The sequence below is a fragment of the Cupressus sempervirens genome, chromosome 9 (assembly GCF_028749045.1).
Source record: "Cupressus sempervirens isolate cs-2001-9-10 chromosome 9, ASM2874904v1, whole genome shotgun sequence".
NCBI lineage: Eukaryota > Viridiplantae > Streptophyta > Pinopsida > Cupressales > Cupressaceae > Cupressus > Cupressus sempervirens.
In genome coordinates, this window is record NC_143126.1 from 48,857,375 (window position 1) to 49,434,090 (window position 576,716).

Consider the following 576,716-nt stretch of genomic DNA (forward strand, 5'->3'; position numbering starts at 1 on the left):
CTTTCCTACTTCCTAATGCTTCCCCCAAACATGCCAAGAAGATTAATCAAAACCACTAGAGTGGAGTATCACAACCACTTTATTGATTCATTGAAGGATCAAGATATTTGATTCACTTAAATGGTGAATAATATACTCTCCTACCAAACATGAACCCTTATGGGTTTTATATGCCTAATAAAATAAACAACTAGTATATGTTACACATGAGAATGAAATAGGAGACACAAAATCTTTTTTTTTTGCCTAGGAATCCCTACAACAACATTAGTAGCCCTTATTCATTTAACAATTCTCTTTAGCAAGAAGCACACAATAGGTCCCTAAAAAAAACAAGGGTTAGGACATTAAATAGTTAGTCAAATACAAAATTGTTGGAATTCTTTAGAATAACTTTGGGTGGGGGGGGGGGGGGGGGGGGGGGGGGGTGGGGAGGGGGGTGAATCAATTATCCAAGGTCTAGATGTACAAATAAAAATTTTCATAGCTTAGTGAACCTATATCCATAAAACATATTCAACATGCATGCATCCATTAGATTATACAATCACTTAAACTTTAAGGTTACTATCAAATCAACTTTGCAAAAACGTAAGCATGAAACATAGTAGATTCAATAACACATTTGACATAATAGTTTTATATAGATACCCACTTTTGGAAAAACCACCAGTCACATGCTACTCATTCTCACTCTTCTAAAGTGATGCCTTGTGAAAGGCTAGCCCTGTTAAAGGTTACAATGTGCACCATTAAATGTGCCTTGGTTAGAGGATTTCAATCACCTTGTTAGGAGTGAGCCTTGTTAGAGGACTTTAGATCATTCACTTGGAATGTCACCTAGTTAAAGAATTTACAAATAACTAGTAGGTCAACCTTAATCCAAAGGATTTACCCTAGACTGGTATAATGATTAGAAAGTAATAGTAAGGCTTGATCTAATAACAACTTACAATGCACTTTGAAAATTACATATCTCTATTTTAGTACTTCATTCTTTGTGGCTTTCACACACTTCAATTCTGATAGCTTCTTCACCCTTCAAGCATCCATACCCTTAAGCCTTCTTGCTTCTCTTGCCAATAACAATCTCTTTTGTTTGGTCATTGAATGAAGCAATACCTTAGAATCCTTTTATTCTTTAGGTTCTCACAAATGACAACCTTTGCTTCTAACCAACCATCTCTATAAATAGAAAATTAAGATGTTTTTCCGTTCAACCTCTATCATCCATTTTTGGGTTAGGTATAATTAGGTAGGATTCAATGAATCTACTCATCTTTTCATTTTATTCCCTTCTAGAAAATTCTCCTTCAATCCTCTTTGAATTTACCTCAAAATGGTTTATAATGAATTTTGTGACACCAACTCATCATAGTTATCTTCCACATGCTTCACAAAATACAAGAAAACAAAATAGTTAGCTCATATTTGTCAAATCCATGCTAAAGTTCACTAGTGCTCAACATCAACTAAACTTTACTTGGCTTACACTATATCACTTGACATATAATAAAATTTGACTTTTCTCAACTCCTACTAATTTTTTTCTTGGCTTACACTAACATTGCTCGACACCTATTGTCCAGATTGTTAAGCTTACCAGACTCAATTTGTTTTACTTGTTCTTCTGAACTTAACCAATGTATTCATCCTTTGTAATCTTAAGTAGATAATCAATCCACTATAACATCACTATCTTAACCTTTCCTCTAGGTTCTTTTGTTATCTCATTTGATCAAATCCTCCTCATCAATCAAATAAATGATAATACTCAAATCATCTAAGCAATTGTCTTACTAGCAAGTAGCACGTTTGACATCAATGACAAAATAATGATTGAAACACATTCATATACTTGCATCAACCTATTTTCAACAATTTCCATCTTTGAAATTGATGGAAAACTAGTTCAACTAGTTCAACCAACAATGGTACCAAAAAAGAAAATAATTGCTTGTATTGGAATCTCTCCCTCTATCAACAACTTTCATCTTTTGTATAGGTTACAAATTCTATTCTGATCAATAGACTATCAACTCATCCTTATGACTCCCTCTTGATCACTTCTTATGTCTCCCTCAGTAGTATCTCCCTCTTACTAGGTAGACATAATCATTTCTTACTTTGTAGTAGTTAGTAGGTACACTATCTCCCTCTAATTAGATATTCCATGTTCCTTCTATCTCCCTTGGATTTCTCTATCTATATTCTATATATATAGTATTTAAATCAATATCTCCTCTAATATCTCATACTTTGACAATCATTCCAAAGACTTGTCATCTTAATATATAGATATGAACATTTTTAGTTTCTCCCCTAGGCATCTAGCTTGTGATTGATTTGTAGCTCCTACTCTTTGATTACTTTAGGCAGCTCCTAAGATAAGATCCACTGCATCAATGTGTAACATATGTCAATCATCTCATTTGATGTAGGGCACTTTTGATGCTTCTTAAATAGCCTTGGATAGGGGTATAACCCTTAGTTTACTTTTAGATACTCATGAGCATCCTTAAGTAATACTTTTGTGAAGATATCAACTATTTTCTCTTTTGTATTTGCAGACTCCATCTTCACCTCTTTATCTTGAATGAACTCTCTCATGTAATGATACTTGATTGAAATGTGCTTAGTATTTGTGTGTATCACATGATTCTTTGATATATTTATAGCACTTGTAGTATCATAATAAAGTATCATAGGTTCAATGATTTCCTCCTTCATACCTTTGAGTAGCTATTTGATCCATACTATGTTTGTACAATTTACTACGACAACAACATATTCAAATTTAGCAATAGATTGAGATATGTATTTTTGTTTCTTGCTAGTCCATTAACTAGCCTTTTTCCTAAGAAAAATGCTCCTCCACTAGTGATTTTTTGTCATCAATATGTCCAACCCAATCAAGATTAGTGTAGGCTCTCAATTCAAATTTTTCATATTATAGACCATAGTCTTCTATTCCTTTCAAATATCTCATTATTCTCTTAACAACCATCAAATGATTCTCCTTGGGATTAGTAGAGAATCTTGCAACTATCCTAATAGATAATGCAATATTAGGTCTGCTATGTACTACATATTGAAATTTTCCAATCATAGACATGTAAAATGTTTGATTCACCTTAGCTAAATCATCATTCTTTGACAATTTATGTCCTAATGTCATTTTATTTCCACAATCCATTAGTAATATCATGAGAAGATTTTATGGAGCTTGATTGTGTTACAATTTTTTAAGCATCAACATTTCAGATCACACACAGTGATCCATCATTAGGCTGAGGAGTGCAAGAGAATAGAGAAAAAATATAAAGTGTGTGATTCGAAATGTTTTTCTCTATTCTCTTGCACTCCTCATCCTAATGATGGATCACTATGTGTGATCCAAAATATTGATGCTTAAAAAATTGTGACACAATCAAGCCCCAGAAAATCTTCTCATGAAATTTATGTCCTATCACCATAGGTGTGCTTATTGACTTGAAATCTTCCAATCCAAAAGTTTTAAGTATCTCCTTTACATATTTTGATTGAGTGATGTATATACCATATTTCATTTGATGTACTTACAAACTTGCAAAGAACTTGATCTCTCCAAACATAAACATCTCAAATTCTTTTTTCGTTTCATTTGCAAAAGCTTTACATAAAGTATCTTGACCTTCAAATATGATATCATTAAGAAAAAATTCGGATAGTAAAATACCTTTTCCTTTCTTTCTCTTCAAGTATAGATAACTGTTATCATTAGTCCTCTCAAATCCAATCTTCATAAGATAATTGTGAAGCCTTTCATACCATGCTCTTGGTGCTTGCTTTAAACCATATAAAGCTTTGTATAGCCTACATACCATGTTTTTATTGTTAGCATCATTAAATCCTTCTAGCTATTCTATATGAACCTCTTCCTCCAATATGCCATTTAGAAATGTAGATTTAACATCCATTTGATAAACTTTGAAACCTTTGTATGTAGGGTAAGCAAGAAAAGTTCTTACTCCTAATCTTGCAACAAGAGAAAATGTTTCTCCATATTCTATCCCCTCTTCTTGTGCATACCCCTTGAAAACTAATCTTTCCTTATTACTTGTGACTTCACCATTTTCATCTAACTTGTTTCTGTACACCCACTTGGTGCCAATCATATTTTTATCTTCTGGTCTAGGAACTAGAGTACATGTCTTATTTTTCTCAATCTGTTCAATCTCTTTTTTTATAGCTTTACTCTAGTCCACATCTTCTAAGGGATATTTCTATATTATAGGTTCATGCATGCTAAGAAAACATGTATCATTTATCAACTTGTTCCTTGTCATTGGCCTTACATATTTGTCTCCAATAATTTGTGCAACATGGTGATGTCTCTTGACAAACTTTGACAAACTTGGTTGTACTCTATTTTCCTCAATTGATCTCTCAACTTTTGAATCACTATGTACTTATCAATTGTTCAACATCTCTTTCATGTACACTAATCTTAGAATCAGAATGTGCCTCAACTTCATTCTATAACTCAACACCTAATTGTAACTCAATTCATGAATGCAACTTGACATTCATGTAGTATGTGACTCAGTAGTCACTGAAACTTGCTATTGATTTGTAACTTGATTTACAACATCTTCATCAGGAGGCATACCTTCATAAAAGTATACAAATTATTTTTATTACTCTCATTCCTTTATAGGTTCAACCTAATTTACTTTTTTACATTCATCAAATTTCACATTTGCACTTTCCACAACTTTGTTAATGTATGTATTTAAAAACTTATAAGATTTAATTCTCATGGAATATTCAAGGAATATACCTTCTTCACTTTTTTCATCTAGTTTACCATTCCTAAAATCTTTGAGAATATAACACTTGCTTCCAAATACCTTAAAATATTTTACATTGGGTGAGTACCCATACCATAGTTAAAAAGGTGTTGAATGAGTACATTTCTTGACTTGCACATGGTTCAAGGCATATTCTACTATACTTATAGCCTAGCTTTAGTATTTCAAAGAACCAATCTTCTCCATCATGAGTGTCCTAGTATAGTCTATTACAAATCCATTCTTCCTTTCAACAATTCCATTTTGTTGAGGGGTTCTAGGGGCAGATGTTTGTCTCTTAATTCCTCTGTCATTACAAAAAATCTCAAACTCAGTTGATGTACATTCTCCTCCTTTGTTAAATCTCAAAATTTTTAGACTTTTACTTGTTTACTTCTCAACTCTTGCTAAGTACCACTTAAACATTTGGAAAGCATCATATTTTTATTTTAGAAACATAACTATCATCATCTTAGAATAATCATCAACAAATAACATAGTGTGCTTATTACCTTTATAGCTTTGCACATCAATTGGTCCACTCAAGTTAGTATAAACTATCTCCAAAATTTCTTTAGAGGTAGGAATCTTATTCTTAAAGCTTTACTTTGTCATCTTTCCTAACTAACATTGTTTAGTAAGGTTTCTTCAACTTATAAAAACTTCTTACTCTTCTCATGTTACTGATACTAACCAAGTTATCGAAATTAACATGACATAACCTCTTGTGCCATAACCACACATCATCAAATTTTACAACTAGACAAGTAGCATCATCCATATCAAGATGGAATAGATTACCTCTAGTTTGATCACCTTTACCCATTAGTTTTCCATGAGTATCATATATGTTAGCAATCTTGTTCTCAAACTCAACCTTAGAACCTAAACTATTCAGTTGTGACACACTCAACAAAATATAGTTAAGTCCTTCAACATAATAAGTATTGTCACATAAAATCTTTTCTATGAGTTTGATAGAACCTTTTCCTTTTATCAAACAGGGTTCATCATTACCAAACTTTACACTATTTCCATTAGAATAGATCAAGGTAATGAACTTACTTTTATCTCTAGTGATGTGATGTGAACACCCACTGTTAATGATCCATCTATCATTCTTGTTCACAAGAGATGCTAGTGTAGTTGCCTCATCTTCATTAGAATCATCCTTCATTACAATATACACTACTTCATCATCATGATCATCTGATCCATCTTTGGTCTCCTCTTCAACAATGTAGCAAAACTTCTTGCCTTTGTCTTTGTAATCTTTGATGTCTTCATCTCTTCTACTTTTGTACCTATCTTCACCTTTGTAGTTCTTCTTCTTTGGACATCTAGTAGCAATATGACCAACCTCATTGAAATTAAAACACACAATAGGCAACTTTCCTTTGAATTTTCCTTTACCTCTATGAAATCTCCTTGCCAGTAGTGCTTCAACTTGTTCTATATCCTTCTCATTTGTATCACTATCACTAGAAACATATTTTACCTTTTTCTTCTTCTTCTCATTAAGTTCCTTCAATGATAGCTTCGTTTTGAAAGTAGATTCAACATTTTTGGATTTGAAATTATCAAAATTAGATAGCTCAAAGCAGTGAGCCTACCTACTGGACCTTCAAGAGTCAGATTAGAACCTACTATACATCTTAGTTCTTGTATTATAAAAACTCTAATGGCATAGATGGGCAAAAATGTTCTCAAAAAATTTCTTAGTATAGTCTCATCATCTATCTTACTAGTAGCTCCTCTTATAGCATTAACAACATATTTTATCCTAAAGCAATATTGAGAAGCATTCTTAATTTCTTGCATTCTCATATCATCAAACTTACCTCTAAGACTTTTAGATTTGGCTCTTAGAACATTTGTGTCTCCTCCATAAATGTTGTGAAGAACATCCCACATCTTCTTTGCACTATCACAACCCTTGACGTCATCAAACTAAGTATAGCTTAGGGAAGAGGCAATATCCAACATTTCCTAGTTGTGTTCTTTCTTCTTTTTCAAATCTTCAGTAGTTAGGGCTCCAATAGGATTGACATACTCTATGATGATGATAGATTGTGCATGATCTCCAAGACCTCATAGGTTTATCTTCATCAAACTTTTTCATATAGGAAAGTTATCTCTATTAAGATTGGGTACCTCTCTTTTTGACATCTTGATCTTTTTGCTTCTAGTACCTTCAAACTAGTCCCCTTAAGCAGATGGCTCTGATACTAATTGTTGGAATTCTTTAGAATAACTATGGGGGGGTGTGAATTAGTTATCCAAGTTCTAGATGTAGAAATAAAACTTTTCACATCTTAGTGAACCTATATCCATAAACATATTCATCATGCATGTATCCATTAGATTATACAATCACTTAAACTTGTAGGTTAATGTCAAATCAACTTTGTAGAAATGTAATCATGAAACAAAACATATTCAATAATATATTTGACACAATGATTTTATATGGAAAATCCAATTTGGGAAAAAACACCAATAACATGCTACACATTCTCACTCTTTTGAACTGATGTTAAATGTTACAATGCACATTGTTAAATGTGACCTAGTTAGTGGATTTTAATCACCCTATTAGGAGTGAGCCTTGTTAGAGGACTTTAGATCATTCACTTGGAATGTCACCTAGTTAAAGGATTTACAAATGACTATTAGGTCAACTTTAATCCAAAGGATTTACCCTAGACTGACATAATGATTAGAAAGTAATAGTAAAGCTTGATTTGATAACCACTTACAACACACTTTGCAGATTATAGATCTCCATTTTAGTCCTCCATTCTACTTGGATTTCACACACTTCAACTTTGATATCTTGTTCACCCTTTAAGCATCCATACCCTTAAGCCTTCTTGCTTTTCTTTCTAATAGGAGTCTCTTCTATTTGGTCGCTAAATGAAGCAATACCTTAGACTCCTTGTCTTCCTTAGCTTCTCGCACATGACAACCTTTGCTTTTGACCAAGCATCTCTATAAATAGAAAATTAAGATCTTTTTCTATTCAACCTCTATCATCCATTTTAGGTTTGGTTAGGATTAGGTAGGATTCAATGAATCTACCCATCTTTTTATTTTATTCCCTTCTAGAAACTTCTCCTTAAATTCTCTTTGAATTCGCCTCAAAATGGTTTACCATGAATTCTATACCACCAACTCATCATAGTTATCTTCCACACATTTTAGAAAAATCAAGAAAATAAAATAGTCAACTTAGATTCATCAAATCTATGATTTAACATGAATACTAGCACTCGACATCAATATGCTATCACTTGTCTTCCATACTGTTCTTCCACTTGTTATCAACTAGATCACTTAGAAAATACTAAAGTTTACTAGTGCTCGACATCAACTAAACTTGGCTTACATTGTATCACTTGGCATATATTCTGAAATTTGACTTTTCGTGGCTCCAACTAATTTTTTTCTCGACTTACACTAATATTGCTTGGCACCTACTATGCAGATTGTTAAGCTTAGTAGAATCAATTCATTTTACTTGTTCTTCTAAACTTGATCAGTGTACCCAACAATTGCAAGCTTAAGTAAATAACAAATCTATTGTAACATCAGTCTTGACTAATCTTTGCACTCCTTTTTCACACAATAACTCAACCTTTCCTCTAGGTGCTTTTTTCATCTCATTTGATCAAATCCTCCTCATCAATCAAATAAATGATAGTACTCAAATCATATAAGTAGTTGTCTTACTAGTAAGTAGCAGGTTTAACATCAGTGACAAAATAATGATTGAAACACATTCTCATTCTTGTATCAATTTGTTTTCAACAAAAATATCTTGCAAAACCACTATTAGAAGCTATAAGGAAACCATAAAAGATAAGTACAAAAGCTTGGAAATGAAAAGTGCAAACTAAAAACTGAAATGAACAAGTAAAATAGACTAGATGATAGTATTTGCTACACCAATATTGTATGATCCTTCCTAGTATGTATAGGTGATACTTTTATCTAATATGATACTCTATACCAAATAGTACGACATCATGCAACACGATAGTATGACATAGTACAAAATACCAATATAATAGTTAAATTGGTTCTATTTCATATCCCTTTATAGAAAGTATCATATAATCACAAGAAACATATCATATGATATGTATGACTCTAAAATGAAATTTGAACCTACAAATGAAAACAATGACAAAAATAGAGCTAGACAAGGCTATTTGGCCACATGATGGGCACTAAAAATGTACACCAAATATTAGGTACACTTATATAATTCCTTATTCCCAAAGAGTCCCATGGAAAGAGAGACATGTGAGGAAACTTATAACTCTCTATCTATTACATGAAAATGTGCAAAATAGCAGTATGGTGGCTCTCTAATGAACCAAGCTATACAACCCTTTTAAGGTGCACCATAGAATGAGAGATTCAAAGATAAGAGAAATAATGCTAATATCCAAGAATCAAGGATGAATGAAATGCAATACAAGATAAACTAAGATGATATACAAGATGAAATCTAACAATAATGAAGAGTTACAAAGCCTCCTATTTAAACTATGCAAGCTAAGCTATGTAATAAGAGGAAACTAAGATAAGAATGACATGAAGCTATAATTCAAGTAAGCCAAGATGCAAGTGTGAGAATGCAAATGCAAGAATGCTTCAAGCTCTTCAAAGCTTCAAAGTCACTAAGAAAACCTACAACATAATGTTAGTACTAAATCATAAGATGATAGAATGAGGAGAGGGCCTCCATTTAAAGAAAAATGAACAATTGAGATCAAAAAGAAAAAGAGGCCTAATCAAGGGTGGAGAATACATCTTGAGTGATCAATGTGCACAAGAATCTCACCTAAAGAAAAATTAATAGTTGAATTTAAGAGGCAAAAGACATGTTGAGGAAAATTAAATCTCCTTTGAAAAAAACAATTCCTCTCACATAGATAAGTGTGCCCCTCACATGAGAAAAAATTACCTTTTCTTTTATTTTAAAAATAGGAATAATGTTTTTCATGTGCACACTTAGGATTTACTTAAAAGGGAGAAAATTCTTTCAGTTAAATAAAATAATTAGGATAAAGTGGTTAAGCCATAAGTTATAATCAAATAAATAGAAAAGTAATGATTTGATCAAGAATAAGTAATAGATAAATAAAGAAAAAATGCTAGAAAGGGGGCTCATAGTCTAGATGACCATTTTTGGGTGATTAAACCCTTCACTATAGTAAAAAGGTTTACCCTATTGGGTGCTACTATTAACCTTTCTAGGGGATCACCTTATTGGGAGTGATTTTTATAGTGTTAGGAGTAAAACAAAGATCTACTAGGATGTAACACACTAGAAGATTTAGAAGTCCTTCTAGGAGTCCACCATATTTAAGGATTTATAGAAAGAGATTGGTTATATTCCACCTAGTTAAGGGATTTCTTTCATTGTAACTATTAGGAAACAATAAGTTGAATGGTATATAAGTAGCACTACTTTCTTTCCAGATCTACTTTTCTCTATCCACTCTAAAGCTTCTCACTGCTCAATCTCTTCTCAACTCCTTTGTTGGAAATATAATGGGAAAGTGAGATGTCGAGAAGGGGAGGGGTGTGAATCAAGATCTTTAATTTTTTTTACCACTTCAAACATAAACTATATTAAAACTTAATTAACCACACATATCAACCTTAACCTTAACTATGCATCATCACGTAACAACATGTAACATTAGATTTAACATCTAATAACATGAATGTAACACAAATAATTGATGAACAGATAACACAAGATGTAGTAATGCATAAACCCTCTAATGTGAAGGTAAAACTATGGTGGGGATGACACCCACAAAAATATTTATATTGTAGTAGTAAAGTGTGCCTATTAGGGCTACAATTTTGATCACTTTTGATGATCTACCCTATGAAAGGTTTGCTTTGTTAAAAGCTAATAAGATTGTTAAGTCTAGCTTGATTAAAGGATATTTACATCACAATAAAGTGAGCGCTCTGTTAAAGATTTACAATAGGCTTGCTAGGACCACTTTATTATGAGATTCACTTGATATGGTGGTTAGAATGTAATCAGTACCATGATCCTTCAATTTGCACTTGATTAATGGTGACAAATATTCTCTATCAAAACTATAATCACTTCAATGTGACTAATATGCAATATCTCCTCTCTATACTACCTAGTTGACTTAGTCCTTCAACCTTTGATTGACCTTCAACTTCAAAATCCTCTCACTAATTAATTCAATAACACAAAATTCTTTTGTAAACCCTTCTTTTATAGCCATCTAAAGAATCTTCTAGATCTTGATCAATGATTAGGATTCCTACTTTTTGTCACTTAGTCATTCCTATTTTCTAATTGATTGATCATACAACATAGGGATTAGTGGTCCATAATTAAAGGTATAATTATGTCCTTTATTCACTCCTCAAACTTAAAAACATGTTTCTAGCTTGACAAGAATGTTTTACATAGGATTTTTTTGTCATTTTAGACTCAAATACAAAAATTGTGTAACTCAAAATATATGGCTTTTGGTGCTCAACTATGCTTATTTTTCATGGTGTCCCTAGGTATGAACTTGACTTGATCAAAACTAAATTTAGCTTCTAAATTTCTTGACACATGTTGCCTCCATAATCATTTGGCTACCACTAAAATGCTCACCACCTATGAATTGCTTAGTAGCTACTACTACTCATCACATATTGAATATATACACTTTTTTATATTGTAGCTCGACCTGTATGGTGGCTCATTCACAATGATGACCAACCAATACCACTTAGTAAATGACTAAGTGTTTTGCACTAAAAGATAATTTTCCTTCAGTGACAAAAATCTCCCCCTTTGGCATTAGTGGAAAAAATACTCATGCTTATAAAAGATGCACACATAACAAAACTTAAAAACTATAACCCCCCCTTAGGGTGTACTCCATACCTTATCTCAATAACTATATATATTTCCCTATTTCTTAGTATATAGAAATTTGAAAATTTCTCCCTTATGTTTCTCTATACAACCTCATGTTTCTCTATACTATTTCCCCCTTATTTTTGTCATGGTCCCCTCATGGTAACATTAAGCTAGGGACAAGGTGTTGAAGAATATTTTTGAAGTATAGAAATGAGGAAGATTTATGAAACCTATCATGGAACAATTGGTATCAGAGCATTTGATGCTTGTGAAGGAAAATGTTTAAAGGTACTTGAAGCTAAAGATCAAAATATATAGAAAGAAGGTGCCCAAGTTAATCAAGGAGAACTTTCTTGCATAGAAAATTTTGATGAAGATACATCTAGGAGAACTTGGAGATTATGCGTAGGAAACCATCACAACTAAATATGTTGTAGTAACTAGAGCCCTATTTGTTGAACAACTCAAATAGAAGAAAGAACACAATTATGCAATGTTGGAGATTGCATCTACTCTAAGCTATTCAGGTTTTCAAGAAATTAAAACATGTACCACTACTAAAGGAATGTGGGATACCCTAAAAAAGATCTATGGAGGAGACAAGAATTTTCTGAGAGCCAAAGAAAAAAGTCTAAGAGGAAAATTTGATGAAATGAGACTGCAAGAAGTTGAGACTATAGTCTAGTATTGTGCAAGAATAAAAGATGTTATAAATGCAATCAAAGGAGAAAATAGAGTTATTGAAGATGAGAATATGATCAGCAAAGTGTTGAGAACCCTACTACCTATCTATTCTCTCAAAGTCTCTTCTATACAAGAATTGAGGTGTACTCCTGGTAGTGATCTAACCCTTGAAGGATTAGTTGGTAGACTCACTACTTTTGAACTTTAAAATTTTGGTAATTTCAAGTATGAAAATATTGATTCTTCTTTTTAAGCTAAGATGACACTGAAAGAACCTAAAGGAAAGAAAAAGATCAAGCATGTTGCTAGTGATAGTGACACAAATGATGAAGATTTAGAAGAACTAGAAGTACTGTTGGCTAGGAGATTTCACAAAGGAAAAGGAAAATACAAAGGTAAGTTAACAATCATATGTTTTAATTGTAATGAATTTGTTCATATTTCAAAAAGGTGTACTAAGAAGAAAAAAAATAGAAATGAAGACAAATTTAGAGGCATAAAAGATGAGAGTAACAAAGGATATAAAGACAAGTAAGATTGTTACATTGCTAAAGAAGAATCTAATGAAGAATTAAATGATTATGATGATGAAGTTGTGTATGTTTCTATGAAAGATGATTCAAATGAAGATGAGGAAACTACATTAGTATCCTATGCAACCAAAAGTGAAAGATAGATCATTGATAGTGGATGTTTTCATTACATGAATGGCAAAAAAAAGTAAGTTCATTACCCTTGAGCATTATAATAGAAATAGTGTTAGATTTGGTAATGATGCACCCTATCTAGTGAAAGGTAAAGGATCAAGAAGATTGACAAACAAGATCATGTGTGACAATGCTTACTATGTAGAAGGAATTATCTATTGAGTGTGTGATAATTGAATAGTTTAGGATACAAGGTTAAATTTTAACACAAGAAAGCTAAGATCTCTGATGTTGATGGAGAAATCATTGGGAATGGAGATCAAACAAGAGGTAATCTATTTTATCTTAACATGAATGAAGCTACTTGTCTTGTTGTACAATTTGATGATGTGTGGCTATGGAATAAAAGATTATGTCATGTAAATTTTGAGAACTTGGTTAGTATGAGTAAGATGAAAAGAGTCAAAGTTTTTCCAAAACTAAAGAAAGTTGGTAATGTGATTTGAAAACAATGTCAATTAGCCAAGATGACAAAGTCTAGTTTAAGAGTAACACTCATACTTCAAAAGAAATTTTGGAATTAGTTCACAATGATTTATGTGGACCAATTGATGTGAAAAGATACAAAGGTGACAAGTATTTTATTATATTTTTTGATGATTACTCAAGAATGATGAAAGATATGTTTTTGAGAAAAAAACTAGATGCTTTTCAAATGTTTAAGTGGTATTTGGAAAAAGTTGAAACGGAAACTGATAAAAGCTTGAAATGTCTGAGATTTGACAGAGGTGGAGAGTTTACATCAAATAAATTCAATAAATTATGCACCTAAGACTCCTCCAAAAAATGATATATCTAAAAGGAGGAACATATCTATGATGCAAAATAATGTTTCTTTAAAATACTGGAGAGAAGTTGTCAGTACAACTGTCTATACCTTGAACTGAGTACAAGTCAAGAAAGGTAAAAATTTCACACCTTATAAATTATGGTATGAATATTCACCAAAAATATTTTAAGGTATATGGAAGTGAGTGTTACATTTTTAAGGACAACAAAAATGGTAAACTTGATGCAAAAAAGTGAAGAAGATATATTCCTAGGTTATTCCACAAGAAGTAAACCTTATAAGTGATTAAATACTAACACTAACAAAGTTGTAGAAAGTGAAAATGTAAAATTTGATGAATATATAGAAATACATGAAGATGAACAAAAAAAGAAACCTAAGAATTAAAAAACCTTTATGTACTACTATGAAGGCATGTCTACTAATGTTGATGATACTGTAGTTGCTAATCAACAAGAATTAGTGACTGTTGAGTCACATATAATGGATGTTGAGTTGCATTTAGGTGCTAAGTTACAATTAGAAGAAAAGGTACATTATGATGTCAAGATTAGTTTACAAGAGAGGAATGCCAAGTTACCTAAGAGAGAAGTACATAGTGAACTTGAGATTGAACTTCATGAATGACCTATTGTTGAAAGAAGAACAAAGCCAAGATTATCAAAATATGTCAAGAGATATCATCCTACTAAACAAATCATTGGAGAAAAAGAGGTTAGACCAATGAAAAGGAATATATTAAGGAATGGGAAATGTTTGTTAAGCATAAATGAACCTAAATCAGTGAAGGATGCATTAAAGAGAATTAAGACTAGAGTCAAGCTATGAGAGAAGAAATTGATTAGATTGAGAAGAAAAAAACATGGACATTAGTACCCAGACTAGAGGACAAGAATGTTATTGGAACCAAATGGGTGTAAAGAAATAAATTGGATGAGAATGATGAAGTAAAAAGGAATAAGACAAGGTTAGTCTACAAAGGATATGCACAAGAAGAGGGAATTGACTATGGAGAGACATTTTCCCCAGTTGTAAGATTGGAAGTAGTAAGAACTCTGCTTGCATATTCTGCCTATAAAGGAATAAAAGTTTATTAAATGGATGTTAAGTCAAAATTTATGAATTGTATATTAGAAGAGGAGGTTTACATTGAATACGCTAAAGGATTTTTTGATCCAAACAATATGAACATAGTGTGTAGACTACACAACTATCTTGTGAAGATTGGTTTTGAGAAGGCTGATGATGACAATGATTTGTACTTGAAGATAGAAGGAGTTAGAGGAATTTTACTAGCTTAAATATTTGTTGATGATATCATATTTGGAGGACAAAAAGCATTATGCAAGACATTTTCAAATGAAATGATGAAAGAATTTGAGATGTGAATGTTTGGAGAAATAAAGATCTTTGTTGGATTACAAGTTTATTAAATGAAATATTTTATTTACATCACTCAGTCCAAGTATGTAAAAGAAATCTTGAAATTTTTTGGTATGGAAGATTCAAGACCAGTTAGTAATCCCATGGTGACAAGAAATAAACTATCTAAAATTGATGATTTTGTTGAAGTAAATCAAACATTGTACATGTCTATGATTGGAAAATTGTAATATGTAGTTCATAGAAAACCTGATATTACACTAACTATAGGGATTGTTGCAAGATTTTCTGCAAATCCTAAAGAGAATCACTTAATGGCTATTAAAAGGATTATGCGATACTTGAAAGGTATAGAAGACTATGGTCTATACTACAAGAAAAAATGAAAAGTTTGAATTGAGATCCTATATAGATGTTGATTGTGCTTGAAAAATTGATGACATAAAAAGTACAAGTAAAGGATCATTTTTCTTAGGAAAAAGATTGGTTATGGGACCAACAAGAAACAAAATTGTATTTCACAATCTATTGCTAAAGCTTTATATGTGGTTGTTGTAGTGAATTGCACAAATGTGGTGTGGATCAAATAGTTACTCAAATGAATGAAGGAAGAAATCACTTAACCTATGGTCATTTACTGTGACAATACAAGTGCTATAAACATATCTAAGAACCATGTGATGCATACAAAGAAAAAGTACATTGAAATCAAGTATCATTACTTGAGAGAGTTGGTTCAAGACAAAGAAGTGAGATTGGAATATGTGAACACAAAGGAATAGATAGCTGATATATTCACAAAGAATTTACCTAAGGATGCACATGAATATCTTAGAGGTAAACTAGGGGTGATACCCCTATCCAAAGCTACTTAAGAAGCAAGAGTAGTTCCCTACATCAATTGATTTGAATGACATATTTTATGACTTGATGTAGTGGATCTTACTTTAGAACCCACCTAAAGTAAGGAAGGAGATGAAACATAAGATTTATAGTGACATGCAAGGTGACAGAGGGAGAACCTGAATTCCTAATATCTTTGAGAGAAGATGATAAGTCTTTGGAATTATTGTTAAAGAGGGAGAATATATTGAGGGAGTATTAATATATAGAGAGTTGTACCATAAAAGAGAAAGAGATTAGAAAGAAGAAGGACATATTTGAAGAAGAAGAGATATTGTAGCTTATATAAAAGAAGGGAAAATACTGATAGAGGGAAAGATTTCAATACAAGGTATTAAATTTCTTATTGGTATTGTTGTTGGTATTAGTTTTCCATCAATGCCAAAGAGGGAGATTGTTGAAGAAGATTGTTGAAGTATAGAAATGATGAAGATTGATGAAACCTATCATGTAACAATCATTATTATGTCACTAGTGTCAAACTTGCTACTTGTTGGTGAGAAAAATGCTAATTTAGTCTAAATTATATCATTTTATTGATTGGTGAAAAGGATTTGAAAAGAAAGAATAACAAGAGTACCTAGAGAAAGGTTGAGTTGTATGGTATATAAAAGGGGTACTAAGACCAAGTATGAATTTGATGATTTAGTGTATTGTTTATCTACTTAAGGCTATAATGAAAGGATACTTAAGCAAAGACAAGAACAAGACTAAAAAAAGAAATGTGTGTGCCAAGCTTGATCGAGTAAATAGTGGAAGCCAAGCAAGTTAGTGTAGTTGAAATAGAAAGTTAGTTGAAGTCAAGAAAAGTAAGTTTAGTATGTGCCAAGCAAAGAGAAATCTAGTAGGTGTCAAGTGAAGAAAGTTTAGTGTGTACTGAGCACCAGTTAAACTTAGTGTATGCCAAACAACCTAGTGTTGACCAAGCATCAAGAGACAAAGATTTCTAAGAAAATAACATGTTATTGTTAAGTGCTAGTAAAATGAGTTTGATCGAGTATTTGATGAATCTAAGCCAACAAAGTTGGTTTCTTGATTATGTGAAGTGTGTGGAAGATAAGTATGATGAGTTGGTGGCACATAATTCAAGATAAACTATTTTGAGATGAATTTGAAGAGGATTGTAAGGGAAATTTATAGAATGGAAAAAAATGGAGAAGAGGGTAGATTTGATGAATCTAACCCAATCCTAAGATGGATGATTATGGTGAAGCAAAAAAGGATCTAAATTCTCTATATAAGGAGATAACAGGCTAAGAATAAAGTGTCATATTTCAAACTAGAGAGAGAGAGGAACTCTTGTGGTGTTGCTTAATTTCATGGGTGAAGGGATGAATCTATAGTTGGCATACTAAGAAAGAAGGCTCAAGGAGGTGAAGACTTGAAGGGTGAAAAAGCTATTAGAGATGAAGGAAACTAAATGCCAAGCTGAATGGAGGATTGGATTGTTACAAGCTAGAGTTGCTATTGCACCAAAAGATTGACTTGTTAATACTGGATACAACCACTAGACTTATAGAACACAAAAGAATGGTTAAGCCATGTCATGAATCCTAAAGGGGAATGCTAGCAATTAGTATAAAAATTCCCCCCTCAGCATTACCTGAGGATAATCAAACCTATGACAAAGCTTTGATACCACTTGTTACAAGATAGAGTTGTTGTTGCACCAAAATATCAACCTTTTAATGCTTGATACAACCACTAGAATTATAGAATATAGGAGGAAATTAAGCCATTTCATGGATCCCAAAGGGGAAGGCTCGTAGTTAGTCCAACATGGACAAGTGATCTATAATTTACAAGGTGAAATTCTAATGGAATGTTTAAAGTCCTCTAACAAGGTTCACTCCTAACATGGTGATTGAAATCCTTTAATCAAGGTCACATTTAACAATATGCATCGTAACCTTTAAAAGCATTGGCTCCTCATAGAGCTCACTTTAGAAGAATGAAAATTGGTAACATGTTATTGGTGATTTTTCCCAAATTGGGTTTCCACATAAAATCCTTGTGTCAAATTTTGTGAATAATTTTGTGGTATTTCATGTTTACATTTTTGCAAAGTTTATTTGACCTAGGATATTAATATACTATGGTTTGAGATATTGGATGATCAATTCATGTACAAATATTTGTTAGGTACTGAAAAGTTTGATCTATACATTTGGAACTTGGATAACTGATTCATCCCCCTCTTAGTTATTCTAAAGCATTCCAATACAAGGAATATACCAAACTCAATAAAGAATGATTTGTGTGACCTCATAATGAGTGATATTGTATTATCCCAATTTGTCTTGAGTGTCTAAAGAACTTGGAATTAAATCTCCAATCAAACAAGTAAATTCACCATATTGTCAGCAATAGACAAATTTTGATTGCTCTTAATTAGATCTTTGGCAATTGTCAAATGTCTTTCAATTACCTCCAAATGAGGTGTCAAAAAATATTGTACTATTGCAATATCTTCTCTTATTTAATATTACTCTTGGATTAACTCAATCTATTTTCGTTGCAAAATTATTAACTTTGAAAAATGTACTAAACTTGAACTTATGTATAAGGTAAGTGTATTACCACTCTGCTGTAAATCAACATCAATCTTATCCATTTGATCTCTTAGCTTATTTGTAAATTTTGTAACTTGACACAACTTCATAAACAATGTGTTTATATTCAAAACTAACTTGTCCAAAACATTTATAATATTATATAGTTCAACCTATTTGACTGTAATTTCTATTGCAACTTTCTCCATCACCTTGTTCTCAAATTTTCTTGCTGACTACTACATGAATTTTTCCCTTATATCTATATTAGTATTATTTAACTTCTCTACAATTTTTACCAACTTCTCAATGATAGGGGTCTAGTCATTCAAATCTTCTACATCAATAGTTTCAAGAAATATATCTTTAATTTCATGAAGTACCTATTTTTGTTGATGCTCTCTTCTCAATTCTTCTTGCTTGGTTTTTCTAGCTAGTAACTCACCAAGTATTTTAATCTAATCATAAGTTAAATTTTTTGTATCCCAATTAGGAATCATAAATTCTTCATCAAGTGTAACAAGATTTCCCTTTATGGATTGTGGTGATTATTTCACCTTCGTCTTCAATCTCTTACCTTTAGAATATGGTGTGGTGGGGCTTGACACATTTTGAGGTTCTTGTGTTTGAATCTCCAGACTCAACCTTTGTGTCTCTTCCTTAGTCTCTTTTTCTTTCTTAGGCTCCTCATCTCTCTTTTCCTCCTCATGTTTAATCTCCCAAGATCTTTTTAGTTGTAAAAATACATTTTCCTTTTCCTTTCCATCACAAATTTGTAGTTCACTAGTTGAACTTAGTTGTCTTACCTCTTTTTCTCCCTTCTATAGACGTCCTAAGGCATAAGGTCCTTCACTGGTAGTAGATTGATCTACTTTATCATTTAGGCTCTTTTCTTCCTTCTCACCTTCATTATTTACATCAATATTTCCCTTCACTTTGTTGTACCATATTGTGAATAGTTTCAACAAGATTTTTTGTGTCATCATAAATATTTTCTTTGTTGTCCAATTCAATTTGTTCTTGCTCATCTTTTTCTTCCTCGCCTTTCTACTCACCACCAAGAATTAATCCAAATATTTTCTTACATATTATTTTTCTTTCCTCTACAATATTTTCTACTTTTCTTTTCAAAATCATGAAATCTCTCCTCTTTGGAACAAATCGATTATTGCAGACTTTCATAGATTTGGAAATTTGTTTCTTATTCAATTCAAGCATTACTTGGACAAGTGTGCCTTCCCTTATTTTCCTCTCAGTCATTAGTTCAAACTTCCATTTTTCATCTATTCTTCCATATAGCTCATTAGGTATCATATTCACTAGCTCTAATGGAGTATTCTTGAAGTTTTCCATTATGTCAAGTAATGCTTCTTCTACTTTATTCTTATCAACCTTACTCAAATTTTCAAACTTTATAAAATGAAACCCAAATAAGCCTGCACTACCCTGAATATTCTCAGACACCTCATCAATATTTTGGGGTTTCTTATGCATAAAAATCCTAAACTAACTTTTGTCCTCTAATTTAGTTCTTTCTTCATCATCATCATCCTTTGAGATTATAAGCTTTCTCCTTCACTTATTCAGAGGTTTTCTCAACTTAGCCTCATCTATGGTGAATTTTCTCTTTGTTAAGCTCTTTCCTTGTGTAGGTTTTGTAACCCTAATCACTCCCTTCTTTTGTGGATTGACAAATGCAAAAGTAGTTTCCCTTGATCTGTGTCTTATTACTCTTTGTATAGTAGGGTTAGGCTTTGCTTCCTTCTTCTTCCTTTTGTTGCACTGGGGCTTAACTACAACTATCTCTTTTCCTTTTCCTTTGGTTTCCTCTTCTTTATTGTCTTATTCTTCTTCTTCTTTATCATCATCACCATCAATTAAATAAGTCTTTACCTTTGTCTTTAGTTATTTGCAGTGACACCTCTTGCTCAACACCTTCTCCCATAATTCTCTACAAATGCTCTATCACCCCTTTTCTCTTCCTTTTCAACTTACAAAATTTTGTTTCCATCATAATTTTCACTTTTTCACCCTCATATGTGTTGAATATCTTGACATCCTTGGAAATAGGCTCATCTAGTAATGTTGTAATAGTTGTTATGGCTTCATCAATATTGATTTCATATTCATTTCCCATTGGCTTTAGACATACAATCCTTGACATGACTACTTCAATATACATCCCATTTGTATCCAATAGAAAGAAAATGCTGTCATAATATTTATCAACCAATGATTTATGTATCCTTGACCTATTCTTCATCATCTATTTTAATTCTTCAAAATAACGATCCATTATTATCTCAAAGTCGACTCCCAACTGACCAATAAACTCATTAATTTGTTGTGTTACTAGCTTCATCTTACTACAACTGACATCACCAATTGTGGGAAAATATTTTTGTACATAAAAGAATATGCAAACTATTAAGGATCCAAACTTACACATGATGTTCTTGGATTTCCTGACGCTTTCCAAATTCTTAGCCAATTGTGTCAGTTGTAGATCAACAATGTCATAGGTATGAACCTTCTTCACAATCTTCAATGTGGCATCAACAAAAATGTAGGAGACACTATCTAGTTGGCTTGATTAATAGAACTAGTGAGAAATAACCCTCACTACAAAGTCTATCTTGACATCCTTGATGGTTGAAGTTGTCATTTCATGCTTGTTCTACACTGCCAATGTGTTCACTTCAATTACTTCCTTGCTTTGACACCAAATTGTCTTTACTTTATCTATAATAGGGTATCTAATCACTCAGTAAACAATTGGTTTTGTGATGTCAACTAGCCCACCTTCCATCCATAATTTCATCTCAAGTACTCAGCTTAAAAAATCTTTATCCACTCTATTTTGAAAATGCTCTAAAAATCTAAGGCACATGTGAGTCCATCCTTGGAAATATTCTTATTCTCTTCCTTTAATTTTCCATTGACACACAAATTCTCATACACATTCCTTGATTTAAAATCTTCAACTTTACTAATCTGATATGTATAACAAGATATCACATCATGAATGAAGATAACCCTTGGTAGGATATAGGATAGGGCACCAAACACATATCCTTTTATTGTAATATCTAAATATACCTTAAAATTTGATGGATCAAAAACTTATTTTCAGAATAACTATATGTTACTAAACTTTTATACTTCACCTTTCTCTACAAAAGTAAAACTTGATGCCATTTTCACATTTAGGGTTTGATCTTGCAACTCTACTTCACTTGGTATCAACACAACTTCTCCAATATACTCTCAATGTTGATAGTACACTCTTAGATCTTCATAAATTTGATCAACTATGCTTAGGAATCACTAGACCTCTATTATCTTTTGGAAAATTGAATGCAAGATACTCAAAATGATTTAAAAAACTTGTTATAAAGGTTAAAAATTTGATTTAGGGCCTCATAAATATTTTGCACATAGGGTGGGTGTAATACATCTTTCTCAGCCTTCTCTTCAATACTTTGGTAGTCAGACTTCCTTTTATTCCACTCAGCCAATACCATGACCTATTCAATACTAACAATATTTTTTTGACCACTTAAAAACTTCATTCTCCAATACTCATACTCTGCCACTACTACTAACCTTTTTACTTGGCATCCATATAGATTGCTCGATTTAAACTTCAAAGATGTCCTTATGCATCTAATCATATGTTGATTTGGACTTTCATTCATTCAATATTAGGCACTAATGTAGAATTTATCAATTTTAAATACAAGTCCATATATATCCCTTTATTTAGTCTGAGGTGGGGGAATCACTGGATCCATTGGATAGGTGATTACAACTTCATCATTTGAACTGTTACCTTCATCAAATTTCTTCTTCTAGTTTTGATTCATCTAGCTTCTCACTTCTTTAGGATTAACCTTTTCTTTTACATTGTTCTCTGCATTATTGGATGTTAGTGCTTGGTCTATATAGTCTCTACTTAGGTGAATGACCTCCTAATAGTGAAAGCATACTAGACCAAATTTTCTCTAGTTTTCTATCCTTCCTCTTAGATGTATCCTTGCATAATTTTCTGCAATATGTCCATACTTTCCACATAACTAACAAGTAACACAAGTATTATAATTCCAATTTATTGCATTACCTTGACGAGTTGCATTTCCTTGAACTTTAGTTGTTTAACTATGTTTTCTATTAGATGTATAATCTTGTGCCTGATGACCAAACTGTTGACATGTGTAGCTTTAAATCTAGATGTAACTAGTGTCTTACTAGTTTTTGATCTACACTCATATGCTTGGTGTCCATACTTGTTGGAATTAAAAAAATTGCCATCAAATTTAGGCTTAGAATTGGACATACCAATTTTTCTCTTGCAAAGATTTTCCATATGACCTAGTTTTCCATAGTGATAGCATGTAGGCTTCTTGTTCTTTTGTTTTGCAGACACATTCCTTTGTTCTCCATGCTTTGATGACTCTCCTTTCTTGGTAGTTGATATGAACTCATTATAGCCTACTCTAATAGTATCATGAGGTCTTATTTGTTCTTTTAACTATTCATCAAGTTGTCTCATGGCCTCCCTAGATATGCTCATTCTTTTAATGATTTCCTTTTCAACTCTTAACTCTTTTTTAAACTGATTGTTCTCTAAGCTCAAATTTGCAATTTCTTCCACCTTCCTAGCAATATCATGATTAGGAATTAAAAACTTATTAACAATGTCAAATTGAGTATAAGCCAACCTTTGTAATCCATTGATCCTCTCATCATGTCTTGCAACTATTTGTATTTTTTCTTCATCTGCTATTACGTTGTCTTCTTCAACCTTTTTCTTTTGTTCAATAACTTTACATAGTGTCATTGATTGCATTTCATGTTCTCTTTTTAGTTCTCTTATTTATTCATTTATGATGGTGTTATTCTCCAATAGATCTTCCATTGCTATACTGGTTTCATTGGATCTTCCCTTATCAAATATGTCTTCAATTCTTTCTTCCTAATATTTTGTGTCATTTTTCTGAATTGCCACTTCTTTCTTTTCAAGGATTTCTTTAGTTTTTCCTTTGTAGCCTTAACCTATTCATATGAAACATATGAATCAAGCTTTTAATTTTCAATCACCTTTCCCACCTTTTAGGCTTCCATCTCCAAGATCTTTGATTCTCAAGTGTTTAGACTTATTTCTTACAGAATTATGCTTTGATACCAATTGTTGGAAATCTAATGGGAAAGTGAGATGATGAGAGGTAAGGATGAATCAAAATATCTAAAAAAATTATCACTTCAAACATAAACCATATTTAAACTTAATTAACCACACATCTTAACCTTAACCTTAACCATGCATCATCATGTAACACTAGATTTAACATCTATTGACATGAATGTAACAGATAAATAATTGATCAACACATAACACAAGATGTGGTAATGCAAAAACCCTCCAATGTGAAGGTAAAACTACAGTGGGGATGACACCCACATAAATTTCACTAATTTAGAAATAATGTGTGCCTATTAGGGATACAATTTTGATCACTTTTGATGATATACCTGGTGAGGGATTTTCTCTTTTAAAGGATAATAAGACTGTTAAGTCTACCTTGATTAAAGGATTTTTACACCACAAAAAAGTGAGAAATTTGTTGGGATATTTCCAATACTCCTATTAGGACCACTCTATCAAGATATTCACCTAATACACAAGTTAGAATGTAATTAGTGCTATAATCCTTTAGTTTTCTTTTGATTTCTAATGAAAGACCTTCTCCATCCAAACTATAGTCACCTCAATGTGACTGATATACAACATCTTTTCTTTGCACTACTCAGTCACCTTAGTCCTTCAACCTCTAATTCACCTTAAACTTCACAATCCTCTCTCTATAAACTTTTGCAACATAAAATTCTATCTTAAACCCTTCTTTTATAGCCATCTAAAGAAACTACTAGATCTTGATCAATGATTAGGATTCCTACTTTTTTTCTTCTAAGTCATTCCTATTTTCTAATTTGTTGATCATATAACATAGGGATTAATGATCCATAATTACACTTGTAATTACCTCCTTGATTCACTCGTCAAATGTAGAAACATGGTTCTAGCTTAGTAAGAATAATTTACATAGGATCTTATCCCATTTTAGACTAAAATACAAAAATTGTATAACTCAATATATATGGCTTTTGGCACTTGACTATGCTTGTTTTTCATGTGACCCATTGGCATGAACTTTACTTGGCCAAAATTGAATTTACCTTTTGAATTTATTGACACATGTTTCCTCTAGAATCATTTAGCTACCTCTAAAATTCTTAATGAATGTGGATTGCTCAACAAAAACTACTACTCAACACATACTAAATATATACACTTTGTGACATTATAGCTCATTAAGTATGGTGGCTCAGTCATAGTGATGATACACCAACTTTTACTAGTAAATGACTAAGTATTTGCACTGATAGACAATTTTCCTTCAAGGTCAACATCCTTGATCACAACCTCTATAATCATGAAATCTCTTACTATAATTTGTACTCTCCACTTTTTCTCTTCAAATTGCAACATTCAAATACACATTCTTTTTGTTAATATTTTCCATCTATTCAAATTACAAACTTGTTACACTCATACCACTAGTGATTCACATGTCCTTATGTACCCAACACAATTTTTTATCACCACCTTGATTAAGATTAGTTTTTGTTGTACAATTCCCAAGAATAGTCAAAACATGTTTGATTTTATCCAACTTCTTCTAGAATCCTCTCTCTCTGGACTTTCTTTGATCACACAACTATCAACTAATCACTTCTCTAATATATTAAGACATGTCACCATATATTCTACTTTTACCAAACCAATCAATAATCAACAATATGTGATTGGTAGCTTAAGAACATAAGCCATATATTCTACAATCACTTTTTGACATGTAAAACCTTTCTTACTTGTCAAAATTATTCATTGTGATCAAACACTTAGTCTTCACCTATGACTTCTCCTCTTTACCTACATTGCATCTTGATCCCCGCCAAGATATTTAACTTACTATTGCTCCTCCTACATACCGATTATGATACTAAGTCATTTTTTTCTCACTAATTACTTACCTTGCCTCACTAATCAATTTTTATTTATGTAAAGAATGTGTTTCCATAAATGAAAACCAAATTCTTCACTACTCTTTAGTACACCTCTCAACCTAATTAAATCTACCAATGCTCTTATCAATGTCAACAAACCCTAGTTTTGTTCCTCTTGCTACACATGTTCTTATAGATTTTTAAGTGCCAATATTGGAGTAGATAGGTTGGGGTTTCACTATTTTAGGTCTTGGTAGCTGAAAAACATGGATAAAGAGAGTGTTGAAGAGACACTAAAGCAAGATTAAGAGACATAAATACATGTTGGTCCTTCATAGGATAAGGCAAATGAAGAACACCAAGAGCTTGTGTAAGATGTAATTGAGGGTGTAGTAAAAGATCAAGATGAAACTATAAAGGAGTGAAAGATATAAAAGTAAAAGATTCCAAAAGAGCCTAAGGTAAGTGAGACATAATCACCTTCTAAGAAATAGCCTCAAGTCATTGTACATTCAGTGCCAATAACTTCACAAACACATGAGCCATCTATAATTATAGAAATAGAATAACCATAACTACACCACAAAAAACAAAGAGACCAAAGAAGAAGAAGGCTAAGCTTACATCTAGTTTCCTTTGTCAAGGATGGATGACATTATGGAAAAATTGAGTGGAGAAAACTATTCTAAAAATATTGACTTGAAAAGTGGCTATCATTATATTAAAATAAGAGGAGATTAATGAAAGACTTCTTTTAAGACTAATGAAGGTTTGTATGAGTGGTTGATTATGAACCTAGTACTTTTATGAGGCTGATGAATCAAATTCTAAAGAAATTATTGAGAAAATTTGTGATTGTATACCTTGATGACATACTAATATATAGTAAGAGTAAAAAGGAATACCTTGATCATTTTAAACAAGTTTTGCAGAGGTTCAAAGGAGAAAAGTTGTTGATAAGTCTAAAGAAATGTTCTTTTATGAAGGAGAAGCTTGTGTATCTTTGTTTTGTGATTTTTGCTAATGGTTCGAAGATGGATCTTGAGAAGGTAAAAGTTATTCTTGATTGGCCTATATCTGAAAATGTTAGAGAAGTTAGATCATTTAACAGATTAGCAAGTTTCTACAATTTTTATTATCAAAAATATCATTCCAATTTTTAATGCTATGAAAAATACTATGAAAAGTGATAAAAAGGATTTTATATGGAAACATGAATAAAATAGAATATTTGAAATATTGAAGGAAAATTTCACATAGTTACCTTTTTTTCAAGTTGATTGTGATGCTAGTGGTAATGCCATTCACACTATTTTGAGTCAAGAAGATAAGCCTATAGCTTTCTATAGTGAGAAATTGAATGATGTTGAGAGAAAATATTTAATCCATGATAAAGAATTTTATGAAATTATTTAAGCCTTGAAGAAATGGAGACACTATTCGATGCCTACAGAGTTTGTGTTATACACTTATCATAAAGCTTCACCATATTTGGGAAGCTAGAACAAGTTGAATCATAGACATATGAAGTGGGTTGAGTATGTTAGAAATGCTTTAGAATAATAGTGGTGGGGGGGGGGGTGTGAATTAGTTATTCAAGGTCCAAATGTCCACTTAAAACTTTTTCACTAAGTAAACTGAGCCTTTAAAACTAATCTTTCATCCAGGCTTAGACTTTCCTACTTAGCAAGTTACTGTAAATCAACATGCATGCATAACAGATAAAAAGATCAACACATAACATAGTGATTTATGTGGAAACCCAATTTAGGAAAAGCCACCAGTAACATGCTACTCAATTCTCACTCTTCTAAAGCAATGCCTTATGAAAGGCTACAACACACTGTTAAATGTGACCTGGTTAAAGGATTTAACTACCCTGCTAAAAGTAGGCTTGGTTAGAGAACTTTAGAACATTCACTTGGAATGCCACCCTGTTAAAGGATTTACAAATGGTTGTTAAACCAACCTAAGTCCACAGGATTTTTACCCTAACTGATACAATTGCTAGAGAGTAACAATAAAGGGTTTTGACTAGATTACAATTCACAACTTATCTTATAGATTTCAGATATCTATTTAGCTTATAACATTACCTAGCTTTTAGTATCTACAACTCTAATAGCTTGTTCTCCTTTCAAGCTTTGTCTCCTTGAGTCTCAATGCTCAATATACTAGTGCAATCTTCTCTCTGACCACTTATCAAAGCAGAGTCTCTGTGCTCTATTCTTCCTTCTAGATGCCTTCTCCTTGACACCCTTCAACCACTTTGCAATTTGGCACACTAGTAGCTCTTGCTTCTTGGTCTATGACTCCTTAAATAGAAGTCTAGAATTGATTTTCCCACTCAATTGTTCCCTCCTTTAATTTTACTTCAAATGGATTAGGTAGGATTCATTGAATCTATCCCACATCTTGTTCCTTCTAGAAACATCTTGAAGAATCCTCTTGAATTCGCTCAAAAATGGTTTACATAAAATTATGTGCCACTAGATCATCATCCTTATCCTCCAATTGGTTCACAAAATTCAAGACAACAAACTTGTTGGCTTAGATTTGACGAATCTTTGACTTTTCTAATAATGTAGCAGTTTGACACTATTGAAATTCTAGTGCTCGACACATATTATGTTACTCAGAATTAAATACTTTTTACTGATGCTCAATACCTACTGTGATTTACTTGGCATCCACTAAGTTTTTCTCATGCTAGACACTTGTTACTTTTCTTGGCACCTGAACACACTCGGCTCCTTCTATATCACTCAGCACACACTAGATTTTGCATTTGCTCAACACTAACTAAAAATTTACTTAGCTCTAACTAGCTTGCTCGACACTCACTAATGAAATTAGTTAAGCTTTGTAGTCAACCTTGTTGCAACTTATTTCTCCAATGTTTTTAAGTGTGACCAACCTTTGTATCTTTACATATATTATCAATACATCATTTAACCATTGTCTCAACTAGTCCTTGCACTTCATTACAAAACCATAACTCAACCTTTCCCTTAGGTGCTCTTGTTACATCTTGTTGATTAAATCCTCTTTATCAATAAACTAAGTGATAGTACTTGGATTTTATAAGAAATTGTCATTCCTACAAATAATAGTTTTGGCATCAATGACAAAAAAATGATTGAAAACATTCTTTTAATAATAATCTTCCTTCTTTATAAAAATCTCCCTCTTTGATAGTAATCCTTTTTCAATTAGATTTCCAACAGAGTATACATACAACTTTTATTTTGTGTTGAAACATAAGAGTTGAGAGTCTAATAAAGTAGTAGATTCATTGAGAAAAATAATAAGTTTGTTGACATATATGAGATTTTTGAGAATTTGAAGAATTTATATGAAATTGTCCCTAATTCTATAGAACCTTGGAAAGCTTATAAGAACCTTGTAACTAATGAATAGGATAAGTAGGTTGATTATTTCATTAGGAAGACATGTTGTTTAAATAAATTTATTTGTATATACCTAGAGGATCTATGAGGGAGAATATCATTAAAGAGAAATATAGTGGTGTGTTGATAACAATAGATTAATTTTTTATTGTCTTTGATGTTACACAAAATGTCATATCATTACCAATCAGTGTATGCTAAGCTTACTTAGGAATTAAAGATAGTTTCCTATGTCTATCAAGCATTCCAAAGTTTTCTTAGTACAAAAGATAGTGTCTACTGAGTTCACTCAAATGTCAAAGGAAAGTTTGTGAAAGTTGATTGTTAACTCAGCTCACTCGATTAATGAAGGAAATATTGGATGGAACTAGTGTTAAATGAGCTCAATTGGTTACAAAGGAAGTTTTTGAATATGCAGTGTGGATCAAGTTCACTTTGTCAACATAAAAAAATTGTTTCTGAGTTAGTGTCGACTGAGCAAGGTCAGCTAATGAAGGATTTTCTTATTTTGGCATATTGAGTTCAATTGATTTGTCTACTAGTTCTAGCTGACTAAGAAGATGAATATTAATTATTCTAAGTTATATTCAAGATGACTTGACAATATGAAAGATATAAATATAAAGTCAAGTTGAGGATTAAAAAGTGTGAAGGTGGAACATAATTGAAGATTTGATGATGCCAAGAGGAAGCAAATTGGAAGGATAAGTAGAATATCCTTGATGAGATGCAAAGATACATTCAATTAAGAAGGATCAAGTATAAAAGCCAAAATTAAGATCTATAATCAATAATTTAGTTGCAACAAGCATCAGGTCATCTCGCTGTTACTCTCTAACCATTTTAGTAGTCATCTAAATATATTAATGGAGTTGGCTTAACAACTATTTATAAATCTTCTAACAAGGTGGCATTTCTATTGAATTGTCTAAAGACCTCTAACAAGGCCAATCCTAACAAGGTAATTAAATCCTCTAATAGGATCATACCTAATAGTGTGTTTTGTAACCTTTAATTGGGTTTGCTCCTAAAAAGGCTCACTTTAGAATAGTGAAAATTAGTAACTAGTCGCAATTGGTGGTTTTTCCCAAATTGGGTTTCCACATTAAATCTTGGTGTCAAGTGTGTTCATGCTTTTTATTTTATGTGTTTGAAACTAACGTCAAGTAATATTAATCACAGATAATATCATAAATATTTTCATATTTTGCATTTTTTGAGCTATCTTAGTGTCTACCAAGTTACAACATTTTTTCGTGTGCTAACCAAGTTCCATCAGAATTGAGTTTTCACAGAGTTTTTTTTGTACTGACATCTAAGGGTTTTGGGAATTATTTTTGTGGTAACTAATTCACCCCAACCCTCTTAATTACTCCTCTTATATTTCAAACAATTGGTATCAGAGCATTTGGTGCTTGTAGAGAAGGTTTTAAGGACTAAAGCTAAAGATTAGGATGTCTTTCAGAAGAGAGATTTCCAAGTTGAACTGAGACAATTTTTTAGCATGGCAAGGACTTATGAGGTTGCATCTGGAAACTATTAGTCATTTAAGTTGTAAGTATCTTGATAATGAATACAAGACTCCTACTGGAACATTATCAATTGAAGATATTGCTAAAAAGAAAAATCATAAATTCATATGATTGACATTGCTTCTCCTCTTAATTATGTTGAATTTGATGAAGTCAAAAGTTGTACTACAACGTATGATATGTGGATCAAACTAAAAGAGATCTATGAAGGAGATGATAATGTAAGCAGAGATAAAGCTGAAAGTCTCAGAGGATAATTTGATAACTATGTTCCTAGCTGCAAAGGTATTGAATCTTCATTTAAAGCCAAACTTTCACTCAAGAAAAGGGGTAAGAATTAAAAGGCCAATCAATCAAGAAGTGATGATGAAGAAGAAGAAAGTTCATACAGTGATCTTGAAGTTGTTGAAGCCCTACTTACAAGGAAATATTCCAAAGGCAGAGGAAAGTATAAAGGTAAAATTCCTCTAATATGCTTTTCTTGTGAAGAAGTTGGTCACATTGCTACAAGGTGTCCAAATAGAGAAAAGAAGGATGAAAAGAAAAGTAATAAGTACAAAGGCAAGAAAGAATTCAAAAACTACAAGGACTACAAGGAAAAAGGTAAGAAATATTATTTTATGGCTAAAGATTCCAATAACAGTGAAGATAAAATGGTATATATTGCTGTAAAAGATGAATTTGATGATGAAGGAGATAAAATAGCACTTATCTCTCATGTTAGCAAAAATGCTACATGGATTATTAATAGTGGTTGCTCACATCATATGAATAGAGATAAAAAAAAGTTTGAGCACATAGAATATTATTATGGTGGTAGTGTGAGATTTGGAAACAATAAACCTTGTTACATAAAGGAAAAGGATGTATCTCATTAACCAATGAACTTATATGTCACAATTCTTATTGGGTTGAAGGGCTAAAGAAAAATCTACTGTGTGTGGCATAGTTGGATAACATTGGATTCAAGGTAGCATTTATGAATGGAAAGGCCAAGCTATTAGATGGAAAAGGAAATCTGGTTGGATCTAGCAAACAAACAAAAGGTAATCTATTCTATCTAGATCAAATAGAAGTGGTGAATTCATTTCCAATGAATTCAATAAATTTTGCATTGAAAAAGGAATTAAGAGACATGCATTAGCCCCTAGTACACCTCAGCAAAATGGTATAACTAAAAGAAGGAATAGATCCATCATGGATTGTGCAAGAACATTGATGATAGAAAAGAATGTTGCAATTAAATACTAGAAGGAAGCAATCAATATTGTAGTGCATACCTTGAATAGAGTATAGTTAAAGAAAGAATCAAATCAAACTCCTTGTGAACTATGGTATGGCTACAAACCTAATGTACGTTACTTGAAAGTATTTGGCAACAAATGTTATATCTTGAAAGAATCTAGGAAGGGTAAATTTGATGTCAATGGTGATGAAGGCATATTCCCAGGATACTCTTGTAGAAGTAAACCATACAAATATTTGAATTTTTCTACTTATAAAATTATAGAAAGTGCACATGTGAGAATTGATGAGTTTGTAAAAAAGAGTGAAGAAGAAAAAAACAAGATTTTTTGACTACGAACTTGATACTATACCAAATCTATCTAGAAGAAAGGAGGCCTCACCTCCTAAGTCCCAAAAATTTCCAAGAGCTATTGAGTTGCAATTAGTGCAACTCAAGTTTTAGTATAAAGGATCTAAGTTGCACTCAAAAGCTACCAAGCTATTACTAGAGAAAACTAAGTCTAATGGACCCAAGTCACAAATAGTGAGACCCAAGCTTATCATAGAAGATCATGAAGAAATCAGTGAAACAAACTCCAAATCCAAAGCACATGTGATAGCAAGATACATCAGAAGGCATCACACACCTAACTAGATCATTGGAAATAAATCACATGGAACAATGACAAGAAACAATTTGAAAGGTACATGTTTACTTGCTGAATTTGAACCTAGAAATATTAAAGATGCTTTGGATAATGAAAGTCAGATTTGAGCAATGAATAAAGAAATAGAACAAATAGAGAAGAACAAAACTTGGACTCTTGTTCCTAGACCCAAGGATAAAAATCTAATTGTCCCAAAGTGGGTATTAAGACATAAGCTAAATAAAGATGGAGAAGTTTCTAGAAACAAAGCAAGATCAATATGCAAAGGTTATTATCAAGAAGAAGGTATTGATTATGGTGAAACTTTTACTTCTATTGTAATATTAGAATGTATTAGAACTTTACTTGCATTTGCAACACATAGAGGATTTAAAATTTATCAAATGGATATAAAATTTGTATTCTTAAATGGAATTCTTGATGAGGAAGTCTACATAGAACAACTTAAAGGTTTTGTAGATCCTAGAAAAAGAGATATGGTCTACAAATTACATAAAGCATTATATCATCTCAAGTAAGCACCCAAAGCTTGGTATGAAAAACTTCATAACTACTTGATATAGATTAGTTTTCAAAGAATGAATGATAACAATAGTCTATATATCAAAGAAGGACCAAACAAGAAGATTGTGTTGGCAAAAATCTTTGTTGATGATACTTTATTCACAAGAAATGGTGACTTATGTAAGGAATTTTTAGAAGAAATGAGTAAAGAACTTGAGATGTCTATGTTTGGAGAGGTAAAATTCATTCTTGGATTGCAGATCTAGTAGAAGAAAGATGGTATCTACATTACTCAATCTAAATATATCAAGGAGATACTAAAGAAATTTGGAATGGAAGATTCAAGACCAATTGGAACCCCTATGTCTACTAGAGATAAGATTTCCAAAAATGATGATTCCAAAGAGGTAGATCAGACCACATACAAATCAATGATTAGAAAATTGTAGTATGTAGTGCATACAAGGCCTCATATTGCATTAGTAGTCGATATGATAGAAATATTCTCAGCAAATCCCAAAGAAAATCACATAATGGAAATCAAAAGAATCATGAGATATCTTAAAGGTACTAAGACTATGGTTTATGGTACAAAATAGGAGGCAATTTGGATTTAAAAGTATTTACAGATGTTGATTGGGCAGGAAGTATTGATGGAAAAAAGAGCACCAGTGGTGGAGCATTCTTTCTTGATAAAAGACTAGTTTCTTGGACAAACAAGAAACAAAACTATATTTCCTAGTCCACAACAGAGGCAGAATATGTGGTAGCAACAATTAATTGTTATAATATTATATGGTTCAAACAACTATTGGCCAGTATGAAGATAGAGATTAAGGATCCAATGGTCATATATTATGATAACACCAGCGTAATAAATATATCAAAGAATCTAGTGATGCATACCAAAACAAAATAAATTTCTATAAAATATCATTTTTTGAGAGAATTGGTAAAGGATGAAGAAGTAAGATTCAAATATGTGAATACAAAAGAACAAATTGTAGAGATATTCACCAAGCCATTACCTAAGGATAAATTTCTATATCTAAGAGGTAAGCTAGGGGTCATTCCCCTATTTGAAGATCAGAAAAATGAATTTTAGTGATGCATCAACTAGAGCATGTTGAAGATCAATCGGTTGGTGTAGTATTGACAAAGGCATATTGAAAATGAATCAGTACATAAGGTAAATTCATATTCACTAAATATTTTCTTTGGCATGATGATGCAGAGCCCTCTGTATTTACCTTCAAAGAATCTTAGTTGAAGTCAAGGGATTCACCATAGGATGGTACACCCTCAAGGAACCAAGAACATCTCAAAGATTACAACAAAGAACCCTAACATTATACACCAATAAAGAAAACATCTTCATTCACACAATCAGATTTCTATGTATGATTACATTATTTATAAATTTCATTCCTAAACTTTTCTTTCCAAACCCTTTGGAGGAATTGTTAAAAATTAGAAATAATAAAACATATTCAAAGATGATACCCATCCAATAAGACAATTACAAGTTATGGTCTTTGTATCAAGACCCATTTTCTTTGTCACAAACCAGAAGTAAAAATAGTAACCCTATACAAGGCATCAAATATATTTCACAAAAGAAATTTAAATAACACCAAACCAATTCCACAATATCCATTTGTGATTCTAGTTTCCAAATATGTAAGCCATTTATTTTTCCCATTCATAAATCATTGTATACGATCTAATCTTTGTCTGTAACACCATTGAAGGCATTTAAAAACTAGTTTTCACTCAAATCTTCATAAATTTCACAAATCTAAATTCAAATGATTCAAACCAATTGGAAATGAAAGATAGTTCACAAATCTTTGTCTGTAATACCATTGAAGGCATTTAAAAACTAGTTTTGCCTCAAATCTTCATAACTTTCACAAATCTAAATCAAAATGATTCAAACCAATTGGAAATGAAAGATAGTTAACATATCTTTCCAATTAATATTATTAGAGGTCTTAAGTCTACAAAATGAGTCCGTACTTTTATTCAAAGAATCTCAAATCTGCAAATACCCATTTTCACCAAAATGACCATAACTTATTCATTTCTTCATAAATTTGAACCAAAAAAAAAGCATGAGAAGGAGGATTCATAATTCTATCTATCCATTACTATATTACATGGTTTCTAGGTTTTACATGGCTATAAAATTCCTAAAAGCAACACTAAAACTAAAACACCAATCAAAACAACAACAATAGAATGCACCAAAAATGTATCAAAATAATTTCTCTTCTCAAAAATTGATTTGGTTCAACTATACAATTGTATATATATCCATTTTATATTTATAAACCTTCCTAACTACCCCCAAGACCAACCATATAACTTTTTACATCATTTTTGTATTATTAGCAACTTTCTCAATGTTGCATTTTACAACTTTTTATGCAACTTTTACATTTTTCACAAAATGGTTTCATACCCTTTACAACTTGACCCAAATACAATATAAATGAGTCAAATGGATTTAAATATCTTAAATAAGGAATCTTAATTTTCTCATGTTCTTGTACTTTAGGTGCTCCTACACCACATGAGATGTCAAAGAGGGAGAATTTTGCTATCATCTCTCATAGAAATTTTGTAAAGAAAAAGAGAAAGAGATGTCTAAAGGGAGAATGAACCCAGTCTAATATCAAAGATAGAGTTTGCTATTAGAAGAAATTGTTGCAGATAGAATTTTTTTGACAGAGGGAGAAACTAAAGGTAGAAAGAGTTCACGCTAATAGAGGGAGTTCTCATGGATGATAATCAAAATGAAACTAAGGATATATTCCTTACTTTATTCTTGCTCTAAAAAAAAAAATAGTTCATTGCATTATGACATGTTGTGTTGCCATCAATGCCAAAGAGGGAGATTGTTGATAACAATTGATTAGTTGTGTATTGTCTTTTATGTTACACAAAAAGTTATATCATTGACACTTAGTGTATTCTGAGCTCACTCAGGCATTGAAGATAGCTTCCTATGTCTACTGAGCATTCTACAGTTTGTCTAGTTCAAAAGACAATGTCTACCAAGTTCACTCAAGTGTCAAAGAAAAGTTTGCGAAAGTTGAGTGTTAACCAAGCTCACTTAGTTAATGAAGGAAATTTTGGATGGAACTAGTGTTAATTGAGCTCACTTAGTTACCAAAGGAGCTTTGCAAATATGTAGTGTTGACTAAGTTCACTTGGTCAACATAGAAAAATCATTTCTGAGTTAGAGTCTATTGAGTAGGGTTGGATAATGAAGGATTGTCTTGTTTTGGCATATTGAGTTCAATTGATTTGTCTGTTAGTTCTAGCCAACAAAGAAGATAAATATTAATTATTCTAAGTTATATTTAAGCTGACTTGACAATATGAAAGATATAAATATAAGGTCAAGTTGAGGATTAGAAGGTGTGAAGGTGGAACATAATTGAAGATTTGATGATGCCAAGAGGAAGAGAATTGGAAGGATAAGCAGAATATCCTTGATGAGATGCAAAGATACATTTGATCAAGAATGATCAAGTATACAAGCTAGAATTAAGATTTGTAATCAACAATTTAGTTGCATTAGGAATCATGTCATATCATTGTAACTCTCTAACCATTGTAGCAATGATCTAAATCTCTTAATAGAGTTGGATTAATAGCTATTTTGTAAATCCTCTAACAAGGTGGCATTTCTATTGAATTGTCTAAAGACCTCTAACAAGGCCACTCCTAAAAGGGTGATTAAATCCTCTAATAGGGTCACACCTAATAGTTCATTTTGTAACCTTTAATAGGGTTGGATTCTAATAGGGGTCACTTCAGAAGAATGAAAATCAATAACTAGTTACAGTTGGTGGTTTTTCCCAAATTGGGTTTCCATGTTAAATCTTGGTGTTAAGTGTTTTCATGCTATTTCTTTTATGTGTTTACAACTAAGTTAAAGTAATATTAATCACAAATAATATCTTAAAGATTTTCATATTATGCATTTTCTGAGACATCTTAGTGTTTACTAAATTAGAACATTTTTCTGTGTGTTTACCAAGTTCCACCAGAATTGAGTTTTTAAAGAGCTTTTTTCGTACTAACATCTAAGGGATCTGGGAGTTATTTTTGTGGTAACTGATTCATTCATCTCCTCTTAGTTACTCCTCTTATATTTTCAATAGTGGTGGACTTGCAAGATAGTTTGAGATTGATAAGGTAGTAAAGATTATTTTACAAATATATTTTTGGCCACAAATGTATAAGGATGTTTAGAAGATGGTAAGGAGTGGAAAAATATGTCAAGTTGCTAAAGGGATTAGTAAAAATTTTGGTTTGTACACACTTTTTTTCTATTCCTTACAGACCTTGGGAAGATATCAATATAAAATCTGTTCTTGAATTACCTAAAACTCAAAGAGCTAATGATTCTATCTTTGTAGTGGTTGACATATTTTCTAAGACAACACATTTAATACCTTGTAAGAAGACATCATATGCAATAAAAATATTAAAAAAAAATTCAAAGAGATTACAAGACTTCATGAATTTCCTAAGAATATTTTTTTAGAGAGAGATAATAAGTTTATTGGTTATTTTTTGAGGACACTTTGGATGAAGTTGAATAATGATCTTAAGTTTAGCTCTACATTTCATCCAAAGACTAATGGAAAAATTAATGTTGTGAACATAAGTTAGGGTAACCTTTTGAGATTTTTTATTAGAGATTGACCTACTAATTGGGTTTTTATTTTGGCACAAGCTGAATTTGCATATAACAATTATGTGAATATATAGTACTATGAAGACTCCCTTTGAGATTTTGAATGATTCGAGTCCTAGATGAACTAATGCAGTGAGGAAATTGGATGCTAAGGTGACAAGAATGGAGGGTCTATATATGTGAAAACCTAATTTACTAGGAGCATTTGTAAACAAGCAAGCGTTAGTAGCATGTGCATATATAGAGATTGAAATTGAAAGAACTACTAACTAACTTGAGTTTCACTATACTAATGAAATTAATAGAAAAGACTGCCTACACAACCTCAAACAAGATCAATAAGGACACCAAAATGAGTACTTGTTGGCATGCTCAAGATTGAGGGATGTCGATGCGCTCTCCTCAAACACAACTATTGAATCTTGAGATGATGAAAATGTGAATGAATTTATTCTATACGAGTGGGGAATGATTCAAGCTCAAGATTGATGTGCTCTCCTCAAACACAACTATTGAATCCTAAGATGATGAAAATTTGAATGAATCTATTCTATGAGTGAGGAATGATTCAAGAGGAGGCTATGGAATAAGCCATTCTTAAAAGAATTATAGGAAATGGAGGTGGATGCAAAAAATAAATTTAAGAGTGAAATTCTACCATGAATATGAAAAATAATGCAAAGAAGTAAGCAAGTACAAAAGGGTTAGTACTAAAATCTCTAAAATCACTAGAAATCTCTAAGTGTAAACTAGCATGATAACAATGAAATGAGGGAGATAAAAATGTTAGAGACAAGGGCTCTATTTATAGGATTGAGGGAGACCTTGATGAGGTGGCATCTATGTGGCATCCACATAGATTCCACAATGGAGACACATGAGATAAAGGGTAAGCCATGCAAAATTCAAAATAAGCCTTTATGATTTGAGTGGTTCAAGGTGTGCTCACACAACCTTGGGGAAAGGAATGAGGGGACAAGGATGTAAGAGTCCTTTTGGAGAAGTTAATGAAAGGGGGACTCCTAGGAATTGACTTGTTCACATATGTGTGAGTAACCACTTAGGGGCTAAAAGGTGGTTAAAAGGGAGGTTAGGATTAATAAAGTAGATTTAGCAAGTGGTAGGCTTAGAATGATGAGAGTGATGGGTGGTAAGCTGGTTTTTACATGGGATTAGGATTAAGTCAAATAAGATTTTATTTAATAATAGGATTAGAGAATTTAATAAAGTGGAGGCAATTAAATAAATTGGAATTTATTTAAAAGGGGATTTATGGAGTACTATGTATTAAATAAATTTAACACATTAGAGGGGAGTATTTAAATTAAATTTAAATACATTAGGAAAGTGAATCTATTTTATTAAATAAGTAGAGAAACATGAAAAAATATAATTAATTGATAAATAATTAATTATAGTGTCAAGGGAGATATTAAATAAATTAATATAGTGTTTAGGACAATTTTAAGTGTCTACATTCTGCCCCTCTTTGATGTAGTGTTAGGATGACATTTCATCAAAGAAAAGAAAACATAGGTTGCCCATTGAGGACAGAAGTTACAAGAGACATGTCATAGCAACAAAAAGGTAGGAGGGTACCCCCTCGATGAAATTGGGTGAAAAATAAATATATATTTGCCCCATTTTCTCAAAAATAGACACGAGAAGGAAAAGGGAAATAAAAAGGCTTAAAAGATGACCTTGCATGACTTGTTGGTAAGACCAGTATGAAGTAGGGTGAATTGGACAATGATTTAACTAGATAATGAATCTAAATTCATCCTAACTACATGAATTCATGGGATTCAATTATGTTCATATGGGAGAGCACACCCTAGTTTTATATTACAAGAAGAGTTATGCATTAAATTCTATAGTAGAATAGATGGAAAGGTTCCTATACATGGACTAGACTCTTAAAACACAGTGTAGATTTCATAGCTATGATATTACAAATTATAGATTAATATTAGATAGGCCTAGGAACACCCAAAGTCTTTTCAAGGATCTTGGTGGAAAGTGTGCTAACCTATTGCCCCCAATGAACTATGCATAACCATAACTCAAAACTAACATAGATGTGCTAAATAATCATGAAAATAGATCATATCACAAAATAACCCATTTAATTAGGTTAACCCATTCACATGATACCAAGATATTGAAGATTGCAACACACTTGGAGAGGCTTCCATTGATACACAAATATAAAATCAATAAAAATCTTTATGGAAAAGTAGTCCTTTAATCCACAATTCTTTCCATGAACATTATTTTGATTGTGAACATGTTAAGCTATGTAGGAAGGATGCAACCTGTAAGGAAAAAAATGATTGTTTGATTGAATTGTATTGAAATGTTTGTGATTGTTGGCTAGAAATTGTGTGAAAGGAACAAGGTTCTTAAAACATTTGGTCTCAATGTGAATTTGTGTAATTTTTCTTGAAATCACTATTTTGATAAGCTTTGTTTGATGGGTTGAGGCTCAACATCATGAGATTTGATGATTAATAGAAGAATTTGGACAAGATGGCAGATGGAGGAAGAACTTGGTTGGATTAGAAGAATGGTTTTGATAAGGTTGGGTTAGAAAAAATATATTTAGATAGGATGGAAATTGATTTGTATGAAATGATTGGAGGAAAGGAATGTGATTAGATTACATGATAAATGAATTGATTGCATGAATTGGAAGAATTAAAAAATTGATGGAAGGTGGAAAAGATTAGAACCAATGACAAGGGAGAACCAAGGGATGGTAAATGAATGGGAAGGGCATGGAGACTTTTATAGATTGGATGATATAGGGATGATGTGAAAGGTGAAAGAAAATGGGGGACCAAAGGATATGGTATCAAACAATGGGGAGCAGAGGACCATGTTTCAAAGGAGTTAAATGCCCCCTACTAAGGATAGGAAAATGTAAGAAAATATGGTGGGAAAGGATGCATGAAAATAGAGAGATGGTGTATACATGATACATATGGAGGAAATGGGGGTTCATGAATTATTTCCAAAGAATACATGGATATTATTAAAAAAAAAATTGTTTTTTTTGGTTTCTATAGTTTCGATCACAAGAAAAGGTATGAAAGTAGAAGAAATATGAATATAAGATATAAGAGAAATGGTATCAATATGAAACAAAGGAAATGCATGGGATAATCAAGATCAAGGACATATGAAAGGATGATGGGATTATGGATGGAGGATGGATGGAATGAACATGACAAGGACTATGGGATGCAAGATATGTATAGGATGTCAAGATCAAATATGTGAAATGATGGTGGGAGTATGTAGGATAATGGATGGATAATGAGACAGGGATATGGCAAGTGCATATGGATGGATGAAAGCAAAATGATAGTCAAGATCAAAAATGGAAAATGGTGATGAATAGTAGATGGAAGTATGCAAGATGCATAAGGCAGTACAATATGGATTCGGTTTACCCCCAGTGTAGCATGCAAGTAGAAGAGGACAAGTGAATGGATTGATAAGTAGATTTGGAAGACACTGGATATAAAGGGAGGAATCAAGAATCAAGATACATGGATGGTATCCCTTGATATTTAATTCTCTTTCTTTGTTATTTTCAAGTAATTTTTACTATTTTCTCATAGATGTTGGTAGGATGGTGAAAATAAGGATGAAATGGGTTGGGAAATGGAGGTCAAGGACTTGTGAAAAAGTTTGGATTAAGGGGGTGGAGTGTGTGAGACGAAGACATGGTTGATGGATGCTAGGTTGGAAGACTTTTAAATGAGTGGATGAAGGAGGTGGAAAGATTGTCATGGACAAACACCTTGAACGGTGATGGATAGGAGAAAATTTTGGAGGATATGTAGGAGAAAGTTTGAATTTTGGGACAAAGGGACGCAAAATGGATGAAGGAGATGATGGGTTTAGGATGGTGAATTCTGGGACATAAGGACCCAAAATATAGTTAGTAAATGGAAGTTTGAGGATTTATGAATGAAGGAAGCCTTTGGATTAGTAAAATTGGATGCTATTTTGAACTTTTCTTTCAGATTTGTTGCTTGATTAAGTAGCTTTGGAATCCACATGATTTTTTGAAATTTTTATTTTGATCCATTGTGGATTTTGAATTTCTTCTTTCTTTTAGATCAGAGCTTTCTTTTCTTGAACATGTCTTTTAGAGGTGACATTTTGATCCTTGAATTTTTGAAATTTTTTTGGCCATGATACAGGTGTATGGGGATAAATGGTATGGGGAGATTATGGATGAAAATGGTAGAGGGTGAACATTGGAAGAAATTCAAGGATGTGTGTCTTTTTTGATCTTCATGATGGATTTGAGGTAATGAAGTGTAAGACTTGGATATGAAGGATGGATGTATGTAAGGACCCAAAATGGATGGAAACGGAGAAGGTTTTTGGATTTTGGACATAAGGACCTAAAATGGATGGAAATGTGGAAGTAGAGGATTATGGATATAAGGTCCCAAAATGGACTTGGAATATGGATGATGGGAACATTTAGGTTTGGATGGAGGAATTTTGTATTTGGAAGGAGTACCAACATCTTGAGACATTCTTTGTTCATTCGGATACCTATAATTTTTAATACAAGATGTGAGTCCATGTATATGGGGTTCATGAATGGATTAGGCTGGTTTGATGGAATCTATTGGAGGATTTAGATCATGAGGGGAATTATGAGGGATCATAGGATTGTGAGATGGATTGGTGTCATTAAATGCAAATGCATGAATACTTTGATCTTGACTTATAAGATAATTATGTGGTGAAATGATTGGATCATGAGGTGGAGTAGAATCATATAATGGAGTGGAGGGAATGGAACCATGAGATGGAGTGATTTTATATTGATATGGAGGAGTATTAGTGCATTGAGTGTGATGAGGCTAATTATTGCCTCTATTTTATGTTAATTTTAATACTCTATTCTAATACTATCAAGACATTTGTGAACTTATGCTTAGTTGAACTTATGATTAAGTCCAGATAGAACCATTAACCAATGGGTAGATGGTATGTCATTGTTGCCAATATTATACATATAATGTAGTATTTCATATAACCATGGAAATGTGTGTTCTAATATTTGGATTTAATTTGATGATGCTCATTTGCAAATATTTCTACATCATAAACAACTTGTTAGGGAAGAAGTTGGAGGATGGTCAACAATATTCAAGGAGGAATGTTAAGGCCTAGCTACAGATGAAGAACCATAATAGTACCATTAGACACAACTACTACAAAGGAGGATCTATTATTCTAGGAATGCAAGGAAGAATTTTTCCTATATTCCCTCTACATTTACTATTGTGTTGAATTGGTTATCCAGACTTTATTGCTTGTACCATGAGCTATTAAATTCCCTTCTTCTTATCTAGAGAATTTGTAGTCAAATTGTTTTCTCTCTTGTTTTAGAATAAGTGTCAATCGTCTATTTATAGGGATTGGATTGATAGTTTTTTTGGTTAGAGAAAAGTTTATGGAAACACATTGTTGACTATCATGGTGAGTTGTTTTATAGTTTTATGTATTGTTCTTATGTAAAGAGTTTTGGAATATAATGAAGTAATTCTTGGTTTACATTCTATGTTAGTAGATTAGCTGAAGCCAACCAAGGGGGCCCACTTGGGAGGTGGATTAGACTAAGTTAATGTCAATTTACTTCCAACATTTCTAGTATTTTAGGTAGAAGTTATAAGTTTCTTCCTGCAACATCATACTTTATGAATGTTCCTATAGCATTTGCAAGAGTAGTTATAGTGGATGGTTTGAGTTGAAATATAAGTTAATGCAAAGAAAGAATCTATACTAGTGCTATAGGAGAGTAACACACTAACTCTTTACTGAAATGAATGTTGGAAACACATTGTTGACTATCATAGTGAGTTGTTTTACAGTTTTATGTATTGTTCTTATGTAAAGAGTTTTGGAATATAATGAAGTAATTCTTGGTTTACATTCTATGTTAGTAGATTAGCTAAAGCCAACTAAGGGGGCCCACTTTGGAGGTGGATTAGACTAAAGTAGTGTAGATTTACTTCCAACATTTCTATATTTTAGGTAGAAGTTATAAGTTTCTTCCTGCAACATCATATTTTATGAATGTTCCTATAGCATTTGCAAGAGTAGTTGTAGTGGATGGTCTGAGTTGAAATATAAGTTAGTGTATAGTTGTATTTCCAACATTGATTTCAGTAAAGAGTTAGTGTGTTACTCTCTTGTAGCACTAGTATATGTTCTTTCTTTACATTTTACTTTCCTACAACATAAGCATAATGACTCCTTAAGAAACCTAGTGCACATACCATGCTAACCATTTCAAGTATATGTCCTTGAGTTGACAAACTAAATGGACCTCAATGTGTGGGTAGTAATCCTTATATTGAATAAACTATTCCTAAGTAAGGTCTTGGGCATGATTATCACACACCTATTGTGAGGTGGACAATTTTTGGCACCACTGTCGGGGATGGTGTCAAGCTAGGAACATTTTTTTGGGTCATAATTTTTTAGTTAAGTTTTTAGAGATTTGCAGTCCTAAAGTTACTTCACAAGTGTGAAGAATTCAATTACATGCATCAAAGAGGAAGACAATGAGATGAATATGGAAAATTTCTTCCACAAGAGTCTATTAATTTGAAAGACAAAATTGAAGAAGAAGTTGAGTTTCCTTTTGAGGATGTAAGCCCTAATTTTCTTGTAGGATCTTCCTCTAGAGAAGAACCTTTAGACACAAGCTATCTTCATCCTTTTGCTAAACTTTTGGCTAGCCTTCTTAATAGTTCTAGTCCAAATCTACCTATTTTTAACAATCATGTAGCCAACACTCCTTTTTATCAACAACCTCATAATTAGATACCTCTAGTAATGGCACATCCTACTTTTCCATTTCCTCTTCTGAGCCTCATAACTAATATCAATCTCAAAAATATACCTCCAGCTGCTCTTCTAAAGTTTTATGGCCTTGTAACTAAGGATCCTAATACTTTATTTTTTGAGTTTGACATATTCTATCATATATTTGACTATAACACTGATACCCACAAACACAAGTTGTGTCCAACAACACTGAAAGAATTAGCCTTACAATGTTTCATGGGCTTAGGAGCCAATGCAGTAGGTACCTAGGATGAAATGCAAACTTTGTTTCTGGAGAAATACAAATAGTGCTACAAGGGGAATGATCCAAGAGGAGATGACATTTTTAGAATATCACAAAATGAGGATAGAACATTGGAAAAATATGTTTCACATTTCTTGTACACAATGCAAAAGAACCCCCATCATGTACTAGCAGAGGATTCACAAAAACTAGTTTTATTTAGAGGGGTAAATGCTAATTGTCTGAAAGTACTAGACCCGATGGCTGGTGGAAATGTATACCAATGATCTTAGGATGACCTCAAGAAAAATTGTCTTAACTACTCAAGGTCAACTATGAAGAAAGGTAGAGGATATTGGTCCATAATTACTAAAGGGATCAGTCAATGTATTTCAAAGCTCAAGATATCTAATCTACTCTTAGATTTCAAGTAGGACATTATAAATGATGTCACTACACATCTCGACACAATGACTACAAAGAAGAAGCATCCAGAAGCTAAATCATGATTTGCAGAGTACTATTCTCATTGGCATGAACAAAAGCAAGGCTATGCATGTAAACTAGTAGTCAACTTGGAGAATCAACATTTTCCAATAGAGTACATGAAAATAGATGGGAACAATGATCAAGTGTTCTTCATTGCTCAATGTCAACCATGGGCTTCAAGACAAGGTATGCCTTAAGATCCTTTACACTTTTTAAATCCTTACAATAATTAGTGGAAAAAGAAAAACTATTAGAATCCTTCTCAGTACTCCCAACCTTCTTGGCAAAACCAACAAAACAATTAGTGCCCAACCTAGCAAAACAACTAGTAGCCTAACTAGAAAAATAACCAAAGGTAGAATTAGTAGAATCAATGGCCACCATTGCAAGGAAACTAGGAGCAAAATAATCAATGGAGGGTGCCTCCATAATGGCCTAACCATAATCCTAGTAACCCACAAATACTGCCTCCAGTCCAACAACCTGCGATAATTCCACCTCCTGTAGCAAATAATACTAATCTAAGACTACCCAATTGCCTTCTCAATCTTAGCCAAATTTGAACAAGAAGAAACAACAAAAAAATATTTACACTACTGATACTCAACACTGACCTATATATATTTACTAGAGTCATTAGATATCCATTTTGAGATTGGGTACAACCTTGGCTACACAAGAATACCCTATTATCATAGAAGTTGTAGACACTCTTACAACAGCCCTACCATAAGCTACATTACCAAATACCAACCTGCCAACTAACATACCTAGTAGGAGTACTAACCATACCATCATGAACCCTCCCTTTTCACATAGTGTAAATAAAGAGAAATCTATATCCCAAGAGGGAGAGACATTTGACAGTGTTAAGTAGCTAAAAAACATGCACATCCAAATTCCTCTATTCCAAGTTATCAAAGATGTCCCTCTTTATGGAAAGACTATTAAGGAAGCATGACTTAAGAAGCTAGAGTGAAAGAAGATAGACCCTCAAATAGTCCATGTTGTCAAGAAATTAGTAGATATCATGTTAGGGAAGGTAGTGATACCAAAGTATTCAGATCTTGGTAGTCCAATAGTTTATCTGATCATAAATGGACAAGCTGTGAAAAATGCTTTAGTTGAACTAGGAGTAGCAATAAATGTGACAAGATAAAATGCATAGGTTATGAATGGAAGGCTTAAGAACAACACCCACAGTGTTACAACTTGCAGATGGCTCAACTATTACTCTACATGTTCTCATAGAAGATGTGATAGTGACTTTAGATTTATGGGAATACCTTGCTGATTTTCTTATCTTATTAGCCAAAGCAGAACTTGTTGGCTATCCTATCATATTAGGGAGACCCTGATTAGCCACCACTAATGCTAAAATTAGTTTTTGATCAAGAAGTATGACAATTTCAAATGGTCAAACCATAAGGAAGCTAGAGCTATATCCACCTACCCAACCCCAACTAGATTTAGGAGATGAAGAGGAAGAATTGAATTCTATAGCTCAACTTATGATGTTTCATAGAAAAGCCTTTCTAAAAATGCAGGAAGAAGATGATGTAGTATAAAGAATTCTTACCAATGAGTGTATAGTGGCCAAAGATATTGCTGAGAGTTCTACCTTAAAACTATGTACCTATGAAGACCATGTCTACTTAGCAAGCCCTAAGATAATTGACAATTTACTAGCAAGTGAAGTAGCTAGAAGTCTAGTACCAAAAGTGTTAATGGTAGAAATAGAAACTACTGTGGAACTTTTTGTTGGTCATAATCTCCGTGTAAAGAACAAGTTTTCCATATTACAATTAGAATTGTTAACTAAGCTCCTCAATCAGCATGAAAAAGCCTTTACTTTGGATTATAAGGATATGGTAGGATTGAGTCCTAAATTATGCACCCATAGGATATACATCAATGATGGAACCTTACCACTCTATCAGCCTCAAAGGAGAATAAACCCAACACTGTGCAAAATAGTTAAGATTGAGTTACAAAAGTTGTTGGATGCCAGATTCATCTATCTAATCTTTGATAGAAAATGGGTATCACCATTAGTTATTGTACTTAAGAAAGGTGGAAAGTGGTAGATATGTGTAGACTATAGAGAATTAAATAATGTCACAAAGAATGATCACTTTCCTTTACCCATTATTGATAAGGCTTTGGAGACTTTGGTTGGAAAGAAATACTTCTCATTTATAGATGGATATAGTGGATACAATCAGATAAGTATTACTCTAGAAGATCAAGAGAAAACCATATTTACATGTCCTTAGGGTATGTATGCCTATTCTGTATTAACATTTGGCTTATGGAATGCACTTGCTACTTTTCAAAGAGCTATAATCAACATCTTTGTTGACATATCACATGATTACATGGAGATATACATGGATGACTTCACTACATTTAGGGTCACATTTGAGAAAGCTTTGGAGAATTTGGAATCCAATGTAAAGAGCACAACCTATCTCTCAACAGTGAGAAATTCTTTTTGATGATGCAGGAAAGCATCGTATTGGGACATTTTATCTCTAAAGTTGGAATCCAAGTAGACCATGTGAAAGTAGAGGTAATTCTCACACTCCCTACTCCCACAAATAAAAAAGAATTTAGATCTTTCCTAGGACATGCCGATTATTATAGGAGGTTTATTAAAAAATTTAGTCAAATTGCTAGCTCTCTTTATACTTTTTTTACCAAAGAGGCTGAATTTTCTTAGAGAAATGAATGTGATGACTCCTTCCAGGAGCTCAAGTAATTTTTGAAAACTACACCAATACTTATGGGTCTTTATTGGACTTATCCTTTCACATACGTTTGAATGCTTTAGACTATGCCACAGGTGTAGTTCTAGGGCAAAAATCTCAACATCTTGAAAATGCAATCTACTATATTAGTGAGAGCCTTCATGGACCAAAGTTAAACTATATAGTGACTTAAAAAGAACTATTAGTAGTAGTTTATGTTTTGAACAAATTTTGATATTACATAACTAGTTATCCCATATTTGTTCATACTGACCATGCATCAATTAAGTATCTTATGAACAAACTTGCTATTATAGGTAGGTTAGCAAGATGGCTACTTCTTTTGCAGGAATTTCATATCACAATCATTGACAAACCTAGAAAAGAAAATGTAGTAGCTGATTATCTATCAAGAATCCACCACGATGAAGATGATACTACTTTGATAGATAATACATTTCCAAAAGAGCATTTGTTTCATATTATTGTCCAAACCACATGGTATTCTGACATAGCTAACTACATTATAGCTAATAAAGTGCTAACACATTTCTCTTATAAGGAAAAGAGGTTTCTTATAGAGAAAAGCTTCCATTTCTCTTGGATTGATGACATACTATTTTACATTGGACCTGATCAAGTTATGAGGAGACATGTGAGAGAAGATGAGACATATGACATTCTACATGCATGTCATAATGAACCATGTGGAGGATAATTTGTAGCCAAAAGAATAGCATTGAAGATTTTAACAACTGGTTGGTATTGGCCTACACTTCATAAAGATGCAACCAATTATACATGGAAGTGTGACAAATGTCAAAGGATGGGCTGGCCAACAAAAATAGATGAAATGCCTCTCAATTCACAAATAGTGTTGACACCATTTGAAAAATGGGGTATGGACTTCATTGGTCCAATAGATCCTCCATCCAATGGAAATCATATATCCTTGTATGCACTGACTACCTAACAAAATGGGTCAAAGTCAAAGCCATGAAGCATGCCCATGACCATAAAGTTGCCAAATTTCTGTATGAAGAAATCTTTACTCGATATGGCATACCTAGAGAACTTGTTACTGACTAGGGTTCTCAATTCATTTTCAATATAATCATAGAACTCATGATGGAGTATAATAGTAGACACCAAAAATAAGCCCCTATCACCCTCAAACTAATGGAGAAGCAAAAGTTACAAATCAAGAGATAGAAGCCATCTTGACAAAGATAGTTCATTTGCGCCATAGGGATTGGAGCAATAGGCTACTAGAAGCTGTCTGGGCATACCAAACAACATGGAATACCACCATAGGATTCACACCATTTGAAATATTGTGTGGAAAAATAAGAATGCTACCCATTGAGTTGGAACACAAAACTTTAAGAATAGCACTAGAATTAAACATTGATCTTCTTGCATCATAGAGAGAGTGCTTACTGCATCTTAATTCTTTGGATGAAATGGACAAGTTTTTCCTAAAACACATATAAATCATACAAAAGAAAAGGAAAAATGGCATGAATCCCACATTAAGAGTAAGCAATTTCAAATTGGTGACTAGGCATTGCTTTATGATTCCAAATTTAAAGACATACCAAGCAAGCTATAGACATGATGGCTGGGTCCCTATGAAATAAGCAATGTATTTGCAATTGGAGCCTTCCAGTTAACCACAATTGCTTTAGTACACTTAAAGTTATTAGTCAATGGACATTGGCTCAAGTTGTATAATAGCCCCAAACAAAAGAAGACTTCTTGCAACAATTTCAACAACCAATTTCAAAGGCACAACAAGTAACACCTCTTGTAGTAGAAGGTGTTGACCTCCTACCTATAGCTCTTAAATAAGAATTCCTCCAAGCATACCTATAATAAAAACTTTATGTTCACATAAAGTTTAAATTATCCATTCACTTTCTAATTTCTTCTTTTTCAACTCATCTCATTTCTTTCTCTACCATCCACCCATCTTCCATGTCATCATTTTACAATGCTTTCAATAACAAAGTGAGTTCACTAACATATGTTATCATTGCTGACCTTTGACTCTTGCCACCTTTATTTCACACATGCAATAATAAATTTGGTATTTTTATACCTTGTGCCAAGTTTTGTAAGTAAGAACACTTGTCCATGTTTCATAGGGGGGTAGGGAAGGTTACTAATTCCCAATGATATTCCTATTTATTCATTAAAGACCCTCAAATATGTACTCTCTCTTAGTTTGATTAAAATCTAGTTGCCATAGTATGCAAGTGTCAAGTGTTGTACCCTTATTCTTGAATAATTCTTCATTGCCAAACTAAGATGTGACCCAAATTAAATTTTGAGGTAATTCTCACATATCTATGATTTATTCCCATTAAAACCACATTATTATTGCTCATGGCATAAATTCATAGAAAAGAATATAAAATGTGAAAATGGTCCATGGTTTTCAAATATAAAAGAAAGTCTGAATTCACAAAAGGGAAGAAGGTAATTGTGCAAACAAAGAAAAGATTGAAATTAGCTAGCACAAATGGGAGGACAGTTCTAGTGATGAGAATCAATGGAACATAGTGTTTTACTTTCTAATGTAGAAGTAGTGAGAAGATTTAATGCATGCAACTAGCAAGGATATTTCTTGAAACTAATAGAAGTTGATGAAGAAGCAGCTATTAAATTTATATGTACATTTGAGGAAGGTGAAGCAATAGTATGGGGATTTATAGTTGCAGCCACTCCTGTAGCAAAGACATCAAAAAGGGTTAGTAGATAAAAGGCTATGGTGCTTGAAAGAACACCTATGCAAAGAAGCCCTATAATGAAAGGGAAAACTCCTAAAGTGTTTGTAGAAACCTAGTCCACTTCAACTAGACAATCTAATGAAGAATCTCTAGTACAAATCGTCCTCGATGATTTCCCCAATCAACCTGAAATTCCAGACATTCCTCAAAACCCTGATGAGGAATGAAAGGTTGAGATGAATGAAATCCAAAATAATCCCCCATCAAGCCAACAAGATAATCTAGGCTACACAGAAGAAAAAGCCCCAATAATGCATTAGTTAGCCTGTTCAAAAATTGCCCTAGTTCCCCACAAGCAAACATGGTTTGCAAATTTCTTGGAATAGTCATGGAGGGAATAGAGGAAGATTAAATAATTGGGAAGAATAAAGTCACCCAATCACCTTCCAAATGCTTCTTTTTCAGTTATATAATAAATATGTATTGAAAATAGCCCTATGGAAAGAGGAGAAAAAGGAAATGAAGAAGACAATAATAGACCAAGGTGAGGAAATTGCAGACTTAAAAGAGCAATTGACAAAATAGAAGCAAAAGATGGACCATGCCCCCAAATTGGTTGATCACATAATTACTTGTAGGTCACCACCTAGGATCTATGCCATTTGTTTAAAAGAATAATTCCTTTTATTCCAGTTCATGATGATACTCAAAGACATAAATGCAGAATTTAGGTTAGCTTAGGAATTTTATGGTTTGTATCAAACTCTTCCATCCTAGCAACAAAATTTACTTTGTGAATGGTATGTGCACAATTTCATTATCCCCATAGAAACTCAATGGAATCCTTTACCTTACATAGGGAATATACACCTTAGGGCCCTAATGTCCTGGATGCACAATAAATCTAATTATGATAGATAGTTGAACAATTATAGAGATGAGGAAGGAACATAACCCCTTCCATTAAGAGCCAAGAGCAATAAACCAAAAGAAATCCTTAGGGATTGGTTCAGACTAACCTATGGAGACATTCACAAGGAGATAAGAAAGCAAATCTTTGAGGCCAGAAAAAAGGTATATGCTAAAATATGATAACATGCCTTAATTTTCTTTTTAGAGAGCCATGGCTGGTGTTAAAAGAAAATGGGGTAAACTACTTGAGGGAGTCAAAATATTAGAGCTACACATTCCTATCAAATTAGAGGCAACCCTTCACCAAGCTCCAAAATACATACAGTTGGGAAGGTAGACTAGACCAAAGCTTTGATGCCTATTAGCAATGCAACCACTAATGCTCCTTTGGCCCCAGTATGATATCAACTCTGAATGACTTGACAAGTTGTATGAGGACCTTAGAAGGGAATTCTAAGAAAGAACATGAGGATTATATTACACCTTCAGGAGTAAGAGGTGAGGAAGGACTGAATTTGGAGATTTCTGATCAATGCCTAGATGATGCAATACTTGAAGACAAGCATTAAAATTACTAGGGGGCAGATGATGAGGTTAACTATTGCCTCTATTTTAAGTTAATTTTAATACTCTATTCTAATACTACCTATACATTTGTGAAATTATGCTTAGTTGAACTTATGATTAAGTCTAGATAGAACCATTAACCCATGGGTAGATAGTATATCATATTTTGCCAATATTATATATATAATACATTATTTCATATAACCATTGGAATGTGTGTTCTAATATTTGGATTTAATTTGATTATGCTTATTTGCAAATAATTCTACATCATAACTAACTTATTAGGGAAGAACTTGGAGGATGGTTGATAGCATTCAAGGAGGAGCATTAAGTTCTAACTACTGTGGAAGAATCATAATAGTACCATGAGACACAACTGCTAAAAAGGAGGAGCTATTATTCCAGAAATGTAGGAAAGAAGTGTTTCTATATTCACTCTATATTTATGATTGTGTTGAATTGGTTATCTAGACTTTATTGCTTGTATAGTGAGCTATTATATTTCCTTCTTATTTGGAAAATTTGCAGTCAGTTTGTTTTCTTTCCTCTTTTAGAATAAGTATTGATCCTCTATTTATAGGGATTGGATTGATAGTTTTTGTGGTTAGAGAAAAGTTTATGGAAACACGTTATTGAATCTTATAGTGAGTTGTTTTACAGTTTTATGTATTTTTCTTATATAAAGAGTTTTGGAATATAATGAAGTAATTCTTGGTTTACATTCCATATTAGTAGATTAGCAAAAGCTAACCAAGGAGGCCCACTTGGGAGGTGGATTAGACTAGATTAGTGTAGATTTACTTCCAAAATTTTTAGTATTTAAGGTAAAAGTGTAAGGAAACTCAGGTGCAGAAATAACTTCCTACACTAATCTTTTAAGGAAAGTATTGTGTAAATTCTTTTAAATCCTTATAATTTTAGATTCACTTTCAATAGAACAACAATATTGCAATCAACCATGAATACAGAAATAGATAGAGAAATAATAACACATAAACACAAATATATGCTAGTAGAGAAAAATCTTTTGGCAAAGCAACCCCACCCCTCCAAAACCTGCACAATGTATTATCTTCAACATAAAGGTTACAACACACTTGCAGTGCAAGCTCTTTAGAACATGGAAGACTTATCCAGTAGCTACCAACAATACACTACTCACACTCACACACTCCACTATTTATAGCCCTCAAAGTGCTTATATAATGTGCTTTCCATTGTTAGGGCATCTTCCAAAGATAGCTCTTACGTGTCATAGGAATCCATCATAACTATTTTAGTCATGATTTCCTTACACACAATTAAATCTTCCAAAGATAACTCTTACATGTTATAGGAATCCATCATAACTATTTTTAGTTATGATATCCTTATACACAATTAAATATCCCAAAGATAGCTCTTATGCATCATAGGAATCGGTTATAGGAATCTCTCATAATTCAAGGTGTCAACACATGTAAGTGGAGTGGTACATCAACATGCCAACTAGATATGTACACACACTTAATTACATTATTTTCAAAAAATATATTTACAAAAAAAAAAAAAAGGAATTAACCAAGGTTGAGACACCTTATTACTAATATTCTCCCACTTAAATCGAACACCTTGTAAGAGCAACAGGGACCATAAAAAGAACTAATTGTTATAGGCTTAAAGGTCCATAGCCTCCAAAGACCATCTAAACTTCTCTATGTCCATTAGTTTTGTCAATGCATATGCAACATTCTTTATAGTATCTGCCTTCTCAAAATTACCTCTCCATCTTCCACCATATCTCTCACAAAGTGAAACTACAAATCAATGTGCTTCATTCTAGCATGGAAAGTTGGATTCATTGCAAGAAAAATAACACTCTGACTATCGCAAAAAATATTAATCTATCCTGCATCAACACCAATATCAAAACACAATCTCCTAATCCAAATGACTTCCTTACAAGCATGAGTAGCAGCGATGTACTCAGCTTCTATAGTTGACAAAGAAACCATAGGTTGTCGCTTACTCATCCAACTGATGGCACCACCAAACATAATGAACACACAAGCACTGGTGGATCTCCTGCTATCAATATCACCTACCCAATCTAAATCCACAAACCCATGAATGCAAACTAAATGTAGAGTTCCAAAAAAGTTACAATGATAACAAATGGAGTAATTTGATGTACCCCTCAAATATCTAAATACTTTCTTAACTACATCCCAATGTACCCATCTAGGATTAGCCATAGACTAGCTTAGAACTCCCACTACTTGGGCAGTGTCTAGTCTAGTATAGACCATAGGATACATAAGACTACCAATTGAACTAGCATAAGGTACTCTACTCATGTCCTCCACCTCACTAGGAGATTTTGGAAAATCATCTAAAGATAACTTTATTCCCATAGAAACAGGAACACATAATGATCTACAATCTACCATGTTGAACCTTTCCAACACAGACTTCACATACTTACTCTAACTCAACCAAAGTTTTCTGTTAGATTTATCTCTACTGATTTCCATACCCAAGATATACCTTGCTGCCCCAAGATCCTTCATCTCAAACTATGCTGAAAAATAAGATTTTAAATCAAAAATCATACCTTGACCCTTCCCAAATAGCAAAATATCATCAACATATAATGCAACAATAAGAAGGTGATCCTTTTCAAATCTGAAATAAACTTCACATACTTACTCTAAGTCAACCAAAGTTTTCTATTAGAACAATCTCTACCAATTTCCATACCCAAGATGTGCCTTGCTACCCCAAGATCTTTCATCTCAAATTGTGCTGAAAACTAAGATTTAAAATTAGAAATCATACCCTTACCCCTTTTCAAATAGCAACATATCATCAACATATAATGCAACAATAAGAATGTGATCATTTTCAAATCTGAAATAAACACAATGATCTAATTTCAATCTTACGAATCCAATTGACAACACAAAGGCATCAAACTCAAGGTACCACATCCTAGGAGATTGTTTCAAACCATATAGAGACTTCTTTAATCTACAAACCAAAGATTCTTTACCTTTAACAATGTATTGCAAAGGCTTTGACATATAAATCTCTTCCTCCAAATCACCATGAAGGAAAGTTGTCTTCACATCCATCTATTGTAGCTCTAAATCATATGATGCAGCAAGGGATAACATAAATCTAATGGATTTAAACTTTGAAATAGGAGATAATATTTCACCATAATCTATTCCCTCTACCCATGAGTACCCCTTTGCAACCAATCTGGCTTTGTACCTTTTGACACTGCTACCTGCACAGATTTTTTTGTTGAACACCCATTTGCTACCAATAGGTTTTTGTCCTTTAGGAAAAGGTACAAGGTCCCAAGTTTTGTTTTTATCCAATGAAACCATCTCATCATCCATTCCCTTGATCTAAGAACTTGAATCTTCCATATCCAAAGCCTCTTTCAAAGATCTAGGCTCATCAGTGTTAGTAATCAAAGAAAAAGCACAACTAGAATCTAACATAGAATAACCAAACCTTTTTGGCTACTTCCTTACTCTTGTGGATCTCCTTAAGGGTTGAGGTTGAGGTTGTTCTTCCTCTTCTTCTAAATTTTTAGAGCTACTAGAGCTCTCCTCATCATTAGATCCAACATTGTCTTTTTGTTTAGTGTTCTCAAGGGTAGGAGGCATCTAAAAAATATCTTCCTTATTTTCTTTTTCATTTGGTTGTAGCACAATAGGAGAAGATTTTAACTCTCTAAAAATAACATTTCTTCTATAAAACACCTTACTAGTCACAAAATCCCAAATCTTGTATCCTTTCATACCAACACCATATCTGATGAAAATACATTTGATAGCTTTATTTTCCAACTTAGTGGTGCAAGAGCATCTTAGGTTTTCTTGGTGACTACTTTGGAGTTCATGGGAGGAGGCTTAGTAGTTCCTTTGGAGGGTGCTTGGATTCATATTTTGTCAAAGAATTATTGGAGCTTGGTATGGTTTGGGGACTCGACATGGTCTTTGGTTACTTGGTATGGTCTTTGGTTGCTCGGCATGGTCTAGGAGGAGCTGGACCTTGCTTAAAAATTTAGTGCCTATTGCAGGCCATGTAACTAATTTTATATAATGAGTTAGAGGATGAAAATTTTAGGGATTGAAGATGGTCTAGATTAATAACTATGGTTCAAATAAAGAGTTCTAATTCATTTAAACCTAGGAGATATCAAAATTTTACTAAGACATCAATTTTGGGCATTTAATTGCTATTGTTGGCCGACTTGTGGCATTTAATTTAAGTATTTGTATTTAATTTATGTTTTGGTCCAACTTGTGGCTTATACCAATAATTAAGTGTTGTGGGGAAGTCTTTAGTCATTATTCATCCATTGTGGAGAAGAAGAGGAGCTTGAAGAGAAAATTTGGAGAAGAGCTAGTAGCTACGACTAGGGAAACAAGGGGATTGCTTGGTGGACTTGCGAGCACAAGTTGAGATCTTACTTGGAGGTTTCTATGAGAACATGGATCTAGAATAGCTAGTGCTTAGATTGGATCTTGAGGGATCTTGTAGAACTATTACTTTATTTATATTTGGTCATAACTAGGAAGGCTTTATAGCTCAGCACATTGCATGTAATCAGTTATATTTTATGAATATATTATTATAATTTGGTATCAGATTTTGCTTTGTTGTCTCTTGGTGTTGTGTTTCCACTATGTGGTTGTATAGCTAGGGGCTAGGACATCTCCTTTTGGGATACTCCTACCTTGTGCTATGTCAGGTGGTATCATAGTGAAGGTTTTTCTTGAGTGTATAGACAGATCGTTGATGTTGAGGTAGTTTGCACCAGGACTTGGGTGGAGAAGTAGATCTGAGTTGGTCTTGATCTAGTGGTGAATTTTTCTTTCTAGAGTCCTTGATCTCTTGGTTATCAAGTGGTATATTATGGTTTTGACCTAAAATTTTAGAGGGCTAGTAGATGGATTGATGGATGCAAATATGGAAGACTAATCTTGTTGGGGCATGATCGTAGAGATTTTTGTAGATCCATGGTCCTAGACATGTGATGAGGTTTCTAATTGTTCATGTGAGGTGGTAGGTTGCGATCTAACTTGCAAACAATTTGAGGTTTTCACAAGGAGCATGGGAAGGATTTGTTGTAGAGAGTTTATGAAGATCTTGAGAGATGACTCTGAGAGGATTGGACCCTAAGATGATTGAGAATCTTTGTGATGTGGTGGAGAGGAATTTATCTAAGATGTCTTGGTTTGAAGCTAGTTTGGCTGATCAAACTAAGAAGATGGTGGCTCAATTTTAAACTAGTTTAGATGATCAAGATAAGGATAGGATGAGGAAGGAATTCTATAGATTTTTTTGGAGTTGGAGTATACCAATCTGAAAGAGAGTTGTTTGGCCAGTTAGAAGACTTGTTCATCAGAGAAGATGGCATAGCAAGGTTGGGTGAAAGGGGTTGGTTTTGTTGATTAATTTGTGAAGTCTGATGCAAAACTTGCAGAGTAGCTAGAAGTTGTTGCTGAAGATATTCCTAACCTTGTTGATGCTAGGACAAAGGTTGGTTTTCATGATAAGTTGGTTGGATTTGACATGGAAATTGCAGAGCACTTGGTTATGGATGATCTAGTTGCTATTGGTGATGAGTTATGTGTTGCAGAGCATCTTGTTGTGAGAAATGAGCTTGTTAGTGTTGTAATTTTGGCATGTGTTGCTACTAATATGAGGTTTTTTTTTGCTGGTGTAGATTCATTAGTTGTTGATGTGGATAAGGATTTGGTGATGAAGCATTATGTTTGGTTTGTTCCTAGGAGTGAGCATGTTGATTGGTTGGTTGAGATTTTAGTGTTTGACAGAATGATGTGTAGATTGGTTTTCTTGTCCTTTTTGGAGTGGAATCCTTTGGTGAATATGAATATGGTTTTTGATCTTTCTTTGGGCATCAAAGTGTGGAAAACACTTTTCTATTTACTTAGGGAGTCTGATGTAGGAGTATCTTGGGTTTGCTTGGTGACTACTTTGGAGTTCATGGGAGGAGGCTCAATAATTTCTTTGGAGGGTGCTACTCAGTTGAAGGATTGGAGCTTGACATGGTTTTAGAGCTCATCATGGTCTATCAAGCTTAGCATGGTCTGGGGAATTGGCATGGTCTTTGGTTACTTGGCATGGTCTTTTGTTGCTTGGCATGGTCTAAGAGGAGCTTGACCTTGCTTAGGAATTTGGTGCTTGTTGTAGGCCATGTAACTAATTTTCTATAATGAGTTAGAATATGAAAATTTTATGGATCTAAGAAGATCTAGTGTAATAACTCTGGTTTAAATCACGAGTTCTAATTCATTTGGAGCTAGGATATATCATAATTTTACTAAGACATCAATTTTGGGCATTTAATTGCTAATGTTGGTTGACTTGTGGCATTTAATTTATGTATTTGTATTTAATTTGTGTTCTAGGCTGACTTGTGGCTTATATTGGTATAAGTAAGGGTTGTGGAGAATTATTTATCCATGATTCATCCATCATGTAGAAGAGGAGGAGCGTGAAGAGGGAATTTGGAGAAGAGCTAGTAGCTACAGCTAGGGAAACAAGGGGATTGCTTGGTGGGCTTGCAACCACAAGTTGAGATCTTCCTTGGAGGTTTTTATGAGAGTGTGGATCTAGACTAGCAAGTGTTTGGATTAGATCTTGAAGGATCTTTCAGAACTATTACTTTCTTTGTATTTGGCCATAACTGGGAAGGCCTTACAGCCCGACACATTGCATAATTAGTTATATTTTATGAATATATTATTGTAATTTTGTATCAGATCTTGCTTCATTGTCTCTTGGTGTTGTGTTTTTGCTATGTGGTTGTATAGTTGTGGGCTAGGACATCCCCTTTGGGGATACTCCTACCTTGCATTGTGTTACTTAGATGTTTTCTCCTTTCAAATATGTGCATAAGCTTCATAACCAAAAACACAAAGATGTCTAATTGAAGGCTTCTTACCAGACCACACCTCCATGAGTGTCTTATCAACAAGAGGTGATATAGGAAATCTATTAAACAGATAGCAAGTAGTGGCCATAGCTTTAGCCCAATTTTTTTTTCAAGACCAGCTCCACTAAGCATACTCCTAGCCTTCTCCATCAGTGTCCTATTCTTTCTTTCTGCAACTCCATTTTTCTATGGGGTATAAGGAGTTGTCGTATGCCTTTTAATACCTCATTCTTTATAGAACTATTTGAACTCTACTAAGAAAAACTCACCACCATTTCTAGTTCTCACACACTTAATCTTCTTACTAGTTTGATTCTCTATAAGGGCTTTAAATTCCTTGAGCCAACTAAAGACTTGTGTCTTACTTTTAAGGAAATAAATCCATGTCTTTCTATTTTAAGCATCTATGAAAGATACAAAAAATTAAGACTTGGAGATTGAAAGAACTTTTATAAGATCAAATACATCACAATGAATAAGATCCAAAACATTAGAAGATTTGTGAGAACTAGAGTAAAATTGAACAAAATTTTGTTTACCACAGACACAATGTTCACAGAAGTCAAACTTGAGATTACAGTCATTTAACCCCTCAATGAGGTTCTTATTCTTTAGGGTTTTGAGACCCTTCTCACCAGTGTGGCCAAATCTCATATGCCACAACATTGTCTTTTCTATAGGAAGGTTTCCTTCCAATGTGTTTGCACCCTTAGGTACACATGTTGCATTGCCATGGGAACCAATAACCATATTCTTCTTTACTGTTCATTCAAATGGTGGGGATGAAGTGATAGCTACTCTCTTCTTTGAAATAGAAGAACTATTACACTGATAAATGCATGCATCAAGATGAAATAGAGTATGTCTCCTAGTTCCCTTAGCAAGCACCATAGCTCCCCTCACCATCTTACATCTATTTAAAAATATATAAAAAAATTGCACACCTACATCACTCAACATACTTATAGATAATAGATTTTGTGCCAAAACAAGGATGTGCATTACCCCATTGATCCTCTTTACTCATCCATAATGGAATCTAATAGTGACCTGTCTATTGGTGTTTTTCAACTACTGAGAAACACTACTTCAGTACCAAGACAATAATACTCACAAATCTTGGAACTAGCTACTTCCCATTAATAATTATGTATGTATTTTACTTGGATCCAACTTCAACAAAATGAAGATTGGTTTTCTACTCTTTAGGCTCTGTAGAACCAAGGTGGTTATACCTAAGGGATGATTCAAATGAGTGCTATTGTATGAGAATCCCTTTAATTTCATTCTAATTCTCATCTCTTATCTCTGACATATACATAGTTTATACATTCCTTGACATTTTAAGATGATATATATCCCTTATAAGTAGATTTGATAACAATCCTCCTTAGGTTCACAAATATTTCAAAAAATAGTAGCTATCTAAGACTCAAAGATTATATGTAAATGAGTACTGACCATCTTTGAAACTCTTCAACTGGTAAAATAAAAATGATTTTGATTTTTAGCATTTAGGCTTATTTATGATCTCTCTATTTGCAGATTGGATTAACTGGATTAGTTCTTTATCCATTGAGATTCAAAGTATACTTCAATTTATAGATGTAATTTATTGCATTACAACCAATACTATCAGCAATTCTTACTGAAATTCACTCTTATAGACATCCTTCCTATTACCTTACCAACCTTATCAAAATCACTAGAGTATTTACTTAATTCATTGACTTAATAGCAATAATGAATTGAATCAATCTAAATGAATTGCATTCAATTGGACAAGCTTTGCTCACACAACATCGGAATAACTAGGTAATAACAATGGGGACAAAATTCAGCAAGAATAGATATGGAGACAATTCAGATTTGTATTAATCTTCTTTTAAAATTGTATACAATTGTAATAAGACTAAAAATGACTCTAAATAAACATTAGAACCCTGTAACATCAACATATTCCCAAGTGATTATAGAAGAAATACATCATAAGTTTTTCACTAATAATTGGATTGAGCCATATTTAGTATAGACCAAAATTGACAATGAAATCAAACCCTTCTTTAGCCTTGGATTCTCACTGAAATAGAGTGAGATGCAACAAGCTTTAGGCATAGAGAATTAATAGGTGTCCTTTTACAAAAGATATTTAAATTTTGGAAACAATCACAAAAGGATAAAATCTTTGTGTAACAGAAAAGTTCTTACATCAAAATATTCCTTTTAGGTGGACTACTTTTCTGCGATACATGAAAAATTGTGAAATCAATGATTTGTTCCCATGTTATTCTAATTCTTTGGCATACGTGGCTATTAGGCTTGAGAGTGATGTTTCATGTTCTATTACCTACAAGTTCACCTCAAATTAATGGTTCTTGTGGTCTTTATCATGAAGTATTAAAGTAATAGTTACCTCTACATCTTCCTCTACCCCATCATCTTCTGTCATCTATTCTACGGACATAAATTTCTCTTTCCACTCATTGAAAGTAGTGTCATCAAGCCAATCAATGTTTAGGATTTCCCTCGACACTTTTAATACAAAATTTCTAGATGCTTCTATTTCAACGAGATCCGTCCTAATAACAAGTTAAAATAATGGTTCTTGTGGTCTTTATCATGAAGTATTAAAGTAATAGTTACCTCTACATCTTCCTCTACCCCATCATTTTCTGTCATCTATTCTACGGACATAAATTTCTCTTTCCACTCATTGAAAGTAGTGTCATCAAGCCAATCAATGTTTAGGATTTCCCTCGACACTTTTAATACAAAATTTCTAGATGATTCTATTTCAACGAGATCCGTCCTAATAACAAGTTAAAATAATGGTTCTTGTGGTCTTTATCATGAAGTATTAAAGTAATAGTTACCTCTACATCTTCCTCTACCCCATCATCTTCTGTCATCTATTCTACAGACATAAATTTCTCTTTCCACTCATTGAAAGTAGTGTCATCAAGCCAATCAATGTTTAGGATTTCCCTCGACACTTTTAAAACAAAATTTCTAGATGCTTCTATTTCAACGAGATCTGTCCTAATAACAAGTTAAAATAATGGTTCTTGTGGTCTTTATCATGAAGTATTAAAGTAATAGTTACCTCTACATCTTCCTCTACCCCATCATCTTCTGTCATCTATTCTACAGACATAAATTTCTCTTTCCACTCATTGAAAGTAGTGTCATCAAGCCAATCAATGTTTAGGATTTCCCTCGACACTTTTAATACAAAATTTCTAGATGCTTCTATTTCAACAAGATCCGTCCTAATAACAAGTTAAAATAACCATACTTTGACTAGCTCTTCATTGGTCATTGTCCATAGTAGATGCCCCTTTTCATTTAAAACAATATTCATTCTTTGGAAAAATATTTCATCCAATTCCTTTTTCCATTCTTCCTTTTATTTTATTTTATCAACCCTTTTTAGCTATGTACTTAGAGAGGCAAATTGTTATCGTCTTTTGAATAGAAACCTATTTATTATCAAAATCCTCCAACCTATTAAGTAAATAAAAAAATATTTTCTATTTGGTGACATGGTAGCTAGATGACATATATGCACATAATAGTAATGTCATTATTTCTTTCACTCCAATTTTGTATAATGGGCCTCAGTTTATCTCTGTCTCCTTTTATTTCATCCCATATAGCTACAATTCTTGCCAACTAATCATAAAATGTTGGCCACTCAATTCTATCTACCAAATACATAACAGTTTGCCTAAGTTTTTCTTCATATTTGGTTATTCAATTCTATATGCATCTCCCATAATTTATCTCTTTTCTCTTCAAATTCCTCTGTATTATAGAACTTAGGCTTCTGTGCAATGTTTTGTATTTCAACAATAAGATTTGACATAAATGGCTCAACTAGCGGCTAAGGATACATAGTTCCTTGATTTGTTGGATTCTCCCATTTTTCTCTTCCCAAGCTGCTTATCCATTTGAGATATCTAATTTTCTAGTAATTGTACATTTTTCCCCCTTTCCTCATATGCCTTCAATACTTCTTCAAATTTGGAATTGAGTTCTAAGTACCTATCTTGTTCTTTTCCAGACACTATAGCCCCAAACTCTAGTATTTCTTTAGCAATGTTAGTATTTTTGTTGACTACTCACTTCATCAGCCATGTATACTATGAGAGTACTAGTATGTTCTACACTAGAAATTTCTTATATTCTATTCTTATCTCTTTTTTGAATTGACCAAATTACCATGGCTTGATGATCATTACTGAATTTGACTCCTCTATGTACTTGTAATATTTGTTCCTTGAACTTATGCTGCACATTTTTCTCCTTTCTAATTGAATAAAATATCATAGCATTAGCTATGTCCCACTTAGGCAAAATTAGAACTCCTAACTCCCTAACTAATTGCCTCCCAACCTTTGGTGTTAACTGGGAAAAATCATTCAAAATTTAGATTTTACCTCTTCTTCAATATTAGAGTCTAGTTTTCTAGGTTGTTCCACCTTTATTTTCTTACATACCTTTTCAAAATTTCCTATATTTTTTCTCCACAAAAATTGTGCAAAATCCCTAGATTTAACAAAATTCTCATCATCAATGAATTTTTATGAAGCTTGAGCAATAATTGGGTCTATTTCCTTAATTTGATAATAAAAAAATGTGATGTCCAAGGAGGGCATAGGAGGCTCTTGAGGCATGTCTCTTTCCATGTTTACAAAAGTAACAATTACATCCCCTTCCCCAACAATTTGTCTTAGTTGCTCTTAAATATGCTTCATATTTTATGCTAATCAGGGTTTGGCTTTGGGAATACTCTTCTACATGAGAAAAGGATCCTTGTTCCAGTTTCTACCTTTTTGGAGCACTTGTTATAGGTGGGCTCCTTGGCCTTGGCCTTCTATGTGGGGGAGCCTATTATATATTTTGAACTACAATGTATCCTACCCTCTTTTGCAATGTATACTGCCCTAGTGCAACTATCATCCTATTGTTTATTCTTCTCTCCACCTCTACTACTCTATCAGGATAGGCTTTAACATATGTAGCCTTCTTCTAATTCATAGTTTGCATCATTGCAGTAAAATTATTCATTAATACATGCATTTTGGCCCCCCAATTTTTTTTTCCATTAAAGGATTATAATCAAGGTCAAAAGCATTAATGAATTCTAGAACTTTACTAAATACTATCCATTTTTCTTTCCTAACCTCCTATTCTTGTAGGGAGAAAATATTCCTAATAAAATCTTCAGGGAAATATACTTGTTGTGTAATAATTTTGGCTTTTGTTCTCCCCCTCAAAAGATCGTAGAATCCCTCTGGATTAGTATACCTTGCATGGGATTCTACAATATTATATTTATTCAAAAATAAATTGAGATGTCTCCATCACTTCCTTATAAAGACAAAATCATGTGCCAGAGTGAGAATCGAGAAGAAAGTACCTTTATTTTGGCCAATCATGTCTCTTTCTTCAATAGTTTTGATCTGCCAAAGCAATTCTACTATCCCTATCTTCAAAGACACATGGAAAGGTAGAACATGATGTTTTCCAAATAAACCATACAATCTAATCAGTATAGAAATATTATATTGGATTATATTCCCCTAGTTGTGACTGACCAAGAGTCCTCTTGCATGGTCTTTGGGTTTGATCAACTATACAAGTGGCTATGGGATTTTAGGGCTATCCCTTTAAAAATAAATTTGAGCCTAAATGCAAAATATTTGTCAAATATTACATAATTGGAATTCCTGGCCTCCCAAGTTATATCAACACTCCATTCCTTTAGAGAAAAAGGTAACTTCCTTAAAAAGACATATGTGCATGAGCAGGGAGTACCAACAAAAGCGTTTGTTTACTTTTCCTTGTGATATTCCTACCAAACCATTATGAATTTCTTCTGCAAGGAAAGTAACAAAATCCAAAATAGTGCTCATTCCAAATTGCAATGTTTGAGCCATAATAAGAACAATGGAGCCTTGGATGTGTTCCCCTTCATCTATCCCAAATATTTGGTAGAGGGTGAAGTACAAAGCTTGAGCCCTAGGATTGAAGTATTTCCTCATCAATGGCTCTAGGGTATTGGGTGTGACCAAGGGTAGTGCACCAATTTTGGCAAAATGTTATTATAGAGGCCCTACTCTTAGATACACTCTCAATGCATCATACCTTGCTTGAAGGTCATCCATGTCAATAAGCTTATGCACATCATGGTTGGGGTTGAGGTTGAAAACCTCCCTAATCAATTTAGGAGAAACCCTAAAGAGATTGTCACCAACATAGTTCTTCACAAACCTAGTTATATGATCATACTTTTTAGTGAGGTCAGCCAATAGATCACTATCAAAGAAAACCCTAGGGACTACTAATTTTTCAATATCAAATTATCAAACATTGCTCACAGGGGTATCTAGGTTTCTCTCAGCAAACCACATTTTTGTTGGATATAATTGTTAATTGTGTATTGTCTTTGATGTTACACAAATGTCATATTAGCCATCAGATAGAGTCTACCAAGCTCAGATGGTTGGCAACGTAATTTACACTCAGGCATCAAAGGATCTTGTAGCAGAAAGTTAATGTTAACTGAGCTCCCAAGGTTAACAAAGGGAAAGTCAATGTCTATCGAGTTCAATGTCTACCAAGTTCACTCGGTCATCAAAGAGAAAGGTTAGCTTTTACCGAGCTCACTCAGTAAGTGAAGGAAGGTTAGCTTTTACTGAGATCACTCGATAAGCGAAGGAAGGTTAGCTTTTATCGAGCTCACTCAGTAAATGAAGGAAGGTTAGTGTTTATTGAGTTAACTCGATCGCCGAGGAAAGTTGCAAAGTTTGCAATGTTTACCGAGCTTCACTTGGTTAACACTGGGGATACCATTTTGGAGCAATGGTCACCGAGTTGGGTTGGGTAGCAAAGAATTTTATTGTTCTAAAGAATTAAGTTTAATTATCTTGTGGATCCGACTGATTTAATATTTTTTCAGTTGTTGTAACTTGTAATTGAGCCGACTTGACAATCTAAAAGGTATATATGAAAGGTCAAGTTGTGAATTCATAAGATGCAAGAGTGTGGATGCATAAGAGTGTGAATGTATGAATAAGCAGATATATGAGTGAATGTTGAGGAAGGATTAGATATCCTTATGAAGCTACAAAGTTGTGTTCGATCAGTAAGGATCTAGTGAAGAAGAATAGAGATCTGTATCCAACAAAGATAAGTTGCATATATTTCAAATCACTTCATTGTTGCTTTCTAATCATTGTAATAGTGATTCAAAACTTCTTAACAGAGTTGGTTTGACAACCATTTTGTAAATCCTCTAACAAGGTGATAATTTAGTTAAATTTTTTTAAAGACCTCTAACAAGGCCACTTCTAACAGGGTGATTAAATCCTCTAACAGGGTCACACCTAACAGTGTGTTTTGTAACCTTTAACAGGGTTGGATCCTAACAGGGCTCACTTCAGAAGAGTGAAAATTGGCAACTAATTACTTGGTGGTTTTTCCCAAATTGGGTTTCCATGTTAAATCTGGTGTCTATTATGTTCATGATTATTTCTTTATGTATGCATGTTAACCATTTTAAATGCTTAACAAGTTAACAAAACATCTATCTAGTTTCAGCATTTATTTGTGTGGTTACCGAGTGTCAGCAACAACTTTATTTTAAGACATCCAAGGATCTGTGGATTTATTTTTGTGGTAACTGATTCACCCCTCCCCTCTCAGTTACTCCATCTCTATTTCCAACAATTGGTATCAAAGCTTTTGGTTATTTCTAGAAATATTTCAAGGATCTAAGCCAAAGATCAGGATGTCTTACAAGAGGGAAATTCCAAGGCTTAACAGGAATAACTTCTTAGCATGGCAAGGGTTGATGAGACTTCATCTAGCTTCTATTGGAGATACAGGACTAAAACACCTTGATGAAAAATATGCAGAACCAGCTAGTATGCTATCTGTCAATGATATTGTTGAAAAGAAGACTCACAACATTATGATGATAGATATAGCATCTACTCTGAGTTATGAAGAATTCAATGATATCAAGGACTGCAAATCTGCCTTTGAAATGTGGGAAAAATTGAAAGAGATCTATGGAGGAGATGATAATGTTAGAAGAGCCAAAGCAGAAAGTTTGAGAGGACAATTTGATCAAATGAGGATGAGAGAGGATGAAAACATTACAAAATATGTTGAAAGAGTTAAAGCATGTGTCAGTGCAATAAAAGCTTCTAGAGGAGATATCAGTGAAGAGACAGTTATAAGTAAAGTTCTTAGAACTCTGCTTCCCATTTATGCAATCAGAGTTTTTGCAATTCAAGAAAGAAGATGTGAAGAAAATCACAAGATAAATCTAGAGGCTATAGTTAAAAGATTGACTGCATTTGAACTCAAAAACTTTGATAACTATTTTTCAGCTTCCAAGAACATTGAATCAGCATTTGAAGCCAAACTTTCACTCAAGGAGAAAGGTCAAAAGAAATCTCAGTCAGAAAGTGAAGATGAATCAAACCAAAGTTCAGACAGTGATCTTGAAGTAATTGAAGCCCTTCTAGCAAGGAAATATTCTAGAGGTAGAGGAAAATACAAAGGTATAGTACCCCTAATCTATTTTTCATGTGAAGAAGTTGGTAATATTGCTGCTAGGTGTCCAAATAAGCAAAGTAAAGATGAAGAAAAAAATCACAAATGGAATGGCAAGAAAGATTTCAAATCATTCAAGGATAAAGGTAAGAAAACATGTTTTATAGCTAAAGATTCTAATGATTCTAATGATGAAGAAGAAGATTAAATTGTCTACATTGCTGTGAAAGATGAATTTGATAATGATGAGGAAATGGCACTCATTTCTCATATGAGCAAAAATGATACATGGATCATAGATAGTGTTTGTTCTCATCACATGACTGGTGACAAAACTAAGTTTGAATACTTTGAAGACTACGATGGTGGCAGTGTAAGATTTGGTAACAATGAACCTTTTTGTATAAAAGGGAGAGGAAGAATCTCTCTAACCAAGAAACTTATATGTGATAATGCCTATTGGGTAAAAGGACTAAAGCATAATTTGTTAAGTGTGGCACAACTACTTAATAATGGATTCAAAGTAGAATTCATGCATGGTAAAGCAAGATTGCTGGATGGCAAAGGAAAGTTGATTGGATCAGGTACTCAAACTAAAGGTAACTTGTTCTATCTTGAACTAGGTGAATGTTCATGTTTCATTTCTCAAGTTGAAAAAAGTTGGTTATGGCATAAAAGGTAGTGTCATGTAAACTTTGATAATATGGTAAAGATAAGCAAATTCAAGAAAGTAAGAGGCATTCCTAACATAAAGAAACCTAAGGTTGATCTATGCAAAAACTGTTAGATTGGAAAGATGGGAAAGACTAGTTTTAAAAGTTAAACTTATTAGTCTAAAGATATATGAGAAATTGTGCATACTGATTTATGTGGCCCCATTGGAATTGAAAGCTATACTGGAGAAAAGTTCTTCATTCTTTTTGTTGATGATTACTCAAGAATGATGACAATCATGTATCTAATAAACAAATTAGAAGCATTTGAAAAGTTCAAATGGTATTTGGCCAGAGTAGAAAAGGAAACATGGAAAAGGTTAAAATGCTTGAGGTCAGACAGAGGTGGAGAATTCATTTCACATGAGTTTAATAACTTTTGTATTGAAAGAGGAATCAAAAGATAAGTATCAGCCCCTAGAACACCCCAGCAAAATGGAATAGCTGAAAGAAGAAACAAATCCATCATGGATTGTGCAAGAACTTTAATGATTGAAAAGAACATTGCTATAAAATATTGGACGGAAGCTATCAGCACTACAGTTTATACCTTGACCTGAGTATAGCTAAAGAAAGACTCATTCAAAACCCCCTATGAGTTATGGTATGGCTATAAACCTATTGTAAGTTACCTTAAAGTATTTGGAAGTAAATGTTACATTTTGAAAGAATCTAGAAAAGGAAAATTTGATGTGAAAGGTGATGAAGGTATATTCTTTAGATACTCATGTAAAAGTAAGGCATATAGGTGTTTGAACTTATCTACTCACAAAGTCATAGAAAGTGCACATGTGAAAGTTGACAAGTTTGCAGAAAGGATTGAAGAAGAAAGCAAAAGGGAACCAGAAGATTATAAAAGGTTTGTCTTTAGTGAACCTGATACAGTACCAGTTACATTAGAGAATCTAGAATCTTCTACTCTCGAGTCATTTGTAACCAAGTTACAGGAAGTTCAAACTGAGCCACAGCAAACCGAGCAAGTGTCTATTGAGCAAGTGTTTAGCAAGTCTAAAAAACCCAAGCAAATATCTACCAAGCCAAAATAGATAGAACTTGAAGTTGAAATGCAAGAAGATAATAATGAAATCCATTCAAAAGGCAAGGAACCTGTATTAGCTAAGTATGTGAGGAGACATCATTCAACAGATCAGATCATTGGAGATATTTCTGAAGGAACCATGACAAGAAATAAGTTGAAAGGTACTTGTTTACTTGCTAACTTTGAACCTAGAAATGTCAAAGATGCATTGGAAAATGATAGTTGGATTGAGGCTATGAATGAAGAGATAGTGCAGATAGAGAAAAAAAAGACATGGACTCTTATACCCAGACCTAAAGACAAAAATGTGATTGGAACTAAGTGGGTATTCAGAAACAAGTTGGATGAAGATGGTAAGGTATCAAGAAACAAAGCTAGACTAGTATGCAAAGGATATGCTCAAGAAGAAGGAATAGAATATGGAGAAAATTTTTCTCCTATTGTAAGACTGGAAGGAGTCAAAACCTTACTAGCATATGCTGCTCACAAAGGATTCAAATTTTATCAGATGGATGTCAAGTCAGCATTTCTCAATGGCATACTAGATGAAGAGGTTTACATTGAACAACCTAAAGGTTTTGTTGATCCAGATAAGAAGAACATGGTCTGCAAATTACACAAGGCATTGTACGGTCTGAAACAAGCCCCTAGAGCATGGTATGAAAGATTGCATAACTATCTTATTCAGATTGGTTTTCAAAGAACTAATGATAATAGTAGCTTGTATATTAAGGAAGGACCAGATAATAAGATTGTCTTGGCAAAAATATTTGTAGATGATATTGTTTTCATAGGGAATGATGATATGTGCAAAGAATTTTTAGAACAAATGAACAAGGAATTTGAAATGTCTATGTTTAGTGAGATCAAATTTTTTGTTGGTCTTCAAATTCAATAGAATATAAATGGTATCTACATTACTCAATCAAAATACATCAAAGAGATATTGAAAAAGTTTGAAATGGAAGATTGTAAACCAGTCGGGACTCCTATGTGTACCAGATTAAAGCTTACCAAGGAAGATGAATCAAAAGAAGTAGATCAAACAGTGTATAGATCTATGATTGGAAAGTTGTAGTATGTAGTTCATACTAGGCCAGATATTGCCCTTGTAGTTGGTATTGTAGCAATATTTTCAGCAAAATCAAGAGAAAATCACATGATGGCAATCAAAAGAATAATGAGATATTTGAAAGGAACTGAAGAGTATGGTTTATGGTATAAGTTTGGAGGAAATTTGGATTTGAAAGTATTTACTGATGTTGATTGGGTAGGAAACCTTGATGATAGAAAAAGTACAAGTGGAGGTGCATTCTTTCTTGAAAAAAGGTTGGTTTCTTGGATAAGAAAAAAATAGAATTATATATCTCAATCTACAGTAGAGGCAGAGTATGTTGCTACAGAAGTAAACTATTCTAATATTATTTGGTTTAAATAGTTGTTGGAAGGCATGAAGATAGAAATCAAAGAACCAATTGTTATGTTCTGTGATAATACAAGTGCAATCAACATATCTAAGAATCCAGTGATGCATTCCAAAACCAAGCACATTGCGATAAAATATCATTTTGTTAGAGAATTGGTGCAAGATAAGGAGATCAGATTGGAATATGTTCATACAAAGGAACAAATTTCTGACATATTCACTAAACCATTACCTAAGGATGCATTCCTGTATCTAAGAGGTAAGTTAGGGGTCACTCCCTTATCTAAAGTTCACTAAAATAAAGTTTTAGTGATGCATCAACTTATACCAGATTGAAGATCTATCAGTTGATGTAGCATAACCAGAAAATACTACATATGAATAAATATTAAAGGTACACTGAAATTCATTTGAGTTGAGTTGTCTTTGGCATGTGTTGTCAAAGAGGGAGAGTTTTTATTGTCATATCATATCTCTCTAAATTTTTTTCAAAATATAAAGAATTTGTTATGTAATTCCTTCACAGAGGGAGAACACTGTAAGAAGGAGAGTTTTCTATCTTAGAGGGAGAATTATTATGTTGACATGTGGTGTTGCCATATAAGAGAAAGACTTGTTTTCAAATTTCATTTTTGCTATGACATGTTGTGTTGCCATCAATGCCAAAGAGGGAGATTGTTGGATACAATTGTTAATTGTGTATTGTCTTTGATGTTACACAAATGTCATATCAGCCATCAAACAAAGTCTATCGAGCTCAAACGATCGGTAAAGCAATTTACAGTGTCTTTCGAATGTTCCTGTACATTACACAGTAAGTTAGCTCTTACCGAGCTCACTCGAGCATCAAAGGATCTTGTAGAAGAAAGTTAATGTTAACTGAGCTCCCAAGGTTAACAAAGGGAAAGTCAATGTCTATTGAGTTCACTCGGTCATCAAAGAGAAAGGTTAGCTTTTATTGAGCTCACTCGGTAAGCGAAGGAAGGTTAGCTTTTACCGAGCTCACTCGATAAGCGAAGGAAGGTTAGATTTTACCGAGCTCACTCGGTAAATGAAGAAAGGTCAGTGTTTATCGAGTTAACTTGGTCTCCAAAGAAAGTTTCAAAGTTTGCAATGTTTACTGAGCTTTGCTTGGTTAACACTGGGGATACCATTCTTGAGCAATGGTCACCGAGCTGGGTCTGGTAGCAAAGAATTTTATTGTTCTAAAGAATTAAGTTTAATTATCTTGTGGAGCCGACTGATTTAATGTTTTTTTAGTTGTTTTAACTTGTAATTGAGCCAACTTGACAATCTGAAAGGTATATATGAAAGGTCAAGTTGTGAATTCATAAGATGCAAGAGTGTGGATGCATAAGAGTGTGAATGTATGAATAAGCAGATATATGAGTGAATTTTGAGGAAGGATTAGATATCCTTATGAAGCTACAAAGTTGTGTTCGATCAGTAAGGATCTAGTGAAGCAAAATAGAGATCTATATCCAACAAAGATAAGTTGCATATATTTCAGATTGCTTCATTGTTTCTTTCTAATCATTGTAACAGTGATTCAAAATGTCTTAATAGAGTTGGTTTGATAGCCATTTTGTAAATCCTCTAACAAGGTGACAATTTAGTTAAATTGTATTAAAGACCTCTAACAAGGCCACTTCTAACAGGGTGATTAAATCCTCTAATAAGGTCACACCTAACAGTGTGTTTTGTAACCTTTAACAGGGTTGGCTCCTAACAGGGCTCACTTCAGAAGAGTGAAAATTGGTAACTAATTACTTGGTGGTTTTTCCTAAATTGGGTTTCCACGTTAAATCTAGTGTCTCTTGTGTTCATGATTATTTCTTTATGCATGCATGTTAACCATTTTAAATGCTTAACAACTTAACAGAACATCTATCTAGTTTCAGCATTTATTTGTGTGGTTACTGAGTGTCAACAACAGCTTTATTTTAAGACATCCAAGGATCTGTGGATTTATTTTTGTGGTAACTGATTTACCCCTCCCCTCTCAGTTGCTCCATCTCTATTTCCAACAATTTTAAATAGTTCTAACCCTCCCATAGAAACTTGGGCATCTCTTAAATAATTGAATTTATCATAGAAACTCTTAGCAACTATCAACCTAGGGTTCTTTGGAATGAGATCCCTACCTTCTATTATTTTATGTACAAATGGGGAAATTTCCAAAGAAAATCTTCATGGATAGACCTCTTAAGATAGTCAGTATGTCCAGAGAATTCCTTTTGTGGAGGCATTTTTGAAAACTTGAACTTCACACAACACAAATTTATTGATTTTCAAAAGTTGCAGATCACTTACTTGCTGAATTGTAAATCTTTTTATGTAGAATTTTGTTGCAATTTGCTGAAAACCTAGTGGAATTATGTGCCCTAACTCTAAAAAAACCCTTGTGCTCTGGTAAGCTTTCGTGATTATGATTCAATAATGGTAGATTCACAAATTATACCTAGCTATTAAGATCACACGAATGAGTTTTGAGTGACATTAACTTCTATTGGCATTTATTTCTATGTCATGCTCAAATTTGAATCTTATCTATCAATCTCACAACATCAGACGGCTTTGTTTCAAAAAAAAAATTGCTTTACAACTTTAAAAATCTGGCCATGTGTCAAACATGTGCTTCTCCAAATTACTTAAAATTCTTCCATCTTGACAATGTGGGAAAACACTGACCATTAATCTCCCTCTAAATATATGGTTATGAAAAATAAAATATCTTTGCAATAACATCTTTAAAAGTTAAATCCAACTGGCACAATAACTCAACATCTATTTCTAGCCTGTCATAGGTTGACACATCTTTTTTGTAGTTGGTCCCACTTTGCCATGTGTTAGATTAGTGCTTCCCCACATTACTTAAGTTTCCTACAACTTTATAATGCAGACAAGTGCTGACCTTTGATCTTGTTCAGATCAACAATCACAGAAGTTTGTATTGCTATAACATCCAGGAAGCTTTGCCAACCAATAGAAGATCTTTGCATAAAGCAGTACATTCTAACAATTGCCATGCAAGCAGGTTCCTTATTACCTTTTGAAAAGGTGGGTCCATAACATCATCATTTGCCACATGTTAGATAGGCATTTCCTCACTTTATCTAACTATTGATCATCTTCACAATGCTGGTAAGCGCTAACTATTCATCTTTGAAAGATCAACAATAGCACAATCTAAACCTTTTTGATAGTATGAGATAGAAGTAATGGCATTAGCATGGACACGTGTCTCTAAGGCACTTCCCCACTTTTCCTAAAACTTGTGCAACTTCATCAAGCATGAAAGCAATATTCGTTGATCGATCCAAGATCAACAGTGGAGCAAAAGATATTATGGGAGACCATGTAAAAGTGCATAGCCAATGATAATATAACACCTATGGTATGAAAAGGGAAAAAATATTAGCATCTAAAATTCATTTCACAAAGTGTGGCACTGACATCAATGTAGACACATTTCCACAAGGCACTTTCTCGCATTACTTAAAATGTTTGCATCTTGATCAAGCATGGAAGTGCCAACTATGGATCTCCCTTTAGATCTATGGTGGATAGAAAACATGTTAAGGTCTTCTCATAATAATTCACCTATTGTCATCTTTGACAAGTGTCAACACATCACTTGCTCACATTATTTAAACTTCAATCAACTTCATCAAGCAATAAAGCATTGATTTTTGATCTAGCACAGATCAACAATGCAACAAAATTATGAAAAGAATGACCCAAGTTGAAAAGAACAACCAATGAGAAGAAATATGAGTGGAAACTATCAAGATTATGTAGTGTGAACAAGTTCATGCATCACCAAAGCCATGTGCTTCAAAAGCACTTCCCCACTTTGTCTAAACTTCTTGCAACTCCAAAATTTGGGCAAGCATCAACCGTCAATCTTACTTTAGATCGACAGCTAACAAAAATCATCCCTTAAGCATAGGAAACATGACCATGGTCAATACAGGCTTAGAAAATAAAAATAAAGTCATCTTTTATGAAAAAGAAACTTAGGTAAAATGTACTCCTGTGCTGTTTTGACAATACTAACCCTTTTGAAAACTAGGGCACAAAATGAGGGATTTAACTTATCCTTTATGAATTTTAATTAGGGTTTCAATAAAGGGTCCTCAAATCAGCAAAAGGGCCCTATTTTTCTATTTTTGGGGCAGTGCTAAGGCACATACAAAAGATCAAGCCAAGAATGGCTCTATCTGGGGACATTGAATACACTAGATTCAAAAAGAGGGCTCAAATTTTTTGGGATAATCATACCACACAAACAATTTTCCCTTTAAAAATTGACAACTCTGAGAGAGCAACAGCAATAGGGACAAAAATATGCATAGGAAACTATACAAAGATCAAAGGATAAACAAATATATAGAAGACTTAAAAGTACTATTCATGGATAAAAATAAGCATTTCAATAAAAATACTTCTTGAAGAACTGTCCATGAACTAGTAGCTTAAGAATACTTCCTAATAAATCCTTCAAAAAATAAGAATCTTCTCCCCATGAAGCTTCAATTAGATAGGGACCCAACCATATAGGGTCAAATTTTCCATGTTTTCCCTTTTCTTCAATTCTTGCATTTCACATAAGGACCAAATCTTCATATTCAAACTTCGTACTCATTGTTCTTCTATCATATAATGTCTTGACCTATAGTTGCAACTTTTGGTTCTTGAGAAACGCTTCTCTCCTAGTTTCTACTAGTCCTACAAGCTCATCCAATATTTCTTGCATATCATCAGTAACTTCTTCACCATGCAACTAGATGTAAATGTAAAGTCCCACTAGGTTATTTTGAGGCATCCTTGCCTGAATTCCATACACAATACCAAAGGGTATTACACCAATGGCTTTCTTCACAATCACCTTGTTAGTCCATATTGCTCATTGCAGTTTAGAATCTCAAGCCTTTTTATCATCATCTAATGTCCTTTTTATTACCTTCAGTAAGCTCTTATTTGAGGATTTAGCCTATCCATTTCCTTGTGGATGGTAAGGAGAAGATGCTAATATTGTTATCCCATATTTATCACAAAATTTTATGAAATCCTTAGACTTGAAGCACATTTCTTTATCTATAAAAATTTTCTATGGGAAAGAAAATCTTGAAATGATGTTACTGAGAAGAAAATTGTTTACAACCTTACTAGTTGCATTTCTTATTGGAATTGCCTCTACCCACTTTGTGAAATAATCAGTGGCAACCAAAATCCAAGAATAACCAAGTCTAGACTTGGGTGAAATTTCACCTATAAAATCCATTCGCCATTTCTGAAATGGTGCTTGAACTTTAACTAGCTTTAATGGGGTATTCCTTGAAAATTTTAATTTACTTGCAAAAATTTGACAGGCATCACACTTTCTAACCATTACTTGAGCATCTTTAAAAAGGGATGACCACCAAAATCTAGCTCTCATTACCTCATGTGCAATGGTCTTGGCCATATAATGTCCTCCACAAACTATAGTATGCATCTCATTCAATATTTCTCCTAACCTTTCTTGATCAACACATTTTAACAATACTCCCTCAAAGTTCCTCCACCATAGATCATTCTGGACAATAATATATCTGATGGCTTGAAGCTTGATACTTCTTTTTTAATTCTCATTCAAATGGGGAGATGCTTCCATATGTTGTAGATAATGAATGACATTGGTGTACCATTCACAATGATCCATATCACACAAGTTTGAGTTCAAGTCATCTATCATTGTATTAATCTGATTAGCATCCAAGTTAGTTTGAGCCATAAGCTTTGCTAATCGTTCATCTCTTACTAGTTTTGTAATTTGAATTTTAGTGTTGAACTCTTGGATCCTATTGATCCACCTGCATCTCCTACCTAAGACCTCTTATTGAGAAAATATGACTTTTACAGTAGCGCTGGGTACAAATGCAATGACAATGGCACCTATCAAGTAGCATCTAAAAGCCTTAACAAATTTTACCAAAGAATAAGAATTCTTCTCATTTATATCATACTTTAGGTTAGTAGGTTGCAATTATTTATTGAAGAAGGCAATAGGTTCTTCATACCCTTCCTCATTCCTTTATAACAAAACTACAGCTACAGTATGGAAAGATGCAAAAGAAAAAATGTGCATAGGTTTTGTGTAGTGAGGGGTCCTCAGGACTGGAGCATTTTTTATAGCAGTCTTAATGTCCTAAAATTCTTGTGAAGGTTCACCATCTCAGTTAATAGTAGCTCCTTTCTTTAAGTATTTTTTAAATAGGCCTACTAATCTCATAAAAATTTGCAACAAATCTCATTAGGAAGTTTACTTTCCCAAAGAAAGATTGTATCCCTTTTAAATTTTTTGGTTTGAATATCTTATCAATAGCTACCACTCTTTTAGGATCTATTTTCACTCCATCCTTTGATACTATATGTCCCAATAGTTTACCTTCAATTACCCCAAATGTACACTTATTAGGGTTTAATGACACTCCATATTCTAAGGCTTTGATAAAAATCTTCTCCAAATTTCTACAATGGTCTTCAACCCTTTTGGAATAAGCTGTAAGGTCATCTTGGTATACAACCATGAACTTATTGATATACTCATGGAAAGCTACATCCATAGCTCTTTGAAAGGTGGCAATAGAATTAATCAATCCAAATCCAACAGGCATTCTCACATACACATCAGTTCCCCATGGAGTTATAAATGCTATCTTAAACTACTCTTCTTCTTTCACCAGGACTTGGTTATACCCTTAGAACCCATCCATCATTGACATAAGTTTAGAGCTAGTCGCTTGCTACAACATAGCCTCCATGTTTGGTAACTCATAATTATCTTTTAGGGAAGCAATGTTTAGATTTCTAAAATCCACACATAGTCTAATGTCTCCATTCTTCTTCCTAACAGGTACCAGATTTTAGACCCAAGTGGAATGTCTAATAGGTTTAATTATCCCTCCATCCCTTAATTTCACCAATTCTTCTTGTATCTTGGGGACTAGAGTGGGATTGACTGGTCTCTATTTCTGCCTAAAAGTTTTTACATTATCCTTCAATGGTATGATATGTTGAAATAGATCTTCTCTATAAGCCTTTAGGTCATCATACAACCATGCACAAATATGTCTATATTTTCTAAGTAGGTCAATCAAAGACTTTCTAATTTTAGCTAATAAATTCTAACCAATATAAACTTTCATAGGGGCCTCATTAGTTCTAAGGTTTATTTCTTCTAGCTCTTGAGTTTTATAATCTATAGCCCCATGTCTTACCCTATCTTGGTTGTCAAAAATTTTCTCTAAGACAACCAGACCCTTAGGTATTTATTAGTCTTTAGTTGTATGACCTCTTGACCAAAAATTATTTCCTTTCCATCTATAGTTTCAACCAAATCACTACAGTCGAACTCTTGACCATGGTATTTATCTTCATTGAACAAGAAATTTACAATGTCTTTGTCATCTTCAAATACTTGTCAATCTTCAATATTTTCAGGTATTGAAAGCCTATTTTAGACCTCAATCTGTGAAATTCTTGCAAATGATACATCATGCAGTTTAATCGCTACATTTGCTAATAGGTCTACCACTTTATTTTGAGTTTTGTCTCTTCGTAAAATATTGAATGCATCAAAGCACTCTATCTAATCCCAGATAACATTTCTACACTGTTTCAATCTATTATTTTTAGAGGCATATGTTTCCCTTATCTGTGAGATAACCAATTCAGAATCACCTATAGCATGCAAATTTTTAATTTCATGGTGGGTAGCAACTTTCAATCCTAACACTAGAGCTTCATATTCAGCTATAATGTTGGTGCATGAAAAATTTAGGGTGAAGGAGTATCTAAAATTATTCTTTTTAGGAGAAACAAAAACCACCCCTACCCTAGAACCTTCCTTAGAGCTAGCCCAATCAAAATACATGGTCCATAATACTAGTGAATCCATACAACACTCAACTTCATGCTCAATCACAACAAGCAACTTCTCAACCTCTTGGATAGTTAACTTAGCTCTGAATGCATTCACACCTGTGTCTGAGAAACAAGTAGAATCTTTTTCAATTTCTTCCCCCAAAATATGACCAACCCTTGGCTCTCTATCTCTTTAAAAACCTTATCTCCTATGTGAAAATTTGCATAGGTTAGGTCACATCGTAGGCTACTTCCTAGAGTAGCACTACATTTTCTAGAGAGCAACATTCCATAATGTGGAGGAATATCAACTATAAGGACTGGCATAGTCAATTCTACCTCAGGTTATGTAACTAACTTAAATGGTAAAGCATTGATAGTACCTATAACTGGAACTTCTCTAACATCCATACCTCTACATCTTCCTTGCTTAGTGTCTATTTTCAACTCCAGGGCTTCCATTACTTTGAAGGGCATGATAGTGTTAGAGGCTCCTAAATCTATCATGCAATTTTTTAGGGGTTTTCCCTTTATAATTAGACTAAGGAAGAAGGGTTCAATATCTTCTATATATGCTACTGAAGAATCATCCAAGAACATTTGGGGAATTTTAGATATAATACCACTATCCTCTACTCCCAATGGGGTTTCTTGAATGGCATTTTGTTCTATAATATTGTTATTATTTCTTATCCCTCCCAACCATGACAAAGCTTTTCTTTTATGCTCTTCAATTCTAAATAGTTCATATAAAGGTACTTTAGTAGTAATTTGTGACAACATGGATATCATATCAATAGGTTCAGATATAGTGGGTTTCACAAGAATACCTAGAGTTGAAATCTTTTGAACAACATGCATTATTATTTTCTTGACAATATTAGATCCTAATTTCTTTTCTTGCATAATTTATTTTTCTTTCCCATTTGTTTGGAATTGAACCTTCTTCTTGGGTTTCCACTTCTTAGTTTTGATGTCTTTAACTTTAACTATCTCTACATTATCTTTCTTGTCTTCATCTTTCATCTTGTGTGTAACATCCTTTATGAATATACTAGAAGGCTTCCCAACATCATTATTAACTATTCAATTTCTCAAATTGTAATTGCTATGCACTCGGGAAATCATCTTTGCAGTGATCCTATCAATCTCCTCTTTAGAAGACATTCTCAAGTTTATATGACCAACTTTAGAAGATGTAATGCATACCTAATCTTCATCACAACCTTCATCATCTGAGAACACTTTTTGATGATGTAACTAATAGGTAACCCTCTTATTTTTTAGGTCACTTTTAGTTTCTTCCAAATCAAAATCCATACAATCATCACACATGTTGACCATATTACAACTTACATCATTGTGGCTTTTTTCTTCTTCCTCCTCATTTTATGCAATTTGACTTGAAGCAAATGATTGAGCAACTCCACAATAATCTAAAGAGTGGGTTGATTGATATATGATGCACCATGGCAGATCATCATTCATATTAACAAATCTTCTTTGCAAAGGATCTAGTGTACCCTTATCTTTTACATTTTGGGCTTGGTTAGGAATTGGTTTACCATCCTTCCATTGAGTGGTATAAGGAAAATTCTGCATTCTAGGTTGTCTATTGAAAGTGTTGTTGTTCATTGGGGCTTTCTCACCAACATTAGGCTTATGTGTATTGATAGTAATTGGGTTCATCTTTTTTAACAAGTCCAATATTTGACCTATTGTGGGTTCTTCAGGTTTCTTACTTGTAGTAGTTTTATCAACTTCCTTCTTATTATTATTCTTGGGGTTAAACAACTTTGGGTCATCTCTCCTACCAATCTTGCCAAATACTTTCCTATTATTTTCAATATTTACTGCAACCTTATTAGCATCTCTCAAAGTTTGAAGAAAATTTATCCCTCAACTAGTAAGCCATCTTACTATCAAAAGCATTAAAATAGGTTGTAAGACACACATCCTCATTCAATCTCATAACTTGGAATGATTTGTACACCCCCTTTTATAATCTCACATTGAAATCAAATGTAGATTCATTAGGGCTCTTCTTGATGTTATTGAAATCATTTAGCATAAACCCATCATTAATATTATCTCCATATTGTTCTTTAAACAATTTCTCCAAATCACTCCATGAACTAATGTTGTCATCAAGTAATATTCTAAACCAATCCCTTGCATCTTCAATTAGTGAATGAACAAATAACTTCATCACCACATCCTCATGTGCAACTTTAAATTCATTTAGCATATCTATGAAAACTCTTAAGTGCTCTTCACCAGTAACAACAATATTTCTAGAGAACTTGACAAATGTGTCTCTTAAATCAAAAGATATAGGGTCTGGAGAACTAGGAATACCTGCAAATGACATTTGTATTTTTCCATGTAGATGGGCTTCTTCTAAAAACTAGCAACATTTGAGGTGCTTGGTATATTGGCTTGATTAAGAACAACACTCTGAGATTTTTGGGGTTGGACAATAGGGACTTGAGTACTAATGGTGGATGATGAAGCAGAGGTAGATTGAGATATTCCTTGTTTTGAAGTTACTGGTCCACAAGCAGGTACAAAAGTTGCAGCTAGGGTAGACAAGTTTGGCCATGAAACTAATGCAGAATTAGACTTTAAGAACTAGATTTTTCTCCTAGTTTCTACAATTTGGGCTTCATTCTCAACCTTTTCAAGTTCCTTGGCAAGATCTTCTTTCTCTTTCCTAGCCTTTTCCATATCTAAATCTAATTTTGACATAGGAGGGTTTATAGATTTACTTTCTGCTACTTGAGGCTCATTTATTTGGATTCCTACAACCTTACCTTTTCCTTTATCTATCTATTTAACAGTAGGTTCTACTTGGTTATTTTGGAGAGGTTTGTAGGGTTGAACTTGGGAAATAATAGATTATTGTCTTTGGCTTAGAAGCTTTTCTTGTTCTTGAACTTTGGTTCTCAAGCTATCTACACCTCTAAAGACATCAGCATGAAGGATTGAAGTTCTTTCTTCTAACTTCTTGTTTTGTTCTTTTAAGGAAACCATCCTTCTAGGAAAATTATCTCTTTCAATAATGGCATCTAGCATGGCTTGCTCTCTTTCCGTTTCTAGATGGGCATGTTTAGCTTCTTTCTTAGCAACCCATTTCTTCAAAACTCCTATCTCTAATCATACTTCTTTATGATATGTAGAAGTGGCTTCTAAATCAATATGATCATCCAGATTTATAAGATTAGTTTCCATGTATGGGACCACTCTAGGATTAAAAAGATCTTTAAATGAACCCCTGAATCCTAACCTATGATTCATCTAGGCTATTAGATCTAGCCTGTGAGATGCATTCTCTACTAGTGACATATTCTTATCTTGATGAATTCTTTCATTTGGTAATGGGGTACTAAATATTTCTCCTAAGAGTCTTGTGGGTTCTGATTTAGAGCTGAGTGAAGAAGACTCTCTCCTTACCATTGGTTGGTATTGAGAATTAACTGATACACTAGATCTTGGTTTCTAGGTGGGGTTTGGGTCTACCTTTTTCTTTTTTAGGTTTTCCCTACCACCTTGAGGTAAGTCAGTATACATTGGTACATCAAGGTTGTCTCTTGTGTAAGCTCTTGTGTTTTTCCTTTTGTCATCCATATTTACTATTTATCACATAAGTACTAGCTTCAAAACCTTGACTCAGTCGCCACCCTATTCTTAGGGAAATGTAACAATAAAAAAACTCCTTGCTTTAGGGAAAGGACACAAGATAATGTAAACATATATGACACACTGAGGAACCAATCACAAAATTCATAAGACTACAACTCTAGCTTAAAAGATAAGACACTTGAAAGGGCTATATACATTAGTGTACACATGTGGCTTTTGGGTTTCCTTACCTTTTTAAATTCTTGAGGTTTGTCACTAAAAAAAGTCCACCATAACTAAAAAAAATATTGAAGCAATCTGACAATCATGTACACAACATGACTAAAGAAATTGCAGTTCTTCTGACACATGTGTTCAACAACTCCCTAGTAGAGTCACCATTTTGTTGGTTCTTTTCAACTATTGAGCAACACAACCTCAGTACCAAGACAATAATACTCACAAATCTAGGAACTACCTACTTTCTATTAACAATTATGTTTGTATATTACTTGGATCAACCTTCAACAAAACCAAGACTAGTTTTCTACTCTTTAGGCTCTGCAGAACCAACGTGGGTATACCTAAGGAATGATTAAAATGAGTGTTGTTGTATGAGAATCATTTTAGTTTCATTTTGATTCTCATCTCTTATCTCTGGCATATACATAGTTTATCTAGTCTTTGACATTTTAGATGATATATATCCCTTATAAGCAAATTTGGTCACAATCCTCCTTAGGTATACAAATATTTTAGAAAATAGTAGTTATCTAAGAGATGAGATATAAATGAGTGCTGACCATCTTTGAAACTCTTCAACTAGTAAAATAAAAATGATTTTGATTTTTAGCATTTGTGCTTACTCATGATCTCTCTATCTGCAAATTGGATTAACTAGATCAATGCTTTATCCATTGGGATTCAGAGTCTACTTCAATTTATAGATCTAATTAATTGCATTACAGCCAATACTATCAACAATTGTTATTGAAATTTGTTTTTATAGACATCCTTCCTATTACCTTAGCAACCTTATCAAACTCACTAGAGCATTTACTTAATTCATTGAATCAATAGCAATAATGAATTGACATACAATCTAAATGAATTGCATTCAATTGGACAAGCTTTGCTCACACAACATTAGAATAACTAGGTAATAAAAATGGAGACAAAATTAAGAAAGAACATATATGGGGACAATTTAGCTTTGTATTAATCTTCTTTTAAAATTGTATACAATTGTAATAAGACTCAAAATGACTCTAAATAAACATTAGACCCCTGTAACATCAACATATTCCCAAGTAATTGTAGAAGAAATACATCATAAGTTTTGCACTAATAACTAGACCGAGACATATTTAGTATAGACCAAAATTGACATGAAATCGAACCCTTCTCTAGCCTTGTAATCTTGCTTAAATAGAGTGAGATGCAACAAGCTTCAGGCATAGAGAATATATAGGTGTCCTTTTTAAAAAGATATTTATATTTTGCAAACAGTCACAAAAGGACAAAAAATTTTTGTAACAAAAAAGATTTTACATCAAACTATTCTTTTTAGGTGGACTACTTTTCTATTACACATCAAAAATTGTGAAATCAATGATTTTTTCCCATGTTATTTTGATTCTTTGGAGTACATGGCTATTAGGCTTGACAGTGATGTGTCTTGTTCTATTACCTACAAGTTCACCTCAACTCGGGGGTTCTCATGGTCTTCATCATGAACTATTAAAGTAACTATTACCTCTACATCTTCCTCTACCCCATCATCTTTTTCCATCTATTCTACAGACATAAATTTCTCTTTTTACTCATTGAAAGTAGTGTCATCAGGCCAATTAAAGTTTAGGATTTCCCTCTGCACTTTTATTTCAAAATTTCTAGCTACTTCTATTTCAATGAGATCCTCCCTGATAACATTGTAAAATAACAACACTTTGACTAGCTCTTTATTGGTCATTTCCCATAGTAGATGCCCCTTCTCATTTGCAACATTATTCATTCTTTGGCAAAATATTTCATCCAATTCCTTTTTCCATTCTTCCTTTTATTTTATTTTATCGACCCTTTTAAGAGCACTAGGAAAAAGATCAAACTTTTTAGCTATGTACTTGAAGAGGTAAATTGTTATTCTCTTTTGAATAGAAACCCATTTATTATCAAAATCCTCTAGCCTATTAAGTAAATTAAAAATCTTTTCTATTTGGTGACATGTTAGCTAGATGACAGATATGCACATAATAGTAATGTCATTATTTCTTTCTCTCCACTTCTATATAATGGGTCTCAGTTTATCTTCCTCTCATTTTATTTCATCCCATATAGCTACAATTCTTGCCAACTAATCATAAAATGTTGGTCACTCAATTCTATCTACCAAATACATAACAGTTTTCCTAAGTTTTTCTTCATATTGATTAGTCAATTCTATATGCATCTCCTGTAATTTGTCTCTTTCCTCTTCAAATTCCTTTGCAGTATAAAACTTAGTCCTCTATGGGTGTCTAGTATTTCAACAATAGGAGTTGACTTAAATGGCTCAACTGGTGGCTAAGGATACACAATTCTTGGTTTGCTAGATTCTCCCATTTTTCTCTTCTCAAGCTACTTATCCATTTGAGATATCTAATTTTCTAGTAAATGAATATATTTGCCCCTTTTTTCATATGCCTTCAATACTTCTTCAAATTTTACATTGAGTTCTAAGAAGCTATCTTGTTCTTTTCAAGACACTGTAGCCCCAAACTCTAGTATTTCTTTATCCGTGTTAGTGATTTGTTGACTACTCACTTCATCATCCTTATATATTGTGAGAGTACCAGTATGTTTTACACTAGAACTTTCTTGCATTCAAGTCTAATCTCTTTTTTTAGTTGACCAAATTACAAGGGCTTGATGATCATTACTAAATTTGACTCCCCTATATGCTTGTAATATTTCTTCCTCAGTCATAAACTGCACATTTTTCTCCTTTCTAATTGCATAAAAAATCATAGGATTAGCCATGTCCCACTAAGGAAAAATTAGAACTCCTGACTCCCTAACTAATTGCCTCCCAACTTTAGGTGTTAGTTGGGAAAAATCAAATAAAAATTTAGATTTTACCTCTTTCTCAATATTAGAGTTTAGTTTGCTGGGTTGTTCTACCTTTGTTTTCTTACATACCTTTTCAAAATTTCCTATATTGTTTCTCCACAAAAACTATGCAAAATCCCTAGATTTAACAAAATTCTCATCATCAATGAATTTCTATGAAGCTTGAGAAATAGTTGGGTCTATTTCCTTACCTTGATAATCAACAATTGTGAGGTCCAAGGAGAGCATATGAGGCTCTTGAGGCACTCCTATTTCCATGTTTACAGAAGTAACAATTACATCCACTTCCCCACTCATTTTTCTTAGTTTCTTCTTGAGAAGAGGATCGTTGTTGTTTCTGCCTTTTTGGAGCATTTGTTATAGGTGGGTTCTCTAGCATTGGCCTTTTGTGATGGGGAGCCTATTGTATATTCTAAACTACAATGTATCCTACCCTCTTTTGCAATGTATACTACCCTGGTGCAACTATCACCCTACTTTTTATTCTTCTCTCCACCTCTGTTGCTCTATCAGGATAGGCTTTAACATATGTAGCATTCTTCTCATTCATAGTTTGCATCATTGCAGTAAAATTATTCATTAATACATGCATTTTGGGCCCCCAATATGTTTTTTTTCCTTTAAAGGATTATAATCAGGGTCAAAAGAATTAATGAATTCTAGAACTTTATGAAATACTATCCATTTTTCTTTCCTAGCCTTCTATTCCTATAGGGAGAAGATATTCCTAATAATATCTTCAAGGAAATATACTTGTTGTGTAATACTTTTGGCTTTTGCTCTCTCCCTCAAAAGATCATAGAATCCCTTTGGATCAATATACCTTGCATGAGATTCTGCCATATTATATTTATTCAAAAATAAATTGAGATGTCTCCATCCCTTCCTTACAAAGACAAAATCATGTACCAGAGTGACAACCGATAAGAAAGTACCTTTATTTTTACCAATCATGTCTCCTTCTTCAATAGTTCTGATCTACCAAAGCAATTATGTATCCCTATCTTCAAAGGCACATGGAAAGGTAGAACATGAGGTTTTCCAAAAAAACCATAAACTCTAATCACTATAGAAACATTATATGGGATTATATCCCCCAAGTTGTGACTGACCAAGAGTCCTTTTGCATGGTCTTGGGGTCTAATCAACTCTAAAAGTGGTTGTGGGATTCTAGGGCTATCCCCTCTCAAAATTAATATGAGCATAGATGCAAAATATTTTTCAAATCTCACATAACTGGCATTCTTGGCCTCCCAAGTCATATCAACACTCAATAATTGGACTAGTGACTTTTCAAAATAATTTTTTAATTCTAGCTCCATTCCTTTAGAGAAAAAGGTAACTCCCTTAAAAAGACATATTTCCATGAGCAGGGAGTACCAACAAAAGGGTTTGTTTACCTTTCCTTGTGATATTCCTACCATACCATTATGAATTTCTTTTGCAAGGAAAGTATCAAAATCTAGAATAGTGATCATCCCAAATTGCATTGTTTGAGCCATAATAAGAACAATGGAGCCTTGGATGTGTTCTCTTTCATCTATCCCAAATATTTGGTAGAGGTGGAGTAGAAAGCTAGAGCACTAGGATTGAAGTATTTCCTCATTAGTGGCTCTGGGGTATTGGGTGTGACCAAGGGTTGTGTACCAATTCTGACAAAATGTTGTTGTAGAGGCCCTACTCTTAGATACACTCTCTATGCATCATACTTTACTTGAAGGTAATCCAATCCAATAAGCTTATGTACAACATGGTTGGTGTTGAGGTTGAAAACCTCCCTAATCAATTTAGGAGAAACCCTAAAGAGATTGTTACCAGCATAGTTCTTTACAAACCTGGTAATATGATTATACTTTTTATCTAGGTTAGCCAGTAGATCACTATCAAAGAAAACCCTAGGGACTACTAATTTTCCAATATCAAATTCCCAAATTTAAACAGCTCTAACCCTCCCATAGAAACCTAGCATCTCTTAAATAATTGGATTTATCATAGAAACCCTCAGCAACTATCAACCTAGGGTTCTTTGGAATGAGATCCCTACCTTCTATTATTTCATGTACAGATGGGGGAATTTCTCAATAAAATCATCATGGATAGACCTGTTAAGATAGTTAGTCTATCCAGAGAATTCCTTTCGTGGATGTATTTTTGACAACTTTAACTTTGCACAATGTAGATTTCTTGATTTTCAAAAGTTGTAGATCACCTACCCACTAAATTGTGCCTCTTTTTCTATAGAATTTTTCTTCAATTTGCTAAAAACTTGGTGGAATTCTATACCCTAGCTCTAAAAAAAAACCCTAAGCTTTCATGATTGTAATTCAATAATGGTAGATTCACAAATTATACCAAGGTATTAAGATCGTATGAATGAGCTGTGAGTGACATTAACTTCTATTAGTCATTATTTCTGTGTAATGCTCAAATTTGAATCTTATCTATCAATCTCACAACATTAGACAACTCTATTTCAAAAAAGAAAATTGTTTTATGGTTTTAAAAATTTGGCCATGTGTCAAACAGGCACTTCCTCGCACTAGTTAAAATTCTTGCATCTTGACAATGTAGGCAAGTGTCAACCATCAATCTCCCTCTAAATCTATGGTCATGAAAAATAAAACATCTTTACAATAACATCTTTAAAAGTGAAATCCAACTGGCACAATAACTCAACATCTATTTCTTGCCTATCATAGGTTAATGCATCTCCATTGCAGTTGGTCCCACTTTGCCACATTTCAAATTAGCACTTCTCGACATTTCTTAAATTTCTTGCAACTTCATAATGCGGGCAAGCACTGACCTTTGATCTTGGTCAGATGAACACTCATAGAAGTTTGTATTGCTATAACATCCAATTAGCTTTGCCAACCAATAGTAGACCTTTGTGTAAAGTAGTGTATTCTGACAACCACCATGCAAGAAGCTTCCTTATTACCTTCTAAAAAGGTGGGTCCATAACGTCATCATTTTCCACACATCAGATAGGCATTTCCCTACTTTATCTAACTTTTGATCATCTTCACAATGTGGGTAAGCATCAATAGTTGATCTTTGAAAGGTGAATGATGGCACAATATGAACCTTTTTGATAGTATTAGATAGAAGTAATGACATCAACATGGACATGTATTGCTAAGGTGCTTCCCCACTTTGTTTAAAACTCATGCAACTTCATCAAGTAGGAAAACATTGTCCATTGATCGATCCAAGATCAACAGTGGAGTAAAAGATATTATGGGAGACCACGTCAGATTGCATAGCCAATGATAGTATAACACCTATGGTATAGAAAGTGAACAACTATCAACATTGACAATTCATTTCACAAAGTGTGGTGTTGACATCAACATGGACACATGTCCACAAGGTGCTTTCCCACATTACTTAAAACCTTTGCATCTTGATCAAGCAGGGAAGTGCCAACTGTGGATCTCTCTTTAGATATATGGTGGATAGAAAATACATTAAGGTCTGCTCATAATACTTTATCTATCATCATCTTGGACAAGTATCAATACAATGCTTGCCTATATTATTTAAACTTTGATCAACTTCATCAAGTGGTAAAGTGTTGATCATTGATCTAGCACAGATCAACGATGTAGCAAAATTATGAAAAGAATGACCCACATTTAAAAGAACAACCAATGCGAAAATAGATGAGTGGAAGCTGTCAGGATTATGCAACATGAACAGGGTCATGCGTCATCAAAGCTATGTGTCACAAAAACACTTCTCCACTTTGTCTAAACTTCTTGCAACTCCATAATGCACGCAAGTGCTGACCGTAAATCTTACTTTAGATTGACAGCTGACAAAAATCATCCCTTTAAGTGTAGGAAACATGACCATGGTCAATATAGGCTTAGAAAATAAAAATTTTTAAATGCAGAAAATAAAAAATAAAGTCATCTTTTATGAAAAAGAAGCTTAGGGTAAAATATGCTTCCATTCTATTTTCACAATACTAACCCTTTTGAAAACTAGGGTACAAAATGAGGGTTTTAACTTATACTTTATGAATTTTAACTTGGGTTTTGATTAAGGATCATCAAATCAACAAAAGGGCCCTATTTTTTTTATTTTGGGGCAGTGGTAAGGCACACACAAAAGATCAGGCCAATACCATCCTTTTCCAACTATCTTTAGGTGAGAATCATCACCCAAGTACAACTTTCCACCATCAAAAACTTCATACTTTGAGAACCGGCTTTGATGAGAGGTCATGTGGAAAGAAGCACCCAAGTTTATCAACCACAAATGATCAGATGCATGTGCTTCCAAGGATACAATGAAAGCATCACCATCTTCTTGAGATTTTTCTGAACCTGAATCTAAGGCCCTTTGGCTCTTTATAGTCTTATCACAGTTCCAACTTTTTTCCTTGGACTTTCCAGGAGTCTTTGATTTTCCATAGGATTTGGATCTACCCTTTCTAGACTTGGTGTCATTTTTTTTCCTTTTTCATTGGATCTACCATGAATAGCAAGAGCTTCCTTAGCTAAATCTGAAGACTTTCTTTGCATCTCCTCAGATAACAATGAAGACACCACATCATCCATTTTGAAAGTGACTAATGTACTTACAAGAGCCATCACAAGATGGTCCCATGAGTTTGGCAATGAACATAATAGGGTCTTACATCAATCTTCCTCCTCTATCTTGACACCAGATGATGTCAATTGTGCAATAAACAAACTAAAAGCATTTAGATGATCTATAATAGATCCTCCTTCCTTCATTCTTAGAGAATACAACTTCTTCCTTAGGAACAACTTGTTCACTAGAGATTTGGCCTAATACATAGACCCAAGCCATGTCCACAAAATATTTGTAGTCTTTTCATCAAGAACATTTAGGATAACTAAATTAGCTAGACAGAATCTAGTGAGACCCTTAGCTTTTTTATCCTTGAGATCCCAATCTACTTGAGATATTGTTGTGAGTCTCACATCAATTTAAGTTTCCTCCCATAGATCACAATCTTCAAGAAAGTCTTCCATCTTGAATTTCCACAACTCAAAATTACTACCATTAAATTTCTCCACCTTCATTTTTACATTTGATGAACTAGCCATCCCAATCTACAAGTAAGATTCAAAATTCTCTACACAAAACTCCCACTCAACTTGATATTAGCTCAAAAAATGCTACCCAATAACTAGGATCAAAATTTGATCAAGCTCTAATACCACTTGTAAGGAAACTTAGGGGTGGAAACAACTTCCTACACTAATCTCTTAAGGAAAGTATTGTGCAATTTTTCTTAAATCCTTACAATTTTAGATTCACTTTTGGTAGAACAACAATATTGCAATCAACCATGAATATAGAAATAGACAGAGAAATAATAACACATAAACACAAACATATGTCAGTGGGGAAAAATCTTTCGGTAAAACAACCCCACCCCTCCAAAACTTGCACAATGTATTATCTCCAACACAAAGGTTACAACACACTTACAGTGCAAGCTCTTTAGGACATGGAAGACTTATCCAGTAGCTACCAACAATACACTACTCACACTCACACACTCCACTATCTATAGCCCTCAAAGTGCTTATATAATGTGCTTTCCATTGTTAGGGCATCTTCCAAAAATAGGTCTTACGGTTCATAGGAATCTATCATAACCATTTTAGTCATGATTTCCTTACACATAATTAAATCTTTTAAAGATAGCTCTTACGCACCATAGGAATCTATCATAATTATTTTTAGTCATGATCTCCTTACAAACAATTAAATATTCCAAAGATAGCTCTTATGTTTCATAGGAATCTATCATAGGAATCCATCATAATTAAAGATGCTGATACATGCAAGTGGAGTGACCCATCAACATGCCAACTAGACATGTACACTCACACTTAATTGCATTATTTGCAAAAAATACATTTACAAAACAAATAATAAGAATAGGAATTATCCAAGGTTTAGACACCTATTCCTAACAAAAAGTTATAAGTTTCTTCCTACAACATCATACTTTGTAAATGCTACTACAGCATCTACAAGAGTAGTTATAGTCGATGCTCTAAATTGAAATATAAGTTAACATATAGTTGTATTTCTAGCATTCATTTCAATAAATATTTAAGTGTGTTACTCTCCTACAATGCTAGTGTAGGTTCTTTCTTTGCATTTTACTTTCCTTCAACATAAGCATAATGACTCCTTAAGAATCCTAGTGCAAATACCATGCTAACTATTTCAAGTATATATCACTTGGTTGAAAAATAAAATGCACCTCATGTTGGGGGAAGTAATCCTTAGATTGAATAAACTATTCCTAAGTAAGGCATTGGGCATGATTATCACACACCGATTGTGAGGCAAACCAAAGTAGAAGGAACATCTTCATGGAGTGGAGGATAAATGGATGTTAACTATTGAGATGAGGGTGAATTAGTAATGGGTGAAATAGAGGTCATGTATTGATCTTGATTAGGAAGGGGATCATGAGATAGATAAAAAGGGGTAAATGGATTTTGATGAATAAGGGATGGGATGGGGAATTGTTTGGATCTAAAGGAGAGGAGGAATCCATAATGGAATGCTTTAGAATAAGTTCTTGACATGGCATTGGGTTTATAAATTTGGGTGATTGGATCACTTTATTTTTATTTCTGTACTTATGCAAGCTTTCTACCAATGATTTTGGGACAAAGACATACTTATTACAATCTGGGGATGTTAGGATTAAACCTTAGACATAAATAAAACTTACTTGCAAATATAAATAATATTAGAAAATAATAAATCACATAGAAGAGAATACAAGACACCAAGATTTAACATGGTTTACCCAAACCCTAGGCTATGTCCACAAAACAATAAGTCCAATATTTATTACAATCTAGTAATTACAACCTAATTATAATCTGTAATCCCTTATAGCTCAATATCACCCCGTGAAACAAATTTCACATCACACCTTATGGAAAAATCCCTAACCCTAAGACCTTTTATTCAAGTATTTTTTACACTTTATGGTTATAGTTAATTACAATATGTCAGCCCAAAATTACCAATAAAATATTCACAATAAAATAGGCCTGGATAAAATAGGCCCCAAAGAATTATGAAGTATGTATAGTACTTCCCTGATCAATCACCACAAACTCAAAATCTCCCACATGGAGACTAATTAGACTCCATGCTAGACAAAAATCTCCCACTTGGAGACTAGTCCTGTAGAAATACCACTATCACATGGGGCTCCCACTAGGTCAAACCACCCTAGACCCAGTTGTTCTTTTATTCTATTCATTCTAGAAGACCAACCAGTGTTCAAGAGGAATTCAACTTCTCTCTTGTCACTACCTTTATAAACATATCTTCTAGATTGTCATCTATATGTATCTTGTCCATATTTAACTGTCCATCATCCAAAACTAACCAAATAAAATGGTACCACAACTATATGTGTTTTGTCTTTGAATACAGAGCTGATTTCTTCACAAGATAAATGGCACTTTGGCTATCTACAAATAAAAAACTATCCTTCTAAAGGTGTCCCAATTCTTTCAAGAAGAACTAACATTATATCATTTCCTTGGTTGCCTCTATAGTTGCAACATACTTTGCCTCTATAGTGGATAAAGTGTTCACCTTTTGAAACCTAGAAACCTAGCTCACTGCTACCCCACTAGTAGTAAATACATAACCTATAGTACTCCACTTGGTATCAATATCCCTTGCCAAATCTGAGTCAACATATCCCTGTAAATTAGTAGTAGAGCCTCCAAAGTGTAACACTTACTAGATGTTCCTCTCAAATATTACATCAAGCTTCCTACAGCTGAAGTATAAGATACCTTAGACATCTTATCATCCTCTTCTTGTGTCTTTGGGCACATCTCCTTAGTCAACTTCAAATGAATAGGTAAAGGTGTGCTGACAACTTTAGCATTCTCCATAGAGAAACGTTACAACACCTTTGCAATATAATCAACCTGATATAATTTTATTTTCCTATTCTTCCTATCTTTGCAAATCTTCATACCAAGAATTTTTTTTCTTGATCGAAATCCTTCATAGAAAGTGCATGTGCTAACTAGCATTTCAGCTACTTAATATGATCCATGTTATGTAGAATTTGGGAAAATATTCAAATCAAATCCACAAAGCCCAAGAATCCCTGCATGTAGAAAACTTGTCATGGAGAAGAAAAAGACAAGAAGAGGCAAGGGTTTGATCTAAAAAACACACAAATTGTATATTCAGGTGAAGAAGAGATTAAAAAGATAATAATTACAAAGAGATCAATCCTTATAAAAGGAGATTAAAACCTAAATAGGGTAACATAAAGGTGAAAGCTATTTAATAATTATTAAATAGAAAAATCTAAAAAAAACATAAAGAAAAATCTTAAGAAGGGAGAAAAGGTAATTTAATAAATTAAATAAAATTATCCTTTTTCTCTAACACCCCCCCTTAAGATGAGCAACAATGTAGCTACAAACAATGTTGAAAGAGCAAGGAATTAAAATGTTGAAAGAAAAATTGGGTCCCACCAACAAGGTCTGATGAGGTACCCAATCACAACAAAATCTCTATGGAACAAAGAAATAGAGAAAAACCAGTGGGAAAAACTCTACTCCAAAAAGAGATAGCTGAAAAAAAATCTAGTGAAGGATTCCAAAAGCCTCCAACTAGAGGAATGTTCTAGAAAGTAGGAACAAAGAGAGATCATGAAGAAAACCACTGAAGCATGAAGAAGCTGCAAAATTTGTTGAAAAGAAACTACTGATCTAAAGAACCTCCTTTAAAAATGAAAAGAAGAGTGTCTATGTGGTAGATGATCCATCTCACTAAAATGCATAGGTATCTAGCCACTACAATCACCTAGTACACAGGATCAAATACTAAATACATAGCTCACTCCAACTAGTCAAAGAAGAATTAAAAATAATAGAGGAACCCCCACTTAATGAAAACATGGGTGAGGTGATAGGTAACTAATAAAGTGGGCCAAAAATCTCTTGCAAAATAGAAAGAACCAAGAACATCAAGAGTGAGGAAGAGATACAGACACCTATAAAGGCACATGTCACCAACACATCATGGGGCTAATATTGTGGAAGTGACACTCACTTAAAAAAGGAAGAGGGCACTAAATAGAAATCAACTATCCCCCCATGGAACTTTATAATATGGTGCGAGTATAATAAATCACAATGATGAAAAAGATCCCAAAAAAAAAAGAGTAGCACTTTATCTTAGTGTGTTTGCATAAAAATGCTTACAAATGATATCAACAATGATCAAAAAGGGAAAAGAGCTGATACAACAGATAGTTCAACCCAAAAGAAGAGATCCCATGCCATGAAAATAATCCCCATACTTGAAACACCCAAGATATCCACCATAGAGAAAAAGAGCAAAAAATATGATAGAAAGAGTATGGAGTAGAATCTAGAAGAAATTATAGCATTTTTGAAAAGTAGATAGAACTAGCTTTCCAAAAAATATAACTTTTTTGGAAAATAGAGATAGGATGCTCAAGATATGCCTTCTACAGTGAAAAACTAAACAACTAGATTTGACTACCAAAACAAGCAACCAAACTACATCAAAATAAGAAAACAACTACACCAATGTCTCCATCTTGGAGCCAAATTTATAGTAGATTTTTTGGATCAAAAAAATATGTTTGTATGCTCAAGTTATGGAGAAAAAATTGACAGGGCCACTGGAAATGCAAAAAAGTTATTTTTTAATAAAAAATTAAAAACTTAAAAAATAACACCCTGGCACCGCCAATGGAGTAGTGGTCGGGTGGAGGGGTGGGCAGAGGGCCACTTGCCAAAGGTGGAGTGGAGCTAGTGGATGAAGCCGCAGGTAGGTGACTAAAGGGCAAAGCTATAGCGGCAACGCAGACAGAGCCACTGTGAGCCATTGCGGAGCTGTTGGGTATCGCAGCAGCACTGCTAGTAATCTCTTCTCTTCTTCAATTTGTTTCAATTTATCTTCAATATCCTCAATGTGAGGTTAATTCTATTTTGAACCTTTAAATGGATTGTATCATCAATGTTAATGGTAACATTGGTCTGATATATCTACATAGTGTCACTACTTACTGAGACTTTTGAGGTTCTGAGTGTTGGTGAAGATGTTTCCTTAGATTCTATCAACATCTAACGTATTGCTGCTACAGTCTCATTTCTTAACTTGTCTTTCTCACCCACCATAAACAAAAATAGTCTTACTTTATTTCTCAAGTAAGGTGCAAGATTATTCAATAATTTCTTAATTTCTTCTTCATCATCAGTCTTGCAAAGAGTCCTAAGCATAGACTTCCAAAGTTCTAAATCTTCTTCTCTAGCTACGACCTTCTTCTTGATAAGTTTTTCATAGACTTTTTGATTCACCATGCCTTCAATATCGTTGAACTTCAAATTATTAGCTATAATGTATCTCATAGTAGATATATCCATCTAATCTTTCTCAAAATTGTTATACAAATCATAGAATTTGTTTATCTAAACAAAGTTTCCTTCAATAGGAATAGCTGAGTTTATTTTCTCTATCTTTAGCTTCTAGGGTTGCTAAACTTTTCCTTCTGATTTCTTTGAATTTGTTACCTTCTCTGCTTGTTTGACTTCTTGTTGCTTGACCCTTTTAGTCTTTGTGGTCATAGCTTCCACTAATCTTTCAGATTTTCTCTTTGGTTCAATTGGTTGCACATCTGATATTATTGCATATAGAATCTCTATTCTAAGGATGTTTATGCAATAGATACTGACAAAGGTTGCACATTCAGTATACCTTGCTTTATGGTTTGCCTGACTGCCTATGATTCACTTGCAATCATATTGGCCTTAGATAGAGCTTTCTTCATTATAGTTTCCATTTTCTTGTGAGAAGACTTCTCCAAGGATGCTTGATGAGCTGATTGGTAATCTCATCATAGGTTCCAAATCTATATTCAACTTACTCCTTTTTTGATTTCAACAATAAATCAATGTATCCAACCACCATTTCATAATTCAATTCATAACCTAAGGGATCAAGAAATTTTTCTTGAGGTAATATTGCTTGTATATAAGTAAAATCCATATCAACCATAACACAAATGTCTTCCTTAAACCTATCTATAATTGTAGGTACAATTTTGAATCTTTGTCTCATTTCATTCTGAAATGTCTTCATAATTAGGTTTCCACTATCCAATATCTTATCTACAAGATGCCTTCTAGATACATCTATGATTTTCTCCATTGTACACCTATCACTACTTATTATCTTTGTGACTAATAAATATGGAAATCTTTTAAGCACATAAATGAATATGTGATTGATTAATGACTAAAATCTCAACACACCATTCTTAGTCCTTTTAATCTTTTTTAGGTTCTCAAGTAGTTGCATTCTTAGAATTTCACTAAGGTTTACTTTTTCCTTCTCTACACATATTTTGTAGGCTACATAGATGAATGTGGCTGATAATTTGTCAATCTTTAAACTTGCACATATAGAGTAGGCAATAATTCTACTCATGAATCTTACATCATCTTGCTTAATGGTGTTGAGCACCATGGACTTTCCATTATATACTGCTTTGGTATAATTCTCAACTTTCTTCTTAACCATTTTCTCACCTATAGGTACAGTGCCTAATTTCCTAAGACCAATTAAGTCATGAATAAGGTTAGTAGAAATATCAACTACACTATCTTGAATCCATAGTTTCCCATCATGTATCCTACTTAATATGATTTGTGTCTACTCATCTATGCCCAATTCATGGCAGAAATGATATTTGAATAGTTCTAGTTCCTTGAAATGTTCAAATCTAAGTTTGACATTCATATCATGATTGAAAAATAATTCCATATCCTTTTTCATAGATTCACTCCCAATAGATTCAAATTTACTATTAAGATAACTTCCTATATCTTCCAAATATACTACATTGTTCAGAGTAATAGATAATGCTGAGTTAGGGTTTCCTTCTACAAGTTTCATGGAAATAATCTTCAACTTAGGTTTGTCCTCATTCATAATATTTTAAGCTACTGACATATCCCTGATTCTATCAAATATGAAATTTTATCAAATAAATTCTATCAATAAATTATAAACTACCTCTTTCTAGAAATAGGGTTTGCTTCAAATTTGTCCTGACAAGTTACTTCTGAGTGCTCTCTACTTTGGATATATTTACAATGAAGTGGAAATCAAGTATGTACTCCATTTATTCCAACAACTTGAACTTTCATTAATTGCATACTTTGCAAACATGAAAAAGTTATTAATCATGTTTTGAAATCAAATAACTACTCAAGATCTTCTATCTGATCTTCAAATGCTACCCAAGATTTTCCAAAGCTTTCTTCCATCATGACAAAGCTCCATAAAAATTTGCTCCATGAAATTTTCAGTAAAAACATAGTTTTCATCTTCTTCTATAGAATTGACTTTCTCTATAGTAACAATAACTGTTAATTCCTTTATCACTAGTTTAGATAAGCTCCAAATTACAAGCAAGCTTGAGTACCATCTAAACATATCTCAATACACCTTTTCCATACTTTGCTATATCTAATTTAATCTCTAACTGAATTTTTCAAATTCTAGTGTTGTGGACAAGCTTAATTCAACTTAATTAAATCAAACTTGGTAGTTGAATTCGATCTCCCTATTTCACAATCATATAACTTATCTTTTGAGATGTCCAATCCTTTTACAAATGCCTCATTGAGTTCTTCTCAAAGTTCACTGACTACATTTGTTTGTTCCCCATTGTCTTTTTTAGTTTTGGAGTTCCTTTCATGGTTCCTTCTGTCATTTTTGATATTTCTTCCATTATTCCTTCTATTTCTAAAATTTCTCCATTGTTCCTTCTATCTCTAAAGTTTCTATCTATTTTGCAATACTTTGTTATATGTTTGAAGTTGTTGCATAAGTGACATACTAGTGTTTTCCTTCTAGGATTTTGTTGATCATCAAGTGCATGACAATTTTGAGCAATGTGTCCAAAGTTGTTACACTTATAACACATGATTTGTCTTTTGTCCTCATAAGGTCTTCCTTATCTTGATGTTCTTTCATTTGATCTTCTTCTATCTGTAGGGTTAATATTTCCAGAAATTCTAGTATTCCTTCTATCATTATCATATTTAGGTCTCCTACACTCAATCACTTTATAACCCATACCATGACAATTATGGAAATAAAAATATTTAACATGATTAAATGACTTATTTGTACAATCTCTTTTCATATGACCTATTTCATTATATGAAAAACACTTACCTCTAAATTCATACCTAGTTTCCTTATGACATTCTACTTGCTTTGGTTTATCCAATATTTTAACTTCCTTGTCTTGTCCAATTTATTTAGGTTTATCAAAAGATTGACTAGATTCAATATTATCATCAAATTTACCTTTTTCTTTTGGATCTAATATAATCTCAAGTTTCTTTGTGGACATGTTAAATAGATAACCAAGACTAGCATTATCATAAGTAGGTCTCTATATTGACATTGAATCATCAAGCTTTTCTTTGCTAGAATAAAGTTTCTCAAGTTGTTGCTTGCACTGAGTTAATTCACCTTTCATAATAGTATTGTATTTATGAATTTCTTCATGATCTTCTTTCAATGTTTCAAATTAAGATGTCTTCTTTGCCAGACTTGGTAGTCCTTTGGAGATTTCTACCTTTATCTACAGCTTGAGCTTCATGATTGATGTATGAATCTTATTTGAAGTTGTAATGCATATAGGTTTCTAATTGTCAATGCATTGCCCCATATGCATTTGAGGCAGAACCCTATGCCCAAAAAAATGGTGATGAGTACATGTAGTTGTGACCACATTATGTGCACTTCTCTTTGATTGTAAATTGGGTCTACATATGCTCCAATATCGAAGACCAATCCTTAGAACTACCATTGAAACACATTCTTCTAATGTTGGGGTCATTATTAAAAAAAAATCCATAGGATGTTGTGCCTCATGTCTAATCAACTACAATGATCTACCAAGGGGACTCGATCCAAAACATGACTTTACTCTATGAGTTTTAATGGTGTTTAGTTCACCACATCCTTTATCAGGATTCTTCTATGTATGTGAATTAGGGTGATGACTCATATTCTCTGAGGTCCGATTGAGTTGAAGACCATTTGAGCTCTTTCATACATATATATTTATGGGAATGCATCATGCTTATTCCATCATCACTATCACTACTGATTCTTACCAAATAGCCAAAAGACTTATTTACATGTCCATGTAGATTGAGTTTAACTAAAGGTACCAATCAACGAAAACATCATTTCAAACATTTCACATGCACTGTAAAGACTTCCCCATGATGTATTAGATTGGTGAAATCAATCTACATTTTCCTTTTGATCCCATACACTTGTGCATCTGCATAACTGAACCCCCATTCATCCTAGATTCACTAGGTTTGGCTGGACCATGACCAACACTTCCCATTTCATTATGATCCACAGTGGGTTTTAGATAAGTGCTACAATAGGGATTATAGATGTAAGCTTTGACCATGTAATTCCCTATGTGATCATTCATTTTTCTGATGAAACTCAAATCCCTATTACAGAGGATAACTAATTGAGAAACCTGATCAATGGTTATCATATAACCCCAATGGATCATATGGTCTATAGTGTCAAGCTTCGAATCAAATTTCAATCTGAACTTGCATTTGAATATGTAGATGTTGATTCTTCAAACTATCAAAATGGAACTTATATTGGAAACTAGAAGTTTCACTTCAACTTTGACAACTAATGAATTCTTGTTTTGAATCAAATGTGGATTCTAAACTTTGCTTGAACTGAACCTACAAGATGCCTCTTTGAACAACTTTGAACTACTTTGAACCTTAGTTCAAAGAAGTTTGAAACCACAAATTAAATTTTTTTAAACCGTATCCATATTGGGTACCAATAGGGGCTCTAACTACAGGATTGTTTTTTACTACAAAAATAGAGAACTCCAACAATCTCTGGCAAAAGATGAGTGTCTTAACCATTGGGCAATAGAGTTAGCAAGAAGAGAAAAATGAGATCTGCTTGTAGAGAATGCAGAGGGGAGTAGGGTAAAGAAAACTAGAAAAATACCTAAACTACTATCAAGCATAGAGCTTGCACATCATTCAAACAAACACTATGTACACCAAAAATATATTTACAAAATATTTACAAAGGTAGGAAGAGAATGTACCATAAAGCCAGAAAATGAAAAGAATCATGTGAATCCATTTACCAACTGGGAGAAGTAGGAGCCTTTTTATATCAACAAACCATGTCTCAATAGAGCAGCTTGATACCATTTCTTAATGATGACTCTTTCATTGCCATACTTCAAATTGAAAGTGCACATGCATATGCTGATCCAACACTCCTTTCCAAACAGCCATAACTTGTCATAGCACTCCTCTTCACTAAAGAATTGATCTTCAATATCTACAAGGTCAGATTCCACTTCAAGCTAAAAAAATAAAATGCAGAATCCTCAACAAGAGATGATGCACAATACTCAGGAATGCTATCCTCAAGATTCAATTTTTGCACATGGCCCTTAATGTCATGGTCAACTTGTAGCCATAGAGACACCTCATCTAACATGTGATCAACCCTTGTGTATCTATTTTGTTCACTTGAGTCATCATTAAAGGAATGATCCGGCTTGAGTGATGATAGGAATGTGTCTATAGTTTCTTCTTCTTCATCAAAAATTGCATTCTTCAACACATCAGCTGAGTCATCACAAGATTGAAAGTCAACTTCACATTTCTTTTTCTTAACAAGAAATTTAGTGAGAGTGTCTTCATCCAAAGGAATCTTTATCCCATCTTCACAAAAAATTGGATCATCATCAAATGGGCTAACTTGAGAGAGGTCTTCTGGCTAAAGAGATAACAAGAACTCATTAATGATTTCTTCCTCTTGATCAAGGGATGTGCTTCTCCATGTTTCAACATGGCTATCTACAACCTGAGTGATAATTTCAGCATATCTTTCTTCAACCTGACTTTTAGCATGAGAAGAACACTTTTCATTAAAAATTTCACTTTCAAACTGATCAAGTTGATTTTGCATTTTCAAGCATGAGGAATCATTCTCATTATCCATGAAAGTGTATGATTTAGTCTCAGACTGTAGGTTATTCTGAATCTTCTTACAAATAAGACTCTCCAAAGAAAAAAGACTAATATCACTTTCATCTATTTCACTAAAAGTGAAAGATTGATAATTTGGCAGCAAGTTGTCTAATTTTTCATAATTAGAAGATTTTGAAACAAGATGACCATTATTACTCTCAAAATTGAAACTTTCTAAAACTAGAGGAGAGAAATATTTAGAGGCACCATCATCAAAATCAACATTATCATTATATATATATATATATATACTATTGATGTATTGTTTTCAAAGTGAAAGGCTTCTAGAATAGGGCTATTCTCAACATTCACATTCAAAGAGCCAATGCCCTCACAATCTCTCATGATATTTAAAGATTCATCTTCTAAAAAAGAATTATGAGAAAGCATTTCAATGGAATTTTAAGAAAAGAATGATCACCATGATCTTCAACTGGAAAACTTTCTACATGAGGTGAAGAAAGATCTTGAGACAAGATTTCATCATTATTGCTTGCTCTTTCTCCATTGCTATCACATATATTCTCATTTGTTGAAATTGGATCAGCATGAGGCTAGAGTAACTCTAGGTGTACATCTTGGTCATTCATGACAAGGTGATTGAAGTACATGGGTGAAACTAAGATAACCAAAGCTTCATCATCATCCACCTCCAAATGCTTCTTCAACTAAGACACTCTCTCCTCAAGTTCTTGTAAGTCTTTCAACTTGTAAAATCTTGAGCAGAGGCTTTTCCATAATAGCCAAGACAATTCATCATCTTCAAGGCTTATATTATTCTAGATACCCTAAGAAATACTTTCTTTAAATCTTTCCAAAAAGTCATGTAATACTTTATCATCAATTTGATAAAGTTCCAGGAGAGAAGGGTCTAGTCTTGATCTTCTCATGATTTTTGTATCTGGCATGGTCTTTGTATAGAGTTTCCAATCTCCTACATATAGAGATAATCATAAAATTGAGGAAGCAAATGTTAGGCACTTAAATCTTTTCTTCAAGATCCCCAACAAAGTCACCAAAAATCTGTTAGTGAATAGATTGTCCTCCAAGAAAATGCATGCAAATATAACTCTAAATGCCCAAGTAAGAAGACTAGTCAGCACTAATAGTTCAGTTACTTCACTATTGAAAGAGTGTAAGTGCCCTCTAAATTTATTTGGGTATAGCTCCTTGTATGTGATTTACAAAAATTTTGGATATGGATGCTTTTAACTAGAAAGTAAAAAAGGTTTTCAAACATCTACTCGTAAACACAAAGTAGATTTAGAAACTAAGTGACTGCAAAGAAAAGAATAGCAAATAACACAAAGTCTATTTGCTAGATGCTGCATTACAAAGTGGAAATGAAGAATATATCTTCCATCCTCTTGAGAAAATGAAAAATCAAAGCTATTCAAAGATATCTTGAAATGTTAATGTAATCAAAAAATAGTGACATTAGAATATATTTCAAAGAAAACTAAAAACAATAGAAAGATTGTGATTAGTAGAAAGAAATTGCCTCATAATAAAAGTTTTGATGCAATTATCTTTTAGTCTCCCTTCTCCAAAATGTAAAAGATAACAAATATCATCATACACATTTATAGTCCATGTCACTGTCCAAAGAAAATTAAAAGTATCCCTTTGTACTATGTAAAACAAATCAAAATCTATTCTATCTCTAACACACAATTTAGAAATAAAATAAACACCAGCTTTGCCTTCTCATAGCCTCACAAGAAAATGGAACAAATCTAAAAATTTCCTCTTCCTCCTATAGCACATAGTTTGCAATCATCAAAAGAAAGAAAAAATGGAACCCTTTCCCTCTCTTTAGTTGACACATTTATCTTTTCCCTTTCCGATTTCAATTCGGTTTTAGTAACTAATTCTTGGAGGAATGTATTCTACCACCTTTTTTATATCTTTTTCTCCTCATAGCATAATTTCTATCTTCTTTTATAGTAATCAAACATCTCAACTTATTAACTTTATTAAAGATTCCAATTGGTCATTAGGTTATGATGAACTTTATAAAATTCAGTTACTTGACATCATGAGCATTATATCCATTGACATGATGTCAAGTAATTGGCATATCATAACTCATGCTTTTGAGTCTCATATACATTCTGAGAAAGAAATGATCATCATTGGCCCATGTACATGCTCTTTCTATGTTTTCTTTTATGGTCAGACAGATCATATGCTCATATTAACATTTTGCTCATCCTTACTCTATTGAACCAAGCCATGGCCGCACTTGAGCTTACTACTCACTGCTTAATATTATGCTCCCATGTGTAACTATTCTTTAATTGAGACTGTGGGACATCCATTGGAGCATGATATTTATCAATAAACATCTTGTTTTTAATTTTGAATGCCATGGCTCCACATACCTAAGCATAAAATGCATCAAGGCGTTGGCTCTTGGATCTCCAACCAATTATTTCATGGCTTCATCTCAAACCCATGGATAAATTTTATTCAATTATTATAGTTCCTTTCAATATCAACGTGCCACAATAGATGAATGTATTTTCTCTAGGGTCTTCATGTTTTTGCCTTGACCTGTGCCATGTTTCCTATAAAAAACTTCTTATTTTCCCTTTGGTGAACTCATGATAGGCCATGACTAAATATAATTTCAAACTCACCTCCTTATTCATGCATTCACCAATGCATTGGTCTATGGCCTTTACCCTAGAGATTCATGGATTTCAACATTAATATGTGGTTTTGACACCTTCATGGGATTATAAGTCAAATGTTAACATAGTCATCACTTCAAAATGGAAGCTTGGATACTTGACTTGGCAACACTTTGGAGATTTCTACTTTTATCTTCAACTTGAGCTTCATGATTGAGGTATGAATCTTATTTGAAGTTGTGATGCATATAGGTTGCTAATTGTCAATGCACTACCCCATATGCATTTGAGGCAAAACTCCATGCCTAGAAAAATGGTGATGAGTACATATAGTTGCAACCACATTATGTGCACTTCTCTTTGACTATAAATCAGGTCTACATATGCTCCAATATCAAAGACCAATCCTCAAAACTACCATTGAAACACATTCCTTCGATGTTGGGGTCACTATTCAAAAAAATTCCATAGGAAATTGTGCCTTATGTCCAATCAACTACAATGATCTTCCAAGGGGACTCGATCCAACACATGCCCTTACTCTATGAGTTTTGATGGTGTTTGGTTTGTCACGTCCTTTATCAAGATTCTTCTATGTATGTGAATTAGGGTCATGACTCCTATTCTCTGAGGTCTAACTGAAGTGAAGACCATTTGAGCTCTTGCATACATATATATTTATGAGAATGCATCATGCTTATTCCATCATCACTATCACTGCAAATTCTTACCAAATAGCCAAAAGAATTATTTACGTGTCCATGCGTATTGAGTTTAACTAAATGTACCAATCAATGAAAGCATCATTTCAAACATTTCACATGCACTATAAAGACTTCCTCATGATGCATTAGATTGGTGAAATCAATCTACATTTTCCTTTTGATCCTATACACTTGTGCATCTACATAACTAAACCCCCATTCATCCTAGATTCACTAGGTTTGCTTGGACCATGACCAACACTTCTGATTTCATTATGATCCACAGTGGGTTCTAGATAAATGTTGCAATAGATATTACATATGTGAGCTTTGACCATGAAATTCCCTATGTAATCATTCATTTTTCTAATGAAACTCAAACCCCTATTACAGAGGACAACTAATTGAGAAACCTAATCAATGGTTATCATGTGACCTGGGTGGATCATATGGTCTATACTATAAAGCTTCAAATCGATTGTCAATCTGAACCTGCATTTGAATATGTAGATGCTAAGTCTTCAAACCATCAAAATGGAACTCACATTGGAAACTAGAAGCTGTACTACAATTTTGACAACTAATGAATTCTGGTGTTGAAGCAAACGTAGATTCTAAACTTTTCTTGAACTGAACCTATAAGATGCCTCTTTGAACCACTTTCAACTGCTTTGAACCTTACTTCAAAGCAGTTCAAAACCAAAAATTAAAATTTTTAAAACTATATCCATATCAGGTACCAGCAAAACCATATATAATAAAGTAATAAAGTAATGTTGAACAATAACAATAACCATGCATAAAGATTACTCATAACACCATATTTTGTTAACTAGGAAACCTTGGCCAAGGGAAAACCACAGTGGGGATGATACCCACTAGATAATATACTGATATACAAGTTTCTTATTAGAGGATGGACACTATTAGGAGTCAATGAGAAAATTTAGTATAAGGAGTTCATGTTTGCAAAATTTGAATCCTTGTTAGGAGATTTCAACCCTATTAGGAGTCATAGTACATTAGATGCAAGATGAGCCCACTGTCTGAACATGCACTTCTAATTACAAGAAGACCTCACTACCCAAAAAAGTAATCAAACTTCTAGAATATAAGTATTGTAACTTTTTCCTTGACTGGTCTCTAATATTTAGCTTGATCTCAGATCAAAAATCCCTTTCACAAAAGTTCACATTCAATTGCTCAACATGATTTCTCCAAGATAGCACACTTCAATTCCCAAGATGCCCTTTGCATAAATACCATGCCTTTACACAAATTTTTTCTTGTCAGCTAAGACCATAATACAATTTTCTAACTTAGAGTAATCATCTAGGATCTTGGCCCTAATTGGACAAGCAATTAGTAAAATAATTCCTTTCCTTCAATTATCTATCCTATTTTGCTTAAAACACAAATATCACTTTTTTTTGTACAGTCTGTACTAACTTTCGAGGTTATACACATCATCAACAACATGTATACTATCTCCATCTAACTTTGCTAGTAATAATATGACATCAACAACAAGTTATAAATAAAACAATACATTGTTGTATACCAAATTCTATACTTAGACAATTTTCTAAGTACCAAAGCTAAGTATCTTTATTTTTGAGGTTTCCTGTAAGCATGTACACCATGTGTTGCCATAAATGAAAACAATTGCATATCCTCATTATCCAATTGTCAATATGTCCTCTTTAAATGGGGAGGGTATTGAACTCTCAAGAACATTAAACCTACCAACAATCCTATAAGGTTTTGACTAGGGGTGTCCTCAATATATGCAAGATACATGAGGCCCAAATCTGTAGATGAAAGAAAATAATGCCACATAGTCAAGAAGAGATAGTAACCCAAATCTTCACCTTCACTTTCCAAAAGTATAAAGTTCTTTGAGGCTTAGCCAAGAGTGACATGATTTTATTTCCAAGAGAGGCATCTTTTGATTCACCTCCTAATATTTATACTCTACCAAAATGCTAGAGTTGAGGTCATCTGAAGGGGTGATGAAATCTCAAAGAAGGCCTCCTAAAAAGTGTAAAAGAAGGCTACTTATTTCTTGTGCATTCAAGAACACCCAAAGGTGCAGGAGGAATGAATACATAAGTGGTCTCGAGTTTAAAAAACACATGTTCTTTCTTAATGGAGCTTTGGGTTTTGTAACCTATTCTTGAAGACACTCATGTTTATAGCATACAATGTTCTTTCCAACTTGACAATGTCATCAACATAAGAAATCAAGAGTTAATCAAAAAAAAAAAATTATCAACATCAACATAATAAATTTGATAGGGATAGAGAAAATTCCTTTACTGCATTCAAGATTGATTAAGTGTTCATTTTAAGCACCAAATCCAAATGCTCATTGTAATGTTCTTTGATCCTTTAAACATTCAAGATTGTTTATAAACATTTATTCCAATGAAAGCATGCAGCTTTATTAGTCACTCATGATTTTTTTTGAAGAACATTCATTACAATAAAATATTTCCATTCTCTTATCGCATTCAAGATTTTTTTTAACAAAATTCATTCAAATGAAAAGTTTTGATCAATTAATTATGCATTCAAGATTGGATTTGCTTGATTTTAATGTAATTCATTCAAGAGTGTGTTTGATTTATCAAATTAAGTCCAACATGTATTCAAAGACAAGATTTTAAGCTTTCAAGTTCATCCCCAAGAGCCATAAAACTTTGAGGAAAACCTACAAGACACATGGTTAGTTGTTTTTAGAATGCTCCAATCTACAATGCTGCAAACAAACAACTTGATTAGCATAAGCAAAATCTCCAAAATGAATTCCTGACTTTAGTTATTTTTTATATATGTAAATCAACTTAGAATAGCCCATATCCTATGAAACCACTAAAAGTCAACTTAAAATAGAAATAGAAATTATTCTTTTACTAAGAAAAGAAGATGATAGTTGATAGACATAGACATCAATCTATAGAGACATCAGTCTATGGAAATGTCAATATATAGAAATGATAGTTTAATGAAAATGATAGTTCACATCATAGAGATGATGGTTTAGATGGTAGAAACTATTGGAAATATAGGAGTAACTAAAGGGGTGTGAATCATTTACCACTAAAATAAATCCTAGATCCCTTAAATGTCAACAATAAAATTTAGACTGAGAAAATTGATTGTTTTTTTTACTCGGTAAACACACTAAAAATGTTGTAACTCAATACATGCAGAGTCTGAATTACTTTTAGTTGATCTTAAACATTAACAGTGATTAATTTGCAAGCATAAGAGAAATAACATGAGACACATGAGATACCATGATTTAACATGGAAACCCAATATGAGAAAAACCACCAATTTAACTAGTTACTATTTTTCACTCTTCTAAATTAAGCCATTTTAGGAGCCAACCTAGTTAAAGGTTACAAAACACATTGTTAGGTGTGACCTTGTTAGAGGATTTAATCACCCTATTAGGAGTGGCCTTGCAAGAGGTCTTAAAACAATTCAATAAAACTGTCACCTTGTTAGAGGATTTACAGCTAGCTATTAAGCCAACTCTGTTAAAAGATTTTAGATCACTACTACAATGGTTAAAGAATAACAATGAAATGACCTGATTGTGATGCAACTAAATTGCTGATTACAAATCTCTATTCTGCTTCATACTTGATCATTTTTTATTGAATAACACCTTTTCTTGATCCACAAGGATACCTGCTTATCCTTCAAGTTCACTCTCATTCTTTCCTTCTTAATTTAATCAACACACTTGCACACACACTAGAAATCTCAACTTGACCTTTCATTTATACCATCTAGATTTTCAAGTTAGCCCAAATTTAAATTACAATAACCAATAATTAGTACCATAGTCAACTAGAAACAATACTTAAAATAATTAAGCTTCTTATGCCAAAACAAGAAAATCCTTCATTGACTGACCCTACTCGGTAAACACTAGTTCTGAGATGATTTCCTGTGTTAATCAATAGAGGCCTAGTTAACACTATGAACTTGCAAAATCCTTTGGCAACCAACTGAACTCAATGAACACTAACTTTTTCCAACTTTCCTTTGCTAACCATGTGAACTCAATTAACACTATTTCCTACTTGAATTCTTTTTGACGCTCGAGTGAGCTCGGCAGACACTGTCTTCATAGAGTAAACTTTAGGAATGCTTGGTAGACAAGAAAAATTGTCTTGTTGACCAAGTGAGCTTGGTAAACATTGACTGACAACTGATATGACATTTTTGTAACATCAAAGACAACACAAAATTAGATAATTATATCCAAAAGTCTCCCTCTTTGCCATTGATGGCAACATAACATGTCATAGCACAATGAAATTTGAGAAAAAGACTTTCTCTGATAGAAAGTTGCTCCCTCTTATATTTTCACCAAAAGCTTATTCCTCTTTCATGCAGTAATCTCCCTCTATGAAGGAATTACATTAATTCTATGACAACATACTTCTCCTTCAAAAATATATAAACAAATTTCAAAAAGATATGACAATAATCTTCTACCTCTTTGACAACACATGCCAAAGACAACACATACCAAATTAGTATTAATGTACCTTGAGTATTGATTCATATGCAATATTCTCTTTGATTATGTTGCATCAACAGATTGATCTTCAACTTGGTTCCTATTGATGCATCACTAAAACTTTATTTAGTGAGCTTCAGATAAGGGAATGACCCCTAACTTACCTCTTAGATACAAGAATGCATCCTTAGGTAATGGCTTGGTGAATATGTCTACAATCTATTCTTTTGTGTGAACATATTCCAATCCGATTTCTTTGTCTTATACCAATTCTCTGACAAAATGATATTTTATAGCAATGTGCTTGGTTTTGGAATGCATCACTAGGTTCTTTGATATGTTAATTGCACTAGTGTTGTCACAATACATGACAACTAGTCCTTTGATCTCAACCTTCATGCCTTCCAACAACTATTTGAACCAAACAATGTTAGAACAATTCACTACTGTTGCAACATATTTTACTTTTTTTGTAGATTGGGATGTGCAATTTTGCTTCTTGCTTGTCCAAGATACTAACCTTTTACCAAGAATGAATGCTCCACCATTTGTACTTTTTCTTTCATCAAGATTTCCTACCTAATCAACATCAGTGAATACCTTTAGGTCTAAGTTTTCTAAAAGTTTGTACCATAAACCATAGTCTTTAGTATCTTTTAGATATCTCAAAATTCTTTTGATTGCCATCATATGATTTTCTTTAGGTTTAGCTAAGAATCCACTATCCCAACTGCCAAAGCAATATCAGGCCTTGTGTGAACTACATACTATAATTTTTCGATCATTGATTTGTATAAGGTCTGATCTACCTCTTTTGAATCATCATCTTTGGTAAGCTTTAGTCTAGTACACATGGGGGTTCCAACTAGTTTAGAATCTTCCATTCCAAACTTCTTGAGTATCTCTTTGATATACTAAGATTGAGTAATGTCAATACCACTCTTCTTTTATTGTATTGATAATTCAACAAAGAACTTTATCTCACCAAACATGGACATTTCAAATTCTTTGTTTATTTTCTTTGAATTTTTTTTGCATAGATCATCATTCCCTATAAATAGAGTGTCATCCACAAATATCTCTACCAATACAATCTTGTTATCTAGTCCTTCCTTGATATACAAACTACTATTATCATTAGTTCTTTGAAAACTAATTTGTATAAGGTAGTTATGCAACCTTTCGCACCATGCTCTAGGAGCTTATTTCAGACCATGCAGTGCTTTGTGTAAATTACAACCATATCCCTTTTGTTTGGATCAACAAAACCTTCTAGTTTTTCAATGTAGACTTCATCAAGAATGCCATTGAGAAATGTAGATTTAACATCCATTTGACATACTTTGAATCCTCTATGAGTAGCATATGCAAGTAGGGTCCCAATATCTTCTAATCTTGCAATAGGAGAAAAAGTCTTACCATAATCAATTCCTTCTTCTTGAGAGTAGCCTTTACACACCAGCCTTACTTTGTTTCTTGATACTTGTCCATCTTCATTCAACTTATTTCTAAATACCCATTTAGTTCCAATCACATTTTTATCTTTGGGTCTAGGTACAAGGGTCCAAGTTTTGTTCTTCTTTATTTTTCCTATTTCTTTATTCATAGCTTACTTAAACATGTAAACATATACCTTTTAGCTTTTTTTTTTGTCATAGTACCTTCTAATTTATCTCCAATAATCTAATTAGGTGCATGATGCCTTCTAACATACATGGCCAATATAGGTTCTTTGCCTTTTGAATGAATTACATTGTCTTCATTTTGAATTTCAACTTCTGGCTTAGGTCATTCAGACTTAGTAGGAATTGGCTTGGTAGCTTAAGAATGTGACTCAGTTTGAACTTCTTGCAACTTGTTAGCTAAGGAAGAGGTGAAGTCTCCTTATTGATAGATGTGTTTGGTAATGTACCAGGTTCAAAGTAAACAAATGTTCTGTAATCTTCTAGTTCCTTTTTGCTTTCTTCTTCAATCTTTTCTACAAACTCATCAATTCTCACATGTGCACTTTCTATGATTTTATGAGTAGACAATTTCAAACATCTATATGCCTTACTTCTGCAAGAATATCTTAAGAATATACCTTCATCACCTTTCACATCAAACTTGCCTTTTCTAGACTCTTTCAAGATATAACATTTACTTCCAAATACTTTTAGGTAACTTAAATTGGGTTTTTAGCCATACTATAATTCATACAGAGTTTTATATGAGTCCTTCTTCAATTGTACTCACTTCAAAGTATGAACTGCAGTGCTAATGGCTTCCTTCTAGTATTTGATAGCAACATTCTTTTCAATCCTTAAACTCCTTGCACAATCCATGATGGATCTATTTCTTCTTTCAGCTATTCAATTCTTCTTGGGAGTACTAGCTCTAATACCTATCTTTTAATTCCCCTTTCAATGCAAAATTTATTGAATTCATTGAAAATTAATTCACCACCTCTATCTAATCTTAAGCATTTCAATCTTTTCCCTGTTTCCTTTTGTATTCTTGCTAGATACCATTTGAATTTCTCGAATGCTTCTGACTTTTCTCTAAGATACATAATAGTCATCATTTTGGAATAGTCATCAACAAAAAGAATAAATAATTTTTCTCCATTATAGCTTTCTATTCTAATGGGTCCACATAGGTCAGTATGCACAATTTCTAAGACATCTTTAGATTGATAGTTTTTGCTCTTAAAACTAGTCTTTCCCATTTTGCCAATCTAACAATTTTTGCATAAACCAACATCTAGTTTCTTCAAACTCAGAATTCCTCTTACTTTTTTGAATTTTCTTATCTTGACCATATTATCAAAGTTTACATTACATAATATTCTATTCCATAGCCGACTTTCTTCCATTTGAGCAATAAAATATGAACAATCACCAAGATTAAGATAAAAAAGGTTACCTCTTATTTGTTTACCTAATCCAATTAGATTCCCTCTGTCATCTGGCAGTCTTGCCTTGCCATGCATGAATTGTACCTTGAATTCAATGTTGATTAGTTGTGTCACACTCAGAAGATTATGTTTTAGCCCTTCAACCTAATAGGCATTGTCACATACAAGTTCTTTAATTAATGACATTCGACCTTTCCCTTTTATGCAACAAGGTTCATTATTTCCAAACCTTACACTACTTCCATCATAGTGTTCAAAGTGTTCAAATTTTTATTTGTCTCTAGTCATATGATGTGAACATCCATTGTCTATGATCCATGTATCATTTTTTATGATATGATATATAAGTGCCATCTTATCTTCTTCATCATCAAATTCATCTTTCACAGCAATGTATACTATTTCATCTTCACTGTTATTAGAATCTTTAGCCACAAAAAAAATTTTCTTACCTTTGTCCTTGTATGATTTGTGATTTTTGAAATCCTTCTTGCCATTGTACTTGTGACTCTTCTTCTCATCCTTGCTTTCTTTGTTTGGGCATTTGGCAGCAAAATACCTTTGTATTTTCCTCTACTTCTAGAATATTTCTTTGCAAATAAAGCTTCAACAACTTCAAGATCACTATCAAAAATTTCCTCTGATTCCTCTTCACTTTCTAACTAAATGTTCTTTATTTTCTTGCCTTTCTCTTTGAGTCAAAGTTTGTCTTCAAATGCAGATTAAATATTTTTGGAAGCTAGGAAATAATTGTCAAAGTTGTCTAGCTCAAAAGCTATCAATCTTCCTACTAAAGTATCCAAACTTATCTTATGATTGGGTTCACACCTCTTTTCATGAATAGAAAATACTCTAATTACATAGATAGGAAGAAATATTCTAAAAACTTTACATACAATGATTTCATGCTTGATTTCTCTTCTAGAAGCTCTACTGGCACTGACAATAGCTTTGATTCTTTGCACATATTTGGCAACATTTTCATCTTCTCTCATTCTCATCTGATCAAACTGTCCTCTAAGGCATTTTGCTTTGGCTCTCCTTACATTTTCATCACCACCATAGATGTCCTTTAGCTTATTCCACATATCAAAAGTAGTTTTATAATCTTTGATCTCATTAAATTCTTCATAGCTGAGAGCGGATGCAATATCAATCATCATGATGTTATGGTTCTTTTTCTCAGAAATATCTCCAATAGATAATGTACCAGTAAGGGTTGTGTATTATTTATCAAGGTATTTCAAGCCTAAATCACTAATGGTGGCTATATGAAGTCTCATGAGTCCTTGCTTTGGAATCTCTCTCTTGTAAGACATCTTGATCTTTAGCTTAGGTCCTTAAAACCTTTCCTACAAGCACTAAAAACTCTAATACCAATTGTTGGAAATATAAGAGTAACTGAGAGGGGTGTGAATTAGTTAGCACTAAAATAAATCCTAGATCCCTTAGATATCAAAAATAAAATTTAGATTGAGAAAATCGATTGTTGTTGTTACTCAGTATTGTAACTCAGTAAATGTAGACTGTGAATTACTTTTAGCTGATCTTTAACATTAACAATGATTAATTTGTAAGAATAAGAGAAATAACATGAACACATGAGACACCAGGATTTAACATGGAAATCCAATAGGGAAAAACCACCAATGTAACTAGTTACTATTTTTCACTCTTCTAGAGTGAGTCCTATTAGGAGCCAACTCAATTAAAGGTTACAAAACACACTGTTAGGTGTGACCTTGTTAGAGGATTTAATCACCCTATTAGGAGTGGCCTTGAAAGAGGTATCAAAACAATTTAATGGAATTTTCACCTTGTTAGAGAATTTACAACTAGCTGTTAAACCAACTTTGTTAAGAGATTTTAGATCACTGCTACAATGGTTAAATAGTAACAATGAAATGACCTGATTATGATGCAACTAAATTGCTGATTATAGATCTCTATTCTACTTCATACTTGATCCTTTCTGATCAAATAACATCTTTTTTTTTGCTCCACAAGGATACCTTCTTATCCTTCAAGTTTACTATCACTCTTTCCTTCTTAATTCAATCAACACACTTGCATGCACACTAGAAATCTCAACTTGACATTTCATTTATACCATCTAGATTGTCAAGTCAGCCCAAAGTAAAATTATAGTAACCAATAATTATCACCATAGTTGGCTAGAAATAATACTTAAAATAATTAAGCTTCTTATGCAAAAATAACAAAATCCTTCATTGGCCAACCCTGCTCGGTAAACACTAGTTCTAAGAAAATTTTCTGTGTTAACCAACAGAGGCTTTGTTAATACTAAGAACTTGCAAAAATCATTTGTTAACTGAGTGAACTTAGTGAACATTGACTCTATACAACTTTCCTTCACTAACCATGTGAACTTGGTTAACACTATTTCCTACCTGAATTCTTTTTGATGCCAGAGTGAGCTCAGTAGACACTATCTTCGCAGAGTAAACTTCAAGAACACTCGATAGAAAAGGAAAAATATCTTGTTGACAAAGTGATATTGGTAAACACTAACTAACAACTGATATGAAATTTGTGTAACATCAAAGAAAACACCCAATTAGACAATTGTATCCAATAGAAATGAAAATTTAACAAAGACGATGGTGTAGATGGCAGAGACAAGAGTCTATAGGTAGAGATGCCAGTTCAAAGGCAAAGATCACATTCCACATGGTGGAGATTCCAAACTATGGAGACCATAGTTCATCTGTGCAGATGACACTATGCATGAACAAAGACCAAATTCCACAATTTTTTTCAAAATAATGGTATTTTTTAACTTAAAATATGAATGTTTAGAGGGACGTGGGTACCACCAGGCATGCAAAAATGTTTACATGAAAACCTAATTTGTTAGGAACATGGTAAACAAGAAAATACTAGTAGCATGTGCATATATAAACATTGAAATCAAAAGAACTACTAACTAACTTGAGTTCCACTATACTAATGCAACCAACAAAGTAGCTCAACCTCAAAGTAGCTCAACCTTAGAGTATCTCAACAAGGACACCCAAATGAGACCTTTTTGGTCTACTCAAGATTGAGGTATGTGGATGTGCTCTCCTTAAACACAACCATTGAATCTCAAAATGATGAAAATATGAATAAATCTATTCTATATGAGTGAGGAATGCTTCAAGAGGAGGCTATGGAATAAGCCATTCTTAAAAGGAATCTAGGAAATGGAGATGGATGCAAAAAATAAATCTAATATTGCAACTCTACCATGAATATGCAAAATAATGCAAAGAAGTAAACAACTACCAAAGAGTTAGTACTAAAATCTCTAAAATCACTAGAAAGCTCTAAGCATAAAATAACATGAGAACAATGCAATGGAGGAGATAAAAATGCTTGAGAGAAGGGCTCTATTAATAGGATTGAGAGAGACCTTGAGGAGGTGGCATCTATGTGGCATCCACATAGGTACCACAAGGGAGACATATGGGCTAAAGTACAAGCCATGCAAAAGTCGAAATAAGCCTTTATGATTTGGGTGGCTCAAGGTGTGCTCACATGTGTGAGCAACCTTGGGGAAACTAATGGGGGGACAAGGATGTAAGAATCCTTTTCGAGAATTTAATGAAAGGGGGGCTCCTAGGGATTGAGTTGGTCACACATGTGTGAGAAACCACTTAGGGATAAAAGGTGGTTAAAAAGGAATTTAGGATTAATAAAGTGGGTTTAGCAAGTGATAGGCTTAGAAGGATGAGAGTGATGGGTGGTAGGCTAGGTTTTAGGTGGGATTAGGATTAACTCTAATAGGATTTAATTTAATCACAATATTAAATAATTTAATAAAGTGGAAGGAATTAAATAAATTGGAATTTATTTAAAATGGAATTTATTTAAGATGGAATTTATTTAAAATGGAATTATGGAGCACTATGTATTAAATAAATCTAACACACTAGAGGGTAGTATTTAAATTAAATTTAAATATATTACGGAAGTGAACTTATTTAATTGAATAAGTAGAGAGACATGAAAAAATATAATTAATTAATTAATAATTAATTATAGTATAAAGGGAGATATTAAATCAATCAATATAGTCTTTAGGACAATTTTAAGTGTCTACAGCGTCAAGAGAGAACCTTACAACTACCCTTTGTTAAAGTTACACACAAAAACCACCAAATAGAGAAAACACAACATATTATAGAGAAATCAATGTAACAATGAAGAAATAATTTTTATTGAACATGCTAGGCATAGGGCCTACCTAGTTGTATCCATATGAGACTTCATTACAATTAGAGAACTTAAGAGATTAAGCTTATATAGTTAAAGGTTGTATCCATATGAGACTTCATTACAATTAGAGAACTTAAGAGATTAAGCTTATATAATTAAACAAGGTTTTTTTTAGCGGCTAATATTCACAAATTGGCTAATTTTAGAAATATTTGGCTAATGATTTAAGATTTGATATAACCTAAATCACCATACTTTTATAAAATTTAGTTCTAGAATATTTAAAATTTCTCAATAATTTATTTTATTGAAAATTTTAGACTCAAATATTTGCCACAATATTCGATACATGATTAGAGTTGAATCACCTAAATATTATATATTGTTGGAGAAATTAAATTGAACTAACCAATAATTATAATAATTATTAGTTACTTTAAGGATATATCACCAATATTTAGTTTTCACTATAGATATAAAGTATATGTAATGATCCTCATAATATTCCACAAGGTAAAAAAATGTTCAATTTTGATTTGTAATATTCCATGATGTTTAATGAAATTCCTATCATTATTGAGATTCATTAATATTTTATACAGAAAAATTATGATTCAAAAATAATTGCCAATATTAATCATATTTAGAATAAAAAATTAAGAGATTCATCAATAGAAATAATTTTTATTTTTTCAAAATAATGAAAGATTCACCAATATTTTATAACTTTTTTTGGAGGTGGATTTCTTAAAGTTTACCCTATAGTCAAAGCTTGGTAATTTCTTTCTATCTAACTTTAATCTACTTTTTCTAATCTCATATCTCTACTTTTTTAGCCATCAAGAACATAAGTTGACCTGTCAGGCAATTTATTATAAATTATAGGTTCTACTCCAAGGGAGAAACCAAAAACCCATCAAATAAGAAAATTAACTTCCATGGGGACAAGGATAGGTCCACACATGTATTAGAAAAGGAATCCCAAGTGCACAAAAATCCAAGAGGTTGTATGAAATCACACATAAGCTAAACCCATATGTTAGTTGAGCTGCCAAGAATTAGTACACCTCAAAAAAAAGAAGGAATAACTTTAGAAAATGATGGAATTATGTTAAATTCTCTTACACCAAGGATTCATAATAGGTCCACATTAAGTAAATGAATGTGTAAAAAGAGAAACCATGAAAAATAATAACCATTCTTCAATTAAGGAATAGGAATAATGAAAGGAAATCTTTTTGGTGATGAAAGACTTCCAAAGTACCCAAGAATGCTCTTGTATCATGAAGTGTAGAATAGTGTTGAAGCTAATGAATTTGTAGAATTTATGAAGTATTTGCATGAAAAAGTAAAAATTAATCCACATAACAATAATCAAGGATATAAATATAGAGCACATAATGATGTGGGAGCATCCCTGGTTGGCTTGCAATCCTATATGTTGGAGGGATTTAAGCTTGAAAATTTGGACTTGATCACCAAAGGAGTGGTGCTTAGTCATTATTGCACATAGTTTTGGCTATGGAGCTTGACAGACACTGGGAGCTTGACATACTTTATGGAGCTCAATAGACACTGGGAGCTCAACATACTCTATGGAGCTCGACATGCTTTAGGAGCTCAACATGATGCTCGACTTGGTTTTCTCTAACACTCAACTTAGTCTTGGTTCTTGTTGGTTTCAAGTTTTCTATGAGCTGACCTTGGCATTTAATTTATGTAGGGGTATTTAATTTATGTTGTGCTCGACTTGTGGCTCAACATATATTTAATGTGAGGGGTTTAATTTAGTTTGTAATGAACTGGGCCAATTTGTGGCTTAGTTAGGTATAAGTAGGAGGTCTTGTAGAGTCTTTAGGCATTATGAGGATCCATCTTGGAGAAGAGGATGTGAAATTTAAAGAGCTAGTACCTACAACTTGAGGACTAGAGGATTGCTTGGTGGACTTGAGGGTACAAGTGTGAATTCTCCTTAGTGTTCTTATCTAGTTGTGGATCTGGACTAGCTGGGATTGAGATTATAAGTTGGATATTATGGGATCTTATAGAACTGATATTGTAATTATTGTTTGTATTTGGCCCTAACCTAGAAGGCCTTACAACTAGGCATATTCTATGTAATTAATTATTTTATGAATGCATAGTTGTGATTTGGTATTAGATCTTGCTTTATTATTGCATTGTTGTTTTGTTTCCATTGTATGGTTATTTTCTAGGGGCTAGGACATCTCCTTTGGGGATTCCCCTACCTTTCACTAGGTAAAGTGGTATCAAAGTGAAGGTTGTTTCCAAGTGTGTGAACCGATCATCAAAGTTGAGGTAGTTCGCACCAGGATCTTGGATTGGAGAAGGTTGATCTTGTAAAGCTGATTGATCTTCTAGATTTGTGGAATTATTGCTTAGGGTTTTTGAAAATTTTGGAAAATGCCTCCAAGAAGATTAGACCCTAGGGAAATTGATGATCTTAGTGATATTGTAGAAGAAAGGATCTTAGAGAAGATTACAATAGAATTTTGATATGAGATTGCATTGATGAAGAGTGACATGATTACTAAAATTGTGAGTGCTTTAGGTGGTGTAACTAGCTAGCTTGTGGGTAATGATGATGGCTATGAGGAAGTTGCTGAAGACTTTGAAGCTATTGGATCTAGTGGTGAAAACATAATTGATCATGTCAAGAAACCTATTGGAACTAGGGCTGGTGAGTTTCCTAGACCTGGATCTCACCTAAAGATGAAGCACAAGATGGAAGTTTCTAATTTCTTAGGTACTTTGACTCCTGAAGACTTGATTGATAGGGTAGGTGAATTAGAAGACTACTTTGAGCTTGAGGATATTAAGGATCCACTCAAAGTGAGGTTAGTACAAACTAAGCTAAAAGGACATGCTGCTCTTTGGTGGAAAGAACTACAAATAGATAGAGAAGAAGGTGAAATAAAGATCATTAGATGAATGTTGATGGTGACTAAATTGAAGGCTAAGTTCATTCCTACTAATTATGAACTTGATTTGTCTAAAAGGTTGTAGAATCTAAGGGAAAAATATATGGTTGTGAAGGATTATATTGAGGAGTTCTACAAGCCGACTATTCAGTCTGGTCATAGAGAATTATCAAAGGAGAAGGTAGCTTGATACATTAATGGTTTGAGATTCAACATTTAGGATGAGGTTGGTATGCTAAATATTTATTTAGTTGAGGATTCTTATCAGTATTCTTTGAAGGCAGAAGATAAGTTGAGGAGGAAAAGTCAAGATAATTCTAGAGGGAAGGAGAAGTAGGATAACTCAAAAAAGATTAAACTAAGTGCTAAAGGTGAACCAAAGCCTATTGATTAGAAGAGAAGGGTAGGTGGAGGTGGGTTTATTGGTAATTATTACAAATTTGGAAAAGAAGGGCATAGATATTTTGAATTTCCTCATGGTAGGAAAGCTACTATTGTGAATGATATTGTAGTCCAAGACTCAACCTGAGCAAGGAGAGAGTTTTCTAGTTCAATAAGTACTAGCTAGGCAAAGGAAATTGGATTATTGTTAGAGGACTAGTTTATTCAGGACTTGTTGTAAGTTTGATGGTAAAGTTTGAGGGTGCTTGTGGATGGTGGTAGTATTGATAACCTTATTGTTGAGGACATGGTTAAGAAACTTGGTTTGAAATGAGTGAGATACCCTTATCCTTATAGGATTAGCTAGTTGCAAGGTGAGCACTCTTTGGAAGTGATGGATAAATGCCTTATTAATTTCCAGATTGGGTAGTATAACGATCAAGTGTTGTGTGACATTGAAGACATGAACAGTTGTCGCATGTTTCTTAGTAGACCTCGATAGTATGATTTTAGGGATGTGCATGATTGTGTCAAGAATGTTTTTACTATTGAGAAAGGTGGCAAGAAGTATTCCCTAATTCCTTTACAGAATGAGGAGTTCAGAAGGAGGAACCTGAGTATTGGCAGTCAGAGTTGGAATATTCTAAAAAGGCTAGAGATCATTATGGAAAGAAGACCTATAGCACATCAAGGATGGACATGAAGAAATAGAAACAGAACAAGGGACAATGTGTACAAGTTGAAGACTTGGAGGATATGTATGTGAAGAACCATTTTGGGATTTATGTGTTGAATCCCATAAGATGTTCTTCGAGCTATTAAGAACATCTTTTTGAACCTAGGGTGTCTAATGCAAGAGCATCCCTAGTTGGATTACAATCCTAAATGTTGGAGGGAGTTTGGATTGAAGATGTGGACTTGATCACCAAAGAAGTGGCGCTTGGTCGTTATTGGGTATATTTTTGGCTTGGGAACTCAACATACTCTATGGAGCTAAGCATACTCTATGGAGCTTGATAGACACTGTGAGCTTGACATACTCTATGGAGATTGGAAGACACTAGGAGTTCAACATACTCTATGGAGCTTGACGTGCTCTAGAAGCTCAACATGATCTGGGAGCTTGACATGCTCTAGGAGCTCAATAGTGTCAATATTGCTTATGGTTTGGGTAATGCTTGTCTTGGTTTACTCTGGCACTCAACTTGGGCTTCGTTCCTATTGGTACCAAGTTGTTTGTGAGTCGACCTTGGCATTTAAGTTATGTAGGGGTATTTAATTTTTGTTTTACCCAACTTGTGGCTCAACATATATTTAATGTGAGGGATTTTATTTAGTTTTTAATAAACTAGGATGACTTGTGGCTTAGTTGGGTACAAGTAGGGGGTCTTGTAGAGTCTTTAGGAATTATGAGGGTCTGTCTTGGAGGAGAGGATTGAAAATTTGAAGAGCTAGTATTTATGGCTTGGGGACCAAAGGATTGCTTGGTGGACATGAGGGTACATGTGTGAATTCTCCTTGGTGTTCTTATCTAGTTGTGGATCTAGACTAGTTGGGATTAAGATTGTAAGTTGGATTTTGTGAGATCTTGATATACTAATATTGTAATTTCCATTTGTATTTGGCCCTAACCTAGATGGCCTTACAACCAAACATATTGCATATAATTAGTTATTTCATGAATACAGAGTTATGATTTGGAATTAGATCTTGCATTATTGTTGAATTGTTGTTGTATTTCTACTATGTGGTTATTTTCTAGAGGCTAGGACATCTCCTTTGGTGATTCTCTTTATTTTCATTGCATTACATAAAAAGATGAGACATAAGAATTTTGAGGTTAGAGATGAGGTAATGGTAAATTTGAAGATTTTGTTTTCTAGTTTGCACATATAGTAAGATGAAGATGAAGAAGTTTGGACCTTGTAAAACCTTAAAGAAACATTACAATGGTAATTCTTTTGAGGTTAACTTACTTGAGGATATGGATATTTCACACATCTTCCATTATTGTGAATTAGATGAAGAGATAGTTGATAAACCTAATTATCATAAGAAGAAGACAAAAGGGATTGAAAAGATTTTGGATACTAGAAGTAGAAAAAAAGTAGAGGAAAAGATCAAAAGGAATATTTGGTTTAGTGGTGTTGCACTCATAATTCCCCTTCTAATTTTATGTGTCTTAGTTTTGTCAAGTTAAAGTTGAAGTTAAACTATTATTGATCATTTCAAGTTCAAGTTCAAGCTCAAGTTGTGTGGGAGGGATTAAAAGTCAAAAATTCTTTATTCTGAGCATCAGATGGTTGGTCCATCAATGTATCAAGCTGAAGTCGAAGTTGAAATTGATAGATTTAACTTAAAGTTCAACTTTGACTTCCCATTTTATTGACAAGATTTTTACCATGTTTTCTTTGTAGGGATTTTCCTAAAGAATTTAAGCATAGAGTTCTATAAACTATACACTATTGCTGGATTAGATGTTAAAAGCATAATAATAGTGATAGTTGGAAGGCACGTCTCAAGGTAGAAGTCATTATTGGATGGAGTGCAACAACAAACTGATGTCATTCAAGTGTTAGATCATGTATTGATTTGATGGGAGTAATTAACTAAAAAGACTAAAATATCTTGTCAAATAAATCTTTGCATGGGTATATTAATGATTTCACATTACTATATTTGCTCATGATCTTTCTCAAAATTTGCACCTTACTCATTTTCCTACCTAATTTCTTAAAAATTGCTATTCTGGAGTTTGGAGCAATAGGTTAGTACAGATTGAGTAGGAGTAGTTTAGCATACAAAACTAGTGAGTACAAAGAAACCTTGCATTGTTGATCTCTAAGCCTATGTTTCCAATCAGTGATCAAACACTTATTAATTTGCAAGTCATTTACAAGAAAAGATTACAAGATCATCACTATGACTAAGTTATCTATCAAAGGCCAAGTAGAAAATACTTAGACTGGGCATAATAATAATTGTTGAGCATTCACTAGAGACTAAGTAGATGTGCAATCTAAGGAATATACTATGAGTTGAGTAACATAATGATAACTAAGCATATTGTGAAGCTATCAAGTGCTAAGCATACAAACTTGTAGAAGCTGAGAAACATCATATATGACCGAGTGTCAGAGCTCATAGGTGTTGAGAAATACAATTTTGATATGTGAGTTTGTAATGGCACAAAATCATATGTGAATCATTTTGGCTGGAATTTCTATAAGATTTCTTATCTATAGAACTAGATCAGATTTTGATTATGCATTATTAGCAGAAGGTTATGATCCCAAGAAAAATAATTCAACCAATTGAAAAAGGGATAGAAATGAAAAAATATGATGAAGTTTTAACCATTGATAAAAATATAGAAGCTTCACATGAAATATATTTAATGAGGATTCTAACCATAGAATCATAAGGAAGATAGATAGATAGAGAGAGAGAGAGAGAGAGAGAGAGAGAGAGAGAGAGAGAGAGAGAGAGAGAGAGAGAGAGAGAGAGAGAGAGAGAGAGAGAGAGAGAGAGCAAAATATATTTCAAGCTTTTTGAAATGCATAAGGAGTATGCGCATGTGAAGGAGTAATAGTGAAGTTACAGAGATAGATAAAGTCAATAGAGCAATTAGAGAAATGAAGGGATGAACATATTTATTAGATTAGGAGAATCATATCAGACATCTAGGAAAGACAAGACCCAAGATAAACTTATAGAGCATATTGAGGGTTGGGTATCGAATTAATTATTTTGTAACTGAGATAGGGAAAATATCTTAATAGAATTGTCCTAACAGGCCTATGTAAATCTCCTAATAGAGTTTTTTCTTTATTGTAAGTTTCAAGCCCTCTAACAAGGAAAGATCTAATAGTATTTTAGTGTTTAATAGGAAAAACCTCTCACCAGGTAGATCACATCTTATGGTCAAACATTATAACCTTAGTAGGTTAACTTTATTGTTGAAACAATGAAGATTTGTGGGTTTCATCCCCACCCTAGTTTTACCTTCATCTTGAAGTGTTTCTAGGTAACCAAATCACTATGTTATGTGTTTGAATGATATGGATGTGATGAACTTATTTTATGTGAATAGATTTTCCTCCAAGAAAATACATGCAAATTAACTCTAGATGCCCAAATAAGAAGACTAATCAGCACTAACAATTGGGTCACTTCACCATTTAAAGAGTGTAAGTACCCTCTGAATTTATCTGGGTATAGCTCCCCATATATGATTTACAATGAATTAGAATATGGATTCTTTTAACCAAAAAATATGAAAGGATTACAATCATCTACCTATATACACAAAGTAGATGTGAAAAATAAGAAACTGAAAAGAAAAGAATAGCAAAGAATAGTAGATGACCCAAAGTTCAATTGCCCAAATGTTGCATTACAAAGCAAATGAGATCAAAGAAGTATTTTCCATCCTTTTGAGAAAACAAGGAATTAGAGCTTTAGGAGATATCTTAAAGTGATAGCATATTCTAAAAATAGTGACAATGAAATGTATTTCAAAGAAAATTAAAAATAACACAAAGATTGTGATAAATGGAAGGAAAATGCATCATAATCAAAGTTCTAATACAATTATCCTCTAGTCTCCCTTCTCTAAATGTAAAAGACAACAAAGGTCCTCTTATGCATTTACAATAAAAAATCACTATCTAAAAGAAAAACTAAAACTCTTTTCTTGAACATTACATTAACAAATCAAAATTTCTCCCATCTCTAACACATAGTTCAAAAAATAAACTATGCCCTCTCTCTCTCACAAGAAAAGGAACAAATCTGGAAAATTTCCTCCCCTTGTTGTAGCACACAATCTATAGTCTCCTGGAAAGAGTAGAACATGTAACCCCCACCTCTTTGTCTTCTACTGGCCTCTTTATTATCTTCTCATTTCCAATGAAAACTTTTCAAATTCCCTAACTAACTCTTGAAAAACCTTATGACTTCCCCTTTTCCCATGTGTTTATATCATTATAAGCATTTATTTATATCTACATATAGCAGCATATTTTAAGCCCACACTCAAATCATCCCAATTTTGATGTTCTTAATTATGTGTCAAGAATTAGATTTTCACATTCCAAATTACTAATATATATGGGGGTGAAAATCTTTCAAAATAATCTATTTGCCTCTTTGCTACCACCTAGCATACATCTATGCTTTTATTTCTTTAAACGTGGAAACTTCCAGACCTAGTCATCATGAATTTCATCATTCTCTTCTCTCTTGTGAGGAAAAGTTTTTATCTAATTCTCCATTCGAATCTTTTTGGGCTTCATGGGTAGAACAATCTACCTTAAGAGTGGCACCATCCGTATTTGGAAACTCAAATTTTACCTGTTCTACAAAATGGGACATTGGGCATACAGATTATTTGTGTATGTAACTCTCTAGTAGTTATTGGTTTAGTGCGTCAATCTCTATAGCATGCCTCCACTTCAATTTCTCAATGTCTCAACGTAGAGCCTCTGCATCATGTTTACGATGGGAAAGAGCATCTTTAGCAAGCAATATAGCTTCCTTTGCATCTTTTAGCCAAACTACCAACTCTCCTACTGCTTGAACTACATCTAATATATCACTTAATTGAGCTTGCAATCCATTTATCTCCCCTTGCATCATTAGGCATTCTTGTTCTCTATCAAGCTTTAGAGCCCTCAATTCTGCCGACTGAGTTTCAATGAGGGCCAATTCTACGCCTTTTATTCCAGCCATTATAGTAGCTCATTTGGCATCTACTATACCTCTAATCTTATGGTTCTTCCCACATAAAACCATTTATTTTTCTTGCAACTCTGTAGATATTTTAATTGTGAGCTCATGGTCTTAACAAGATACTTTCACTTGCTTTGCCTTATTCAAGGAAGTTTGATCAGTTTGGTCCTAATCAACACTTTTATCTCTTCCTTGCAATATGATGAATCAATATATTTTGTGTCACCAACCTCTCACCATGTATATGTATCGTTCACTTCATATTCATGTAACTAGATATTATACTTCTTTATCGGGTACTTATCACATAAGGCTCATAACTTATTTTCCCTTTAATGTATTGAGACTCTTTATTAGTGATTAGATTGACATTTCTGGTTCAAGTCCTCCCAATCTATTGACTACATCACAAACAAGAGCTTAACAATTTTAAATTTAGCATGAATCATTTATAGTTTGGCATGGCCACAATAAAACATCCATTCCCAAAATCAAAACCAATTCCCCACATCCTTGTTTGCATCAAGCTCAAGTTTGAGTGCTTTTATAAAGACTTCACTACCTTTGACCATGGAGTTTGATTTTTTCTTTGACTGTCACCATCGGAGAAAATCATAAAAGAGCATTCAAATCCTTATGCTATCATGCAACTTATATCATTGATGCATCATGTATTGGGTTGGTGCTGTAAATTATATTGGAGATACAGTGAGATTCATATAATTTTTGAAGAACTCAAGGGAGTTTCTAGCTCGAGTTTCATCATGATTGACAATTGGAAATTCCATATGTATTCATATCATATATATCTTCCTCCATAGGGGCATTCAAATTAGTTCACCCTTTTCTTTCATTTCCTCACCTTGGGTATACATGATGACCTTATGTTACATGCACTTGTTGAACATGTTTTTTTGCCTCCAAATGGTGACAAGTCTATGCTTAGGATGATGTGAAATTCAACATAAATATTCAATATTTTCAACAAAGATAACTCTTTTTGTAGAAACATGTGATGAGGTATAATAAATGTTTCAAATTCACAACTCATTGAATCACCAACCCACACTTTATATTTTCATCTACAAGCTCAAAATCCATATTTTTGAATATTAATTTTATACCAACTTTTCTATCATTCTGAACTTGGATCTTGTGCCAAAACCAAATTTTGACACTTAACTGAAATGGACCTTGGACTTTAAACCTTTTGAACTAAGCTTTCAAATTTGTGACGTGACAGACTGCATCCCTAAACTTAAAAATGAATCACCAAAACCAAGCCACTGAATCATACATGTGAACCTCTTAGAATAGACCTTTAAGACTACATAAACAAATTGAACTATTTTTAACTACTTCAAACTTTAGTTTGAAGTGGTTCAAAACTCTGAACTTGAAGTTTTAAATTCTAGGTCCATATTTGTATCAACGAGTGCTCTAAGTATGGGGCTATTTTTTACTGCAAAAATAGAGAACTCTAGCAATATCTAGTAAAGACAAGTGCTTTATCCATTGGGTGAATAGAGTCATCAAGAATAGAAAATTGGGAGCTACTTGCAGAGAGGTTAGAGGGAAGCAAGGAAAAGAAAACAAGCCAAAACACCTAAACTAAACACAAAGCAGCAGCAAGAAAAACTAAACTACGCACCACAAAAACTTATTTACAAAGTTATAGGCTAGTAGCCCTTATCTGTGAGAATGTATTCATCCACTCATGGAAACCCATTGATTGGTTTAGAGAAATACATGCCTATGTGGAAGAGTGACTAATATGCAAAATGCACCAACATTAGTAGATAGCTTGTGACGATTGCAAAGATGGATTCAACAACCATGTGCTGTAGGAACTCTTTCTCTTTGGGAATACCAACCTCATCATCAAAATAGCATGCCTCCAATTTCACTTGTGTTTGCTATGACATGGTAGAAATGAAATGCTTTACCATATTTTGCAATCCCACATCATCAAGATTCATGGATGTTTTAACTTGTGAAGGCTTTTTATCATTAGATCTTGTCAAAAAAATTGAGGATTGCATAGTTTGACCTACCATATTCTTTGAAAGATCTTCTTGCTTCATCACTACTTTAGGTTGCAAGCATCCCTCTGGTTGTGATATACATTCAAATAAGAAAGATTTAGAGAGAGGAATGTCATACACTTATTTGCTATCTATCAATTTTTGTTCTTGCTAATACACCATATCATGCTAATTAGAATCAATAACAGAAAAGGCATTAGCAACTTCAGGAGTAAAGCCTTCATTTTCAGGAGAAAGGACAATCATTGATAACTCTTTATCTAAATCATATGCAGCAAATCTTTCCCTTAAAATTGGTACATTTAGGCTGGTCATTAGTTTGTCTGATTGAGAAAAACATTCTTCATCATTTTCAATATGTGGGCAGTGAACTCCTAATATCTTTAAAGCATTATCTTCAGCCAAAAAGGATTCTTGGAAATCCTCACCATTAAAAATAACTAGATTATGAAAAAGAGAAACACTGGGAGTGAATTTGATTTTTCCTAGAAGATGTCTCTTCTTTTTAGTTTTCTCATTAGTGTAGTGTTGTTGTCCACAAAGGTATTCTTTCATTGGTGGAGTCTTTGTAGATTTTAGACCACTAAGAATCAAGCTATCCTCTAACTTGATTGCTTCTGTTTGCGTGTCTACCGAATTTGCACTCCAAGAAATTTTAACCAAAACTTGAATTCAACCTCCATAGCAGTAGTAAAGATGCATAACTAATTTCTTTCATTAGGTTGGTGGGCTAGAGGAATTTTACCAACACTTTGGTTAAATCTGTCAATAAACTCCCCTACAGATTCATCCTCTTTCATCTAAATTTGAAAAAGATTTACCAACAATTGATAGAAGTCAATTGTGGGTTGAAATCTCTCAAGGAATCTCTCCTTAAGATCATCCCAAGTTGTGATACATCCATCTTGTAGATTCTGAAACCATTCCATAGCTTTTCCCACAAGGCTTTGAACAAACAATCTAATGAACACATCTTCTTCCTACACACCAAGAATCCCACATGCAATAGTAACTACTTTGATGTGATTAGTTAGATCTTGTATTTTGTCTCCATGAATCTTGGGAAGGTATTCTAATGATCTTTTAAGTAATGTTGAACACTGGGCCAAGGTAAATAGTCTAATTTGAGCCCCCCATGGTTGAGTTGCAACCATAACCATAATACACACTGGAACTCCAAAATCAAAGATTCAACAAGTTTTTAACACAAAGTCACCAATCTCCTACACACAAAGATAATAAATTACATAAGGGGAATGATTAAAAATTTTGATCTTCATTCGAGTCCCCAGAAAATACACACAAATTAACTCTAAATGCCCAAATAAGAAGACTAATCAACACTAATAGTTGAGTCACTTCACCATTGAAAGAGTGTAAGCACCCTCTAAATTTATCTGGGTATAGCTCCCCATATATGATTTACAATAAATTTGAATATGGATGCTTTTAACTAGAAAGCACAAAAGGATTACAAACATCTACCTATATACACAAAGTAGATGTTGAAACTAAGAAATTGAAAAGAAAAGAATAGCAAAGAACAACAGATGCCACTAAGTTCACTTGCCCAAATGCTACATTACAAAGCAAATGAGATCAAAGAAGTGTTTTCCATCCTTTTGAGAAAATGAGGAATCAAAGCTTTAGGAGATATCTTGAAGTGATAGCATAATCAGAAAATAGTGATAATGAAATGTATTTCAAAGAAAATTGAAAATAACACATAGATTGTAATTAGTGGAAGGAAAATGCATCATAATAAAAGTTCTTATACAATTATCCTCTAGTCTCCCTTATCTAAATGTAAAAGACAAAAAAGGTCCTCTTACGCATTTACAATCAAAAATCACTATCTAAAAGAAAAATTGAAACTCTTTTATTTAACATTACATTAACAAATCAAAGTTTCTCCTATCTCTAACACACAGTTTAGAAAATAAACTCTACCCTCTCTCTTACAAGAAATGGAACAAATCTAGAAAATTTCCTCCCCTTGCTATAGCACATAGTCTGCAGTCTTTGGGAAAGAGTAGAACATGGAAACCCCACCTCTTTGTCTTCTGCTGGCCTCTTCATTATCTTCTCGTTTCCCATGAAAAAATTTTAGATTCCCTAACTGAATCTTGAAAAACCTTATGACATCCCCTTTCCCCATGTGTTTATATCATTATAAGCATTGCTTTATATCTCTTTATAGCGCCATATTTTAAGCCCACACTCAAATCATCCCAATTTTGATGTTCTTAATTATGTGTCAATAATTGGATTTTCACATTCCAAATTACTAATATATATGGAGGTGAAGGTCTTTCAAAATAATCTGTGTGCCTCTTTGCTACCACCTAGCATACATCTGTGCTTTTATTTCTTTACACATGGAAACTTACCGACCTAGTCATAATGAATTTCATCATTCTCTTCTCTCTCATGAGGAAAAGTGTTTATCTAATTCTCCATTTGATTCTTTTTGGGCTTTATGGGTGGAACAATCTACCTCAAGAGTGGCATCATCCATATCTGGAAACTCAAATTTTACCTTTTCTACAACTTGGCACATTGGGCATACAGATGATTTGTGTATGTGACTCTCTATTAGTCACTAGTTTAGTGTGATAATCTCTATAGCATGCCTCCACTTTAATTTCTCAATGTCTCAATGTGGAGCCTCTTCATCTTGTTTGCGATGGGAAAGAGCATCTTCAACAAGCCATACAACTTCCTCTGCATCTTTTAGCCAAACTACCAACTCTCTTGCTACTTGAACTACATCTAATATATCACTTAATTGAGGTTGAAATCTATTTATCTCCCCTTTTAGCATTTTTCATTCTTGTTCTATATCAAGCTTTAGAGCCCTCAATTCTGTGAATTGAGTTTCAATGAGGGCCAATTCTGTGCCTTTTATTCCAGCCATTACAATAGCTCGTTTGGCATCTACTACACCTCTAATCTTATGGTGCTTCCCACATAAAACCATATACTTTTCTTGCAACTCTATGGATATTTTAACTATGAGCTCATGGTCTTAACATGATACTTTTATTTACTTTGCCTTATTCAAGGAAGGTCAATCAGTTTGGTCCCAATGAGCACTTTTATCTCTTCCTTGCAATACAATGAATCAACATATTTTGTGCTACCAACCTCTCACCATGTATATGTATCACTCACTTCATATTCATATAACCTGATATTATACTTCTTTATTGGGTACTTATCACATGAGGCTCATAACTTCTTTTCCCTTTCATATATCAAGACTCTTTATCAGTGATTAGATTGACATTTCTAGTTTGGGTCCTCCCAATTTGTTGACTGCATCACAAATAAGAGCTTAACAGTTTTAAATTTAGCATGATTCATTTGTATTTTGGTGTGGCCATAATAAAAAATCCATTCCCAAAATCAAAACCAATTCCCCACATCCTTTCTTGCATCAAGCTTGAGTCTGAGTGCTTTTATAAAGACTTTGTTGCCTTTGACCATGGAGTTTCATTTTTTCTTTGACTGTCACCATCAGAGAAAATCATAAAACAAAATTCAAATACTTATATTTTCATGTAGCTTATATCCTTGATGTATCATGCATCAGGTTGGTGCTATAAATTATATTGGAGATATGGTGAGATTCATATAACTATCAAAGAAATTAATGGAGTTTCCAGCTCAAGTTTCATCATGATTGACAATTGGAAATTTCACATGTATTCATATCATATATATCTTCCTCCATAGGGGCATCCAAATTAATGCACCCTTTTCTTTCATTTCCTCACTTCAGGTATACCTGATGACCTTATGTTGCATGCACTTGTTGAATAGGTTATTTTGCCTCCAAATGCTGACAAGTCTATGCTCAGGATGACATGAAATTCAACATATATATTCAATCTTTTCAACAAATATAACTCTTTTTGTAGAAACATGTGATGAGGTATAATAAATGTTTTGAATTCACAACTCATTGAATCACAAACCCACACTTTATATTTTCATTTGCAAGCTCAAAGTCCATTTTTTTGAATATTAATTTTATACCAACTTGTCTATCATTCTAAACTTGGATCTTGAGCCAAAACTAGATTCTAACGCTTAACTAAAATGGACCTTGGACTTTAAACCTTTTGAACTAAGCTTTCAAATTTGTGACCTGATAGATGACATCCTTGAACTTAAAAATGAATCACTAAAACCAAATATCATCAAGAATTACATAATTGAAATCCAAATCAAGTTGCAACAATTAGAGACAACAAAAGAAGAGTTGAGAAAATCCCTCAAAAGGAGAAGAGAGATAGCTATATAACTTAATGAAACTCAATACACAAAAGTTGATATAGAAGAATTTTTGGACAATGGAAATACTAGTAATAAAGATGAAGCAACAAAAAAATTGCTAGAGAAGAACAATACCATAGTGAGGGAAGCAAAATATCTCAAGACATGATAAGAAATTCAATCATTCACTCCATGTGAAGTTTTTGAACAAAAGAAGAAAGAAATGAAAGATAAGATCATGGCTGAAGAAGACAAAAGATAGATAGCTATTAGACTTGAAGAAATATCATTTAAAGTTCAAAATCTTACCAATACTCAGCTTGATACAATAAACCAAATATTAATTGCAAATTAGGAAGCAAAAAGAAAAGATGTGGAGATCACAAATCTAAATTTACAAAATGAGCAATTGAATAATGAGTTAAGGAATGAAAAGGAACTCATGGAAAGGATAGATAAACTAGATGAAGCAATCAAACATTTTGAAGACATGATGAAGTTTCCAAGAGAAAAAGTCACCTCTAGACTTGGATAAAAGAAATTTTCAACTATTGAAGAAGGAGAAGCATCTAAAAGTGGACAACAAAGGAATGTAAAATCAGAAGGTAAACATACATTTAATTACTGTGTGAAGATTGGACATTTAAATTTTTTTTATAGAAGTAGAAATGGAAAGAAAACTCCTAAATAAAATCCAAGTGGTAATTATTCTAAATGCAAGAAAAAATAACATTAAGCTCATGAATGTAGAACAGAGAACACTAATTCAACTAGAAAGGTATCTAGATTCCAAGATCACTTCTACAATTGTCAAAATTATGGATATAAGGCTTATGAGTGTAGACTTAAGAAGAAATCACATTGGTCACCTTAAAAATAGGCTCATGCAATAAGGAACGTTAATTCCTATCACTAGGATTACAACACATGGTATAGTTGCCACTATTGTGGAGAATATGGACACATTCTAGAGAATTGCATCAAGATACATTTAAGAGGAAATTACAAGAAATGGATAAATGGTGAGATAGTATGTTTTAGTTGTCTCAGACTAGGACACATCAATAAGAACTATAAAATTAGGACAACTACACCAACACCAAACAATGAAGTTGATAAACTAGAAAAGAAGAAGATATGGATAAAAGTTGTAAGAGCTAGAAGTAACATACAAGAAGACACTGTGATCACCCAATCTGATGGATCTAGTGATTACCCCTCATCTAACTAAAAGGAAGAGGTATGTAGGAAACATATACTTAAAAGTTATATTTTACATCAATTCCTAGAATTATAAGTAATTAAAAGATATATCCACATAATGAGAGATGAATTGAGAAATGTTAAAAATGAAAATTCAATAAGTACTGAGCATCAACAGTACAATCTATGTTGACCGAGTCTTACAATATAGATCGACTGATAGACAAAGATTACATATTAACCAAGTGAATAACTTTGATCCAACTAAAGTTAAGGTCGAGCCTAGCTATCATACACTATCTGAGTACAAAGATATTTATTATAGACCTAAATTGAAAAATTGAAGGTATATATCAAATTTGAATGACTATTTTTCATACCTAGTGATCAAGGAGCTAATAAAAAGATTCAAAAGAAATCTCAGTGACCAGAGAAAGGAATCACATCAAGTTATCATCGAATTTGTGAAGAGAAGTATTACTCTTATTTTTGAGTAAGGGATTTTGTGAAAATATTTTATTTGAAAAGCCTAGTCCACAATGGCATTTGGAAGTGAAATGTCAAAGGATAACAATGCACAACTCATAAGGAATGATCACCAACCTCCACCAAATTTTAGAAACATAGTTAATATTGAAACCCCTATTGATGATGTTAGAGCATTGTCATCTATTCCACCTAGTGTCTTGACTCTACAGGACATTAGATCATGTTATCAATGTAAGATTTGAGAAATAGGAGATTTTGAAATTAGGAAAACTTATGACAAGTTATGTGTAGATGGATTTTGGAAAGATGAATTTAAACTCATTGCAGACAAAGGGATGGCTCATACCCTATATTATCCTAAAGTATTCAAGAATGAATGGTTAAATATTTTTCTAAGCTAATTTCACGACATGAAAATATGGATGGAAGGTGGACCAATCAAGATCAAAAAGGAAATCATTAGAAGAGCAACTAGGTATCCTACATTAGATTGACCTAAGAACATAAGTAGTGGCAAACAAAATAAAATTGAAAACCCAACCAAGGTGAAGTGGAATGGTCATGGATTGAATAGTGTGCCATGTATTGTAGTAGATTTGGGATGCTAAATTATAAATAAAGGTCATGCATATGAACTTGTTGAATTGCAGTTACAACAACTAATAGAGAATTTGGAAGTAGTTGAAAAAGCCAAGAACACATTGTGTAAGTTTAGTTCCCTATTAGTTTGTATATTTCTCTATGTACAAAACTATTTTCCCATTGTTGGAAGAGTTACATGGGACAACAATAGGACTACTATAAATCAGTTGAATGACCTAATAAAGAGATTGGGAGATAATTTTGAAGCATTCATGGACTACTATTTTGATGAATTCAAAACCAAAATGATGAACAATATGAGGATTCCAAAATCAGTTGTAGATAAAAATTATGATGAAGTATACTTCATTATGGACACAAATTTTGTGTACACACAAGTAGTAATACCTAGGGTAGCATGGTTAAAGCCTATGGCCTATGAGGTAAATGCTAATGACATATCAACAACTATCACTGTATCATTGGAAGAGGATATAGATGCTAGTGCCAAGTAGTTTGGTACATATGAAATAATTATTTTTGAGATGATTGTTGAAGCTAGCACACTCAAGGTAGAAAAGAAAAAGAAAAGAAACATTTATGAAGTTAGTTAAATAGAACAAGGACAAGGGTTAGGTCAACCCTTAAAGGCCAAGGAAGGAAAAGGAAAAGAGCTTGTAGTTATGAAGCAAAATACCACAAAGAAAAGGAAGGTTGTGATAATTGTGCCAAAGGTAAAGGAAGACCTCTAGAAAGATATGCAAGAAATGGTGACACCACCAAAGCCAAAAGGAAATATTTTCATCACCAAAAGGAGGGAAACACAACCCACTACCAAGCTAATACCAAAAAGTCCATCAAAGAAGAGAACGCAAGTAGGTGAGAAAGAAAAAGAAAAGAGGAAGTTGATAGCTGATAGTTGCGCGTGAGGAGGAAAAAGATGAAATAATAGAGTGTGATAAGAACATCAAACTACAAGTTGCAAAGGGACTCCCTCTAATGAATATAGATAGGTTATGTGATAAACTAATAGAATCAAAAAATATTTTGGCTCTTCAAGACTTACAGTATGATTCTTTGAGCAATGAAGACCAAGATAAACTTGAAGAAGATTTGATTGATATGATGATCAAGTTTACATGTACACCTATGGAAATAGAAACTAGAATTCCTGTAGGATTGTGTAATAGAGTAGATGCAAAATTGAAATGGGAATTGACCATAGAGAAGAAAATAAGAGAAACAACACTAGCACAAGTCATGCCATATTTGGGACATACACATATGTCTATGACCCTTAAATATTCTATTAAGAAATTTATGCTAAGGGATAGGGAATACAATTTTTTAATTTTTTTTCTCTTAAGTTTAAGAAGCCAATATTAAATTCTATAAGGAAGTATATGGAGTACTTAGGCAAACTATAGAGGTGAGTGAAAGCCAAGAACAAGAAGTAGCCAAGCTAGTAGCAGAAATGGAAGAACTTATTAGTGGAATCAAATTTAAGGATACTATTACAATTGAAGATGACACTAGCATCCCTCCAGTTAGTCAAAATGTACTCACATAAGAGGAAATTAAAGGATTGATGAACGACTCAAGAAAACTATGTACAAATCCAAGTTTTTAAAGGTAATCAAATATCCAAAACTTGAAGTTAACAAGATTGATGATGCTAAAGTCACAATAGTTATAGAAGCTACAAGTGCTAAACAACTTGGTAAGGAATTGATTTTATATTTTCCACCAATACCTTTTATTCATTTTTTTTAAAAGGAAGTAAATTTTGAGAAAGTTTCAAGCATAAAGGCGATAGATGAAGGAATTACATAGAAAGAGAAAGAGACTGCTCAAGGTCTCATTCAAATGCTAAGTGAAAAGGTTACAAAACTAATACAAATGACACCTATACAACACATGATATCTACACTAGTGCAACAACTAAAGGGGAGATCAAGTGAGAAAGGGAAGCAATTACAACTATCATTGCTGAGTGATACAACCTCAAGATCTTAGGCTATGACTCATAAAGAAGAGGATGATGATGAGTTAGTAGACCTTAATGAGGTAATTACAATACCTACATATGATTTGAATAATATTACTTTAGATAAAATGCAAGAATTGCAAATATTGTTGATTCGAAAGGCTAAACAAAAAACAATTGAAGAAAGAACAAAAGAGAAGATAAGTATTGCATACTATCAAAGATATTTTCATAGATGCTTTTGGTATTATAGATGTAAATCATTAGCATACAACTTTGGATCAACTAGTATATTTTGTTTACAAAGTTCAGACAGAGGACATATAAACAAATGAGAAATTGTTATAATGGTCTAAAAGGAGAATGGAGCATAAAGTATTGCAAAAAGTCTTTCATGAACATGTATATAGAAAAGTCAAGCATTCTACAACTACTACACAATTGGAAACAATTTTGAAACAAAAAATCTTTATATCTAAAATTGTGTCATACAAATTTACTTACAATAGATGCACAAAGATCATTAGAACTAATTCATACAAGTATGAAAACTAATGTTCATTCATTGAGAAAGAATTCAAGTTAGGGTTCATTCTCATTCAATGAACTTACATTTAGTTAGACAAGACTAGCTAAACTCACAACTAAAGATGTGAAAATATAGACTAAGTCAGCATTAGTTCAACTTCAATTATTGCCACACATAGATATAATTTAGAAGGTTATTTCTATTAGCAAGGAAATTTTTAAGAAAGACACAAATTTTACATATATTGCATGATTCATTGACCTAGCTACCAAGCTAGAGATTCAATTTTTTTAGAAAAGGTATAAGACATATGGAACCAAGGATATGCCAATATTCTAGAAATTCATCAATTTTTTTTTTTTAAAGTTCCAACTCACCCCAATAGCCCCAGTTTCCATTAGTGACAAAAATAAGGGGATAAGATAGGATAAGATAAGTGATAACAAGGAAGAAGAAAGGAAGAAGTAACAAGTAATGGGGAGATAGAGTTATGAAGAAGATATCCATCATTTTGGTCTCAAGAGAGAATACATTTTTGTAAGTATTTTGAAAGAAATGATTTCATGAAAAAGTGTTTTTGTCATTAATGTCAAAGGGGAAGATTTTTAATCTCTAAGCCTATGCTGCCTATAAGTGACCAAACACTTAGTCATTTTCAAGTCATTTACTAGGAAAGATTACAAGGTCATCACTACAACTTAGTTATTTGGTAAAGGTTGAGCAGACAAAATTTAGAGGAAGCAAAATAATGATTGCCGAGAATTTAGTAGAGACCAAGTAGATATGCGAGCTAAGCAATATAGTATGAGCTGAGTAACATAATGGTGCTTAAGCATATTGAAGTTGTGAAGTTCCAAGCATACAAACTTATAGAAGCTAAGAAACAACTTGTTGTGAAGTTCCAAGCTTACAAACTTATAGAAGCTAAGAAATAACATACATGACCAAGTGTCAAAGCACTTAGGTGCTAAGCAATGTAGTTTTTATATATGAGTTTTTAATGGAACAAACTCATATGTGAATCATTTTGGCTGACATTTCTATGAGATTTAATATCTATAGATCCAGATCAGATTTTGATTAAGCATCATTAGCAAAAGATTATGATCCCTAGACAAATAATTTAACAAATAAGGAAAAGGGATAGAAACAAAAAAAAGATGATGAAGTTTTAACTATTGATCAAGATCTAGAAGCTTCACATGAGAGCGAGAGAGAGAGAGAGAGAGAGAGAGAGAGAGAGAGAGAGAGAGAGAGAGAGAGAGAGAGAGAGAGAGAGAGAGAGAGAGAGAGAGAGAGAGATTGTGTTAAAGAGGTTGCAAGCATGTTGAAATGCATAAGGAGTATCTACATGTGAAGGAGTAATAATGAAGTTACGTAGATAGATCTAGTTGAATTAGATCAGAGATCGAGGAAAAAGGAGACCCAAGATCAAATTATAGAGTGCACCAAGGGTCAGGTACTAAATCAATTATTTTGTAATTGAGATAGGTAAAATATCTTAATAGAGTGGTCCTAACATGCCTATGTAAATCTCCTAATAGAGTCCTTACTTTATTTTAAGTATCAAGCCCTCTAACAAGGCAAGACCTTATATTATTTTAGTATTTAATAGGATAAACCTATCACCAAGTAGATCATATCTTATGGTCAAACATTTTAACCTTAACATATAAACTTTATTGTTGCAACAATGACACTTTGTGGGTTTTAGCCCCACAACAGTTTTACCTTCATCTTGAAGTGTTTTTGGGTAACCAAATCATTGTGTTATGTGATGAGTGATTATGGATGTGATTAACTTATTTAATGTTTCAACATTATAGTTTTATGATGAATTGGGAATGATTTAATGAAATTAATTTTGAAGTCAAAAGTTTAAGATCCCAATTCAACCCCCCTCTCAGTATCTTATTTCCCATATATATTCCAACATCCTTGTCAATTTTGAATTATGGTTTCTCTTTCAAAATTTCAAGCCATTGTTTTCAGTGGGTCATTCTTCCTTTTTCAAATTAATATGACCTTATTTTGACCAAAATTCCCAAACCTTGAGAAATCCTATTTTTTGAGCTTCCTACTAGAAATTGGAGATACATTCTAGTAAATGTGAACTTAATAGAGCTAGTAGAGAGAACCAAAAATGCCCAACATGGAGCCATAGCTCAAAAATTGGTCAACAGTGGATTGTTAGAGGCTATAACATTTTCACCTACTATGGGTTGTCCTAAGTTGATAATAGAATATGCAAATAACTATGATCCTCATAGTAGGTGCATAAAGAAGGTTTTAGGTGAAGTCTTGGCAAGAATTGATAGGATAATTATTGTGTCTGCTTTGAAAATCCCTTTCAAGGAGCCTTATGAGCCTTGGAATTTTGAAGAAGAAAAATGACTATATAAAAAGAATATGAAGGATTACAACTCCATGGTGGAGTAAAGTTGGCTCTTGAAGCTAGTCATGGAAGGATCGAGGTTGGCCAAACCACTGATTATTGAGCATTTTATTAAGGAGATCACTGTTATAGTTTTCGTATTGAACAAATTGAAATGGAATGGACATGCTTTCCACTGGGAGGTTTGGATGTATTTCTTCATCTAGAAAGTTGTAGGAGGTGAAAAATTTGTTGATTGGGCTGATTTGATAACATTAGGGGTACATAAAGGGCTTCTAGGTTTAGCTAACTTTGCTCCCTTCTTCATGTCATATTTTCTTATTTACATTATAGCTATTTCAAAAGAGTGGGAAGGTCTTCCTCATGAACCATGGATAGAGGATATGACAATATATCAATACTACATACACTAATAGGCTAGAAAACTCTCTCAAGAGTTTAGGAGGATCAATGATGTAATTTTGGGAAGGCTAGTATTTGAACTCAAGGGAAAGGAAAATTACAGACTTTCATAGGAATCCATGCAAAAAATTGAAACCTATGGTTGTCATTATATCTAGTTTCCTAGGTTTACCTATCTCAAATTTGGTGCTTTTGATGGTGAACCCCTTAAGATACCTCAGTATTGTTTAGACAATATTATTCTATTGGAGATATGCAAGGAATTGATCATTGTTGAAAAAAAGTCTAAGAGCACCAAGAAAATGTTTACGATACTCTTCCCTATAAAATTGGGTCATTATAGATGCCTGAACCTCAAGAACACTATGATGGTAAAGGAAGAAATGTTCAACCTTTGTCTCAAAGCTTATGTCTCCAAGAAAGGTTTTTACTAAATGGGGTTTGCTAAAGAGAATCTCAAGATTGCATCCACTTTCAGGCACATCCCTCATTTAAAAGATTATTAGGCCAACTTCTCCAATGAATTAGAGGTTAGAATGAGATTGTGGTCAAGAATGACCTTAGATCAAGTAAAAACATTCAAAATTGGCCTAGATACTGACAAAGTAAAAGATGATGAAAAAGAAGAGGTGGTGGATCCCTCATATACTGAAAAAATTGAATATTTCCCAATTCCTAAATTAGACTAGAGAAAGAGAGAAGAGGATGACCCATATTCCCAAAGAGTGGATGTGCTTAGAAGAACACAAGAATGGCTAAAGAAGGAGAAAGATCAAGAAACTATCATTCAAACAATAAAAGAAACAGTCAAGTCTACAGAAAATAACTCTCCTCAAAAACTAATTGTTCCTCTGACCATGGTGTAAATAATTATATTGTAGGTGAACAAGAACTTGAAGTTGAACTAGTCATTCCCAAGGTTCAAGTTCAACCTAAGGTGGAAGCTATTAGAAGAATAACCCATTCAAGAACTAGAAAGAAATAGGGATGAAACATCCCTAAAGCAAGAGAAGCCCTAATAGAGTTCAATTCCCATAAAGAAAAACCCAAAATAGAGCAGATTCCTAGTAATAATATTTCAAGCATGGTGAAAAGTCAACAAATCTTAGCTAAGGATAGAAGTGTCCCCATGGATTCCCTTACCCTTATCAATACTTTCACTACATTAGAAAAGATTCCCATAGCACCAAAGTGGCTCAAGACTTTAGTAGTTAATAAGAAAAACATGGTACCATTATCCTTGGCCATTGATAGCTTGGAGAGAAAATGTCTAGGTAAATTATCCAAATCCAAGAAAGTAAAAACTAAATCTAGGCTTGATTTTGATAAAGAAACAACACATCGGTTGGTAGATATTGCCAAACCATCTCAAGATAAAGATGAGGATGAGATAACCGCTTAGAATTATCAAGCATCAAAGGTGGACCTTCGAAAAGGGAGTGGGGTAGTGGATACAAAGATATTTGAAATCTCCAACAAGAAAATTGTCTACTAAGTTTGGAAGGATGTTAAAGACAAGAAAGATATGAATGATAGAGAGTATGGCCTTGTACATGAAAACTATCCTACATCTAAAACTGAAGCCACTCAATAAGATGTCTACCATCATTGATATTAAGTCTCTAGTTGACCAACAATTTTTCAGATAATCTATAAAGGAGGAATTTAGTTGCCAAAACATTGAAAGAATGGATCCAATTTGTCTAGGATGAGATAGTTAAGCAGATAGATCTCCTAAAAAAAGCACAAAAGGAACCTACTAACATGATTAGGAAGATAGAATCAAATGTTGATGTTCATTAGAGAGAAAAGGCTAACTAGGTCAAATATGTTTCATGGATGAATGAGGTGAAGAATACAGCTTACATAATTTCCTTGAAGAATGATCAATGACAAGATTGGACAATAAAACCTTCTATATTATCAAGGATTGTATTAAATGGAGGAGTGAAGCTATCTTATGAGGGATTTTTGAAATCAAAGAGTTACTCAGTGGGACTGATGACAATAATGAAATCATCCTAGGTGACTTAAAATGGTTCCATAAAAAATGAGCTAAGGAGGGAAAGAATTCAATCACTCCAAGTGAAGAAATCATTAGAGAGCTACAAAAGAAGTTCTTGAAGGTGAAAGAAAAGAAGACACCAACAAAGAAAGATTTATCCAACATAGCACATGTGGAAGCCATGTTGATAATTAATCAAAAACATCTAGAAATGCATGAAGCTAAGATTGGTGAACTTTGTAAGGAAAATGAGGTTTGGAAATGGAGGAATGCATATCTTGGTCTACCTCATCAGTTGGTTATCTTTACCTTCACTACTACATATGGGAATTAGAGATCAACCAAACTTGTTACTGCTATGGATAAATCCTAGGGTTTTATGACACCTAGAGCTGTCTAGTTGGCAATGATTGACATATTTTAGTTTCTTTACTTTATCATGCTTTACCAGTTAGCATAGTTAAGTAACTTAAAACCATTAACTCTTAATGGGGTAAGTTTGTATCATGGTTGTCCATCCCTAAACAAGATGTGTGTGTGTGTTTGTGTGTGTGTGTGATAATTGGCTACATAGAAAGGGTGGACTCTAAGTAGATACAAAAAAAACTATTTTTGATTAGTATCTATGCTTTTGAATTCTAAGTAATATTTTTGTGATAAGGATTATAAAATTCTACTAGTTTTATGATTTGAGATTTTTTTGATAGATAGTGTTATCTGTTAAAAGTGTGATTTATTTTCTTGTATAAATGGATTACATGTGAAAGTTCTCTTTAATTATTGTGAATAAAATCTTATTTTGAAGTAAGAGGAAACTGAGGGAAGAAAGTGAAAGTCATAGTTGGATTTCATTTTAATAAATAATCATGTGGATGATTGTTGTTATTAAATTTGAATGGTTTTTTAGAGTTTACATTCTCTTCATATTAATGAATTGAGATTTATAATCTTTTAAGTATTTTTTGATAAAAATACTCATGAGAGGATATTATCTTATAAAGAGAAGTTAATGAATATCCTTCATAAGGTACTTGCACCTAATAATATTGGAAAGTACTATTAAGCAAAGAGTCTCATATTGTTTCCTAATAACTCAAAAATTTGGTGTTAATTTTCTATTTTCTTTTGTAAAGATTAACTCACTTATGTTAGGTAAAAAATGTTCACCAACAATTTTTTATGACATTACTGGGGATATTTGAAGATTGATTGATTGAATACCTTCCCCAAAGTTATCAGATGAGTTGTATGAAGGTTGAAAATGGTTCTTCCTAACCATAACCAATTACCTATTTTACATCCAAATTTAGGTTTTCTAGATACACAAGAATATGTTATTTCTAACCTTAATGCTTGTGCTTGGGTAAATAGAGTAAGAAATCACAAATACCTTTAGGTTCAATAATTCCTAGAGAGAAAAAAAGAAATAGCCGAGAGAATTAGAGGAGTTCTAGAGGCTCAAGAAGAGGCATTTGTGGAGAGATTTGCTGACATAAATAATTAAAGAAACCAACTAGAAAAAATGTTCAATCATCTTGGCAGAGAAAAGGTACACCTAGACTGATAAATTATTAGTGCTAGTGGATAAAGATTTTGAAGACCTAGAGAAGATTGATTTTAAGCTAGATATTTCTTTAGAAAGAAAGAAAACTAAAACCACTAGCTTATCATCATCTCCTACCAAAGGCGGTACCCAATCATCTTCTTTTGAGTCCCTACTCATTCTAGGAACATTAACTCCTTCTACAATTAATATTCTCCCTCTACATATCAAATTACCAAAAATGTCACTCAACCAGCCATTGGAAATTTTTGTAGGCTCTTAGAGATTAGCTAGTAATATGGGAAGATTACCTAAAGGATCTTGAGAATTTTTTCCCTAGATTTAGTGGAGATAACAAGAAATCAGTTGAGGAACATTTGAATTCTTTTAATACAACATGTGGTGGATTGGTAGTCATTATGGAAGATATAGCCTTGAGCTTATTCATCTAGACATTGACTAATTTAGCAACTGATTGGTTCTATTATTTTCCCAATGCATCCATCATGTCTTAGGATACCATGAAAACTAATTTTAAAGATAGGTTTAAATCAACAAATGATGCCAATTCTTTGCTAATGCAACTAAGCCAAATGAAAAAGGAGACACATGTACCCATGCATGAATTCTTTGAAAGGTTCAACAAGTATTTACAACAAATTCCTAATCCTAGTAGACCTAATGAAGAAAACCAAAAGGGTTTCTTTTTGAATGTGATGCCTCTAGACATTGCTTCCCCATTAAAAAGAGCTCACTCTACAACACTCAAAGCTACTCAAAGAGTTTTTATTGAACTAGAGGATGATCTTATAATAACTAGAAAATGGAATAAAGATGTACAATTCTAATTCAAAAGATGATGAATGATATGATAGCTATTAAAACATAACTACCTAATGCCATAGTTCCTTACCAAGATTCCAAGCCAAAAAACTTCTAACGAGGATAAACAATTTAATCTTCCCCCCACTCAGCGAAGACTTCAAATTGAACCACCTTCTAGAAAAATAAATATGTGTGTTTTTCATCTTACCAATGATCATAAAGGGGCCACATGTTTAGAAAATGTTAGGCATGAGAAATTAGAAGCATAAAAAGTAGCTATAGTGAGCACAATTGTTGAAGAGGAGTCTTTTGAAGCACCTGATGACTCTATAATTTACTATCTTAAATATGAATTTTATTCTAATAGAGGTGGAGACATTATTGTAACTTTGGAAGAACCCTCCTATTCATTCTTAACTAGAGGGAAATGAGGAGGAAAAGTTGATTACCATTGTAAAGGAACTATAACATCTCTGCAAGAAAAATATTTCAAAGCAAACATAAGGTAAGGAAATAAATCACCACAATTTCAAGTTCCTCAAGTTCAAATTCTAAAAATTCCTAACCTTGACCGCTTTTGATATTTTGAGTTTTGTAAATCTTCTAGGATTCAAATTTCCCATGTCGAATATCTGAGAATGAGTCCTAAAGAACTTGATAAGATAATAGACTATGTCCATGACCCTTCCTCATAAGTATATACTAAAAAAATTAATAATACATCCTCTTGTGAAGAGACCAAAATAAACAATCAAGAATCTAATAAAGAGAAAATTAAACCCAAAAAAATGAGCCTTATGATACCTCTCAAAGGAAAACCTAAGACTTCTTATGTATCCCTCTTTATCCATGGTTTCAAACTAAGAAATTGTATTATAGATTTAAGAGCCTTAGATAATATAATGCCATCAACTTTAGCTAAGGCCCTTGACCTTCCTTTGACTAAAACATTCAGTAAACACTACTCAATGGATTCCAAGCAAGTACCACTAGTTGTCCAAATCAAAGATGCCCAAGTCTCACTAGCAACCTTTCTTGACAAAAGGATAAAGCTCGCTATTTTGGTAGTTGATATCCCTACTAGTTATGACATGCTAATTCTTACTAGAACCTTCCTCGGGGATTTAGGAGGAGAGATTAAGATGGATTGGTCACAAGAAAATATACCCATAGAGAAGGATAAAATAATCTTGCTACCCAAAAAAAAATCTAAATATACAATTTTTTCCATCAGATAGCCCTAAATCCAAAATCCTCTATCAAGAGATCAGTCTCGCTAACTATTTGATTATGCCTAAAATTGAAGTGATAGGAATCAAATAGGACAATGATGACACCCCTTGGGTCCTAGAATTCTATTCAACTAGATCAAGAGTGGGCATAATATTGAGTTCTCCTTCAAGATAGATTTCTCCATTATTCTTCAAGATTGTATTTTAAAACACAAATAATATGGCCAAGTATGAAGCTTTACTAATAGGATTAGGAGAGGCAAAGAAGGAAGGTATAAAGATGCTTGAGGAAAAAAGGGGATGCTGAATTAATAGTAAAACAAGTCAAAAAAATATTTTTAGTCAAAAGGGATAGATTAAGACATTAGAAAAATTGTGTATGGGATGAGTTGGATTGGTTTGATGCTTTTTCTATTGACTCATTATTGAGGGAATTCAACAATCGGGTAGATATTTTGGTAGTATCAGCATCCTTATTGATTCTACACCCAAAATTTGGAAGTAATAGCTACACCATAGAGATTACACATTGGCCAATTATACTTAATAATAGACATTCATGGCAAGTGTTTAGGGATGACACCCATATCAGTACTTTTTTGTAAAGTTTGGTTAAATTCACTCTCAATTACTTTGAAGGGTCACAAGTGGAATGCAATGAATTCTATCCCAACAACATCAGTGAGTAATCAAAGGATATTTTGCAACTCAAAGGCAATGCCATACCCAAAGGATTGGTTAAATTGAAATTTTTTTTGAAAGGCAAGATAGTTTTACAACTCAAATTATAGCTTCCAATGATATTGAACATATTGATTGTGAAAAGTTCAATATTGGTGATGAAAAAAGTCCAAAGATGGTGAACTTGGAAGTCTATTGTAATGAAGCTAAAAAGACATGTTTCATGAAGTTGATAAAGGAGTACATAGATATTTTTCAATGGTCTTATGAGGATCTAAATTTTTTTAGAGGTGGACAACTTAAACACCACATTCCTTTGAAACCAAGGACTTTGATTTTTAGACAAAAATTGAGAACTTACAATCCAAAGGTGTTAGATGTTATCTTTAGAGAGATCAACAAAATGTTTAAAGCTCATATTATCTTCCCGATACATCATTCCATTTGGGTGGCTAATATTGTGTCTGTGGGAAAGAAGAGTGGGGAGATTAGGATTTGTGTGGACTTTAGAAACCTTAATCAAGTGAGCTTAAAGGAAAACTTTTCCCTAACCATGATGGATCAAATACTCTAGATAGTCCTAGTCTCAAAAATGATGTCTTTTCTTGATGCTTTCTCTAGGTACAAATAGATAGGGGTTATTGCAAAAGATCAACACAAGACAAAATTCATGATACCTTGGGATACTTTCACCTACTGAATGATGCCTTTTAGATTGATAAATGCCAGTGCAACTTTTCAACATGTAATAAATTCAAATTTTGGGCATCTCTTGAATACAACCATTACCATATATCTTGAAAATATGACTTTCTTTTTAGAAGGTAGAAGAAGCATTTAAAAGAGTTGAGAGAAGTGCCATAAAGATGTAGAGAACATGGAGTCTTCTTGAATCCTAAATAGTCCATCTTTTGTGTTACTGAGGCAAAATTATTGGGTCATATAGTCTCAAGAAAAGGGAAATAAATTTTATCAAGAAATTTGTCCTTGATTTTTTTGAAACAACAAAATTGATGGCCAATATTTTGAGTGAAAAACAATTTTTTAAATGGGATGACTTGGTAGTCAAGTCATTTGAAGTTGTTAAGGAAGCATAGCCAAAGTGCCTATCCTAATCCACCTTGATTTCAAGTGAGATTTTGTGATGTACTTCTATCCATATGAACACACCATGTCTATTATTCTTCTTTAGAAGAATGAATAAATTCACACCACTTTCATGAGTGGTCCCCTTAAAAAGCATAAGTTGTGCTATTCTCTTACCGAAAATAAATCTTTCACCATTGTTAAAGTTGTGAAACAATTTGGATATTACATTCTCCATTCACACTTTATGGTTTATGTCCCTTGCAAAACTACCAAATGTATCCTTACAAAGGAGGACGTGGTTGTAAACAATAAAGTATCATGGGTAGCTAAAGTGCAAGAGTTGGAACTTGATATCAAACCTACCAATTTGGTCTGAGGTCAAGGACTTTGTGAGATGATGGCATAAAATAAAGAAGAAGAAAATTATCCTAAATACATGTTTGTAGGTTCAAAATATGAATGCATTTCAAATATTGTGTACTTTTTGACTTATGAAAACTGCCCAGAGCACTTAAAAGGGAAAGACTAGAGAAGCCTACAACTGAGAGAAGCTACGTTTGGGATTATTGATGATATTCTATATAAAAAAGGGTTAGATGGGATGTTCCTTAGGTGTGTTAATGAAGATGAACCAGAAAGGTTGCTCTAAACATTCCATAATGAAGCATGCAATAGGCATTTTTCTTCCATGGTGACCGCTTTCAAAAATTTTAGGAATGGTTACTACTAGCCGAGCATGTTTAGGTCCACTTATAAGTGGGTAAAAAATTATGAAAAAGGTAAATTGCTAATTGATATAACATATTTAGTTTCCCTCTCGTTTAAACAAATAATCATAGAAGAACCTTTTTAACGCTATAGATTAGACTTTATCAGACCCATTAACACAAATTCAAGTACTATTCATACACATATACTTACTACCATAGAATATTTTACAAAGTGGGTGGAGGTAGTGCCAGTAAAAAAAACTACATCATAGTTGGTATGTAAATTCCTAACTGAGAACATCTTGACCCATTTTGGAGTCCTTGTTAAGATAGTGGTAGACTATGCCCAAAATTTCTCATCTTGGGAAATTCATTTTTTCTACTATGATAATGGGATCCACTTGTCATATTTGTTAGATTATTTTTCGCAAGGTAATGGACAAGAAAAGTCCACGAAAAAAACTTGATTAGCATCATGAAAAATCTAGTGGATGAGAAAGGAAGAGATTGGCACAAGAAACTCTATGAATCAATGTGGGTAGATAAAACCTCTCCTAAGAGAGCTATTGGCATGACTCCATTTGAATTGCTCCATGGAGTGGAGGCACATCTATCACTCCCACTATAACTAGCTTCTCTAAAGCTGCAAAAGGTAATTGAAGATGAAGTGTTTATTGACCCTTTGGAAAAATGAATTTTATACCTTCTGAAAATTAAAGAAGAAAGAGGGGATTTAGTAGATCATATTACTTAACACCAAGCTAGATTAAAAAAGGTTTTTGAAAAAAGGGAAAGACCTAGAAAATTCATGGAGGGAGATAAAGTGTTTCTATGGGACAAATGAAGAGACCCCAAAGGAGCTCATGGAAAATTTGAAAGTCTATGGAAAGGACCTTTTGTGATTTCTTAGGAATTGGGGTCTAATGCATTTACATTGAAGTATATCAATGGAGAAAAACTCCTCCTATCCTATAATGGAAAGGACCTAAAATTGTATTAGATTTAAGTCCTTAGCCTTTCATGTTGTACATACACATTTTTTCTTTCTTTTTCCTCTACTTTTCTTTCTTTTTTGTTGTCATTTTGAGCCATCCTTCTTTTAAGTAAGTTCATCTCTAGTCTATGAAACCAATGATCCTAAGTTCATTATTTATCCTTCATACTCTTAGTCCCTAGTCAGAGACATTTGTTGCACTCATAATTCCCCTTCTTATTTTTTGCATCTTGGTTTTGTCAAGTTGAAGTTGAAGTTAAACTATTACTACTCATTTTAAGTTCAAGTTCAAGTTGAAGCTCTGTGGGAGGGCTTAGATGTTAAAACTTCTTTTTTCTAAGACTCTAACAGTTAGTCCATCAATGTATCAAGTTGAAGTCAAAGTTGAATTTGATAGATTCAACTTCAAGTTCAGTTTTGACTTCCCATTTTTATGACAAGATTTTTGATGCAGAGGTATGGGCTAACAACAACTATCCTAGGATATGCTGATCACCAACCTAACATGACAAGAGAAACACCCAACTTCTACACCTTTGCAATAAAACAAGATTTAAAGGATCACTCCTAATCCATGCAACTATGGTTTGATAAGACTTGACTTCTTATCCTAAAATGGTATCTTCATAGATTTTAGATCTATCAGCATGTAAGGGGTTCAACTCATGCACCAAAACCAAGGAATCACTATCCAACAACAGGCTTGGTCCAACTTCTATGATTCAGTCCTAAGAATGCAACAATAGACCTAGTAGCCCTTCCAAAAGAAATTTGTGCCATAAGTACAAAATCCTCCAAAGGACCCTAGGAAAAAATCACCATTCTTATTACCCCTTATTGAGTTTAATCTATTCCAAAAAAGGTAGGTTCTGATGTCACCTTTTGACCTTCTAAAACAACAATGCATAAAAAGCCTAATTGCCCCAATTAGATCATTTTTACAAAGAAAGTACCAAAAATTCAAAGAAATGGACCAAACCAATGCATGGAATGTCTAGTTTAGGACAATAAAAGAGGGATTCCAAAATTTCATCCACTGGCTCAAACCCTAAGGCATGCAAATTAGCAATTTTTATTATGCAGTAGAGTTATCACATGAGGATGCCAACTCATTCTTGCTTATACTATATGACCACCATCTACTTCTACCCTAAAACCTCCAAAATCATAAAGTAAACTTGACAATCTCCTATTCCCCTAAAAATCAAATTTTTCTAAAGGTGGAAATGGGAGATATGGCCATTTTTCTCCAAAACCCTAGGCAGTTAGGGTTTGTAACCAAGTTCAACTAAAAAACCTTATAACTCCCAACTACTAGTGTTTCAAAGGCTTAGAGTAGGCTCATTAGAAAGGTAACTCTTCAAGCTTTGATAAAACCTAATCCTCTAATCCATCAGAGCCTGTATAGTCTATACAATAAGCACAAAACAACATTTTTGAAGGAAAATGGTAGTTTGTATTGATTCAAAAGCTAAGTATTATACTGTATGTCTTCTAGTTGCTTGTAAGGGCTTATGAAGACCTTCCTCAAATTGTTCCAACCAAAATTTAAAGGTTTTGATTAGTGGAGGAAACTTATTACAAACAAAAGTTATTAAAATAAGGTAAATGATGCATTATTGTCATGATTATGCAACTCATTTTGATTTAGTGATTCTAACATAACTTCTAAGAGACTCTAACACTTCCTAAGACCTTTAACATGACCCTAGGAGACTACTAGATCCTTGTGACCTCATGAAACAACTAGTTTATACAAATACCAAAATTTGTTCAAGGGTTCACACAATAGGATCACTATGCAAGAAAGAGCCTAATTAATGAATATGCTAGAATCAAGATTTGAAAAGGTCTAAAAGACCTTAAGACTACTTAATTTTTATGGGGTTCTCCTGCACCAATTTTTTCCTCATTTTCTTTGTAGGGATTTTCCTAAAGACTTTAAGCATGGAATTCAAAAAACTATACACCATGCCACTACTAGATGTTGAAAGTATAATAGCAATGACAGTTGGAAGGCATGTGTCAAGATACAAGTCATTACTAGATGGAGTGCGATGGTAAACTGATGTCATTCAAGTGTGATTTTATGTGCTAATTTGATGCGAGAAATTAACTGAAAAGACCAAAATGTCTTGTTAAATAAATATTCATGCGGGTGTAATAATGATTTCACATTTGTTGAAATACTTTATTATAATTGAGAGGGGGGGTGAATTTGTTATCCAAGGTCTAGATCTATAAATAAAACTTTTCATAGCTTAGTGAACCCATAAAACATTTATACTCATGCATGCATCCATAAGATTATGCAATCACTTAAAAATTGTTAATGGATTTTAATCACCCTATTAGAAGTGAGCCTTGTTAGATGACTTTAGACCATTCACATGGAATGTCACCCAATTAAAGGATTTACAAATGACTATTGGGTCAGCCTTAATCCAAAGGATTTACCCTAGACTAATACAATTGTTAGAGAGTAATAGTAAGGCTTTGATATAATACAACTTACAACTTCATTAGCAAATTACAAATCTCTATTTAGTCCTCAATTTTGCTTGGCCTTCATATTTTGTAGCTTTGATAGCTTGTTCATCCTTCAAGCATTCACACTCTTAAGCCTTATTGCTTAACATGCCATTACAAACTCTTCTCTTAGGTCACTTGATGAAGCAAAACCCTTGAATCTTTGTCTCCCTTAGGTTCTCGCACATGACAACCTTGCTTCATGACTAGCCATTCCTATAAATATGAAATTAAGATCTTTTGCTGCTCATTCTTCATCATCCAATCTAGGGTTTGGATGGATTAGGTAGGATACAATGTATCGACACCATATTTCATATCTCTTCTAGAAACTTCTCCTAGAATCCTCTTTGAAATCACCTAAAAATGGTTCACCTTGAATTCTATGCCACTAGATCATCAACCTTATCTTCTACCTAGTTCACATAACCCATAAAAACAAACTTGTTAGTTTAGATCCATTGAATTCTGTTAGAATTCTTTACAATAATTGAGAGTGGAGGGGGGGGGGGGGTTGTGAATCAGTTATCCAAGGTCCAAATGCCTTAATAATACTTTTTCACAAATTATAGTGAATCCATAAACTTTTCATCCATCCAAGCTTAAATCAAACATCCTAGCAAATTATAGTAAATCAATATGCAAAGATAAAACATGCAAGATCAACACATGACATGGTGATTTATGTGAAACCCAATTTGGGAAAAACCACTAGTAACATGCTACTTAATTCTCACTCTTCTAAAGTGATGCCCTGTTAAAAGCCTGCCCTGTTAAAGGCTTACAACACACTATTAAATGTGACCTTGTTAGAGGATTTCACCATACTGTTAGGAATGGGCCTGATCAAAGGACTTTAGAACATTCACTTGGAATGTCACCCTATTAAAGGATTTACAACATGGCTATTAAACCAACCTAAATCCATAGGATTTAAACTATATGTTACAATTGCTAGAAAGTAACAATAATGGCTTGTTGATCTGATACAACTTACAACATATTTTGCAGATTTCATATCACACTTTAGTTTAGTTCTTTTGCTTGGCTTTGATCACTTCAACTCTGATAGCTTGTCATCTCAAGCTTCACCTCCTTGAGTCTTCTTACTCATTATACCAATGCAACCATATCTGTGGCCATCTGTTGAAGCAAAGTAACTATGCTTTCTTACTCCTTAGAACCTCCTTCAGCACTTTATGCTTTCATGCTTGACCTCCTCCTTTTTTTTTCATGACCTTATGACTCCTTAAATAGAAATCTGGATTGCCTTTGCTTCTTGATTCTCCCTCTCCAATTTTAGGGTTTCAAATGGATTAGGTAGGATACAATGTATCTACCCCATATCTTACTCTTATCTAGAAACTTCATTTAGAGTCTAGTTGTATTCTTAAAAATGTTCTACATGGTGTTCTGTGCCACTAGCTCATCATTCTTATCTTCTATTTAATTTACAAAGTTCAAGATAACAACCTTGTCGGCTTAGATCTGACAAATCTTCAATTTTTGAAATAATGCAGCAACTCAACACTATTGCTTTATAGATGCTTGATACCTCTATGTTACTTGGCACTTGTATTTTCTCGACACTTATTTCTTGCTCAGCACTTGTTTCTACTCAGCACTTGTATCTGCTTGGCACTTGTATCTGCTCCGCACTTATTTCTGCTCGACACTTGTATCTGCTCAGCACTTGTATCTACTCGACACTTGTTGAAGTTTACTTGGCACTTACTAAAGTTGAACTTGCTTGGCTTCAACTAGGAATTTGTTCGACACTTACTAGCTTGCTTGGCTCTCTCTTTCTAATGAACTTAGTTAGGCTTTACAAATGACTTACCTAAAACCTTACATCTTTGATATCTTTCAGTGTGCCCATTCTCTATGTCTTAGAGTATGTCATCAATACACTTTTTCATCAATGGCTTAGCTGATCCTTCTACTTCATTATAACATCATAACTTCAACCTTTCTCTAGGTGTTCTAGTTACATTTTATTGATTACCTCCTCCTTTTCAATCAACCAATGGATAGTATTTGCATCACTAAAGAAATTATCATTCTTGCAAGCAGCAAGTTTGACATCAATGACAAAACAATGATTGAGAACATTCTTTACCAATTCCATTACTTTTTATGTATGATCTCTTCAGTCATTTTCAAAAATCTCCCTCATGACCTTTTCAATCATTTCCAACAATCTCCCTCTTTGGCATTGATGGAAAACCAAACTGATCAATTGATCAACTTAGTTACCACCAAGATTGTATAAATTGTCTGCTACTTTCTTGATTGCTGCATCCTTACTATTGATCTCATATATCTCCCTCTTTCTTATATATCTCCCTCTTGCTTTGTATTGATCAATTTTCTGCATATTTCTCCCTCTTTGACATAAATGCCAAAGATGTAGCATCTTTAATATACACAATATAAGATTTGGCTATGATATCTTCTCCCTCAGTCACCATGCTTGTGACTGATTTGGAGTTTCTACTCCTACTATCATCCTGTGCATCATTCTTCAGATATTTCAATGATTTATTCCTATTGATGCAAGGTAGCTTCCTTGTTATTTTATACTACTTGAGTTAGGGGTATTGCCCCCAACTTTCCTCTAAGATATTCATAAGCATCCTTGGGCAATGGTTTGGTGAAGATATCTATAGTTTGTTCCTTTGTGTGAATGTACTCCAACTTCACTTGTTTGTCTTCTACCAATTCTCTAACATAATAATACTTGATTGCAATATGCTTGGTTTTTGCATGCATTACTGGATTTTTGGATATGTTTATAGCACTTGTGTTATCACAATACAATATCATAGGTTTAGTTACCTCTTCTTTCATTCCTTTTAATAGATGTGTGAGCCATACAATGTTTGTGCAATTAACTACTACTGCCACATATTCTGATTCTACAGTGGATGGGGATGTGCATGTTTGTTTCTTGCTAGTCCAAGTAACTAGCCTTTTACCTAAAAAATAATGCACCTCCACTTGTGCTTTTTCTGTCATCAATGTTGCCTCCCCAATCTGCATCTATACATGCATTGAGCTCAAACTTCTCATTCTTTTTGTAATATAGACCGAAGTTATTAGTTCCTTTGAGATACCTCATTATTCTTTTTACTGTTATGAGATGATTTTCTTTGGGATTAGTAGAGAATCTAGCCACTAGTCCAACTGCTAATGCTATGTCTGGTCTGCTATGTACAACATATTGTAGTTTTCCAATGATGGATATGTACATTTTTTGATTGACTTCAGCTGATACATCATTTTTGGATAGCTAATTTCTTGTTGCCATTGGTGTGCTAACTGGTTTGGACTCCTCCAATCCAAACATTTTAAGTATCTCTTTGATGTATTTTGATTGTGTCACAAATATACCATATTTTAATTGATGTACTTGCAATCCAAAAAAAAATTTCATCTCTCCAAGCATAGACATCTCAAACTCATGTTTCATTTTGTTAGTAAAGCCTTTGCAAAGCACTTCCTTTCCTCCAAAAACTATGTCATCCACAAAGATTTCAGATACAATAATATCCTTACCTTCTTTTGATTTGATATACATGTTGCTATTATCATTAGTTCTTTCAAATCCTATTTGCACTAGATACTTGTGAAGTCTCTCATACTATGCTCTGGGTGCTTGTTTCAGACCATAGAGTGCTTTATGTAATTTACAAACCATATCCCTATTGTTCTCATCAACAAATCCCTCTAGTTGTTCAATATAGACTTCTTCTTCTAGTATACCATTTTAAAAAGTAGACTTTACATCCATTTGATAGACTTTAAAACTTTTATATGTAGCATATGCAAGTAAAGTTCTTACTCCTTCCATTCTAGCAACAGGGGTGAATGTTTCCCCATAGTCTAATCCTTCTTCTTGAGCATAACCCTTGCATACTAGTCTAGATTTGTTTCTAGTAATCTCTCCATTCTCATCTAACTTGTTTCTAAATACCCACTTGGTGCCAATCACATTCTTGTCAACTGGTGTGGGAACCAAACTCTAGGTTTTGTTCTTCTTTATTTGATCAATCTCTTCTTCCATAGCTTTATACCAGTCATCATCTTGTAATGCACCATATACTGTCTTAGGTTTAGATTTGCTGATTAGACATGATTCATGTCTTAGTCTATTCCTTGTCATTGGTCTTGCATCTTTGCCACCAATTATCTATTCAGCAAGGTGATGTCTTTTTACATGTTTGGATAATCTTGGTTCTGTCCTTGCTTCCATGTCTAATCTTTCAAATTCAGGGTCACTATGGACTGAGTTGTCAGATTGTTCCTCATCTCTTTCATATTTACTGACTTCAGGATTAGATTGTGCATTTCCTTCATTCTGTAACTCGGCTTCTGAATGTAACTCGACATTCACTAGTTGTGACTCGGCTGAAACTTAAATTTGTTGTTAAATCCCAATTTGATTGACAACATCCTCATCAAAAAGCATTCCTTCATAAGAATACACAAAGGTTTTGTATTCATTCATTCTCTTTGGTTCTTCAGCTTGGACTTCTATATGCTTATCAAATTTTACATTTGCACTTTTCAAAATTTTGTTAGTGTTAGTATTCAAACACTTGTATGCCTTACTTCTAGTGGAGTAATCAAGGAATATACCTTCATCACTTTTTGCATCAAATTTTCCATTACTAGCATCTTTAAGGATAAAGCATTTGCAACCAAATACTTTGAAATGTTTTACATTAGGTGAGTGATCATACCATAATTCAAAAGGTGTTGTATTAGTACCTTTCTTAACTTGTACTCAGTTCAATGTATGAACAGCTACACTTACAGCTTCTCTCCAGTATTTTAGAGCAACAGTCTTTTCCATCATTAATGTTTTGGCACAGTCAATCACAGATCTATTTCTTCTCTCTGCAATTCCATTTTGTGGGAGAGTTCTAGGAGCTAACGTTTGTCTTTTGATTCCTTTTTCATTACAAAATATCTCAAATTCATTTGATGTAAATTCACCACCTCTGTCTGATCTCAAGCATTTCAAACTTTTGCCTATTTCCTTTTCAACTCTAGCCACATACCACTTAAACATTTAAAAAGCATCAAATTTTTGCTTTAAGAACATAACAGTCATCATCCTAGAATAGTCATCAACAAACAACATTATGTATTTATCTCCTTTATAGTTTTGTACTTCCATTAGACCACATAAGTTAGTATGAACTAACTCAAGTACTTCTTTAGATGTATAGTTTTTGCTTTTGAAACTTGACTTTGTCATCTTTCCTAGCTGAGATTGTTTGCACATGATATTATTAGATTTCTTCAATTTTGGTAAACCTCTGACTTTCTTCATTTTACTAATATTGACCAGATTGTCAAAGTTGACATGACATAGCCTTTTATGCCATAAACATTCATCATCAAATTTTGCAACAAAACAAGAAACATCATCCATATCAAGATAAAACATATTACTTCTTGTTTGATCTCATTTTCCTATCAATTTACCATCAGTACCATAGATTTTTGTAGTTTTGTTTCCAAATTCTACTTTGCATCCTACATTGCCTAACTATGAGACACTCAGCAAATTGTAGTTTAATCCTTCAACATAGTATGCTTTATCACATGAAATTTTTTCTATGAGCTTAATGGAGCCTTTTCCTTTTATTTGGCATGGAGCATCATTACCAAATCTAACACTATTTCCATCATACTGAGTAAAGTTAACAAACTTACTTTTGTCTCCTATCATGTGATGTGAGCATCCACTGTTTATGATCCATCTGTCATTTTCATTCATACATGTTACCAGTGTTGTAGATTCTTCTTCATCAGACTGATCCTTCATGGCTACATAAAAAACTTCATCATCATTATCATCAGAATTCTCTTCAGCAATATAACAGTTCTTGCCTTTGTCATTGTAATCTTTCTTATCATCTTCTCTTCTATATTTGTACTTGTTTCCTTCCTTGTAATCCTTTTTCTATGTACACCTTGCAGCAATATGTCCTACTTCATTGCAATTGAAACAAATGCTAGACATCTTACCTTTGAATTTTTCTTTGCCTTTGTGAAATCTTCTTGCTAGCAATACTTTCAATTGTTCCACGTCTTCCTCATCAATGCTACTGTCACTGGATACATATTTCATTTTTCTTCCTTTCTTTGATTTCACCTATTCAGCATCTTTTAGTGATAGCTTGGCCTTAAAAGTAGACTCAACATTCTCAAGTCTGTAGTTATCAAAGTTGGATAAGTCAAATGCAGTTAGTCTTCCCACTATACCTTCAAAACTTAGATTGTTTTCTAGCACACATCTCAATTCTTGTATTGTTGATACTCTAATAGCATAGATAGGGAGCAAGGTTCTTAAGAACTTACTATTAATAGTATCTTCATCCAATTGACTACTCAAACATCTTATTGAACTTACCATTTCCTTTATTCTAGTGCCACACTGAGCAACATTCTCACTTTCCTCCATTTTCATATCATCAAACTTTCCTCTTAGGCTTTCTCTTTTTTCTCTTTGGACATTCTGATCTCCTCCATAGATGTCTAGCAGGGGTTTCCACATTTTGAATGTGGTGTCACATCCTTTGATATCATCAAATTTAGCATAATTGAGTGCAAAAACAATCTCCAGCATTGTCTGATCGTGTTCCTATTTGTTTTTCAAATCTTCTGCAGTAAGAGTACCAGTTGGATCAACATGTCCAGTAAAAATTTAATTTTAGGCATAATCTCCTATGGATCCAAGATGTAGCTTCATCAAACTTTTCCATGCAAAAAAGTTGTCTTTGTTGAGCTTGGGAACCTCTCTCTTAGGCATTCTGATCTTTTTTGCTTATAGTCCCTTTAAACTAAATCTGCAGTTTGGCTCTGATACTAATTGTTAGAATTCTTTAGACTAACTGAGAGACGGGGGGGGGGGGGTTTGAATTAGTTATCCAAGGTCCAAATTCCCTAATAATACTTTTTCACAAATTATAGTGAATCCATAAACTTTTCATTTCATCTATCCAAGCTTAAATCAATCATCCTAGCAAATTACAGTAAATCAATATGCAGAGATAAAACATGCAAGATCAACACATGACACAGTGATTTACGTGGAAACCCAATTTGGGAAAAACCACCAGTAACATGCTACTTAATTCTCACTCTTCTAAAGTGATGCCCTGTTAAAAGCCTGCCCTATTAAAGGCTTACAAAACACTGTTAAATGTGACCTTGTTAGAGGATTTCACCATACTATTAGGAATGGGCTTGATCAAAGGACTTTAGAACATTCACTTGGAATGTCACCCTATTAAAGGATTTACAACATGGCTATTAAACCAACCTAAATCCATAGGATTTAAACTATCTGTTACAATTGCTAGAAAGTAACAATAATGGCTTGTTAATCTGATACAACTTACAACATATTTTGCAGATTTCAGATCACACTTTAGTTCAGTCCTTTTTCTTGGCTTTGATCACTTTATCTCTGATAGCTTGTCATCTCAAGCTTCACCTCCTTGAGTCTTCTTACTCATCATACCAATGCAACCATATCTGTGGTCATCTATTGAAGTAGAGTAACTGTGCTTTCTTACTCCTTAACACCTCCTTCAGCACTTTATGCTTTCATGCTTGACCTTCTCTTTTTTTTTTTTTTTCATGACCTTATGACTCCTTAAATAGAAATCTGGATTGCCTTTGCCACTCAATTCTCCCTCTCCAATTTTAGGGTTTCAAATGGATTAGGTAGGATACAATGTATCTACTCCATATCTTGCTCTTATCTAGAAACTTCATTTAGAGTTTAGTGGGTATGTGCAGGATCATGGTGTACCAAAAAGTGGCGATGTGAAAAAAAAAGAGTTTGAAGACGCCTAAAAGATCTTCAAAATCCCCTCTGACTTTTTTTTACCTATCCAGGAACCAAACCTGGAAGGTTAAGCCGAGCCTTATCAGATATCCGATTTTAAATCCAATATCCGACTACTAATTAAAATCATATAATAGTATGATATATTATTTAATATTATTATTATTGATATAAAATAATAATAATATTATTATTATTATTTAATATTATTATTATATTATAATCATATAATATTATACCATAACAATAATATTATAATAACATATTATATTATAATAATATAATATAATATTTCATATATTATAATATATAGTAATGTAATATAATATATATATATATATAATATAATATAATAATAAAAAGTAATATCTTATAATATAATATATAATAAAAAAGTATAATATATTACAAATTATAATAATATAGTATAATAATAATATTTTATATTATAATAATATAGTATAATAATAATATTTTATATTATAATATATAGTAAATTAATATAATAAATATAAAATATAATATAAAAATATATAAAATGTAATATATATGTTATATTATATATATTATAATATCGAATATCGGATATCTGATATAATATCGGATATCCGATACCTGTGCATGGATTAAACACAAAATCACAGACCCGTGGCCCTTATTTTCATGCGAATTTGGGCCAGTCAGATCGGATATCAGATAATAAATCGGATATCAAATAGCAAATCGGATATTAGATATCAGGTATGTTCCCCCCCCCCTTTTGACTCATTTTTAACCTAAATTTAATATATTTTAACAAGATTTTGTTTTTTTTAGTTGAATCTAGGGTTTTTTTGACAAAAATGGTTAAAATTTAGATTTTTTTTTAATATATATTACGTTTTGCAATTCAATAGGAATGGCTGATCAAAATGATGACACTGAGGCAGGGAATAATATTCCTCGCAACCCACCACCAAACGATCCAGTATCCCCACAAAACTGTCCACCAAATGATCCTCTACCTCCTCAAAACCCTCCTCGAATTGAGGATTTGATAAATGAAAATCTCACTGAGTTGAAAGGTTTGCATAGAACATACAATAATGTACCTGCACTGGCTCCTATGTTATCCATGTTAAACACCATAGTGGATACTATTGAAACTCTTACAAACCAACAAAATGCCGCTCTTTGTTGGCGTGATGAAATGCACCAGATGTTTGATGATGGTTTGGATTATGATGAGGTCGCGGCCCTCAACATAACCAAAGACGATTTGGAAAGCCTTTTTGCTAACCCAAAAACGGGTATACCATTTGACCCAAAAAAACTAAACTATCGATTAAATGGTGCACAAATGACGCCATACGTGCAAATTTTTGGGACCGTTGGTGGATGGTCTTTGATATCCCTCCACATGGAAATTTAGACATACCATTTTATTTCCTTAAAAAATTATATGCAAAATTTGTGTTGAAACTTAAAGTGAACTATTGGAGCATGAAGCCCAACATGGGCTTAGGACTAGGAGCTCCTCAGGATAGACCCTCTTCCCAGCGGAAGAAACTTGGCACTTTTGTCCTCCCCCCTGATATCTCCCCCCCTCCTCGAGTGCAGCATCCAGATATTATGGCAGAGGCTAGCTCTCAGACCATCAGAGCCATTCATAGGCTGAGTAGCCTAATGATATCTCAGGCTAGGTCAGTCTTGCCTCCTCGTGTTGATGATGTTGGTGCCAGTTCATCATCGACTAGCTCATCACACGTTTGTGTGCCTCACACTTGCATTACATGCAAGAATATTTTCCTGGGTCCCATAGGTGATCTTCCTGAGTATCATTTTGTATTAGACGAGGATACACCAGACGCACGTGCAGAGGCTACAGACCCTGATGCGAGAGAGGAGGGGAATGTAGAGGCATGGACTCCTTCGATGTCGGTACGTGTATACATTTTTTTGTTATGACATATGTGATTTAAAGTTAATTTTTATAATAGAGTAATTTTAATTTTTAAGCCATACTGACTTTTACATGTATGTGATCTTCATTCATGTTTAGTTGATGACCGAGGAGGAGCTCAGATAGATAGATGATGCTACACTCTCGACCATTTCATTTGGCCTTGAGACATCTGCGGTACATTATTTTGTGTTCGCATTTCTTTTTTCTATTTGATATTGTAGCATATATGGTTGCTAATCTTTCTTTTATCTTGCAGATACCACCTGCCCTGGGGGGACAAAGTGTGGGGGCTGAGCCAGCATGCATTGACAAAGGAAAGGTAATTAGAAGTTTTCTAATTGATTAAATATTGATGCATTATTGTAAAATTTTTGTGGTAATCTCATTTAATTACATTATTTATTGTATATAGGGTGTGGCTACTGGCGATGAGCCTGTACAGATTCGGCGTCCTAGATCATCAGGGATTTTCATTCGCACAGAGAGCCCCATTGTATGTATAAGTATCATTTTTTTTTATTTTTTTTAATTGATGCAGAGGAAAGTATGATTGTTGTTCTATACAATTTCTATGATTTTTTCCATACCAATAATGATTCATGTCTTGCATATGTTCATTACAACTTAAATAGGCTTATATGCACCTGTCCAACCGACCAAGTTGGTTACAAAGGTTTATTTAATCAAACAAATACCAAATTACTACTTTCCCTCCAAAACTAATATGACCGTTTGAATTTGAAATTCAAATTTCAAACTATAGTTTTTATGCATTCCCTAACTTTCTAAACTATTCCATTGACTCAAAATTGGTCATATGGATTTATTAAATGCAACTAAGTAAATTTCCAAAAAATTGAAGTTTTTATTATTTTTTGTCCAAACCACCGTACACTCTGATCTCCCCCTTTCAACTGAGATCACATATGACATATATAAAGGTCTACATGACCGTTGGAGCAACCATATAGGCATTCCCAACCATAAAACAAACAAACAACCACTTTTTCCTAATATTGTTTAGACTCTAAATACCCTATTCTAAGGCCTTTTGGTCCCATGGAGTCACTTGGTTTATAACCACACCAAAATGCTTGTGGGCCTTACATGTGCCTTTATTACAAAACATAGACCAACTTGTAAAATATGGACCAAACCTTTATTCCAACTTCCTAATCTACTTGAATCCTCGCTTTCATGGAGTGGCAAGGTGTCTGGCAATAGAGATACTTGTTCCCCCCTACCACATAGGTTAGGTGCCCTGCACCACCTTTCCTCTCTCTCATTCTGAACACTAGTCCACCAAGTGAGTGATGTTCCTCTCAGTCTTGTTGTTGCTACTTTTACCTTCTTATCTGCCTCTATGTCTTCAAGATCAAAGTAGTTCTCAAGGGCCTCTATCCACCCTAGCACTTCTTCACTATCCATTTTACCCTGGTATATTGGAAAATCAATATGGTTCTTCCCACCATTACCTTGTACTGCCTTAATGATTCTCATAAATCTCCTTTCTTCAAGATCATTTGTTGTCTCATGCTCTTTCCTTGCATTACCAACCTCTTCTTCTTCATGGTTCTCTCCATGATTTCTTCCTCTAACCTCTTCTCCTCTAGGTTCTTGCCTTTCCTTTTCTAAGGATTCTATCCTTGCAATAAGCTTCAGCCTCTCTCTTCTCATCTGTCTTTCTTGCCTCACTCTAGATGCTTCAAGTTCTCTCCTCTCTCTTTTCTCTTTTGCCAACTCTTCTCTCAATTCTTCAAGTTCTCTAGCCATTTGATTTTTAGGAGGCATTTTCACAACAAGTTTTCTTCCTTCCCAAGGGCCAACTCACTGATTCTCTTTCTTTCCTCACCAAGAAATCTCTGGACACCACTTATGTACCTTTCAACTCTGGGACACACAAGGAGGAATTAGACACACCAAGGCTTCAACAAAGGGACCAACACACTAAGGATTTTCAAGATTATAGGTCTTGGTCACACTCCTAAACACCCAAACTTCAAAATCCTCCTTAAAATGGCTTAAAAACTAGGGCCTACTTGTTCAAACCCCAAAACTCAATTCTAGAACGTTTTGACTTGTCTAATGACAAGATATGATCATGACAACCTACATGAACCTATCAAATGACACATCTACCATATGAAATCCTAAAATCCTATCTCATGCCCAATTACAACTTTCTTCCACATATGAGTCCAACATTATAACTTTGTATGCTTCCATGAGCCATAATTGGTGCAAGGATTGCCCAATTGACTTCAAGAGATGTTCCATGACCTTTATAATGCCTTGGATCTTCAATGTTCCCCTGATGAGCATGGGATGCTCTTGCATCACTTATCTTCATAAATAAATTCAAAACTAATTTCCGTGATATTAACAACTACTATTTTGTATCTCATAGGAGACTCCTAGTGCACATGAGGTTCGACGGGACAGTTATGTAGATTTGATGATGTGGCCACTCACTCCTGAGGAGGAGCCTACAATAGTAAGTTGTAGTTTGAATTCATGATTAAATATGTTATAAATTTAGCATGCTATGAATTATAATGTTATATTTTAAATTATAGATTCATCTGACAAAGGTATTTGAACATATACAGCCCACAATCACAGAGGTACCAGCATTGCCGAGGGCATACCAGAGGACTCCTGAGCGACGTAGGAGGTCGATGAGAGAGGTATTTATTATGAAATTTTGATAGTATTAATCTCCAATACGGAAAAGATCATTATGCATTTGAGTAATTCAATGTTAGATACGTAGAATCATATAAATTTAGTAGTCTAACTTTGGGTTTTCCTTTTTTGTTTATGTAGGAGGCATCCGATCCACCTAGTGTAGCGAAGAGGCTGCATTTTGATCATCCACCAGCACCCTAGGATAGTATAGTTTTCGTAGGATGCATCATGAGACATTTTGAGATGGCATATGCCACATTGTATATAGAAACATTGATATTATAGACATTCTGATGGCAGGATCAGCCACATTTTGTATATGGATCTATGTATTTTGATATATATTTGTGTAAAATTTTGTCTATGGATACATGTATTTTGATATATATTTTTATCATTTACGCGCACAATGATATACATATTAATTTAGTATCTAGTATTGCTCAATTTATCATGGATCATGTGTCATGCCCTAAATTTTACTAGTAAAAACACAACAATTTTTTTTTTTTTTTAGCTTATGAAGTCGCATAAGAAATTACATATTGTAAAAAAAGGTTATCATTGAATAGGAGTTCAAGACTCATGTGAATAGTGTGAAGGTGTTAACATTTTAGTCACAGGTGGTTTTCAAATAGATTGGATGACAGTCTAGTTCAATTTAGCGTCACGAGTCAAACGAGCAAGTTCAAGATACAACACTCATAAATTAGTGAGGTAATTCATATCCTAACAAGCCTCTGATACTAATATTCTATTAGGGTCTGTCAGTTGTATCATATGGACTAGGTCATGATTCTAGCATGTAAGGGAAGGGGATCAGAATTACTTATTATGCTCATTACCAATGTACACACATTCATTAATCATTACAATATATATTAATGTGACAATTAGTATATTACTATATCCTCATTATCTATCAACATTGCTTCCTCACCAAATTATTGAGTGCACAACAAGATTGTAAGCAATCTACTAAGTTTTAAATTTATACAATCAATGGTATCACAAAACATCTATGGATTGTTATTATCAACTAGTCATTTACAATACCACAAGGAGAAAACTTTCTTTCACATTTTCAAATGATAACAATGATGTCAAAGCAAATCTGTGACTCATACCAATGCTTTCATAACAATATAAACTCCAAATGAAACATGCATATACAAACTTATCAATATTTTCTTCTACATGTGCATTAGGTAACAATGATACAATCTCCTTCCATCACAATGGGGCAACATAAGGGACTTTTCAAAATCATAAGGAACATGGACATTGAAAGATATGGACAATGAGTAGCATGAACATTGTCCAACATGATCGTTGAGAACATGAACAAGCTGGTGAATCCTCCTTCACAAATGAGGGCACAATGTCAATTTTTCTCATCCAACATCAATCTGCAAGATGATCATTCCAAGCCATTTCCATTGCTCCCTTAGACACAAATCTGCATATGCAACACAACAAAATAACAAGGACCATGGGTGCTTTCCACCCAACCATAGGCCTCAAAGAGACCACCCCCGCGCTAGGGAACAAGGCTCAAACTGGGATACACATACAATCTTTCAATGCATAAACATTACATTTCAAACTTGAACAATTTCCCCCCAAGACTATTTCACAATGGCTTCACAAATGGAACCATAAACATAGGGTGAAGGTGTGTTCTAAAATGGAGACTTGCCATACCAAACCATATTTGCAATAAAAAAATTTCATGCCCTCTCGGGGCTATCATAATTCACCAAATTTCATGCCCTCTTGGGGCTATCATAAATGAACCATTTAATGCCCTCTCGGGGCCTCCACATTTCCTCCTCCAAACCCACTACCATCAGCTGTAACTCCTCAAACTTCCTTTCTACACCATACTTTCCTTATCACACCCAGCAAGATATGAAATGTTATGGCATACAATGGAGCCCATACTCCAAGGTTCTCAATACATTTTTTGAACCCAACTTAAGCCCTTCACCCTGGAATTCTCTTCCCTTCCCACAAGGGTGAATGTAAGTCCCAATCCCATAACAATACTCAAGCACAAAACAAGAAAACAAAACCAAGTAGAAATAAAACAAGAAATTTTGGCAAACACCCCACTAGTTTGGCCAAGACCCTCTAATAAAGCCTTCCCACTAACTTATTTTAGCAAAAACACTAAGCCACTCCATCCTTACCAACTTGTCTCCTCTAACGGTTCATCGATAGCCCTCACAAGCTCTGAGTTATGACCCTCGAAGGATCGACCTCAAAATGCACTTAGAGCACCTTGAAGACTTCTCAGTACAGGGTGGCCGCAAATGATGGATGATCTTTGTGGCCAAAAAAAAGGTGTGACTAGGGTTCACCCGCTCATCTAGAGCTAATGGAACTGATGATTCGATGCCAAGATCAGCGGTTTCAAAGTTACGCTGTGGTGCACCTATGAACTGAGGCACACTGCGAGTTTTGGCATCGAGCGAGATCATTGTGCTGAATCCAAACGAAATGTGATCTCTCAAAAATGAGATAGGTTATTTTAGTCTTAGGATCACCGTCCTGTAGCATTTGACAGTTTGTCGATAGCCCTCACGAGCTCTGAGTTATGACCCTCGAAGGATTGATCGCAAAATGCACTTAGAGCACCTTGAAGACTCCTCAGTACAGGGTGGCCGCAAATGATGGATGGTCTTTGTGGCCAGAAAAAGAGTGTGACTAGGGTTTAACCACCCATCCAAAGCTAATGGTACTGACGATTCGATGCCAAGATCAGCGGTTTCAAAGTTACGTTGTGGTGCACCTATGAATTGAGGCACACTGCAAGTTTTGGCATTGAGCGAGATCGCTGTGCTGAATCCAAATGGAATGTGATCTCTCAAAAATGAGATAGGTTATTTTAGGCCTCAAGATCACCGTCTTGTAGCATTTGACAGTTCATTGATAGCCCTCACGATCTCTGAGTTATGACCCTCAAAAGATCGACCTCAAAATGCACTTAGAGCACCTTGGAGACTCCTCGGTACGGGGTGGCCGCAAATGATGGATGGTCTTCATGGCTAGAACAAGGGTGTGACTAGGGTTCACTCGCCCATCCAGAGCTAATGGCACTGATGATTCGATGCCAAGATTAGCGGTTTCAAAGTTACGCTGTGGTGCACCTATGAATTGAGGCACACTGCGAGTTTTGGCATCGAGCGAGATCGTTGTGTTGAATCCAAATGGAATGTGATCTCTCAAAAATGAGATAGGTTATTTTAGGCCTCAGGATCACTGTCTAGTAGCATTTGATAGTTCATCGATAGCCCTCACGAGCTATGAGTTATGACCCTCGAAAGATCGACCTCAAAATGCACTTAGAGCACCTTGGAGACTCCTCAGTACGGGGTGGCCGCAAATGATGGGTGGTCTTCGTAGCCAGAACAAGGGTGTGACTAGGGTTCACCCGCCCATCCGGAGCTAATGGCACTGACGATTCGATGCCAAGATCAGCGGTTTCAAAGTTACGCTATGGTGCACCTATGAACTGAGGCACACTGCGAGTTTTGGCATCGAGCGAGATTGTTGTGCTGAGTCCAAACGGAATGTGATCTCTCAAAAATGAGATAGGTTATTTTAGGCCTCAGGATCACTATCTTGTAGCATTTGACAGTTCATCGATAGCCCTCACGAGCTCTGAGTTATGACCCTCGAAAGATCGACCTCAAAATTCACTTAGAGCACCTTGGAGACTCCTCGGTACGGGGTGGCCGCAAATGATGGATGGTCTTCGTGGCCAGAACAAGGGTGTGACTAGGGTTCACCCACCCATCCGGAGCTAATGGCACTGATGATTTGATGCCAAGATCAACGGTTTCAAAGTTACGCTGTGGTGCACCTATGAACTGAGGCACACTGCGAGTTTTGGCATCGAGCGAGATCGCTGTGCTGAATCCAAATGGAATGTGATCTCTCAAAAATGAGATAGGTTATTTTAGGCCTTAGGATCACCGTCCTGTAGCATTTGACAGTTCATCGAAAGCCATCACGAGCTCTGAGTTATGACCCTCGAAAGATCGACCTCAAAATGCACTTAGAGCACCTTGGAGACTCCTCGGTACGGGGTGGCCACAAATGATGGATGGTCTTCGTGGCCAAAAAAAGGGTGTGACTAGGGTTCACCCACCCATCCAGAGCTAATGGTACTGACAATTCGATGCCAAGATCAACGGTGTCAAAGTTACGCTATGGTGCACCTATGAACTGAGGCACACTGCGATTTTTGGCATCGAGCGAGATCGCTGTGCTGAATCCAAACGGAATGTGATCTCTCAAAAATGAGATAGGTTATTTTAGGCCTCAGGATCATCATCCTATAGCATTTGACAGTTCATCAATAGCCCTCATGAGCTCTGAGTTATGACCCTCGAAAGATCGACCTCCAAATGCACTTAGAGCACCTTGGAGACTCCTCGGTACGGGGTGGCCGCAAATGATGGATGATTGTTTGAAGACTACTCCATGTGTCACTATCTTTCTTGGAAAAAAAATTGCTTTTGAACATCAAGCTTGCAATATTATCAATTATTGTCAAACTTTTTCAACCAAGTCAAAATGTCAAATGCAAATATTTGTTTGCATTTTTTGCTAAGGGGAGTTTCATAAATTGACTTTGATTTTCTATGTCTCTAGTGCTTGAACATACTTAAAATGGCTCTTTGGTCTTAGAGCTATTGGTATTTTCTAACTTCATGGTCTATGATATGCATACTAAGAATTTATTTCACTAAATGGTTTCCTTGATCTATTGACTACACTTAAATTTGTTCACTTGTCATCTCTCTTTCTATATGTTCAATACAAAGAGCTAGAAGAGACAGATAATCTTTCTTACCTTCATCTCTCTAAGCACATGATAGAAATCAATTCTAAACTTGAGAAAAGGTTAGAGGAGAATATTGCATTCTTAAATTAATCTCCCTTAAGACCTTTACATACACACGGGGCATTCTTAAATTAATCTCCATGGAAGAAAATTTCATAAAACTAAAGATTCCATAGTGTTGAAACATAAAATCCAAGATCTCATTTATGATGGGATTGTTGATACCTCTAATGACTCATCCACTCATAGCCTTCATATCCAACTTCATATCATGTCAGTATGCATGTGCTATCTTTCTTATTGGCTTTAATTGCTTATCCTACATGCTATCTTCTTTCATGGATTTTATGGCTTATCCCAAATGTGCTTCATACAACTTTTCAATATGAAAGTCTTTCAAAACATTATACAATATTATGACTCTTTATGCTTTCAAATGCTATGATTGGTTGTAAAATGGAAGAAATCAAGTATTCTAATTGTTCATCCATACTTTATGGATTTTTCTTATTTGATTAGTTTGATAAAAATAGTTTTAATAATCATAATGTCAGCTTTATGTCAAATAAGGAAAAAACCAAATTTGTAATAAGATATCTGCATGCAATTATCTTTCATATAGTTATAAATGCTCTTAAAATTGTCATTATAGCCTTGTATCACATGCAAATATGATTTGGAAGAACTTGTTCAATATCTTCCTCTTATAATTCCTTACAAAGAACCTACCAAAATACAAAAACCATATACAAAAAACTACACATTTTACATCATAATACATCATAAATTTTAGAAATTCTCCCCAATACCACCCCCCTCCAACTCTTCATGATGTACCTACATTCCAATATCATACAAAAATTAGTAACTTATTGTATTAAACAAGATAATCATCAATTCATTAAATCATTATGAAGAAAATAACATAAGAAGTATATATACCTAGTCAAGTATTCCAATAGGGTCCTCTCTCTGTTTTAGGGTCTCCAACAAGGCTTCATGATCAGCATTAGCAATAGTAAAAAGTTCTTTTACTTTTTGTCTTCCTTGATGCTTCAATAACTTTACATTTGTTGCTATAATAAGATGCGAATATATGAGAATTACTTTGTGCTTCTGATAGTCTTCGAATGCAGGAATTCCGTTCCTTCTAAGCATGTATGTCCGCAGCCATGTTCCAGCAACAACCACTGAACCAGTAGGATATGTGAATCCATCATCATCTGTAATCAGTTGTGCAAGTTTTTATTTTCCTCTTACACAACGTGCTAACCAATAATCGGATTTCTCATCATTCCCCTGTGGTGCAACCAATGCAAAGACATGTCCTGGCTGAAGTAGATCTGATAGATGATTATGCTCAAGTGAACTTTCCATGTCATCATTTTTGATAGAGGGTATGATAGACAATGGAGTAAGATATGTGGAGCCCATGTGTCCACCCACTCACTTGACTCACAGTGATCCCAATCACACTGAAAACAAGTACGACAAAAACAAGCTAGTTGTCGTGTCCAAATGGTCCATGTACTAGAATTAGAGCTCCGAAATGAATGCATTTTTTGATGAGTTTGTCACTGTAGCACAATCTGATCTATCACCTATGGACCCTTCCTCAACCAACCAAAAGAATCTGCGTACCACTGAATTAAGAGTCCCCCCCTGTGATAATGCTAAACTACACCAATCAACAATGCTACGAGCAACAAGAAGCTCTGTTGTTGAAATCTTCAGTTGCTCCTTAACTAGAGCTCTCTTCACACATGCCCCTACTCCATCATGTTCCCCTTTTCCATGGCCAGACTCAAGAAAACTCCAAATATGAGGCACCCCTCTCTCTACGTGCATCCTACACAACCAATAAAACATGCGAGCATTCTTGAATTGACCTGTACAGTTATCTGACCAAATGATATGTCTATCCATAGCAATTGCATGCTCGTGTAAGAAATAAAAAAAATTCTCAAAACAATGTTGCACAAACTCGTGAGAGTGAGATCTATCATCACTCATATAAAAATGATACTCTCTAATAATCTTTCGATTATCTTCCGCACTATCAGGGGCATGTCTATATGTTATGTGAACAAAAATTGCAATCTGAATAGAGTTGTAATACTGAGATTGTGTCTCATTTTGAGGTTGCAATGTGTAGTTCTCAGCAAAATCAACAACTGATATAATAGTGCTAATGGGAAAAGTCTCCTTACACGTTCTAAATTGTTGATCCAACCACTGAGACCTGTGACTATGTCTTGCATACTTGTAAAAAAGATTTGCCTTGAAATCTGAAATAAAATTAGCCACATTGATATCTTTTCCAACCAATTCACATCTAGAGCTCTCAGTCCCACTCTTCAATGTGTATTTCACCATTTCATAGACCCTTTTTTTCACTATTGTCTTTCCAAGATCTTGTTCACACCCCTCATGGAAACATGTGTCAAACTTGGATAAGCCACCACATTCTGAACACTTCTCATTTAAGCAAGCATTTTTATAAAAGGAACAACTATCAACTCTACGACATAAGAGTTGATCTAACAAGTCTCTTCATGGTGCATAGAAAACTCAACATGATATTTGCAACAACATGTATTTTTAATTTTGAGTGGCACACAATAAAATGGCTTCAAAGATTCAAAAGCCCTTTGTGATATATGAACACTTGGATGACTCTCTCTAAATTGTTTGAACAACATAGTTTGACTTGCCTCCAAATAGTGTTTAGGATGTGGCGTGCGGTCTCTGATGCCAATTCTCAACTTTAAGACATCTTTAGCATTGGGTGATACTCGTGAGTTAGAGTGCCAAAATTGTATAATTTCTTCCTTCACATCCTCGGATAGCTTCTTATCAAAACGTGGAAGTCTCCCACCAAATGCCCATGTTTCATTTTGAAGAGGATCATCAATTTTCTCTCGTCGACTAAGTGCTCTTCTCAAAGTAGTACGATTTAGATTCAAATCAATACAAGTTTGTCTCATATATCTACCCTTTCTCAAATGATGACTTACCAAAGAGGTTGTAATAACCCTTCGAGCAGCTCTATTATCCTTCTCTCTGCTATTTTTTCCAACGCTATTGAGAGCACTGAAAAGATTCTTCACAATAATGGCATTTCTTTCCAACTTTTTATTGACACGAATTTTCAATTTGGAAAGCATAGGTCTCATCTTTTGTATCTTTAATAAGTGCATGAAAAGCTAGCATTGATCTACCACTGTCTTGTTGCTGAAAAACATCTGATATAGTCTTGAAGCCCATAACCGAATGGTTCTTTCTAATTTTTTTCCTTCCAAACTAGTCATAATCGTTTCATCAATTTCAATTATCCATTTTGGTGTTTTAGAACCTTCATGTCGATTATAATTAGGAGATATGTAAGGTTCTTGTGCATTAAGTTCCTGTGCATTGTCATCTTCGACATGGTCAATTATGTAATTTGGATTATGACTTGGTGGCATTTCTTCTTCAAAAATTTCAATCTCTACATTTTCAATTTCCGCATTATCATTTTCAATAGGTACATTTTCATTCCCCAACTGTACATTTTCATTATCTGACTCTATGATTTCACCTTCTATTAATTCATCGTCAACTTGATTGATATTTAGCATACCTTGTCTTTTTTTTCGGTGTTTCATTTTGTCCTTTTCCCTATATGCTGCAATGTCTTCATTGGATATCTTCCTTTTACGTTTATTCTTTCGACGACTGTTGCTCCCCATTCAGATGACAAATTCGAACACCTAAGGTTATATTTTCGAATTCTTTTCGATTGGTTGGGCCCCAAAACATGACTTTTTACAAATCTCGTGAAAAAAGAGGTAAAAAAGTAATGTTGTCTGGTCTATAGGGACAGTCAAATATTTGAAATTGATGCCAGTATAATCGGATATCCGATAATAGATCGGATATCCGATATAGGAAGAGGACTTTTGGGGGGAAAACTTGCTAAGGTTTCCCTCCTTTGCCACAATAATATTAATATTATGAAAATATTTGGAGGCGAACGACTTTAATTTATAACTAAGTTAATAGTATATTAGTATTAGTATAAAATATCAATAATATTAATATAAAATAGTATTAATATACATATAGTATCAATATTATTATTATACCTATAATAGTATTAATATTATTAAGATAGATATAATAGTGTAAATATATAGTGTTTATTTATATTAAGCTACAATATATAGTATTAATATATATTATTATTATAGCTATAATAGTATTATTATTATTACTATACATATAATAATATTAATATTTAGTGTTTATTTATATTATAATTATTATCCTAAAATAGTATAAATAGTATATCCTAAAATATTATGTTATTATATAGATATATTAATAACATATATATTAATATAATAATATTTATAATATATTAATAAAAATATTACGTTGTTATATATATATTATATTATTATACATATTAATATAATAATATATAATACAAAGAGGTTTGTCATTTAATGGGTCAAAGGGGGTCATAGGTCACCCTATGACCCCCTTTGACCCATATGACCAACTCGACTATGTCCCTAGGGGTCCTAGGACCCCTAGGGACATACGTCATCGTTTAGTGGATCAAAGGGGGTCATAGGTCACCCTATGACCCCCTTTGACTCATATGAACGATTCAAATATGTCCCTAGGAGTCTTAGGACCCCTAGGGACATATGTTGTCGTTTAATGGGTCAAAGGGAGTCATAGGTCACCCTATGAGCCCCTTTGACCCATATCAACGATTGGAATATGTCCCTAGGGTCCTAGGACCCCTAGGGACATATGTCATCGTTTAATGGGTCAAAGAGGATCATAGGTCACCCTATGATCCCATTTGACCCATATTACCCATTCGAATGTCCCTTGGGGTCCGACGACCCCTAGGGACATATGTCATCGTATAATGGGTCAAAGAGGGTCATAGGTCACCTTATGACCCCCTTTGACCCATATTACCCATTCGAATATGTCCCTAGGGGTCCTAGGACCCCTAGAGACATATATCGTCATTTAATGGGTCAAGAGGGTCATAGGTCACCCTATGACCCCATTTGACCCATATGAATGATTCGAATATGTCCCTAGGGGTCCTAGGACCCCAAGAGACATATGTCATCCTTTAATGGGTCAAAGAGGGTCATAGGTTACCCTATAACCCCATTTGACCCATATTACCCATTCGAATATGTCCCTAGGGGTCCTAGGACCCCTAGGGACATATGTCGTCGTTTAATGGGTCAAAGGGGGTCATAGGACACCCTACGACCCCCTTTGACTCATATGAACGATTCAAATATGTCCCTACGGGTCCTAGGACCCCTAGGGACATATGTTGTCGTTTAATGGGTCAAAGGGGGTCATAGGTCACCCTATGACCCCCTTTGACCCATATGAACCGTTCGAATATGTCCCTAGGGTCCTAGGACCCCTAGGGACATATGTCTTCATTTAGTCGGTCAAAAAGGGTCATAGGTCACCCTATGACCCCCTTTGACCCATATTACCCATTCGAATATGTCCTTAGGGGTCCTAGGACCCCTAGGGACATATGTCGTCATTTAATGGGTCAAAGAGGGTCATAGGTCACCCTATGACCCCCTTTGACTCATATGAACGATTCAAATATGTCCCTAGGGGTCCTAGGACCCCTAAGGACATATGTCATCGTTTAATGGGTCAAAGGGGGTCATAGGTCACCCTATGACCCCCTTTGACCCATATTACCCATTCTAATATGTCCCTAGGGGTCCTAGGACGCCTAACAACATATCTCGTCATTTAATGGGTCAGAGAGGGTCATAGGTTACCCTATGACCCCCTTTGACCCATATTACCCATTCGAATATGTCCCTAGGGGTCTTAGGACCCCTAGAGACATATATCATCGTTTAATGGGTCAAAAAGGGTCATAGGTCACCCTATGACCCCCTTTGACCCATATTACCCATTCGAATATGTCCCTAGGGGTCCTAGGACCCCTAGAGACATATATCGTCGTTTAATGGGTCAAGCGGGTCATAGGTCACCCTATGACACCCTTTGACCCATATGTACGATTGGAATATGTCCCTATGGGTCCTAGGACCCCTAGAGACATATGTCATCATTTAAAGGGTCAAAGAGGGTCATAAGTTACCCTATGACCCCATTTGACCTATATTACCCATTCGAATATGTCCCTAGGGGTCCTAGGACCCTTAAGAACATATGTCATCGTTTAATGCATCAAAGGGGGTCATACATCACCCTATGACCCCCTTTGACTCATATGAAAGATTCAAAGATGTCCCTAGGGGTCCTAGGACCCCTAGGGACATATGTTGTCGTTTAATGGGTCAAAGGGGGTCATAGGTCACCCTATGACCCCCTTTGGCCCATATGAACGATTGCAATATGTCCCTAGGGTCCTAAGACCCCTAGGGACATATGTTGTCATTTAATGGGTCAAAGAGGATCATAGGTCACCCTATAACCCCATTTGACCCATATTACCGATTCGAATATGTCCCTTGGGGTCCGAGGACCCCTAGGGACATATGTCATTGTTTAATGGGTCAAAGAGGGTCATAGGTCACCCTATGACCCCCTTTGACCCATATTACCCATTCGAATATGTCCCTAGGGGTCCTAGGACCCCTAGAGACATATGTCGTCGTTTAATAGATCAAAGGGGGTCATAGGTCACCCTGTGACCCCCTTTCACTCATATGAATGATTCGAATATGTCCCTAGGGGTCCTAGGACCCCTAGAGACATATGTCATCATTTAATGGGTCAAAGAGGGTCATAGGTTACCCTATTACCCCATTTGACCCATATTACCCATTCGAATATATCTCTAAGGGGTCCGAGGACCCCTAGGGACATATGTCGTCATTTAATGGGTCAAAGGGGGTCATAGGTCACCCTACGACCCCCTTTGACTCATATGAACGATTCTAATATACCCCTAGGGACATATGTCATCGTTTAATGGGTCAAAGGGGGTCATAGGTCACCCTATGACCCCCTTTGACCAATATGAACCATTCGAATATGTCCCTAGGGTCCTAGGACCCCTAGGGACAGATGTCTTTGTTTAATGGGTCAAAGAGGGTCATAGGTCACCCTATGACCCCCTTTGACCCATATTACCCATTCGAATATGTCCTTAGGGGTCCTAGGACCCCTAGGGACATATGTCGTCATTTAATGGGTCAAAGAGGGTCATAGGTCACCCTATGACTCCCTTTGACCCATATTACCCATTCGAATATGTCCCTAAGGGCCCTAGGACCCCTAGAGACATATATCGTCGTTTAATGGGTCAAGAGGGTCATAGGTCACCCTATGACCCCCTTTGACCTATATGAATGATTCGAATATGTCCCTAGGGGTCATAGGACCCCTAGAGACATATGTCGTCATTTAATAGGTCAAAGAGGGTCATAGGTTACCCTATGACCCCATCTGACCCATATTACCCATTCGAATATGTCCCTAGGGGTCCTAGGACCCATAGGGACATATGTCGTCATTTAATGGGTCAAAGGGGGTCATAGGTCACCCTATGACCCCCTTTGACTCATATGAACGATTCAAATATGTCCTGAGGGGTCCTAGGACCCCTAAGGACATATGTCATCGTTTAATGAGTCAAAGGGGGTCATAGGTCACCCTATTACCCCCTTTGACACATATGAATGATTCGAATATGTCCCTAGGGGTCCTAGGACCCCTAGAGACATATGTTGTCATTTAATGGGTCAAAGAGGGCCATAGGTTACCCTATGACCCCATTCGACTCATATTACCCATTCGAATATGTCCCTAGGGGTCTTAGGACCCCTAGGGACATATGTTGTCGTTTAATGGGTCAAAGGGGGTCATAGGTCACCCTATGACCCTCTTTGACTCATATGAACGATTCAAATATGTCCTTAGGGGTCCTAAGACCCTTAGGGACATATGTCATCGTTTAATGGGTCAAAGGGGTCATAGGTCACCCTATGACCCCCTTTGACACATATGAACCATTCAAATATGTCTCTAGGGTCCTAGGACCCCTCGGGACATATGTCTTCGTTTAATGGGTCAAAGAGGGTCATACGTCACCCTATGACCCCCTTTGAGCCATATTACCCATTCGAATATGTCTCTAGGGGTCCTAGGACCCATAGAGACATATGTTGTCATTTAATGGGTCAAAGGGGGTCATAGGTCATCCTATGACCCCCTTTGACCCATATTACCCATTCAAATATGTCCCTTGGGGTCCGAGGACCCCAAAGGACATATGTCATTGTTTAATGGGTCAAATAGGGTCATAGGTCACCCTATGACCCCCTTTGACCTATATTACCCATTCGAATATGTCCCTAGGGGTCCTAGGACCCCTAGAGACATATATCGTCGTTTAATGGGTCAAGAGGGTCATAGGTCACCCTATGACCCCCTTTGACCCATATGAACAATTCGAATATGTCCCTAGGGGTCCTAGGACCCCTAGAGATATATGTCATCATTTAATGGGTCAAAGAGGATCATAGGTTACCCTATGACCCCATTTGACCCATATTACCTATTCGAATATGTCCCTAGGGGTCCTAGGACCCCTAGGGACATATGTCATCATTTAATGGGTCAAAGGGGGTCATAGGTCACCCTACGACCCCCTTTGACTCATATGAACGATTCAAATATGTCCCTAGGGGTCCTAGGACCCCTAGGGACATATGTCATTGTTTCATGAGTCAAAGGGGGTCATAGGTCACCCTATGACCCCCTTTGACCCATATGAACGATTCGAATATGTCCCTAGGGTCCTAGGACCCCTAGGGACATATGTCATCATTTAATGGGTCAGAGAGGGTCATAGGTCACCCTATGACCCCTTTTGACCCATATTACCCATTCGAATATGTCCCTTGGGGTTCGAGGACCCCTAGGGACATATGTCATCGTTTAATGTGTCGAAGAGGGTCATAGGTCACCTTATGACCCCCTTTGACCCATATTACCCATTCGAATATGTCCCTAGGGGTCCTAGGACCCCTAGAGACATATATCGTCATTTAATGGGTCAAGAGGGTCATAGGTCACCCTATAACCCCCTTTGACCCATATGAACGATTCGAATATGTCCCTAGGGGTCCTAGGACCCCTAGAGACATATGTCGTCATTTAATGGGTCAAAGAGGGTCATAGGTTACCCTATGACCGCATTTGACCCATATTACCCATTCGAATATGTCCCTAGGGGTTCGAGGACCCCTAGGGACATATGTCTTCGTTTAATGGGTCAAAGGGGGTCCTAGGTCACCCTACGACCCCCTTTGACTCATATGAATGATTCAAATATGTCTAGGACCCCTAAGGACATATGTCATCATTTAATGAGTCAAAGGGGGTCATAGGTCACCCTATGACCCCCTTTGACCCATATGAATGATTCAAATATGTCCTTAGGGTCCTAGGACCCCTAGGGACATATGTCGTCGTTTAATGGGTCAAAGAGGGTCATAGGTCACCCTATGACCCCCTTTGACCCATATTACCCATTCGAATATGTCCCTTGGGGTCCGAGGACCCCTAGGGACATATGTTGTCGTTTAATGGGTCAAAGAGGGTCATAGGTCACCCTATGACCCCCTTTGATTCATATTACCCATTCGAATATGTCCCTAGGGGTCCTAGGACCCCTAGAGACATATATCATCGTTTAATGGGTCAAGAGGGTCATAGGTCACCCTATGACCCCTGTTGACCCATATGAATGATTCGAATATGTCCCTAGGGGTCCTAGGACCCCTAGAGACATATGTTGTCATTTAATGGGTCAAAGAGGGTCATAGGTTACCCTATGACCCCATTTGACCCATATTATCCATTCGAATATGTCCCTAGGGGTGCTAGGACCCCTAGGGACATATGTCTTCGTTTAATGGGTCAAAGGGGGTCATAGGTCACCCTACGACCCCCTTTGGCTCATATGAATGATTCAAATATGTCCCTAGGGGTCTGAGGACCCCTAGGGACATATGTCGTCGTTTAATGAGTCAAAGGGGGTCATAGGTCACCCTATCACCCCCTTTGACCCATATGAATGATTCGAATATGTCCCTAGGGTCCTAGGACCCCTAGGGACATATGTCGTTGTTTAATATGTCAAGGAGGGTCATAGGTCACCCTATGACCCCCTTTGACCCATATTAGCCATTCGAATATGTCCCTTGGGGTCCAAGGACCCCTAGGGACATATGTCATCGTTTAATGGGTCAAAGAGGGTCATAGGTCACCCTATGACCCCCTTTTACCCATATTACCCATTCGAATATGTCCCTAGGGGTCCAAGGACCCCTAGAGACATATATCGTTGTTTAATGGGTCAAGAGGGTCATACGTCACCCTATGACCCCCTTTGACCCATATGAATGTTTCGAATATGTCCCTAGGGGTCTTAGGACCCCTAGAGACATATGTCATCATTTAATGGGTCAAAGAGGGTCATAGATTACCCTATGACCCCATTTGACCCATATTACCCATTCAAATATGTCCTTAGGGGTCCTAGGACCCCTAGGGACATATGTCATCGTTTAATGGGTCAAAGGCGGTCATAGGTCACCCTATGACCCCCTTTGACCCATATGAACAATTTGAATATGTCTCTAGGGTCCTAGGACCCCTAGAGACATATGTCGTCGTTTAATATGTCAAAGAGGGTCATAGGGTGACCTATGACCCCCTTTGACCCATATTACCCATTCGAATATGTCTCTTGGGGTCCAAGGACCCCTAAGAACATATGTCATCGTTTAATGGGTCAAAGAGGGTCATAGGTCACCCTATGACCCCATTTGACCCATATTACCCATTCGAATATGTCCCATGGGTCCTAGGACCTCTAGAGACATATATCGTCGTTTAATGGGTTAAGAGGGTCATAGGTCACCCTATGACCCCCTTTGACTCATATGTATGATTCGAATATGTTCCTAGGGGTCCTAGGACCCCTAGGGACATATGTCGTTGTTTAATGGGTCAAAGAGGGTCATAAGGTGACCTATGACCCCCTTTGACCCATATGAACGATTCGAATATGTCCCTAGGGGTCCTCAGACCCCTAGGGACATATGTCATCATTTAATGGGTCAACGAGGGTCATAGGTCACCCTATGACCCTCTTTGACCCATATGAACGATTTGAATATGTCTCTAGGGGTCTGAGGACCCCTAGGGACATATGTCGTCGTTTAATCGGTCAAAGAGGGTCATAGGTTACCCTATGACCCCATTTGACGCATATTAGCCATTCGAATATGTCCCTAAGGATCCTAGGACCCCTAGGGACATATGTCGTCGTTTAATGGGTCAAAGGGGGTCATAGGTCACCCTATGACCCCCTTTGACCCAAAGGAACAATTCGAATATGTCCCTAGGGGTCCAAGGACCCCTAGAGAAATATGTCGTCGTTTAATGAGTCAGAGAGGGTCATAGGTCACCCTATGACCCCCTTTGACCCATATTACCCATTCGAATATGTCCCTAGGGGTCCTAGGACCCCTAGAGACATATATCGTCGTTTAATGGGTCAAAGAGGGTGATAGGTCACCCTGTGACCCCCTTTGACCCATGTGAACGATTGGAATATGTCCCTAGGGGTCCTAGGACCCCTAGGGACATATGTCATCGTTTAATGGGTCAAAGAGGGTCATAGGTCAGCCTAGGACCCCCTTTGACCCATATTACCCATTCGAATATGTCCCTAGAGGTCCTAGGACCCCTAGGGACATATGTCGTCGTTTAATGGTTCAAAGGGGGTCATAGGTGACCCTATGACCCCCTTTGACCCATATGAATGATTCAACTATGTCCCTGGGGGTCCTAGGCCCCCTAGGGACATATGGCATCATTTAATGGGTCACCTATGACCCCCTTTGACTGATATGAACGATTCGACTATGTCCCTAGGGGTCATATGTTATCATTTAATGGGTCAAAGAGGGTCATAGGTCACCCTATGACCCCCTTTGACCCATAATACCCATTCGAATATGTCCCTAGGGGTCTTAGGACCCCTAGAGACATATGTCGTCATTTAATGGGTTAAAGGGGGTCATAGGTCACCCTGTGACCCCCTTTGGCCGATATGAACGATTCGGCTATGTCCTTGGGGGTCCTAGGGACATATGTCGTCATTTAATGTGTCAAAGGGACCCCCTTTGACCCATTAAAGGACGACATATGTCCTTAGGGGTCCTAGGACCCCTAGAGACATATATCGTCATTTAATGGGTCAAAAAGGGTTATAGGTCACCCTATGACCCCCTTTGACTCTTATATATTAATAATATACATTTTAATATAATAATATATATATATATATATATATATATATATACATACATATACATATTACATTATTATATTTATTGAAAATATTACGTTATTATATAAATATATTAATAAAATACATATTAATATAATAATATTTATAATATATATTATATTTAATAAAAATATTACGTTGTTATATAAATATTATATTATTATACATATTAATATAATAATATATAATACGTATTTTATATATATTTATAAATTACGTTATTATATTTAGTAAAAATAATAATAATATATATTATATTTATAGATTGTAATAAGATTAACATAAGATATTATTATATATTACTAGATTATATCTTGTATGTTTACATTACGTTATTATATATATATAATATATTAAAATATGCCTTTACATATTAATATAAGTGAAATAATTTAAAAATAAAAAACTAGAACGTTTAAATCGAATTTCCCTCCAAAATTTGAAGATTTTTAAAATTTGACTACCAGACCATATCGGATATCCGATGTCAAATCGGATATCCGATCAGGCTTGGTATTTACCAAGCCTGCCTGGTCAACTCCAAAAACGTGTTTATAGAGAGTTTTAGTTATACTCAGACTTCGGGTAGTCGTCTGACAATGTTATTTTGATCGAAATTGAATGAAACGAAATGGGTTTTTTAATATTGCTCTCTAGATTCCATCAATATAATTTTTGTCAAATTCTGAGTTCGATAAGTATTTATTAGTTAATTATCAATGAAGATTATTGTAAAGTGCTGATTGACATACTGAATGAAAAATAGCTATAACTTTCAAACGGTATAACATTTTTTAAATCTAAAAGTTGCGTCACATTCTATACTTTGCCTAGTATAAGACAAATAAAATAAAAAAAATTTTGATCAAATTTTCTATTAGTTAGGATGGTCAGACACGGGACTTTTTTTAATCCGAAAAAGTTTTGGTAGAAAATTCATATTTAATTATTTATTTGGAATAAAAATATCAAAAAATATGCGTCACATCCAGGCATGAGTCTAGTTTTCATATCTATAATTATATTAAAAAAATATTATGATTTGATTTTGATTAAGGTGGTCAGACATACACCTACTTTTTATTTTCGCCCTGAAATTTTCTTAGTACTGCATTAAAATTCAAACTTTTGACCAATCAATTATTTTTTTCTCCTGATAAGGCCTAGTATTTTAGAAACTATATTCAATTTTCTACAAATTATTTTCTTACAACTTTTTGATATAAAGTCCATAACCACTTCAAAATTATGTGTCAAGTTGACATAAACCTGATTTGCTAATTTTTCACTGCCACTTAAGGCCATAGTTTGGTACACCATGATCTTGCACATACCCTAGTTGTATTCTCAAAAATGTTCTACATGGTGTTCTGTGCCACCAGCTCATCATTCTTATCTTCTATTTAACTTACAGAGTTCAAGATAACAACCTTGTCGGCTTAGATCTGACGAATCTTCAATTTTTGAAATAATGCAACAACTTGGCACTATTGGTTTACTGATTCTTGGCACCTCTATGTTACTCAACACTTGTATTTTCTCGGCGCTTGTTTCTTTCTCGGCACTTGTTTATGCTCGGCACTTGTATCTGCTCAGCACTTGTTTCTGCTCGGCACTTGTATCTGCTCAGCACTTGTATCTGCTTGACACTTGTATTTGCTCAGCACTTGTTGAAGTTCACTCGGCACTTACTAAAGTTGAACTTGCTCGGCTTCAACTAGGAATCTGTTCGACATTTACTAGCTTGCTCAACTCTCTCTTTCTAATGAACTTAGTTAGGCTTTACAAATGACCTAGCTAAAACCTTACATCTTTGATATGTTTCAATGTGCCCATTCTCTGTGTCTTAGAGCATGTCATCAATACACTTTTTCATCAATGGCTTAGCTAATCTTCTACTTCATTACAACATCATAACTTCAACCTTTCTCTAGGTGTTCTAGTTACATCTTATTGATTGCCTCCTCCTTGTCAATCAACCAATTGATAGTATTTGGGTCACTAAAGCAATTTTCATTCCTACAAGCAACAAGTTTGACATCAATGACAAAACAATGATTGAGCATATTCTTTACCAGTTCCATTACTTTTTATGTATGATCTCTTCAGTAATTTCCAACAATCTCCCTCATGAGCTTTTCAATCATTTCCAATAGAATTCATGATCTTTTAAATAATGCAACAGTTTAGCATCATCAAGCTTCTGATGTTTGACACATACTACATTTCTCAACATCCTCTATGAAATTACTCGGCATGAACTAAAGTTTATTGGTGCTTGGCATCAACTAAAATTTACTTGGCATCCACTATTCTACTTGGCATACACTAGAATGAACTTTTACTTAGCTCCAACTAATTTTCTACTCAGTTTTCTTTGTCTTTGCTCGAAACCTACTATCCACTCAGTTAAGATTGGCAGACAAACTTTGTGTAACTTGATCTTTTAAATTTTCTTAGAGTAACTAGCCTTTGTAACCTTGAGTAGACTATTGATACATCATGTTATCATTATCTTAACTGATTTTTATACTTCATTACATAATCATAACACAACCTTTCCTCTAGGTGCTATTGTTACATCTTTTGATCAAATCGTCTTTATCAATCAAATAAGTGATAGTACTTGAATCTTGTAAGAAATTGTCTTATCAGAAAATAGTAGGTTTGACATTAGTGACAAAAAAATGATTGAAACACATAGTCTTCCTCAACAATCTACCTCAACAATGATCTTTTCAATCTAACCTAACAACATTACTATATATTCTCATGATCTTTCTCAGAATTTGTACCTTAAGTACTCATTTTTGTACCTAGTGTCTTAAAACTTTCTATTTTGGATTTTGGAGGGATATGCTGGTAAGGATTGAGCAAGAGTAATTTAACATGCAAAACTAGTAAGTACAAAGCATCCTTCCTTGTCTATTTCCATTTATGGTTTCTCTTTAAGAATTTCAAGTTGTTCTTTTTAGTGGGTCATTCTTCTTTTTTGAATAAACATGATCGTATTTTTGCAAAAACTCCCAAAACCTAAGAAAGCCTATTTGTTGAGCTCCTTGCCAAAAAATTGAGATAACTGATCTAGTAGAGAGAACCAAAAATGCCCAAACTAGAAGCATAGCTTAGAAACTAGTTAGTAGTGGATTGTTAGAGGCTATGATATTTTTTCCTGCTATGGGTTGTCTTTAGTTAATAATAGAATGTTCAAATCCCTATGACCCTCAGAGAAGGTGCATAAAAAAGGTTCCAAGTGAAGTCTTGGCAAGAATTGACAAGGTAACTATGAGCCTTGGACTTTTGAAGAAGTAGAACAACTATATGAAAAGAATAAGAAGAACTACAGCTCTGAGGTAGAGAAAAGATTTCTCTTAAAGCCAATGATGGGAGGATCGAGGTTGCTTAAACTGCAAACAATTGAGAATTTTATTAAGGAGATCATTGATACAGTTTCTCTTCTTCATGTGATCTTTCTTCATTTACATTCTAGTTGTTTCAAAAGAGTGGGAAAGTCTTCCTTATGAACCATGGATAGAGGACATGATAATATATCAATACTACAAACACGTATAGGCCATAAAGCCCTTTCAAGAATTCAGGAGGATCAATGGTGTATTTTTGGGAAGGCTAGTATTTGAACTTAGGTAAAAGGAAAATTAAAGATTTTTAGAGGAATCCATGCAAACAATTGAAACCTTTGGTTGCTATTAAATCTAGTTTCTCGAGATTACCTATCTCAAAGTTGGTGCTTTTGATGAAGAACCCTCAAGCTACCTCATTATTGTTTAGACAATGTTGTTCTATTGGAGATATGTAGGCAACTAACCATTGTTGAAAATTAGTCTGAGAGCACCAAGAAAATGTTTGCAATACTCTTCCCTATAGAATTGGGCTATGAAAAGGTTGTGGTCAAGGATGACCTTAGATAAAGTAAAAGCCTTCAAAATTGTCCAAGATACTGATAGAGTAAAAGATGATGAAAAAGAAGAGGTAGTGGATCCCTGGTATATTGAAAAAATTGAATGTTTCCCAATTCCTAAATTAGATTGGAGCAAGAGAGAAGAGGATGACCTACATTCTCGAACATCAAATGTTCTTAGAATAAAAATGGAATGGATTAAGAAGAAGAAAAAACAAGAAACTATCATTGAATCATCAAATAAATGTTCAATATCTAAAGAAAATTAGTCTCCTAAAAAAGTAAAAATTTCCTCTAACCATTTTGTAAATGATTCTACTATAGGTGAACAAGAACTTGAAGTTAAGTCGATCAATCCCAAGGTTCAAGTTCAACCTAAGATGGAAGCTATCAGAAGAATAACTCATTCAAACACAAGAAGGAAATAGGGAAGACACAACCCTAAAGGAGAAGAACCCCTAATAGTGTTGGATTCCCTTGAAGCCAAACCTAAATAAGAGAAAATCCCTAGTAACAATAATTCAAGCATGTCAGAAAATCAAAAAATCTCAACTAAAGATGGAAGTGTTTCCATGGATTCCCTTTCCCTTATCAATACTTTCACTACAATAGAAAATAATCCCATAGCACCAAAGCATCTAGAGACTTTAGTAGTCAAGAAGTGAAGGTTACTACCATTATCCCTACCCATTGATGACCTAGTGAGAAAATGTCTAGGTAAATCATCCAAAGCCAAGAAAGAAGAAACTAAATCTAGGCTTGATTTCAATAATGATACGGGGCATTGATTGACAAAGATTGAAAAAGGTTGCTAAACCATATCAAAACAAAGATGACGATGAGATAACCACTCAAAATTATCAAGTATAAAATGTTGATCTTGGAAAAGGGAGCAAGGTAGTAGATATGAAGATATTTAAAGTCTCCAACAATAAAATTGTTGACTGAGTCTAGAAGGATGCTAAAGATAAGAAATATATGAAATAGACAATGAAGAGTATGGCCTAGTACATTATTGCTATCCCACATCCAGAGTGGAAGCCACTCAATGAGATGTATGCCATTATTGATGTCAAGTATCTAGTTAACCAACAATTTTTAGATAATCTATGGAGGAGAAAGGAAGTTGCCAAAAAATTCAAAGGATGGATCTAGTTTGTCCAAGATGAGATAGTTAAGTAGATAATTCTCTTGAATGAAGCATGACAGGAAACTACCAACATGATCAGGAAGATAGAATTGAATGTTGATGTTCATGAAAAAGAAAAGGTTAACTAGGTCAAAGAGGTTTTATGGATAAATGAGGTGCAATAATATGCTTTACTAATTTTCCTTGTAGAACAACCAGTGATAGGTTTGGACAAAAAAACCTTCTATGTGATCAAGGATTGCATCAAATTGAGGAATCAAGCTATCAAAAAAGGGATTTTTGAAATCAAAGATTTTCTTAGTGGGCTTGATGACATTAATGAAATCATCTAGGGTGACCTAAAATGGTTTCATAAAAAATGGGCTAAGGAGGGAAAGAATCCAATCACTCTCAGTGAAGAAATTATCAAAGACCTATATAAGAAATTCCTAGATGTGAAAGAAAAGAAGATGCCAAGAAAATAGGATTTCTCCAACATAACATAGATCGAAGCCATGTTAATAATTAATCAAAAACATTTGGAAATGCATGAAGAAAATATTGGAAAACTTAGTGCGGAAAAGGAGGTCTGGAAATAGAGGATTACATATCTTGGTCTACCTAATTAGTCAATTATCTATGTCTTCACTACTGCATATGAGAACTGGAAATCAGCCAAACTTTTCACTGCTGTCGTGGAGAAATCCTAGGGTCTTATGAAACTTAGAGTGGCCTAGTTGGAAGTGATTTCCATATTTTAGTTTCTTTAATTTATCGTGCTTTAGCAATTAGCATAATTAAGTAACTAAAAACTATTAACATCTGGTATAATAACTGGCTACTTAGAAAAGGTGGAATCTTAGTAGATACAAAACATAACTATTTTTTATCATTGTCTATGCTTTTTTAATTCTAAGTGACATTTTTGTGATAAGGATTATAAAATTATGCTAGTTTTATAATTGGAGCTTTCTCAGATAGATACTATTATCTATTCAAAGTGTGATTTATTTTCTTGTGGAAATGGATTACATGTGAAAGTTCTCTTTGCTTGGTGTGAATAAAATCTTATTTTTATGTAAGAAGAAAATGAGGGAAGAAAGTGAAGGTCATTTTTGGATTTCATTTTAATAAATAATCATGTGGATAATTGTTGTTATTAAATTTCAATGTTTTTCAGACTACACATTCTCTTCATATTGATGAATTGAGTGTTATAACCTTTTAAGTATTTTATGGTCAAAATATTTATGAGAGGATATTCTCTCGTAAAAGAAGTTAATGAATGTCCTTCATAAGGTAGTTGCACCTAATAATATTGGAAATTAATATTAAGGAGAATGTCTCATATTGTTTCATGGGAACTCAAATAGTTGGTGTCAATTTGGTATTTTCCTATGTATAGATTAACTCACTTATGTTAGGTAAAAACTATTCACCAACAAGTGGGAAGTTAAACTTGTTAAAGATAGTTCTTGGATTATAGAGGCTAAGTTGGATCTTAACGATGCTTCTCAAAGCATCATAGCTTATTGATTTAGACATTAGTTCTTTTTTAACCCCAAGTGTCTGATGTAGGAGCATATTATGTACTCTAGCAATCTTACATTGACCAAAAATTATTTCCTTTTATTGTTCCTATTTATTGTTCATAGAATGGCGATTACTGTTTATTTTTCCCCTTTCTACACAACTGGATACTTGATGCGGACCTATTATGGATCCTTTCTCTAACCTCACTATAATCCCTCATATTTTTCAGAGTCACCTAGTGTTTTTGTTCAAAAATTCAATCTTAAACTATCAATTTTGAAACTTTGTTCAATATTTGAATTCCTAAGTTTTGGGGTCTTTGGTCAATTAACTACTCTTTAAAGGTCATTGTGGTCAAGTTCATTTGTGTTATCTAATTCAAGCCTTAATTTAGGTTCTAGTTAGGTAAAATCTCTTGTGTACAAAGCAATTTAACTTTCAAACCCTTGTGATCTTTTTGAACCCATTTGAAGTTTTGAACCACTTTGAACCTTGGTTAAAAATGGTTCAAATTGGTTCAACAATATCTGTCACTCATAACAAGTAGTGGGGGGTTCCATCATCTAACATTTGGCGACATATCTCATCATCAAATAAGTGAAACTTATAATGAATCCCAAAGGTAAAATATTTGATAAGGGGTATGGTAAGGCCAAGTGGACCCAAAATAAATGGTGATTTTCCCTGAACACATCATGCATGGTGATCATGAAATGATGAATTCAGATAAAAAGGTATGTGACATGTGACAAAAATTTTAAAGGAGAGGTTGTCACATATAAAATTCATTATGATGCAATAAGGTTTGTAAAAATTGAAAAGACCATCTTTACATAAACTTACCATGGATTGTCAAATTGAGCGATACTTATTACATACAAATCTTTCTAAATCTATGCCTCAAAATTTTTCATGGCCATCTTAATCATTTATAGGTATTTTCTTGAAAAAGGTAAAACAAAATTATTCAAGTACTTGCAACAAAGGTGGATTTCACGAGGTTTAAGGAGTGTTTTTTTTGGTATTTTTACTATCAGTTCAAGGTAATTTCTACTATGTCACTAAATTTCTTTTTCTCTGCAAGTTTTCTAATATAGAATCTGGGTGTCTATGATCAAAATTGTGTCAGTAAAGTATGAAGTTGTCTCTTCATATTTTTGGTAACAATACTAGCATGAATTGTAAGGGACCTATGCTTACAGATAAAAATTGGGGTTGGGGGGCAGGGGGGTATATGTGGTACACATTCCCAATAGGCTATCCAATTAATTAGATGAACCCAACATGACTAAAATTCTAAACAATGGTTTCTTAGATGCAATCACTTTCCCTTATACTGTAATAAGCCTTGAACTTGTATAGGAGTGTATAAATAATTGTGATTTCAAGGATACATACATTAGGAAGACTGATGGAGAGGTTCTATTTGTAATCATCTAGGAAAATATAATATCTTTTCTTAAGATACTTGATGAATCCTTTGTTAAATTTTCCCCAACTCAACTTCTTGCTAAATTCAAAGAACCTAATAAATGTCATATTGCAATTGCTAGGCATTGGACTAAAATGAATTATAAGGGTGGTTCACAGTTACCTATTGTCTTAAAAAAAGATCATTTGAATCCTTACATACATGACCTAGTGTTTCTATTACATAGGGTTAGAAGTTCACTAGATGTTTACCTCTTGGAAGACTAGATGTTCTATTATAGAAATCATACTTGAAGGCAACCAAAACCTAGATTGGGTAGAGATGATTGCTAGTTCAATGAAGTCACAATTACAATAGCCCAAAACCATTAAGAAGGACTCCTTCATGTCCTCATATGTTATGTATTTCCTAACCTATACACAAGACCTCTCATTCGTGTCTCATGAACATTTTGATGATCACGTTACTATCTATGATTATTGTCCTTTATTGCAAAAGAATCATGTTTTAGCAGACTATAGAAAGGTTTGTGATGATTTATTGGGAGGATTATATTTTGAATTGGTCAGGATGCTTGAATAGATAATGTGAATTGAATCCCAACAACTAGTATAGACCCTTGGTAGTGTGTTTATCCAGTTCCCTAAATTCACTTATATCAGGGTAAGGGTTATTGATGAAGAACCCATGAAACTTCCTTGATTCACTCTAGATTGTTTCATATTGGTTGAATTCCATAGATAGTTGGGTGTTATAAGTAAGAAATTTGTTCCTAAAGATAAGTGGGACAATGTATTTCCTATTAAACTTTGGAAAATCTTTTATGAAAACATAGATAATGTTGTTAATACTGGTTGTGATCTTTGTAATTTTGACTTCAAATTGTATAAGAAGAGAAAAAGTTTTGATAGAAAAGGGTTTACAAGAGTGGCACTAGAGTTAGAAGACCAAATTGTGTTGCTACCCCATATTGAAGGTTACTAGGAAGATTATACATCTAAAAGGAAGTTATTGAAAGAGAATAGTCTAGGTTATTTGTATCCCAAATTGTGTCTTTAGTACAATTAAAGTTCATGGTCCATGCAATAGTCATACTTCCTACCCTCGATTGGTCTAAAGCCAAGGAAGATGGTATAGTTTAAAGGGAAAATGTAGTTATTGAGTGTACCAAAGCATGGTTGAAATTGAAAAGGAAATAGGGGATGGTCCAACTTCAATTAGAAGAGCTAAACTAGAGTGTACAATCTACCCTAATTGATAAAAAAATTGTTTCCATTGATTATAAAGGTAGTAAAAGTCAAAAGGATACATGTAGTATCCCATTAAAATGAATAGAGTAAAAACTCTATAGTTAGTGATTAGGAGGTTCAAGAAACTATGGAGCACTCAGGAAGTGAGTAAATTGACAACCCCAATGAAGGATTGAAGAAAAATTGAACCAACAACATTAGTTCCTAATTGGCTTACTAGTTCAATTAGCAAGAAATGGTGTTGGTGTAAATAAATATTTACTATTTACACTTACTTAAGTTTACTTATGTTAATGCATTATTTTATTATTTATTTATTAGCCACCTAGGAGTATGTGTACTCTTGTGAGTTGTCATGTTGACAACATAGGAGTCTGCATCTCTTTTATGCACATGGTGTCTACAACATAGGAGTTAGCACACTACTTAAGCACATGGTGTCTACAACCTTCTCATTCTTACCCAGTCATCTAGAATGATGGATAAGGCATGTGCTTAGTTGTCATGATGCTTATCTTATCTCCTAGTTATTTCTAGAAACATTCTAGGTGCTTCTTGAGAGGCCTTTATATACAGGCACTCCTAGTGTATTTGAACATCACATTCTAAATAGAGCGATGTATTAGGACATACTCTGATTAATGAATCATATCCATTTTTGATCTACAATTGTGCTTGTGTTTGAGTTCTTAATTCTTGGGTGAATTTTTCCCTTAGGAAAAATCTTACATGGTATCAGAGCTCTTGGAGATTTTCTCATCACATAGCCATTCGAAACCACTTGTTGCTTCAGTACCTCAGCCCAAATCTAGAGTACTATAGAAATTGGGAGCATCTAGAGCCAGATCTAACCTCACCATTGAATTTGAAACACTCATTCAGTGAAAATTGGCTATAAAGTTGCCTACCCTAGGCCAAAGTCGATTGTGAGGCAATTTTTTTTGCAAATTGGCACCTGAAGGACCAATTTACAGCATTGGTATGATCATTTCAGATCTGTACATTTAATTTTCAGATTTGCATTTTTTTCATCAAAATCTCTACTTTTTTTTCAGATTTGCATTATTTTATGATAATTTGTTGGCCGTTGGGCCATAGGAGAGATTTTTTGTAGGTGAAGATTGAAGCTTGCTGATGCAAATCAGATATTTGCATCACATTCAATAGGTCCAAAAACCCCCAAATTAGATTTTGTTTCATTCAAATTAGACATCTAAAGAAAAATCTAGAGCCATTTAATTTTTGGAGGCATGATGACGATTCAAAAAAAATAACAGTAGCAACGATTTTCAAACAACAATATCTCCCTCATACGGACTCCTTTTTGCTAGCAATTTTTTTTTTTTGGGGTAGAATTTCATGATTTACACATTGGTGTAGGTGGTTTGAGATCTTTATTCTTGAATTTTTCTACAACTCACAAATCTCAATTTTTGCCACTTAAAATGTTTAGTATGGGCTCATCTGGACTCCAAATCAGGTTTCATTTTTTTTGTTTGCTTTCCAAATCTACAATCATATTATAGATTATGTAGACAAAAATGCTACTTTCAAAAATAGGCCTTAAATTGGCAAGTGGCTATCAAGTGCCTAAATCATTCATTAGGGGGGTTCCTTGTTTCTTTAGGGGTTCATTGATTGATCTCATGGAGTCTTGTCAAATTTTTGAGTCTAGTATTAGAACACAGTTGACAATAAGGAACTATCATAAATGGAGTACTTTGATAGCTAATCATCTAAGAGAATATTTTAATTTGACATATGTTGTTAACCTTTGTTGCTTTCTATCTAAAAGCATGAGTAAGGAGCCTTTTGCTCCTCTTAGATTGGCACATTTTCCTTATGATATTTGGCTATCTATTTGGGAAGCATATGGAGATCCTTGTGTTCCTCCATCTCTAGAGGACATTCTATATCCAATCACTCCAGTTATGGTCTCTTCAACTCCAGATGAGATCACACCTCTAACTCCTGTTGCTCCTACTGATCCACTTCTAGACACAAATGCTTCAAATTCAGTGCAACAAGATACTTTATGTCTTCCAACTCTACCTTCATGTGATGACTTCCTTCTTACCCTTGTAGGCCTATTTGTGGAGTCTCACACTGAAGATGTGGGAAACATTCTTGATGACATTCATCTTCTTTTTGAGGCAAATTCTTTTGCCACAGTGATAGATTCATGTACTTCAGCACTGCAGGGTACACATGGTCTTCCAAGTGATTTTTTTTTCTAGACATTTCAGCTCTATTCTTGGAGTCACACACAATAGATATGGAAGACTTTTTTGATTATCTACTACTTCTCTTTGTTGAGGATGACTCTATTACAGTTGTTGTGAGGGCCCACTCTGACCCTCAAGTCCATGTTCTACATGATTAATCTTTCTAGATTGGCGTGATTGTGGATTCTTATCTATAGCATCTACAAGAGGTCTCTTTCACATTTGATAAGATTTTTGGTTTCCTAAAGTAGGCTCTACGACACTCCTTATTCGACATGCACTTCTCTTTAGCAGTTTTGGAGGAAGTCATCATCAGCATCAACATAGGGACACTTGAATAGGTTTCAGAGACATCGTTCATCTTAGATTCCTTCTCCATATAGGGGACACATCTCCTTTGTACCCTTACATTTGTTTCTTCCAAAGGGAAGGAACATCATTCAAAGGTCTTGGATGAGCTTCTTCGTTGAAGCATTTCTCACTAATCGGCACACTACCTTTAAGGAGGGGGACTACCTGGTCTCCTTCTTCTCCTTTTGGGGGGGGACTTTTTCCTCTTAGGGGATTTTGTCCTTCTCCATTTTTCTCTTGTATATACTTGATATATGTCATAATGGGGGGTCTTGATTACTCCATCCATCCATGCATCCCCTTTTATCTCTCTTTTTGGGGTAGGGTTTTTCCTATGAGGCTTTCCCTCTTTCCTTGCTTTATGAGAGATTTGCATCTTCATTTTGTACATGGGTACCTAACATGGCCTAGTAGTTGGGACCCATTGTACATTTCATCCTAGTTTTTCTAAGCTTAAGGACATTCCCTTAAATTGTACTTAAGGGGGGTGTTGGTGTAAATAAGTATTTACTATTTACACTTACTTAAGTTTACTTAGGTTAATGCATTATTTTATTATTTATTTATTAGCTACCTAGGAGTATGCGTACTCTTGTGAGTTGTCATGTTGACAACATAGGAGTCTGCACCTCTTTTATGCACATGGTGTCTACAACCTTCTCATTCTTATCCACTCATCTAGAATGATGGATATGGCATGTCCTTAGTTGTCACGATGCTTATTTTATCTCCTATTTCTTTCTAGAGACATTCTAGGTGCTTCCTGAGAGGCCTTTATATACAAGCACTCCTAGTGCATTTGAACATCACATTATAAACAAAGCAATGTATTAGGACATACTTTGATTAATTGATCGTATCCATTTTTGGTCTACAGTTGTGCTTGTGTTTGAGTTCTTAGTTCTTGGGTGAATTTTTCCCTCAGGAAAATTCTTACAAATGGAGCTTGGTACCCATATTGGTGCCCATTTAGGACATGGTTAGTAAGTACAATTCCAAGACTCCTAAGCCAAAGAAGATGAAGAATATAGAAAAACTCTAAGATAACAAGACTCACTATAGAAGTTTCTCTCTACAAACAAAAAGAAGGTTCCACTAATTTGAATGTTGGTGGCTTTCAAGTGACCAAACTTTCTCTTGGGGTCCTAAACTATAGAACCAAAGAGAACATGATATTGTATTCAACTCAATAAATACTAATTCAATCTCAAAAATATTCAAAGGAAAAAAGGGAATTGAAGAAAATAATTAATGCCATGGCATAATACATTGACTCCCTCAATGGGATAGGGGTAGTTCAACTAGTTCAAGTGCTAGAAAGATTTGATCTAAATTCTCTTGAGAGTAAGAAACTATTGAACTAGTTATAAATGGGTAAATTAGTAGCCCTAGTAATGGATGATTAGATTAAAAACATAATTAGAAGTGGGACAAGGTTCATTCAAGAATCCAATGTGGTCTTCAATGATGTTGAAGCCCTACTCAGAGAAGTACCGATGTAGGAACTTGAAGAAGCCAAGTGGACTATCATGGTTACCCATATAATATAGGTAGAACAACACAATTTTGATAAGTTTTAGAAGTTCCTTAGATAATTTACATCTAGTCACCATAGGTGTATCAACTAGCCTTGATTGATCTATCCCAAATGCTTTCAAAATCTCCTTAACATACTTAGACTGAGTCACATAACTACCATCTTTTATTTGATAAACCCAACGAAAAATTTGATCTCACCAAAAATAAACATCTCAAATTCCTTTCTTATGTAATGAGAAAATGATTTTCACAACAAATCATTCTCACAAAAAAAATTAGAAATCAACACCATGTTTTTAGTTTTTCTTTTCAAATATAGATTATTACTTTCACTTGTTCCAACAAATCCATTCTTAATCAAATATGAATGCAACCATTCATACCATGCCCTCAATGCTAATTTTAGTCTATACAATGCTTTGTTCAATTTAAAAACTAGGTACCTTTGATGATGTTCAACAAGTCCCTCAGGTTGTCCTATGTAGACTTCATCTTAAGTATGTCATTTAGAAATCTTGACTTAACATGAATTTGATATGACTTGAATTTCTTGTAAGTATCATAAGCCAAAATTTTTTTGACTCCTTCCAATCTAGAAATAGGGGAAAGTCTCACCATAGTCAATTCCCTAATCTTGGGCATATATGTTGGACACTAATATGGCATTATTCCTCACGGCTTCACCATTTTCATTCAATATCTTTCCAAAAATCCACTCTATTCCAATCACATTCTTATTAGCTAGTCTTGGTACTAGTGTCCATATGTTATTTTTCTCTATTTTATCAATCTCTTTATTTATAGAATTAATCTAGTCTTCATTATCAAGTGCGACTTTCATAGTTATCAGTTCAATCTCAATAATTAAACATGTATTGTCCTTCAGTTTATTTCTTATCATAACTCCAACACTTTTATCTTGAATTTTGTTTTTAGGTAAATGATTCCTTCTCACATGTTTTTCTAGCATAGGTTCTATTCTTTTGTTTATAGCATTATTTTAACTCAGTTGTGTTGGAAATATAAGAGGAGTAACTAAGAGGGGAGGGGTGAATTAGTTACTACAAAAATAAGTCCTAGATCCCTTATATGTCAATACAAAACATAAACTTTGTTGAAACAATTGTTACTCGGTTAACACACAGACACTTAGTTAACACTAGCAATATGCTATAAATTGGCAAGAACTATAATGTCAATTGTTACTCAAAAAATACTAAACATGTAGATCTTAAGATATTATCTGTGATTAACCTTAATTAAAGTAGTTTCATACACATAAAAGAAATAGCATGAACACAAGTGACACCAAGATTTAACATGGAAACCCAATTTGGGAAAAACCTCCAATTGTAACTAGTTACTGATTTTCACTCTTCTAAAATGAGCATTATTAGGAGCCAACCTTGTTAAAAGTTACAAAAAAAATTGTTAGGTGTGACCCTACTAGAGGATTTAATCACCTTTTTAGGAGTGGTCTTGTTATAGGTCTTTGAACACTTCAATCTAGAAATGCCACCTTGTTAGAGGATTTAGAAAATAGTTGCTAAGCCAATTCTATTAAGAAATTTGATACACCACTATAATGGTTAGAGAGTAACAATGATATGACTTGATTGAAGATGCAACTATATTGCTGATTTTAGATCTCAATTTTGGCTCAAACACTTGATCCTTCCTAATTAGATTAATCTTTGCTACCCAACAAGGATATTCTACTTATCCTTCCAATTCACTTCCTCTAAGCATCCTTTTTTTCTTCCACACTCACTTATTTAATCCTCAACTTGACCTTATACTTATATCATTAACATTTTCAAGTCAACTTGAATACAACTTAGAAGAATTAATATTCATCTCCTTGGTTAGCTAGAAACAACACACAAATCCATTAAAATTAATATGCCAAAACAAGAAAATCCTTTGTTAACCCACCTTGATTGGTGGACACTAATACTAGAATGTTTTTCCTATGTTAACCAAGTGAAATTGGTTAACACCACATCTATAGAAACTTCCTTTGGTAAACAAGCAAGCTCGCTTAACACTGGTTCCATTCAAATTTCCTTTGTTACTCGAGTAAGCATGGTTTTAAATACTCAAATTCCATGAACTTCTCCTTGATGCCCAAGTGAACTCAGTAGACACTATCTTCTGAACATGGAAAACACTGGAATGCTTTAAAGACATAGGAAACTATCTTCATCACCCAAGTGAGCTTAGCATACATTGACTAGTAAAGATATGACATTTTGTGTAACATTTAAGACTATACAATTGATCAACAATATCCCTCTTTGGCATTGATGGCAACACAACATCTCATAATCTAATAAAATTTCAAAGAAAAATAAAGTAAGGAAAATATCCTTAGTTTCATTCTGAATCTCATCCATGAGAACTCCCCTTATCAGTGTCAAATCCTCTGAATTTAGTTTTCCCCTTTGTTAGCAAACTTTGATCTCAATATTTTATTCTGATAGTAATCTTTCCCTCCTTGATATTAGACCATGTTCTTCCACTTTGACATCTTCAAACAAAATTTCTATGAAATGTATACCCTCCCTCTTTAGAAAATTTATGTGATATGACACACACAAAATCTCCCTCTTTAACATCTTATGCCAAAGAAAATATTTAGTGAATATCAATGTACCTAATGTACCAATTCATATGCAAGTTTCCCTTTCATTACTACATCAACTTGATTGGTCTTCAACATGCTCTAGTTGATGCATCACTAAACTTCATGTAGTGAGCTTTAGATAGGGGAATGACCCCTAACTTACCTCTTAGATACAAAAACACATCCATAGGTAATGGCTTTGTGAATATGTCTACAATTTGTTCTTTAGAATTCACATATTCCAATCTTACCTATTTTCCTTGCGCCAATTCTCTCAGAAAATGATATTTTATTGCAATGTGCTTAGTCTTGGTATGCATCACATGATTCTTTGATACATTAATTGCACTTGTATTATCAAAGAAGATAACCATTGGATCGTCAATTTCTACTTCATACCTGCTAACAATTGCTAGAACCAAACAATATTGGAGCAATTAATTGCTGCTGTAATATACTTTCCTCTACTATAGATTGATAAATACAAATTTTCTTCTTACTTGTCCAAGACACTAGTCTCTTACCAAGAAAGAACTCTCCACCACTAGTGCTCTTCCTATCATCAACACTTCCTACCCAATCTGCATCAGTGAAAGGTTTCAAATCTAAATTGCCTCCTTTCTTGTACCATAATCCATAGCCTTTAGTACCCTTCATATACCTCATGATTCTCTTTATTTCCATCATATGAATTTCTTTAGGATTAGCTAAAAATATTGCCACCATACCAACTGCAAGAGCAATTAGGCCTAGTATATACAACATACCAAAGTTTTCCAATCATTGATTTGTTCCTTCTTTCTACTATACCATTATACTGAGGTTGACCAAGGGCTGATACTTGTCTTTTGATTCCTCCTTCAATACAAAACTCATTGAATTCATTAGAAATGAATTCACCTCCTCTATCTGATCTTAAACATTTCAGTTTCATTCCTATTTCCTTCTCTACTCTTGCTAGCTACCACTTAAATTTTTGAAAATCTTCAAATTTATCTTTCATATACATTACTTTCATCATTCTAGAATAATTATCAACAAATAAAATAAAGTACTTATCTCCATTGTAGCTCTCAATTCCAAAAGGTCCACAAAGGTCTATATGAACCAACTCCAATACTTCTTTAGAATGATAGTTCTTTCTCTTCAAACTTATCTTGACCATCTTACCAATTTGATAATTTTTGCATAGACCTATATCAGGTTTCCTCAAACTAGGAATGCCTCTTACTCTTTTTCTTTTAATTATCTTGATCAGGTCATCAAATTTTACATGACATAACCTTTTATGCCATAACCAACTTTCTTCTACTTAAGCAATGAAACATGAACTTTCACTAAGATCTAGGTAGAATAATTTACCTTTTATTAGGTTTTTGGACCCAACTAGATTTCCTTTTCCATCTCATAGCTTGGTCTTCCCATTATGAATTCTACCTTGAATCCAATGTTATTCAAATGTGTCACACTCAATATATTATGTTTCAATCCTTTAACCTAATAAACATTATCACATCTGAGTTCATTGGTTAGAGAAATACAACCTTTTTTCTTTTATGCAACATGATTCATTGTTTAAGTTCAACTGCATAGGTGATGAAGTTGCTCTATAATTTTTTAATTTTTTTCTCGCCTGGCCCCCTATGCCTAGCTTCGACTTTAGCTTTAGCTTCAACTTTTGCTTCAGCACTTGGCCTTTTTGACCTCTGTGTCTAGGCCTTCATGGACTCCTATGCACTCTACAATTTTTGAATTTTTTCTCACCTGGCTCCCTATGCCTGGCTTTGGCTTCGGCTTTGACTTCATCTTCTACTTCAGCCCTTGGCATTTGTGGCCTCTACATTTGGACCTTCATGGACTCTTAGCTATGGAGTCATTTTTTGGCTCTACAACTTTTTGATTTTATCTCGCCTAGTTCCTTGCGCCTGGCTTAGGCTTAGGCTTTAGCCCCTGGCTTCGATCCTACCTTTGTGCCTAGATTTGACTTCAGCTCAGCTTCTATTCCTAGATTCAACTTTGGCTCCAACGTGGATCCTGCTCTTTCTCTAGCAACTAGCTTTGGTTTGAGTTTATTCCTATGATTAGCTTTATGGAGGTCCCTTCGGCTTCTAGGGTTTGTTTTCCTAGTGCAGGTGGTTTGCCCATTTCCTATGCTAATGTGGCTGCCTTTGAGGCTGGTCTTGGTGGACTTGTTGATAAGCCATGGCTTCATGATGCCATGCATTTGGGGGCTTCGATTGTGGTATGCAACCCTTTAAAGATTGATTTAAAATCTAATATTATTGATGAGATCTCAAGCTCTATGGCTGACTTCTCAGCCAATGCTATTATCTTTTATTTTAAGGGTTTTTGTCCTTCTTTGTCTGACTTGCATGCATGGATTTCCCATTTTTGGGACCCCATAATTTTAGAGACAACCCATATTTACCCTTTTCCTAGGGGGTTGTTTATTATTAAATTTGAATCTACTATTGATAGAGATGCCATCCTTCGCCATGTTTTCTATTGGGAAGAAAAGTTTCCCTTGATGGCTAAACCTTGGCATAAAGATCTTAACCCATTGATAGAATCTTTTAATATGTTCCCTATCTGGGTTAGGTTGTTGAATCTCCCCATTCACCTTTGGGTAGATTCTATTTTGGCGGAGGTGGGGAGCTCCCTTGGTGCATTCTTCTTGATTGATAAGGCTTCATCCAATGTTTTTCGAACAACATATGCTCACATACTAGTTGAAATTGATGTCTCCAAGGGACTTTCAAAAATGATTTCAGTGGCTTCTACATTAGGATCATGGAATATCCTTCTTGACTATGAGGGTATCCCCTTCTACTATAGGAAGTGTTGCAAGACTGGTCACCTAGCTTCTGGCTACTTTGTTGGTAAATCTAGACCAAAGATACCCCCTTCTTGGTGGAAAGGGGCCTCAGAGGGTCACTACATGATCCACAAGGTCATCTCTATAGGTGACGTTGACTCTCTTCAAGATATTTTGGTGGAGGATTCTTCTATTGTTCCTAGCTCTTCGGTAAAGGATCATCCTTAGGCACCTTTGGTTGCAGCAAATCAGTCTTTGGTTTTTGCTATCCTATCTTCTAGTGATTTGATGGAGGATCCTCCTTTGGCTCCTTCTATGGATGCAGCTATTCTATCTTCTAGTGTCCTAGGGGCAGCCACCTCTCTGGCTCCTTCTTGGGTTGAGGTACCCTCTCTTGTTTATGCTATATCTTCCTCTACTGTAGATTTTCCCCTGGCTTCAAGGGTTTCAGGGTCTGGTTGGGGCATTGATGCTTCTCAGAGCTTGATGGATGTTGGTTTGGTGGGGATTGGAAGGACCTCATTAAAAGGAAATATGGTCATGCCCTCCACTTCTTTTTTATCAGGGTTGGACCTTCCTTTACCTTCTTCTTTGGTTGCAGATTTTCTTATTGCGGCCTCTTCCCTGGTCTCAGGGATTTTTGGTCTTAGCTCTAGTGTTGCTGATTTACAGTGGCAGAAAGGCTACTAGTTTGGTGGAGGATGGATGGATCGTAGTAAAAGGAAAAAAGATCAAGCCGTCCACTGCCTCTTTTGATATGGCATTACATTCTCAAAAGAAGGGATCTAAAGGCAAAGCATGACTTGTCTTTTTGGCCTATCGTACCTTTTTTGTCCCCTGGCTTTTGCCCTGTTATATTTTTTTGTGTATCTCGGATGGGGAATTTTTTCCCTTATCTTCTTTGAGTTTCAGGAGTTTAGTCAAAACTTGTGTTGGTGGTTGTTTTGTTGCCACTTTGGTCACCTTTTGTTTGGTGATCTGTTGTTCTGGCCTTTTGTTTGACCATTGTCCTTTGGCTGGGATTTAATTGCTTATTTTCAACCTTTTGTTTTGTTTCAAATTTGGGTTTTAGGATCCCTGTAAAACTTTTTTATCTAATCAAATACATCATTCATTATTTTCAAATCTTACACTTCCAGCATCATAGTGTTCCATATGTTCAAAATTTGTCTTATCACCAGTCATATGATGAGAACAATCACTATTAATAATTCATGTATCATTTTTGCTAACATGAGAGATAAGTACCATTTTATCTTCTTCATTATTATATTCATCTTTTATAGCAATATAGACCATTTCATCATCATCACTACAATTTGAATCTTTAGCTATGAAACAAGATTTCTTACCTTTGCCCTTGTAAACCTTATAGCTTTTGAAATCCTTATTTCCTTTATACTTGATGCTCCTCTTTTCATGTTTGTCTTCTCTATTTGGACACTTTGCAACAATGTGACCAACTTCTTCACAAGAAAAACATATTAGAGGAATTTGACCTTTGTATTTTCCTTTGGCTTTGGGATACCTCCTTGAAAGAAATGCTTCAATGGCTTTAAGATCACTGTCAAAACTATCTTTCTCTTAACTTTTAGATTGTTTTCCTTTAGATTTTGTAGCTTTCTTCTTTAGTGATAACTTGGCTTCAAATACAGACTCAAGATTGCTATAATTTGGAACATAATTATCATAGTTATCTAGCTCAAATGTTATCAATCTTCCCACTAGAGCATCCAAGGTTATCTTATTATTTGGATCACATCTCATCTCTTGAATAACTAATAATCTTATTGCATAAATAGGAAGAAGGGTTTTGAGTTTCTTTCTTACCACCATCACATCTTCAATTGTCCCTCCAGAGGCTTTGATTGCACTAACACTAGCTTTGATTCTCTCAACATATTTTGCAATGTTTTCATCCTCTCTCATCTTCATCTAATCAAAGTACCCTCTCAAGAATTTTTCCTTAGATCTTCTTACATTATCATCACCTCCATAAATATCCTTTAGCTTTTTCCACATATCATGAGTAGTAGCACACCCTGTGACCTCATCAAATTCAACATAGTGAAGAGTTGATGCAATATCAATCATCATGATATTATGATTCTTCTTTTTATAAATTTCCTCCACAATCATTGTTCTAGTAGGAGTCTTATACTGAGAATTGAAATATTTTAGACCTAAATCATTGATGGTTTCTAGGTGTAGCTTCATACACTCTTTCCATGACTTGAAGTTATCCTTGTTCAACATAGGAATCTCTCTCCTATAAGACATCTTGATCTTTAGCTTAGGTTGTTGAGACCTTTTGTGCAAGCACCAAAAGCTCTAATACCAATTCTTGGATATATAAGAGGAGTAACTAAGATAGGAGGGGTGAATCAATTACCACAAAAATAAATCCTAGATCCCTTAGATGTCAATAGTTTGGATACATTTTTGATAGTGCGAAGAACTCTAGTTTGAGGTTAGCTTCCTTTTTGAACTATAGTTTCTCTTATGGGTGGTGATAATTAAAGGAGTTAGGAGAGATGGAGACACAACTATTCAAAACATGCCGAAGGGGTTGGGGAAAGACCAATAGGGGGAAACCATCTATGAAAGATTTGGTTACCTTTATAATATATGCTTTCAATAGAATAGGGCTCCCTATATCTCTATTTTGGTTGTACCAAAATTGCAACAAGAGATTCATAAGCAAGGGTAGAGGTAGTTGAACAAGGGAACACGGTGAAGCATCGATGGTCATAATGTTAGTGAAGGCTTGCACTCACCCCTACCCCTACTATTATAAGGCTAAGGGCCCCTCCCTAAATAGATTATTGATTAAACTATGCTAAAACTATTATTACTTGGTTAACACATAGGCACTTAGTTAACACTAACAATATGTTGTAACTAAACAAGCACTATAATATCAACTGTTACTCAAAAAATATTGAACATGCATATCTTAAGATATTGTATGCGATTAAACTTATTTAACTTAGTTGCATACACATAAAAGAAATAGCGTAAACACAAGTGACACCAAGATTTAATGTGGAAACCCAGTTTGAGAAAAACCACCAATTTCAAGAAGTTATTGATTTTCATTCTTTTAAAGTGAGCCTTGTTAGGATCCAACCCTATTAAAGGTTACAAAACATACTATTATGTGTGAGCCTATTAGAGGATTTAATCACCTTTTAAGAATGGCCTTGGTAGAAGATTTGGAGAATATCTGTTAAGCCAACTCTATTAAGAGATTTGATACACTAATACAATGGTTAGAGAGTAATAATGATATGATTTGATTGTTGATGCAATTGTATTTCTAATTTTAAATCTCAATTCTAGCTTGAACACTTGATCCTTCCTAATCAGATTAATCTTTGCTGCCCAACAAGGATATTCTACTTATCCTTCCAATTCTCTTTCTCTAAGCATCCTTGTTTTCCTTCCACACACATGCATTAGACCTTATAATTATATCATTAACATTATCAAGTGATCTTGATTACATCTTAGACCAATTAATATTCATCTCCTTATTTAGCTAGAACTAACGAACAAACCCATTGAACTCAATATGCAAAAACAAGAAAATCCTTTGTTAGCTAACCCTGCTTAGTAGACACTAACACTGGAATGATTTTCCTATCTTAACCAAGTGAACTTAGTTAACATTGCATCTTCACAAACTTCCTTTGGTAACTGAATGAGCTTAGTTAACACTAGTTCTATCCAACTTTCATTTTTTACCCAAGTGAGCTTGATTAACACTCAACTTTTGTGGACTTCTCTTCGACACCCAAGTGAACTCAACAGACACTATTTTCTCAGCTTGGCAAACACTGGAATGGTTAGTAGACACAAGAATTTTTCTTCATCACTTGAGTGAGCTCTACATACACTAAATAGTAAAGATATGATATTTTATGTAACATCAAAGACAATGTACAATTGATCAACAAGTTGGGGCTCAACATCCTTCTCATGTTGTTCTATTTGCTTGGGTAATGTAGGCTCATGCTCAATAGCTCTCTATTATTCCTCAGGTACTACACTAGAAAATTATTCGTATAGATAGATAAGTTTTTTTAATCATAAGGTTAATTTTTTTTCTTCATCATTCTTATCTACAAACTCATCAATTCTTACATTTTTAATTTCAATCATTTTGTTATTAGCCTTGTTCAAATATTTATAGGCTTGGGTCTTAGAAGAATAACCAAGAAAAATACCTTGATGACCTTTAGAATCAAGTTTACCATCTCTTTCATCTTTATGAATGTAACAACAACTTCTAAATATCTTGAAATAACTCACATTCAATGTATGGCCATATCATAGTTCATAAGGTGTTTTATTTGTTCCTTTCTTCAGTTGAAGTTGGTTGAGAGTGTAGACAACAATGCTAATGTCTTATCTCTAAAATATTTTTGGAATACCTTTTTCAATTAGTAGTGTTCTTGCATAATCCATAATTGACCTATTCCTTCTTTCAATAATCTCATTATGCCATGGTGTCCTCGGTGCTAACAATTGTCTCTTAATTCCATGCTTATCAAAAAAGTTAGTAAATTCAACATACATAAACTCACCACCTCTATCAAATCTCAAAAGTTTCAATTGTTTACTAATTTCTTTTTCAACTCTATCTTTATACCATTTGAACATATCAAAAACATGTGACTTTAACTCCATAAACATGACAATTATCATCCTATAATAATCATCAACAAACAATATAACATATCTATCACCATTAACTTTCCACTCTCACTGGTCCACATAAATTTGTATGCACTGATTCCAAAATGCCATTAAAAGTATGTGTCCTTGAAAATATTGACTTGGTCATCTTACTGAGATAACATTGTTTGCACATAACATTCTTAGGGTTATGAAAATTCAATAAGCCTCTAACTCTTTTCTTTCTATTGACCTTGACCAAATTCTTAAAATTGACATGACATAGCCTCTTATGTCCCAACCACACATCTTTGAATTTTGCAAATAAACATGTATCAAATTTTGGATCAAGGTAAAATAGATTACCTTTCATTTTCTTCTAGTGCCAATTAGATTCCCATCATCATCATCATAGATCTTGACTTTCCTATTCTAAAATCTTAGCTTGTGACCTATATTATTTAGCTAAGAAACACTCAATAGATTATATTTTAGTCCTTGCACCCAATATGCATCATTACATCTGATTTTATAATTTAACATTAATGAACCACTACTTTTTAAGACATGGAATATTATTTCCTAGTTTAATAGTTCCACCATCATATTCCTCAAGTTTATCAATCTTACTAATCTCTCCAATCATGTGATGTGAACATCCACTATCAATGATCCATGTGTCATTCTTACTAACATGTGAAATAAGAGCTTTTATCATCCTCATACCTTTCCTCATTAGGGTCTTCTTTCACAACAACATACACTGGTTCTAGTCCTTCTTTTTCACCTTTTGTATCTGACTCAGTGTTCTCTTCTTTAATAAATAGCATGATTTATTTCTATTGTCCTTGTAGTCTTTGTTCTTTTTGTATTTGTGATCCTTCTTATCATTTATGCCACTCCTTCTCTTGATAGGACATCTTGCAACAATAAGACCTAATTCATTACATTAAAAACATAGTAAAGGTGATTTACCTTTGAAATTACCTGTACCTCTTGGTAATCTCCTTTCAAAAAATTCTTTAATTTCATCCATATTATCTTCTAATTTTTAATCACTTTCATCCTTACTTCTCTTTTCTTTCTTTCAACTACCAATGGTTAGTGAAGTCTTGAAATAATTCCCAAGTGTAGGCACACTATTATCAAAATTACTTAAATCAAATGTAGTCAAACAACTAACTAAACCATCAAGAATAAGATCATTACCAAACATGGCTTTGACTTTCTAATTTTCAGACACTTTTATAGCATTTTTAGATAATTAGGGGGCGGTAGGGTGTAGGCTGATTCAATTATGTCCAGTTATCCTACATGCCTATTGAACAATTTAGTACCAATTTAACTTTGTAAAAATCAATAACAATAACTCACCGATCACATTAAACATAACAATTCAATATTGTACTCAATTTACTACAAGTTGTTATCTCACTATTCCTCTTATTATTGAGTATCAAAATTATAACTTGGCTTTTCCATAACTATTAACTAGTTGCAACATTAAGTTAATACCATCAAAATTAACTTGCATCATAAAAATTCATAGAACTGACATCGTAATTTAATTTGTAAACCTTTTAAAGGGAGAAGCAACTTGCAATTGACAACCAAAATAATTTTCACTCTTTTGAAGTGAGATCTTCTAGGAGCCAACCTTGTTAAAGGTTTAGATGCACATTTTTAGTGTGACATTGTTAGAGGGTTTTAACATAAAGATCATCTAGAACTTATCACTCCTTAATGCTATCTAAAGAGTGGCATGCTCTTAAGGAATTACAAATATAACTAATTGATGTTACCATATAGGATTTCACAGACTTGTCAGGTCCACCCAACTAAGAGAATTTTTTGCTGCTAAAATGGTAAGAAGATAATAGTTAAATGATCTATAAGATTGATAACTACCTTACTTGATCAAATCTCTATTTTTCTTTGTCATCTTCTTCTTTGTTTGCTGATTGATCTCTATTTGGTTGATTCACTTCTTTACACTTTCACTTAAATCAAATTCTTCTTGATGATCCTTCTACTTTGATCAGTTCACCATGCTTCTTCACTTCTCTTTACTTTGTAAAAATATCCAACTTAGAATTATTAATAAACAATAATATAATAAACAACTCGTCAACAACCAAAACTTGTTCCAACTTCTCCTAAAAATAGTAAACTTTCTACTTCTAGATTCTTTCAAGTTTTTTCTACCTAATTATATTTGTAGATAAAAAATTCATTGTACTTAGTCACTTAGAAAATAGAACTTTCATTGAATTTTGTGCTCATCCTTATCTTGTTTAAATCTCTATCATCAAATCATCATTGTATTTATCTAGTCATTAATCCTGTAACAAAATTTGACTTGCACCTTTGAACTTGTTAAACATTCTTTATTTTTATCATAAATTAGCCTTAGATTCCATATTTCTTAATTTGTTCTTCCAACTCATACTTGATGAATATTACATTTCACTTGGGTAATACATCACTTAGTTAACACATGAATTACTCAGTTAAAACTATAATATCTTGGGCAATACTACACTCCTATCACCTTGTCACTTGGTTTAGCTTGCATAGTTTGGTGAATACATAGACTTCATCATTACAATATAGAATTACATGATTGTAAAAAAATCAAACCAACATTAAATTATCCATGTCCAACTCATTCAAGTGCTCCTTGAATACCATACTTATCAACTTTGTCATCATCACACTTTCTTCAAACCCTCTTCATCAATCAAATGATATGACACTCTAATGAATTAGTATAATGTCTAGCCAACTAGGACTTTGACATTAATTACAACATAACAAATGATTATGACTCTTTCACATACATTAATAGCATTCTTAGTTACATCATTAGTTGGGTTTAATGATCCCCCCCTTTGGCATGGATGGCTAAACTTAAATTAATGATTTTACATTACAAAATATTACATAAGATAATCAAATGTATGCCTTGACAATAATACAACTATTTAACTCCAGGTTATCATTTAGGATCTCTACAAAAAAATTCTTCATTAGGTGTACTCGGCCTATATCATTATTATCGACAATATTCAACATTTATTCCCATTATATATGATCTCTTTCTATTCATTGTTTAAAATTATCTCAATTCTTCTCAATTCTAATTCTCTCCCTTTGGTTATTCTCTCCACCTTTACTTATTCTCTCTCATAGTATATCACTATCCCTTTTCTTAATCATCCTTATTCTCTCCTACTTTTACAAAAATGTCAATGGTAACTATAAGTTAAAATATAAAACTTATAAAAACTTGTAGTTATACCATGTATCTTGCATGTAATATTTACATTAGTTTCATTCTAATTGTATTCAAAACTTTAGAATTTCTGCAAAAGTGTGAACTCTTGTATCAACTCCATAAATATGTTCATATTCATCCATGAATTGATGCAATTTCCAACTCAATTAGTGAATTTTGGATAGGGGAAGTACCTCCAATTTACCTCTTAGATACTCAAAAGTATCTTTAAGAAATGGCTTAGTAAATATGTCTACAATTTTATCCTTAGACTTTTCTTATTCAAGCCTAACTTGTTTATCTTGTACTTGCTCCCTCAAGTAGTGATACTTGATTGATACATGCTTTTTCTTTGCATGCATCACTAGATTGTTTGATATATTTATTGTACTGGTGCTATCACAATAAATAGTATTAGGCTCAGTTATCTCTTCTTGCACTCCTTCCAATAATTTCTTAGTCCAAAAAATATTAAAACAATTAATTGTAGGAGAAACATATTCAACTTCAACAATAGATTGTTAAATGAGACTTTTTTTCTTGTCCAACCATGTTATCAATATTTCTCTTAAAAATAAATCTCTACCACTTATTCTTTTTATATCATCAACATTATCAACCCAATTAGCATCAATATAGACTTCAAGAGTAAAGTCACCATATTGTTTATACCATAATTCATAATTTTTAGTCCCTTTTGTTGACATTAAGTCAATTTTGTTATTAGTGACAACACTTATTCAGATTTTGTATGCTTATCAAGCTCATTTCATAGTCTACAATGTTAGCCATGTAATTCAGTAGCCACCAAGCTTCATGGTTCCTACCCATCATTCTAATGGTTACCAAGTAAATTTAGGTAGTGTGAAGTCCTACAATTCCTATTGAGTAGTTTAGTGGTTACCAAGCTTTGTAGTTTCTACCGAGTCATCAGTTCATGTGAAGCAAATTTAGTGTTAATCGAGTGATGAAATTATTAGTGTTTATCAAGTTTAGGTATGCTAAACATGGAATTTAGTTTCTACCAAGTTACATAGTATTTACTGAGTTGCTAGTGTAGACTGAGTTTTAGACTACTCTAAGATGATTAGTATGGATTGAGCCCACTTCTACCAAATTCATGATGATGCAAAGTAATGAAAATTGACATTGTGTATCAAAACTTCACCAAGTCAATCTTCAAAATCCAAGTGTCTTCATTCGAGCCAACTTTGTAATATTGTTGTTAACTTGAATATTGGCCAACTTTGTAATTTTGTAAATTGGATATATATATATATATATAATTTATTGTATCATATCCAAAACGACATGGATAGATAGACGTGTGTATGCATTAATGAGAAACAAAAGAAAATAATATGTAAAAAGCATGTGAATGTGAATAAGCAGCAAAGTGTATTGTAAGGGCATATCAACAAAGGAGTAGAAGAGTCATATCTATCACATAAAGGTGATCAATACTTCAAAGAACCTCTATCAACAAATCAATTGTAAGTTAGAGATTTACTATTTCATCCTAACAATTGAATCAGCTCCAAAATCCTCTAACAAGGTAGACTTAACAGTCTTTTGTCAAATCTCTTTACCGAGTGCATACTTCATTGCATGTTTGTAAATCCTCTAACAAGGTAGACCTAGCAGTCCTAAATGCTCCTAATAGGCTAGATCATTAGAAGTAATCATTATAAGCCTTAATAGGCTAACTTTATGTTGTAGTATTGAAGTTTTGTGAGTATCATCCCTGCCCCAATCTTACTTTCTATTTGGAAGGTTTCTAGGTCACCAAATTATTATGTTCATGTGTCATGAATGTTTATGTTTTTAGTTTTTCATGCATGCAGTTAGATCTGAGTTAATGAATTAAATGATTATTGGGTTATTGAAATTAAGGTTTGAATTTGATAAAGTTTTTAAGGTTGCTAATTCACCCCTCCCCTCTTAGTAACCTATCATAGTCTTGAATATTTCCAACAATTGGTATTAGAGAATTTTGGTTCTTGGGATAAAGCTTGATAGCTTGAGCAAAGATCAAGGACAATAGAGATTTTTAGATGTGATAAAGCAATTGACAATGAAAAGCTATATCTAGAAATGGCCATTGCACAACTCAAGAAAGCTAAGGAGAAACTTTCCCAATCCATGAAAAGAAGAAAGGAACTGGAAAATCAGATGACTGATCACCAATACATTGAAGAAAAGATTGAAGATCTTTTCCCTTCAATTAGATCAGATGAAGCAAATAATGCAATAAAAGAACTCTTAGAGAACAATGGTTCCCTACAAGAAGAAGTGAGAAAGCTCAAAAAAGAATAAGAAATTTAGTCAATAAGGCTATGTGAAATCTTGGAGCAAAGGAACAAGATGAAAGAAGAAATGGATAAAAGAAACAATGAGATCCAAAACCAATCCCTTCAGCATGAAGATCTTATAGATCAAATCTTCAATGCAAATGAAGAAATCATGAGTCTAAGATCTTAAAATGAAAGAATAAGAAGTGAGCTGAGATCTAAAAAGAAAATTAATGAAAGATTGAAAAATGACCCGAACACTGAAAAGAAAGTCAATGAGAGAATTATGAAATCCCAAGAAGACATGAATCAATTGAATCAAATAAATGAGTAGAATCTCTATAGACAAAAAGGTAAAGTAGGAATTGGATACAAAGAAGAAGGTGAATCCTCCAAACAAGTTGCTCAAAGGAATCAAAGACCTACTTGCAACCACTATGGTAAGATAGGTCATACATCAAAAAAATGTTGGAGTAATGGAAAAGAAAAATTCAATGGTAAATTTTACAAGTTCAATCAGCATGGTCACAAGGCTAATGCAAAGAGAAACCAAAATTTGAAGGAGAATGTCACAAGTGTGAGAAACAAGGTCAGAAGGCATCAAACTGCATAACCAAGTCATTCAATCTAGTAGAGAAAATTGTGAAGGCATTATTTGGTTGAGACTATAAAACCTAATGCAGATTTCATTACTATGGAGAGTATGGACACATTGGCATGAACTATGTCAAACATCACACAAGGAAGAGAGATACCACCATAAGATGTTTCACTTGTATAGAACTTGGTCATCTAGCCAAGAATTGCATGAATATAGGTAAAACTAAAGATTAGAAGAAAGCAAAAGTAGATAACATCAGAAAGGAAATAAGGCAGCAATGGATTCCTAAATCCATCGAGGAAGCTAGTCCAAGCAATGATGGTCATGTCATTGAAGAAGTGGGTGACTCCATCATTTCTAACTAAGTTCTTATGTAAGAACTAGAACTACGTTATCATGGTCACATCTAAATAGTTCCAAAATTGAAAAGGAAGAAAATATCCAAATTAGTATTCAAGATACAAGGGGATCACAAAATATCAGTATCAGTTATCACCAAGTATGTTTGGGTTATGGTCTCTATTGAGCAAGGTTAGGAGTAACTAGTCACACATATTTGGTTACCGAGTTATGAAGTATTAACCAAGAAATCTAAACAGATAGTGGCTGAAAGCCTATTATGCATTATGATGTCATCATAGCTACTTTTCTATCAAGCATTAATGGCAAAATGTTATCAAAAGGTAGGAAACTGAATTCATTTTTCACAAAAATTTTGAAGTGTTACTACAATCAAGAAAATTGCAGAGCGATAAAGCGATTTCGAGTAGCATTTGCAATAAAAAAATTTGAAATTTTTTGTAACCTACCAAGTAACCATGACAACATCAATCAGTAGTAGCAAGGAAAAGAAAGGGTCAGAAATGTTGGTCCGAGGAGTCAAATGGAAACCACCAGATTTCAAACCTGTACCAGCAATTGTGGAAACCCTCGATCAAAATGGAGTGCAATCGCATTTCCCTCCTAAGATATTTCTCATTAATGATATCCAAACTCATTTTAAGTGTGCAATTCAAGAAATTGGAACCCTAGAGATGGATGATGCCTTAGGTGAATTATGTGTGAATGGTGTTCTTAAACCTAAGCATAAGCACTTGGAAGACAAAGGTTTAACCCACATTCCACACCTACCTTGAAGTTTCCAAATCTAATGGATTAGATACATCCTAAGCCGAGTTCACAGTGGTCAGTTATGGCTTGACCAACTAGTTTTGATTACTAAGAAGATGGTTTATCACATGAAAACCAAGCTTGAATATGATTGAGACTATTATTAACTTAAAAGTTCTGCATTGGTAGCATAATTTGTATATTGTACACATCTCAAGCTAGGGAATACTTTTGGAGTATTTTTTAAATTTTTCTCTCCAAAGCCAAAGCTACTAAAACCCTAGGTTAGGTGGAGTTAGAGAAGAAAACCCTAGTCGAGTGGAATGGTAGAGGCATGAAGATTAGTAGTGTAACTAATGCATAATTGAAATTTGGCATCCATGTGATAGCATGCAAGATTTATAGTTTGAGTCATCTCAATAGTGTGTCATGTAAAGAAATAGACTTGGCATTCAATGTTCTGAAAAACAATCTGTCATATGATCTTGCAGACTTATTATTGAAATAGTTCAAAAAAAATATGGAAAGTATAAGGACATCCAAGAACAATCCTTGTAAATTTGGTTCATTGTTGACATGTCTATCTTTCTATGTTCAAAAGTTTTTCCCTTCTAAAGGTATAGTCATGTGGAGAAAAGATGTGTCAATTTTGTACAAAATAATGAGTACATTGCAGAAATGGGTGAGAATTTTGACAGCATAATGGATAATCACTTTGATGTTTTTGAGGAGAAAATGAATAATAGATTTAGGATTCCCAAGAAATTGGTTGAAGATTACAAAGATGATGTTTGTTTCATGGTAGACAATGACAAAGTCTGCATCCAAGCAGTGATTCCAAGAGTTGTATGTGTAAAACCTCTTCCCTATGAGGTGAACATTGATGAAGCAAAAGAGATAATTGAAGCCTTATTAAATGAACTTTTGGATCCAAAGGCACCACACTTTGGAATATTTGATGAGGCCAAAGCAAGAATAGAGCTTGAAATCAAGCTTCCAAAGGTAGTTAAAAAATGTAAGAGGAGAATAGAAAAACTCAAAACTAGCACAAATCTTTTTTTGACTGAGGGAAAAGGAGAAGATGATGATGATGGTGCAAAGGATGAAGATTAGTTAGAGAAGGAAGAAGAGCTAGTGAAGAAGAAAGGCAAGGTGATCATCACCAAGCCATCCAAGCTATCCACTATAGTGTTTACTAAAAGATCTAGGAAGAAGGGTAGTGAATTTGTGTTTAGCAAGCCTCCTCTCACCTTCTAGGAAAGATTTAAAAAAATGGAAGAAGATGTAGGCATAAAAAACTTCAAATCATTGAAGTATGAGACCAGGATAGAGGTTGAGATCAAGAAAATTGAGGAATTGGTGCTAACCAAGATGGCTAAATGGAAGTTTTCCCTTGATCAAATAGCTTCTAATATTTCTAATGATCTATTAGAGATATTGAAGCTAAGATGAGACTCATCCATGCAGATAGCAAGAGATATCTATGAACAAAACTTGAGGCAGTTGTTACTAAGTGTTACAAATGCTAAGGTAAAAGAGTCTATGAAGAAATATGAAGATAGGATGACTCTTAGATTCGATATTTGTTTAATTTTGTTAAAAGATGTAGAGCATGTAGTCAAGAATGCTACAGGCATGTGGAAGAATATATATTTCTTGCAGTAACCAAGTGACTCTCTAGTAGAAGTCAAGGATGATGACAATGATGATGAGGAAGAAGAAACTAATTTTGAAACAATTCAATTTGACAACAAAGGAGTTGAAGAAGAGAAAGAGGAAGAAGCCACTGAGGAAGTTAAAGAAGATGATGAGAAGATTCTATGAAGATAGTTGTAGTAGTCATTGCCTCACTTCCTCATTCTCCAAGAAAATCAATAGCTACATCAAATTTGGAGTCAACTTCAAAAAGTTTGATTGTGACCACAATAGATACATCAAATGTCCAATCACTCTTTGCTCCCTCATAGCTTAGTGTATCACTAATGGAAGTATCTACCACTTCATCTACCAAGCTAAAGCCTCCCTCTTCTTCAGTTCCTAAGTCAGGTTCATTAGCAGTGACTACAACATGTTCTAAAATTTTGTGTTCTTCAATAGTAAGTATAGTTTTAAGTTCTACAATTTTTGATTCTATAGTTTTTTTTTCTACAGCTTTCGATACTTCTGTAAGTATATCAGTTTTGGATTTAGTAAGCATTTTAATCAGTATTCCATCTATCAGTACTATGTCAATTTTTATTGCTAGTCTTGATATCTCTGCTATTGTTTCCATTATGGATTTTAAGGCAATTTGTACAAAAGAAATTGAACTCAAGGATCAACCTTGTAAAATACTTTTGAGTGGAAAAGAGATAGAGGAGGATATTGCTTTAGATGAGAAAATTGAGATTCCAAAGTGGGATTTTGATAATGCCACTGTAGATCAAATGCAAATAGCTAGTTAGCTCCTCCAAAAGAAAGCGAGATAGAATAAATTAAGAGAGGAAAGAGATAGAGAATATCAAATTATTGAGAGTGCTAAAGATATTTTGACTGAGGAAATAGGTGTTGAAGTTGATGCTTCTCAACACATTTTATTTCAATTGGAAGTAGTAGTTCAGAAATTTAATGAGGACTCCAGTGGTCAAGAGAAATTGATTGAAAAAGTAGAGAAGAAATTTGATAACAAAGTGCTTGAGCACATTTCTCAACAACAAATTGCTATTCAAAAACTAGAGCTTTCCTCAATTTTGGCCAATCTTGAAAATTCTTGCACAAATGTAACATCACTTTTTGCAAAATTATGTAATGTTATCAAGTTCACAAAGGAAATAAAGAGAAAACTGACAAAGATCGATGAAGATTTGAAGGCTAGTGCATAGCAATTGCAACTTGAACCTAGTTCAAGCTCTACACATCATATGAAAATTAGATTCTTGTCAGATATGTAGGTAGAATTGTTGAGAGAAGAAGAAAGGATCTAGTCTTCACTGATAGATATTTAGAATATGATCCTTCCCATCATGGACATAATGTAGAAGAACATTATTTACTCAAAAACATTGATCCATGACAACAACTTCTCAATTGTAGATCACATGATAGAACTCTTTGCAGAAGTTCAAATTGCTCTACATATGTGCAAAGTTTTGCAAGAAAATTGGGATAAGACTCTAGCACTCATACTTAAGGTACATTCTAAGTTTCTTTCTTATATTAGTGTCTTTGTGTAAATAAGTTTTGAATAATTCTTTGGCATTATTGTCAAAAAGGGGGAGAAACCATGTGTATATATATTTAAAAAAAGAGTATATTGTATGGGGGAGAATCATGCCAAGAAAAGGAAAGGAAAGTATATACTTACAAAGAAATTTTTTGAAAAATCTCAAAAAAATAGTATTCTAGTACCTAGCTAGTATCACACTGTAATGTATATAAGTTATGGCTAATAAGTGTTTTTGTCACTAATGCCCAAGGGGGAGATTGTTGACATTAAGTCAAGTTTGTTACTAGTGAAAAAACTTATTCAAATTCTATATGCCTATCAAGCTCATTTCATAGTCTACAGTGTTTTCCATGTAATTTAGTAGCCACCAAGCTTTACAGTTCCTACTGAGCATTCCAATGGTTACCAAGTAAATTTAGGCAGTTCATGTGAAGCAAAGGCAACATTAACTGAGTGATAAAATGATTAGTGTTTATTGAGTTAAGGTATGGTAAATGTGGAATTCAGTTTCTACCAAGTTACATAGTATTTATTGAGTTTCCAATGTAGATTGAGTTTTAGAATACTCTGAGATGATTAGTATGGACCAAGCCTTCACTTCTACTAAATGCATGATGATGCTAAGTAATGATATTGGCCATCATGTATCAAAACTTCACAAAGTCAATCTTTAGAACCTAAGTGTCTTCATTTGAGCTGACTTTGTAATATTGGTGTTAACTTGTCTATTGGTCAACTTTATAATTTTGTAAATTGGATTGATATATGTGTGTGTGTGTGTGTGTGTAAGAAATGATAAGATTGAGCAAGGAATGAGAAACAATCCAAGTAAGTTAAGTGTGAAACAATATTACCATAAGATAAGCAAAATCCAAGAGCATACACCAAGATAGTTCAACAATGGAGACAAGGATTTATAAGGGGAAAGCAAAGAAAACCCCTTGTGAGTATTATGAATGAAGGAAAATTCTTAGAGAAGAGAGAGAGAGAGAGTGTTGGAGCAAAATAGCTCAATACTATAACATCAAGTGCTAAGAGTGAAGAAGAAAGAAGGAGGAGCATCTCTTATATAGAGATGAGAAAGGAGTTGCATTTGTAACTGCCATTTCTATGAATGCCACATTCATAATAGGTGTGTGCAAAGTGTCACAATCCTCTTAAGGAGGATAAACTAAATAAAGGAATAAAAAAGAGTTGTCCTTACATGTGGAATAAAGGATAAACAATGACATGTCCTCCACATGTGCACAATAGGACAAACTACATTTAGGGATCCTTGGAATATCAAAATTTATACATCCAAGGAAAGATTAACCTTTCTAACACCCCCCCTTAATCTTTACTTGGGGAGTTTACATCAACGGGTTGTAAACCCAAATTTTTACAATGGAACTAAAATCTCTCTTTAGAAAGTGGTTTGGTTAAAATATCAGCCACTTGATCTTCTCCTTTACAATAAAGAAGAGTAATTTTCTTTTCTTCAACTTGTTCTCGAATGAAGTGATGTTGAAGTGAAATATGTTTGGTTCGTGCATGAAAAACTGGATTCTTTGCCAAGGCAATAGCACTTTGATTGTCACAATGTATAGGGGTAGGTGATTGTTGAGGTAGACCCAAATTGTCAAGAAGTCTTCTAATCCATAAAGCTTCCTTAGCTGCATTGGTACAACCTTTGTATTCAGCTTTAGTTGAGCAAAGGGAAATAGAGTGTTCTTTTTTTCTTTTCCAAGAAATTGTACCTGAACCAACAAAGAAACAATAACCACAAGTGGATTTCCCATCATTGGGATCTCCACCTAGATCGGAATCAATATAGCCATGTAAAATAAATTCAGAATTTGCATCATAAAATAATCCCATATTAATAGTTCCTTTAATGTACCTTAAGATGCATTTAGCAACTTTTAAATGAGTTTGTTGAGGTTTAGACATAAATCAAGAAACTAAGCCAACACTATAAGCAAAATCAGGTCTAGTAAGAGTTAAATAATTTAAACTTCCTACCAACTGTCTATACAAAGTTTCATCAACAAAAGGAGTATTCATATCAGCCAGTAATTTAGTTCCTAGTTCACATGGAATTGAAACATGGTTAGAGTCATTCATCTTAAATTTTTCTAAAAGATCATGAGCATACTTGCTTTGAGAAAGAAAGATACCCTTAGGAGTTTGGAAAATTTGCATACCTAAGAAGTAATGTAAGATACCTAAATCAGTCATTTGAAATTTCTGTTTAAGTTGGAACTTGATATCAGAAATCAAAGCGTCTGAACTAGAAGTGAGAATTAGATCATCTACATAAACAATAAAAATGATAATATCATCGTTAGTATGTTTAATATACAAATTAGGATCATTCTTACTTCTAGCAAAACTTTGAGAAATAAAGAAAGAATTAATTTTAGAATACCATTCTCTAGGTGATTGTTTAAGACCATAAATAGATTTGTTCAATTTGCAAACCAGATTTTCACTACCTTTCTTAACAAATCCAGGAGGTTGAGCCATATAGATTTTTTCATGTAAATCACCATTTAATAAGGCACTTTTAACATCCATTTGATGAATGGGCCAATTCATTTTAGATGCTAAAGCAAGAACTAATTTGATAGTAGGCATTTTAGCAACAAGAGCAAAAGTTTCATTATAGTCTAATCCTTCAATTTGTGAAAAACCTCTAGCAACTAGTCTAGCCTTAAATTTACTAATTTCATTATTAATATTCAATTTTTTTTTGTATAACCATTTACATGAAACTATATTCTTGCCATGAGGTAACTTGACTAAGTCCCAAGTTTAATTAGCAATTAAAGAATCATATTCCTCTTGCATGGCTTTCTGCCAATGAGGTTGAGAGTTAGCTTGATCAAAAGACTTAGGATCATTAGAATTCATAATAGTAGTCATCAAAGCATAATTACAATAATTAATCCTTCTATTTTTAATTCCACCAAATCTAGAAATGTAGTCATCACCTTCATTGATTAAGTTTTGAGCCCATTTAGGTTTACATTTAGTTGCAATAGAAGTATCACTAGAGGAAGAATCATTAGCAATAAAAGCATCATTAGTAGCTACTTGAATATCATGACTTGTAGGAGCTAAAATAATAGGTGGAACTTGAGTTGAAGGGTTAAGAGGAGGAGTAGGGTTAAGAGAAGGAGGTTGGTCCTCCACCAGCACAATTTTAGTGCCACAGAATTCTGCATCATGTGTAGTAGAACAATCATGGGCTCCATTTTCTGCAATACAAACATCTCTAGCAACTTGAACTTTGTTAGTAGTGGAATCATAAACACGATAACCTTTAGTATTTTCATCATACCCAACAAACATATAAGGAGATGACTTAGCATCTAATTTATGCCTTTTCTGTTTAGGAGTATGAACATAAGCAATAGATCCAAAAATCCACAAATGATGTAAATTAGGTTTCCTACCAGACCAAGCCTCTTCTAGAGTAATAACCTTGAGAGCTTTGGTAGGAGTCCTATTAAGAATATAAGTTGCACAAAACATGGCTTCAGCCCAAAATTTATAATGTAGATTCTTAGCATGCAACATGCTTCTAGCCATTTCAACAATGGTCTGATGCTTTCTTTCCACCACACCATTTTGTTGTGGTGTATAAGGAATAGTAAGCTTGTGTTTAATTCCACATGATTTCAAATAAGAATAAAAAGCATTATTCACATATTCCTTTCCATTATCAATTCTAGGAAATTTAAGTTTAAAACCAGATTGCCTCTCAACATATAACTAAAATTCAATGAATATATCAAGAACTTGATCCTTGCTATGCAAAAAATAGATCCAAGTTCATCTAGAAAAATCATCAATAAAGGTAAGTGCATAATGAGAACCTTGGATGGAGTTATTCTCCATGGGGCCCAATAGGTCACTATGGACAAGATGCAACTTATGAGTTGCCCACCATGATTTTCCACTTGGAAATGGCTCCCTATGCATCTTACCACTCATACAACTTGTACAGGCAATCTTAGAAGGAATAATGTGAGGCAAGCCATCAACCATATTGTGCTTTTGCATGAAAGTAATATAATCTGAATTCAAATGGCCAAGTCTTTCATGCCATTATATTGAAATCAATAGAAGTATGTAACGAATATTGTGAAATAGCAATTTCATGGAATTTAAACAAATTGTCATTATCCATTTTAGCATGAGCAATCACTTTTTGAGTTTGAGGATCTATGACATAACATGTATCTTTGTAGAATTCAACTTTATAGTCCTAACATAACTGTGAAACAGAAAGCAAATTAGTTTTCAAATTAGGTACATATAATACATCATGTAATTTACCATTAGGAATAGTTACATCACCTAAACCTTCAACTTTACAAGTCTGATTATTAGCTAACTGAATAGGAATGTTAGCAATATTAAGTTGTAGAGAATCAAAAATTTCTTTATGAGAAGTTACATGTTGTGATGCACCACTGTCAACAATCCATTCTAAAGGTCGACAAAGATTAAAGCTACAAGTAAAAGCATGACGAGAAATAGAACCAGTAAAGTTACCTTTTTTATGATTTGATTTTTGATTATTGTTACTATTGTTCATAGGTTTTTTATCATTTTTCTTTTTAAAACAGTTATTGACAATATGACCATCTTTGCCACAATAAGAACAATGAGGTTTGGAATTGGAATGATTCCTTTGATTATTAGTATTACGATTGTTATTATGATGATTTTTATTATTGTTATATTTCGCATGAAATTTATTGTTGGAATTATTTGAATTAGTATTATATTGTTTGTTGTTATTATTATTATTATTGGAACGAAAATTATTATTTGAATTTCTAGACACAAATGCATGTTTAGTTGATTTAAGGGTACCAAACTGAATTAGCTTAGCTTCTTCCTATCTTAGTAAAGTTTGAAAAATAACATAAGTTAACTGAGAAGTTAAAGTAGGAATAGCAAGCTGTGCATGAATATTAGTTATAAACTGTTGAAACTATCTAGGAAGACACTTTTTAAGAATAAGATGAATTAAACAAATGTCCTCTAATTGAACACCTAAGGCAATAATTTGTCTTTTAAGAGAGTCAAATTTTAACAAAAATTCATCCATACTCTTAAAATCTGCATACTTGAGATCTTCAAGTTGATCCTGCAATTGTATTTTGCGGTATTCATCTCCACTGTCATACTTAGTTTGCAAGATGGACCATGCATCATGAGCTTTACAATAGTGAGCAATTAACACATATAAATCTAGAATAATGGAAATACCAATTAAACCTAAAGCTTCTTCATTTTTAGATTTCCAAGTATCTTTTTCATCTTGGGTAGCCGCTGAACCAGGTTCAAGAGAAGGATCAGTGGCTATTTTGAAGAGGTGTTTAAAATGAAAAATGAATGAGATATGAGTTTTCCAGGAATGATAATTAGAATAACTAAGTTTTATTTTTGGAATTAAGGTTGACATTTTTATGAACAAAAATGTCCCCCCTAATAGAAATATGACTTATACGTTAACTTGAATAAAAAAAAACATGATGATGAAATTGAACAAAAAGTAATAATAATTCAGTAACAAAACGTTAGTACAAGGATAAACCTGAAATAGAATCCTACAGAAGGATGATAATAGCCTAAAAAAGACAATAAATCTAATTTTCTATATTTAGGATGCCTATATTAATGATACCTAATGATATGCCAAATAAAAAACAATGATTGAATGCAACACAATTGCATGCAAGAGGGAAACGAAATTTAAATGCTTCAAATGATAAAAATAGCACCCAAAACATTTAAGATGCAACACTTGGAACAAAGTTTAAAATGAATCTTCAGAAAAAATAATAATGAAAGTGACACGTATCAAAAAACATCACATGCATCAACTTAGGAATGCTAAAAATAAACAATATTCCTCAACAAAGCTAAGAAACTAAAACAACCTAAAAAAAAATCTTACTTTGCCTATGCAGATATGAGGATTAGATCAGAGAGTTGTATTCAAGAATCTAAGCTAAACCATCTTCTGTACTACAGTAATATAGATTCACCTTATGAAGTAATTGATTCAAACCATGAAAGTGTTTCTGCACGGCCAGAATCCGCTAGTGGGCGCCAATCGCCGAGAAAATTTCTTGATGGAAAAAATCGAAGCTGTGAGAGAGGCATGAAAAAATCTGGCGGATGTTGGTGACCCTCGTGACCTGAATATAAACTTGGGTTGCTCTATCCACCAGCGGTACTCTTGACCTCCTATTGTTGTTTCAGAGATCTGAACGAGAGGAGAATAATGGTGTTTGAAGGGAAGAAGATGAGTGTGAAGATGCAGCTGCTCGTTGCCTATGCGAAGTTCGCTACTAGATTGTTTGTCATAATAATAACAGGTAGAGTTATGACTGCACGACTTCGCTGGACTCTTGGAAGATTCACGTCTAGCCCAGGTTTGAATCCCCAACTGTGTCTATGGTGAGAAATGTCTGGTTATCTACCAGAAATGGCTGGGAATTCTTGGAAAAAATCTCATGCAAGAATATCGAGCTAGGGTTTCTATTTAGAGTTTCTTTTAAAAGTAAAAAAAAATGAGATTTTATTTAGAAACAACAATTGATCTAAGGAAAGATACTAAAAAAGACTTAATGAAGGGAGGGAAAGAATGGGAATATATTTTTTTAAAATCTCATAGATTTTCTTTCTAAAAGAGATAAATTTTTAGAATAAAGTTTTAAATTTTAAAAGAGATATATTGTAAATTTCAAAAGAGATAATGATTAAAATATAAGTTAAATTTTAAAAGAACTATAAAGAGGTTTAATGAACCTTTTGTATGAAGGATTAAAAAGTAACACTTAGGGTATTTAAGAATCCCCTACAATAATAATATTAGAGAAATAATTTTTTTTAAAGAAAATGCACAACTTTATAATAAATGAGTAATATGAAGTAATATTTCTTGTTTTAGCGGCTCGCCTTCCAAAACAAGAAAATTTTTTTGAAAATTTTATAGGAAAACCCTTTGGCGGAAAGCCTTCCAAAGAGGGTTAGTAAGCAATGATAAAAAAAAATGATACACTAAAATCTGCACACAAAGGATGTTAGAGTAAGCAGAAAATTGCAACACAAACTTCTTCTCTCAATGACGTCTCCAAATAAGGTGTGCTCCAATGAATGGCAACCTTCACACAAAACTTAAAACAAGGATTAGATAGCCAAGCTCTGATACCATGTAAGAAATGATAAGATTGAGCAAGGAACGAGAAACAATCCAAGTAAGTTAAGTGTGAAACAATGTTACCATAAGATAAGAAAAATCCAAGAGCATACACCAAGATGGTTCAACAATGGAGGCAAGGATTTATAAGGGGAAAGCAAAGAAAATCCCTTGTGAGTATTATGAATGAAGGAAAATTCTTAGAGAAGAGAGAGAGTGTGTGTTGGAGCAAAATAGCTCAATACAATAACATCAAGTGCTAAGAGTGAAGAAGAAAGAAGGAGGAGCATCTCTTATATAGAGATGAGAAAGGAGTTGCATTTGTAACTCCCATTTCTATGAATGCCACATTCATAATAGGTGTGTGCAAAGTGTCACAATCCTCTTAAGGAGGATAAACTAAATAAAGGAATAAAAAAGAGTTGTCCTTACATGTGGAATAAAGGACAAACAATGACATGTCCTCCACATGTGTACAATAGGACAAACTACATTTAGGGATCCTTGGAATATCCCAATTAATACATCCAAGGAAAGATTAACCTTTCTAAATATATATATATATATATATATATATATATATATATAAATTTTTTTGTATCATATCCAAAATGACATGGATAGATAGATGTGTGTATGCATGAATGAGAAACAAAAGAAAAGAATATGTAAAAAGCATGCGAATGTGAATCAGCAACAAAGCATATTGTAAGGCCATATCAGTAAAGGAGCAATAGAGTCATATCTATCACATAAAGGTGATCAGTACTTCAAAGAATCTCTATCAGAAAATTAGTTGTAAGTCAGAGATCTACTATTTCATCCTAATAGGTGAATCAGCTCCAAAATCCTCTAACAAGGTAGACTTAATAGTCTTTTGTCAAATCTCTTTACCAAGTGCATACTTCATTGTATGTTTGTAAATCCTCTAACAAGGTGGACCTAGCAGTCCTAATTGCTCCTAATAGGGTAGATCATCAGAAGTGATCATTGTAAGCCTTAATAGGCCAACTTTATGCTACAGTATTGTAGTTTTATGGGTATCATCCCCACCCCAGTTTTACTTTCTATTTGGAAGGTTTTTGGGTCACCAAATCATTATGTTCATGTGTCATGAATGTTTATGTTTTTAGTTTCTCATGCATGCAGTTAGATCTGAGTTAATGAATTAAATGATTGTTGGGTTATTGCAATTAAGGTTGGAATTTGATAAAGTTTTTAAGGTTACTAATTCAACCCTCCCCTCTCAGTAACCTAGCATAGTCTTGAATATTTCACACACCTATCTGAATATCTTCTTGACTTTCATCATGTGTGTCTCCTTTGGATTAGATGAAAATCTAGCAAAAATTCAAATAAAAAGTCCAATATCCAATCTAATATGCACAACATTTCAGGGTTTACCAATCATTTATTTGTATTGAGTTTCATTTACATTAGTAGTAATATCCTCTTTTCAAAATTTCACTCCAATCATCATGGGTGTACTAAATGGTCTTGACTCATCCATCCTAAATGTTTTCAACATTTCCTTTACATACTTGTGATGAAGGGTGCTTCCCTTAATATCTAAATAAACAATAGAAAAAGAGAACAATACAAGTAGACAAAAAAAAATATAGGCTTCTTATTATAGAGCTATGACTATAATCCATAACTACCCTAGGTAACCTATGATCCTTCCTTATATCAACACTTTTTACCTCTCAGGAAGGTTCTAGACACTAAGCCAACCCTTGAGGCTGACCAAGCTCATATTATATCATTTCACTACACTTTATTATAAAGGAGCAACCCAAGAAAATTTACAAATTATATTTTTAGATGAGTCCACTTCTGGAGACCATAACTAGCAAACCGTTGACCCAATGGGCTATTATAACCCCATTCTAGAATCATCAACTAGCAATATATAATGGTTGGAAATAGAATAATAATCCATCAATGAAGATTTTATCTCATTTCAAAGTCATTTAGGGCTTCATCACTAGACCCAAATTTTGGATAGCCAAAACTCATATCGAAAAGTTGTAATGACCTTGTCACATTTTAGGTAGTTAGAGGAAAACCAAGACAGTAAACCCTATAACATCTTAGGTAGTTAGAGGAAAACCAAGATGGTAAACCTCCTCCTATATTAACCATGATGAATCCTCCATTGGCCTCCCTTTCCATTTGACCATATACTCTTCATATATTTTTTTCCTTGTGCTTCTTCCCTCATGACTATCCAATATATCCTCAATCTCCTATATAGCTGAAGTAGATGCTAGAATGTACTCCACTATACTCCTAGAACTTCATCTCCATCACTTGCCTCATAATATTCTATCAAATCTAAAATGTTATACACTAGTGAAATTTTCAATTTAGTTGGTAGCTCTACTTCATAAGCATTTCCATAATCATGCCTTTTTACTATTTTTCATGGTTGAAACTTCTTCATTTTTAGCCTACTCTATGAACTCACTCAAAATCTCTCATTCCTCAAATGAGCCATAACTTTATCTCCAATATGAAATTTCTTATACCTCCTTTTCACATTTTCCTTATCCTTATACTATGTATTCATCTTTGTAATGTGCTTCCTCACCTCCTCATGGATGTTCTTCAAATGTTCAACAAAACCTTTTGCTTCAATACTACTTATCTATATCCTTTATCCAACTTCCTCAATTTAGAAGTATTTCTAGGATTTTCTCCCATATGCAATACAGAATGGTGATTAAGAAATACTCCTATTTATAGAATTATTATATTAAAATTTTTCCTATGGTAAAATTAGATCCCAACCTTTCTGATTATTTGCAACCAAGCACCTCAACAAATTGCCCAAATTCTGATTCATAACTTCTGGTTGTCCATCAGTCTATGATGGGATGAATCAAACTTCAAATTTGTCTTTAATTTCTTCCACAATGGACACTAGAAATACCAAAAAAAATGGGCATCTTGATTAGAAACTATACTCTTTTCCATATCATGTACTCTCACCACTTCTATGAAAAACAACCCCACCACACCACTTCATTGAAAAGAAATATCACTAGTCTTCTTGCAAGGAATGAATAGTGTCATTTAAAAAAATATATCAACCACCATGCTGACATCTTCCCATGGTTTCTCTGGTACATGTAATGGTTGATATAACCCCATATTTTACTTCACTCCATTTCCCATCTGGCATAATCTACAACTATGCACAAACTTATTGATATCTTTTTGTAATTGTGGCAAGTAATAGTTTCTAGAAACCAAAGCAATGGTTTTGTCACTACCAAAGTGTCTAGCTAATCCTCCACAATACTTCTCCATAATGAGATTCTCTCTCATAGAACTTCTAAGAATGCACAATTGACTTCCCTTGAACAACATACTAACTTGGATTATGAAATCTAGCCACTTTTTCCTATCAAGTGTAATAGGATCTATACATGCTTTAATACTAGCATCATAGTCTACTTGAAACACCTTATTAAAATTTGGAAGTGCTAAAACAAGCTGATTTGTAACATTTTTTTCAATAGATTAAAACTCTTATCTACTCCTACTATCCACTTTAATTCTTTCGTATCTCCTCTCATTGTTTTAGTCAAGGGTCCACATATACTACTAAAACCTCTGATAAACTTTCTATAAAAAATAGATAGTCCATGAAAAGATCTTACCTCTATTGCATTGCTTGGAGTAGGCCATTCAAGGATAGCCTTTACTTTCTTAGGGTCCATTTTCATACCTTCTACTGATACTAAAAATCCTAAGTACACTATCTCCTTCTTCACAAAACTACACTTACCCATAAACTCCTTCAGTACCTCATTCATGAGCTTCATGAAAGTGCTTGATGCATTGGTTAGCCCAAAAGGCATGAATAAACATCTAATACAATCCTTCCCTTATCTTGACAGAAGTCTTCCACTCATCTCCTTCTCTGATGAGAATATGATGGTACCCACTCTTTAGATTTATCTTTTTGAAATATTAAATTTCACTCAAATAATCCATAATATCATCCATCCATGATGATGGAAATCTATACTTGATTGTGATTTTGCTAATAGGTCAAGAATCTATACACATCCTCCATTCTCTATTTTTCTTAGGTGTTAATATTTCTAGTAAAACACATGGACTCAAACTCTCTCAAATCAACCCCTTCTACAATAACTCATGAACTTCTCCCTTCAAATCTTCACTTTTTGCTAGCGTTATTCTATACATTGCCTTATTTGGTAAACTAGCTCCTAGAACAAGTCCCTTTGGTGACTGATCTTCCTCACTGGGGGTAATCTATTAGGTACATTATTTGAGACAATATTAGGAAGCTCTCTCAACAAGTATGAAACTTCTACATGTACCTTATCTACTTCTTCCTTACCATCTTTTGGGAATACAAAAAAATACATATGCTCATTCCTCATACCCTTTATAAACTACTTTTCATCAACAAAACATATTCTAGAAGCACTACATACCTTTTCTTCTTTCTTCTTCAATAGCTTCAAATCATGTTTCTCTCCATCATTTATCAAAGTACAGGTATTTGCATGCCCATCATGTACAAAATGCCTATCAAAATGCCATGGCCTACCCAATAACATATGAAATATGTCCATAGGTATGATATCACAAAGAACTTCACTAGGAACTAGTCATTAACCATGACCTTGTGGTCATCCTACACCTAGTCAATACAGTACATATGAAGGTTTTTCTGCCTCTTGAGATTTAGCTTCATGAAAATCTTTTCTGACACCACATTGTTAGTACTTCCACCATCAATGATCACAACATAACACTTATCTTCACATTCACACCTTGAGCAAAACAAGGTCCTCCTTTGATTAGGTTCATTCTCACCAATCATCAAGACTCTTCTATTAACTAGGACTTCTCCTCTTTTAACATCTTCAAAATGTGAAGATTTGACATCTTCATCAATATGTGCTACTTTGGCATGATTTTCAATTCTTCTATCAGTCCTTCCTTGGCAATGAGAACATTCAAATGATCTATACCCTTCTTCGAGCTATAGTGAAATTGTTTTCCATGGTAGCCTCCTCTTTCAGATCCTTTCCCTCTTCCTCTTCCTCTTCCTCTCTGATCTCTATTGTTTTGATCATGGAAATGATTGATATTATTTCTCCCCTAGTTTTGAGTTCTATTATTGGCCTCATCCTTATTCTTTTGATCATCATTTTTGCCTCCATAATATCATCTACCAAATCTTCCATCATGACTTCTTCCACTATTTTTGTTATTAAACTTCTTATTTAGTTTTTTCTTCAAATCTTAGGGAAAATTGGTATGCCTCTTCAATAGTATTCATTTAGACCAGACTCAATTCCTCATAAATGCTTGGCCTCGACCCATTAAAATAACAAATAACTTTCTCCTTTTCAGCTTCTACATTGGCATGTTATGATGAGAACTCAATAGAACTCTTTAGTATTCTCTTGAACATATCTTCCTGCTTGCTTCAATCCTTGTATTTTCTTAATAGATCAAGCTCATAATACATGGGAATAAATTGTAACTTCAATTCAACTATCATATGGTCCCATCTTGTGATTTTGTGCTTCCCTCTTCTATTTCACTCAAACTATATCTCCTACCACTAGATCTTCACATGACCCTTCAGTTTGGCCTTCAAAAGCTTGACCCTATCTAGATCCTCAATATCTTCATACTTAGTATTCCTCCAACTCATTGATCAAATTGATCAACTCCTTTGGTTAAGATTTATTGAAAGTGTGGGAACCTTAAACTTAGGTATTTTTCCAATCTTGGAGATGGCCCTAAAAATCCTTTCTTCTTCTAGGTTTGAGACTACTTCTTTAACATTTTCTTCTTCTTCTCTTTCATTCTCACTTTCATCTCTTATGACAAGATTTATTCCTCTGCGTATTTGTTCTCCCAATGCTTGCATATGTCTGTGGAGGGCTCTAAAACCCTCATTTGTAACACCAATGAATCTTCTACCATGCTCTCTTTGTGGACACATTTTTTTTTCCACTAAAACCCTAGTGCAAACTATCTCACAATCAATGATGTGTCCACACACTCAGTCCAAACCACATTCCTAGTACAAATTATCTCCCAATCAGTGATCTTTGTACGCAATTAGGAACTCCTACTCTGATACCACTTGATGAAGGGTGCTCCTCTTAATATGAAAACAAACAAATAAAATAGAGAACAACAAAAATTGAGATAAAAAATTATGGGCTTCTTATTATCACCACAAATGTAAAATTATAGATTTAAAATTTACAAACCCACATGGGCACCTTGCTTACAATAGTATACAAGAAAAATCTATAACTATCACCTAGAACTGCCCTAGATAACCTAGAAGACTTCTTTATATAGACATTTTTTAATACCTAAGAAGGTTTTAGACATTATGCATACCCTTCAGGCTAGGGTATTTTTTAGTGGTGAATATTCATAATTTTACTAATTTTAAATTTTTTTTGCTAGTAATTTGGCTAATAATTTAAGATTTAATGCAACCTAAATTGCCACATTATTAAATTTAGTTCTAAAATACTTAAAATCTCTCAAAAATTTATTTTATTAAAAAATTTAAACTCAAAGATTCACCATAATATTTGATACATGATTAGATTTGATTACCTAAATATAATATGTTATCAAAGAAATTAAAATTAATTCACCAATAATTATCATAATTATTAGTTACTTTAGGGATATATTGTTGGAATTATGATATATTTGTCATTAGTCACAACACTTATTCGATTCAGAATGCTTACCGAGCTCATCACCTAGTCTACAGTACACATCGAGCACTCAGTGGTTACCTTATAAAATCCCCAGGTAAGTCATTAGTGGTTACTGAGCATAACAGTGTTCTCCAAGCAGTTAGTGGTTACCGAGCAGAACAGTGTTCTCCAAACAGTTAGTGGTTATCGAGCAGAATAGTGTTCTCCAAGCAGTTAGTGGTTACTGAGCAGAACAGTGTTCTCCAAACAGTTAGTGGTTATCGAGCAGAACAGTGTTCTTTGAGCAGTTAGTGATTACCAAGCAGAACAGTGTTCCCCAAGCAGTTAGTGGTTACTGAGCAGAACAGTGTTCTCTGAGCAATTAGTGGTTACCAAGCAGAACAATGTTCTCCGAGTAGTTAGTGGTTACCAAGCAGAATAGTGTTCTCAGAGTAGTTAGTGGTTACCGAGCAGAACAGTGTTCTTTGAGTAGTTAGTGATTACAAAGTAAACAAGGTAAACAAAGGAATTAGTGATTACCGTGTAAACAAGGTAAATGAAGGAATCAGTATTTACCAAGTGAAGAAGGTTATTAATGGATTCAATTTTTACCGAGTGACACAATATTCATCGAGTCACCAATGGTTACCGAGTTCCAAGCTACTTAGAATGATTAGTATGGACCGTGCCTCTACTCTTACTAAGTGCATGATGATGTCATGTATTGTAGTGGATGCCCAGTGTCAGAAGGTCACCAAGTCAGTTTGTGGAACCTGAGTTTCCACCATCTGGCCGACTCAGTAATATTTGTTCACTTGTGTTTGGCCGACCTTGCCAGTGTAAATATTAGAATGGTATATATCATTTGAAATGATGAAATGTTGAATATAGTTGATTATGATGTGTAGCAATAATTTGAGAAGAAGGAAAGAAAATCACCAGCAGAATAGAGGAATACAACAAGGTCAACATTGATGCAGAAAGGATATATTCATCACATTAGGTGATCAGAGTGCAAAGGATCTTATCAGCAATCACTTGTAATCAGATCCACTGCTTCATCCTAATAGGTGAATTAGTTTGCTAAATCCTTTAACAAGGAAGACTTAATAGTCTTTTATAAATCTCCTAACAGAGTGCATACTTCATTGTATGTTTGTAAATCCTTTAACAAGGTGGATCTAGCAATCCTACTTGCTCCTAACAGGGCAGATCATCAGAAGTGATCATTGTAAGCCTTAACTAGCCAACTTTATACTGCAGTATTGAAATTTTGTGGGTATCATCCCCACCCCAATTTTACTTTCTAATTGGAAGGTTTCTGGGTCACCAAATCTGTGTGTTCATGTGTTACAGATGTTTATCTTTTCATGCATACAGTAGATTAGATGGATGAATGGTAAAAATATTATTATGCAAAAATTGAATTAAAGTTTTAGAGTTACTAATTCACCCCTCCCCTCTCAGTAACCTTGTTAGTCTTGATTATTTCCAACAATTGGTATCAGAGCTTTGTGGTTCTCAAGATAAAAGTTTGACAGCTTGAGCAAAGATCAAGGACAATGGAGATATTCAGACTTGACAAGTCTATTGAGAATGAAAAACTAGATCTGGAAATGGCCATGACTCAACTCAATGAAGCAAAGGAGCATCTTTCTCAATCCCTGAAAAGAAGGAAGGAACTTGCAAGACAAATGAATGATTATCAGTATATTGAAGAAACGATTGAAGACCTTTTACCATCATGCAGTTCAAATGAAGCTAATGAAGCAATCAAGGAACTCCTAGCAAAGAATGGTTCTCTATAGGAAGAAGTAAGAAAGCTCAAAAGAGAACAAGAAGTCCAATCCATCAGGTTATGCGAAGTTTTGGAATAGAGAAACAAGGAAAATGAAGACTTAGAGGTAAGAAATAATCTATCCCTTCAGCATGAAGATCTTATAGGACAACTATCTAATGCAAATTAAGAAATTATGAATCTAAGATCTAAGAATGAAAGTTTGAGAATTGATTTAATCACTGAAAGACAAATCAATGCAAGTTTGCAAAGTGATCTGAGATCTAAAAGACAAATCAATGAAAGGATGATAAAATCTCAAGCAGATATGGATCAATTGAATTTGCAAAATGAGCAGAATCTTCATAGACAAAAAGGTAAAGTAGGCCTTGGATATAATGAAGAAGGTGAATCTTCCAAATAGGGTACCCAAAAGAATCAAAGACCTACTTGCAATCACTATGGAAAGTTAGGTCATACATCTAATAGATGTTGGGGCAATGGTAAAAGAAAATTCAATGGTAAATGCTACAATTGCAATCAACATGGTCACAAAGCAAATGAATGCAAAGTAAAACCAAAGTTTGAGGGAAAAAGTCACAAATGCAAGAAACAAGGTCACAAGGCATCTGAATGTAGATCTAAATCATTCAATCTAGCAGAACAAATTGTCAATGCATTATTTGGTTGGGACTACAATACTTGGTGCAGATGTCACTATTGTGGAGAATATGGACACATTGGAATAAACTGTGCAAGGCATCACCTAAGAAAAAGGGATACTACTATAAGATGTTATACGTGTACCGAACTTGGTCATATATCCAAGAATTGCATGAATATAGGAAGAATTGAAGATGAAAAAAAAGTCAGAGATGACAACATTCGAAAATAGATGAGACAACAATGGATTCCAAAATCTACCGAGCCAGAAAATTCAAATAATGACTATGTCACTCAAGAAGTGGGTGACTCCACCATTTCTAATTAGACTCATCAAGAAGGACTAGGGACTGCATCTTCAAGCAATATCCTAAGCAATTCCAAAATGTAGAAGTGCAAATGACAAAATCAATATTGTTCACTATGATGCATTTTATCGAGCAAGGTTGATTTCAAACTTAACCAAGCCAGGTCAGTAATATGGAAGATTTTGTTTGTATACTGAGTTGCAAGGTTTATCGAGTAAGTCGGTGACTATCTAACAAACCCTAGGTCATCTCAACTACCTTTGTACCCAAACATTAATGGAAAATTTTTCATCAAAAAGGCAGAAATTGATCTCATTTTTTCACCGCAAATTCAGAATATACAGAGCGAAGAGTTTTCGAGAGTGTGAAAGTGAGTTCAAGCGATTTGAAGTGATTTTCCAGCAAAGAATTTTTCTAACATTCACTCACTAAGCAGCAATGGCATCCGCAAGAACTAGCAGCAGCAAGGCAAAAAGAGGCTCTGAAATGCTTGTGAAAGGAGTAGAATGGAAAGCACCTAGTTTCAAGCTCATTCCCGCCATAGCTGAATCGCTCGACCCTCATGGAGCTCAATCAAAAATTTCACCAAAGGTACTTCTTATAAATGAAATTTGTACTCATTTCAAATGCACTGTTCAATAAATAGGGACACTAGATATGGATAATGCCCTAGCCGACTTGTGTGTGGATGGAACCCTCAAACCCGAATTCAAACATCTGGAAACCAAAGGTTTGACCCATATCTCACACCTGCCAAGGAACTTTCAAATGAAATGGATAAGATACATTTTAAGCTGTGTGCATAATGGTCAATTATGGTTAGAGAAACCTGTCCTGATAAGAAAGAAAATGATTCATAGGATCACGGGTTTGCCAATGTTAAGCAAATAAAAACCAAAAAAAACCCTAAGTTGGGATGAACTTTAGAAGTTAACCTTAGCCGAATGGGATGGCAAAGGATTAAAACCTAACAATGTATCTAATGTAGAGTTAAGATTCAGACTCTATTTAATTGCATATAAGATGTATAGTTCCAACAGATTGAACAGCATGCCCTGTGAGGCTGTAGATTTAGCCTATAAGGTTGTGAAGAAAAACATGGAGTTTGACCTAGCAGATGTGCTACTAAAACAACTTAATAAAAACATGGACAGTATAAGAACCTCAAAAACCAACTCTTGTAAATTTGGTTCTTTGTTAGTTTGTTTATTTTTCTATGTATAGAAATTTTTCCCTTCAAAAGGTACAGTTGTATGGAGGAAAGATATTCTAGTTTTGTATCAAATAAATGAGTTTGTAGTAGAGATGGGTGAAAATTTTGATAGTATTATGGATAATTATTTTGAAGACTTCAAGGAAAAAATGAATAAAAAATTCAAAATCCCTCCTAAGCTTGTTGAGGATTACAAAGATGATGTGTGCTTCATGGTTGACTGTGACTTCAGGCAGTCAGACCCTGAGTTGCATGGGTAAAAGCTCTTCCTTATGAGGTAAATATTGATGAAACCAGAGACACCATAGAGGCACTCGTAAATGAGCTAGTAGACCCAAGGCAACCAATTTTTGGAACCTATGAAGAAGCTAAGGCCAGAATTGAGCTTGAAATCAAGCTACTACAGGCCATAAGAAAGGGCAAGAGGAAAATAGAAAAATTGAAAACTTCTACCGGTTCTCTTATGCTCACCGAGGGAAAAGGTGAAGATGAAGAAGGAGAAGAAGAAGAAAGAGGAGAAGAAGAAGAAGGTGAAGAAGAAGGAGAAGAAGAATCTGCAGAGAAATAGCCAAAGAATAAAGGTAAGGTAATCATTACGAAACCCAAGAAGAAGCCTACTGCAGTATTCACCAGAAGAACCAGGAAAGGTAAGCAGGAACCTATACTAGTTAGGCCTGAACCCACATTTGAGCAAAGGCTCAAACAATTGGAGGAAGGAGCTGGCATCAAAAATTTCAAAGCATTGAAATTTGAAACTAGAACTGATGCTGAGAAAATGCAGATTGAGGAACTGGTACTCAGCAAGATGGGTAAATGGAAATATTCCCCAGACTAGATTTCCCCTCAAATCTCAAAAGAACTACTGGAGAGATTGCAACCGAGATGGGAGTTAGCCACCCAAATGGTAAAAGATATTTATGAGCAATCTCTAAGGAATCTCTAACCAAGTCTCACTGGAGCAGAAGTAAAAGCTAAAATGAAAAACCATGAAGGTAAAATGATGATCAGATTCCACACTTGTTTGATTTTGATTAAAGGCATTGAACATGTTGTAAATGATGCTACAAACATGTGGAAAAACATCTATCATCTACATAAGCCTAGTGTAGACCCAATAGTAATCAAAGATGATGATAGCAATAATGATGATGGGCTTGATAGCACTCCATCTGTCACAGTCTCACCAGGAGAGCTACATGCACTGATGGAAGATAAGGAGGAATAAGACAAGGAGTAAGAAGTTGAAGAGGTAGATGACCCTATGAAAATTGCAGCTGTAGTTATTGCATCCCTTCCTCACTCTCCACCTAAAACTATGATATCATCAAGGTTGGATTGAGCTTCGACAGGTTTGGTCACAACTTCATCAGATATATCATCTGCACCTGCCACATCTCAGCTCCAGGTATCATCAATGAAAGTGTCTACCACTTCATCTACCGAGCTGTATACCTCCACTTCATCTACTGAGCTACATGCAACTTCTTCAGTTACTGAGTCATCCACTACAGGAGTCACCACATCAAAAGTATCTATTACTCCTGCAGTATGTACAGTAAGTTTTCCAATTTGCTCTCCAATTTTGTCAACTTCAGCTACATTAGCACCAATTTTTGCACCAGTAAGCTCTTCAATTGTAAATATTCTGGTATGTACATCAATTCTGGGAGGTATATCAATTTTGGATACATTTAACCCCTCTCTTAGTCTTCCTTTAGTTGGTCCTATTCCAGTTTTGACAACCAGTCCAACCTCATCAACCATTGTCTCTGTTATCAAAGAAAAAGATGTTAGTACAATAGAAAAACCAAAGAATCCATTAAAACTTCTACTTACAGGCAAGGAAATTGATGAGGATGTAGACTTGGATACTGAAATTGTCATTCCAAAGATAGATACGGATACTGCTTCAGTTGATGAACTAAGACTACTCAGTCAGCACATTGAACTGAAGGCAAAGCAGAAACAACTAAGGAATGAGAGAGATAGAGAGTTTAAAATTATTGATGAACTGAAAAATATAATTATAGAGGCTATAGGTGTTGATGTTGATACTTCTCAACACATTTTGCTACAATTAGAAGAGGTAGTCAATAAATTCAATGAGGACACCTCTGGTCAATAAAAATTGATGGAGAAGGCAGAAAAGAAATTTGATCATAAGGTGCTTGAGCACATTGCTCAGCACATAGCAATAAAATAGGTTGAATTAACCATAGTTTTGGCCAACATTGAAAATTATTTTAATAATGTAACATCTCTTTTTGCTAAGCTTTGTGATGTTACCGAGTATACCAAGGAGATAAGAGAACAATTGAATAAGATAGATGAGGATTTGAAGGCAAGTGCACAAAACCTGAAGCTTGACCCTAGTTCAACCTCATCTCATCACCTCAAAATCAATTTTTTGTTAGAAAAACAAGCAAAAATGCTAAGAGAAGAGTCAAGGATCCGATCTACATTGTTAGATATTCAGAATATGATCCTTCCCATCATGGACACAATGCAAAAGCACATTGCCCACTCAAAAACATTGATCCATGACAACCATTTCTCCGTTGCAGACCATGTGATTGAACTCTCTGTAGAAGTTCAGATAGCTCTATCCACATACAAAATCTTGCAAGAGAATTGGGACAAGACTTTGCAACTAATTCTTTAGGTACATTCAAAGTTTATCTCACATTTTGGTGTTTCTATGTAAATACATTTTTTTATATTCTTTAGCATTATTGTCAAAAAGGGGGAGAAAGAGATACTCAGAAAGAGTTATTGGTGAGATAAATGTACAAAACAGACAAAGATATACTATTAATAGAAGTCATATAGCTCATGTAAATACCTTATGTATATTGTATGGGGAGTCATATGTAAGGAAGCCATGTATATTCAGTAGAATCAGTTGTCAGTATGTCAGATATTGTATATAAGTTTTGGCTCATAAGTGTTTTTGTCACTAATGCCAAAGGGGGAGATTGTTGGAATTATGATATATTTGTCATTAGTCACAACACTTATTTGATTTTGAATGCTTATCGAGCTCATCACCTAGTCTACAGTTCACACCGAGCACTCAGCGGTTACCTTATAAAATCTGTAGGTAAGCAGTTAGTAGTTACCGAGTAGAATAGTGTTCTCTAAGCAATTAGTGGTTACTGAGCAGAACAGTGTTCTCCAAGTAGTTAGTGGTTACTGAGCAGAACAGTGTTCTCTGAGAAGTTAGTGGTTACTGAGTAGAACAGTGTTCTTCAAGAAGTTAGTGGTTACCAAGCAGAACAATGTTCTCTGAGCAATTAGTGGTTATCGAGCAGAACAGTGTTCTCCGAGCAGTTAGTGGTTATCGAGTAGAACAGTGTTCTCCGAGTAGTTAGTGGCTACCGAGCAAAATAGTGTTCTCTGAGTAGTCAGTGATTACCAAGTAAACAAGGTAAACAAAGGAATTAGTGATTACTGTGTAAACAAGGTAAATGAAGGAATCAGTATTTACCAAGTGAAGAAGGTTATCAATGGATTAAATTTTTACCAAGTGACACAATATTCACTGAGTCACCAATGGTTACCAAGTTCCAAGCTACTTAGAATGATTAGTATGGACCGTGCCTCTAATCTTATCAAGTGCATGATGATGCAGTGTATTGTAGTGGATGCCGAGTGTTAGAAGGTCACCAAGTCAGTTTTTGGAACTCAATTTTTCCACCATCTGGCCGACTCAGTAATATTTGTTCACTTGTGTTTGGCTGACCTTGCTAGTGTAAATATTGGAATGGTATATATCATTTGAAATGATGAAATGTTGAATATAGTTGATTATGATGTGTAGCAATAATTTGAGAAGAAGTAAAGTGAATCACCAGCAGAATAGAGGAATACATCAAGGTCAACATTGATGCAAAAAGGATATATTCATCACATCAGGTGATCAGAGCGCAAAGGATCTTATCAGCAATCAGTTGTAATTAGATCCACTGTTTCATCCTAATAGGTGAATTAGTTTGCTAAATCCTTTAACAAGGTAGACTTAACAGTCTTTTGTAAATCTCCTAATAGAGTGCATACTTCATTGTATGTTTGTAAATCCTTTAACAAGGTGGATCTAGCAATCCTACTTGCTCCTAACAGGGCAGATCATTAGAAGTGATCATTGTAAGCCTTAACTAGCCAACTTTATACTATAGTATTGAAGTTTTGTGGGTATCATCCCCACCCCAATTTTACTTTCTAATTGGAAGGTTTCTGGGTCACCAAATCTATGTGTTCATGTGTTACAGATGTTTATCTTTTCATGCATACAGTAGATTAGATGGATGAATCGTAAAAATATTATTATGCAGAAATTGAATTAAAGTTTTAGAGTTACTGATTCACCCCTCCCCTCTCAGTAACCTTGTTAGTCTTGATTATTTCCAACATATATTACCAATATTTATTTTTCACTATTGATTTAAAATATAATGTAATTGTCCTCATAATTTCCTTGAGATAAAACATGCAAAATTTTGATTTGTAATATTCCATGATGATTAGCAAACTTCCTATTATTTTTGAGATTCACCAATATTTTCTACTCAGAAATTATGATTCCAAAATAATCGCCGATGTAAATAATATTTAAAATAAAAAAATTGAGAGATTTATTGACAAAAATAATTTGATTTTTCAAGATGATGAAAGATTCACCAATAAGTTATATCTTTTTCTGGAGGGGGGTTTCTCTAAGTTTACCCTACTTGAGGCTGACCAACCTCATATTATATCATTTCAATATACTTTATTACAAAGAATCAATTCAAGATAGTTTACAAATTACATTGATAGGTCCACTTTTGTAGACCATAATAGCAAATTGTTGACTCAATGGGCTATTATAACCCCATTCTAGAATCCTCTTCTAGCAATCTACAACAATTGTTAATCACTCAAGCATCTATCACCCAAGGTTTCACCTCTATCTAGAGCCATTTAGGCCTTCATCATTGGACCTGAAGTTTGGATAGCCAAAATTTATACCAAAGATCTACAATGATTGCACCAATACATATGATATGGAAATGAAACTCAACCAACATGCTGATATGTCAAAGATGAACCTTCATATATGAGATTAGGATAATTTGAGGACATAATATCAAATTACCTAACCTAGCAAGCTCCCACAAATAGAAACTTGTACAGAAATATAACTTATTGAAAATAAAAAAGTTGGAAAACTAGAAATAGATATATTTTTGGGTAATGCAAGATTGTCCTTACACCTAGGATGCTCTTGCATCACTTAGACTAAATCACATATATACCATTCTTTGTTGGATGGGCTTAGAAGCCAATAAAAAAATTGATTTCACCAAACATTGAATGTTAGAATTCTTTTAGAATAACTGAGAGGTGGGGGGTGGGGGGTGAATCCGTTATCCAAGGTCCAAATGCCCTAATAATACTTTTTCACAACTTATAATGAATCCATACACTTTTCATCCATCCAAACATAAATCAACCATCTTAGCAAGTTATAGCAAATCAACATGCAGCAATAAAACATGCAAGATCAACACATGAAACAATGATTTACGTGGGAATCCAATTTGGGAAAAACCACCAGTAACATGCTACTTGTTGTTAACTCTTCTAAAGTGATGCCCTGTTAAAAGCCAGCCCTATTAAAGGCTTACAAAACACTATTAAATGTGACCTTGTTAGATGATTTCACCAAACTGTTAGGAATGGGCTTGATCAAAGGACTTTAGAAAATTCACTTGGAATGTCACCCTATTAAAGGATTTACCTCATGGCTATTAAACCAACCTAAGTCCATAGGATTTAAACTAACTGTTAGAATTTCTAGAGAGTAACAATAATGGAATGTTGATCTGGTACAACTTACAACATACTTTGTAGATTTCAGATCTCACTTCAGTTCTATCCTTTTGCTTGGCTTTAATCACTTCAGCTCTGACAGCTTGTCTTCCTCTCAAGCTTCGTCTCCTTGAGTCTTCTTACTCATCATGCCAATGCAATCATATCTAGGGTCTTCTTATCAAAATAGAGTAATTGTGCTCTCTTTCTCCTTAGCACCTCCTTCAACACTTTATGCTTTTATGCTCGACCATCTTCTCTCTTTGCTTCATGAACTTATGACTCCTTAAATAGAAATCTAGTTTGCCTTTGCCGCTCGATTCTCCCTTTCCAACTTTAGGGTTTCAAATTGATTAGGTAGGATACAATGTATCTACCCTATATCTTGCTCTTATCTAGAAACTTTGTCTAGACTCCAGTTGTAATCTCCAAAAATGTTCTACATGGTGTTCTGTGCCACCAGCTCATCATTCTTATCTTCCATTTAATTCACAGATTTCTAGATAACAACCTTGTCAGCTTAGATCTAGCGAATTTTTAAATTTTTGAATAATGCAGCAACTTGACATTATTGGTTTATTGATGCTCGACATCTCTATGTTGCTCAACACTATTGGTTTTTTGATGCTTGGCATCTATTTCTGCTCGGCACTTGATTTTACTCGGCATCTGAAGTTGAACTTGCTCAGCTTCAACTAAGAATCTGTTCGATACCTATAACTAGCTTACTTGGCTCCCTCTTTCTAATGAACTTAGTTGGGCTTTACAAATGACTTAGCTAAAACCTTACATCTTTGATATGTTTCAGTATGCCCTTTCTCTGTGTCTTAGAGTATGTCATCAATACACTATTTCATCAATGACTTAGCTGATCCTTGGACTTCATTACAACAAAATAACTTCAACCTTTGTCTAGGTGTTCTAGTTACATCTTATTGATTGCCTCCTCCTTGTCAATCAACCACTTGATAGTTTTGGGATCAGTAAAGCAATTTTCATTCATGCAAGTAGCAAGTTTGACATCAATGAAAAAACAATGATTGAGAACATTCTTTACCAGTTCCATATGATCATTCCAACAATTTTCCTCATGATCTTTTCAATCATTTCCAACAATCTCCCTCTTTTGCATTGATGGCAAAACCAAACTGATAAATTGATCAACTTAGTTACCACCAAGATTGTATACGTTGTCTACTATTGTCTGCTACTTTTCCTAGCTGCGACATCTTTACTACTGATCTCATATATCTCCCTCTTGCTTTGTATTGATCAGTTTTCTGCATATTTCTCCCTCTTTGACATAAATGCCAAAGATGTAGCATCTTCATCATGCAAAATATAATCTTTGGCTTCTTGATGTCTTCTCCCTCTATCACCATGCTTGTGACTGATTTGTAGTTTTTGCTCCTACTATCATCCTCTACATCATTCTTCTGATATTTCAATGATTTGTTCCTGTTGATGCAGGGCAGCATCCTTGTTGCTTTAAACTGCTTGAGTTAGGGGTATTACCCCCAATTTGCCTCTAAGATATTCATAAGCATCCTTGGGCAATGGTTTGGTGAAGATGTCTACAATTGGTTCCTTTGTGTGAATGTATTCCAATTTCACTTGTTTGTCTTCTACCAATTCTCTGAAATAATGATATTTGATTGCAATATGCTCAGTTTTTGCATGCATTACTAGATTTTTAGATATGTTTATATCACTTGTATTATCACAATACGATATCACAAGTTTTGTTACCTCTTCTTTCATTCCTTTCAATAGATGTGTGAGCTACACAATTTTTGTGCAATTGACTGCAGTTGCCACATACTCTGATTCTGCAGTGGACTAGGATGTGCATGTTTGTTTCTTGCTAGTCCAAGTAACTAGCCTTTTACCTAAAAATAGTGCACCTCCACTTGTTCTTTTTCTTTCATCAATGTTGCCTCCCCAATCTGCATCTATTTATGCATTGAGTTCAAACTTTCCATTCTTTTTGTAGTATAGACCAAAGTTATCAGTTCCTTTAAGATATCTCATTATTCTTTTTACTGCTATGAGATGATTTTCTTTGGGACTAGCAGAGAATCTAGCCACTATTCCTACTGCCAATGCTATGTCTAGCCTACTATGTACAACATATTGTAGTTTTCCAATCATGGATCTGTACATTGTTTGATTGACTTCAGCTGATTCATCAATTTTGGATAGCTTATTTTTTGTTGCCATTGGTGTGCTGACTAGTTTGGACTCCTCCAATCCAAACGTTTTAAGTATCTCTTTGATGTACTTTGATTGAGTCACAAATATATGATGTTTTAGTTGATGTACTTGGAATCCAACAAAAATTTGATCTCTCCAAACATAGACATTTCAAACTCATATTTCATTTTGTCAGCAAAGAACTTCCTTTCCTCCAAACACTATGTCATCCACAAATATTTTAGATACAATAATATCCTTACCTTCTTCTACTTTGATGTACATGTTGTTGTTATAATCTATTCTTTCAAATACTATTTACACTAGATACTTGTGAAGTCTCTCATACCATGCTCTGGGTGCTTGTTTTAGACCATAGAGTGCTTTATGTAGTTTACAAACCATATCCCTATTGTTCTCATCAACAAATCCCTCTGGTTGTTCAATGTAGACTTCTTCTTCTAGTATACCATTTAAAAAAGTAGACTTTACATCCATCTGATAAACTTTGAAATCTTTGTATGCAGCATATGCAAGTAAAGTTCTTACAATTTCCATTCTAGCAATAGGGGCAAATGTTTCCCCATATTCTAGTCCTTCTTCTTGAGCATAACCCTTGCATACTAGTCTAGCTTTGTTTCTAGTACTCTCACCATTCTCATCTAGCTTGTTCTTGAATACCCACTTGGTGCCAATCAAATTTTTGTGAATTGGTCTGGGAACTAAACTCCAGGATTTGTTCTTCTTTATTTGATCAATCTCTTCTACCATAGCTTTCTACCAGTCATCATCTTGTAATGCACCATATACTGTCTTAGGTTTAGATTTTCTAATCAGACATGATTCATGTCTTAGTTTGTTCCTTGTCATTGGTCTTGCATCTTTGTCACCAATAATCTTTTGAGTAGGGTGATGTCTTTTTACATATTTGGATAATCTTGGTTCTTTCCTTGTTTCCATGTTTGATCTTTCTGATTTAGGGTCACTATGTACTAAGTTGTCAGGTTTTTCTTCATCTCTTTCATGTGTACTAACTTTAGAATCAGATTGTGCATTTCCTTCATTCTGCAACTCGGCTTCTGAATGTAACTTGGCATTTACTGGTTGTGACTTGACTGAGACTGAAATTTGTTGTCGAGTTTCAATTTGATTGATAGCATCCTCATCAACAGGCATTCCTTCATAAGAATACACAAAGGTTTTGTATTCATCCATTCTCTTTGGTTCTTCAGCTTTGACTTCTGTATGCTCATCAAAGTTTACATTTGCACTTTCCACAATTTTTTTAGTGTTAGTATTCAAACACTTATATGCCTTACTTCTAGTGGAGTAACCAAGAAATATGCCTTCATCACTCTTTGCATCAAATTTTCCATTTCTAGCATCTTTAAGGATAAAGCATTTACAACCAAATACTTTGAAATTTTTTACATTGGGTGAGTGACCATACCATAATTCAAAAGGTGTTATATTTGTACCTTTCTTGACTTGTACTCGGTTCAGTGTATGAACAGCTACACTTACTGCTTCTCTCCATTATTTTAGAGCAACAGTCTTTTCCATCATTAATGTTCTGGCACAGTCAATCACAGATCTATTTCTTCTTTCAACAATTCCATTCTATGGGGGAGTTCTAAGAGCTGATGCTTGTCTTTTGATTCCTTTGCCATTACAAAATATCTCGAATTCTTTTGATGTGAATTCACCACCTCTGTCTGATCTCAGGCATTTCAAGATTTTTCCTATTTCCGTTTCAACTCTAGCCACATACCATTTAAACATTTGAAAGGCATCATATTTTTTTCTTAAGAACATAATAGTCATCATCTTGGAATAGTCATCAACAAACAACATTATGTATTTATGTTCTTTGTAGCTTTGTACTTCCATTGGACCACATAAGTTAGTATGAACTAACTCAAGTACTTCTTTAGATGTATAGTTTTTGCTTTTGAAACTTGACTTTGTCATCTTTCTTAGTTGACATTGTTTGCACATGATATTATTAGGCTTCTTCAATTTTGGTAAACCTTTGACTTTCTTCATTTTACTAATATTGACTAGATTGTCAAAGTTGACATGACATAGCCTTCTATGCCATAACCATTCATCATCAAATTTTGAAACAAAAAAAGAGACATCATCCATATCAAGTTAAAATAGATTACTTCTTGTTTGATCTCCTTTTCCTATCAGTTTACCATAAGTATCATATATTTTTGCAGTTTTGTTTCCAAATTCTACTTTGCATCGTATATTGCCTAACTGTGAGGCACTCAGTGAATTGTAGTTTAATCCTTCAACATAGTATGCATTATCACATGAAATTTTCTCTTTGAGCTTAATGGAACCTTTTCCTTTGATTTGACATGGAGCATCATTACCAAATCTAACACTATTTCCATCATACTGAGTAAAGTTAACAAACTTACTTTTGTCTCCTATCATGTGATGTGAGCATCCACTGTCTATGATCCATCTATCATTCTTGTTCATACATGTTACCAGTTCTGTAGGCTCTTCTTCATCAGATTGGTCCTTCATGGCTACATAAACAACTTCATCATCATTATCATCAGAATTTTCTTCAACAATATAACACTTCTTGCCTTTGTCTTTGTAATCTCTCTTTTCATCATCTCTTCTGAATTTGTATTTGTTGCCTTCCTTGTAATTCTTTTTTTGTGTACATCTGGCAGCAATATTTCCTACTTCATTGTAATTGAAACAAATGATAGGCATATTACCTTTGAATTTTCCTTTGCCTCTATGAAACCTTCTAGCTAGCAAAGCTTTCAATTGTTCCACATCTTCCTCATCAGTGCTACTATCGCTGGGTACATATTTCATCTTTCTTCCCCTTTTTGATTTTACCTGTTTAGCATCTTTCATTGATAGCTTGGCCTTGAAAGTAGATTCAACATTCTCAAGTTTGTAGTTGTCAAAGTTAGATAACTCAAATGCAGTGAGTCTACCCACTATACCTTCAAAACTTAGATTATTTCCTGGTACACATCTTTGTTCTTCTATTGCTGATACTCTAATAGCATAGATAGGGAGCAAGGTTCTTAAGAACTTACTATTAATAGTATCTTCATCCAATTGACCACTCAAACATCTTATTGCACTTACCACTTCCTTTATTCTTGCGCCATACTGAGCAGCATTCTCATTTTCCTCCATTTTCATATTGTCAAACTTTCCTCTGAGGCTTTCTCTTTTTGCTCTTTGGACATTTTGATCTCCTTCATAGATGTCTGATAGGGCTTTCCACATTTTGAATGCAGTGTCAGATCCTTTGATATCATCAAATTCAGCATAGTTGAGTGTAGAGGCAATTTCTAGCATTGTCTGATTGTGTTCCTATTTATTTTTCAAATCTTATGCAATAAGAGTACCAGTTGGATCAACATGTTCATTAACAATTGAATTTTGGGCATAATCTCCTATGGATCCAAGATGTAGCTTCATCAAACTTTTCCATGCGACAAAGTTGTCTTTGTTGAGCTTGGGGACTTCTCTCTTAGGCATTTTGATCTTTCCTGCTTATAGTCCCTTTAAAATTAATCAGTAGTTTTTCTCTGATATCAATTGTTAGAATTCTTTTAGAATAATTGAGAGGGGGGGGGGGGTGAATCAATTATCCAAGGTCCAAATGCCCTAATAATACTTTTTCACAACTTATAATGAATCCATACACTTTTCATCCATCCAAACTTAAATCAACCATCTTAGCAAGTTATAGCAAATCAACATGTAGCAATAAAACATGCAAGATCAACACATGACTCAATGATTTACGTGGAAACCCAATTTGGGAAAAACCACCAGTAACATGCTGCTTGTTTTTTCACTCTTCTAAAGTGATGTCCTATTAAAAGCTAGCCCTGTTAAAGGCTTACAACACACTATTAAATGTGACCTTGTTAGAGGATTTCACCAAACTGTTAGGAATGGGCTTGATCAAAAGACTTTAGAACATTCACTTGGAATGTCACCCTGTTAAAGGATTTACCTCATGGCTATTAAACTTACCTAAGTCCATAGGATTTAAACTAACTGTTACAATTGCTAGAGAGTAACAATAATGGAATATTGATCTAATACAACTTACAACATACTTTGCAGATTTCAAATCTCACTTCAATTCTATCCTTTTTCTTGGCTTTAATCACTTCAGCTCTGATAGCTTGTCTTCCTCTCAAGCTTCGTCTCCTTGAGTCTTCTTACTCATCATGCCAATGCAATCATATCTGGGGTCTTCTTATCAAAATAGAGTAAATGTGCTCTCTTTCTCCTTAGCACCTCCTTCAGCACTTTATGCTTTTATGCTCGACCACCTTCTTCTCTCTTTGCTTCATAACTTTATGACTCCTTAAATAGAAATTTGGTTTGCCTTTGCCACTCGATTCTCCCTTTCCAACTTTAGGGTTTGAAATGGATTAGGTAGGATACAATGTATCTACCCTATATCTTTCTCTTATCTAGAAACTTCATCTAGACTCTAGTTGTAATCTCCAAAAATGTTCTACATGGTGTTTTGTGCCACCAACTCATCATTCTTATCTTTCATTTAATTCATAGATTTCTAGATAACAACCTTGTCGGCTTAGATCTGGTGAATTTTTTACTTTTAAAATAATGTAGCAACTTGGCATTATTGGTTTACTAATGCTCAATATCTCTGTGTTAATTGGCACTATTGGTTTTCTGATGCTCGGCATTTGTTTCTGCTTGGCACTTGATTTTACTCGGCATCTAAAGTTGAACTTGCTTAGCTTCAACTAGGAATTTGTTCGGCACCTACTAGCTTGCTCATCTCCCTCTTTCTAATGAACTTAGTTGGGTTTTACAAATGACTTAGCTAAAACCTTACATCTTTGATATGTTTCAGTGTGCCCTTTCTCTATCTTAGAGTATGTCATCAATACACTATTTCATCAATGACTTAGCTGATCCTTGGACTTCATTACAACATCATAACTTCAACCTTTGTCTAGGTGTTCTAGTTACATCTTATTGATTGCTTCCTCCTTGTCAATCAACCACTTGATAGTATTTAGATCATTAAAGCAATTGTCATTCCTACAAGTAGCAAGTTTGACATCAATGACAAAACAATGATTGAGAACATTCTTTAACAGATCTATATGATCATTCCAACAATTTTCCTCATGATCTTTTCAATCATTTCCAACATTGACATCTCAATTTCTTTACTTATTTTATTAGAGAATTATTTAAAAAGTCATTTCCATCAAATATAATATCATCCTCAAAAATTTCACAAGCACACACCATATTTTAAGATTCATTCTTCAAATATAGATTATTTTTCTCACTTGTCCTAGAAGATCTAGTTCTAATCAAATAAAAATATAACCTTTCATTCCATGTTGTTGGTGCTTTCTTCAGTTCATATAGTGCCTTGTTCACCTCAAAAACTAAGTTCTTCTCATCAAATCTAACAAATCCTTTTTTTTGTTCTATGTAGACTTCTTCTTCAACCATTCCATTAAAAAATATTGATTTTACATTGATTTGAAATACTTTGTATTTCTTGTAAGTAGCATAGGCCAACAATGTTCTTACACCTTCCAATATTGCCACAAGTGAAAAAGTCTCACCATAGTCAATTCCTTCTTCTTAGGCATAACCTTTGGAAACTAGTCTTTCTTTTTTTCTTGCAACTTCTCCATTTTCATTTAACTTATTTCTAAAATATCCACTTTGTTCCTATCACATTCTTGGCTATAGGTCTTGATACTAATTTCCATGTATTGTTCTTCTCCATCTGATCAATTTCTTCATTCATAACATTTATCCAATCCTCATTTTAAAGTGTAGCCTTAACTATTCTAGGCCCAAAATCAACAATTCAATATGTTATGTCTTTTAACTTAATTATTTTCACTACTCCAATAATTTTATCTCCAATGATATTTTTAGGTGAATGATTCTTTCTCACATATTTGGCTATCTCATGTTCAACTCTTTGATTCTCAACATTTTTCTCACTCAATTGGGGTTCAACTTCCCACCATGGGTTGTACTATTTGCTGCTTGAGTAAAGAATATTGTTACTTAGTAGTTATTTTCTTTAACTTGGTTAATGTATCAAGTACATATTCATTATTGATCTCTAACTCTCAATTTCCTATCAGTGTCCAAACACTTAGTCATTTATAGGAAAGTTGACAGTCATCACTTTGACCAATTCTAGTAAAGACTGACTATATCAAGACTTGTTTATTTTTCATTACATGCCAAGCAATTAAAAAAGTTTCCAAGCACCCTACTTGAGACTGAATGTATATATAAGCTGAGCATACACAGTTGAGACCAAACAAGTTGACAAATAGTTTTTGTTGAGTAAATATAAAGAATCAAGTGTGTAGAAGCCAAGTGACAACAAAAATGTTAGTTAGGACCAAGTGTCAGAACATTCAAATGCTGAGTAAACCATTTTTTTTTACATATGAGTTTATGATTGCACAAAAACTCATGTAAATCATTTTGACCAACTTATATACAATATTTAATGATTGTAAGGACAGTTAGGATGGAGTCTATGAATCATTACAGAAGGTATTGATCCCGAGGAAAGAAAATCAAACAATCAAAAAAATAGAAGAGAAACAATGGTGGAGTAGAGCAGAGAGGAGTAGGGAGGAATTTTTAATAAGATTTCAAGCAGGAATACTCCCAAGTTGGGGTAGGCCAACCAATTTGTGGGTCTTAAGCAGGACAAGGATGAGGGAAGGGGGGTGCAATAGAAGATGGGGACCCATGCACTTTTCAATCTCACCTAGGAGAAAAGATTATCTCTTTTTTCTTTTACTAAGGACATCAGGAGGAGGGGCCCCAGGGGCCAGTGGGAGATGGACTAATCTATTTGGAATCAAACCATTACGTAAATCCTCTTTTCCTAAGATCATTGACAAATATGATAAGGATAAGGAGATTTTGCCTTAGAAGTTCCCACTAAAATTATTGACCATAATATTCTTGTTATGGCTACTACCCTAGTGGGAAAATTTATTGGCCCTAACCAAATATTGATTTGGTAAGGATTTTCACTAGAAACAAATGGGAGTTGAAAGGTTAGGTTGAAGTAATGACAATGGCAAAGGCTTTATGTCTTTTGAGTTTTCCTACCCAGAAGATTACTCTAGGATTATTTGTGTAGGTAACTGGACAATGGAAAAATATACTCTTATACTTCAAAAGTGGACTTCCAACCTTGACCTGAATAATGACTTTCTAACCCAGGTTTCAATTTGAGTTAGGTTTCCAAAGCTTCCCTTAGAGTATTGGCATGAAGATGTGGCTGGTAATATAGTGGTTCTAGGGAAGAATTCCATTAAGGAAACCATAGAGATGGAAACCAATGATGCCTCTTGCTTTCTAGATTATCAAGGTGGGCCTCTCGTGGAGGTGCTAAGACAACCTCTTTCACAAGATTCAAACTTTAGCACAAACAAAGGGGTCTCCCCTTCAATGGTCAATTGATTCCTTGAAAGGGTTTTGATCACCAGTCCTAGTAACCTTTCCCATTTAGAGGCCCTTTTTGATTTCTGCAAGGATACTAATGATGGACCATGGATATCAATCAAGGATAAAAAAAAGAAAAATAGCAAGGACCCTTTGCCAGTCTCACTTATAGCCATGAGGAGCAGGGTGACAATTGACACTAGAAGTAGATCTAGTACCCCAGGGAGGAAGAAAATGAATCAAATAAGAAAGGAAGAAACAAGGAGGAAATATTCTTGATGGGACCCAAAGAATCATACAAGAATCATGTAGCTAAAATAAAACATGAAGATCATTTCCTAGAATATTTGTGGACTCAATGGAATCCACAAATAGAAAATTGTTAGGAATATGATTAGGGATCATAGGCTATATTTGTTTTTAGTTTGGGAAACTAAAATGAAGAAGGAGAAAGTTGAAAATATTTCCTTTAGTAAGGGAATGAGGAACATGGCTATTGAAATAGATGGTGCTTTAGGTGTTCTACTAATAATATGGAAGGAAGCCTTTGAATACAACATCATCTTTAACGAAGGCAATATTTTGCTCAAGCATTTTTTCAATCCTAAGGATTAGGATAGATGGTTTCTTTGGAACCTCTATGCCCACAATACTAAGAATAGTAGAAGAATTTTTTGGAATTTTTTTTTTTAATTTGGTAGCCCAGATGTGTGATTCTAAGGGAATTATTATGGAGGATTTCAATACCCCTCTCTTGGCTTCTGAGAAGATGGGTGGATTACTAACTGATGTGGATAGCAAGCAACACTTGGTCGACTTGATAAGGGACTTGGCCTTTTTGGATGTTCATCTTAGGGGATGTAAATTTACTTGGTCCAATAAGAGAATTGGTTTGGATTGCATCCAGGTGAGATTGGATAGAGCCCTTATTACTTTGGATCAGATGAGTCAATTACATTGCAAGCTCTCATCTCTAGTGCATCTTGGATCAGACCATTCCCCTATCTCTCTTAATCTTGATAGAGATAATAGAAAGAAGGCTTTTACCTTTATATTTGAGAATATTTTGTTGGTGCACCCTAGCCTATTTGACAAAATCAAGGAGTGGTGGGGTATTGAGGTTGATGGAACAACCATGTATAAGGTAGCAAAGAAACTTAGATTCATTAAGTTAGAAATTTGAAAATGGAACAAAATGGACTTTGGCAATATTTTTCATGCTAAAGAAAGAATTTTGGAGGAATTTTCTAAGGTGTAAGAAGAGATCCAAACCTAGGGTTATGATGATATTAAGATGAATTTTGAGAAGGAAATCCTTGCTGATCTTCACAACATAGTGGAGAAAGAGGAAATGTTTTGGTGGTAGTGGTCTAGGATGGTCTGACTAAAGGAAGGGGACAAAAGCTATAGATTCTTCCACCTATCCACTATGAAACAAAAGGTTGCCAAAAAAAATTGTGAGATTAAAAAGGGAAATGACACTATCAGGAAAGATAATGAGACAGTAGAGGATGCTATTAATTACTTCTCTTCTATCCTTACTAAAGACCTTAACATGGAAGAGGAGGACCAGAATGTTATTCTTAACACCATTCCTAGTGTTATTAGTGATGCTCAAATTTGGGCCTTAGTGGCTATCCCAAAGCTTGAAGAAATTAAAGAAGTAGTTTTTACTCTACTAGCTAAGAAGGCCCCTAGCCTTGATGGTTTTCCCACCTTTTTCTTCTAGGTTTATTGGGAAATTATTCAATTTGATCTTTTTAAAGTTGTTCAAGAATTTTTTGGTGCTAGGAACCTATTGAAAGAAATCAATGCTAATTTTTTGGTTTCAATCCCTAAATTCACAAGTATGAATTCTTTCGGCTCTTTCAGACTGATTAGCCTCTATAATTATTTATATAAGATCTTTGTGAAAGTCTTAACTAATAGAGTTATCAAATTACTTCCAGAGATTATTGCACCTCAACAATAAGGTTTTATCCCTAGTAGACAAATTTTGGACTCCAGCATTGAGGTTCATGAAGTGATTCATTCCCTTGAAGTTGGAAAATAGGAGTTTTTTCTACTCAAACATGCTCTATCTAAGGCCTATGATAGGGTGGATTGGGGGATTTTGGACAAAGTTCTTAAAGCTTTTGGTTTCAATGCCAGAGTGAGAAAGATTATCTCTCAATTGGTTTCCACACATTCCTTTGTGGTCATGGTTAATGAGACCCCCTCTAACTTCTAGGGGTCTTCTTCAGGGTGATCCTTCATCCCCTATCCTCTTCATTATTCTGGCTGAAGGTTTGGGAAGGCTCATACATTTCAAAAGGAGAAGAGGATATTTAGTGGGCCTGAAACCTTCTTCTAGTCCCTTGGTTTTCACTCACCAACAATTCGAGGATGATACCATTTTGGGGGTTGAGGTATCAGTGAGAGAAGCTAAAATTGTGAAATGCATCCTCAATACTTATTCTAAGGTCTCTGGGAATCTCATCAACTAGGACTAGAGTTTAGTTTTCTTTTTCAACACCACTTTAGGTAGGCAAAAGAAAATTGTTGGCATTTTGGGCTGAAATATTGGAGCCCTCCCTTCCATTTACTTGGGTCTCATCTTGGGGATTAAACCTCTTGAAATTTTTTGGGACAATCTCATTGAAAAATTCAATAGGAAGCTAGTGGGATGGAAAGGCATCACTCTGTGTCAGGCTGGCAAAGTGTTGCTAATAAATCAACTTTTTAGAACTTATCCACTTATGCTCTTAGACTCTTCTATATTCCTTCTAAGGTGGCTGATCATCTAGAAGCTATTCAAAATAATTTCATGTGCTTAGGCACTAATGAGAACAAGAAATACCCTCTGACAGCTTGGGAGAACATCTGTAGATCAAAGAAGAAAGGGGGACTAGAGATTAGAAAGCTAAAATAATTTAATTATGCTCTACAAGAGAAAAATATTTGGAGACTCTTCAATACCAATGGTGAATGGAGAGATATACTGAAGTTAAAGTATGTTTCTAACCTCAATCTCAAATAGTTCATCAGCAAGGATCTTGACCCTAGGGGCTCTAATATCTAGAATGGCCTTTTGAGGATGAAGAGCTTAGCCTTTGAGAAAGCAAAATGGCAACTAGGTAATGGTGAAGATATTAATTTCTAGCATGATGACTGGCTAAGATATGGTCCTCTTTGGAACATAGATCCTTTTAACATATGGGCTAATTTTTATATTGAAAGATTCGGGAGAAGGGCGAGTGACTATAGGATCCATAATGAGTGGATTGATCTGGCTAAGATGTCCCAAGAGCTCAAGTCATTGATGGACATGGTTAGTCATATTCCTTTGTCCCATAACAAAGATTCCATTATCTAGGGGGAGACTATGAATGACATTTATATAGTGGCCTTTTGCTATGAGACTTTGTAAAACTATGGCTCGACCCTTGTGTGGGCCAAAGCTTGGTACCCGGGGCTCATCCCAAAAAGTAACATTTTCTTTTGGATTATGCTCCAAAATCATATCCTTATGGTGGAAAACCTCATCAAGAGAGGAAATATGATGCCCAATAGATGCATCTTATGCAAATATCACTATGAGAGTGTTGAGCATATTTTTATTCAGTGTCCTTTCATCAGAACTAGTTGGTCTCCTTTCCTATCTTTTTTCAACATGTCCTAGTGCTTCCCATCAAAATTTTTTGGGTTTTTTGAATAATGGCACCTTGGGATGTTAGGGACTAACACCATGGCTTTGTAGAACTAGACCTTACCCCATCTATGCTTGGGGGTTTGGAAAGAGTAGAACAACATAATTTTTTAGGATAATGAAACAAAGGTAGACATTTTTTTCCACAAATGCCTTAATTCCCTAATGAAAAATTACACCAAAATCAAAGGCCCTATCCTCTCTCTCGGTACAAAGGGTGGGGACAATAAGAAGAGGGATGGTTGCAAATGGACTCTTCCACCTGAGGGATGACATAAGGCTAATTTTGATGGGGTGGGAAAAGGAAACCTAGGAAAGGCTAGGGTGGGAGGCATTATTAGAAATTCTTTTGGTAAAAGGATTTTTATAGTTGCTACTCCCCTTGTAATACAAACTAATCATTATGTGGAGGCTATTGTGGCTCACCATACTATTAAAATGGTAAGAGAAATGGGAGTAAAATATCTCTAGCTGGAAGGAGATTCAAAAAATATTATTGATTGCCTAAATGAGAAGAGTAAGCCTACAAGGACACCTACAAATATCATTGATGACTAAATTCAACATCTCAAGACCTTTGAAAAAAACTTGTATGGCACATGAGTACCAAGAAACCAATCAAGTGGTAGACAGGTTGGCTAACTAGGTAATCAAGTACAATGAAGTGGCTAAGTGGATGGATGGAGATAATATCCCTTTAAAAATTAATGATTTGATTGAAAGGTAAAGGATCCTAGGTATATTGGGTGTCATAAAACATCCATTATGATTGTTAATTAGTTACAAGAAGTAGTCAAAAATATAATGTGTAGATTTATTATGATTGTTAGTGATTTATAGGGGATGTGTAGAATTGTGATGTGGAAGTATGATAGTACTCGTACTTCTCACATAAACAATATCTATCAACTTACTTCAAGGATTTATTTCAAGCAAAAAATTCACAAGGTGGAAAAAAGGTCCAAGAATATGAGGAGCGTCAAAGTTTTTCTAGATTTGAAGGGCTTTGATACTGGGTATAGAACTTACATAGAGGAAGATATCATGGTGGGGGAAGACACAAGAGGGAATTAGAGGATGACGCCTAGAAGTGGCATAGATGTTCCAAGGTGTGGAACATTTTGAAAAAAGGCAAAATCATAAATTTCATTGAATGGCTCCATGGTTGGAAACCCTTTGTTACGAACAGTATGGTAAAGTTAAAATTGATGGGGTGGATTTTACGATGATGGACGATGTCAGTTTCGTTGTTACAAGAATTCCCATCATAGGAAAGAAATTCTATAGAGACAGGAAAATATTGGGGCAAGTGGTGATGGAATTCACAAAGGATCAAGAGGAGAAAAAAAGCACTAGTGAAGAAAGGAACTCATTATCTTCCAAGCTCCATCAAGCTACTATGGAGGTTCATGATGTGGGTTGTCATCAAATATATCTCCCTCAACACCAAATTTAACTGCCTTTACACCCACCACTTTGCATTACTCAACCACTTTAGGTATGGGGCAAAAAAATTATTACCTTCTACCTCTACTCTTCTATGAATGAGAACATTAATGATTATCAAAAGAAGAATACTAGAAATTTGACACTCCATGAGGGGCTTTTACTATTAATCTATGAATTCTTTAAGGCTAGCACTATCAGGAAACAAATTAAGAACATGAAGGAGGGCAAGAAGGGTAAAGGGGAATCAAAAGAATCAAAAGAGGACTATTAGCCTTCTGATATAGAGGATAGCCTTGAGATGCATACAAACTTGGAGGGGGGTGATTCCCCATAGCATGGCTATGGTAAAAAAAACATCAAAATGGAAAGGAAGGAGAAAAAATCTCTTCCCAATCCCAAGGAGGGCATTGAAACCTCCTTAGACAGGGACTATAATGAAAGGGCTAAAGGCATGGATACAAGGGAATAAAGTGTAGAAGGTGAGAAGGATCTTAGAGAAGGGGAAGGTATGGAGAGGAAGAGGTGCAAGAGAATCATCAACATCAAAATGCCAAAAAACAAAGAGGAAGAGGTCACAACTTCTTGGGGCAAGAAAATGAAAATCTCTTAGGCCAAGGAGAAATAATTAAGGGATGGAGAGGGAGGGGGTAGAAGGGGACCTCAATCAGGGTGAAAGATAGGAGTAGGAATAGGGTTATTAGGAATTTAGTACCAAAAAATATAGATGCTTGATCATGGGGAAGGATAGGAATGTGGTGTGGAAAATGTTTGACACAACTTCTACTAAAATGGGGATCAATAATGAGTTGATTAGAACTCTAGTCAAAGAGAATGAAGAGGGTAAAATTGAAATGGAAGAGTTGATTGACCCTTCCTTGGTGATTTTTAGCAACACTACTAAGGAAAATCCAGAAATGGATGTCCTCAACAATGCCAAAAATAGTGTAGTGGACAGCTTCCACACCACCAAGTGGATTTTTCATGAAATCCAAGAGCTCAAATATAGTGTAAGAATTTTGGAAAGGGAGAACTATAGCTTGAAGAAGAGGATAATGGAGGAAGAAAAGAGCATAAAAAATAAAGTGGAAGAGGTCAAGGATAGGGTCCAAATGATGGAGAGATCAATGTAGATTATAGTGGAAAAAAGCTATAATATTCTCAAAGACACCAATGAGAATATTAAGTTGGTCATTGACTAGTAGATGGTCAGAGCTAGAAATCAGTGTAGTAGAAATATTGAGAGATTTCTCCTAAGTGCCCTAGCTTTTCTTAGCTTGTCCTACTATTTTGTCTTGACTCCCTTGATTTTTACTAGTTTTATCCTTTAGTGTGGGGAGTTATTTCAGTTGGTTGCTTTTAGTTTCTTTTGATACTTTAAGCATTCTTTTTTGTCCATTATATGTATTGTAAGGGTTTCAGGGCCTAGTTAAAACTTGTTTTCCTTAATAAAAAACAAATGGGATGAATTGTGAACTGTTGATTATGATCCAAAACTTTTGCAGATTATCTATTTAAAGAGGGTTCTAGCCCTAGGATCAAAGATGAAGAGTGTGGAAAAAGGAATGTGTGTTTGTGTAAATGAATGAATGAATAAGAAAGAAAAGGAGTGAACAAATAAAAAAAAGAGCAATGAAGGATAAGTCTTAAAGGAGACCAGACAGAGTGACCTAAGTAGTGAAGGACATATCACAGATATCAAATTAAGAGATCAAATTGAGATAATGGAGATATGAGATCTAAAATTAGCTTTCAAAGAAAACTGAGGGTTAGAACCTAAGATAATTCTAAAATATAAATTTAGAGAAAATATCTTAACCAAGTGATCCTAACAAATCTATTTAAATCCCATAACAGAGTCCTTACTTGATTGTGAGTGTAAAATTCTTTAGCAGGGTAAGACCTAATAGTCTTAAATCTTTTAATATGGTAGCCCCTTTAGTGGTAGATCACATATTATGATCAACATTGTAACCCTAAAAAGTTAATTTTATTGTTGCAACAATGAAAATTTGTGGGTTTCATCCCCACCCTAGTTTTACCTTCACATTGAAGTGTTTTTAGGTTACCAAATCATTTCTATTATGTGTTCAAGTTTTTGTGGATTTTACATTTTGTTTTCATTTTAGCATTAAAATTTAATGCTATATCTAATATATGAGTTGAATTAGGAGTGAAATCAGTAATATGTTTTGCAATTAAAAGTTTCACGTTCAAGATTCAAACCCCCTCTCAATATCTTATTTGTCATTAAATCCTTCCAACAATTGGTATTAGAGCCTAGTTCTCTTGGAAGAAGTCTAACATCTTGAGAGGATTAGATCTTAGAGATGGAGGAATACAAGATGGGATAAATCATTGAAAACTAGATAATTAAAATCTAGATCATAATGCAATACCTTGGAACAAAAGAGGAGTTCAAAAAATCCTTAGAGGAAAGAGATGACCATTCAACAAAAGGAAAAACTATACAAGGAAATTGATATAGAAGGACTACTTGATAGTGGAAAGACTAGTACTTATGATGGAGAAATAGAAAAAGAACTAGAAAAGAATAATACTCTAAATAAAGAAGTAAAAGAACTCAAGAGAGAACATGAAATCCAATCAATAAGACTATGTGAACTAATTGAGACAAAGAAGAAAGCATAAGAAGAAAAAGTCATAGATAAAGAAGAAAAAAGTTAAATGACTATTAGACTTGAAGAAGGATCATTAAAGGTGCAAAAATTCACAAAAAATCAGTTGGATATGATGAATCAGTTAATTATTATAACTCAAGAAACAAATAGAAAGGACACAAAGATCACAAGTTTAAGGTCAGCAAAAAATAGAAAGGACACAAAGTTCACAAGTTTAAGGTCAGAAACAAATAGAAAGGACACAAAGATTACAAGTTTAAGGTCATAGAATGAGAAACAAAGACATGAGTTGAGAATTGATAAGAAATTTCTAGAAAGAATGAATAAACCAAGTGAAGCTATCAAATATTTTGAAGAATTAATGAGATCACCTAGATCACCAAGGGATACATCAAGAATTTCTCATCTATTGAAGAAGGAGAATCATCAAAAAGTAAAGAAAAAACACATTCAAAATCCAAAGGCAAGCCCACATGTCATCATTTTGGAAAACTTGGTGATGCAAGGAGGGATGTGATAATTAGGGCCAAAGGCACACCCAGCTATCTAAGCTGCCTGCAAGAGTAAACACAGTGAAAAACAACAAAAATAACAACAAATAGAGGAGATAGAAGAGCCAAAATGATTTATAGATTCATCAAATCACCAATATATATGCCCAACTATAAGGCCTTCTAGGATACAACCAATATTACAATTAGACTTCAATCCTCAATGATAAATTTTGCATTCTACTTTTCTATTGTTCTTAATAATCCATCTTCTCTCCCCAAAGACTCTTCCAAAGACCCCATTAAATACATGTACAACCACAAGTTGGCCTATTGAAAATAATAACAAATACACCCTTACATTAAATGCCAAAAAAATCCACAAGTTGGCTCTCGGTAAATACCTATCAAAAATTTAAATGCAAAGGTTAGCTCCAACCAGAAACCACACATAGACAACATGGTAAATGAAGGACCAAGAAAAATGTTGTAATGCAGAAACCAAATGAACTCAACAACCCCTCCAAACTCAAAAACCAAATAGAACTCTACAACCAAAATAGCTCAACAAACAAAGGAACTTAGCAACCAAAGGAACTCAATAAGCAAAGGAACTCGAAAACCAAATGACCTAGGAAACCAAAGGAGCTAGAAAACCAATGGAACTTAGCAGTGGAAGGCATTGCAACTCAAAAACAACTAAGAAAGAAGGAAAACATGTAGGCTAGTAATGCAACCCAGGATGCTGCTCCATTACCTAGACATACAACCAACATATGCAAAAGTAAGAATAGTATGCAAAATTATAAACCTAAGATAATTGGTAATTGCTTCAATTGCAAGAAGGTAGGAAACCTAGAAAATGAATACAAATCAAAGAAAATTGATTCACCAACTACATCTAGATTTGAAGGAATTTTTTATAATTTTTAGAAATATAGACATAGAGCTCATTAATGCAGATCTAAGACAAAATCTAACCAGACATCAAAGAAGAAAACACATGTACCTAAGCAAGGTAACTCTCACAATTTGGATTACAATAAATGGTATAATTGTCATTAGTGTGGAGAATATGGAAACATTCCAAAGAATCATATTAAGCCACATTTTAGATGAAATTACAAGAAATGTTTAAATGGAGAACTAGTTTGTTTTAGCTATCACAAACTTGGGAATGTTAGTAGAAATTGTAGAACTAGAGCTCTTGCAAAAAATAATGGAAATGGAAATGGTAGAGGTAAAGGAAAGGTTGAAGAAAATAAAACATGGAAATAAATAGTGGAAGTTGGAAGTAGTGGATCAAGCAAGACTAAGATCACCCAATCCAATGGACCGGGTGATCAAACCACAACTAACTAAGTGAAGAAGGTACATAGGAACTATAAATTAAATGATATATCTTACATCAATTTCTAACACAAAATGTACCAAATTTTATATATACATAAGAAATGATGCATACATAATATATTTGTTGACAAAAAAGTGTAAAAGAATTATTAGCAACATAGAGTACCGAACATCAATAATATAGTCTCTATTGACCAAGCATTATAGTATAGACTGAGATCCAACAATGATTGAGTTAATATATTGACCAAATTATTTGGTATTAAATAAGTAAGGTAATGCTAACCAAGTTGTAATGTGTTGAACTGTCATTTTACATGATGCTAAATGACAAGAATTCTTGCGAATTCCACTCTTGAAAAGTCAACCTTGTGAATCAACTCCAAGGTTCCAGGTTGTCTTAAGACACACTAAAATCCACTCAATTGAAGATAAATGTGTTTTTTCATGAGGAGGCCTTTGCTGGTTCATTCTGACTTTGTATGAAATGAAGAATCTACACACTATTTTGAAATAACACTACAAAAGAACTACATTTTTGTATTTTATGTTTTTTATGAATGTAATCTAACCATGCAACTAGTATGAAATCCTATTCTAACAAGGAGGTTAATAAAGAAAATAATGAGAACTAAAAGCAAATAACTTGAAATTGAAATCCTAATGGACATAAACTATAGAAAACAACACACTGTGAGTTAAGCTTTCAAAGAAGTCAGTAGGTAATCGATGAAAATAGGAGTAGCGCTTCTTAGATTCCACTGATGCAATCGTTGATGGAAAATTTTAATAACCGAATGATGTTTCACTCTGCATCAAATTGCAAGGCCACAAAAAGTGTGCTCATGCGACACAGAGAGTTATGCAGGCACAATTTGGTGATTCCTTCTCGAACTTGGTATGTCAACAAAATTCATAAATCTATAGCAAACACTAGAACTAAAAGATCGCACAACCAAAAATAATAATAAACCTTTGGCTCAATCAAAATCTCATGAATAAAATCCACAAAAAAATGACACATTTAGGCAAGAATAACTACACTCCAAATGCGAGCACCAAAAGCATAATCTTATTGCAAAATAATGGCAGCCCTAATTACATATTACAATAGGGTATTTATAAGAAATCATCTCCTCAATTTATGTTGAGAGTGAGAGATATCTTCATGCAATAAGTTGCTTTTAAATTAATAAAATAAACTAATTATATACAAACTACCTATCTAACTGGTGCTTAGTAGGACTCCATCCATTTTATATTCATTAATTGGATGCATGAGCCTTTACATGTTGAAAAACAAAGAAATTATGAGAGAAAAGCATGTGAAAGCTCTGAGTCAAAGTGGAAGTGTTTGGAGATGCCAAAATTAGAAGCTAATCCTTCACAAGGTGTTAGTCAAAGTTAAACTACCATCAGAATGTGATTTCGATGCATGGAAAGCTCTATTTTTGGAACTAGCAGTTAATTGTCGATGCACCTCTAGAATTGCAAAGTTGCAAAACTATGAACTTGTATACCTATGAAGTTTTGGACCTGTGGACCTGCATAGCTATGAAATTATGGACCTTGACAGGGTCAAAAAAATTCAAGATTTCACTATGTGTCAAAACTGAAATTCTGGCATCTGGGTTTTGTTCTTCTTCATCCCAACAGTATGTTTGGATGTTTGCCCTTGAATTTATCTATAATCTTAGTGATTTTGGCCACATATGACAAATCCAAAGCCTCATATTTGTCCTTGACCTTTCATCTATAATTGTCTACCTCAATTCAAGTATCAGCAAAATCCCCAAGTTCGATATCCAATTCTAACAATGCTTCCTTAGTTTTGAAGGTCTGTCAGATGTCCTCCTCATCATCAACTTCCACAAAAATCTTCTTAAAATTCTCCACTATTGTATCTATAGGTAGAAATCTCTCACATTCCTCATCTTCAAAAATATCCAAATAGGCATCACTATAGTGCCTCTTTGCTTCCAAACTTTGCTCTTGGGCTTGATTGTTGAGTCGATGAATTTCATCATGTAATGTTTCCATTACTTTATTTTTATTCACTATCTTTTCTATCTAGTCATCAATCATATCTAATTCATCTCCCATATATACATCAATCGAAACTTGGTACCTTTTCCCCTTTATGGGTTGTAGAGTTTTTAAATCTTTGCTCCAGGCTAGTACTTCATCAATAATGCTAAAGTTCTCCTTCAAAATCACCATCATTTTATTCACATTTTCTTGAGTAGCATGCAACATCTTCAGGTTTACTATGATAATCATGACTCCTTTCTCTTCAAAAATTTCCCACCATTGCTAGCAGGCTCTCAAAAATGGATCCATATGGACTACTCCCACTTCTCTAAGAATAGTATTGAAGATGTCCTCAAGGTGCTCAGGATCAAGAGGACCAACGACTTTGGCCAAATCTCTCTTTAGGATCTCAACCTGCCTTCGAAGTGCTTGGATTTCCATCTCATCCTCCCCCATGTCCTTCATGATTTCTTTAATTCCCATGGTCAGCATTAATTAAAATGCATCACGTGTGGGTTTTCCCAACATGACATTTTTCCATTCAAAATCCTTAGGACCAAGGCTTTCAATGTCTATATCTCTAGGAGGAACAACTACCTGTGCAAACAACTCCCGGATATTTTGTGTACTTGTAACAAATGCCAATGGTATTGCCTCACATGTCAGGGACTCGGGTTTATTTAAAATTTCTGCAATCACATAAATGTCTTCCTCCAAAGCTCAGAATTAGTGTCTGGAGCTTCTTATCACTTCCTTTTGCAGCCATCTTGGAGTGTGTTCAGCTAGCATCTTCTTATTAAGGACAAAGGAGTATGTTCAGCAACTTCCTTCCCCTTATCACTCCTCCTTAGAGTTGTTTCTGTCTGTGAGGACTCTCCTTCTATTTTCTCAATCTTAGTGGACCCTGTAGCTTTCACCTTAGTGTCTTGGGAAGGCGATTGGGAATATTTAACTATTTTTCTATCCTTAGACACTTCATCAGTTGCCTTTTGTTCTAATTGATCCTCTTGAGATGGTTCCTTTTGAACTTTTTCTTCTGATCCTAGAAGTGGAGGAGTAACTGAACCTTTATTTACTACTATAACTTGTGGTGGAGATGGGGGAGAAAAATTGGGACCTTGTGTGCCTGGTGGTATCTACATCTAGCCTTCCTATTGGGATTGCCATGTAGGAGTATGCCTAATCTTGCCCTTAATTAGCATCATTCCCATAGGCATGAAGTCAAAAATAGACATTTTGATTACATCATCCCCTTCTTCACTTTGCTCATCTACCCATTGTTGCACTTCATCTTTTGAAGAAGAGAATTGTAAGGGTCTTGCCTGAGTGGATGGTGATATGCTCAAGTACTCCTCCTTTCTTCCTCCATGGCTCTAGCTAGCTGGGTTCTTCTTTGTATGGGCACTTCTTGATCCTCTTCATCTGTCTCCTCCTCTTCCTCTTCTTCTTCTTTTAGGATGGTTTTAGGAATAGAAGGAAAGGGCACCATTCTCTTAATCACCCTTTTCCTTTTCTTCATTCGGATCTTCATCCTCTTTTGTTTTGTGGAGGTGAAAGGGGATACTAGTTGTTCTTATGTAGGAGACATAGAAATTTGTTGACTCTCTTCCTCTTCAGATTAGCAATGCACAAAAGGAGGTAGTGGAGGATTATCTTGGACTTGAGTAGCTCCAATATCCTCAGATCCTTACACATCTTCTTATTTTTGGGAAGGTGCTTGGACTTCACCCTTTTCTGCTTGAATTTTTTGCAAGGAAATCCTCTTCCTTTTATTCTTTCTTGTCCTCTCTGGAGGATGATAGTATCCAACTAAGTGGTCAAGTTGGTATACTATCTTTGGCCTGATGGGAGATTGGAGTGCAAAGGTAGGAACTATAACTTTCCTTCCTCTACCTTTCTCAGGGCAGGCTTGAGCATAGAAGACTACAGTGTCAGGTATGGGATAAGGTTGAAAAGGTTTCTTGATCCATTCCTTCATCATTCTAACCACATGTCTTTCCTGATGATTAATATCATCGCCCTCCTCCCTATCAACTTTCGCATTCATAATGGGTCTGTCTCTAATTTTGTCTAAGTTGAACAGGGGGACCAATAGCTCCTTAGAATCTTGTTGCCTTATTTTGTCTAGAATATTGAGATTGAGGGTCTTCTCTACCAGATACAAAGTCATCCTACAATAATCTCATATGTGGATATCATAGTCATTTGTTGCATTCATCCAATGATCTTCAATAGCATCTTCATGATGAAACTCTTTTCCAACCATACTCTCTACTTTCCTGAAATTATCAAAATGTATCCTAGGGGAATTGTACTCCTCAAGGGGATAATTCTCCCATTCCCACTCAAAAGTCAGAATGCCTTGCTTCTGCTTTACCTGGTATGGTCCAATGATGAAAGGCCATGTCCAACAAGGTCTTCTTTGTCTCTTCACCCTTTCATATGCAGATTAAATCTTCTAGGAAATCTCCAATAGCACCAACTTGTCACTCAAATATCTAGGGAGTTTCTTGGGGTTGATAGTGGCACCACCTACCCGTAGGTATGTGAATGTCTTAAACTAAATAAAATAGGCCCTGAGAGTTGTTATCTATGCTTTTTCTTCATTATATAGCCTCTTTCCACAATCTCCTTCAATGAATCAAATGATCGCAAAAATGAATGCATCATTCACGATTCTATATTCCTTGCTTTGAGCAGATAGTTTCTTCTTCACTAGTTGAGGGTCGAGTATGTAAGGCCAAGAATTGGGATCCTACATGTTGCCTTTTTGTACAATCTAGGATAATCTATTTCCCTTGCTACAAGCAAGTATACTATGTAAGACATCATATAAAATTTCATCTTATCCTTCACCATCCTCAATTGCTCACACAAGTTTTCACTTAGTGTGGTGGCCCAGTCTAATGGTATCTTTGATGTTTTGATGGTCTCAATGAAGTTGATCATAAAGGTACTGAGGTGGCCTACTATAGATAAACCCATGATTCTACTCAAAAGGATGATGGAGTAACCAATATCCTCCTTCATATATCCCTGAGTCATATCCACTTTTCATGTTATCCTTCCTTGAGGAGGTCTCTCAATAAGGTAGGATGACTGTATAATATTTTTTTCCTACTTCATATATTCCCTATACCATCTCTCTACTAATTTTTAGGAGAGCCTAATGAATTGATCTACTCTTGAGAGATTTAAGACCCTCTCAATGTTGTCAGGTCAAAGATCAAGGGCCACTTCTCCTATCATACTTTTCACCACTCTCTCTTCAGAAAAAAAATGTTGCACCAATGTCATTACTAGTTCTGCTAATTGCACTAACATGGGATGTGATGTTGCATTCATGAACCCAAAATGTATCAAGGATGAAACTAGATATGATCTTTTGGTTAGTTTATTATAGGTTTTTAGGAATTCCCCTAAGTCATTGTGTCCCAGGTCAGTATCTCAGATCTCAACATAATCATCGTGAAATCTTGATTTGGATGGTACGCCTTGGAACTTCAAGGCTATAGGCTTGGGTGCTACTCTAGATGTGGATGCCATTTGATTATCTACACACAATGAGAAAAATGTTTATTAGTCGAAAGATAAGATGTAAAAACTATTAAACTAAAAAAAAGCATAAGGAAAAGGCCCTTTGGGTATTTTTTGAATATATATATTTTTAAATATATATATATATATATATTTTCAAAATTAAAATAATTTTTTTAAAAAATGTGTGTATAAGGGCACCGTGGAGGAGTGTGCATGGTATGGGTGTGCACGTGTGCGTGCATTGCGCATGTGGCAAAAGGGTCATGGTGCACATCACCATTGGAGGGTGCACAGTGCAAAAAATGGGAGGCATGCAACACCATTTTATGAGGAGTGCGGGCAGAGTTTTTTGGGCATGTGATGGCATGATGTAGAGGTGAACATGCAAGCACACTACGCTAGGTGAGCGAGTGTGATGGTAGTAAGGCATGCACGTGAGACAGGAATGGCGAGCGCACAGTGAAAATAAATGGCATGGGGTGAGTGAGTGTGGTGCTACTGAGGTGTGCACGATGCAGGAAGGGTACGTGATGGCTCTTTAAAAGGGGGTGTACATGTGCATGCAGGAGTGCATGCAGCGCTGTGGTTTTAGAGTGCATGACAAGGTTTATGTGTGGTGTCATAGTCTTTGGGCACACGGTGCAAGAAAAAGAGTATGTGCAGTTTACCTTTGAAAAAGGACTTCCAAAATGTGGTGAGTGAAATGAAAATGAAAAAGAGATGGGGTGGGGGGGTTTTTACAAGCCCTGCACTGGGTGGAGTGTGTGGTGCACCTCGGCATGTGCACCAGTGCATGCCAAGCACTTTGTCCGTGCATGCGCGCAATGTGTGCTTATCATTTTATTTTATTTTCTTTTTTTATTTTTTTAAATTTTTTTCTTTTTTTGACTTTTAAATCTTCTTGCAAATTTTAGACTCCTAACATTTCTAACTATAATCAACTTTCTTCTCCTGAATCTCAAACTATGAGTTTGGGAGTTAGGAAAAGATAGGGAGGTCCCCATTCCTATTGAGGAATGGGGCATGTGTTGTGGGTGCCACAAAAAATAGCCCCCATAAAAGGAATAAATGACCAAGGTATTTCTTCATCAACAAACACTCCTCCAATGTGTGTCAAATGCCAACCAAACTCTGAACATCTCGCGCTTATTTCAAATGACCTCACAATCAAAATTTCAGAACCTAAAATCTTCAAGCTCAGTGTGTGAAATGTGTATTCATTCCCTTTGATGTGTTAGGATGTAAGTTATCAAAGTTTTCTAATAACTTGAAAATAATCTTCCACTCCTGCTAGCTCATTCATTTGAAATCTCCTCGAAGACATTTATCAATCAATTGCTTGACTAGATGAGAGAATTAGTTCGAGGGCTCTTGGTGGAATGTCACATTTTTTTAATTTTTTGGAAATTTGAATAATTTCTCCATGTCATTCAGAATGTTACTTTTGATGAAGCGATAGTTTAAATATAAGATACTCTATTTTGAGAATGTATCTTTACCATTTTAGATCTTTGGAATCCTTTAGTCTTAACACCGTATCTCTATTTTTTTTCAATCTTCTATATCCTGACTATGCTTAGATTTTTTAGTCAGGACATTGGTGTCATTTCTTGGATTCGATCTCCTATGAACATCCCTTGCATTCCTCTTTTAGAACTCTTTTAAAAACTCTCACACCAATCAATGATCTTAGCAACCTTTCGAGTAGACCTTTCTTGTTTAAACCAGTTGAAGTTTGGATCATCTCTCATTATCTTTGACTTTGATTCAACAACACCAAAAAATGATCAAATTTTAAAATTTTCAAAGTGTCGAGAACTTGTTAGTCTAGAGTTCTAATTTCCTGACTGAAAATCCCTTATTTCCACAATAAATGTCCATTGCTCAATTGGTATAAGACACACAATTATCAAAAAATTTTGACAAAGAAATACCTCTTCTTGAAATTAGGACCGAAGAATGGTTAGTAAAATCTTGAGAAAAATCTCAAATACACCTTACCCCCTAGGACTGACACAACTTTGAAAACAATGCACACAACTGAAAGCAAACACACAATTGAAAGCAAACACACTTGTAGAAATGAAAATATAACCTAGACGCAAAAATAAAATCTAACTTATATTTATTTATTTTTTTGGGTATTTTACACTTGAAAATAATGTTTCAAAAATTGCCCATTTATGGGAAAAGGTAGAAATTCCCCCTGTAAGGAACTTAGCCTAAAAGTGTTTTCACTAAGAATTTCCAAAATTGGATACGAGCCCGTCCATAAGTGTTGAAACTTGGTATGGCTACCCGGCTTTTCTTTTTCCTTATTCCATAGTAAAACAAGGTAAAAAATCTTGAAGGATTTTATTGTGGCCCTCTTGTCTAACCACCTCTTGGTGATAGCTTGATGTTTAACCATGTGTTCTAGTGCAGCCATCTACTTCTCGTCCATTTCTAAAAGATTCATCAATTTTATCTATACTTGTCAGCATCTTCCACGTATCCATTCATGAACTTAAAAATAGGAATTCTAAGGTTGAGTAGAAATACTAGTTCTTTTCTGTAGACAAGTAAGTATGGAGAAGTTCCCAAAGCATTTTTTATTCTTATTTGATCTTTCCATAGAGCATATTTAAGTTGTGTATGCCAATCTCTAGGGTTTTCCTCCAACAATCATTTTATAACCATGATCAAGTTCTTGTTTGTAGATTCTACTACCCCGTTTCCCTGCGAGTAGTAATTCAAAGAAAACTTGATAATGACTTGATTTTCAAATGCCCATTAGGTCAAGAATGTTGATGCAAAAGCAGACCCATTATCATATACCAAGGAAAATGGCATCCCAAACCTAGTGAAAATATGTTCCTCCAAGAAGTCAGTCACCACCTTAGTAGTACAATTCCTAAAGGTTTCTGCTTCTATCCATCTTGTACAATAATTAGTGGTTGTGAGAATGAATGTGTGTCTCGTTGACCCTGGTGGGTTGATCAGACCAATAAAATCCAGCCCCCACTTTGCAAAAGGGTGTATCTCAAATACAAGCTGAAAGGGCATCACTGGATTCCTTTCTCTATTGGCACTAGTTTGGAAAATATGGCAAGAGCATACATGCTTGAAAGTGTCTTTAAATATTGAGGGCCAAAAATAGCCCGATCTTAGAATCATGTGAATAGTTGCTTCTGCTGAACCATGTCCTGTACCATACTTGTCGTGAAAATGTTCTAAGACTTCCTTTGCTTCCACACAACCTAAGCATTTGAGATAGATTCCTTCATAATTCCTTTTGTACAACTTCCTATCACGTAGCGTATAGGACTCACATTTCATTTTAAGTCCTCTATGCTATGAGCTATTCATCCAACTAGGATACTAATTTTGTAAAAGGTAATAGATGATGTCTTGGTACCAAACATCTATCACCACTCCCTGATTAATATGAACTTGTGATACAACCATCCTTTTCTGATCATCTTGATTTGTTTCATTTTCAAAATTGAATTCCTTTTCATCTCCATCATGGTTATCAGCTATCATTTTAGACAATCCTTGTCCTCAAAATACTCACATAGGTTGAATCTCTAGATTGAATTCTTGAATTATTGCCATCCACTTGCCTCTCCTTTTACCAAGCTCATTCTACATCAAAAGCATCTTTACTACTGCATTAGGTACTATTGCATACACCTTACTTCTTAGTATGTAGTGACGAAACTTCTTCACTACCTTGATTAATGCAAAGGATTGTTTATCAAGGTTCAAGTATTTCAACTCAACATTTTTGGGAGGACAACTCATGAAGGCAATGGGCCTTTCATCTTCCTTTTCTTTCTTTTGGGGGGATCCTAGCACATGAATGTTCTGAGGAAAAAGAGTATATTTTGAAAGGTAACCCACAATCTGGACTCACTAGTACTAGGGCCATAGAAATGGCCACTTTGATATCCTCAAATAAATTTTTAATTTTAGGAACCCATTCTGTCTTAGCCCCCTTTTTAAGTAAGTCATTGAGGGTATGGACTATTTTTGCAAATCCACTTATGAACTTTCGAACAAAATTGATCTTCCTAAAGAAAGACTTGAGTTCCTTCTAACTATGGGAAGTGATAGCTTCAACATAGATTCAATTCAATCAGGATCAATGGAGGTTCCTTCTTCAGAGCTAATGTGACCCAAGAGCTTTCCTTTAGTGACACCAAATGAACACTTCTTAAGATTGAGAGATATGCCATACTTATGACATCTTTTGAATACTTGTTTCAAATCTACAATTTGAGTGCTTTGATCTTTCAAAAAAATTGTCAAGTCATCCATATAAATGACTATACATTTTTTTATCAATCCTTTACACACTTCATCCATGGCTCATTGAAATGTAGCCCCTGCATTGATCAGCCCAAAAGGAATTCTTCTGTAGGTGAAAGTTCCCCACTTAGTTGTGAATGTTGTCTTTAGTCTGTCTTCTTCATCAACCATTATCTGATTGTATCCTAAGTATCCATCCAAAGGACATCATTTTTGAACTATTTATGATTTGTAGGACCTCATCTAGTGAAGGTAAAGGATAATTGTCCTTTTGAGATGCTAGATTTAGGTTGCAAAAGTCAACACAAAGATGAATTTCTCCAGTCTTCTTCCATACAAGTACCAATTTGGCCACCCATGTGGAATGACGAATAGGGAAAATGAGCTTGGCATCAAGAAGTTTTTGAACTTCTTTAATTATCAATGGTTCAATGATATGATTGACAAGTCTTTGCCTTTGTCAGAAAGGGTTTGCATCTAGTTTCAATAGAATGTCATGTGTCATAATCTTGGCATCATATGTTTTTAGCTCTTCGTAGTTACATGCAATGACATCTTTATATTCTGAGAGTAATTTAAGCATATCTCCTCTTTCTTGTTGAGTGCATGCTTTCCCAACCCTTACCATTTTAGGATCATCTTCAGTGCCCAAATTGTATGAGTCACATTCCTCTATTCATTTTTCTTCACCCATTCTTTTGTTAAGTTTTGATTCATCATGATCAAAGATGCACTCCAACTCAACCATTCCTTTAGGAATAGTGTTGGTTTTTAAATTCAAAATTCCATCCTCATCTTCGATTTCATCATTCTCAAGTTTGTTGTCTATAGTGTCATCAATTTCTGGCCCCTTAAAGTGGCCACTGCTCATGATAAATTTGAGTATATGTTGATCATCCTGAAAGACTTGGAAGTTCATGATATTATCTAAGATGGATGGAATAGCAACCATTTCAACTGGAAATCTTTTCAATTTGGTTTTTTTGACTTGTTGTAATGTGCTTGCTGAAATAGCTAGAGCATCTGCTACCATGTTTTTCCTTCTCAGAATAGACCTCACATTCAAAGATTTGAAATCATCCATTAAATCCCATACTCTTTTTCTATATATGAGTAGCCTCTTATCATTGCAGGAGTATAATGATTTTACATTGTTGTTGTTTTTATTTGTAGGAATGCTTCCATTATTCAGACATGTGTTCCACTATTAGTTCTAACTTTGGAAGCCATTGTTAAATTTTTTTCCCCTGTTATTATTTCATTGTAATTTTGATAGTAATTGTTGTTGTTATGAGGACTAGCATTGTTTCTTTGAAATTTTTATTTTTTCCTTGCGACAACCTTAAGTGAGTTAGCTCGTTGTTCATTGGTGACATAGTCTTTTTCATCTAGCCAAAATTAGAGGCAAAACTATTGTTTGCCTCAGCTGGAGCTACTATCTTTTGTTCAAAGAAAGAAGCTTTCGAGGGTTCATACCCTAGATATGTCAAAGTCAAATTTTGTGGAGCAGACACCTATTGTAGTGGAACCAGATTCATAGATATCAATTGGCTAGGCACCATGAGTGTCTTAGTTGGGTATGTCAGTGTTGTAATGATAGCTTGTGTGGGAAGCATCAGTCCTCCTCCATTGGGATTAGCTTGTTTGGTGAAGGTGATTGCTTCCGTGAAGACTTGATCCAATGTGTCAATATTTGTTGCAGGAAGTCTTCTTAGAAAGTTAGCTGTAAGATGATCCATCACATTGAAATAAATTTGGATAGTAGCTAGTATTGGTATAGTGTATGTCATTTCCAACTTACAGTATGCCATATGAAAACGATGGTTGAAATGTGAAACTGTCTTGGCTAGGTCGTTTTTGATAGATATGAATTGTTGATGTATCATAGCCAGATTGATGAAAGTTTTAAATTGTTCTAAAAACAATTTTTTTAAAGTATCCCAATCTCCAATGCATCCAGGTGGCAGATTAACATACCAACTAAAGGCAATTTCCCCTAAAGAATAGGGGAATAAATAAAGAACTACATCCTCATTAGCAATTTTCTTTTGGTTGCAAATTTCTTTGAATACTTTGATGTGATCTTCAGTAGTTCATGTTTCTCCATAAATGAACCTTGGCCAAAACTTCTCAAGATTCTTGGGAAGGTCATGAAGTGCACCTCTCAAGTTGATGGGTGAGTCTAAAACATTTGCAAAAAAGGCCATTGGAGGATTTGGTAGACCTAACGATGGTGGTTGCGGTGGTGGAATTGTTGGAATATGTGGTGGAGGCAGAACTAAAGAAGATGGTGAAAGATCAAAAGGAAGTGGTTGAATTTGCAGAATTCCTTTATCACTATGTGTTTTATGGAAATGGGTAAGTTCAAGAAACTCATGTGTGGTTGGTGAGGATCTTAACGCTCATTGAAATAGGGACTCTGGATCAAAATATTCTAGTTTGCATCAATTCTGGAAAAAGTGCACCTCTATAGAAGCACACTTTCTCACAAAAAAAAGCACACCACAGAATTCTATGTACCTATGGATCTGTGGACCTCTGTAGCTAAGGACCTATGGACCTATGGATCTATGTAGTTGTGAACCTACAAATTTTTGTAGCTATGAATCTACGAACCTGAATTTTTGATAAATTCAAAAAAAATTCTAAATTTGCAAGAAAGTGAAGAACTTTGAAACTTTGGCAAATTTTTCTCTTATTCTAAAAATCAGAAAATAGCCCTCCTTCTTCACCACTTTTGTTGACCTATCATTTTACACGATGCTAAATAGAAGGAATTCTTGCAAATTTCTCTCTTGAAAAGTTGATCTTGTGAATTAACTCTAAGGTTCTAGGTTGTCTTACGACACACTGAAATCTGCTTAGTTGAAGATAAATATGATTGTTCACAAGGAGGCATTTTCTGGTTCATTCTAACTTTAGATGAAATGAAGAATTTGCACATTGTCTCAAAATAACACTAGAAAAGAGCTATATTTTTGTATTTTATGTTTTTTATGAATGCAATCTAACCATGCAACTAGTATGAAATCCTATTCTAAAAGGGGGGTTAATAAAGAAAATAATAAGAACTGAAAGCAAATAACTTGAATTTGAAAGAAAATAACTTGAAATTGAAATCCTAACGGACATAAACTATAGAAAAAAACACACTATGAGTTAAGCTTTCAAAGAAATCGGTAGGTAACCAATGAAAAAAATAGCAGCACTTCCCAGATTCTACTGATGCAATCATTGATGGAAAATTTCAATAACTGAATGATGTTTCACTCTACATCAAATTGCAAGGCCATGAAAAGTGTGCTCATGTAAGACAAAGAGTTATGCAGGCACAATTTTGTGATTCCTTCTCGAACTCGGTATGTCAGTGAAATTCATAAATTTTTAGCAAACACCAAAACTAAAAGATCGCACAACCAAAAACAATGCAATGAACCTTTGGCTCAATCACAATCTCATGAATAAAATCCACAAAACAATCACACATTCAGGAAATAATAACTACACTCCAAATGTGAGCACCAAAAGCATAATCTTAGTGCAAAATAATGATGGCCCCAATTACATATTACAATAGGGTATTTATAAGAAATAGTCTCCTCAATTTATGTTGAGAGTGAGAGATATCTTCATGCAATAAGATGCTTTTAAATTAATAAAAAAAACTGATTATATAAAAACTACCTATCTAACTAGTGCTTAGTAGGACTCCATCCATTTTATATTCATTAATTGGATGCATGAGCCTTTACATGTTAAAAAACAAAGAAATTATGAGAGAAAAGCATGTGAAAGCTCCAAGTCAAAGTGGAAGTGTCTTGAGATGCCAAAATTAGTAGCTGATCCTTCATAGGGTGTTAGTCAAAGTAAAACTACTATCAAATGCATTTTTGATGCATGCAAAGCTCTATTTTTGGAACTAGTAGTTAATTGTCAAAGCACCTCTGAAATTGCAAAGCTATGGACCTTGATAGGGTCAAAAAATCTCAAAATTTTACTAAGTGTCAAAACTTAAATTCTGGCATCTGGGTTTTGTTCTTCTTCATCGCATAGGTATGTTTGGATGTTTGCCCTTGAATTTTTCTATAATCTTAGTGATTTTGGCCACATCCAAAAAATCCAAAGCCTCATATTTTTCCTTGACCTTTCATATTTAATTGTCTACCTTAATTCAGGTATTAGTAAAATCCCTAAGTTTGGTATCCAATTCTAACAATGCTTCCTTAGTTTTGAAGGCCTGTCAGATGTCCTCCTTATAATCAACTTCGACAAAAATCTTCTTAAAATTCTCCACTACTATATCTATAGGTAGCAATCTCTCATGTTCCTCATCTTCAAAAATATCCAAACATGCATCACTATAGTGCCTCTCTGCTTCCAAAATTTTCTCTCAGGCTTGATCGTTGATCCGATGAATTTCATCATGTAATGTTTCCATTAATTTATTACTATCTGCTATCTTTTCTATCTAGTCATCAATCATAACTAATTCATCTCTTGTATATACATTAATCAAAACTTGGTACCTTTTCCCCTTTATGGCTTGTAGAGTCTTTAAATATTTGCTCCAGGCCTGTACTTCATCAATACTGCTGAAGTCCTGCTTCAAAATCACCACCATTTTATTCACATTTTCTTTAGTAGCCTGCAGCATCTTCAGGTTTGTTGTGATAATCATGACTCCTTTCTCTTCAAAACTTTCCTACCATTTTTGATAGGCTCTCAAAAATGGATCCATATAGACTGCTCCCCTTTCTCTAAGAACAGTATTCAAGGTCTCCTCAAGGTGCTTAGGATCAAGAGGACCAACGACTTCGACCAAATATCCCTTTAGGATCTCAACCTACCTTTGAAGTGCTTGGATTTCCATCTCATCCTCCCCCATGTTCTTCATGATTTCTTTAATTCCCATGGTCACCATTAATTAGGATGCATCCTATGTGGGTTTACCCAACATGACATTTTTCAATTCATAATCCTTGGGACCAAGGCTTTCTACGTCTATATCTCTAGGAGGAACAACTATCTATGCAAACAACTCTAGGCTATTTCGTATACCTGTAATAAATGCCAATGGTAGTTCCTCATGTGTTAGGGACTCAAGTTTATTTAAAATTTTTGCAATCTCATAAATGTCTTCCTTCAAAGCTCAAAATCTGGGTCTGGAGCTTCTTATCACTTCCTTTTGCAACCACCTTGGAGTGTGTTTAGCTGGAGGTCTTCTTATTGAGGATGAAGGAGTATGTTCTGGAACTTCCTTCCCCTTATCGCTCCTCCTTGGAGTTGTTTCTATCTGTGAGGGCTCTCCATCTATTTTCTTGGTCTTAGTGGACCCTATAGCTTGCACCTCAGAGTCTTGGGATTAGACACTTCATTGGTCACCCTTTGTTCCAATTGCTCCTCTTGAGATGGTTCCTTCTAAATTTGTTCTTCTAATCCTAGAAGTGGAGGAGTAACTAAACCTTCATCTACCACTGTAACTTGTGGTGGAGATGGGGGAGCAAGATCGAGACCTTGTGTGCCTGGTGGTATCTACGTCGAGCCTTCCAATTGGGATTTCCATGTAGGAGTATGCCTCTTCTTTCTCTCAATCAACATCATTCCCATAGGCATGAAGTCAAAAATAGACATTTTAAATAAATCATCCCCTTCTTCACTTTTCTCATCTACCCACTATTGCACTTCATCTTTCAAAGAAGAGACTTGTAAGGGTCTTTCCTGAGTGGATGGTGATATGCTTGAGGTACTCCTTCTCCTTTCTTCCTCCATGGCTCTAACTAGCTGGGTTCTTCTTTGTATGGGCACTTCTTCCTCTTCGTCTATCTCCTCCTCTTCCTCTTCTTCTTTTGGGATGGTTTTAGGAAAAGAAGGAAAAGGCACCATTCTCTTAATCACCCTTTGCATTTTCTTCATTCGAATCTTAATCCTCTTTTGTTTTGTGGAGGTGAAAGGGGAAACTAGCTGTTCTTGAGTAGGAGGCATAGAAACTTGTTGAATCTCTTTCTCTTAAGATTGGGAAGGCACAAAAGGAGGTAGTGGAGGATTATCCTAGACTTGAGTAGCTCCAATATCCTCAAATCCTTGTACATCTTCTTCTTATTGTTGGGAAGGTGCTTGCACTTCACCCTGTTCTGCTTGAATTCTTTGCAAGGAAGTCCTCTTCCTTTTATTATTTTCTATCCTCTCTAGAGGATGATAGTATCCAACTGGGCTTTCAAGTTGGTATACTATGTCTAGCCTGATGGGAGATTGGAGTGCAAAGGTAGGAACTATAACTTTCCTTCCTCTACCTTTCTCTGGGTAGGCTCGAGTATGAAAGACTATAATGTTAGGTATGGGATCAAGTCAAAAAGGTTTCTTGATCGATTCCTTCATCATTCTAACCACATATCTTGCTTGATGATCAATATCATTGCCCTCCTCCTTGTCAACTTCTACATTCATAATGTGTCTTTCTCTAATTTTGTCTAAGTTAAATAGGGGGTCCAATAGCTCCTTAGAATCTTGTTGCCTTATTTCATTTGGAATATTGAGATTGAGGGTCTTCTCTGCCAGATACAAAGTCATCCTACAATAATCCTATATGCAGATATCATAGTCATTTGTTGCATTCATCCAATGATCTTCAATAGCATCTTCATGATGAAACTCTTTTCCAGCCATACTCTCTACTTTCCTAACATTATCAAAATGTATCCTAGGGGAATTGTACTCCTCAATGGAATAATTCTCCCATTCCCACTCAAAATTTGCAATGTCTTGCTTTCGCTTTACTTGGTATGGTCTAATGACAAGAGGCCATGTCCAACAAGGTCTTCTTTGTCTCTTCACCCTTTCATATGTAGATTCAATCTCCCGAGAAATCTCCAATAGCATCAACTTGTCACTCAGATATCTAGGGAGTTTCTTGGGGTTGATAGTGGCACCACCTACCCTAGTTATGTGAATGTCTTAAACTGAATGAAATAGGTCCTAATAGTTTTTATCTGTGCTTTTGCTTCATTAGATAGCTTGTTTCCATAATCTCCTTCAATGAATCGAATGATCAAAAAAATGAATGCATCATTCACGATTCTATATTCCTTTCTTTGAGTAGATAGTTTCTTCTTCACCAGTTGAGGGTAGAGTATGTAAGGCTAGGAATTGGGATCCTACATGTTGCCCTTTCTATATAATCTGGGATAATTTGTTGCCCTTGCTGCAAGAAAGTATACTATGTAAGACATCATATAAAACTTCTTCTTATCCTTCACTGTCCTCAATTGCTCACACAAGTTTTCACTTAGTGTGATGGCCCAGTCCAATGGTATCTTTGATGTTTTGATGGTCTCAATGAAGTTGATCATGAAGGTACTGAGGTGGCCTGCTATAGATAAACCCACGACTCTAGTCAAAAGGATGATGGAGTAACCTATATCCTCCTTCATATATCCCCGAGTCATATCCACTTTTCCTATTATCCTTCCTTAAGGAGGTCTCTCAATAAGGTAGGATGACTGTATAATATTTGTTGCCTACTTCTTATGTTCCCTATACCATCTCTCTACTAATTTGTAGGAGAGCCTAATGAATTGATCTTCTCTTGAGAGATTTAAGACCTTCTCAATGTTGTTAGGTTGAAGATCAAGGACCACTTCTCCTATCACACTTTTCACCACTCTCTCTTCAAAAGTAAAATGTTGCACCAATGTCATTACTAGTTTTGTTGATTGCATTGATATGGGATTTGATGATGTGTTTGAAAATCCAAAACGTATCAAGGATGAAACCAAATTTTATCTCTCGGTTGGTTTATTATAGGTTTTCAGGAATTCCCCTAAGTCAATGTGTCCCAGGTCAGTATCTCAGATCTCGGCATAATCATCGTGAAATCTTTATTTGGATGGTACACCTTGGAACTTCAAGACTATAGGCTTGGGTGCTACTTCAAATGTGGATGCCATTTGATTATCTACACACAATAAGAAAAATGTTTATTAGTCAAAAGGTAAAATGTAAAAACTATTAAACTAAAAAAAGCATATGGAAAAGGCCCTTTGGGTATTTTTTGAATATATATATATATAAATTTTTAAAATTTTTTTTTAAATATATATTTAATTTTTTCCAAAATTCAATTTTTTTTATTTAAAAACATGTGCATGAGGGCACTGCGGAGGAGCGTGCATGGTATGGGCACACACGCGGTGCACACGTGAAAAGGGTCATGATGCACAGTTCCATTGGAGGGCACGCCGCACCAAAAATGGGAGATGTGCAGTGCCATTTTATGAGGAGCATAGGTGAAGTTTGTTGGGTGTGCAATGGCACGATGCAGAGGTGCGCACAGATGTGCGCATGCAGGTGCACTGTGCTAGGTGAGTGCATGCAGTGCCAATAGGGCATGCATGCAGGTCAAGAATGGTGAGCATGCAGTGCAATTATTTGGGTGCGTAGTGAAAAAATAAGGCATGAGGTGAGCGCACGTGGCACAAGAAGGGCACATGGCATGTCTTTAAAATGTGGCACATACGCACATTCGGCGTTGTCATGGTTTCAAGTGCAGGTGCGTACGGGCTCATGCGACATCACAATTTTAGAGTGTGTGACAAGTTTTATGTGCGGCACCATAGTATTTGGGTGTGCGGTGCCATACATCAGGCATGCACGACACAAGAAAAAGAGTATGCACAGTTTACCTTTGAAAATAGACTGCCAAAATGTGGTGAGTGAAATGAAAATGAAAAAGAGATGGGGGAGGTTTATAAGCCCAACACCAGGTGGAGTGGGTAGTGTGCCTCAGTGCATGCACCGATGTGTGCTGTGCACTTCGTCCGTGTGCATGCATAATGTGCACTTATCATTTCATTTTTTTTTTACTTTTAAATATTCTCACAAATTTTAGACTCCTAACATTTCTAACTATAATCAACTTTCTTCTCTTGAATCTCAAACTGTGAGTCCGAGAGTTAGGAAAAGATAGGGGGTTCCCATTCCTATTGAGGAATGGGGCATGTTTTGTGGATGCCACAACATAATGTTCCCAATATTAGGGTTAGATTGGGATACATAAAAACTGTAAAAGATTGATATGATCACAATAAATCTAGTTAAATAGCTTATATCCTTAAGAACTAATTAACAGTGACAACAAATGTTCACCAAGATCATGTACGACATTCCTCTAGAATGCCCTCCACCAAGAAAACTTGGATCATACTCCACCAATTTATACTTGGATCATTCTCCACCAAGTACACTTGGATTAGAGTATGGCATTCTCAATGAATTCCCACAGCCAAGCCAGGCTTGGATCATATTATGACATTCTCAACAAATGCCCTCCACCAAGACATGCTTGGATCATATTGTCAATTATTATATTCTTTCATTTTATTAATACTTAAATCCACAAATATTTATTTAGGAAATATAAACATATATAATCACCATATATTTAATATAACCTATTATATTTGCATATATGGTGTTTGTATATTAATTTCCTTAAAGCACCATACCATACACCAAATATAAATCACATATAATACTCAATAATAATATCCTAGAAAATTTAGCCAACTTACATTTGTGGGATTGGGGACCCACTTTTCTTTTCTTGGCTAGAACAACCTCCTTGTATTGTGCCTTACTCATTACTCACACATGGTAACCTCTAAATCAATATAATATGTTGAATTCCAACTCGCAGAGGGTCTATTAACTATACCTCTTTATTGGGAATATGGAACCCATTACCTTTAATATTATTGAGGCCCTATTTTGATGTGGTAATCTCCTTGGTGCCTTTCTTGAATCATGTTCTCATCCTTCATGGATACACATGGGTGGCAGTCACTTCCTTACCCAAGCCAAAGTTTCATTTGCTTGATACTATCCATGTGATTATTGAAGGACTGCTACTATCACACCTCTTGAGCCATGATTCACTCCCTTACTTATTATTTTTATTACTTTATTCTACATTCCTCCCCTCCCCTTATTTGTTTACCACCTTTCATTTATATACTCATTGTATGGTTGAACGTTGTGCCTCTTTAACTCTCAACTAATATATCTCATCTATATAATAACAATGTTATAAGAATACCATTTATTAAATATAGAATATTATTATCATTATAGCCATTTGTTATTATATATGTATGATTATTTAAATATAATATATTTAATATAATTTTTATAATCATTTATCAAATATGATCATTTATTAATATAACAATACAATATCTTCTATTGGTATTATAATGATAAATGAGACACAATGATTTACTAATGGTGAAATAAATACACATTTTTATGATAATGTTTAGTTTTACATCAATTACATGTCATTATGGGGTTATGACACAAGTGTTTGTAAGTAAGAATGAAGACTGAGATAGCTGACAAACACATACCAAAGTATGAACACATTTATTAGAGACCTAAATGACAAATTGAAGGTATTTCATCAAATTCAAGCATTCAGCTCTATTCACCAATTGATTTTAGAGTTCACAAGTGATTAAAAGGTGACTTAAAAAAATTTAATGAGAAAGAAAGTGAATCATAGTGAAGCATTGATGAATTGGATAAAGTCAATAAGTGTTACTTTCAGTGTCAAATGAATTATTTTCAGCAGTTATCAAGCAAAGTTTGTTTTCATAAACACTTGATTGAAATGGCATCTACAAGTGAAAATTTCAAAGAGAGTAATTCTCAAATTGCAAGGGACAACCAGTATCACCCACTTGATTTCAAAAATAGTGTGAATTTTGAAGTGACTAGAGATGATATTGGTGCCCTATCATCAATTCCACCTAGGGTTTTAACTATTCAAGATGTGAGATCCTATGACATGTGTAAAATATGAGAAATCTAAGATTTTTAGATAAGAGAAACTTATGAGAAGTTATGCAGCAATGGAATACTAAGGGAAAAATGCAAGATCATTGTTGAGAATTGCTTACCTGTGCCATAGCTTTTTCAAAAAATTTCAAAGTTGAATGGATAAAGATTGTACTAAGTCATCTACATGATATGAAGGTATGGTTAGAAAGTGGATCAATTAAGATTAACAAGGCCATACTATGTCAAGTTATTGGATACCCTACCTTGGATCAATAGAAGACTTTAAGATGTGTAAAAAAAAATGAGGTTGAGAAATCAACTAAAGAAAAATAGAATAGTTAAAGGATGCCAATCAATGGGATTAATGATCCTATGATTGAATTTATAGTACATGTGTTCAGACACAAATTCTTTGAATCTAGTAGATTGAACAGTGTGTCATGCATTGCAATGGTCTTGGGCTAAAAGATGTCAAAAAAGATCATAGTTATGATCTTGTCAAGCTACAATTGTACGAATTAGTAGAGAATCTAGGAGCAATAAGGAAAAAAAAAACATGTCACATAAGTTTGGATCTTTATTAGTTTGTATCTTTTTCTATGTACAAAATTTATTTCCTACAGTCAACATAGTAGTATGGGATAGGAATTGGCCTACTATGGAATATATTAATGACTTCATAAGTTAGTTTAGAGGAAATTTTGAAACAATCATGGACAACTATTTTGAGGAATCAAAAATAGGATGACAAACAAGATGAGGATTCCCAAATTGATTGTAGATAATTATTTTGATAAGATATGTTTTATGGTAGATACTGATTTTATATATGTACAAGTAGTATTATCGAGAGTTGCATGGTTAAGATTGATGCCCTATGAGGTAAATGTTGATGAGGTAACAATAGCAATGACTACACTTTTGTTTGAATATATTGATGCTAGCAATTTGACACATATGAAATAGTAAAGGCTAAATTGTCTATAGAGTCAAGTGAGCCAAGATAGACAAGAAAAGGAAGAAGAAAAGTCTTGAGGACAAGGATGGTGAAGAAGGGGAAGGATAAAAACAAGTAACTAAAGCCAAGGAAGGAAACAGCAAAGAGCTAGCAGTTTCCAAGCCTAAGGAAACCATGCAAAAGAAAGTGATAATTGTTGATCCCAAAGTAAAAGATGATGTCAGGAAAGGTGTACAAAAGGTTGCTACACCTTTGGAGCCAAAAGGGAAAATCATGACAAGATCGAAGATGACTCAACCCCTACTTGTTGAAACTAAATGAAGTCCATCAAAGAGTGAATTGACTAGATCACCAAAGCATAATATACCAAAGAGGCTGAAGTGAAAGTTGGTCATGAAGGAAGAGGAGGAAGCAGATGATGAAGAAATTGAGTCTAATGAACCAAGCAAACTTCCAATTGTAAATAGACTCCCTACAATGACTATAGATTAGGTATGTAAAAAGAAAAATGATACAACTAGTTTAGCAATACTTTGAGATATTCATTATGATTTGTTGAATAAATATGATCAAGTGAAGCTTAAAAAATATATGATTGATATGATGATAAAATTCAGAAATACACCTTTACAACTGGGTGTTGGTATCCCAGAAGAATTGTATAAATGGATAGATGCCAAATGCAAATGGGCATTATCCATAGAGAATAAAATAAGAGAAACTACATTGGCACAAGAAATTCCAACATTAGGGAAGACACATATATCTATATCCCTCAAAGATTTTGTAAATAAATTCATGCCAAGAGATAGGGCATACCAAATTTTATAGAATAAAGCTCATGAAGTTTACCAAGATAGAATTCATATATGGAAGGAAGAATTTGGATTTCTTATTCTATTAGTTGAAGTAAATGAAGGGAGAGATACAATAGAATTTTAAGATTAGTATAAGGAGGGAGTTGTTAAACTTATAGAAGAAATTTTGGAATTAGTAAGCAAGTGTGAACAACAAGAGGTTGTCACCATCAAAGATGTTTTTGACTCACTTCCATAGAATCAAAATGTATTAACTAAGGAAGATATACAAAGTATAATGATAGATATAATACTATTGAGCACTAATCTAATTTTGTTACAAATAATATATTATCTAAGGATTAAAAGTGCAAAGACTGATAATTTTGAGGTTACATCAATTATAGATGATACAAGTGTCAAGCAACAAGGCAAGGCTATAATTTTGTTTCCACAAATCACTTGTATGCCTATATTTTAGACTAAGGAGAAGGTAATATAATTCAAGGGAATAAATTTAGTATAAGAGAATGAGAAAACAAAAGAACAAGAATATATATAGGCTCTTATATAGTTGTCGAGTACAAAACCATCAGAACTATTGATTGGAACACTTGAACAATAGGTGACATCTACTCAAGAGGAGAAACAAAAAGAATCTAGGTTAATTGATAAGGGTAAACAATTGAAAATATCAATACCTGGTGATACAAACCTATGATCTTAGATAGTGACTTAATCAGAAGATATGGTAGATTAGTCAATGAATCTAGATGAGGTAATTACCTTACCTATATATGACTTAAATAGTTTGACATCAGAGAAAATATAGGAATTGTAAAATCTACTAATTGATAAGGAAAATAAAGAAAAACTAAGGAGAGAGCATAGAAATATAAAAGTATTGCATAATAACAAAGATATTTTTGTTGAAGCATTTGGGATCACTAACTTTAATAGTTAGAATTCAATTTTGGATTAGTTAGTGTATATTATTGACAAAGTCCAAACAAAGGATATTGATACCAATGATAAATTGATGCAATGGTTTGAAGGAAAATATGATAAAAAAGTTTTGGAGAAAATATCTATGGAACTTGTACTTAGACAAGTGGAACCTTCTAATCTAGTCACACAATTAGAGGAAATGTAAAGACTATTCATTCATTTTACATGAAGCTATTTGATGTTGAATTATTCACATTAATCAATGTTCTAATGATTTAATATACACTAAAATGAGAGAAAGTGCTATTCCATTGGGCAAGAATACAAGTTCAAGATCATCCTCCTATAGTAAGTTGACATTTGGTTCGAAGAGGTTAGCCAAGCTCATGACTAGAGATAGTGAAATGAGGAATAAGTTGATATTAATACAATTTGTGATGTTACCACATTTGGAGATCTTTCAGAAAGAAATGTCTATAGCACCAAGTATATTAAGAAAGAGACATATTTTTCAAATGTTGAAAGTTTAATTGATCTACCTGGCGAGCTAGAAATTCACATTCAAGCTTTGGAAAGAGTAAAGGAATAGTGGAACAAAGGCTTTGAAGAAAATTTGACAAGTCGAAAAGTATAAGATAGCCCCAATCAATAAGTGAAAACAAAGGGGTGAAAATATTTATAGCATAACAAGGGGGAAATATACTAAAGATATGTCATAGAAATTAGAGATAGATTCATCAGATAACTCAACATCAAAAAGTTAGATTGAAGACAAAATTACAGTCTTAGGGGGAGCATTATTGAATGGATTGATTATTCATGACAAAGTGTTTTTTCCACTTATGTCAAAGGGGGATATTATTGATCTCTAAAAGTTTTCTATTAGTATCCAAACATGTAGTCATTTACTAGGCAAGGTTGGCTAGTCTTCACTATGACCAAGTCATCTAGTAAAGGTTGACTATATCAGGACATGTTTATTTTTTATTACATGTTGAGCAAGTCAAAGGCTATCAAGCACCTAGTTGAGACTGAGCATATATATAAGCCAAGAATACACAGTTGAGAACAAGAAAGTTGATAGATATTTTTTTCTAAGAAAATAGAAAGGATTGAGTGTGTAGATGTTGAGTGATAGCAAGAATGTTAGTTATGATAGAGTGTCAGAGCATTCAAATGCCAAGTAAGCCAGTTTTTTACTGTAGAAGCTTAAAATCATCCCTAAGGACTGTATTAATTAATTTTAATATTTCCCATGACATCCTAATTAATTATTAATTAATTAATTTTATTTTTCACATTCTTCTACTTATTTAATTAAATTAATTAATTAAATGAGTTCATTCTCTTAAGTATGTAAATCTAATTTAAATACTTCTAGCCTTAATTTGTTAAATTAATTTAACACATGATCCTCAATGTTTCCCCATTTTAAAATAAATGTTATTTATTTAAATCCTCACATCCTATTAATTCCTCTAAAACCATGATTAAATTAAATTTCATTTAATTTAATCTTAAGCCTAACCTTGAGCCGAGGCTATAACCATCATTTTCATCCTCTTAAGCCTACTTCTTCTCTAATCCCACTTAATCATTCCTAATCATCTCCCTAATCCCCCTCATTAGCCTAAGAGTGTGCTCACACATGTGTGAGATGACATGCCTACACGCTCCCCTTTGCACTCTTGTCTCCCACTCTTCTTCTCAAGTTTGCTCACACATGTGTGAGCAAACTTTGAATTCTTGACTATTTGCATGGCTTGCATGTCACCTTATGTGGCATCTACATGGATACCACCTCACCAAGCCCTCCCTCAAGCCTATAAATAGAGGGCTTGTCTCAAGCATTTGCATCTCCCATTATTGCATTGTTACCATGCCATTTTGAGTTTTGAGTTCTCATGCTAAGAGTTTGCATTGTAGTTTGATTTTCATAGAGATTTCTAGGATCATACTTACCATTTGGTAGCTGATTTAGTTTGTCTCATGCATTGTTAGTCTAGTTTCTTCATGTATTAGCATTTACATTTCATTTACATCTTAGTTTAGCTTGCACATCTCATTAGTTTCTTAGTTGCATTTCATAGTTTCATCCTTGAATGCCTTCAAGTATGGCTTTCTCCATAGCCATTTCTTGAGGTGTTCTTCATTTCATCTAGCCTAGGTTCATATTTCATTTTCATTCACACTTTGCACATCCACTCAAGAGATTCACTCCATTTTTGTGTTTGGGAGAGCACACCAAACATACCCCCCCATCTTAACACATCAACAAGGCCTCTTATGGGTGCCCTTGTTGAGTTGTAGAGGTGGCTGGAAGATTAGGGTTGTTAGCTGCTTACGGTTGCAAAACCCAAGCAAGCATTAGTTAGTGTTTGTTCCTTTCATTTTGATAAATCTTTGATACACTTTCAAGGTTTTTAACTAATGTTTTTTTGTTAACTCATGCTCCTAACAGGTCACATTTTCTAGCACACATTGACATATGAGTTTGTGATTGCACAAAAACTTATGTAAATAATTTTGGATGACTTTTGTATAATATTTAATGATTGTAGAGATAGTTAAGATGGAATCTATGCATCATTGTAGAAAGTATTGATCGTGAGGAAAGCAGATCAACCAATCAAAAAATCAAAAGAGAAATAACAAATGGGATGAATTGTGAATCGTTGATTATGATCTAGAACTTTTGAAGGTTTACTATTTAAAAAGGGTTCTAACACTAGGATTAGTGAGGAAGAGTGTGAAAAAAAGAATGTGTATGTGCACGAATTAATGAATGAACAAGAAAGTGAAGGAGAAAATAAAGAAAGAATAGAGAAAGGAAGGATAAGTCTAAAAGGAGACCATACATAGCAACCTAAGTAGTGAAGGACAAAAAAAAGATATCAGATTAAGAGATCAAATTGAGATATTGGAGAGAGGAGATTTGAAATTAGCTTTTAGAGAAAATTGAGGGTGAGGTACTAAAATAGTGAACTAATATATTAATTCAAGGAAAATCTCTTAACTGAGTGATCCAAAAAGATCTATTTAAATATCCTAATAAAGTCCCTAATTGTGAGTGTAAAATCCTTTAACAATGTAAGACCTAATAGTCTTAAATTATTTAATAGGGGAAACCCTTCACTAAGTAGATTATATATTATGATCAACAATGTAACATTAACAAGTTAACTTTATTGTTGTAACAATTAATATTTGTGGGTTTCATCCTTACCCTAGTTTTACCTTCACATTGAAGTATTTCTAGCGTACCAAATCATTTGTGTTATGTGTTAAAGTTTTCATGGATGTTATATTTAGATTTCATTTTAGCATTATAGCTTAATGTTAGATCTAAGATATGAGATGAATTAGGTGTGAAATCAATAACATATTTTACAATTAAAAGTTTCAAGATCATGATTCACCCCCCTCTATGCATCTTGTTTCCCATTAAATCCTTCTAAAAATTCATATAAATACACAATTTTTTGTAATCTTTAGGTGCCTTGTTGCTTTCTACATAATTCTTATCTACAAACTCATCAATCCTTACATTTGCACTTTCAATCATTGTGTGAGTAGCTTTTTTCAAACATTTATATTCTTCTCTTAGATAAATAGCCAAGGAAAATTCCTTCATCTCCTTTGGAATCAAATTTACCATTCCTTTGATGCTTATGAATGTAATAACTACTTCCAAATATATTGAAATAACTCATATTAGGTGTATGGCCATACTAGAGTTCATAGGGTATCTTTTTCTTCCCCTTCTTCATCTGAACTCGATTGAGAGTATAGACTATAGTACTTGTAGCTTCTTTCTAGAAAATCTATAAAACATCTTTTTCAATCAATAATGTCCTTGCAAAATCTAAAATTGATCTATTTCTTCTCTCAACATTCCCATTTTTTTGTGGTTTTCTCAATGCAAGAAACATTCTTTTGACACCATTCTCGGCACAAAAGTTAGTGAATTCAACAAACATAAATTAACTACCTCTGTCAGATTTTGGACATTTTAACTATTTACTAGTCTCTTTCTCAACTCTAGCCTTATACCATTTGAACACATCAAAAGCATGTGATTTAACTATCATGAAAATGATAGTCATCATCCTACTATAATCAACAACAAATAATATGAAGTATCTATCACCATAGTAACTTTCAACTCTCATTGAACCACACAAATCAATATGAAAGTTCCAAAATATCATTAGAAATTTGTGACTTTCTTGAAAATCTTGACTTAATCAATCTTAACAATTTCACATTCTTTGCACATAACATTCTTAAGTTCATCTAGATTCAAAAAGCCTCTAACTATTTTCTTTCTACTAATCTTCACCACATTCTCAAAATTTACATAACACAACCTTTTATTCCACAACCATACGTCTTAACTTTAGAAATAAACATGTATCAACTATAGGATCAAGATAAAATAGATTACCTTTTGTTTGCGCTCCAATTCCAATAAGATTTCCTTCATGATCAAAATTTTTGACTTTACTATTTTGAAACTCCATTTTGTAGCCTAAATTATTCAACTAAGTAACACCCAAAATATTATACTTTAGTCTTGGTACCTAGTATATATTATCACATCTAATTTTATCATTCAACATTAATGATCTTCTACCTTTCACTAGACATGGGATATCATTACCTAACTTAATAGTTCTACCATCACCAATTTCTTCAAATTTGTCAAATTTACTTATGTCACCAATCATGTGATGCAAGCATCCACTATCTATGATCCATGTATCATTCTTTATAAAATGTGAAATGAGGGATTTCTCAATTTCATACCTTTCTCCATTGGGATCTTCCTTGATAGCAATATACACCATCTCAACTAGTTCCTTCTCATCATAAAAATTGGACTCAGTGTGCTCTTCTTCAATAATGTAACATGATTTATTTCCTTTTTCTTTATAGTCCTTGTTATTCATTCACTTTTCATATTTATTTTCATTTCTATTACTCTTTCTTCTATTAGAACACTTAGCTACAAAATGAATAGCTTCATTGAACAAATTGATAATCTCCTTGCAAGCCATGCTTCAATTCCATCTTTACTACTCTTCTCTTTCTTTGAATTTCCAATGGATAGTTAGGATTTAAAAACATTTCCATCAGTAACCAAATTTTTATCATAATTTCTCAACTCAAATCATCAACCAACCAACTAAACTATCAAGTGTCAAATCATTACCACACATAGCTCTAACTTGTTGAACTACCAAGACTTTTGTAGCATAGATGGGTAGAAGATTTTTAAGGACTTTACTTATAATATTATAATTAGTAATAACTCCTCTAGTAGATTTGATTACACTAACAATATCTTTGATTTAGTTCACATACTATGTAACATTTTCACCTTCTTTCATCCTCATGTCATCATACTTTCCTATTAAGCTATTAGCTTTAGCTCTCAACACATTTGGATCTCCACCATGTACAAGTGCCAATTTGTCCCACATTTTTTTACCATTAACATAGTTCTTAACACCATCAAACTCAAGATTATTTAAGGAATATACAATTTCAATCATCAAACTATAATGGTCTTTCTTTTCAGTCATTTGCTCCAAGGTTATATGAAGTGGAGGCATAGTTTATTCATTATCCAACTAGTAAGTAGCATTGTCACCAATTTTAGACAATTATAGCCTCATTTTATTTTTCCATAAGGATAAATTCTCCTTGTTCAGCTTTGGCACCTCTCTCACAAATATCTTTGGATCTTTAGCTCAAGTTCCTTCAAACATCTTCCTTAAAGCACTATGCTCTAATACCAATTGTTAGAAAACTAGGGGGGGTGAATCAATTATGTCTAGTTATCTTACAAGCCTTTCAAACACTTTAGTATCAATTCAACTTCATAAACATCAATATTAATAACTTGGTAATCACATTAAACTTCACAATTCAATCTTAGACTCATTTACTTCAAATTATTATCTCACTATTCTTGATATTACCGAGTATCAAAAATATAACTTACCCTTAATTAACCATTAGCGAGTTGCAATATTAAGTAATACCACAAAAATAAACTTGAAACATAAAAACATTCACATAATTGACACCATGATTTAACATGGAAACCTTGTAAAGAGAAAAACCACCTACAATCATAAACTCAAATAATTTTCACTCTTCAGAAGTGAGAATTGCAAGGAGGAATTTTTTAAGGTTTACATGCACATTTTGAGTGTGACATTCTTAGAGGTTTTTAACATAAAGATCATCTAGAGCTTATCACTCTGTAATCCTATCTAAAGAGTGGCCTACTCTAAAGGACTTATAAACATCACTAATCGATGATACCATATAGGATTTCATAGACTTGTTAGGTCCACTTAGTTAAGAAATTATTTTAATCGCTAATATAATGGTAAGAAATTAAAAATTAACTAATCTGTAAGATTTAACACTACCTTTCTTATTCAGATCTCTATTCTTCTTTGTCTTCTTCTTCTTTATTCTCTATTTGACCATTGTTCAGATGATTCACTTCTTCACACTTTCACTTAATTAAAAATTTGTTTTCTCATCCTTCTTCTTTGCTTGATTCACCTTTTTTCTTCCCTTCTCTTTACTTCATACAAATATCCTGCTTAACAATATTAATCAACAATAATACAATCAACAACTCCTCAACAATCAAAACATGTTCTAACTTCTCCTTAAATAGTAAACTTTCTACATCCATATTCTTCCAGGTTTAACTATTTAATTACATCCATAGATCTTAGATTCATTGTACTTATTCACTCAAAAAGTAAAACTTTCATATCCTTATCTTGTTTAAATCTTCATCATTAGATCATCATTGTATTTTTCCCAGTCATTGACCTTAGAACAAACTTTAAGTTGTGCCTTTGAACTTCTCGAAGATTCTTTATTTTTATCATAAGTCAGCCTCAGATTCCATCTTTGTTAAATTTTTCTTCCATCTCATACTCAATGAATATTACATTTCAGTTGGGTAATACATCACTCAGTTAATTCATGAATTAGTTGATTAACATTGTAGTAGCTTGGGCAATAGTACTCCTTCTTTCACCTTGTCACTTGGTTGAGCTTGCATAGCTCAATGAATACATATAATTCATCATTACATGATTGTAAAATAATCAAACCAACATTATATTATCAATTTCCAACTCATTCAAGTTCCCATTGAAGACTATACTTATCAACTTTGTCATCATCATACTTTCTTCAAATCCTCTTCATCAATCAAACGATATGGTACTCTACTGAATTAGCATAATGTCTAGCCAACTAAAACTTTGACATCAATGAAAACATAAAAAATATGAATTTTTCAAATACATTCATAAAAAAATTAGTTACATCATTAGTTGGGGAGAACAAGCATAAATAGGTAAGAGAGTTTTAAGAACTTTACTTAGAACTTCAATATCATTGACGAATCCTCCAACAACTTTGATTGTACTCGTAACTTCCCTAATTTGGTTCACATATTGCACACCATTCTCATCTTATTTCATTCTCATGTCATCATATTTTCCTCTCCAACTTTATGCTCCTTTTCTTAGTATATTCTCATCTCCACCATGTACAAGTGCCAATTTGTCCCTCATTTCTTTAGAATTTGTATAGTTATTGACATCATCAAAATGGAAATCATAGAGGGAAGATACAATCTCAATCATTATACTATTATTTTCTCTCTTTCTAGAGCTATCTCTTCCACATTTATAGGAGGGGTAGGAGAAAGATATGCATTGTCTAGCCAGTGTCTATCGTTATCTCTAATTCTAGATAATTATAGATTCATCATATTTTTCCATGAGGAGAATCTTTCCTTGTTCAAATTTGGTACCTCTCTCTAATACATCTTTGGATCTTTAGCTCAAGTATCTTCAAAGTTCTTCCTTCAAGTCCTCGGCTCTGATACCAATTGTTAGATAATTGAGAGAGGTGTGAATCAATTTTATCTAATTATCTGACAAGCCTTTAAAATATTTTAGTACTAGTTCAAACTTCATAAAATTTCATATCAATAACTTGGTAACCACATCCAACTTCTCAAATCAAGCTTATAACAACTTTACTTCAAATTTTTATCTTACTATTTCTTTACTTATACTAAGTTGCCACACTAATAAAATAGAATGAAAATAGACTTTGCAACACATAAGAATTCACACATTTGATGGTGATATTTAATGTTGAAACCTTGTAAAGGGAAAAACTACCTAAGAACTAGCAGCCCAAATATTTCAGTCTTCTAAAGTGAGCTTTGTTAAGAGCCAACCTTGTTAAAGGTTACATGCACATTTTTAGTGTGAGCTAGTTAGAGGGTTTTAACCAAAGATCATCTAAACCTTATAACTCCTTGACATTTCTAAAGAGTGTCCTACTCTTAGGGACTTACAAACATCATGAATATATGCTATCATATAGGATTTCAAATACTTGTTAGATCCACTTGGTTAAGATATTTTATCTTCTACAATGGTAAGAAAGTAATAATCAAGTAATCTATTATATTTAGCACTACTTTTCTTGTTCAGATCTCTACTTTTCTCTATCTCTTCCTTCTGATCTTTGTCTATTTGATTCACACACACATACACACTTTCACTTAACACTTCCTCTTGCTTGATCTTTCTACTTCTATTATGCTCAGTTCACCTTCTATCCTCTTTCTCATTCACTTCAAATAATCAACAAAAATCAATGAATTACCAATAACCAAAAATAATCGTGTTTATCTCATTAAAAATATAACTTCTACCTTCCATAATCTTCTAGACTTTTCTGCTTAATCACGATCATAGATGTCAGATTCAATGTATTTAGTCACTTAAAAAATAGTTCTAGGTTGAACTTTGTGCCACCTTCATTTTTTTAAATATCCTTCATAAAATATTATTACATTTTTCCAACTATATATCTCATAACTAACTTTGACTTTATCCTTTGAACTTCTTGATCATTCTTAATTTTCATTGAGGTGTTAGACTTAGATTAATCTTTTCTTAACTTTTTCTTTCTATTCAGGCTTGGTGATCTTTACAAATTTACTTGAGTAATAAATCACTTGGTTAACATTGAAATTACTCAGTTAACATTGAACTTTAACTCTTCTTTTCTAGGTTCTTGGTGGCAACTATAGTAGCTAAATTAAAATTGTATTCCTTCATTCATGAATCAAATGGTCTTGCATATACATGATCTTCATCACTTAATAATGGCATTACATGATTGTAATAAAATCAAACCAACATTATACTATCAGTGTCCAAATAATTCAAGTACCCATTGAATAGTATACTTATCAATTATTTCATCATCATACTTTCTTCAAATCCTCTTCATCAATCAAATGATCAGGTACTCTATTTAATTAGAATAATGTCTAACCAAGGCTTGATAGTAGTGATAGCATAATAAATGATATGATTCTTTTACATATAAAAAATATTATCAATTGGGGCTAATAAAGTTAAGCCATGCAATCTTACAATCACATCTGAGAATGTTTCTAGATACCACATTTGTACTTGTATATGTTTATCTGAAGAATTGAATAAGTTACATATCATTTGGTGAAGATAGGTTGTAGACAAGTATATAGGAAACAAGTTGTTTATATTTTTATTGTACCTAGTCAATAAGATGAAATTAATATGAGTGATATTAGATAGTGGTTGAAGACATGGTCATGATAATATGTTTGTGCTAGCACATGTTGAAGATCATTCTCTAGAGGTCATTGAAGTATGACATGTGATATGTTCACTGACAGTTGAGTCTTGTGTTGGGAATTATTTTGGAAGTTGTAAAGTATAATCTATCATGTAGAAATTTAATTTAATATCTTAATGAGGGAATCTTGAAAGACCAACCTAATTGGTTGTTATGACAAGGTATAAAGAAAAGATTATTTCTTTGGATTAGAGCATGAAAGGGTAATATGTGATAATGTATGTGATTTTATATTTGGATAATGAGGATGCAAATTTGATTAGAGAAGGGAAAAATATTATGTTGATATTAGTTTGAGAACTTCAAAGGAACTATATTGGCAATTGAGTTGTAGATTTGGTTAGTTCATTACTTAGATTTTGTATCCTAAATATTTGTTGTATGATTGTAGCTGAAGAAATTTTAATAGTACATTTAGCTGTCTTCCTCATGCTCCTAACATGATGATAATCATTTTATAGGGATTCAAAGTCTCATAACATGGAATAATGTACTCATTATATTATAATTGACTCCTAGTAGGGTCATATCCTTTCACAAGGAACTTTTATATTAGTACATCATGATAATGTGGGTTCCATTCCCACTAATGGTTTTCATTTAATCAAGAGCTTCCCTAGTTAACACATTATTGTGTATTTTTTATCTCTTGGAATTGCTTACTATTTTGGTATTTAAAGTTGGATTTATGTTACATATGACGTACAACTAATTCAACCCCCACCCACTTAGTTGTATTGGTCAAATTTAATTTCTAACAATCATTATTAGAGCATCAATGTTATTCCCATATATTATTATATTTCCAATTAGCATCAAAATGGCAAGTGATAAAGGGAATAATAACTTGATTACTGTATTGACTGAGCATTGAAGGAGGAACTAAATGAGTTTAACATGTATGCTTGAGCTCAGTACTTACTAAGATAGAAGACATAACCGAGTTAGAAAAAGTATACTAAGAAAAGAGACTACCGAGCTACATAGTTGTAATTGAACATAGTATTCACCGAATGACAACACAAAGGACAACATTTACCAAGTAACACAAAAGTTACATCAAATTTTAATTTGGCACAAAATCTTATGAGACATGATCATACCAAGTGGAGAAATAGTTTACATAGTTTAGGGAAAAGATTTGTAAAGATTTCTTGAAGAATGTGAATTGATAATTTGATAATTTAAAGGCTAGAAAGACTTTTAAAAATGAAGAATGGAAAAGGAATGAATTTTTGGATGGTTCTAGATCATTGATTTGATTAGAGAAGTATTCTAAAAAGTTCCTAAAGCATAATTATGTCATAGATTAAAAAGGATAAAGAAAACTATAAAAGGACATAGTTAGAATATCTTAAAGGTTGTTGTTGTTGCTTGTGTTGAGAATAGTATTAAAGAAAAAATAAGATCAGAGGTGAGAGAAAAGTACCAAAGATATAAGAAGTCAGAGATCAAAGATAATGATAGAATTGACAAGGAATGATAGATCATCATAGAAGGTGATATTAGTGAGAAGAAGAGGGATATAATTAGGAAGACTAAGTTTCTATTTAAGAGATCATTTTCTGGTACTTTCTCATCATTGTATTACTTCTATATCCTTGTAAAAGGTGGACCTAATAATCTTTTATGTAAATCTCTTAATTAAGTACACACTTAAAGATGTTGTAAAATCCTTGAGAAAGGTTGATCCTAGAAGATCTAATTACATGCTCTTATAGAGTAAGTCACTAGGAGTGAGAAAAATTTGTAGCCCTAACATGGAACCCTCTTACTATAGTAGTGATGGATGAGTGGGTATCATCCCCACCATAGTTTTCTGTCTGACCAAAGCTTTCTACATGACCAAATAAGTGTGTTATGTATTATGTTTTATATGTTTATGAGTTTATGGTTGAGAAATTTTGAATTAGTTATGGTACTTTAATTTACAAGTAATGTGGTAAAATTTTATTGATTACTGATTAATAGATGAAACAATGAGAGTATTAAGTTTTGTTTTAGTGTCAAAGTTTTTGAGGATACTAATTCAACCTCCTTCTCAAAATCTTACTTTTTCTAATATCCCAACAATTGGTATCAAATCTTAGTTCTCTTATTGAAAGTGTTACTACCTGAGAGTAAAAGATCTAAGTCATGGAAAGGTACATACTTAATAGGACTATTAAGAATCAGATACTAGAGGTATGGATGACCATGAGTCAAATCAGTGAGATAAAAGATGCACTAAGATAGTCATTGAAAAAAAAGGAAGAAATAACTCAACAAATAAATGAAACAACATATCAAGAATAAGTGGAACCATAGAGATTGATCAATGGTGAGTGGGAAGGGAAGTGGGTAGGGGAGCAAGTAGTGGAGCAATCAGGAAGTGCATGTTCAAATTCAAACCTAGATCCCGATGAGAAATCTCAAGGAGGTGGATCTCGAAAACTAGGTACATAGGATGGGATCTAGGCTGATAGTGGAGAGGCAGAGCCTAGGGATGGGGACCCACGTGCTACTGGTGGAACCCAAGAAAAGCCAAAAATGCAACCCAAGGTGGATAGACCAAGGAATCTTCCAGTGAAATGGGCCTCACTCTTTGGTGTTAAGCCATTTGGTAAGTCCTCTTTCCCTTCGATTAAGTTTGTGTCAGGTCTGGAAAAGGGATCGTGCATGATTGCCATTCCAGAAAAAATTATTGACCACAACATTGTTATGATGGCTTCCACACTTGTGGGGAAGTTTATGGGTTAAAGACCAAACATCGATGTAGTCTAGTCCTTCACAATGAAGAAATGGAGTCTAAAAGGGCAAGTTAGTGTTACTACTATGGCAAAGGGATTTCTTTCTTTTGAATTCACCTGTAAAGAGGATATGGCTGACATTTTGTGTAAAAGACCTTGGAACATTGGAAGGGCTACCCTGGTGCTGCAAAAATGGTCTTAAAAATTGGATTTAAATGAATCTTTCTTTTAGCAAGCTCTTGTATGGGTTAGACTCCCTGAGCTAGCCTTGCAATTTTGGAATGAGGATGTTTTATGAGTGTGGCCAGTTCTTTTGGAGAGCTTCTCTCCATAGACCCTATTACTGCTTCTAAGAGCAGGCTGACCTATGCAAGGATTTGTATAGGTGTTAGGGAAGGGGATGATATGCCTAAAGTGTGTGCTTTTAGTCAAAACTTGGCACTCATATTTAGCATATGGATTATGAGAGTGTCACTTTTGGATGTTTGCACTATTTTAAGATAGGCCATAAGGATTTTCAATGCTCGAAAGCAAAGTTAGTTCAGAAGAAGAATCCTTCTACTGCTTCTCTCTTCAGGGTCAAGAAAGTATGGGAAAAAAAGACCACCAACTAGGGCTAGAAGGGTCCTCTTTCGGCGAATAAGAAGGTTACAGAAGCTTCAAAGAAGGTAAATCAAATGCAACCTTCTACTTCCACTTTGCCTTTGGGCATAGATGGAAAGACTGTTCCTCAAGATGAGCTATTGAAGACAGCCCCGAGTTCCTCTCTAGTCATTAGGGAGCGACAAATGATTAATGTCGACCCCCAACTAACTGAGGGTGCTCTAGTTGAGGAAAGGTCAAATCCTCAAGTGATGTCAAGAGAAGTAGAAGGCAAGGTTGCCCCACATCAAGTAGTTTAGGAGGTTGAGATGTTATGTTCTCCACTTTCTGTGGGAGGGCTTGACCTAGCTACCATTGAGGAGGAGAAGGATAGAGTTAATAGGGATATTATCATCTATCAAGACCCAGAGGAAAATCTTGTTTCCACTTTAGCTGGAGGGACTAGTACAGGAAAGATAGATGTTTTGGTGAAGGATCTGGACCAATGGGAGGATTTTCCAAGCACCCCAAAGTTTTCTCTCAAGGCTTCTAGGTCATTGAAGTTTGGCATGGAGAGTGAAGTCCTTCTATCCCCAAAACCTAGGAAGAAAGATGATAGAGAACCTTCTTTGGCCTCTCTAGTGGAGACTAGGAGTAGCTGTAAACAAAATGTGGGCTCAGAAGCCAAAAGAGGTAGAAAATCAAAGAAGGAATCTAGAGAGGAGGAGAGCAGAAGAAGCTTGGAAAATAGGCACCAGAGAACTCTTCAAGAGTGTTCCAAGAATTAAAATGAAGATCATATCATGGAATATTAGGGGCCTTAATGGAGCCCATAAACAATAAATTATTAGGAACTTGATTAGAGATTAGAGACTAGATATCTTGATGGTCTAGGAAATTAAGATGAAAAAGGACTTTTGGGGGAAGATTAAGTTTAGCAACTTGATGACTGGGGAGTCTTTACACTCAGATGGTGCCTTTGGGCGTCTGCTGACCCTTTTCAACACCAAAAATTTTAGAGTGGAATTTTCTTACAATGAAGGTAATATTCTTTTGTGTAAATTTTTTCAGATCCCTTCCAATGATTGTTGGTTCTTGCTAAATTTATATGCTCCCAACAATAAGAGAGAAAGAAAGACTTACTAGACTAGAGTTGGAGGTATGGTATAGAGTAGCAATTTAAAGAAAGGAATAATAATGAGAGACTTTAACACTTCTCTGATGGATGAGGAGAAGAAGGGAGGTTTGCCTTCGAATTGGGAAAGTAAACATGACCTATCAAACTTCATTAATGGTTTGGATTTTCTAGATATGGATCTCATGGGAGGTGCCTTTACTTGGTCAAATAAATACATTGGTCAAGATTGTATTCAGGTTAGACTAGATAGATCTCTTATCACTCTTGACTGGCTACAGTCTTCCTCTTGCAAGTTAGCTCTTTTGCCCAGAGTGGGTTCTAACCACTCCCCTATTTCCCTTTCGGTTGTTCCTATAGGTCCCAAAAGACCTCCCCCTTTTCATTTTGAAAAAATTTCAACCTCTCATCCTGCTCTTTTAGACAAAGTAAAGCTCTAATGGAGTATTTATGTGGAAGGCACAGTTATGTATAGGGTTGCTAGAAAAATTAGCAACGTTAAAAGAATGGCAAAAGCTTGGAACAAGTCTAATTTTGGCCACATATTCATTGAGAAGGAAGACCTATCTAACAAACTTACTTCTATCCAAGCCTCTATTTAGGAGGATGGGTATGATGAGTTAAACAAGGAGGCTGAGTTGTCTATCCTTTTAGAATTACACAATATTATCAGTAAAGAGGAGAAGTTCTGGAGACAAAGATCAAGGGTTAACTGGCTCAAAGATGGAGACCAGAATATGAAGTTTTTTCATCTTACTACTCTTAAACATCGAGCTAATAATAGAATTACAAGTTTAAAGAAAGGATAGGGTATGCTGACTAAGGATGATGAAATCTCAAATGAAGTTATTTCTTTCTTCTCCTCCCTGTTGTCTTGGGATCCTATGCTATCCAAAGTGGATCAGGATGACATTGTTTCCTACATCCCTTAGATCATCCATCCTCACCATAATATACTACTTCAGGCTATTCCCTCTGATTCAAAAGTATGAGAAGCTCTCTTCTCTTTGCTGACTGATAAATCTCCTAGCCCTGATGGTTTTCCTACTTTCTTTTTCCAATTGTTTTGGCCAGTTTTGATGAAAGATGTGGTGAAGGCTATTCAAGAATTCTATGGGGCCAGAAGCATTCTAAAGGAGATTAACTCTACTTTTTAAGTTCTCATTCCTAAAGTTCTTGGAGCCAATTCCTTGGACAAGTTTAGACCTATTAGCCTATGCAATTCTTTTTACAAGATCATTTCAAAGGTGCTTACTTCTAGGTTGCTCAAGCTCCTCCCTTTGATAATATCTCAGCAGCAAACTAATTTTGTTCTAGGAAGACAAATTTTAGACTCGATAATATTGGTGCATGAATTGATTCACTCTATGGAAGCTGGAAAAAGGGAAGGGATGTTACTTAAATAGGACCTATCAAAATCCTACGACAAGGTTGACTGGTCTTTCCTGGATATGGTGCTTAAGCCTTTTGGGTTTGATGTCAAATTTTGTAAGCTAATATCTCAGCTAGAAACTACTTCCTCACTTGTTGTTTTAGTTAATGGATCCCACTCTGATTTTTTCAAACCTTCTTATGGTATTCATCAAGGGGATCCTCTTTCACCTATTCTCTTCATAATCTTGGCAGAATGCATAGGAAGACTTATTGAGAAGAAAAAGAAGGAAAGGAGAATCAAAGGTATTAAACCTTCTTCTAAAAGTGCCCCTTTTACGCATCATCAATTTTTTGATGATACTATAATGGGAGGGGAGACTTCTATTAAGGAGGCAAAGGCTATGAAGGATATCTTGGATACCTACTCCAGATGGTTGGGACAACTCATTAATTGGGATAAGAGTTCTATATTCTTTATCAACACTCCTGAGGACAGACAAAAGAAAATTTCCATAATTCTAGGATGTAGTGTGGGGAAGCTTCCCTCTACCTATCTTAGGATCCCTTTGGGCATGAATCCTCCTGATTCTTTCTGGAATGGCATTACGGATAGATTCAGTAAGAAGCTAGTTGGTTGAAAAGGGGCCTCTCTAAGCCAAGTTGGAAAATACCAACTGGTAAAATCCACCCTCTAGAATTTTCTTGTATATGCTTTGAGCCTTTTCGTGATCCTTGTGAAATTTTTTGAGAGGATGGAAAAAATTCAGAGAGACTTCTTATGGACATGGGCTAAAAGGAATAAAAGGTATCCCCTAGTTGCTTGGGAAAGAGTTTGCCTCCCTAAGAAAAATGGAGGTCTTTGCATCAAGAAGCTAACTCACCTCAACAAGGCTCTTTTGGCTAAGAAAATATGGCATATCTTCAGCAACACAGGGGAATGGAGAGACATTTTGGTAAAAAAGTACATAAAGAGGCCCTCTAAATAGTTTACCCTCTTCAGTGAGAATATCCCAAGAGGATCTACTATTTGGAGTGGTTTTTTAAAAGCTAGGGACCTAGAAAACTCTAGAGTCTCTTGGAAATTGAGAAATGGGGAGTGTAGACACCTAAATCTGATTACACCACTTTGGTAATCCTATTTAGCTATCTCTAAAGGCATCATTAATTAAATTCCTATTTATTTAATCCTTTGTCATCCCCTAGGTGATTAATTTAATTAATCATCTATAGTCCTAATTGATAAATCAAATAACCAACTATTTTGTCAATTAATCTTATTCTCCTATCTAATTCCAAATCCCCATTTATTTATTAAAATCACTTTAATAAATATAACCCTCAAATCTAATAACCCCTAACCTATCCCTAATCCTCCATTTAGCCTGATCCACCCCATCCACCCATACTAACCTAGCTTAAGCCACTAACTCACCCACCCTCATAAATGCCATCCACTTGCACATCTCTAAAATCCCTAATCTAATCCTAACCCAAGCCTAATCCCCCACCCTAACCTTGTCACATTCCCTAAACAAGCTTAAGATTTTCCTAAACCAAGCAAAGTCAACAATCTCAACTCCCTCCAAAATATCCCAACCATAATCCTTCAATGCTCTTACAATGCCATAAATGGCTTTTACATCCTCACTCATGACTCTTACATACTCAACCACCCTCATCAAGCCTTTGACCAACCCTTATCCTATCATCTCACACCCATCCTCCTTTTGACAAATTTCCACTCCCTATTGGTGCTAAACAAGCACAATCCATGTGCTTCCCTTTAAGTGCATCCTAGCCCTCCCTCACCATCTTGCCATCCTTGCATCTTGGCCCTCCATTCCTCCAAACCTTGGCCTATAAATTGAACCCTCTCCCTTCACTAAAATCAATCCACCTTCCATGCAAAGTTATAATGCTATTTTGAGAGCTCATAAACTACCAAAATACCATTATAATGTTGGAATCACTCCATGAATCCATTGTTGAAACTTAGCTTCATCCACTCCATCTATCCATCTAAAGCTTGAGTGTACATGTGAGCATAGATATCTCAATCAGGGACAAATCTTTCATATCATGTGTTATGCCATTAGGAGCCTACCATTCTTGGTTTGCTTCCTTTTGTGGTGATAACCCTCGGTCCTATCTTAAGTGTTAGCTTGCTTAGTATTGTTAACGCTTTCATTTAATGGTTAGTATTCATGTTACACTACTAAACTAGGTGATATAGGGAGGATATCTAGTTTTGGTCTGATAGCTGGCTTATTCAGGGCCCTCTGATGAACAACCCTATCTATGAGGTCTGGGTGAATGACTGCATCAACCATTTTGGGTAGAAATTTAGTAACTATAGGAATGACCAAGGATGGATAGACCTTTCTATCATCTTAGAAGATCTTAATCCAATTATGATAATGCTAAACTCTATGGCCCTAAAAATCAATAGGGATGAATTATTCTAGGAAGATAACACCAATGGGCTATATAATGTTGCCTCTAGGTATTCAGCCCTTTGGAGATCAAAAGAGATTCCTCATTGGTTGAGGGCTTGGCTCCATGGCCTCATTCCAAAAATTAATATGTTCTATTGCCTAGTTGTACAGGACAAAATCCTCACCCAGGATAACCTCATTAAAAGAGCTCATATTATGCCCAACAGATGTGTTTTATGTAAAGATCAGATGGAGACCGGCAATCATTTGTTCATTCAATGCTCCTTCCCTAGGGAGGTTTGGGTTTTCCTCAACCAGGACTTAGTCTTCAGCTGGTGTGTGCCTTATAACCTTTTCGATCTCTTCTATCAATGGAAATACATGTTCAATAGGTCTAACCTTTAGGAATTAAGTTCCTAGACCCTGCCTCATTTCTGTTGGAGTATATGGAAGTAGAGGAACAAAAAAATATTCAAAGATAAAGAGGAGTTGACTATAGTGATAGGGAAGAAGATACTTGTTAACATTAAGGAAAACTATTTAGTGAGGAAAGAGGGAGATATATAATTAGGTGGCAGAGAAAAGGAGAAGGCAAAACATAGAAAGATGAAAAGACAGGAAGCAAAATGGCTTCTCCCTCCAGAAGGATGGCATAAAGCCAACTTTGACAAAGCTTCCAAGGGAAATCCTAGCTCCTTAGGAAGTGGAGACATAATAAAGAATGAAAATAGTGATGGTATTGTGGCTTTTTCCCTCCCATTGGGATTTCAAACCAACCACTTTGGGGAAGCGAATGTTGTGTGTAACATTGTCAAATTGGCTTTTGAAATCAGAGTTACTAACCTTTGGCTCGAAGGGGATTCGAACAACATTATAAAATCTATTAAAGGCAACTCTCAGCCATCATGGTCGATTGTAGATCTTATTGATGAGACACATGAGACTCTTGCCAAATTTAATAGAGTCCACGTCACTCATATATTTCACAAACCTAACCTAGTAGCCAAAAAGTTTGCTAATAAAAATGACATGGCATCCCAGAAATAGTTTTTCGGTGGATGTCAATAGCATGATTGAACTGGACAAGATCCAAGGAAGTACGAAGAAAATCAATGTGTAATTATGATTATAAATAGATTAAGGGTAAAGAGTACTTCCCAAAAAGGTAGCATGGGAAATTATAATTGCTGTAATTTATTACAGACTATTCGACATGCTTTGTGGGTCATTTTTTCCATTTGCAATAGGAGCAATAGAAAGCTTAATTCTTTCTGCATTCTACTCATACACAAAGGTTCCTATCAGTTATAGTGCGAGGTACATATGAGAATTAAGGGTGTGTAGAGTGTAGATATGGTAGGAAAAAGGTGTAGAAAGGGGCCAGTTAGTGAAATAGAGAAATGCAGAAGTAGGGAAAAAGTTTGGGAGAAGCTGGATCAGGGTGGGAAAACCAAATACCTTACCAAACTGCATGGATTTGATTAGGAGGTGACCAATAGTATGGTTGGATCATGGAAGGATAGGAGAGTAAAGGTGAATGGGGTTTCTTTCATGATTACTAAGGAGGTGATTTTGATAGTTTTTGAAATCCCGATTGAGGGTTTTAAGTTCTTCATAGACAAGAAGCTCTTGGCTAACACTATGCAAGATTTTGTGAAGGATGCAAAGGAACTAAAAGCCTTGAAGAAGATTGACGTGTACTATGTTCTTGATACCATGAAGAAACTATGGAGGTATGTTCTGAGAGTTGTAATCAAGTACATCACTCTTGACCCTAGGTTTGATCGTGCTCGTACCCACCACTTTTTTCTTTTGAATCATTTTTGGTACATCTATAAAAATTCTTTTCCTTTTTACTTGTTAACTTCCATGAGCAAGGCAGTGGATAGCTTCAAAAAGAAGCCCACTGTTAAACCCACTCTACATGAGGGGCTCTTGCTACTTATTTATGAGCACTTTAAGGCTCAGACAATAAGAAATGCCCCCCCTTAGGCTAAGAATGTGGCCTCTGGAAGTTCCAACTTCTCTTCTGACTTAGATGATATTCAGAGCTTAAGCTCTAAGGATGGGGAGATTTCATCCACTGGTAAAAAAGTCACCCATCAGGTCAAGAATTCATCTACTTCCATAACCCCTAGTAGAAAAATCCCTAGGGATCATGGGCAGAAGCAACCTGTGAAGGATGAGAAGTATGAAAATGATGATGAGGAAGACGTGGAGATGGAAGAGGAGGAAGAGGAGATGTAGGAGGAAAATAAGAAAGACCAGGGAGGGAAGAAATGCAAGAGGGAGGGTTTGGAGGATGAGAGAATGCAACAAGAACCGGATATGTCTCTGCTGCCTCTTTATCCTATCCATCCTCAAGCCCAACTTGAGGAGCAAAAAATGGATTCTAAGACCGAGGGAGGGGAGGTGTAAGTGAAAGACAAGAGGAAAGCTTGGAAAAACTTTAATGTTAGCACCTCGAAAATGGGCATTTTTAGAGAGGCCATGAATTTGTAGGTCCTTGTGGAAAACCAAGAAGGTTCACAGCTTGAAGAACTCATAGACTCGACAATTGTGGCTATTTCAAATAAAGCTAGGGAAACTAGGATGAACCTCTTGAACAATGCCCACAACAGTATGATTGATAACTATAGATCAATCAAGTGGCTTTTCCATGAGCTGGAGGAGGTCAAAGAGAAGGTGGGTCATATGGAGGAAAGTAGGAATGGAATAGGTTCTGATAATAGAAATGGCCATGGTGAGAGGCTCAATCTCGTAGAGAGAAGGATTAACAACCTTGAGAGCTACAACCACAATCTCTCAAACCAAATGATTTCACTGCTAAGCTCCATTAACAACAACATCATATCTTTAACTAGCTGGATCAAAGATAGAGTTATGCAAGAAGACGAGGAAGGAAAAGACAGGGAAAAAGCCAAACTGGAGGTTGACTTTGCAAAGGACAATATCAACAATGGTCAGGACCAGGAGGATCAAAGGGCACACTAGCAGGAAGCTGAGGAGAACCAGATGGCTTATGAGGCTACTCAGGGCATGCAAGAGCTAGAGAGAAAGAACAAGGACTAATCCACTACATGTTCTTTTGTTTCTATTTGTGCCTTTTTTTGGCTTTTTGTCAAGTCTTTTGCCTTTGTCAGTTCATGTTGTTTCTATTCCTAGTCTTTTCTAAGATCTTTGTTTTTGTACTGGGCCTTGTGCTTATTTTCAACCTTTGAACTTGAACTCTTTTGGTTGGGCTTTTCACACTTATTTTCAGCCTTGTTATTATTTTAACTCTTGGTTTTCAGGGTCCCTATAAAACCTTTTTATCTAATCAAAAACATATCAAGAATAATTCATTGAAGAATTATTTGATGGAAATGTGTTCAGTGAATTTGATGCTTCCATAGATGATCTACTAGAGAAAAACACAATCTTACCAAGCAAGTTAAATCATTGAAAAGAGAAAAAGAGTTGCAGTCTACTAAGATGTATGAAGTAATACAAAAAAGAGAGAAAATATGAGGATGGAAAGAAAGTTATGGAAGAAGACAAGATACAAGTCATTGCAAGACTAGATGAAAAAGAGGAAGAAATCACAAGGTTGACTTTGAACCACTCTAGTAAATCATGTACTTAGTACTAATCATGAGATAGTAGAAAGATGAAAGAAATTTTTTAGTTAAGAACTATGAATGAAAAGCTAAAAAATAAACTAAAATTTGAAAAGAAAATCATTGAGAGAATGAGAAGAACAAAATAAAGTGTCAAGATACTACATGAACAACTTAGGGGACAAAGGTGACTAAGAGATACATCTAGACTAGGCTATATTGAACATTCTACTACCAAGCATGGAGAATCATCAAAGCAAGATGAACAAAGCAATGTTTACACTAATCCAAAGCCAAAGAAACATACTTGTGATCACTATGGAAAGCTTTCACACAGAAAAAACATTTGTAGGACAAAAAATGGTAAGATAAATGTTACTCCCAAGTTTGATGGTTATTTTTATCATTGAATTAAGTATGGACATCAAGCATATGAGTCTAGATCTATGTTCAATCAATCCCATAATAAGTATACATTCAATGGGTGTAGCTATACTTACAACAAGTTTGGACATGAGTCACAAGAAGAGATCAAAAATGAAGTCTAATTGGACACTAAGAAAGAAAGGTAATGCAATCAATTAGGACTACAATACATGGTGTTCTTACACTCCATGTAAAAAGTATGGTCATATTACTACTAATTGTATGAGATTATGTTTTAGAGGAAGAAATAGAAATTGAAGGAATTTCGGAATGACATGCTATCATTGCCACAAGGTCGATCATTTAAGAAAAAATGTAGGCCAAGTGTCAACTCCTAAAGAGGAAGATCTAAAAGGTAAAGGAAAAGTCAATGTGGATGAAATTCATGAACGAATGAATTAGACATAGAGGAAGAAGTCAAAAGAGAATGAGACATCAATTTTACCTAATGGTAACACCTCATCTAATGGATTAAGTGAAACCTCCACTACCAACTAAGCCTTAGAAGAAGGTAAGGAACTACACTAATAAGGACATATTACATTAATTCCTAGAAATAAATGGAAGGAAGTCCATATATACATTTTATATGATGCATACAACCAATTCATGAAGTTTGGAAATTTAGCATGATTAGCAAGTCTTGACAAGATGATTAGTAACAAAGAGATAATAGGGTGACTAAGCAAGTAATGGTAAAAGGGATGATAATGGTTTACTTGAGTTTGAGATAACTCTAATGCTTTAACCAAGTTAGTGATAGAAATGGGTATTGATGAACATATTAGTGGTAAATGAGTTCATTAAATATGAAAAAATATGGGGTACAAAGCATTTAATATGCCCTAATGCATAGTGAAAGGTAATTTTTGTGTGTATTTAATAGGAAAATGTATTTCATTTTATTTACCCTACATTTTGAGGGCATAGAGAGATTTGAGAAATTTGTGAGAGCCAAACAATTTTGGACCTTATGAGTGAGAATTTTCTTGAGAATTAAAGTGCAAAGTGGAATTTATTGTGGAGCAAGTAGATCATGAAGAAATAAGTAGAGTATGAAGCATTTTATTTTACAAAAATCTAATTTTCAAAAATAGATTCAATCTCTACAACTAGAAAGAGGAACTTGAAGAAAAATGTAGTTAAGTTGATTCAAAATAAGGAATGTGAAGAATAGAAATACAAATTATACCCTGAAATTGTTGTGAAAATTGATCAAGTGGGTGCACTATCTTCTATACCACCTAGGGTTTTGTTAATAAATGATATTGGTACATTTTATCACTTCAAATTAGCTTTTTTGGAAAATTTGAGCTACAAGAAGTGTATACTATATTGTGTGTGGATGAGAAACTAAAGGATGAGCACAAACTTTTCGATACCAAGGGTCTTACACATGCCTTGCATTTATCCAAGGAATTCAAATCTAGTTGGATTCATGTTATTTTGAGCCATGTTCATGACATGAAGATGTTTTTAGATGAATTGATTAAAATCACAAGGGATGTAATACATATGGTCACTAGTTATCAAATTATAGACAAAGTGAAGACATTCCAAATTGCACCAAGAACACAAATTGGAGAAAACATCAAAGCACAATGGGATAGTCAAGGTCTTAAAGTGAGCACAATTATAGATTTAGAAATAAAATTTGGTGTATATGTCATTGCACACAAGATATTTTAGTTGAGCAAGCCCAACAAAATTCCTTGTATCGTGATTTATTTAGGTTACATAAATGTGAAGAAGGGTCATAACTATGACATTATTAAGTTATAGTTGAGGCAACTGGTAGAAAAAATGAGGACTATTCAAGTTGTAAGGTCCAATAATTGCAAATTTGGTTCACTAATAGTATTCATTTTCTTTTATCTACAAAATTATTTTCCCTCTATTAGTCAAGTAAAATAGAGAATAGAAACTCTTGTCATTTATCAAATCAATGATTTTATTTAGACACTAGGAGATAACTTTGATAGTGTAATGACCGAGTATTTTGAGAATTTCAAAGAAAAGATGCATCAAAGGTTTAGGATTTCCTCACAACTAGTGGAAAAATATCATGATGGTATATTCTTTCTAGTTGATACTAATATCATACTAGTGAAATTAGTTATTTTGAGGGAAGCATGGCTTGCACCTGTGGACTATGAGATCAATATAGACTAGGTTACTAAAGCTATTGAAGCTCTATTGAACAAGCTAGTTAGTAATATTAAACTACCATTTAGAGCTTATGAAGAACCAAAGAAAATGATTAAGATGGATATTGTTGCTCCCAAGGTAATGAAGAAAACTAAGAAGATGATTGCTAATTTGGAGAGGAGACTCAGTACAAGAGATAAGAATAAACCTTTAATAATCATCAAAGGAAAAGGTGAAGATATTGATGACATAGAGAAAAAAGGCAAGGCTATTTTTGTTGCCAAGCCACAAACCAAGAAAGGTAAGTAAAAACCTTTGGAAATTCCAATAAGCCCAAAGAACACAAGGTCAAGGACTCATGTAACAAAAACTATTACACCCCCATTAAGAAAAGGTACACTAAAGATTACCAAACCCTTGCAACCACAAATAAAGACTTATCAAAAGAGGAAAGAGGTACATGAGTCTTCAAGAAAACTTGTTAAGAGACCTACTCAAAGGAGAAGAAGATTGATTTTAAAAGATGATGATGTTGAAGCTGATGATAGTGAAAGGATGAAGTGAGATGAACAAGAACATTCAAGAGATTATGTGCCTAAAAGACCCAAGACCATAGATGAAATAATCAAGAGCATCAAGAATGGTAGATTTTTCTCTATATTGAAATACTACAAATATGAATCTATGAGTGAAGAGGAAGAGAAAAAGGTTGAATATTCTTGTTAGTTAATAGTTTGTCTTCCTTATCTTTTTGGTTTATACCTTGACTCTCTGAGTGCCCAATGGCTTATGGAGAAAAAAGAAGTTAACAAAAGAATGGGTCAGTGTAGTAATCTATCAAAGACCCCTAAATTGAAAGGTACAACTCCCTTTTACATGCAATGCAATGAATTTTGTTTTTTTGGGTTTTGGGGATATGCTCTTGACCAAAGAGTAGAAGAAGCAAATACCAAATTGTTGAACACTATAAATAACCTTGGTAAGTGAAAATGGTGACTAACTCCCAACATGCAATCTATTTTGACTCAATGCAACAAATGGAAACATGTAAAACCAACTACAACAATAGGAGAAAAACAAAAGATGGTAAACTAGGTATTTCTTACATTAGAAAGTTAACTGATCTTTCGATAATACCTAGATTTTCTATCTCTCAGCCACTCCGTCGACCAATTTTTGGCCTCCTTATGAAACATGTTAGTTTGTGATGACTGATCAAGGAAGTACTATAAAGACTTCATAATTCTTTTGGGCCCCATTTTATTAGGAATTTTGGGCTAACATGTTGTAACTAATTATAACCCTAATGCAGAAAAATACTTGTATAAAAGAGCTTAGGATTAGGGATTTTCATAATGTATGATGCAAAAATTGCTTCTTGCAATGGTATTGAGTTGTAAGGGATTAAAAATTATAATTACTAGATTGTAATTATATTGGATTTACTATTTGGTGGATGTAGCCTAGGGATTAGATCAGCCACATTAAATCTTGGTGTCTTGTGTTCTCTTCTATGCGATTTATTATTTTCTAATATTGTTTATATTTGCATGTAATTGTTATTTTTGTTTGTGGTTAATCCTAAAAAGTAGTATTAGAGCCAGATTCTTTTTTAGTCATCCTCTACAAAAAAGTCTCATGGCTGAGTGGGAGCAATGGAAGACAAGGATAAGCTAAAGGTGGAGAAGTTTAATGGGCATAACTTTTAGTTATGGAAATTGGAAATGGAGGACTATCTTTATCATAAGGCTTTATGGAAATTGTTGAAAGGAAAAACCAAGAAACAGGGAACTATGATAGATGAGGACTATGATATTTTAGACAAAAAGGCACTTGGAAGTATTTAGTTATGACTAGTAGCATTAGTGATATTTAACTTTACGAAAGAAAAGACAATGGAAGAGTTGATGGAAACGCTAGAAAAATTACATGAAAAGCCTTTTGCTTCAAATAAGGTATTTCTCATCGAGTTTTTATTTAATATGAAGATGGAAAAAGGTGGATCTATTGCAAATCATTTAAATGATTTTAATACTATTACTAGTTAGTTTTCTTTTGTGGGTATTAATTTTGATGAATAAATTAAGGCTCTCTTTATTTTGTGTTCTTTGCATGAAATCTAGAATGTCTTGGTAATGGTTATGAGTAATTCTATTTTGTGATCTAATACCCTAAAAATTGATGATGTAATTGTGTTATCTTGAGTGAATAAGCTCATAGGAAAACATTAGGTGGATCTACATCAGGAAGTGCTTTGAATGCACAAAACAAAGATAGACTGACTGCAAGAGGAAACAATTTTGGAAACCATGGGAAATCAAGAGGAAATTCAAACAAAAAGAGGTCTCAATCGAGAGGGCCAAGAGATTTTCAATACTGTAGTAAACCAAGGCATAAGAAGAAAGATTGTTGAACTCAAAGGAAAAATGAAGGAGATAAACCATAAGGGAGCAAGAAGGAAAATGTGGTAAGTAATGAATCTGAAGAGGATGCTTTTCCTCTTTCTTTAGAAAGTGTTGATGATTCTTGGGTTTTAGATTATGGGGCTTCATTTCATGCTACACCTCATAGAGGTTATTTTTTCTATTATGTCCAAGGGGATTTTAGGCTTATTTATTTGGGGGATAATGAACCTTGTCAAATTGTTGGAAAGAGAAAAGTTAAAATTATGTTGCAGAATGGGAATCATTGGCTACTACATGAGGTGAGACATGTTCCAAGGCTAAGTAGGAATTTAATTTTAGTAGGGAAAATCGGTGATGAGGGTTGTGTAGTTACTTTTAATGATAAAAAATGAAAGGTTTCAAAAGTTTCCCTTGTAGTAGAAAAGGGTTTGAAAGTAGGAATGTTATATCTTTATGCAGGTCATACTATTCTTTATAATTTGATTGTTTTAGAGAAAGATGAATTTTCAAGAATAGTTGCTTCAGTTGAGTAGGGAGAACAAATAGTTGATATAGATTTAGATACAATGCTATGGCACAATACACTTGGGCACATGAGTGAGAAAGGTATGAAATAATTTTTAGCATGAATTTTGATGATACTACATTGGGGGAGTATCCTTAGCATTGGAGAGTACTGACATGTTGCATTCATGATTGTGTTTGTCATTAGTATCAACATAGAACGATTTGTGTAAAGATTGGCTGAGTAACAAACATAGATCTTAATAGTATAGATAATAGTTTGATTGTCTAGTGATGTGGAGTTATAGACATGTTTGGCATAGTGCTCTAATGACATGGTTAAGTGTGCAAAGTCTGAGTCAAAGATGCACAAAAGTTGTACCTGATTTATAGAGAGTAGTTTAGACATAGAGTATTGGGAAAGTAGTTCCTAATGTTTGTTTGCTAGATTAAATCTAAGATGCAGTAAGAAGATGCATAGTTAGGAAGTGATAGAGGATAGTTAGGTGGTGATATTAGTGATTGTGCAAGCCCTAGTATCACACATGTGAATTTTTGTATAGACTATGAGCCAATAGTGCCATTATAATTGTAATTAATTAATTATCTTATTATAATTAATTGGAAAAGCGTCAAGGTTGACTCAAGGAATTATTATGAAGATATGGTATAAAGGAAAGATGTTTTCCTCATTTTTAACGTATGAAGAGTATTCATTGTTTCAAGAAGTGTGAAATGCAAAAAGAAGAAGAGTGCTTGAGGAATGGGTGTAAGTGATCCAAGAGATTATTGGATGTGAGATTTGTGATCTGGTTACAAAATCAGGAGTAGAAGTCTAGTTGATAGGATAGAGAAAGAGGAAGGAATAGTATAGTACAATTCTATTAGTCTACAAGGAATAATACAAAGATCATTTGGACAATGGGTTCATTGGCCTTTCCATTGAATCTATTTTAGTAATGGGTCTAGCTATCTTCCACAACTCCTAATAGGGTTGGTATAACTCCTAATGGGTTTGGAATCTCCTAATAGGGATTAAAAGTCTCCTAATAACAACTCATATGTATTGAATGTATTCATAGACTCCTAATAGGGTCCTTCCTCTAACAAGGAATATTTATATTAGTACATCATCTTGTGGGTACCATCCCCACTAGAGTTTTCCCTCTGATCAAGGGTTTCCCTAGTTAATATATATGGTGTTATTGTACATGACTATCTTGTTGTGGTTTTAATTTATATTACTTATATGGTTAAGTTTGTTTAAGGTTGATAATTGTGATAATAGTTGGATAACTGATTCATAACCCCACTCTCAGTTATATCAGTAGACTATATATTCTAATAATTAATATCAGAGTTGCAAGTCCTTGAAGGATAAGACTAACATCTTTGGGATATCGGTGGAAATTTCTTTCAAAAAGGATAGTCTTAGATTTAATGGGGCCAACTATGATAGTTGGAAGGATCAGAAGATGAAGACTCATCTATTGTGCATGGGTCTAGGATATTGGATCTTGACAAAGAGTAACAAGATAATCATTGAAGAAGAAATGTTTAAAGGATGTACTAAAGAAGAGAGAGACCTATTCATGTGTAACATGAGAGCAAGATAAGCTCTACTAAAAGCTCTTCCAGAGAATGAAGAAAGTCATGTAAAGTCTCATGGAAAATCTTGTAAAATTTGGAAAGTATTAAAATTTACTTTGAATGGTGATGATCATGCAAGGAGAATGAGATTACATAATTGGATATGTGCATTTCAAGATGCTAAAATGATGGAAGATGAATCTATAAGAAGTTATGTTGGTAGAATATCAAAAATTGATGCAGGAATTTGGTCTCATAGTGGAACCAAGAAAGATGATGAATTTATATGCAAGATCTTGGAAATTTTAACACCACCATTCAACCAAGTAGCTCAGATGATTCAGCTAGTAATGCCTTGCACTAAAAATTTCACAAAGGAAATATTGCTTGGAAGATTAGAATCAATAGAAGCAGATTTGAGATAGTCTAGGGATCTAGCAAGAGTCAAAATAGCTTTCAGTGCCCTAAACATTCAACCTAATCTAGCAAGAAGTGCAAGAACATTTGGAGATTTTGCTACTAGCAATAGATGTGATGAAGACAAGAAGATTGAGGAAGGAATAGCCCTTCTTTTGAAAAGAGAAAAAGATGACAATAAAATAATTAAATCTTGGACTTGTGATGAATTTGGTCATTATGCATCTAAATGTCCTAAAAGAGAGAAAAAGTATAAAGGGAAGTTCAATCTTAGAAGAGATAGAGATAGAAATTTTTTATATGCAAATGAACATGAAGAATCTGATGAGAAAGATCAAAGTGAAAGTGATGATGAATTGGGATTTGTAGCTATCAAGGAAGATAATCTTAATAGAGAAATTAGAGAAGAAAGAGCTCTAATTTCCCAAGTGGAAAAGAAATTTGATTAGATAATTGACAATGGTTGTTCACATCATGTGATTAATGATATGAATGAGTTTTTTAAGTTCAAGAATCATGATGGAGGTATTGTTAAAGTTGGTAACAATTCAGCCTATCATATAGCAAGAATTGGATCCATTACTCTTGATGGTAAAACTAACACTGATGATGATTATTTTGTTGATGGATTGAAGCATAACTTGTTGAGTGTTGGATAGTTGGTGTACAAGGGTTATCAATGTTGGTTCATTGAGAAGACACACATTAATAAAGACATAAATAGTAAGATAATTGGAATTGGTACTAGATCCAGAGGTAATGTATTTCAATTGAATCCTACTGAAATGACATGTTTGGTAGCTAAAGTGGATAATAGTTGGTTGTGGTATGGAAGCTTCTATCACATAAAATTTTATAATATTGTGAAGGTTAGTAGCACTTTTGTAGTCAGAGACTTTCCTAACATTACAAATCCTACTAATGTTGTGTGTAAAGAATGTATTTTGGCTAAGTAGAAGAAAGTATTATTTCCTAGCAAGAAGTTCACTACTACAAAGAAGCTAGAGATCATTCACACATATCTGAGTGGTCCCTCTAGAACAAGAGGATTATATGATAAAAGGTATTTTATGATTCTTATGATGATTTCACTAGAATGATGTGGGTAACATTTCTTTAAAAGAAATCTAAATATTTTGAGAAGTTTAAGATATTTAAGAATAGAGTTGAGAATGAATATGGTGTTTAAATAAAGTGTTTGAGATTAGATAGAGGAGGAGAATTCACCTCTAGAGAGTTTAACATATTTTTTGAAGAGAATAGAATCAAAAGGTAGCTATCTTCTCCTAGAACACCTAAGAAAAATTGGATTGCTGAAAGAAGGAATAAGTCAGTAGTAGAAGCAACAAGAGTGATGTTCTTTGAGAATGATGTTTCTAAGAAATTTTGGAGAGAAGTAGTCAATATAGTAGTATACACTTTGAATAGAGTACATATCAGAAAAGTTATGAAAAAGACACATTATGAACTATGGTTTAGTCATTCACCATCAATTAAGTATTTTAGAATATTTGGGAGAAAATGTTATATTAAGAGGGATGATGGAATTGGTAAGTTTGATCCAACAAGTGATCAAGGTATGTTTCTTGGTTATTAATTGAAAAGAAAGCCATACAAATGTTTTAACTATAGAACTAAGACAATAGTTGAATACACAAATGTGAGGATTGATGAAAAGTTTGGAACTAAGGAAAAGATGGTAGATTTTAATTTAGATTAAGAAGAATAAAATTCTAGAAATGTTAGACTAAATGCCAAAGTTTTCTTTTAGACTAACAATTATTTAAAGAATTATGTGATAACTATTGAGAAAAGAGGAGAGAAGAGATTTGAACCTATAGAAGAGAGAAGATTTGAGATGTCAACTCCCACCTTGAACAATAATTTGACAAAGAATCACCATCTTGAGAAGATAATTGGAATAAAAGACAAAGGTGTGATGACAGTGAATATAATAATAAGGAGATATGTTTAATAAATGAATTTGAGCCTAAAAGAGTAGATGGAGCATGTAAAGATGATTATTGGATTTAAGCAATGAAGGAAATATTAGATCAGATTATGAAGAATGATAGATGGGAGTTAGTTCCTAGACTTAAAGACAAGAATGTGATAGGAACCAAATGGGTATCTAGAAATAAGATGAATGAGCAAAGAAAAGTTGTGAGGAACAAGGATAGACTTGTAAGAAATGGATATTCACAACAAGAAGGAATAGCCTATGAGGAGAAATATGTACCTATAGCCAAAATGGATGTAGTAAGGATGTTCTTGTCTTATGCAGTGAATAAGAAGTTCAAGGTTTATCAAATGCATCTTAAATCAACCTTTCTGAATGGAGAACTTGAAGAAGAGGTATATATTGAGAAGCCTAAAGGTTTTCTTTTATCAGAAGACAAAGACATGGTATGCAGACTAAATAAATCTTTATATAGTCTAAAGCAATTGGATAGTTATTTGGCAAAGCTTGGATTTGCTAAAGGTATGGCAAATAGTAACTTGTATTTGAAAGAAGTTGAAAATGGTTTTTTAATTATTGTAATATTTTTTTTATGACATCATTTTTGGAGGTAATGATGAATAAACTGATAAGTTTTATGAAGAGATGAAGAATGAGTTTGAAATGAGCATGATAGGAGAAATGAATTTTTTTATAGGATTGGAGATTGTATAGAATAGTGATGGTATTTTCATTTCACAAGCTAAGTACCTGAATGATTTGTTGGAAAGATTTGGATTGGAAAGTTGTAAAGATATTGGTACACCTATGATAACTGGTCACAAGTTATCCAGCAAAGGTGAGACCCCTGTAGTAGAGTAGAAGATGTATAGAGCCATGATTGGAGGTGTGCAATATCTAACTCACACCAGACTAGATATAGAAAATGAAGTTGGGATTGTAGCCATATTTCAAGCTAATACTTAGGAGTATCATTTTGTAGTAGTTAAGAGAATATTCATATATTTGAAAGGGGCATCTAACTATGGACTTTGGTATGATAGATCGAGTGATTTCACTCTACGTGCATATATTGATGTAGATTAGGCTGGTAGTATAGATGACAGAAAGAGAACCCATGGTGGAGCATTATTTCTTGGAGAAAGATTAGTTATTTGGTTAAGCGAGAAGCAAGATTGTATTTCATAGAGTATTGCTGAGGCAGAGTATGTTGCAGCAATAAGTAACTATAACCAAGTTATGTGGATGAAATAGATGCTAAAGGATATTAGAATTGAGTTTGAAAAACCTATTATAATTTAATGTGATAAAAAAAGAACAATGAGTATATCTAAGAATCTTGTATTGCATTCTAAGACTAAGCATATATCTATTAAGTATCATGTGCTGAGATAGAAAGCAATAGAAAAGGAGATCGGATATAGTATATGAGCACTAAAGATCAAATTGTAGATACCTTTAAAAATCCTTTGACTAAAGATACATTTGAGTACTTGAGAGGTATGATTAGGGTTATTCCCCTACCTACTTTTGAGTAGATGATGTAGAGAGTGCATTAGTCTAGTGGTACAGAGCACTATTGTTATCTTGGATTGAATGTTGATGCTTCCCATATGGGGGAGTATCTATGATGAGAAGAGTTATAAAGGACTCTTGGTATTTGGTATTGAAGAGTTGTTAGCATGAATGCTAATGATACTACATTGGGGGAGTATCTTGAGAATTAGAGAGTATCAATATGTTGCATTCATGACTATGTTTGTCATTGATGTCAACATAGAATTATTTCTATAAAGACTAGAAGAGTAGTAGACATAGATCTTGATGGTATGGACAATGCTTTGATTGTCTAGTCATGTACAATTATGGACATGTACAACACAGTGTCCTAATGATACAATTAAGTGTATAGAGTATACATCGATGGTGTATCAAAGTTGTACCTAATTTATAGAGAGTAGTTTAGAGAAAAAGTATTGGAAAAGTAGTTCCTGATGATTTTTCTCTATCTTACATCATAGATGTAATGAAGTGATGCATACCTAAGCAATAATAGAGGATAGTCAAGTGATGATGACATTGATTATGCAAGCCTTAGTATTTCACATGTGAAGTTTTGTATAGACTATGAGTTGACAGTGCTATTGGAATTGTAATTTAATTAATTATCTTATTTTAATTAATTGGCAAAGTGTCAAGGTAGAATCAAGAAATTATTATTAAGATATGATATAAAGGAAAGATGTTTTCCTTGATTATAAAAATATGGAATATGATTGAGATTGTTGTTGAAGTGTAAATTACAAAAAGAAGAATAGTGCTTAATGAATGTCTGTATGTGATCCAAGGGATTATTGGATGTGTAGTTTGAGATATGGTTACAAGATCTAAAGGAGAAGAAGTTGAGTTGATATGACATAGATAGAGAAAGGAAGTACAATTCTAGTCTATTCTTCTACAAACAATAATACAGAGATCATTTGGACAATGGGTTCATTAGTCTTGCCCTTGAAGCTATTTGGGTAGTGGGTCCAACTATCTGCCACAACTCCTAATAGGGTTGGCACATCTCCTAATAGGGACTCATATGTACTAAATGTTGTACAACAGACTCCTAATAGGGTCTATCCTCTAACAAGGAATATTTATATTAGCACATCATCTTATGGGTACAATCCCTACTAGGGTTTTCCCTCTGATCAAAGTTTTCCCATGTTAACATATCTAGTGTTATTGTGTATGAGTATCTTGTTATGGTTTTAGTTTACATTACTTATATGGTTAAGATTATTTAAGATTGCTAATTGTGATATTAGTTGGATACCGGATCCAGCCCCCCCCCCCCCCCCCCCACACCCCCCCTCTTGATTATATCAGTGTATTATATATTCTAATAATTGGTATCAAAGTTTTAAGTCCTTGAAGGAAAAGCTTAACAACTTTGGGAGATCAATGGAAAATATGTTCAAGAAGGATTGTCCAAGATTTGATGGGGCCAACTATGATAGTTGGAAGGAGAAGATGAAGATTCATCTATTGTTCATGGGTCAAGGATATTGGATCTTGAAAAAAAGTTAGGAGACAATCATTAAAGAAGAAGACCTTGAAGGTTGCAGTGAAGAAGAGAGAGATCTATTCATGTGTAACATGGGAGCAAGAGAAGCCCTACTAAAAACACTTCTAGAGAATGAGTATAGTTAGGTAAAATCACTTGTAACTATTAGAAATACAATAGGGAAAGTAAACTCTAAGAGAGGGGGCTGAACCAATCCTTCAAAATTTTAATCATAAATTCATTTACCACACATCCATCTCACAATTTTTAGGTAAACTAAAATAGCTAGCTAAACATATTCATCCATAGTATGAAATAAAATAACATTCAACACATATATGACACAAGATATTTGGTTACCTAGAAACCCTCCAATGAGAAGGTAAAACTGAGGTGGCGATGACACCCACAAATCTCCTCTACTATAGTCATAAAGTGTATCCAATTAAGGCTACAATGTTTGATCATAAACTATGATCTACCCTATGAAAGGTCTATCTTGTAAAAGTCTTACAAGATTGTTAGATCTTACCCTATTAAAATATTTCAAAACCCTATTAGAAGTGTGTCTAATTAAAGGACTTTAACTTACAATGAAGTAAGCACTTTGTTAAAGGATTTACAACAGCCTAATAGGACTACTTTGTAAAGAGATTTAATTGATTCACCTACTAGAATATATTAGCAATGATTCTTTGGTTAGCACTCTACTACTAGTTAACATATCACCTATTTCCTTATGTGTACTTGATCCTATTGATTAGATGTATCACTTCTATCCTCTAATTCCTTTCCTCTGTTCTCCTCTAACTGATTCTACAATGTATCTTAGTTCACAACTCCTTAGCCACCATGAATGCTCTGTTTAAACATGCGAACTTCTCTCCTAACTCCTTCCACTTTCATATAAAGTTTAGAGTTTTTCCTCCTTAAGAAGACCTAGGTGACTTAGGGTTAGGTATGAGTCAACAATTGTAATTCATCAACCTAGCCACTCAAAAAATCCATTCAATTGATTGGTCACATGCACTGCATAGGGATCTACAATATGGATTAATCCTTATCATATTAAAATTGTAAAACAATCCTTACACTGGCTCAAAAGCTGATTTACATAGAAGTTTGTGCCATTACAAAAAACTATGTCCAAAATTGTTTACTCAACACTTGAAGTGTCTGATGCTTTACATCCACTATATCTTCAATGTTGTAACTTGGACTTTGAATGAATCATGATCACTTAGCATCTGAATAACTCTGCACTTACTGTCTGCTTGACACTTGAGTGACTAAACACTTACTAGTTACTTGGCTTGTATATCTAACAACTTAAAGTCGACATGCACTACTTTCTCAACATGAATTAAGAAAATGTCTTAACTATGTTATCACTCATATGCAAAACATAATCTGAGATTAACAATCTCCTCCTTTGACATGAGTGGAAAAACACTCAGTCGTGAATGAATAACCTTAGCCTTTGAGCATACCTTAGATAATATCCAGTTTAGTACTTGACATTCTAAATTTTGAAAACCTCAAAGTTTTGCAAAACACTTATGACTTATCAGTCATACCTCAAAAAAAATTATGTAACTCCTCCTGATTTTATCATTCTGTTGTGATTCTGATTTTGAATACTCCTACTAAGTAGATCTAATGTACTAACCCTAACTCAGTAGTCTCTATTTGGTCTCCCCCAAAACTTATCTCTCCTTTCATGCATTCTCCTCCTTTCTTCATTTTTTTCATGGGTTGTACATGAATTTTTTGTTTATCCAAGAAAGATTTAAGGACCTCCATCATTATCTTCAGTGAAGCATCCCAATTGTCACATGCTACCTCTAGAGATTTTATCTATCTATCAAACTTGGCAGCAAGGGTAACTAAGCCTTCATGTAGAGAAAGATGGGGATCTTTCTTCAGTAATCTCTTTGCATAGGCTAGTGTGGGAAATATTCAAGACTAAGCTAAGTTACTAAGAGGGAAGGGATGAATCGATAATTTCTAAAACTTCAACAATTTCAATTCTTGATCCAACCATTCAATTAGCATATAATCCATCATGTAAAATCTGATCTAATTGCATTCATAAGAAACTAAAAATATGAAAGCATTCATAACACTGTGACAAAAAGATTTGGTTACCCAGAAAACCTTCCAAATAGAAAGTAAAACTAGGGTGGGGATGATATCCACAACTTTAGTACTCTAGTATAAAGATAGCTTGTTAAAGCTTACATTGATCACTTTTGTTTTGGAAATATAGAAGGAGTAACTAAGAGGGGGTTGAATTAGTTACTACTAAAATAAATCACAAATCTCGTAGATGTCAAAAATAAAATTTATAGTAAGAAAACTAATTGTTGTTGTAACTTGGTAAACACACAAAGAATGTTGTAACTCAATAAATGCAGAGTGTGAATTACTTTTAGCAGATCTTAAAACATTAACAATAATTAATTTTCAAGCATAAGAGAAATACAATGAACACATGGCACACCATGATTTAATGTGGAAACCCAATTTGGGAAAAACCACCAATGTACCTAGTTACTATTTTCACTCTTTTGAAGTGAGCCTTATTAGGAGCCAACCCTATTAAAATTTACAAAACACATTGTTAGATATGACCTTGTTAGAGGATTTAATCACCCTATTAGGAGTGGCTTTGCCAGAGGTCTTAAAAAAATTCAATAGAATTGGCACCTTGTTAGAGGATTTACAACTAGCTATTAATCCAACTCTATTAAGAGATTTTAGATCACTACTACAATGGTTAGAGAGTAACAATGAAATGACCTTATTTTGATGCAACTAAATTTTTGAATCTAGATCTCTTTTCTACTTAAACCTAATCCTTCTTGATCTAATATTACTTTCCTGCTCCACAAATATACCTACTTATCCTTTAAGTTTTCTTCCTCTCTTTTCTTCTTAATTCAATCGACACACTTGCACACACTTGAAAATCACAACTTGACCTTATTTTTATATCATCCAGATTGTCAAGTTGGATCATTACAAGTTAGAAAGACCACTAATCATTTCCATAGTTAGTTAGAACCAATACTTAAAATAATTAAGCTTCTCATGCCAAAACAACAAAATCTTTTATTAGGCGACCCTACTCAGTAAACGCTGGTTCTAAGATGATTTCCTTTGTTAACCAATAAAAGCTCGGTTAATACTGTATACTTGCAAAAATCCTTTGTTAACCGAGTGAACTTGGTTAGCATTAACTCTATCCAACTTTCCCTTTGTTAACTGAGTGAGCTTGATTAACACTCTTTTCTGCCATAATTTCCTTTGATGGTTGAATGAGCTCGATAAACACTATCTTTGCAGAGTAAACTTCAAGAATGCTTAGTAGATAGGAAAAATTGTCTTCACTGACCAAGTGATCTTGGTAAGCACTAACAATTGATATGATATTTGTGTGACATCAAAGACAAGACACAATTAATCAATTGTATCCAACAATCTCCCTCTTTGGTATTGATGGTTACACAACATGTCATAGCACAATGAAATTTTGAGAACAAGACTCCCTCTGATAGAAATTTTCTCCCTCTTTGGTTTTACATAAGAAATTCTTCTTTATGTTGTATTATTCCTTTTCAAACTTCTCCCTCTATAAAAATTAGACTTCTCCCTCTACAAAATTTCAAAAGATATGATAGTAAACTTATCCCTCTTTGACAACACATGCCAAAGACAACACATACCAAATTGTATCTATGTACCTTGAGTACTAATTCATATGCAATATTCTCTTGATTATGCTACATCAATTGATTGATCTTTAGCTAGGTTCTTCTTGATGCATCACTAAACTTCATTTAATGAGCTTCAAATAGGGGAATGACCCCTAACTTACCTCTTAGATACAAGAATGCATCCTTAGGTAATGGCTTGGTGAATATGTCTACAATCTATTTTTTTGTATGAACATATTCCAATCTAATTTCTTTGTCCTACAACAATTCTCTGACAAAATGATATTTTATAGAAATGTGCTTTGTTTTGGAATGCATCATTGGGTTCTTTGATATGTTAATTGTGTTAGCGTTATCACAAAACATCACAACTAATTCTTTGATCTCAACCTTTGTGCCTTCCAACAATTGTTTAAATCAAACAATGTTAGAACAATTCACTATTCTGCTTCTGTCATGGATTGGGATGTGCAGTTTTGCTTCTTATTTGTCCAAGATGCCAACCTTTTATTGGGAAAGAATGCTCCACCACTTGTTCTTTTTTTGTCATCAAGATTTCATGCCCAATTAGCATCAGTGAATACCTTTAGGTCTAAGTTTCCTCCAATTTTGTACCATAAACCATAGTCTTCAGTACCTTTCAAATATCTCAAGATTCTTTTTATTGCCATCATGTCATTTTCTCTAGGTTTTGTTGAGAATCTTTCCACTATTCCAACTACTACAGCAATATTAGGTCTTGTGTGAACTACATACTGTAATTTTCCAATCATTAATCAGTATAAGGTTTGATCTACTTCTTTGGAGTCATCATCTTTGGTAAGCTTGAGTCTAGTACACATGGGAGTTCAAACTAGTTTTGAATCTTCCATTCCAAACTTCTTGAGTATCTCTATGATATACTTAGATTGAGTAATGTAGATACCATTCTTGTTCTTCTATATCTATAATCCAACAAAAAAATTTATCTCACAAATCAATGGACATTTCAAACTCTTTGTTCATTTTTTCTAAAAATTATTTGTATAGATCATCATTTCCTATAAATAAAGTATCATCCACAAATATCTCTACCAATACAATCTTGTTATTTGGTCCTTCTTTGATATACAAACTATTGTTATCATTAGTTCTCTAAAAACCAATCTGTATCAAGTAGTTATCTAACCTTTCATACCATTCTCTAGGAGCTTGTTTCAGACCATATAGTGCTTTGTGTAATTTGCAAACCATGTCCCTTTTGTCAGGATCAACAAAACCTTCTGACTATTCAATGTAGACTTCTTCAGCAAGAATACAATTGAGAAATGCATATTTAACATCCATCTAATATACTTTAAATCCTCTATGAGTTACATATGCAAGTAGAGTCCTAACACCTTCTAATCTTGCAACAAGAGAAAAATTCTTGTTGAGAATACCCTTTACACACTAATCTAGCTTTGTTTCTTGATACTTGTCCATCTTCATTCAACCTATTTCTGAATACCCATTTTGTTCCAATCACATTTTTATCTTTAGGCCTAGGAATAAGATTCCAAGTTTCATTCTTTTCTATCTATTATATTTCTTTGTTCATTGCCTCAATCCAACTTTCATTTTCTATAGCATCCTTAACACTTCTAGGTTCAAAATCAGCAAGTAAACATGTACCTTTTAATTTTCTTCTTGTCAAAGTACCTCCTAATTTATCTCCAATAATCTGATTAGGTGCATGATGCCTTCTAACATATTTTGCTAATACAGGTTCTTTTCATTTTGAATGAATTGCATTGTATTCATTTTCAATTTCAACTTCTAGCTTAGGTCATTCAGACTTGGTAGGCATTGGCTCGGTAGCTTCAGAATGTGACTTGGGCCCCTGTGACTTAGTTTGTACTTTTTGCAACTTAGTATCCAAGGAGGACTTGAGAGGTGAAGTCTCCTTGTTGTTAGATGTGCTTGGAAATGTATCAAATTGGAAGTAAACAAATCTTTCGTAATCTTCTCATTTCCTTTTGAATTCTTCTTCAGTCTTTTCTACAAACTCATCAATTCTTACATGTGCACTTTCTATGATTTTATGAGTAGAAAAATTCAAGCATTTATATACCTTACTTATGTAGGAATATCCTAAGAATATACCATCATCACCTTCCACATTAAACTTGCCTTTTCTAGACTCTTTCAAGATATAACATTTACTGCCAAATACTTTTAGGTAACTTACATCGGGTTTCTAGCCATACCATAATTCATAGGGAGTTTTATGTGAGTCCTTCTTCAACTAAAATCAGTTCAAATTATGAACTGTAGTGTTGATGGCTTTCTTCTAGTATTTGATAGTAACATTCTTTTCAATAATTAGAGTCCTTGCACAATCCATGATGGATCAATTTCTTCTTCTAGTTATTCCATTCTGCTCAGGAGTTCTAGGGGCTGATATTTTCCTTTTGATTCGTATTTCAATGCAAAAATTATTGAATTCATTTTAGATGAATTCACCACCTTTGTCTGATCTTAAGCATTTCAATCTTTTCCTCATTTCATTCTCTACTCTTGCTACATACCATTTGAATTTTTCAAATGCTTTTGACTTTTCTCTAAGATACATAAAAGTCATCATTCTAGAGTATTCATCAACAAAAAGAATAAAGAATTTTTCTCCACTATAAATTTCTATTCTTATGGGTCCACATAGGTCAGTATGCACAATTTCTAAGAAATCTTTAGATTGATAGTTTTTTCTCTTAAAACTACTCTTTCCCATTTTGCCAATCTGACAATTTTTGCATAATCCAACATCTGGTTTCTTCAAACTAGGGATACCTCCTACTTTTATGAATTTTCTTATCTTGACCATATTATCAAAGTTTACATGACAAATTCTTCTATGCTATAACCAAATTTCTTCCATTTGAGCAATAAAACATGAGCAATCACCAAGCTCATGATAAAATAGGTTACCTTTTGTTTGTTTGCCTAATCCAATTAGATTTGCTTTGTCATCTAGCAATCTTGCCTTGCCATGCATGAATTCTACCTTGAATCCAATGTTGATTAGCTATGTTACACTTAGTAGGTTATGTTTTAGTCCTTCAACCCAATAGGCATTTTCACATACAAGTTCATTGGTTAATGAGATTTGGCCTTTCCCTTTAATGCAACAAGGTTCATTATTTCCAAACCTCACACTACCTCCATCATAGTGTTCAAAGTGTTCAAATTTTTTTTTGTCTATAGTCATATGATGTGAACATCCACTATCTATGATCCATATTTCATTTTTACTAACATGAGAGATAAGTTTTATCTTATCTTCTTCTTCATCAATTTCATCTTTAACAACAATGTATACTGTCTCATCTTCACTATTATCAAAATATTTAGCCATAAAACAAGTCTTCTTACCTTTTTCTTTGAAGGATTTGTGACTTTTAGATTTTTCTTGCCTTTGTACTTGTGGCTCTTCTTCTCATCCTTTCTTTATTTGTTTGGGCACTTGGCAGCAATATGACCAATCTCTTCACATGAAAAGCACATTAAAGCAACCTTACTTTTGTACTTTCCTCTTTCTCTAGAATATTTGTTTGCAAGTAAAGCTTCAACAACTCCAAGATCACTATCAAAACTTTCCTTTGTTTCCTCTTCACTTTTTGACTGAGTTTCCTTTGTTTTCTTACCTTTTTCTTTGAGTGAAAGTTTAGCTTCAAATGCAGACTTAAGATTTTTGGAAGCTGGAACATAAATGTCAAAATTGTCTAGCTCAAAGGCTATCAATCTTCCTACTAAGGCATCCAAACTTAATTTTTGATTTGGGTCACATCTCTTTTCTTGAATAGTAGATACTCTAATTGCATAGATAGGAAGTAATGTTCTAAGAACTTTATTCGCAATAGTTTCTTCCTTGATTTCTCCTCCAAAAGCTCTAATTGCACTAACACTAACTTTGATTCTTTGCACATATTTGGCAACATTTTCATCTTCTCTCACTCTCATCATGTCAAACTATCTTCTAAGGCTTTGTGCTTTGTCTCTCCTTACATTTTTATCACCACTATAGATGTCCTTTAGCTTGTTCCACATATCAAAAGTAGTTTTACAGTCTTTAATCTCATCAAATTCATCATAGCTGAGAGCAGATGCAATATCAATCATCATGATGTTATGGTTCTTTTTCTTAGTAAGACCTCTAATAGATAATGTACTAGTAGGAGTTTTTTATTCTTCATCAAGGTATTTGTAGCCTAAATCACTAATGGTGGCTAGATGAAGTCTCATGGTCCTTGCTATGCTAAAAAATTATCTCTGTTTAGATTTGGAATCTCTCTCTTGTAAGTCATCCTAATCTTTAGCTTAGGTCCTTGAAACCTTTCTTGTAAGCACCAATAGATTTGATACCAATTGTTGGAAATATAGGAGTAACTAAGAGGGGGGTGAACCAGTTACTATAAAATAAATCCCAGATCCCTTAGATGTCAACAATAAAATTTAGACTGAGAAAACTGATTGTTGATGTTACTCAGTAAACACACATAGAATATTGTAACTTAGTAAATGTAGAGTGTGAATTACTTTTAGCAAATCTTAAAACATTAATTGTAATTAATTTGCAAGCATAAGTGAAATAACATGAACACATGAGACACCAAGATTTAACATGGAAACTCAATTTGGGAAAAACCACCAATGTAACTAGTTACTATTTTTCACTCTTTTAAAGTGACCCCTATTAGAAGCCAACCTTGTTAAAGGTTACAAAACACACTATTAGGTGTGACCTTGTTAGAGGATTTAATCACCCTATTAGGAGTGGCCTTGCAAGAGGTCTTACAACAATTCAATGGAATTTCCACCATGTTAAAGGATTTACAACTGGCTATTAAACTAATTCTCTTAACAGATTTTAGATCACTACTACAATGGTTAGAGACTAACAATGAAAGGACCTGATTGTGATGCAAATAAATTTTTGAATCCATATCTCTTTTCTGCTTAAACTTGATCCTTCATGATCTAATATTACTTTCCTACTCCAAAAAGAAACCTACTTATCTTCCAAGTTCTTTTACTCTCTTTTCTTCTTAATTCAATCAACACACTTGCAAACACTTGAAAATCACAACTTGACCTTATATTTATATCATCTAGATTGTCAAGACAGCTCATTAAAAATTAGAATGACCACTAAAAATTACCATAGTTATCTAGAACTAATATTTAAAATAATTAAGCTTCTCATGCCAAAAAAAAAAAAAAATCCTTTATTAGTCAACCCTGCTTGGTAAGCACTGGTTCAGAGATGATTTCCTATGTTAACCAACAGAAGCTTGTTTAACACTATGAACTTGCAAAAATCCTTTGGTAATTGAGTGAACTCCATTAGCACTAACTCTATCCAACCTTCCCTTTTTTAACTGAGTGACCTCAATTAACACTCTTTTTTGCCATAATTTTCTTTGATGCCCGAGTGAGCTTGATAGACATTGTCTTCGTAGAGTAAACTTCAAGAATGCTGAGTAGACAAGGAAAATTTTCTTCATTGACCAAGTGAGATTGGTAAGGACTAACTAATAAATAATATGATATTTGTGTGACATCAAAGATAACGCACAATTAATCAATTATATCCAACATTTTGATGATCTTCCCTATTAGGAGTAATAAGGACTGCTAGGTCCACCTTGTGAAAGTATTTACAAATATACAATTAAGTATGCACTTGGTGAAGAGATTTACATAAGACTGTTAGGTCTACCTTGTGAAAGGATTTGATTGATCCACCTATTAAGATGAAATAGTAGAATATATTTGATCTACAACTTCATTTTCTATATGAGATCCCTTTAAGTACTAATCACCTTGTTGTGATAGATATGACTTTGCTACTCCTTATACTAATGTAGCCTTTATAATTCACTCCTTCTACTTTATTTTGATTTTTTTCATATTTACATCTACACATTCTTATACACACATTCATACTCACACTTTGGATATGATACAATGCATTGAATATATCAATCTAATTATACAAATTACAAAGTTGTCCACAATACAAGTTACCAAAAATATTACAAAGTCAGCCCACATGAAGACACTCAGGTTCTAAAGACTAACTCGATGAGATTCTAATACTCAATGTCCACTATCAATGCTCAGGATTATCATGCACTTGGTAGACATAGAAGCTTGGTCCATATTGATCACTTCCAAGTAGTCCTTAACATAGTATGTACTAGTGACTCGGTAGATACTATGAAACTTGGCATATAAACTAAGTCTCTTGATTTACATTGTATGACTAATTAGATACTATCACTTTGAGCTTGGTATAAATTGAGTCTCTTGGTTAATGCTAAGTAGCTCTGTTAACACTGGACTCGCATAACATACACTATCAACTTGGTGCACACTGCAAAGCTTGGCTTACACTGGTGAACTTGACATACACTAAGATTCATAGTTTACACTACTTATCTTCACTATAACTATGACTATCTAGTAACCACTGAGATTTGTCCAAAGGACTTGGTAGCAACTGTAGAACTCGGTGAGAACTGAAATACTTGGCAAACACTAATAGTTGTACAATAAGCTCAGTAGCTATATACAATCTAAATAAGTGTGTGTCACTAATAACAAACTTGATTGATATGTCAACAATTTCCCCCTTTGGCATTACAGACAAAAACACTTATCAGCAAAAACTAAATTCAAAAAGTTTCCAAAATACCATCACCTTGTAATACTAGCTTGGTAGAGTATACTATTTTTGAGATTTTTTCAAAATTGATTTTGTAAGGGATATATCTGTACATGGTGAGGCTCCTTCATATAGTATACTATACATCTTCTTACTATATACAATATATCTCTCTATACATAACATACTCCCATTGATTTTGCAACTTATTACATAATCTCCCCCATAACATATGACTTTCTCTATACATATCATTTCTCCCCATTTTTGACATTGATGTCAAAGATTTATTCTATTTATTTACATTGTAAACCCAAAATGAGTTAGAAAATTTGAATGTACCTTCAGAATGATCGCCAAGGTGTTATCATGATTGTCTTGCAGAATCTTGCATGTGTGAAGTGCAATTTAGATTTTTGTTGATAGTTCTATCATATGATCTACAATGGAGAAATTAGTGTCATGGATGAGAGATTTTGAATGTACAATATGTTTCTAAAGTGCATCCATGATGGGAAGAATCATGTTTTAAATATCAATCAATGTGGATCTCATTCTTGCGTCTTCTCTAAGTAGTTCTTCTTGCATATCTAACAAAAATATTATCCTTTGAAAATGTGCTTGGTGATAATCACTTTGCCTTTCTTCTTTAATGGCCCTTCTTGTTCAAATTTTTCCTCCTCTACATCATCATCTTCTCCTTTACTCTTGATTAACAAAAGGGTTGAAATGGATTTCAATTTTGCAATTCTTTTCTTCTCTTTGTTTACCACTTGAGGAATTTTTATCTCAAGTTCAATCCTAGCCTTTTCTTCATCATATGTTCCAAAAGATGCAACCTTAGGATCAACTAGCTCATTGAAAAGGGCTTCAATAATATCTTTGGTTTCATCAATATTGACCTCATAACCAAGAGGTTTTACTAATACAATTCTAGGCTTAACTAGCTAAATGTAAACTTTGTCACAATCCACCATAAAACATACATCATCCTTATAGTCTTCAACTAGTTTCATGGGGATTTAGAACTTATTGTTCATTTTCTCTTTGAATACATCAAAATTATTGTCCATGATAATGTTATAATTTTTACCAATCTCTGCAATATACTCATTTATCTGATAAAGCACAAGCACATATTTTCTTCATACTACAGTACCTTTAGAAGGAAAGAATTTTTGAAAATAAAAGAATAGACAAGTTATCAAGGAATTGAACTTACTTCAGTTATTCTTTAAAGTTCTTATTCTTTCCATGTTCTTGTTGAACTATCTAAGCAATAGCTCAGCAAGGTCAAATGACAGATTATTCTTTACCACCTTGTATGCTACGTCCATAGCTTCACATGACACACTATTTAACCTACTAGAGCTATAAATCTTATGTGCAATGATGTGAATACCAAACTTTAGTTCAATATCAAAAACATTGCTGATTTTCATTCCTTTGTTGTCCCATTCTACTACGGTTTTCTTTTCCAACTTTTTCTGACCTAAGGTTTTTGTCATTTTGACCGAGCAAGCATTAGGAGGCTAGTGATTTGGTGAATCATCTTCTTTGTTATCAACATTGGTTTCTCTAACTACAACTGACCATCATGCACCCAGCTGAGGATAAATCTAATCCATTTAACTTGAAATTCATGGGGCATGTGAGGGATATGAGTTAACCCTTTAGTTTCCAAATGTTGGTGCTCAGGTTTCAAAACTCCATTCACACATAGTTGACCTAAGGCATCATCCATTTCCAATGTACCAATTTCTTGAATAACACATTTGAAATGAGTGTGAATATCATTAACTAGAAGTACCTTTGGAGGAATTTGAGATTGAGCTCCACTCAGATCTAAGGTTTTAGCAATCATAGGAGTGAGCTTGAAATCAAGTGTTTCCACTCCACTCTATGAACCAACATATTAGATCCTCGTTTGACCTTACTACTACTAGATGCCATCTTCACTCAGTAGCGTTTGAAGGAATTCAAAACTTTTGTTGGAAATTTTCTCAAATCGCTTGGAAGCTCTAAAGATTGCACTTTTGCAATAGCACTAGAAATTTCACAGTAGGAAATGACTTTGACTTCATGCTTTTTGCAACAAAAAATTCATAAATGCTCAATACAAAGGTAGATTGACTGACATCATATTGACAAACTATCATCCACTACACTTGTATTGAACACTCAACAAAGTCTTCGTGACTTGGTAACGATGAACATCTTTATCACTCCTAACCTTGCTTGGTAGAGTCTATAACCCAATGTCACTTGGTACAGAAGATAACTTGGTAGATACTTATAATAAGTGATCCCTTTGTATCTAGATAGTGATTTTGTTCATTTTGCTCTTTCAATCTGGAACTGTTTGGGATGTCTTCTTTGATAGCATAGTTCCAATTTCTCCTATGAGAACTTAAGTAGAAATGATAGTCACCCAATTCTTGAGTGACTTGATCATTGGTTGGACTTGTATATGAGCAATGTTAGTATGCTAATAGAAACCAAATTTAAATAAAGCTTCTACAAACTAAATAAAATTCATAAACTTCAAGATGGACTAAGATGAGCTCTCAATTGAGAATATGAGCCATTAATGGACTCTCTCAATGAGAAGCTCTCTTGTTGAGTGGCTTTGTCTAAATAGATAGGATGTATGCTCAAGCTTATGCTTCAAAAAGGGCTTCAAATGGAGTTGAAATTTGGGTGTGAGTGTATGGTTTTGATGTAAAATGGCTTCTCAAAATGGCATTATGACTTTACTTCATGGATTGTGTTAAAATGGCTTGGGAGAGGATTCCTTAAATAGGCAAAGGGCTTGAGGGATCAAGGGCTAAGATGCAAGGATGGAAAAAAGCTCATGGAGGGCTCAGATTGCATGAGAGGAGAGCACATGGATTGTGCTTCCTTACAACCAATCAAGGAGTGACACATGTCACATGGTGAGAGGATGGAGGAAAGGGGAAGGATGAGTCAATAAAGGAGGCTCAAGGGATAAAATCTTCATAAAGACCCTCATAATGGCTTGTAAGAGCAATAAAAGGGCTTGGAAGAGTCATTTATGGCCTAGTGGGCTTCATAAAGTTTTATGGTTGAGATATTTTGAGGGAGATGAGAGAAATTTCGACTTGGGCTTGATTAGGAGGGTTTTAAGCTTGCTTAGGATTGTGCGAATGATTAGAGGATGGATTAGGATGGTTTAGGATTAGCTTAGGGATAGGCAAGTGGATGGCATTTAATGAGGGTGGGTGAAGGAGGAGATATTTGTTAACTTTGGATTGGGTTAGTAAGTTTTAACCCATGTTTAGAGAATGTGACAAGGTTAGGAGGGGATTAGGATTAGGTTTAAAGACATCTTCTAGAAGAGTCTAGACTTTGGATGAGGATAAAGACTTTCTAGAATAGTCTAGAATTTCCTAGGATGAGGATGAAGACTTTCTAGAAGAGTCTAGAACTTCTTAGGATGAGGATAAATTAGATTTTTAGCAAATAAATAAAGTTTTATTTATTTCAAGGGTTTGGGTTGAGGAGATATTTATTAAAACTTTTTTAATAAACATGAGGATTAATATTTAATCTTAATTAAATATTTTGAGTTGGAATTAGGGGTAGGAAATGATGGGATTAGCTTTTAATCAAAATTAAAAAAGGATTAGAAGATTTTGGAAGAGGTTAGTGGTCTTAAGGAAATTGGTCTTAAGGTTAGTGGTTAGAGGTTAGTGATTTTATTTATTTTGGGTTTTTTGGTCAATTTATTAATTAAATAATTAATAAATAAGGAAATAATGTTTAAATAAGATTTAAACATTTTTGGGAGGGATTCCTTAATTAAATATTTTTAATTAAGATAAAGGGATTTAATGGCATAAAAATTAATTAATTAATTAATTAAATAAATAATTAATAAATGATGATGTCATCAAAAAAATTTCAGAAAATAAAAATACTTTATTTTCTAAAGGTTTTTTAGGTGTCTACATTTTGCCCCTCTTTGGTGTGATGCCGCAAGTGGCATGGCATCAAAGATAAGAGAATAAGATGCCCAAGGCTAGAGCAGAAGAGGAGAGAATGGACTGCAAGATGCCCCCTCAAGAAGGTGGCGGGGAGAGAAAGCGAGGCTCGATGACTTCTTGAAAAGTACAAGAATCTGAGATGAGCAAGAAGACTCAGATTGGCAAAGAGAAGGGGCTGAATTAGCTCAAACTCTCACTATGGGAGAATGATAAAGGAGAATCAGATGCACAAGAGGAAGCAAGCTTAAGACTTTAGGGAAGGTGGAGGATGAAGGAGCGAAGCGCTATAAAAAGGAATCCAGGATGGGAGATGGATGAGGGGATTAAAAAGCTAATGCAATAGGATTTCAAAGAGTCAGACTGGTGGAAGATGAGTTACGGAGATCCCTAGGACTAGGATTGTGGATCTCAAAAGATGAGGCTTGGTGGATTGATTTGGATTGGTGGATCCCTAAGACTAGGATTGTGGATCCCTAAAGCTAAAAGTGAGGAGTGATTCAAAGAGATACTGATGCATAAGCTTGGGTAGGAGAGACGGATGCTGGATATGGATGGGGGATAGTGGAGATGAAGGAAAACCATTGAAGCTTTTTGAGCGGGGGTGCCAAGGTTACCAAGAACATCAAGGCCTTTTCACCAACTGTCCAGAGGACTGACGAACTGACTCAAAACAAACACACAAGGATTGCCCCAGTATCACACATGAATCCCAGAGGAAGCAGTGTGGAAATGACACTGGGTAACTCACAAGCAGAAAAGAAAACAAGCAAAAGACATGATCAAGACCTTACACTTTGATTGCCCCATTTGCCATATACCATGATATGGAAGATCATGGAAACCTTGAGGAGGGAACAAGGAGATTTCTTGGAAAAGATATTTGAAGACCCAACAGGGAAGAGTCTAAATCAAAAGAAAGGGAAAATCCAAAAGAGAACCATTTGCCAACGAGATGGGTAGGACGAAGTACTAACGGACCAAGATCAGACATTAGGAAAGCTATATCCTACAAGGACCTATCGAAGAGAACCTAAGCTGGTGGATTTGGATGAGTGATGCATCTGGCAAGCAGAACTAAGAAAGATAACACTTTGGTGATAGGAAATCTAGCTAAAAGATGCATTAGAATAGCTAACCAAGATGTGCGATGGGTGCAAGATGTTGATCAAGGATGAACTGACATGAACGCTGGATAGATACAATGGTACTAAGCTAAAGAGGATGTACAAGCTGACGGACCAAGATATTTACAAGCTGAAGCTGACCAAGATAGTTACAAGTAGGCAAAAGCTTAGTATGATAGGATAGCGGGATGGTTTGATGTTGTGCAAGATGCGAAAGCTAAGGGTGGGGTGATAGCAAAAGATATGCATTTGGCAGGATGCATCCAATGATGATGAGAGATTTTGTGACCAAGGATAGCTAGAGGAGTAGGATGAGATGGCTAGATAGGATGGTAGATAGCTAGGATTATGATGGATATAAAGAGATGACATTGGGTTTGCATGAGGATAGCCTAGAGCTAGATACCAATGACAAGGGAGGATGGACAAGACAAGATCTCCAAGGAATATAGTGCCCCCAATCAGAAGATAACATGAGGAAGGACATCTTATGATGGATGTGATAGGATTCAAGCTAGGATGGAAAAGTGGAAGGCGCTAGGGAGATGGATGATAGCTGGGATGATTGGCTGAATCTGCAGGAGATAAGTGGATGGTGTGAGATGGAAGATGGAGGGTGGAGGATAGGTGGATAGATTGGAAGATGGAGTTGGATGTCAAGAGATGACCAAAAGCATGAGGATGATAGGCTAAGCTGGGAATGGCTAGATTATGCATGATGCTTGTTTGCCAAGTTTTCATCATGGTACTTGTCCAAGGTGCTTGAATTGACAAGTTTTCACTAGTGGACGCTTTATTTTTGTTTATTATTTTTTGACTTTTTGAATTTCGACTTAGCTAGAATGATTTTGGCTTTCTTCAGCTATTTTTGGCTCATAGATGTTGGTAGGATGGATGAAAAAGGATTGGATTGAACAAGTGGAATGGTGAGTGGGAGTTTGACAGATAATGGATGCAAAGACATAAGGCTTGTGGGTAAATGGATGAGGAAAATGGAAAGATCATCATTGGCACACACCTTGAGAGGTGATAAAGTAGTGGAAAAGATGGTTTTGAGCGAGGTTGAGGAGAAAATGGAGAAAGAGAAAGATAAGGACTAAAAGTAGAGTTGGAAGATGGAGGATGGGAAATTAAGGATAAGAAGCATATGGACTAAAAGTGGATTGGGGGGATGAAGGATGCTTATATGGGGATTTGGATGAAGGATGGATGGATGGGGCTTTTTGAGTAGCATGAATGGATGCCAATTGAGATTTTTCTTTGAGATGCATTTCTTTTATGAGCATCTTGGGTATCCACATAATTTTTGACTTTTTCAGCTTGGGCTTTTGTGGCCTCTTGACTTTTTCTTTGATTGGGATTAAATGTTTCTTGTTTTGAACATGTATTTTAGAAGGGACATGTTGAGACTTGGATTTTTGTGGATTTTTGGATTTATGCTTTTGTATTTTGGCATCCAATATGCTTCTATTAACCATGGGATGGGAACAAGAGCATGGAGGATATGGAGGGATAATTGATGGAGTGATAGGGTTTAAAGGTTGGAAGGGATTCAAGGGTGAGTGCCTTTGATGATCTAGCTAGTGGATTTGAGGGGATGGAAGGATAGATTGGAAAATAGGATATGGATGGATATAATTGCCCAAAATGGATGGAGGGAAGGAAAGATATGGGCCCAAAATAGATGGAAATGGGGAAGGTGGAGGTCCCAAAATAGATGGAGGGGATAAAGGATTCATATTAGGTATGTAAGAACCCAAAATGGATGGAAAGGGTGTGGGATTTAGATAAGGGATATATGGACCCAAAATGGAGGGTTGGAGATAAGGAGTAGGATGAGGGCCCAAAATAGATGCGGAATAAGATGGATGGGAACTTTGGGGTGGAGATGGAAGGACTTGGGACCATGCAGGAATAGTGGGGATACCAACATCTAGAAATACATTTTCATTTCTTTTTCAATATGATGTTCATTATTTGGAACACAAGATGTGAGTCCATTACTAGTTAAAGGAGTTGGAGCTTTGAATATGATAATTAGTTCTTTTTCGATGGATCTATCATCATGGATTCTGGGAGATGTATGATCATGAAGCAGAGGAGATGGGAGGATAGGATCTTGAGTTGGGTGGGCTGAGGGAAAGGGATCTTGAGATGGAGTAAGTAAGATGGTAGGATTTAGATATGGAGGGGATGGTAAAAGTGGATCATGTAGGGGAATAAGTGGGATGGCAGGATCTGTTATTCTATCGAAGGATATTTCAACATGCTTTTGGACAAGATCTTGATAGGAATGGATGGGAGTGGATGCATGAGGTTCATTATATGGGATTTGGATAATGCTTAGAGGAGGAGATGTGGATGGGATTTGGAGTGATTCGATGGGTGGTGGGAATTTGATGCTTGCAGGAATTGGAAGGATTTTAAGCAATTTGATGGATGGTATGGGGATGATAGCTATGGGAGATGGGGGTGATATTACAGATGGGGAAGCTTCATCACTGACTACTTCACATGGTTGGATTAGATGACATGGCTTATCAACTGTTGGAGGTGGCTTTTCTTGTATTTCCTCTGGGAGATTCCTTGGAGACTCGTGTGTCAGAGGTGGAGGTGGTGGATTGATAGGAATAGCTGGTGTGATGAGGGTGGAAGATTGGAATCTTGGTTGATTGGGTGATGGAGGAGAAGCTAGGATATCAGATGGCATGACTAGATAGTTTGGAATAACTCTTGGATTTTGGGGGATGGTTGGCGGAAGGCCTCTAAGGCTCTTAAGATACCCGTCATAGTCAACAAGATTTTCATCATCATTGGAATAGGATGTAGCGAGAGCAAGGACAATACAATCGAACACATCATGATAGGTTTGGGATTTCATGTTTTGATGATGAGTCAGATGGGGATGGGGTCTTGCATATGGATGAACACGGAAGCTCATGGTTGGATTTTTTATTAAGCGCAAATTTTGGATTGGCTGATTAAGGATTTCCTAGGGAGATTCAAAGTCGTATGATAGACCTAAGGAGGAATGGCTGGAGATTTTTGGCTTTCCTGTGGATGGAAGACTTCAAGGGCATGCTGTCAAAAAGTGAGTGTTTTGCTTTCCTATGCGCTGGATTGGTGGAGATTGTGTCAACTTAAGGATAGACTAATGATCCTATGGGCATGACACAAGATTGACCATTTGTGGATCCCAACCTTTAGCTCAAGGTGATGAGGGATAACGAGTGACAAAGCTAGATTACCCTAGACAAAGCTCTGTCAAAGGGATAACCTTGGTGAGGCTAGTGGATTGGTCGGATTGATTGGATAGAAAATTCTAGTAGAATGACAACAACTCTCTAAAGGCTTGGGTGTGATTTTGGATTGGGTTGCTAGCTAGCTGGGGGGAATGATTTGGAGAGACTTTGGATTTGGGATTGTTCTAAAGCAAGGAACTAGATAGATTCGGTTGCAGCGGGGGAGCTTGGATGATTTTCTGATGAGGCAGTGACTATGCTAAGTATGCCTTGAGCTGGGAGATTTCTACTTTTTGGGAATTTTGACCAAAGTTGGCAAACATTCATTCAAAAGCTATGAACAAACAAGCAGACAAAATTTTGGAGCAAGCACGTCAAACACACCAACATCCTAGGAAGCTTTCTACAAGGATGAAAGTTGGTTTAGCTAGGGAGTCCTCGATATATGCAAGGTAGGTAAGGCCCAAATCCATAGATGAAACCAAAAAGATGTCACACATCCGAGAGGAGCGGTACCCCACTTCTCCTCTTTCACTTCTCAAGGGTATAAAGTTCCTTGAGGCTTAGCCCAAGTGACAAAATCTTGATTCCAAGAGAGGTGTCTTTGGATTCACCTCTCAATTTTTATACTCCTTCGAAACGCTGGAGTTGAGGTCGTCCCAAGGGGTGATGAAATACCCAAGCAGGCCTCCTAAAAAGTGTAAAACAAGACCACATACATGATCTTGGGCTTTAAAAGACACGCATTTGTTCCAATTGATGATTTAGATTTTGTAAGCTATGATTGAAGACACTTGTGATTATGGCATACAATGTTCATTCCAATTTGACAACATCATCAGCATAATGAAAGTTGAGAGATCGTCAACATAAGAAATGCAAGCGTCATTGAAAATGTGTCCAAACCATACAATGTTCATTGATTGTTAGGCATTCAAGATTGAGTGTGAGTTTGTTTTAAGCCCAAAACAAAGATGTGTGAAACTCAATTGCCAAGTGTGTGCCCGGAGGCCCTTCACATCAAGATTTGTCCAATTTTTATGCCCAAATGAAGTGTGAGTGAGATTAATGCGCATTCAAGAAATTTTCTAACTTAGAAAAACCACTAAAGACCCAAGTGAGTGGAGTTTGATCTTTGTGGAGCACTTAACACCCTCTTAGGTAGACCCATCCCCATAGATGGCGCTGAGATTGAAACCAATGGTTAAATTGATGGGTGATTAAAGAGGGTGAGTCCAACTACAAACTTACTCAAAGCGTCTTTATTAGTTTTTATAACTTAGAAGATTTCAAAAATGTGGATTCTTTTTATGCCCTAAAAGATGATTATTTGATCTATGACATTCAAGATTGGATTTGTTGTTTTAATCATGCATTCATTAAAAAAACAAACTTGATTTTAATCCATGGCACTCAAGAGTGATTTTAGCAACATGCATTCAAAGACAAGTGATTAAACATTCAAGTTTTTTCCTTTGAGCATTCAAGATTGAGATTTTGTGTGTTGTTTTAAGAACTTTGAAGTGCTTTTTTTTTAAACTTAGATCATTCAAGATTGTTTTGGACTCAAAAGTGAAAATGACTCTTTGGACTTAGATTTTGTGTTCTAGTTTGCATATTTTAAGCCCAAAAATAATATTCCTAGATTGTTTTGATGCATGAAAAACCTAAAAAACATTCAAGATTTTGCAACAAGACATTTGTTTGGAACAAATAACAAAGCTTTTAGGACAATTTTTGGCAACCATTTAGGACTCTTAGTTTTCATGAGATTTTTAAAAGAACTATAAAATTTTTGTAGATGAGGTTCATTTTATCCTTGATTGATGCTTTGAGTTTGATTTAGATTTTAGTGTGCACTTAGTGTTGATTTTGAACCTTTTGAAATGGAAACTTGAAGTTCTTTTTAAATTCCCAAAAATGAAGTGTTCCTAACTTTGCATGAATGCATCTAAAACCTTGATATTGCAAGGATGAAAATGATTGGATTGGTTTAGTTTCACTTGTTAAATTCTTTTTCTTTTTTGCAAATTTTTAATTTTTTAATGGATTTAAGTATGATTTGGGGGTTCATTTTAAGCACTAAAAAGAAGTGTGTATGATTTTTCTTCCTTAAAAAATAAAATGGCCAAGATCTCCCACAAGAAGAAGAAGAAGAAGTAGATGGAATAAGAAGAACATAGACAAGAAAAGAAAGAAAAATTCCAAGTTTTTTGTCCACCTATAAGCTTGAAAAATCTGCAAACACTATGAGATAGATTATGAGTTCCTTTGTCTTCTTCATGCTCACGTGGACCTACAAAACCAATTTATACAATCCTACCAATCACAAAAACAAGCAAAATTAGCCAAAATCAGAAAATGACATACAAAACTTGTCTAAAAAAGCTAATGAAGATGACCCATGTGGGGTCCTACTGAGCATGCCAAAATGTATATGAGCAATGTTAGTATGCTAATAGAAACAAAATTTAAATAAAGCTTCTACAAACTAAACAAAATTCATAAACTTCAAGATAGACTAAGATGAGCTCTCAATTGAGAATATGAGCCATTAATGGGCTCTCTCAATGAGAAGCTCTCTTGTTGAGTGGCTTTGTCTAAATAGATAGGATGTATGCTCAAGCTTATGCTTCAAAAAGGGCTTCAAATGGAGTTGGAATTTGGGTGTGAGTGTATGGTTTTGATGTAAAATGGATTCTCAAAATGGCATTATGACTTTACTTCATGGATTGTGTTAAAATGGCTTGGGATAGGATTCCTTAAATAGGCAAAGGGCTTGAGGGATCAAGGGCTAAGATGCAAGGATGGGAAAAAGCTCATGGAGGGCTCAGATTGCATGAGAGGAGAGCACATGGATTGTGCTTCCTTACAACCAATCAAGGAGTGACACATGTCACATGGTGAGAAGATGGAGGAAAGGGGAAGGATGAGTCAAAAAAGGAGGCTCAAGGGATAAAATCTTCATAAAGACCCTCATAATGGCTTGTAAGAGCAATAAAAGGGCTTGGAAGAGTCATTTATGGCCTAGTGTGCTTCATAAAGTTTTATGATTGAGATATTTTGAGGGAGATGAGAGCAATTTTGACTTGGGCTTGATTAGGAGGGTTTTAAGCTTGCTTAGGATTGTGCAAATGATTAGAGGATGGATTAGGATGGTTTAGGATTAGCTTAGGGATAGGCGAGTGGATGGCATTTAATGAGGGTGGGTGAAGGAGGAGATATTTGTTAACTTTGGATTGGGTTAGTAAGTCTTAACCCATGTTTAGAGAATGTGACAAGGTTAGGAGGGGATTAGGATTAGGTTTAAAGACATCTTCTAGAAGAGTCTAGACTTTGGATGAGGATAAAGACTTTCTAGAATAGTCTAGAATTTCCTAGGATGAGGATGAAGACTTTCTAGAAGAGTCTAGAACTTCTTAGGATGAGGATAAATTAGATTTTTAGGAAATAAATAAAGTTTTATTTATTTCAAGGGTTTGGGTTGAGGAGATATTTATTAAAACTTTTTTAATAAACATGAGGATTAATATTTAATCTTAATTAAATATTTTGAGTTGGGATTAGGGGTAGGAAATGATGGGATTACCTTTTAATCAAAATTAAAAAAGGATTAGAAGATTTTGGAAGAAGTTAGTGGTCTTAAGGAAATTGGCCAAGTTTTGGGCAAAAAATAAATTTTTTATTTATTTTGGGTTTTTTGGTCAATTTATTAATTAAATAATTAATAAATAAGGAAATAATGTTTAAATAAGATTTAAACATTTTTGGGAGGGATTCCTTAATTAAATATTTTTAATTAAGATAAAGGGATTTAATGGCATAAAAATAAATAAATTAATTAAATAATTAATTAATTAATAAATGATGATGTCATCAAAAAAATTTCAAAAAATAAAAATACTTTATTTTCTAAAGGTTTTTTAGGTGTCTACAGGACTTGTATCCTTGGTAGACTTAGGAACCCATTGTTGTCTCATATGCTTTTAGATGTTATCATCTTTTCCCTTTTTCTCATCTTCAATTCTACCATTATCCATCCAATTCTTGGCAAGATGACCAAGTTCTATACAGATGAAACATCTTTTAGTAGTGTCTCTTTTCCTCATATGATTTTTTACACAATTTATTCCAATGTGTCCAAATTCTCCACAATAATGATATTTTCACCTGGTGTTGTAGTCCCAACCAAATATTGCTTTCACAATTTGCTCTGCTAGATTCAATACCTTGGTTTTGCATTCGAATGACTTGTGTCCATGTTTCTTGCATTTGTGACATTTGCTTTCAAATCTTGGTTTCTCTTTGCATTCATTAGCCTTATGACCATGTTGATTATAATTGTAGTAGTTTACATTGAATTTTTCTTTTACATTGCTCCAACATTTGTTTGATGTATGACCTATCTTACCATAGTGATTACAAGTAGGTCTTTGGTTCTTTTGAGCTCCTTGCTTGGATGATTCTTCTTCTTCTGTATATCCAATTCCTACTTTTCCTTTTTTCCTATAGATTTTTTTCTCATTCAATTAATTCATGTCTATTTGGGATTTCATCATTCTTTCATTGACTTTCTTCTTAGAGTTTAGATCATTATGTAATCTTTCATTGATTTTCCTTTCAAAGTTTAGAACATTCCTCATTCCTTCATTGATTTTCCTTTCATAATTTAGATCAGTCCACATTATTTCATTTTCAAATCTTAGGCTCATGATTCCCTCATTTGCATTGGAAGTTGATCAATAAGGTTTACTTGCTGAAGGGATTGGTTCTATATTTCATTGTTCCTTCCATCTATTTCTTATTTTATCTTGTTTTTCTATTCCATGACTTCACATAACCTTACTGCTTGAATTTCTTGTTCTCTTTTAAGTTTTCTTACTTCTTATAGGGAACCATTCTTTTCTAGGAGTTCTTTGATTGCTTCATTGGCTTCATATAAATTGCTTGATTGAAGGTCTTAAATTCTTTCTTCAATGTAGAGATGATCATTCATTTGAATTGCAAGTTCTTTTCTTATTTTCAAGGATTGAGAGAGTTGTTCCTTTACTTTCTTGAGTTGAGAAATGGCCATTTCTAAGTCTAGCTTCTCATTATCAATAGCTTTATCAAGTTTGAATATCTCCATAGCCTTGATCTTTGCTCAAGCTATTAAGCTTTCTCCTAAGAACCACAAAGCTCTGATACCAATTCTTGAAAATATTCAAGACTAAGCTAAGTTACTAAGAGGGGAGGGGTGAATCAGTAACTTCTAAAAATTCAACAATTTCAATTCTTAATCTAATCATTCAATTAGCATATAATCCATCATGTAAACTCTAATCTAATTGCTTGCATAAGAAACTAAAAATATGAAAGCATTCATAACACTGTGACACAATGATTTGGTGACCCAAAAACCTTCCAAATAGAAAGTAAAACTAGGGTGGGGATGATAATCACAACTTTAGTACTACAATATAAAGATAGCCTATTCAAACTTACATTGATCACTTCTGATGATCTACCATGTTAGGAGTAATAAGGACTATTAGGTCCACCTTGTGAAAGGATTTACAAACATACAATTAAGTATGCACTCAGTAAAGAGATTTACAAAAGACTATTAGGTCTACCTTGAGAAAGGATTTGACTGATCCACCTATTAGGATGAAATAGTAGAAGATCTTTGATCTAAAACTTGGTTTTTTGAATGAGATTCCTTTAATTATTGATCACATTACTGTGATAGATATGATTTTGATGCTCCTTATACTATTGTAGCCTTTGTAATTCACTCCTTCTTTTCTTTGATTTTGTTCAATTTACATCTTCACATTATTATACACACATTCATTCTCATACTTTGGATACGATACAATGCATTACATATAATCAATCCAATTATACAAATGAAAAATTTGGCCACAATATAAGTTACCACAAATATTACAAAGTTAGCCCACATAAAGACACTCAGGTTTTGAAGACAAGTCAGTGAGGTTCTGATACTCGGCAACCACTATCAATGCTTGACATCATCATACACTTGGTAGACATAGAAGCTTGGTCCATACTAATCACTTCCAAGTTGTCCTTAAGTTAGTTTGCATTGGTGACTCGATAGATACTATGAAACTTGTCATATAAATTGACTCTCTTGGTTTACATTGTATGACTCGATAGATATTATCACTTCGAGCTCCATATAAACTGAGCCTATTGGTCAATGTTGAGTAACTCAGTTAACATAGGACTCACATTACATACACTACAAAATTGGTGAAAACTACACAGCTCTGCTGGCACTGGTAAACTTTGCATACACTGAGATGCATGATTTACACTACTTATCTTCATTGTAACGGTGGCTACTCGGTAACCATTGATATTTGTCCAAAGGACTCTGTAGAAACTATAGAACTCAATGATAACTAAAATACTTAGCAAACATGGATAGCTATAAAATAAGCTCAATAGCTATATACAATCTAAATAAGTGTGTCACTAATAAAAAACTTGACTGATATGTCAACAATCTTCCCCTTTGGCATTAGTGACAAAAAAACTTATCGGCCAAAACTGAATTCAAAAACTTTCCTGAATACCATCACCTTGTAATACTACCTTGGTAGAGTATAATATTTTTGAGATTTTTTCAAAATTGATTTTGTAAGGAATATATTTTTACATGGTGAGGCTCCTTCATATAGTATACCATACATCTTCCTGCTATATACAATATTTCTCTATACATAACATACTCCCATTGATTTTTCAACTTATTGCATAATCTCCCCCATAACATATGACTTTCTTTATACATATCTTTTCTCCCCCTTTTTGACATTAATGCCAAAGATTTATTCTATTTATTTACATAGTAACCCCAAAATGAGATAGAAAATCTAAATGTACCTTGAGAATGATTGCCAAGGTGTTATCCCAATTATCTTGCAGAATCTTGCATGTGTGAAGTGCAATTTGGACTTTTGTTGATAGTTCTATCATATGATGTGTAATGGAGAAGTTATTGTCATGGATGAGAGCTTTTTAATGTACAATATGTTTCTGTAGTACATCCATGTTGGAAAGAATCATGTTTTGAATATCAATCAATGTGGATCTTATTCTTGCTTCTTCTCTAAGTATTTTTGATTGCATATGTGACAAAAATCTTATCCTTTGAAAATGTGTAGAGCTTAAACTAGGGTCAAGTTGCAGCTGCTGAGCACTAGCTTTCAAATCTTCATCTATTCAGGATAATTTTTCCTTTATTTCTTTTGTGAATCCAAAAGCATCACAGAGCTTTCCAAAAAGTGATGACACATTTGTACATGATGCTTCTAAACTGCCCAAAATTGTAGAAACTTATACTTCATGAATGACTATCTACTAAGAAATGTGCTCCAACACTTTATTATCAAATTTATTTTCTATGTTTTGTATTAACTATTCTTGTCCCTTAGTATCTTCATTGAATTTTTGTACTACCTCTATTAACTGATACAAAATTGGCTAAGAAGAGTTAACCTCAATATCTATGGCATCTACCAAAATATTCTTTGCATCTTCAATTATCTTAAATTCCCTATCTCTCTCCTCTCTTCGTTTCTATTGTTTGGCCTTTTTCTAGAGGAGTTCACCAAATAACTACATTTGGTCTAGAAGAGCTTGGAAATGTTCCAATTTGAAATAACAATCTCTTCATCTAGATCAATCTCTTCCTCTAGCTCTTTTCCTTTAATCAAAAATTTTCTATTCGGTTGAACCTTGGGCTCAACTATCCTTACACTTATTGCTTTTGCACCTAGAATAGAAACAATTGTAGATATGCTAGGACTAGCTGTGAAAACTAATATTGTGCTTACTACAGGAATATTTACAAAAATATCTAAAGAATTCAAATTTGGTGTTCTCAAAATTGAAGTGCTCAAAACTGGAGAAGTTAAAAGTGAAGTCCTCAAAATTGAAGTACTCAACTTGATAGATGAAGTGGAGGTCACTTCTGTCAGTGATGTGTTAAGTTGAGTAGGAGCAAAGAGTGATTGGACAATTGGATTGGCACTAGTGGTCACAATCAAACTTGCTAGGGCTATCTCTGCACTTGATGTGGTTACTAGTTTTCTTCAAGAGTGAGGAAGTGAGGCAATGACTGTTGTAGCTATCTTGACTAGATTAGTCTCCTCATCATCTGGCTTTGCTTCCTTGGTAGCCTCTTGTCCTTGATCATCTTCATCTTCAAATGAGTTACTTCTTCAACATTCTCTTCTTCATCTTTCTCCGTATCTTCATCATCATCATCATCTTTGACATTGACTATAAAATCACTTGGCTTATGTAACAAATAAATATTCTTCCAAGTGTTTGTTACATTCATAACAACATGATCAATGTCCTTGATCAAAACTAGACAAGTATTAAACTTTAGAGTAAATTTTTCTTCATTTTTCTTCAATGAATCTTTTACCTTAGCATCTAATATGCTTAGTAATAGCTGCCTCAAGGTTTTTCCATATATGTCCTTGACAATTTTCATTGCAAAATCTCATCTTGGCTTTATATTTTCTAATAACTCATTAGGAATTTGAGAGGCAAGCTGATCTGGTGAGTATTTCCACTTACCCATTTTATTCATCACCAGATTTTCAATATGCTTATGTTCCTCTACTATCTTGCTCTCATATTTTAATGATTTGAAATTTTTTATGCCTCTACCTACTTCCAAATCTTTTAATTTTTCTTGGAAGGTGGGTGGAGGTTTTCTAAACACAATATCTTCTCCTTCCTTATCAGACTTCTTCCTTGAAGATCTCCTTGTGAAAACTGTAGTGGATGGCTTGGCTAGCTTGGTGATAATCACTTTTCCTTTCTTCTTTAATGGCCCTTCTTCTTTAGATTCTACCTCCTCTACTTCCACATCCTTTTTTTCCTTGTCTTCTCCTTTACCCTCAGTTAACAAAAGGGTTGAACTAGATTTTAGTTTTGCAATTCTTTTCTTCCCTTTTTTTACTGCCTGAGGAATTTTTATCTCAATTTCAATCCTGGCCTTGGCTTCATCATATGTTCCAAAATATGAAGCCTTAGGATCAACTAGCTCATTGAAAAGGTATTCAATAACATCTTTGGTTTCATCAATATTGGCCTCATAACCAAGAGGTTTTACCCATACAATTCTAGGCTTAACTGCCTGAATGTAAACTTTGTCACAATCCACCATAAAACATACATCATCCTTATAGTCTTCAATTAGTTTCTTGGGGATTTGGAAACTATTGTTAATTTTATCTTTGAATACATCAAAATAATTGTCCATGATACTATTTTAATTTTAACTAATCTTTGCAATATAGTCATTTATTTGATAAAGCACAGGCACATCAAAGAAGTCATTATTTTTGCATTTTCCATGTTTTGACAATTAAAATGGTCTCAGTGTACAGACCATAACTTTCTAATGTACCATTGGATTTCTCTAAAATTGAAAAAAAAATTCAAAACATAGTTGCACCCCTTCTCACTAGAGTGATATTTGATATAAGGTCTCTTTCAAAAGCTATTTGATATAGAGTAGATGTCTATCAAAATTGTTTTATTTCTCTGAGACTGCACGGTCAAAAAGTTTGCAATTTGGGGTATTAATAGAAGCTTAATAACTCTCATATTTTGTTTGGTTATAGTTTTTTATGTTACCAAAAACTTTCTTTTTTTCCAAAAAAAATCATCTCATCATCTTGAAGGTCAAATAAATCGATCTCTTATAATTGTCTTGAGATAGAAGGAAAATAGCATAGGTTGTGTTTTGCATGATTGGGTGTTGTTTTCATGGTGTTGAGCATTCCTTGGGAAGGGTTTTGGAAACCTATCATATTTTGGAACCTTTGATTCCATATTCAAGTAAATCCTCTACATCAAGTGCTATCAGAGCCCAAAAGGTCTAGTTTGGGCTAAAGAAGATATAAGATTTGGAAGGTTGAAGGTCCTTTGTTGAAGCCTTGGAGTTGAATCATCCTCCTTGTATTTTCCAAAGTGGTGGCTGAAAACCAAAAGAATCCTAGGATGTGGAAGATGTTCTTGGAAAGGTCAAAGAAGGAGATGTAGTATGTTTTCAAAGAGCATTTGGTCAAGGAGAAGAAGAGAGATCAAGACAAGAAGAAAAGAGAAGAAGCCAAGAAGAGAGAAGAAGATGAAAGGTTGAAGAACCTTGAAGAAGCATTATATAAGAGCATTGAGAAGTGGGAAAAGATAGCACTACTCATTGAACAAGTAGTAGATGATGAAGAGGAAGAAGTGTAATAGATAGCACTTAAGGTTGTGGATGAACCTTGTGGTAAGAAGGTTCCTAAAATTGAATTAGAAGTACAAGAGGAAATTGTTGATGAAAGAAACATAGAATCAAGTCTTGAGAGGCTTGAATGTGACAAATAATTTTAGGTTGGGTTAGTGTTGTGTCCTTTGATGATGGAAGAAGATGGTGAGAAATAAGATAGCATGGTTATAGGGACAACCAAGATGACTTCTCAGTTTTTGATAGGCCTAGGTGAAGGGCATGATGGAGATGAACAAGATGGTAGTAGGTGAGGAAGAACCTAACTGTTGGGTCATTGGTGAGGCTAATGAGATATTCATGAATGTTGGAGAAGATATAGAATGCCTAGATTTGAGGCATGTTATCCAAGATGCAAAGCTCTCAATGAGAAGAGACTCTAAGTTTGAAAACAATGGAGGGTTACATGTGGCATCAATGGTCACAATGCATGAGAATAAGGATGAAGTTTAGATTTGGAAGCAGTTGGTGGTCGACATTTTTCTTATGGGAGGAAATACTAGAGTGATGATGACCAAGTACTTGATGGAGCAGCATCAAGAGAGGATTACATGGGTCATCAATGATGATCTTTTCAAGCCAAGGGTGAAGATAAAGATGTTTTATTTGCTGAAATTCTTTTGTTTGCAGGTTTCCAAGGGGACTTGTAAAGTTTTTAAAATTGAGCAATATGGTGGAGGAGCACTTAAGGGCCAAGGAACACCATCAAGGTCACATGGAGGATCCATGAAGGTTATATCATCAAATTATTTCTATAATGCCAGTTATTAATGTGATTGGGCTAATAAAGAGATTTGGAACTCATCTTGAGTCATTTGACTAAGTTGTTAAGATGTTGCCATGTTATGCAACTAGGGTGTAGTAAGGTTATTTAATGGGGGTATAGTAACTCAATAATCTTAATAGTATCTTGGGTTATTATTTATGGTTATAAATTCTTTAATAAACCATGTCAATGTAATAAAAAGGGTTGTAATGTTGGGAAAAAGTTATAAAAAGTCATTAAAATTGCCAAAATATAATAAGTATGGCTTAGAGAAGATCAATGCCAAGAGGCAGTTTTGGCTAGTTAATTGGTTGGTTGGTTGGAACAAATGGTTCCTTGTCTATTTATGTATTTTAATTTCAAAAAACAGTGGTGTAGTCAGGATTTTGGAGAAAAAAATTGATGTAACAAGTTTGGAGATCAAATAAGTTGTTATTTTTGCATTTTCCATGTTTTGACAGTTAAAATGGTCTCAGTGCAGAGACCATAACCTTCTAATGCACCATTATATTTCTCTATAATTGAAATATGTTTTGTAAGACCTAGTTATTCCCATCCTCACTAGAGTGATCTTTGATATAAGGTCTCTTTCAAAAGTTATTTGATACAGAGTAGATGCCTATCAAAAATGTTTTGTTTCTCTAAGACTACACAGTCAGAAAGTTTACAATTTGGGGTATTAATTGAAGCTTAATAACTCTAAGATTTTGTTTCATTATATTTTTTTATGTTACCAAAAACTTTATTTCTTTCTATAAAAATGCATCTCATCATCTTGGAGATCAAATAAATTGATCTCATAAAATTGTCTTGAGATAGAAGGAAAAAAGCATAGGTTGTGGTTTGCATGATTGGGTGTTGTTTTCACAGTGTTGAGCATTTCTTAGGATAGGATTTACAAACCTATTAGATGTTGGAACCTTTTATTCAACATTCAAGGAATTCTTTGCATCATTATCTAACACCTCCATGTGAGGGGTTAATATGGATTGGATGTTGATTAGTGTAGCACTAATATTTGCATCTTGAGCATGTACAGCTGCTAAGTGACCTTATGTTGATAACAAATTTTTGAAATGAGACTGGCCTTGACTAGGAGATTGTTGTAGTATGTAACCTATTTTCTTTAGATCTCCCTCTAGATGGTCAATATGTCTTTGCACTTCTTTTTTGAACAAGGGAACATCACACAACTTGGTGTAAAGAGAGAAAATGTGTTCCAACATCTTCTTCACACCCTCAATCTTGGTTGCTAACTCAACCTGGTGTAGTGCAATGGCACTAGATATTTTTTCGTCCATCTTTTTTTGAAATTACTTCTCAGACCATTTCAATAATTTGATATTGGTATCTATGTCTTCATCATTGATAGTCTCTACAATATTTGCCAACTGCTCAATGATTGGCTTAGCTTCATCAAGTGCAAGGGAGGTTGAAAGCATCAAGAAATATGTCCTTGATGTCATGAAGTGTTTGTTTCTTCCTGTGCTCCCTTCTAAGTAGTTCTTTGTTTTTCTTCTTATTAGTTTGTTGTGACTGATCAGGGAAGTACTATACATACTTCATAATTCTTTGGGGCTCAAGGCATCGCCCCAAAAAAAATTTGGGCCCTATTTTATCAAGATTTTCGGTTGACATGTAATTATTAATTATAATCCTAAACTAGTTAAACTACTTGTATAAAAGGGCTTAGGGTTAGGATTTTTCATAGTTTGTGATGCAAAAATTGCTTCTTTTGATGGTATTCAATTGTAAGGGATTATAGATTGTAATTAGGTTATAATCACTAGATTTTTCTAATATTGTACTTGTTGTTCGGTGGATATAGCCCAAGGTTTGGGTCAACCACATTAAATCTTGGTGTCTTGTGTTATCTTCTTTATAATTTATTATTTTCTGATATTGGTTATATTTGCATGTAACTTTTATTTTTGTTTGTGGTTTTTCCTAACACTTCCTTGCTAGAGCATCCTCCAATATGCTCATTTGTTTTATTGTGATTGTTGTAAGATCATACTTTTATAACTCAATCACCTCATCTAAGAATATGTCACCATAAGATGATGTCACATCATCAACCTTAGATGTGGTAGGACTTGGCCTTGATGCTTGCAAAGGTGTAGCTTCAATACTCGGCCTGTAAAGTGCTTGACTATGAGTAGGAGTAGCAATGTCTAGTAAGGTAACTAGTGTCTGTATCACTATTAATTCCTCAGGCTTCATAGTTAAGATTGAATATTTAGTCCTATCCTTCTCCTTTTCTTTGATTTCTTCTCCACCTTATGCTTGTGGTGTAGGTGTGGGGCTAGCTTCCAAACCTGTTTGGACTTGTGTCCCTTCTTTCTCAATTATTGTAATTTTTGGTACCTTGTTGTCAATATGTGAAGTCAATGTGTCCTTCATATGGTATACTACAATAGAAATTGTAGGTTGCATCTCTGTAGATTGAGAGGGGACACTTGATAATGCTTTTGTTTTCTCCCCTGCAGATGCTAATTCTACCTTTTCAATGTCATCCACACTCACCAACATAGGATGACTACACAATTGTACCTTGGTGGTGGAATTAGTCAATATCTTCTACATATCCTCTTTTCTAAGGGGATTGATGCTCTAAATGATGGTGTCCAACAGATCCTTAACCTTTACTATATCTCTTTGAGCACTGGCACTCGTAGGCATGTGTACTTCTGGGACATTCTATTCTTGTTGTTGTTCTTTGTCAATTGTTGCCTACATAGTTCCTTCCTTATGTACCTCCATCATAGATTCATCATTGGTTTCTTCAACTACCTCTTCCTCTACTTTTTCTTCACCTACTTCCTTAGGTTCTTGCTCAATAACCTTTTGTGTTGTTAGCCTGTAAATTACCTTCCATATTTGTGTGCTTTGCTGAAAAACAACTTCAATCTTGATCTATAAAATGTTAAAAGCTTGGTACTTTGGAGAAAATCTTCCCTTATACTTGTTAATATCTTTTGTCATCTCAAACTTATCCAAATCTAGCATCACTCTTGCAAGTGTAGTCTCTCTAATATTTCTCTTTGTTGTGAGACTATATTTCCACCTTTGTTCAACTCTATCATATAGGCTCTTTGGTAGAGAGTTTACAATCTCAATTGGACTCATCTTAAAGTTGCCATCATGGCATAAATAGACTCTTCTACTATATTTATATCTAACTTCCCAAGTTTATCAAACTCAACATGTGTGAATCCACTTAAATCAACATTATTCTTAATTTTTCCACACAAGTTGTCTAAATAAGAAGAGGGATAATTAATCACCACTTTAAATTGGTTGTTATCATTTGACTCGGTCCTCTCGTCATCTAATTCAGCTAGGGAAATATACTTCCTTCTTTTCTTATGCTTAGGTTCATCTTCTTTTGTAGTTGTACCTACTCTCTTTCCTTTAGGCTTCAGAACCTCTTGAGTCTTTTTGGTAGTAACTCTTGTGCTAGACCTAAAAATAGGAACTATAGACTTTTTTTGTGAAGGTTTTACAACCTTTTTAGGTTTTCTTGTTCTTGGATTCTTTTGTTTCCTCTTCTTATATTCTATGGCAATAGGTACTTCATTGGCTTCTTCTCCCTCAAAACCTTCATCAATTCGTGCTTCTTCTTCTCCTTATTCCTCACTTTGACCCTATGTGATAGCAAGTGGTGCTTGGGCAAGTGCATTTCCATCATCTTCATTATCTTCTTCTTCCTCATCTCCTTTTGCCCCCTCACCAAATTATTGTTTGAGCTTCTTTACAAGCTTATTCTTCTTCCTCATCATAGAAGTTGTCTTTAAGTCCATTGTGATCTTTGAGTTTTCTACATCATAGTTTACAAAAGCAGTAGCATCCTTATCTACTTCTTCTACCAATAAAGTAGTGACGGTTGTAGATGCCTCATCAACATTAATCTCATAAGGCAGTGGTTTGACCCATTTCACCTTTGGAACAATAGCTTGAACATAAGTGAAATCAACATCAACTAGAAAATAGACATCATTAAAATGCTTCTCAACTAGTGACATTAGAATCTTCAATCTTTATTTCATTGACTTCTTAAAGTCCTCAAAATAGCTAGTCATCACACTTCCAAAATAATCTCCCAATTGCTTTATAACTTCACCAATCTACATTGCAACTAATATGTTGGTTTTCCAAGCTATTTTCCCAAATAAGGGAAAAGTGTTCTATACATAGAAAAATATACAAACAATTATTGAACCAAATTTGGATTGTGCACTTTTTGTTTTCCTTATGGCTCCCACATTCTCAGATAACTGTTGGAATTGTAACTTGAAAAGGTCATAAGAATGGTCTTTCTTCACTATCTTGTAACCCAAATCCACAGCCATACATGGTACACTATTTCATTTCCTAGATTAAAACAAATTAAGTACAATAATTCTTACTACAAATGCAATTAGGGGATTAGTAAGTGTATCTATGGTCATCCCTCTCTTGTTCCATAGTGCCCATGTGTTCTTTTGAATTCCTATTTTGCATCACTCCTCGTTGTCTTAAGTCTCTCTAGGGTTGGATACCCTATCACTCTATGAATGATCCTTTTTATGATTTTGATAGGGCCATCCTCAAACCATATTTAATTGTCATGATTTATACAAGGAACAATCTTTATCCATTCTATCTTAAATACGTTTGTAAAATCTAGGGCATGGGTTTACCCTTTCCTCTCTACAACCTTGTATTCTTTATTTAATACTTCATTTTCACACAATTTTCCATAAATGTCTATATTCTCCATGTCTCCAATGCTTCCAACCTTACAAGTGTAGCAACCTTACATCTTGTATCATCAAAACTGGTGGTAGTATCATAGATAATGTGCGAGATAGGTCTCCTTTATATGCAATGTGAAGAATTGCCTAGAAATTTGGTTGTTTGATCTCATTACTTATCAATTTAACATTCAAAAATTCCTTTCCTTCCTAAACCATAACAAAAAAAAGAACTAGACACCATAACTACTAACTAAGGTTTGCAAAAATTCAAATAGCATAGCTCAAGATATGATAAATAGCTTGAAAACTATGATGACTGGTGTCGAGTAGTAGTTAAATTTAGTTTTTAAATGCTTGAATCCTTTTCTCCAAATTTTCTTCAACTCTTCATGCTCTCTTTAATCTCAAATAATTGAAAATGAGTCAAAATTTCACCATATAGCCCTAAAAACTTCACAATTAATGCTTAGTGCTTAAAAAATTGTAAGCTCATCTTCCAATAGCAAGTTGAACTCACTCAACTTCCATGTACTTTCCTTCATGCTTGAAAACCATTACAAGCTTGGCCAACACTATCACCTTTGATATCTTGGCAACAACTAACTTTCACTCAGCAACCATAGTGAAACTTTTCATGCTCGGTAGCAACATGAAAATTTATAGATTTCTTCTAAGTTCTAACCAATACTTTGCATCATACTTCATGCATATATGATCTTTTTAGAACTCAATCCTTGGAACTGATGTATAATTGAACTTGAAATATTAGTCCCATACATACCTCTTGATTGCCTAGTTGGGGATGGTGTGATCACTTGATCCATCAGATGAAGTGATCCCATCTAAACTTGATGTGCTACAATCTTCCTTCTTCTTTGATGTCTTTTTCATCTGCACTTTGACTTCTTCAACATCAACTTTTCCTTTTCCTTTATTGAATTCACTTCTTGGTGCTTTTGACCTTGTTTGACAATTTTTACTCATGTTACTAGTCTTCAAATAGCTAAAACATGTAGCTTGACTCAACCATCTTTTGTAGTCACTTCTGAAATGTGTCCTAATGAAATTTTTAATAGCATGTTCATACTCTTGACAATAGTGACAAATATACCTTGTATTGTAATCCCAATTGTAGGATCAGCCAGTATGGTTTTCCTTGACTTGCTTGTTTGATGACTAGTTAGGCTTTCATCTACACACATATAGCATATGTCCATACTTCTTATAGTTTTAGCAATAACCTTCAAATCTTTGTGTGCTTGATTTCTTCCTCTTTCACTCATGTTCCTGATGTTCTTTATTGTTGCATTTGTGATAATTACCCATGAATTTCTTCTTAGGGTTTTAATTTGCATTATTGCTCCTACAAAAATTTGTTGTATGACCTATCTTTCCAAAATTATGACAAGTAGGTTTGTAGTTCTTACCATTGGTTCTCCTTTGTTCACCACTTTTGGATGATTCTCCTTCTTCAGTATTGGTGTAGCCCAATCCAATAGTATTACTGTTAGATCTAGGAGATCTCATTAATTGCTCAAAATACTTGATGGATTCATTAGGTTTGTTGAAACATTCAGAAAATTCTTTTTCTCTTTTTATATCATTTCTTAGTTGTTCATTCTACAACTTCAATGTTGTGATTTCAATGTCTTTTCCATTTAATTCGTGATTGACAATCATCATTTTATTTAATGTTTCTAGTTGCATGTAAGTAATCCTATTCACCTTTGATGTCTTCTCTTCCATTCTATTGGTTAGTATCCTTTTGTCATCTTCAATCATGACTTTGTCTTCTTCAACTTTCTTTTTTTGCTTTGTCACTTCACATAGCAATATTGATTGGACTTCTTGTTCTATCTTGAGATTTTTGACCTCTTCAATTAGGGCTTCATTCTTTTCAATTAGATCTACAACTGCTGCATCAAATTCACTTTTGTTTCCATCGACAAACAATTTAGTAGTGTCAATCTCTTGGTATTGCATGTCATTCTCTTCAATAGCTATCTCTTTCCTTCTCTTCAATAAGCACTTCAACTCATCTCTTGCTTCATTTAGCTAATGTAGGGGGAAAAAAATCAATCTTCTAGTTATCAATAATCTTTCCCAACTTGTAGACTTCCATCTTCAATATCTTTCCTCAAAGTTGCAAAGATTTCCTTTCCAGAGAACTAACCCTTAGATACCAATTGTTGGAAATACAATAGGGAAAGTAAACTCTAAGGTGGTGGTGAATCAGTCCTTCAAAAATTTAACCATAAATTCATTCACCACACATCCATCTCACAATTTCCATGTAAACTAAAATAGCTAGCTAAACATATTCATTTATACTATGAAAGAAAACAACATTCAACACATATATGACACAAGATATTTGGTTACGAAAAAACCCCCCAATGAGAAGGTAAAACTTTGGTGGGGATGACACCCACAAATCTCCACTACTATAGTAATAAATTGTATCCAATGAAGGCTACAATGTTTGATCATAAACTATGATTTACCCTATGAAAGGTCTGCCTTATTAAAGGCTTACAAGATTGTTAGATCTTACCCTATTAGAAGTGTTCCTTATTAAAGGACTTTAAATTACAATAAAGTAAGCACCCTATTAAAGGATTTACAATAGCCTATTAGGACTACTCTATTAAGAGATTTAATTGATTCATCTACTAGAATGTATCAGCAATAACCCTTTGGTTAGCACTCTGCTACTAGATAACAAATCACCTCTTTCTTAATGTGTACTTGATCCTCTTGATCAGATGTATTACTTATGTCCTATAATTCCTTTCCTTTATTCTCTAACTAATTTTGCAATGTATCTCAATTCACAACTCCTTAGCCACCATGAATGCTCTATTTACACATGCAAATTTCTCTCTTCACTCCTTCCACATTCATAAAAAGTTTAAGGTTTATCCTCCTTAAGAAGACCTAGGTGACTTAGGGTTAGGTATGAATCAAAAAATTTAATTCATCATCTGGCTACTTTAAGAATCCCTTCAATTGATTGGTTGCATGTACTATTAGGGACCTACAATATAGATTCATCCTTATCATCTTAAAATTGTAAAACAATCCTTAAGTTGATTAAAAAATGGTTTGCATAGAAGTTTGTGCCATTACGAACAACTATATCCAAAATTGTTTACTTGACACTTGAAGTGTTTGATGCTCAACATCCACTATATCTTTCATGTTGTAACTCAACCTTTGGATGACTCAGCATCCATTGGTCACTCGACATCTAAATTACTCGACACTTAATGTTTGCTCAACACTTGAGTGACTCGGCACTTACTAGTTACTTGTCATATATTGTATATGTGCAACCTTACACTTAGCATACACTACTTATTTGATATGAACTAAGAAAATGACTTAAGTGTGTTTTCACAAATATTTCAAAACCAATCTAAGATTAACAATATGTCTCATGAAATTTGGAAAGCTTTAGAATCTACTTTTGAAGGTGATGATCATGCAAAAAGAATGAGATTACAGAATTGGATATGTGCATTTCAAGATGCTAGAATGATGGAAGATGAATATGTAAGAAGTTATATTGGTAGAATATTAGAAATGGTTACAGGTAGTCAATTTCATGGTGGAACCAAAGAAGATGATGAAGTCATATGGAAGATCTTGAAAATTTTGACACCACCATTCAAGCCGATAGTGCAGATGATTTAGCTAGTGATGTCTTGCACTAAGGAAAATTTACTTGGAAGATTAGAATCAGCTAAAGTAGATCTGAGATAGTTTGGAGAACTTTCAAGAGTCAAAATAACCTTTAGTACCTTAAAAATTTAACCTAATTTGACAAGGAGTGCAAGCATTCATGGAGATTTTGCTGGCAGCAATAGAGCTAATAAAGACAAAAAGATTGAGGAAGGAATAGTCATTTTGAGAAGAGTAAAAGATGGTAACAAAATATTTAAATGTTGGACTTGTAATGAATTTGGTCATTATGCATCTAAATTTCCTAAAAGAGAGAAAAAGTACAAGGGATGATTTAACCCTAGAAGAGATAGATATAGAAAAATTTATATGCAAATGACGATGAAAATTTTGATGAAAAAGGTCAAAGTGAAAGTGATGATGAATTAGGATTATTTGGCTATCAAGGAAGATGATCTTGATAGAGGAATTAGAGAGGAAAGAGCTCTAGTTACACAAGTGGAAAATAAGTTTGGTTGGAAAATTGACAGTGTTTGTTCACATCACATGACTAGTGATATGAATAAGTTTGTCAAGTTTAGGAATCATGATGGAGGTATTGTTAGAGTTGGTAACAATGCAGCCTGTCATATAAAAGGAATTGGATACACTATTATTGATGGTAAAACTAACATTGATCTCATTCCAACAAACTAATAGGGTTCATTATCTCCTAAATAAACTATCCCAAAATCCCCTTGAACATAGTCAACAAAATAACCTCGATGGAGAGTAGCATGAAATGAATCCCCTAAATCTAAAAGTCATGAATCATTTGTGTTTTCTAAAGAATAAGAAAATCATCCTCTTTGAATAGATTGCTAACCATATTTGCCTCCTTGTTTCCTTCTTGTTTGTCTCCTTCATTATTCTTTTGAGTCCAGCAACATTAATTATGCTTATACATTGATTTCTCATAGTACCATCAATATGTTGGTCCTTTGGATTAATATCTCTTTCTCTTTGATTTTCCTCTTGTTTTCCCTTGATTTCTAGAATTATTTCCTCTCCCATTCATTCTACCTCTTTGTTCTACATTCAAGACACTTCTTGATGTAGATCCACCTGATCTTTTCCTATAAGTTTCCTCACTCATAATAACACCAATAACATCATCAAATTTTAGGGTATTAGAACCAAAGATAGAATTACTCATAGCCATTAAAAAGCCATTCCATCTTTTAGGAAATGAACAGAAAATAAAAAGGAGCCCTAATTTTTTCATCAAAATTAATATGTATATAAGATAATTGACTGGTAACCATATCAAACTCATTAAAATGATCAACAACCAATCTATCTAATTTTATCTTCATATTAAATAAATGCTTCATGAGAAATACCTTGTTTGAAATGGAGGCCTTTTTATACAACTTTTCTAGGTTTTGCATCAAATCTTTACTCATATTTCTTTTTCTAACATTAAATGCCACTGATTATGTCAATCATAATGAATACTTCCAAGTGCCTTTCTATCCAAAATATCTTTGTCCTCATCTATCATACTTGTATCTTTCTTAGCCTTTCCTTGCAATGGATTCCATAAATCCTTCTGATAAAGATAGTCCTCCATTTGCATTTTCCATAACTTATTTTTTTCCCATTAAACTTCTCAACCTTCATCTTACCTTTGTTTGCCATTTCTCCCATACAATTATTAGACTTTCCTGTAGAGGTTAGTAAAAACAACCTAGATCTAATACAACGTGTTAGGATTATTCAAGACAAAAATAAAAATTACATGTAAATATAATCAATATCAGAAAATAATAAAGCACATAGAAGAGAACACAAGACACAAAGATTTATTGTGATTCACCCAATCTAGCTATGTCCATCGATAGTGAGTCCAATATTATTAATGTTCAATGATTACAACCTAATTAGAATATGTAATCTCTTATAGCTCAATATTACTACAAGAAGCTACTATCTGATCATACATGATGAAAACCTTAACCCTAAAATATTTTATACAAGCTTTTGCTACTTGCAAAATTAGGGATAGATTCTTTTATCTTAAAACATTATCCTAAAAAATGTTTGATGAGTCAATCTTGGCAAACGGTTGATAGGTCAACTCAAAAGTCCTTGATCAGTCACCACATATCAACATCATGTTGCACCTAGAACTAACTAATTTGAGGGGTAAATGGAAGAAGGATTGCATAAAATTAAAGAGGTGATGCAATAAATTGATTGTTTGGTTACTCTCTTGTCCTATAATTGTGCTTAAATTTAATACTACCATATCACTACACTACCAAAGTATTTGCCATACCTAATCTAACATGAAGGAGAGATAGTAAATTCAACCTTACAAGGAATATTTAAATTCACTAAAAAATATTGAAATAACCAAAAATCACACAATGTAAAAGACATTAGATGATGAAATACAGGTAAATATGTTGGTAAGAGATAGGATTTACACAAAATATTTGCACCTAAGATAGATAAAAGAACAAGTTTATTTACTTAGGAAAAATTAAATAAAATTGTAGAGAAGAAGCCATTGACAATTCATTAGATTATAACAACCATTAAAAAATGTACAAGACTACTTTTTATAAAGCTAACATAACTATGATTTTATATGTGATTTTCAAACACTAATTAGGGTTTTGTTATAATGAAGGAAAAATAAGCTCAAAGATACAATTATATGGAAGTTGATCTTAGAAAAAATTTGATCCTTGTAAATATCTCCAAACACATAATTAATAGGAAGAAACATGAGTTAAAGTGAAAGGAAGAACCAAAGTTAATTCCCTTGCCTTTATTAGGAGAAAGATCAAATCAAAATGTGATGGTGTGCAAATTTATCCTACTAAACCCTTCAATAGGAGACTAAAACAAAAAAAAATTGATTGAAACCCTATCTATGCACTACAAATATCTTTGCTCCTTGGTGTTTCTTGATTTCCAGATGACCATGAAATAAAATATCATTTCTTTCAACCCTTGGGCCACCGTAATTAATTATTTCCATGAATATTATTCATGTTCCACCAAGATAGGTAAAGCATACCAAAAAATAATTTAAAATCAAGGCAAGATCCCCTATATTTTATGTTTTATGCTATTGTGGCCTTGTAGGTCGAAGAAAGGTCCTCCAACCAAGTCTAGAGAAAAGTCCTCTAAATTGTTTGTAATATATCTTCCATAAATTTAGAAGAGTAGAGTAAATGGAATAAAATACCTTGAAGTGAGGTAGGAGCATCACAGAATATAGAGTAGTGTACCTTTCTATCTCACCAACTTCTTATGCATCCTTTCAAAAATTGAGTTCCAAAAGAATGAGGTCACATTCTTGATAATAAGGCTAATACAAAGGTAGGTGCCAAGAAGATTAGCAGTCTAACAACCTAGGATAGTTCTAATTTTTTTCTATACATCTTTGTTGGTGTTGAATAAATATATCATATACATAATGTGTCAGCTCAAGGAGTTTTCATAATTATCAAGAAAAACCTTCTAATATCTTACTTCAATAACCAAATCCTTTTCAAAGATGATGGTATTAGAAAAAAAACTATTGCGGGACATAATGAGGAAGAGTTGAAGTAGCTACAGTCCATTGGACTCTACTTAAATAAATTGTGTTGACAATATTTTTTTCTCAAAACCTCTCAAAGTATAATAAATAAATAGGGTAATAGTGGGTCCCCTTTTTTGTTGCCTTCTTCATTTCTAAAAGAATCCCTAGTAACTTCAATAACCATGATTAAGAAATGATAAAAAAAAATCGGCTTGCCCCATCATAATCTTTTAAAATTCAATCTTTAGGATCATTTTGGTATGCACCATTTGTCCATAGAGTGGATATTATTGTTCAAAATATAAGGTAGGCTAGGTTACTAAGAGGGGAGGGGTGAATTAGGAACCAATTAGACTTTATCTTAATTCACCAATTAATCCTTCATATATTATTCTGATATAATTGCATGTATGAAAGAATGGAAGAAATAAAACATTCATAACACTTTGACACAAGACATGGTGACCCAGAAACCTTCCAATTAGAAAGTAAAATTAAGATGGGGATGATACCCACAAGCTTTAGCACTACAGTATAAAGTTAACCTGTTAAGGCTTACTATTGACAACTTTTGGTGATCTGCCTTGTTAGGAGAAATGTAAGAAATGATAATATTGAGCAAGGAACGAGAAACAATCCAAGTAAGTTAAGTGTGAAACAATATTACCATAAGATAAACAAACTCCAAGAGCATACACCAAGATGGTTCAACAATGGAGACAAGGATTTATAAGGGGAAAGCAAAGAAAACGCCTTGTGAGTATTATGAATGAAGACAAATGCCTAGAGAAGAGAGAGAGAGTGTGTTGGAGTAAAAGTAGCTCAATACAACAACATCAAGTGCTAAGAGTGAAGAAGAAAGAAGGAGGAGCATCTCTTATATAGAGATGAGAAAGGAGTTGCATTTGTAACTCCCATTTCTATGAATGCCACATTCATAATAGGTGTGTGCAAAGTGTCACAATCCTCTTAAGGAGGATAAACTAAATAAAAAAATAAACAAGAGTTGTCCTTACATGTGGAATAAAGGACAAACAATGACATGTCCTCCACATGTGTACAAGAGGAAAAACTATATTTAGGGACCCTTGGAATATCCCAATTAATATATCCAAGGAAAGATTAACCTTTCTAACACCCCCCCTTAATCTTTACTTGGGGAGTTTACATCAACGGGTTGTAAACCCAAATTTTTACAATGGAACTAAAATCTCTCTTTAGAAAGTGGTTTGGTTAAAATATCAGCCACTTGATCTTCTCCTTTACAATAAAGAAGAATAATTTTCTTGTCTTCAACTTGTTCTCGAATGAAGTGATGTTGAAGTGAAATATGTTTGGTTCGTGTATGATAAACTAGATTCTTTGCCAAGGCAATAGCACTTTGATTGTCACAATGTATAGGTGTAGGTGATTGTTGAGGTAGACCCAAATCATCAAGAATTCTTCTAATCCATAAAGCTTCTTTAGCTGCATTGGTACAACCTTTGTATTCAGCTTCAGTTGAGCAAAGGGAAATAGAGTGTTCTTTTTTGCTTTTCCAAGAAATTGCACCTGAACCAACAAAGAAACAATAACCGCAAGTGGACTTCCCATCATTGGGATCTCCACCTAGATCGGAGTTAGTATAGCCATGTAAAATAAATTCAGAATTTGCATCATAAAATAATCCCACATTAATAGTTCCTTTAATGTACCTTAAGATGTGTTTAGCAACTTTAAAATGAGTTTGTTGAGGTTTAGACATAAATTGAGAAACTAAACCAACACTATAAGCAATATCAGGTCTAGTAAGAGTTAAATAATTTAAACTTCCTACCAACTGTCTATACAAAGTTTCATCAACAAAAGGAGTATTCATATCATTTATTAATTTAGTTCCTAATTCACATGGAATTGAAACATGGTTAGAGTCATTCATCTTAAATTTTTCTAAAAGATCATAAGCATACTTGCTTTGAGAAAGAAAGATACCTTTAGGAGTTTGGAAAATTTGCATACCTAAGAAGTAATGTAAGATACCTAAATCAGTCATCTGAAATTTCTGTTTAAGTTGGAATTTGATATCAGAAATCAAAGTGTCTGAACTAGAAGTGAGTATTAGATCATTGACATAAACAATAACAATAATAATGTCATCGTTAGTATGTTTAATATACAAATTTGGATCATTCTGACTTCTAGCAAAACCTTGAGAAATAAACAAAGAATTAATTTTAGAATACCATTCTCTAGGTGATTGTTTAAGACCATAAATAGATTTGTTCAATTTACAAACCAGATTTTCACTACCTTTCTTAACAAATCTAGGAGGTTGAGCCATATAGATTTCTTCATGTAAATCACCATTTAAGAAGGCACTTTTAACATCCATTTGATGAATGGGCCAATTCATTTTAGATGCTAAAGCAAGAACTAATTTGATAGTAGGCATTTTAGCAACAGGAGCAAAAGTTTCATTATAGTCTAATCCTTCAATTTGTGAAAAACCTCTAGCAACTAGTCTAGCCTTAAATTTACTAATTTCATTATTAGTATTCAATTTTGTTTTGTATAGCCATTTACATGAAACTATATTCTTGCCATGAGGTAATTTGACTAAGTCCCAAGTTTGATTAGCAATTAAAGGTTAATCTTTCCTTGGATATATTAATTGGCATATTCCAAGGGTCCCTAAATATAATTTGTCCTCTTGTACACATGTGGAGGACATGTCATTGTTTGTCCTTTATTCCACATGTAAGGACAACTCTTTTTTATTTCTTTATTTAGTTTATCCTCCTTAAGAGGATTGTGACACTTTGCACACACCTATTATGAATGTGGCATTCATAGAAATGGGAGTTACAAATGCAACTCCTTTCTCATTTCTATATAAGAGATGCTCCTCCTTCTTTCTTCTTCACTCTTAGCACTTGATGTTATTGTATTGAGCTACTTTTGCTCCAACACTCTCTCTCTCTCTTCTCTAGGCATTTGCCTTCATTCATAATACTCACAAGGGGTTTTCTTTACTTTCCCCTTATAAATCCTTGTCTCTATTGTTGAACCATCTTGGTGTATGCTCTTGGAGTTTGTTTATCTTATGGTAACATTGTTTCACACTTAACTTACTTGGATTGTTTCTCGTTCCTTGCTCAATATTATCATTTCTTACAAGAAATAAGGACTCTAAGGTCCACCTTGTTAAAGGATTTACAAACATACAATGAAGTATGCACTCAGTTAAGAGATTTGGAAAAAGAATAGTAAGTCTTCCCTATTAAAGGATTTGATTGATGCACCTATTAGGATGAATCATGGCTAATCTATGATCTACAACTTTAATTTGTTGAATGAGATTCCTTGTATTGCAATGATCTCTTTACTGTGATAGATAAATCTTTGTTGTCCCTTATACTACTTGTAGCCTTCTTCAATTTGCACTTATCCACTTCTCATTGATACAAACTCATATTTGGATATTATATAATGCATTACATATATACCAATCCAATTCATTATCTTCTGTAGTTGGATATAATACCAAATTCATCATAATTCACAAATTCGGCCCAACTACTATAACTTGGGTTCTAAAGACAAACTTGGTGATGTTGTGATAGATGAAAAACAATATCAACACTCAAAAAACTTTGACACATGGTTGAAATTGAATCCTGGTCCATACTAATCAATTTTCAAGTAGCTCAAACTCAATTAGCATTATGTGACTCGACGAGAATTGAGAAACTCGATAACAACTAAATCACTTGATTGACACTACATGATTCGATCAACTCTAGATTTGCTCCATTAACCCTACAAGCTCAGTGGATACTGTAGAGCTTGGTTAATACTATGGAGCTTGGTTAACACTGGAGTCATCACTTCCACTAGATAGATCAGTGGATACTGCTATGCTCAGGCTATAATGCAAACTGTCTTTGATGCTTGGTAGATACTATGTAGCTTGACATGAATTGCAAACTATCTATTTTGCTTGATAGAAACTGAGAAACTTGGTTAAAACTATTGGATGAATGGTAAGCTTGATAGAAACTATAGAGCTCAGTAGTAATGTAACCATTTGAATAAGTGTTGAGTCACTGATAGACAAATTGACCTTAATGTCAACAATCTCCCCCTTTGGCATTAGTGGCAAAAAAACTTATCAAACAAAACAAAATTTGAATGCTCAAAATTACAAGTCAAAATTTTATTTATTACCATACTATGTCTTCAACTTAGTTTTGACTTCTTGCTGAGGTAGCATGGTAACATACTATGTTTTTCTAATTTTTCAAAATTACTTTTGTAGAGATATTGTCTGCTTATTTGTACATGTATCTACATAATACTATACTACTCCCGCATACAATCTCTCCTACACACATATATCTAGAGTATAGTATTCTCCTTCTTATATAGATAATCTTAATATATTTACTTCTCTCATATTTAAAATATTTATTTCTCCCACTATTAAACATTGCCAAAGGTGTATAATATCTACAAGTTATTACCAAAATATGACAAGAAATTAGAATGTACCTTCAAATTAGTATCAAAGTCTTGTCCTAATTTTCTTGTAATACCTTACTTGAATGCAAGGCTATCTGAGCTTCTATTGATAATTCCATTATGTGGCTAGTTATGGGTAAGTTATTATCATGAATGAGAGTCTTTGTATGTGCAATGTGTTTCTATAATGCATCCATGTTTGGAAGAATCTTTCTCTGAATTTCTGTAAATGTGGCCCCAGTTCTGGCTTCTTCCCTCAATAATTATGCTTGTAGATTTGTCAAATATTTGATCCTTGTGTAATGTGAAGAACTATAACTCAAATCAAGTGATAGCTAGTGTGCACTTTCTTTCATATCCTCATCTATCTTGGACAGTTTATCTTTGATCTCTTTTGTGAAGATAAAAATGTCACTAGTTTGACAAATAATGAAATACCATTACTGACAAATGTTTCTAGTGAAGCAAGAATGTTGGATAATTCTACTTGATCTATTGCAATCTTCAATGCAACTTGCTCCAACACTTTGTTTTCAAACTTTCTTGAAGCTCTTTGCAATAGTTTATCCTATCCATTTAAATATTCATTATACTTGTGGACAATTTTAGCTAATTGATCCATAATAGGTTGTTTTCTATCAACCTCAATACTCAGAGCATCAAAAAATATGCTCTTTATGTCCTCAAGAACTTGATTTGTCTTCTTCTTTTCTTCTCTAAGCCTTTCTTGCTTAGCCATTTTCTTCTATAGCTCACCTATGGTATACATTTGATCAGGAGTGAAGATCAACATATCCCAATTTGGAATAACAATTTCCTCATCTAATCCATTATTTCTTCTTCTTCTTTACCCTTAACCTTTAGAATTGTAGAAACAATTTCTTTACCCTTATTAAGAACTTCAATGCTCAATTGAGACTAATTCGCAATTGTCATTACACTAGATATGGATACACTCAGAATAGAAACAATTGTAGAAACATATTGAATAGAAATAAAAGTAGAAATAACACTGACAACAAGAATACCTTTTTCTTCCTTGGTCAAGCCTGATGATGGAAGAACTTGTTTCTCAGTAGATGAAGTGTTGGGCACTTCAGTCAATGAAATACTCAATAGTATAGATCTAGATATTGATTGTGTGCTTGGTGTAGTAGTGGTAACCACAACCAACTTGGTAGGAGCCTTCTCTAAGAGTGATTGCACTAAGGCTTTACTCAAACAGTGAGAAAATGAAGTCATAACCAATGTTGCAATCTTCTCTGCAACAGTTTCCTCAATGCTCTATATTTCTAGAAGACTTTCCTTAGTGGATTCCTAACCTTCCTCATCATCATCAAGATTAACATCATATATTTCATCATTCTTTATTTCTACTTCTTCTTTAGCATCCTCATCTTGAATATCCTCATCATCAACATGCACTACAAATTCACTAGGTTTTTGCAACCCATAGATATCCATCCATGTGGTAGAAGTTGATTACGCCATAGATTAAACATCCTTAAAAAATATCATACATTTATAGAATTTGACAATGAGCTTCTTCTCATTCTACTTTAAGGATTCCTTCACTTCTTTCTCACTGAGACTCAACATAAGTTGTCTCAAAGTTTGTTCATAGATTTCTTTTGTAGTCTTCATTGCACTTTCCCATCTAGGTTTATCTACATTCAAAAGTTCATCTAAAATTCACTATGAAAGCTCATAAGGTGAGTATTTCCATTTGCCCAATATTGTCAAAAGAGTATCTTCTATCTTCTTTTTATCTTCATCATTTCTGGTATCATACTTAAGAGACTTAAAATATACCATGCCAAATCCTTCTTCCATTTTCTTCAATTTTTCTTGAAGTGTAGGTGCAAACCTTTTAAAGATGATATGTTCAACTTCATCTACACCTAACTTCATATTCTTCTTGGATTTGGTTGTTCTTCTTGTGAATACTGCAGGGGAGGACTTAGAAATTTTGGTTATAATTACCTTCTCCCTCTTCTTGGGAGGATCTTCCTTCTTATATTTAGTTTCCTCTACTTCGTCCTCTTCATCTTCTGCATCATCTCCTTTTCCCTCAATAACCATAAGAGGAGAACTTATGATTTTACATTCTTGATTATATTTTCTATCCTCTTTCTTCCTCTATTTACTACTTGAAGTAGCTTGATCTCAAGGTCAATTCTTGCCTTGTCTTCATGGCAAGTTCCAAAATAGGTGGCTTTAGGATCCACATGCTCATTCAATAGAGGTTCAATGATATCTTTAGTGTCATCAATGTTAACCTCATATTCCAGAGGCTTAAACCATGCCACTTTAAGTCTAACTTCTTGAATATATACTTTGTCACAGTAAACCATGAAACGAATATCTTGCTCATAGTCTTCTGTAAGCTTCTTGGGTATCCTAAATCTACTTTGCATATTTTCCTTTAATGACTCAATGTAATTATCCATGATGCTACTAAAATTCTCACCCATTTCTACTATGTACTCATTGAATGGTATAAAATTGGAACATCCATTCTCCATACAATAGATCCTTTAGAAGGGAAGAACTTTTGAACAAAGAAAAATAAACATGTCAAAAGAGAACTGAACTTACAAAATTTGTTCTTTGAAACTCTGATGCTCTCCATATTCTTATTTAATTTTATCAACAATAACTTGGCAAGGTTGTAAGATAAATTGTTCTTCACCACCTTGTATGCTAGATCAATAGCCTCACATGACATACTCTTCAACCAACTAGAGTTGTAGATCTTGTGCACAATTACATAGATTCCAAACTTGAACTCCATGTCTATCATGCCACTAAGCTTCATGCCTCTTCCATCCCACTTGGAAAGAGTCCACTTTGTCAATTCTACCTGACCTGGGGTCTTAGTGTTCTTAGCTTTGTTCAATATTGGTAATCCAATGATTCTATGTACCATCTTCTTTATTATTAGGATAGGGCGATCTAGCCATAACTTTGCATTGTGAATTCTTCTTAGAATAAATCTCATCCACTTGACTTGAAATTCCCTTGACATATGAAAAATATGAGTTAAGCCCTTGCTTCCAAATGACTATACTCAATTTTGAGAATGTCATCCAAACATAACTTATTGAATTCTTCATTCATCTTTAGGTTTCTAAGTTCTTGAATAGAATAATAATAGAAAGAATAAATATCATGGACAAGAAGTACCTTGGGCATAATTTGCGATTGTGCACTAGTAGGGTCTGATGTCTCTGCAATTGTTAGACTCATCTTGAATGCGGGACCCTTGTAATCCACTCCATGAACCAACATTTCTGATAATTTCTTCACTTTTCTTCTCAAAGATGTCATTTCTTAGTAGGGTTTCAAAAATGGGAGAATCTTCAACAACAATTTCTCAAATCGCTCATAAAATTTGAATTTTCTCTTCACTCTATGCTCTAAAAATTTATGATGAAATAACGCATTCAATTTCTTCCTTTCAATGAATTTCCTCCTTTCAATCATTATTAATGCTTCATATGTATGCTCACTCAGTGATAGGATGTCTGCCACTTGTTTTGGTCTTTAATGATTAGAAGATACCTTTAACTTAGTAAGGTCTCCTAAATTAGTAGGAACTACCAACTTAGATAACTTCAAAACTTGATAACATTACCACCATTCGATCTAACCTTCATACTTAGTAGAGTCACCAAATTGGCATCTAAAATGATATGTGACCAGACCTTTCTCAGTAATATTTTGCAACCTAACCTTGCTCAATGTTCCTTGTGCATCTTGAATGTTGATATGTTTCTTTCTACTTGCTAGTCATAACTGATGTTAGATGGCTTCATCTAAATCATAGTTCCAATGATCTCCATAGGGAACTAAGTTGAAATGATTGTGCCACCTAACTCATTGACTTGGTTGTCATCAAATTCATGATTTTGGCATGCATTCTCTAGAGATTTCAGTACTCATTGCTACCTCATTTGTTTTTTGATATTGTCAGCTTTGACTTACTTTTCATCTTTGATTCTTCCTATGTTCATATAGATCTTTGCAATATATCCAAATTTTGTACAAATAAAACATCTTTTTGTAGTATCTTTTTTCCTCATGTGATGTTTCACACAGTTTTCTCATATGTGTCCAAATTCACCATAGTAGTGACATCTACACCATGTGATTTAATCCCATCCAAATATTGCTTTCACAATTTATTCTACTAGTTTTTGCTTCCTTGTTTTGCACTCTAAATAGTTGTGCCCTTTCTTCTTGCAATTGTGACACTTTCCTTCAAACTTAGGTTTCTATATGCATTCACTTGCTCTATGACCATGCTTGTTGCAATTGCAACACTTTCCATTGAATTTTTCTTTACCATTTCTCCAACATTTTTTTTATGTATGACCTATCTTACCATAATGACTACAAGTAGGCCTTTTGTTCTTCTGAGCTCCTTGCTGAGATGATTCACCTTCTTCTGTATATCCTATTCTATCTTTGCCTTTGTGTCTATACTAAATTTTCTCATTTAATTGATTCATGTTTTTTTGAGATTTTATCATTCTCTCATTGGTTTTCTTTTTAATGCTAAGATCATTCTATAGTCTTTCATTCTTTGTCCTTAGACTGATAAGCTCTTGATTTCCATCATTAAGTTGAACAATAAAATCTACTTACTGAAGGGATAGTTGTTGAATTTCATTGTGCTTTTCTTCTATCACTTCTTTGGCTTTGTCTTTTTCTTCCATGACTTCTTAATGATTGGATTTCTGGCTCTCTTTTGATCTTTCTAATTTCTTCTTGAAGATTGAAATTCTTCTCTAATAGGTCTTTGATTATTGCATCAACTTCATCTAAATTTCTTTCTAAACAAAAGTCTTCAATTGTATTTCAATGTAGAAATTATCATCCATTTGTAATACAAGATTTTTCCTTCTTTTCAATGGTTGAGAGAGTTTCTCCTTTTCTTTCTTAAGTTATCCAATGGCCAATTCCAGATCCAACTTTTCATTCTCAATAGCCTTATCTAGCTTATATACCTCCATTGTCTCTGATCTTATCTCAAGCTATCAAAAATTTGATGTGAGAACCTGATGCTATGATATCAATTGTTGGAAATATAAGGTAGGCTAGGTTACTATGAGGGGAGGGTTGAATCAAGAACCAATTAAACTTTATCTTCACAAATTAATCCTTCATATATTATTCTAAAATAATGAAAGAATGAAAGAAATGAAGCATTCATAACACTTTGACACAAGATATGGTGACCCAAAATCCTTCCAATTAGAAAGTAAAATCGGGGTGGGGATGATACCCACAAGCTTTAGTACTACAATATAAATTTAATCTATTTAGGCTTAAAATTGACCACTTTTGGAAATTTTCCCTATTAGGAGAAATAAGGACTGTAAGGTCCACCTTGTTAAAGAATGTACAAATATAAAATAAATTATGCACTTCATTAAGAGATTTAGCAAATGACTATTAAGTCTAACATGTTAAAGGATTTGACTAATGCACTTGTTAGGATGAATTAGTGATTGATCTTTGATTTGTAACACTGATTTGTTGAATGAGATTCCTTAGATTACAATGATCACCTGACTAAAATTGATAAATCTTTATTTTCCCTTATACTATTCATAGACTTCTTTAATTTTCCCTTATCCACTTCTCATTGATACACACTTATATTTGGATATGATACAATGCACTACATATATACCAATTCAATTAATTATCTTATGGAGTTGGCTACAATACCAAATTCATCATAATTCACAAAGTTGACCCAAATATTGTAACTCAAGTTCTAAAGACAAGCTTGGTGATGTTCTGATACATGACAAACACTACCAATGCTCAAAAAACTCTAGCACTCAGTTAAAGTTGAACCTTAGTCCATTCTAATCACTCTTCAAGTAGCTCAAACTTGGTCAACACTATGTGACTCGGTGAACACTAAGAAACTTGATAACAACTGAATCACTTGGTTGACACTATATGACTCGGTCAACTCTAGATTCACTTTGGTCACCTTGCAAGCTTAGTAGACATTGTAGAGCTAGGTTAACACTACAAAGCTCAGTTAACACTGGATTCTCCATCACTTCCACTAGATAGATCAACAGACACTGCTATGCCTGGGTTGTAATGCAAACTGTCTCTAATGCTCAATAGATACAATGTAGCTTGGCATGAACTACAAACTATCTATTTATCTCGGTAGCAACTAAGACACTTGGTTAACACTACTGGATGAATGAAAATTTCAGTAGCAACTATAGAGCCTAGTAGAAATGTGACCATTTGACTAAGTGTTGAGTCACTGATAGACAAACTGACCTTAATGTCAACAATTATAACATTAATAATTATCCTTCCAAGAACAAAGGCTTTTTGGTTACAATTAATAAAATTCCACAAAGGGTTTAATCATGTTAACTAAAACTTTAAGGAAATCTTGTAAATTTTTTTATAGAGGCTAATAGGTCTTAAATCACCCATCTTTTTAGTCTCTTAAGTTTTAGGATTTAAAGCAATGAAAATTTTGTAAAGCATTTTTAATAGTGAGTCCCATTGTCTTTCTCCTTCTGCATCTCTGAAATGATCCCTAGTAACTTCATTAACCATGATTAAGAATTTTTTTTAAAAATCATCTTGCCCCATCATAATCTTTTAAAATTCAAGATTTAGGACCATATTGGCATGCAACATTTTTCCAGAGTGGATATTAAAAGATTAATAATTATCCTTCAAGGAACAAAGGATTTTTGGTTACACTTAATAAAACTATCCACAAAGGGTTTAATCATGATAACTAAGACTTTAAAGGAAATATTATATATTGTGTTATAGAGGCTAATAAGTCTTAAATCACCCATCTTTATATTCTTGAGTTTTAGGACTTAAACCAATGAAAATATTGTTAAGCATTATTAGTAGCTTGGTAGTTTGAAAGAAATCCTTAATTTTCATAATGATGTCGTATCCCATAATTCCTATAAGGCAACATGAGAAAATATAATTAGACCCTACACTTTATATGTGTTTGTAGAGAATAAAATAGTGTGTACATCCTTCTTAGTAATTGGAGAAATAATATGATCATTATTAGTCATCCTAATGGCATACAAGATGCAATTTACAAAAATCATCCAAGGTGTGTGATTTGTTTTCATCATCCTTACTATATGATACTTGAAATAGTCCATAGTTCTTTAAATTAAGAGTCCATATTGATATCCCAATTCAACTCATATTTTAAGTTCTATATATAATTCATTTTCCAATGTATACTTAGTGAACTATGGAAAAATAATAATTTTATGTCACCTTTTGTCAACCATTGTGTTCTCAATCTTTACTTCTACTAAATCTGTTCCTTTCCTAGATATATTTCCATTTCATCCTCAATTTTTTGTCTTTGTACTATAATGTTTAAGAGTAGTCTCCTTCAAAAATTAAAATGTGTATTACTTATAGTTGAATATTATATCCTTTTTTGGGTTAAAATGTACACAAATTATATTTATTCCATATTGTGATCTTGTTTCTAATTAGGTCCAACTTTTGAGACACTGCCTCTACATTGCATAGCCTTGGATAGGGGTACAAAACTAATTTTGAACACATCCTTTGAATTATCAGTGAGAAGCCCACATAATATCATAATAAAAGGAAAGTGGTCCAATCTATGGTTTGTCAATACAATTTAGCTAAGTTGTGTTATGATTTAAAACAATTCTTAGGAGAGCTTAAGGGGTGATTGTGTACACCATCCAAAGTGAGTCCATGTCATGCAAGTTAATAGTAGAAAAAAGTTTCTAAGCCTTTTTCTACCTAAAATGACTATTAGGAGGATACAAGTTGAATAAGAGCCATAATTAATTGGTCATAGTGAAAGTAACAACTAGATAATTATGAAAAATTAATAGTTATATCCTTTTAAAATATTAGGATTCCACATTGTAACCACTCCCCCTAAGGCTCTATTAGTGTCAGTTATAAAGAAAGAGGAGGTTGGACAAAATCTATCTATGATACTGGTAAATATGTGTGCAGTATTTTTTACTTCTTGCAATAAAAAAATGTCCAATCTTAATTCAAAAATGTAGTTTATAATTACATATTTCTTTTGAGGACTTTAAATCTCTTATGTTTCATGATAGAAACCTCATATTTTACATTTGGTGTTGCAAGTAAGACATTTTTCCTACCATTCTCAATTTCCCATTCCATATCCTTGTACCTTGAGAATCTTTGTAATAGAAATACCACCTTATTTTCTATATTGTCTTAAAATTAAGGATCTTAAATTTGAGATCTTTAACCCTCATCAATGTGGTTTGGTAAATTAGGGCATTTTTCTTGAATTTACTTACTCAAACCAAGGTCCTTTCTTCTTCCCACATTTCTCAAAATTCTATGTTATACTTATATTATTTCTTTGGCCCATAGCCTATTTTTGGGGCTCATTACCTCCAAGTTAGGGTGGAGTTATACCTTACTTGGGGTAAGGGATAGGGTCATCCCTTACCTTGGTTTTTTCCTAAATAAATTTGGATCCTGTTGCCAAATATTGTTTTTTTTCTACTCTCCTAAGTCAACCATTCTTGGGGTGAAATTGATATAAAAGGAGTACTTGTCCCCTAATTTGGTGATACATTTGATATGCATAATTTATGAAATTTATCCATGCTCAAACTCTCAAAGTGCACTCAAGGATTTTTTAAAGAAAGTGAGAAAGAAATTTTTCATTCAAGCATTCAATATCTTCAACAACTATCATGCATTCTTCCTCCTATATCTAGCTTCATTATGGATTTTTGCCATCAAAGAGGAGACTTAAAATCATCCATACATTTATCACTAAGGCATATTGCAATAGTCTACATACACAAGGTCTTGTCTTACATGATTTCCTTTTTTGGTTTTTGTGTTGAGTCAAAGCTATTTCTCTAACATATTTATCACCTATCAAATATAGTTACATTAGCATTAATATAAAGATCTTTATTCTGATTTAAGGTTAATTCCTCAACTAGAGCTTGACTAGGGAAACCCCCTCCACATATGTACACCTCTTTTTAGGTTTATATTATATCTTTATTAATATCTATAGTTTCATTCTAATTCTCATCCATGCAATCTCCTATATGCTCCCTCTTTTCTCTTCCTTGCACTTCTCCTCTATGATACCATTTTTGATGTTGCATTTTGACATCAACTATAATACCAATTGTAATGACTTCATCTTTGACATGTCTCCCTGATCATAATGTGATCTACTTTTTCCTCACACATCTTCATATATTGGTTGGTAACTATCATACTTCTTTCTCTTTGACAATAATGCCAAAGATATCATCCATTGTACATTTCTCCTCCTTTTTATTTTTTTGTATTAATTGATCTTTTGAATTATCTCTCCCTCTTTTATCTTCTACTTGTACACTATCAACTCTTACAATGTCCATCTTTTCATAACTTTAGGCATCTACTAAAGTGTGATCTCTTGCATCAATCAATAAGATATTCTGATCAAAATAATTGATCCAATGTTGCATCACTTCTTTATTTCTTTAAGATAGAGGAATTTTTCCTAACTTACCTCTTAGATAAAGAAATTATCCCTTAGGTAATGTCTTAATGAATATATCAGTTATTTGTTCCTTTGTGTTCACATACTCCATTTGTACTTCTTTATCTTGCATTAATTCCATCAAGTCATGATACGTAATTGAAATATGTTTGGCCTTTGTGTGAATCACAGGATTCTTAGATATTTTTATAGTATTTCTTTTATCACAATATATCACCATAGGTTCAATAATCTCTTTCTTTATACCTTCAAACAATTTCTTGATCCATACAATATTTGAACAATTAACTACTCCTAAAACATATCCAGCTTCTATTGTAGATTGTGAAATATCAAATTTCTTTTTACTTGTCCATGAAATAAATTTCTTTCCTAGGAATAAAGTACCTCCACTTGTACTATTTATGTCATAAATGTTTCCAATAGCCCAATCAACATCTTTGTAAACTTTCAGCTCAAACTTTTCATTCTTATACCATAAACCATAGTCTTTTGTAACTTTTAGATATCTCAATATCCTTTTCAAAGCCATTAGGTGTTTTTCCTTAGGATTAGTAGAAAATCCTACAACAATACCAATAGCTATTGTAATCTCAGGTTTTGTATGAACAACAAATTGTAATTTTCTAATCATTGACCTATACAATGTCTAATTTACTTCAGCAAAATCATCAATCAATGAAATTTTATGTCCAGTAGCCATAGTTATTCCAACTAGTCTTGAGTCCTCCATTCTAAAGGTTTTCAGTAACTCCTTGACATACTTCGATAGCGTAATTTATATACCTCCTTTCATTTATAGACTTTTAAACTAAGAAAGAATTTAATCTTTCCAAACATTGACGTCTCAAGTTTTTTTTTCATCTAATTAGAAAATGATTTTCACATTAAATATTTTCCTCCAAATATTATAACATGAACAACTATTTCACCTAACAATATCCTATCCTCATATTCACTTTTCAAATACAAATTTCTATTATCATGAGTTCTTTCAAAATCCATTTTCACCAAATATGGATGTAATCTCTCATAACATATCCTAGGATCTTGCTTCAAACCATACAATACTTTGTGCAATTTACATACTATGTTCTTCTTTCTAGGATAAACAAGCCCTTCAGGTTGTTCAATGCAGACTTCTTCCAAGATTCCATTAGAAAATGGAGATTTGGCATCCATTTGATATACCTTGAATCCTTTGTAAGAAATATATGCAAGTAATGTTCTTACTCCTTCTACCCTTTCAACTAGGGAAAATGTCTCTCTATAGTCAATTCCTTCCTCTTGTGCATATCCCTTACAAACTAATCTTTATTTGTTCTTTGTGACTTCACCTTTCTCATTCAACCTATTCCTTAATACCCACATGGTTTCAATCATACTCTTATCCTTTGGTCTTGGTACCAATGTTCATGTCTCATTCTTCTCTATTTGATCAATTTCTTCATTCCTTTCTCTAATCCAATCTTCATTCTTCAATGCATCTTTAACTATTATTGGATCAAACTCACATAGTAAACATGTATCATTCTTTAATTTGTTTCTTTCCATGACTCCTAAATCTTTGACTCCAATAATTTGATCTAGTGTGTGATGTCATCTCACATATTTTTCTAAGAGAGATTCATATCTTCTTTCTCCTTGTGGTAATTCACTTAGTCTAGCTTCCTCATCTTCTCTAGATATTTCATGCTGTAACTCAACTTCTTTTGTTTGGTGTTCAGTCTCCTCTCTCTATGACTCGACTCCTACAGCCTGATGCTCAATAGCTTGATAAGGCTAGGAAAAGCTTCTATGATGTGACTCAATAGTGCTAGTCTACTAATTCTCAACAGTATCTTTCTCCAGTTCAAGAAAAGTACTTGGTTCTCCTTCATAAATGTACAAAATGTTTCTATAATCTTTAGGTTCCTTCTTGCATTCTTATTCATTATTCTCTACAAATTTATCAACTCTAACATTTACACTTTCCACAATTTTGTTAGTGTTAAAATTCAAACACTTCTATTCCTTTCTTTTAGTGTAATATATTAAGAATATACCTCCATCATTTTTTGCATCAAGTTTTCTATGCCTTGCATCTTTAAATACGTAACACTTGCCTCCAAATACTTTAAAATATTTTTCATTAGGTGCATAACCATACCACAATTCAAAAGGAGTTTTGTTTTTACCTTTCTTGACTTGAACTCAGTTTAGTGTGTAAAAAAAAGTACTTAAAGATTCTCTCCAATAATTTTGTGAAACATTCTTTTCCATCATTATTGTTCTAACATAGTCCATGATTGATCTATTTTTTCTTTCAACTGTCCAATTTTTTGGTGGGGTCCTTGAAGTGCTAACATTTTTGCTTGTTTCCTTTTCAACTCTAGACAAATATCACTTAAAAATTTCAAAAGAATTAGATTTCTCTTTAATAAACATCACATTCATCATTCTATAGAAATCATCGACAAATAGAATAAAATAATTGTAACTACAATATATTTTTTCACGAATAGGATCACATAAATTAGTATGAATGAACTCCAAAATATCATCAGTAGAATAGGTCTTGCTCTTGACACTATACTTTGTTATTTTTTCCATTTGACATGACATGACCACTTATTCCATAACTAGACATCTTCAAATTTTGCAAATAAACATTTATTTTTAAATAGGTCTAGATAGAATGAATTACCTCTTTTTTTTTCTCCACTTCCAATCAATTCACTAATAGCATCATACATATTTTTCTTATTCTTTGGAAATTCAACATGATAGATTGAATTGTTCCATTGTATCACACTCAAAAATTTATATTTCAATCCATCAACCCAATATGCATTGTCATATTTAATCTTGTAATTCTGTATAATAGATCCTTTACCTTTCACATAACATGGTGCATCATTTCCAAACTTAACACAACTACCATTATAGTGTTCTAGCTTTTCAAACTTACTTGTATCACCAGTCATATGATGTGATAAACCACTTTCAATTTTCCATTTATCATTCTTACTCACATGTGAAATAAGATGATTTTTCTCAATTTTTTCATCTTCGTAAGATTCATCTTTCAATGCAACATAAGCAACTTCTTCATCATGTTCATTTGTATCACTTTCAAAACCATCTTCTTCAGCAATGTAACAAGATTTCTTACCTTTTCCCTTCTAGTATTTGTTACTTCAGTTGTCTTTGTTGTCTCTCCTTCCTTGATATTTTTTTTCTTTCCTTTCCCCCCTTTTAATCTCTGGTAGGTTAGCTTGCAACAATATGACCAACTTTTTTACATGTAAAACAAATAATAGGAAGTTTATCTTTTTATTTTCCTTTTCCTCTTGGTAGTCTTCTTGCCAATAATTCTTCAAGATCATCATTTGATTCACTATCAGTGTCCACATGCATACTCTTTGATTTTTTTCTTCTTTTGGATTCATCAAGGGTTATTTGAGACTTGAAATTACATTCAACACTAGAAAGTGTGTAGTTATCAAAAATTGATAATTCAAATGCAGTGAGTCTACCAATTAGACTATCCAAGGTTAGATCATTATCAGGTGTACATATCAATTCTTGAATTGCATATACTCTAATGACATAGATAGGAAGTAAGGTCATTAATACCTTGTTGATCACATTCTCTTTAGATATATCTACTCCATCTCCTCTAATTGCATTCACCACCTATTTTATTTGGCCTTGATATTGAGAAACAATATCTCCTTCTTTCATTCTCATGTCATCAAACTTGCCTCTCAAACTTTTAGCTTTAGCCTTTAACACATTTTTTTCTCTTGCATTAGTTTGTGGCAACTTATCCACATTTTCTTTATAGTAATACAGTCCTTCACATCATCAAAATCAACATAATTTATGGAAGATGCCAGATCTATCATAATTTTATTGTACTCCTTCTTTTCCTTTATTTTCTCAATTTTCATGGGTCTAGGTACTTCCATTTATGAATCCTCCAAGTAGTATAGTGTATAATATCCAACTCCAAATAGATGCAATCTCATTAGACATTTTCATACTAGGAAGTTCTCTTTGTTCATCTTAGGTACCTCCCTCTCATACATCTTGAGCTTTATCTTGGTTCCCTTCAAACTTTCCTTACAAGCACTAAATCTTTCATACCAATTGTTAGAATGGTTAGAATAACTGGGGTGGGGGAGGGGGCTGAATCGGTTATTCTTAGGTCCTAGTGTACTAATTTAAATTTTAACAACTTCAAGAAAATCAATCAAACTCATATATCCACTTGGCCAATATAATTATCCATCAATAATCAAACTTATCATATCATCACTAGATCTCTATTTAGTATATGCCAAATATTAAAAAAATATAATAGTAAATAGCATGAAACATGAAAACAACATTCACACAAATATGAAACTAGGATTTAATGTGGACACTCAATTTGGGAAAAAACACCAAGTAATATGCTACCACTTTTCACTCTTCTTAAGTGAGCTTGGTTAAGAGACAACCCTATTAAAGGTTACAAAACACATTGTTAGGTGTGACCCTATTAAAGGATTTAATCACCCTATTAGGAGTGGCCTTGTTAGAGGTATCAAAACATCCCATTAGAATATCACCTTGATTAAAGGATTTACAATATGATTATTAAGCCAACCTTCATTAAAGGATTTTACTGCTACAATGGTTAAAAAGTAAAAGTTAAGTTGATGTGATAAAATACATCTCACTTTGCAAATTTAGATCTCCATTTGGCTCATTCCAGGTTCATTGAATGGACTTCATCACATTCTTCATCTTTGATTTGGTTGGCAACCCTTCAAGCAATCACTCTTCACAAAATTCTCACTTCTCCTCTACAACTATGTTCTTCACAAGTTCTTCACAAATTTTCTAGTCCAAAAACCATAAAACATCTCTTATGCCTCCTTAAATAAATAGGTTTAATATTTTGTCACTTAAACATAATCATAGATCTTAGGGTTTGATCAGATTCATTGAGTTTTTCCATTGTTTTATCCTTCTACTGCTTTCTTGAAACTTTTGGAAACTTCTCATTGAATCATCCCCTTAGATATCTTAACAAACTCAATTTATGCTTTAAATATACCAGCTCATTGATCCCTATCTTGTATCCATTTTGACCAATTCATAAATTCAACTATGTCAGCCTTAAATCTTGATTGTTTCACAAACTATTATTTTGTTGACATTGTCATTACTATGTTCTTTAGGTTGGTCATTACTGGGTAGCTTAGTCTCTACTATTTTTTCTCACTCAACTTACACTTTCTCACTTGGCCTTCATTATACTCAGTCATTACTACCATTTTTTCTTCATCTCACTTGTCCATTACCATTAATCACCTCCTACTATTTTTTTCAACTATTAATTATGTTCCTTAATCCTCTACTTCAAGTCTTCATTGACCTATCTAGTAGCCTACTACTTATTCAAGCTTGTGTTTCACTCAAATTCATGTCTTCTATCAATCATATCTTCTATACTTAAACTTATCTTTCTTCTTCACTTAATATAATGATCAAACAATACATTATCATGTCAAATGCTAACTAATCAAGTGCCCATTATAGTTCTATCATACTTACTCTTCTTTATTCAACAAATTTACTCATTCATCTTGTTATCTTCTCTTTTCAAATCCTCTTCATCAATAAACTAATATGGCACTCTACACTATAAGAAAATGTCTTACCAGTAAGGTTTGACATCAATGACAACATAACAATTATTCCAATTGTAGTGCAAATGTCTTACCAAGATATGTTCACTTCTTATTGTGTGTAAGAACATGTTTGGAATAAAAGATCAAGTCAAGATCCAAGGACTACTATTGAAACCTTTTATAGATATTTATTTTATTTTGATTTTGACATTTGAAGTTAACGGACGAGGTTATCCTTGACCTTGTAGTTACAATGAAAATAAATGGTAAAAATTTGATATCCCAAAGTGCAAAGTTAGGGATTTTGACTTTAAATTTCAACCATATAAGGGATGAGGTCACCCCTGACTATGGATCAATGGTGATTTCATCCCAAACCCACTCATCCATCCCTATCCAATCTAGAAATACACTCCAACCCAGTTCAAATTTGACAATTTCTAGGGGGGCTATATAGAAATTAAGTTTATGTGATTTTCTATCAATAGTAAATTAGCTATTCTCCCTTTCCTCCTTCTCTTATCTTTACTTTTTACATTTCCTTTCTTATATAATATTTACACATCTCACACACAATTTCATAACTTGGGGATCAAAACCAAGGAGAGGCCATTAAGCTTGCAAGATTTAGGTCTCATTCTTTAGCCCTTTTCCCCTTAGTGGCTTTAGTTGGATCTAATTTCTATGTTTGATCTCTTCCTCTTGATCTCCCATTTGTAAAGTAGGAAATTATACACAAAAACATATTTTATTCCTTCATATTTGCATAAACCTAACATCTTACCCTCTAGTTTGATTTTGGTGTAAGATTTTATTTTTCAACAATAGAGTTTTCTAGAGTAGCTAGGTGCATAATCATATCTATGGTATTTTTTGTTATTTTATCTCTATATCATGAGTATGATTTTTATGAAATTTTCATTCATTTCATGATGTTCATGTATTTACATGCTTTTCACACATACAATATTATTGGAATAACTAATACAAGGTTTCTTGATCCAACATATTTGAAGACCATCATTAGAATTTCATGTGGTTTCCTCATTCACCTTTTAGAAATAATAAGATATTTTTTTAATGATGTTTCTAATCATATGCCTAATCCTATGCCACATACTAATGATCAATCCTCTCATACCTCTACAACCTTCCAACACCTCCAAAGTATGATACCAATGCCACAAAATTTCTAATTGAGCCATCTGCTTCACCAACTCCCACAAATACTTCTCATTCTCCTTTATGTGAAATCTCCCATCCCTTTCCTTCCTACAATACATATTCTCATGCACACCAAGATCAAGCACTTTTCCCATCTACCCTTCAAACTACTTAGGCCATGAGCTAAGTAATATTATCACTAGAAAAGGTTATAAGGGTTTAGGACATGGTATTAATGAACATAGCACTAAGGTTCCATTTAAATCTAATTAACAATGTAAAAAATGGGGGGTATGTTTTATTCCCCTTCACAATTTTCATCTTATCTCCTCTGCCCCATGACCTCCTCTTTTTCTTCTCTTTCCAACTCCATTTTTACCTCCTCATGGTGTTGATCAAACTTTAACAAAGAGAGTTTGCCACTATCCTTTTTTTGTGCCTAAATTAAAATATCAACCTTATATCAATAATTTCATTAATAAATTTTCATACCCATTTCACTAAATAGTGATCGCTTACTTTTTGATTGTGATGATTTTATTTTATACATTCATGATAAAGTTGAAAACACTAAGGTTTCTTATACATGATATATAATATTTCTTCTTAATAAGGCTACTTGGCATTATTTATCCCTATTGGATTCAGTCACTATTATTCTATATAATATGTTTAAATATTTACACAATAGGCCCTTCTCCTTATTCCTCTACCTAAGGGGAAAGGTTCATATTTTATTATTGGATCTATTTTTTTCTCTTTTGCATATTTTTCTATACTTTGATATCCTTTCTACTATGATATGTTTATTAGAGAGTGTATATTTGGTATCTAGGAGAAATTATTTAGGGAGATTAATATGTTATGTTGATTTTCTTTTACCTCTTGTGCATTTATCTTTCATGTGGATGTGTATTATTTCTAATGTCCTTATTTTACATTGATTTTTTTCGTTACATTGTATGTGCAAATTTGTCTATGTATCATATGTAATAAGGGATCTATCCTTGAGGGTTTATCTTTTTTTTCTTTGTCTATTTAGTGCACCCTCTTATGACTACTATGATATGGTTTATTTCTGTGATTTGTGATATTTCTCCTTGATCATAATATTATCCCTTTGTCCCAAAAATTTCTCCTTCTATATGGAGACATATCTAGTAAATGGGGTGCCCCTTTAAGTAGTATAATGTTTCATCACTGTAAGAATTTAGCTTAGCGAAAAATCACCCAAGACCAAGAAGCACAATAACTAGCAAAGGATAGACCAATAGAGTATGATTAGGATAACAATATGATATTCAATTGATTGTATAGTACACTAGGAGTGCCTGTATAAAAAGATCCCTAAAATGCTTCTAGAATGTCTAGGAGTTAGCAATATGATAAGCTGAACAACTAAGCACATGTCCACCAAGAGTGGATTATCCTCCATTAAGCATAGGAGTTAGTGTGATGATGAGAGGATAAGCCTACAAAGGTTTTTCACGTAAAATTATGTTGTAGACACCATGTGCTTAATTAAGAGTGTGAATAACTGTGTTGTCAACATGAAAACTTAGTTGATTATGCAAACTGCAATGTTGTAGAAACCATGTGCTAAATTAGAGTTGCTTACTCCTGTGTTGTCAACAAGAAAACTCATATGAGTACACAAACTCCTAGGTGTCTAACCTAATAAATAATCAAATAATGCATTTATCCTAAGTAAACTTAAGTAAAGTGTAAATAATAATTATTTACACTAACACCCCCCCTTAAGTGCAACTTAGGGGAATGCACTTAAGCTCACAAAAGCTGTGATGAAATGCATAATGGGTCCCAACCACTAGGCCATGTTAGGCACCCAAGTACAAATGCAATGAAATCTCTCTGCAAATAGAGAAAGAGGGAAAACCACATGGGAAAAACCCTCCCCCAAAAAGAGAGATATGTATAATATAGAAGAGAAGGATCATGTGACCCCCTAGTGAAAAATCCCTCCCCCCAAGAGATCTCACAAATTAAGATACTTGACCTCTATGAAGGGCTTGGTGAAGATGTTAGTTACTTACTACTCTATAGGACAATATTGCAATGTGATGAATTATTCATGAATGATCTCTTTGATATAGTGCATATGAACCTCAATATGTTTGGTGCACTAATGTTGCACTAGATGTTTTTAGATTTTAATAGCACTCTAGTTATCACAATGGATGACTATGGGTTTAGGTAGATCAAAACCAAACTCCTTCAGAATCTATTATATCAAAATAGCCCATGTTGCTACATTCACAGCTCCTTAATACTCAGCCTCAGTCGATCAAAGAGAAATGGTGTTTTGCTTTTTAATCTGCCAACAAATGGACCTCGAACCAAGGTGAAACATATATCCTAAAGTAGACTTGTGAGAATCAAGATCCCCTACATATTTAGAGTCTGTATATCCCACAAACTAAAGTTTAGTACTAGCTACATAATGTATCCCATGTGTATGTGTACCCTAGATATAGTGCAAGATTCATTTGGCTGCCTTCAAATGAAGTTCATGTGGCTCTTGCATGAAGTGAGAAACCATGCCAACTACAAATGAGATGTTAGGGAGTGTATGTGTCAAGTAGATGAGGCTTCCAACCTATTGTCTATATAAAATTGCATCAACAAGTGGAGTGGAGCACTTTGTTTCTAAATTAACACCTAAATGGAATGGGTTAGATGTAGCCTTGCAGTCACTCATGAGAAACCAAGCAAGAAGATCAAGAGCATACTTGGGTTGTGATAAGGTTATCCCTGATGAAGACTGATATATCTTGATACCAAGGAAATAGTGCAGTAGACCCAAGTGTGTCATCAAAAACTTGTCCTGAAAAGTAGCCTTGACACTTCCAAAAATGGACGTTATGCTCCCTATAATGCCAAGACATCAACATAAAGCATAGGATGCAAATGTGAATCATCCCTTTGAAGAATGTAGACATTCAGATTGGAATGACATCTAGTGAACCCTACTGAGAGAAGAAAAGAATTCATCTTGGCATACCAAGCTCTTTGAGCTTGTTTAAGTCCATAGATAGACTTCTTTAATTTGAAAACCAAGGTAGCATCCTGTATGAATCCCTATGGCTACTCCATATATATCTCCTCATGAAGATCCCCATTCAAGAATGCACTTTTCACATCCATCTAATGAACAACCCATTATTGAGCTACCACTATAACTAGTGTCAAACAAATAAAATTCATCTTTACCACTAGTGCAAATGTCTCAATGTAATCAATGCTAGGTACCTGAGAAAAACCTTTTGCAACAAGTCAAGCTTTATTTTTATATTGTCACTAAAGTCTGCACCCTTGTCCAAAGCCTATGCATGAGGACAACCTAGTGAAACATGGAAACAACCTCCAAGTTGTGGGACTTGAACTATGAGGTTGAGTCTCTGGAGAAGGGCAGCTTCCTCTTACTATCAGGGTGCACCTAACTATTCTTAGAAAGGAAAAAGGACAAGGAATGCATGGAAAGAAAATCTACCTATTCTAATCTAAGGAGGCAATGCACCAAAATAGAGTGTTTAGACCAAACTCTGCCCATATATGCACTATTGAACCAGAATGAAACTAAGGATATACACATTTAGACTTTCTTTAATCTAATAATCACATGTAGATGAAAAGACCAAGATGAATGACACAAGGAAAGAGAGATTCACTTATATTATCATTCATAGGCCAAGGAGATATAGTCATACAGATCATAGATCTCTATAAAACACCAGTAAGAGACAAAGAGTTCTTGCACTATCATACCAATGGCTGAAAGAGATCAGGCATAAAATCATGTAGTTTAGAGGCACAGGGGAATTTACATTGAGAAACTGTAGAGCAATAATAGAGAAAATAGAGAAAGGTCGACCCCTACAAAATTCATAAAATTTTTCCTTTATAGCTCAGGCATAACTGGGATGTCCTCCAACTATAATTACTTTGCAACAACCTATGGTTAAGTCCTGCAGAGAACAATCATGAAGAAAATTTGATCTAGATACGGATCCAGATGCAATGATATATGATCTTCTGTGTCAAATAATGCCTTGAGAGGATAGAAATGATGCCATTAAGCCATTCTGACTAGGTATATGGATCAAAAAATGGGTAGTGGAGTGTCCCTCTTGTTCTACACTCATTTTGGGTTGGTCAGATTCGTAAGATAACCCTGGTTTTCCATCATTTTGGCTCGTGAATCAGCAAGTCAATGAGTCAAACTGAAATTGCAAGCAGGACAAGCCACATGGGCCAATAATTTCTTTCCTTTCTGCCACCTTGCAAGGTCATCCCAAGTTGACCACCTCTTCCATTACTAATTGTGCCATCTTCTTTGAAAAAAATATTGATCGCAATGTTATACTAACCGTCGGCCACTAACCATCAATGCCTTAACTGCTATTTATACCTTAGCTAGACCTCGTGATCCTAGCTAGCACCAACTGATGGTTTCATAATACTTGGCCCCACCCTGCCACATGTTTTTTGAGGTGCTATGTTGCTATGCGTATCCTTCGAGCAATTTCCCATAGCGAGATAGTCCCCACCATGGATCCAGACTGATCTGACAATCGTGAAGACTCGACGTATTACTACGCTATCTCCCTTAAAAAAAAACTTGAAAATTTGGGCCCACGAGCCACTCAACACACCTGGCATCTTCATCTTGGCATGACCTGGTCCCATTGATCCATGTGGAAAAATGGCACTATGTCGCTATGGGTAATATCCTCATAGCTTTCCATAGCGAGATAGTGCCCACTATTGATTTTCCTTAGGTCTATGGTGAGTAAGAAAATTGCATGACTACACACTGAGTTGGTTGAGTGGACCAACAAAATACCACCATTGTACTATAACCCACCTAAAAACTAGCACTGAGGATGAGTCATAATATTACTTTGGAGAACGGTGGGCCCATGATATCATATGTGCCACACATCGCCAAGGTGCTATGTCGCTATGGGTAATATCCTCGCAGCTTTCCATAACAAGATAGCACCCACTATTGATTTTCTAAGATTTGGCAATGAGCAAGATGGATCTGACCTATCAGTATACCAACCAATAAGAAACTAGACACATGCCAACCTATCTTCCTTCTGATGTTTTCATAGTATCACTTTTCATCTGGGTGCTATGTTGCTAATGGTGAGGAACACAAATTTTTTGATAGTGCCATAATGCCCTCTAAGGATCTATCAAAACTCGATGCCAGAGAAACAACAAGAAAAAGGGAGGACCCACTGGCTACATGGCCAAAAGGTGCTATGTCACTATGGCAAAACAACATGCAACTTCCCATAGCAAGATAGTGCCAACCGTTGATCTATCTTGATCTGACAATGGGGACTTACGGGCCCGTAGAAACATTAAAATGTGCAGGGAAAGAAATATATAAGGTTGAGTGTAAAGTATTTTGTGCCCCTTTTGAATATTTGAATATTTAAAACTTGTGAACATTACTACATCAAATTCAAATGCAGTGATTCTGGCAAGAAGGCAAAAATGACCAACAAATCTAGCGACTCAGAGGGACGCAAGCTAGCTATGCGTAGACTAGTGACCTCATGCATCTATTGGGCTACAGAGTTAAAAAGATGTGGATCCTATGTATTTTTTGAAACCCTAACCCTACCTTTGAGAGGAAAACCCTGAAACCCCTATCTCTGCAACTAGAACTAGAGACCAAAACCTCCTTATTGTAACCACAAAACTTTGAGAAAACTGGCTATCTCATAAAGAGATAGTTTTGCTCGTACACTTTTTGGAAAATAGGGAACTAACAGGAAACAAAATTACCCTAACTATGCACAGAACCTCAACCCTTGTCAAAAACACAGCTTGAGATAGATCCCATTGACTGGGATGGGCAAAATTTCACCACAAGGCTTACTTAATTGGAAAGCATTGGCCTACTTGCAACTGACAATCAGATAGGGACCACTCCATAATGCATCAAACTTTGAGTGTCTTCCTAGTTTTGCCCTATCTATATCCCATTTCAAAACCAAATCTCCCTCCCTAAAGATTCTGACCCTAGCCTTCCTATCAAAACTCTTTTTTACTTGCTACTAGTGTGTCTCTAGGGTCTGCATAGCTTTATTTCTCTTCTCTTCCAGCTCCATCAGCTCTGCCATTCTTACTATCATGGCATCATCTTCAACCAACTCTAGTTGATGAGCTAGCTCTAGGGATGGGAACTCTAATGAAATTGGAAGCCTTGCTTCTCTTCCATAAACTAACACAATTGGTGAATTCCCTATTGACCATTTAGGTGTTATTAAGTCAGTCCATAATGTAGTCTTCAATTTTTTATGCCAACACCTCTGGTTATCTTCTATTGTCCTTTTCATGATTCTGATCAATCAGCTAGGCCATTACCTTGAGCATAGTAGTTTGATGATGTGCTCAAGTAAATGTTGTTGTCAACTGCCCATGCACAGATCTGAGCTCCTACAAATGACTTTGCATTATCTAAAATAATGGTTGAAGGGGCACAAAACTTGGTCACAATTCCATCAAGGAACTCAACAACTCAAGATTCAGTGGCATCCTTCAATGCAACTACTTGTGTCCATCTAGTGAAGTAATTTGTAGTAGCTAAAATCCATTTGTGACCTAAATTAGAAGGAGGATTGATAGGGCCTATGAAATCCAATCCCCATTGGACAAAAGGCTGGTCCACCTGAATGGGATGAAGGGGAAGAGCTGCAAGCTTCTTTTTGCTAGAGAATAAGACACATGTTTCACACTTCCTTACATACCTATGACAGTCATGGAACAAGGATGGAAAAAAGTAACTAGCCCTCATAATCTTCATTACAGTTGTCCTTGCTGAGAAATTAACACCATCAGGACCATCATGAAGTTCTTTAATCATTCTTTTAGCCTGGTCTATATCAAGGCATCTTAATAGGGCTCCATTAAAATCTTTTCTAAAGAGGACACCATCAACTATGACATAAGGAATTGACTATAATCTATACTGTCTCCTTTTAGTTCTATCTAATCCTTGAGGGTATCCATTACCTAATAAGAAATTCATCATATCATCCATCCAACTCCTTGGGTCACTATTTATTACCTCTTGTTGCTCTGTCAGTATCATAGTAGCTTCCTCATCAGGTTCTTGAGATGATAACATCTATTTACACAACCCCCTTCCTCTTACTAGCTTGGTAATTTTAATTTCAATATCATATTCCATCACTTTAGTAATCCAGCCAGCTCTTTTCTCACTAATATCTTAGCTCAAAATGAAATCCTTCACACTAGCATGGGGTACTAACAAATGAATCTTATTATGAGATAGGAGGTGTCTAAATTTCTTTAAAGCTCTGATGACTGCAAGGGCTTCCTTCTCTACATAGTTGTATTTATCTTCATATTCTTTAAGCCCTTCACTAAAGAAAGATATGGGTTGCTCCTCACCTTTATCATTTCTTTGAGTTAGGATAGCAGAAATTCTTGTCTCGCCACCAAGGGTATAAAGGATGAAATCTTTCTCAAATTTTGGATTCATGAGAGTAGGGGTTGAGGCTATGGCTGTCTTGATCTCTTCAAAACTTTCCTTCCCTTCCTTGGTCCATGCAAAAACCATACATTTCTTGAGGATAGCTATAAGAGGTTTCACCATGGTAGCAAGATTAGGGATAAATCTCACAAAATTTATCCTACCTAAGAAACTTTGCAGCCCTTTCTTGTGTTTACAAAGAGGAAGGGCAAGTATTGCTTTTGTTCTCTCTGGATCAATGGCTAAGCCATCCTTAGATACAATATGTCTTAATAATTTTCCTTGGTTAGTAGCAAAGACACACTTGCTTGGGTTAAGGGAAACCCCAAACTCTCTGCATCTTAAGAATAGTACCTGTCGTAGATTATCAAAATGATCTTCTACATCCTTTGAATACACAGTGATATCATTCAAGTAAACTAAGACAAACTTGTCAATCAATCCTTTGAAGGCTATCTCCATTGCCTTTTAAAAGGTAGCACCTGCATTGGTTAGCCCAAATGGCATCTTACAATAAGCATAGGTACCCCATTTAGTGGTGAATGCAATCTTATATCTATCAGACTCTTTAACCAGCACTTAATTGTAGCCAAAAAATCCATCAAGAAATGAAAATCTCTTTGAACCACTGACCTTGGAAAAAATCTGCTCCGTAGAAGGGAGAGGATGGTGATCTTTAAGGGAAGCTTGGTTAAGGTCCCTAAATTCCACACACAATCTAATTTCTTCATTCTTCTTCCTAACAGGGACAAGGTTTTCTACCCATGATGAGTGTTTGATAGGTAAAATTATGTGGGCCTCAATCAATTTGGATAGCTCCTTTCTCATTAAGGGTTCAATTTTAGGATTCACTGGTCTCTATTTTTGTCTTACTGGTTTTACATCATTAATTAAATCTATGTTATGCTGAAACAACCTTGGGTCAAAGTCCTTTAAGTCATCTTATGTCCAAGCGAATACATCATTTAATTCTTGACATAGATGAATAAAATTTTCTTGTTCAATTTCAGAACATACCTTCCCCATGTTTAAGGACTTTCCATCAGCAATCATGACTAGATTATAGTCATCTTCATCAGTAGCTAGGTTCACAGCCCTACCTCTTGCTTGATCATTAGGATTAGAAGCACTCTCTAGAGTAATGAGACCTTTAGGTAGCTTTTTGGAGCTGAGGTTAATGATTTGGTCACCATATTGATCCTGTCGTCTTGACTAATTTCTCTCTAAAAATTCTACCTCATTCTGCAAGAAGCTCACAATTTGCTCATTAGACTCAAACACTTGCCAATGGATGTTGTTATTGGGGATAGCAAGCCTTACTACCACTCTGATTTGTTGCTTCTTCTCCTCCTCAAGATTCCCTGGCACATCATAAGATGCACCTATTGCTGCAAGTCTATCAGCATATCTATTTTCCTTTCTAGGGATGCTTCTAATATTAAATGCATTGAAACCTTCAAGCAAATCCCATACCCTATTTTTATAAGACTTGAGAAAACCATTCTTGGTGGTATTCTGATTTCTCACTTGATTAACCACCAACTCACTATCTTCATACACCCTTAAGTCTTGGATTCCTCTTTTTTGAGCAAGTAGGAGACCTTGAATCAAGGATTCATACTTGGCCACATTATTAGTGCAACTAAACTGGAGCCTAAAGGAGAAATGGTACCTTACCTGTGGAGGAGAAATTAACATCACACTAGCCCCTGATCCATTTTTATTCCTTGATCCATCAAAGTACATACTCTATATCCTACTCATATCTTCTTTAGTCTCCACAAGATTGGGAACTAGAGCATCTTTCTCTGACATACAATACGTACTGAGACTTATCTCAAGGTTTTCTAGCATAAGATCAAATTGATATGCGTTAGCCCACTCATCCAAGAAAAAATTAGGTATCTCTACTAGGGAAATGGTGGGCTCATTCACTATCATTCTCATACATCTCTAGGATAGGGCAATTCATGTTGATGGAATTAGGGGTGTAAGATTTAGTATGATGGAGGGCTTGAGGCTCTACTCTAATTGAAGCATTGGCTCCATATCTCATCTTGAAAGACATATATGCCCAATCATAAGATATGAAACCACCTATTTGGGTAGTGAAGTCTCTTGACAGACAGATGGAAAAATATGGCTTGACCTCAGCAATAGAGATATCTTCAGTTATAGTAGAATTAGTGTAGGCATGTAAGGCCATCTCCACATTCCTAAGGATCCTTATAGTCTTGATAGTACTACCATCCAACTATAATACATCTAACAATGGGCTCATATTTCATTCCCAAAGCATCAGCAACACACCTAGGCATCACTGAACTGCTAGCCCCTGAATCAATCATGCAATTGTGGACTAGTTTTCCCCCTATAATTAGAGAAACATAAAATGGAGGAGGTCTAACCCTTTTACTTTTTTGTACCGCCCTTGATGGTTGTACTAGGCTTGTGGCACTTTCCATGCTAAGTGTCTGATCCTTTGGTTCAATTCTTTCTAATTCTTGTTGCAGCAACCTCTTTTGCACGGGTATAGTAGCAACAGCATCCCATATGGAGATATTCACATTTTTCTTCTTCATTTTCTCTACCACACTGAATGGCATAGCAGGTGTTTTGGTAGAACCCTTAGGAGCTGTGATTGTATGAGGTTGAGATGGAATAACCTGAGGATCACTTGCATCCTTTTTGGCATGATTTTTCCTTTGTTGTTGAAAGGTACTTGATTGATTATTTGCTTCTTGCTCATGAGATATCGTATTTGAAGTTGAGGCCTAATTGGGAGGAGGAGGGACAACATCTTCCATAGCTCTTCTTTTGCTTCTAGTGTTATGAGCAATGGAATCCTAGTTTACATTACAATGCTCCTCCATCTAATGATTCATAAAAGAGCAATCGCCCTATCTTTGCATATCTGAGGCATCTTTAAATTGGTCCTCCTTGTATGATTGTTTTGCTACAGGTTCTTGGACTATCAAAGCCATAAAAGATTCAGCCTTCTGACACATACAATAGGCATAGGAGTAGTTACAGGAGGGACACAAATCTTGATCTTGAGCCATATTGTTTTGATGGACTATGGCCCTACTTTGGTTTACATTTGAGGTTGAAGCATGGCCACCCTACCTAATTTGATCAAAAGAATAATTCCAATGATTAGGATTTGGAGGCCTACCACTACTTGGAGTTTGGTATTGCAATTGATGAGGCTTACTACCTTGAGCTTGCTATATTTCTAAAGTCACCACCTTGTTGCTTACTTTCTACATCACAGAGGAGTTATCCTCTGGCTTCTTCCCATAATCTTGCAATCTTTTCTCTAGGTTCTTTTCTCTTTTATCCATGTTTTGCATCAAAGATTGCATCATCTCTTTGATTTCATCTATCCCATTTGAAGATTTGGAAGCTTGAGGGACTAGGAGAAGGGATTGTGATGTAGAAGTTGTGGGAAGAGGAGCCATTGCTGGTTGATGATCTGGAAAATCAGGGAAGAAAGGCATAGGAGGCCTTGGAGCTAGCTTACCTCCTTGTATTAAGATTTTCTCTGATTTTATTTCTATATCATAAGCATTAAGCAAGGTATCTCCTCCCATAGTTTGGATTGTAGTGGAAATATCACTGTTAAAAGCTCTAAGGTAATGCAAGAAGGCATTACCAGGGGTAGGCTTCACTAAAGTAGGTATTCTATCCCATGTCTTTTGAAATCTATAATTAATATCAGTCATACATTCATGGGGGGCTCTTTTTATAGTAGTCAACTACTCTAAAAGTGACAAATAGTCACTTTTATCCTCAAAATGTTTGCACAATCCTACTCCTAATCCATCCCAATCTGTTATAGAACCATGAGCTAAACCTCTATACCATTTTAGTGCTTTTGTTTTCAAGGATGAGGCTAGGAGCCTAACTAAAAATCATCCTCTATAATACCATTGATATTGCAGACATTTGCAACCTCTTGAATGTGTTTTGAGGGAGAGATAGAAGTTTCCCCAGTAAACTCTGGTATACTTTTGAGGGCAGCTATTGGTATGTCATGTCTTTAGGCTAATAAGAGAGGGCTCCCACCATTAAAGGTGGAAAAAGTATAAGCTCTAGGCAACACCATATAGACAAGTGATCTATTGATATGTATTGATGGCAGTCTAGGCTGAGATCTAACAGCAGGAGGAGTAGAGATAGATCATGTAGGTGTATTTGTTACTATTGCACTCCTAACTAGTGATAAAGATATTCTAGTCTTCCTTCTTCTAGGGTTTGAAAATGAAAGCTCTTGATATTGAAACTTACCTCCAGAAGATGCCCTTGTTTCAGCTCTGGGCATGAATCACTGCAACTTTTGTCTAGAACTAGGTATGTATTTGAAACTCAAAATTGCCAAGTACTTAGTAGAATGAGCCTCTTGAAGGCTTAACCACCAAAGCCGATACTATCTCCTCAGTATTGATCTTGAAATCTTCCCTTTTGACACTAGTAAGCTTGAAATTTTTTGAAAAATTTGTCCCACCGGGCATGCCAAAAACTATTGTCACTGAAGTCTGCACCCTTGTCCAAAGCCTATGCATGAGGACAACCTAGTGAAACATGGAAACAACCTCCAAGCCTTGGGACTTGAACTATGAGGTTGAGTCTCCGAAGAAGGTTGGCTTCCTCTTACTATCAGGGTGCACCTAACTATTCTTAGAAAGGAAAAGGGAGAAGGAATGCATGGAAAGAAAATCTACCTATTCTAATCTAGGGAGGTGATGTACCAAAATAGAGTGTTCGGACCAAACTCTACCCATATATGCACTATTGAACCAGAATGAAACTAAGGATATACACATTTAGACTTTCTTTAATCTAAAAATCACATGTAGATCAGAAGACCAAGATGAATGACACAAATAAAGAGAGATTCACTTATATTATCATGCATGGGCCAAGGAGATACAGTCATGCAGATCATAGATCTCTACAAAACACCAGTAAGAGGCAAAGAGTTCTTGCACTTTCATACCAATGGCTAAAAGAGATCAGGTAGAAAATCATGTAGTTCAAAGGCACAAGGGAATTTACACTGAGAATTTGCAGAGAAATAACAGAGAAAATAGAGAAACGTTGACCCCTACAAAATTCATAAAATTTTGCCTTTATAGCTCAGGCATAACTAGGATGTCCTCCAACTGTAATTACTTCACAATAACCTTCCATTAATTCCTGCAGAGAACAATCATGAAGAAAATCTTATCTAGATACGGATCCAGATGCAATGATATATAATCTTCTGTGTCAAATAATGCCTTGAGCAGACGAAAATGGCACCATTAAGCCATTCTAACTAGGTAGATGGATCAAAAAATAGGTATTCGAGTGTCCCTCTCATTCTGCACTCATTCTGGGTTGGTCAAATTTGTAAGATAACCATGGTTTTCCATCGTTTTGGCTCATGAATCAGCAAGTCAATGAGTCAAAATGAAATTGCAAGCAGGATGAGCCACGTGGGCCAATAATTTCTTTCCTTTCTGCTACCTCACAAGGTCTTCTCGAGTTGACCACTTCTTTCATTACTAAACGTGCCATCTTCTTTAAAAAAAATCTTGACCGCAATGTTATACTAACCATCGGCCACTAACCAAGGATCTATCAAAACTCGGCACTGAAGAAACAACAAGAAAAAGAGAGGACCCACTGGCCACATCACCAAAAGGTGCTATGTCACTATGGAAAAACAATGTGCAACTTCCCATAGTGAGATAGCGCCAACCGTTCATCTATCTTGATCTGACGATGGGGACTTGGGAGCCCACAGAAACATTAAAATGCACAGGGAAAGAAATATATAAGGTTAAGTGTAAAGTATTTTGTGTCCCTTTTGAATATTTGAATATTTAAAACTTGTGAATGTTACTAAGTCAAATTCAAATGCGATGATCCTGGCGGGAAGGCAAAAATGACCAATAGTTTATCAACACTTCCATTCACTGCAAATATGGTCTAATAGATCCACTTACATCGAACCAATTTTCTTCCCTTAGGAAGAGAGACTAAGTCCCATGTATCATTTCTCATAAGAGAATTATATTCTTCTTCCATTGCTCTATCCCATTCTGGAATACCTAATACTTCTCTAAATAATTGTGGATCAGAAGCAACTATAATATAAGCATGTGAGAGTGAATTGTGTTGTGATCATGTCCTTATAGAATCTAAAGGATTCCTTGCCAATGGCCTTGCCACATCCAATGTCTACTTAGCCCATCTAGGTCTAGTGGAAGAAGATGTAATAGGAGTTTCTTGAATCTCAACTGGTTAATGCCTCATTGTTTTCACTATCACTCTCATCAATGAAGGAGGAAGAAGGAGGAATTGAAGAAGAAAAGCTTGGAAAAATTTCTTCAAAATGCATACCCCTCTCATAGAATATATCATGTGTCTCTAGATCCATCAACTTGTAGGTTTTAGATGAGTTTGCATATCCAACAAAGATGCAAGGTTTTCTTTGTGCTTCCAATGCCTTGCATTTCTGTGGAGGTATTTGTTACCATGCTGGACAACCAAAGACTTTGAAGTACTTAATCGTACGTTTCCTACCAATCCATGCTTCAAAAGTAGTTACACCATCCAAATCTTTGTGAGGAGTCCTACTCTAAATATAGTTAGCACAATTCATTGCTTTAGCCCAAAATATTTGATCAAGAGACTTGTTTTGTAGCATTCAAGTGGTCGTCTCCTTGAGAGTTCTATTTTTCCTTTTAGCAACACCATTCTACTATGGTGTATATGGTATTGAATATTGAAGGTAAATTCCCTCTTGAGTGCAAAATTATATTAGTCTTGTATTCACTTACTCCCCCTATTATCTATTTAAAGAACTTTGATGGATTTCCCTAACTACTTTTCCACGTGATCCTTGAAGCTAAGAAATTTTTCAAATACTTGACTCTTGTGAGCCATGAAGAAGACCCAAGTAAAGCAAGAGTAGTCATCTATGAAGGTAAGTGTATGGTGAGACTTGTCAAATGATGGTAGTAGAAATGGTCTTGCTACATCACTATGAACTAATTCAAGAACACATTGTGCTCTCCAAGACTTCCCCTTTTCATAAATTTTTCTGGATGTTTTCCAAGTGAGTAGCCTAAACAAACACCTTCTAAAAACTATACTTGAGGTAGACCATTGAGCATTTTCTTACTGCTAAGCTGCTAAAGATATCTGTAGTTGAGATGTCCAAATCTCTCATGCCACAATTTGCTTTCTACATTTGAATGTAATAACAAGGCTTGTGTATTTGATTTTGGCACAAAGGACGAGAAAGTATAAAGCCTTTAATCATTATTGACTTCACCTATTGCAATCATAGAGTCATCCTTGATGCCTTTCACTACCACTGAATCTAGAAGAAATTCAACTTTATTTCCACCTCCATAGTGAGTCATTTGGTAGACTAAAAGAAGGTTGGAGGTAAGATTAGGAACATATAGAACATCCTTGAATGACCCATTGTTCATCTCAACATCACCTATCCCTTGAAATTACACTTTAGTATCATCACATGCAAAGATGTGTGGTACCTCTAAATGTATCATGGAAGAAAAATCTCACAATGACACACCCATATGATGTGTGGCACTTGAATCAATGATCCATTCTTCCTAACTAATAGTGTTTTTGAGTAAAAAATGTGCTTTGCCCTTAGAATCTAAAGATGAAGATCCTTTCTCCTTATAAGCATTAGGCAGTGGAACATTATGTTTCTTCATGATGTTCTTTGACTCATCAATCTGTTTATGATAACACTGATGTTCATCATGACCCATCTTCTTACAATGGGCACATGTTTTCTTCTCATGATTAGTTTCCCACTTTTTGTTGGTATTTGAGGAAGACTTGCCTTGTTGATTTGATGTTGGTGTTGACTTTTCTATATCCCCAAGTGTTTTTTATTCTTCCACTTCTTCTTTTTGCCCTTTCCTTTGTTTGAACTTTGATCGGCTGAATTTTGAGAACCCTCATTATTAGCCACCAATGCCTTAGACTTTGAAGACTTGAGATTCCCTATTATTTGCAACTTAGTTTATTCATCCTCTAATAGCTAGGCATAATCATCAAAAGTGATTTTCTTTTAGGCAGCCCCTAATGTAGTCTTTGTGGTGTTGAAAGAAGAAACAAATGTGGAGTACTTAAATGGAAATTTATTAGAAATGAGATAGATTAACGTATCATCTGTAATAGGACTACCACAATCATCAAGTTTTGTTCTTAATTCATTCACCTTAATCATAAAATCTTGTATACAAGCAAAGGACTTAGGATCTAGGGAGACAAGCCCATCTTCAATTTTGTAAACTTCATCCTAAGTCACTTTACCATATAGTTTTTTGAAGGCATCCCAAGCTTCCTTGGATGTATCATACTTCATGGTCTGATAGAGGATCTTGTCTTCAACCCCTATCCTAATATCACTTAGGGCTTTCCTATCTACCTTTTCCCAAGCATGGATATCACTTTGAGATACTTTATCACCTATTGGTTTAGGAAGGGAACTAGCTACATATTGAGAAACTTCATCATGTATCAATTTGTACCATATTTTAATAGACCATGTGGCATAATTATGTGGTGTTAATTTTGGAATGTTAAGATTTCCCATGATGTGAGAAATAAAATATATTTGCAGGAAAAGAGGAACACAACATCAAGAAACACCCCCCTATTCACTCAATCAAGAACCACACCCCCCCCCCCCCCCCCCCCCAAATGAAAGATTTTGGCACTTTATACTTAGTGTGATTACAATAGCCACTTGCCAATTTTGGCCTTAGTGGACTTCTGATTTACTATTTACAACCTCCTCTTGGAGTCCAAATCTGAAACTAAGAAATGTACAAAAATTTTAAAGCAATACAATGCAAAGAAAGAACCTAATTTTGAATGTGGTATTTTTGTCCACACAAGCCTATAATTTGATTGTAGATCTAGAAAGTAAATAAAAATTATTCACTTTTGAAAAAAAAAAAGACCTAATCTGGAGTCCAAATGAGCCTGTACAAAGTAATTGAAGTTGCAAGATGTAGGATTAGACAAGTACAATCACCAAAAACTATAATTTTTGGCAAACTCGTGCACCAAAACTAGAAAATAATAGCAACACTTAAAAGTGTAGGAAATTCTAGCCAAATTTTTTTTTAAATGCACCTAATTTGGAGCCTGGATGACTAAGATATGGCGTCACAAAATTGAACTATCAAATCAAAATTGAATCTAGAGAGGGGTTTGATCAGCAAACCACGAGGTTAAATTTGACATCCAAATGGCTATTACAGTAGTTGAACTTGGCCTATGGATGATAGTCAAATGACCATCAAATTTAGGCTCATAAAAATGATGACATTAGCAAAAATGGCCTCCCTAGCTAGCATGGTCGTGATGTCAATGTTGAAATTAGTAGTATGGACACTGTATTGACTTGTTGAGTTGTCCTATATAGCTGAGTGAGGTGGCAGGCTATGTGGCAATACACATAGATCTGAGTTGTCTCTAGGTTCTGTTGACATGGATGATCACAGGTCTGATGTGGTGAGTGAGATAGATTTGTGCTTGCATTGACTAGGATAGTCCGCAGAAAGTTATCACTATGGAGGGTCACTAGAAGGGAGCTAGTGGATGTGTTTGGTAGTGCTTGGCTGGGTAGGAGGTTCAACACCCATAAAAGTATAAATTTTGGCAGAGGGTGATGAATCTTGTGCCGGTGAGAGTAAAGGTGGTCACCAAAGAATGTATAGGAGCGGCCAATGCAAAAAAATTTAAAGGCCGACGAGATAATAATCCCACATTGTCGTAGTTGTGGAGTTTGGTAGTGTTTAAAAAAATACTCACCTTGGAGGTAAAATAAATGTCCTACGGATGTTGTGTGGAAAGCCAATGCATGTGATTTGTCAAAAAGTGATAAGTTGCTACCAAAAAAATTGTGATTCCCACTGGCAGGAAATTTGAACCAGTAATTAAATGGAATATGCTAGAATTTCAAAGAATATTCCACCTACAAGGGTTAGGATTTGACCACCTAGTTCTTGCAACAACAAAAATTCTCTACAGGCTTGATGGCCTAAAAAAATTTGAACAAAATGCTCTGAAAAAATATAGAGAAAATAAAATGTAGATCTAAAACAAAATAAATATACATATCTAATATATCATACTAAATTTGCAAATTGGGCCTTCAAGTTCCAATTTGCAAAAATAATTTGCCTCAATTTTGACTATTGCCCAACATAAGCAAATTTATAGTCAATTTTCACCAAATTGACACTCTAGATGTAACGGTGAGGTTCACTTCAGCTCTAGACACTCCAATAGCTATGGATACTCTGGATCTGAATCAAGGTGTCCTCAGAGAGGTGATGCAAGAATGGTCTCCAATGGCTATGAAATGACACCTCTATGGCTTTGATACCATGTAATAATTTTCCTTAGGGAAAAACCATTGAAGACCAAGAAGCACAATAACTAGCACAAAATAGACCAATAGAGGATGATCAGAATAATAATATGATATTCAATTGATTGTATAGTACACTAGGAGTACCTATATATAAAGACCTCTAGAATGCTTCTAAAATGTCTAGGAGTTAGCAATATGATAAGCCTCACAACTAAGCACATGTCCACTAGGAGTGGATTATCCTCCATTAAGCATAGGAGTTAGTGTGATGATGAGAGGAAAAGCCTACAAAGGTGTATCACATAAAATTATGGTGTAGACACCATGTGCTTAATTAAGAGTGTGAACAACTATGTTGTCAACATGAAAACTCAATTGATTATGCAAACTCTAGCATTGTAGACACCATGTGCTAAATTAGAGTTGCTTACTCCTATGTTTTCAACAAGACAACTCATATGAGTATGCAAACTCCTAGGTATCTAACCTAATAGATAATAAAATAATGCATCTATCCTACATAAACTTAAGTAAAGTGTAAATTAATTACTTACACTAACAATCACGTCCCCCTCCTCATTTCCTGTAGTTTGTATTATTTTTATAATGCATTCATCATTTGGCATGCAATAATTTGTTCCATGAAAGATATGATTTTTAGTTCTTAAAAAAATATTTCCATGCCTTGGGAAGGTATGTTAGTCAATTAAATAATCATCTATAATTTCCTTACACTTGGCAAAAAAAGATAGTGTTTATGTTCTTTATCTCTTTGTCTAAGGATCATTTTTCCATAGAATAGTGGCATTTATTTATTATGTGACATTATTTTCCTAATAGGAATTATTTTCTTCATCCAAATTCTCTCCTACAAGTCACCTCTTCTTTATTTTTAAAACTATGTCCTTATAAACATTATTCCTTAATATAATATTAAATATTTTTCATCTTTCATCAAGGATCCCTATTTCACATGGATACAGGGGGCAGGCATTCTTGTTATCCTTCTACTCTTTTGTCCTAGATTTGTTATCATTGTTAAGATACTACTCTTAAATGTAGTTGTATTTTACACAAGATATCTATCTTTTAAGGGTCTCTTATCATAAGTGACATATCATTTCATAATTATATATTTTCTTAGCTTACAAGAGACAAAACTCTTCACTAAGTTTGTGGCATACATTATTTCTTAAGGATATCTCCTTAATGGGAGTATACATATACCATCCTTTTTACTACATTTATTTATTTTTACCTTTTTTCTACAAGCAATCCCTAACAGGTATAAATGTTCATTGTCTATCCTTAGGATTTACGTTTACATACACATATTTCTATAGATAATGAACTCTGGTTGGTCCATAGAGAACACAATTTTCTTCATGGATAATGAAATAACCATTCCATTCATGAGTGACACACATACACATGCTTAGGTTTTATAATCTTTGACATAGAGCTTAGGTTGTAGTTGCAATCCCTTAAGGTTGTATGTGGTTTCATTGTTGCCTATAACTCAATGGGTTATGTAAATGCTTCAGGAAAATCAATAGGGTTGCAAGTTTGCTAATGGGGATATCATGTAAGAATGAGGTTTAGACTCAACATTGATGTCTATTTACAAGTTGAATAGATAGATCAGATATCTAAAGATAGACATATGTCTCAGATATCCATATGTATGTTTGTGATTCATGGATTTGCCCAATGGTTAAGGCACTAATCAGTTTACAAGATCATTAGGTCTTATTGCTGCATATATGAGGTTTTGCTAAATTCAACATTATTAATCAAAAGCCTTTTCCCTATCATGTTGAAGAGCTATAATTGTTTAACCCTCACTCATCTTCTGCATTTCATAGATTTCCATTCAGCTATTGTAGATCTATGTTGTTGCATAAGTCATTAGGAGATATATGGGGTTTCATCTGCAATAAATAGATTTAGGGATATGTTTTTGCACTGGTACGGTATCAATTGAATCTAAGGTCCACCCACCTAGGTCTTGTAGAGCCTAAAGTAGAAGAAGAGTTATGCCTTAAAGTTGGCCCAAGACTGCAATCAAGTGTATCCGTCATAGGAATTTTCTAGCCTTAGATGTATTTTTTTGGTTTCTTGGTTGTTTGTAAAATTGTTAAATCAAGAGCCAACAAAATGGAGACTCTACTAGGGAACAAGGTTGTAAATGCCTAAATTATGGAGCTAGAAATCTCTAATATATTTTTCATATTTAGTTTTGTAGGTTCTATGATCCCAAGTGAAGCTTTATTCACGGACAACAATAGGTTGTGAAATTGGATGTAAATTGTGTTCTATGGCTGTTATAGGTCTATCTTCAATCAATTCAATTTTTGCAAGTACTGTTGAGAAAGTTCAGAGTCAAGAATCGATTTATGAAGTGTATTCTCTTTCCAAGGTGTTAGTGATTTGCAAGTTTTCCATATTGAAAGTCTGGTTCAGAAAGTACAAGTGGTAAAATTGTTTCAAATATTTTCTAACTAAGTGTGAGTGGAGACTCTGAAGTAATTCTCTATACCAGTTCATGTTTTGTCTTAATATCAGAGGCTTTCAGTATTTGTGAGCAGATCTAGTTTGTTGGGAAAGAGAAATTATAAGTTTCTTTGTTAATGGTTTATGTGGTTGCTTGTATCTACTAAATAAATTCTTTCAAAGGGTGAATCACTATTGTGACTTCATTTTCCTCTTCAAGCAGGTGGCGACTCTACAAACAACTTCATCTATGGTGTGAAGGATTTCATATTTGCACCCTATTCCTATCAATATATCTGAGGTTTCAGACAACAACACATAAAGGTATTTTTAGTTTTCATGTCTTTGTCGTTCATGAAAGTTGAATGGTAGAAATGGTTGCCTCCATCTAGTGTTTAAGCACTAAGAAAATAGAGGTATGAGTTTGAATTTTAAGAGATGGATTCAAAATCTAGGTCTAAAAATGATGTGCCAACTCCTGAAAGTGTTTATGCAAATATTGCTAGATTAAAAAGAAAAATTCATGATAAGAATTTCTTAATGTTAAGAAGTACTATTAGTGATATTAAGAGTCTTAATGGATTTCAAACTTACATGAAGTTCAAATCAGTAGTTATGAATCTTGATGAATTTTTCAGACCTGAGGAGTCTTCATGGCCAGTGGTACTCTTAGAAGTTTTTATGCCACATTTGGTTGATTGGCCAGCCAAGATGAGATTAGATAAGATGTGTGAAATCCAAGATTTTATCATGGAAATTGAAAGTGCTTTGACTACTAATGAATTTAATAATAGTGAATGTAATGAGTCCATTAAAGGTGATACTGAATATGAAGAGTCTCAATTTTATAAATTAGAGGATAGTAATCAGAAATCTGATAATATGCATAATGTAGATTCATCTTCTTATGATGATGAGTATACAGAAGAAGAATAGTGTGACAGTAGTAATAATATTTTTTCTAGTAATAAGTGTGAATGTGTTACAATGCCAGTTGTTGAGGTATTGTCTAAAAAGGAAGATGCATGTGATGATTAGAATTCTGATTTTTCAGAATATATTTCTAATGAGTCTACTATTACAAATGTATCAAGCCATCCAGATAATAATCACAGCCAAGGAAAAGAAACTAGGGATGAAGAATTGTGAAGTGTTGATGAGATTTCCAATTTGTTGGCTCATGATTTTGAAAGGTATGCTAACCAATCTAAGGATTCCTGTGTTTTGACACGTTATGCAATTTCATGTAGTAAATTCATTTCTCCTAAATTTGATGTTGAAGAAGATGTAGTTTAAGAATATGCTATGTTGAGTGTGGGGGTGTATGTGATAGTAATCTATATATCAATGCACATGATGACTTCCATGTTGAGAATGAAAATGCAAGGATATGGTCTATTACTAGTTCATGGTTTTCTTGTTTTCATATGAACGAGATAAATTCAGATAGCTCATGTGATGAGAAAAGTAATACTAATGAATTGGTTTATCCTAGTGAGTTATTTGAGGAAAAATTTGATATGCATCAGCATATTCTTAGAATGCATTTTCATGATAATTCTTGTGGTTTGAGATCTAATCATTTGTTGGAATATGAAGAAAATGCAGCATATATTCAATATGATATATGGTGTAGTGATGTTACAAATGAGGAGAGATAAGAGTTTATACACTTTTCATATATATATGCACAAGGTGAGTTACAATCTGATCCATGTAACTCGTTGAATGAAGTAGAATACCACATTTTTGTGTTTCTGGTTGAAGAAATCCATGATTCAATTAGTACTGATCAGTTTCAATTTAATGTTAGTTGTTATGATCATGCTGATTCATTTTTTCATAGTAAGCAAGATGAAGAAATCATGCCTAATTTTTATATGCACTATGGAAGTAATGATATTAGTTTTGTTTTGCCTAACAGAGTGATGGAAAGTGTTGATGTGTTGGGTAGGACAAAGAAGAATGAGAATTTCAGTTTGTCTCAAGAATATATAAATGAAAATCAAGTGTATGATAGAGGTAAGGAGTTCTAAAACTTTTCGGTGGCTTGAGGGCATCGCTTGTACATAGTAGTGTAGTAGTTTCCCTATTTTTAATAAAGTTGTTTGAGAGAAGTTTTCTTGTTCCAAGTGTGTGGTCTGCTTCCTCCAGAGATCTAAAATCTTTATATGCCCACAAGGGGCATGCATCCCCAGAAAGAGCCACTCTTGGTGCTTAAAATTGAGTTCTCATTTTGAGTGTTTATTTTCAATTTTGAGTCAAATCAAGCCCCATAAATGCCTTTGTACTTGACTGTACTTTCAAGCCCTAAGAGCTGTTTAATATTTCTAACACCTTTCGTTTAGCATGTCTACTTGTTCCATGAAGTTAAATCATCATTTTGAGTCATTTTGTGAAGTCTCATTTTTAGCTGGTGTCATTTCCACATTTTCACCTGTGTCGAACAGTGACAGGAAACTGTGTTTATCTTTGAATATTTTTAACCCAAAATTATTTCATGACTCACAACTTTTAGAGTGTTTTGTATCCATACCTAAGAACCTATGTTTCAAATTTTGAGTCATTTCGAGTCCTTTTGTCTAGGTTTTGAATCCCTCAAAATTGGTCAATTACTATTTTATGCATTTGTGTAACTGCGCAAAATTCTAGGAAGCCCTGTTTGATGTGTTGTAACTTTTGACCAGTTGAGAAAAATGTGAAAAATAAATTTGAATTACATTATAGACATCAAAAATTTGTTATGTTTCAAGTTTGATCTTATGACGAATCTGTTTGATCAGTTTTCAAATGTGATTCCAAATGGAATTTCTATCTTTTTACTGGTGTCAGCATATACAAATTTGTTGGAAGCCCTATTCATGACATTATAACTCCTAATCTGTGATTAGCTAAATTGAATGGATTGTACCATTGTGTTGTCCACTAAAAATACTCCAAGTGTTTAGTTTTTAAGTCACAATGAATCTGTATGCACACTTTTCCAGGTCATTTCCATTTGCAAAAATCATTATCTTGTCATTGTTTCCAGTCATGCAAATCCAAGTAGCCTACTTTGACTACTCACCATTTGTGCCCAGTTATTTGTCATGAGCCCAAATTATAGATCAATAATGTCCTCATGACAAAGAATCAACACCCCATTTTTCGTCTCCCCAAGTGTCAGTTTACCTAGTTTTCAAAGCCAAATCCAAACCCAAATTATTATTTTCTAATGTATTTACTTGTAGGTAATTTTGAGAAGGAAAATTTGATGGTCAATATCTTTTGATCCTGAATTCATCACGAGATGAGATTCGAAAGGGTGAAAGTATGCAGAAGAGAGAATCAGTGGGTCCATTTTTAGAGCTTGGTCAAAAGTTTGGAATAGTTTTAAGGCCAATCAAAGGACCTCCTGGCGCAAAAGTGACAGGTTGCAAAAAAAGATAAAATGAGTTTTAAATGTTGTTTCAGTGATGGATTTTTTTCAATCAGTTCGAGATGCCAAATGGATTAATCTAAAAGATTGGTTGTTTGGAAACAAAAATTTTGTTTTAGCCAGACCAACTTTGGGGCTCGACTAATAGTACCAGATTGATAAGGTTTAAATGAGGATTATCATAGAAGATATTTCTATAGCAAAGAATGCATCTCATGAAAATTTGAATAAGTCATGTGAAGCAAATATTGGGACTGTTGGTCATTGGACTTATAGAGGGGAATCACGGCATGCAAGGAAGCTAATTTAGAGGAAAGGAAACCTTTGTCTTTTAATGCCCACAGTTTCTCCATAGGGCAGTCCACGTTAAAAGGAGCAACTAACAATCAAGGGAGACACCAAAGTATCTTCAAAAAGACATAGAGCAAGGGACATTTTTTTTAAAAGGGCTCTCATGAACCAAAGAGAAACTCCAAATGCCAATGAGAAGTGGCAATGCATGTTTAAGATGAAATCTGGATCAATTAATCAACCCACAGTCAATGCATGGCAAGGAGAGTCTCCTCCTACATATCAACAAGAAGATTCAAGCTACATCATATAGAGTAGGGGATCGCATTCAAAAAGTAGATTAAGCCATAAGACTCAGCCATGCAATAAGGATCAAAGTAGGTGGCTTGGAAATTGAAGGAGCCATTGGTCAGGAAAGCTGTGGATAGAAAAGAAAAAGCTCATACATTAGAACATTCACACCAACAAGAAAAGAAAACTCCCACGTATTACAAGAAGTGAGCAGCTTAAGTGAGGAGATTCCCACATTGCCAATAAAAAGCCACAGCCAAAGAGATATTTATGAAGGAAAAAGCTTCACATTGAGCAAAAAGGAAGCCTCAGCCTATGCCATAAGAGACCCAAGATACTAGTCAAGGATTAAAGAATAGAGCCTCATGCGTAAAAGGAGAAGAGGCTCAGCATTAAGGCTAGAACCCATGCTGCAGTCAAGATTAGATCCACGCACGGCAGTGTTAAAGGTAGGGGATTAGAGCTCCACACGTAGGATAAAGTAGTAGACTCACCTAATAAAGTGAGGATGTCAAAGATAAAGAATGAAGAAATCCATGCCATTGAAGGGATAGGAGTAGACCCACAAAGTTGAATGGGGAGCTCCACCAAAGAAAAGACAAAATGTCATTAAAGAGAAAGCCCACACATCAACAAGCAAAAAACATTATCAAAGCCAGCTAAGACAAAAGAGTCTCACTGGCATAAGGTGCAGTAGTAGAATGAACCCTGTGTTTAAAAAAAAATGCAGCCAAGTCTAAGAAAATCACCCTAAAGCTGCACTCCATGCTATACACAGATAGGTCCATGTTGAACAAGGTAGAGCCACCATGACAAGAGAAGAGCCCATGTTGCAGAAGTTGCATGCAACTAATAGGCTGAGCTTTTATCCCATATTCATTACAGGAAGGGTGTCTTCGTTGTTTAAATACAATTCCAAACAACAGTTGTGATGTCTTATGAGCAACAATTTTTTTAAAGACAAAGGCATGGAGAATGTGTGGGGACTAATGATGGTGAGTGCTAGTTGGATATGATGTAAGCACAATTTTTATGGAACACGCAGGTGTGATGACATGGCATGTAGAATGGAGATCGTACGAGATCATGCCATGTGTCACGATCTAACAAACAGTGCAATCTCGCATTTCAAACATGCTTGACCAATAAATAACGCAAAATTGTGGGATTACGACATGTGGCAGTGTGGGCCCAGCTAGCAAGAACATGGAAATCCATAGTTGTTTAATCTAGATGCAATAGGATGATGCCATGTGTCACGATCTGATGGCTTGCACATTTTCACAAAATCAGAATGTGCACAAGTTAAATAGTGTGGGAATGCGGGAAGGTGACATGTGGCACTGGGCCTAGAGCGGATAGTGACATGGCAGATGATCAAATCAAGCGAGCCAATCGAGGAGTGCTATCTGGCACTTAGTCAAACTAGGTTTGACCCAAATTCAGAGGGGTAGAGAGAAACTTTCAAAGCAATAAAAAATTATTTTTATTTATTTCTCAAAATGGTGTACATGCAGGAGTTTTTTAATTTCAATAGGGGGATTCTTTCTAAAGTTCAAACTTTAGATTATTTTTAATTTTTGAAATTTAAAATCAAGGATATAGACCCGAGTTTTGTAACAGAGGAGCATTTTTCAAATTGACTTCCTAGGAGTTTCTAAGAGGCTAACATAGCAATGTTATATATCGCCAGAACTAGGAGAATCTAAATATGGAATTAGCTTTTGCACAAAATGCCACTAGTTCATGCTATAGGAGGTTTTCTCTCAGAGATTTATCTACATGTTTTATCAGGTGTTTCAAGTCACCAGTTGTAGAATTCAGTGGAAAAACATCATAAAAGTGTTCAATGATTTTTGTATCAAGTTATTTTGAGTATTTGTGATGTTTGGGCTAAAATTTATCAATTGGCACATAGCCAAGTTCAGTTAGCAAATATTTGTCTTTTGCTAAGATATTTTGCATGTGGAAAGGCAAAGAAATAAAGGGTATGATTAGTAGTGGATGGGAGAAGGAAGAGAGAGGTTGTTCAATTGCAAAAGATTGAATTACAAGTGGACACACGTCAGGCATAGATCAGATCTGGGAATTCATCTTCTCCTATATCTTTCTATCTTTCTTTCATTGTAATGGTTGGTAGTTTTCTCTAGGTAATACTAGTAGGGTTCCATTTTTTCACTGTTAGACCATTCATGGTTCCAGTTCTTTGGAGAAATTTTGCTCATTACTGTAATACCAGGGTTTTGGATCTAGTTCTTGATGCATTCCCAATACTGAGACACCATTTCTTTCAGCATATTCTCTCTTGTATGAACAACATTAGGAAGGATAATACATATAGTTCAGATCTGTTAGGTCTTTTCTGTGTTTTCATTTCATGCATATGAATATATAGTATCAAGGAAATTAATACAAAGAACAACAGATGGTTGAGTTTCATCTTGAATCTTGTCTCCTTTATCAGTGATCTTCAATGTTTTATAATCTTTGACATAGAGATTAGGTTGTAGTTGTAGTCCCTTAAGGTTGTATGTGGTTTCATTGTTGCCTATAACTCAATGGGTTATGTAAATGCTTTAGGGAAATCAATAGGGTTGCAAGTTTGCTAATGGGGATATCATGTAAGAATAAGGTTTAGACTAAACATTGATGTCTATTTACAAGTTGAATAGATAGATCAGATATCTAAAGATAGACATATGTCTCAGATATCCATATGTATGTCTATGATTCATGGATTTTCCCAATGGTTAAGGCATTAATTAGTTTATAGGATCATTAGGTCTTATTGCTGCATATCTAAGGTTTTGCTAAATTCAGCATTATTAATCAAAAGCCTTTTCCCTATCATGTTGAAGAGCTATAATTGTATAACCCTCACTCATCTTTTGCATTTAATAGATTTCCATTCAGCTATTATAGATCTCTGTTGCTGCATAAGTCATTAAAAGATGTATGGGATTTCATCTGTAGTAAATAGATTTAGGGATATGTTTTTGCATTGGTATGGTATCAATTGAATCAGAGGTCCACCTACCTAGGTCTTGCAGAGCCTGAAGTAGAAGAAGAGTTATGCCTTAAAGTTGCCCCAAGACTGTAGTCAAGTGTATCCATCATAGGAATTTGCTAGCCTTAGATGCATTTTTCTAGTTTCTTGGTTGTTTGTAAAATTATTAAATCAAGAGCCAACAGAATCTTAGGGCCAAATGCCAAAGATTTCTTTTTCTCATTCTCCTAAGTTGGTCATTCTCGAGGTTTTCTTTGAAATTGGTATAAAAGAATACATTATCCCCTCATTTTGAAATCCATTCCATATCCAAAATTTGTGTAAGTTTTACATTCTCAATCTCTTAAAGTGCATTCAAAGAGTTTTTGAGTAAGCAAGCAATGTATTCTTCATTCAAGCAATCAAGATCTTCAACTTGACAATCATGCACTCTTCCTCCTAGATCTTACTTCATTATGGATTTTTTCCATCAAAGAGGATACTTGCATTCATAAATGCATTTATCATTGAGTCATATTTCAAGCATCTACATACATAAGGTTTTTTTCTTAAATGATTTCCTTTTGGCTTTTGTGTTAAGTTAAAATTATTTCTCTAACATACTTGGTCACATATTAATTATAATTGCATCAATATTTTTATGATAATCTATATTGTTATATTTTGTTATACTACATGTTAGATTTCATTTATCTATCTTTGTTTAGATTTAAGGTTGATTCGTCAACTAGGGCTTGATTGAGGCAAGCCCCTTTCCACCAATCTATTTTCTTCCTTATTTTGTACAAGTGCATGTTATGAATAGAAGATTCGAGTGGAACTCCAATGATTGATATAAAATTCTTTTCTAGATCTGCATTTTATTATGAGATTTGAAATATTTGAGGTAAGAGAAGAGGTCATCCCTGACCCAACAGTGTAGTGAGAGAAAAAAGTACATAATTAGAAATTTTAACTATAGATTTGGACTACAAAAGAGACAAGGTCATAATGGATGTTAGGTCAAGGTGAGGTCATCCCTATCTAATCTAGATAAGTACTCCAACCTAGTTCAAACTTGGCAAGTTCTAGGGGTGTAACATAATAATTAGGTCGATACTACTTTTTGATTGGTGGTAAATTAACTATTATCCCTCTTCTCTTTCTCTTATATTTAATTATTGCATTTCCTTTCTTAGATTAGATTTTCACATCTCACACACATTTCATAAATTGGGGATCAAAACCAAGGAGATCCCCACTAAGCTTGCAAAGTTGAGGTCTTGTGTTTTAGCCCTTTTTCATTAGTGGCTCTAGGCATATCTACTTTGGTGGTTTATCTCCCAATTGTAAAGGAGGAAAATATACACAACGCATTTTATCATTTAAACTTTCAAAATTTTCATCCATGTTCTTTGTTTCATTTTTCTCTTTCAAATTTCTTATTCTTCCTCGTGAGTAAGAAAAATGTTTCTAGTTGTTTCCCTTGGGGAGAGGTGTGACTTTTTGTGTTTGGGAGATTCTAATTTTTTCTTTTAAATATCACTTGTTTGTAGGATCTATCATTTTTAGGCCACTTGCATTAGACTTGTGATAGTAGTATTTTCCTCCATTTGAACATATTCCTTTAGCTCCTCAAGAACAAATAGGTTTTCTTCTCCTATTATATTATGTTCAAAATGGATTACAAATCCATTCTAAAAAGTTATTAGAGTCTTGTTTGTTATTTTTTGGCTTTGGGGGTAGATAAAATTACCCCTTCCTCCAAATTATTTTCTTTTCTAAGAGGTTGTTTCTCTGCTTAGAATTCTTATTGTAATAGTTAGCTAACTAGGGGGTGAATCAATTGTATCAAGTTATCCTACAGGACTTAAAACACTTTTCACCAACTTAAACTTCCAAAAATTTCAAATCATTAACTTAGTAACCAAATCTAGCATCATCATTCAAACTGATATAAAATTGGCACCAAATTGTCAACTTATATACCTTACTATATTGAGTATCAGAGTAATCATCCAACTTATACCAAGTTGAATAATTAAATAATTAACATGAAATAAATAGGCAACATAATAAACATTCACATATTTTGACACAAGTATTTAAAGTGTAAACCTTGTGAAGGGAAAACCCACCTGGGAACTAGCAACCCAAATATTTTCACTCTTATAAAGTGTGATTTGTTAGGAGCCAACCTTGTTAAAGGTTATTGTACATTTTATTGTGACCTTGTTAGAGGACTTACACCAAAGATCATATAGAACTTGTCACTCCTCAACATTTCTAAAGAATATTTTGATGTAAATGACTTACAAAATAGTCAAAAGAATGCTACAATATAGGATTTCAAAAGATTGCTAGGTCTACTTGGTTAAGACATTTATTTTTACAATGGTAAGAAATTAACAATGAAATGATTTGTTAGGTTTTAGTACTACATTTCTTGTTTAGGTCTTTGCTTCACCCAATTTCTTTCTTTTGATCTCTTTTTGTCTAATTCACATAGTTCACACATCAACTTAGCACTTCCTTTTCTTGATCTTCTCAATATTGTTCTACTTAGTTCACCTTAATTCTTCTTCAACTTGATCAACTCAACCAGCACCAATAAACATTATGTTTCATCCCTTATATAGAATTTTTTTCCATTCATCTAGAATCTTCAAGGTTTTGTCACTTAATCACAATCCTTAGATCTTCATCATGTTTAGATTCATTGAATCTGGATGCTTGGGAAATATACTTCCACCTTAAACAATGTGCTTCATTTCAAATTGATGAATCTCCTTCACTATATCTTCTTTGAATTTCTCTAGTCATTGATCTCATAACTAACTTCATCCTTATCCCTGAAACTTCTGAATAAATCTTAATTTTTATCAAATTTCAACCTCAGATTAAATATTTTCCAAACTTTTTCCTAATTTGCGTGTTTGGTTGACATTACATCTTGTTTGATCAATACTAGACTCGATCAACACTCTAATTTCTCGGTTAACACTATGTATTCTTCACTTCTTTATCAAATGCTCGGTGACAACCATAGTAGCTCAATCAATATTTTAATTCTTTCATTCGTCAACCAAACTATGTTTCTTATACATGATCTTCAACACTTAAATAAAATTACATAAAATAATCAAACCAACATTATATTATCATAGTGTAACTCATTCAAGTGCCCATAGAATACTATACACTTACATCATCATACTTTCTTCAAATCCTCTTCATAAACAAAATGATATGGCACTCTATGAATTAGCATGATTTCTAACTAATTAAGGCTTGACATCAATGAAAAACATAAAAAATTATATGACCTTTCACATACATAAACAACATTATCAATTGGGTATAACAATCCCTCCTTTGGAATTGATGACAACACATAAATACATAAGATATTAAATTACATAACATTACATATTGAAACATTAAATGAAAGCACATCTTTAGCTTTTTGACTTTATTTAGGTTCTCTACAACAAGTTCAACAATTCCATCTCAGTGTCCACTTTGAGAATTTATCCCCCTTTGGGTGTACTCCTCATGTTCAAAAACATCATCAATGTTTATGACTCTCCTATTTTGACAATAATCTTGAAATCACTCCATTCTTATGCATCTCTTCATATAGTATTTCACTCCATTACTTACTCATCTCCCCCTTTGACAACAATGTCAAAGGTAACTATAAGTTATAAAACCTTGTAGTAATACCTTGTACCTTCCATGTACTAATTACATCAACTTTATCATAGTCACTTTCACAATTTTAGGAAGCAATCCCTAAAGAGTGAACTCTTACATCAACTCTAAAAAGATATATATTTATATATATATATATATATATATGATCATCCATGAATTGATGCAACATGCATAATTTCTTAGTGAATATTGGTGATAGCCCATATTTTTGCTGTACTAAAATTCTAAAAGTATAATGTGAAAATGTGTTGAAGAATATTGTGTACTTAGGGTTTTTCATATATTAATGTTGCCAAGTTTCAATTAAAAACCCTAATCTAATAAGTTTATGCCCTAGGTCATTTCTAAATTTTTCCTAGCCTAGGATCTTGCAAAGTGTTCTAATAATTATGTCCTATATCTTATCATTGAGAATTTCCTTGTTGAGTAATTAGATTTTATCTTTACCCTAGGTTTTATGTTTAGCGAGAGATCACATTTGATTTTCAAAATTTCTATCTCTTGTTACAATCTTACGATCAGGTTTTTAGCAAATAGTCATAGGTCTAAGGCTTTCAATATCCTGATGTTATGAAACAAAGGCTAGCACATGATTGTAATGGTAAATTATTGGGTCTCTTGATGATACAATATCCAATGAAATCATAGAAGTGTGGAATTATTTTATATGGGTTTCAATCTTATGGTCATTTTGGTAGCGTATCCTAGTAAGTATTTTATGATGGTTAGTAGGTTATGATCTTTCCATATATGGAGTAGCGTAGAACTTTAAGAGCTTTTAAGTGGACCCTTGACCATACAAAAAATAAGAGAAGTAGGAGATCATAAGGTATAAAGCTCTAAGGTTGTTTAGTGTTATGATCTTATGAAGTGGGGCCAAGCACATAAGCATAAGGGAATTCAACACATGGCAATAAATATTTTTGGAGATACGATAAAGAATCAATCATAAAATTATAAAAGCTCAATTTTCTTGCTTACGGGGATACGAAGGGTTTGAATTTCAAAATGAAGCGTAAGATCAAAAACCCTAAGTATGACATAAAAAGTGTATTTTTTTTTTTTCTGAACTGGAAACGATAAAAAGTTCTTAGCCAATGAAATTTGAGAAAGTACAAAAAAATGCTAAGCTGGATAGTTAAGTCGATGCTCCATGAGGTGATACAAAAATTGAGCTTTAAAGCTTGTACATGCAAGAGATAAATACAAGGAAAGAGTTGGTGAAATACACATAGCATAAAAGAACATTTTTCAAGAGTAGAACAAGATACTATTCACAAAGTACAAACAATTCAAGGATTTGCAAAGCTTTCAGATAAGTTTTAGAATTTTTAATTTTTAGCTACAGAGCTTCTAGATTATTGTTTGTAGTTAGAATATTAGATAAAGAGGTAGAGGAGATTGAAGCTAAAGACATGGGGATTGCATAAATATTAACCTCAAAGGAAGGAAAAACTTGGCAAAGAAAGTCAAACAAATTTGTAAATGAATGGATGAAGATATTCCCAAACTCATCAAATGTCATTTCTACCAATGATCATGACTTAAAATACCCATACACATTTTGCAGGGATGTAATTTTTCCTAGTGTTAATGGGTGAGATTTTTTCAGATATTTCTACAATAATAGGTTTTAAAAAATCCCTATCTACAATCCATGGAGGGAGAATTTGGAAAAGTTATTGTTCCTAGAAGTATAGGTAGATGTCGATTTGGTGAAGGCCCTAATAGAGTCTTACAATCTAGTAACCAAATCATTCCATGGGAATGATGGGAGCATTCTGTGTACATTAGATTGTACTTCATTTGTTGAAGCTTTTGGATTGGATGGTCAAATGAATGAACCACTCGATATAAATGAACTTCAAGGGAAGTTTGAGAGGAATACAAATGCCTACACTGGAAAGGCTATGTTATAGCACATCCCTATGGACCTCAAGAAAGTGGGGGATTATCCAAAGAAAGTGAATAAGATGATGCCTATTGGAAAATTCAAAATTTATTTTCAAAAGAATATATATGGTGTCCACATGGTGGTGGGTAGTGATGTTTCTAATGTGGTGTATGGGTCAATATATATCATAGCTTAGGATGCACAAGATGCATTCCATAGTGGGGAATATGATTATTTAGCTTACAGCCTAGAAAGGATGCATAGATAGTTCAAATGAACATAGAAAGGGGAATTGGGGAATTTTAAATTCCACCATTATTTACTATTGATGCATCTTATATTACATAAGAATGTGGGATGCATTAGCCCAAACTTCATTGACCAAACATCTAATGCAAATGGAGAGCTACCAGTATAGCTATGGACATAGGTATGTGATAGGTTTTATCATTATTCTAATTCTATTTCATTCTTTAGTAGTTTTAGCTCAGTAATAATGAAAATGCTAGACCCTAGTTTCTTCAGGGCCCCTGAGATCTTAAAAAATTTGTTAAGGACAACCATATTTCCTGAGTAGAAGAGGATAGATCATAATTGTAGTGACATATTTTATTTCAAACCTTTTTCCCTTATGAGAGTCTATGGATGACCCTAGCCACCATATATACTACAAAAGTATATCACTCCCAAACATGCCATCATTGAATTCATGTGGTCATTATTCATGGTAAATAGAGAATATTTAGTATCAAAAGTGCATAAGGGCACATTTTTGTGTAGATTTTTCAGAATAGAAAATTTTGCAATTGGAAAAAAATCTTTAGATCAGATTCATGCTTTCCTTTGGCACTACAATCTATCTACTACCCCATACAAAATGTATGACCCAGAGGGCTTTATGAGAAACACTCCAAAGGAGATTAGGGGTTATGTATTACCTACTATAAAGGAGTTTCCCCATGAGGATATAATTACAAACCATGTAGCTGAGGGGGATGCTACTAAAAATTTGAATAAGTTTCATGATGTCTTGAGGGTAGAGGTGAATTGAAGAAGATAGACCCAGATTTTAAGGGCATCTACCTATATGTCCCATATCCACGCAAACTAAGCAAAATGGTAGAGGGTTATAATGAAATTATGGCACAAATTCCTACAAAACATGTAGGTGAATAGGGAAGAGTAAACCATGACTCCTCTAAGCCAGATGTTGTCTTGAAAGTTGAGAAGGATGAGCTTGCAGAGGTGTCATGGGTTTCCAAGGAAACAAGAGACAAAAAGTGATCCAAACACCTAAAAAGGTAAAGAAAAGGAAACTTCAATTAATGCCTAGAAAGAATCAATATTTTGCTAATTTGAGGTAGAGCTATTTATAGGATAGAGTGGATGCAGTAGATAATTCTTTGATTGACTTGGAGCTAGCAATAGCTAGGTTGGATGATAGAATCATCCAAGCACAACAATTCATGAGGGATGATGAGTTCCTCAAATTTATAGAGTTCAAGAGCTTTTTGTACAAAGTGAAGCTAGTGAATTGGTTCTAAAATTTAAACTAGGAGAATCAAAAGAAAAAATTCAAGAACTGGTTGACAAATTGCATGCCTATGACCCAAAGAGTGAGTAGATGGCTCCTACAAAGGCAAGAGATCTTGTTTAGAGAAGTAGAATGCTTCTAGTACCAGGATGGGATCTAGAGAAAGCTTCCATGCTTGATCACATCAGGAGATAGGAAAATTCAATATCTTATGAGGCATTTGGTGTTGATGGTCTTCAAATGGGATTAGGTTTCAACATTGGTTCCAAATCCTTAGCAGTATAGAGCATGGCTCTTGAAACAAGCAAGCCAAAATTAATGGGCGTACAAGCTCAAGGAAATATGATAGTCTAGATTATGCATAGTTCTTCTAGTTCAAAAAACTCAAAGGCTATGAAAAACTTCTCATTTATGAATGAGGCTAAAGTGGAAGAGATAGAAACGAAACTGGTTAGAACCTTCCATGATTATAATGGTATCAGGAATCTATATGAAGAAGAGCTTAGGAAGAGCTATGTTTATAACTAGAAGGTAAATGAGTTAGAGGCAAAAGATTAGGGGCTAGAGGCAAAAGTTGTATCCTTAAAGGAGCAATTTAATATTGTAGAATAGAGTTGAGTACAAACCAATAGTGAGCAACCAACAAGAGTCATGCAAGAATTGTCTACCCAGCCCAAAGAGCTGGTACAAGATAATGTTAAGCTAAGAAGGATGAGCATAGATGCTCAAGCTCCAAAACAAGGTGATAAGATGAGGACCAATATCCTAAAAAGTATGATAGGCCTTAGAGTAGAGACACTAAAGTAGATCTCTCAACATGCACATAGCCTTTTCATGTCTCTACAAAGTGTTGAGCATGTATGCAATGAAGCACTCTTATGCCTCTCACATATTTTCAATCAGTGGAGGCCATACATTCAATTTTTAGAAAGATTAATCTTTTGATGGAAAAGAAGCTACACTTGCTTGATAGAATCTTCACAGTAAAAGAATGCATGGAAATAGTGAAAGAACTAATTGGCTTCTTTACTGGTAAATTACAAATTATACAAAATAAGATGAAGGTTTTGTTGGGAGGAATTGAACCATGTGTCCCACCAATTTGGGTGCTGATAATAAATTGAAGGACTAGCTATAATGGTCAAATTCCTTTGATTCAATACTAATTCAAGGAGAAATAATAGCTATTTTTGATGATGAAAGTAATATTACTTTCCATAATTTGATTAGTTCCCTCTTTAAGGTAGAAATAGACATAAATTGGTTTATAATTGAATCAAAGGCCATTATAGATGCCAAATGGAATAAGGTATTAGGTGACTTGGATGGAGTCAAAACCACTGAATGGCCAACTAAGAGGGAAATCTATGTGTGGTGAGGATTGTGAGAGATTAAAGCCTTTTCTACAAGAAGCAATTGAAATAAAATTAAAAGATAGAAAGGACAAAAATAGAGAATTGGCAATGACAGTGATAGGTTGTTAAGATGCTCACATGCTTATCCTGGAGATGCCTAAGAAAAATTTCCACCTACCAGTTTTGGAACTGCTTCCTCATTTTCTCCAAGTATAAAGAGTATTTTGTAATTTTAAAATATCAACAATGTCTTTGTATTTTGTTTCTTAATCAAATTTTGACAAGTGTACTCCCATGTGAAGCTTGTTGTAATCCTTCTCTATAAAAGGATTTCCAAGATGTGTAGTGAGGGTTTGAGTTCTATTTTATTAGTGCTTATGCTATTTTTATAGTTGGTCCAATCTTTATGTTAATTGGGTGTTGTCTCAATTTTGTACTCTGAGAATATAATGGATATTGAATGACAAAATTTGTCACATTCTAAGTTATATCTTGAGTTTTATATTAGTAATGTATTATTTTCAAGGAAGATAAATACAAGAGGAAGTTATGAGTATATGTGTCACTAAATTTATGTCTCCTTTTTCATATATTTGTAAATTTGAGATTGAATGAGAGAAGTTCTTTCAATTTAATGCAGTTTGGATAGGTTGTATGTCAGTTCATTGTTTCTTTTAATTCAAGAAATTAATTAAATGCTTTTATGAATGTATAGGGTTTCTAAGTGTATGAAAGGGATATTATAAGAATTGGATTTAGGGTTAACAACTAATAAATTTAATTTCAAGTCAATTAAATGTGTCAAGATTTACTATTATGACTCTGTCTAACAATGGATAATGCATTGATCATTAATTAAGATGCAAATTCGTAAAGTCATTCGATTGCATATTCCAAACTTAAATCAAAATCAATTGTCTAAATTTTGTAATAAAGAATTACATGTTGGTCTCTTGCTTGTTGTAATAGCTTATTTTGAGTTTATAGTTGGTTGTTGTAAAATCAATAGTTAATTACAATTCCAAGAAGATATTTGACTACTCTCTACTATAAGGGATAAGTGTTGAAAAAAATGCCTTGTTGAGAATGGGAAATAGTTAGCCCCTAGGCATCCATCTTCTTTCTACATCCTAGTGTTGTTTTTAAGACTTGTAGTTTTTAAAATACCAACACTTAGATAAGGTAACAACCCCTATCTTACTGTTACTAAAATTTTGCACACTTATAAAATTTTAGTATGAAGACAAAAATGCATGTGTTATTCATTGTGTGCCAAGAGAATATGAATTTCCTTGTATTTTTCATTCCTTTGATGTACAATTGATATTTTACAAAAGAGTGAAATGAATAGAAAGTGCTAGAAATGAAAAATCTCACACAAGCCATAAGTTTGACTATTACTTTTATACATATTGAGAATAAGAAAAACATAGCACAAGGAGGTAGAGTCAGAGGTAACCAGTCATTGCCTTTCAGCCTTTGACTAGTTAAATGTTCTTTGTTGCCACTCTTCGTCCAGCTCTCAATCTAGCAAGCTCTAGGTCTTTATTCTCCTACATGGGAAAAATGGGGTTAGATCTTAAAAGATCTAAGAAATGACTAATGATCTACGACTATGTACCCACACATGCAATATCTTGCCTATTCTGAATACATATAAAAATAGAAAAATGAATTCTAAGTGCTTTAATGAAAAGAGTAGAAAAATACAATGTTAAAGGGACATATTAATTCTAATATGAAACCTTTCATTATAGTCAATAACAAGTATGCTGATTTCAAAAGAAATGGATGCAAATCACAAAAGAGTAATTTATGAGAGTCACAAGCCCATGCTCGAACCTCATAAAGTATTCTTTTAAATATTATGGAATGAGATAATTCAGCACTCAAGGGGTTGTTTTAGAATATGATAAGATTCTATATAACTTGTTGTAGGAAGGTTTAATGTGGAAAATACAAAAAGCTTTACTTCTAAGTAAAGGTGGGTATCAAGGACTTGCAAAGAAATAGATATACTTTTGGGTCTTATGATGATAAAACAAAGGAGAATATTGTCAATGCTTTGTCCACAAGTGCAGAAGAAAGATACTAAATATGGATCCATGGTATGATTGATATTGTGAAAAGAAAACAGATACTTACAACCTGATGCATTCTCATATGAAAATGAAATGTGGAGTAAATCTAATTGATAGGAAAACTTACAAAGATATTAACAAAGAGTCAACTAAAAATAACCTGATCATAAGGATTTACATGGAGGACTCTACACTCGAGAATGGAGATTCTATAGTTGAGGACAGTGAATATCTAGAAACAAAATTGCAAAAGGAACTTACCAGTATATTGGAAAAGAATTCAGCATCAAAGAATAATTTTTTTTATAACATTTGTGATATAGATTAAAGAATTTATCTATGCTACTATCATGACTCTACATATAATAAAGATGGCATGAACCCTTATGTTGGAAACATGAAAAATATTGTACCGGTAGCCTTGCATGCACACCATCTGTATAATGAGCACGAGAAAGAGCAATTTCATATTTTAAAAAAAAAATAAGAAAGCTCGAATCTATGGAAAAGAGAAAAATCCCATGAGGAGAGTAGTCAACAAGAGCAAGATGAGATAGAAAATGCATGTGATTCATTCTATTCCCTTAGAACGCCACATTTCCAAACAAACAACGGCAAATCCTTCTCATGGCATCAGCCAAAAAAAATAGTAAAACCCTTCAAAGAAGCTCCAGCAAATATAACTATGGATGCCAATGAGAAATGCATCATTAAATTACATAGAAGAAACCCCACTTGGGTTTTGGATAAAGAGTAATACTAAATAATTTCCACAAAAAACAAAACCTATATTTCAACATTTCGAATTGAAATGTATAGGAACAACATACCTTTCAAATTCAGTAATGGCAGCCATAATCAGAAGACCCAGCAAAACATGCACAGAAAACCCCCATAAAATGCATGGAAAAAGTGGATTTTTTTCTTCCAACTCAAAGCTTTCGGTTAAAGCTTCCTTCAATGCCACCAAAGGAAACACGTGGCAGCCGTAGTGTAGAGAGTGATCCACATTTTGAGCCAAAGAAATAGAGAAGAAAAACATGCCCAAGAAATAAAGATAAAACTCTAGCAAGTTCTATCCTTTCAGCTCCAAACTCTCCTTCCATGGCGGCTAAAGATAAAGCTCCAACAAAGACAACAAAGGTCATGGGATAAATCTTCATGAGAGTACCCAGAAATTTTTAGTCTCGAGCTCATAAGATTGCCAAAGAGCCCTTTTTTCTCTCATAGTTCAGTGGCCCAGCAAGAAGATGAATGATCTAATCAACAAGTAGTCAAAAAATGCAAAGAAAAAGGGTAGAAAAATGCACAAAAGGGCTCTAGTTTTCCTTCCAAAACCCTCATTTTCTTCCATGGAAGTTGGAGCTCCATTTCTTCATTTTTACAAGTATAGAATGGAAGGGATTTGATGTGGTTTAGGGTATTCATAAGATACCTTTAGACTTTCTCTTTCCCATTGGTTTTTTTGTGGGGATATTTTCATTTTTTTCAAATCTTATATTTCCATGCCGTGAACCTTCTCACATTTGCTAGGCTTGAGTCATGATTTTGCAAAGTATCCTTCCTTAATATTATTTTAAAGGTAAGATAAATATTTTGGAATATTTATTATAGTATTATGAGTGTGATTTTAATATATCAATGTTAATGATATTATTAAGTGATTTATGAGTTAAATCATTTAAGTAAAATTATTAACATTATTAATCCAATTGATATATTAGAAAAAAACTCACAATACTATAATAAATTTTTATTTTTATTTTTTACCATATTTTAATATTTATTATAAACTTTATAATTTATAATTCAATAAATATCAATTGGATTAATAATGTTAAGTGATTTAACTTATCATTTTATAACATTATTAATACAATTAATATTTATTGAGATATAAATTATAAATTTCATAATAAATATTATTAATTTAAATATTAAATAATTTATGATTTATTTATCTAATTGATATTAATAAATATTGACTAGATAACTAAATTGCAAAATATTTAATATTAATGATAAGAATAAGATATTTATTTTACTTTTAAAATAATTAAAAAGATCTTGGGATATTTTTGCAAACTTATAACATGAGTCATGTGTTGGTAAGACTTGAAGGCCAGAGAGTTGTTGCATTTTGGAGACTTGTAGGAGTCTGCTTGGAGATAATGATTGCATTTATGAGGGGCAATTATGATGATATTATCAAGCCATGTCTTTTGGCCCATTTTCTACACCTTTTGAAGTCTTTTCAAAGGCTCAAGTTTGGCCTTAAGGGCTGAATCTAAACTAGCATTTATGGCTTTCAAAATGCAGTTTGATGGAGAATGCATAAGTATGAGTTGAAGGCTCATTTTGGGAAGGTTCTTCTTTTCTCTACCTTGCTATTTTTGTAAGTTTTTCAGACTTCTTGAAAGGAGAAAACACCTTTCTTAACCCATTATTCAGAGAGATTTACAAATTTGCAGCACTTTTGGACAGGAATTTTAGCTTGTCTCTTCTCTTTTTCCTATGTTTATGTGTCATGTTGATGCCTTCTATGAGATTATTTCAGCCTTTTGTAGGTTGAAAGTTGTGTTATTGGGAAGTTTTGGATTGTGAGTAATTTATCCTCCTTTTAAAGACTATTATTTTAGCCTTCTTATCAGTTATTGATGCAAGGATTTTGATTATTGAGTTGTGCAAAGGAGCTTCCTTGTTACTATTTTTATTATGTGCTAGTTATCTGTTAGATCTTAAAGATACTTTTTTTGGTGCAACACCCTTAGGATTTAGATTTTTATTTTCTATTATCCTTCTACCATTTTCCTCCATCAAAAAGAATTAGTTTCAGGTAGTATAGAGTGATTTACCATATAGGAAGCTGCCCTAGAACCTAGAGATTCATTCCAACCACAGTTTTCCCTCAACCTTGGAATGTTTCCATGTTCCTCCAAAAGGTTAAGTTTTTTGCAAACTTAATAGGGTGAAATTTTGGTATATAACACTTACCTCACAAATACTCAAAAGAATCCTTAGGCAATAGTTTTGTGACTATATCTATAATTCACAACTTAGACTTCACATACTCCAATCTTACTTTCTTCTCTTGTACTTTCTCCCTCAAGTAATGATAATTGATAAATGTACTTGGTCTTTTCATGCACAATAGGATTCTTGTATATATTTATTACACTTGTGTTATCACAATAGATAGTAACATGTTTGATAATATCTTCTTGCATTCCTTCAGGTCTACTATGTACAAGATACTATAACTTGCCAATCATTGATTTGTATTGTGTCTCATTGACTTTAGTAGTAGTGTCTTCCTTAGATAATTTTCATCTAATGACAATAGGCTTTCCAACTAGCCTTGCCTCATCTATACCATATGTCTTCAAATTCTCCTTAATATACTAAGATTGACTCACATATATACCTCCTTCTATTTGGTGAACTTGCAAACCAATGAAAAACTTAATTTCACCAAACATAGACATCTAAAACTCCTTAATCATCTAATCAACAAATGATTTCCATATAAATTCATTATCACCAAATATTATATCATCTATAAATATTTCTAGAATCAATACCTTGTTTTTAGCTTCACTTCTCAAGTGTGGGTTACTATTCTTACTTGTTCTGACAATTCCAATGTTGATCAAATATGAATGCACACTTTCATACAATGCTCTTAGTTCTTTCTTCAGTTCATCAAGTACTTTTTTAAATGTTCATACAAGGTTCTTCTGACTTGGCTCCAAAAATCCTCTAGGTTGTTCAATTTATACCTCTTCTTCCAGTGTTCTATTAAAAAATCTAGACTTAACATCCATTTGATAGACTTTGAATTTCTTGTAAGTTGCATATGCCAATAGTGTTATGACTCCTTCAAATACTTCTATAGGTGAAAAGGTCTCACCATAATCAATACCTTCTTCTTGGGCATAACCTTTATAAACTAATCTGGCTTTATTTCCTCACAACTTCTCCATTCTTATTCAATTTGTTCCTAAAAATCAACTTGGTTCCAATTAAATTTTTGTCTAAGTCATGGAACCAATGTCCATGTATTTTTTATCTCAATTTGGTCTATCTCTTCATTCATAGCATTGATCTAATCTTTGTTATCAAGTGCAAATTTCATAATTCTTGGCATAAAATTAGTAATCAAACATGTATTATCCTTCAACTGGCTTCTTTTCATGAATCCAACTCTCTTATCTCGAATAATTTTCTCTAGTGAATTGTTCCTTCTCACATATTTTTATAGGATAGATTCATCTCTATGATCTCCAATATTATCTTTACTCAGTTGGGGCTCAACATTTTGCTCGGTTTGTTTTTTCTATGGCTTAGCTAATGCATGTTGTTGCTTAGTGTATTTGTGTTGTTGTGTGGGTATTATACCAATTTCATCTTCATATGCATATACAAACTTGTTGTAATCATCAGGTTACTTTTTTCTCTCCTAATCATTCTTATTTGCAAACTCATCAATTCTGACATTTGCACTTTTAATCATTGTGTTGGTTTCTTTATTCAAACATTTTTAATCCTTTATCCTAGTAGAGTAACCTAGGAATATACCCTCATTACATTTTGAATCAAATTTCCCATTCCTTGCATCTTTCTAAATATAAGACCTAACTTACATTCAGTGTATGACCATACCAGAGTTCATATGGTTTCTTGTTTGTTCCTTTCTTCAACTAAACTTGATTGAGAGAATATAAGAAAGTTATTATAGCTTCTCTCCATAAAAAATTTATAGCTCCCTTTCTGAATAGAACTTGTTATACCATAATCAATAATCAATATGTGTCTTCTCCTTGCAAACCCATTTTGTTGTGGTGTCCTTGGTGTAGATAGTTATCTCTTAATTCCATTAATCTCAACACAAAAGTTAGTGAATTCAGTAGACATAAACTCACCACCTCTATCAGACCTCAAATATCTTAGTTATTTACTAGTTTCTTTTTCAACTCTAGCTTTATATTACTTGAACATATCAAATGCATATGACTTTAGCTTCATAAACATGACAGTCATCATTCTAGAATAATCATCAACAAATAGAATATAATACCTATCTCCATAGTATCTCTCAACTCTTGTTGGACCACAAAAATTAGTATGAACTAACTCCATTATATCATTATGATTGAAAAACTAGACTTAGTCATCTTACCTAGTTGACATTGCCTGCACATAACATTCTTAGGTTTATGTAGATTTTGTAAGGCTCTCACTTTTTTCTTTCTACTTACTTTGACCATATTCTCAAAGTTAGCATGATACAATCTCTTATGTCTCATCCATGCAAGAAAATATGTACTAATAGTAGGGTCTAGTTAAAATAGATTACCTCTTTTTTGTTATCTAGTACCAATCAGATTTGCATTATCATCATAGATCTTTACTTTTGAGCTCTAAAATTCCATCTTGTGTACTGTATTATTTAATTGTACAAAATACAATAGATTATACTTAAGTCCTTGAACCCAAAATTTATCCTCGCATCTAATTTTATCATTTACCATCAATGAACCTCTACCTTTCACAAGACATGGAATATTTTTGAGTTTAAAATCTCTACCATCATATTCCCTTAGCTTATAAAACTTAGTACTATCACTAATCATGTGATATGAACATCTACTATCAATAATCCATGTATCACGTTTACTAACATGAGGAATTAGGGCTTTTCCTTCCTCATCTAGATCTTCTTTAACAACAACATATACCACTTCTATTCCTTCATTCTCATCATCAGTGTTTGACTTTTGGTGTACTCTTCCTCAACAATATAGCATGACTTCTTCCCTTTTTCCTTGTAGTCCTTGTTCTTTTTGTATTTATGCTCCTTCTTCTCATTTTTTTTCATTTATGTTCTTGTTAGGACATCTAGCAGCAGTATGACCAACTTCATTGCATTTAAAACATATAAGAGGTAGTTTACCTTTAAATTTTCCTTTGTGTCTTGGTTTCTTCTTTGTAAATAGTGCTGCAAACTCATATATATCTTCCTTTTAATCTGAAGAACTTTCATCCTTACTTCTCTTTTCTTTCTTTGAACTTGAAATGGTTAATGATTACTTGAAAGCATTCTCAATCTTAGGCACACTATTACCATTGTTACTTAATTCAAATACAGTCAAACAACCAACTAAACCATCAAGAGTAAGATCATTACTAGACATGGTTCTAAATTTCTAAATAGAAGATACACTTATAGCATAAATAGAAAATAGTATTCTGAGAACTTTACTTACAACTTCTTCATTACTGATGACTCCTCTAGAAAATTTGATAGCACTCACAACTTCTTTGGTTTAGTTCAAAAACTAAACAATATTTTTCCCTTCTTTCATCCTAATCTCATCATATTTGCCTCCTAGACTGTCTACTTAGGCTCTTAATACATTCTGATCTCCACCATGTACAAGTATCAGCTTGCCCCACATTTTTTAGCAGTAGAATAATTTTGACATCATCAAACTCAATTTCATTCAATGTTGAATTAATCTCAATCATAAGACTGATATGTTATTTCTTCTAATTCATCTCCTCTGCTTTTATAGGAGGGTTTGGAGTGGTGTACTGGTTGTCTAAATAATATAGTGCATTATCTCCAATCCCGTATAGATGCAACCTTGTCCTACTTTTTTGTCAAGAGAAATTCTCCTTGTTCAACTTTGGTACCTATCACTTATTTATTTTTGGATCTTTAGCTTAAATCCCCACAAACTTCTCCCTTTGACCACTCATCTCTAGTACTAGTTGTTAGCTAACAAAGGGGGGGGGGGAGGGGGTGAATTAGTTATAACCAATTATCCTATGGGCCTTACAACACTTTTCACCAACTTAAACTTCCAAAACCTTTGTATCATTAACTTGATAACTAGACCTAGCATCATCATTCAAACCAATATAAACTTTGCATCAAACTATTAGCTCAATATACCTTACTATATTGTGCTCAGAGTAAATACCAGCTTATACTGAGTTATAACATTAAATAATTAATATGAAATAATCATGCAACACAATAAGGATTCACACAATTTCACACAGTTATTTAAGTGGAAACCATGTAAAGGGAAAAAAACACCTAGGAACTAGTAACCCTTATATTTTTGCTCTTCTAAAGTGAGCCATGTTAGGAGCCAACCTTATAAAAGTTAGCATCAACATTTTAACATGACCTTGTTAGAGTATTTACACTAAAGATAATCTAGACCTTATCACTCCTTGACATTTTTAAAGAGTGGCCTTCTCTAAAGGACTTACAAAAATTAAAATAATGCTACTAAATAGGATTTCAAAAGACTATTAGGTCCACTCAATTAAGAGACTTTTCTACTATAATGGTAAGAAAGTAATAATGAAATCATTTGTAAGGTTTTAGCACTACTTTGCTTGTCTAGATCTCCAATTTTCTCAATCTCTTTCCTCTGATCCCTTTCTAGTTGATTCACACACTTCACATATCAAATTACCACTTTCTTTGTTTTATCTTCACAATATTGCTCTGCTCAGTTCACTTTATTTCTTCTTCAACTTGATCAACTCAACAAAAAATAATAAACATCATGTTTCATCCCTTAAATAGAAATTTATTTTCGTTCCTCTAGACTCTTCCAGGTTTTATTTCTTAATCAAAATAATTAGATCTTCATCAAATTTAGATTCATTGAATCTAAACACTTGGAAAATACACTTCTACCTTGAACTTTGTGCTCCATCTCAAATTGATAAATCTCCTTCATTAGATCTTCTTTGAATTTCTCCAGTCATTGATCTCATAACTAACTCATTATTATCCTTGAAATTTCTCGATCAATCTTAATTTTCATCAAATGTCAGCCTCAAATTAAATATTTTCTAAACTTTTCCTTTCTATTTATTCTAGATGAATATTAAATCTCACTCGGTCATTACTAGCCTTGGTTAATACTAAAATATCTCAATTAACACTATGTATTCTTCACTTCTTTATCAAGTTCTTGGTGACATCTATAGTAGCTCAATTAATATTGTAATTTTTTCATTCACTGACCAAACTATCTTCCTTATACACAATCTTCAATACTTATTCAAATCATAAAAAATAATTAAACTGACATTATAGTTTCACAATATAATTCATTCAAGTGCCCATTGAATACCATACACTTGTCAACACTTACATCATCATTCTTTCTTCAAATCCTCTTCATTAATCAAATAATCCTTATCAGTCAAATAATATGGTACTCCACTAAATTAGCATAATGTATAATCAATTAAGGATTGACATCAATGACAACATAACAGATGATATTATTGTGTCACATACATTAACAATATTATAAGTTTGGGCTAACATTGATCTTAGAAGAAACAAGTTGTAGAGCATGGAAATTTTTGGAAAGTTTATTAACTTCAAATTTCCATTAGTAAAAGGATGTTTCTTATCCACTCAAACTTATTCATCTTCTATCTTATCCCACTCTTTAGGTAAGAGGGAAGAGTATTCTTCCTTGAACTTAAGTTCTATTAGTAGGGCAAGATTTAAAATCTACTAGACTTGGAAAATTTTTAGAAATAAATAGTGGCATCCTCATAGACATGAGCTTGACTCCATTGCCATAGTTTGACTGAAAAGTGATAAAATTATGAAATTTTCTATTAGTAGCATCATTGCCATAAAAATGGGAAAAAATAGTTTTTTATTATTTCCAAGGTCACAATATTTGAATTCATGTAGTGTCCAAATGTATTCTCAACCCATCTAATATTTTCTCATCCCATAACTCAAGTGGGAGTCCTAGAATTATTATCCACACAAAATTCATCATGTTGAGATTAGTATCACGGTCAAAAATTGACTTCTATCTGCATAATGACAAAAAGGTAACCCTACTGAAACCTTGATCAAGAACTCTTTCATTACAAATTTGACAAAAAAGAGTGCCCAACATTTTTCTTGTAGAGATACTACATTTTAAACTCCATCTAGCAGCCACCCATTTTTAAACCACATCAATGGTTGGTTTGAAAGAGACAAAAAAAAAATCCACCAACATGTTCATTGATGAAACAATTCAATCCGCCACAAAAAATAAATCCACCAACATGTTGTTCATTGATGAAACAATTCGATCTGCCACAAAGTGAAAAAGTCAAATCTTCATCCCTTCTTCTTTCTAAATTTATTCAAGAATGAGATTATGAGTCATATTATTGTGGATCTTGTTGGTCAATGCATCCTTCTAATCAGTTTTTGGAGATTATATATTTCTTTTTTCTCAAAAAGCTTTCATATCTTCCAAAGACTCCACATTGGTCCTAATCTAAATTAGGTTTTTTATGGAACCACAATCATTCTCATATATTCAATAATTTAGGATGGCCCTAATTTGAACTAGGCTTTATGGAATCCCCTAAAATTTCTAAAACCATTGAATCTATATAAGGCTCCCCGTAGAAACAACAGCTACTTCTAAAGGAGGTTTAATGGTGGAGGGGTATATATTTTTAGACATACACATATACATATATGAGTGAGGTTACAATCCTTGACTTCATTGTAAGTTCATGACCACATTAGAGAGGCCCAACATCATCTTTGTCTTGGTTTTTAAAAAAGTAAAAGATCTCATGAGAATAGTGGTAGCTTATCTTTCTATGATGTCAAAGAAGTAGGGGCTATAGTAGAGGATGTAATAAGGTTTGGATATCTATGTATAAAGGAAATAATCTCCTACAAGAAAACTTTCTTGGCCCATAAGATTCAACTAGGTTTGTGATGAAGGGTGCTCCACTTAATACCACAAGCACATAATAGAAACAAAGAAATAATAATAATTGGTGAGAACAAAATATGGGATTCTTATTATTGCCACAAATGTGAAATTACAAAATTTTGAAGTACAATATGCTAACCCATATGGGTGTTTTCCTTATAATAATTTGCAACACAAAGCTTGTAATTATCACCTAGAGTTATCCTAGACAATATATAGGCATTCCTTAAATAGTCATTTTTACATCATTGGGAAAGTTTCTAGATGTCAAACCCTAACCCTTGAGACTGCTTAACTCTAAACTTACATATAGAGTCGGCCTAATACACCTTTGACACTTATTTTGGAAATTTTGGTCGGGCCAAATTTGGAAGGCCATATCTTTCAAACGGTCGCTCTTATTGGCTATTATAACCACTTTTGGAATCCTCAACTTCTGACAATGCCTAACTCGTGCAAGCTCTAGTTGACCCCATTTTGGAGCCCATCTAGGGTGTCTAAGGTCTTCAAAAATGAGCCTAAAGTTTTTATACCAAAATTGTACACCAAAAATCTGTAATAACTCCACAAATAATCATGATATGCCATGGAGCCTCAACTAGTAGGATGATATATCCAAGATGAACATCCACCTCTAAGATTAGGACAGTTTGAACTCGTATGACTAGCTTACCTGTAATGCCCCATCATGTGACCCAAAAGAAGTTAACCTAAATTTTTAATAAGTTTGACAAACATTTTTTTAAGATAACGATGCAACAATAGTTATAGAATAGTGGAAGCAATAACATACACTCATACATCAACAACACATAAATAGGGTACAACTCTTAAGGGTCCCATGGTGATGAATCACATTTAATTTTTAATTAACACTAAATCCAATATATAATAAATACACATCAAAGAATAATGTAGAAGTATGAATCCATTTAAATACTATACAGTCATCTCGAATGCCACTTGGCAATAATCATAATGCAACATCATCCACTGTACAGGTCACAAGTATGAAGGGATGAAATAATATGCATCATGAAATAAATTACATCATCTTTTAATATCTATGAAATCAAATACAATACACTAAGTATAACCATCCATCATAGAAATACAAGAATAGATAGAAAGGAACATCTGTACAAACACATCCAGCAGCGGCATCTAATGGTTAGACCTCAATGGTATAAGAAAAAGCACTACCACCCAACCTTGGGGAACCTAAATGGCCCACTCCCACTGTGCTGAGGAGATAAACTCAAGTCCCAAATAGGATAACAAACTCACAAGTCAAAGCCAACATCTAGGTTCAAGGAATCACCTGAAATAAAACTATCTCAAAGGGTAACAAGACACGAGTATCAACTAATCCTAGAGGCAACACAGACACATAGGAAAACTATTATGCATCTGGGCAAGTGTCATTGCATGAACCAACTCTAGGGTTACCTAGCTAGTCTTTTAATCCTCTAGCCCCCTAGTGACTATATGTGACACTAGTATCCTATCATACGGATAAGGCATACTAACGAAGCATGGTCACAACCAAGTATCCTCTCTACTCCCATCCTAGCATGCACTAGCACTCAAGGCATGGGCAAGGAAAACAATGACTCTTTTTAAACCCATTTAAAGAAATGTTATCACTTATTAAACAACCTACAATGGGTTACCCGTCAGCCTCTTTAGGGCCTCAGCCTCCATTGCAAGCCACTTCCCAACATGACATATAAATAACCTACCCTAAGCTGAATAAAAAAAAAAGATCACAAAATACCACATACCATACATCAGTTCTTAAACAAGCAACTGAAAAGTGCTGAAAATCACTTATCACAATCACAAATTCCACCAATATGATCATCCTATCAAGACTAATCCCAAAATCAAGTATACATAAACCAATACCCGTCATAACATGACATCACCAAGAATAAAATCATATAAACACCTCAGTCCTATACAAGTGACTAAAAGTTGATCCAAATAAAACTGATTGAAGACTCAAAGGTTATATCAGATAGGTCACACCATTCACCTAATTTCACACAAGAACACTAGAAAACAATAACAATCAATACATCAAAACACCTCATAGAACATACCAGACACATTAACATGGTTGAGTATAAAAGATCAAGATCAACACATCATCATGGCATCACAAAATAGAACTCTTGAGCCTCTGGTAAACATCCTAACTTGGTCAAAGCTAAGTCAACCTAACATCCAACAGTAAAATTACATGTCATAAGAAGAGTACATACAAAAGTAACTTTCATAATTCATTTTGTTTTGAAAACACATAAGTTCAATATTCACTATAGGTTTTCAAGTTTCTATTTTCATTTTTCAATCTCCAAGTATTAGGGTTTATAGAGTTTTTGATACACAAATAGGGTTCTAGTTTACATACATCCTTTGACAATGTAACCCTAGAACATCATCAATTTCACTTCGATAAATCAATCCATAAATTCAAACTAATTAGTTTGATTAAACCCAATTGATTTAACATTAGAACCTTGTTTAAACCAAACTACATAACTTACAACTAACTTAATAACACTAATGCATTCATTAAACAATAGTTATTAAATTATTCAAAATAATAATTATAAACTTATTAATAAAATTATACTAATTTATTAATAACTATAATTATTATTTAATAATAAATAATTTATTTTAAATTTACTCATTAAATTTCATATTAATTAAATTAATTAATAATAATTAAAAATTATATCAACTAACTGACCAAAAAAAAATTATATCAACTAAATTAATTAATAATAAAATAAACTATATTAACAAATTTTATTAAATTAAAAATCACTCACATTTTAGGCCCATTGGCCTGCCCTATGGGCAGCTGTCACACGCAACCTTGTTGTCGCTATCAGCAATACTTGTCACATTGACAGCAGGCCTTCCATCGACGGCCTTATTGTCGCCAGTGACCAAAGTAAGAAAGGGAGGAGAATGGGGGGTTGGGGATTGGTGGCCCCGGCGAACCCAAAAATATTTTTTTATTTTTATTTTATTATATAAAATTTTTAAAACAAAACAATAGCCCCCATAAATTTTTTTAATATATTTAATAATATAATTACTTGGTAATTATAAATTACTATGTAATTATATTATTATATATATATATATATATTTATTTATTTATTTATTTATTTATTTATTTATTTATTTATTTATTTATTTAATAAATATTACAAATTTAATCTGATAGGGAAAACTAGATAAACCAATCAATTTTACATTCTAAATTTCAATTTTAAACAAAAATCCAACTAATTAAAATTTACCAGCACAAAGGTTTTCCAAAAATTTCATTCTTCAAACATAGATAACTTTGAAATGAAATCAAACTCAGATTCACAACATGGTTTCATTAAAGAAATCAAACAAATCAATAATTATCCGAGAATGGATCTATTCAGACACAAAACAGATAGAAGATTAGAAAACTAAAACTATTGTGAAATTAAACTCTAGATTCTACCTTTATCTGATGCTAACCCATAAACACACAATCACACGAAGAACATGAGAAAATCTCTTACCTCTGAAACCTTCCTTTCCTGAAATCACTTCTCCAAAACTCCAATTTATGAAAAATGAACTCTCAATTACTGATAAAGAGTTCTCCCCTAAATTTGAGACTCTAATTTTGCAATCACTAGAGAGAACTCAAAGATCATTATCTTTTAATATTTAATTATCTTTTTATGTTTTCATGAACGCTTTTGGCAATTAAAATATCTTTATTAAATTAATTAGCTTTCTCTTTTTTAATTTATTATATTTTAATTTAATGCATCAACTTTATGTAATTTAATTAAAATAAATTTTATTAAATTTATATTTTCTCTCTAGTTAATTACAAGACATTTTAATAAAATATTTGTTAATTCAACTAATAATATTATTTAGAGTTTATTATTTAAAATAAAACTCCTAAATAATTTTTATAAATATAATTATGCCTAGATTAGAACCATAACTTTATCTTTAAGTTTCATTCTTTTATTTAAATAAATTTATGAGACATTTTCTAATAATATATTTATTAACTTAATTAATAAAATTATTTAGATTTTTTAATTAAAATAAAACTACTAAATAATTATCATTAAATCAAATAAATATAAATATGTTAAAAATAGAACTTTAATAAAATCTTTTAAATTTGATTCTTTTATTTAATTAATTTATCAATTAATTAAATATAATTAAATATTGAACTTTTTTTATAAGATTTTCATTAATCAAATCATTAAATTATCTTTTTATTTGATTTAATTATAAGAGAAAATCATCACATGCCCACAAGACCAAATACAACAACTCAACTGAAAGTCAAAGAATATAATAAAACTCCTGGGTCAAAGTCACAAATTCACATCATTTGATGAATTCGGAAAGGTGAACTAACTCAGATACTTGTCCTATTTTCTAGGACAATTGGCTTAGGTTATGATTTGGACTCAGGATTTATCTCCCCATTTATACCATTGAAATACTATGATAGGGTATGCTCATCTTGGCAATTTAGGGAAGTCAATACCCAATACTTATAATCTGCATAAAAATCTTTGCATGTACAAACACAATATTCTAAACTAAATAGGCAATGGCAAGAAGTGGTACATCATGTAGACCTTGACTAGTAGGTGACTATGACTCCCTTCCTTAACCACATTAGAAATGTCAAACATAAAGAAAACATACACACACACCATATGCATGCAAGTATGGGGTAAGTATCCATAGAAATTGTATAAAAATCATTCATCTAATGAACCTCATTCAATAACTGAAAGTCAATACATTAAAATATATATCATCATCAAACAATCATGAAATAACTGAAATAACTAGCACTAAAGTAACTCAACATATATATCAACTGACTATGAAATACAATTAATGAATTCTAGTAATCCAGCACCACTAATCACAAAACATAATCATAGAATAGGCCTAAAAGAATCCTCTCAAAACAAATCAAAAAAGTCAAGTAGGGTAGGCATTACATTACCAAGTAGAAAGCTTTACATACAACAACTCTACATTGAGATAACCCTTATTCAAGAAACAAAAAGGAAATATTTTTTAGGTAATGAAAGATTGCTCTTACACTCAGGAGTTTAGAGGAAAACCAAGATGGTTAACCTCCTCCCTTGCTAAACATGATGAATCTTCTACTAGTCCCCCTTTTCATTTGACCAGGTACTCTTCATAACTTATGTTTCTTGTACTTTTCCCAACATAGTTGTCTAGTATTTCTTCAAAATCCTTTGTAGTTGAACTAGTTGTTGGAATACTCCACTACACTTCTGCAACTTCATCTCCATCACCTCCTTCATAATACTCTATCAAATCTAAAGTTTTATATTCTAGTGAAATATTCAATTCAGTAGGCAACTTCACTTCATAGGCATTTCTATAATCATGCATCTTCACTATCTTGCATGATCCAAACTTCTTTATTTTCAACTTATTATATGTACCCACTAGAAAATGGTCCTTTCTCAAATGAACCATTACTTCATCTCCAATATGAAATTCCTTATACCTCCTTTTCACATATGCCTTAACTTTATAGTGTTTATTCATATTATAAATGTACTTCCTCACCTCCTCATGGATATTCTTCAAATGTTTAGCAAATTCCTCTTCTTCAACACTACTTATTTCTCCTTTTATCCAATTCCCTTAATTCATAAGCATTTCTAGGATTGCTCTCATTTACAATATGGAATGGTGATTTTTCAGTACTCCTATTGAGATAAATATTGTATATAAATTATGCCTATGGTAAAATTAGATCCCACCCCTTTAGTTTATCTCCAATCTAACATATTAGAAAATTCCCCAAACTCTAGTTCACAACTTTTATATATCCATCAGCCTTTAGATGATGTGATGAATTGAGCTTCAAATCTATCTTCAATTTATTCCATAATGTACACTAGAAATACTCAAAAAAATAGGTATCTTGATCTAAAACTATACTCTTTAGTAGACCATGTAGTCTCACCACTTCTCTAAAAAATGAGTTTGCCACATGAATAGCATCACTAGTCTTCTTAGAGGGAATTAAATGTGTCATCTTTGAAAACCTATCAACCACCACAAATATCTAATCATACCTTTATTTTTTCATTGGTAAACCAAGAACAAAATTCATGATTTCATCCTCCCAAGACTTCTCTAGTATAGGTAATGATTGATACAGCCCAATATTCTACTTCACACCTTTTTCCATCTAACATACTCTACAACTCTACACAAACTTCTTCACATCTTTTTTCAACTAACTAGTAATAATTCTTAGCAACCAAAGCAATGGTCTTATCTCTCCCAAAATTTCCATCCAACCCTCCACTATGCTTTTTCTTGATGAGATTCTCTCTCATAGAACTTCTGAGAATTCACAATTGACTCCCTTTAAACAACATACTATCTTAGATTATGAAATCTAATCACTTTGTCCTATCAAGTGTAATAGGTTTTTTACAAGCTTACAAGCTTCCCCACAATTATGATCCTCTAGATACAAATTCTTGAATTCCCTAAACCCAACCACCTTAATCTACATTTCTGTCAGCAAAAGTTGTCTTCTACTAAGAGCATCTACAACTCTCTTAGGCTTCCCACTCCTATATTTCCAAACAAATGTATAACTCTGCAAAAGCTCAATCCACTTAAAATGCCTTTGGTTCAATTTTTCTTGACTATTCAAATATTGCAAATCTTGATTATCAGTATACAAATGAACTCCTTAAAAATTAAGATAGTGTCTCCACTTCTTCAATGCCTTAAATATAGCATAAAAATTCTTATTATAAACAAAATACTTTCTTTTGGCATCACTCAATTTCTACTAAAATAAGCAACAAGTCCACCTTATTGTCTCAAAATAGCTCCTATTGCAACACCACTAGCACCAAAGTCTACTTGAAACACCTTGTTAATATTTGGAAGTGCTAAAAGAGGATACTCTGTAACTTTCTATTTCAATAGATTAAAACTCTTATCAGCCCTTGTTGTCCACTTAAGCTAGATAGTCCATGAAAATATCTTTCTTCTATTGCACTCGTTGGAGTAGACCATTCAAGGATAGCCTTCACTTTCTCAGGGTTTATTTTTAGACCTTCTGCTAAAACTACAAATCCTACATACACCAACTCCTTTTTCACAAAACTATGCTTCTTTAGATTTATGAGCAAGGTAGAAGTAAGAATTTGGGTCTCAATTCTACAAAAGTCCACAAATTAAGATATTGTTCTTTTAGAAATGGGCAACCATTTTTAAAAAATAAGTACCTATATTAGGTTTGGATGCCTAATCTGAAATTCAAAAAATGGGCACCCATTTTTTTTAAAAATTGGCACCCATTTTTTTAAAAAATTGGTACCCATTTTTTCTTTTAAAAAAATGGGTACCCTTTTTTGAAAAAATAACAAATTTTATTTTTTTAGAAATGGTTACCCATTTCTAAAAATTCATACAACATGTTAGGACTACTCTATTAAGAGATTTTGACTAAAATCAACTGTTAGAATGTCTTAGCTTTGATCATGTGGTTAGCACTTGATTTCTTGATAACATATCACATCTAAACAATGTCTTCTTGATCCTTCTTGATCAAATGCCTCTTTGTTGTATCCTTTTCTCTATCCTTTGTTCTGCTCTAACTGATTCTGCAATGTTGTTTCACTTCATAAATTCTAAGCCACCATGAATGCTTTTTTTGCACATGAAAACTTCTCTCTTCGCTCCTTCAATTCCTTACACACTTTCTCTCTTTCACTCTCTATAAAGAGTTTAGGATTTGTCCTCCTTATGAAGACATAGGTGACTTAGGGGTTGGTATGAATCTATAGTTGAGATTCATCTATTTTGCTGCTTAATCATTCCTATTTTCTAATTGGCTACATATAATTTCATAGTGAATCCAACTTGAGATTCATCCTTACCTACAAAACATTGAAATTCAATCTTAAGTCTGCTCAAAAATGGTTTACATAGTTCTTTGTGCCTTTACAAACAAATATGTCAAAATTGTCTTACTCAGCATCTAAAGTCTTTGATGCTTGGCATACACTAATCTCTTTGCTATGACTCGACACCTATATTACTTAGCATCCACTATTTACTCAAGTCTAGTGTCACTCAGCATATACTATCTGCTCAACACTTGAGTGACTCGACACTCACTATGACTTGGCATGGTCTAATATATATACATGTTGTGCTCAACATGAACTAAGTAAATAACTTAAGTGTGTTGACACTCACTTGTCAAAACCAATCTAAGATCAACAATTTTCTCCTTTGATATGAGTGTCAAAAACATTGGAGTATACATTATCATCCTTAATCTTATGAGCATAACATATCTTAACTTGGCTTATATACAAAACTTCAAAATGTCAAAATTTTGTAATCACTTAGATACCTAAAAATTTGATAACTACCCCTGAGTTGATATGTCTATTCTATATCCAAAATTTTGTGCTCCTACTGAGTAAATGTGTCTCTTCTGATACACACTATGTTTTTCTGATACTCTTACATTGCATGCTTCAGAAATGTTTTGATGCTTGCTCACCCTTAGTTGATTATGGCATTTCTCTATTTTGTTCCTCTTATTTCTTACTCTCCATGTATCTCTCCAAAGTAATATCTTCCCCATTCTCTTATATCATTCTCCCCATTTTCTCTATTTCTTCCCCAAAAATATGTCTCCCCCTTTACCTTATTCTCCCCCTTTTTGACATTTATGTCAAATGGGCTATACACTTATTGTGTGTTTTTCTAGAAAAGATTTATGGACATCCAATATCATCTTAAGAGTTGCATCCCAATCCTCACATGCTACATCCAATGACTTGATTTACATTGCTAGTTTGGTAGCAAGGTGGACTTGACCATCTAAGGTAGAAAGATTTGGGTCTATATTCATTAAGGTTTTAGCATAGCCTAGCTTCTTGTGCAAAATTTTCATATGGGGGCTGAGAGATGCTTGGATACTAGTCAATTTGGCCCTTATGTTGGCCTCATCTGCTATCAATCTAAGCATTTATTGATGCTTTTTCCTTGCTAAGGCCTGCTGCAATATGCCCATTTCTTGTATAGTCATGGTATCATAATCATACTTGGTCATAATTTCTTTATCAAGGCTCACATCTCCATATTGAATTACATCTTCATCCTTTGATGAACTCAGACTTAGCACTGAGATCTGTAGTTGTGTACCATAATTGCTCAGCTTCTGAAGAGTATGACTTGATGGAGTGCTAGATACTGGTAAGGTTACCAAGGCTTGGATGGTAGTTTGCTCCTTCATTTGTGGTGTCATCTCAATCTCTTCGAGCTTTCCTTGATCTACCACAATGACTTGAGTTGCACTTTTTTCTTGTGTTTTAGGTGCATATAAGTCCATCTAACCTATTTCTATAGTAGTAACTTGTGTTCTCACTATGCTCTTCTCTACAATATTAACCTTGGAAATTGTATCAACCTTGTTAGATGTATCTTCTAGCATTTGGACCAAAGGTTGTACATTAGTGACTAAAGGGATGATAGAAGGTGCTTCTTGTGGATTCACCTTTTTCCTTACAACATTAGTCACTGACTTTTATAGCTCATCCATACTGACCAAAATAGGATTATCACAAAGTTTAGTCTACAGTGTAGACTGATCTAATATCTTCTTCAAATCATCTTCAATAAGGGGATTGATGTTTTGAGCTAATAGATTAGAAACATCCTTGATAGTTATTGTTTTAGTAGTCTCACTTGTGACATGAGGAGGACTAACACTCGAAAATTGTGTGTCTTGCACACTATATTCTTTTGGCTGCTCTGGCTCAACTATTACCTTGTCATCTACTTGCATTTATGTTCCTCCTCCAACAGTGTCATCTTCTTCATCATCCTTCACTTCAATGGGTGATTTTTCTCCTTCCTTAACTATAGTCAACCCATAAGTGAGCTTCCACATTTGTGTAGACTTGTTAACAAAATCCTCAATATTGTTTTGCAAAATGTTGAAGGCTTTGTATTTAGGTGTGAACCTAACTACATATTTCTTTATAGCCTTAGCAATCTATTCCATAGTTAGTTTAGGCACCACTTGGGCTAGAGATGTTTCTCTAATCAATTTCTCCTAATCTAAACAATAGCGCAATTTCTACTCAACTCTTTCATATAGACTCTATGGTATTGAGTTGGAAATCTCTAGCGGAGTTGTCTTGAATTTTTCCATCATGGCATATATGACCTCCTCCACTTGATTTTTCTCTACTTTACCCAAATTATCAAAATCAACATGACTAAATCTTGATAAGTCTGCACTATGCTTAACATTTTCACATAAATTTTCAAGGTCTAACAAAGGATTGTGACTCACCACCTTGAATTTGCTATTGTCATCTAACTCTATTTTCTATCCATTAGACTTGGCCTATGCAACATATTTCCCTCTTGGTCTCTTCTTCTCTTAACCTCCTTGTTCTACGTTTTTTCCCTTTTCCTTGGCCTTTTAGGCTATTGTACATGTACTAGCTCTTGTAGTAGGTGAAATAGGCTTGGGTTGACTTTTCTTAGCTAGCTTCTTAGCTTTAGTCACTTGTTGAGCCTTAGCCTTCCTCTTCTTTGGCATGGCAAGAGTAGGTGCTTCCTCAACTTCTTCTCCCTTGGCACCTTTAGTCTCCTCCTCTTCCTGGTCTTCTCCCATACCCTAAGTCAATACAAGTGGTGCTTGTGCTTGGGTTTCTTCTTCCTCTTCATCCTCTTCTTCTTCTTCTTCCTCCTCCTCAGCACCCTCTCCAAACTTAATTTTTATTTTCTTCACTATCTTCTCCTTTTTTCTTCATGTCAAAGGTAGTCTTCAATTCCATGGTAATCTTGGACTTTACCATCTCATAATTTCCAAATATCTTTTCACTTTTATCTATCTCTTCTGTCAGTAAAGTTATTATAGCTACAAAGGCTTCATCCACATTTATTTCATAGCCTAAGGATCTCAACCATCTCACCCTTGGTGTAGCAGCTTGCACATAAGTATAATTAGCATCCACAAGAAAACATACATCATCATAGTGTTTCTCAACTAAGGATACTAGTATTCTCAATCTTTCCTTCATTGACTTCTTGAAGTCTTCAAAATAACTTTTCTTCAAAGATTCAAAATTCTCTTCTAATATCTCAATGTACTCACCAATTTGTATTGCTTCTGATCTGTTGGTTTTCCATCCCACAATGCCAAATGAGGGGAATTTGTTTTGCAAATAAAAGAATATACAAATCAATATAGAACCAAATTTGCAATGTGCACTCTTTGTCTTTCTGATTGCTCCAAGGTTCTCAATCAATTGTTGCAACAACTCTGCTAGGTCATATGTGTGATCTTTCTTTACAATTTTGTATCCCACATCCACAGCTATATAGGGCACATTGTTCAATCTAATAGATTGCTAAAACTTGTGTGAAATCATCCTTATAGAAAATTCTATCAAAGGATCCATGATTGTGTCAATTATCATTCTTTTCTTTTTCTAGAAAGCTCTAGTATTCTTCTCAATCACCTCCTTTGAATCACTTCTCAGTGTCGTAGGCCAATCTAGAGTTGGGTAACCAATAACCCTATAGATTATTCTCTTAGTAATTATGATAGGTCCATTGTTCAAACATAATGAACTATCATGTATTCAACTAAGCATTATCCTTGTCCATTCTATTTTAAACAAGTTTGGAAAATCTAGGGCTCATGTCAATCCCTTCCTCTCAATGATTTTGAACTCTTCCTTCAAAACACCATTATCACAAAGCTTGTTGTATGCTTCCCTTATCTCCATATCACCAATGCTACCAATCTTATACTTATAGAATTTTCTTACATCTTACACCATTATCAGATTCAGTGGAATCACCAATAATGCATGAGAAGGGTACTCATACATTGATCCATTGTAAAAACTAAATGCAAGCTATTCATTAAATGCCATTTTTTTATTGATTTTTGACCTAGCCATCAAGATTGGACCTATATGATATGAATTTGAATCCAAAACTCTAAATGCAGAAAAGTGACCCCTATCAAAAACAAGAGAGCTTTCCAAAAATGTCAAAATTTTGAAAATATCTTTTCATTTGTGCCCTAGGGAGCCATTTTGTCAAAATAGACTAGTTTTTACAAATCGAATTATTGAGCCCTAATATGATCTCTAAAATCAAAACAAAAAGAACCAAATCAATTTAGAATTCAAAGAGATTTCTAAAAATGTAGACTTTGCCAAAAATTTTGCTAATTTGCTTCTTAAAATGATTTTTCATTAAAAATAAAGAAAAAACTATAAAAAATTAAAAATACCTTGAAAAAATCTAAAAATTGTCTTGAAGATTGTCTGATATGTCACCACCTTGCAAAAAAAATACCTAGCCGTTTGGGAAAAATGATCAAATCTTTCAGATCTAGGATTTTTTTTCTCCAAACAAATCTGTACAAGGGGCTTAAATCTAAAAAAGTCCAAAACTAGCAAGTAAAGGTGGGTTGCCCCACGGTGGCTGCCAAAAATGTGTGCCTAAAATGTGAGCACACTTCTATGATTCATTATATCCAATATTTCTTGAAAATGAGGTCTCAAATGGTAGCTCATAGCTCTTTATTCATGGAGTGCAAGGGTTTGTAATGGAGGCCCTCAATTTGACCTAGTTTGTGCCCATGCAAGTACACCATGAAACAAGAGATTCAAGGATCAAAATATAAATGCAAATGAAGATGAAAACTAATCTATATGATAACAATGCAAAAAAATAAATCTAATCTATGAAAGGAAATAAAAATGTAATATTAATCTATGAAAATAAATATGACTCTAAGATAATATGAAAATGCAAGGATGAAACCTCATGAGAGAAGCCATGGATGCAAAAGAGAATAAGACAAGAAGATAGAAGTTCTCCACAAAAAGCTTTAATGCTCAAACTCCTTCAAAAATCACTCTCCAAACCTACAGCATAACAATAGCATAATAATGGATCTCTAATTGTGGATGTCTAAAATGAGGAGAGGGCTCTCCCTTATAAAGGAAAATATGGAGATGAGAAGCTTCTCATAACCAATATGGGATAATAGAGTTTGATCCATGTGAGACAAAATTCCACCAATGAGAAAAGAGGAGTGTTTGAGAAGAAAGTGGAAAGAGGAAAAAAAGGACTCCCACTTAGAGATATGTGCATTTAAGAGTAGAGAAAATGAAAAAAGATTTTTTTTTTTTTTTTTTTTTTTTTTTCCTTTTTCAAGTGGGTTTAATTTTTATTTATTCAATTTCCTTTTTCATCACAAAGAGATATTTATTTGGAATTTTATTTAATTAAAAGGGAGCAAGTTTTTTTAATTAAATAAGAAATATTTAATTAAATTAAAAGATAGGTTTTTCTCTTAATTAATTAAATGTGGATGAATTTAATTAGAAGAGATGTTTTCTTTTAATTAAATGGGGACTTATTTTATTTAACTAAAAGGGGGATTTTCTTTTAATTAAATAAGACTTAGGACAAAATGATCAACCTTAGAAAAATAAATAATCTAATTTGATTAAGGAAATTGATTTAAATTAATTTAATAAAATATTTCAAACCATTGATTTAGAAAATTGATAAATTGATCAATTAATAATGGGGGCTCATAGTCTAGGCAACCATTTTAGGGTGCATACATTTGCCCCTCTTTGACTAATTTGTGATCGATTTGGGAACATATGTAGTCAAAGAAAGAAATTGAAGTGTGAGATCAATTTGGGATCACAAAACAACCCAGATGCATGGTCAATATGAGAACACATCTGGACAAAGAGTACAAATAAATTTTGACTTTAAAAAATTCAAGGATAAAATTGATAAAACTGAATCAAGGATTGAATTTGATAGGTACTTCCCCCTTGTGATCCAAATCGAAATGAGATAGAGGAGAAACAACAAATTGATAAATTTGATCAAATCGAACAAAAGATAAAGTTCTCAATGTAAGATGAAAGAGATAAGAATCATAGAAGCAAAGTATATCATCAAGCATGAAGTATGATGCCCCAAAGGTGAATTAGAGGAAAAGAAGTGGGGTAAAAGGAAATGGAAGAAAGAAGTTTGGAAGATATGGAAAGAAATAGAAAGAAGAAAAGAAAATGCCCCAAAATTAGTCAACTATTTAAGATAAAAATTTTGATTGAGATCACAAAAAAAGATAAGGAAATGAAGATCAAAATGTAACTACAACTGATTAAAAGTCCACAAGAAAGATGAAGGGAAAACCCTCTCAAACTCATAATGCAGCCTAAAAATGCAAACTAACATGAAGTCTAATCATGCAAGCTACATGAAAATGAAAAGGTGTACTTGCAATAGAGCAACTGTAACAGGGGATTTTGTGTTCATCATTCATTAGAGAATGTAAAAGAAAGCTCAAAAGAAAGCTATTTCAAAAGAAAGCTCAAAGAAGCCATCGAAATCAACAACCACCCCATCAACCTTAATCGTGATGATGGTTGGGTCCTCAACCCCTCATGGCTTCCCATGTTGTTCTCTAGGGATAGACACCCTCGTTGTATAGGTTAGTTCCCCTCTCCCTCCTTCCCTCATGCTTGGCTGCTCTCCTTTTTTGGTCTTCCTTTCCTTTTGTGTCTCCTCGTTTGTATTTCCTTTCTATTTTTTATTATTATTTTTTTTCCTAACTTCTGATGCTCTCCTTTTATTGTTCTTCCTTTTCGTTTGTGTCTCTTCGTTTTTATTCCTAATTTTTATTTCCTTTCTATTTTTTACTGTTTTTCCTAATTTCCTATATATATATATATATATATATTTTTACTTAAATATTTCACTCTTGTTCTAGTTTATCTTTTCTTGCTTTTTAGAGGTTTCACATACACTTATTTTTGCTTAATTCTTTTTCGTGTATTTCCCCAGCATATTATTTATTTGTATTACAGTGTAGTTTATATATATATATATATATATATATATATATCGTGTTTTAATTTGTGTCTATACCTCATATATATAATATTCTTATATATATGCAATATATGTATATATATATATATATATATATATATATATATATATATATATATATATATATATATTTTCAGATATTAGTATTTATTACAAATATAATATATGCTCATCTATAAGTATCAGGTGTTCTCCTTATATTAGTATATATATATATATATATATATATATATATATATATATATATATATATCGTGTTTTAATTTGTGTCTATACCTCATATATATAATATTCTTATATATATGCAATATATGTATATATATATATGTTTTCAGATATTAGTATTTATTACAAATATAATATATGCTCATCTATAAGTATCAGGTGTTCTCCTTATATTAGTATTTATCATTAGCATTTCTTTTTTTGTTATTTAGATTGGTAGAATTGTAGATTATATATATAGAGCTACCTTTTGGTCATTTCTACTTATATATATTACATTCTTATATATATATATATATATATGTATATATATATATATATATGTATATATATATATATATATATATATGTATATATATATATATATCTATATATATATATGTATATGTATATATATGTATATGTATATATATATGTATATGTATATATATGTATATGTATATATATTATATGTATATATATACATATATATGTATATATATACATATATATGTATATATATACATATAATATATATACATATACATATATATACATATACATATATATACATATACATATATATACATATATATATATATACATATACATATATATACATATATATATATATGTGTGTGTGTGTGTGTGTATATATATATATAACATATATATACATAGGTAATATATATGTTTATACATTTAATATATATGTTTATATTATTATTATTATTATTATATATATATATATATATATATTCACTTATAAATATAATATATTTTTATATGTAATGCATATGTTACATATATATATTAAGATTATATTATAAAGATATTTTGTGTGTATTTTTTGTATTAGAGGTATTAGGTGTTTCTCTTTTTTGCATGGATATATATATATATATAACTCGTGTACGTTTTTTATTTATTTTCTTGGTCTTCTTATTTTTATTTCCTTGTTGTTCCTTTTTCTTGTGTGTCGTCCTTTTGTTTGAGTCCTCCCCCCTTTTTGTTTTGTCTTGTTTTTATTTTTATATTTATTATTATTTGGTTCAGCTTCGGAGTTTGTGCTCTCCCTTGCTCTTGTTCTCTTTTATTTGGTGAGTCTAGGCTAAATCTGCCACCTATTTTGTTTAACATCTCTTGCTCTCTCATCCTGATGATGGATCACATAGTGTGATTTTAAACGTTGATGGTAAAAATTGTCACACAATCTAATCCAGAAACTGATTTACAAAAATGTAAAAGAACTTATTTTCAGCATTGGGCCATTATTAATGGACATCAAAAAATCACACAATCATCACTAGTCACAAGCGCAGTTATGAAAATATGAATGTGATTTATATCAGATTGGAATGTGGAAAGATTCTAACATAAGCATCAAATACATAAAGGTCAAAATGACTTCAATGTTAGCTTACCCAATTTAAGGTAGCAAAACAATGCTTACATCAAGGCATAGATGCCAGGATGACCAAAATAACGATTGTGCAAAAACAGTCAAGGATGATGCCTCAAATCTCCTAAGTGTTTCAAGGGGATAACAAGAGACACTCTAGAGCTTCAAGACCACACCCACAAGAAAAAAATAAATAAAAACATGCCCCATGCCCCAAGTCCTCTAGCTATGCATCCTAGAGAGACTTGTCAAACAAGGACACTCAATAAATAATAGTCAGCACACAAAGAAAAGATCATGACATAAGTCAAGCATTAAGTGTTGCATTTAAAATTTAAGTGTGTTAATTGATACTGAGTTCTAAGGATAAGGATCAAATGCTTTCAAGTAGGTAAGATTGCATGATGAAACTAGGTAAAACCAAATAGATAAGTGTTGAAAACACTCGATGTCAGGGGTTGTATTGAAAAATACAATTGGGATGGTGTTGAAAAACACCATTTGCAAGGTATCCTAAAGACTAGCATAGCCAAGAGACCAAATCTAACATAGTTATGCCCCCTAGACAAAGACCAATTCCAAACCAAGGCAACAAGGACAAGGCATGATGGAGAAAGGCTAAGTGTCGTGGACACATGCTAAGAAATAGGGGTGCAAAGGCATCAACTAGCATCCATTTCCAGGTTTTCACCACTTAGATTTTTTTAATTTTTTTCAGGACATTTTATATTTTTAAAAAATTGTATTTTTTCTACCAAGGGACCTATTTCCAGGTTTTCAACAAGGCACTTTTTCTATTTTTTTTGGATTTTTTGTATTTTTGGAATATATGATTTTTTTGGAGATATATCAAAGTGCCTATTGCTAAGATGATCATTTTTTCAGGAAATTTTTCAATTTTTAGAATTTTCACAATATATCATTTTTTTGAATTTTTGAAATATATCATTTTTTCAAGATCAATAGATATGTACAAATAATATACAATGCCCCTATACAGAATGGGCATCAAACTCTCAAGCAAGATCACATCGCGCCATTCTAGTGTCTAGCAGGGTGGAGGATAAGAATGATTACCAAGCTAGTGGAAGAAATGAAAGACAACAGAATGAAGGAGAATAAAGAGAAGAAATCCTCAAGGGAAAACTCCTCAATAGTACCCAAGCTAGGAAAAAAATTTCATTTAAAGCACATTGGACAAGAATTGAAAGGCCATCATAAGATAATTCATGAAAGCATAATGTAAAAGTGGGAAAGATGCAATCTAAAGGAGTAGACATGTCAAGAGGCTTCATAGCATCGTATTTTACTCTTTTTTATTAGACCAAGACCAAAGGGGTAAATGGGAAAAGGGTAGTGAAAGAATAGAATGAATGGAGGAAAATAGATATGAAGACTAAACATGAAAGAAATGAAAACAAGATCATCATAAGATAGCTCACAAGATAGTCAAATGTTTGTGTATAGGTCAACATTGTCAAGATCAAAGAGAGAAGATGGAATGGATGAAAGATGTAGAAGAACTATGTCTGATGCCTAATTGTCAAGTTTTCATCATGATACTTATCCAAGGTGCCACAAGGGAGTGGTTTTCACCATAAGACAAATTTATTTCTCTTTACTTTTGCTACCAAGGTGCCTGATTACCAAGTTTTCACCAAGGCACATTTTCAAAATTTTCATTCTTTTCTTTCTTTTTTTTCCATTTTTTTTTTCAAATTTTGAATTTTTGGGAAGAATTCAAGCTTTTTAGATAATGCTACTTGAAAGTTTAAACCATGACATGCAAAAGAGTTGAAATGATATGCTCAAAGATGTTGATAGGAAAAGGAAGATGCAAGACAAAAATGGAGGATATGGCTTTATGCAAAGTGAGAGAGATTGGAAGATGGAAATGAAGGCAAGATCAATGTCAACACACACCTTGAAGGATATCGAGAGGATGAAGAGAACATGAATGAAGGAATATGTGAAGAAAATGGTGAGTGAATAGAAAATGTTGTGGTTTAGGCACATGGAATGGAAGAATGCTTTTGGAAGAAGATGAAGTGGAATTCTTTGGAAGCTTGAATGTCAACTTCGATTGTTGTTCAAAATTAGACTCTCTCAAGAGAGACTTTGGAATCCATATAGTCGTAGGCCTCTTTTCATTTCTTTTTGATGATGTAGAGATAATATCTTCAAAGATGGATTTTGGAACCCATACTTGTCTTATAATTTTTTTCTTAGGTATCTCTTTTGAATTTATGCCTCCATGTCGATTAGAGGAGACATGGTGGTCTTCTTTTTTATATGGATTCTTGAATTGTTTCTTTTTCTTATATTGAACATTTAGGTTACTTCCAAAAGAATTGGGACTTGTGAAAGAAGAAGAATCATATGACTGGATTAGATAAGTGGGTGGATGAAAAGGATTAGAGGATATGCATCTATGTTGATATTGAGGAAAGATAGGAGAGGGAGGGATGTAAAGACCCAATATGGATGCTAAATTAGGAGAGTTGGGAGGAGAAATTGAAGGGACATAAGGACCCAAGATAGAAGGAAGATGTGCAGCATTTAGTATTGGTAGGGGAGGTCCAAGGATGGATGTGGTAGATGAAAAAGTGTAATCAATAAGTTTATCAACATCTATATGACAATCAAGGACATCAACATCTTTAGAGTCAGCATTAGGATTTTCAATAAGATCATGAACATATTGAATAGAAGCAACTTCTTTGATAGCAGTACTCGAAGCTTGAGAAGACTTAGGAAGAGTAGAAAGTGGAAGGGAACATAGAGTGGTAGAACAAGAAGATGGAAGACTTTGATCTTGACAAGGATCTTTGGATAGCATAAGTGTAGAGTTTTTCTCTTGGTTTAAAATAGGCTCATCATTGGAAGTAACAACACTATTTTAAATAACCTTAATGGAAGTATCATCTTTGGAAGGTGCAACTGTATTATGGTCATTTTGATTGTCAATAAGCTTAGTGATGTAAGTAGTAGCTTGATCTTGCTTAGGAGAAGACTTATGACATGGTTGAATGAATGAGGAAGGGCATAGAGGATCAAAAGAACCATAAAATGGATCAGAGACATCATGAAAATAATTGGATGACATGGAGGGTTCTTCATCTTGATCTTTCTTTATATTCTTTTCATTATCATTTTAATGTCCTCTTGACATGAAGCCACTCCTAAGGAGAAATAAGCATGTTGGAATTGTATGGAAGACTTTGGAATAGATAATGAAGGACTAGCTAAAGTAGGCATTACAACACATGAAGGCTTAGGCTCTTTAGGTTTAGCATTATCAAAAGTATTTCCATCCAAGTGAAGGTTAGCTTGAGTTTCTTTAAGAGGTAGCCTTTGAGGATAACTATAGGGAACTACATGAAAAGAATTAGGATCTTTGTTAGATGAAAGATTGGTAGAAGATTTGAGAGACTCAAAATCTTTAGGAGATGTATGGGTAGTGGAGGAAGTAGAAGATGGAAGGGGAGCATTAGAAGATAAAGGTTCAACATTAATATGATCTTGCTCAAGAGTGTAATCTTTATTATTAGCATGAGGGTTCTTAGAAAAGAAACTCTTATACCACTGATGTTTTATTTCAGTGCAAAAAAATCCTTTCTCTTCCTCCAAAAATGTGGATTTATCATTTAGGTATTGTTCACAAAATTTATCAATATTATTTTCAAAATTCGGTTCATATGGATTGACATCAATATCTTTCTGTGACTCATCCCCTTTAAGCACAAGCATAGGACTAGGAGGACTTTTAGGAATTTTAGGAATATAATAGTCGTCATCATCATAAACATTGTCACTATAGGCATTATAGATAGGCATATCACAAGACTTTTCATATTGTTCATTATGGTATGTATCAATAGGAGGAATACAACTCTTGGTAGAAGTAGAAGAAGAATGATATTGTGAAGAAGAGGTAGGTGAAGACCTACATGAATGATATTTAGAAGAATCATGGTAAGATGTGGAATATGAAGAATGTGAATGATATTTAGAAGAATCATCATAAGACTTAGAAGATGAAGAATGTGAATGATATTTAGAAGAATCATAATAAGACTTGGAAGATGAGGAATGTGAATGATATTTAAAAGAATCACGATAAGACTTAGAAGATGAAGAATCTGAATGATATTTAAAAGAATCATGGTGAGACTTGGAAGATAAGGAATATTTGGAAGAAGGATATTGTGATCTGATCATGTGTATGATCCTAGCAAGAACATCTAATTTCTTCCCTTTTTCCATCACTTTTTTCACAAGGTTGGCATCCATATATCTATTGTAGTAACAACACTTTTTAAATTCAACAAGGAGGTCAAGTTCATCTGAGCTCAAATGAGGATCCCTCACAAGATATTCAAGATCCATGGTTCAAGAAGAAGAAGAATCAAGAATGGAAGAAGAGAAAGGGTGAATAGAAGAAGGTAGACTATATTATAATAGGAGGAAAAGAATCAAGAAGACATGAAGAAGAGGAAGAATGGAAATGGAAGATTAGAAATACATGAAAGATGAAGAAGAAAGAAGACCAAGATTCATTTTGTAAAATTTAATACCATTTGAATTCAATTGAATATTGAGAAACATGTAATAGCACTTGTAACCAACATGAAAAAAAAGGTACTAGTTGATAGGATAACCCTAAGAAACATTGGTACCAAACTAGGGTAGTAAAAGCACTCACTTGTCCAAGAAAGAGATGATAAGATAAAATATTGCAATAGGCATAAGTCAACACTACCATAGAGGTGCCCACAACTTTGGATAAATATCCTAGAACATATGGACTAGGAGGATGATTTACCCAAATTTTAATTAATTAAAATTGAATTTTGATGAAAGTGGATGGACAAGAGATTACTAAGACTCTCCAAGCTTAATATCAAAGAATCCAAGGTATATCTTTCTCAACAAGGATGTTCTCTAACTCACCAACTCTAAATAAGGTCAAAGCACAGTAATCCAAGGTGCAAACAAGCTTCTAAAAATGGAGTAAGTAGCCTAATTTGAACTAGATCAACTTAGGGAGATTGAAAATAATAGGACAACAAAGCAATTTGATTTTAAAGTCTTGACTCAGAAACTTAGATTTTGTTCATTTTAAATGTCCAACTAGATGTATTGATAGATTTTTAATCATGAACCAAGCACGCAAGACAACAATTAAGGATTTCTAGCAAATGTCTTCAAACAATTAGCAAGAGACAAAGAAACCTTGCACATGAACAAGAATAGTGTCATAGTATCAATCTCATCCCTAGAACCACTACTATGTATGTCCTCAAAATGTTTTCCAATCACACACATAGTCCTAGAAAAGAAAATTTGGCAGCACTATGGTTCTTAGTAATGTTCAACTCTACAGCTTTTGCAATCTAGAGTGAGAAAAATCCAATCTTGGCGTACCAAAGTTTTGACATATTCCAAGAATTTAATCAATCAGAGATACTAAGGAGATCTGACAGCCCAACAAAAGACTACACCCATGAGGATTTCCCCCACAAGGACATTTATATAACAATTGCTACTACCACATCAAAAATGGCTATTACCGCTTGAGGTACCATCCACGTGGTTGACCCAATAAAGGGAATGTCAACTATGGTTTAACCCTCTCTAATCAAAGAAGACTCACAAAGTTGTACCACAGAGGGACTTGGTTTGGATTCAAGGGTTCCAAGTTTCTGATATGCCCAAAAGGGAATAGAGCATACTCCTCTAGCCTCTTCACCTTACCCAAACATAGCAAACAAGATTCTTTGACATGCTAAATTGAAATCACCTCACCAACTATTTAGAAAATTCAATAACAAACACCACCAATCTCAAAAGAGAAATTACTAATGGATGTTGAGGACAAATCCAAGCAGAATAGTGAGATAATAGCAAATATCCTTCCCTACCTACAAGGGGATCCGTCATCAAGAGGAGCTTTGCATGTAAAGTAAGTGAATGAAGCTTAGTCTCTCAAGATCTCTCAAATAGTGTTTATAGGGCCTAATTACTATGTGAAACACGGATGCATGAAAGCAAATCTAGATCCAATTTTAGAGCACCAAATGAAGTGTGAATCTATGAAAGCATGTAAAAGCACTCAAGCCAAACACATGAGAGGGTTCATTTTATTTCCAAATTAAAATGTTATAGGGATATAAAAAAATACCTAATAATCCTTGCAATGTATCTTTTCTTTGTTGTATCTTTCATTTACACTTGAACGCTCACTTGCAACGAACAAGAAAAATAAGCAAAACAAGCAAACACAAGATATGCAATATATATCCAACTTATGCAAAACTAGGGTTAGACCTAAAAATTTGATTTTTAAAAGTGATAATAATTGTAAATAACTCAAATAAAAGCTCACATCGTGCATTGATCCATTGTAAAAATTAAATGCAAGCTATTCATTAAATGTCATTTTTTATTTATTTTTGACCTAGTCATCAAGATTGGACCTATATGATATGAATTCGAATCCAAAACCCTAAATCTAGAAAAGTGACCCCTGTCAAACATTAGAGAGCTTTCCAAAAATGTCAAAATTTTGAAAATATCTTTTCATTTGTGCCCTAGGGAGCCATTTTGTTAAAATAGACTAGTTTTTACAAATCAAATTATTGAGCCCTAATATGATCTCTACAATCAAAACACAAAGAACCAAATCTATTTAGAATTCAAAGAGATTTCTAAAAATGTAGACTTTGCCAAGAAATTTGCTAATTTTTTCCTTAAAATGATTTTTCATTAAAAATAAAGAAAAAATTATAAAAAATTGAAAATACCTTGAAAATTTTTGAAAATTGTCTTGAAGCTTGTCTGATATGTCACCACCTTGCAACAAAAATACCTAGCCATTTGGGAAAAATGATCAAATCTTTTAGATCTATGTTTTTTTGTCTCAAACAAATCTGTACAAGGGGGTTAGATCTAAAAAGTCCAAACCTAGCAAATAAAGGTGGGTTTCCCCACGATGGGTGCCAAAAATGTATTCCTAAAATGTGAGCACACTTCTATGAGTCATTATATCCAAAATTGCTCAAAAATGAGGTCTCAAATGGTGGCTCACAGCTCTCTATTCATGGAGTGTAAGGGTTTGTAATGGAGGCCCTCAATTTGACCTAGTTTGTGCCCATGCAAGTACACCATGAAACAAGAGATTCAAGGATCAAAATATAAATGCAAATGAACATGAAAACTAATTTATATGATAAAAATGCAAAACAATGAAAAAAAAAAACCTAATCTGTGAAAGGAAATAACAATGCAATATTAATCTATGAAAATAAATATGACTCTAAGATAATATGAAAATGCAAGGATAAAACTTCATGAGAGAAGCCATGGATGCAAGAGAGAATAAGACAAGAAGATAGAAGTTCTCCACAAAAAGCTTTAATGCTCAGACTCCTTCTTCAAAAATCACTCTCCAAACCTGTAGCATAACAATAGCATAATAATGGATGTCTAATTGTGGATGTCTAAAATGAGGAGAGGGCTCTCCCTTATAAAGGAAAATATGGAGATGAGAGGCTTCTCACAACCAATATGGGATAATAGAGTTTGATCCATGTGAGACAAAATTCCACCAATGAGAAAAGAGGAGTGTTAGAGAAGAAAGTGGAAAGAGGAAAAAGAGGACTCCCACTTAGAGATATATGCATTTAAATGTAGAGAAAATAAAAAAAGATTTATTTTATTTTATTTCCTTTTTCAAGTGGGTTTAATTTTTATTTATTCAATTTCCTTTTTCATCACAAAGAGATATTTATTTAGAATTTTATTTAATTAAAAGGAAGCAAGTTCTTTTAATTAAATAGGAAATATTTAATTAAATTAAAAGATAGGTTTTTCTCTTAATCAATTAAATGTGGATGAATTTAATTAGAAGAGAGGTTTTCTTTTAATTAAATGGGGACTTATTTTATTTAATTAAAAGGGAGATTTTATTTTAATTAAATAAGACTTAGGACAAAATGATCAACCTTAGAAAAATAAATAATTGAATTTGATCAAGAAAAATGATTTAAGTTGATTTAATAAACTATTGCAAACCATTGATTCAAGAAATAGATAAATTGATGAATTAATTATGGGGGCCCATAGTCTAGGTGACCATTTTAGAGTGCATACACTAATCTCTCTATTGTGATTTGGCACATGTATTAATTGGCATCCACTATTTACTTAGCTCCTATGTCACTTGGCATATACTATCTACTCGGCATTTGAGTGACTCGGCACTCACTATGACTCGACATGGTCTAATATATACATGTTGTACTTGGTATGTACTACTAGTTCTACATGAACTAAGTGAATAACTTAAGTGTATTGATGAGTACTTTTCAAAACCAATCTAAGATCAATAGAATGTAGCTTCCACAACCTACTATATTTCTGGAGAATTTATTCTTGGTTAATGGTGATTTTGTTTCAAACTTTATGAGTCTATAATTGATCCTCACTAATGGAGTGATCTTAGATTTAGGGAGTAGTTGCAGTTTCCTTTTAGGTAATGTTAGTTGAAGCTTTAAGACAAGTTTTTGGAGGAAGAAGAATATAGGTTGATTTTCATAGCAGTTGGGTGTGATTCAATTTTTAGTTAAGTGTAATCTATCACCATGAATGAATAGAATGAGCAGTTCAAGTCTATTTCTTTTATCTTGATTGTCTTTTCTGTTTACTCATCCAAGGGGGCCCACTTGGTGAGTGAACTATTTTGTTAGAATAGATTTTATTTCCTTGTTTGTTTTCTTGCAAGATAGAGTTGTGTTGCTCCTATAGTCATTGATAAAAGAATCAATGAATTGTTCTTCCAGCATAGATGAATAAATAGGTTTATTATTATACCATTACTTTCAAGCTTTATGTGGAGTTATTGTTTCAATTGATAGTATAGAATTCCTTCAACATTTCATTTACATTAGTTGTAATTACTTGAATTAGAATTAGAGCGTAGACTTTCTAGTCATCCTCTCAAGTTTACACTCTTGGGTTGACAAATTAAATGAAGTTAGTGTACTATTTTAAGTAAACACGTGATTTTTTCTAACCATGAAATCATTGTAAAAGGATATCCAATCCTTAGTTATTAGAGTAATAAGCTAACTAGATAGTTCCTTTAGTGTTGCTTCACAAACTTGACCCAATCAAGATCCTCAATATCTTAATACTCAAAGTATTCCTCCAATTCATCGATCTAATTGATCTACTCCTCTGGTTTAAGATTTCCCAAAAATGTGAGAACCTCAAACTTAGGTCTTTTTCTAATCTTGAATATGGCCTCAAAAAGCCTCTTTATTTCTAGATTCAGAACCACCTCTACTTCATCATTTTCTTCTTCTTTGTCCTCATCCTCTCTTTCATCTCTTATGTCAAGATTTATTCCTCTACAAATTTGTTCTTTCAATGATTTTATCTATGTCTAGAGGACTCTAAAATCCTCAGGTGTAACACCTACAACTCTTCCACTGTACTCTCTTCATCGAGGCATTTTCACACTTCTGCTAAAACTCTAGTGCAAACTACCTCACAACCAACACTTTGTCTGCACACTCAATCCAAACCACTATCCTAGTGTAACTGCTTCATGTTGGTGATATGTTAACACACTAAGGAACTCTTACTTCAATACCACTTGATGAAGGGTTATCTCCTTAATACCACAAGTACATAATATAAACAAAGAAACAACAACAACTGGTGAGAATAAAATATGGGCTTCTTATTATCATCTAGGAAGTTTTTAGACATCAAACCCTAACCATTGAGACTGACTAACTCTAAAATTACATATAAAGTTAGCTCAATACACTTTTTGGAATTCTCATCTTTTGTTCTAAAAGGATCAACATGCACAAGCTCAAGTCAACCCCATTTTAGAGCCCATTTAGGGCCTCTAAGGTCTTTAACAATGAGCCTAAAGTTTTATACCAAAATTGAACACAAAAAATCTATAATAACTCCATGAATACTCATGATATGACATTGAGCCTTAATTGGCAGGTTGATATATCCAACATGAACATACACCTCTAAAATTAGGATATTATTAGCTCATATGATTAACTTACTAAGTAGTAAGCTTCACAAACAACAACTCTACATTGAGACAACCCTTGTTCAAGAAACAAAAAGGAAATGTTTTTTAAGTGATGCAAGATTACTCTTTACACCTAGTGTTGGCCCTCATTTTCACTTTTCTTAGTTTTTGAAAATTTTAATGTGAAAATGTCTCAAATTGTGATGTTCAGCTAGGGTTTGTTTCATCCTATTTTGAATCCTCTAGCAGAAACCCTAATTCTAATAAACTTTATCCATGCCTAGCACCTAGGGTTTCCCTGAGTTTTCATAAAAATGCTTTACCCTATCAAACCTTATTTTTAAGCTCGCGCTCTTTTTTAAACTTTTAAATTTTCAAAATCCTCAAGGATTTATGCTTTAATTTAACCTTTTATATATGGATATCAACTCATAAGATTTTAAGTGTGTGACCTACCAACCAAGGCTAGTCACACAAGCAAAGCTCTTCATCAGACCATAGCATTAAATGGTGCGACATGCGAAGCAACTAATTTTCCTTTGGTTGCTAAGTCATAAGGGTTAAGCACTTAAGCTCTTCTTAAACCATGACTAAGAAAAGTAGTCATTGAAGGCCTTAGTTGTGTAGTCACCTCAACAAGAAGATATGTTAAGTTTTGACAGTGACTGAGAAAATGGTCATTGCACACAATCGAGGCCTTAGAATATAAAGGTTGAAGGTTAACCACAACTATGCGAAAATGGTTAGAAGCCCACAAAGAGTCGCTAGTCGTGCAGTCATGGAAGATAAGTCATGATATGAAATATGAACCATGACTTTGAAAAAGAAGTTACAAAGTCCAAAGAAATGTTGGTTCGGATAATCACATGGTTAAGAGAAGAAGCCAATTTTTAGACGACAACTTGGTGATATAGCTAGGAGTGTGTTCAATCACTCAGTCATGATGTTATCTAAATAGTAAGAAGAAAAATTCATGACTTGGTGAGCATACTGCAAGTAGTCATGAAATCCTTTGTTCGATTAGTCACGTGGGTAAGAAGCAGGACAGTTATGAGGCTAGCAACCTGATGACACAATCAGCAGTTAAGAAGGATAGGGTGATCGCTTAGTCATGATGATAACAATTGATAGTAAGAATAAGTTGTGAAGCAGTAACCAAGCTAAGGATGCATGAAGTATATTTGTATAAATGGTCATAAGGGAAGTTTATTGTGAGATAAGTAAAGTCATGACCCTGCAAAGTCTTAAACAAATTTCAAATAGAATGTCAATCGCATGGTTGTAGCATCTAATGTGAAATTAGAGATCACAATCCTGAAGGTGCAAAAGAACTTATATCACATGGTCATGATGCTTAACCCATGGTAAAGGAAGTTAGGTTTGATGGTGTGACAAGGAGACAATCACTTGGTTGCTTGAGTTAAAGTGGGACCATAGGTTAATGCAGTGAGGATGCAACAATCTATCATGTGGCATGATGGGCCTAGGGTACCTAGCTAAGGTGGAAAGTCAAAATTTGACATATGGCACACTCTAGGATAGATAAAAAGTCAAAAGAGATGGTGGGGTCACATTTCAAAGTAATATATGATTGAAAAAGACAAACTATACTCATTTGATGTTTTTCCATCGAAGGCAATTAAAAATAAAAAATTGATAAGTTGTGAGCTTGCAATAAAACATTGAGTGCATCTTTTCATGTCAGGAGCTACGGTTAAGAAGTAGAGTTGTGATTTTGTGAGACAATGAGAATGTTAAGGAAAATATTTGGCACATGTCAAGTGAAGTAGTTAAGAGATCAAGTAGTGATGTTGCAAAAAATGAAGAACAAGTTAAGAATAGTACCTAGCACAACATTACAGGCATGAAAAAGGTTAAGCTCCAAATTGCAGTGAAGTAGCAAACAAAAGAAAAGGAGGTGACCACAATGTCACAAGCCAACTTAGTAGTTAAGGTAAAAAGGTTTTGAAGCCATGAAATGTGAAGGGATAGACTTTTTTGCAAGGTCACAACTAGAAATAAAGAAAAGGAAAAAATTGTTGTGAAGGCACGATGAAGGTTAGAATGAAGAGCAAGTGCAATATTGTGGGTCAGCATGGTCAACAAAGAAAGATAGCTATGAGGTAGTGAAAAGGTAACAAGAAAACAAGTCAAGCTAATCAAAAGATGACACATTTCTCTCGTTGGGCAGTTAGTAGAAGATTTGATTGAGGTGGCAGAAAAAACTAGTTTTATTTACTCAGATTATAGAGCTTGAGTAAGGAAACAAAGACAAGAAGGATGATGAATTACTTGAGCTGCATAGTTTTTTATGGAGATCAAATTTTCAAGTGGAATAAAGCTAGGGAAAATTAGATAAAATCATATCCATGGAATGGCCACCAAGAAAGAAGTAAATATTTTGGAGGCATTTGAATAATTTCATGATTAAAGGCAGTAGAAGACAAATTGAATTAAGTTGAGGACTCTTGCAATAAGTGCCTTCTACTAGCTTTGCAACTACTTATTTTGTTTTATCCAAATGCAGAGAATGATTGTAGTGTAACTTTGTAGATATAGCTCTATATATGTTTTCCATGTGTCCTCTCATCTCTAGCTTGTAGCAATCCTTCTCTATATAAGGATTTCTAGGATGAGGAGGAAGGGGTTCTAGTTTTTACCACTATGATACCACATAGGGGTTGGTTCCAATTTTCATTTCTACAAATGTGATACTGCAAGGATGGTTCTAGTTCAATCTTGTTATTGTAATAGCACCCATTTTTCAACATTGTCTCTATATGAACAACAATTGTAATTTATTATGAGCAAATAGATTATACACTTGTCCATTACGTATTCTCTAATTTTTGCATGCATTTGATGTATTAGTTTCAAGGGAATTAATATAAAGCTTTATTGAAAGTTTCAATCTGAAATTTGTCTCCATCTTCATGAGTTCGTAAATCTCTCTTGATATATGCATAAGGTACATATTCTCTAGTTACAACTTATCTTTGAAGTTGTATTCCACTATGTATTTTTGTTTTTGGTTTAAGGACCTGAGTAAATTTCTTGATATGCATTGACAGAATTACAAGGATCATGGGAGGATTTGATAAGTATGAATTTCATTTCGAAGATAGATGTATGTTTGTAAGGTGAATGGATAGATCAAATATCTGGGCATATGAGTATATTTTGGATATAGATGTGTATTCTTTGACCTAGTTTATGCCCAATGGATAAGGACCAATCAATTATGAGATTGCATGTCTTTTTTATTCATACCTTGGTCTTGATGAGATTTAACATCATTAATCAAATATCTTTCCCCTTTCATGTTGAAGAGCTTTAAAGAGTTTCCCTCGCTTAGCTTGTTGAGTTCATAGATCATGTTATTAGCTATTTCATGTCTATGTTGTTGCATAAGCCTAGAAGATTTGGGGATTTTTATCTATTATATAGATTTAGTTATATGGTTTGACATTGGTACCATATAAAGAATTTGAGGTACACCCACCTAGGTCTTACAAAGCTTGACGAAGAAGGAGGAGAGTAAATAGCCTTATAGTTGGCCCTAGTATCTAAATAGGCACATTGAACATGGGAATTAGCTATCCCTAGGTGTATCTATTCTTATCACTGGGTTATTGAAAAATTATTAATTTAGAAGCCAACATCCATGATGCTCCTACGTGAGTTTGATCCATTCATGTCATAAATTATGAAGGGTGATTATTTTTGGATGGTTAATTCCTTCATCTGGTCTAATATTGGTACAAAGTCTAATATATATTTGAAAGATGTAAATGTGTGTGTGTGTGTGTGTGTGTGTGTGTATGAAGTATATTTTTACAATCTATATATTATATATTTAAATAATTAAATGTACATTATATATATTGACAAGAACAATATCAAAGTTATATATTAGTTATATTATATAGACACATATACTCAAGCCCCATTTTCTATTTGGCTTAACTAGGGAAGGTTATAACATTTCCAAGGAAGGGCTTGTATAAATCCAAGCAATGGATTTTGGTCCCAAGATAGAGAGGGGTTAGTGTTCTAAAATAATTAAGAGCATGACCCGAGATGGGATGTAAACTTGGATAATATTTGATCCTTTCATATTTGACTCAATATTTTAATAAAGTTGGATATGAGGATATACATATAACTTAATCTAATTAAATACAATAATAGTTCTTTTAACATTAGATGTCTTATATCCCTTAATTTGGGACATAAATACCAAATATGTGATAATAATTAAGATTAAAGCCAATTAGGGGACATTACAAGTTCTCACCTTATTTACTATTTTTTATTAATTAAAATAGGTTGTGAAGGTCGTCGTGAAACCCAAATACAAAGAAGGTGCCAAACTAAACATTTTGTGAACCAAATTGAAAGATATAGAATACACTCTTCATGAAAATATGAGCCTAAGACATGATAGAACATGGATAGAGAAGAGGGTACCAAACATCACACAATCTCTACCAACACAAACAGATGATCATGGAAAAGATAAATCCTTAATAATATGATCACCTGACATAAGGAATAAAATAAAATATTTAAGATTTCCCGAGTAGGAATGAGAGGGAAATTTCTTTGAATGCTTCCTTTTAACCATAATCCATCCCTCTTCAATCCTTGTTGTCACAAATTTCCAAGCCAATGAATTAGCAAGACTATCAAAACCAACATAAACAACACCAAATAGTAGAAAGACTATCAACAGTAGATCCACCATCCATAGATCTAATTTGGATAGGGCTAGCATCATTAATTTTTTTAACAAAATCCATAATAGACTCACCAACACCATGATGGCAAGAGTTAGTAGCATCACTCTTGATCTGGTCGAAATTAGTAGCAAAAGAAACACTAGAGATAAAGCCAACCATAGGAAGGGTTGTAATAATACCAAACAACTTACTAGATCCAAGATAAACTAGACCAAGGACAATTGTAACAACCTATCACTGAATACAAACAGTGTCATCTAATGCGACTTTCCCATAAGATATAGGATTCTTGACCATCGTATAATGCTACAACAAAGCACCCTTCCACTAGGAGGAGGGTTTCTTAGATTTAATTTTTTTATCCTCACACTTTGATGCACCATGTGTAGTATTAAAGAATTTCCTACATATAAATGGAAGACCTTCATAACCTAATGATTGGATCCAAGATCCAATAGGAGTACATGATTTAATCTCTATCAAAAGGCCTTGAGAAGCATATATAAACAAGAATCCATGCATAGGTACAATGCAATATGTCAAAGGATTCTGAATACACCATTAAGAAATCACCTAGATCCTCACCAACTTCCTCAAGAACATAATCATGCCAAAGATGAAGAGGAAGGTTATGAAGATGTACCTAGATAGGAATTTTACAAAATGATTCAATTGAAAGATTAAATTACTTATGGAAAGTTTTCATCATCAGAGGGAAATGATTTTCCCATGTGAAGAAATGATCATATAGAATGGTTCTCCTATCATTTGTATTATAAAATCTAGTAATAAAAAAAATTCTTATCAAAGGAAAAATTTGAATAAAATTAGTAAGATATGGGTCTCTATGCTTGGAGATCCAAGTGTGGAGCTTCTTGAGAGATGGTCAAAAGCCCCTAAATCAAAAAATTACCACATCCACCTCAAGGGTCATAGTTTGTTGCTCAATCTATGAGATAATATTTTTCTCCAAATTGATTGAAATGTGGGTATAGGTAGCAAAGGGTTTAGCAATTGAGGTCTTAGTAATAATCCCAAAACCACCATCACATACAGAATGGATGAGCCTCTTTGTGCTTCCTAAACCCCTCACAACCACCTCCTTCCATGCCACAGCCTCTCGCAAGATTGCCTCATCCATAGTAGAATGAGAGAGTGGAAACCCATTCTATAGATCACATGCCAAAGAAGAAGAACATCCAGAAATAAGGGAGGTATTAGACATAAATCCCTTCCCAACACCCACACCCACATGAAGGCAAGGAACCAAATGATTGCCCCCAACTAGAAAAACCAAAACACTTGTATCACACTCAGTCCTACTAGAGGTAAACCCATCAGCAGCAATAGACTTACTCATATCAACCATAGGGCACAAGGTCAAAGTAGACAAGGGATCAAAAGATGCCAGCATAGTGCAAGGATGTGTGCACACACACACACAAGGGATTTCCTCTTGCCATTTTTTTAACATTAAAATTTTTCATCAATAAATTTGGAGATAATTTTCACCTTATTTATTGTTGGTTGAAGCTTTGAATAATTTAATACAATTATTTTATTTTTTTACCTAATGTTGATTGTTTCAATTTGATTTGATTTCTTTTAATTATGTCTTTAAATATTATATATAACATATCATGAATAATTTTTTAATAAGTTGAATGTAGATTGTCATATTTATATTATATCACTATGTATGGGTGGTATTTTTTATTATATTTCATAAATATTATCTTGTTATAGTAAAATGAATTTGATAAGAGATATTAGAATCCCTCGACTAAGTTGGTGATATAGAATTTCATGATGTCTTGTAGGCATGTAATTATTGATCATATTTCTTGGATGGTGCCTAATGTATAGAAGGAAATGTTTTGGGATGACTCATGGAATGGATACCTTGTTTTAGCTGAATTTTAACAATTTGAGGACATTAAGGAGATCTTGAAGAGGATATGGGTTTATAGGGTGGTTGGTCATTTGAAATTAGTGGATGGCCCCTTGGGAAGGGTATGAAAATGGACAAGTTCCAATGTGGAATGGCTTTCAGTTCAACAATAGGAGAATTTAAAGAATTTTTTTTTGCATTCTGAGGTATGTTTGATGAATAAGGAAGATTTTTAAAAATTGGTTTATTTCTTCTTCTAGTCATTATTTAGTTACTTGGGATATGGTTTGTTATCAAGGGGGTGGAGGATAAGTTTGAGGTGGCTGATTTATGTTGGAATGAGGATTATCTCCCTAAGGTTGGGTCCTTTGCATGGTTGGCAATGCATAGAAGAATTTTAGTGGTAGAACATAGAAAATGGTTGGTTTTTTGTGGCTCAACTAGTTGTCTCATGTATAAAGGACACAAGGAATCGATGGATCGTCTTATCCCAAATTGTACAATGGCCACAAATTGTTAGAACATGGTAAAGGATACGATGGGTTAGCAAGGACCATGGATTCCTAAGCTTAAATATTTCTTTATAAGTTAGCCTAAACCCAAAGTAAAATCATTTTTATCTAGTGTGTGGTTGGTGATCCCATTCATAGTGATTTAGGAGATTTAGAAGGATGGGAAGAGGTGTATTTTCAGGAAAAATGAATATTTGAAAAGTCTATTATATAGGATTGACCATTCAATAGAATAAGTCATGGGTGTTTCTACCCTAAGAGGATCAAGTATTAAGATCAAAATTTCAAAAAAAAAAAAAAATAGAGATGTCAAAGTATAAACATTGAGGATGAAGTGAGGTGGAAGGCTCCATAAGAGGAGTGGGTTAAGATCAATTTTGAGGGTGCAACTAAAGGGAATATGGGTCCATCAAGTGTGTGGGTCATTGTTAGAAATCATGAAGGAGTTATTTTAGCCTTTGGAGCTAAAAATTTGGAAAATGGGATAAATAATTTGGTTGAGGTAAAGGCAGAATTGATGGTGGTTAAATGTTCTAGGAATTTGGGGGTGAGGAAGATTCATTTGGAAGGATATTCTATGGTAGTAGTGGAGGCTATCAAACAAAAGGTAACTATGGCATAGCACTTGGAAAATTACATTTTGAAAATTTAGGAAATGTTTTATAGATTTTATGATTTTATAGTTAGGAATATCAAAATGGAAGGTATCTATGAGGCTCATGTTCTCTCTAAATGGATGAGCGGGTTTCCAATTGTAGGTGACTTATAGTTCATAGTATGTGAATAATGACTTGGTATGGGATATTAATTTTGAGCTATTCAATATTGTAGTTTATGTGGGTTACATACTTATAAAATATCCCCAAGCCTTAGCTTGTTAATGTCATATCGATTTATAATATTTTGTGCAGGGGTTTAAGTTGATGTCGAAGTAATTGTTTAAAGGAAGTCATTTTTTGAGTTGTGTTTGGCAATGATCATCATTAATGGTGATGGATTTAATAGATGGATATTTGGATGAAATTTAAAGTTGTACTTGGTAAGGCCTTTTTATGAAACCTCGGGAGTTGGATAGGATAGAGTAGTTGGTTGTGTGTGTGAGGAGATGGATAGCTTAAACATCCCACACTAAGGCTTCATTCATAGACTAAAAGTGCTAAATAGTCAAAGTTGACTTATTTTTGTCAAGTTAATGTCTTCCTTATCATGTGATGTTCAAGGTTGGCCGTGAGAAGATAAGAAATGGTATAAACTAGGTTAGTGATCATAGAGAAATGGAGGCTACCTTCACTTTCAAGACAAAGAAACATCAAAAGGATATATTTGGGATAGTTTTTGATCACTGATTGAAGCTTTAATTGAAATTTCAAACACCTGAGGTGATTAAGAAATGAAACAAACATTAGGGAGTTTATTCCAAGATGAGACTCTTTATGATAATGGCCTAGGGACTAGAAATGGATGAAGATATTCCAGTCGTGAGATGGGTCATGACTTCACTATTCATAAATGATTTAATTATAGGTTTGGAGTTTTTGTTGGAGTGGACCTTTCCTAGATACGATTTAAATTTTAGTGAATTATTTGAGAGTGTGGAAGAGGGGAATGTGGTAGGTTTCTACTCCTTTTCATGGTGGTCAAAGTAGGTATACCAACATGATTATAAATTGTAGATTATGGAGGAATAGAGGAAGTCTAAAGAGGAAATAAGGGTGTTTTAGTAGGTAGATTCTCAAAGGGTATTTTTTTTCCTAGCAACACACTCACAAGGGAGGAGGATGGTCATTCTCTGATGTCATAGAGTGATTAAGCATGTGCATTTCCCAAATTCACAGTAATGAGAAATGGAGTTTTTTCTAATTTTGTTGATGCCTTTGTTCAGAACGAAGGTGTTTTGTGGAGGAAGGAAGTTTATGTTGTGAAAAAGCTGATCTTGGAGGTAGACGAAAGTGAGGATGAGAGGGAGTATGGAATATAAAAGGAGTTTCAAGTGAAGACATGATTGACAATGTTTGAAAACAGAGTTGAGGTTTTTGAAATTGTGTTTCTTTTTTTGTATTTTGAATAAATGTTTATCTTTTAATAGACCTAGATGATGCAACTCCTAGAGAATGTCAAGATATACTTTTATGAATATTTTCTTATATGATATATCAGGGGGGTTCAAATGTAAGGGTTGATTTTAATTAGAATAGGTAGATGTTATATTTGATGGTTTATGGTTGTTGGGGTAGGCCATTTAATAGGGAATTTATGGTTTATATGTATTCAAATGTTGTACTGGTCTATATTTTATTTATATAAATAAAATATTATTACCAACCCAAAAAATGAATTTGATAAAATAAAAGTATAGCCATGATATCCTTTTTAAAAATATATATAATGAAAAATCTAGAGACTATAGATGATTGTGTTCTAGTAGCTCAAGTAATGAGTGTAGATGAAAATCAAAATTTTAAAGAAGCTTAGAATCATAAAAAATATATGAAGGTTATGGAGGAACAACATGCTATGATTATAAATAATGGCACTTGGAAACTATATAACTTACTTGCAAATAAATTCTCATAGGGTACACATGGTTGGTCAAAACTAGATTATAGCTGAAAGACCATTTTGGCCTTATGATTGCACTTTCTACTAATTTTAACTAGGATCTCCATTAGATGGATGTTGAGTCATATTTTTTAATGATTTAAGAGAATAAATTTATCTTATGCAACCTTAATCTTTTTAAAGAAGAAAAAAGGAAAATTGGTATGTAATTTAAATTAATTATTGTGTTGTCTACTTTACAAGCAAGCACCAAGGTGTATGAGGAAACTAAATAATTTTCTTTCAACAAGGATATATCAAGAGTTAAAATGATCTAAATTTCTACATGTAAAGAAACTAATTTCATATAAGGTTGATTGGAGATTCCTCTATAAGTGTCTTGAAGCTTTTGGCTTTTTCCAAGCCCTAGATTAATCTCATTTTCAGATGTACCGCTTCTCCCAAACTTTAAATTCTAGTTTATGGAAGTCTGACAAGTTTTTTTAGCATTTCTAGAGGTATTTAGAAAGGAGATCCATTGTCTCTTTTTCTCTTCATCATCATGGTTGAAGCTTTAATTCAATTAAGAAAATCTATAAAGAAGGATTAATTAAAGGAATACAAATTACTAAAAATACCCTTAATATAATGTACAAGAAAATCACAAATGATGTCATTATTTTGAGAGTAAGTACATATGAGGAAGCTGTTAGAAAGTAAAGTCCACCAAGATAGATGAGAGGGGGGTGAATTAGTTATGCAATAACCACAAGAAGATAACCATACACAATAACACTAGATTTGTCAACTAGGGAAACCCTTGATCAGAGGGAAAACCCTGTTGGGGATGGTACCCACAAAAAGATGTATTAATATATAAATTTCTTGCAAGAAAATGGACCCTATTAATGAAGGATTTGAACAATATGCAATAGAAATCCACAAAGTCCGATGAATACTTGCATGTAAAAACCTATCACAAAGAAGAAAAAGACAAGAGGAGGCAAGGGTTTGCTCTGAAAATATGCAAATTGTATTCTTAGAAATGAAAAAGATGAATGATAATTACAAATTATCTAACCTTATAGAAGCAAATCGAAACTCAAAAAGAGAGTAACCTAAAAGGTAAAAGGGTAACCTAAAAAGGTAAATGTTATTTAATAATTACTAATTAATTATTAAATGAGAATGCAAAAGGTGGATAAAGTGAAACATTAAGAAGGGAAAAAAGTTAATTTAATAAATGAACTAATTCCCCCCCCCCCCCAACAAGATGAGCAACAATGTAGCTACAAACAATGCAGAAAGAGCAAGGAAACTACAATACAAAGAAGAAAGAAAGCTTGGGTCCCTGGAACAAGGCTTGATGAGGTACCCAATCATAATAAAATCTCTATGAAATGGAGAAATAGAGAAAATCTAATGGAAAAAATTCTACTCCAAAAAGATATAGAAAAGAATGGATAAATGAAACATCTTAAGAGAATCTCTCAAGACCATAAGTATAATGAAAGCCTCCATGATAGAAGCTTGAGATTTCATAGCCCCCCTAGAATGGCAGAATTCCTATGCCAATGAACATACCAATATGGCTCCAATATAAAGGAAACAAAGGCAGTGGACAAGGATGATAAAAGCCATATATGTAAGGTGCAGCTGGAAGTCCTAGCTAATGCAAGAGAATCCTCAAATAGAATCTCCAATGGAGGTGGAATAATAGGTGTGTTGAATCTATCATCTGAGAGGAGATGTGTGTCCTCTAATATATCCTCAACAACTACTATAGGTGGCTCAATGACTAGAGTTTCACTAGTAGACAATGTTGAAGAGTAATCATGTGCAAGAGATGGAATTTGAACAAGAGGTGAAGGTGTAGAAGTCACAACACTAGTCTCAAGAACAACACATAAGTTCAAGTGACTTGACTTCACCTTAGTAGACTCTCATGAAAAATGAGAGTGAGTCTCTGATAATGGAGATGGTGGACCAAAATGTGAGAAGGAATATAGGCAAGAAGCGTGATCAATAATCCATGTAGCAATAATATTGTCTGTCTCACTATCTCTAATGTGCACTGAATCCTGTGCAAACTCAACTGTTTTCCCTATCCCACTGTGTAATCTGATAAATAGAGAGAAGATTAGAGGAAAAAGATGGAATATAAAGTACATCATGAAATGTACCATTATCAATGTCAATAGAATCTTTCCCACATACAATCATAATAGTGTTGTTCCACATCAAAATGTGTGGAGTAGGAGAAGCCTCAAAAGAAGAGAACAAATCCTGAGAAGATGTCATATGGTGTGAAGCATCTAAATCCAATAACCATCTAGAAGAATGAGGAATAGTAGTTGTACATAGTGCATGACCCTTTCCTATATCTTTACCATCTAACTAAAATTATGATGATGAAGAAGATCTATGAGAAGTAGAAGGATTATCAATGTTGCTCTTCTAAAGGAGAGCTATCAAATCTAAAACTTGTTTGGCATAGCCATCTAACTTCTTATAATAGCAATGTGACTCATCATGATTAGGCTTATTATAGTAAGTACACTTCAGTCTTTTTGGCTTTGATTTACCCCCCTTAGGAGGAGGTGTCCCTGATGAACTGAGAGCGCTACAATCAATCTAAGACTCTATAGAATAAGATTTTTGAGTCTTCTCCTTCATCCCTAAAGATGGTCGAGCTACCAATGCATGACTCTATGATCTTGTGAGAGAATCCAACTAAGAGAGCTTAGCTTGCTTTTGATTCAATCAATCAAAAAAAACCTCAAAGGATGGCATGGAAAATCTATTGCCCAAAGCATCTTTGGTGGAATAGAAGGTAGAAGAAAAAATCTGAAAGTTTCCATGAAGCTTAGAAAGAATCATGTAAATACACTCAATGTCAATTTTCATTTTCCCACAATCTTGCAATAAAGATCTCAGTTGTTTGAATTTCATTAAGAGTCCTTAATGGAGGGAAAAGAATCTGGAAGATCTACCTCAATCTAAAGTGCCCTGAACTCATTCACTGTACCAAATAAGCCTTGGAGCTTTGCCCACATAGCTAGAGGGGTATTGCACCCATCAAGATGAAATTGTAGACTATCAGAGACCTGCAAGGAAATCAATCCTATTGCCTCATCATTCTTGTTCTTATGTTGCATGACCTCAAAAGGCCTCTGTAAAACTAATTGCACTACATCTAAACAAGACCACAACCCTTTTGACTAAAAAAGTTGTGTCATCAAGGTCTTCCATGTGTGATAGTTATGAGGGGTCAGAAGTTCTAGACAAGAAGAGGTCTTGGCCATTATTTTAGAAGGTATTTTGAATTTTATTTTTTAATGTATTTATGGTTTACATAAGTAAATAACAAAAACAATATGATAAAACACCCCCCACAATGCAAAAAATTGAACCCTAGCTATTAGAAGGAATGCATAAATGAGAGAAGAGAAAAAAATGATTCATAAATGAATCACAATACTTGGTACAATATACTAGTGAAATGACAAAGAATCTAGAAAGTTCTCAAGAAGAGCTTTTTGGCACTTTTTTTGAATCGAAAAATGGAGCTATAATGAAGAAGTTATGCCCCTCAAAACATAGAAGGCATCAAAAAAATTCAAGAGAAATAATAGGTATCAAACTAGAAAAAATCCAAAAAATACCTAATCCATTGTCTCTATCTCAGAACTATCTTTCTAGTGCTTCTTTCAGATTGAAAAAAGACCCCCGTATGCTCAAGATATCACAAAAAAATGATACGGCCCCCATATGAGCATTAAAAAATAAATAAATAAATAAAATTAAATAATAATAAAATTCACGAAAAAATCCATCTGTCACACAATGGCGGGCAATGGGTAGAGCCACCTGTCCAAGCAAAGCACGGGTGGAGGTGCAGAAAAGCGGCAATGGTAGGACGAAAACCAGTAGCGGTGGGTTGAGAATTGGAATCAAGCAGCGATGAGTGACAAAATTTGGTGATAGTGCTATGAATGCAAATGTGTCAGTCAAAGAACTATCAAGGCTAGAAAAATGGTGGGTGTTGTTAATAACTGCAAACCCCAAGCAATAACCACAAGCCGTAGTGGGGTTTTTTTTTTAAAACTACATGGTTTGTTGAAGCTACAGTGTGTTTTTAATAACCATATCACTTGAAAAAAAAAAATTATATTGATTTTTTTTATTTTTTTGAAAAAAGCTTCTCAATCTACATGCTAGAGATCATATAGCCCTAGTATGAAAAAAGAATTTGCCTCCCAGGTTAATGTTGTCCAAAATCAACAAACTTTATATGAAAATGGGGGTTTTGACACCTTTTGAATCCATCTGTGAGGTTTGTTTGGCTTCAAAGTGCTCCAAAAATTAGAGACCCCCTGTTTTCACAAGAAATACCCAAAAAACTTTGTATCTATTCTGGAAAACCCTCATTCTCCTTTTTCTCCAAATACTGATCAAGCTACAACAAATTGGGCTCTGATACCATGAAATATTTGAGTAATATACTACACAAATCCACAAAGCTCAACGAATACTTGCATGTAAAAACCTATCATAGAGAAGAAAAAAATAAGAGGCAAGGGTTTTCTCTAAAAATATGCAAATTGTATTCTCAAAAATGAAAAAGATGATTAATAATTACAAACAATCTAACCTTATAAAAGGAGATCGAAACCCAAAAAGAGGGTAACCTAAAAGGTAAATGTTATTTAATAATTACTAATTAATTATTAAATGAGAATGAAAAAGGTGCATAAAGTGAAATCTTAAGAAGTGAGAAAAGATAATTTAATAAATGATATTAATTAACCTTTTTCTCTAACAATTAGGAGTCAATGAAATACATTCAATACTTATTAGTCCATGTTAGGAGAATTTGAAATCCTGTGAGGAGATTCCAACACTGTTAAGAGTTGTGGAAGATAGAAGGACCTATTGTCCAAAAAACTTCAAGGGAAATACCACTAAACTCATTGTCCAACTGACCTCTTTATTATTCCTTTCAGAACAATACCAAAAAATGAACTATCCACTAGCACTCTCTACCAAATATAATCTATGTGTTCATTCATGTATTGTGCCTCTACTACACAAAATACTTCTCGGATCTCAATACTAGATCCACAACCTTGCATTTCATGAATCTCTTAGATCACTTACTCACATGTAATTCACACTTAAAATTACTCACACTCACTTACAATCACAAGGAAAACAAATTTTCTTTATACTAATTTCTCAAAATAATTTATTGAATTGGCCTTGAGGCTTTCCCAATTTACAATTATAATAGGACCTCATTAAGTTAAAATAATGTACATTATATTATGTCTTTCTATAATTAGATAACCCTATTGGCCCACAGTCTTTACAAATATTCACATGTGTAACCTCAGACTTCATGCACTTACTAACATCATCATTGTGATGTCTTCTTCCTCTTTCTCACTTTGCTCAACCAAATTATATCCATGTTAGGATATATAACTTGATTACTGGAAACAACTTTTCAGGAACTATGTATGTATACTATCTTCTATAAATCTTGAATAATTGTCACCAGTCTTTGACTTTCTACATGTGCTCATACCCATGGAATTAGGACACTTTGTAGAAAATTTTCTCAATTATGTGTGACCTCATCTTTATCCCTCGAACCATACGACCTCAAATACTATGTGTTGCTCTATTAGTCTTTAGTATGTTGACATAAATGACAAGCACTACCATGAATGCAACATATAGTCACACTAGCATTCTCTCACATGCTCCAGAAATGCTAGGATACTCCCCCATAGGAATATCATCACCATTCATGCTAACAATCTCCCCCTTTGGAATTGATGGAAACATAGATGAAAAATATATATTCCAAGAATACCAAACATACCACTCTAATACAACTGCTCCACTATTGTAATAATCTTCTTTTCAAATCCTCTTCATCAATCAAATCAATATCTCATAGAAACATCTCCCCCATTGATAGACTTCCATCAATGTTCATCAATTTTTAAGTACACTTTTCTTCCATATTCAAAAATAACTTCTCCCCCATATCCAAAGGATTTTTTTCATGTACTTCTCTCCCCCATTTACATCAATGATGAAGGAATCATTATGTCAATCTACTGCAAAATCATCTTCATCAATCTTAGGCATCCAAAGACACTTTTAAACACCAACTACCAAGAGTCCTTCATGACTCAACTCAAATATAGATACTTCCCCATAAAGAAAGCATTGACATCTAGCCTGGATAAATAATAGTGCTTTGTACCACTAGAATGATGCAATCTTTGCATCATTTACTTCAAAGTAGGTAGGGGCATAGCCCCAAACATACCTCTCAAATACTCAAATGTATCCTTTAGTAAATTTTTTGTAAATGTATCTTCTATCTGCCCCTTTGTACTAACAAATTACAGATTGATCTCTTTCTCTACAACATTCTCTCTCAAATCATGATACTTAATATATATGTGCTTTTTCTTAGAATGTAGCACATGATTCCTAGAAATAATCATTATACTTTTTTTATCACAATGTATGATAACAAGATCTGTAAACTCAACACTAATATCCTTCAACATCTACTTCATCCACATAATCTAATTGCATTTATTTTTTGTTGCTATATACTCTACTTAAGTTGTACTTTGTGAAATGCAATCTTGTTTTTTATTTAGCCAAGAAACCAATCTTCCTCCTAAGAAAAATGCTCCACCACTTGTACTCTTTCAGACATCTATACTTCCTATCTAATCTACATCAGTATATGCCCATAGAGTAAATCATTTGATATGGCATACCACAGCCCAAAATTTAGGTGTTCCCTTCAAATATCTAAAAATCCTCTTTATTGTTCCATAATGTGCTTCTTTAGGATTAACTTGAAATCTCGTAACAATGCCAATAGAATTAGCTATATCTGGTACATGTCAAGTATTGCAAGTCTCTAATCATAGATTTTTACTTCTTCATCTCAATAGTAGGTGTCTCATCTTTACTAGATAACTTATGACCAATTACCATAGGTGTACCAACAAGTTTACAACTTTCCAAACCAAATATTTTCAACCAATCTTTCAAGTACATAGTTTATGACAAGAAAATACCTTCATTTTTTTTGCACAATCTACAAACCTAATAAATACTTCATCTCACTAATCATACTCATCTCAAACTCCTTCTTCAATTCACTAGAAAATACTTCTTGCGTCATCATCTCCTCCAAAGATTATGTCATCCACAAAGACTTCAATAATCAGTAAACCATTCTCAATTTCCATCAAATACAAGTTACTATCTGCACACAGTTCCTTTAGAAAATCTTAATTTTGCCAAATATTTATCCAACTTGCATACCAATCTCTAGATGCTTTTTTCAAACCATACAATTCTTTCTTCAACTTCCAGAGCATATGTCCTTTTTTCAAAGGAAATCCTCCAAGCTATTCAATGTAAACTTCTTCTTCAAGTTCTTAATTCAAAAAAGTATACTTCACATCCATTTGATACACTTAAAATTTCTTGTTAACCGCATAAGCCAAAAATATTCTAACTGCATCTATTCTAACAATGAGTGCAAAATTTTCCTCAAAATAAATACATTCTTGTTGTGAATATCCTTCACATACTAACCTTGTTTTATTTCTCACAACCTCACCTTGTTCATTCATCTCATTTCTAAAAACCCATTTTTTCCTATAACATTCTTTTCCTTAGGTCTAGGAACCAATTTCCATGTATCACTCTTCTCAATATGATCTAATTCTTCTCTCATAGCTTGAATCCAAAAATTATCTTTACTAGCTTCATTTGTACTTTTAGGCTCTACTTAAGAAATTAAACATAATTCTTCTCTTTCTACCTTTTTCTTCTCATCACACCTTTGTTCTTGCTACCAATAATATGATCAGTGAGATGATTCTTTATCAAGTTCTTGTTAGGTGTCACTATCTCAACTCTTACTTTGTCTCTAGGTTCACTCCTTGGTTCCTCTCTCTATTCCACAATTTGTATATCATTTTTCTATTTTGTATCGGTCTCATAAAACAAATCAGTGTTCCCTTGGTTATCCTTTGGGTTAGATTCCTCATCAAAATCATAATCAAGTATTCTTTCTTGAGTTCCAAACTTCTCATCAACTCTAACATTTGTGCTTTCAATAATAGTCTTAGTTCTCTGAGTAAAATATTTGTATACTTTACTTTTCAATGAATAACCAAGAAACCTACATTCATCACTTCTTGCATCAAACTTACTTGCAATGCCATCTTCTCTCTTAATGTAACACTTACAAAAATTCTAAAATACTTAGCTAATGGTGCATGTCCTAACCAAAGCCATAAGAAGTCTTACCGATACCTTATCTAATCTAAATTATGTTCATTGTATATATTGTTGTGTTAATTGCTTCCCTCCAAAATTCCTTTAAGACATTATGCTCAAACATCATAGCTCATGTTTCCTTTGTTATTGATCTATTTATCCTTTTCGCTATACCATTTTGCTCAGGTGTCTTAGCGGATGAAAGTTATCTTTCAATACCATTTTCTTCACAAATTTTTTTAAACATATTCAAGGTAAACTCTCCACCTCTATCAGATCTTAAACACTTAATCTTTAATCCAAATTCATTTTCAACTCTATTCTTAAACACCTTAAACTTCTCAAATGCTTCAAATTTCTCTCTAAGAAATGCTACCCACATCATCCTAGTAAAATAATCAAAAAAATTATAAAGTACCTTTCACCATAGAATGCTCTTGTTTTTGTAGGACCACTCAAGTTTGTGTGTACTATCTCCAACTTTGTTGATGTTGTAAACTTCTTGCCTAGAAAATAACTTTTCTTCTTCTTTTCCATAACACATTCCTTTCCTACCATGTTAGTAGCCTTCACTATTTTAGGAAAAACCCTAACCGCAAGTGTATTGCTCACTTTCACAATGTTATCAAAATTATATGACAAATCATTTTATGTCATAACCAACTATTATCAACTTTAGAAACCAAACATGTCATCTCTATATGATTCAACTAAAAAATATTACCTCTTGACCTTATACCAATTCCAATCATCTCACCATTCTTATCCTTGATAATACATGTCTCTTATGTGAACTGCAACTGATATCCCTTGTGAACCAATTATCCAACACTTAGAAGATTATGTTTTAGTCCATCAACAAGATAAACATCATCAATGTTAGTTTTACCATCAAGAGTAATAGATCATACTCATCTTATGTGAAAAACCAGATTGTTTCCAACTCTAACAATTCCACCATCACAACTATTGAACTCAAAAAATTTATTCATATCACTAGTCATCTGATGTAAAAAATCCTTGTCTATGATCTAATCAATTTTTTTTCTTTTCAACTTGTGATACTAATGCCTTTTCTTCTCTAACCTCTTCATTTTCAAGATTTTTTTCTTTAATTGCAACAAATCCTAGTTCATCGCTATCATTATCACTTTCACTCAAGAATCTTTCCACACTAGCTTCCAGATCTTCATCACTTGCATAAAGACACTCTTTAGATCTCCTAGGCTTGAAATTCCTCTTATACTCCTTTACTCTCTTAAGACATTTAGAGGCATAATGAATAAATTCATTACAAGTCCAAAATTTAAATATTTTCTTACCCTTTAGGTTCTCCTTTCACAAGGAAATTCCTTCTTCAATCTTTCTATCTTCTCCAATTCTTCCTCTATTGCTACTACCATAATCTCCACTAGTTCTTGTGATCCTTGTCAATATAGGTCTAACACTCAATGCGCTAAATATTGTCTTAGTTCTAGACAAATCTCCACTCTATCTCAGACTTATCTCTATTGCTTCCAATCTTCCAAGAAGAGTCTCTCTTGTAAACTTCTTTGCGTAGGGTATAACTTGTTCAATAATCTATGATGCCTACTTATATGTAGGTGTTAAATTTTTCAAGACCTTCCATACAATTTCATCTTCATATCTCTTCCCATCACAAGCTTTAATTCTGCAATAATTTATCATATCCTACCAAAATAGCTTCTCAAATATTCATCTTCCATCATTTTAGCTTCTTGAAACAAACATATGCAATTATGTAATCTAACCTTCTTGGTTCTCTTATCACTTCATAAGTAGATTCTATTTTTTTCCAAATTTCATTGATAACTTTAAAGATTTTACCTAATTATATTAATTTTCAAGAAGGGCTAACAAAAGTGCTTCCCTAGAAAGCATATTACACTTGAATAATTATATTTATCTTTCAGTACAATCTTCAATATTTTCTTCATCAATCACTTATTTCTTTCCTTTAGTAATTAGCCAATATCCTTGAGCTATGGATAGAAAATGCATCTCCATTTTCTTCTTCCGATTATCATAGTTGGTTCCATCAAACTTTAGACTATCTTGATGTAACACTAGTCTTGCTCCTACCCCAACTTCCTCTAGGGTCTCATTAGGTCTTTCTCTTGATGTAATACAGTTCCTTGCTACCCACTCTTCTTAGGATCCTATCTATGAGGTCCTACTCCATTCAACTAGTGAACACCAATTAGATAGAATAGAAACTCCTTACACCACTTCCTAGGCTTGTATTAGTCCTCATTGTTCCTCTTCACTAACCCCACAATATTCCCAACACATTTAACTATCACCCCAGATGGAAATATAGCCATCTTGGAAGCCATTAGGATCCTCTCCAAGACCTACAACCACATTTTGCATTGTAACCCTAATTGAGTTCCAAGAACCACATAAAAATGCTTCTAAATAAGGCTACCAAAAATTAGCCCTACCTTTGATGAAAATCTTGAATAACTTTTAAAAGCCCTTAATAAGGGGTTAAACTAACCTTTGATCCAAACAACCTTTCAATAGAACTAAAGGATTCTCAAGGATCAAGGCTTCCAAACAATCCATACAATATGGCCTACAATTGTGCCTAAAAATTAGGGTTTTAGGACATGTAAAGCCTGTCTGAAACGATGTATCCTTTCCCCTCCAAGGAACTTTCACCATTGCCTCCCATTTCAATTGGGACTCCACAACTCATGTGTCTACCACTTCCCAATCCTAGATTGAATCGATCAATGCTTTCAATCCCTCCTAACACCTCTGTAACATACTGTGATCCCTAGCCATGCAACTTTGGATCACCTAGGGCATCACCTTAAAAACACAATCCTTTCTTTCTAGGGCCCCTCCTTCACTATAAAATATGTACATGGACTCATCTTCCTAATCCCAAAATCATGTGTAGATTCCACAATGGGAAGAGGCTCTATGACCTCATCTTTACTAGTTGCCTAGTCTAGGATAGTAGACTGGTAGAACACAAAAGAATTTTAATAACTAACTAGAAACCTACAAAATCACAAACTAACACCACATAGAACCTTAAGATGAATTAATATAACACTTATATTTTTTTATCACACTTCATCTAATCCATCAAAGCACTTGAAACTCAAAAAATCAAGAACTGTAACTATTATTCCTATTGTACAGTCCATACACACAAATCCAAAATTCTTCCAACCCTTTGATCAGCTTGAGTATGGCCTTGACAAGTTTTGAGCAACGTTTACATCATTTTGACTTTTGCACTCAAACTTGTCCCAAAGGCCACGAAACTTTACCAAAATCCTAATAAGGTCTTTAAAAAAATTTAAATGACCTAAAACCTCTTTTTGGCCATTCTTCCTTCAAAATCACACTAATACCCCATTTGACCTAAAATGGGCATACTTGCAACTAAGAGAAACTAAGGCCTAATAAGTCTTCATAAACTTAACACACCTCAACTTAGGACCAAGCTAGTCTCTTTATTATTCTTGTGGTGTGTCTAGTACCACTACAAGGAAAAATAACTTAGGAACCCTAGGTCTTCTATGAGCCTTACCTAGGTGCCCCTGCACCATACTGCCTCACAAAGAAAAATTATGTCACTCTTGTGGACAAGATGTCTTTGGAGATGCCCACTTTGTTGAATTCTACCTCAACAATTGAAGTGGTTTCTAAATCTAGTTTGTGTCTCCACTTGATGATATGTTCCATATACACCTGATGCCTAGCAACTTTCTTGACTGTGGAGTCCAACACCTTCTCAACTTCCAACTTGTTTGGTAAAGGTGCCACTATAGGGTCCACGTCAATACTGACTCCCTAACTATTGTGAACAATCTTAGATAATGGAACTTTGAATTGAACCAAGTTTTACACATTGAAAATAGGAGAAATGCCCAAATTGGATGGCAAATCAACCTTATATGCATTGGCTCCATGTTTTACTATGATTTTACAAGGTCTCACTCTCTTCATTTGTATTTTGGCTAACATGTCTTTCTACAATCTTGATTTGTTCAAGTGCACCATGACATAATCTCCTATAGAAAATTGAATGTCTCTCCTCCTCTCATCTACCTTGGCTTTCAACTTTTGTGTGTTATCTTGGATAGTCTTCTTCACCGGCTCTTGGATTTATTTCATATTTTGAGTGAAGTCCTTAGCTTGTCCAGTCCTATATTCCATGCCTATAAGGTCTCTCAACTCACATACACCCCTCGGATGCATCCCAAGCACAATTTCAAATGGGCATCTATCTGTGGTTCTATTCTTACTATCATTGTAAGCATGTTCTTCTTGGGGAATGATAGCATCCCATTTTTTCCCATATTCCTCAGTTAGGCATATCAAGAGATTACCCAACACGTTGTTAACCACCTCAATCTGGCCATCTATTTGAAGATGGTAAGCTAAACCAAATGAGAGATTTGTACAAAGCCTGCTTCACAAGGTCTTCTAAAAATGGCTTATGAACTTCACATCCCTATCTAAAACAATACTCAATGGAAGTCCATAAATTCTCACAACCTTCTTAAAGAACAAGTGTGAAATGTGCCTAGCATAATTGGTAGTTTTGCATGGTATGAAATGACCCATTTTGTTGAATTTGTCAACCACTACATAAATAATGCCATATCCATGTTTTTCTTAGGAAAACCTACTATGAAGTCCATGCTTACACACTCCCATGGACTATCTGGGACTAGTAAGGGCTGATATAAACCTTCATTTCTCATTCCACCCTTGGCTTTCATACACATCGTGCACTATTCAACATACCTAGTCACATCCTTGACTAGTTTTTTCCAATAGTAAAATCTTTGGACTAACTCTAGAGTTTTGTTCACACCAAGGTGACCACTTAGGCTCCCATTGTGCTTTTCTTGAAAGAGATTCTCCCTCATTGATCCTCTTGGAACACATAACTAGCTACCCTTAAATAGTAACCCATTCTACAAGGTAAATTCAGAGAACTTTCTATGGAAATGGTTCTCAAAATCAAAACATACCTTATATACTTCTACAAAGTCTTCATCCTCCTTATAGAGATTCTTGAAACTCTCAACCCCGATGCTTTGTAGCTAAATCTCTTGGATAGTTAACCAACTCTAATGCAGAGCCACACCTTGGAAAACTCAGGAGGAATTAGTCACTTAACTGAGTTGCTTCAAGGGGCATCTACAACCTTCAGGATCCCACACTAAAATCAGATTCAATAAACAAAACTTTGAAAATAAAATCCCCCAAAATATCTTCTTGCTGCCTTCGGATAGACCCGCACTCAGACATGAATAACTTTCGAACCAGAAAGATTTACTCAATCCAATCATTGATATTTGGCATAACTAGGCTTCAAACAACATATAAAAATTTGAGAGAAATCCAATGGTACAAACTAGAGATATTGACCCCGCATCAGAGTACATTTTTCTGCAATTGTTATTCCTTAAACTGATTGCCATGAGAAATATATGAAGCATAACAATAGAACCATAATCTTGAAAAAAAACATAGGAGACCAAAAGAGACATAAAAATTCACATTCCTCCCCAAGTTCGAATCCTTTTTTACATAAAAGATTGGCTTTTTAATAACCAAAGTCTGACTGGCCTTGCTGTCCAGTAGTAATAAAAATGTTTTCTTTTCCATCTAAGAATAGGAATCTGAAAGATGCTTTGCCATCAATACCATGCAGCAATCATGGATATTCTTGTAACTGCTAAGAATAGGAATCTGAAAGATTCTTTACCATCAATACCATGCAGCAATCATGGATATTCTTGTAACTGCTAAGAATAGGAATCTGAAAGATGCTTTACCATCAATACCATGCAGCAATCATGGGTATTCTTGTAACTGCTAAGAATAGGATTGGCTTTTTAAAGAAAATCGACTTTCCTCCAAATAGAAGGAATATGAAATAGTTTCTTTTATTCCATAGCCATTTTTTCGTCATTATGAACACTCTTAAAATTGCCACCAACTTTCTGGTGAGATTCTTTTAATTATTGACCACATGGAATTTATATTACTAATTTTATCCTTTCTAAAACCGACACTAACATCATTAACCCTTTCCTCTAACTCTCTAACATATCCGACTAAAAACTATAACATTTATTTAATAAAACACCTAATTCTATCCACTAAGACATAATCCTAAATTATTAAAATTGACCATTTAAAATATATGGAGAATCTTGGACCTTTGAAATGATTTAGTAATGAGATGCGCCTACATCAAACTCCTACTCAATGCATCTTCTACCTCATTCATCTACCCTTTCTTATGCTTGATTATGAAAGTGAATTCTTACAAATATTCCATCCATTTCAAATGCCTATTACTCAATTTTTATTGAGTGTTGATATAACTTAGGGCTTGATTATCAGTGAATACAACAAATTCCATGGGCAATAAATAATGTCTCCATTTCCTAAGAGACTAAACTAAGGCATATAGTTCTAGGTCATAAGAAGAATACTTCTTGGATTTATTTAATTTTTCACTGAAGAAGGCTACTTGCCTACCCTCTTGATTCAACACTCCTCCTACTACCAAACCACTTGCATCACATCCTATGGTGAAGAGTTTCTCAAAAGTAGGCAACCGTAAGATAGGTTGGGTGGCTACTTGTTTCTTCAACAACTCAAAGGATTTTTCTGCTTCTAAGGTCCATGTGAACTTATTCTTGACCCCACCCTTAATGGTATCTAAAAAAGGTGCACAAATACCACTAAAATTCCTAATGAACTGTCTAATAAGACTAGGCTAGCCCATGAAAACTTCTTACCTCAATAGATGTAATAGGTGGTGGTTAGTTGAGAATAGCTACAACCTTCTCTTGATCCATCTTCAATGACCCCTTTGACACCACAAATCCCATATACACAAGCTCTTATTTGAAAAAGTCATATTTCTCAAGGTTTATAGCAAGCTTCTTCTCATGTAACCTCTACAATACAACTTCCACATGTTTTATGTGCTCCTCCTTGGTTTTGGTTGAATATTAGTATATTATCTAGATACACAACCACAAACTACCCAATGAAGTCCTTAAGCACTTCATTCATGAGCCTCGTGAATGTGATAGGGGAATTTGAGAGGCCAAATGGCATCACAAGCCACTCATACAACCCATCTGTTGTTTAAATGTTTTTTTTCCATTCATCCCCTTCCTTAATCTTGATTTTTTATGATATCCACTTTTCAAATCCAACTTTGTGAAGTACATTGCCCCTCCAAGACAATCCATGAGATCCTTAAATCTAGGTATGGGAAACCTATACCTGATTGTTATCCTATTTATGGCACTTGAATCTGTGCATAGTATTCAATTTCCTCCCTTCTTGGATGCTAGTACAATAGGGACTACACGTGCACTTATACTCTTCTTGTTGAAGACTTTATCCAAGAGTTCTTATACTTTTCTTGCTACTTCCAAGTTTTGGTCAGGAGTGAGCTTATGTGTTACTTTTTTTGGTAATGATTCACCAAGGAAAAATCAATTTGATGGCTTATCACCCTTCCAGGAGGTAAGGTGGTAGGGGTTCCATCACTTACAATCTCCTTGTACTTTTCAAGAAATGCTTGTATCTTGGTAAGTAGTGACTCTTTGACTATCTTTTCTTCTCCTTTGGATTTCAATACAACTACATATCTTTGTCTCTCATCCTTCTTGAAATCTTTAACAAACTCCTTTCCACTACATAGCAACACATTAGGAGTCTTGGATTGTGGATCATCTCCTTCAAATAGAGATTGGATCTTAAATGTTCTACCCCCCTTCTTAAATGATATGGAATTTTTTTTTCCATCATACACTTCCTCTCTGTCAAACTGTTAGGGTCTACCCAACAAAAGATGGCACTTATCCATGGTTAAGATGTCACATAACAACCTATCATTATACCTTGCTATAGATAACTCATCCCAAGTCTATTCATTTACTAAAATGCTTTGAGCCTTGTTGAGCAAAGTTACATTATAGGGATTCACATGGGGTATCTTGATCAGTTTGAGATTGTTGACTGCCTCCTCTGATATTATATATTTAGTAGAACCAGAGTCCACCACTACCTTGCAGACCTTCCCAAGAATCTTTCATTTGATCCTAAACAAAGCTCTCATGTGCTTAGGTTCATCTTGAGTAGGTTGCTTGATCAATACCCACCTAAACATGAGATTTCCACCTTTATCTAACTCTATGTGATATGCTTTAGGTTCTTTTCCACTAGAGTTATCCTCTTGAGCATATGTCACTCTCTTGTCATGGTTGGAGGAAGAAGGTTTATCAGGGAACCTATATGTTGGATGGCCTAATTGACCATAGTTATAGCACTTCATGCTAGCAAAGTAAGAATTACATCTTCATTATCCTATGCGTTTATTAGAGCCTCCTTGGTTACCCCTTCATCTACTATAACCTCCTCCTAGAGTGGTTTTTGTACTTTGTTCAGTAAGTTTGGTCTCACCTTGGTTCCTCTGTTCACTACCTCTGCCTCGATATCATCCTCTTTGACCCCTTTGATTTCTTCCCTTGCTTTTTTCTTTGAAGTTTGAATCTACCTTCCTTATGTTCTTTTCTTCCACTTTTAAGGCTAGTTGATGGCATCTCTGAACAATAATAGGTGTCCACAAACTTAACTCTTCTTGGATATTCCACTTGAGACCACCCAAGTACCTAACTACTTTTATTAGCTTTGCTTCTTTCTTTTTGGACCTAATACATAACCTTTGCAACTCCTTCATATAAGAGATCACATCCATGTCTTTCTGCTTTAGTCCTTGTCTCCTCTTCTGAAGTTGAATCTCATAGTCCTCTAGTAAGAAATTCTCCTTCAATTTGGTTACCATCACATTCCAATTTTCTATGGGCTTCTTACCCATCCTAATCCTCTCATCTTAGACATATTTCCACCATGTTAATGTTGACCCTCTGAGTCTTGACTTAGCTACCTTGAGCTTTTGTGCTTTTGTCACTCCTTTACATTCAAAGTAATTCTTCATTCCATCTATCCAATCCATTACTATATCAATGTCCATCTTCCCACTAAATAGTGGAACACCTTCCAAGGCCTTCCCTCCTATGGCTTTTATGGCCTTCAAGAAAGGTTCTTCATTCAAGACAAGGTCTGGTCCAGGGACAAAATCTTCCTCTATTGTCTCCTTACCCCTATCATTGCTCTCTTCTTTCTTTTTCTTGGTTGTGTCAGTAACTACATCTAACTTTATCTTCACCTCTTCTAAGGCTTCTTCAAGGATCCTATTCTTCTCCTTTTTCTCATCAATCTCTTTGGCTAGATCTACATTAATCACCATACTTGACTCACCTATTGATTCCCCAATAGCTACAGACATATACTTGATTCCCAAATGCTTAACCTACTCTGATACCACTCTGATGTAACACTAGTCTTGCTCTTACCCCAACTTCCTCTAGGGTCTCCTTAGGTATTTCTCTTGACATAATAGGGTTCCTTACTACCCACTCTTCTTAGGATCCTATATATGAGGTCCTACTCCATTCAACTAGTGGACACCAATTAGATAGAATAGCAACTCCTTATACCACTTCCTAGGCTTGTATTAGTCCTCGTTGTTCCTCTTCACCAACTCCACTATTTTCCCAACATATTTAACTATTAGCCAAAAATTGAGATATAGCCATTAGGATCCTCTCCAAGACCTACAACCACATTTTGCATTGTAACCCTAATTGAGTTCCAAGAACCACACCAAATGCTTCTAAATAGGGCTACAATCAATTAGCCCTACCTTTGATGAAACTCTTGAATAAATTACAAAATTTCTTAATAAGAGGTTAAACTAACCTTTGATCCAAAAACCCATTTTAGAGAACTAATAGGATTCTTGAGGTTTGAGGCTTCTAAACAATCCATACAATACAGCCTACAATTGTGCCTAAAAATCAAGGTTTTAGGACATGTAAAGCATGTCTGAAAAGATGTATCCTTTCCCCTCCAAGGAACTTTCACCATTTCCTCCTATTTTAGTTGGGACTCCATAACTCATACTTCCACCACTTCCCAATCCTAGATTGAAGCTATTAATGCTTTCAATCCCTCCTAACACCTCTACAACATACTATGATCCCTAGCCATGCAACTTTGGCTCGCCTAGGGCATCACCTTAAAAAAACCATCCTTGATTTCTAGGGTCCCTCCTCAATATACAATATGCACATGGATTCATCTTCCTAATCTCAAAATCCCATGCAAATTCAACAATGGGAAGAGGTTGTATGACCCCATCTTTACCAGTTGCTTGGTTCAGGACATTAGACTGGCAGGACACAAAAGAATTTTACTAACTACCTAGAAACCTACAAAATCACAAATTAGCACCACACAAAACCTTAAGATTGATTAATCTAAAACTTTTATTATTTATCACACTTCATCTAATCCATTAAAGTACTCAAAACTCAAAAAATCAAGAACTATAACTATTATTCATGTTGTACAATCCATACACACAAATCCAAAATTCTTCCAACCTTATGATCAAGTCAAGTATGGCCTTAAATACTTGTCCAAAAGCCAACACCAACTATTTCATACTATTATCAAGCCCCATACATGAAGCTTCTCTAATGCAATAAAATTTTGTCAATGTTGTCAATAACAACATTGACAACTTTTGAGCAACTTTTACATCATTTTGAATTTTACACTCAAACTTATCCCAAAGGCCACCAAACTTTACCAAAAGCCTAATAAGGTCTTAAAAAAATTTTAAAGGACCTAAAATCTCTTGTTTGGCCATTCTTCCCTCAAAATTGCATTAATACCCCATTTGACCTAAAATGGGCATACTTGCAAGTAAGAGCAACTAAGGCTTAATCAGTCTTCCTATACTTAACACACCTCAACTTAAGACCAAGATAGTCCCTTTATTACTCTAGTGGTGTAGCTAGTTCCACTACAAACCAAATTAAATTAGGAACCCTAGGTCTTCCATGAGCCTTACCTAGGTGCCCGTGCACCATATCCTTTCTGGAATGACTTGCCATAGATCTCCTTAAGCTATTAAGTTTTTTCTTCAAGGACCCTATTGGCTTGAAATTCTGTATAATAGGTTTCATCTTGCCCAGATAAAATTTCAGGTTTTGATCCTTTAGATGGTGATTAGGTTTCCAACTAAGTGCGTGTTTTTATTGGGCTAGTCCTTTCTTCCTTTTAAAATTTTCCTTAGTGCAAGATTTTTTATTTTTTTTAAAAGGGAGGGAAGGAAGATTAAGCAAATGATTTTATTCACCTATGTTACCGCACTGTTGGATTTCTTTTAAATCTATAGTTGTCGCTAGCTCGTCATGAGGAGATGCAAGAGAATTAAGCATAGCGAGTTGGTGACGTTATGAGACGTGTACGTGGTCATCAAGAGTAATAAATCTGGCGTCCAAATTACTCCGACAAGTCGCTAAGTCGCTATCAGAATATACAAGAAAGTTTTCGGTAGTGACATAGCGAGGACGAAATCAGTGCTAAGGCGGTTTTTTTTTTTTTAATGACCAGAAATGATTTGGAAATGCTCAAAAAATTTCTTTACAGACTATGCTACTTTTTTGGTGCCTGTTTTCTGGTGGGTCGTTGCATCGCTAGTCGGATATTGTTATGTTTTTCTGGTAGCGACATAACGACTGACCCAACAGTCAAAAAACATGGCAGAACCTGAGATAAAGTATGATTAAAATATATATGTGCATGCCAGCACGTTCTACCAACTCAGCAATAGATGTACCACGGACCCACTTCCCAGGAATATAATACAAGGTTTTTCGACCGTAAGATTGGGCCAAGATCTAGGGTTGTCATTAGCTCGCTATGAAGAAATGCTCAGAAGTTAAGCATAGCGATTTAGTGACGTGATGGCCCACCATTGATTCTTTGAAAAGTCATTTCAAATGTATGCCACATGATTAATATAAGATCAAAGGCTATCGCTAGCTCACCATGGGAAGATGCTCGAGAGATAAGCATAGTGAGTTAGCGATGTGATGACACGTGTACGTGGTCATCCATGGGCCTAGTCTAAAGCATCAGCATTGAAGGAAAGGTGCAAGTGGAGCTATCCCATTGGTTTGATTGCAAATATGTTAAATAAGGAAATGAGCCAGCTTAGTTGTCATTACCAGATCGCAAGTTGTTCTAAGAATTGACGGCGCATTTTTTTTTAAAAAAAGGAGAAGGGTGGTGACATTTTGTCTCGCACATTTATGATGAATGGAGATTTTGCATGTGAGAAAAAGGCAGAGTATAATATGTAAGATTTTCTTTTATTATTCACTACAGTCCACTCCAGCAAAGATTTTATTTTCTCTGAGCATAGGCACCTATTGATCATTTCGTGATTAAGCATTGGTGAAGATGCAAAGAAAGTTTCATATCTGTTTGAAAGTAGTTGCAAAAGTTCAAAAGAGGATAACTTTGGCGAAATCAAGTAAGTATTTGATCATAACTTCTGTAATATTCCAATTATTACAATCAAGATGCCTCCTAAGAAATCATTCTCTGGGAAAGTTAATTATATGAATAGGAATGTCCATGATGATTTCTTAGAATTACTCCCAGGATCCACTACAGAGTCTGCACAAGTCAAAAGATTAATTTCATTGAATCCTAGGCTTAAAATTGTCAATGGCTTGTATGACAAGGGGAACTGGGTAAGGGATGCAGTAACCAATCAAACTAGCCTTGTTTTGTTTAAAAAATGGTTTTCAGAGAGGAATTTGTTTGCCCCTCACGCTAATATATGGAATTTTGACTTGGGAAAGTTAGTAGTTCCTAGTGTTTTCATGGACTATGACTTGCTAGAAGATATTGCCAAAAACTATGACCAAGCCATTAGGGTTGTGAGAAGAAGTGATGGTGTGCCTCTAGTATCAATTAACCCTGAAGAAATTAGAGAGGTTTTTCACTTAGAACCATTATCAGATTTCCATGTGCTAATCAATTTGCTGGAATTGGAAAAGGAATATAAAGCGAAAAAGGATATGATTAGGGGAGGTGCATTGAGGGCACACATTGGTACCATAGGAACTCTACCAATAATAACTGCAGCCTCTAAAGAACCTTTTAAGAAGAGCCTTTTCACTTTCAGGGTTGTAGAGATATACAAGACCCTGTGTCGTGTTCTTGGTGAAGATGAGCAGGATTTCATGCCCATTGACCTCATGTATATGATGATTCAAATTGCCTCTTTTGGTGTAGATGTCATTTTTTATTTTGCTTCCTTTCTAGCTGAAGAAATTCACACTGGCTTGGTTGGAATTGTGAGAGGTAAGGTGGAGAAAGCTTTTGGCCACTATTCTTTATTAATGCACATGTTCTTGTTCAAGGGGGTAACATATTTTGGTAATGAGATGAAATTAAACAGAGAAGAAAATGGGGAAACATTGCCAGTCCAGTTGTGGAGTGTAGATATGACTTGGGATGCAAATAAAGCCAGTTTTGTCAGATTTGATAGATATTTTGCCTCTAAATTGAGATGTCTATTTTTGAGTGATAATCCCAGGATCCCTAAAGTATTAATGAATCTCATAAGACCTATGGATAGCCCCCATAATTTGAAAGTTTCACACAATTGGGGAGATATTATTCCATACCTTGTTTCAACAGTTTTTAGAATTTATGGTTTTAAAGGGAGCCCTCATGTCCTGCCTTGCCAAGTACCCCTAAAGATAGGGATGGCAAAAGTCTTATGGCAACTAGGATGAGTAGAGGAAATGTTCTTGTCAAAGAGGCAACTAGGGTCATTTTTCCCTACTTGCACAGTGGCGCATCAGTTTGTGGTTACTAAAGGAGGATGGCTCTTTTTGTACAAAATTTTGGATCAGTATATGATGGCTGTCTCCCACCCTCATTTTTGTGATTCTGAGGGATTTTTCAATTAGACTCTGAGGCATAGGATCAAGCTAGGACCAGTAAAGCATGATTCATATTACCCAAAAGACATTATAAGAAATGAATTTTCTTTACAAGAATAGGAAACTAAAAAATAAAAATGGAGAGTATACTCCCAGGTCCTAGAATTTATTCATTATTTTGATCAGGATTATAGTCCTTTAGACAATGCTAATATAGAGGCTGATAGAATAAATAAGCTCATAAATAACTTCTCTGCAATAATGGAAACCATGAATGAGAAGAAAAAATTCTTTATTAATTCTTCTCCTGATAAGGCCAGAGAAGTCATGAAGAGGTTAGCCTTCACTCCTAATATAGGGGTTGGTCAAATAATTGTACAGAAAAAAATTGGTTACACTATAATTCAGAATAAAAAGGCTCCTGTAGATAAGGGAAAACAAATAATGGGATCCACCAGTATAGTTTTAGAGGAGAGACTTGATGAACCTAGCCCAAAGAGGCAGAGGATAATAAGAGAAGGGAGACCTCAAGCTGAGGAATATTCACCCACCCAATCTCCTTTGAGAATTGGAGAAGAGCAGCTCACAAGTGAGCAAGTTGAAGAGATTGGATCACAAGGAGGTGTTTTTATTACCCAAGAAGAATTAGATGAAGGTAATCCTCCAGAGCCTCCCCTCCCAAGTTTGGATCTGACAAGAGCTGATTATAGAGGCAGGGAATTGGACTTTGTATTAGAACAAGCAAGTCATCAATTTTTGACTGATGACAATTTTGTAAAATCAAGAGCTTTTCAGAAATTTGCATGGAGAACAAACATGAACATCTTTGAGGAGAGATGCAAAAGGATGAAGACAGAGCATCCAAAAATGGATGAAGCTTCCATACAGAACCAGATAAATGATGAAGGAATTTCAGAACATTACTCCTGAAGAAGGAAGGCAAATGGTAAAGACCTCTAACATACTATTGTTGCCAAATTGGGATATTGCAGATGCTTTAAGTTTCAATTCTGTTTCAAGAAAATTGGAATTGCAAGACCCAAATAAAAAGGATTTCCAAGGAACTGCATTCACTGAGGATCAAGCTGCTTTGGTCAGTTGGTCATTGAAAAAATGATCTAGAGCCACATCATCGCAACTAGATGAGTCTGGGTTGATGGGCAACATACTTGTAAGAAGGGTTGCTGACACATCCCATGTATAGGCAGCCTATTGGAATGTGGAGTCGTCCAAGTTTCTTTTGGCCACTACTAAGAAAGAGGAACATGTTATGTTTGAGTTACAAAGCAAGTATGAGACAGTGGTGGAGGCATACAACAAAGAGGTAAAGAGGAGGATTGAGCTTGAAAACAAGCTATTGGAACAATCCACCAAGCCTAGAATAACCTATCCTCCTCCCTCAGTAGAACCTTTTAAGTCTAACCCCCTCATTGAAATGCCAGATACACCCCAGGGACCACGATATTATACTGCTGAGGAATTTGAAGAAGAAAAGGCTAAACTATGGGCCTTACATATAGAGTTGGAGTCTAAATATGAAGATAAACTCAGAAAAGTTCTTACATATTTGGGAGACAAAGTTGAATGGCCATTAATCCATCAGCAATTGGTCAGGGTGATGAACATCTGGGAGGAATTAAAAGGAAATGATGAGGCTCTAAAGCCTATTGTGGACAAGTGGGTAAGAAGAGAAAAGGAAGTAACCTTTTTGTGTTTATCTGTTATAGATAATTCCCATGATTAGATTTAAAAAATCTTTGATATGGTTTTTGACCTTGCTAACTTTGATAATAAGAGGACACATTTACAGAAAATAGCAATAAATCATTTAGACAAAAATAGGAGTCAAAATTTCAAATTATTTCCTCATGCCTTGGATAAGAAATATAATTTGAAAAGCAAAGAGGAATGGACGAAAGAACTTGATGATGCATTCTGTTTAAGAATGAATCAAGTAATAAATGAAACTAGGCATGCATGGTGGGCCACCACAACAGAAGAGATGGTGAAAGAAAAAATATTCTTTGATTCTTTAAAACAAGATTTCATTGATATTAATAATATGGCTGATTATTTAATTAAAAAACAGAAGGACATTTTGCATTTCAGCTGGCCAGATGATGCATTACTTGATAGATGGATGGCAGAAATGGCTTCTAGTGAACAGTTGGATGTAGATGACACTGACAGTGATAATGTGCAAGATGAGGGATTACAAACCACTGATCATATCTTTTCTCAAAACCAATCAGAAGAAGAAGACAAGAGAAACTTGTCACTTTCAGTTACAAACCCAAGACCACAGGATGCTAATACGGCTAGAGAAGAAGACAAGATAGAAGTTGTTCCTACCACCCAAGATAAAGATGAAGAAAGCCTACAGGTGGAAGTTAATATGCCATCATCAGAACAAGTTTCATCATTGGCTAATTTGGCACTTACTTATACAGAGAAAACAGATCAATAACCAATCAGCAACACAAAATCGTATAACAAAAGCTGATTCACTTAAAAGAATGTTTTGATCTAGGACATCTTCTGTTACCCGCATTTTGTCTTTTTGTGATAGGTGTATGTAAATATTCTTTGTAAAGGACACCTGTCTTTTCTTTTAGCCTGAAGTTTGTTGCATTTCACACTATTTAAGTGAGATCCCAAGGCTAAAGAATGGTCTAAATTCTATTTTTCTAAGTGATATACTTAGTTTGTCTTTGGTCCAAATTTTGAAAGCAAGTTTAAGATGTATTTTCTCTGTCAATTCTCTAAGAATACATGAATATAGAATGAGCTATGCTTCTTTCTAAAGGTCATTCTGAGTCTATTGTAAAGGATATACCATTTTCAAAGAAGATGAATACAAATTATGAACTGTCCCCATATTATTCTTTCTGAATCTTGTCTCCTTTCAATTACTTGGTTGTCTTGATATTGTATAAGTAAAGGATTGTGCAATTGAGTTCAATCTAATTAGGTTGTTGTTAGTGAACAGATTGTCCTCCAAGAAAATACATACAAATATAACCCTGAATGCCCAAATGAGAAGACGAATCAGCACTAACAGTTGGACAAGTTATCATTGGATTGATAACTTTCCTTTGAATTTTATCGGGTACAGCTCCCTGTATGAAATATTCAATGAATTTAAATATCCTGCACTTTTACCCAAAAGTACGAAAGGATCTCTCATAGATTCTTGAATCATGAGGTATAGATTATTTCTAACAAAAAAGAGATATTTTAACTAATCTATAGAAATGAATAATAACACCTATCTGCAGTAAAGACAGTAACCAAATATCTAGAACTGATAAATCAGGATTCACAAAGTAATACTGACTTAACATGCCTGAACACAAGGTTTCTAAGCCATATTCAAGAAGATACATATATAGACATCAAATCTCTGTATGCACAAAGTCATGCAAAAACTAAAACACCCATATCATATCTACCAATTACTGTCATTACAATATCTACCTATCTAAAACTCTAACCATTCTACCCTCCCCTTTGCAATAGCATGAAATCTCCTGTAAGGAAAAAGCAGGACTCTTAACCCAAAACTCTCCTATATTGCAGCACCAAAGTTTCCCCTATAGAAAAGAAGTGGAACTCTCTGTATTCACAGCCTATGTTCTGTTGTAGCCCAAAGTCTCTCAGCCAAAACTCAGAAAACTGGAACCCAGAAGATGAAACTATTCTGTCAAAATTTCCTCCTTCCTTGCCTAAAGCCCAAAGTCTGCAGTTTTGGAAGTTGGAAGAATTTCGAACCCTCCCTTGTTTAATGCTTTCATCATTTATAGAATTTGGTGGCTGACTATTCAGTTTCTATAATTGATTCTTGGAAATCTTTTCCGCTTCCTCTTTCCTTTTCTCTTACCCTTTCATATGTGCACAAGATTTAATTTATAATAAAATAATTTATTACAAACCCCTTTTAATATCGTATTGGATCATGATAGACCACAACTTTTCTTGAGAAAAATTTATCTAATCTTGTCCAGCCAAGTGTTAGAAAATGAATCATTGACTATAGGCTCCTTGCTTCTAGGTATTTTTGGTTCATCCTATATTTGGAGATGTCGTGTGACCAAGGATTGTAGCTTTGGCTTTGATGTGTCTTGGATTGAAAACCAACCATAAATACATGACTATCACCTTCATACCTTAATACAGTTCTGCTAACTTGCTCACAATGACCATCCTGCTCACATAGCCCAATTGTGTCAAGGGCGATTTATATTTAAACTGTGTAGCTTCGAAATGGGATGAAGTCCTCTTGACTCTGAATGAGCTTTCTTTATCATCACTCCTTTCTACTATGCGTTATCAAGCAGCGATTAACCACCGCATACATGGCACTTGAGTTTTGCAACCTCCTCAATGATCTCTTGGTTCTGCACCACTGTTACCTTGTGGGGACCCATGTCTTATTGAACAAGTCATACATTTATCCCATAAATCTATGATATGTCTGCGCCATGCCAAGACGAACCTTCTCCCGAAATTGTAATGGGGTGACTATCGGGTTAGCCTTATTGTAATCATTATATTGATATTGCGTTATGAATAGCCTCCTTTAATGTTATAGTCCAGTATTCAATTTCATCAATGATGTAGGTGCCAGATTTGGAGAGTATCGACTGTCAAGATCTCTTGCCCACAACAACCAGTTTTGAAAGACTGGTCTAATTAGATGGGCGAGCATCAGCAGATTCTGTGTTATATAAAGCTATTTTCGAGGGCCCAATCAAACCATTGGTCATCCTCTTTCTATGTGCTAGTTCATGTTCCTCATGGAGAGACCTCTGCGCTGGCCGAGAATACTCAAAGCATTACTTTATGCTTACATAAAGAGCATGTCTATTAACGTGAAATGTTGGCCTTGATAATGATCTGGGAGCTCTGAAATTGGAGAAGACTCTGAGCGGAAAAAGCCACATACAGCATGCAATTCCCATTTGACCAAAAGCACATCGAGAAAGGGAAATCACTCTATTGAGACCGACCAAATCTTTTGAACCCACGGTTATGGTAATGATGATGTCACTCGGTTCGCAAGATATGTGTCTGAGAATTGCTCGTGTATCTCATGGGAACACATCCTTCTTCCCATTGCGTCTGCTCATGACCAGTTTTAGTGTCAAGGTCCATTCATTCTATGGCATCTTTCATAAAAAAATCTGGGCATAGGTTTTAGACCCGATGCTTTTGCCATGTAACCACTCACTTTCCGATCGTAGGCATTTCATCAAAAATTTCATGTACAGAAATGGAATATTATGGAATTATGATGAGAAGAATAGGATTGCTACATGCTTGATACCATGTGTAGACAACATCCATTATTTTTCCTTTCTCAAATTCGTGACCTCTACATCATTGTTTCTTTTATTCGACTGGTGCTAAACCGAACATAGAATCACGAATGCTTTGTTTTGGTGAAGTCAAAGATATGAGCAAACATGAATTTGAACCCTCTCACTTATGAAAATAATGATACCCAAATCTGCATGTCGGGGACTTAAGTCTTAATCTGAAACTTGACATCTTAAATCTGCAACACAGGATTTGAACCTTGAACTTTTGACCTTCAAACTATTGTACTTCCATTCTGAACCTACATGTTGATCAATTTGAATGATCAAACCTTTGAATGAACCTTTCAGAATAGATCATTAGACCTACATGAGCGATTTAGACTACTTTGAACCACTTTGAACTACTTCGAACTTCAGTTCGAAGTGGTTCAAAAACTCTGCACTCAAAGTTTTAAAAATGTGACCATATTGAATACTAACAGTTGTATATCTATTTATCACTGCTATTAATTCAATGGATTAAATAGAAGCTTTGATGAATGTGATAAGTTTTCTTTAGTAGTGGAAAGGATTTTGAATGATGAATTGTAATAAGAATTACTGATAGAATTTGTTGTAAGGCAACAAACTAGATCTGAGAACTTGCTATAGACTCTGAATCCTAATGGATTAGGCACTGATCAAATTGATTTAGCTGAAGAAGAGACATATCATAAATGGTTATCAAAATGTAGCATTAAATCAAACTTTACTTTTATTTCCTGTAGATCTTCAAAGTTGGCCAGCACTTGTCTGCATGGAATATTTTAGCTTCAGTTAGCCACTATTGTTAAAAACATATGCAGATCTATAGAAGAATTCTTGGCCATATCTATTTTATGGGATGCGTTTACCAAGTTAGTAAGAATTATGTATATGTTTGAGGATCTTGAAATGAGAATCAGAATGAAACTAAGAATAATCCTCATACAGTTGTTCCAGTTTTGAATCATCCCTGGGTATACCCACCTTGGTTTTGCAGAGCCAAAAGAGTAGAAAACCATCTATGGTTTTGTTGAAGTTGGGTCCAAATACCTTACATATGCAATTGTTAATAAGAATAGGCTAGTCTTTAGATTGTGTATGTACTGTCATTCTGGTATTAAGCATTTTGTCGCTTAGTAGTTTTAGTAGATTTTAAAACACCAACATACCCAATGCTTTGATACCAATTGTTAGAAAGTAAAGCCCACCAAGATAACTAAGAGGTAGGGGTAAATCAGTTATGCAATCAAAAAAACTTTTGCTATCCTTATTAAATATGATGCATGTAATCAACAAGTGCAATAACCACAAGAAGATAACCATACATAATTACACTAGATTTGTTAACTAGGGAAACCCTTGATCAAAGGGAAAACCCTAGTGGGAATGGTATAGACAAAAAGATGTACTAATACATAAATTCATTACAAGAGGATGGACCCTATTAGGAGTCAATGAAATACATTCAGTGCATATCAATCCCTATTAGGAGACTCTGAATCCCTATGAGGAGATTCCAACCCTATTAGGAGTTGTGGAAGACAGAAGGACCCATTGTCCAAATAGCTTAAAGAGCAAGACCACTGAACTCACTGTCCAATTTGCATTATTCCTTTCAGAACAATACCAAAAGATCAACTATCCACTATCACTCTCCACCAAATATGATCTTTGTGCTCATTCATTGTACCTTTGCTACACAAAACACTTCCCATATCTCAATACTACATCTGTAAACTCACATTGATGTACATGAATCCCTTAGATCACTCACTTGCATGTAATTTGCACATAAAATAATTCACACTCACTTAAAATCATAAGGAAAACAACTTTCCTTTATACCAAGTTCTGAAAATAATTTATTCAGTCAGGCTTTAGGCTTTCCCAATTTAAAATTACAATAGGACCTCATTAAGATAAAATAATACATGTTATTTTACATCTTTCCATAATTACATAATATTGTCAGCTAACAGTTTGTACAAATATTAACATGTGCAACCTTAGACTTTGCACACTAATTGACATCATGGTCATGATGTCTTCTTCCTCTGTCTAACTTTGCTAGACCAAATTCTATCTTTGTTAGGAGATGTAACCTGATTACTAAAAACCACTTCTTAGGAACTCTATTTGTATATTGTCTTCTATAACTCTTGAATAACTGTCACTAGTCTTCAACTTTCTACACGCACTCTTACCCATGGAATCGAGGCACTCTATAGAACATGTTCTCAACTATGTGTGACCTCATCTTTAACCCTCAAACCGTACAACCTCAAATAGTTTATGTTGTTAAGTCAATCTTTAGTATGTTGACATCAATGACAAATAATGTCATGAATGCAACATATAGTCACACTAACATTCTTTCACATGCTCCTACAATGATAGGATACTCCCCCATAGGAATATTATCAGCATTCATGCTAACAGAAGCTAATCAATTTAAACACGTTCTAATTAATTATATGGAGGCATTTTCTCAAAGAGACAATGCAAATAAATCAAAAATCTTCTTTTTAAACACTAATCTCAAAATTGAGAAGGACATTTGTAACATCTTGGGGTTCAATTTGGGTCTATTCCCATGCAAATATCTAGGTACTCCTTTAGATAAAGGTTCTAAGAGAAACAAACTCTGGGGTGAAAATCTTATAAAAAATCATCATAAAGTTGATGGTTGGAAACAAAATATGGTTATTTAATGATGGCAGGGTCATAATGATCAAATCTATCCTATCTTTTATCCTACTTATCAAATGTCAGTTTTTCCCCTCAATAATTCTTTCAAAATTAAATTAGATGCCAAACTTAGGAATTTATTTTGGCAATGCGTGTCTGATAATAAGAAGTTGGCACTTACTAAATGGAAAAACATTTGTAAACCTTTAAAGGATGGCGATCTTGGCATTATGAATTTGGCTTGGTAGAATTTATCCCTAGGAGAGAAACTAGTTTGGAATCTTCTTATATTTCGAAATCAAAAGTGGGCTTCTATTATCTTAAACAAATATATTGTTAATGTTGATCTAATTAATGTTTTCTATACTCGCTCGCACCTGAAAGGGTCTCAAATTCATAACTTCATCAAGACTTGTATCCCAACTATTAATGATAGACTATCATGGGATATAGGGGATGGGAAGCCTATTTTATTTTGGGAGGATTCATGGGTAGGCTATCCACCTTTAAAGAGTTCAATAATAGGGCAAGATATTATTACTACCCTTAGTAACTATAAGGGCTCAAGACTAAATGATTACATTGTTGTAGATTATGAGTATTCTCTAGGTTGGAAATGGAAGGATTTTAATGATAATCCATTAACTAATATTCAAAAAGAAACCATTTACAAGATACTATCAAATAGAACATTCACTATAAAAAACAAACCTTGAAATTTAATCTAGACATGCTCAAACAAGGGAATCTATAAGATTAAAAATAGGTATAGACTATTAGACTCATCACAAAACTCTTCATCTTTTGATCATCCTTTTGATCTATTGGGATAAAAATTATTCTCCAAAAGTTGGAATTTTTCTTTGGGCAGCAATGCATAAAAAGATTCTAATGGTTGATTGGTTTAAGAGAAGGGGATTTGAAGTTCCATCAAGGTGTGCTCTTTGAAAAGTAAATGAGGAAACAATGGACCACATCCTCCTCAATTTTCCATTCATAAATGAATGATGACTTTCCTTCAGTGCCAAATTAAATTGGCATTCTGCCATTCATAATAATCATGTTGATCACCTAAAGAGCTAGTCTCTTTTACTAGGGAAAGGCATATATCAAGGCTTATGGAATATTTTTCCCTCCATAATTACATTGGAATTATGGAAGGAAATAAATCAATTCATATTCCTAAACATAGAATTTCCAATTATGTTCTTAGTCAATAAAATTGAAGCTAGTATTATCGAAACCTTGAATAATAGAATTAACAATAGTAATCATCAAAAAGGTAGTTTCGCTATCTTGGATGGAATCATTCATAAAAAATGGTTTGGTTTTATTATCCCAACACATTATGGTAAAGGAGGCTCTAGAAGTAAGGAAGAAATGAGCTAATTGTAAATGGGTGCACCCAAAACATGGGTGACAATGAATTAATTTTGATGGGGTGTCAAGGGGTAACCCTGAAAAAGCTAACATTGGATGTATCACCAAAGACCATGATAGAAAAATAATTTCCAAAATTACTAAACCTCTTAAAGAAACTACAAATAATATAGGGGAAGCTCTTGTGTTAGTTAAAGGATTAAGACTAAGTATAAATTTAGAAATTGGAGGTGACTCGCAAATCATTAGGAATGCATGAAGGATAGGAAAAGCTCCTAACTAGAAAATCCAATATTTTATGGATATAGCCTTCAAGCTACTTAAATCCTTTGAAAATATAGAGTTTAAACATATCTACCATGAAGGTAACTCTAAGGCAAATCATTTAGCAAACAGAGGTGCCAATGATGTAGTATTAAGTGGGTAATGGCTCTCCCACAATACAATTTTAATATTAGTAGTCATTCCTTTCACAACTAATTAGGGTCTTTAATCTTCACCTCATCAAACATGTTATTAGGGCTTCCTTAATAACCTTTGGATTTTTTATTTCCAAGCTTATTCTAACCTTTTTTGTTATCAATATTAATAATAGATTATTTTCCCTTTATCCTTTTTTTTGTTAGTTCATTCATGAACATAATAAATTCAAACAAAAAGATTAAAAGTTATATACATAGTAAATTTCCCTTTACATTTCCCTCCAAAATTTATTCAATCAACTTATTGAGTCTAATCATTAATAACCTAGTAGAGGTGTCTTATTTGTTTAGGATAAATCTAAAAAAAGGTAAAAATTATAGGTTTATTCTTTGAAAAATCTTGATTAGAAACTATGGGAACACTAGTATAAAATTATCCTCTTTACATACATTTGAATCTTATTAGACTAGAAGATTTCTATATACCTATTAATTCAAACAATAAGATTGGAAGAACCTGTAAAACTAGGGGTTTCGTAAAGGTCAAGGCATTATATTTATAGATACTCTCTTAGATTTTTCCAATACTAGCATTATAGGCTAACATATGAGGCTCTATCTTATCTTTCACATGTTTCCCTCACCTTAATTATTTATTTAATTTGTAGAGATCTTGAATTAAATTCTTATGATCAACTATCTTGTACAAGTTGGTTTTTATCATGATTTAGCAATGTTGGATACATAGATGAAGCCTTGATTTAGTATAGACCACATTCATCATTAAATTATAACTTTTTTGTATCCTTCACAGATGAATAGTACACTTGTCTTAATTATAAGCATTGCCACATTATCAGGTAAGATCATACATGATTATATGGTACTATGATTACTCAACATTTATTAGACCTTTTTAGCTTCCTCATACCATCTTCTTTTTTAGGTGACTCATGCTTATCATTACTAGTCTTTCTTCCTTGTTTTTAGACCCATCCCAATTCATATCATGTCTTATTTTTGAAGCTTTATCCATTTGTGTATTTTGAAATCTAGTTAGTATCCTTCAAATTGGTCATGGACATTGTTGTTGTCCTTTTTCATCAACATGAGAATAGAACTATGGCATTTCTGGGGTTGGTGAAACCATTGGGAAGAATTCTTTTAAGTTTTAGATGATTTCGTATGGCTTGGAGTTGGAAGAGTGTTAGGGGGAAAATATTTCAACTATAGCAGAAGGGTTTGGTGATGTTAAGAATATCTTAGTTATAGGATTTTCATTAGAGGCTTCTGAAGAGAGTCTATAATATGTATATAGATGGATGTTTTTGTTGGAATAATCAAATGGGAAGAATACTTCTGAGAGGGGGGTTGAATCAAAAGTAATACATTTTATCCATTAAAACTTTTAACTAAAAGTAAACTTCATGCATGTAAACATATCAAATAAACATAAATTAAACACATGCATCAACAACACATAACACCAAATCTGGTAACCCAAAAACCCTCCAAAATGAGAAGGTAAACTAGGGTGGGGATGATACCTACAAAATCATTGCAGCAATAATGTTTGATCACTTCTGATGGTCTGCCATGTTAAAGGCTTTACACTGTGTCAATAGTGACCTAGTTAAAGGATTTACAAACACTTTACTTGAAGTGTCACCCTATTAAAGGATTTTATCACCTCTTCAAAGGATCTACAACCTAGTTTTAAGCTAACCTATCAACATAGGATTTTTCTTCTAATACAATTGCTAGAGAGTATTAGACTAATAAACCTGATAGCTTACAATCCTTGATTGCTGAATTCAGGTACTTGATCTACTCTCTCTAATCTTGATCCTCTAAGATCTGATATATGTTTGATGCCCTTGCTCTATTTTGATTAATTGAATACTGTAATGCTACTCTGTTCCTCTAAGTCTTTCACATTTTCCTCTAAATCTCCCTATAGTTTACCCATACACTACTCTCTTCCACATCTACAATGTGTTTTCTTCCTCCTTTTAAAGATTATGAAGAATTAGGGTTAGGTATGGATCTACGATCCATATTAAATATTTAATTCCCACTCATTCCTCACACTTTTCTTATTGGTTGCATGCCTTCTCCATTTTTTCTTATTGGTTGCATGTTGATTATGTAGGAAATATTAAAGATTCATTTTTATCCTTAATATCCTTCGAGATTCTTCTATGTCGGCTCAAAAAATGGTTTACATCTGATATTTTGAAGGCAGAATCTCATATGTTGATCCTATGGTGCTCGGCACATAATAGATTACTGGTGCTCAGCACATATATGATTCAGGTTTTCTCGGCACCTATAACACTCTAACTTGCTTGGCATCAACTGTGACTTGGCACCTATATATCACTCGGCTCATATGGTTCACTCAGCACCTGAAGTCACTCAGCACTTGATCTGCACTTAGCACCTAAAGATTGTTCGGCACCTAAAGATTGTTCAGCACTTGTTGGAATTTTGGCTCGGCACATATAGTGTACTCGGCTTCTATATGAAAATTGGTTAAGTGTGTTGACACTCAGTTGTCAAAACCAATCTAAGACCAACATGTTTTGAGCTTGGTGTGTTTAAATGTGCACAATATAATCAATAAGGTTATTTAGATATAATATTCAAGGAGGTTTTTAATCTAACACTCTGTGAAGCACTATATAAACTAAGAAAGGAAAAAGTTTCTTCGAAGGAAAACCTAGATATCTCAAAGGATGCAAATGACACTAACAAAGAGTTGCTAGTCATTCATCATCTAGTTTGATTTCCAAAGATAAATTAGATAAAATAGATTATCGATATTTTTGGTTTTAGCTTAGTTATGTCAATAGCAAGTTTGTTATGTTTTGAGAAGAAATGCTTCTAATATGTAGATATTTGTATAGTTTTATATCAATCTATAAATTTAAGTTGATACTATGAACAAGTTAGAATAATACAAGACTTCTTTCCTATTTAATTTAAGCTTAATCTCTTCCATAATTAATGAATCTAGTATTTTCAGTATTTAATTAGAAACACTGACCTATATGGAATTACTTTGTAAACTATGACCATGGCTATTTGAAACCCTAAAATTTAAGAACATGGTGGTTGATGTATAGTGGGAGACTAATTCTTTGTTTCATGGTTTGAAAGATTTCATAAATTTTTAAGAACGTGATAAACTTACTAATCAATACTAGAATGAACATTTTGATTTTATATTGTATGGTATTTTCTCTCAATATATACTTATAATATAGTTGTTGTTTTAGATATCGATAAGTAGACAAATTTTGGTCTCACTAGTGAAGAGAATAAGTTTCATTTCACTTTTAAGGTAAATTAAGTTGGATTATGATGTTATTTTCAAAAAATTAAGAATAATTATGTTTTTCCTAAATCTTAATCTTTAGATTCAAATTTAGTTGAAAGAAAGTTAATAAATTAGACCAAAGATCTGTTAAGATAATCCTAGTAATATATGTGAAAATTAGGATAGATTTTTAGCATAAGTATAAAAAACTTTCAAGAGTCATTTCATGGTAATGCTCAATTCCCAAATTTCTTACAAACTTTAATGTTCATACAATTACTGATATAAAATTTAAATGTTTTTATCAGAAATATATATAAATATGATTACTTTCTTAAATTATAATCTAGATTTAAATTATTTCTATTTTGAGGACTAATCGAGTCGGTAGGATTTTTTCTTAATTGGGTTCTCACTGCTATCGATAGATCCCCTTTATTTAGGCCTTTTATTGTTGTGATGTGGAGCCTAATCAGGCTTGGAGGTTAAGAGTTGGGGCACCAACAGATGGACAATTATTTGTTTAAAAATAGCTAGAGTGGCATTCATCATGCAAAGAATTTTTCTCTCCATTCAAAGACAAAGTACATATAGTTGTAGTACCATTTCATTTGGTCAGTTTTGGATGATGGATAGTTAAAGCTGGAAAAGGTACATATGAATGATAATCTAGTAGATGTGTTAACCAAGGTAGTGACAAGGGAGAAGATGAACTCCACTTCAGCTTTGGTTGCTCTTCTAGACTAAACAAAATAAAAGAACAACAGAGTCCAAGGTGATTTTACATTCCAGTGTGAGCTATAGTTTTAGTGGTGTTATGATCAGTCTCCAAGTGGGGGGTTATTATTGTGATGTGGAGCCTAATCAGAGTCAAAAGTTAATTGTTTATACTACATTTAGCATGATTTCTCCCCAGATTATTACTATGGGGGTTTGGGGATAGTGCCCCCAAGATAGGGTCAAGGGCCAAATTTTGTAAGCGGCAAAAAAAAGCCTTTATAAAATGGCTTAAGGTTAGGGATTTCATAATGTATGGTGAGATTGTAGCTTCTTATGGTAGTGTTGAGTTGTAAGGGATTACAAATTGTAATAAGGTTGTAATCATTAGATAATAAGAATATTAAACTTGATGTTTGGTGGACGTAGCCCAGGGATTGGGTGAACCATGTTAAACCTTTGTGTCTTGTGTTCTCTTCTGTGTAATTTATTATTTTATGATATTGGTTATATTTGAATGTGATTGTTATTTATGTCTTGTTAGTCCTCACATCTTATAGTGATTTCCATTTTTACTTATGTCCCATCCTTATTATCAATATAAATTGCTTATTATAATCTCTCGTAGTATAGGATTCAGGTCAGTTTATTCCCTACAACTCTCAGATACTATATGGAGAAGGTTGTTAGAAGATAGTTGGGCCTCTATTTAAAAGATATAAGGTAGTATGATGGTCACCATTGAAAGGAGAAATAATTTTTAGATATATAATATGTTTGAGAGGTATACTCTCGAACATTACTATGTCCCCAAAAACATACTCTCCTTAGCTTATCTTTCATATAATTCTCAGTGTTTTCTTGGAAGGATTATCATGGTATGCTTATAAGATTTGTTTTTTTTTGTCTTGTAATAAATTTGGACTATGTATTAATATTTAAGGCTTGGCATGTGAGTTGATAAACCTAAATTAATTTTTAAGGTAGTACTCCTATCTCAGATTATATCAAGCTTGACCGTGCAAATTATTGATGCTATATAATAGCAATGACATGATGTTGAAAACAAATTGATATAAGTATGAAAATGTGTTTCAAGCATTGTTTTGTCATTGGTTTCAAACCTACTACTTGCCGGTAAGAATATTGCTTAGATGATTTGAGTACTATCATTTGTTTGATTGATGAAGAGGATTTGATCAAATGAGGTAACAATAGCACCTAGAGAAAAGGTTGAGTTATGATATGGAAAAGGAGTACAAGGATCAGTTAAGATAGTGGTATTATAGTGCATTGATAATCTACTTAAGTTTGCAAAGGATCGATACAACGATTAAGTTTAGAAGAACAAGTTAAATGAATTGTGTTTGCCAAGCTTAACAATCTATATAGTAGGTGTCGGGTGATACAATGTAAGTTGAGTAAATTTTAGTTGATGCCGATCACAATTAAACTTTAGCTCATGCCAAGTATTTTGATAGTGGATGTCGAGCAATGCAGTATGTGCTTAGTGTCAGCATTATGAGAAAGATCATGAATTCAATGAATTTGAGCCAACAAGTTTTATTTCTTGGATTGTGTGAACCATGTGGAAGATAAGCTTGATGAGCTAGTGGCATAGAATTCAAGATGAACCATTTTGAGGAAAATTCAATGAGGATTGAAGGAAAAGTTTCTAGAATGGAATAAAATGCAAAGATGGGTAGATTCATTGAATCCTACCTAATCCAACCTAACCCTAAAATGGATGATGAAGGTTGAACGGCAAAAGATCTTAATTTTTCTATTTATAGAGATGGTTGGTCAGAAGCTAAGGTTTTCATGTGCGAGAACCTAAGGAAGACAAGGAGTCTAGGGTATTGCTTCATTTAGTGACCTAAGAGAAGAGACTACTATTGGAAAGCAAAAGTAAGAAGACTTAAGGGTATGGATGCTTGAAGGGTGAACAAGCAATCAGAGCTGAAGTGTGTGAAATCCAAGTAGAATGGAGGACTAAAAACAGAGATCTATAATTTGCAATTGTGTTGTAAGTTGTTATCAGATCAAGCCTTACTGTTACTTTCTAATCATTGTACCAGTTTAGGATAAACACTTTAGATTAAGGTTGACCTAATAGTTATTTGTAAATCCTTTAACTAAGTGACATTCCAGGTGAATAATCTAAAGTCCTCTAACAAGGCTCACTCCTAACAGGGTGATTGAAATCCTCTAACCAGCTCACATTTAATAGTGTGCATTGTAACCTTTAATAGGGTTGGCCTTTCGCAGGGCATCAATTCAAAAGAGTGAGAATGAGTAGCATGTTACTAGTGGTTTTTCCCAAATTGGATTTCCATGCTAAATCATTGGGTCAAATGTGTTATTGAATCCATTATGTTTCATGCTTACATTTCTACAAAGTTGATTTGGCAGTAACCTACAAGTTTAAGCAACTGTATGTTCTAATGGATGCATGCATGATGAAAATGATTTATGGATATGGGTTCACTAAATTGTGAAAAGTTTTATTTGTATATCTAGATCTTGGATAACTAATTCATACCCCCCCACCTCCACAGTTATTCTGAAGAATTCCAACACATGAATAATCTGTTATGACTGTCTATAATCATATTTAGGAAATTTTCCTCTTTGTTGGTGTATCCTAAGAATAAATACTCTCTCTATATACCATATAGGGAAAGCCTCCTTATAATATTCACTTGCTCCAACTTTTTTTTATTCTAGTTTTGATATATGCAAATAAGTTTTAGTTGATTTAGCCTTAAAAAAGACTAAGGTGTATCTTTAGCTTTAGGAAATGCTTCAATTCATTTTATTATTGATTAGCATTATATTAGTATAGGTTCGTTTCATCAAAGGTCCAAATATGGAAATGATATTTAAGCTCCATGGACCTACGATTCATCCTACTTTTGATGGGCCTATTACTAGAACAATTATCAAAGACATGTTGATGTTGACCCATTTTTTGGTTACTAAAGCAATTTACAAGATATTGGGGAAGGAGTGTATTTTCAATCAGGAGCAATATAGGGTGCCATTAGATATTGCATCAATGTTCCTCACAATGGTCAATAAGGTTGAGGCAGAAAAATATGGTATTGAGCTTCTTTGTAGGAGACTTTTAAAAAAAAAAATTCTAGGAGATCTAGAGAAAGTTTCAATCAACATCAATGAGAATTGTATGATTCCTAGACCCTGCACTTATGATCTTAATATGATAGGGAGAAATAATATTCCTCTTTTTCCCATTATGTTCACCAAAGATAGCAAAAGATTTAGAAAATGGAAACTTGTCAATAGAAGAAATGTGGACTTCCTTATGTACTTCCTCCAAGTTAGATACCCTCTTAGTTTTAATTGGGTTGATTAGTTTATGAATAAAAACCAAGCTAGATATGGGAGGATATTGACAAGATTAGTCATGAGTTCACTAAACCTAATGGTCCTTATGATGAATTTCTTGATTTTGAAGTAACTCTGCCTTGGTAGTAAGGTTTTTAAGCTCCATTCCTATGGATGAAAAGGGATGATTTTCATTGAAATTCATTCTTTGTACATTATAAAGAAGAATTTGTTTGTTTCAAAGGATACTTTGTTTAATGAAATATGTTATCATTTATATTATGCTTTTCAAAATTCTTCTTGGGCAATGATATATTAATATTTTTCATGGATTATCTTGTAACTATGATTATGGATTAATAATCATTAAATGTTCAACTAATAATTATAGTTTTATTTACAAGCTTAAGGTTGCATAAAACATGCTAACAACTTGTTGTTAGCTAGGGTCTGGTTTTTTAGGTTGATGAAAATTAATGTTGTAAGACACACAATGGATTAATAAGTGGTCTTTTTATGATTGGTAAAAATAAAGAAGAAAAATTCTATAGGGACTAAACCAAGGGTACCTACCCATCTCATATTCTTAGTGTCCTATTGAGATGGGCCTTTCAAGAACCTTTCAAGTTTTGGCCTTAAGCATATTACATATCAAAAAAAGAAAAAACCAATTTCATCATATACAGTGACTTAATTGTAATGATGAAGTGTGATAGAGTTGATTGGTGAAATTAAAATAGATTTATCGTAGGCATTTGAATTGAAAGATCTTGGCTAAATGTATTATTGTTTAGGAATTGAACCATGAAGGCAAGATGGTGAGGCTTTGATTTTTTTAAACTAGGTATACAAAGAAATTGATCCAAATGTTTAATATGAAATATTGTAAAGTAGTAAGTACTCCATCTGAACATAATGTTAGTTTTATATGAATAAAAGTAGTTCAATTTAGACATATGGTGGGAAGTTTGAGCCAATTACCACTACATGGCCTAATATTGGATATTCAGGAAACATAATAGGCCTATTCATTGTTAAGTCTCTTAAACCTTGTTGAAAAATTATCAATGATTCATTTTACATCTACATGATATCATAAACTTTGGTATGGAATATGCTAGCCATTTGAATGTCGAGTTGACAAATTATTTAGATGTTGATTGGGTAAGTGATACGATGATTTAAAAGTCTTTATTGGTTATGCATTTAGTATGGTTAAGACATTATTTCTTGAGTCAATAAGAAACAACCAACTATTTCATTATCATTGAGTTCAATACTTTGTGCAACGCTACTTGTGAAGTTGTATGATTGGTGTGTCTAGTTGAAGGTATGAGATTAAAAAAAGACCAAGAACTAACTCTAATAGAGTGTAATAAACAAAGTTCCTCAACATCATTCTATTATAGAGAAGGTTCAATCACAAATGACAGAGATGCAATATTGTAACACAAATGGCAAATGATTGATGTCTGCACTAAACCATTATTCAAAGATAATTTTTTTATCATATAGAGATATACGAGGGGTTTTCATAATTTAGTTGTATCGTAAGGGTGGAATGTAAGAAGTCAAGACAAGATTGTATTCATGATGAACTATACACCTAACTCTAAGTCTCAATCTGCTGCCAATCATCACCAATTTTTTGCCAAACACACACACACACACATAATTTGTTGTTGAGAATACAATTTTGCAGTCCTCCTACTTTGATATTCTATTTATTTTTTATTCGTTTAGTCCAAACAATCACCAAAAATATCAAAATTAATATCTATGATATAATATCTATATTTATATTAAAAAATAAATTAAAGTAAAATCGACTCCTTCACAATTTTCAACATGTATTTAAATATTCTTGGTACATTTTCAATTTAAATTTTTGTCTAACATAACTCTTTTCTTAATATATATTTACCATCAATACTTGATAAACTTGATTTCCATCTATCACTAAATTAATAAGATATTGAATATTTAATATTTTTTGAAAAAATGAAACATCTTAAAGGATCAAATAGCCCTTCATAAAATTATTTCCCAGTCTAAATCAACGAAATATTAAATTAAAAAAAAACAATACATTTAAGATAAGTAAACGACCCCTTTTAATGATCAAATTACCCTAAATTCAGTTATTTCTCAACCAAAAAGACTAGTCAAGATCAATTTTTTTTTTTAAAAGATAGTAGTCAAAATCAAAGACAATTACCACTACGATGCTGCTCATCCAAATCTAAGAATACAAGACAAATAGATAAAACTTCTTTGAAAAGTGGAACCACTTTAATTTATTTAAAACTTTACTCGGTTCCCACTAAAAGTAAAAGATGTGGCAAGAATAGAAACTGAAGTCAAGACAAGATAACGATATGATGAATTAAATAGACGTCGCAATTTAACTTTAGGTAAGACAACTACATGAAACTCTTCAACGAAATCCGGATCAACCATCTGAAAACGTGTTCTAAAAGTCCACAATAGTGGATATGGACTCGGTGTCCGCGAGAAAACAAACTTTAGCAATCTGAAAATGGGAAAATACCATTGAAAATATAAACCAAAAAAACAGCTCAAAAGCCAACCACCCAACCTAGTACCTAACATAAATGCCCGTTAAAAAGAAAACCTGGTTGTTATCATCATTTACCATGATTAGGTGTTCGAGTTGTCTCTTAGTTCTGCATGGAACTCTGTAAAATGTGGACTAAACTGCTAGTTAACAATAACAGTAAAGGAATACAGACGTGCTCGTCTTACTGACGATATTTACTAGGTCAAACTGATTATGAATAGGTTAATCCAGAATGAATAAACATTGAAAACTAATAAATATCCGATTGTTTACAAGTTTGAAAATTTTCCTGCCCAATCTGTGCAAACACTGTTTAAAAAGGATAAGATGTACCATATGACTAATAAAAATTGGAAGAAAATATCTTTTAGATATTATAGATGGTGCTGATTTCAAATTTAATTTTTAAAAAATTGAAAATATTTTGTTTCTCTAATTTTTATATCTACCACATCTCATCTTTGAATAAATGGATGAAAGAATTTTAATGAATTCTTATGAGATCTATCTATTAAAGTTGAATAAAACACATTAAACATTTTCAAAATATGAATCTTAATCAGAAGCTTGTTAAATTATGAATGTGATTTCTTATTTTCTCAAATAACTTGCCTAGATTTACTCTCAAGTCTCCCAAGAAGTCAGATTGTAGAATATATGACACACATAGAAGTTCAGAAGTATCTCTACCACATTCCAATTTGTTAGTGAAACCTTTAGGAAAGAGACGAGACAAACAAAAGCAAGAAAAAGAAACATTCAGATGGTAAAAACAGACTCATCTATTAACCAAGTACTAATTAAAGCCTATTCCAATTTGTTAGACAAACAAAAGCTAGAAAAAGAAACATTTAGATGGTGCAGAAACTTATTCACCCATTGACAGGTACTAATAAAACCTACTTTCAATGTTCAATCTTCCATATTTTTATAAGCAATGAGAAAATATGTTCATAATGTTTATTTTAAATTTTAGGTAAAAACTTGAAGTATGAATGTTCATATTGTTTATTTTAGATTTTTTTTTTGGGTGAAAATTTAAGCATGAATAATGAATAATACATATTTAATAACTTTTTCAGATCTACATGGGTAAATAAATAAATGAAAGAATTATAATGACCATGAGAGTTATCTGACTAATAATCAAAACCTTGACCATTTTCAAAATATGAATCTTAACCAAAAACAATTGATAAGCTGTGAACATGAAGTCTTTGTCTCCTCCAAGAAAACTTGAGTATGAATAATGAATAATACATATTTAGTAACTTTTCAAATCTACATATTTAAATAAATAAAAGAATTTTAATGACCATAAGAATTATCTGACTTATAATCAAAACATTGATCATTTTCAAATAATGAATCTTAACCAAAAAAACAATTGCTAAGTTGTGAATATGAAGTCTTTGTCTCCTCCAAGAACTTACATAAACTGCACAACTTCAAAGTATAATGTCTTTTTAATCCAACATCATTTGCAGTATACTATTTGTTACTCTTTAATAATAAAGTTGGTTCTTAAAGGTTTCATACATTAAAGATGTTCACGGCACAAAATACTTTACACAAAGGAAGCAATTTGTTTTGTGTTCCTTGTCACCCCAATACCCGTGAACGTTATAGGAAGCTGAATAAAGTGATCACCCACTAACATGGATTCCATGTCCCTTTTACGCAGGTTTTCTGCTGACAATTCTTCTTTTCAAGAAAATGAAAGCTACTGACCTAAGAGTTTCAAGGCAAAAGAAAAGGCTCATATCCGATCCCAATTGAAAAATATGAGCATCACATTCAGGAATACCAATTGAAGTGCAATAACGTTTCAAGCATCTAAACTTAGAAAGCTTATTTGCCCTATTGTAAATTTCTGATTTACATAAGATCAACTGGCAATGTCTAGGGAAAAACTTTTCTTCCTATCACTGGACACTGGTCACAAGTTGGAGCTTCATTATTCCAGCTGAGGCGGTGGATGTCAGTTTTTGGCGGGCCACCTAAACGATAATGCTTCAATGTGTTCCTTCAACGAGGGCATATATTCTTCCAGCCACTAAGATGATGCCAAAAATCATCATAATTGACTCCTCGCCCTTCATGTAAATCAATTATCAGACGGTCCCCACTGTCTATGATTCATGACAAACCTTAGGAACCTATACTCTTGGGGAATGTAGCTTCACATGGCAAGAACTAATGCCATATTTAGTGCAAGCCTCTTTATGAATGCTTGCACACATGGTTATCTCTCTGATTGATCCCCTGCCAAATACACACTAATTCCTAGACTGTGTTCTCTGGCAGACATTATTATACAAGAATAGCGCATTAGTTCACCAGGATTACTCTTGTCTCTGCTCATCACCTCCAATCTAAAGCATTCAGCTGCTCTTTAAGAGCAACTGACTGATATTTTGGCGTTATTAGGCTTCTCTAAAGGACTCTTCTCTGTTATTTAATGGCCTCTGGCTTGAGCAATCAGTGATGCACATATCAGTTCCATTTTTTCAATTACTATGCTTTTGAAACTATGTATTTTTCTAATATTATAAATCTCACCATTCAAATAAAGGTTTCCAAAAGATTCATTCTCAAATGACCACACTTAATAGCAGGGCTCATAAGACTTTGGAAGAAAGGTTGCATAGGAATAGAAAGAATATTAACAAATACAAAAATGAAAATATGTTTTATTGGAAAACTTTTACATTTTTCATTTTTCAGAACATCCCGTTCAAAAGATGAAAATTAGTTGATTCAATCTACAAAAAATTAGTAGTTCCAATAGGAGTCATAGTTGCATGTGCCATGGTTGCACACGTCTTGGGTAAACGCATTACATACTCCATTTTCTTTTCAATCTATCGGATATTAAAGGAAAAACACTCTAAATGCACTGAATTACACAGTGTAGGCCTGTTGAATTGTTTCGATATCAAGACCCTTCAGTTTGACAACAGATTCCACATGTCCCTTCAATGTGTGCAGTTCCCTGAGCCTGTAATCGGACAGAATAAAAGTTATTAGAACCATAATCTACAAATTCTCAAATGCTATAATTCTGTGTACGCAACAATTAGATTAAATTATATATACCTTGCAACTTCAGCCCGTCTCTTTGCTTGTTCAGCAATTTCGGATAATTCCCGGTAGCTTGACTTCTCTTGGAACAAATTAGTTTCCGGTGGGTGAAGGCCATGCAATGTGCGTTGAGCATGTGCCCATTGTGCTTCACGCTCCTCTTTTCCATAGTCTTTCTTGGTGGTAAATGCAGTCTGCAGGCAAAAGATAATGATAGTCCAGTTTGTGTTTAGTCCAGGTTGTGCAAATTTAGAAAGTGCAACCAACCACATCATTACCGTATTTTCTTTGAATTTATGAAGAATTAATTATGAAATTGCAAAAGGAAAAATTCATATTATTTACCCTGTTCTCAAGCATGGTATCCCATGCCCTGCCGCTCAAAACGTAGCGAATGGCAAACTTTAACAAATCTAGTGGCACATAAAACACCAGACTGTAGAGCCAAACGACTCCTGCCCAACCCCAACCGCAACCTTTGATATCTGCAAAGCCCCAATTGGCGTAGACTGCAATAAATGTTGCTACCTGCAAAAGTCAAAAACAAATTACTAACTTATCATATGTGCATTTCTAGTAAAAAATCGATCTTGCTCGAATTCTAGAAGTAGGTAGAAAGAGAATATAATTGGATTGTATACCCAAAGGGCGAAATCATACCAGCTGAGCGATTAAAAAGGCACTCATAAGCATAAACCCAGGTCGCTCTAGATATGACCAGCTTCGGGACCGTGTGACAAAAATAAGAGCCTGGCTCACAATGCTGACTTGTAAGTATAATGCAGCCATTTCTTCTTTTCGACTGCCCCTGATTGACCGAACACCAAATTTGTCCTGCAAGCCAATTGAAAGTACAATCAGAACTCTAAATCAAAATTCAACTTAATTTCAAATTAGGACAAGGGAGATGAACAAGTTAAAAAATATTCATCAAACTTACCGAGAAAAAATCAGTCTCGTGCATTGCCCAGAAAAATATCACAGTCATTATTGCAAGGTATGTACCCAATACAATACCCGTTGCAAAAATTTCCTTTAATTTCCAGCTGTCGGGCATTGGAGAAGGCTTGACGCGATCCTTAGAAATAGTCATAATCGTACCTGATAACAGTGTTTCATATTAGTTCAAGGCTTGTACTTAGCTTCTTCGCAAAATACACAGAGTATCTAACGATTCAGCAAGGCTTTGAAAACAAACCATCGTTCAAAATAGCAATGATCAGAACCATGAATGGGGAGAAGTCAAATTTCCATATCAGAGCAATAAGCATAAATCCCAACTGCAAAAAAAAGCACATCAACAAATTTTTAGGTCCAGCATGTGCAGTCCCGAAGAGATATTTTGAGGTTAAATGGCAATTTTAATTTCTGAAAATAACTCGACACTTACCACAATACGAATAGTGATCGAGACTGCATATATCTGTTCACAAACAAACCAGTAACAAATATTGGTAAAATGTTTTGCAGCAAGCCTAAAGATACGCAATTGCAATTTCAATTTTTAAAATCTTGCTGTACGCCTGATGTATACCGTATAATTTTTCATTCTCTGAAAGATGGCTCGACTTGTTAAAACAGCACTAATGATTACACTAAGCCCTGGCTCCGTGAGGACAATATCAGATGCACCTCTTGCAGCATCAGTTGCATCTGCCACAGCAATTCCGATGTCGGCCTTTTTCAAGGCTGGAGCATCATTAACACCATCTCCGGTCATGCCACAGATATGCTTCATCTCCTGAAGGCGCTTCACTATCTCATATTTATGTTCTGTGTCCATGAAAAAATAGATTGCCAACCATAAATCCTGTCGAAAAACAGTTAAAAAAACACTCAACAGGATTTAAGAATAATATAAGTTCACACCTGGAAATACCCCTGCAAACCCATCAGCTTTCTCAATCAACTCATCAACAGGGAGAGCCGCAATAGTTTCGTCTTTGGCTCCACCAAGCAAAGTAGATGATGGGTACATATTTACACCCATTCCAAGCCTTCTCCCTGTCTCTTTGGCAATAGCAAGCTGATCCCCTGAGAAACATAAAATCTAGGGTTAACAAAGTGCCGATTATGATTCAGAGCCATTTCTGTAGAGTAGAAACCATAAACATACAAAATCAATGTACATCACAGACCTGTGATCATCTTCACATTGACACCAAGGTTAAGTGCTCGGCGAATTGTTTCAGCACTATCATGGCGAGGAGGGTCAAACAGAGACAGCAAACCAACGAATTGCCATGGACCTCCAGCACTTTCTTTGCTCTTTTCAGGTACTTCCTGCAGTTTGCATATCAAAGAAACCTTAAGCAAGGATTCCAGTAACCATTTTACATAGAAAATGAAAGACACTTGTTTGACAGGTTAACTTCAGTAAACCTTGCATCTTCTTAGATGATGCCAAATTAAGATTAACATACCTGTCTAGCTACAGCAAGAGATCGAAGTCCACGTTCAGCAAATTTATCAATTACTGAATGCACCTTATTTCTCATATCTTGAGTGCATTTGCAGAGGTCAATAATCTGTTCCACAAAAATGTCAAAGGATAAGAACAAACAGTTACACCGCTTAGTAGAACACGGCAGCAACATATTGGCTATCAAGTGCTGAGCAGAACACGTTTAGAAGGATTTAAAGTAAATAATGTATAAAAATAGATCTTCGTTTTTACCTGTTCTGGTGCCCCCTTGCTAGCCCGATGCCAATTTCCACTAGAATCAACATAGGTAAGTGCTGTACGCTTGTCAACAGGATTAAATGGTAGAAAATGAAGTTCAGTAATGCCTGCTCTTGCCTGTGACAGAGCATCAAAGTTATAAATTTCAATTCCAAGATCATCCCCTTCACAAGAGAAACAGTCAACAAAATATACTAAAATCTCAACTAACAATTAACATTTCAAAAGAAAAAATTAAAATAGAGCAAGTTTCTGGATGCTACCTCTTTTGGATCTGCCAAAGTTCCAACAATAGCAGCGTCAATTGCATCTTGATTTTCAACTCTTGAAGCTCTAGCTGCAAGTAGCAATACTGTTTCCTTGTCGACGCCTTTTGCAAATACCTGTATTAATTTTAAATGAGAATTTAGTTTCTAAGCTGACACATAACATGCAACAGTATGTACTTTTTCAAGTCACTGCGGAAAAGAACAGATTCCTCAAAGGAACTAGTAGGCTTTGGTATTTAACAGCCAAACCATACACAGAAGTAAAATGCAACTTGAACAATATTTTATCATGTATGGGACACTACCTCAATAAGATTTTTATCGACTGATAGCTTGTTGAGAGTGAGGGTTCCAGTCTTATCACTGCAAAGAACATCCATTCCAGCCATTTCTTCAATAGCAGTCATTCTTTTTGTAATAGCACCCTGAACATCACATCATGCAGTCTTATTAGGACTCAAAGCTAACAACTTTATGCATTCATGAAAATTTCTCCAATCATAAGAAGTAAATCAAGTGTCTCTCACAAGAGTAGTACCTGCTGAGAAAGGCGATGTGATCCAATAGCCATTGTCACAGAGAGCACAGTGGGCATGGCAATAGGAATACCACCAATCAAAAGAACCAGAAGGTTGTTGATCCCATCCCTATATTTCCTATGTTGAATGGGATACATAACAATTATCTCCACAATAATTCCAACTGCAATCGAACAGATACAGAAGTTTCCAATTGCTGTAAGAACCTGTATTACAGAATAAGTACTGTTAGAACATTTCCTCAAATATAGATAAAGGCTAAAAGAGCAGAAATTACTCCCTCAAAGGAGGAGCATACATGCAGCTTATAATGAAATGGTGTAAACACTTTTCCATATAGTTACCTACCTTCTGGAAATGGCCAACATTGTTGGTGGAGTCAACTAAATGAGCAGCCTTCCCAAAGAAAGTGTGCACTCCAGTCGCAATAACCACGGCCTCAATTTCTCCTTGTTTACATGTAGACCCTGAAAATACTTCATCTCCTGGATTCTTTGTGACGGGAAGAGATTCACCAGTCAGGGCAGATTGGTCAATCTTTAAAGGATCGCCCTCCAGCAGACGAGCATCTGCGGGAACAATATCTCCGAGTTTGATACTGATTATGTCACCTGGAACAAGAATTGAGGCATCTTCTTCTTGCCATCTGCCATCACGAAGAACCTGAGAAAAACAAAATCCCAAACATTGGTAATTACATAACAAAGTTTAACTGGCAGCAGTAAAAGCATTGACCATTTGCAGAGTAATTAAAGGAGGCAGTAAATTATGAATACCTTAGTCTTTGGCGCAAGACCTGCCATCAGAGCTGCTGCTGCGTTACCAGCATTGTTTTCTTCAATAAAACTGATGGTGGAATTGATTACCAGTAGCACAACAATTCCGACGAAATCCTGCCAATCTGGAGGCTTCCCCTGCAAGAAAACAGAAAAACGGAATCACGAACATTTCTGGAGGAGCGAAAAAGATAAAACCCCGCATAAAAGAAATACAGAGACTTATCATCAGTTCAAACAATAAAAACTTTAACGCTCACCAAAAATACTTACACTTCCATTAGCCAATGCAATTGCCATTATTGCAGCCATCTCCATAACCCATGACAGAGGGTTCCACATAAAACCAAGGAACTTCAGAACCTTGCTCTCCTGTTACAAGCCGCCATGAAAATAGAGAATTAAGATAATGCATAGCATGAAGGAAACAATGATCTAAACAAAAGAGTATGTAAGGATGCCAGCTTTATAGAACATCCATATATCTATGAGAACTTTAGGTAGTTTAGATCCAAACCTTCTTCTCTTCCAATTTGTTTAATCCAAAGATCTTCAGTCGATTCTCTCCTTCGGCTCCGGATAAACCTTCCTTCGTACATCTTAGCTGCTCGAAAACTTCCTCTATAGGTATCCGTTCCTGTTCACAACCAAATAAATCCAGTCAAAAAACAAATCTCATGCACTGCGACAGCACCAAATGAATAAAATATTAATTACCCTAACGCCAAAGCATTGATCGGCAAGCAGCAAAAATCAATCCCCAAAGATTGCAAAACAAAATACAGAATCTTGTCGGAAAAATAAAGGCGGGGTGAGCTTTTGCAGGTCAGTACAATGTTGAGTAACAATACTCCACTCAATCCCAGAATGATTACGCTTTTCAGAACATGGTCCGTACTCAGACATATGGCACTTCAGCGACTCCAGGAAAACTTTGGTAGTGGTTAGGCTGTACATAGTCTTTTTTCGAGGTCAAAATTTGCAGGGCTCTACGAGATTCAGGAAAGTAGGATTAAATAATACGCTTAAGCCGTTTCGTTGAGCATGTGGTACAGATGCATTCCTGTAACTCCGGACTTGATCTGCACCGTTTCGGAAAAGTGAAAATATAATATTATAAACTTATATTGGCGAACCTTGAATAAGGCTTTCAAGTCTCGACCGTGAGACCTCGGTCGCCTAAGAATTACGGACGCGAACGATTTTCAAATCTAGACATAGAGCTAAGAAGTACAAAGGTGAGGATTGGTGAACTAAATTTACAACAACAAAAAACAGTAGATCTCCTTAAACAGAAAACACACGACCAGCTGGGGGACACAGGAAAAGACAGTATGAATCGACGACTCGGAAGGGACATTCTAGGCAGCGGAAACAAAACTGAGAAGAAAAAAAACAAATCCGTTGGCCATGCAAAACATTTAGAAAACAAGTCCGAAGCTCGCAGATCTTAGAGTCAGACAGATTTGAGCTAAACCTTATCTAGCAGGCCTCATGTGCTTTCGGAAAAACGCATGTGAAAAGCTCAAGACAAAACAGAATCGATCCAGAGGAAATTATCTCCATTTCTCACTGTTACACGGTCTATATTGCGACACTTGCTTAAGACTCTACCCGACTTTCGATCTTTTCAGCCAACTATCCCATCAAAACAAACGACACTGCACACGGCCTAATTTGACATCCTGAAAAGACGAGCTCGCCATGTCTCGATCTTTTCAGCCAACAGTTCCATGAAAAATAACTACACTCCACAGCCTAATCCAACCTCCTACAAAGAGAAACTCGCCATGCACATATTTTCCACATGGTAAGCCAAGATCTGAGCTCAAACCAGGCGAATTCCAACTCAAATCACAAAATCTTACCCTATCCCGTCAGAATTCAACACACTTTAACCCTCGCGGGGACTCGGGATCAAAATTCAGCTAAAAACAGAAAGTCAAAAATCACAAAGGACACCACATCAGAATTCAATACTTTTTTGCCCCGACTCCGCGACCGAGCGCGTCCAAATAACAGAGGAAAAAACAAAGCGAAACGGCAGAATTATGCTTACAAGATCGACGGATTCGTTCTTGATGTTCTCGAGGCCGCCGTTGTCCTCCATCCCCATTTCGAGCTCCAATCCCTCAACCGGCCTTTTCACAACTCGCCCAGGAAGCGTAGAGAGGGAAAAACACACCAATTCACCTCACACATCACACATCACACAGCATTTCAATCACAGCATTTTGAGGCAAAGGAAAGGAAACAAAATCAATCTCTTCGGCTTCTTTCCATCAAATCCAAACCACAGCCTCGCTTTATAATCTCCCCAACCGACCCCAGCCCCCGGTGCCCCATGTGACCGACGCCCCGCCGCGAAGCGGGGAAATTATAGTCGACTGATTGAGCTAGCCGCCGGCGACTCCACGCAACCGTCAGTTGGAGCCCCTTGTGACCCCCGGCTACAGAAGGGGCTTTACCTATTATTATTAATTTCATTTCTCCTTTTTCCCCCATTTTTATTAATTTTAAATTTGCGAATCATGCGTGGACTTAAAAAGAGCGTGGGTCCCGTGGGGCCCGCCACGTGTCGCTTGCCACGTTGGTCAACGAAAGTCAATGGAAGTTAGCAAGCCACCCTTGGTGCGCGGGCCGGCCCGGGCCCACCACTCGCCCTTTCATTTTATGTATATCGGAATAGCTACTACGACTTCTCTCCTCCAATCATTCTTCACCAGTCCCCTTATCGTCCCTGCACGTTACGCTTCCGTGGCAGTTTCCACCCGTTGGAATTCGACGGCCTGGGTGAAAAAGCTTAAAACGTTTTCATTCGTTGTCTCTCTTTTTTTAATAATATTTTGCATGTGTGTTTTTTTCAAATGGGGGAAGATTTGCCGGTGGGAATTAGACGGCTTCCGCTGAAAAGCTTAAACGTTTTTCTTTCTTTGCTTTATTTATGTTTTTTCAATATTTTGCGTGTTCTTACTAATCAACGGTTCCTGTTAAACATATGGGGAGGGTGGTTGTTTTTCCCACTTGATATCCACCTCTCCTTCCAGCTTTTCTCCGCTGATTGAGACAGCTTGGAAAGTGATAGTTTGTGGATCATTGGACCCTAATATTTTGAAAATTAAATTAAATACTTGATGCTGAGTGCATGAGTGCTCATTTTTAGTAGGTTATTTCTTTATTTGTTAATTTTTGGTTTATCACTAATAATTAAATATTAAATCGCTAAATTTTACACTATTTGTTTTGTTTGCTCATATGAGTTGTTGAGTTCTAGGCTCTTTTGAAGACTACATTCTACTCATGTGTAGTTGGAATTATTGTTTTTAAATTGTAAGTTATTTGTGAATTTGGTGCTTTCTTTAATATTAATTTATTAAATGTATTGTAATTATGAGATATTATTATTATTTTAATGTTATTTTGTTTATGCATTGTTTTTGGTGGGTTGCATGGTTCTTAACCTTTCTTAAATAAAGTTACTTTTTCACACACGTGTATTTAAGTTTTTACATTTTAGTATAGTTTGTTCATAAATTTACTACTCATCTTTAATATTAAATCTCTAATTAGGCAAAAGCCTATAACACAACGGTAATTTGTGAGTTTGTATTGAATTTAACACATAATTGAATTTGGCCAAGATGAAGCAATGGATTTCAGACACTTGGGGACCACAAACAATGATCAAGAACCTGACCAATGACTTCTTTTTAATCACAATGGCGTCCAAAGTGGAGAAAACTAGGGTTATGTTCAATCGTCCCTTTTTGATGGATGGAGTGGGTTTCTTTATTAAAGATTGGGTACCCAACTTCAACCCTAAGCATGCAAAGGTGGAGGAAGTGTCGAGTTGGATCAGGCTATACAACCTTCCGCACAAGTATTAGAATAAGGATATTTTTAAAATGATAGGGAATAGACTAGGTTAGTTCATTAAAGCAGACGAAGCCATTGAATAGAAAGATTTTAGCTAGTATTCTAGGATCTATATTATGCGAAAACTACATCCCCTGCTTCCCCATGCTATTGAGATCAGAACATCTGAGGGTTATTGGTGGCAAGAGATTGAGATTGAGGAAGCTATCAATCGATGTAAACTTTGTAAGATTTGGGGTCATATAGAGGAAGAATGCAACACCAACAAAAAAGACAAGGAACCGGTGGAGGAAAGGACTATGGAGTTAAGAACAGACCCAGGTCCCTCAAGAATAGCAGGGGAGGAACCTGACCAAGTTGAAGTGGAAACTGAGCTCCTATCAAATCATGGAATAGATACTGAAATGGCTTGCCCTTCGGTAATGGAAGGTACAGTCAATGAGAAAATGTTGGATCCAAGTTTAATAGGTATGGTAAAATTCTCTTTGGGAGGGCAGGGGGTTGGTAGGAAGCATGTTTTGAAGGTAGCGCAAGAGGACTCTTCAAAGCTTGTGGAGGCTATGATGGTAGAAATTGAAGAAACGGTTAATCAGAACAGAGAGGAAGGGAATGTTATGAGTGCTTTACACAAAAAATTTAGACTTGAAGACATCGGAGGTGGAGGATGGGATCAACCCACTCTCCTCACCCACAAAAGGGGGAGTTATATATCTTCGAGGAATCCCAAAAATTGAAGAGTGGTTAGGAGATGGAGATTCAATGGAAGAGGAAGGGCTGGGGAATGTAGAACCATGAACAATTTCATAGACAAAATCATGCAAGGCCAATAAGCAATTAGGAGGGTTGCAAAAGAAAAAAGGAAAAAAAAAACAACTTGGAATTATTAGCAAATGCAGGTAATATGTGAGGTTAAACCCACTTGAGATCCCAAAGGGACATTGTCTCTCCTGGGAAACTATGAAATTCCTAACGTAGGATGCACTAGGGGCTGCAATGCTCTTGACAAAAGACATTTGATCAAGCAATCCCTTGATGAAGAAAAAGAAAATATAATATGCATCCAGGAAACTATAATGGAAGTAGAGGAGGTGGCAAAGGTTTTTGGAGTCAGACATAAATGGTCGGGGTTCTTTGTTGAGGCGATTGGAGCCTTGAGAGGTTTGCATATACTCTGAATCCAAGGCTTCTAAAGGGAGATCCTCTAGTGAAGGCTAGATTTTGGCAAGCTTTCAGGTTCTCTTCTCAAACTATAAACTTATCTAGAGTTTTGATCAATGTGTATGGGCCTACTAAGATGGAAGACAAAAAGGTTGTGTTCGGGGGAGATTTCTACTTTCTATACCTCTCTAGGCAATGAGTTCAAAGTAATTGCAAGATATTTTAATGCCACTTTGATAGTGGCAGGTAAAAGGGGTGGGATCGTTCTCTGGGTTTTGTACAGGAAGACTTTCATCTCTTTGTACAAAATAATACACTTTGGGAAGTACCTACTAAAGGTGGACATTTCACATGCACAAACACAAGAAAGGGCGTCTCTCATATTGTAGAAAGATTAGATAGAATCTTCCTGTCAGGAGATTAGCAAAAGGTACCAGTTGTCTTTGAAGGAAGAATTTTGGAATTATCAGGCTCTAACCATTATCTGATCTCAATGGTGGTACAAAATGACGACATACCGATTAGATGCCCATTTAAATTTGAATTAATGTGGTTCAAAGAGGAAGATTTCATGGATAAAATGTGAAACTGGTGGGCCAATGCCTCGCCTATTGAAGGTAATGCGACATTTAAGTTTTTCTCAAAACTCAAACATCTGAAGGCTATTCTAAAGGAGTGGAACAAGAACCATTTTGGAAATATCTTCCAAAAAAGGGCAAGAATTGAAGTTGATCTGGTAGCCTTAAATAATAAAGTTTTGAGTGTAGGGATGGATGATGTTGATTATAGTATGAAGTAGGATCTACTAGGTGAGTATTAGGAAGTCTTAAAAAGAGAGGAAATCTATTTTAAGCAAAAATCAAGGGAGAATTGGCTTAAAGCTGGAGATAGAAACTCAAAAAAAATTCATAGTTCGATGAAGACTAGACAAAGTGTAAATAGAATTCTATCCATCGAGAATCAGTAGGGAGTTCTCTTGGAGGATATGGACAGCATTAACAAGGAGGCCGTGGACTTTTATGAAGACCTAACAAGAGAGTATCAAGTGGATAGGAATAGGGCATAAGAGAGAATTTTGAGTGTTATCCCTCATTCAATTTCTATAGAAGATAACAAAATGCTAATGGAACCAATTAAAATGAATGAATTGAAAGCTGTAGTTTTTGGATTAGGAGGGGAGAAGGCTCTAGGTCTGAATGGTTTCCAAGTTTATTTTATCAAAAACTTTGAGAGTGGTTAAAGGATGAATTGTTGGAAGTGGTGGAGGAATCAAGAAGTGTGGGTTTCATTTTGCAAGATTTCAATAATATGCTAATTGCTCTCATTCCTAAAAAATCATCTCCATCCAGGTATGAGGAATTCTGGCCTATTTCGCTTTAGTTTATAAATTTTTTGCAAATAGGTTAAAGTTGTTGTTAGATTCTATTATCTCCTTGGAACAAAGTGGTTTCACCTTGAATAGGAGCATTGTGGACAGTATCATAGTTGCCCATGAGGCAATACATATAGCAAAGAAATGTAAGGACAGAAAAATGATGCTCAAATTGGACATTGGGAAAGCCTATGACAAGGTTGATAGGGGTTTTCTTATGAAAGTGTTAAGGAGGTTTGGCTTTGAAGACAAATGACTACATTGGATAAAGAGTATGATCTTAGATTTCAGAGCTTTAGTGCTAGCGAATGGAAGTCCATAAGGTTTTTTCAAGACTAGTAGAGGAATTTTTCAGGGAGATTCGTTATCACCCTTCCTGTTTATCATCCTTGCGGAAGCCTTGGGTAGATCTATTGCAAGGAAAAGAGTTCAAGGATTGTGGAAAGGCATTTTGATTACCTAGGGAATAGAGGCAACCACCCATTCCCAATTTGCTGATGACAGTTGTTTCTTTGGGGTGGCATCCATGGAGAAGGCTAAGTGTATGCAATAGGTTTTAATTGAATATAGCATGGCTTCAGGGAAATTAGTAAATTGGGAGAAATTGAAAATATACTTTTTCAACACTGAAGTGGGATCACAAAGGCAATTGCAAAACTTCTTGGAGTCAAAATTGACACATTACCAAGAAGATTTTTAGGTATGCCTCTATTTGGTGGGGTAGGTATAGGGCACATTTGGGACAAATTAATTGAAGACTGCAGAAAGAAGATGGAAAGCTAGAAGGGACAATGGTTAACTTTGGCAGGAAGAATCATAATGCTAAGAGCAGTAATTTCAACCTTACTGATATACTCAATGGCCTACTTTAAAATCTCTAAGAAAATTATTTCTTCAATTTTGTGAAGTATGAGAAAAATCCTTTGGAATGGGGCTAAGGAAAGTGAAAGGGTTCCCCTAATGGCATGGTCAAAAGTTTGCAGACCAAAAGGGTAGGGGCAAGGGGGTGTAGAGATAAGGGACTGGTCCCTCCTTAATTTGGCTCTTGGAGCCAAATTAGTATGGCAGATTTACAATTTAGGTAATCAAAGATGGGTAAAGATTCTCAGAGCTAAATATCTTGACAGCATGGAAGATAATCATATTTTGACAGTGCAAGATCCCCCAAGAGGTTTGGTTGTGTGGAATTTTCTGATGGAGTATAGATTTTTAATTACAGACCATTTAACATGGAAAATTGGGGATGGGAGGCAGGTGGATTTTTGGAAGGATTCATGGGATAGGGGTCCTTAACTAGAGAAATCGGGAGTCTCAAAATAGTTGATAGATACTATTAGGCAATAGTGGGGACATAAAGTTGAAAACTTCATTGAGATTTCAGAAAATGGTAAAGGGTCACAAGGAAAATGGAAAGAGGTGTCTATATTAAATTTGAATCCAGCAGACAAACTTAGCTTGCAATAGATTTTCACGAAAAGAATGTTGGCTCTTTCTGGAAATAGTGACCGATTGATTTGGAGCAGCTCAAAGAGTGGCAAATACACAATCACATTAGGATATCAGATTCTCAAAAGGAATCAAAACCACATACCATGGGAACAAAATCTATGTTGGGACAGTGCATGCCTTCCCAAGGCAGGAGCATTCACATGGTTGGTAGGAAACATAAAGATCCTCTTAGGGGAGAGATTGCTAAAAATGGGTTTCCAAGGTCCATTTTGATGTCCTTTGTGTAAAAATGAGGAAGAAACTATAGACCATCTTCTTCTCCATTGCAGCTTTATGTAGAAGGCTTGGGATATGGTAATATCCAAACTAGGGTGGGCAAGTCCAGTATCATCCACCTTACAAGGATGGCTAGAAGCATGGCTAGCAAAGAAGAACAAACAAGTGTTCAAGTCAGCATGGAGAGTCATTCCATCCATAACCTTATGGGAACTGTGGAAAGAGAGGAATAGGAGGATCTTCCAAGAGAAGGAAGAAGCATGGCCAAGGTTTGGACAGAGACTTGAGAGGGTGATTGCAGAGGTAATATCCTCTACGGCGTCAGCACATAATGCCTAACATTCAGTTTTCACTAGACATGATGCTCACCTATAATCTGGCTTCCCACTTATTAACTACCAACCCATTCAGAGGTATTTTGGGGTTAATTCAATCTCAAAAAGGGAGAAGGTGTTATGGATACCTCCAGAGGAGGGATGATCAAAATTAATTTTGATGGGGCTTCAAGGGGCAACCCAAGTGTATCAGGATGTGGATGTGTGACAAGAGATCATAAAGACAATATCATTGCATTTATAGCCAAAAGGTTATTGGATGGAATAAATAATATTACAAAATGTTTAGCTGCCAAGGAAGCTTTGGAATTAATAGGAAAAATTGGAGGTCAATGTATACATTTGGAAGGTGATTTGGAAATCATCATCAATGGCATCAAGAAATAATGCAAGAGCATCAAGTTTGGATTTTGGTGGGGGCTATGCTTTTCATGGTTAGGGATGTGTTGGAGACACATTGGGGAACCTTTCCTCATGATTTCATAGAGATTGGATGGATTGAGTTGAAGTTTGAACTATTTGAACCTTGCTACCAGAATTGTGTTTTTCTGGTTTTTGGGTGCCTGTTGCAGAGTGTGTAACTAATTTTTCTTAATGAATGAGAAGCTACAAACTTCAGGATTTGAAGAGGGCCTAGATTAATTCCTTGTGTCAAGTGTTCAAGTTCTAACTCTTTATAGTTTGGGATATATGTAAATTCTCCTATGGTATCAATTTTTGGCAAACTACGCGATAGGTTTATGTGCTTGACTTTTAGGATGGATGCACACTTTTCCTTGGAGAATTAGCTGTTGTCACAGAGGTTTGCACCCTTGTCCAAAGTTTTTACCTAAGGACAACCTTGTGAAACATGGAAACAACCTCCAAGCTATGGGACTTGAACTGTGAGGTTGAGTCTCTAGAGAAGGCCAACTTCCTTTCCTATCAGGGTGCACCTAACTACTCTTGGAGAGGAAAAGGGAGAAGAAATGCATGAAAAAAAATTCTACCTATTCTAACCTAAGGGGGTGATGCACCAAAATAGAGTGTTCAACCAATCCCTGCCCATATATGCACTATTGAACCATCATGACACCAAAGGATATACACATTCAGACTTGTTTTAACCTAGCAACCACATGCAGATCAGAAAACCCAGATGAATGACACAAGGAAGAGAAGATTCACTTATATATCACTCACAGGCCAAAAGAGATACAATCATGCAGATCACAGATCTCTACAAAACACCAATGAGAGGCAAATAGTTCTTGCACTTTCACATTAATGGCTGAAAGAGATAAGGCAGAGTGTCATACAGTTCAGAGGCAAATTTACAGTGAAATTGCAAAGCAATAATAGAGAAGTCAGAGAAGAGTCTACCAGAATAAAATCTACAAAAATTGCCTTTATAGTTCAGGCATGACTAAGATGTCCTTTTTACTGAAATTACTCTACAATCACTGCCATTAAGTCCCACTGAGAATAATCATGCAAATCTGAAGAAAATCTGATCTGAGTGGGGATCTAGATGCAATGATATCTGATCTTTGTTGGAACAAGGCCCTGAGAAGACAGAAATGACGCTATTAAACAGTTCTGACCAGGTAGATGGATCAACTGGGGAGAGATAGAGTGTTTTCTCGTGTTCACCGAGTTCAACATTTATCCAAGAGTGGTTGGCATTGATCACAAGGATCAAATTGCGCAACAAAACTCAAATTCCTTTGTTTCTATCCCATGAATCATCATGATCAGTAGGTTAACCTAACTTTGCCACCAAGATGAGCCACATGGACCAATAATCTCTTTTCATTTCGCCACCCTACAAGGTCTTCTCGAGTTTGACCACGTCCTCACGCTAACCGCGATGTAACTACCAACCACTAGCCTCTAACTGTTAATGCCTAGCCGCAACGTATCTCCCCAAGCTCGCGAGGACATGTGGCATTTAGGCACTTCCCTACAATATTTAATCTTCATGCACTTCCATATTGTAGGCAAGTGCTAATCATTGATCTGTAGAAAATCAACGATAGGGAAAGATTCTCTGTATACTGCACCTGCCCATGAAAACCTAGGCCCACAAAAACACTCAACATCTGACCTGGTTTGACTCAGCATTATCCTGGCATACAACGGGTGCCACCTGGAACAAAACTGACCCCACAAGGACATGCGACAACAAGTGCATGCTCGCATTCTTTAACATCTCTGCATCTTTATATTGCAGGCATGCACCAACCACTGATCAGATCGCATCGGACAGTGGAAGGTGGAACTGGAAACATGAGAGGTTGTGGGAAAGGTGTCACCAGGGCGTATGCCCACATTCCTTAATCTTCTTGCATCTTTATATTGTAGGCATGCACCAACCACTGATCTCGAGAAATCTAACGGTACTCATAACACGTGCATTTTGAACCTCTGTGAATACCCACCGTGACGTCATCTAGACATGCGTCACTAAAGCACTTCCTCGCAATATCAAAAAGTCTAACGAAGCTCAGAATGCGAGAAAGCGAGGGCCAATAGAATTTCCAACTGGACTAACCTTCTTCGCCTCTATGGCCCACAGAAAGAACACGAACCCACTGATCCACGTGTCATAGAGGGGCTTCCTCGCATTATATAAGGGTCATGCATTTGGAGAATGCGAGAATGTGCCCACTGTAGATCGCTAGAGATTTGATGGCGCAGAAAGCTGCAAAAAGAAGAAGGTTTGTTTGATCATTTTATTTAATTTTTTACATTTTAAATTCTCGGGCATTAAAATAGTATAAAAGATGGGAAATAGTTGTTGGGCGGGGCAGCATCCAAATTTAGATTTTGGCGGGAGGCAAAAAATGGTAACATTTCTGGTGACTTAGAGGGGACGTGAGCCAGCTATGCGTAAGACCAGTGGCCTGAAACATCCATTGGGCTATAAAGTCGTGAAAGATGTGGATCAGTGCACTGTAAAACCCTAACCCTACCTCTGCAACAACAAAACACTGAAAAATCCTTGTCTCTGCAACTCTGCAAACTCAACAAAACACATGTGCTCATGCACTTCTTGGAAAATAGGAAACAATAGAACGAAAACTACTCTAATATGTACAGGAAAATTCAAGCCTTGTCAAAAACATGGTTTGAGATAGATCCCATTGACTGGGATAGGCAAAATTTCACCACCAGGTCTGCTTAATTGAAAAGCATTGGCCTGCTTGCAATTGACAATTAGATAGGGACCACTCCACAATGCATCAAATTTTGAATGTCTTGTTGGTTTTGCCCTATCTGCATCCCATTTCAGAACTAAATCACCCTCTCTGAAGGCTCTGACCCTAGCCTTCTTGTCAAAGCTCCTTTTCGCCTGCCACTAATGTGTTTCTAGGGTCTATATGGCCTGACTTCTTTTCTCTTCCAGCTCCATTAGCTCTACCACTCTTACTGTCATGGCATCATCTTCAATTAGCTCTAGCTGATAAATTAGCTCTAGGGATGGGAATTCTAATGAAATTGGAAGCCTTGCTTCTCTACCATATACCAACATAAATGGTGAATTCCCTATTGGCCTCTTAGGTGTTATTCTGTCATCCCACAATGCAGTCCTCAACTTTTGATGCCAACACCTCTGATTATCCTCTATAGTTTTTTTCATAATCCTAATCAGGTTTTTGTTGGAGGACTCAGCCAAACCATTTCCCTGGGAATAATAGTTTGAGGAGGTGCTTAAGTAGATATTATGGTCAACTGCCCATGCACAAATCTGAGCTCCTACAAAAGATTTTGCATTATCTGAAATAATGGTTGAAGGGGCACCAAACCTAGTCACAATTCCGTCAAGGAACTCAACAACTAAAGATTATATGGCATCCTTCAATGCAACTCCCTCTGTCCATCTGGTAAAGTAATCTGTAGCAACTAAAATCCATTTATGACCAGAACTAGAAGGAGGATTGATAGGGCCTATGAAATCCAATCCCCATTGAGCAAAAGGTTGGTCCACCTAAATGGGATGAAGAGGAAGATCTGCAAGCTTTTGCTTACCAGAGAAGAAGGCACATTTTTCACATTTCCTCACATACCTATGGCAATAATGGAATAGGGATGGCTAGTAGTAACGAGCCCTCATGACCTTCATTGCAATTATTCTTGCTGAGAAGTGACCACCATTAGGACCATCATGAAGCTCCTTGATCATTCTTTCAGCTTGGTCTATGTCAATGCACCTTAATAGGGCTCCATTAAAATCTTTCTTGAAAAGGATACCATCAACTACGACATAAGGAATTGACTATAATCTATATTGTCTCCTTTTAGTTCTATCTAACCCTTGAGCATATCCATTGCTTAATAGGAAATTCCTCATATCATCCATCCAATTCCTTGGGTCATCGTTTCTTGCCTCCTGTTGTTCTGTTAGTATCATAACAACTTCCTCGTCTGGTTCTTGAGATGATGTCATTTGTTCACACAACCCTTTCCCTCTTACTAACTTGGTGATCTGGATGTCAACATCATATTCCATTACTTTAGTAATCCAACCAGCCCTCTTCTCACTAATGTCTTTTCTCAAAAAGAAATCTTTCACACTGGCATGGGGTACTAACAGATGGATTTTATTATGAGACAGGAGGTGTCTGAATTTCTTTAAAGCTCTGATGACTACGAGGGCTTGCTTTTCTACATAGCTGTATTTGTCTTCATACTCTTTAAGCCCTTCACTAAAGAAGGCTACAGACTGCTCTTCATCTTTATCATTTGTTTGAGTCAAGATTAGCCTTTGTGCATTTAAGGGGTTGTAGAGGACCTAGATTTATATCTATAATTCAAAGCAAGAGTTTTAATTCAATCAGAGCTAGGAGATATCACGATTTTATTCAAATATCAATTTTTGGATATTTAATTGTTGTTGTAGGCTGACTTGTGGCATTTAATTTATGTATTTGTATTTAATTTGTGTTATGGGCCGACTTATGGCTTAGATTGGTATAAGTAGGGGTTGTGGTGGAGTCTTTAGCCATTCATTAATGATAGAATGATTCATGGGAGCAGCTAAAGGGCGAGTTCTCTTGAGTTTGTGAGCAAATTGCCGAATGTGAGGCAACTTACAACAAGATTGTGATGAATTTGTGAATGTATGGACAGAGTGTCAAATGTGAGGCAGTTTACACTTGGATCTTAGATAGAGGTGGGATAGAAGAAGGATAGATGCAAATTTGCAGAGCTAGAGCTGTGGCTTAAAAACCAGAGGATCTCTTGGTGGACCTACGGGTACAAGTGTGGATTCTTCTTGGTGTTCTTATCCAGTTGTGTATCTAGACTAGCTGAGATTGGTTGTAAGTTGGATCATGTTGGATCTTGCAGAACTAATTTTGTAATTTGCTATTTGTACTTGGCCCTAACCTAGAAGGCCTTACAGCTAGGCATATTGCATGTAATTAGTTATATATCTATGAATCAACAATTGTAATTCGGTATCAAATCTTGCATTATTGCTTTTTTTTGTTGTGTTTCTAATGTGTGGTTATATTGTTGGGGCTAGGACATCTTTTTTAGGGATTCTCCTTCCTTGCACCGCGTCAAGAAAGGAAAGATAGAAGTGTGGCATTTGGATCAAAACATATGGCAAATCAAGGAGTTGCTGCTAGACTTTGAGGACTTCAAATTTTCTCACTATTATAGGGAAGTGAATAAAGTGGTAGATCGACTAGCCAACTAGGTGCCAATTCAACATTGGGTTCTTAATATGTAATTTGTGAGGACTTCCGCCACCTTAGAGAGTAAATTAAAAAAGGAAATTAGATGACCATTAGAATAAATATCCCAATCATGGTACTACATTTTGATGCTTGAAACATTATGATTTATACTCACAAGGACATTAACCACCCCAGGGTAAGAAGAATTGATCATGATACCAAAGCATCCCTTGCACATGGTAAAGATGTGTCTGGTTGGCTTTGGTACATTTTCTAGAGTTTCAAGGATGTTAAATTCAGGTAGAAGTTAAGGAAAGGTCATTGTTTATCACAAAGACCTAAATGGAGGTGAATTTTTCTCTTGGTTTAGATTCAAAAATTCATACTTATGAAGGTCAAATTTCTCTATGACTACTGAAATACATTTTCATTATTGAGGATCCAAGTTTTATGAAGGGTGTTCAATAGCTTTTGGGCCAGAGTATTTGGATAATTTTTGGAAGAGGTGGTCCAATTTGGATGTGGCCTCTCTATTTGTGGCACTCACTCTATTGGTGGGGGGATAAAAAGATGAAGTTTGAAGGGTGGTAGTTGCAAGCTTTGACAAGCAATGGCTTCTGGGACTGGACAAAATCATTGAACAAGCGACTCTAAGGGTGGGAATTGAAATGGGCACCAAACCCTAGCAATTGATTGGTGAAGGGGATTCCTCTATTCAATTGTTGGTGGTTTGGTTGTCTTCAAACCCATAGGGAGTGCATATCCCAAAAGTTGTTGAGGGATGGAAATTGATTTTGGATTACATGGCTGAGAACATTTGGAAGGTGAAGGAGGAGGGACATGATTTTATGGAGGCGACGATGAGGAAAAGCACTTTGGCCCCTCGACAAAAACTCCACCATCGAGATTGCGAAGAAATTTAGCTAAAAGAAGGGATGTCAACTACAGAGAGGATGTGGGTTGGTACTCCTTTGCTGCCAAAGGAGGGAAAAGGCAAGGGAAAGTGTTGTAGGATGGGGCAGGGACTTTCAATGAAGGATGATTGTGCTGCCCCAACATTTATTCAGGAGGAAGCAACCAACTAGTTCAAGGTGTAGCTAATGATGGAGGTGGTGGCACTACTTTTTGTGTTAAAGTTTGGTTAATGTGTGGGTGGGTGTTTGAACTTTCAGAGTGTTAATACTCTTTTTTGTGTTATATTTACCTAATGGTATATGTAGGGGGAAGGGTAGCTGTAAATGCAAGGCATGATGCCATATTGATATAATGTACTCTCTTTTTCAATATTAATACAAAAAAAATTTACCAATAAAAAAAAAAGTATTTTTAAATTATAACATTAATTGATCATATCTATAATTGTCAATAACAAGTAGAATAAAAATGAGTATTTTTAATGTTTTATTTCTACATTTTTATTGTATTAGAAATAGCGATTCTTCTAACTAGTGATTTTTCATGTACCCTTGGGTTTTGTGTACCCTTTCTTCCTTTCTAACCTTTTTTAAGTGTTGGCTTTATCTACAACTAACCATTTTTTGATTCCTTGAACTCTCGCATCCTGATGATGGATCATAGAGTATGATTTGAAACATCAATGTTAAAAATAACAATAAATGATCAATCACAGAACATACTTGTGTTATATGGATTATAGAAATCTATTACCTTTAACTATGGAAGATATCATATATTATATAAATATTGTAATGCCCCACTCAAAGATCCTTGGAACAAGGATCCAATACAAGCTAAGATAATTATTTTTTTACAAGTATGAATGCACATGACAACATTATATAGGGATCACAAAGATCGCAATGGAAGACTTCACCACAATCCTGGAAACCAATAGATCTCCAAATGCCACTACCAAACTGACACACACGAACAAAAGCCAACAACAATCGCGCACAAGATGAGGGCTCAAGAAATGACCACTCATCTACAAAACACCAAGCTGGGGTAGGATGCAGAATCTTGAAATTTGGCTAAGTCTAAAATCTTGAAGCCCTAAAAATTGGCTAAGTCTAGATTTTTGAAGCCCTAAAATTTCCTAGAATCTTTATCTTATCTCCGAGAGGTTTGAAACCTATCTCAAAAGATTTGTCACATATATTAAAATATATCTTAAGTATACTTAAACAAATATATTTTAAACCCCAAGAGGCAGACTACAGAAACACACTCAACATAAATCAAAAAGCAACACCATAGGGTTGAAGAACACTGAAGAGGATATCCAAATCAACTCCCTACAAGTTCAAACTAGACCAAAAAGTGCTCATTACCTGCTCGCACAGGTTTTTACAAAAAACTAGGTAATACTTTAATACAACATAGAAAAGTATCGTGCAACATTTCTAAAGAAGGAGGGCAACACTTTTAGGGACTAGGCGATACTTCTCTCAAAGGCGTGCAACACTTTTAGGGTGTCGTACAACATTTCTCCAAAGGAGGTGCGATACTTTCCAGTATTGCAGGACATTTCTCCAAGAGGCATGCGATACTTTCCAGCATCGTACGACACAGTTTCTATGGGCATGCGATACATTTTTATGTCACACCATGCTAATAAAATGTCACCCATAGAAACACAAAAACACTTAAGGAAAAGACAAAAGGGGAAAATCGAAGAAAAATAGAGTTCAGAACCTCCACACCGAGGAGTACCAGATCCACAAAGATCAAGGAGTGAACACTCAAGAGCATAATCAACAATATACCAAGGAATAAGGAAGAGGAACGTCTATCCAACTAAACCCAAGCAGTAAAGAATGTACTGAAAGAAACATCACAATGTATAGACATAACATCACAATAACTAAATAGCCAAACTAAGTATGCAGTTCCTCCCAATCGTCAATAGCATCATAAGACCATCATGGATCCTAGCCATCCCCCTTGCATAACATCTCAAGCCACCAATCAAATTGTCGGTACTGTCATAATAGGGACGTCAGTACTAAACATGCTAATAATACAACAGAAGATAAACCTACAACTAGATAACATCACCTATCACACGCTAATTAGCATAATAAGGAAATCTAACATGCTAACCAATAAGCAATAGATAATCCAATACAAAAATTCACATCATCTAGTCATATGCTAAACATTATAATATGGGAATGCATCAAATAAACTAACATCAGCTAAACATGATATCCAAGCATTCTAATGAAAGCATAAATCACAAGAAAGCATACTTCAGAACTCGAAGCATCAAGTGAAAACATCTAGCAACAGTCGTACTAGGATAAGAGACCGTCTCTGTACACCAGTCCCTAGCAGTGGTAGAGGTAGCTATGCCTCTCAACCACGTGGCACCCGTAGGTCCACACTTGTCGTACTGATGGAGATAATGATCCAACCACAAACACACAAAACAACACCCATGGCTAACACTCACGCCAGACAGTATGATGGCTATAACCAAGAACCTAAGACAATGCAAGGAGTACAGGTCCTGGTCAGACACTCAATAGGCTACTAAGTAGGGGCTAACATCATGGAGAGTCGCTTGGCATCAAGAAGCCCAAGCTCAGATCTGTGCAGACTCAACTCCCTCAATGGGAGGCTCATACATTGTGTAGAGTCAACTCCCTCAACGGAAGGCTCATACACTAAAGTACCATTTTATTATCTTTTAAATTTAATAACACTCACACATTTTATTTAGTTATCACTTATATAAAGCTCCCTTTGCCAACCTATGGCGCCATGATCTTCGGGCTGCGAGATAGAAGCCCCCTCCATATGCTACCCTACCCTACCCATGCTCATCCTATGACAAGTGCCCGTGGGCATGCATACTCCCTTCCCAACTCCAATGATCATAACTTTTAGAAGTACCACACAAGATCGAGCCTCGCAAGTCACCCGAAAAATGTACGCACACGTACTCGTGTGTGGCACACCACCATCATGAAGATCAAAACACAAGGACATGATGAGAACACAATGCAAAAGATAACACCCAATTGAAAGCAACACAGGAAGGATAGATTCTACATGAATCCTAAAGCCTATAAAACCATACATCATAAAATCACTCAACTGGCCTCAATCCGAGAGTATGGATTCTACACGAATCCTAATGATGCAACAAGACCAAACATCATGAACTCACTCAACCGGCCTCAATTCGAGAGCATAGATTCTACACGAATCTTAGTGTCCACGAAGCAATAACAAAGGTCCAAAAGAAACCATAAAACCACGTATAAAATCACTCAACCAACCATAGTGTCAGGAGTACGGATGCGACACACACCCCAATGCAAGATAAAAGTGCAATAGTGGTCTAACTGATATTCAAATGGATCATCAAGGTCCATGACCCACATTGTACCAAGAAAACCCAAGAAAATAAGGTAGCACACAAAATGAGGTAAAAACTCCAAAATTTGAAAAACTTTGAAATTAAAACCCATTTGGCCTTTGGGCACAAAAAACCCAAAAATCCAAAAATAAATGAGTTTGGACACCGTATGCAAAAATGGCCCGCATAACGATGTAAAACCCCAAACCCTCATCCCAAAAAAATAGGAAAATGTTCATCCCTACCCAACCGAGTAGAACTAACATACAGAAACGAAGGGGAACACTAGTTCTCAACCTTGAAACAAACGGCTACAAAAAAAAGAAGCAGAAACAATAAAATAGGAAAGCAACATGGGAATTTACTCTCAAACTTTTTAGTTCAAAAGTGAGAAGTGAGAAATTAAATTCCTTTTTGGATATTTATTCACTTTTCGAGTGAATAATCGATTAGGGCAAATAACTAGCCAACCTAGTTAAACCCTGAATCGACCCAAACGAAAATAGGAATTCATCTATGGAAAAGCTGCTAGAAATTAAAATAAATCAATTAAAAAAACTCGAAAATCCAAAAACACAGAAATTTCCTTAATAACTTTTGCGACAATGCGAACCTCTAAATGCATAGACATGCTTACTGGTCTAATCACATAATGCAAATGAGTTCGGATTTAATAATCACCAAAAGGTTTAATAAAATAATTAAAATAAGGATACGTTGACCATACAAGGACGACATTGGTAAAATATGAAAGGTCGAATCACTAACTCCATATGCCATTGCCAGGGATATAAATCTTGCACACAAAACAACACGATCAAGTGCAATTGCATATAATAACATAGCCGAAGCAATACATGCTTTAAATCACCTAATTTAACCATTTATTTAATTATATTAAAATAATCTATTTAAATCACTCACGTTCACATAAAACATAACAACATAGGAATGAAGTAAATAACCATAACATTAAATCCATCACCTAACATAATCAGAGGTATGTCAAATACCAGATAACTAGATCTCATCATAAAAAACACACTATCATCTCAAAATGGCATCACCATGCAATATCATCAACTGAACAACATAGTAGTCTAAAATCTATGATACTGAAATCAAAGTATAACATCCGATCCTCAGGTCCTCTCAAATATAAAACATCACATAAGTAAAAGATATCTCTTAGATCAAAATATAACAAGGTAAATGTCTGCAACACATAACCAAATAATCCAACATGAACAATCCATTTCTAATTACTTAAACATTTAATAATGATTGTTTAAAGAACAACAAAAAAGCACTTAAAAAACATAAGAGAACACAGTCATAAACATGACTATCCACTACTACAGGAACCTAGTCTAGTGTAGCATGGTAATAGTACACAGTGCAATCTCTGCACACATCTCAAGGTAATCACGAAACAACCTCATGATACCACATCAATCCTGGTAAGCACTGGCACAAACCTTAGTAAACCATATATCATATCATAATCTCATAGATCATTCAAAAGCATAATCAAAGCAATTGATACAAAAACATAAATCCAAACACCTCAACGGTGTAGACCACTCATGGTCACAATCATGATCCATCACAAAAAAAGATCAACAAGGTTGCATCCAATAGAATGACTTACAGAAGTCAAATGGGAGAGGCACTACAAATATAAAATGTGGGAATAAGTGTTGTAGGATGATGATGTTGAAATCTTTCCATTTTAATAACCTATGTAGATACACACACTTAATGATTATTTAAACCTTTCACATTAGTTAGGATTAGGGTAGATGGATAATATTGGACATTTAGATGGAAAAAGAGTTTAAGTTTTTGGGGTGATTCTCTATGTACATTAATTTCAAGGTGGAGGGTGTCTTGTAATAACAATATCTGAAGTGGCTAAAAGGTAGGGATTGCAAATATCAAATGAGGTGCTTACAGTCCATGAGAAGTCGTGTTCACATATGATTGGGTGTTATGCATGCAACTCATCCTCTGTGTGTTGAAATTAATCCAAATCATGCTTATTATAAACAAATATCAAATTGATGCTACATATGCATTTTAGTATTTTAAAGATTAGATCTTCCATAAACAACTTATTATAAGAGAATAAGATAGTAAATATAATTTTAGTTTGTGATCTATTGTGCTAATGATGTTGTGGTGTAATGGAAAAGGCCACAATGTTTTCTAAATGAAGATCTATTTTTAAATCTCTTAAGCAACATATAGTTGGACTTTCAATTTTTGGCTCTTGGGCTTCCATTTTTGCTTCTAACATTATTTTAGTTGAATTGTTGGGTTCTCAAATTATTGTGAGAAGGTGCCCCTTTTGACCTCCCCTAGACTTAGGTTAGGCTAAATATCCAAAAAAAATATTGTAAGCTAATCTAACATTCTATAGTTCAATTAGGCTAGCTAGACCCTAATTTAAATAAATTATTTTAGTCTAAGAGATCAAGATATTTTATTTGACATGACAAAGATATAGAGGTAGGAATCTCATATATCATTATTATTATATCTAGCAATATCATGAATAGTTGAAAAAGGTGGGGTATCATCAACCATAATTTACTAAGTATATATAAAGGGATATTGTACTTACAATCAAATCATTATCATGTCAAAAAGAAAGCATCATCATCATATATTATATTGATGATCTAGTAGTGAATTTCTTTATAATGAAATACAAGACATTCATCTCTAAGATCCGACTTATTTTAAAATACGAGATATTAGAACTGCGCAAATTGATTAAGGGTTAAACCTTAGGTAAGAAAATGAAATGGCAAAGATAGACTAAATAAAAATGAGAAACCAATATAATTATAACTAAATTTAAAAACGTAAAATTCAACCCTAAAGGATAAGTGATGGAAGTTTGATGTTTTCCAAATAGTATAGAAGAAATACACCCTACAAAAACTTATATAGGTGATAAATTAAAATAATTCACACCCAAGATAAATTACTCAAGGATGAAAATTAAGTGGTATGAATTATATGCATTGAATCTAGAATGTAATAGAATATGAGTCACATGAAAAATGAAGCTAGGCAATATGATGAACATGATATTGTGATAAAGAGATATAAAACGAATCATGGAAATAGAAATGGTAGTGAAGACCTAAGATGATTGTAGCCCAATAATATAAGGATATAAGAAATGATTATTTTGATGATTAGATGTAGTCAAGGTGTAATTTATATGTAATATTGTGGTTTTGTCTCAGTCATGATCATGTCTTGATTAGAAATATGTACATTTTCTATTAATTGTTACTAAGGTGATATGTGTCTGACAAAAGTTGAGTGGTACTAAGAATCACTATTGGGACTCACTACGATAGGAGGAAATACTAATTTAATTCCTTGGTAGTAATCAAGGCTCTTGATTGATTAAAGACAAATGAATGGAAGAAAAAAAGTAGAGAGATTAGAGCTTGATGTAGTCAATGTAGTATTTGATAGTAGAACTTGCAATTGACATGGGATTGATTCAGATGTTTTGAATGATTTTGTATTCTTTTTCATTCCTTCTTATTTAATGATTGAAATGAACTAGTGTGTTACCCTAAAGTTCAAGCTTCATGCATTTAATTTTAATCCTTTGACATGTTGATTGATATACAACTTCTTATTTTGAAAGCTAATATGGGATACCAATATATTAGAATTATCTAATGCAGGGATACCATTGTAGGTGCAATCCCATCTTTGATGAACATACTCTTGGAATTAGATTGAGAATTTTCTAAATTAAGTGGTTTGGCATAAAAATGCTAGTTGTAGGTTTAAGGTCAACAAGTGTACTAAAAGAGACTTATTAAACTTGTTAGACTTGTTTAATATAAACTCAAATGCATAAAGTGAGGGAAATAGTGAAAGGGTGTGAATATTTATCTCTACACTTGAAATTTAGCTATGTGGAACTTTTTAATCGATGCACAAATTTTATGCAAATGTCAAATCTTGTGTGGATAAATTGTTTTTACGAATACAATTAGAATTGTGAAATTATACTATAAGGTTGTTAAGGAAAAACTACAAAGACTATGTGATGTTTTTTGTCAAAGTCACTTGAGATTGAACTTGATCTTCATTGTTTATGTAAGAATGTAAATTTTGGTCAATGGTGTGTCATGCCACCATCCATACCAATTGAGATACAACCTCTTTGATAGAAAAAAAATTAACACATTTTTTAATTTTATGCTCACATGAGTCTTTTTTTCTCCTTTAACATCTTCCCTTAGAATGTCTATCCAAGTTAATTTATTAGTATTATCTGTTCACAGATAAATAACATAAATTGTTGAGCTAGGTAAATATCATGATACTTGAAGAGTAATTTAATAAAATAAATGTGAAGGGATACATGTACTTAACTCTTGGAACCGTGACAAAGAATAATCTTTATATTGTACATTTCATGGTCAATTGAGTATAGAAAAAAGTGTATATAAGTTAATTGCATAAAACTTTATGTATACTAGAGATTTTATGCAAAGCGATTTATAGTTCTAGGTTGATCATATGTCACATGGGGTTTGAAATTTGAGGTGTGATTCGAATTTGGCATTGCATAAACTTTTACGATCCAATTATTTTATTTCCTACTTTCTAGTATTGTTTATAGACTAATGAAATTTAAAAATACCTTGAGAAAATTGTTGATTTGTGAGGGTTCATATTCTTCCCATTCAAGCCCCTTGACAGATTAACTTTATAATCTCAAGGAAAGTATGAGAAAAATTAAACAAGTGTGCATGTGATTAGGATGCAAAATTTGATGGTCTAGTGCTTATATTTTGAGTATGCCACGTCAAAATGTTCCTATTGAATGGTCTTTGATGTTATAATATTTTGAATGATTCTTAGATTTGCATGACCAAGAGATTATATGTAAAGTGATTTCATAATTTTCTATTAATCCCAGATGTCTTATGGATTTGAAATTTGAGGTATGATTTTAAATTCGCATTTTGTTGTGGTCCAATTCACTATGATTTGTACATTTTGGCAATGCTTAAAGATTGCAACTATTTACAAATACATTTGAGGATTGGAACAATTCTTAATTTTACATAAACTAGAGATTCTATCAAAGTGATTTCATAATTCTTTATTGATCATATGTCATAGAGATTTGACCTTTGATGCTTGATCATAATTTGACATTACGTCATCTTTTATGGTCAAATTCACTATGATTCCTTCTTTCTGGCAATCCTTAAGAACTAGGGCTTTTTATAATATACAATGCACAAATCCTTGAATTGTGAGGGTTCATGTTTTTATCGACTAATCCATTTGAAAGATTAACATTATGACATAAAGGCAAGTGTTGGCAAAAATAAGCACGTATACAAGTGATATAGGATGCAAATTTTAATGCAAGTACTTTTCTTTTAGTATACCAATTTAAGATGTTTTAAGATTTTAAATGATTCTTCAATTTAATTTTTAGTATTCTCAAATAAATGTCAATAACTAATTAGGCATGTGAAATTCTCACACAAATGTATATCGAGTTGATTCCTAATGATTATGAGAAAAGAGCGAGAGATGGTCTTTTAAGTTTTTAAAAACTTAAGAATTTGGGTCAAATCTATATTGCATAACATTGCTCATGTATGCTACAAACAATGCTTAGGACAAGAAAGAAAGATGTTTTGGGTCAAATCTATATTGTGTAACATTGCTCATGTATACTACAAAGAATGCTTAGAACAAGAAAGAAATATGATTTTATACTCCATTATAGAAAATAATCTATATATAAATTTTCAAAGGACTTATTTATAGTAATATAAGCACCTAATTGTGCTACAAAAGAGACATACATACCTTACCCCATAGAAGATTTGAACTTGCAATCTATCTTTCAAGAACATAATTTTCCCACCACTAAATCAATTCAAATATACAATACCAAAATATGAACCAATAAATCAAAAGAATGAGTATAGGTAAAAATCCTTAAAGAGGATCCCTCCTCCCACTATCGATTTAAAAACAAGCAACTTTTAGATTCTCTTCCCAATTAGAGCTACATTACAATGGGGGTTCCTTTATAAATAATAAAATAATAATAACAATTGTTTATAAAGGAGAGTTAGGTTTGCATATTTTAAAGGCATGGGTGTTTTCTCAAATTATGGGGTGTGGGACCGAAAATAGGGGGAATAGATGTCCGTGTTAAACAGGACTAAGGGCAACATTAATTTGTGCATTCGCGGCGACTTTTCCTTAACACGTGTCGGAAATTTAATCGGTTAAAATTGCTCTTTTTAAAGGCTGAGGTGCCTTTTTTTTAACGCACCCTTTGTCTCCCGCATGCGCCGTTAAAATGGCATCTTCTCTCGGTAGTTTTGTTTTCTCGGAAAACTCACTTCCCCATTTTTATTAACTAAAAAACATAAAAAGAAACCGTGGCTATGGGGCAAGGGGCAATCAAATTGTATCCAATTATAATGCATATATATTTTTAAGTGATTGGGGAATTCTTTTTGCTACTTTTCAAATAAAACAAGTGTCACATAATGACATGTACTTGCTGTAAAATAATTGTAATAGAAATAACTGCGATGTGATGTGAATATCAGGAGGATTTAACTGTGTGATTTTTGAGTCAAACTCATTGACCCATGTTTCATGAGTAGTGATTCAACATGAATCCATCTCTCATGAGAATAAATGGAACACTTAGCACTCATTGGATCTAGGTGATGCTCACAGGGGTGAAGCACCGGGACTTCCCGGGAGGTCACCCATCCCAGTACTATTCCAGCCTGAGCGCGCTTAACTACGGAGTTTCCTCCATAGTTAAACCCTAAGCTTGCAACTCCATAGAAATAACTATTGAATATGAGGAATAATAATATTTTTTTTATTATATAATATATAATTTTAATATTATGAAATGGATTATAATTTTATTTTAAATTTAATTTAAATTGAGTTGTGATTTTTTTTTGTAAAATAAGAAAATATTTATAAATGAATTTAAGAAATAGATTATATTCATTAAAGGACAAAGTTGAAATAGAGAAATAAAATTTCAAAATATAATATAATTTGTGTCATTGAGAAGAATTAAATATCTTAATTAAAATAAAGCACATATTAATTGAAACATTGATGAAAAAATTAGATAAATAGTTTGTAAAATATTTAAATTTGATCTTAAGATTATAATCCTAAAATCTTGGGGAAAAATGAATATGGAGTATGGCTCCGAAAAAAGGGGTCTTATAAGACCAAATTGATTGAGCCAATCATAATTCAAATAAGTCATTTATATAATATTTCTAATTAATAAATATTTATGGAAACTTTAGAAATATGTAATTAAGAAACACATGTTTATCTATGATTGATCGATGAGTGCAAAACTATTGATTAATTGAGTTGAACTGAATGCAATAGTACATTGCCTACGACAAGTACAATAATCTCCCTATTAATTCAATGTCTTATTTTTGAAGTCTTTTATATTTAAACACTAGAGTGGTGCATTCTCCTAGCACATCTATTGTTAAATTCTCATTATTCTTCATAAAAAATTATACCACTATAAAAATACAAATTAGTATAATTTAATGTATCATAGCATTGTTTTATGTGAAGAATAATTACATCCTAATTTTGAAAGGAGGTAGAAAACAAGTCTCATTGTTAGCTTGTTTTGGTATAGTTGGCATTTTTATTTCTGGGAAATGAATAATTTTTATAATAATAAATTGTGATAGTTTTTTTAAGAGAAAATTTATATGCATTTCTTGGCTCTCTTTCATCTTAATGATGGATCACGAAGTGTGATCCAAACATTGATAAAAAAAAGCATTGCTTATAGTCTGGTCGAGAAGAAACATCAAACAAATTATAGATTATAGATTATAAAAATCTTATATCATTAAAACCTTTTGTGTTTTGGATAAAATAATGTAGTAGAACAAGGGTGTTGTCTTTTTACAAACTAGCCACAAGGGTGGACAAACAATAGAACCAGATAAACATTAGAATAACATTGTCAACATAGTAACAATATCAACAATTAAACATGATTAGAACTTAAACCACCTAGGGATAAATTTTTTTACCCTAACACCACTATGCAAAATTGCTAAAAGGAACATAATGCAATTATTCCACACATAAATAACTCAACTATAAATGGTGTAGCGCATGAAAAAATAAATAGTATAACTTGTAAAATTGTTGATAAAAAAAGTAACAAAGTCCATCATAGATATTAAACATGTCTCAAAGGAAGACCACTTAGGTTTGAGTAGAGAGTTGTAATACAAGTATTAGTCCAATATAAACTAAGAAACATTAAGAAACTCAACACATGGTTGTGAAGGCCAAAACAAAACAAAAAGTAGAAATCGGAGAGAGGCCACAACCCTAATCATTCTATCATTTACATTAATTGGTACACATCATCACCACCTAATCTTCCATAAGGAACTGGAAGAGCTCCTCTTGATCTTCAACAACATTATCATCCTTGTTGTTTTTAGCCTACAACAATAACAACATGGTCATTAAGCTATGCATAACCTTCAATGCAAAATGAAACACATTGTAGAGCTCTTCACCAACCTTTGTGAGTTTCCCATCCACCCTTGTTATCTTTTCATCCACTTTAGCAAGCCTTTTCTTCAACAAATTAATCTCCTCCGAGTCTAGGTCTTTCTTGCTACCATCCCCTTCCAATAGGGCCTTGCCTTTATCAATAAGCATTGAAACTATCTTGGCTTCAATATTCTTCTTACGAATGGGCTCTTTAGAGTCTGGATGATGCTAGTTGAGATGTGGATTGAGTTGCTTTTAGAGGCAGAAGGGGTTAACTCATCATCATTATCCTCAAAGCCTACATTATCTGAGTCAGAGGGCTCTTTACAGTACTACTTTAAGTTTTACTCCTAAGCTGGGTGGACCTATAGTGACTATTGGTCTCCTTAGTAATCTCAACATCAGAGTCAATTTGAAATTTGTCTTTTTTGAAAGCTTTAGACTTAGCATTGGGGGATGGGACAACCCTCTTTTTATATCTTTCCTGCTTACCCTTGAGAGAATCAAGGGAGTTTTCCTGCCAGATTTTTAGACTAGGGTTCTAAAGGTACTGCTTATAGCTAGGGACAAGGGTGTCCATAATGCTAGTAGAAGGGAAGTGGAAGATTTAGACACTTATTCAACAATAATTTGGTAGATTTAGAAACTTATTCAACAATAATTTGGTAAGAGGAAAAAAGGGCCAAGTGGAAATGGTATAGACGAAACAAAGGACCTTGCTGATGGATAGTGTTAGAGTAATAAGGTATTTTCTTATTAACTCTATTTTTCTTAAGCTAAAATTTAGGCATATAATAATTAATTATTATCATGCAACCTAGGTTAGTTTCTTGTTAGGGTTTTGATCTCCCTTATAAAGATGTATCTCTCTTTGTAATCAACACTTTTTGATTAAATATCAATTTCTATTTTACACATCAAGAATGTCTCCTCTCTTATGGATTTATGAATTCTAGCCTCCATAGCCTTTCTCCTCTCTTTCTATGATAGGTGTTTGCATGCAGTGAATCTTGGGAGTTGTGGGTTGAACTTTCCTTAACTTCAACATGGTATCAGAGCTTCAGACTTTCATGTCCCATGTTCTCTTCATGAGAGGTTTAGCCTTGGTTTTCAGATCTAGTTTTTGCAGAGGCTTTTGTATTAGATCTAGAGAGCCTTTATTTTGGGTTACTCTGAGCCCAAACATACATCACTGTGGAGCTCAAAGTGCCCAAAAACCCTCATTTCCATATAAGATTGTCTCATTTGGACAAAGTTTCTTCTGATGTAAAAACATTTTGCACCTAGGTCGTATAGCCTAAGCATGTAAATTGAGAAGATATGATTTTTGTTTTGTTTTTGTAAGGCAATGATATTATTATTTTTTAACAAAAACACAATATTTTTTGTTAAGATATTTTTCAAAATATTGCATGCATGTTTATTTAGAATGGTGTGTGCATTTTTTGAATGGGGGCACACATTTTTAAAATGGGGCACTACCTACAAAAAGAAGGTCTATCAAAGCCTATGGGCCTATCTTTTTCAGAGAGCATGCATTTTGTTTTGGAGCACATGCCCTTACCTAGGATTGCAATCAAGCAACCACATTAGTGGATGTTTTTTGTCATTGACCCTAGTGTGGGCGAGGTACCTTTTGCAATCCCCATAGTCATTTTTGGATGTCACATGCCCTCCATAGTCAAAATGTCACCTCAAAGCTTTGACAATAGCATCACATGTTTCAACTTCCATCCAAGCCCTTACTCCCAAGTCACACCACTAGTTGTGATCTCTATGTTATATGCCAGGCTTTATTGCTTTAATAATGATAGGTTTATGTGTGCCTTGGGACTCCACACATGGTCACGTAGCATTCTCTTAGTCTTCTACTTCGAGCATGTCACGCCTCACATGTAGATCCACCCATGTTTTGGGTTACATAGTTTTCCTTGGGGATCATAAGTCCTCTGTCACACTCAAAATACGTATTGCCTTATGTCAATATCCTTCTTAATTCTAAAACTTGTAAATAGTAGATGCAACAATCATAGAAAGATAATTCTGCACAATAACACTAGATTTGCTAACTAGGGAAACACATGATCAAAGGGAAAACCTTGGTGTGGATGGTACCCACAAAATGATGTACTAATATAAAAGTTCCTTGTTAAAGGATAGATCTGGTTAGGAGTCAATGAAATAAAATTAGTACATATGAGTCCCTGTTAGGAGATTCCAATCCTATTAGGAGTTGAAACGAAGACCACTGAACCCACTATCCAATTAGCCTATGTACTATTCCTTCCAAATAATACAATGTAGAACAAAGACTATCCAACCAACATCTTGTCTTGCAAAATATAGTTCCTTTTCAGCTCACTATGCCTCAACTACACCAAACTCTACTACGATTTTCATAGATTTGCATATCAAGTTCACACAATAGATATTACAAAGATATGGTCATACACCATACTCTACCACAATGAAATGATCTTTCCTTTATACTAAGTCCTAGAACAAGTTATTGATTCATCCCTAAGTCTTTCCTAATTTACAATTATAATATAGGAAAACCTTAAGATATTACAATACACATTACATTACAATAATACATTTTTTCAAGATGACAATCAATGTTTTAGCTGACATTCTTGATAACTTTTCATATGATGAACATCTAATCATGCTAACTTAACCAAGTTGTCTTCAACATGTCTTCAATCTCTATCTCAACTCGCTCGACTAGATTCCATCTCTGTAAGGAGATAAAATCTAAACAACATTACTCACTTTCTAGAAATGTTGTCTAAAAATCTCCTTCACTAAAATATGCATAACTTTGTCTAGTCTTCATATATTCATACATTCTCTTAACTATAGCATCTATACATACTCTAAAACATAATCCCAAGTGTGCATAAGTTGATCTTCAAGCCTTGAACTGTGTAAATCTAATCTCTCTTTGTTGTTTTACTAGTCTTCATAGAATAACCAATACATTGACATCAATGACAAACTCTATCATGAATGCAACACATAAGATATTAATCATGTCCCCAACAATGCTAATATACTCCCCCATAGCAATACCATCAACATCCATGCCAAAAATCTACCTCTCTGGCATTGATGACAACATAGATGAAAAACATTTAAGTTCTAAGAATACCAAATACACTTCTTCCTCATCTGCCTTGCTCCCCCGCTCATGAATGTAACCATACATCTCAATCTCAGGCAAGTTGTAAATATTTGTTCATGCTTAAATCACAACCATACAATAACCATCATGCATAAGGAAGATTTTAATCTCTCCCACACATCAACATCTTTCTATAAATCCTCTTCACCAATCATTAATGACAAAGGTATCATTATGTCAATTTTCCAAGGTTGATCATTTCCAAAATAATAACACTATATAATATCAGTACCAAGAGTCCTTAATGACTCAACTTAAGAAGAGATACTTTCCCATAGAAGAAGTATCAAGCATCCAGTCCAAATAAAGAAATAGTGATCTGCTACCATATGGATTGATGTAATCTCTATATCATCTACTCTAAAATAGGTTGGGGAAAAACACCAAGCATACCTCTCAAATACTCAAATGTGTCCTTCGCCAAAGGTTTTGTGAATATATATGCTATCTACTCCTCTGTGCCAATATATTCCAATATAATCTCCTTTAACTTTTTCTCTCAAATAGTGATACTTAATAGATGCATTGTCTTTGAATGTTATACTAGATTCTTTGACATATTTACAGTACTAGTGTTGTCACAAAGAATAATAATAGGTTTAGTGAACTCTATCCCAATGTCTTTCAACATTTTCTTCATCCAAATAATTTGATTACAATTGTTTTCTACTACTACATACTTTTCTGTCGTTATACTCTGTGAAATGCAATCATGTTTATTTCTTAGCCAAGAAACCAATCTTCCTCCCAAGATGAATTCTCCACCACTAGTGTTTTTTCTATCATCTACACTTCTTTCCCAATTAGTGTCAGTGCATGCACATAAAGTTAATGTTAGGATTTGACAAATCTAGAACAATATACAAATAAATAGTTAAATACACAAACAAAAGAAGAAAACCATAAGAACATAGATAACACACAAATTTAACATGGTTCACCCAAAACTTGGGCTATGTCCACCTCCACAGCCATCCAACCTTTCTTATTATCCAATTATTATAGTATAAACCCTTACAACTCAATACCACCACAAGAACAACCTATCTCATTATACATCACACTACCACAACCCTAACCCTAAGCTATCTTATATAATATATTCCCACTTTAGGGTTACAATATGAAAATCTAAATAAGGCGCGATAAAATAGGAGCAATTTTTTTTTATAGTACTTTGATTAGTCACCACAAACTAACAATCTCCCACTTGGGGATTGACCAGACTCCACCCTAGACAACAATCTCCCACTTGGAGAATGATCCTGTAGCAATACCACTACCATATGGGACCCTATTGAATAAAATCCTTTGCCATGTATTAACTCCATGAACATCAGTCAATAAGCCCAATAGAAGTTGAGCAAGAAACCAACTTCTCCTTGGGGACTGCCTTCATGAACATGTCTGTAGGATTATCACTTGTGTGAATCTTTCAAGCTATAATTGGCCATCCTCTAAAATAGACCATATAAAATGGTACCTAAGTTGTATGTGCTTTGTCCTTGAATGATAAGCATAATTCTTTGCAAGATGAATGACACTTTGGCTATCACTATATAATGGGCAATCTTCCTGATTCTGAGCCAATTCCTCTAGAAAACATTGTAACCAAATCATCTCCTTGCTAGCTTCCATAGTAGCTACATACTTAGCTTCAATGGTTGAAAGTGCATTAACATTCTGCAATCTAGAAATCCAATTGACTGTAGTACCCCATATAGTAAAAAAATACCCTGTAGTACTCCTCCTTGTATCAACATCTCCTACCAGATCAGAGTCAACAAATCCACTTAGAGAAGAACTGGATCCTGTGAAACATAATGTCTTTGTAGTAGTACTTCTCAAATATTGAAGTATCCATTTGATAGCAATCCAATGTTCCATACCTGGATTACTCATATACCTATTGACAACTCCCATTGGATGAGAAATATTTGGCTATGTGCATACCATTGCATACATGAGACTGCCAACTTCTGATGAATACAGAATGTTACACATTTTATCTACCTCTTTCTATGCCTTTGGGCACATTTCCTTAGTCAATCTAAAATGAATAGCCAAAGGTGTACTAACTACTTTTGCATCCTACATATTAAATCTTTTCAACACCTTCTTTATATACTCACTTTGGGACAAATTCAGGGTTCTATTTTTCTATCTCGTGTGATCCTCATACCAAGGATTTTCTTAGCAACACCCAAATCTTTAATAGAAAATGACCTTGCTAATTTATGTTTAAGTTCATTTATCTATTGCATATTAGACCCAGCAACAAGCATGCCCTCAACATAAAGAAACAAAATAATGTAACTCCCATTATCCAATCTCTTAAAATATACACAATGATCAGATTGACATCTATAGTAACCTTGTTTAGCCATGAAACTATCAAATTTTAAATACCATTTCCGGGGTCCCTGCTTTAGGCCATACAAACTCTTCCTTAACTTGCACACCAAATTCTCCTTACACTTGACCTCATATCCCTCTGGTTGCTGCATGTAAATTTCCTCCTCCAAATCTCCATGGAGAAAGGTTGTTTTCACATCTAGCTATTCAAGATGCAAGTCATCTACAGCAAAAAGACTTAGTACAATTCTAATTGAAGTCATTTTTACGACAGGGGATAATATTTCATCAAAATCTATACCCTTTTTTTGTGCAAAACCTTTTACCACAAGTCTGGCCTTATACCTTTTCTTTCCTCCATCTTCCTCCTTCAGCCTATAAACCCATTGGTTAGGTAAGGCTCTTTTTCCTTTAGGTAGAGGGACCAAGTCCTACGTCTTATCTTTCAACAAGGAGTCCATCTCCTCTTTCATGCCCAATTTCCACTGTTGTCTAGCATCTACCTATATTGCCTCTTTATACTCCTTCGGTTCACCAAAATTAATCAATAAAATAGAGTATAAGGAAGGAGAAAACCTTTTAGGAGGTCTACTCAACTAAGTGGAACATCTAACACTTATAGGAGTTTGTGAGATAACCTATTTTTGTTGAGCATTAGGTACCAGTGGCATTTCTTTTTCAGGAGTCTCATCCAAAACCACATAGTCTTCTTTTGACCTATTCATGCTTCTTTTCTTGCAATTGTTCTTTGTACATGACCTTCTCATTGAATATAACATCTATACTTCTAATTATTTTTTAGATTTTTGAAATCCCATAACTGATAACCATAGTCATCTATTCCGTATCCAATGAAGGTACATTTCTGAGATTTAGCATCAAGCTTGATTCTATTTTCTTTATCAACATGGACAAAAGCTTTACAACCAAAAGTTTTCAGAAATGAATAACTTACCTTTTTAGCAGTCCATGCTTCCTCTAGAATACCACCATCCAAAGGAGTTGAAGGTCCTCTATTTATCAAATAGACGACAATGTTTACAACATTTGCCTAGAAATGAAGTGGCAGCCTAGCATGCAATCTCATACTCCTTGCACATTCCATGATTGTCCTATTCATCCTCTCAGACACACCATTTTCTTGTGGAGTTCCTAGAATAGTATTCTACCTTTTGATTCCATTAATAGAATAGTAATATTCAAAGGACTTGTTGCAATACTCACCTCCATCATCCGATCTAAGACACTTTAGCTTCTTTCCTATCTCATTTTCAACTAAAGCTTTCCATTTCTTGAAAGTTTCAAAGACATCAGATTTTTGTTTTAGAAAATATACCCATGTCTTCCAAGTTGAGTCATCAATGAAAATAACATAGTAACAAGAGCCACCAAGAGATGATACCTGAGCTGGTCCCCGCACATCTGAGCGCACTAGCTCCAACTTCTCACTCTTCTTCTCTTTTCCAACTTTGAGAAATTTGAATCTTCTCTATTTACCACAAACACAATTTTCATAGAACTCTAAATCAATATTTTTCAACCCTAGCAACAAATTCTTAGAGTGAAGGATTTTCATGCCTTTCTCACTCATGTGCCCAAGCCTATGGTGCCAAACAATTGAATCTATTCTTGCAACATTTATAGTAGCTTTCCCTGCATTATCAATATAAGTAGCAACTAAAGTGGAATAAGTGTTCCCAGTACAATGTGCCAACCTTTGCACCTTTAGCTACTACTAATGAACCTTTAGTTACCTTCTAGACATTGTCTATAAAAGTGACTACACAACCTTCACTACCTAGTTGTCCTACAGAAATTAAATTTCTTCTTAAATTAGGGACATGCCTTACCTCCTGTAGCATCCAATCATTTCCATTTGACAACTTTATCTTTATTTTTCCTTTTCCAACAACAGGACAAGGCTCATCATCACCCAAATATACCTGTCCAAAATCACATTGAACATAATCTTGAAAATATTTCCTATGGGGTGTAGCATTGAATGAGGCCCTAGAATCTATTACCTAGGAATCATTAGCATTATCTAAACATAAGATTAAAGCATCTTGTAAATCATTACTTGCAACATTAGCTTCCTTACTATCATCTTCATTTCTATCTCCTTGTTTGTTTTTCTGAGACCAACAATCTTACTTCAAGTGACCAGGTTTTCCACAGTACCAACAATCTTTCTTTCCTTTAGACTGAGAATGTCCTTTCTTTGACTTTCCTCATGACTTTTCATGCAAAGGGCCTTTACCTCTTTGAGTTGTTCTTCCTTTGTTCTCCACATTCAATGCGGAACATTATGAGGTTGAAGTTTCACCTATGATTTTCCATCGCATTTCCTCACTTAGGATAACACCAACAACTTCATCAAATTTCAAAGCATTTGAACCAGAGACAAAGTTACTTACAACCATAACCAAGCTTTTCCAACTTTTTGGCAAAGAACATAAAATTAAGAGAGCCCTAACCTCTTCATTGAATGAAATTTGTATGAATGACAATTGACTGGTGACTATGTTAAATTCATTTAAATGATTCACTATAGATCCTCCCTCACCCATTTTTATATTAAATAAACACTTCATAAGAAATACCTTATTCGAAGCTGAGGGTTTCTTGTATAACTTAGCTAATGTCTCCATCAACTCTATAATCATTTTTGCCTTTTATATATTGAATGTTACAGACGATGCAAGGCATAATCAAATAGATCCTAGTGCCTTCCTATCCAAGATCTCCCAATCTTCATCCATGATCATTCCTTTTCTCTTAGCTTTCCCTTCTAATGGCTTCTACAGATCCTTCTAATATATATAATAAACAATCTACATTTTCCATAACTAAAAATTTTGGCCATTGAATTTTTCAATCTTGAATTTGGAATCCTTCAGTGGTCCCACTCAAATCTGAAAGTCCTGTCAATCTATAATAACAAACCTCACTCTGATACCAATTGTTAGCATTCAACAGATCCAAAACAATATACAAATAAATAGTTAAATGCATAAAGAAAAGAAGAAAACCATAAGAACATAAATAACACATAGATTTGACATGGTTCACCCAAAACTTGGGCTATGTCCACCTACACGGCCATCCAAACTTTCTTATTATCCAGTAATTATTGTACAAACCCTTACAACTCAATCCCACTACAAGAACAACTTATCTCATTATACATTGCATTACCACAATCCCTAACCCTAAGCTATCTTATATAATATGTTACCACTTTAGGGTTACAATATGCCAATCTAAATAAGGCATGATAAAATAGGAGCAATTTTTTTTTACAATACTTCTCTGATTAGTCACCACAAACTAACAGTTAAATCATGTGATCTTTCATACCATGATCCATAATTAGGTGTGTGTTTCAAATATCTGCAAATTCTTTTTACCATTGCATAATTTGTCTCTTTAGGATCTTTCAAAATCTTTCCCACAATTCCAACTGCATTAGCTATATCAGGTCTAGTGTGTGTCAAATATTGTAATCCACCAATCATTTATCTATACTTTTTCTTTTCAACAATAGGGGATCCATCCTTGTTAGATAACTTATATCTAATTACAATAGGAGTTCCAATAGGTTTACAACTTTATAATCCAAATATTTTCAACAAATCTTTAAGATTCTTTGTTTGTGATATAAAAATGTCATCATTGTTTTGTACAATCTGAAATCCCAAGAAGAATTTCATCTCTCCAATCATGCTCATCTCAAATTATTTCTTCATTTCTTTTGAAAAATGCCTCACTTGCTTCATCATTTCCTCCAAAAATAATGTCATCCATAAATACTGCAACAATTATTAGTCCTTTGTCATTAGATAAAAGTTACCATCAGTGCTACATTTCACAAATCTTAAATTTTTCAAATACTTATCCAATCTTGCATACCATGCTCTAGGTGCTTGTTTCAATTGATACAATGCTTTTTTCAATCTGCAAACTATATTATCTTTATTTGTTAAGGGAAAACTGTCAAGTTGTTCAATGTATACCTCTTCTTCTAGATCTCCATTTAGAAAATCTGATTTGACATCTATTTGATAAAATTCAAAGTTCTTGTTAGCTGCATATGTCAAAAACATTGTTACTTCCTCTACTCTAGCAATAGGTGAAATAGTTTCTTCAAAATAAATTCCTTCTTGTTGTGAATACCCTTTACATACCAATCTTGCTTTATTTCTTACAAATTTACCTTGTTCATTCATTTTGCTTTTTAATACCCATTTAGTTCCATTAACATTATTATCTTTAGGTCTAGGAACCAATTCTCAAGTCTTGTTCTTTTCTATCTGATCCAATTCTTATTTCATAGTTTTTATCCAATAATCATCTTTACAAGCTTCATTAGCATTCTTAGGTTCAACTTGAGAAATTAAACACAATTCTTCATGTAACATGTTCCTTGTCATAACTCCTTTGTCTTTTCTTTCGATGATCTATTCAATAGGGTGATTCTTTGCCACATCCTTGTTAGGTGTCATTGTCTCAACTCTAGTTTATTCTCTAGGTTCTTCTCTCTATTCTTCGCTTTGTATTTTAGTATGCAAATCAGTGTTAGTTTCATAAAACAATTCTTTCTCAACATTTTTCCTATTAGTTCTTGGATTAGTTTCTTCATCAGAATTATAATGAAGTATCCTTTCCTGGATTCTAAACTTTTCATCAATTCTCACAGTAGCACTCTCAACAATAGTCTTTGATCTCTAATTTAAACATCTATATGCTTTTATTTTTAGTGAATAAACAAGAAAAATACCTTCATCACTTTTAGAAGCAAACCTTCCAATGTCATTAGCTCTCTTAATATAAAATTTACTTCCAAATATTCTAAAGTACTTCACAGTTGGTGCATGTCTAGACCAAAGTTCATAGCGGGTCTACTAGTGTCTTGTCTGATCTGCACTCTGTTCATAGTATAAACTATTGTATTCACTACTTCTCTCCAAAAGTTATGTGATATATTGTTTTCCAACATCATTTCTCTTGTTGCTTTAGTCACTGGTATATTTCTTCTTTACGTTATTCCATTCTTCTTAGGTTTCTTAGGGGCTGAAAGTTGTCTCTTTATACCATTATCTTCACAAGAATTGTTAAACTCATTTGAAATAAATTCTCCTCCTCTATTTGATATCAAGAAAATATTCTTTAAATAATATTCATTGTCAAGTCTACTCTTAAATATCTTGAATTTTTCAAAAGCTTCATATTTTTCTCTAAGAAATGCAACCCACAACATTTTAGAAAAATCATCAACAAGAATCATAAAATACCTTTCACCATAGAATTCTCTAGTCTCTGTAGGACCATTCAAATATGTTTGCACAATCTCCAATTTCACTAAAGTAGTTCCTTCATGGTATCAAAAAAGAAAAAGACAAGAAGAGGTAAGGGTTTGCTCTGAAAATATGCAAATCATATTCTCAGAAATGAAAAAGATGAGAGATAATTACAAAATATCTATCCTTATAGAAGGAGATCGAAACCCGAAAATTGGTAACCTAAAACGTAAATGCCATTTAATAATTACTAATTAATTATTAAATGTGAATGCATAAGTGCATAAAGTGAAATATTAAGAAGGGAGTAAAGATAATTTAATAAATGAAATTAAATTAATGCTTTACTCTAACACTTTTTGCTTAGAAAAGAACTTTTCTTCTATTTTTCTATCACAAATTCTTTACACATCATGTTATTAGGCTTCACAAAATTAGAAAAATATCTAATTTGCAAATGTAGTACTAACCTTCACAATATTATCAAAGTTGATATGACAGAATTTGTTATGCCATAACCAACTACCATCCACCTTAGAAACTAAACACGTCATTTTAGTAGGATTCAACTCAAATACATTATGTCTTGTTCTTATACCAGCACCAATAAATGTGTCATTCTTATCCTTGATAATGCAAGTCTTCTTTGAAAACTATAACTAATATCCCTTATCAACAAGTTGTCCAATAGTTAAAATATTATCTTTCAAATCATCCACAAAGTAAACATCTTTAGTGTTAGTCTTTCCATCAAGTGTAATAGATCATTTCCCTTTAATGTAACATGTCATATTATTTCCAACTCTAACTATTCAACCATAATAACCATTGAATTCCACAAATTTATTCATATTTCTTGTCATATGATGGGAACAACCACTACCTATAATCTAGTCAAATTTCTTCTTTTCAACTTGTATACTAATCCTTTTTCCTTTTTTTATTTCTTCTTTAACTTTTTTTTTTTAAGGGTTTTCTTCTTTAATAGTAACAAATTATCATTTATTAAGTCTACCATTTTAAAATAAAATTTATCATTCTTATTAACATAAAAGAAATCCTTAGGTACTCTTGATTTATAAGGCTTTCTAGGCTTAAACTTATTTACCCTCTTAGGAAATTTAGAAGAATAATGACCAAGTTCATTACATGTCCAACACAATTTTTTTTGTTACCTCTAGGATCTCTCTTCAAAAGCAAGGAAAGTCCTTTCTAAATATTCTTGTCTTCTTCATCTCTTGTTTGACTACTACTAGCATAATCTCCACTTGTACTAGCACTTATTGTTAACATAGGTCTGTCTCTTAGTGTATTGAAAGCAATCTCCACTCTAGGAAATTCTCCACATTGTTTTATCCATATATCATATGTTTTCAACCTCACAAGAAGAGCCTCTCTTGTAATTTAGGTATGCAAGGGATAACATGTTCAATCATTAGTGTTGTTTGCTTATAAGTAGGTGTCAATATTTTTAGTATATTCCAAACAAGTTCATCTTCAGACTTCTCTCCTCCATAATTCTTTATTCCTACGAAAATCTCTGATATTCTAGAAAAGTATCATCTTGCAATTTCATCTTCCAACATCTTAGCATCTTGAAATAAATACATCCAACTGTATAGTCTAGCCTTCTTAGCATGTTTATCACCTTCAAATGTAACTTGTAAAGCATAACAATCTCATTAGCAAGTCTAAAAGGTTTTTCCTTTCCATATTTAGTTTTAGGAAGAGCTGATAATTGTTGAAAACTTACAATTGGAACAATCATTATTTTGTCATTGACGTCAAATATATGGATGAGACATATTTCTACCTAATGTAAATGTCATATATATTTGATTGATGAAGAGGATTTAAGAGTTACTCATTGTAGAACCAGATCTTAGTATGCAAAGAACATTAACAATAAAGTAAACATTCACAAACTAAAACTAAATTCACATATATGTTTCGACAAAGAAAAACAAACAAGAAGTGCAAACCTCAAAAGAGAAAACACTCCATGCTTTCTTGATTTTGTAGATGTGTCCTTTGATGTGGATGTATGCTCAATTGCTTGCCCAATTGCTTCAATGGTGGAGATGGGTAATGGCAAATTGGTAGCCTTGTGAGCTCTCAATTTGGCATTATAAGGTTAAGATTGATGACTTTGGTTCTCAAAATAGCATGGTAACTTTAGCTCAAAGATTGTTATGAAATGGCTTGGGAGGGGATTCAATTTATAGGCTAAGGACTTGAGGGATGGAGGGCTAAGATGCAAGCAGAGATGAAGGCTTAAGGAGGGCTAGGATGCACTCAAAGGAGAGCACATGGATTGTGCTTGTTTAGCACAAATGGGAAGGTGACACTTGTCACAAGGAGGATAAGTGTGAGAGGGTAGGGTAAGGGGTTGGTTAAAGGCATGATGAGTGGGGTTGAGTATGTAAGAGAGATGTAAGAGGAATGAGTGTGGAAGAGGGAAGAGTGTGGAAGATGGATGTAAGAGTTATGAGTGGGCTTGTAAGAGTCTTTAATGGTTTGTAAGAGCACTCGTGACTTGGTGGTTGGGATTTTTGAGGGGAGACTTTGGTTTGGTTTAGGAAAGTCTTAAACTTGCTTAGGGAATGTGACAAAATTAGGGGGTGGATTAGGCTTGGGTTTAGGATTAGATTAGGGATGTTAGAGATGTGCAAGTGGATGGCATTAATGAGGGTGGGTGAGTTAGTGGCTAAGCTTGGTTAGTATGGGTGGATGGGGTGGATTAGGCTAAATGGAGGATTAGAGATAAGTTAGGGGTTTTTGGATTTGAGGATTTTATTTATCAAATAGATTTATTTAGTAAATGGGGATTTTTGGAATTAGATAGGAGAAAAGGATTTAATTGATAAATAATAGGTTATTTGATTTATCAATTAGGACTATAGATGATTAATTAAATTAATTAGCTAGGGGATGACAAAGGATTAATTAAATAGGAATTTAATTAATGATGCCTTTAGAGATAACTAAATAGGATTATCAAAGCGGTGTAATCAAAATTAGGTGTTTACATTTTTCCCTTCTTTGACATAGTGTTGAGACGATAATATTTCAAAGAAGTTTGAATGAAGACGACACGAGGAAGATGTTTTGGCAACAAGGTTGCCCCAGTCTCGGATAAGAAGAAGAGAGAATAGACTTAGATGATGCCCCCTCAAGAAGGCGGCGGGGAGAGAAATGAGGCTCGACGACTTCTTGAAAAGTACAAGAAATTGAGATGAGCTAAGACACAAGTTGGCAAAGAGAAGGGGCTGAATTAGCTCAAACTCTCACTACGGGAGAATGATAAAGGGAAATCAGGGGCACAAGAGTAAAGCAAGCTTAAGACTTTCCAGGATTGGGGGGAGGATGGAGGAGCAGAGTGCTATAAAAGGAATCCATGGTAGGGAGATGGATGATGGAATGATAAAGCTGATGCAGCAGGATTTCAAAGAGTCAAATTGGTGGAAGATGGGTTTCGGAGATCCCTAGGACTAGGATTGTGGATCTCGAAAGATGAGGGTTGGTGGATTGATTTGATTGGTGGATCCCTAAGACTAGGATTGTGGATCCCTAAAGCTAAGCTTGAGGAGTGATTCAAAGAGATACTGATGCATAGGCTGGGATAGGTGTTGGATATGGATAGGGGATAATGGAGATGAAGGGAATCTATTGAAGCTTTTTGAGCGGGGGGATACTTCAAAGAGAAGTACCACCATGTAGTTGAGCACTAGATTTGCTATAGGACTGTTGGTTAATTGCGAAGGTTACCAAGAACATGAAGGCCTTTTCACCAACCGTCCAGAGGACTAATGAACTGACTCGAAAAAAACACACAAGGATTGCCCTAGTATCACACATGAATTCCAGAGGAAGCAGCATGAAAATGATACTGGGAAACCCACAAGTAGAAAAAGAAAACAAGCAAAAGACATGATCAAGACCTTACGCTCTGATTGCCCCATTTGTAGCATACCATGATATGGAAGATCGTGGAAACCTTGAGGAGGGAACAAGGAGATTGCTTGGAAAAGATATTTCAAGACCCAAAAGGGAAGATTCCAAATCAAAAGAAAGTAAAAATCCAAAAGAGAACCGTTTGCCAACGAGATGGGTAGGACAAGGTACTAATGGACCAAGATTAGACATGAGGAAAGCTATATCCTGCAAGGATCTATCAGAGAGCACCTAAGCTGATGGTACTGGATGAGGGATGCATCTAGCAAGCTGAACTAAGAAGGATAACACTTTGGTGATAGGAGATCTAGCTAAAGGATGCATTGGAATAGCTAACCAAGGGTTGTGCGATGTGTGCAAGATGCTGATCAAGGAGGAACTGACACGAAAGCTGGATAGGTACAATGGTACTAAGCTAAGGAGGATGTACAAGTTGATGGACCAATATATGTTACAAATGTACACGTTTGTTCATGTTTTGGTTTTTTGTGAGATGGAAATGTTTGTGAAGGATGGGATGTCTATAATAGGTGATAGGTGGATAGGTAGATGGTTTGTGAAAAGCTTAAGTGAAAAAGGGGTTTTGTGTGTGCATGTAATAGGATACAAGCTAAGATACAAGCTTATTTACAAGCTAGAATATGGTACAAGCTTTGGACAAGATTCGGATATACAAGGTATGGTACAAGATTTACAAGGTATAATACAAGCTTTAGTACAAGATTTTACAAGCTGAGGTACAAGATTTTACAAGCTGTATAGGAGGCATTTACAGGCTTCATCAGATTTTGGATATTTGGTTGGAACACCAGGGGAACAAGCAGGTGTTTTATGGCAATGGTGGGTGGATGGATGAGGGATAGGATAGTGATAGATAATGGATTAGTCTCAGTACACAAGGTGCCTGAATTACCAGGGTTTCACCAAAGTACCTATCCAAGGCACTTGAATTGCCAAGTTTTCACCATTGGACACTTATTTCTCTTTACTATTTTTTTTGTATTTTTCAAAAGCTAGGTATACCAAGGATCTTCAAGCATAAAACTTCTTGAGATGAATGATGTTAGTGGGATCATTCAAGAGTCCTCCTTTTGGTGTAGATAACTGATAGGCTCCAAAGCCAAAGGAGGCGGTAACCACATAAGGACCAAGCCATGTAGGTTCAAACTTGCCTTTCTTTTCTTGATCTGCTTGGACTTTCATATTTTCTTTGAGGACCATGTCACCTGGTTGAAAGTGTCGTGGGAGCACCTTCTTGTTGAAATTCCTTTTGAGACGAGTTTGATAGACTGTGAGATGATTATAGGCTTGTTGTCTCTTCTCGTCTAAGAGATCGAGCTGGGTGAGCCGAGCTACTCTATATTCTTCATCTGAGATTTGCCCTCGCAAAGATATGCATAGTGAGGGAAGTTCAACCTCTATGGGTAGTACTGCTTTGGCACCATAGACTAAGGAGTATGGAGTTGTTCCTGTGGATGTACGAAAGGAAGTTCGATAGGCCCATAGGGCTGGATTTATTTGTAGGTGCCAATCGCGGCTAGAATCATTGACAACTTTCTTTAGGATTTTGAGGAGGGTTTTGTTATTTGCCTCTACCTGGCCAGTACCTTGTGGGAAATATGGGCTAGAAAAGTGGTGATGGATACAGAGGGAAGTGCATAATTCTTCCATGTTGAGATTTTCAAAATTACCTTCGTGGTCGGTAAAGATGGTGGATGGGATGTCGAAGCGGCAAACAATGTGGTACAAGATGAACTTGGAGACCTGAACTCCTATAGCTGAGACTAGGGGGACAGCTTCCACCCACTTAGCGAAATAGTCTGTAGCTGTTATTATCCATTTATGTCCATCAGATGAGAGAGGTGTGATAGTTCCAACTAGATCAAGGCCCCAACAAGCGAAAGGCCAAGGTGGTGCAATAGGCTGTAGATCTTGTGCTGGAGCGTGTACAAGATTTGCATGCTGCTGACATGGGAGACACTTTCTGACAAAGTCACAGGAGTCTTCTTCAATGGTAGGCCAATAGTAACCTGCTTTAAGGATTTTTCGTGCTAGGACAATACCACTCATGTGGGCACAACAAAGTCTAGAGTATACTTCTTTTAACACCATTGCGGCCTCGTTTTCATCTAAACATCGAGAGAGAGTATCGTTATAACCCCGACGATATAGGGTATTGGCTATGATAACATAGCGGGATGATTTTTAGATGAGGTTCCGGTGTTGGGTACGTGTGAGGTGAGGGGATATGATACCATCGTTAATGTAAGTGTGAATTTCATGGTACCAAGGGGATTGGGGACCAACCAAGATACAAACACGGTTTGAATCCTCATTCGCATAGGCGGGTTTGAGGAGCTGCTCGACTAAAAACTCATACTGTGTAGCTGCTTGGGGAATTTCCAAGAGCGAGCTGATAGTAGCCATAGCATCTGCTGCTTTGTTCTGCATTCGAGGTACTTGTGTAAACTGAAGCTTTGTAAAATGTTGGGTTAGCTGATCAACTAGCTTTTTGTAGGGTAATAGCTTTTCATCTTTGGTTTGATATTCATTTGGGACTTTCTTGATGATGAGCTGAGAATTGCCAAAGATTTGTAACTCAGTGATATTCCATTCTGTAGCTATCTTTAATCCTGCTACAAGAGCTTCATATTCTGCTATATTGTTGGTGCTAGGGAATTGTAGCTTGAAGGCTTTTGGAATGTAATCTCCCTGAGGTGTAACCAACAATATTCCTGCCCCTGATCCATGAGATGTGTATGAGCCATCAAAATAAAGCTTCCATGGGGGATGTTCTTCAATTAGGAAAATATGCTCATCTGGAAATTCAGTGAGCAAAGGATATGCATCTACTAGAGGTGCATCAGCTAGGTGATCTGCTATAGCTTGCCCTTTGATTGCCTTTATGTGCACATACTGGATGTCAAACTCACTTAGTAGCATAACCCATTTTGCTAGCTGACCTGTAAGTGCTATTATAGAGAGCATATACTTGAGAGGATCAATTTTGGAGACTAGTTGGATGGTATGACTTAGCATGTAGTGGCGAAGCTTTTGAGTTGAGAAAACAACTGCCAAACAAGCTTTTTCCATAGGAGTATAATTGAGTTCATAACCAACTAGGGTTCTACTGATATAGTAGATGGCTCTTTCTCTGCCATAGTCATCAAGCTGTGCTAGAAGTGCCCCTAGAGCAGTAGGCATTGCTGATATGTACAAAATCAAGGGACGACTAGGAACTAGTGGAACCAAGATAGGGGGATTGGCTAGATATTGCTTGAGTTGATCAAAGCTATGTTGACATAAAGGATCCCACTTGAAGTTCTCATTCTTCTTTAGCAAATGTGAAAAGGGGTTGCACTTATCTGCAAGTTGGGAGATGAAGCGCTGAACAGATTGGAGCTTTCCCTGAAGAGAGCGAAGCTGTCAAAGTTTTTGGGGAGGAGGCATGTCTAAGATAGCCTTGACCTTCTTGGGGTCAATCTCTATACTTCGTTTAGAAACTATGAAGCCTAGAAGCTTACTAGATGTGACCCCAAAGACACACTTCTTGGGATTCAGCATGAGATGATATTGGGCTAACCTATCAAAGACTTTCTCTAGGTCAGCGAGATGATCCATGAAGGTGTGAGATTTGATTAGGATATCATCCACATAATCCTCCAAAATGCTATGGATAAGATCATGGAAAATGGCTATCATAGCTCTTTGATAGGTAGCCCCAGCATTCTTTAGGCCAAAAGGCATCATGGTGTAGAAAAAGGTTCCCCAAGGGGTAGTGAATGTTGTCTTATGCTAATCCTCTTCTGCAATCTTGATCTGATTATACCCAAAAAATCCATCCATAAGGGACATAATTTCATGTCCAGCTGTAAGATCTACAATCATATCTATGTTGGGTAAGGGAAAATCATCTTTTGGGCAAGCTTTGTTTAGATCTCTAAAATCAGTGCAGATTCTGATGTCACCGGAAGGCTTGCTGATAGGGACCATGTTGGAGATCCACTCTGAGTAGTTGATAGGTCGGATAACCTTAGCAGCTAACATTCTTTCTAATTCAGCTTTGACTAGTAATGCCACCTTGGGCTTCATTTTTCTAAGCTTTTTTCTGACGGGCTTGATCTTTGGATTGACTACAAGATGATGAACTACAAGCTTTGGATCAAGTCCTGGCATGTCCTTATATGACCATGCAAATTGGCCAATGTTCTCTCGTAAGACCTCAAAGAGGAGATCAACTTAGTCTTGTGATAGGGATGCAACAATGTGAACAAGTCTGGGGATCTCTAAAGAACTGATGTTGACTTCTCTAGTATCCTCTATTAGAATAGATGACACCTTTTGTAGATTATCTTGAGGAGGGAATACTAAATCCTCATGTTCTACTTGTGGCTCTGGATTTTCTTACTGAGGGTTTCTCTTCGCTACCTTAGCTAGTTCTGGATTCACCTTAGTTCTAGTTTTGGGTGTATCAGAACTAGGTTGGGGATTTTCTCCAAAATACCCCTTGGGATCTAGCTTGTAGATATAGGCAGAATCTAGCTTTGTTTTCTTATGAGGAGAATCTTGGAAGTGCCTCCTCTAATGCGAACTCATCAATGTGTATGACACTTGGTTGGTCCCAATCTATGAGTTGTGGATGAGCGAGTGGTAGGTCAATGAGATGGATGGATAGTTCTCGAAGAACAGAGTCTCCTAGGAAGATTTGGTCTGGGATATTGTCGTAGGCTCTCTTTTCAACTTCCTCAAGAATGTCTTCGATTTCAAAAAGGTCGCGGTGGATGTTCAAAAAAGCATAATCATTCTCGTTGGTGCCCCCAGTTGTGGGTATGCCAAAGCCAAGACTTGACTTCATTTCCCACTTATGTGCTTCAATGGGACATTGCATGCCCCTTTCTTCTAGTCCTAGTCCACCTCCTTGATAGTTCCATTTTTCAGTGATGAGCTTATGTTCTTGGGGATACTTCTGGCTGAAGTGGTAAAGGCGTGCTTGATTTCTTGGAGGTGCATCCTTATGTAACCAATTGTTGATATCTAGAGTGAGCTCTTCATGAAGAGGGGTTTTTGAGGACATAAAGGTGGTTCGGCCAAACTGTTTGTATCGAGGAGGTGGAATATCCTTAGCTTTGTGATATGTCGGTCATCCATGGGCATGTGGATCAAATGGGAGTGCCCCGACAGCAAATGCATCTGATAGACTATACTCTCCACAGCCTTCGTTATTGATCTTCACGATAGATAGGGTGGAGGCAAGGGTGGTTTCTAGGTCATTACAAGTGTGGGATGAGTTGGCGATGGTTGTGCCAATATCAATTCTAGGGCAATGATTTGTATAGGAGGCTTCAACTGCATTGCAGTAAGCAAAGGGTTCTGGATCGGCATGGATGGTTACCTCAGTGCCCTGATGCAGAAATTTGATGCACTGATGGTAGGTGGATGGAACGGCCTTCATAGCGTGAATCCATGGGCGACCAAGGAGGATGTTAAATGGTAGGTTTAGATCAACAACATGGAAAACTATCTCTTGGATGATCGGCCTAACCTTGATTGGTAGAAAAATAGTCCCTTCTGTGGTTCTTTCCAAGTTGTCATAAGCTTTGATGGTGATAACCTCACTGATCATATTTGCCTCAATATACCCAGCTTGTTTTATGAATTTTAGGGTGAAAATGTTCAAGGTTGATCCATTATCTATCATTACTCTTTTCACGGCAAAATTGGATACCATGATGGCTATGCGAAGCGGAAGGGTGTGATCTGGCTCGACCGCAAGTATGTCGGTGTGTTTGAATTATAGGGCACATGAGGAGGATAGGTGTCTGACGAGATTACAAAATTCAGTAGAATTGGTATCAGAAGGGACACGAGATTCTATGAGAGTACTGTCAAGGATGCCTTTGTACACAGGACTAGTGTGGAGAAGGTCTAAAATGGAGATTTGGGCTGGCATGTTCCCAAGGTGTTCCAAGATATTGTACCAGCTTTTTGATGGAGCTAATGGTGCTGATGAGACTGGTGGGCCTGCAATGTTAAATTGCGCTCTTCGAGTGGTGACTGCACACTCATTGTCTGATCCTCAGATATTGATAACATTGACAGAAGGCTCTTTCTTGGATATACAACCTATAAGGCTACCATAGTCTATATAGGATGAAGTGTGGTCATTGTTCTTCTCATGCTATTGGTTTGGCTGGCGGTTGTTGGTGTTGTTGTTGTTTTGGATAGGTGCTTTTCCAGGATTTTGGTTGTTGTGTGAAGGAAAAGCATTTTGATAAATCTGTAAGCCTGCACTGGGAGAGGTTTGGGCACCAACGGTGATTTCTTTCCGATCAATGAGGTCCTGCACATAATCTTTCAATTTCATGCATTTGAGGATGGTGTGACTGTTTACCCTATGGAACTTGCAATACTCATTATCTTTGTACCATGCAGATTTGGATTGGCTTGGATCAATTTGCTGGGTAGGAGAAAATTTGATGAGGTTTTCTTTAGCCAATTTCTCAAAAATGACATCCAATGGCTCACCAAGGGGTGTATAGTTTCTAGGTGTAGGTTGGAATCTGGGCTTTTGCCCTGCAGCTACATTGATGGCATTAGCTTGATTGCTAGATCCTTGGAAGTTGGGTCTTGAATTGTGGTTTTGATAGCTTTGGTTACTCTGCTGTTGGTAGTTGATAGCTTGTTGATTGTTTGTTTGATATGGTGGGTTAGACTAATTTTGGGAAGGACCAACAATATTCACATGTCTGGTGTTAGTGATGCCATCTGTTGCAACGTACTTGTTTTTGTTCCAATACCTAGACTTTTCATTGGAATGTGATTGATTTTGGTTGGTTTCCTTGTAGATCTTGACCACACCATCTTTGATGATTCCTTGCTCAAGGATGAGTCCTTGCTCAAGGATCATTCCTTTCTCTTTGATATCCTTATAGGTCTGCAAACAGTTCATGGTCATGTGGTGAGCCAAGCTAGGATGTGCATTATCAATAAACATTTTCACCACATGGAATTCTGGCAAGGTGTAGGATATGCGAGTGGTAAGGGTTTGCCATCTTTATAGGTATTTGGCAAGGCTTTCTCCACCTTTTTGCTTGGTGTGGACAAGATCAACTATTGATAACTCTGTTTCAACAGGATGGGCATATTGGGCTACGAATGCCTCAGATAATTTAGCAAAGTTTTTAATTGTGCCATAGGGGATTCTGTAAAACCATTCAAGAGCTGGTCCAGCCAAGCTTTTGGGAAAAAGGCACAAGAGGGAGACATCACTATATGCCACTTCTTGGCAGTGCATGTACAATTCTTTGATATGTGTGATAGGGTCTCCTTTTCCTCTGAATTTGTCAAATTTGGGTACCTCAAAGTGTTTGGGAAATAGTGTCATGGTAATGGCTCTATCAAATGGATAAGGACATACCATCTCAAACTTGAATGTCTTCAGATCATTCCCTTCTTGGATGGCTTTCAGAGCTGTCTTCATTTGCTCCCATTCTGAATTGATAGGTGATGGCTAGGGTGCCCCCAATGTAGGAGTGCCTTGAGGTAGGTATGCACTAGATGGGACCACTAAATATGGATGGCTGTGAGGGATTTGCTGATAGGGATTGTACATTGTTTGGGCAGCTACATGGTGGATGATGGGTTGTTGAGGGGGAGGTGGTGCATATTGCTGCATGCGCTGCAAGGCTTGCTGTTGATATGGGATTTGAGGTTGGGATTGAGGAACATAAGCTGGCTGTGGGATAAATGGATTGCTTTGTGGAGGTAAGTTATAAGATGGTTGTGAAGCTTGGGGAAAGGATCAGGGGGCTTGTGGGGTTTGACCAAGGTATGTGGGATGCGCCCCCATTTGGGATGGTACCTGCAAATAATTGGTGGTTGGATGGATTGGTGGATTTCCTCCTAGAAGTGGCATTGAAAAGTAGTTGGTAATAGTAGGTAATGGATTAGTTGGTGGTGGAGGTGGTGGGAATTGAAAGCTTGAGAATGGAACTGATGGGGTTTGATAGCTTGGTGGCTGGATTTGGAAGCTTGGTAGAGTGGTGGCGGGAGCTGGGGTCACTTGGGAGCTTGGCAAAAAATTGGCAGTAGCTTGTGGGATTTGATAGCTTTGTGGAGTGAAGGTAGTAGCTTCTGGATTTGTGGCTGATGGTATTGAGCTCCCAAGACCTAATGGAAATGATGGGATTGTGCTTTGGGCTGTGGTGAACAAGCTGGGGGTGATGAAAGGTTGATTACTTGGCCCCATGGGTAGCATCCCTATTGTATATTGTTGAGGTTGGCCAAAGATGCTAGCACTGATTTGGGAGATGGGTGGATTTGGAAGGTTGGGTTGGGGAGCAGCAGTAGCAATAGTGAAGGGGGTGAACGGTGAGGTGTTTTGGGTAAAGGGGGTTTGGAGTGAAGAGGTATGAACCACGGATGGAGTGGTGGTGGCTGGGTTAGCTTGCAGCATGGAGATTTCAACTTGGGTGGATGATGGTATGTTTGGGTCTATTGGATCATATGGATTGGCTGAAGGCTCTTCTTTTGGCATATATTAAGGATAATTTGGATCATAAGAGCCTATGGGTGGTGGAAGCTTCCCAAACAATGGGTGAGATGGATCTGATAATGGAGGGGGTCTTCCAAAGTCAAAAGTTCCTACATTGTCCCTTCGAAAATTAGCCATGATTGTCTCTTTGTTCTTGTCTATAATGGCATTTACCAATATTGCATTTCCTGGTTGGTTCATGAAAGCTTCAATGTTAGTAGGTGATGGCATAGCTTTCTCTAGGCTAAAGGATGGCTGAGTGCTCAAGGGGGGTGAGGCTATTCAATCCAAATGATAGGGCTCCATTGTTTCTTTCTTCTTGGCTAAGCGAGTGACGGGTGGCATGAAAAATGCTCCTAGGGATGAGATGCAACAAATGCTGGTGGATGCAAAATGGGGGAAGGCTTTTCTATCCAAATGATTTCCTAGGTTGAGGCAAAGCTATATGAAAAAACCTAAGGAGGATTGGGTTGGGGATTCTAACTTCAAAGATATGTTGCCAAAGCACGAAAGGTCTACTTTCCTATGTGCAAGCTTGGTGGTGATTATGTCAACTTAAGGATAGACTGATGATCCTTTAGGAAGAACACGAGATTGACCACTTGTGGATCCCAACCTTTAGCTCAAGGTGATGAGGGATAACAAGTGACAAAGCTAGATTACCCTAGACAAGGCTCTGTCAAAGGGATAACCTTGGTGAGATTGGTGGATTTGGAAGATTTTAGGAATGGAAAAATTTTGGCAAGATGACAACAAATTTTTAAGGCTTGGATGCGAATGTTTTTGGATTGCTGGCTAGATGGTTTGGTTCTAAATGAGATGGATGAGCTAATAATGCTTAATGAGATAACCTAAGATGGCTGGCTTTTCTACAAAGATGACTCTAAAGTGGAGCTTATCCAAGAAGATGTGGAGAAACGAGGGTGTCTAATCATAGAAATCATGCCTAGTTGGTAAGGCATAGGCAGGATTAACTCCTGGATGTTGGCTAAGTTTGATGGTGCACTCTAACCAAGCCTCTTGAAGTGCTTCATCGACAACTTTGTCCTTTGCTTTGTGGAGTTTGGCAATTCGCGAGCTTGGTGTTATTTCTTTTCTCTTGGCTGAAAGTTCTTGGTATGCCAGAGATGGCTTGAGTTTGACTTTGTGAAACTTTTGTTTGGGTTTGGGTTATTCTGACATAAATTCCTGAATCTGCTTGGCTTTGAGAGATCTCAGTTGTTTTGCTTCGACTCGTTCAACTTCTAAAATAGGTAGGGACTACGCTAAGTGTTCCCTAAGCTAGGATTGACCAAGTTTGGAAAACATTCATTCAACAAGAAAAATAAAATCAAGCAATAGATAGGAACACCTAGATAGAAGTTTGTGGTTCTCAGAATGTGATACTTGTGCTGAGGAGTGTGTATGTTCTACAAATGTTTCGATCAGTCACTTCAAACACATTAACATCCTAGATGGTTGTCTGCAAGGCTGACAGTTGGTTTAGCTAGGGAGTCCTTGATATACCCAAGGTACGTGAGGCCCAAATCCGTAGATGAGACCAAAAAGATGTCACACAGCCGAGAGGAGCGGTAAACCACTTCTCCTCTTTAACTTCTCAAGGGTATAAAGTTCCTTGAGGCTTAGCCCGAGTGACAAAATCTTGATCTCAAGAGAGGTATCTTTCGATTCACCTCCCGATTCTTATACTCCTCCGAAACACTGGAGTTGAGGTCATCCAAGGGGTGATGAAATCCCCAAGAAGACCTCCTAAAAAGAAACAAGGTTTTGGATCCTAATTTTATGCACCCAAGATGGCCTTGAAAGACGACAAGGGGAGAGAAGACTTGGATGACCTTGGGCTAGAAAACACGCTTGTTCTTTTACCAACTGACTCTTATGTGTGCTAATCTAGACTTTGCAAGCACTCATGTTTAAGAGACAATGTTCAATTTCAAATTGAAGCACCAACAAAAGTAAATCGATCGAAGAATGCAAACAAGAAGAAGAGTTAGGGTCAACAAAAGAAAACTCGCGTGCTCGGAGGCCCTCCACGTCAAGTATCGATTAATTTTCTTTAAGGCATTCAAGATTGAGTGTGAGTTTGTTTTAAGCCCAAAATAAAAGTGTGTGAGATTCGATTTCAAGCGCATGCCCGGAGGCTCTCCATGTCAATTGTTGTTCAATTTTAGTGCCCAAACTTGAAGTGTGATCGATTTAATCTAGAGTTTTGGTCATTTAAGAATTTTGATAAAGTTAAAGCAAACATTCAAAGACCAAGTGAGTTAGTTAGATTATGGAACATTTAACACCTTTTTCAAGTAGACCCATCCCCATAAATGGCGCCGAGATTGCAACCAATGGTTGAATTGATGGGTGATTAGAAAAGAGGTGAGTCCAAGGAACTACTCAAATTGATTTTTGCAATTTTGTATTTAACTTAACAAAGTTTCTTAATTGTCCAAAAATCAAACTTTGCCTAAATTGCATGCAAAAGAGAGATTTGTTTGTTCTTTTTTAATGCACCAAAAATTGAAGTGTGAGACATTGCAATGGTTAATTGATCTTTGCATTGAAGATTGAGTTGTTTGTTTTAAGCATGCATTCCAAAAAAAATTGATTTTAATCCATGGCATTCAAGAGTGTGTTTTGAACAACATATATTCAATGAAAAAGGTGTTTAACCATTCAAGTTCATTTTAGCAACATGCATTCAAAGATAAATGATTAAACATTCAAGTTCATTTTAGCAACATGCATTCAGAGACAAATGATTAAACATTCAAGTTCATTTTTTTTTGTTTTAGCAACATGAGAACCTGCAAGAAACATGGTTAGTGGTTTCATATGTGCTCCAACCTGCAATGAGACAAAAAAAATCAATTTAGTTAGTCACCCAAAATCTTCCAAAATGAAAGCTTAACTATGGGAAAAGTTTTTAAAAACTTTTTTTGCTATTTTTCCTACGTGTAAAAATACTTAGAATGTTGTCTAAATCCTACGGAACCACTAAAATTCACATTTTGATTTATACTTTAAAAAAAAATTAAAAAAATAAATAAATAAAAAAAAAGTGCAGGAACTAATATGCTAAAACAAAAATGCAACATAAATAGGCAGAGATGACAATATATCAGGCGGAGATGCCAAACTGTGGAGACGCCGAAACTCGGAGATGCCGAAACTCGCAGAGGATAGTCTGATGAAGAAGGTAGTTGGCAGCATCGGAGATGACAGTTGACTGCTGGTGGCGGCAGAGACGACAGTTGCCAGGCGGAGACGACAATTGACTGCTGGCGGCGGCAGAGACGACAATTGCCAGGCGGAGACGACAATTGACTGCTGGCGGCAACGGAGATGACAGTTTGAGCTTTTGAAGGTGGCGCAAACGACAGAAGCCAGGCAGAGATGCTGAAACTCATAGACGCTGATATGCGTAGATGTTGAAATTCATAGACGACCGTTCAGGTTTTAGAGCAGACTACCAAAAAATAGGCGAAGACGCTGAAACTTGCAGATGACATTTTGAGTGTGCGGAGAGGACAGTTGAGCTTTCGCAGACAACGTTCTGTGCAGATGACAGGCGGAGATGCCTGTTTGCAGAGACGACATTGCACGTAATGAACCGACGGGCATGGGTTTTTTTTAGATTTTTTTTGTTTTTTTGGTTATTTTCAAATTTTAAAGGGTATGTCCTTCTCTTTAGTGCATCCTTCAACCTACAAAAATAAGCAAAAACACCTTGCACCCACTCAAATCTCAACAAACATTAGATGGTTAGTTTGTAAGCACAAAATATGGATTGAAAAAGATTAAGGAATGACCCATAGTGGGGTCCCACCAGGTGTGCCAAAATGTAGAACCAGATCTTAGTATGCAAAGAACATTAGCAATAAAGTAAACATTCACAAACTAAAACTAAATTCACATATATGTTTAGACAAAGAAAAACAAACAAGAAGTGCAAACCTCAAAAGAGAAAACACTCCATGCTTTCTTGATTTTGTAGATGTGTCCTTTGATGTGGATGTATGCTCAATTGCTTGCCCAATTGCTTCAATGGTGGAGATGGGTAATGGCAAATTGGTAGCCTTGTGAGCTCTCAATTTGACATTATAAGGTTAAGATTGATGACTTTTGTTCTCAAAATAGCATGGTAACTTTAGCTCAAAGATTGTTATGAAATGGCTTGGGAGGGGATTCAATTTATAGGCTAAGGGCTTGAGGGATGGAGGGCTAAGATGTAAGGAGAGATGAAGGCTTAAAGAGGGCTAGGATGCACTCAAAGGAGAGCACATGGATTGTGCTTGTTTAACACAAATGGGAAGGTGACACTTGTCACAAGGAGGATGAGTGTGAGAGGGTAGGGTAAGGGGTTGGTTAAAGGCATGATGAGTGGGGTTGAGTATGTAAGAGAGATGTAAGAGGAATGAGTGTGGAAGAGGGAAGAGTGTGGAAGATGGATGTAAGAGTTATGAGTGGGCTTGTAAGAGTCTTTTATGGTTTGTAAGAGCACTCATGACTTGATGGTTGGGATTTTTGAGGGGAGACTTTGGTTTGGTTTAGGAAAGTCTTAAACTTGCTTAGGGAATGTGACAACATTAGGGGGTAGATTAGGCTTGGGTTTAGGATTAGATTAGGGATGTTAGAGATGTGCAAGTGGATGGCATTAATGAGGGTGGGTGAGTTAGTGGCTAAGCTTGGTTAGTATGGGTGGATGGGGTGGATTAGGCTAAATGGAGGATTAGAGATAAGTTAGGGGTTTTTGGATTTGAGGATTTTATTTATCAAATAGATTTATTTAATAAATGGGGATTTTTGGAATTAGAAAGGAGAAAAAGATTTAATTGATAAATAATAGGTTATTTGATTTATCAATTAGGACTATAGATGATTAATTAAATTAATCAGCTAGCGGATGGCAAAGGATTAATTAAATAAGAATTTAATTAATGATGCTTTTAGAGATAACTAAATAGGATTACCAAAGCGGTGTAATCAAATTTAGGTGTCCACACTCATAACTATAGTACCTAAAGGAAAAGTTGAAGTTATGAAAAGGAAGTTACAATGGACATTTGATTAGATAGAATTTGATAAAGAAAAGTAAATTTTTATGTCTAGGAAGCTAAGCCTAGTCGAGAAAAAGAGTAAAATACTAAGGAGTGCCAAGTAATGCTAGTGTCAACCAGGAAATAGTTAGTGCCAAGAAAATATAGTGTTGACTGAGCATTAACATTGACTAAGCAAGTTAGTTGATGTCGAGCCAAAAATCATTACAACAACCGAGTATTTTAGTATTGACTGAGTGTCAGAATTTAGTGATTGCCAAGTGACAGTAAAAGATCAAACTCAAAGAAATCGTAAGATCAAGCTGACTTAGTTGATTTCTTGGGAGATTTAAAACATGTTGAAGATAAGATTGATGAGTTGGATCATTAAATTCAAGTTGATGATTAGATAAAGACCTAACAAAAGGATTCTAGAGAAGTTTCTAGAGGATGATAAAGAAGATGTACAGATACATTGAATCAAGATGAATATGATCGTAAACCCTAAGATCTATGGTGGATGTAGAAAATGGAAACGCACAGATTACCTATTTAAGGTGATACAAAACTAAACATTTGGTGCTCAGTCTAGCCCCAACCAATGTGTGTGTAAGTTTGTATGTGAAGGAAGTCATACAGAAAAAGGTTGATTAGAACACATAAGTGAGTGGATGTGAAGCTAAAAGAGAAAATCTTACAGATGTGATGATGTTTCTTATAAGTGAATTTGAGCAGAAGGCTTAAGTATTGATGAGAAGAAGTGGAATAATTTCTTGAAGAGTGTCCAAGCATATCAAGATTAGAGATGACAATGAAAGGCTTATTAGTGAACCAACATAAGGATTGAAGAAAGATTTGAACCAGAAAAAGTGAGTTGTAATCACACATATCAAAACCTACTATTTTATTTCCTATCATTGTAAATAGTTTGTATTGAAATTCTTTTAACTGAGGTTGACCTAATAGTCATTTGAAGACTTAACAATCTGTGTAAATCCTTTAACAAGGTGACATACTAAATGGAATGATCAAAGTACTCTTACAAGGCCACTCCTAATAGGGTGATTAAATCCTCTAACCAGGTCACATTCAATAGTTTGTATTGTAATCTTTAATAGGGTTGGCTTTTAACAAAGCTCACTTTGAAAGAGTGAAAAAGAGTGACATGTTGGTGGTGATTTTTTCCAAATTAGGTTTCCATGTAAAATCCTAGTGTGAAAATGTGATGAATATCTTATGAATGTTTTACATGTGATGATGTTTTCATTATGCAATGCAAGTTAAAGTTTATGACATGTTTACAGTAGAGACTAAGCAACTGCAGGATATGTAGGATAAACATAATAGTGATGTGTTTAATGTTTAATTTTTCAAGTGATACATATAGACCTTGAGTAACTGATTCAACCCCCACCCCTCTTAATTATTGTAAACATTTCTAACAAACAATGCTTCTCTAGCAAGCATATTCTACATGAATAGATCTTTTTGTGTTTCCTCACATCCTTCAAGCTTGTCTTCTTTAATCACATCCTTCTTCTTTTTCATAACCAACCAAAATTATGGACCCATGCATAGAAGTGCATCTTCATATTTTGTTTCTAGTTGTCATAGTTAACTCCATCAAACTTTAGACTATCTTTTTTGAAATGAGCCATAGATCTTCTTAAGTGGTTAAGCTTTTCTTTCAAGGATGTAATGCTTTGATACCAATTGTTAAAAAGTAAAGTCCACCAAGATAACCAAGGGGGTTTGGGGGGTGAATAAATTATGCAATCAAAACAACTCTCAATGTCCTTATTAATTCCAAAACATGTAAATAGTAAATGCAACAACCATAGAAAGATAACTAGGGAAACACTTGATCAGAGGGAAAACCCTAGTGGGGATGGTACCCACAAAATTATGTACTAATATAAAATTTCCTTGTTAGATGATAGACCCTATTAGGAGTCAATGAAATAAAATCACTACATATGAGTCCCTATTAGGATACTTTGAATCCCTACTAGGAGATTCCAACCTTGTTAGGAATTAAAAGGAAGACCACTAAACACACTATCCAAATAGCCTCTATTCTATTCCTTTTGAATTATACAATGTAGAACAATAAATTTCCAACCTAAAAATTATCTTTCCAAATAAAGTTCCTTTTCAGCTCACTATACCTCAACTACACCAAACTCTACTATGATCTTCACAACTTCACATACCAAGCTCACACAATAGATATTGCAAAGATATGACTGCCTACCATACTCTACCACAAGGAAATGATCTTTCTTTTATACCAACTCCTAGAAAACATTATTGAGTCAACCCCAAGGCTTTTATAATTTACAATTATAATATATGACCACCTTAAGATATTACAATACATGTTACATCTTTTCAAGATTACAATCAATCTATCGGCTTACAATCTTCATAACTTTTCATACGATGAACATCTGACCATGCTAACTTAACCAAATCATCTTCAACATGTCTTCAACCTCTATCTTATCTCTCTCAACTAGATTACATCTATTTTAGAAGATAAAATCCAAAAAATAGTAGCCAATTTTTAGAAATGTTGTTTGAAAGTTGTCTTCACTAAAATTTGCATAACTCTGTTTAATCTTCATATTTCCATACACACTCTTAACTATAGCATCTAGGAATTGTCTACACCATATTATCAAGTGTATGTAAGCTAATTTTCAATCCTCAAACCACACAAATCTAACCTTTCTCTGTTATTCTACCAATCTTCACAAAATTACCAATATCTTGACATTAATGACAAACTGTGTTATTAATCTAATGCATAAGCTCTAAATCATGTCTCTAACAATGCTAATACACTCCCCCATAGGAATACCATCAAAATTTATGCTAACACTCTTTTCTTTGGCAATACCTATGCCTTCATTAATGGCAGGCCATTTTTCATTGATATTTGTTAGCATGGTTTTTGGCTTTATTGGTGATTCGGTAGTACCCAATTTATGGGAATGTCCATGTATAGTGGTTATTGGTGGTTTTCAAAATTTTGGGATATTTCTATAAATTTCCCCCCATGCACAGGTATTTTTTTTAACACATGCAAATTTTTAAGGTCATTGGTTTCTTTTACTGACACGAACTAAAATCTTCTTGGTCTTTTTCTGGTGATAGTAGCTTCTCTTTGGCAAGGGTTTGATTTTTTCAGCATGTAGAAAATTTTTAGGCATTTTTTGCATTGACGATCATTTGTCCATCAAGTTTGGGCTCATCACTTGGTGACATCAGCACTACATCATCACATTTGTTTACCCTTCTGGATTAGTTTGGACCTACTAGTATTTTCTATTCATATCTCAACCATCTAAACTCCATTTTTGCAAACAAGATAGCACCAGGAAGCTAGTTCTAAGCTTAGCTTATGGTTATAGGTATTTTTCAGTTTTGATACTTTTTTGATAGATTTTTTTGCTATCAAAGTTAGGAGTTCATTTTCACACTCCAAAAGACAGAACTTGAGCATTTGGTCCTCAGTTTGGGATTTATTTATATCATTGGAAAGATCTTTTTGTGCTCCTTCCAGTGATGCTGTTTGTTTTTCCATATTCTACTCCACGTACTTCCTATTCAATTCTTTTCTATTTTTTCATTTTAGTGGATATCTTGGTTATTTCAGGTATGAGGATAATTTTTGTTCCTTCAAATGACTCGTCATGGGTTGTACCATCTATTTTATTAGCCTTATATCTCTTATGATCTTTGTAGATATCTATTGTATACAATTTTACAAATGCAGTAAGATAATGTACCATATTCCACCTGTATTTTATTTAAGTTGTTTTGCCTAGTTTTTCCTTTTGATTTGAGCAATGACATTTTAGGGCACTAATACAAATTCTTGTTCTCTTGGAGTTCACCATATCTTGTGCCTTACTGTACATGCACTAATTTGATTAAGTATCATGGGGGGTTGATGTTTTATCCTTGTTCTCCATATACTTTTTCCTAGTAAGTTTCCCTTTTGTGACATGAGCCTCATGACGTGTCTAAGATTAATCACCTCAAGACACTATTATGTATTCTTTCATTCATCTTGATTGTGGTTCCTTAACATGTAGTTCTCTTGGCCCACTTTTCCAGTTGCATGTCACCTCATCCTTGGCTATATTAGGGGAATTTTTCTAATGGTTCTTATGCTTTCTTGTTTTAATGGAGCGAGCTATGTATTTAGTATTTGTTCTTGTGTGCTAGGTGGATGCAGTGGTTGGGTACCTATGCATGTTGGTGAGATGGATCATTTACCGTATAGACACTCTTCTTTTCATTCCTACTTTGGATGGAGCCTTCCATGCTTGATCGATCATCTCTTTAGGATTTAGTGTTTCATGTCATTTGTATCTTTGAGTTTAGTTACTTTCCTTCGTGTACCTCTTGATTTGAGTAGTGTCATTTGATGAAACTCATACATATTATAATCTTCTCTACCTGATAAGGTTCTATTTCAATGGAGGTTCTTCAGATCAACAATTACTTTTCAATAGAGCTTTGCAACTTCTACATGATTTAGTTGTGTTCTTCATGATCATCCTTTTGTTCCTATCTTCTAAGAAATTCTCTAGTTTGGAGGCTCTTGTAGTCCTTTACTAGTTCTTTCAACATTTTTTCCCTCTCTTCTTGGAGTAGGGTTTTTCCCATATGGGTTTCTCATTTCTCTATGTTACAGTGATTTTGGTTGTGATTGGGTACCTTATCAGGCCTTGTTGCCAATACCTAAATTTATGTTCACTAGTAGTTTCTAGGTTTTTAGCTACCCCCTAAGTTTATCTTAAGGGGGGTGTTGGAGTAATAAGGTTTTTTCATATTAACTCTATTTTTATTAAGCCAATTTTTAGGCATATGATAATTAATTCTTTTATTAATTATTATCATGCAACCTAGATTAGGTTCCTGTTTGGGTTTTGATCTCCTTTATAAGGATGGATCTCTCTTTGTAATTAACACTTTTTGATTGAATATAAATTTATATTTTTCACATCAAGAATGTCTCCTCTCTTATGGATATGTGAATTACAACCTCCATAGCTTTGCTTCTCTCTTTCTGTGATAGGTGTTTGCATGCAATGATTCTTGGGAACTATGGGTTGAGCTTTCCTCAACTTCAACACATAGTAACCATGATCCTTAGCCTCATTCACATCCTTAATATTACTTTCAATGAAATGCAAAAGATAAAATAGAATAGATATAGCAATGTAATTTTTGAAGTCATTTAGAAAAGGAAGGTGATAGTACTAATACACACCAACTCTTTCTTTCAACATGAAATGCATCATCACCACTAGGAAGACACAATCCCATGACTCCAAAAAAATTTCATGATCAAAATTCCCCTGAGCTTATGAAGCTACTCACTAGTGTAAAAAGATTAGTAAAGGCTAGCAGTCAAAGACTTTTCTAATCTTCTTCCACTTATGACCCTTAGTAGAGAGACTCATGGCCTACACAATCACCTCTTCATTAAATTTATAAGAAATATCACACATGGTGGCCATTCAACTTTTTTGTAGAGAATTTCACCATACCTATTTATGAGTTTCATGAATTGAGCAATGCAATGCTCCTTACAGATGTGTCAAACTAGCCCATCACTCTTCCACTCTTCACATTCATGTGACTTAAAACACATATGGTCTTCACCCTTTCTGATATAGAGAAAATTGAATAGGATATAGAGAGTAAGAGTCACAAACATTATAGAGATGTTTCACAAAATAAACCCCCAAAAAGAACTTATAATGGGAATGTGCATAAAAGGGTAAAGTAAATGATAATTATGAGTGTATTTATTATAAGTCCTTCCCTTAGCATCACACATCTCAAAGATGACAACTTTCTTTTTGAAAGAGTCCCTCAAATAGGAAGTACTAGAGGATTTTTTTTGGGATTTGACAAGGGTATTATCATGATTCACCTACTTGTCCAAAATCACATCAAAATTGAGGTGGTACAAAAAATAATGATTCTAACACCTTGAAAATTAATAATGATCAATATAGTGGACACACAAGCATAAGAGAAAATGCCCATGTGGCCCATTTAAACTGAGTAAGAGAAATCTCCAACAACTAGTAAATCAAGAGCCCACCAAAAAGCTTGAATGCACACACAAGGGTGTTCACTAGAATCTAATCTTTAATATTTAAAATCATCATCATTGATGAGGGTAATCTTTTATCATAGAAGTTAGAGTCGTTTGGTGGGGTGGGGGAGCTCTTCTTTCACCAACAGTTAATACATGTGAATCTAAACCAATAGAAGGTAGGTAAAATTTAGAATGTGACCAGTATTAATTAAATTTTTATGTGTAGTTTAATTATGAGTTGAATAAAAAGAACAATAAATTTAGTAGGGCATAGGCTATGATTTCTAGGATTTTTTCATTTATTTGGTATTTTTTTTGAACATATGTTCTTATTGAGAATCATGTAGAAATGGATTATCATTCACGATAACAAAAATTGTCATATCAATCTAGGAGAATTATCAACATGTCTGCAAAATCAACCTAATCATACTTTTGCCAAGTAATATAGGGTTTTCAAGCGTGTTAAGAGCATGACTATTATTTATGTGTTGTGGTAAAGGAGAATAACAACCACAATTGCGTCCATATTGATGCACTCTCAAGAAGTGAATGACTCATGTAAGGGGTAGTTTGTTTGAGGAGGGGAATGACCCATAAAATAAGGGTAAGCTAGTGGGAAATGAGCAACCATGTCAAGTGCATTACCCTAGTCATTAGATAAAACTATAAATGAGAAATCTTGCATACAATCTTGTTGAATTTCTCCTAAACATAAAAGAAACTGTTGTCACATAGGTTTGCACCCTTGTCCAAGGCCTATTCGCGAGGACAACCTAGTGAAACATGGAAACAACCTCCAAGCTGTGGGACTTGAACTATGAGGTTGAGTCTCTGGAGAAGGCCGGCTTCCTCTTACTATTAGGGCACACCTATCTATTCTCAGAAGGGAAAGGGAGAAAGAGAGCGTCAAAGCAAATCTACCTAGTTTAATCTAAGGCGGTGATGCACCAAGACAGAGTGTTCAGATTCATTCCTGCCCATATATATACTACAAAACCAGAATAACATACAAAATTCATACACATCCAGACTTGTGTCGATCAGTAATCACATACAGATCAGAAGAAACCAACCGAATGACACTAGGAAAAGGAGATTTCACTTATGTATGATTTGATAGGCCAAAGATAGATACAGTATGCAGATCATTGATCTCAACAATACACCAATGGGAGGCAAAGTGATGCACATTCACACTGATGGCCGAAAGAGATGATACAGGCTATTACATGGCTTAGAGATAAAGGGGGTTTTACACTGTAAGTCTGCAAGCAGTAGCAGAGAAAATCAAGAAGAATCGACCTTCAGAACAGATCATGAAACTGCCTTTATAGATCAGGCACAACTGAAGATTTCCGCGTTACATTCACTTCTTACCTACTGGCATTAACTTCTTGTCTTGAGAACCCAATCGGGGATCTGGATTGAAATCCTGGCCTGCATACCGAGAAATCTCATTTCTTCTGAGAAGAGCCTGGAGAAGATAGAAACGGTGCCACAACATTCCCTGACATGGTAGATGGGCCGACCAGATGGGTGGAGTGTCCTTATGTCCTGCATTCATTCCTGGTAGGTCGGAAATGATCGCGAAGATCAGATCGCAAGATACGTCGATCACCTCTGCATCTTGGTTCATGAATCAAACTGGCCTATTATCTGACCCGATTTCTTATATGTCGATTGGGCCATGCGGGCCAATCGTAATCCTTTGTCTTGCCACTTGGAAAGTCCTTCTGCGGTTGATCGCCTTCGTCGAACTAATCGCGCCACCTTATCACCTAACCGCTGACCGTCAGCGAATTGCCACGTCAAAAACCAAAATGCGAGGACACGTGTCTTCCGAGAACTAACTCACTATTGTAAAATCTGTGCAGTTCCTCCATGGCGAGATAGCGCCGACCCTAGATTCCTACAGATCTGATGGTGGAGAATCGACCCCTCAATGTGCTGATCGCATCAAGAAATTCGGCCCCTCGATGCATCTGTATTCTAACTCAGCACACTTGGTTGTTTCTGATTCGCCGCGGACTCTCTTTCCTGTGACTGGGCCCCATCCGAATCGGCGCCACCTCAATGGTGCATCCAGCGAGACCTAACCCCACCGATACGTGTCAATCGGGCGCGATGTCGCCATGGTAAAAATCTTGCAGTTTTGCTAAGGCGACATGGCGCCTACCGTTGATCTTTTCTCATCTGACGGTGGAGAGCCTAACCTTCTGTAATCCTCCATTCTTATTGATTCGCCGGGCCCGCCAACACGTGGCGTCCCCCTGTTGGTTCGTCAGTCACCCCACCCTATCTACTTCTGACGACATGAAACGCAGCCCCGCCAAGACATGTGGTGCACAGGCGCTATGTCGCTGATGCTAAAGTTCGGGCAGCTCCTGATGGCGAGATAGCGCTAGCCGTAGATCTTGCAGATCTGACGATCAGAGCGACCTCGTACTTCACTCGCCATCCCTCTTGAAAACTACTGGGCCCGTGGTTGCCGTGTCCTGACATATACGCATGGCATCATCCGGTTGGTGAACTCGAGACTTGATCCGTAGAATGGCCACGCGGCAGATGGGCGCTATGTCGCCATGATAATATCTGCGCATCTCTGCCATAGCGAGATGGCGCCATCTATTAATGCAATCAAATCTGATGGTGGAGATCGCAAACCCTAATTGTGCCAACTGTATTGATAGAGACTCCATCCTGGTTACACGCGGCGATTCCTCACTGGCCCAATGGAACACCACTAGGCAATCTTGCGACTTGGCCTCACAGGGTGACCACGTGTCGACTAGGTGCCATGTCGCTATGGGAAAATTGAGGTTAAATTTCCATAGCGCCATAGCGCCCAACCGATGACGTGTCCCTATCTGTACATGGTTCTTTTTGATTCACTGCTATGACACGGGCTCCGCCAACTGGGCAGATGAGGTACGCAATGGGGCCCAATATTTGTCTGAAGTCCTC

At 34.3% G+C, this 576,716-nt stretch overlaps 1 protein-coding gene across 2 annotated transcripts; it reads right to left on the minus strand.

Moving 5' to 3' along the window:
• Positions 1 to 507,508: 507,508 nt before the first annotated feature.
• On the minus strand, positions 507,509 to 514,473 carry LOC149537556 (plasma membrane ATPase 4). Of its 2 annotated transcripts, none has more exons than XM_089798959.1 (20): positions 514,254 to 514,473; positions 512,712 to 512,831; positions 512,468 to 512,566; positions 512,195 to 512,332; positions 511,767 to 512,081; positions 511,418 to 511,624; positions 511,185 to 511,304; positions 510,874 to 510,993; positions 510,605 to 510,727; positions 510,351 to 510,455; positions 510,066 to 510,210; positions 509,797 to 509,961; positions 509,462 to 509,700; positions 509,318 to 509,350; positions 509,126 to 509,207; positions 508,868 to 509,028; positions 508,588 to 508,761; positions 508,273 to 508,455; positions 507,943 to 508,121; positions 507,509 to 507,844 (listed from the first exon to the last, which is right to left on the minus strand). In XM_089798959.1, the coding sequence occupies exons 1-20, from the start codon at positions 514,308 to 514,310 to the stop codon at positions 507,748 to 507,750; spliced, it is 2,862 nt and encodes a 953-aa protein (XP_089655085.1). In that variant the 5' UTR covers positions 514,311 to 514,473; the 3' UTR covers positions 507,509 to 507,747. The 2 variants fall into 2 exon arrangements, with proteins under 2 accessions (XP_089655085.1, XP_089655086.1); XM_089798960.1 differs by lacking the exon at positions 514,254 to 514,473 and adding an exon at positions 512,912 to 513,182.
• Between the last annotated feature and the right edge of the window lie 62,243 nt (positions 514,474 to 576,716).

Bases quoted from the DNA above. Each gene is read 5' to 3' on its own strand.
- LOC149537556 (XM_089798959.1), bottom strand. From the start codon at position 514,310: ATGGGGATGGAGGACAACGGCGGCCTCGAGAACATCAAGAACGAATCC. The intron at 510,728-510,873 runs GTAGCATCCAGA...GCTCTGTCACAG, and splicing joins CTTTGGCAGATCCAAAAGAG to GCAAGAGCAGGCATTACTGA. The intron at 509,029-509,125 runs GTTTGTTTTCAA...CACTGTTATCAG, and splicing joins CATTGCTATTTTGAACGATG to GTACGATTATGACTATTTCT.